This window comes from Nycticebus coucang, chromosome 9, assembly GCF_027406575.1.
Source record: "Nycticebus coucang isolate mNycCou1 chromosome 9, mNycCou1.pri, whole genome shotgun sequence".
Lineage (NCBI taxonomy): Eukaryota > Metazoa > Chordata > Mammalia > Primates > Lorisidae > Nycticebus > Nycticebus coucang.
In genome coordinates this window covers 104,273,184-104,849,899 of record NC_069788.1, presented here as the reverse complement: position 1 = coordinate 104,849,899, position 576,716 = coordinate 104,273,184, and the positions used below count along the sequence as shown (strand labels likewise).

At 37.0% G+C, this 576,716-nt stretch overlaps 1 protein-coding gene, 1 long non-coding RNA gene, 1 other non-coding gene and 2 pseudogenes across 4 annotated transcripts; 4 read left to right on the top strand and 1 right to left on the bottom strand.

The window, feature by feature from the left end:
• The first annotated feature begins 107,840 nt into the window (after positions 1-107,840).
• Positions 107,841-194,120, top strand: LOC128594150 (uncharacterized). Of its 2 annotated transcripts, XR_008382501.1 has the most exons (4): positions 107,841-108,041; positions 186,841-186,919; positions 188,792-188,875; positions 192,758-194,120. It is a non-coding gene; the product is annotated as an uncharacterized LOC128594150 (long non-coding RNA). The 2 variants fall into 2 exon arrangements; XR_008382502.1 differs by lacking the exon at positions 186,841-186,919.
• Positions 140,362-569,012, bottom strand: CEP128 (centrosomal protein 128). The gene is made up of 27 exons (XM_053602694.1): positions 568,911-569,012; positions 566,241-566,344; positions 560,474-560,559; positions 536,106-536,251; positions 532,455-532,616; positions 530,696-530,782; positions 522,485-522,611; positions 521,242-521,360; positions 517,342-517,433; positions 512,727-512,799; positions 488,977-489,093; positions 457,001-457,087; positions 454,965-455,039; positions 451,756-451,885; positions 448,684-448,835; positions 422,215-422,565; positions 408,805-409,455; positions 402,756-402,920; positions 385,726-385,902; positions 382,272-382,331; positions 367,241-367,433; positions 209,662-209,711; positions 191,783-191,806; positions 160,941-161,018; positions 157,185-157,298; positions 148,763-148,871; positions 140,362-141,598 (listed from the first exon to the last, which is right to left on the bottom strand). The coding sequence occupies exons 5-27, from the start codon at positions 532,599-532,601 to the stop codon at positions 141,537-141,539; spliced, it is 3,240 nt and encodes a 1,079-aa protein (XP_053458669.1). The 5' UTR covers positions 532,602-532,616; positions 536,106-536,251; positions 560,474-560,559; positions 566,241-566,344; positions 568,911-569,012; the 3' UTR covers positions 140,362-141,536.
• LOC128594992 (U6 spliceosomal RNA) lies at positions 237,324-237,430 on the top strand. Its single transcript, XR_008382688.1, has one exon. It is a non-coding gene; the product is annotated as a U6 spliceosomal RNA (small nuclear RNA).
• Positions 282,474-284,680, top strand: LOC128594148 (ATM interactor-like; annotated as a pseudogene).
• Positions 543,297-543,861, top strand: LOC128594778 (60S ribosomal protein L17-like; annotated as a pseudogene).
• Positions 569,013-576,716: the final 7,704 nt, after the last annotated feature.

Here is a 576,716-nt window from a genome sequence, read left to right as displayed (position 1 = left end):
CTCTTGGTTATTTTCTTCTTTTTTTGGTGACACTCAGAAAACTGATTTGCTCACATTTTGAACTATGATCTCTGAGCACAGAACTTGCAGATAGGTTTTTCTTGACTTTTAACCAAATCTTTGTTATTACACATTTCCACATTTCCCCTCTCGAGTCATTCATCTGGTAAGCATATGGTACTTACTGTGAACATGGCGTGCCAGAGCCACCAAGGACACAGTAAAGCACCAAGCAGGCAGTGTTGGTGTCTCCAGAACCACCTGCTGGATGATCTCTTTAGATCCCTGCCCCGCACCTTGCAACCAACATTCATTGTTTACAACTCATAACTTTTCCATTTCTACTAGCTCTCTTTATTCATTAATGTCTTCATCAAAACTACAATCACTCTCCTGTTCATCTTATGTACAACAATGGGGTTAATTCAAATGTTGGTGGGAAGAAGAGAGGACAATTTACTCTCTCCTCCACACCTACTCGTTCTTTATTTCATATCTGTGCTTTCCTATCATTGTCTAAGTGACCACCCCTTCCCCCCCCATTCAAATTTTTTCCTCACAATTCATTCTGTATTGTTACATTAATTTTAGAATATTGTCCATATAAATCACATCCTGGTTTCAAACCCAATATAGAAAACCTTCAGTGATTTATCATCTATGGAATAAAATCTAAACCTGTCATTCTAGCATTCAAGACAAACCATAAACCCTAAGATACCTTCCAACTTTATATCCCATGACTCTCTGATATATATTTTCTGGCTACAGCCAGACCACACCTAGATATTTCCACCTTGATGAGCAGCACCTCCCAGAAGGCCTCCCACCGTCTTCTAGAGCTAGCCAGGTTTCACCCGATTTAAGATAGACCTGCCATTCTACCCCTTCCTGGATTTTTCCTTAACTCTTCCAATATTCAGTTCTCTCGGAAAACATGAACTGTTTTGCTCATCTTGGCACTCATTGCATTTTGATGACTTAGCTTTTAAAAAACGAACATATTTTATCTCCGAAACCAAATTCAAGTTCCTTAAGGTTAGGGCCTTCATTTCTTTACTTACTTTCTCTAACCGGTCCTAATGTTGGGATTTTATTTGTCTAAAGGTTTTCATTGCAGAATGGCATGAAGTTGTGCCACAGTCTAACCGCATCCACTAAAAGCTGCATGCAGAATATTGTGTAAGGTGTTCAGCTTTTTATGAAGAGAACATGTGTGTCCCCCATAGCAGTATTTTAATGGGTCTCCTGCATAACAGTTTTCCTTCTGTTTATATTAGGTCTCAAATCAAAGAATACACAGTGTCTTCCCACATATCATTTCCAATGACCCAATCAGTGGGTCTTTTGTGTCAGTTGTAGAAAATTAGACAATATTTTCCATATTTTAAGTGACAGGAAAATTGGTAAGAATTGCATTTTGATTTTATGCTCGCTTTGTGAACTAAACTTAGACATTTGATTCTTTTAACTAGATTAGTGTGTGGAAAGCCTTGTGGAGGATTGGCTATCCAGGTAAGATTATAAACATCAGCAGCTCCCGTAGCTCAGTGAGGGGGGCGCCAGCCACATACACTGAGGCTGACGGGTTCAAACCCAGCCCAGCCTGACTAAAAATAACGATGACAACTTCAATCAAAAAATTGCCGGCATTGTGGTGGGTACCGGTAGTCTCACCTACTTGAGAGGCAGAGGCAAGAGAATTGCTTACACTCAAGAGTTTGAGGTTGCTGTGAGCTGTGACACTACAGCACTCTACCCAGGGCAACAGCTTGAGACTCTGTCTCAAAAAAAATAAATAAATAAAACAGATTATAAACATCATTTGCTCTCTGCACAAAGGAGTGATGGAAAGAATTATAGATTGAAGAAAAATCTCAGATATGTCTACTGGGATGAACAGCACCAACATGGTCTGTTCTAACTCCATTAGTGTTTAACATCTACTTTTTGAGAGTGCTCTCTATTTTCTCCAAAGATTCTGATTTAGGGATGAGCAGAGTGTTCCTCAGATAAAAACATGCAGCATGCCTATAGCAGAGTGCTGATGGATGTTATTCAAGGATTCTGATATGCCGGGAACTGTACCCCTGTGGCTCACAGTGGGAATGAAGCACAGTTATTAGGCTGATTTGAGAGGCCACACTTCAGTTTTGTTCAACTGACAGTGCCAGGAAAGATGGAGGTCCTCATCCAGTGCCTCCCAATTAATGTGTTTACAATTGCTATCCTTCTGCTATGCAGCTTGTGCCTAAAAGTCGCAGATAATCTTATGGCCTGTGTAGTCTCATCTCTTCACTTCCATCCTTCCAATGAAAATAGGTGTCCACTTGACTAGTAATGCTTTGGAATGGATGCCAAAGAATTTATGAAAAGATCATGGTGTTGAAATCCATAACGTAAAAGAAGAGAAATTCAGGCTATACTGAAACAAAGATAATGGGTTTCCATCAGTTTTTCATTAAAAAAGAATGGAAATCCTTATCAGAAGTTTATTTTTAACAGCTTTATTGAGGTATAAGGTATATTGCATAAATTCATCCACTGTATATACACAATTCAATGATTTTTAGCAAACCTACAGAGCCACTCTGTACCCAGCACTATGATACTGTTTTTACATCAGGGCCATTACCTCCAAAGTCCCCTCGTGCCCTCATTTTCAGTTAATCCTTGTTCTTACCATATCCCCAGGCAGCCATTGATCTTCCTTTCTATCTTTATAAATTTGGGTTTTTTGGATATTTCATATACATGTGATTATAAAATACATAGTTTTATGCATCATTAAGCAAAATGTTTTGGGGTTCAATTATGTTGTAGCATGTTTCGGTAGTTCACTCCATTTTATTGCTGGGTTGTATTCAATTATACATTTATCCATTCGACAGATGATGGTCATTTGGATTATTCCCAGTTTTGGGTTATGATGAAAAATGCCACTATGAACATTCATGTACATCTCTCGTCTTTGCGTGGCTATACGTTTTCATCCAAAATAAAAGTGATCTCCCCCCTCCAATTAGTTTTCTTTTTTTTTTTGAGACAGAGTCTTACTTTGTCACCCTCAGTAGAGTGCCGTAGTGTCACAGCTCACAGCAACCTCCAACTTCGGGGCTTAGGCAATTCTCTTGCCTCCGCCTCCCAAGTAGCTGGGACTATAGGCACCCACCAGAACGTCCAGCTACTTTTTTGTTGCAGTTTGGCCACGGCCAGGTTTCATATACATCGCTTGTCTTTGTATAGCTTTACGTTTTCATCCAAAATAAAAGTGATCTCCCCACCCCTAAATTAGTTCTTTTTCCTAAACATCACAGTGCTAAACTCTGCTGGGGTAAAAACCCACAGAAAATAGCCACATCAGCAAGATTGTTAAGAACGAAAAATCTGACCTGATTTATTTCAATCTGCTGAATTTTTACCTGTCTTTTTCTCAACTTTGTTCTGAGTCCAAGTGAGTGTATACAAAGAAATGACACAAGGTCAAATCAAAATGCTAAAAAAGGCAGCCTTTATCAAGGGTTATGTACTTTTTTCTTCCAGGTGTACAATAGCCTGAAGAACACAATAAAAACTTCTCCGGCATTGATGTGTTCAATGCCATGGGTTTCTTGAGGCAAAAAGAACAACAAATTCTCTATAAAGATTTGATTTTCCATTTGTTTATTCAAAAAAGTGCTCACTACATGCATTTTTTCTCAAAACAGAAAACTTTTGCTATGAACTACTGGATATGGGGATAATTTCATGGCATGTAGACTATCCCTATTATGGATGAAATTTATGTCCTATCCAAATTTATATGTTGAAGCCCTAGCTCTCAGTGTAATGGTATGAGGAGATAGGCTTTGGGGAGGTAATTAGGTTTAGATGAGGGTAGGAGGGTAGGGTCCTCATGATGAGGTTAGTGCCCCTATAAAAAGAGACCAAAGAGCTATTGTTCCTTCTCTTCCATATAAGAATTCAGTAAGAAGGCAGGTGTCTGCAACCCAGGAAGAAAGTCTTCACCACATATCCCCTGACAGCCCTAATACCCAGATTGCAGACTTCCAGCATCCAGACTGTGAGTCTATTGTTTAGTAAGCCACCCAGTCTACAGTATTTTGTCACCCCAAACTGACAGAGACAATTCCTTTCAATGATCTTCACCCTACCCTAAAACAACTTCTTCCTTTCTCAAGCTAAAACCAAACAAATAAAATTATGGAAATTAAAATAAATATTATTTTATTGGGGTTTTTTTGCAGTGGAAATTCTCACCTTAAAAATGTATGAAATTTAAAAAGAACCAAGCAATATATTTCACTTATTTTTGATATTTTGTGAATTAGTTTTCAGAGCCTCTTCCTTTGTAATAATAAATACGGTACTGTACAGCCTGTCACATGAAAGAATGATTTCAACTTGCCTCCGTGCCAACATTTTTAGTGAGGGCACACATCCCCAAAATTACAGTTGCTGGGGAAATATGGTTTTCTTTACAAAACGTGCTCAGGATGATCTTTGAGGGGCATAGGTGCATTATGGTGCCCCCCCACAATGCACATAAGCATTCTAATGCAGGTCGCCCCAACTGAGGTCTTTGAGATCTGTCCCTTATTCAGTTGGCAGAAAGTGTATGAGGGAGGAATATACAATCAGAACATGCTGCTAGGGATACTCATGAACCTAAACTATGCTAAGCATTGAAAACATAACAACCATAATAATGACTTCGCATGTAACAAAATAGAGAAGTATGTCAAAATTCTGCACAACCCCCCAAAACGATATAGAATATTATCAACAGAATATGTCCCTGGAACAATCAGTGAATGACTTGAGACCATGGGAGAACCTCTTATAAAGGCCTATGGTCAGGATACTGGACAGTTTCAGCCATAAGACAGTTACCTTTCAAAAGAGTCATTATAATTACAAAGGGCTAATGTCTATCTGGTCTTAAAGAATACCTATTAGAAGGACAGGGCTTTAAAACTGAATTAAATTGTACTTCCTTTACCACATTTTGGGTGGTCAGAAAAAATAAATGGCCTTCTTTTATGCTCGGCTGGTATAGGAGCAACAGGTGTTTAAGGCTTATTGACAGTGAGGTAGCCATAGGATGTCAACTTAGAAGTATCCCATAGTTGGAAATGTCAGTGTAGTGCTCAGAAGATCTGACTGCAGTATACAATGTAGTTCATCCACATAGGATGCCAAATGAAGACAAGACAGTGTATAAACCAGGAAAAGGACAATTTGCAGACTGAACAGAAAGCTAGGCAAAAACTCTCCTAAATGTTCACATGTAAAAGACATGCAGAGGGGGCAGTGCCTGTGGCTCAGTCGGTAAGGCGCCGGCCCCATATACCGAGGGTGGCGGGTTCAAATCCAGCCCCGGCTGAACCGCAAACCAAAAAAAAATAGCCGGGCATTGTGGCGGGTGCCTGTAGTCCCAGCTACTTGGGAGGCTGAGGCAAGAGGATCTCTTCAGCCCAGGAGTTGGAGGTTGCTGTGAGCTGTGTAATGCCATGTCACTCTACCGAGGGCCATAAAGTGAGACTCTGTCTCTACAAAAAAAAAAAAGACATGCAGAGGAAGAGGAGGCTATGAAGGATGGTAGGCTGTCGACCTTTCCTTCAAGCCAAAAGAAATGAGGGCATAGAACAAATGGACAAGGAGGGGGTGAGTACCAGAGCCAAATGCTGCAGAGAGCTCATCTAGAGAAGATACTGGAAAGCACACATTTGACTTAATAGTCAAGAGGTCACTGGCAATCTTAACCAGACTGCAGTGGGGCGAGAAGTGAGGAGAACAAGGGGATACACCAACTGGGGACTGTTCTTTCAAGATGTTTGGCTCTGAGAAGAGGGAAAGATAGATTAATGGGGGAGAAAGAGAGGATATGAAGGTAAATAAACTTACATAGTTTTTTTTTGTTTGTTTGTTTGTTTTTAGGTAACTTAATAAACTAAAAGAAATTTAGGTACAAGTAAGAAAGAAATAGAGGAGAAAACAGAAGACGAAGGAACAGGCCTCTAATTGACAAATGTCAGATATTAGAGCCGTAAGTTTAAGGACTAGTGATCCACTCCTGTATGTCTTCATTGTAGAAGGGAGGATCCCAGCCTGTCTTACCAGATATAACAGCTTCCCTTTATTGAAACAGGTTTCCCATTATTCTCGAGACCCTCTCATCCCAGTTCACAGTGTCAATTTCTACCAGCCCTTCAATTGCCCACCTTGGACCCTTGGCTCTGCCTCGACATCTATCTTTGTCATATTGCCAGGGTACGGTTGCTGGATAAAATGCGAGCTGCCTAGTCAAATTTGAATTTCCAATAAAGAGTAAGATTTTGTTTGATATAAGGTATCCCATTCAATACTCGGAAGTTCACACCCCTGTTTCCCAGTCACCACTACCTGAGCCCCAGATCAAGAAATCTTATGCTTTGCCAGTGTAGGAGTCCTCAAATATCTCATAAATCCTAAATCCCAAAGATTTGTTTTAGCAATGTGTTCCAGGATTTTATTTTTCCTCCCTTGGAGATTTCCTTTCTTAGTTGTGTGTGGTTTAAGCATCACAGCTTTTTATCATTCTATAAGCAAACACTAACTAATAGAAAATAGAGTCAACAGAGATGAGAGGGAAGAAAGGAAACTGCTTCAGAATTTCATTTTTTCACAGATAATCCACACAGGAGGTAAGGAGAGATAATTACACTTAATCCCTGCTGGTTGGTTAATACATAAGGGGCCATTTAGGTGTGAAAATCTGAGTTTGAATCTTTCTCATTTTGTCGTGAGGGACAGCAATTTCTGGCACTCAGAGCTGCTGACCCAGCATGATGGCTTCAATAATAAATACAATGAAATAAGGACTCGGTTAATTTATGCAATTCAGCCCCGATCTATTAACCCAAATATATACCAAGTGCATATGGGAAAGAATGAGAGAAGTTCATGGTGTTTAGATTTTAAGAAAAAAAATGAAAAACACATTATGCCCCAAGTATTTTTCCCCTTCATTTAAAAGTTAAATTGTGTATTTCAAGATAAATTTAAGCCATGTGTCTTACTACTTCCCGCTAACAGCAAACTGTTCTGAAAGAGCTCACTGTCATATCAAGGACTTCCAGAATGTCATTTTTATTGCAAATGAGAAAACTATATATTTTCTAAACACTGAAGAACAGTAAATCTCAAAAATATATGCATCTGGCTCTAACTTGCATCTTACAAAATATAATAATAATCTATTCTCAGTTGACAGATTTGTATTCATTCTGAAGATACCCATCATCTGATCAATGCCATCAGAAGCTTTAACACTTACCACGAATCTTCCATTGTCTAGGCACAAGGCTATGTATTTTACAAACATGAGTTTTGATCTCAGTTACCATGGTAGGGACATGGTATCGACCTATTCAATAGAAAAAGACACAGAAGTCCCAAGACACTAAGTCACATATAAAGCACAAGTTCTGCCTAACACAAAGGGTCTTTTTGTTTTCCGAGATGGTTGGGTGGTCCCTTATATTCAAAAGAAAGCTAAATCATTTCTATTTTCTACAGGCTGAAAATCTTAAGAAAAGGCATTAAAAAAAAAATACAATGACAAAGCTGACCAACTCACATTCAACTCAGTGGAGAGCAATATGCTAACACGGTACATGCACAGATCTAAAACAAATTGGCATGTTTTTTTGTTTGTTTGTTTAAGACAGAGTCTTACTCTGTCACCCTGGGTAAAGTGCCATGGCATCATACCTCATAGCAACCTCATACTCTTGGGCTCAAGCGATCTTCTTGCCCCAACTTCCCCACTAGCTGAGACTACAGGCATCCGCCACAATGTCTAGCTAGTTTTTCTATTTTAAGTGGAGACAGGGTCTCACTGCTGCTCAGGCTGGTCTCCAATTCCTGACCTCAAGCAATCCACCCACCTTGGCCTCCCAGAGGGCTATGATTATAGGCATGAGCCACCACGCCAGGCAAAAAAAAATCAGCATTTTACAAAGAAATAAATAGTTCCTGAAATTCACAAATTTACAAATTTTCTTCATTAAGATGATGTATAACACATCCCATCTTTATTACATAAAGCTTTTCTGCAGGGGAATTATTTATATTTTACAATTGTTAGACTGCAAAGATATAAGAAAAAAAAGAGCATTGTAAAAGTGTATGCATGTATGCAGCCAACAGAGAGAAATAAATTAAAACACAGGTTCTGGATTCAGATAATCTGGAGTTCCAAACCAAATTCTGCTACTTACTTGCCATTCAATTTTGGTCCTTTGAGTTAACTACTCTGTACTTTGGTGTCCTCACCTATAACATAGACATCATTATACCTATCTTAAAGGTATATAATGTTACAATGATTAAATAAGATTATCTTCGGAAAATATGTGGCCTAGTTCCTGGGACGTAATAAGCATCTTGTAACTGGTCGTGGTTGTAGCTGAATAATTAAGTAGAAAACTTTGGCAGCCATAGAAGAGACTTGGAAGCCAAAGAAGCAACATTTTAAAATAATTATAGCCCATGAACAGGCAAAGGAGAAACCTAGTTCACAGCTTGGCAGTGCTGGGAAGAAAGAGAAGAAAGGTAACTGTCTGAATTGATACCTAAAACACAAAAGGGCTTAGCAACAAGCTTGCTAGGTATAATAAAAGAAGACAAGTTATTGACATTTTTGTGTGTGATCATCTATCTGAACATACCCTGTTTCCTCGAAAATAAGACAGTGTCTTATTTTAAGGTGTGCTCCCAAAGATGCGCTAGGTCTTATTTTCAGGGGACATCTTCTCTTTCCTGTAAGTAGGTCTTATTTTCAGAGGATGTCTTATTTTCAGGGAAACAGGGTATTACCCAGGTAAAAAATAAAGCAGCAAAGAGATTATTTTCATTGGATTAAGAGAAATTAAAAATTAGGACCTCCAGAATATATGTGGTTTAGTCATGAAACTAAAAATTATGGAGCTTCATAATCTATGTGGCTTAGTGGCATATGCCTCTAACCTAAAAGTAACTATCTTGTTGCTAATGAGAATCATACATTGAAACCCTAAATAGGTCAAAATTATAATCGATTACTATTATTTTTCATTTGTTTAATAATAATGGAAATCTGCCTTTCAGGGAAAAAAAAACCCTACATATATCTACTTTAAGTTATTTTTGTGTTTTCTTAGACAAAGAGCCAGCCAACTACAGCTTATAACCAAATATGGCCCACTGTCTGCTTTTATAAATAAAGTTTTACTGGAACTCAGCCTCATCCACATTTCTACATACTGCTTATGGCTAGTTTTGCACCAGAATTACAGAACTGAGTGGAGAATATATGACTCAGAAAGCCTAAAATATAGCCCTTCACACCAAAAGTAAGCCAACCCTTCCTTAGAGGGATGAGATATTTTATATCAGTCTGCTTAGGCTGCCATAATAAAATACCGTAGACTCGTTATCTCCCAGAACAGACATTTGTTTTCTCTGGAAGGCTCTCAGAGGTACAAGGCCAGGATGGCAGCATGGTTGGTTTCTGGTAAGGCCGCTCTTCCTGGCTTGTCAGTGGGGTGGGGGGTCAACTTTCTATGTGCCCATGATGCGGCAGACAGGGGCCCCTCTCGTGTCTTTTCTTGTAAAGATACTAATTTTATCATACCAGGGCCTCACCCTTCTGACTTTGTTTATCTCCTGAGAGGCCCTGTCTCTAAATACAGTCACATTAGGGGTTGGGGCTTTAACATAAGAATTTGAGGAGGACATAATTCAGTCCATAGCATATTTCAAAACCTCCAAACTCTGATTTGGTCTTAAACATACATGGTCTTTCATTCCCAGGACACTTTTCAATATGCTTTTCTAAACACATCTGGAAAATAAGTTGACAAGAAAGAAACCTTCCCTGTTGACTCTGAATAAAGAGACTGTCCAGAAACTTTGCCACAAATGTTACCCATCGCAAAGCATTTCAGCTGGGAGAAAAAAGAGAGATGAAACGTCTTCTGGAAAGCAGAACAAATTTCTACACTGCAAAACCAAAACATATCCATTAATCCACCCCCCAAATGGTAGTTTCCATCATCTGGATGCCCTTTTATCTTACTGGGCAAACAGCAGTAAAAGAACTTGGGTATAATCTGTAATCAAGTGGGGTTCAAAGATTCAAGTAAGCATTGATGGGTCAGAGTCAAGTTGTAGACCTCATCATTCTCGTGCTATTTACAAAAGAGGTATAACTCTCTTTCTCCAACAACCACAGAGTACTTTAAGAGACACTACCTCATTCATCTTCTGAGTGCCCTTTGAAGTAAAGTGTTCAACATTTTATTTCTATTCTATAAATGAGAAAACTAGGGCAGAGAGCAGTTATTTCCCTCTCCCCAGAGTAAATCAATCACCAAAAAGCCCAAAGATAAAATAATTTTAACCGTATTGTTCTCTATGCATCCAACTACAAATTAGTATGTTAAATACCTCTCTGTAAATAAAAAGGGTCTGATTCACATTAGATGAGGTATCACTCACACTATTATCATGGTACTTCCTGCCATGCTAATACGGTGGATGACTTCATCACTTTGTTGCTTTTAAAGACTCCCTTCTCAAGGATACGTAGGGAGATAAGAACAACGATAGGAAAGAAATTTTAAAACAAACTAGGCTATGACCCAAACTAGAATTGGACTGAGGGAGACCCTAGCACCATACTGTCTCGAGACATAAAAATAGGCTCTAGCACCATCTAGTGAGCGACCAAAGGAACCCATGGATTATTAAGAGGGTTGTCACCTCTGGGGTTCCTTTCTTCAAGAGGTTTTAATTATTTCCACATTAAAGTTTCCTTGGGCCCAATTCTACTCCTGAACAAGCAAGTGTATCTTTATTAAAGTCACTGTGGAAGTACCTCAAGGGTCTGAGTTCAGTTACCTGTTGTACTTCCTTTTCCAAGGACATAAAGCAAAAATGGCCAGGGCTTAGATGTGATTGAGACACGAGTTTAAATCTATGCCACCAACAGCACTTTGGTTTTTTTACAAATTTCCCAATCTCTACAAAGTCTCCATTTATTCATTTTCACGGGTTCTTGTGATGATTAAAGATATGGAAGAAATTTATATTTCTTTATACAATGACTGTCAAACAAATATTCATTTTCTCTTTCTCCTGAAAGATCCCCATGATTTTTTCACCGAGCACTGTACTGGTTTACTACGGCTGCCATAACAAAGTACCACAGACTGCAGGCTAGAAGTTTAAGGTGAGGGTGCCAGGAGGGTTGGTGCCTTCTGAGGGATGGAGGAAAACATCTTTTCCAGGCCTGTCCTCTGGGCTTGTAAATGGCCATCTTCTCCCTTTGTCTCTGTGTGTCAATCTCCCTCTGAATGTGCCCACATTCAAATTTCCTTTCCTTATAAGTGCCCCAGTCGGATTCAATTAGGGCCTACCCTAATAACTTCATGTTAATTTAATTACCTTTTTAAAGACTTTATCTCTAAATATAGTTACATTCTGAGCCAAAGAGGGTTAGGACTTAACATATAAATATTGTGGGGCTGGAGAAGACACAACTTAGCTCTTTTTTTTTTTTTTTTTTCTTGAGACAGAGTCTCACTATGTCACCCTTGGTAGAGTGTTGTGTTGTCATAGCTCACAGCAACCTCAAACTCCTGGGCTCCAGTGATTCTCTTGCCTCAGCCTCCCTAGTAGCTGGGACCACAGGCTCCTAGCACAACACCCGGCTATTTTTTTTGTTGTAGTTGCCATTGCTGTTTAGCTGGCCCTGGCCAGGTTTGAACCCGCCAGCCCTGGTGTATTGGCTAGCACCCTAACCACTGAGCTCAGGCACCAGGCCACCATTTACTTTTATTTAAAAGTCAAACTGTGCCATTTTTTTTCTCCAGGATCACAGGTTTCTGAGATAAAAGGGACTCTGCAACTATAACAACATATTGTTAATTATAGCAAGCCCTCGAGTACTGCAGGCAAATAAGAAGGTGGAATCAATACATTTGCCCTCTCGTCTAAATGGACTGACTTAACTATTCCTGAGTTATTATGCTACTCACCAGGGCTAAACCAACTTTGGGAAACTTCATTTCACTGTTTAGCTGACTCAGGAAGAGCTTTTTGTAACTTCTAGCTAATCTATAGCACCATTCAAAATCTGTAGCTACTAAAAAACTGTACTCTCCAGTTTTTATTCTTAAAAAAAAAAAAATGTCTGCCAGCATTTTCAAAATGTATTTCGTGAGGTGAACATATGTTGATATAAGTGTAGTGAAGATTATTCACCTCATTGCTCTCCTATTAAGCAGATTTCCCTGTTACAATCTCCCTTGCAGGCAGCCTCTGCACTTCAGATTTAGAAAGAACAGAATTGCAATGCTCTGCCTGCCTGCTGTCCTGTGACTTCATCACAGTCCTTCCCTCCCAGTCTCTGCCGCAGTTCTTTGCATGCCTGGCTTCAGTCTGTCTCTCTGCCTGGGAGAAAATTTAAAACTCATAATAAGAACACACAAATAGGAGCTTCCGAATTTTGAATGATAGCACTCTCTGGTTATCATTACCATCGCTACCCTGCTTTATATTTTAGACGACTCTCTGAATTTACTTCATCAAAAGAAAAAAAAGAACAGCACAGTGGTAGCAATATCAAACTATTCTCAGTTCTGGAAATCTAAATGAAAGTGGGCCTGAAAGGTCAGTTTGAATTTTTCTAGTTGAATTGTGCATCATATTCAATTTCAAAGCTGGCTTGTTACATATTTACCTCCTCAGTGTCTCATCCTAGATTTAAGATGCCTGTGTTGAGCTGCCATGAGCATTTATGTACAATGGTCCTACATAAGAACCTGTGAGGTGCCATGTTGTATCTGCATCTTCCAGACATCATTCAATGCTCAGTTACTGTCTAGCCCACTCCGTTAGTTCTCTCCTTTTTCTTCCACCAGACAGCCGACCCTTTCCTTTCTCTTAAGCCGACGTATTCCCATTATACAAAAATTACTGCTTTTACACCCAGCACCTCAATCTTGGTTTCTAATGTTATTCTTCAACAAAGGAACTGGGGCTGAGTCTCTCTAGGGGGGCATTTTGTTGTGTCAGAAAGTAAGAAAGTGCAAAAAATTTTAAAAAGAAAAAAAAAACCACACAAATTAAGTAAAAGGAACAATGGCATCAATCAGAAAGAGCTGCAATGGGCAATTAACAGAAACAACAAAATAAATAGAATTAGATTATAGCACAAAGCGTAAAATGAATATACAAAATAATGTGTGTAAATATATATGTGCCTTTCCAGGAGGTAGAGCATAACTATTCCCTGCTTTGAGTGTGAGCTGTATAGAGTGAGTCCCCTCCAAAGAATAGAATTTGGAAAGGGAAAAACAGTAAACCTGGAAAACACTAATTAAAGCAAGGGATCCAGGTTAATATCACTAATGACAATTCGTCTTGATACCATCTATTCCCCAATATGATGAGGTGAGAAAGGCATAATATCTCTGGCATAATCATAAGAAAAACATCGAGCAAACCAAAGTTGTAAGATATTCTATAAAATACCTGAACTATTTTCTTCAAAATTATCAATGTCATGGAGAACAAGCAAAGAATGAGAAATTGTCAAACACCAGAGGCCGTTAAAGAAATTTGACAACTACATGCAAAGTGATATCCTGGATTGGATCGTGGTGCAGAAAAAGAACATGATCAGAGATACTGATAAAATCTGAATAAACGCTGGAGTTTATTTAATAATAATATACCAATGTTAGTTTCTTATTTTTGGTCCTACAGTTATGTAAGATGCTGATGTAAACACGGTAAAGGGTTCACTTTAGGGTAAACTGGGTGAAGGACAGACAGCATTTCTTTATATTACCTTTGCAACTTTTCTATAAACCTAAAATTACTCTAAACTAAAATAGTTAAATTTTTTAATTAAAAAGAAATATAATTAGTACTGTCCAAAATTTTGTTTCTCCTTGGACTAGTTTATCACTGTAGAATCTCCCTTTAGGAAAAAGGTGGTGAAAATATAGAAAAAGAAAGAAACTAAAAAAAAGATACTAATAACCTTGGGGAATCAATGTATGTTCATCTCTATATATTTTATTATAGATAGGTAAATAGATATCATGTGGCTGATCATATACCATCAAATCAATACTTTTTTTTTTGCAGTTTTTGGCCGGGGCTGGGTCTGAACCCGCCACCTCTGGCATATAGGGCCAGCGCCCTACTCCTTTGAGCCACAGGGGCCACCCTCAAATCAATACTTTTAAAGACTGTAAGTCATTGATAGAAACCAATGATACACTTTCAAAGTATATCATAAAATGGACATACTACATGATTCTATAAAATTGATACTTAATATGTGTAATTCATTGTACAATTCATCTAATTCCAGAACATCCTTATCACCCCAAAAAGAAGTCTCATACCCAGTAACAGTTACTCCCATTCCCTCTCCCCTGTAGCCACCAGCAACCACTAATCTACATCTTATATCTATGAATTTGCCTATTCAAAACATTTCATAAAAATTATACACTATGTGACCTTATACGTCCAGCTCATTTCACTTAGCGTAATATCAAGATTCAACCACGTTGTAGCATGAGTCAATACATCATTCCTTTTGATGGCTTAGAAATATTCCACTGTGGCTATACCACATGCTGTTTATCCATTCTTCAGTTGGGAGTATTGGGGTTGTTTTCACCTTTTAGCAATTACAAATTATGTTACTATTAACATTCTTGTACATGTTTTTGTGTGAACATATGCTTTCCTTTCTTTAGGGAATATTTCTAGAATAGAATTATTATACGATAACTTTATATATAATCATTTGAGGAACTGCCAAAGTATTGTTCGAAGTGGTTACACCATTTATATTCTTACCAGCAATGCCTTACAGTTTTAATTTTTCCACATCCTTGCTAATACTTGTTATTATCTGCCTTTTTATTATAACCATCTAGTGGCTATAAAGTGGTGTCTCATTGTTGTGTTTTTCTTTGTTTTGCTTTTTTTTTGAGAGAGAGTTTCACTCTGTTGCCCCAGGTAGAGTACAGTGGCATCATCATAGCTCACTGGCAACTCAAACTTCTGAGCTCAAGCTGTCCTCTGGGCTCAGTCTATAGAGAACTTGGGACTACAGGTGCACGCGTAGCCACCTAGCTAATTTTTCTATTTTTAGTAGAGACAGGGTCTTATTCGTGTTCAGGCTAGTCTCAAATCTCTGAGCTCAAGCAAATAGGATTACAGGTGTGTGAGCCACAATGCCCAACCTCACTGATTTTTTTTTTTTATTAAATCATAGCTATGTACATTAATGCAATCATGAGGTACAATGTGCTGGTTCTATACACAATTTAAAATATTTTCATCAAACTGGTCAACATAGCCTTCATGGAATTTTTTTACTTATTGTGTAAAGACATTTATACTCTACACTTAATAAATTTCACATGTACCCTTGAAAGATGCACCGCAGGTGTGGTCCCACCAATTACCCTCCCTACACCCGTCCTCCTCCCTACCTTGCCCTCCCTCTCCCCTTTCCCATATTCTTGGGTTTTAGCTTTCATATGAAAGCTATAAATTGGTTTCATAGTAGGTCTGAGTACAATGGATACTTTTTCTTCCATTCTTGAAATATTTTGCTAAGAAGAATATGTTCCAGCTCCCAACCTTTCACCATTAACTAAGATAGACTCTCACTGGATTAAAGATTTAAACTTAAGACATGAAACTATAAAAATACTACAAGAAAGTGCAGGGAAAACACTCACTGATGTTTTGATTTGTATTTTCCTCATGGCTAATAATACTGGGCATCTTTGCATGTGCTTATTGGCAAATTTTTATATCTCTTTTACAGGAATGTGTGTTTACATTTTTGCCCATTTTTAAAATTGGGTTGTCTTTTCCCTGTTGAGTTGTAATAGTTATTTAATATATATTCTGGATACTAGACCTTTATCAAATATACAAATTGCAAATATTTTCTCATATTCTGTGAGTCCCTTTTTCACTTTCCTTATTAGTGTCCTTTGATACACCATGATTTTAAATTTTGATGAAGTCCAATTTATCTATTTGTTCTTTGCTTGTACTTTTGGCATCATATCTAAGAAGTTATTGACTAATTTGGTTACGTTTGTTTTTCTCTAAAACTTTTATAGTTAGCTCTTACATTTAGTTCTCTGATATATTTTGAATTAATTTGTGTATATAGCCTGAGGTAGAAGTTCTCTACATTTCATTGTCCTTTATGTGGTATTGTGAACTATAGAGTACAGTGGCATCATCATAGCCACTTTTTATTCACAACATAGTAAATTTTTCATGAACAACTCCTGATGATACAATAGATCAAAATAACTATGAGACAGGAGGAGAACAAATATAGTGTCATATCCTGAGTTTTTGTTAGTTTTTTCACTGAAATTATGCATAGGCTTAAATGCATTGGAATAAGTTTTAATTCTATATCTCCAATTTATGTTTTTAATTAATAAAAATTCTAGTACTATACAAAATATGAAATCCTACAGTAGAGATCCTTCGTTAACAAGATCCAATGTACTAGAATTGTTTGTGTTAGAAATCTCTACGGTGTGATAGTGTTGGTTTCATGAACATTTTGAGACAGAGAAGAGGAGAGGTAGAAGGGGAGGGGGAGAGACAGAGAAAACAGAAGTAAAACTGACAAATCGAAGAAAAAATAAAATTGTATTTTTGCCTTTTTTTTTTTTTGACTTCCTAATGATCACTAGGCCAAAAGCAAGTTGGTGTCTGACAATAAATTTTAGCCCTTTTGTTCAAATAAGAAGATTCATAAGTTCTGCAAAAGTGAAGTTGGACATTTTCTGCTACATATCATTTGGTAGTCAAGAGTTAAATGGGCATTAAATCAATACAACTTTGAACTAACTCTAAATTTCTTCATATCATTAGCATTTAGCATTAATTATACATCTATATTCTGGGCTCCAGTATTGCCTCTTTGGAATATTAAGTCTCATGATCTTTTTTTTTTAAATCTCTGTATTTATTTATTTATTTTTATTGTTTGGGATTCATTGAGGGTACAAAGAATTGAGTTACACTGATTGCATTTGTTAGATAAAGTCCTTCTAATAATTGTGTCCTGCCCCTAAGAGGTGTGCCAAACATGTTGACCACCCCCATCTTCATCTCTCCTCCCCTTTCCTTGCTTCCTCATTCCCCTGTCCCCCTTGTATTAGCTCATCTACCACCTTCATATTAGAATAGAGTATATCAGCTTCTTACTTCTCTATCTTGTGATGCTTTACTAAGAAGAATGTGTTCCACCTCCATCCTATGTACAAAAGATGTAAAGTCTCCTTCTAGGTTAGTGGCTGAATAGTATTCCATGGTATACATATACCAAAGCTTGTTAGTCTATTCCTGGGTTGGTGGGCAATTAGGGTATTTCCACATTTTGACAATTGTAAATTGAACTACAATAAACAGTCCAGTGCAAATGTCCTTATAATAAAAGGATTTTTTTTTCTTCTGGGTAGATGCCTAGTAATGGGTTTTAGGATCAAATGGGAGGTCTAATTTGAGTTTTTTGAGGGTTCTCCATATTTCCTTCCAAAAGGGTATATTAGTTTGCAGTCCCACCAATAGTGTAAAAGTGTTCCCTTCTTTCCACATCTACCCCAGCATCTGCAGCTCTGAAGGAATCTTAACTCATGAATTCTGAATTTACAAAGTACTTATTTCTGAATAAGTGATTTTAGAGTGAAATCCTGCAAATGGATTAGTCTTAACACACGTGCATTTTATAGCTGAGAATTCTGAATTACTGAGAATTCATATGAATTGCTTTTCTTAACTTCTTCCCTTTTTCCTATCCCCACATATTCTTTGCAGCTAGCTGTCCTCTACTAGAACTTAGAAACTTTTCAATCATTCATCCAAACATTTACTGGGTACCTGCCAAGTGCTAGGCATTGTTTGTGTTATGTGGATATAGCTGTCAACAAAAACAACAAACAAAAACCCACCTGTATTCATGATGTTTATAGTCAAGAGGTCAAAACGAGACAAGAAATAAGATAAATGTAAGTATGTGCTATTAAATGTGTGAGAAGTGGAATGTGCCATATGGGAAATAAAAAAATAAAAAAATACTATGGAGAATAACCAGAAGACAAAGAAAACTTGAGAATAGCTTCTTGAAGGAAAGGGTATTTGAGCCAACACTTGAATGTCAAGGAGAGAAGATCTAGAAAAGGCAGAAGCACCTAAAAATGCAAAGACTTGGGACTTGGAAGGGCTCAGTGCATTCAAGGAAAAGAGGAAAAGCCACAGTGGCTGAGGAAAGTAGAAGAGGCTGAGGTTGGATGGTTGTTAGGGCCAGCATGGAGGGCCTCAGCCACCATGTTAAAGAGTTCTCAAGGGAAGCCAGGAAGGGTTTAAATCCAGAGAAGAGAACCAATCTATCTTTAAGAGATTACAAAACATATATAAGCATCACTATGAAAGTTTTGAGGAGACTGTATTATGGTCCTTTGTTTCATTTCCAAGAAATAAAGCTGATTTCAACTTGCTCGGTTTATCTGTGTTACGGGGAAAGCTTCATTTATTTCTGTCCATGTGACTTTCAGTATCAGCAATGGAGCTGGGAAGAGAGCACTTTTATGAGGTGATTTTCCATAATTTTAAAAGTGGGTTAAATGAGTCTCAAAGCTTAAACATCTGCAATGGGCTTTGAGGGATGTTACTTCTTCCTACATGACAATTTTTCAGTGGTTTCAAGAATCTAGAAGAGCCTGAACTTCACCAAAAGATGAGAAGAGGAGTGGTCATCCCGCAACTGTGGTGACAAAGGAAAACGCTGCTGCTGTGGAAAAAAATGGTTCGAAAACTTCCTAGTAAATGTGGAATGTAAAGGTCTCAGCAAAATAACTAAGAAAATGCTATGAAAGTTATGTTAACTAGTGTGATGAAAATGTGTCAAACGATCTATGGACCAAGTGAATGGTGCCCCATGATCATATTAATGTACACAGCTATGATTTAATAAAAAAAGGAAAAAAAAAAAAAAAACTATCGAGTGATATTTAAAGACATTGAAGCAGCACTAACCTTTGGATCACTAGCAGTGCCCCAAATCCTGCATGAGTCAAGAAAGTTTCATCCCAATGGGGGCCTCACAGTTTGACAAATGACCAAAAGCTCATCTGTGTCGAATAGAGTGAAGAAATGCTGGTTAGATTCAAGGGGAGCAAGTCTTGACACATTTCTGACATCATTACTGGGGATGAAACCTGTATTTACTAGTTTGATCCAGAGAATAAATGTCAGTTGATGTTTATTGTGGATTATTTTCCCCCTTATGAAAATCCACCAACAAAAGTGAAGTGGCCTTGAAGTGTCAGAAAGAAAATGGTGGCAACTTTCTTCTCCAAAAGAAAGTCATGTTGCAACTGTTCCTCTGGAGGAACAAAGGACTGTCACTTTTCAGTGGTATACAACAGTATCTCTCTTGGAAGTTTTCCAGAACTTCAAGAAAAGTGGCCAAGGACGGGACTGCAGGGGAGCATCTAGCACCGTGACAATGTGTCTGCTGACACAGAAGACATCACCATTCAGTTCCTGCAGTCCGCAGAGGTGAAAATTATGATTCATCCCTCTTGCAGTCCTCACCTGACTCTATGTGACTTCTTCTTGTTCCCTATAGTAAAAATTACATTCATGGAAGATGGTTCTTCAGCACTGGAAAAGATGTTCATGCCTATAAAAGTGAGCTTCAAAGTGAGTGGAAAGAGTGTTTTCAAAAATTATTTACAAGAATGCAAAAGTGTAGGGGCAGCACCTGTGGCTCAAGGAGTAGGGCGCCAGCCCCATATACCAGAGGTAGCGGGTTCAAACCCAACCCCGGCCAAAAAATGCAACAACAACAAAAAAAAAAAGAATGCGCGCTTGTGGTCCCAGCTACTCGGGAGGCTGAGGCAAGAGAATCGCTTAAGCCCAGGAGTTGGAGGTTGCTGTGAGCTGTGTGAGGCCACGGCACTCTACCGAGGGCCATAAAGTGAGACTCTGTCTCTACCAAAAAAAAAAAAAAAAAATGCAAAAGTGCATAGAATTTTGTAGTGATTATTTTGAGAAAATATAGTAATCAAAATGATTTTATGTTTCTTAATTTTTGTATATCTCAAAACTTCAGTAGTGTATCTTTTAATTCAGTGACTTACAAAACCTCAAAACTAATATACTCTATTCTGACTTTATGTCCCCTATGTTGTTCATGAGGTTTTCTCTTTTTTTTAATTTTTTAATTTTTTAATTTTTAGTTTTTTCTCTTATACCCAATTTATATCTTGTACCTTGATAACCAGCTTGTGTTTACGTGATATAGTCCTACCTTCACTTCTTTGCACAATATTTTTAAATAAGGCATCCTTCTTTAGTTTTTCTAACTCTTTCAAAGGTTGTAGTCATACTCAGTAAATCCCTATTATTTATCTGGTGCCCTATACCTAAAGCCAAGGTCCTGCCTTACTAACCACTTTGACATTGACTGGCAGCTGCATTGTTATCAGGTTTTACAAATACCATATTCTCCTGATAGGCTGGATATGGTTTCTATATGTTTATAGTTGTTATCAACAATCTATCCTCCCACCCCTCTAGCCACCTACCTGAGTGAGCAGGTCATACAGTTTGGACTTTGGGGTTTATGCCATTTTCTTGGTGCCTTGCCCTCCTGGTCTGGCTGCCAGGCTGCCTTCTGATCACACAATTTCCTTCTCAACCATAACCCACATCTATAGCCACAAGGAAAACCCAGACAGATTACCATTCTAAACTTAAGAATCCCTGAAATAAGCTCAGTTACTGATCCACTTGCTTTTTCCGAAGTTGTTAACAGTCTGCCTTGTAAGTTTATATTAGAACTTTCCACTGTTATGAAATAGAATTAATGGCCATATTTTAATTACTTTGCAGGATTCAATTTGAACATGCAAAAAGAATAGTATTTTATTCAATAAACTTTTACAATATTCAAAAGGGAAGTTATCCCGAAATTTAGGATCTTAAGAGTGAATATCAGAGTAATAATTCAGTAGCAGTAGCCTCATCTAACAGAGATAGGGTTCTTTGAGGTCAGGGTTGAGGTATTTTGCTCGCAAATACCATGCACATGGGTCCATTGATTAACCTTCCTGATCACGCTCTGGTCACTCTGGATAGAATATTAAAAGAGTGGGGGGTGGGAAAGGTATCTAATTATGACCCTACAATGAGCTAATCAGCCTCAGTACCAATTTCTCTTTCTAGTAAAAAGGAACAACTTGTCTTCTGAAAGATAGCCAATTGGGAAATTTCTCCAGAATGCAAATGTATGTCAGAAAATACAAGCATTTGCCTTTTCATTACCTTCCCATATCCACTCGCTCCTGCCCCTCATACTTTTGCTGAAACAGCAGTAAGAAGTGTTCATTGACTCATCTTGAGCCAACAAATGTGGCATTGCCATAAAGAAATGAAGACAGAAACCAGCAAGAGAACTGGACCCATGTGGACCCATGACCACTTTAGAACACCATCGTGAAATGGGTCCCAGGTGCCGTGTGAGTCCCACTGAGACACTGAGCATTTCTGGACATGGGTTAAGGAAGGGTGATTTTGTTGTTATATATTTTGGGGTGATTAGTTCAGGAAGTTCACTTTGACGATTCTCATGATACTAAATTTTGAGAAACATTAATAGTAGATACTTTAGTAAAGATAGACGTGAGTGCCAGAGATGAAGCTGGTATTGATAGAAAGTGACTTCCCTGGCAGTCTGGATTCAGGAAGAATCTTATGTTTGGACTGAGAGGAAATACTAATAGCATTTATCATCTTCTGTTATGAGAAAGGGTCTTCCTTCACATGTGCTCACAGTCTGAAGGAGTAACACACAAGTAGCTAAAGATATGGCCCTGGACAGAGAGCAAGGCTTCTCAAGTGCCAAGTAACTGGAGGAACATGGGCTAGAGGAGGCCATGATGGCTGCAGGAAAGAAGGCAAAGAAAGAGGATGGTCTGATAGAAATTGAGATACATTTTTCTGTGGCTATAAAGTGAACAGCTAAGGGGTGTGTGATGGGCTTATGTGACACCAATGCACAAAGCCACATGGAAGGAATCCTGCAGGAAGAATAGCAAGCACAACAATGATGAAGGAAGGGAGGGAGGTAGAAAGGGAGGGAAGAAAGGAGGAAAAAGGAAGAAGGAAGGAAAAGCAAAGAAGAGCAAAGCAGACACCATCTCTGCTCTAGGTCAAGTGAAAACCAGGTAGAATGACTTTAGAATAAACATACTGGCTAAAATGAAAGCTCTCTCATTTCTTTTTGAAGCAGAAAGTATAGCAAAGCTCCACATGTCCCTACAACAGTGATAACACCTATCATACAGACAAGGTGAATGAATATGAGAAGTTTAATTTTTCAGTGTGTATTAATAATTAACTTGCTCGTTAGGTTTATTAGACAGGATTAGTCCCTAATTGGAGCAGAGCAACTGCAAGGCAAAAATAACCGAGGAAACATTCTTTCCTGATGTTAAAAAGCCCCCAATATTTATTTGTCTACTACGGGAAAAGAATAGAGTGCATTGGTTTAAAGAACTGGAAAGTATGGCTGCTTTGTTGGGTTCAAGTAAGATTGGATTCTTTAGGTACTATAGTGGGGTTTAATTCAGACACCATAAAGAAGTAATATTTTTAAAATAGATGTGTTACTTTATATTGACATAACCACTGCTTCATGCCACATTTGGTAAGAAGACCATAGCAAAGTAGGAATATACTTATGCAAATTAACTTTTGGGAAACTATATTTGACATGGCTTTGGTGTCCTGAAGTCTTATAGATTTAACAAATAAATGAATCTCTCTTTTAAAGAATTAATACTTGAAATTTTACACTCAGAAACTGAGGGAGAACAAAGTTTACCAACTATAAACATAACTGATATTAAAGTTGATTGCATCTGATATATATCTTAACCTTTTCACTCCTACCCCAAATATATTATCAAAGATTTTTGAGGTATTATGAGCAATGGCCTTGCTCCTTTTCAATTCTGAGATATCTTTGCTGATTTATGCGTTAGAATATTAGAGATTAAAAAGAAGCAAAATATCTCTTTGAAAAATGCCTGGCTTCATTGATTTTGTGGAGAGGCTCTTGGTTGGCTGAATTTAATTTAAATGTAGTTCTTTGTTATTGCTTCAAGAGGACGACAGTCATTTCTAACAAGCCCAAATTATTCAGAGCATGACCCCAAATGCTGTATTTCAAATAGCTAAAGAAAACAAGCTATCCTCTAACCTACTTCACATTGCAGGAAGAGAAGCTGTGTGAAAAGAGAGCTGCAAAAGGACAACTTGACCCAGAGAGAGTGGCTCTCACCAGGGCCCTCCTCCCAGCTTTCGTGGGTCTTTGGATGGGCCAGTTGCACAAATACAAGAAGATCAGGCCAGCATCCTGGAAGGGGGAGGGGACTTGGTATCACCCTCTTTGGGTAGCTGTTTGCCAAGATCTAGTTAACCCAGTTACAGTAAAGCCATTGTGGAGCGAGCCCCACATCTACATGGCATACACGATTTTTTGATGGCCGTGGCCACAGCCAGTAACTGCAATTTAGTGGCTTACACATTACCATGAAAGGGGGCGGGCAGGGGCTCAAGAGCAATGGGTTTTTACGGCAATAGGAAATAGAACACATTTTGTGCAGTCGCCAACTCCTTTGCATTTCTGAGGATGAAATGCCCCCTAGATCAAAGTGACAAAATGGTTAGGATATTCACGGGACAGAAGACAAAAGGAGTTCGTTCACTGCCAAAAACACAGCCTTCTGTTAAGTATTTAGAAGTTTAATAACAGTACTTACATGAGAAGTGGAATGCAGGAGAGCAACTTGAAAGTGTGCACAGTTAAACAGGAACCAACCATCCTGCTTCACACGGTGAGCGGTGGTGGCGAGACTCCCCTCATTCCCCCCTTCATTCACCGCATGGAGATTGAGCACCTGCTGCAGGGCACTGTGATAGGTATTGCAAGGAGTATAGCTGTGCATAACAGAAGCCTCTCCCCTCAGAGCGACGCAGGTGTTCAGGGAAGGTGATAATATATTTGTGCAGATCAAGGCATCAGATCCTCTGTAGGGCATTTGCAAAGTGAACAAAAACTGGTTTTGTAATCTCAGCCCAACACTGTCCTCAAGAGGGTAAAAGAGTTGAGATTAGAAAGATAAGGAAAAGAAACAATTTCTTTAGAGAGATTTGCTGGAATTCTGTGCACTTCCCTCTCCACTTGTCTGTACGCTGCCATTGGAGAAGCTGAGTGGTATTCCTTCCTTACTTCAGAGGAAGTAAAAGATGCTTCAAGAGAACCACTTAGGGAGTTTGGCCTGTATCTCTTCGGAGTGTGTGTACAGAATGCGGGTACAGATCAGATGCAAGACCCGTACTCGAAAACACCTCCATGCAAGCAGCCAGCTGAAGCTACCTGTTGTGTCTGATTTGAGGGCTGTATGGAAAGCAAAGTGTGCTTCCACTGACGGGACAGACAAGGGCGTCTGAATGTTTCCTTAGGACCAAGTGTGACCCACTGCACATGGGAAACAGCTGTCCTAGAGCTGATGAAAAGGCCCTTTCCCTAAGAGGGCTGCCGCCTGAGAGACAAAGGGCTTAAAGAAATGGAAAAGGATTCGCTGAGTGGAAAATAAAGATGACTTCTGCCTGGATCATAGGGAGATAAGCATACCTCATTCAGTAGTTACAGTATTTTAAGGTAGAAAGCCTAGATCTCACTAAAATACTTAAAGATACAGTGTTATGAGAGGAATGTGTTTCAAGAATTGTTAAACATGACTAATATGTGACTAAATAAAGGCTGCAACTAAAAAGGTCCAGGCTATAAACCCATTGTCTGCTTAGCCAAACAGGCAGTGGCCCTACGAGCTCTCCCAAGGCTGAAGCCATGGTTGGCTGCAGTTCACAGGTAGATAAGGCACATTCAGAGGTTGTATAGTCTGCACTCCTCTGTTCTGAGGCCTAAGGAAGATCAGTGGCCCGCCCACCCTGGCACACTGCTCAGGGAAAGACAGGAAGTCCTGATCTTTTGCTTCTCTGCCTCTTATGACTAAACTACTTTAAACTAAAGGAGTGCAGGGTCACATGTAGCCACACACACAGAAGAAATGAGCATTGCCTTGCCCCATCCACACTGCAGTTAGGGGCCACTGTTTTCAGCAATTTTATTTGGTATTAGACAGCACCTTCCCCCAAAAAAAGTGTTTTGGAAACCTTCAAAGAGAATTAAAAAATCATGGCATGTCATGAATCACAAAACAATTGATTCGATAAACTGGGAATGTCACAGAAGTCCCATTATGCTCATTTCATCTCTAACTAGAAAAATCATTCAATTAAGTAAACTCACGGAACAAAAATTGTATAAATTCCAATCACCTGCAATTCTTAGTGTACGAACCAATAAATCTTATGGAGTTGTTGCCTACCCCAGAAAAATAATGTCGGGCAAAGAGCCATGATGTTATTTCTCGAGGCTGCCTTCTCTCTGGGTTCCTGTTTCTCTTGGGGCCATGTCTTTCTAGGAACCATTCCTAGATAAGAGTCAAGACCAGCAAAGTCCTTACTCTGCAGCGTCCGCACTTCACTCCAGGGCCAGCGGACCTCAAGAGAGGGTGCTTGCTCTGGAGGCAAAAGACTGAACAGAACTTGCTGCTAAGGGAATCTCCTACACTTATGGGTTCACGCCTTAATTTGATCACAGAGATTAAACCAAATACCTCGAACAAACACCTGGGTCTCTCCCTGCCAACTGTTCTTTCAATGGCAAAAAAATAAAAAAAGAAGACGAAGAAAAGAAAAGAAAAGCAATTTTTTCCATAATACGAATAATAAAAAAAAAAGTATGTACTAATGAGATTTATGCAATATTGGAAAGAGGGATTATGACTAGGTAATTACACTTTTAGGAGATTTACAGATTTCAACCTGTTAAGCCCTAGGGTATGATTATCTCATTCGTTCTCTGCACTCAGAATAAATATAGAATAGGATGGGTGTGACCGGTGAAGACTACTTTTTTGCCAAAAGCTTGTAAAGAACAAGCTGTGGATTCAGAAGGGTATGTACAAAATGTTACCGTAAGTGCATTTCGTGCGCATGAAAGGCAAGCAGCACTTGGCATGGCCAGCTCTTGCTCAGAGCCAGCCTGTATCACCTGCCACATTGCCAGGCTCCCAAACAGACCACACTGCTTCATCCACATCCCAGGCCCCCACTTCTCAGAATACTTTCTATACTACCCTGAAACTACTGGCTTCAATTAGATTTCTCCTCTGCTTGAGAGAAGCACTCATTGAAAAAAGAGTGGGAAGAAGGAAGTAGCAACTCATCTCAGAAGGACCCTTTCCCCACAATGCTGAGCACAGGTGAACGAGCCTCTCCTTTGTGGCAGGCCCTCTTCTAAGGGCACCCCAACAACCTGAGATAGACACCAACGGAAACCCCACTTGAACAGAGTAGGCAATGGAAGTACAGAAACATGAAGTCAATAGTTGAAGATTAGAATATTGAGCCAGGACTAAAATCCAGACAGTCCTGCCTAATAATCATAACAAAACCAATTGAACACTCAGTTAATTTAATTAGCATTAGTTTTATGCCAGGCATCATGTTATGTGAGTTATACAAATGATCTCATTTAATACCTACAATAACTCCATGAGGTTGGTATCTGATACTGTTCCATTTATGCCTTGTCCTTATTTTATATCCCAAGTTTAGAAATATTACACAATGAAGACAGGATCCAAATAGAATAAAGGAATATAATTTTTTCCCCTCACTATGGCCTCTACAGAGCTATCTCCAGCTAGTCCCTAGATAGAGTGGACAGGATGCTTAAGAAGACATGAAGTGTCCTACTATGGGACATTGTCAAGAAAGAGCCAGGTGGTGATTCAAATGAGGTTGCCTTTTAAAGCCCTTTCCATATTTCCACAAGTCTAGGAATACACACATAATATTCATTCACATTTGTTTTCATGTCTTCCCTATGCCCTTTTCTCACCAGGCATCTCTTTACTCACCCTGAAAACAGAATACCGCAGATCACTTTTTCTTTTTCTTTGTTCTTTTCTCACGCTATTTGGATGCCATATTCAATAATTCTTACTGCTGCCATTGCTGCTATAGCTGAGAAATCTGAGATTATGGAAGGCCCTGAAAAACAAGGCTGAATTGTCTTCTTACAAAACAGACACTTCCTTGCTTAGTGTTTTCTGCCCAGGGCAAGGCACACGTTGTTCAGACTTGTGATGAACTGCGCGCTCCCAAGACGGCATCTCCGCCACACCCAGCACCACACAGTGAGGTTTTCTTTCTCTTCAGATGTGGATCTACAGGGTGCCGTGATGCTCTGCCATACTTGGAACTTTATGATCAGTCATAAATTAACAAGAAGAGTGTTCACATTGATGAAAAGTCATTAGATTGTAAATATATTATTATAATGGAGTAAGTTTCTCCTGGAGGGAGGATGTCATAACAAGAATAAGAATTATTATTACCCAATATTTATTAAGCATTTACTCTGTACCCCTCTACTAAGCACTGCCATCTTGTTTAATCCTCACACACAAAAGAAAACTGAAATATGTATTGAGACCCACCATCAGGTTACAGGCAAGAAAACTTAGGAAACATAAATAACTTGTCCAGAGTCACATTATTTCTGAGTGGGGGAACAAGTATTTGAAAACAACCACTGGACTCTAACACACCTGTCCTCAAAACCACTCCCAAACATGGCCTCCCACCATCTCAGTATAGCCAATTAACACAGCATGAACAAAAGTTGTGTTTTACTCCTTTGGGACTGGTATAACAAAATGCCATAAACTATGTGGTTTGAACAATATACATTCATTTCTCACAGTTCTAGAGACTGGGAAGTCCAAGATCAAGGCATGAGCAAATGCAGTGTCTGGTGAAGGACTGTTTCATGTTCATGGAAGGAGCCTTAACCCCACAGGGTGGAAGGGCATGTACTGGCTCTTTGGAGTCTCTTTATAAGGGCACTAAGCCCATTCATGAGGGCTCTGCCTTCATAAGCTAACTGCCTGCTAAATACTGTCTTCCCACACTATCACTTTAGGGATAGAATTTTAACATGTGAATTCAGTTCATTACAATCTCTAAATGTCATGTGATGGATTTTAATCCACACTAGTTTTAGGGTAGACTTCATAGAGCTCTCCTACTTTAAAACCATGGAAGTCAAGGAAAGTTAAAATATACATCCAAAAGGACAAGAGCCAATTAGATGAAGTTTATATTATAAAAAGTTAAGACTACAGAGACAGATCTAACTGAAGATGTATAGGATCCAAAATCTAGATTAACTTGACAGTTCAGGGTATCTCAGTCACCCCTAAAGTCACCATATATAGGGAAAATGGAAAATTATAGCTAAATGTACCTTTATTTACAAAATAACCTATTGTAAAATTTTATGAGGAGGTGGCCAACATATAGAGAACAGTTTTAAATATTTTGTAAAGTTTGTAATGAATTAAATAAAGTTACATTTAGCTATAATTTCCTAATTTCCCTATGTGTCATGACACTAGGGACAACTTCTGGGACTCTCTGTATTACAGAACTCTTATCCTAAAAGTTCCTTAGAAATGTGTTTTCCTATTATTCTTTATTTCCCATGAAAAACCAAAAGGCACATGACATTACAGTATCTGGTTTGGGATTACATAAGCAATCAGAAATAGGGCCAGATTTTACCATCCATTTTTAGACTTGCTACTTATTCTTAACCACCTTTACCTTTTGTTTGCTATTTAGTTTCATCCCTGACACCCTTTCCTCATTTCCTTCACTGAACAAAACTTTTCTCTAGAGAGCACCCTGGCCCATTCTCCAGGAAACCCACACTCAAACTCCGCCTCTGCCATGGCTTCCCTGTGGAGCTCAGCCCTTGTCTGTGGCTCCTTTGCACTCTGGCTGATCCTCAGACCAGGACAGTGACTGCTCTGCTGATGGACATACCTGGAAGCACAAGCCACATCAGCAGGGACAACTGCCTCTCTCAGGAAGCCCTTGTATCTCAGCCAGTTACTTTTTTAAGTACCTGGAAGCCACAGGCAAGTGAAGTAACATGTTCTCTTGGTAACAAGCCAGAGACAAGATTAAAATTGGTCTTTCTCATGCACATTCATCCAGAAGGCAAACATCACCTTCCCCCTTTACTATGGTGAAGTGAAATATTTGTGTCAGATGGTTCCCATGTATTTCATCACCTTGGTTCTTTCTTTGCATAGAATTCTGCAGTCAGGACTGATCTCTGGTGTTCATTGTCCCATGTCACAGTTTCAATAGACAACACCATACAGAACCCTAGAAGCTGCTCTTTGTCACACACTAAAGGAGCAGAGAGGACTTCTTTCAAGCGCCAGTAAGAAGGAGGCAGGGGTTTACCCTTCTCTCAGCCACCAGACTCTTCTCATACAGCCTCAGCCCTGCCCGCTCCACATCATGTCCCTAACTGCCACTGGAATGGCGCGGAGGGGAATGCCAGCTGGCAACCACCTGCCTGCCGGCCCTTGGAAACAGGTTCAGCTGGTGAAATCACGTTAGTTGCCAAGCCCAGATTATCTTGACCCTGCTGCTTCCATCAGCAAAAGGTCAAAACCTTGACACTAAAAGGAGGTGGCAGGAAGTGTAGGGAGGTGATTCGGGGGCAATGATTTGGCAGAGCAGACGAGTCTTTTTTAACAACTGTGTTGTATTGAAACATGCGATGGGTAGGATTGTGTTTGACCAATATTTATACATTGAAGTCCTAACCTCTGGTACCTCAGAAAGTGACCTGATCTGATGGAGCTGTTCACAATGAGGCCGTACTAAAGTAGGGTCAGCCCCAATCCAGTGTGACTGGTGTTCTTAGAAGACGATGCAAACGTGTATGGAGAACACCACACCAAGGGGAAGACAAAGATCAGAGCGACGATTCTACAAGCCAAGAAATCTCGAACATCACCAGGAACCACCCAAAGCCAGGAGAAAGGCCGGAAAGGGATTCCTCCCTTATGACCCTTTGAAGGAACTAACTCTGCCAAGACCTTGATCTTGGACTTCCAGCTTCCAGGGCTGTTAGAGGATACTTTTATTATTTAAGCCACCCTGCCTGTAGTACTTTGTTCCAGCAATCCTAGCAAACCAATAGAGATCATATTTTCAATGTTTTGAGAAACTTAACATACAGCTCTATCAATTGATATATTCCAGTAATTAGTTATTAGAATAGAGGGTCTGTTTGATTCATAATAGTTACTATTTCTCCTTATTGGGTGATACATTGTCTATCTCCACCCAACAAATACCATCAATTAAATATCTCTGAATAAGCTAAACCAATAAACATTAATAAAACCTGGGTTTTTCTGCATAATCTTTTTCAAAGCAATACATTACTTGCAAATTTTAGTTAAGAATGTCCCATGATTCAACTATTATACTTAAAATTCATATTCTTCCCTTCCCCCACTAAACAATATTTAGCATACACTGATAGGCATTAGGATCCAAATGAGTGGGCAAAACAGGTAGCCACTCTCTTCACAACAGCTTATGTTCAGTGAGAAAGACATATTGCTGAAGCAATTGCTCAAATATATACAACTATTAACTGTGACAAGTGCAATGAAGAAGTGTCACCGTAGTTTGTAGGCACCTTTCCCCTGGGACTTGTGGGCAAGCAGACCTAGCCTTATTCTGCATTCTGTGTGTAACACTGAAATACTGGGGATTTTCTCCCATCAAAAGAAAACACTGAATATGAAATTCAGGGAAACAACCCACCTGCCAAAAATTATCATCTTAATAAAGCATAGGCCCTAAAAGAAGGAAAGGATAGGATCTGAGAGGGGTAAAGAAGAGAAGCCAAGAGGCAAATGGGACATGGAGAGAGGTAAAGAAATAGGAAACTCAGGAGAAGATGCTGACATCAAGTTCCCCCATTAGGATTCAAGAACAAGGGAGTGAGAACATAGAGTTCCAGTGCTGTGAACATGGCATTGGAGAAGGCACATGGTCAGACACGAGATTTTTCCCAGTTCAAAGGATCTTGACCAAAATAAAAGCCTACCTTTGTTTGCAGCTCTGTCCTTTTAAACTGGAACATCACTGTTCAGCACGCTCTTTGGTCCATGCAATTGTGAGCACTTTAGCCCGCTGCCAAATGACGTAGCTGGTCACCAAAGAAGCTGCTGAATGCTGCTGAAGAGGAGAAGGAAATCCATTGAATTAGTCCTGAACATCGCAAAGGAGGCCGCCCCTCTCAGTTACTTTCTCAAATCACGTTATAATTGTCCCTTGGATCATATGTGAGGTTTTTCCACAGGTAGGGGTACAGCCAGGATTCTCAAAGTGCCAGCATGCCACCTCCCCCTGCCTGCCCAGGCCACTAGAAACAACAGGGCTGCAGCTGCTGTCTCACTTGCTCTGGAAGGAATTTAACAATACAAACTGCTTCCTTGGTATTTATTTTGTATACTTAGTGTGGGTTATATTTGCAGTTTTTGCCTGTTGGTGATGACCAATTTTGAGATCTTCTAAACGAGAAAGGCATAACTCATTTAAAAACAATGAATACATCCCCATATGAAGATATGAACACTTCTATCTTCTGAAACAAGTATTCAGGAAACACCTCTACTGAGAGCTAGAGGCTTGGTTGGCGGGAAATACCGTACCATTGAGGGGAAGAACTCCATCATGAAACAAACATCAGCTTGCATACCAGAACAGAACTCTCTCACGACCCTTGATTCAGCTTTGTCTGCTGGAGTTTACATGATCCAAACTTTGACTGTGATAGTTGGAGGCATCAAGCTATTCTTAGGCAATTACCTGTATCACTATAATACCCAAGCGAGTAATGTGAGATTATTATATTTTGGATGTTTTTATGTTAGAGGATAAGACATGATTAGCACATTTAGCATCATGTGTAAAAATGAGTTGGGGAGAGAGAATGGCCTCAAAAGAGTAAAGAGAACAGAAATAAATTATCTATGAACAAAAGAAAAGTGAAATGTTCTAGGTATAAGTAAGAGTTGGTGACTAGTTCTCCAAGTATGGTCCTCGTATTAGTAGTATCAGCCCCAACTGGGAAATATTTAGAAAAACAAATTTTTAGGACTTACCCCAGACCTACTGAATCAGAAACTCTGTAACAATCCAGAATTTAACAAGCTTTCTAGCTATTCCAATACATACTCATGTCTGAGAACAACCGAGTTAGGCCATGAAGACCCAGCACAAGGGAGAGAAAAGCAAGACAGATCAAACCATCTTCTCTTAAGCAGAATTATCAGTGCAGAACTTCAACGTTTCTAGGGAAAGAAATCTAATCCCGAAACCTGTAAATTATTAGAATCAAACCATTTAAACAACTATGACAAAAACATGAAAAAACAAGTCATGAAAGTAAACTGTTAAATGGCCTTTCAACTGAATGGGGGACAGGCTTGATCCCTGTCCTGTGACATTTGCAGGATTTCTGCAAGCTCATTACAAACAGTGTTTTCATCCTCAAATTCTTAAGTTACTGAAATCAGCCTTTAGTCCGGGCAGCTGAAGTTTTTGTGGTCTGGCAAGTATTCGGCATGACTCTCTTCACCTGAATCTGAGCATTTTCTTTCTGAATCGTTCACTGAGTGAGAAGAATTTGAAAAAGGAATTAATAAAACACATTCTTTGTGGTTGGAAAAATATAATCACCTATGATCATAGACTGGCTAAACTAGTACACACAAATAAGATGCAGATAAGAAACACACAATTCTTAGACTTGTATAGTCTTCCTAATGATTGTATATATCTAGGGGAGTTCCTAGCAGAGGTCACTGGTCAAAGGGATTAAAAATTCAAGAAAGGAAAAATGTACTATGATAAAAGCATAGAGTTAATGTGGTTTGTCCAACCTAAAGCTAAATGGCAGAGAGATTTCTGCACCCTCCTTCCCTCCCCAAATATTACAAGCAACTCTTAACTCTGGGGTATAATAAGAAAGAGTTTTAAGTGAATGGAAGTTTCCTTTTTCTTTTAAACTCATTTAGCACAGACTTAGAAAGTCACTGTGTGCTTATAAAAGTGACATCCTTTGCTAGTTCAGTTCCCCCAGGGTAGGAAAGTAAATGGATGTTTTGGCAAAAAGTTCTAACTAACCCTCAGAGTTGGTACACCAGCCATGCTTGAGAAACACTTTATTTATTCAGAGTTCCCCTATAATGGAAGATGGCACAAGATGAAATTTTGAAAAGACTAGGAATGTTCTAATGAAATTTCTCCTTTTGATATACCAAAGTTGTTTTCAGATATTACTGCAAACCTCATATCTCTTCCACAAACAGACATTTCAAATGATCCTTTAAAAAGGACAACCAGAGATGTTAGCTTCAGAGCCATCATATCAATTTAGTTCCAGTTTATAGAAATTCTTACACTGAAAAACTAACATTTGCTCAGCTAGACCCAGCTCTATGAATCCAGATTCTGAATTCAACCTTCTCTTATAAATTCATCATTTTTATTTTCCTTTCTTTTCTTAAGAAAGGGCAACAGCCTACAGTCATATCTCAGCCAAAACTTTTGAGGGCACTAGGAAGAAAATTAAAAAAAAAAAATTGTAATTTAATGTTTTCCACCTGTAGCTATAGGTTGCCTTTAGTATTGGCCTCAAGCTGGCAAAACACAGATAATGCATTTGATGAGCTTGGATTTTGTAACTTTCCCTTTTCCCCCCACCAAGAATAGAATAGACTATTCATGTCTTGTTTTAAGACAGTGCAGTTTTAGCCTGGGACATCATACCATTTCTACAAATCATCAGCTCAAGCTCCAGTGCAGTTCATTCCCCAGTATTCTTCAAAGTTGATAGAAACGAAACTAGTTTAGACATTCCAAACTTCATAACTGCTACTGATGGGAAGAATCCCTCTGAGAAACATCCTTTGAGAGTTACTCAAAGGAATCCAAGAGTTTAGCTGAGGCCAAATTTCCTTCTGAAATGAAAAGTTGACCAGTTATTTGAGATGGTACATAGCCAACTTTGTTATGATCTGCTTGCTAGACCCACTATGCAAACAACTTTGCAAAAGGTTAATGAAGCCTAAACAAAGGATTAAGACTATGTCACACACAAACACAGGAACAGGAACCCCAAACTCCTATAGCGGAGCACTTCTCCACCTCAGAGGCATGGTGCGCTTTTGTTTGGTTCCTTTTCTTTCCTTTTCAACTAAACAAGGTTTGACAGTGATGAAAGCTACATGGGCGGTTGTCCTTCAGGTTTTGTCAATTGCATAAAACTGACTTTCCATTGTTCACCTTCTAAATTTGCACTTCTCACTCTATGCATGATGTATGTCAAACCTCATTACAATGGAAACCTTGGAAAGACAGACATTTCCAAAATTCTCAGCCGTGATTATGTTCTTTTCGAGCAATACATAATACAATAGGTTTTCCTTGTAACAAAATTATTTCAAGAGTCCTTGGGAGTTAGTCTGAAAGAAATTGATCACTTTAAGTGAGCACAAACAATTTGAAAAGAAATCAAGCCTTGTCACTGACATAGTACTCACTTTCTCAATATCATCCCATAAATTCTGCTTATCATTTACTGGTTGAGACAGAGATACAACACAGGAATGTTTTTACGTGAAACTCGTTTTTCTCTCCATTCCATCTGCTGGTTCCATCACTAATTTCAACACATTATTCTGCCTCCCTAGTGTAAAATGAAGCAGTTGGCCTTTCTGTTCACTAAATTACTTTCCCAGCCCTAAAATCTCTGATACTTCTCTCAGAGGCTCAAATATTCACATTTTCAGGATATTTCATGGACTTGTCACACCAGATCCAAAGTATTCCATTTAATTCAATTAAAACCAACTTATTTAACACATACATATTGAGCACCTGTGTTTCAGGCATTCTGCTAGATACTGCCCTTAAGAAGTTCATAGTCTAGAATTGTATACATTTTAAATGACATGTAGTTATTTTTAAAAGGGCTACCTCATGCCCATCGATCCATGAATGGATTAATAAATTGTGGTGTATGTACACCATGGAATATTATGCAGCCTTAAAGAAAGATGGAGACTTTACCTCTTTCATGTTTACATGGATGGAGCTGGAACATATTCTTCTTAGTAAAGTGTCTCAAGAATGGAAGAAAAAGTACCCAATGTACTCACCCTTATTATGAAACTAATGTAGGACCTTCACATGAAAGCTATATCCCAGTTATAACCTAAGAATAGGGAGAAAGGGGAAAGGGAGGGGAGGGAGGGGGAGGGAGGGGGAAGGAGGGGGATTAATGGGATTACACCTGCGATGCATCTTACAAGGGTATATGTGAATCCTAGCAAATGTGGAATGTAAAGTTCTTAGCAAAATAACTAAGAAAATACTACAAAAGCTATGTTAACTAATGTGATGAAAATGTGTCAAACGATCTATGAACCAAGTGTATGGTGCCCCACGATCATAATAATGTGCACAGCTATGGTTTAATAAAAAATAAATAAATAAAAAATAAAAGGGCTACATATACTCTCATGCAGTAATTCATCATTTTGTTTACATGTGTAAACATAGATATGCCCAGTATGGTCTAGCATCCTTTAAACTGTAGGTATCTTCAAATTCAGAAGAATGTTTTGTCATTATCGCCCCCATTAGACAAAGAAGTTAAAAGACTATTTCACATAAAAACAAAATAAAATAATAATAATCAATAGTTTATCCAAGTGAAATAAGGAAACACTATAGATTTCTTTATTAAACTTTCCAGGTAAGGGAGAAATCAATAATTCAAGTGCCTGACTGTGAAGACAACTGCAATAAGATTTAAATGAGATCTGAAGAACATATTTGCCTGCAAGTTCTTTCTCTCATTTCTTAACCATAGTTGCCTTAAAGTACTACTCTGTCACAAATCTTTAACCATTACCAATTACTGATTAAATTTGTACAGAAATCTAAAAAAAAAAAAAAAAAAAAAAAAACAAGTTAGAGCAATGGGACAAATAAATTCACCTTTCATTTCTGATAATATTTTTATTAAATCCTAGGAAGCCTCAAATTCCATTAGCTAGATTTAGAATTTTAATTCAACTGCGGTGAAACCCTATCAAGTAAGCCCACAAGTTAGCTTATCAGTGTTCCTAAGTGTGCTGGAATATTATATTTTCACTGTTCTCTATCCTGTATTTTAGGAAGCATAAAGCTGTTCATAAGGATAGACATTTTAACTGAACCAAATTTAAGAAATATTAGGCAAATCATTATGCCTCTGAACACCTCCCCAACTAACATAAAATCAGCTCCGTTTCTCCATTAAAGATGCTATCTTTGGGGTTCAGACACACAGTCATTAAGAGTGGCCGGATTATAGGAACAAGGAACATTCACTGAGTGTCTATATTCCTGTATGTGAAACGCCCCTATAAAGTATTCTCTCTTTGTTTGCCTAGATCAGTGATTTTCAATCAGTATGCCAAGTCACACTGGTGTGCTGTAAGAGGATCTTAGCCGTGCCATGAAAATCTTTGAAGACAATTAATTAAATTATTTTTGAAAGAAGTTCAAAGCACTGCAAGTGTATTTTTTTACTCTTATTTTTTTTTGATTAACATAATTTAAGTGTGCCGTGGAAGTTTAACTGTAGGTTCAAGTGTGCCATGAGATAAAAAAGGCTGAAAAACATTGGCTTAGATAGAACAAGTGAGGTCAGGGTGGCCATCTAAAGAGGAAGTGGAAGACAGCTTTTCAACTTATGCTCTTCCACTATGTTGCTATTCAACCACCATCAGCTTCCAGTGTCTTTCATAAAAAATTTTATTAGATCATTCTTCAAGAGGACTGAAAAGTATGACAGTAATTTTTTTTATTTTAAATCAGCTGACTTTTAAAGATCCAGAGAAATATTTTTAATAGCAAAAAAAAAAAAAAGATACATCTGAGAAATGGGACATTTCTCAAGATGATAATAAATGAGATAGGCTCTTTCATGCAGAGTGATAGAAAAAGGCATATACAAGGCTGCAAGATTTGGATAAATTAATATAATAATAATTATTACATATACCACTGAAGACCATTAAAATAAAATAATTATTTTTATAGGTAGCGTTCACTGAGAACTTACTATGTGCAATTACTGTGCTACGCACTGCACATATCTTAACCCATTTAAGCCCCCAAGTTCAGAGAAATGGATAGAATTTGGAGAAAATAGCTGGGAAACATAGAAACAGGAAAATAAGAAGATGCTAAACAAACTCTGCCTTTTTCAAGGACATTGCTTTGCATAGACAGCTACCTTGAAAAGCCACCTTGAGACTATCTAGAGGCATCATATTTTTCTAATCTAAAACCTTCGACCTTAAATAAAGTACAATATTTATATAGTGCACGGAGATAAATTTGAGTTTATTGGGTCTAAAGGTTATACAATTTGGGAGTTCCTCTTTAAGAAAAAGAGTACAGAAGTGTGAATAGAAAAGTGGCTAAGAAAATACACAGTGGTTATAACTGATTCGTGTTACATTATCATACACTTTCAAATTTTTTAAGAACATACGATCACGTGAATGCACTGTGAGCTCTCTCGCGAAAGACTTGGAAGGGACCCACGCGTGTGGGATGAGGGTCGTAAAGCTTGAATTTTATTCATCTCACAATATACCTGCCTTTGATGATGAGCAAGATGGAAATAAATATGGTTAACAGGATGATGAAAGTTATGGTTACTAGGACAATGAAAATGCAGACAGGAGCGAAGTTGCGAGCTGAAGGTATTTTCCACATTAGCCACCAGCAGCCCAACTATTTAACTAAAGGAACTTAGTTAAACAGCTGGATCTCAGGAACTGAGGTAAATGTCATAACCAATCATCCAACTGGAGACTTGAGGTAGTAGGTTTAAAAGTGAGTCCAAAGTCACTTGCCTGGCAGCCTGACAGAGGGGCTGATTGTAACACTCTCTACACCCCTCTGGGAAGCAGCAACCACCTCTCCCTCCTGAATTCGTCAAAACACATCAGAGCTTTAGATAAACAACTCCAACAGTTACCATTTCCATTCTTATATTAATATAGTGACCCAAGGGACATGGGGAGATGAGATTCAGTGAGACAGAGACCATCCTGGCATCCTGTTACCCAGAATCTGTGCAAAAGCATAGAATTCATTTCTTGAATTTCTATCACACCCTGGGCCCCTTTGTTTCCCAATAATAGACAGATTCATTTTTATTTTTCCATTGTAAAAAAATCTACTTAGGTGGAATTTAACATAGTCAGAGAACATTAAAACATTCCTCAGCGGGACCACCCATTAATAATACGCCCCTAAAAGAGATAAAGAAAAATGAAGACTAGATATAACAATCAAAGTGATCAGGTGAACAGGGTCTCAATGGCTTTCATAGAGAATGATTGACTGAAATGAACTGGCATGGTTTTCCTTTCAAAAGAAATCTTAAAATGAAAGAAAAAATGTCTTTTGCTGGGTAAAACATACATTTTTAGATGGTAGACACAAACCGACTTCTTTGCACCCTTAGATTTTTCAGAAGGCCAGGGGGATCGAAGCTTTCCCTGCTGTTTGATTTGGTCTGAGTTGAAGCCAAGAGATGTGGTGATGGAAGTTTGGAAAAACAATTAAAAAGAAATGTATGCAGTGGTTTTTCTGGGATCCTAATTAACTGACCCATTTCTAGGTAACATTAGGGAAGTTGTGGGCTGTGATTATTATCTCTTTAAAGTCCTAATTAAAATGTCAAACTGTAAGGTAGAATGTCTTCAAAACTGCATGCAATTTGATTGTGTTGGCTTATTGGAAAAATGGCCTTGGAAATACAAATAAACCAGCCACTAAAAAGATCCCAGAAGTCCAGGCTTTATTCCAGAAGTATAATCTGTTGAACCAATAGCATTTTATAACTAACCACTCACCAAGTGGTAGACATCCAAATGTCAGAGCTGGTTTCATAACAGGGTAACACACAACACACTGAGGAGAACGCCTCACTATAACATACTTGGGTTTGAAAAGGATGTTTGGGGTTAGTTCAACTACAAATGCTTCTGTGCTCATCACCCAGATTTAAATGTTCTTATTTGATGAGCTGCAGAAATGACTTGCAACCTACCCGCTCTCTAAATGAGTCTGCCAGAGTTTTAGAGCTCTAAACAAATTCAGCATATCATGGGAAACTTCTACTAGTCTAAAGTCTCTGAATCTCAGGGAGAATTGATTTCTTATCACATCTGGGCATGAGCATTAGTCAAGCTGTCCTTCACTTATGAAGGGAATGTGGTTACAACACTCTGAGATGCCAGTAGCAAGGAAAGCCAATGAAATACTAGTTTAAACAAGGGCAGCAGCACTTGTACAGCAAATACTGCACATGATCAATACAGCACACTGATCATTTTCTTTCCATTTTCCCACACTGCCATGTTCAGAGTGTCAGCTGCTGCCCCTCATCACCACACTATGGTTACATCAGCTCTGGGGATCACCTCTCCACACAACTTCATCAGAAGGGACACATGGCTCAGTGCCCATAGCTCAGTGAGTAGAGCACCGGCCATGTACACCGAGGCTGGCAGGTTCAAGCCCGGCCCAGGCCTGCTAAAGAACAATGACAACAGCAACCAAAAAAAATAGCTAGCAGTGGGCTCCTGTAGTCCCAGCTACTCAGGGGGCTGAGCCAAGAGTTTGAGGTTGCTGCGAGCTGTGACTCCATGGCACTCTACCAAGGGTGGCATAGTGAGACTCTCAAAAAAAAAAAAAGAAAGAAAGAAGGGAGGACACAGGATGTTGCCTCCCATGTATGTGCTTTTATCCTTTCCTAGAAGTCTCTTGGCAGACTTGCCATCACATTTCGTTGCTCATAACGATAGCATATGCCCATACCTAAACCAAACAAATCAAAGGAAACTAATGGGACTGGATTAGCTTAATCAAGACTCACCTCCACCCCCAGCTGAGGAGGAATTCAGTTTCCCCTGATGTCATCCTGATACTGTACAATAAATTACAAGTTTATTTGTGAAAAGAAAAGATGTAAGAAATGCTTGATAGGTAACCAACAGTCTCCTCCCCAGTAGTGGAGTGTCTATTGCACCAACATCAGTAGGGTCTATACCCTGAATTCACCTTCATGGCAACATGTTCATGGCAACATGTTCATTAAATACTTAGCCAAGATCTTTGGCCGCGAATTAAAGAAAAAATTATTTTGACCTTGGAATTCATCCATTCATTCACTTGTTCGTTGGCAAATATAAGCTGAGCATTTACTAGGTGGCAGGCTCCATGCTAGAGATACAATAAGAATAAGCAAGTCATATTCTCTAATATCAGATACCTTATACTACAGTGAAGAGAATCCATGAGGGCAAATAGGCTGTATAGTATCATAGTGCTTTGATGGGTAAAGTATTTTAATAATATAGTATCCTAAGTGCTTTGATAGCGAAAGTCCTAAGAACTATACAGATGTATCTGATCCAGTCTCTTAGATGAAAAGATTCCTGAGGTAAGAAATGAAGAATGATATTAAGGATGAGTTACAAGTACAAAAAGTTAAAAGAAGACTAAATGAACCCTACTACTTCAACCCTTATCTAATTAATTTTGACAAATTTGGCTAATTTCTTGAGGATACCTATAATGCTGTTAATTTGGAATTCGTGGATATAATGCAGAAGATTATGTTCTGAGCATGATTAAGGTAGGTTAGTCTAAGCTATGATGTTTAGTAGGCCAGGTGCATTAAATGCATTTTTGACTTAAGGTATTTTCAACTTAATGATAGGTCTATCAGTACATACTCCCATTCATTGTCATCTAGGAACATCTGTATAATCATTACCCATGATGTTGTCAACAATAGAAATCATATATACTTCATATTAGATTACAGTCAATGCATATATTTCAAAAAAGTGTTCAAATTGATGCCATTTATAGGACTTACTTACTAAGGCTGGGCACAGTGGTTCATGCTCATAATCCCAGCATGCTGGGAGACTGCTGGGAGAGGATCACTCAAGTTCAGGAGTTCAAGACCAGCCTGAGAGTGAAACCCTGTCCTTCTAAAAATAAAAATTAGCCAGGCAATGTGGCAGGTGCCTGTAGTCCTAGCTACTCTGGGGGCTGAGGTAGGGGAATCACGTGAGCTAAGGAGTTTGAGGCTGCTGTGAGCTAGGCTGATGCCATGGTACTATACCTGGGGCAACAGAGTTAAGACTCTGTCTTTAAAAAAAAAAAAAACTTCCTGCTATATCTTTTTCTTTAAACCATTAACTTAACACAGTTATTTAGTTTTTTAACATTTTGATTACTGTATTTGGATATAATTAGTTTTTCTTGTATATTATTATATTTTATTTTACATTACACATCTAAAAACCATAGTCAGAGAATGGGTTTATAGATTTCATCAGACTGAGGGGGTGCATTTTTTTTCTCAGATCGGCCATGAGGAATTTGGAAAAGGTATAAATTTAGCTTGTATTATAATTAACTTGCCCAATTAAATGTTGTATTCTATTTTCAGCAATATTAGCCTGTGGCTATAAGAAATAAAATTTTTTTAGGGCAGCAATAGGAGCTCTCTGAGTCTATCAATGTGTTGTTTTTTTTTTTTTTTTTCCTATAAGAACTCCAGTGAAATGAGAAAATCCATCCCACACTAAAGTCCTTGTACGAACTGTTACTGCCAGAATGGTCAGGTTCAGCAGATTCACAGGCACCTGCTTTAGAAGGAACTTCACAATGGATCATAGGTGATAATCTGATTAAGCAAGATGCTACTGCATGCTATAGATTACCAATGTCTAATTTTAGCTACAGATTACCAATATCTAATTTTAGCATGTGCCAAACACAAGAACACAACCAAACTAATCCCCAAATCCCATTCTGGAGTGTCTGTTACCTGAGACCACTTGTGGAATCAATTTCTATATCAATCAGGGTCCAGTCAGGAGCCAACAAATTTATCAGCTATTTGAACAGATGGAATTTAATGTAATAAAATGATTAGTTCAGTATAAAGATGTTAACTAACAAGGCAAGAATAGAACCCCGAGGGAGCATTCAGTAAACTTTCTGAACAAAGGCGCTGATGGTAAGTATTTTCAGCTTTACAGTCATTCAATCTCAACTATTGAACAAAAGCAGCCATCAACAATACAGGCATGAGTTGCTTATCACTGCATAGGGCACCATGTAGGCAACACTTACAGGCAGTAGCCACACTCCTTGGCCTGGGAGAACAGAGGGAAGAGTCTGGAATTTATTTAGACGTAGAGGTCTGCAGGAAAGACCTTGTGAAGCTGAAACTCAGACTGCTGAGGAAAGGATGCCAGCTGGTGCTGATTCCTCTGAGGTTGTGGGTTCACCCAACTCTGCCAGGTTGAAAAGAACCACAAAATGATTTCAGCTGTCGTTAAGGAAAGGCACTGCTGCTGCTAAGGTGAAGAAGTATTGCTCAGTTGGAAGCCCATGCAAAACAAACAGGAAGAAGAAAATCCCTTCTCCATGTTCCAGCCTTGCCCTCTCCCTCTGGTGCCCCCTGTTGGTATGACCTAGCAGCATGCTTGCTGGCCACTAAAAAATGTGGTTGACAAAGTCCCAGTCCCAGTCCCGGCATCCCAAAATAGAGTGCAGAGCTTTGGGTGGGCTTGAAACTGAGAAACAACAGTTCTGCAATTGGCACACACAAGTGGTTCAGGAGCTTCACCAGCCTACGAAAGGGTTCTCAGTGAATAAAAACAAGTCAAGAAGGAACCAGCTCATTTGTTCATGAGGTCTGACTGCTGAATCACCCCACTAAGTAGTCTTCATGAACTGTTTACTTTATTATCATTCATTTTTGACACACTTTTGCCCTAAAAGAGCATTAAGAAGTATAGTCTCCCTTCTTACCAGTTTGAAAGGAAAGAACTATAACCCATCAGTAAAAGGAAACAACTCTATTCAGGTTATTTTTGAAAGAGAAAAGGTCACCAAAGGTAAGGCCGGTTCTCCTAGTATTATTACCACTTCTGGGCATAGGCAGATGGCTCAGTAATCTCTTCAAAATCTCCTGGGAAATTAAAAAGGATACTAAATTAGTTTAGCATTTTAAATAAAATAGCAATGTTTTTTAATGAAGTGCTTCATTGCTGTGGGTGGCAGAAATTGTATAAAGATGGAAGAGATGATAATTAGTAAGCTCTTTTATTTATGGAACCTAGTCCCTGGTCAAAAGGACCACACATTCTTTGCCCTTGGATGATCTCCATTATTAATAATTACAGAGATTCTGAGGAATAAAAGAAAATACAGCAGGCTCCAGGTTGACATACCATAGTTGGAGGGCTCATCAAATATTCCAGGTTCCTGTTGCCCTGGGATGTTTGCACCAAACAACACAGTGGACCACATAATACCTGGAATCTTTCTTTTCTCTCCATGTACCATTCGAAGCTTTTAAAGACAGAAGAAATAAAAACCCTGGCAAAATTATGTTACCTTCTTTGGAAACTGTCTCTGACTAGTGCCATTCAACTCTGATCACTTCCCTATATTTTGCACCCTTGTAGTATTTTACCGTATTCCACACGGCTTCCTCAGTCAACAAGTATGTACTGTGTGTTAACTGCTTGGTACCCAATGGCTACCATTGTCAAAATGTTTATAGTATGGTTAGGAAATCAGAATGAAAATAAATGAAACTACTGAATGCAACAGAAAGCTCAATGAGGTACGTTTTTTCTCAGAATCTTCGTTAATAGACTCATCCGTGATCTAGTACATCAGAATACACCACCCCAAAATATGATTACAGGAGACATATTAAGTTCATGAACGTGCTACCAGGCATTTACATCGGCAATGCTGTACAAACAGCTTGGTAAGATTTCATAACTTCTATATATCAGTGCCACACAGCTGTGTTCGTGTTGACATGTGCCAGTGTCTTGCTGAGTGGCTTTCATTATTTTTGTTTTTTGAGTGCAATCACGAAAATGTCAGATCTTGAATTAGAGCATCACACCAACATTCATAAATTTCTCATTAAACTTGGCAAGAGGGGAAGTAAAATCAGGGACATGTTAGTCCAAGTTTATAGAGATAATGCCATGAAGAAAACAGCAGTGTACAAATGGATTAAATGTTTTTCTAAGGGGAGAGAAAGTATCATTGATGAAGAGAGGTCAGGGTGGACAGTAATGAGCAGAACTGATAAAAATATTGCAAAACTTCATGCAATTGTACATGAATATCATCAACTGACTGTGAGAATAGCACAGAAGTAAACATCAACAGAGAAACAGGAAAAGCTTAACTGAAAATCTTGGTAATAGTATGGTTAGGAAATCAGAATTAAAAGTACGACTACAGGAGACATATTAAGTTCATGAACTTGAGCAGCACCTGTGGCTCAGTGGGTAGGGTGCAAGCCCCATATACCAAGGGTGGCAGATTTGAACCCGGCCCCAGCCAAATTGCAACAAAAAAATAGCTGGGCGTTGTGGCAGATGCCTGTAGTCCCAGCTACTCGGAATGCTGAGGCAAGAGAATCACCTAAGCCCAGGTGTTGGAGGTTGCAGTGAGCTGTGATGCCATAGCACTCTATCGAGGGCAACAAACTGTCTCTTTTTATTAAAAAAAAAAAAAAAAAGTTCATGAATTTGCTACCATACACTTACATTGGCAACGCTGTACAACAACGGTCTTGAGAAAGATGTGTGCAAAAGTGGTCTTAAAGGAGATCACCAATGAACACAAGCAGAGGAGATTTGAAGTTTGCCAGGATCTTTTGAAGAGGCAAGATGATGTTTTGGGCCGTGTTATCACCAGTGATGAAATGAGCATTCTAATAGAACTCTACACAAAGCATCAAAGTGTACAATGGAAGTTAGTCAGTTCTCCACAACCAAAAATGTTCCCTCAGTCCAAATCAAGAGTCAAAACAATGTTGTGACAAGGGAGAAGAAGCTTTGCTCTGTACAATAATTTAAGGAGGTTTATTCTGAACCAGATTTGAGGACCATGACCTTGAGCCACTCCCAAAAAACCCTGAGCAAGTAGACTCACAGTGGTGGGGCTACAATTTGGTTTTATACATTGTTAGGGAAACATAAATTACAGGTAAGTTCATAAATCAATACATGGGAAAGATATATTGGTTTGGCCCCCAAAAGTTGCACATCTGGAATTAGCAGCCCACAGGTTATATAGGTGAGTTTAAATATTCTTTAGCTTGCAGACCAGATGCAGTGGCTCACACCTGTAACCCTAGCACTCTGGAAGGCTGAGGTGAGTGGATTGCTTAAGCTCAGGAGTTTGAGACCAGCCTGAATAAGAGAAAGATTCCATCTCTACTAAAAATAGAAAAACTAGCTAGGCTTGAAGGCAGGCACCTGTCATCACAGCTACTTGGGAGGCTGAGGCAAGAGGATCACTTAAGCCCCAGTTTAAGATTGCTGTAAGCTAGATGACACCACAGCACTCTACTGAAGGTGACGAAATGAAACTGTGTCTCAAAAAAAATAAAATAAAATAAATAAAGATTCTTTAGCTTACAATTGGTTGAGTTATGCTTTGTCTAAAAGACCAGGAGTTAGTGAAAAGGAATGTTTCAGACAGTGTTTTTCCACCTTTTTTATCTCATGGCACACTTTTAAATTATGTTGATCAAAAAAAAAAAAAAAAAAAAAGAGTTGGCTTCCCAGAACTCCATAAGAGCTGTGCCATGACCACCCTCGGCACCCACCCGGACCTCCATAAGAGCTGCGCCAAGACCCGCAACCCAAGACGCACGCCCACTGGGCCTCTGCATGCCCTGACCAGGAACTATGGGAACCGTGCAACCCTGCGTCCTCCCTCCTGTACCCTCCCTGCCTCCACACCAGCCTATTCACCTGGCCAGGGACTCTGGTAGCCAGGTGCCATCTGGAGCCCACCCGGCCTCTGCGTGGAGCCCTTCTCCTGGCCAGAGACTGCTGGAGCCTTGGGCTCTCTGTGCCAAAGTCACTGGGTGCCAGCCACTCCCAGAACTGTGTGCACCATCCCCTGCCCTGTTGCTGGATCTGGATGTGTCACACTCCAGAGCTGCTCTCACAACCAGACTCCCTGGATGGGGCAGCGCCAGAGGAGCTACACAGGGTCACTCCCTATAGAAGTCCAGCAACAATAGAGTGATCCTGCTGGGGTTTAATCTCTAAGAGACACCTTCCCAACTCTGAGGATGGCCAGAGGCAACAGTGAAAAACAATCATGAGGTGAAATCAACAGAAAAAGTCTGGCAATATGAATAATCAGAGTAGATCAAATCCCCCAAGATTAATGGGGCAGACACAGAACAAGATCCCATGCACAAACAAATAGTTGAGATGTCAGAAATCAAATTCAGAATCTGGATAGCAAATAAGATCTAATTAGAATTCCAAGCAGTAACCCAAAAGATATCTCAAGAATTCAATGAATTCAAAGACCAAATGACCAAAGATTTTGACACATTGAGACAAGAAGTTACAGCCCTTCTGTAACTTCAAATGGAAAAACACAGTAGAATCCCTCAGTAACAGAATGGAGCAAGCAGAAGAAAGGATTTCTGACATTGAAGACAAAGCTTTTGAATGCTCCCAAACTCTCAAAGAGAAAGAGAAATGGAGGGCAAAAACAGATCACTCTCTCAGAGAGCTCTGGGACAATTCAAAGAAAACTAATATTTGTCTTATAGGGATCCCCAAAAGCGATGAAGTGGCTTCACAAGGCACAGAGTCTCTTCACCATGAGATTATGAAGGAGAACTTTTCAGACATGCCAAGAGATTCTGAAACTCAGATAGCAGACAGTTTCAGAACTCCAGCACAACTCAACCCAAACAAGACATCCCGCAGACATATCATAATCAATTTCACTAAAGTTAATATGAAGGAGAAAATTCTGAAAGCAGCCAGATGAAAGAAAACCATCATCTACAAGGGGAAGAATATTAGAATAACTGCAGATCTCTCTGCTGAAACCTTTCAAGCTAGAAGAGGATGGTCCTTGACTTTTGATCTCCTAAAATAAAATAACTTTCAATCCAGGATCCTGTACCCAGCTAAACTGAGTTTCATTTATGACAGAGAAATTAAATACTTTACTGACATCCACACGTTGAAGAAATTTGCCATAAACCAGCTCTCCAAGATATTCTCAGACCTATCCTTCATAAAGACCAATGTAATCCTCCACCACAAAAGTAAACCCACCCAGAAAATTTTGATCAAATTCCAACTTCCACAGTCACAAAAGGATTAAAAATGTCCACTGGACTCTTGAAAGGCTTATCAATATTCTCAATTAACATGACTGGTTTAAATTGTCCTCTAAAGAAGCATAGGTTGGCTGACTGGATACAAAAACTCAAGCCAGATATCTGCTGCATACAAGAATCTCATCTTACATTAAAAGACAAATATAGACTCAAGGTGAAGGGATGGTCATCAATACTCCAGGCAAATGGAAAGCAGAAAAAAGCAGGTATTGCGATCCTATTCACAGATGCAATAGGCTTTAAACCAACCAAAACAAGAAAGGATAAGGATGGACACTTCATATTTGTTAAAGGTAATACTCAATATGATGAGATTTCAATTATTACTATTTATGCACCCAACAAGAATGCACCTCAATATATAAGAGAAAATCTAACAGACATGAGCAATTTGCTTTCCTCTACTTCCATAGTAGTTGAAGATTTTAACACCCCTTTAGCAGTGCTGGATAGATACTCCAAAAAAAAGCTAAGCAAAGAAATTTTAGATTTAAACTTAACCATTCGACATCTGGTTAAGTTCGACAACTTAACCATTAACAGACATCTACAGAACATTTCATCCCAACAAAACTGAATACACATTCTTCTCATCAGCCAACGAAACATACTCCAAAATTGACCACATCCTAGGCCACAAATCTAACCTCAGCAAATTTAAAAAAATAGAAATTATTCCTTGCATCTTCTCAGACCATCATGGAATAAAAGTTGAACTCAATAACAACAGGAATCTGCATACCCATACAAAAACATGGAAGCTAAATAACCTTATGCTGAAGGATAGATGGGTTATAGACGAGATTAAGAAGGAAATCACCAAATTTTGAGAACAAAACAACAATGAAGACACGAATTATCAGAACCTCTGGGATACTGCAAAGGCAGTCCTAAGAGGAAAATTTATAGCACTGCAAGCCTTCTGCAAGAAAACAGAAAGAGAGGAAGTTAATAACTTAATGGGACACCTCAAACAACTGGAGATGGAAGAGCAACCAACCCCAAACCCAGCAGAAGAAAAGAAATAACCAAAATCAGAGTAGAATTAAATGAAATTGAAAACAAAAGAATTATACAACAGATCAATAAATCCAAAAGTTGGTTTTTTTTAAAGATCAGTAAAATAAATAAACCTTTGGCCAACCTAACCAGGAGAAATAGAGTAAAATCTCTAATTTCATCAATCAGAAATGGTAATGATGAAATAACAACAGACCCCTCAGAAATTAAAAAAGTCTTTAAGAAATATTACAAGAAACTCTGCTCTCAGAAATATGAAAGTCTGGAAGAAATCAACGAATACCTGGAAGTATGCCACCTATCAAGACTTAGGCAGAACGAAGTGGAAATGTTGAATAGGCCTATATCAAGTTCTGAAATAGCATCAACTATACAAAATCTCCCTAAAAAGAAAAGCCCAGGACCAGATGGCTTTACGTCAGAATTCTACAAAACCTTTAAAGAAGAACTAGCACCTATATTACTAAACTTCTTCCAAAATATAAAAAAGAAGAAATATTACCCAGCACATTCTACGAAGCAAACATCACCTTTATTCCCAAACCAGGGAAAGACTCAACAAGAAAAGAAAATTATAGACCAATATCAGTAATGAATATTGATGCAAAAATACTCAATAAGATCCTAACAAACAGAATCCAACAACACATCAAAAAAGTTATACACCATGACCATGTGGAATTTATCCCAGGGTCTCAAGACTGGTTCAATATACGTAAATCTATAAATGTAATTCTACACATAAACAAACTAAAAAATAAAGACCATATGTTTCTCTCAATTGACGCAGAAAAAGCTTTTGATAATATCCAGCTTCCCTTCATGATCAGAACAGTTAAGAAAATTAGTATGGAAGGGACATTTCTTAAACTAATAGAGGCCATCTACAGCAAACCCACAGCCAATATCTTATTGAATGGAGTTAAATTGAAATCATTTCCACTTAGATCAGGAATCAGTCAAGGTTGCCCATTGTCTCCATTGTTCTTTAACACTGTAGTGGAAGTTTTAGCCATTGCAATTAGGGAAGAAAAGAAGATCAAGGGTATCCACATAGGGTCAGAAGTGATCAAACTTTCACTGTTCGCAGATGGTATGATCGTATATCTGGAAAACACTAGGGATTGTACTACAAAACTTTTAGAAGTGATCAAGGAATACAGCAATGTCTCAGGCTACAAAATCAACATCCATAAATCTGTAGCCTTTATATATACCAAAAATAACCAAGCCAAAAAAAAACAGTCAAGGACTCTTTTCCTTTCACAGTAGTGCCAAAGAAGATGAAATATTTGGGAGTATACATAACAAAGGACGTGAAAGATCTCTACAAAGAGAACTATGAAACTTTAAGACAAGAAGTAGCTGAAGATGTTAACAAATGGAAAAATATACCATGCTCATGGCTGGGAAGAATCAACATTGTTAAAATGTCCATACTACCCAAAGCAATATATAATTTTAATCAATTCATATTAAAGCTCCATTGTCATATTTTAAAGATCTTGAAAAAATAATACTTCATTTTATATGGAATCAGAAAAAACCTTCCATAGCAAAAACATTACTCAGAAATAAAAACAAAGCAGGAGGAATCACGCTGCCAGACCTGAGACTGTACTATAAATCAATAGTGATCAAAACAGCATGGTACTGGCACAAAAACAGAGAAGTAGATGTCTGGAACAGAATAGAGAACCAAGAGATAAATCCAGCTACTTACTGTTATTTGATCTTTGACAAGCCAATTAAAAACATTCAGTGGGGAAAAGATTCCCTATTTAACATATGGTGCTGGGTGAACTGGCTGGCAATCTATAAAATACTGAAACTGGACCCACACCTTTCACCATTAACTAACGTAAACTCTCACTGGATAAAAGATTTAAACTTAAGACATGAAACTATAAAAATACTGGAAGAAAGTGCAGGGAAAACTCTTGAAGGAATCGGCCTGGGTGAATATTTTATGAGGAGGACTCCCCAGGCAATTGAAGCAGTATCAAAAATACATTACTGGGACCTGATCAAACTAAAAAGCTTCTGCACAGCCAAGAACATAGTAAGTAAAGCAAGCAGACAGCCCTCAGAATGGGAGAAAATATTTGCAGGTTATACCTCCGATAAAGGTTTAATAACCAGAATCCACAGAGAAGTCAAACGTATTAGCAAGAAAAGAACAAGCGAACCCATCTCAGGGTGGGCAAGGGACTTGAAGAGAAACTTCTCTAAAGAACACATATGCATGATCTACAAACACATAAAAAAAGCTCATCATCCTTAATCATCAGAGAAATGCAAATCAAAACTACTTTGAGATATCACCTAACCCCAGTAAGAGTAGCCCACATAACAAAATCCCAAAACCAGAGATGTTGGCGTGGATGTGGAGAAAAGGGCACACTTCTACACTGCTGGTGGGAATGCACACTAATACGTTCCTTCTGGAAGGATGTTTGGAGAATACTTAGAGACCTAAAAATAGAACTGCCATTCGATCCTATAATTCCTTTACTAGGTTTATACCCAGAAGACCAAAAATCACAATATAACAAAGACATCTGTACCAGAATGTTTATTCCAGCCCAATTCATAATTGCTAAGTCATGGAAGAAGCCCAAGTGCCCATCAACCCACGAATGAACTAGCAAATTGTGGTACATGTATACCATGGAATATTATGCAGCCTTAAAGAAAGATGGAGATTTTACCTCTTTCATGTTTACATGGATGGAGCTGGAACATATTCTTCTTAGCAAAGTATCTCAGGAATGGAAGAAAAAGTACCCAATGTGCTCAGCCCTACTATGAAGCTAAATCATAGCTTTCACATGAAGGCTATAACCCAACTATAGCACAAGACTATGAGGAAAGGGCCAAGGAAGGAAAAGGGATGGGGAGGTTAGGGTGGAGGGAGGGCCACACCTACGGTGCATCTTAGAATTGGTACAGGCAAAACTTACTAAAGGCAGAATACAAATGTCTACATACAATAACTAAGAAAATGCCATGAAGGCTACATTGAACAGTTTGATGAGAATATTTCAGATTGTATATGAAACCAGCACATTGTACCCCTTGATTGCACTAATGTACATAGCTATTATTTAACAATTAAAAAAAAAAGGAAAAGAAAAGATAAGTGGGCTCGGTGCCTGTTGCTCAGTGGCTAGGGCACCAGCCACATACACCAGAGCTGACGGGTTCAAATCCAGCCCGGGCCTGCCAAACAACAATAACAACTACAACCAAAAATTAGTCAGGCATTGTGGGGTGCACCTGTAGTCCCAGCTACTTGGGAGACTGAGGCAAGAGAATTGCTTAAAGCCCAAGAGTTTGAGGTTGCTGTGAGCTGTGACGCCACAGCACTCTACCAAGGGCAACATAGTGAGACTCTGTCTCAAAAAATAAAAAATTAAAGAATAGACAAATGAACAAGTGAATGGATGCGGAAGGAGAGACTGCCGGACTGCACACCAAACACCTGCCTAAGCACAAGACCGCTCATGTCATCTGTCCTCTTAGGACCAAATGAGCATCAGAACACGATTTACCTACATGTCTCTTGCACTGTAGGGGTCAGGCAGGTGTTCGCCCCATTCACCCCTTGCCTGGTCTGCTGGACATGGCACTGTCAGGCAGGTCCGAGGCCACCATGGCCACAAGGACCTCCCAGACCAGCCCCTGCCCACAGCCATCCGGGCCAGGGCCACGATCTTCCTGCTTGGCCTTAGAGCAGGAAGGGTACATTAAACTGTTTGATGAGAATATTTCAGATTGTATATGAAACCAGTACATTGTACCCCTTGATTGCACTAATGTACACAGCTATGGCTTAACAATAAAAATAAAAAAATTAAAAGAGTTTAAAAAGGAATATACTTACTCTGCTTTGAACTTCTTTTTTGAAAATAATTTAATTAAGGATCTTCAGAAATTTTTGCAGCATACCTAAGATCCTCTCATGACACACGAGTATGCTTGTGCACACAGGTTGAAAATCCCTGTTTTAAAATGAAGGATCCTTTAATTAAAGAAAAAGTATTGACCTACACAAGTGGTTTTTTTATGTATACTGAGGACTGCAAGTAAGTCTTGGATGGTCTTAGGCCTGTTAATGAGTCATAGAGGGCATCTCTAAGCAGGGGAGGAGACATAATGAGGTGCATCTGATCTCCTTTCTCATGGCCAGCAACTCATTTTTAGGGATCTCCTTGGCCAAGAGGGGGTCCAGTCAATCACTGAGTGGGGGGAGCCCTAAGATTTTATTTTACTTCAGAGCCACTAGCCTTATTGACATCAGAGACATTGTTCATTATGAATTTGTACCAACTGGACAGTTAACCAAGTTTACTATATGGAAGTGCTTAAGGGTTCGTGAAAAAGATGAAAACTACCTAAAATTTTCACCAACAACTCATAACACTTGCATCATGACAATGCACCAGTTCACACAGCACTGTCTGTAGGGAGATTTTAGCCAGTAAAGAAATAACCGTATTGGAACACCCTCCCTACTCATCTGATCTAATCTCCAGTGACTTTTTTCTTTACCCAAAGATAAAGGAAATATCGAAAGGAAGACATTTGATGACATTCAGAACATCAAGGGTAATACAATGACAGTTTTAATGGCTGTTTCAGTTCCAAAATTGCTCTGAAGGGTGAACAAGATACTGGCATTGGTGCATAGCTTCCCAAGAGGAATACTTCAAAGGTGAACATAGGAATAGCAATGAAATATGTGGCACTTTTTTCGAGTTCATGATGTTAATTGTCAGTACTATCTACTGACCCCAAAAAGGCCTCTTTGGCATAAGAAATATTTTGAGCTTTTTAATTTGGGAAACTGCAAACACAAGGGAAGCTCTGAAAACACAGTAGAAGTTTTCCTTTTGTAAAGGAAATTTACATCTATAAAGAAAATCTCCATTTGTAAGAGTATTTCTCTCTCTATCCCAAAAGGAGAAGGATAACTCCAAATCACTAGAAACTAATATCCATAGAGAAGGCACCAAACAAATTGGCATAACAAAGCTTACCCTGGTTTGTCATGCTTTCTCTGATCTTCTCTTCATTATGGTTTCTCAACACCCTTTTCTCTCTCTCTCCCTCTCTCTCTCTCTCTCTCTCTCTCTCTCTCTCTCTCTCTCTCTCTCTTTCTCTCGGTTGAAGATGGTATTTAACCCCAAACTTAAAGCTACTTCTTTAAAGATTTAGTCATTTTCCCTGGATATCTACCAAGTTTACATTAGGTATACGTGTTAACAAACATGTTCACCTGGCTTTTTGTTATGGTTGTGGTAGATCTGTCTTCTGTTACCTTGGTCCATTGCAAATAAGAATTTAGAAGGGTAGAGGGAAAATTATTTTTTTCTCCCCTGCCCTAAAGACAAAAGAAAATAAAGACATATTCATGAGTTGAAGTATATAGCCCAAGGTTTTAGGTTAAAAATTGGATTTAGACTGGGTCTTAAAGAATCTGTAGAATCTAATAATGCAAGGGAAGTGGGGCTGAGGAAAAGTCTGAGCAAAAGCATAGAAGCAAAAATAAAAATTCTTGTTCAGGGGGGGCAAGGTCTAAATTTGATAAAAGAATGGTGTGGAATAAGGTTTATAATAGTTCATGGAAGAATATGAAAATCATTAGTTGCTGGGGCAAAAATAATTTTTCTGCCCCTTCTGAAGGTTTGAGTCTCCTGAAATAATTTGGCATTTGATAGACTAACAGGAGAAAAGGCATGCAGATTTACAAATGTCATATGCATGGAAGCCATACATAATATGAGACTCAGAGAAGGACCAGATGGCTGAGGCTTAAATATCCTTTTCATAGAGAAGAGGGAAAAGGGAGATATAGGCAATTTTAGGGGGTGGTAAGTGATTTTCGGAAAAAATGAATGGGGCCAAAGAGAAGACAACAGTTTGTAAATGATTCTCTTAGGAAACCAAATGGAACTGGCAAGTTACAGCAAAGTGATGGTAGAACAGCACTGTGAACAGAGGTTGTCTGATTATGCAGATAAAGTCTCTTAGATAATCTCTTGGAGCTGCCCTCCAATGAGCAGATAAAAACTCTGGGCATGGTAATGACTTTCAGTCTCTTTTTCAGTGGTTAGTCTTTTCTGGTTTTTAATGAGATTCTTAGGGAGGGTGTTTTAGACAATTGCATCTCCTTTGGAAACAGTTTCCTCAGTTAGATAGGGAAATTCCAGGCAGAGTCTTTCACAGGGCCTCTATGTCTGTATCCCTGGCTTATTAGCAAGGAATATAAATATGCAAACATTTAGCTCATCTCCTAATATTTATTGAGACACAAAATGGCAATAGTATGCTGGAGCTAGTCAGCACAAAGTCCTTGGGCTTGGAGATTTTAGATTCCATGTAATGAGATAAAATTATAATAAAACAAGTTTATAGTGATATAGTATTAATATTTATTGTACAGTGTTATATATCTGAACTGCTTAAGACCAAGATAAAACCATAACACTGAGTGCCTATCTCATACGAGGAGATGTTTCAAAGGAACTCCAAGGAAGTCAGGTCAAACAAGGACATATTCTGTTGTTTAGAGAATGGAAGGGTCTGTATGAGACGAGGGCTTGACAAGAAAGCACAAGGTTGTCAAACATGATTTCAGATCCCATTTCTGTTCCCCATCCAATCACAGAGCAGGGAGCACATTCATCTCCTTAGTTTAACGGAAAGAGAGGAAGATTTGGGGGAGATAAGAGGTCTGCATATGTACTGTGTAAGAGACTTGTTTTGTATTCTTTTATGATATGATCAGTTGGGCACAGCCACCACAGGAGAAACAAGAAGCTGGGGAAGAGGGGATGATTACTATACTCACAGGTCATAGAAACAGGAATATGATGTGCTATGTATGTATGTGTTGCATACAATAGTCACATCTTACCTTAAAAGACAAATATAGACTCAGGATAAAAGGATGGTCATCCATATTTCAGGCAAATGGTAATCAGAAAAAAGCAGGTGTTGCAATTTTATTTGCAGATACAATAGGCTTTAAACCAATAAAAGTAAAAAAGGATAAGAATGGTCACTTCATATTTCTGAAGGGTAATACTCAATATGATGAGATTTCAATTATTAATATCTATGCACCCAACCAGAATGCACCTCAGTTTATAAGAGAAATTCTAACAGACATGAGTAACTTGATTTCCTCCAGCTCCATAATAGTTGAAGATTTCAACACTCCTTTGCCAGTGTTGGATCGATCCTCCAATAAGAAGCTGAGCAAAGAAATTTTAGATTTAAACCTAATCATCCAACATTCGGATCAAGCAGACATCTACAGAACATTTCATCCCAACAAAACTGAATACACATACTTCTCTTCAGCCCACGTAACTTACTCCAAAATCAACCACATCTTAGGTCACAAGTCTAACCTCAGTAAATTTAAAGAAATAGAACTTTTTCCTTGCATCTCCTCAGACCACCATGGAATAAAAGTTGAGCTGAGTAACAACAGAAATCTGCATACTCATACAAAAACATGGAAGTTAAATAATCTTATGCTGAATGATAGCTGGGTCAGAGATGAGATTAAGAAGGAAATTGCCAAATTTTTGGAACAAAACGACAATGAAGACACAAATTATTAGAACCTCTGGGATACCGCAAAGGCAGTCCTAAGAGGGAAATTTATAGCACTGCAAACCTTCCTCAGAGAATGGAAAGACAGGAAGTTAACAACTTAATGGGACATCTCAAGCAACTGGAAAAGGAAGAACATTCCAACCCCAAACCCAGTAGAAGAAAAGAAATAACCAAAATTAGAGCAGAATTAAATGAAATTGAAAACAAAAGAATTATACAACAGATCAATAAATCAAAAAGTTGGTTTTTTTAAGAGATCAATAAAATAGATAAACCTTTGGCCAACCTAATCAGGGAAAAAAGAGTAAAATCTCTAATCTCATCAATCAGAAACAACAAAGATGAAATAACAACAGACTCCTCAGAAATTCAAAAAATCCTTAATGAATATTACAAGAAACTTTATTCTCAGAAATATGAAAATCTGAAGGAAATTGACCAATACTTGGAAGCACGTCACCTTCCAAGACTTAGCCAGAATCAAGTGGAAATGTTGAACAGGCCCATCTCAAGTTCTGAAATAGCATCAACCATACAAAACCTCCCTAAAAAGAAAAGCCCGGGACCAGATGGCTTCATGTCAGAATTCTACCAAACCTTTAAAGAGGAACTAGTACCTATATTACTCAACCTATTCCAAAATGTAGAAAAAGAAGGAAGACTACCCAACACATTCTATGAAGCAAACATCACCCTGATCCCCAAACCAGAAAAAGACCCAACAAGACAAGAAAATTACAGATCAATTTCACTAATGAATATAGATGCAAAAATATTCAACAAGAATATAACAAACAGAATCCAGCAACACATCAAATAAATTATACATCATGACCAAGTTGGTTTTATCCCAGGGTCTCAAAGCTGGTTCATTATCCATAAATCTATAAGTATAATTCAGCACATAAACAAATTAAAAAGCAAAGACCATATGATTCTCTCAATTGATGCAGAAAAAGCTTTTGATAATATCCAGCATCCCTTCATGATCAGAACACTTGAGAAAATTGGTATAGAAGGGACATTTCTTAAACTGATAGAGGCCATCTACAGCAAACCCACAGCCAATATCATATTGAATGGAGTTAAATTGGAATCATTTCCACTCAGATCAGGAACCAGACAAGGCTGCCCATTGTCTCCACTGCTCTTTAACATTGTAATGGAAGTTTTAGCCACCGCAATTAGGGAAGAAAAGGCGATCCAGGGTATCCAGATAGGGTCAGAAGAGATCAAACTTTCGCTCTTTGCAGATGATATGATTGTATATCTGGAAAACACTAGGGATTCTACTACAAAACTCTTAGAAGTGATCAAGGAATACAGCAGCGTCTCAGGTTACAAAATCAACATTCATAAATCCATAGCCTTTATATATACCAACAACAGTCAAGTTGAAAAAACAGTTAAGGACTCTATCCCATTCACAGTAGTGCCAAAGAAGATGAAATATTTGGGAGTTTATCTAACAAAGGACATGAAAGATCTCTATAAAGAGAACTATGAAACTCTAAGAAAAGAAATAGCTGAAAATGTTAACAAATGGAAAAACATGCCATGCTCATGGCTGAGAAGAATCAACATTTTTAAAATGTCCATACTACCCAATATATAATTTTAATGCAATCCCTATTAAAGCTCCGCTGTCATACTTTAAAGATCTTGAAAAAACAATACTTCGTTTTATATGGAATCAGAAAAAACCTCAAATAGCCAAGACATTACTCAGAAATGAAAACAAAGCAGGAGGAATCACACTACCAGACCTCAGACTATACTACAAATCGATAGTGATCAAAACAGCAGGGTACTGGCACAAAAACAGAGAAGTAGATGTCTGAACAGAATACAGAACCAAGACATGAATCTAGCTACTCACCATTATTTGATCTTTGACAAGCCAATTAAAAACATTCAGTGGGGAAAAGATTCCCTATTTAACAAATGGTGCTGGGTGAACTGGCTGGCAACCTGCAGAAGACTGAAACTGGACCCACACCTTTCACCATTAACTAAAATAGACTCTCACTGGATTAAAGATTTAACCTTAAGACATGAAACTATAAAAATACTAGAAGAGAGTGTAGGGAAAACCCTTCAAGAAATCGGCCTGGGTGAGTATTTTATGAGGAGGACCCCCCCGGGCAATTGAAGCAGCTTCAAAAATACACTACTGGGACCTGATCAAACTAAAAAGCTTCTGCACAGCCCAGAACACAGCAAGTAAAGCAAGCAGACAGCCCTCAGAATGGGAGAAGATATTTGCAGGTTATATCTCCGACAAAGGTTTAATAACCAGAATCCACAGAGAACTCAAACGTATAAGCAAGAAAAGAACAAGTGATCCCATCGCAGGCTGGGCAAGGGATTTGAAGAGAAACTTCTCGGAAGAAGACAGGCACGCAGCCTACAGACATATGAAAAAATGCTCAGCATCTTTAATCATCAGAGAAATGCAAATCAAAACTACTTTGAGATATCATCTAACTCCAGTGAGACTAACCTATATCACAAAATCCCAAGACCAGAGATGTTGGCGTGGATGTGGAGAAAAGGCAACACTTCTACACTGCTGGTGGGAATGCAAATTAATACATTCCTTTTGGAAAGATGTATGGGGAACACTTAGAGATCTAAAAATAGATCTGCCATTCAATCCTACAATTCCTCTACTAGGTATATACCCAGAAGACCAAAAATCACGTCACAACAAAGATATTTGTACCAAAATGTTTATTGCAGCCCAATTCATAATTGCTAAGCCATGGAAAAAGCCCAAGTGCCCATTGATTGACGAATGGATTAATAAACTGTGGTATATGTACACCGTGGAATATTATGCAGCCTTAAAGAAAGATGGAGACTTTACCTCTTTTGTGTTTACATGGATGGAGCTGGAACATATTCTTCTTAGTAAATTATCCCAAGAATGGAAGAAAAAGTATCCAATGTACTCAGCCCTACTATGAAACTAATTTACGGCTTTCACATGAAAGCTACAACCCAGTTACAACCTAAGAATAGGGGGAAGGGGGAAAGGGAGGGGAGGGAGGGGGGAGTGGGGCAGAGGGAGGGGGATTGGTGGGATTACACCTTCGGTGCATCTTACAAGGGTATATGTGAAACTTAGTAAGTGTGGAATGTAAATGTCTTAACACAATAACTAAGAAAATGCCAGGAATGCTATGTTAACCAGTGTGATGAAAATCTGTCAAACAGTCTATGAAACTAGTGTATGGTACCCCATGATCACATTAATGTACACAGCTATGATTTAATAAAAAATAAAAATAAAATAAAAAAATAAAGTCAGAGTCCAAGATGAGGGCCATTTCTTTCTTTTTAAAACAAATATCATTTCTTCTTTAGTACAGTATCCCAAAACACCAGTTTATAATGAAGTAAAGCCTAGCAGCATGAAAACTCAGACAATGCACATTTAATAGCCATTATCCAGCACAGATTTTCCCTGATTTTCATTGGGTCCCATTCATATTATTTCACATGGCTCCTCCCTCCATTCCTTCATTCATTTCTTACATCTCCTCCTGTGTCTATTAAACATACCCAATTTCTCAATTTCTATGTATCTCATTTGAAGATTTTATTGTTACTACCTGTGATGATTGTTTAGACAAGCTGAAGATACTTACTCAGTCTAGCTTTCAATTAAAAGAAACCAAAATTTTTACTAGATATATGTATTTACTAAAACCTGTCATATTTAACCATATGTGCTCAAGGGCCAAGTTTCTACTACTTGCTTGTCTGCCTTGAATAGAAAGCAAAAAAAGAAAAGACAAGAACTATCTTTGATAGCCAGATACTTAATAGAAGTCTAAAATAAAATTTGGATGAAGAAAATGTATGAAAAACTGTTCAATGTTATCAAAAGGTATATGTGTATGAAGCATGTAATATCATAAAAACATAAAAAAGAACACAGTTAAAATATCTTAGCTATACTGAGGAATGTTTAAGAATAAACAATTATTCACAAAGAAATGTCCAGTCTTTAAAATATTTTCTCTAAGCACCTCCAGGTGAATAAGCTCTATTCTAGGTCGGATGGAAGATAAGTAAGGGTACAATTTAGGTTCTTCCTTAATTAAGCTGACAATTGAGTTGGAGAAAAAACAAGCAAAATAAAACTTAAATTGAATTAGAAAAATATATCACATGGTACATGCCTTTAGACCCAGATAGTCTACTTCTCAGGTATTAGTCTAAGTAAACAATCATGGTTGAAACTACATGGGTTTATAGAATAATTTTCATAACTATTAACTTTAGAGAAACAATAAAAAATTAATTTTAAAAGGTAGTCACATACACTAGAATGGCTCATAGACATTAAAGTGATATAGAAAAATCTATTGAATGGCCTAGAGAAATGTTTGTGGTATGTTGAGAGGGAGAGAATCAGGTTAAAAATTAATAAACTTTGCATGATCTCTTTGATGTTTAAAAATGTATACAAAAGGTCACCTACTTTAAACCCACAGTTGACATCATATTTAATGGTGAATATCAGAAACAAGACAGGAATGCCTCCTCTCATCACTACTATCCAACCTTGTTCTGAAGGGTGATCAGGCAGGACAATTTTTAAAAAGCATCTATACTGGGGGGGAAGAAGTAAAACCATCTCTGTTTCCAGAAGGCATAATCCTCCTTTAAAAATCTTCTAAAAATCAATTAAAAAATTATTAGAACTAATCAATGAGTTTAGCAAGGATGCAAAATAACTCATCAAAATATGAATATTAATTGTATTACTATAAGTAACAATAAGCAGATCAAAAAAGAAATCAAGAAAATAATTCCACTTAAAATAGTGTCAGAAAGAGTAAAATGCTTACAAATAAATTTAACAAAGAAAGTATAAAACTTGTCCTTTGAAAATCACAAAACTTTCTTGAAAAAATAGAGATCTAAATCAGTAGAAAAACATTCCCTATATTTAATATTGTTGCAGTGGTAATATTCCCCATTTTACAAGATTCAAAGCAATCTCTATCAAAGCACCAGCTGACTTTTTTGAAGAAATGGACAAGCTGATCCTAGGGAATTCAAGGGAAGGTGAGGGATGCAGAATAGCCAAAACACTCTTAGAAAAAAGAAAAAGCTGAAGGAATCACACCTTCTGATTTCAAATGTTATAAAGCTATTGTAACCAAGACAGAGTGATACAGGCATACGATAGACATATTGACAGATGGAATAGAATCCTTAAATAAGTCCTTATGCTTATGATGAATTTTCAACAAAGGTGTGAATTGTTGGACCCTTATCTCACACCATATACACAAATTAACTCAAAAAAAGATCAAAGACCTAAATGTAAGAGCCTAAACTACAAAGCTCTTACAGTAAATCACAAGTTTAAATCTTTATGACCTTGGATTAGGCAACGATTTCATAGATAGATACAATAAGAATAGCATAAGTTAACAACAAAATAGGTAGGTTAGACACCGGTTTTTTGTTTTCTGTATTTTTTTTATCCTGTGTATTCTTTTCTTCCTGTGTATTTTTTTTTTTTTTTTTTTGTGACAGGGTCTCACTCAGTCACCCTGGGTAGAGAGTGTCATGGCATCATCATAGCTCCAGCAACCTCAAACTCTTAGGCTTAGGTGATTCTCTTGCCTTAGCCTCCTGAGTAGCTGGGACTAGAGGCATTGGCCATGATGCCCGGCTAGTTTTTCTATTTTTAGTAGAGACGGGGTCTTGCTCTTGCTCAGGTTGGGTTTGAACTCCTGAGATCAAGCAATCCACCCACTTCAGCCTCCAAGAGTACTAGGATTACAGTGTGAGCCACTGCACCTGGCTCTTTCTATGTATTTTTAAACAGCTTTTAGAAACCTATTTTTCTTTTAATTCTACTGAGCTGAAAGAAGAGGGAAATTATACACCTAATGCATCTTCCCAGAAGCCAAAATTCTGTAAATAGGCTTGACTGGGACATCTCTAAACAGAACCTGAGCGCTTTTTAAGTTTTCTGAGGCTTTCCGGGAAGCCAGACGTCTGCCCTCACTGCAGGCTGCTACTGCACATTTTTGTGCCTACATTTGGACAGAGGGTCTCTTTTCATTTAGAATGGTTTCACAGGGGTCTGCATATTTCCCCACATGCTATGCTCCCATGGATAACATAAAATGTTATCACAGTAATTCTCAAAGTGTGTATTTGGGACTGGGAATTGAGGGGTTGATTGTCCACACACTACACATGGTGCTTCTAAAAATGAGCCTCTGTGTATAATGGGAAAAAGCCCTCTGTCTGGTTGTAGCCATGTCCTGGAGGGTTCACATAGCCCCTGTTTAAGATGCACTGTAAAGTTTTCTCTCCTGGGAGAACCTGGTGGCCCATGTCTGTTATAATGAAGTCACGCCCACCTATTTCCTTGGGGTATTCCCCTGGGTCAAGATATATGGAAGGGCCTAAAGCAGAACCTTGAATTTGGTGGGAAAAGGAAGGAAGTCCAGAGGTATCTTCTTGATGGGCAAGTTCAAAGGCCTCTCACCTTGATTAAGATTCCCAGGCCACAGCTGGACTTTAAAGGGTCACAGTCTTAGTAGCAGCCAGATGAAGCCCACATCCCAGAATAGGCTACTTGGCTACAGATTCACTGCAAGACGCTTAGAGTAGGGAAGGAGTGCCAGTAATAACTCAGAGGGGATTTGCCACTGTCTCTGTGGTAGTAGAAGTTTAATTTTATTTAAAGGAGACAAAACGAACTATGTCTTGCCCACTTAACTTTGTAAAATACAATTGAAACCCCTTATAATAATTTTTTTTCTTTTTAAAAATTTTTACCTAATTCTAGCAGGGGAATAGGAACTCTTGGTCCCAGAACAATTATACTTATCCCTTTCTTTTCTCTTGTTCTAATGTGTTAGTTTAATTCTAGATTGCTATAGTCTTCCATAACTGTGGGTTTAGCTTTTTAAAATTCATCTAAAATAAGTCAGCTTTTCTTACAGAGCTAGCACCACACACTGGAACTACATTAGCCTGGTCCCCAGGGTTCAAAGAAAATTTATCAAGGAGAATGTGAGATTCAAGGGCGGTGTTTCTTTTACCTTGCACTAGATTGCCATCTGTTACATCTAAAGGTAAAAATCTCTCCTTTTGTATTCTCTATTCCTTCTGCAGTCTAGGAAATACAAATGCCGCCTAGACAAGGTGAATCTACTTTTAAAGTCGTACAAAAACAATGGACATTATCGTTTCTACCTAAGATTTCTGGCATGTCAGGTATTCTCGCTAATTTTCTATCACTTTTTTCAGGGTTCTCTTCAGACCTCTACCCTCTTCTTCTGATTACAGCACTTTTAAAGCTATTTTTTTTTGCTCTAATTTTGTCTAATTATTCTTCATGTCTTCATTTAGAAAAATTTCAATCCACCCAATAGATACTACAGCTGTCGAGGTACTCTCGACCATCAGATCTTTGTTTTCTATATTCATCACCTTGATGTCAGACCTACGTAGCCTCTCCTAAGAGACAGAGGGTGCCCCAAAAGTATATATTTTAAGGAATAAAAAAACTGAATTAAAATTGTAATGCACACGATATATACCAATAACAAAAGATGAATGTAAGTCACATTTGAGCACCTCTTATAATTGGAGCAGTCAAACATGACTTGGTATTATAATTTTAACACAGTTCTTTTCCATTTCTTAAAGTGTGTATACATTTTTTTGGTACACTTCGTATTGGGGAATGACCCCTGAGGATGTGTACATCAGACTTACTGGAACAGTAATTCTCAAAGTGAGTCAGCAGCATATGCATCATCTGGACACTTGTTAGAAATTCAAATTCTGGATCCCCACCCCAGACCTGGAGACTCAGAAATTCTGGGGGTGGTGGCCATCAATCTGTTTTCCAGGTCATTCTGATTTCTGATGCACACTAAATCTTTTTTTTTTTTTTTTTTTTTTTGACAGAGTCTCACTCTATCACCCTTGGTAGAGTGCCGTGGCATCACAAACTCAGCAACCTCAAACTCTTGGGCTCAATAGATCCTCTTGCCTCAGCCTCCCTAGAAGCTGGTACCAGAGGCGCCCACCACCATGCCTGGCTGGTTTTTTTGGTTTGTTTTTTTTTTTAGTAAAAACAGGGTCTCACTCTTGCTCAAGCTGGCCTTGAACCCCTGAACTCAAGCAATCCACCCACCTCAGCCTTTCTGGGTACTAGAATTACAGCTGTGAGCCACTGATTTCTGATCCACATTAAATCATGAAAATAACTATTCCAAAGAAATCATTCTCAAAATTTGGCTGCACATTAGAATCACATAAGGTATATGTATGTGGTGGGGGGGTGCATGTGTATGCTATAGACAGAATATTTGTGTCCCTCCAAAAATATGTTGAAGCCCTAACCCCCAATGTGGCATTTGGAGGTGGGGCATTGGGGGAGGGGTAATTAGATTTAGATAAGGTCATAAGGGTAGGGGCTCCACAGTAGGATTACTGTTTTTATAAGAAGAAGAACAAAGAATCCTTTTATCATAAGGACACTTGCGCTAGACTGTTTATCGCAGCTCAATTTACAATCGCCAAAATGCAGAAATAGCCTAAATGCCCACCAACCCAGGAATGGGTTAACAAGCAGTGGTACATGTATACCACAGAATACCATTCAGCCATTAAAAAAGATGGAGACTTTACATCCTTTGTATTAACCTGGATGGAAGTGGAAGACATTATTCTTAGTAAAGCATCACAAGAATGGAGAACAAATGAACCCTATGTACTCAATTTTGATATGAAGACAATTAATGACCTAGTACACAATGGGGGGTGGGCGAAGGGGAGAGTAGAGAGAGAGAGAAGGAAGGAGGAGGTGTGGGGGTCTCAGTGTGTGATGGACCTTTGGGGACAAGAGACAAGTATAAGAGGGACCTTACCTAACAAATGCAATCAGTGTAACCTGGTTTCTTGTACCCTCAAGGAATCCCCAACAATAAGAAAAAAAAAAAAAAAAAAAAGAGGAAGAAAGGCCATACCTCTCTCTCTCCTTGCCAAGTGAGGACACAGAAAAGCAGCTAGCTACAGACTAAGAAGGTGGCCCTCACCAAGGACTGAATCTGCCGGCACTTTGATCTTAAACTTCCCAGACTCCAGAACTGTGAGAACTAGATGTTGTGGTGTAAGCCACCCAGTGGATGGCATTTTGTTATAGAGGCCTGAGCAGATGAACTTAGGGTATATTATATACAGTACATACACAGACAAACACAAGTATACATAAATGTACCCATGTATATCAGTCCTTGGTCTAGCCTCAGAGAGGCTGATTTAATTTGCACTGCACCAACTCTGGTTTTTCCTGGTACTTGTCATGCTTGGGGCCATGTCTCAGAACTCCTGGCTTTTCTTAGTCGAAGGAACAGGGCTATTCTGCAGCTCACAGATTTTTACTGTCCCCTAGAAAAAACATGATTGTGTTCATCTTCTCCTGTCAGTCTTCAATTTTTTTTATTTTTGGAGGAAAGTGGCTGGGATGAAAAGAACATCGATGTTGAAACCAGAGACACCAATTTTTCTTGTATCCCAGCTCTACCGCATCCTGGCTTTGTGAGCTCCGTGAGTCACTCATCCTTCCTTAGCTTCAGCCTTAGCCAAAAAAAAAAAAAAGAAAAACAGTTTTGAGATTTTGTGATGTGGGCCATTCTCACTGGGGTTAGATGATATCTCAGGGTTGTTTTGATTTGCATTTCTCTAATATATAGAGATGATGAACATTTTTTCATGTGTTTGTTAGCCGTTCATCTGTCGTCTTCAGAGAAAGTTCTATTCATGTCTCTTGCCCATTGATATATGGGATTGTTGGCTTTTTTCATGTGGATTAATTTGAGTTCTCTATAGATCCTAGTTATCAAGCTTTTGTCTGATTGAAAATATGCAAATATCCTTTCCCATTGTGTAGGTTGTCTCTTTGCTTTGGTTATTGTCTCCTTAGCTGTACAGAATCTCAAAACTGTAGATGCTGGCGTGGATGTGGAGAGAAGGGAACACTTTTACACTGCTGGTGGGACTGCAAACTAGTACAACCTTTCTGGAAGGAAGTATGGAGAACCCTCAAAGCACTCAAGCTAGACCTCCCATTTGATCCTGCAATCCCATTACTGGGCATCTACCCAGAAGAAAAAAAATCATTTTATCATAAGAACACTTGTACTAGACTGTTTCTTGCAGCTCAATTTACAATCGCCAAAATGTGGAAACAGCCTAAATGCCCACCAAACCAGGGCATGGATTAACAAGCTGTGGTATATGTATACCATGGAATACTATTCAGTCATTAAAAAAAATGGAGACTTTACATCCTTCGTATTAACCTGGATGGAAGTGGAAGACATTATTCTTAGTAAAGCATCACAAGAATGGAGAAGTATGAATCCTATGTACTCCATTTTGATATGAGGACAATTAATGACAATTATGGTTATGGGGGGGGGAAGCAGAAAGAGGGAAGGAGGGAGGGGGGTGGGGCCTTGGTGTGTGTCACACTTTATGGGGGCAAGACATGATTGCAAGAGGGACTTTACCTAACAATTGCAATCAGTGTAACCTGGCTTATTGTACCCTCAATGAATCCCCAACAATAAAAAGAAAAACGTTGAGGGGACATAATACCTACTCCTCGGAAAGGGCAAGGATTGATTTAAATTAAATTAGAGTAATGCATATAAAATTCTACCATGCCACATAAAGCTAAGCCCATGCCAGTTGTCTTTTAAAACACATTCCTCTCAAAGAACATATTGAAAATTTAAAGGTTTCCCCAAACTTCATAATAATAACAACAAAATAAAACAAGATATGTTTTTGTCATTTCTGGCATGTGCATATTGAAGCATTTTTTCCTTTAGAAGAATGCTTTCCCCTTGATGACACAGCATGGAAATATCTACATATTCACTAATGCATGATGTTAACCTTGACACCCCAATTATAAAATATCAAGTGAAAACACAACTAACAGTGGTATTTTTAATAAATATTTATTTATTTATTTATTTTATTTATTTATTTTGAGATGGAGTTTCACTATGTCACCCTTGGTAGAGTGCTGTGACGTCCCAGCTCACAGCAACCTCAAACTCTTGGCCTAAAGCGATTCTCTTGCCTCAGCCTCCCAAGCAGCTGAGACTACAGGCGCCCACCACAACACCTGGCTATTTTTTTTATTGTAGTTGTCATTGTTGTTTAGCAGGCCTGGGTGGGGTTTGAACCTGCCAACCTCAATGTATGTGGCTGGTGCCCTAACCACTGAGATGGGGCACCAAGCCATACTAAAGGGTTTTAATAAAGTATCTGAGACATGTTCAAAAAACAAATCAAAAAAAAAAAAATCATGCTTTAAGGTAGTCTTGATCCCTTTGTGAATAATCAGGAGCAACTGCATCTTACGGTTCTGCTCCCCGGAGCTGAAGGAAATCTTGAGAGTTTTGTTGTCTTTCCTTTTGCCTTCTCATTTTGTCTCCTCAGAAAGAGACCAGAGGCATTAGGCTACAATTCTAGGGAAAGCTTAAATGACTCTCACTTTTACAAAAGACAATTTAGTTTTCTTTTCCAAATCTTTACAAATCAGCTTTTTTAACAATCACCAGCTTTTTAAATGAGCAATTTGATGTGCTTGGATGAAAGTACCCAGTTATACAAATACCACACACACGATACAGATTTCTACCATAGCAAAAAGTTCTCTTTCCCCATTCCAGTTAACCCTCTCCCCCAAACTCCAGACCCCAAAACCTTGGATCTGCTTACTATCACTATTGTGTTGCCTTTTCTAGAATTTCATGTAAACACAATCATACAATCTTCTGCATTTGGTTTCTTTTATTTAGCATAATGTTTTTGAAGACATTTAGTTTGTTTCCAGGCTAGTATGGACGAAGTTGCTAGCAATATTCCTGCAGAACTTATTGTGTGGACATATGCTTTCATTTCTTTGGACACACGGGAGTGGAAATTGCTGGATCACGTGACTGGTGTGTTTAACTTCATAAGAAACTGCCAAATTGTTTGCCAAAGTGATTATACCATTTTTCGTCCTCACCAGCAATATATGAGAGTTTTAGTTATTCTACACCCTCAACTAACACTCGCCATTGTATTTTTTTTTTTAGCCATATACTGTACCCGCATAATATCAGGTTGTAGTTTTGTGTTACATTTCTCTGACAGTTAATATTTTCATTTTATTAAGATGTTCTTTAATGTTTTTTAGCAATGCATTACAGGGGTTTTTTTTTCTGCCTTACAGTTTAAAGTATATAGGTGTTATACATATTTTCTGAATTCATCCCAAAGTATATTTTATTTTTATACTACCATAAAAGATATTATATTTACCTCTCAATTTCCAATTTGTTGTTGTTGTTCTGTGGGATTTTTGTTTGTTTGTTTTTTGAGATAGAAAACTGTTGCCCGGGCTACAGTGCTATGGTATCAACCTAGCTCACAGCAACCTTAAGCACCTGGGCTCAAGTGATCCTCCTGCCTCAGCCTCCCAAGTAGCAGGGGAACTAAGGGCACCTGCCACAATGCCTGGCTAATTTTTCTACTTTTAGAAGGGATGGGGTCTCTCTCTTGCTCAGGCTGGTCTCGAACTCCTGAGCTCAAGGGATCCTCCCAGAATGCTAGGATTACAGGCATGAACCACTGTGCCTGGCCTCAATTTCCAATTGTTTATTGCTCATATAGTTTATTTTTGTGTATTGATCAGATACCCTGCAACTCTGCTAAATTCATATTAGTTAGTAGTATTATAGGACTTTCCTTATGATATTCTATATAAACAGCCATGAAAATAAAGGTGCTTTTACTTCCTCATTTCAAGGAGCCACACTTAAATTCTAAGTGAACACTTACTTCCTATAATAACTATTCATTGAGCAACTCTTGAAGTTATACGACATTTTGGACAGCTTTATTTTTCAGATTTTTTTCACCAAACTACTTTGGTGAAAAAAATACTAAATACACAAATAAAAAGACTAAATACACAATAAAAAGTGATATTTTGACATTATATACTCACTAATTTCTCTTGACACACTAGTTTCTAGTCAAGGAGTGAAAACAGATTTAAATTATGTCCCTATATGGATGAACCCAAATGCTTTGCTTGCATATATATGCATAATACAAATGCTTTGCTTTTATACATGCACACCAAGTAAGAAGGATAAAAAAAAACACCTTCTACTTTTGTCTTTATGGATCGAGCATATGCTATTTTCACTTATTTTTAAGTATGTTGCCTTTGTTTTACCCTAACAGCTTTCTATGCTATAACTTTTCAACAAGTAGTTTGATTACAAGATAAACATGAACCCCAAAATATTGCTGTATCAACCTACTTATTCCTATTCCTATAAGCATTCCTCTAGCAATGCTTTTTTTTACCTTGGTAACAGAAGTTCCTTTTTGTAGCAGAAGATGAATCAAGTTTTCAGTTTTTCCCATATTGACAGAACCAACTTCATCACCTATCCCCACCAGCTAAGCAGAGCCACCCCTGCTGAACCCTGAGTTTTAGTAGCACAAGCCTGTCCTTCCAGCCTTTGAGTTTTACCATTTGCAACTTCTTTCCTTTGTTCTCTGAGACTTAAATAAGGTGACCACCTCCTGCAGCTGTTACCTCCACAATACGTTGGTGTTGCTCCCCCCCCCATTACTTTTATAAAAAAAGGTTAAGAAAAGGGTAGCGCCTGTGGCTCAGTGAGAGGTTGCTGTGAGTCCTGTAACATCATGGCACTCTACCTAGGGCAGTAAAGTGAGACTCTGTCTCTACAAAAAAAATAAAATAAAATAAAATAATTTTAAAAAGGTTAAGAAAAATGACTGTAGATACAGTTAATAATTCCATATGTTAAATAACTTATCTTCAAACACCTGATATGCTTTTTGTTCTTGGTGGATTCTGAACTGACAAATACATTGATACTAGGACACAAGAAATGTTGTCATTTCTTGGGCTTGCCTGAACATTGAGCTCCTTACCAGTGGGAAACGGATTAATTGCAAACTGGCTTATGATTACTCAAAGCATCACTTGGGATTGATTGATTGTGCCGACTTGGGAGGCAAAGTGGGCACTGCCCCTCCACATTATGGCAATAAAGATGACAACCAAAACCAGTGTGAAATAGATTCCCTAAAAACACTGGGACACTTCCAGAGAGACAATGGGAAATAACCTTGAATGTGTTCTGCGGATGTTAGACCAAACAGGCTGCCACTGAATTCTGAAAAGTGTCAAATTTATTGAATATTGAAGCCCTTAATGAGTGTTTCTGAATTTAATGTGCTAACCAGAAGTGGTTCTAACAGTTTATTTGGTTGAGTGACACTTGGACTTTGATTATCTGCATTTAATGAGATTAAGATGGCAGAACATCCCTGGCAAAATGGAGAGGAGCAGCTCAAAAGTCTGAGAAAGACAAGGAGGAAGGAGTAGATTTACCATCCGTGGCCTGTACCAGCAGCCTACCACCACCCTCACCCCCCACTGCATTTACTGAAGGAGCTCGAAGGACCCTTCTTTACATTGCTAAGGAGAAAACCAGAATGCTGGGAAACCCTCCGGCTGCTGACCTTTCCAAGCCAGGTATGAAAGTGGGAGATGTTGCTATTAAGATAGGCTCCTTGGACTTTTTCCATGACTTAGCAATTGTGAATTGGGCTGTAATAAACATTCTGATACAAATATCTTTGTTATAATGTGATCAAGTGCCCATCAATCCATGAATGGATTAATAAATTGTGGTATATGTACGCCATGGAATATTACGCAGCCTTAAAGAAAGATGGAGACTTTACCTCTTTCATGTTTACATGGATGGAGCTGGAACATATTCTTCTTAGTAAAGTATCTCAAGAATGGAATAAAAAGTATCCAATGTACTCAGCCCTACTATGAAACTAATTTATGGCTTTCATATGAAAGCTATAACCCAGTTATAACCTAAGAATAGGGGGAAGGGGGAGAGGGAGGGGAGGGAGGGAGGAGGATGGGTGGAGGGAGGGTGATTGGTGGGATTACACCTGCAATGCATCTTACAAGGGTAAGTAAATGTAGAATATAATTGAAATGAAACTTAGTAAATGTAGAATATAATTGTCTTAATACAATAACCAAGAAAATGCCAGGAAGGCTATGTTAACCAATGTGATGAAAATGTGTCAAACTGTTTATAAAACCTGTGTATGGTGCCCCATGATTGCATTAATGTACACAGCTGTGATTTAATATTAATTTAAAAAAAGAAAGATGGGCTCCTATTTAGCTGGGCTCCCTGATTTTCAGTGAGATCCTGCAGTAACAGAGGCCAGGTGACATATCAACTTAACTGCCAAAAACAATGTGGATGCCTTCACTGTAACTGGCATAACTGGTAATCAGTACGATCTCTTTATCACAGTATGATAACACCTACAGATATGTTTAGCAGTAGCAAAGGATTACAAGGACTCTTAGGAATGAAACACACAGACAGCTTGCTAAAATGTTACTTGATCTAAAATAAGAAACAGTTCAGGTGTGGTAGAAACCAGACATATGTTGTCACAACGTATTGTAATGCTCCCTCACCCAGTTTTCATGCATAAGCCTAGAACCTTACAGTTATAGGAGAGAGGTAATCCTAGCACTCTGGGAAGCTCAGACGGGTGAATTTCTTGAGCTCAGATGTTCCAGACCATCCTGATTAACAGCAAAACCCCATCTCTAAAAATAGCCAAGAATTGTGGTCGGCACCTATAATCCAAGCTAGTGGGGAGGCTGAGGCAAGAGGATCACTTAAGCCCAAGAGTTTGAGCTTGCTGTGAGCTATGACACCACAGCACTCTACTAAGGGTGACGAAGTAACACTCTGTCTCAAAAAAAAAAAAAAAGGAAAGAGGTTAAGTTCATTTGAGGATAGAACCTGTTACACTGCCACACATATAAGTAATACTATTAACTTTCTTTCAAGCCCTCTTCAAAGGAAACTGTCAGCATTTATTAGTGTGACTATATTAAGGGGAACTATTAAGTAATGACTTTGAATTGAATTGGCTCTGACTTGCAGGAACCCTCTGTACAACTTGGTCCACCAGTTAAATTGGAGCTTTAAAGCAGTCATTCAGTAAAAGGAGTTGACAGTGGTGTGCTGCAGAAAGAGGATGTAAATCTGGAGTGATCAGAATACATATGGTATTTAGAGACACCATATTGGATGACAGCACCAAAAGGTAGCCAAGATGAAAAGAAAAAAATTCCAAGGTTTAGGCAAAGGGATACTTCAAATTTTAGTTATTGTAACATACAGAGAAAAAACTAGCAAAAGGGATTGAAAGGCAGTGGCCAGAAACATAGCAGGATGCCAGACGAGTACAGTGTCCTGGAGGCCAGAGGAAGAAAAATGTTTCAAAGGAGAGAAGAAGCAACTGTGTCACATGCTGCTGCTCATCAGACAAATGAGAAAAGAGCCAAGAAATGAAAACTGGATTTTAGCAACGTGATGGCCAGGAGAAAGGCGTTTCAGAGCACTGCTGGGTACAGAAGCCTGATTAGGGCAGGTTGAAAAAGAGAGAGAGAAAGATGAGAAGAGAAAGGATACATTGGGAAGAGCAAATAGGGAAAACTTTTTTTGTGTGTGTGCAGTTTTTGGCCAGGGCTGGGTTTGAACCCGCCACCTCCGGCATAAGAGGCCGGCACCCTACTCCTTTGAGCCACAGATGCCACCCAGTAGGGACAACTTTTTAAAAAGAGTTTTGCTATAAAGGAAAAGAGAAATAGGGTAGCAGCTAGGGAAAAAGTGGGGTCCAAAGAACATTGTTTATTTTTGTTTGTTTTTTGAGACAGTCTTACTACACCGCCTTCAGTAGAGTGCTATGGTGTCACAGCTCACAGCAACCTCAGATTCTTGGGCTTAAGCAATTCTCTTGCCTCAGCCTCTCAAGCAGCTGGGACTATAGGCGCCCACCACAATTCCCAGGTATTTCATTGTTGTTGTGATTGTCGTTTAGCAGGCTCAGGCTGAGTTCAAACCTTCCAGCCCCGGTGCATGTGGCCGGCGCCCTAACCACTGAGCTATGGGCACCAAGCCTGTTTACTGTTCTTGTAAGGTGGAAGACATAATGGCATATTTTATGCTGATAGAAATATTCCACCAAGGAGGGAATCTGATACACGTACTGTAGGAAGAGGAAAATTGTTGGACCAATGTTTTTGAATAGGAGAAAGAAATAAAATTTAACATTCAAATAAAGGGGTTAGACTTAGCTTGGAACACAAGGAGTCTATCCATGGCAGTAAAGAAAGTAGAAAATCTTACTGCAGATTTAGGATGTATAAAATAGAATCTACAAATAAGAAGGTGGTTCCTTGAAAAGACATAAAATATTAATAAAAATACTGGCAAATTTTATAAAGAAAAAAGGAAAATGCATCAATAAGCAACATTAGGAATAAAATAGAGTACATAATAATAAAAAAAAAAGCTGAAGAGATTTCCAAGATAAAAAAATAAAATGTTACAAGCCCCTTTCAGCCAATAAACTTAAAAGGAAATTATAGAAAAGTGTAACTTGAAACTGACCAATGAAGACATACAAAATTAATAGTTCTATAATTGTTTTAAAAAATTGATTCTATAGCTTAAAATCTTCCCACAAAGTAAACTCATACTATATATGAGGAAGTAATACAATCATTTTTTTCAGATAAAGAAGAAAAATAGGAAAAAAATAAACTATCACATTTCCATTCATCATTTCATTAGTGAACCTAGCCAAAGTAGTAAAACAAGAGAAAGAAAAGCTAAAAGAGGGTGGCGCCTGTGGCTCAGTGAGTAGGGCGCCGGCCCCATATGCCGAGGGTGGCAGGTTCGGACCCAGCCCCGGCCAAACTGCAACAGAAAAATAGCCGGGCGTTGTGGCGGGCGCCTGTAGTCCCACCTGCTCGGGAGGCTGAGGCAAGAGAATCGCGTAAGCCCAAGAGTTAGAGGTTGCTGTGAGCCGTGTGACGCCACGGCACTCTACCCGAGGGCGGTACAGTGAGACTCTGTCTCCACAAAAAAAAAAAAAAAAAGAAAAGAAAAGAAAAGCTAAAAGAATCAGAAAGGAAGTATAAATAATTTCAATATTCTCAGAAAGTATTATTCCCTATATGGTAATCTAAAAGAATCAATAGAATCTAAATAAATTAATAAATTGCTGGATTAAAAATATCAATATATAAAATCAATTACAGTTTTAATAAACACTACATTATTTTAAAATAATTCCAATCCAATAGTATTAAATTATAACTACTTAAAAATAAACAAGACTTCTAGGGTGGTGCTCGTGGCTCAGTGGGTAGGGCACCAGCCACATACACCGAGGCTGGCGGATTTGAACCCAGCCAGGCCAGCTAAACAACAATAACAACTGCAACAACAACAACAACAAAAAATAGCCAGGCACTGTGGTGGGCACCTGTAGTCCCAGCTACTTGGGAGGCTGAAGCAAGAGAATTGCTTACGCCCAACAGTTTGAGGTTGCTGTGAGCTGTTATGGCACTCTACGAAGGGTGATGTAGTGAGACTCTGCCTCAAAAAAAAAAGACTTATAGGGAGAAAATTGTAAAATACTTGTAAAACATTAAAGACCTAAATAAATGGAGATATACTATATTTGTGGTTCAAAAAATTTAGTATCATAAAGATGACTTTTCTTCCCAAATTAATGTACAGTTTCAATGCAATTCAACGAAATCTCAATTGGTATGTGTGTGTGTATTTAGGAGGGGTGGTAGGTGTGTAGCCTGATAGAAATGTTCCACCAAGGAGGGAATAAACTATAAACTACAGTACAATAAACTATGCATTGTACAATTTACAGTACAATAAACTATACATTGCTATGTACAATTTGTTAAGTTCTGACACATATATCAGATTACATATGTATATTTACATACACACATATGTATATACTTCTAAAACCATCATCTTCCAAAGGTTTCTTTGTACCCCTTAGTAATGATCTCTTACACTATTTCTAAGCTATTTACAAGCAACTGCTGATCTGCCTTGTGTCTGTATAAACTAATTTTCATTTTCTAGAATTTTATTTTACTTTATTTTGAGACAGAGTTTCACTATGTGTCCCTCAGTAGAGTGCTGTGGCATCACAGCTCACAGAAAACTCAAACTCCTGGGCTTAAGGGATTCTCTCAGCTCAGCCTCCTGTGTAGCCGGGACTACAGGTGCCCGCCACAATGCCTGGCTATTTAATGGTTGCAGTTGTCATTGTTCTTTAGCAGGCCCAGGTTGGGCTCGAACCCACCAGCCTTGGTGTAGGTAGCCAGTGCCCTACTCACTGAGCTATAGGTGCCTGGCCTGTTCTAGAATTTCAGATGAACAGAATTATACAGAATGTCCTCTAGCTTCTTCATCACTGTACAAAATTATTTTAAAGATGCATCATCATCGCAGACATCAATAGTTATTTTTGTCGCTGAGTAGTATTCCCATGCAAGATTAAAAATGGTGACCATCTGAAAATATGGGAAAGCAAGGACTAGGAAGATGACCTTACATCTTAGCACTTCTACCAATGGACCGTCACGAATCTTCTTAAGTTGGTCCTGATTTTGCTGCCCCACTTGGGTTATAATGAACCATCTTCTTCTCAAAGAACCTGTTGCTGACCACATCTTTTCCTTTACATAGACTTTGATTATTCATTATTTTATTTTTTATGTATTTATTTTTATTGTTGGGGATTCATTGAGGGTAAAATAAGCCAGGTTACACTGATTGCATTTGTTAGGTAAAGTCCCTCTTGCAATCATGTCTTGCCCCCAGAATTTTCATTATTCTTCTTCAAGCTTCCACAAGAAAAGTAGTTCAAGGCAAGGTGATGATCAGGAGAGATAACCAAAAGAGCAAAACTTCTAATACACAAATCATTTACTTGAGAGGAGTAATGATAATAACTAACATTTAATTGAGTATTTTCTATATACTCAGCTTTGTCAGTTTTACATAGATCATCTCATTTAATCTTTAAATCCTAATGAGATTGATGCTCTTAATTATGCTCTTACTGGTCATAAGACGACCCAGTAAATTAAATGGCATATAGCCGAGCAGAGCCCAGAGATAAACTGACTCCTGGGAAAAACACACTTTGGTGTAACTTCTAGCTCTGATACTTAGTAGTATCTAGTTTCTTTGCTGGTTAAATGTAATGGACATCAGTATAATAAGTTCCAGAAAATTACAGTACCTACTCACAAGATGCTGTATGGCTTAGAAGATAAGAATAATGCATACAAAGTACTTAGCACAAAGTAAATAATAAATAGAACTTGTGGCAATTATTACCATTATCATTACCAAGACCAAAGCAGTAAGAATTTCAACCATTGTTACCCTGAACCAATTACTCTACAGTAAACTGTTTCCAAACATAATAATAAAACGCAAGTTTGCCTAATTTCTAAATATTGGACATTTAAATAGCATGGAGAAATTAATATTAATTACAGTACACTCCGATTTTCCACCCAAAGTGTTTATTTATATTCTATCACTAAGCATGTTTTCCCGAAAAAAATATTAAGACAACTCTTAATTTGTTTTAAAATAAATTCAAAGAAAAACCCACTTAATATTTTAATCCAGTGACAAATGTATTTGCCACGTGGGTATCATCTGAGAGATAGCAATGTGACTCCTTGACCAACAATCTCTGCTTTACTTTGTTTCATTCGTCTAACTCTCATTTTTTTTTTATTTTCCTTAGCACATAATGGAATAAATGTTCCCATGACACATACTTCACAGGATAACTGTGAGGTTGCAAGGCACACACCCAAAAAGTCTCCTCAGGCAGAGATGAAAGGAGGGCAAGGGCCAGGCACGGTCCCTCAGGCATCCCCGCACTCGGGGAGGCCAAGGTGGGTGGATTGCCTGAGCTCACAAGCTCAAGGCCAGCCTGAGCAAGAGTGAGAGCCTGTCTCTAAAAATAGCTGGGTGTTGTGATGGGTGCCTATAGTTCCAGCTACTTGGGAGGCTGCAGCTAGACCATCACTTGTGGTCAAGAGTTTGAGGTTGCTGTGAGCTATGACGCCACAGCACTCTACTGAAGGCGAAGAAATAAGACTCTGTCAAAAAAAGAAGGAAGGAAAGTAGGAAGGAAGGAAGAGCAATAAATATAGGAATGCTACCTATGGCATGCTGGAATTCTTATGGCTAGGGGAAGCTTGTTTGAAGACTTGCTCTTGAATACACAGTTGATTAACCTCATGGTAAATTTTAGGGTAAGTGCTTTTTTTCCACTATACATTTTGCCATAACCAAAGATTACAGACTCTTAAAGAAGTTGGGTACCACTGACTTGCCACATGTGCCTGCCTGCCAACACGACAAAATTAGCCCTGTCAGTTGAATCGGTCCCCAGCCTTTCCAGCTCAGCATTAGTGCAATGACCTTTTCTCGCTGGATGGCACACATTCCTGTCTGGAGTCCTGTTCTGAGTTGTAGTTACCAGTCATATGACAGTAAGAAAATACACCAGGCTACTGGCAGCAGGCTGCTAGAGGACAAAACCAAGGTAGGAATCCTCATTCTATAAAACTGTCCTTGATTTTTTATAGGAGAACAAAATTGAAAACATTGTCTGGCTTTGTGGGAAAATAAAGATGAGAACATTTGGCAGTTGGCCATCAAGTTCTCCTAAAATACCTATGTGGTAAAATCAGATGATTTTACTGATTTTATTCTTTTCTTAGAAACCAGTGGGCCCCTTTGCATTAAGTAAATTGCCTCACTCATCTGCATTTAAAATTCATTACATCTCTTCCCTGCCCATCCTTTGGTAATAGCTGCTCCTACACACTCACACACACAGAGAGAAACAGCCCTCAATTCCATCCAGCACTACTATGATAAATTAATACTCTTGTTTTACTCACTTTTCAATTCATCCTAAGGAGTATGTTCAACTCTGTACCCTCCTTACATCTCCAGTCTCCCTCATCTACCTAATTCTTTTTCGGTCAATGATCTCATCATCCTACTTCACAGAGAAAACAGAAGCTTTCCCAATGGTAATCCCACAAAGGTAAGTACACTAACACGTGTAGAATCCTTCCACTTGGTGAAATAGATGGCCTATTTGAGTGGAAAATCCCTCTGCAGATTCTTACTATAGGTCCTCTAACAGTCCTGCCGCCTTAATAACCTAATCCTATGTCCCATCTCATTATTTTATCTTCAACCGTTTTCTCTTGGTACCCTCCTTGCCATCGACATTTAAACATTATAAGTTTCTCTTCTTCTAAAAAGAAAAAACAAATCTCCTTCCATTCTCTTCCTCCTGTTAGCCACCTCCCTATATATTTTTCACAGCTATGGATACATTTGTCCTTCTCTGTTTTATTGCCTCTCCCTAATGTTGGCCTCACACAGCCACAAATGCCCTGATACAGCTCAGCTCGTCCCACCATCACTGCTGACCTTTAATGTCATCAAATTGAATTGGTCTGTCTCTGCTTATCTGACTTTGTGATATTTGACATACTCCTTCCTGCTTGAAATGTTCTCTATTCTTCACTCCAGGAAACTTCCGTCTCCCAGTTTCCTCCTATCTCAGACCTCTTCTCAACGTCCCCAACTCATTCCGCTTCACCTGACCAAGAACATATGGACTTTTCCAAAATTTAGTTGTAGGTTCTCTTTTCAAGTCAAATTATAAACTTTCCCCAGATGATTTTAAGAGTTACACACAACTTCATTCACCAGTAATACGCTAATGAACCCAAATTAACTTTGCTGCTAGTCTTCTATGAGGTCCACAACTGTGCTTTCAACTACACCTTCATCTCTACTCAGATATTTCAAAGGCACATTCAACCCAACTTGCCAGACTCATCTCATTCTGTTCCCCCAGATGTTTTTCTCTTAGGTGCTGTTCATCTAAAAGCACTATCACATAGTCAGGTGTTCATGTAAAACTGGGGAATTATCCTGAACACTTTCTTCTCCTTTAACTTCTCCATTAACCAACCATTAGGTTCTCTCTGAAAATCTCTATTTCCCTCTGCTCGTGTTGCCTAAAAGTAATGTTGAAATAACACTTCTAGTTCACATTCATCCCTTCTCACTCCATCTTCCTCCTCTTTTTTCTCCTTGGGAGAAAAAATAAATTGTTGGAAAGTTTATTTTGTTTTATTTTTTATTTATTTATTTTCTTTTGAGACAGAGTCTCACTCTGTTACTCTGGGTAAAGTGCTATGGTATCATCATAGCTCACAGCAACTTCAAACTCCTAGTCTCAAACAATCCTCTTGCCTCAGTCTCCTGAGTAGCTGGGACTACAGGTGCCTGCCTCAACACCCAGACGGTTTTGTTTTGTTTTTCTATTTTGGGGGGAGACAAGGACTTACTCTTCCTCAGGATGATCTCAAACTCCTGAGCTTAACAATCCACATGCCTTGGTCTCCCAGAGTGCTAGGATTACAGGCATAAGCCACCATACCTGCCTGGGAATATTTTTTTATTATTAAATCATAGCTGTGTACATTAATGCAATCATGGGGCACCATACACTGGTTTTATAGACCGTTTGACACATTTTCATCACACTGGTTAACATAGCCTTCCTGGCATTTTCTTAGTTATTGTGTTAAGACATTTATATTCTACATTTACTAAGTTTCACATGTACCCTTGTAAGATGAACCACAGGTGTAATCCCACCAATCACCCTCCCTCCACCCATCCTCACCCCCCACCCCCTTCCCCCTATTCTTAGGTTATAACTGGGTTATAGCTTTCATATGAAAGCCATAAATTAGTTTCATAGTAGAGCTGAGTACATTGGATACTTTTTTTTCCATTCTTGAGATACTTTACTAAGAAGAATATGTTCCAGCTCCATCCATGTAAACATGAAAGAGGTAAAGTCTCCATCTTTCTTTAAGGCTGCATAATATTCCATGGTGTACATGTACCACAATTTATTAATCCATTCGTGGATCGATGGGCACTTGGTCTTTTTCCATGACTTAGCATGTGTGACAGTGGAGCTTTAATAGGAATTGCATTAAAATTGTATATTGCTTTTGGTAGTATGGACATTTTAACAATGTTGATTCTTCCCAGCCACGAGCATGGTATGTTTTTCCATTTGTTAACATTTTCAGCTATTTCTTTTCTTAGAGTTTCATAGTTCTCTTTATAGAGATCTTTCACATCCTTTGTTAGATAAATTCCCAAATATTTCATCTTCTTTGGCACTACTGTGAATGGAATAGAGTCCTTAACTGTTTTTTCAGCTCGACTACTGTTGGTATATATAAAGGCTACTGATTTATGAATGTTGATTTTATAACCTGAGATGCTGCTGTATTTCTTGATTACTTCTAAGAGTTTTGTAGTAGAATCCCTAGTTTTTTAGAGAGATCAAGGCCATTTTGTGTTCATACTCCAACAATGGGTGCATTCTAAAACACACAGTAATAAGCTTAATCAAAAAAGTGCAAAATGTATTGTCAATTATAAAACATGCTGAAAGAAATTAAGAAAGTTTCAAATAAAGCAAAAGACACCTCACATTCATGGATCAGATAATTGAATATTGCTAAATATGGCAAGAAAAATGGTCTAGAGATTCACTGCAAACCTTATCAAAATTCAAGTTGGTTTCTTTACAGAAATTGACAAGTTGACACAAAAACTTATATGGAAATGCAAGGGAGGTAGAATAACAAAAACAATCTTGAGAAAGAAAAAAGTTGAATTTGGTCAGGCCCAGTGACTTATACCTGTAATCCTAGCACTCTAGGAGGCTGAGGCGAGTGGATAGCTTGAGCTCACAAGTTCGAGACCAGCCTGAGCAAGAGACTGACCCTGTCGCTAGTAAAAGTAGAGAAACTGAGGCAAGAGGATTGCTTGAGCCCAAGAATTAGAGGTTGCTTTGAGCTATGATGACGCCACGGAACTCTACCCAGGGCAACAGCTTGAGACTCTGTCTCAAAAAAAAAAAAAAAATAGAATTTATAGTTTTAAAGCTGGAAATCTGAAGACTCTTTCTCCAATTTTAAATCCTGTTAAAAAGCTAGAGTAATCAAGATGGTGTGGTACTGACACAAGGAAAAACACATAGATCAATGGAATAGAACCGAGAATCCAAAAATGCAACCTTACATTATGTTCAGTTGATTTACAGCAAAGATGATAAAACAATCCAATGTGGGAAAGAATAGGTTCTGGGACAACTGGATATCCACATGCAGATATCCCTACTTCACATCATATATAAAAGTGGATCAAAGACATAAGTGTAATAGATTTAAAATATTTAATAGGTACCAGAAAGAAACCATAAAACTCTCAAAAATTCATAGGAGTAAACCTTTATGGCCTTGGCTTAACCATGACTCCAAAAACATCAGAAATGCTAATAAAAAAAGAATGTTTTAAAAAAGAAAACTTCATTCTGGGAGAGGATAAGTAAGTAAGAAAACAAAAGCATGATAAATGAAAGAAAAATTTGACAAATCAGACTTTGACAAAATTAAAAACCTTTCATACTTCAAAGGGCAATCTAGGAAGTGAAAAGATAACCCACAGAGTGGAAGAATATATTTGCAAATCATATTTATAAGAAACTTTTATCTATAACATGTAAAGAGAACCTCTTGTAATTCAACAATAGTAAGATAAATAACCTAATTTAAAAATGAGCTAGATCAATGTAACCTGGTTCTGTGTTCCCTCAATGAATCCCCAACAATTAAAAAACAACCAAACAAATAATAAATAAATAAATAAATATGAGCTAGGGATGTAAATAGTTCTGTAGATAAAGTACAGAAATACCCAATAAGAACATGAAAAGATGCTCAGCATTATTAGTCATGGGAGAAATGAAATACCACTTCACACTCGCTAGGAGGATCATAATAAAAAGGATATTAAATGTTGGTGAGAATGTGGAATTATTAGAGCCCTGGTAGAAAGGTGAAAGCATGCAGACACTTTGGAAAACAATCTGGTAACTCCTCCAAATGTTAAACACAGTTACCAAAGGATCCAGAAACACCAGTAGGTGCATGTCCAAGAGAAATAAAAGGTCATGTTCACGCAAATCTTGTGCGATAATTCATTTCAATGCTCATAGCAACATCATTCATGATAGCCCAAAAGTGGAAGCAACACAAATGTCCATAAGTTGATGAATGAATAAGAAAAATGTGGTACATTTATATAATAAAATCGTATTCAGCAATCCTCAAAGAAGTACTAATACATGCTACAATGCAGATGACCCTCAGAAACATTGTGTGAAAGAATTCGATCACAAGAGATCGTAGATTGTAGACTTCTATATGAAATATGTGGAACAGGCAGACCTATTTATACGCATAATTACAACATATATGATTATGCTAAAAAACACTAACTTCTTCCTATTAAACAGGTCAATTGTATGGTATGTTCCTATCCATCTTCAGAGCTGGCAAAGTCACATTTCTCCGCCCCTTCACCAATAGTTACATCTTCTTCTCTAACCCAGCCATCAAAAGTTTTCCTCTTTTTTTTTTCAGTTACCTATTTTTATTTATTTATTTATTTATTTATTTATTTATTTTTTTATTGTTGGGGATTCATTGAGGGTACAATAAGCCAGGTTACACTGATTGCAATTGTTAGGTAAAGTCCCTCTTGCAATCATGTCTTGCCCCCATAAAGTGTGACACACACCAAGGCCCCACCCACCTCCCTCCTTCCCTCTTTCTGTTTCCCCCCCCGATAACCATAATTGTCATTAATTGTCCTCATATCAAAATTGAGTACATAGGATTCATGCTTCTCCATTCTTGTGATGCTTTACTAAGAATAATATCTTCCACGTCCATCCAGGTTAATACGAAGGATGTAAAGTCTCCATTTTTCTTAATGGCTGAATAGTATTCCATGGTATACATATACCACAGCTTGTTAATCCATTCCTGGGTTGGTGGGCATTTAGGCTGTTTCCACATTTTGGCGACTGTAAATTGAGCTGCAATAAACAGTCTAGTACAAGTGTCCTTATGATAAAAGGATTTCTTTCCTTCTGGGTAGATGCCCAGTAATGGGATTGCAGGATCAAATGGGAGGTCTAGCTTGAGTGCTTTGAGGATTCTCCATACTTCCTTCCAGAAAGGTTGTACTAGTTTGCAGTCCCACCAGCAGTGTAAAAGTGTTCCCTTCTCTCCACATCCACGCCAGCATCTGCAGTTTTGAGATTTTGTGATGTGGGCCATTCTCACTGGGGTTAGATGATATCTCAGGGTTGTTTTGATTTGCATTTCTCTAATATATAGAGATGATGAACATTTTTTCATGTGTTTGTTAGCCATTCGTCTGTCGTCTTTAGAGAAAGTTCTATTCATGTCTCTTGCCCATTGATATAAGGGATTGTTGGCTTTTTTCACGTGGATTAATTTGAGTTCTCTATAGATCCTAGTTATCAAAGAAAATGAAATACCTAGGAATATACCTAACGAAGGAGGTGAAGGACCTCTATAAAGAAAACTATGAAATCCTCAGAAAGGAAATAGCAGAGGATATTAACAAATGGAAGAACATACCATGCTCATGGATGGGAAGAATCAACATTGTTAAAATGTCTATACTTCCCAAAGCAATCTACCTATTCAATGCCATTCCTATCAAAATACCAACATCATACTTTCAAGATTTGGAAAAAATGATTCTGCGTTTTGTATGGAACTGGAAAAAACCCCCTATAGCTAAGGCAGTTCTCTGTAATAAAAATAAAGCTGGGGGCATCAGCATACCAGATTTTAGTCTGTACTACAAAGCCATAGTGCTCAAGACAGCATGGTACTGGCACAAAAACAGAGACATAGACACTTGGAATCGAATGGAAAACCAAGAAATGAAACTAACATCTTACAACCACCTAATCTTTGATAAACCTAACAAGAACATACCTTGGGGGAAAGACTCCCTATTCAATAAATGGTGTTGGGAGAACTGGATGTCTACATGTAAAAGACTGAAACTGGACCCGCACCTTTCCCCACTCACAAAAATTGATTCAAGATGGATAAAGGACTTAAACTTAAGGCATGAAACAATAAAAATCCTCCAAGAAAGCATAGGAAAAACACTGGAAGATATTGGCCTGGGGAAAGACTTCATGAAGTAGACTGCCATGGCAATTGCAACAACAACAAAAATAAACAAATGGGACTTCATGAAACTGAAAAGCTTCTGTACAGCTAAGGAGACAATAACCAAAGCAAAGAGACAACCTACACAATGGGAAAGGATATTTGCATATTTTCAATCAGACAAAAGTTTTCCTCTTTTTAAGAGCTCATTTGAAAAGTCCAGGCCTATCTGAATCATCCACGTTACTATCTCTGTCTCTGTTCATGATCTTAGCCCCATCTGCAAAGTTCCTTTTACCATGAAAAGTAACATATTCACAGGTTCCAGCGTTATGTTGAGCACATCTTTTTGATTCCCTTATTTTGCCTATGACAATAAGTAAATTATCTCTCAATAAATATGTTGTTGTTGTTGCTGTTGTTTTGAAGAGTGGGTGTGTTCCGCTTTTCCACTTCCCAGAGGATGTGCTTGGAACCCAGGGGTGCCTTCCAGAGCATGGCCTGAAGTCCACATTTCTCTGTTCCCATGATGTGCAAATATGAGGTACCAGTCCTGGAAAAGTGGATCAACAGACTAAAATACTCCTTAGAGGTTGTCTCACATCCTAGACTTGGACAGAAGGCATTTGGAAAGAATTGGCCACACACGTAAGCATCCCTGGAATGACATCGATTGTTCGTAGGTCCACCGTCTTCAATTTATTCCAAATGCAAAAGATAAAGAAAGAGGACAAATTACTGCCCCCAGAAGCTCAAGGCATTGCTTTTGTCTTCTAGATGGCTTTCAGAAATGTTCATTTGCTCCATCTTTATTGTTACTACCATGATACAAGTCTCCATCGTGATGCAACAAGATTATTAAAATGACCACCGATGAAAGTTTTTAAATGTCTCGCATCCTACACCACATCACTAGCCTCCACTGGCACCATTGCTCCTCTTGCTCATTGCATCCCAGAACCCTCATGTGCTGCTTTTTCCCAACATGATCCTCCTTTCCTCTCAGTCTTCACCTGGATGACCCCAGCATAGCCCAATGTTTTCAGATTAAGCTTCACTTCCCAGAGCTCCACTCTAAGAACTGCCTTCACATTTGTCCATTTTCTTTAGACCTTTTCCTTTGAGGCATTCATTACCATTTTCATTTAATATTAATATTAATCAGTGTTATTTGTTACTTCTGATCCCGACTGGTACATTGATTACCACCTTGCATGAGAGAAAGTGACTAGAGCTCTACTATCCTGGGCAGCCCTAGTCCTACCAGAACATCTCTATGATAACTAAAGGAGAAATATACCCTGAGAACAATGGCATAATCCATCATCTGGTATCAATTATGTGGTGGTAGAATTAATGGATATAATAAGCCTGTGCACACACACCTGCAAAAACAGATCAAAAATAAGCTCATGAAAAATAGCCATATCATAGAAGTTAATATTTCAATGACAAATTTGCTGCTTCTGCTATTCTTGTGATATAATAATAAAAAATCTATTTTTAATGGTTAGGATCATAACATTGGAAAGGACTTCAAGATATCACTAATTTTTTAAAGTAGTTTGTGAGGAATTACAGTAGAACCTCCATAGTTGACTACCTCCCTATATTGACTATGTCCTTAAGTTGACCTAATTTTCACAGGATATGCACCACATGTACATATCAGTATAGCAGGCCAAGTTCCTTATGTTGACCACCTCTGTATATTGACCAGTTTATTACAGTCCCTTGGCTGGTCAACTTACAGAGGTTCTACAGTACATAAAGAAGCAGTATAGCCAAGGAAAAAACTTTAATTTTTAACTCCTGACTATATCACCTAGAAGCTATGTGACCTTAGGTAATTTATTTACCCTCTATCAGCTTTCATTTATTTGTAAAAATAAAAAATGATAATAGTAACGTAAGTGGTTATGAAGAAGAAGAGTAAATTCTTTGTGATGCAACTATCACAGATGACTACAAAGCATAATAATTTCTAGACTTGTGAATTACATGGCAATTTTATGTAAATAATATATATGCTCATTACATATAAAATATTTAAAATATGCAACATATTCATATGTTTAAGCATCATATATTTGATTTAGCATAAACATATGTTTAAGCATCGTATATTTGATTTAGATAACAGAGAGATATAATGGTGTTTATTTTGCCAAATATTATAAAACACCATTATTTTACAAAAAGGAAAGACGTTAACAAGAAAAAGGTAGATCTCTACATTTAAATTGAATACATTGAACTTTATGTTATATAATAATCCACAAAAGGATGAAAACTTGATCTCAGACTATAATTGATATGTGGGCTGGATTTGGAGTAGATATTTAATAAATATTAATTGAATCTAAACCTGTCCTGGATCCTGATTTTAGATTTTTGAGGGACTAAACCAATTCAGGACCAGTTCTTGTCTGTGTTCTTTCAATTCTCAAGAAAAGACTCTCCCGTGCCTCGTGGCATATTCAAATCCATAGGATTAACCTTTACTATATTTTCAAGTAAGCTCATGGCCATTGTTTTGATGGCAGAAAAGTATGATTCCTGTTTGGTTTGATAAACAATACCCTTTCTTTTTCAGTTGTTTTGGGAAAATTCCAGCTAGACTATTTCATTCTACCTATCTTTCAAAGTAGGTTTGAAGGACTTTTTATTTATTAATTTTTTTATTTGAATTATTTTATGAAGGGAGATAAGTTACTCAAGTGTTGACTGGTTGTCAACAAAGGGAAGGAAGATGGCAAAAGTCAGGTTTGTCGGTAGAGGAGAGATAGTACTAAAGGTTCTGCCCAGCAAATTCTCCATGGTTCAATTTCTCCTGGGTCACTTTGCATTCAAAAAATTCTGGAGACCAAATAAGACAGGATTTTTTTCGCTTTCAACAAAGGGTCTTCTCTCAGCCAAGGCACGCAGTGGAAATAGAGTTAATTTTTCAGATTCCTCTGGAGGATTAACAAGTCTCATTCACATCCCATTGCCAGGCTCCCAGCTCTTGGTCCTCTTTTTAATGTACTCTTTCTTCAAGCATTTTCTCATCTTCTGATCAAGAGAATTGCAATGACCAGAAAATTTCAGAATGTTGTGATGTGATTTTTTGTGATATTTCTTAAGCAAGTTAATCAAGATGTCGCATTCGTCAGTGGGCAAATGTGGAGCTAATTCAGGATGCACCTTTAGGAGAAGGTGATGGATCACAGCAGTGCAACCTTGAGGCTCAGCTTCCCTTAGCCAATGATTTAACATGCTCAGCAAGTCATCATTAGTGTTCAGAGAACTTGACTTGTGGCCACACCAGCAAGGCTGAAACAGTCCATGGTGGAGACAGCCCACCAGAGTCTAGTCACTCCACAGGTAGCGGACAACACAGAGTCTTCCACCAGACTTTTAAAAATATGGTGTTAAGTCCAGATATGGTGGTTTACACCTGTAATACTAGAGTTCTGGGAGACCAAGATGGGGAAGGGGATTGCTTGAGCTAAGGAGTTCAACACCAGCCTGAAAAAAGTAAGATCCCAATCTCTACTAAAAAATAAAATAGAGAAAATTAGCCAGGAGTGATAGAACTTCAAGAGGCTGAGGCAGGAGGATCACTTAAACCCAGGAGACTGAAGTTGCTGTGAGCTAGACTGATGCCATGGCACTGTAGCGTGGGGAACAGTGCGATACTCTGTCTCAAAAAAAAAAAAAATTAAAATAAATAAAATATGCTATTAAGACACTCAGTATGAGCTACCTACAGAATGGCTGAATTTCAAGATTTTTTAAAAAGAATTCTCCACTGGATGGCGCCTGTGGCTCAAAGGAGTAGGGTTCCAGCCCCATATGCCAGAGGTGGTGGGTTCAAACCCAGCCCTGGTCAAAAACTGGAAAAAAAAAAGAGTACTCCATCACATTCTAGCTCATAAATGTACACAATTATGATTTTAATTAAAAATTAAATTAATAAAAGAATACTCAATACTCTCATGAAACAGAGTTTGGACAACTTTTTGGAAATCAAGCTGGTAGTAACATAGTAACAATCTTAAAATATTTATACCTTCTAACCTACACACTACAATATACAATAAAAGAAAAGTCTTTCAAAAACCTTCTTCCTAATTTTAATGATTAAAACGTGGAAAAATACTAAAAATCTAAAAATGAACACACACACATATACTCGCATAGAATATTATAGCATGACTAAGATGTTCTTAAAGAGATTTTAGCTATATTGTACTATAAACATTTTTTCATTTCCTATGTTCTAGGCCAAGAATCAGTAAATTATGATGGCTCACAGGCCACATATGAGGTCAAACAATTAAATTTGTGAAGTCATCCTAGAAAGAGTGCTACATACTTCATTGCTGAATATTACTATGGTCACCTCTGAAGTATTCCCCTTGGGAAACCATGTACTAATGCTAGTACCTAATCCACCCTTCAAACCACTGTTTCTGGGATGAGTTTGTGAACTTAATGTCTGCATTATGACAAGAGAAAGGGTTCCAGAGAACCCATTCCAGAGAAAGGGTTCAAAATTGCCTTAAAGTGTGTACCAGGTGCTGACTTTGGTGCCTGGCTTCCCAAAGGGAGTACTTTGAAGGTGATTCCTGACATTCAGCATCAAGCTGAGTAGCACTTTTTCTAGGATGAGTTCACAAAATTAATTGTCTAACCTTATATATTCCACCAACTATATATGTTGGTGAGGTCCATGAGCTAAGAAATGATTTTTACACTTTTTGATGATTGAATGAAATCTCAAAAGAACAATATTTGTGATATGAGAAAAATTCAAATTCCTCTAATCCATTTTTCATAGTCTATATTTCAAATATGAAATTCAAATTTCAATGACAATAAATAAAGTTTTATTAGAACACAATCAAGATTATTTGTATATGTATTGTCTATGGCTGCTTTGGTGCTACAACTGCAGAGCTGAGTAGCTAAGACAGAAACTATATGGCCTACAGATCCTAAAATACAGTGGTTCCCCCTACTCTGTGGGGATATGTTTTAAGACCCTCCAGTGATACCTGAAACCAGATGGTACTGAACTCTATATACAGCATGTTTTCTTCTATACATACATACTTCTGATAAAGCTTAACTTATAAATTAGGCATAGTAGAAGATTAACAACAACAGCTAAGAATAAAATAGAATAGTTATAACAATATATTGTAATAAAAGTTATGTGAATGTGGTATCTCCTTCTCTCTTTTTCTCTCAAAATCTCCCATCTTCTTAGGATGATGTGAGATGATTAAATGTCTATGTGATGAGATAAAATGAATGAATGACATAGGCATCGCGAATAAATGAAAAATTCCAAAAATAAATAATTCATAAAGTTTTAATTTGCTTGTCATTCTGAATAGCATTATGAAATCTTACACCATCCCAATCTTTCAGTGCAATTAGTCAATTTGTAACCCTCTAGGTTATAAGATACCACTGCATTCTAGCCAGGTTGATAGAGCAAGAACTTGTCTCAAAAAGGGGACGGGGGCTTGGCACCCGTAGCTCAGTAGTTACAGAGCGGCCACATACACTGGGGCTAGTGGGTTCGAATCGGCCCAGGCCTGCTAAACAACAATGACAACTGAAACAAAAAAATAGCCAGGCGTTATGGTGGGCACCTATAGTCCTACCCTGTTTCCCCGAAAATAAGACATCCTCTGAAAATAAGACCTACTTACAGGAAAGATAAGATGTCCCCTGAAAATAAGATCTAGCACATCTTTGGGAGCACACCTTAAAATAAGACACTGTCTTATTTTCGGGGAAACAGGGTAGTTACTTGGGAGGCTGAGGCAAGAGAATCACTTAAGTCCAAGAGTTTGAGGTTGCTGTGAGCTGTGATGCCACAGCACTCTACCGAGGGTGAAATAGTGGGACTGTGTGTCAAAAAAAAGAATTTCTAGAGCCATGAAATGATAGAGAAAGAAGTTGCTCCCACTGAACTCCTGTTTCTGAGAAGGGTGTCCCTTATCCCACTGGGTCTGACGAGCCATCATGGCCATTTGAATTAATGGTGTTCAAGCCAATGGCTGTGAAATAGGAACTTCTGGTATATTAATGTGTCTGTAGACCTGTGCTGCTAGTCACAAGTGGCTATTTAAATTTATTCAAATTAGCCTGGACACCGTGGCTCACGCCTGTAATCCTAGCACCTTAGGAGGCCAAGGCAGGTTGATTGCTTGAGCTTCAGTTTGAGACCAACCTGAGCAAGAGTGAGACCTATCTCTACAGAAAAACTAGCCAGGTGTTGTGGTGGGCACTATAATCCCAGGTACTTGGGAGGCTGAGGCAAGAGGATTGCTCTAGCCTATGAATTTGATGTTGCTGTGAGGTATGATGCCATGGCAGTCTACCCAGGGCAACAGAATAAGACTCTGTCTCAAAAATAAAGGAATGGGTGGCTCATGCCTGTAATCCTAGCACTCTGGGAGGCCGAGGCAAATGGATTGCCTAAGCTCACAGGTGGAGACCAGCCTGAGCAAGAGCGAGACCTCATCTATGAAAGTAGCTGGGTGTTGTGGTGGCGCCTGTAGTCCCAGCTACTTGGGAGGTTGGGGCAAGAGAATTGCTTGAGCCCAAGAGTTTCAGATTGCTGTAAGCTATGACCCCATGGCACTCTACTGGGGGCAAAAAAGTGCGACTCTGTCTCAAAAAAAAATAATAATAAATTAATAAAAATAAAAATACATAAATTTATTCAAATTAATTGAAATTATATAAGATTAAAATTTTGATTCCTCAGGTTCATCAACCACATTTCAAGTGTTCAATAGCCACATGTGACTACTGTTTTCTATTTTTAGCAAGTTAGAATACAACATTTTCATCATCACAGAAAGTTCTATTGGATGTGACTGACCTAGACGGTAGGAAAATTCTTTCGTCCAACTGATGGTGTGGTGCTGGGGGTGAGCATTTTTGCTGTTAAGTCCTATGTGTGATTTGTCAAACCAAGCTTCTGACTCCAGTATTTTCCATGATAATAAATCTCTGAATTTAGAAATCATTGAGACAGGAGATTTGCCTTCCAAAATTCTATTTTCTAAATTTGAGAATGTACATGTACCTCTCTTGCTTAGGTTTGAGATCCAAAGGTTAGATGCAGCTCCTTGTCTCTCATTAGAAAAACACACGGTGATTTTTCAGAGTAGGATTCTTATTATGCAATTATGATATATCAAAGTCTGTGGACGCACAGGGCAATCATTTCTTTATGTTCTCTAATTCTCTGTGATGTGTTTAAAGTCCTGCAGGCTATAAATCACAAAACTGTTATGTGTGTACTGACTTGCCACTTTACCTAACAATCGCCCTCCACTCAGGGCTTTTTACTCAAATCTCTGAGGGGACTTTCCCTCTCTTTACTCATCAGAACATCTCATTCCCCTGGATGGATGACAAGGATTAAATCTGCTTGCAGATGGAGAGACCATGGGGAAGAGAATTACAAGGTCACTCCATGACATTGACCCTTCTAAGAACTAAATACTCTAAACCAACAATAACTGACCCAGGGCTAATAGTGATGATTGGCACTTCGAAGAACATTCCTCTTCTGAAACTTTTTTACATGCTTGTTTCCCTCCGGAATCATTTTCTGCATCTATGGAAAAGAGCAGTTCTTTCTCTCTCTTTTTTTCTTTTTCCTTATTTAGTAATTATAAAAGTACTAAATGTTCATTTAAAAATGTTAACAAGCGTGAAGGAGGATAAAACCACAAAATACTTATTCATTACTTCAGTTTTTTCAGTGACAAAATACTTATTACATGCTTACTTTGTGCCAAGCACCACTCTGCTTGAAGACAACATTACCCTCTTTACTTCTCGGTAGTTATTTTTTCTCCCTAAACTCTGAGAGGTGCAAAACAGTGGGAAAGGCATGGCCTTCAGCCTCACTCTAACCTGGATTCAAAGTCTGGCTCTGACACTGACTAGCTGTGTGACTTTGGGCAAGTCATTTAAACTCTCTGAATTCTACTTCAGAATATAGAAAATCAGTATATTAATAGCATATCTGCAAGCTTTTGAAAAGGATTCAAATACTCTTTACTCCTTTGCAAAGTCTGAACTATATAGACCACAAGCCCAAGCGTCTGAGGTCTTTGCTGTGTACCAATGTAGAGTAACACAACTGAGCAACATTTTTTAAAATCATGAAAGGAAGGTGGTAGCAGATAATCAGAGGATATGGGCCATTGGATTTGGGGCCAAGATTTTCCAAGATTGAGGAAGGAGGGGCAGATTTTTTTTTTCCCAAACTAAGCTTGCAAATCCCCAAGTGTGTCACCAACTGCAAAGCTTTCCGCGTTAACATGCCACTCAGAGCAATGATTGTTAGCTTTTCAAGCAAAGTTGTAGACTCAACACAGAGGAAGATGTATGCAGGGCAAGTAGGGCCGTGTAATTTTAAATTACAGTGAGTTAAATGGGAGCCTTTGAGAAATGATGATGTTTATCCATAGCATTTGCAGGACCCTCTTGCCAGCTTACATACTTCTGCCACAATGGGAAAGAAGGCATCATGGAACCTTCCACACAGCCTTGCCAACTCTCTTCTTTAGTAGGAAGCTGATTATTCAGTTTGGAAATTAACCCAGATGCCTTGTTTCTCTTTCTGCCTACTTTTCCCCACTAGTTTCTGATCCTTTCACTTACAGAAGCTCTGCCAGAGGACAGAAAGGGACATGCTCAGGAAGTAGTCAGTCAATGTTTCATTGTCTTCTTGGTAATGGAGATAAAAGGTATTTGGAAGGCTATATTCTAAGACTATCCTTTACTCTGGATTATGCAAATGATAGATCAATCAAAGCTCTGGTGAGATTATCTTGTTTTCTACCCTGATACTCCATTCTTGAGAATTGGACCTTCAAGGGCTAACCATCTCCTTTTCCTTCATTACCATGGACAAATTAAAATCTGGGTTTCACAAAACTCTCCCAGAGATTTTATATTTGTTTTTAGCTCCACACATTGATCCCAACCTGGCTTAGAAAAGAATGATTTTAATCTTTAGACTGATGGGAACAATTTAGAGAGTTTTCATTGCATAAGTCAACAATTGACAACGGTTTTATGAGAAGTGCAGCTGTTTGAAAAAATTTAAGAGCATTATTTTCTACCCACCTTGTCGCTATGCAATATTTATTGTTATTGTGGAGATATGTATTTTCCCCCTTAGCCCCAGCTTGAAATCATTTTATGCCCTAAAGCACATCACAGTATGCCTTGGAGCATATCTTGAGAATCAGAAGTGAATCTTTAAATCACCTAATTTCACATCTCAGCAGCTATGCTTTGGTCAATATCAGTGCTGAGGACACACAAAGGCTGAGGTTAAAAACACAAGACAAAACTCCAATCTGAAGGGAATAAATAACTTGCCTTCAAGTGGAAAAAGTTATAATGTGGTCAATTTTGTCTTTCATAATACTACTTTCAAAAGAGATGAGACCCTCACTACTCACAGAAGAACACTCTCCTCTCAACAAAGCATGTTTAAAATAATTAGGCACTGTCTCTATTAAGTGTGAGTTGTAAATAGGACAGCTATCCCTCTGGAGTTAGCTGCTAAGTGATTTATAGCTTCTGATCTTTATTTGTTCAATTTGAGGATTATTGCTTTTTTGTATAGTCTGTGAACCCTTCAGAATCCTTTAAACAGACTCAAGTATGCAGATCCAACTATGACCATAAATATATTTTTATTTTATTCTTAAACTTAGGAAAGAATGTGCATGGCCTTTTGAGAATGGCTAAAATTTCTATGTGATCTTCACCAACTTAATTAAGCCCAGCTTTTTAGTTCTGCAAAATGGATTTAGAAATACCTACTTCATAGGATGGTTGTGAAGTCTAGAGCAGTCCTCATGTGTAAGCTTCCCAGAATATTGCCTTTGATTTAAGAAACACTCAGATATTCACCCACTTTATAAGCACACTTAAAAAGTTAGTGGAATATCTCTGTATTATGTTACAGTCAGGACAACCCTGTTTTGACACAGAAATGCCTTCAGGGAAACATCTCAAGTTTTTTCTTAAGTCTCCAAAAATTCATTTGTTTAGTTTGTTTGGTTTTGGTTTGAAGTCCTGCTGTGTATCACACATTATTGGGTTAGGCATTTGGTGTTTATTTCTCTAGAAATTACAGCAGCAGAGGCTGACTCCCCATTATCCACTCCACCCCAAAATAATTAGCCCAAGGAAATAATAGTAATTCCATACCTCTGTCACTGATGGGTTCAGGAGTAACCAATTCTGGCCAAAGAGGTATTGGGGCCTATTTAGACATGAGTCTATTTGCTAAGAGATTGCCCCATGATACCAGAATTTCCCTCCCATTTGAAGGCATAATGGTTGGAGCTATAGCAGCTATCCTGCTACTCACATGAGAATAAAATAAAACCCAGGGATGGTAGAGGGCATGTCTTGATGAAAGAATGAATCCTAGAGTATGCCTTGCTACTGGCTTTTACATATGAAATAATAAATGTCCTTGTACAAGTTACTTTGGGTTATTTTTGTCTTTACTTGGATTCAACAAGAACAAACAGAAAAACAAAACAAACAAAAAAAATACCACTTTATCTAAAAAGAGTAGCCTCTAACGGGTTCCCTTGCTTCTACTCCCGCTCTTTGTGGTTTATTTTCAATGCAATAGCCAAATTGATCTCTCAAATTCAGATCGTCCCCTGGCTCAAAACCATCTGGCTTCTTATAATCCTTAGAATAAAATCTAATATCCTTGGCAGGGTACAATGACTTATACCTGTAATCCCAGGTCTCTGGAAGGCTGAGGTGGGAGGATCCCTTGAGCTCAGGAGTTTGAGACTAGCCTGAGCAAGAGCAAGACCCCAACTCTATTGAAAATTTCTTCAGGTGTTGTGGTGGACACCTGTAGCCCCAGCTCCTTGGGAGGCCGAGGCAGGAGGATTGCTTGAATCCAGGAGACTGAGGTTGCTGTGAGCGAGGCTGAGGCCCTGGCACTCTGGCCCCGGCAATAGAGTGAGACTCTGTCTCAAAAAAAAAAAAAAAAAAAAAAAATCTAGCATCATTATCAAACTTAGTGTCCTCTCTGATCTGATTCCTTTCCACTGCCCCAGCATCATCTCTTTCTAGTCTTCCCTCTCTAGTTATGCTATAGTCACAGTGGCCCTTTCCTCTTCCTTAAACAGCTATTGCCCACCTGCAGGGCTTCATTCTTATTGTTCCCTCTGCCTGAAATGCTCTTCTCTTAGCTTTTATTTCCTTCTATTCTCAGCTGAGTCATCTTCTCATAAAGGCCTTAATCGTCCTAAGCAGCCTAACCCTGTTTTGTTTACTTCATAGCCTATGTTATTACCTGAAATTTTTTTTTAATTTTATTGTTTGGGATTCGTTGAGGGTATAAAGAATTAGGTTACACTGACTGCATTTGTTAGGTAAAGTCCCTCTTGTAATTGTGTCCTGCCCCCAAGAGGTATGCCATACACCATGAAACCCCAAACCCCTCTATGCTCTCCTCTCCCCACTACCTCATTCCCTTACCCCACATCTTATAATAATCATCTACTGCCTTCATTGAGTACATTGAGTACATTGGATTCTTGCTTCTCTATTCTTGTGATGCTTTACCGAGAAGAATGTGTCCCAACTCAATCCAGGTTAATACAAAAGGTGTAAAGACTCCATCTTTTTTAATGGCTGAATAGTATTCCATGGTATACATGTCTCACAGCTTGTTAATCCATTTCTGGGTTGGTGAGCATTTAGGTTGTTTCCACATTTTAGCAATTGTAAATTGTGCTGTGATACACAGTCTAGTACAAATGTTCTTATGATAAAATGACTTTTTTTTCTTGTTAACTTAGTTGCATCTGGCTTGTACCCTAAAATGAAAACTCCATGAAAGCAGAGATCCTTTTCTACCCTGGTCACCCTTGCATCTTTAAGGTTTTATACAGTGCCTGGTATATAGTAGGCACTCAATAAATATGTGTTGAATGAATGGAAGGTAGAGCAACTACCCATTCCCAGGGCTAGGAATAACTCAAAGCCTGAAATTAATAAATAAGGCAGAAAAAGAACTCAAAGGAGATAGGAAAAGAAAGCATTCAAAACAAGTCGTGACGGGGTAATTATAAATGTACAAACAGAATCAGGGAATACCAAAAAATATGGTTATGAATAGCCATGGCTAGAGGGCTAGGCCTGAAAAAAGAAAAACTAATGGATGTTGCATTAGGAAAACAACCAATCTATGAATGTGAGGAGGAAGGTGTGAAATTGTGGGAGGTAGATAGGCTGATCTCTCAGCCTGGTCCCCCGCCTCAATCCAGGATAAAGCTCACAGATCCCTCAGGGTTCATCAAGACCAGGAATATGAAAGAGCCCAGCAGCACCCCAAACAAGGCAAAGTCACCAAGACCACTCCTTGTGTGCAAGAGAGTCAGCAGGTGGGTGGGGCTAAACACTTTAGCCAAGTAAATCTTTTGAATTTCTGATCCTCAGTTAGATTAGGAAACCTGGCTTGCTTGTCCAGAGGGAATAAAACTTGTTTAAATGCCTTATAGGTCCTTGTTGACAATTTACTACCTTACTTTCCTGATTACCCCGCCATTTCCTCTTTATCCAGTCTTCCTGGGGACTTGGGATTTGTCTACTCCTAGTAGAATTTTGGCACCTTTACATTGTGCATATACTCTTTGTGTTAGAGAAGCTTTGCGTTAGAGATCAATAAAAGGTTTCTGAGATGTGAGAAAGTCCCTGCATTGACTCCATCTGCTGCCACAGTGTGTGAGTCAATGTATGTCTCTCAGGCTCTCAGATTCTGTGTATTAAGCTGGTATAGAGTCTCAACCCAGGTTGGGGTCCTCAGCGACCTAGGAAGCTATCCTTTATCCTGAGCCAGTGGAGAGGTAAGTACCAACTCAGGAAATCAAGAAGACCTGAAATCTAGATTGGCAGCTTTCACAAATGTGAATATAATTGTAGCTGATCAAAAATAAAAAGTTTGAAATTGTATATGCCCTCCCTTCTCTCTGGAAAAATAAATTTTAAAGGTTAGAAAGTGATATTAGCTCTATCTCTATAAAACTGCTGAAATTTTAGAGAAGTTTGAAACCATAAGAGGGACACAACCTCTAAAAAGCACTTCTTTAAATACTCATAGGATGCTATACCCTTCAGGATAAACATAGAAAGAAAATCAGCAAACCTGGAAAATTAATAGGTTATACAAGGGAAGAGGCAAGGGAAGAGGTATGGAACCATATAAAATGTAAAGAGCCATCTTTTCCATTCACGTGGAAAAGTAGCTAAATAAGTCTTTCAAAACTTAGAAATTAGGCAGTTATACAACAGTGAAAAATGACAGGTCAGGATGACAGGAAGTAGTTAAAACATACTAGAAGGGAACAGCAAGGTGCCAGAACTTAGAAATACATGTTAAAAATATGTATGAAAAAGGTGTCAATAAAAAAGTAAACTCAAAAGATTTAAAGAGATCAAGGAAGACAAAATGTACTAAGGACAGCAGTCTTTAGAAAACAAATAGGCCAGGGCACGGTGGCTCACTCACATTCGTAATCCTAGCGCTTTGGAGGCCATGGGAGGAGGATTACTTGATGTCAGGAGTTTAAGACCAGCCTGATCAAGAGCAAGACTCTACCTCTATGAAAAAGAGAAAAATTAGCCTAGTATGATGGCTCACATATGTAGTTCAGCTATTCAGGAGGCTAAGGCAGGAAGATTGCATGAACCCAGAAGTTTGAGGATACAACGAGCTATGCTAATACCACTGCCCTCTGGCCTGGGCAACAGAGCCAAACTCTGTCTCAAACAAGCCAACCAACCAACCTTGGAAAAATGATCTTTACTTGATAGACACAAGATGAGAGGAAAATAATTGAGGGTCCTTAACTCAATGACCAGGTTATCCTGTTTAGCCACAGGATTGGAGACTGAATTCTAAGTAAAGAAGGAACTGAGAAAGGTACTGAGGTGTTGAAAATTCTAGTCTCCTTCTACGAAGTAAGACACATAAGGTTATTCTGGTGAAAATAATGATAATATCTAACATTTTGAAGTACTTACTGGCTATCAGACAATGTCCTAAGAACTTTACATAAAGTATCTCATCTACCTCTTATAATGAGACTACGTTAGTCTTAATACGACTCTTCAGATGAACAATAAAATGACAACAGGAGTAACTACACAACATGCACAAGAAATCTCAAGTGGTTGTCACGATGTCTAACATGGCAGACAAGATCTAAAAACACACAGGTCTAATCGCTTGGGGATATGCTACAAATACCTGGGGCATGGTTTAGACAGACAAGAGAAATATTAAAAACTCTGTCTACTAGAGAAGATGGGGAATTCTTTCACTGGAATCACAAATGATAGTCTTTTCAAGGTAAATAAAATATAAAAAAAATAAAAATAAAAAGAAAGAAATGCTAACATCTTTCTAATGTTTATGTTGACTGCTGGGATCCGGCTATTCCACGGTATACAATTCTCCGAAGAAAGTGCCCTCAAAAAGGTGAAGCTAAACATACTGAAGCATGCTTTTTCTCTCATTTGGAAATATGTACGGAAATTAATAAAAACATAGCCTATTTTGTGTATGTTTGTTCTGGAGGAAAGGATCATTCTTATTAGGACTTTGGTCTAATGAACCAACTTTTTATTGCAAGAGCTGGGAAGACTAAAATATAGGGTTATCCCCTGGTGGCACACAGAAAAATAATAAACAGGTGACACAGCTTCCAAACTGCTTCAAAAGGGAACAGGAGAGTGGCCAGAGGAAAATGGGAGAATTGTATCTCTGAACACTTGACAATATGTGCATGTTAAATAGATTTTAAGGCAGTGATGAAAAAAATATTAAAAACAGCCCAAAGACCATGACATATATCCAGAAACTTGTCAGAGTGATCTCCATTTCTCCAACCATAGCCTTGATCCACCTAAAATTAGCACAAAAATTAGCACTGACTAATGATCTGTGTAACCTTGGGCAATTTCTAAAACCTTTCTGGGGTTCATTTTTCTCATCAATGAAAGGCAGGAATTATGTTGTTGGTCAGAGATTATTGCTGTTTTCTGAATTGGCCTTCAGTAAAGACTGGTACAGTGATCATTGCAAGTCAGACCATGAAGCAGCAAATAGGGCAAGTCCCAGGGGAAAAAGTCAACTGAAGGACAACTTCAAGATAAAAACATGGAGTCTTATGCAAAACAATGAGTGATGAGTTTCAAAAATATCTAAACTACTCTGAGATGAGGAATATATAGTCATCATTTTGAGTGCCTATGAATGTTTTCACCAGTTTTGAGATTTATCCTGCAACCCCTAGGATAAGTCTTTCCCCAACCTTAGGTTACAACAATGACACAGTAGGCTGAGACACAACACTTTTCATAGCAAAAGCACCTATCCTAGATTTAACTATGTTGGCCTAGAGTGGTGCATATTCACATGTAATGGACCATCAGCTCCAACCAACTCTGTGGCTGAAGTGCTGACTGCCCTGAACACTCCCCATTGTTCTTGTTTGCCCTGCATCCTTTCATTAGAGAATCATTTATCCTTTGTGACACGAGGTCCTGGAGTGGCTGCAATGACTGAACCCCTGTTCCCTTAACTTCAGCAAATAAGATTTATTCTTTCTCTCCTGGGAATTTGAATCTTGATCAGAAAGACACAGTCACATAAGGCAATTAAAAGGAGTCTTCCATAAAAGTACCCGGGAGGGAAATAAATCACACATTTTTCTCTTTGGTTTTCCAGATCTTCCTTGACCCTGTGAGCTACTCTGTCAGTTTCAGTTGCTTACAACCAAAAAATCCTGGTACCAAAATGCAATAGTGCTAGTCTTCCCTTCCCATTTCAAGGGAAATGTCAATATTGGGTTGCATTCCTTAGTCATTTGCTCTGGGGCAGAGGAGAGTGACTCAGAACTAGAACAGAAACCATCTGGCTTAACCAATTTTTCTAATGAGGAAACTGAATTCCAAAGAGAATAGATTGATCAGAGAGAATGCAATTAGTAATTAACTGACCTGAATTTAAAACACCTGACACGTATAAGTCTAGTCACATGCTTTCTCTAAACACCAACAATTTTCGTGGGTAATCCATAAAAGGGCATGTAACTACCTAATAATTGAAGACAGATTCAATTTCTAATTTTAAAAAGTATATCCAACAATGGGCACATGGTTGTGAAATGTTTTAACATAATCACTTGTCAAAAAATATACTTAAAAAGGCAGCGCCTGATAACAAATACACCGAGGCTGGCGGTTTCTAACTGACCTGGGCCTGCTAAAACAACAATGGCAACCACAACAAAAAAATAGCCAGGCATTGTGGCGGGCACCTATAGTTCCAGCTACTTCAGAGGCTGAGGCAAGAGAATGGCTTAAGCCCAAGAGTTTGAGGTTGCTGTGAGCTGTGATGATACGGCACTTTACCCAGGATGACAGCTTGAGACTCTGTCTCAAAACAAACAAACAAACATACAAAAAAAAAAAAAAAAATATATATATATATATACTTTAAAAACACAGGGTAGGTCTGTCTCTCTCACCTTCCCCACCTATCCTGTTCCTATCCATCCTCAAATAACAATATTTATTCATTTCTTGCATATGCCTCTAGCATTTTACTGTGTAAATACAAGCATATATGTTTCCCCCTTTCTTACATACTATTACGCATGCTTTATTCTTTTTATTTTATAGATTTTCCACATCATTACATGAAGAAGTACCTTATTTTTATGTTTACAGGTGCATAATATTTCATTGTATGGATGTATCATATTTATTTAAATCCTTCCCAATTGATAAACATTTAGGTTGTGTTCAGTATTTTGTTGTTTAAACAATACCCTTGTAAATAACATCAGTGGTAGCTAAGCAATATTTCTGTGGGATACATTCCCAGAAGTGTCCATTCCCAGAAGTATCCCCTTCAAAGGGGATATATCCCTATGAAAATTTGGTAAATATTACCAAATAGCCCTGCATAAGAGTTCATGTGCCTTTGTATGATAAACCAATGAATCTTTATACCTGTGTCTCCACAGTTTTGCTAACAGTGTGTTTGTTAGAATAATCGTCCAATTAAGGTATTTGAGGGAAAGTAACTCAGAATAGTTAATTAAGTTAAAAAAATAATTTTAAAGCAGTTTTAGCTGTAGATTTTCAACTTCAAATGTGCAACAAAGAGAGTGGAATAACAACCATAATCTACAACTTGAAATAGCCCCCCACTGAAAGCTATCCTCTGAAATTATTTTTATTGCACAGCAATTCTTTCTTTGCATCAGCCGTTTACTATATTCTTCAGGATCCAGCCGCTAATTGATTTTGAGCATGACTCCGTCTAGCTGGTAACCAGACATCTGGTGATGGACACCGTCCAACCTGAGCATGGCACAGGTTTCCAGCAAACAGCTGTTCCCTACTCAGGCTACTTTAACCTTCTCTGCAGACACATCTCTGGAGCAAAGTGAGGGTCTGGAATTCTGGATGAAAGTGAATTAATTGACTTTGTAAGTTCAGTTATCTAATTTCTCATTCAGGGACAACCCAAACTTCTCCTATTTCTCTGGAAATTCACCAACAGCACCAGCAATCAAGACCAGGGTTTTAGCTAAAGCCTTACCACAAGTCAGATGTGTGATTTTAAGTAGATCTTCCAACCTCCTTTTGCTCCTATTTTCTAATGTAGAAAATGAGGAGTTGAACTGACCCTTCTTTCTTCTTTGTTCTAAAATTCTCTTTCTCAGACCCTTTCTCTGCCTCCACCACATTCTCTATTCCTCAAATGTGTGAGTCTCTCAACTCTTCTCCCTACATTCATTCTTCTCCCTCAAAAGCTCGCATCACCTGAACTTCCAGGTATAGCAGACAAAAGTCAATGTTGCAGGCCTTACCTCTCTCCCTACTGGCAGATGGCATGGAGGTCAAGAGTACTGAGCCTGAGATATTGGCCTGGGGGGAGATCTGGAGCCACCCTTTCTTTCCTCAACCATACTACAGCCAAGTGAGAAGTGACCTCCACTTGATGATGGGGGATGCTGTACAGGCAGCTGACTTGTGGTCTAGCACATGCTTTCTTGAAGAGAAGAATTGTGAGAGAAGCTAAATTGAAGGAAGACGGCCGCAGAGGAGCTCCTTCTTTTGTGGCAGGGCTGTGTGAGTTTCCCCTGGGGCACCTCGCTAGGCTGGACCTACTCTTTCTGAGACCTCAGTCAACAGAGTCCAGAATCAAGAAGCTATAGGTATAATGTTCGAGGTAGAATCTGGGATAGGCAAGGTAAAGTCAGAGCTGGAGTTCCTCACTCAGGAATAACAGGATATGGAGACTCCCACCTCCTAGGCCTTCTTCAAAGAACTTACATGTGTGACAGAATGCACACAGAATCAGCATTGGGACATCTGTCATCCAAGCAACACGAAGGCCAGTTGTGTCTGCCAGAGAAGTAAAGAAGCAAAGCCAATCTACGGAAGGAAAACTAAAACTCAGGCAATTGAGCCAAGAGGCATCTCACCTGCCATTCCTCCTTTATTTCTCCAACCATCCCTCAAAGCCAGAGATCGTACACCTTGAAAAGGGAATTTGAGAACCAGATCACTTCCTCAATCTCCACCCCAAATATACCCAGACATGCCACACATTCCCAGGTACAGGAGAGCAGAGGAATGAGAGAACACAATGTATTATTTCATTCTCGGCCTGCTTCCTGCTGAGTCCTAGGCCTGACTGGTCATCATGGAAGGAAAAGACAAGAATCAGAGTTGAGAATGGAGTTTAACACCCCAAAGGGATTTGGAAGTTGTGAATCTGCTCAAGATATAGTTAAGGAATTTGCTATCAAGAAGGGAAGGAGGATTCATACTAGGTCAGCTTGAGACGATGTTTACCGAAAAATGATCTGTTCCATGTTTGAGTTAATCTACTTGAAGCTGTTCGATAAACTGGACTTTTCAAATCCTGGCTCTTCCACTTCAAACTGTTGAGCTTAGGAAAATTACTTAAACTTCTTTTGCCCTATCTACAACATGAGGATTTATGACATAAGATATACAAAGCACTTAGAACAATGTCTAAACCCATAGTACAGTAGAACTCCCAGAGTTGACCACCTTCCTATATTGACCACCTCCTTAAGTTGACCTAATTTTCATAGACTGGACATGCACCATATGTGCTATCAGTCCAGTAGCCTAGTTCCTTACATTGACCACTTCTATACGTTGATCAATTTGTTGTAGTCCCACAGGTGATCACCTTACAAAGGTTCTACTGTAAGTGATCCATTCACAACAACTGTTGTCACTATTATAATTCACATATCTCACATTCATCTTTAAATCAGTATTCTTGGGGACTGGATTACTAGGGGGCATAAACACAAATGCATTCAAAGGTATGGAGTATGAAGGAGGAGAGGCAGGTAAGGTAAAAAACGGGAGACTATATGACCTGCCTCTGGGGTTCAAATTCAAATTCTTAAAATCTACACTGCTCAAACAAAATAATTCTGCATATTAATTCTATAACCAAAATATTTGCAAGATCTCATTTAGCTTTAACATTTCATGGTTACTGGAATAGTCGTGTTAGCCCGTGGTACCAGCATTCCACCTGGACTTGACCACTCAGTCAGCTGTGACTCCCTTCCCCCTCACTGCCTCTTTAATTCTGTCAGTTTTTATAGCCTATATCCTGTTCATGCTTTCGTTCAGTGAGTCTTTAGCACCCTTTCCAACATGACTTCTGAATACTCCCTGTTTCTGCTCACTTCCACACCTGTACAGTCACCTATTGCTGTAAACCTAGGGTTTTACAAAACAACAAAGGCATATTTTTCTTGTTGGCTGGTTAGACAATCAGCCAGGAAGGGTCTGCTGCAGGCTGTAGTTGGCTGGGCTCTAGGCTATTTGGATAAAGATTGAATTTATATCACATGTGTTTCATTCTCCTCAGACCAGCAAAGGCCAGGAGCGCAAGAGGAGGAACAAAAAACCCCACAATGCTCCTTAAGGTCTTAACCTGAAACTGGCACACTATGCCTCTGTCCACATCATGGGTCAAAGCAAATCATATGTTCAAACCCACTACCAATAGGGTTGGGAAATATCTTTTATTTTCTCTAGTGGAGGTTTGGCAAAATCATATGGCAAAGGACGTGAATACATAATTCTAACAAAAGGAGGACACGAATACTTGTGAAGCCTTGAATCAATAGAGCACAGCATATTCTCTTGGTCACAATCATTTATGTCACTCCCATATCCAAAACACACTTAAGGCCTCCCCAAGACATCAACCACAAGAATGGAGCTGTCTGGAACAGACTTGATCTGAAACCATGGCCTGGTGACCTGCTGCCTGAAACAGAGCCACTTGGCTAAGCCATTCTGAATCAGCAGACCTACAAGTGTAAAAGTAAATGTTTGCTGTTATAAGACACTGAGTCTGAGGGTGGTTGATTAATCAGTATTTATGTTGGAATTCCTGATTAACACAATGTGTTTTCTCATATTTGTCTCTATATCCTTGACAGGACTACATGACTTCTTAATTTTCTCAAATCTTTCTTCTGTCTCAGACTGATCCAAATCTTCTTTCAATGCCTGAACCTTCATTTCATGTCCATTAATATTTACGGAGGCCGTGCCACTCACTTTGTACTTTAAACATGGTTACTCTACATGGCTTTTGAAACTTGTTATTCACTCATCTTTGAACAAAGATTTTTTAATATCTTTAATATTGTTTCTACAATGTGCTGGAAACAATAACAGCAGCTAGAAGAAAAGAAGGATGAAAAGAAATTCTATGCTCTAGGAGTTTTTAATCTAATAGGTATAAATAAGGAACAGTTAAGAAGATACATAAATACTCTAATTTCTAAAGTATTAATCTTAACTGCTTAATGAAATTTGAAGCAAGGGTAAGGAGTTAAGGGGAAGAATTAGTTTATTCTTTTTTATTAAATATATTTATGTTGATGAATTATATAATACATGTACACAGTTTCAAAATACACATGATAATTAACATATTTATATAATTTGTAAAGATCAAACAAGTGTACCCTGGATATTCAACACCTTAAATCTTTTCCTCATGCAAGAGACATTTAAATTATTCTCTTACAGCTATTTTGAAATATGCAATCTGTTACTGTAAACTACAGTCACCCTATTGGATCTATCTCTCACTAGATCTTATTGCTTTTATTACACTGTATATTTGTACCCATTGATACACTTCTCTTCATCCCCCCCCTTCTCTCTCTATCCTTCTTGGCCTCCTTTTTTTAATTTTTTGATCCTTTCATAGTACCAACCACAGTCATTTGTTCTATAGTAAGTATTCAATAAACAGACAACTTGTTTAATTGGTAAATGACCACTATGTTCCACTGCCCTTATGCAATGTCTAGCAAGGAAGTCTATAGTCCATTGTCACTAGTAAAACATTTATATGTAAAACCTACCAGGTGGTTCTGTCTGTCAAACGGAGTAGGCATCTACTCATAATGGCACTTACAGCACTATACTAAGAGTTACAAGAATACCATGGGACCAAAGAGGGGAGTGGAGCAACATCATTTGGAAAGCAATTGTATAATTATATAGTTATAATTGCAACTTTAATAAACTATAGAAATTTTCCAGGCAGAAAAAAGAAATGGGAATGATTATTTTAGGTCACAAGAACATCATATACAAAAGAACTGAGGCATGAAAAAGCAGATGGGTTTGGAGTATGGAGAGTTTAGGTTGGGTGGGAGGTGGGTGATAAGAAATGGGCTTCAGCTAAATTGAGAGGAACCTTGTATAACTAGAGTAATGAACTGAGATATTATTCTGTGGAGATCAAGAAGCAAATGGGAAGTTTTCAGCATGGAAGAATTATAATCAGATATTTTATCTTTTATATTTATATAAATATATTAAATATTCATATATAACTATCTCAGGACAATGTGTGATTGGACTAAGGAAAGATAATTTAATTATTAAAACATTAGTTAGGAAAAAAAAATAATAAAAAAAATAAAAATAAAAAAACATTAGTTAGGAAACAGATGAAATCATCCAGGTCCCAAATGATAAAGGTCTGGCTGTGGTGGAGAGTGAACCAGAGAGACATTTCTGCAAGGGAGCTTGTAGGACAAGCTGGGTTAGTGAACAGAAAATGTAGAGAAGAGGGAGGTGAGGCAAGATAAGGCTGTCTCTCTGTGCGGAGCCCAAGGGGATTGGTGACTTCAAACAGGAAGAAAGGCAGGTTCCAACAGCAAAGAGCAAAGAGCACTGTGCTGGACTTAAATCGTGCCTATTCCGCCCCTTGCTCTGCAACCTTATCTAAGACACTTCACTCTCAGAATCATGGTTGCACCATCTATAAAATGGGAAGATAACGTCTATACCATGGGGTCGTTCTGGGGTTAAATAGGAATAAAACTTATAAAACTGCCTGACCGCTGGAAGTTGCTTGATAAATATTTTTGAACAAAGCAAACTGAGAGAAGTAGAATGAATAACAGAGATTGGAATTTAAATCAAGCTGATTATGTAACCTTGAATATGTTGCCTAAATTCCTTAACACTCAGTATCTTCATATGTGAAGTAGGGAAAATTTGACCTGCTTCATTGGGTTGTTGGGAAGACTAAACTATACACAAAGCCTCCTGTATACTGACAAATAATTGGCACCCAATCAATGTGCAAATGTGCATTGAATAAAAGTACAAATTAATTCAAATGAGCTCAATATCTCCTATTTAAAGAGGCAGAAAAATATATAACCCTCTCTAATAAGTGTTACACACACATACATATGTATACACGCAAAAGGTGTTAAGTCTCTTTTAAGTGGCAAGCTTCCATTAACTTAGAAAAGTTCAATTCTTCAATAATGTAAAAAAAAAGGCATGTTTCTCTACTCATATTGCATGAAAAACAAAACCAGGTACATAACTAAATCTTCATGCAGAGGAAACTTAGGTGACCTGCATAATTTTTACCCAAAGAAGTGCTACATAAACTGAAAAACACTTGAGAACCACAGTTTTTAAAGAAGGCAAATGCTACCAGTATGGATTCATTATTTAATGGTCTAATTGTGAATGACTTCCTGTTGACAATATTCCTGCTTAAATAAATGCATTCTACTTTGCATACGGTGGCTATCATAGATACTGCTAGCTAGGTGACCCCACTGCCCCCATCTTGGGTCCTCTACTTTCTTTCAGTAATTGAACCCACTTGCCTCCTAACCCTTTCCCCACCCTGTTTAGAAACGTGGCCTCCCTGCTGCAGACTAAGTTTCCCAGCGTGCCTTGCAGCTACGTGTAGGCCTGTGAGGAGCTTCCAGACAAAGGAGGGGAGTGGAGTTGACATCTGTCATTTCTCGGTCATCTCTTTGAAGACACCTGCCCTGGACTCTCTCCTCTCTCTTTTTTTAATGGGCTGTAATGTAGAAGTCGTAGTGACCCAGCTTCGTAAACGCTAAGGAGCGTGACATTCAGGATGTGGCAATGTAGCAGTTAAGGAAGAAATCTGTGTCCTCTGATGACCTGGAGCGGTGGATCCACTTCTCTACTTGGATCGGCCAGACGACTGTGAGAGAGAAATGTACTTCTGTCTACGTAAGCCAGTACCACTTGGGTTTTCTTTATTACAGTATCTCTACCCCTATTCATGGAATGCAAGGTTTTACCTTATTTTTCAAGGAAAAAAATATCGTTTCAATGGTGAAATGTGCCTTTAGGATCTGTAGGGCAAACCGATTTTCAAATGACACTGTTATGTCAGACTGAACTTCTCAAAAACTCATTATTGCACCGAGGCAATTACCAAGGGCATTTCTTTCATTTTTTTTATTTGAAAATGGCATTTCGATTTTAAATGGAGAATTCTTGTCAACTGGGTCGATTTTGTTTACATTGTGATGAAGTAACACTTTTTTTCATTTGTTTTACTAACCCTGCCAGAGAATGCTGGTTGAATAATCCAAAGACCTTTCAAGTTGCCTTAACTCCCTCATTGGACTTAACCATGAATTAGATAAAGAAATGGGGGAGAGGAGCTTTCCAAAGAAACTTTAAAGAAAAAAAAGAAAGAAATCATTTATCAAGTTTTAGCATTGAAATAATAATAATAACCTTGTCAATTTGATATGCCATAATCACCAATTTCCATCAAATTTTTTTTGACTAATGGAAAGTACTGGAAATAGAGCAATAGAATTTTATTATGTTGTTTTGCCATTCATGGCAATTAGAGAAAAATATGATTCAAGATTCTAGTTCTGCATAACTTTTATTGCCAGTGTAATGAATAGCTTTAAGATTGTGTGGATGTCAAAAATAAAGTGAATAAAAAAGATATGTAACATAAAAATATAAAAGCACCAGATGATGGTGACATATAGAATAATATAGACAGAACATTTCATACACAGTCACTTAAAAAATTATCTCAATTATAGATAGAATCGACCTGGAAAATAACAGCACTGCTGATATTTCAATCACTATCTATAATTCTCAACTTCAGAGAAGTCAAATCAGTTTCTTCCTCTAGCCTTCCCAGTAACCACCTGCAGCTGTTGTAGTGGAAAGAACGCTTGGCTATGAATCAGGAAACTTTACTGCTAGTCCTGGCTTTGCCACTTAGTAAGTGTGAATCTGGACAGGTCACATAACCTCTGTGCAGAGTGACTATGAAGTTCAACATAAGATAATCTATGAAAAGTATTTTGGAAAATAAAAAGTATACACACATACAATAGTATATATGTGCAAAAACTAACATTGTTAATAATATGTATAAGTAATACATAAAGCAACCTATATGTATTTGGTCATATGTGAAGGTATGTACATATGAACATACATACACATATATACATGCCCGTGTGTGTATAAACACATTACCTAAATTAAAAACTTTTCTCTTTAGGATTTATGACCTGGCTGCTTCTAGAGTGATTTGAGGCAGCAGTTACAGATTAATGTGCAACTCAAGGGTGGGGTGAGAACCCATAAAAGCAGAGTCTGGGTAGAGGACATTTAAAGAGGAAGTACAGACTTTTTAGCAGAGCCCTCCTACTCTTTGTTAATGGCTGAAAGCAATCCATAAAATGAGACTTTTACAGTAATATAATAATAGGTTACTAATAATACTCGTGTATTTGTTACCTGTGAACTCTCACCTTTCCCTTCCTAAATAAAAGCTACAATCTTGACAATGACCTACATCTAACTCTGTGTTTCACCCCTATGCTATTCCTCTGTCTCCCACTCCTTGGGTGATAAAGTTAATGGGCCAGCTCTGCCAGAGTTTTTAGGAAGTCCCATCTGGGAGGCATCAAGTTCCCAAAGTGGAATATAAGACACACATGTGCTTGCACCCTAAAGTCAGCAGGACTGTGACAAGCAACAGTCTTATGTACTCTTTTTCCTCAGGGATCATCATTAATCACCATGTTAAGGAACAAGATGACAATTAGGAGAATAACTTATCTTTCCTTGAACCAGGTCTCAAGAATGTTCCTCTTAAAACAATTTTAAGTGGGCTGCCTTCTTTTTTCTATCCGTGTAAATACATTAGAAATTAATTTCATTATAAGGTAAATACATACATTCACTTTTGATTTATCAGCTCACATAATACTATTCTATTCTAAAAACATCCCTTAATTCTCTTTGATTTTTATTTTAAAACAATCAAAAGTAGAACATTGCATTTTATGGCCTCTGACTTCAACTTGAACATCAAATACATGAGACTATATTTTTATTGGACAGTTTAGTATTGATAACCATCTGTCTCAAATTAAAACTTGGAGAAGAATCACTAGATTAACATCCAGACTAGCGAAGAAAGATATTGAAGAGATTTCTCTCCCCCTTGGCCCTTTTTTTTTTTTTTTTTTTTTTGTAGAGACAGAGTCTCACTTTATGGCCCTTGGTAGAGTGCCGTGGCCTCACACAGCTCACAGCAACCTCCAACTCCTGGGCTTAAGGGATTCTCCTGCCTCAGCCTCCCGAGTAGCTGGGACTACAGGCACCCCCCACAACGCCCGGCTATTTTTTGGTTGCAGTTTGGCCGGGGCCGGGTTTGAACCCACCACCCTCCGTATATGGGGCCGGCGCCTTACAGACTGAGCCACAGGCACCGCCCCCCCTTGGTCCTTTTTAAAATAGCATGTAAAATGGGTTAGAAATCTCTACCCACATGGTGTGGAAAGAAAGAGCGAGAGCTGATCACACGTTGTTCTAATACTGTCGTTGGCCTCACCACTCAACCAAGCATCCCTCCCTTAGGAGCCCACGCATCTCCAGGTATTCAAAAATGCTCACAACTGAGACATAGGTCTTTTAGAAGATGACTTGTTTTCTTCTCCAGCCTAATATTTCTATTTTCTGATCCTCACAAGAAAACAGTTCCTAGAAAAGAATGTATTGAAAGTTTGATGCCTTAGAACCATAATGTGTCTTTCTTCCAAGAGAAACCTCCCAAAGCTGCATCTCATCTAGTATCACAGAACACTTGCCAGACAGGCTGCAAAAAGGGCCAGCCCCACTTTACAAATGGGGGCCTAAGTGCCCTGAGTCCCAGCCTCTCCTCACAGAGACGGAGGAAGCCAGGGACCTGCACCGACAGTGGAATCCTATGTTCCACTCTCCTTTCTTAAGTGTGTGTTTGGGAGCTCAAATGCCAACCGCAGACTCCTTAGCAGGTACAGAGTAAACAAACAAGTAGATAGATTAGGAACACTGTTCCTTGTGACTAGAATTTAACTTGTCTAACTGAGCAATTGCGGAGGGACACTGTATGCAAGTAAGCTATCTAGTTGACCCCAGACTCACCTGATCCTGCTTGTCTTCTTGGAGTTGTAAATAACCATTCAGATTGGCAGAAGTCTGCTAGAACAGACAGTGGAGAGAGAGAGAAAACACAAACCCTTAGTCTTTATATGACCCATCTCCCTCTGCTCAAACATCCCTTCACTCCCATTGGCTCCTGGTTTTCTCACCATGTCTGGCCTTTGACGTTTTCTGGGCTCAACAGCACTCATGGTTAATGTATCCGACTTCTCCAGAGCTTCCATGCACATCCTGGGCATGTGTGTGCATTTCCAGTGAGCCAACACGTCAGTCAATGAGGTGGCTTCTTCCAGCTCCTTTTGCCGGGACGCATTCCTCCCTTACAGGGTTTTTCTTGGCTCTTCTAAAGGCTAAGGGAGGTTATCTACTCTCTTCACCTGAAGGTTATAAACTATAATATGGTTCTGTTTCAGAGGGGTGGTCTGCACAATTGACATATCACTGCCAGAAAGAAGACTGAGGTTCCATATTTGAACCCTGATCTTATCTTCCAAATCAAGCATTATCAAAACATTATGAATTCCACCATTGCTTTTTCTAATTGTCACCTTTCTACACAGATGAGCAATATTTTCCTTTCTTAATCTTTTTTCTTTTTTCTTTCTTTTGTTCATAGTACAAATGCTTCTAACATAGTTGATGATATGGTTTGCTTTTCTGAAAAAAGAAAACTAATTTTATCCCTAGTTTCCCACATCACATTATAGACTGAATCCACATGATTGCCGAGGAGTAATAGCTAGAAAAATTTGGTCATTTCATCTTCACTTCTTGAGTGCACAAATAAATGTTCTTGTCAAATTCTGTTACAATAGGCCAAGGGAGTTTCCAAGTTCCTTTCTTGGTGTGAAATTTTATTACACCCATTATTGAATGAAATCAAAAGAGAAGGTTAGGAATTCTTCAGCTACGCACGGACTTTGCTATTTGAGTATTTGCTGAAGTGACAGATGTCCAATATGCCATTTTTTTCTACTTTGGCATGACCATTTCTGATAATCAGAATGTAATAATAGCATGATTATTTAACATGCAATTGAGTTTTACAGCCTTGGTCTACACACAAGACTGATTCCAAAAACATCTTTCAAAAATTATGATTAATTGAACTTAACTGATTTCTGCCTAACAGATAAATATCTGCTTTCCCTAAAGTCTTCATTCTAGTGAAATTCAATTATCAAAGAGATTTAACATTTTCAACAATAAACTCATATTAAATTTTATCTCCTGAAATCTTGAAACAATCTTATCCCTCCTTCCCATTTTCTCTGGATAGAAATGTACTGAATGTCCTCTCAGAATTCTCAAACACTGAGTTATTTTTGATTCAGAACATTTACACCGATTGCCCTTGATATGCAGTATTGTCACATTACTTTCGGAATCTCTTTCGACTGTGACCCAAATTCTCAGCAAGGCAACTATACACGAACACCTTCTCCATCAAGTCTCTCTCTCTTTCTTTTCTTTTCTTTTTTTTTTTTTTTTAATTTTTTTATTAAATCATAACTGTATACAATGATATGATTATGGGGCATCATACACTCACTTCATAAACCATTTGACACATTTTTATCACAGTGGTTAACATAGCCTTTCCGGCGTTATCTCAGTTACTGTGCCAAAACATTTATATTCTACATTTACCAAGTTTCGCAAATACCCCTGTAATATGCACCACAGGTGTGATCCCTCCGATTCCCCTCCCTCTACCCACCCCCCCCTTTCCCACTTCCCCCTGTTGTTAAGTTGTAGCTGGGTTATAGCTTTCATGTGAGAGTCCCAAATTAGTTTCATAGTAGGGCTGTGTACATTGGGTATTTTTTCTTCCATTCTTGGGATACTTTACTAAGAAGAATATGTTCCAGCTCCATCCATGTAAACATGAAAGAGGTAAAGTCTCCATCTTTCTTTAAGGCTGCATAGTATTCCATGGTATACATATACCACAATTTATTAATCCATTCGTGGATCGATGGGCACTTCGGCTTTTTCCATGACTTAGCAATTATGAATTGGGCTGCAATAAACATTCTGGTACAAATATCTTTGTTATGTTGTGATTTTTGGTCTTCTGGGTATATGCCCAGCAGAGGAATTACAGGATTGAATGGCAGATCTATTTTTAGATCTCTGAGTGTTCTCCATATATCTTTCCAAAAGGAATGTATTAATTTGCATTCCCACCAGCAGTGCAGAAGTGTTCCCTTTTCTCCGCATCCACGCCAACATCTCTGGTCTAGAGATTTTGTGATATAGGCTAGTCTCATTGGAGTTAGATGATATCTCAAAGTAGTTTTGATTTGCATTTCTCTGATGATTAAAGATGATGAGCATTTTTTCATATGTCTGAAGGCCGTGCGCCTGTCTTCTTCAGAGAAGTTTCTCTTCAAATCCCTTGCCCAGCCTGCGATGGGATCCCTTGTTTTTTTCTTGCTGATGCGTTTGAGTTCTCTGTGGATTCTGGTTATTAAACCTTTGTCAGAGTTATACCCTGCAAATATCTTCTCCCATTCTGAGGGCTGTCTGCTTGCTCTGCTTACTGTGTTCTTAGCTGTGCAGAAGCTTTTTAGTTTGATCAAGTCCCAGTAGTGTATTTTTGAAGCTGCTTCAATTGCCTGGGGGGTTCTCCTCATGAAATACTCACCCAGACCAATTTCTTCAAGGGTTTTCCCTGCATTCTCCTCTAGTATTTTTATAGTTTCATGTCTTAAGTTTAAATCTTTAATCCAATGAGAGTCTATCTTAGTTAATGGTGAAAGGTGTGGGTCCAATTTCAGTCTTCTGCAGGTTGCCAGCCAGTTCACCCAGCACCATTTGTTAAATAGGGAATCTTTTCCCCACTGAATGTTTTTAATTGGCTTGTCAAAAATCAAATAGCGGTAAGTAGCTGGATTCATCTCTTGGTTCTCTATTCTATTCCAGATATCTACTTCTCTGTTTTTGTGCCAATACCATGCTGTTTTGATCACTATCGATTTGTAGTAAAGTCTGAGGTCTGGTAGTGTGATTCCTCCTGTTTTGTTTTTATTTCTGAGTAATGTCTTGGCTATTCGAGGTTTTTTCTGATTCCATATAAAACGAAGTAATGTTTTTTCAAGATCTTTAAAATATGACAGTGGAGCTTTAATAGGGAGTGCGTTGAAATTATATATTGCTTTGGGTAGTATGGACATTTTGATAATGTTGATTCTTCCTAGCCATGAGCATGGTATGTTTTTCCATTTGTTAACATTTTCAGCTATTTCTTTTCTTAGAGTTTCATAGTTCTCTTTATAGAGATCTTTCACGTCTTTTGTTAGGTAAATTCCCAAATATTTCATCTTCTTTGGCACTACTGTGAATGGGATAGAGTCCTTAACTGCTTTTTCAGTTTGACTGTTGTTGGTGTATATAAAGGCTACCGATTTATGAATGTTGATTTTGTAACTTGAGACGCTGCTGTATTCCTTGATCACTTCTAGGAGTTTTGTAGTAGAGTCCCTAGTGTTTTCCAGATACACAATCATATCATCTGCGAAGAGCGAGAGTTTGATCTCTTCTGACCCTATATGGATACCCTTGATCGCCTTTTCTTCCCTAATTGCGGTGGCTAAAACTTCCATTACAATGTTGAAAAGCAATGGAGACAATGGGCAGCCTTGTCTGGTTCCTGATCTGAGTGGAAATGATTCCAATTTAACTCCATTCAATATGATATTGGCTGTGGGTTTGCTGTAGATAGCCTCTATCAGTTTAAGAAAAGTCCCTTCTAGACCAATTTTCTTGAGTGTTCTGATCATGAAGGGATGCTGGATATTATCAAAAGCTTTTTCTGCATCAATTGAGAGAATCATATGGTCTTTGTTTTTTAATTTGTTTATGTGCTGAATTACATTTATAGATTTACGTATATTGAACCAGCCTTGAGACCCTGGGATAAAACCAACTTGGTCATGATGTATAATTTGTTTGATGTGTTGCTGGATTCTGTTTGTTAGGATCTTGTTGAATATTTTTGCATCTATATTCATTAGTGATATTGGTCTATAATTTTCTTTTCTTGTTGGGTCTTTTCCTGGTTTGGGGATCAGGGTGATATTTGCTTCATAGAACGTGTTGGGTAGTCTTCCTTCTTTTTCTACATTTTGGAACAGGTTGAGTAATATAGGTACTAATTCCTCTTTAAAGGTTTGGTAGAATTCTGACGTGAAACCATCTGGTCCCGGGCTTTTCTTTTTAGGGAGGTTTTGTATAGTTGATGCTATTTCTGAACTTGATATGGGTCTGTTCAACATTTCCACTTGATTCTGGTTAAGTCTTGGAAGGTGGCGTGCTTCCAAGTATCGGTCTATTTCCTTCAGATTTTCATATTTCTGAGAATAAAGTTTCTTGTAATATTCATTAAGGATTTTTTGGATTTCTGATGAGTCTGTGGTTATTTTGTCTTTGTTGTTTCTGATTGATGATATTAGAGATTTTACTCTTTTTTTCCTGATTAGGTTGGCCAGAGGTTTATCTATTTTATTGACCTTTTCAAAAAACCAGCTTTTTGATTTATTGATCTGTTGTATTATTCTTTTGTTTTCAATTTCATTTAATTCTGCTCTAATTTTGGTTATTTCTTTTCTTCTACTGGGTTTGGGGTTGGAATGTTCTTCCTTTTCCAGTTGCGTGAGATGTCCCATTAAGTTGTTAACTTCCTCTCTTTCCGTTCTCTTGAGGAAGGCTTGCAGTGCTATAAATTTCCCTCTTAGAACTGCCTTTGCAGTGTCCCAGAGGTTCTGATAGCTTGTGTCTTCATTGTCATTTTGTTCCAAAAAATTGGTGATTTCTTTCTTAATCTCATCTCTGACCCAGCTATCATTCAGCATAAGGTTATTTAACTTCCATGTTTTTGTATGGGTATGCAGATTCCTGTTGTTACTCAATTCAAGTTTTATTCCATGATGGTCCAAGAAGATGCATGGAATAATTTCTATTCCTTTAAATTTACTGAGGTTAGACTTGTGACCTAAAATGTGATCAATTTTGGAGTAAGTTCCGTGGGCTGATGAGAAGTATGTGTATTCAGTTTTGTTGGGATGAAATGTTCTGTAGATGTCTGCTAAATCTAAATATTGGATGGTTAGGTTTAAATCTAAGATTTCTTTGCTCAGCTTCTTTCTGGAGGATCGATCCAACACTGCCAAGGGAGTGTTGAAATCTCCAACGATTATGGAGCTGGAGGAAATCAAGTTACTCATGTCTGTTAGAGTTTCTCTTATAAATTGAGGTGCATTCTGGTTGGGTGCATAGATATTAATAATTGAGATCTCGTCATATTGAGTATTACCCTTAACAAATATGAAGTGACCATTCTTGTCCTTCCTTACTTTTGATGGTTTAAAGCCTACTGTATCTGCAAATAAAATTGCAACACCTGCTTTTTTCTGATTACCATTTGCCTGAAATATGCATGACCATCCTTTCACCCTGAGTCTGTATTTGTCTTTTAAGTTGAGATGTGACTCTTGTATGCAACAAATATCTGGCTTAAGTTTTTGTATCCAGTCAGCTAACCTATGCCTCTTTAGAGGACAGTTTAAGCCATTCACATTGATGGAGAGTAAGGATAAGTCTGGTGGAATTTTGGGTATCGAGTTTTTCAAAGGTCCAGTGGACATTTTTAATCCTTTCGCCAGTGTGGAAGTTGGAGTTTGATCCGAAGTTTCTGAGTGAGTTTACTTTTGTGGTATAGGATTGGGTTGGTCATTGTGGAGGATAGGTCTGAGAACATCCTGAAGAGCTGGTTTACTTATGGCAAATTTTTTCAACATATGAATGTCATTGAAGTATTTAATTTCTCCATCATAGATGAAACTCAGTTTAGCTGGATACAAGATCCTGGGTTGAAAGTTTTTTTGCTTTAGGAGATTAAAAGTTGATGACCAGCCTCTTCTTGCTTGAAAAGTTTCAGCAGAGAGATCTGCAGTTATTCTAATATTCTTACCTTTGTACGTTATAGTTTTCTTTCGCCGGGCTGCTTTGAGAATCTTCTCTTTCATGTTAACTTTAGTGAAGCTAATTATGATATGTCTGGGAGATGGCTTATTGGGGTTGAATCGTGCTGGGGTTCTGAAGCTGTCTGCTATCTGAATTTCAGATTCTCTAGGCATGTCTGGAAAATTTTCTTTCATAATTTCATGTAGAAGGGCCTCTGTGCCCTTGGCTGCCACTTCATCAGTCTCCGAAATTCCTATAACTCTTATGTTATTTTTTTTCGAATTATCTGAGAGTTCTCTGAGTGAGTGATCCGTTTTTGCTCTCCATTTCTCTTCCTCTTTGAGAGATTGGGAGCGTTCGAAGACTTTATCTTCAATGTCAGAAATCCTTTCTTCTGCTTGCTCCATTCTGTTACTGAGGGATTCTACTGTATTTTTCATATCTTTGAGGGCTGTAAGTTCTTGTTTCAGTGTGTCTAAGTCTTTGGTGGTTTTGTCTTTAAATTCATTAAATTCTTGAGACAGTTTTTGAATTTCTCCTCGAATTCCTAATTCCATTTTATTAATCTTGTCTGCAAACCAAATTCTGAATTCGACTTCTGACATCTCAGCCAGTTGTTTATGAATGGGATCTTCAATCACATCTGCCGTATCTTTTCTTGGGGGGGTTGATCTATTCTGGTTATTCATGTTACCAGAGTTTTCCGCTGATTCCGCCCCATGGTTTACTCCCTTTGGTTTTTCCCCTGGGGTTTTATCGAGGGCCCGTACAGTGTTGTGGCCTGAGAAACTGGGGCCCTGTCTGGTGTGGTGGAGCAAAGTGGTTCTGTCTTGTTTTCAGCTGGTTTCTGTTCGATCCTATTGCAACTTCTACTCTGGCTTGAAGTCTCAGCTGTGTGGAAAAATCAGCAATTAAGTCACCCCGCCTGCCCACCTCTGGCCCCAGTTGGAAAAGGAGAATCAAACCTTCCTACAATCGCACACCCAGGGCACCACCTGAAAAGTCCTCAGTCTATTAGCCCAGTTCAAAAGGTCCGAATCAACTGTCTCAATCGGCACTTGTCTCGGGTGGAAGGGTTCAAGAGGTCTCTGGGAACTGGATCACAGGGGCCTGGTGACTCCTCTGAGACAGCTCACCCCAGTGCAGCGTGGAGTCAGGAGGAGCCACCCTGCAAACAGAGCAGTCTGGGAAGGTTGACGTCTCCTTCCCCACTTTGCCCCTCCGTCGGACCCAGTCACTGGTATCTCTGCAGATGGCTAACCCAGTTGCCTGCAGTGAACAGACACTCCAGGGGTTTGCACCTGCCTGAATCGCGAGGAAGTCTGCCAGGCCCCCGCAGACTGCCGCTATCTAGCAGGAGGAGATGGGGCCTGACATCTTTGAGTGTTTGATGCAGGTGATGGGAAGGAGGTGTTCACTCAGGCTTAGCCCCGTCCCTGATGGATGCTGCTAACAGAACAGAACAGAACAGACAACTTTGTGAGGTTCTGTCTCTGTTCCTGTCGTCGCCTACAGGAGACGGGCTGTTTTGAGTTCAAACGTCTTTGCTGCTGGAGAATTGCGTCTGAACACCTCTCTGGGTCGGCCCCGCCCTGGAGGCTTCCGGGTTTGTGAGCCGTGTCACCGGTGGCCTCCTCTGGTTGCCCAGGGAGACAGAGGGTGTGGCCTCAGAATATCCAGAAGTGAGCGTTCTGCCGTTAAAGAAAAAAACGGCTGTTGATCTACCTCCAGGGAACTGCTGCTCTGGTGTGGGCACTCAGGCGACCCTTTTCTCCTCTGTCCCGCGCCCCAGAGTCAGCACTGAGCGGCCGCAGTTTGTGCTGGGTCCACACCCCTTAAGAGATCCCCCAAGAATCAGAACTCTTGGGGGATGGGCCCCCAGACCCGGATTGGGAGTGGGGCGGGGGGGAAGCTAGAGTTTCATTCAGTTTCACGCAATACTACGGTCCGGGGAGGGCTCCTGCACTGCACCGCAGGGAAGTGCCGCCAAGGCTTGATTTCCCCTCAGCAGAGTGCCCTCTCCTCGCTCACGTGTCCCAGAGTCAGCGCTGACCTGACGCAGCTCAGGCACTGTGCACTCCCCTCGAGAAATCACCCAAGGAGCCGAACTCCTGGGGGATAGGCCCTCAGACCCCGAGTGAGAGTAGGGGTTCTCAGCTCTCAGCGGGGAGGCCAGAGTCTGATTCAGTCTTGGGTCCCCTATGCCCGGGGAGGGTTGCTGCACTGCACCGCAGGGAAGTGCCGCGAGGCGTGACTCCCCCTCAGCCCGGTGCCCTCTCCTCACTCGGCGCGCCTCAGAGTCAATGCTGACCAGTCGCAACTCGGGGACTGTCCACTCCCCTTGAGAAATCACCCAAGGAGCCGAACTCCTGGGGGATAGGCCCTCAGACCCCGAGTGAGAGTAGGGGTTCTCAGCTCTCAGCGGGGAGGCCAGAGTCTGATTCAGTCTTGTGCCCGGGGAGGGTTGGTGCACTGCACCGCAGGGAAGTGCCGCGAGGCGTGACTCCCCCTCAGCCCGGTGCCCTCTCCTCACTCGGCGCGCCTCAGAGTCAATGCTGACCAGTCGCAACTCGGGGACTGTCCACTCCCCTTGAGAAATCACCCAAGGAGCCGAACTCCTGGGGGATAGGCCCTCAGACCCCGAGTGAGAGTAGGGGTTCTCAGCTCTCAGCGGGGAGGCCAGAGTCTTATTCAGTCTTGGGCCCGTATGCCCGGGGAGGGTTGCTGCACTGCACCGCAGGGAAGTGCTGCAAGGCGTGACTCCCCCTCAGCCCGGTGCCCTCTCCTCACTCGGCGCGCCTCAGAGTCAATGCTGACCAGTCGCAACTCGGGGACTGTCCACTCCCCTTGAGAAATCACCCAAGGATCCGAAGTCCTGGGGGACAGGCCTCCAGACCTCAGTGGGCGGGAGGGGAGCGCCGGGGATTCAGGGTTGCCGGCAAAGGATTCCCAAAGTTTTATTCAGCCCTATGTCCGGCAGGAGAACGCCACGGCACCCCAGTAGGGGAGGTAGGTCCAGTTTTTAGAAGGTCTCTCCCGTGGAGTGTAGTGGGAGGGCCTTTAATTTCTGCCCGCTTGTTCAATTGTGGGGCTCCAGAGCCGGTCTCATGGGGGAGGGGGACTCCCGTCCGCTTGGTGGTGGATTTTGTACCTTTTGTTTGCGTCCTTGTGATCACAACTTGCCTCAGCGGTGTTGATGTGCGTTCTTCAGCCTTCTCTCTTGGTGAGGCTCAAGTCCACCAGGATACTTACTAAATTCCTGTCCCTTAACTCTCCTTCTGGACGGGAGCCTTTGTTGAAAGCTGGCTTCAGTCCGCCATCTTGTCTCCCCTCTCTTTCTTTTCTTTTCAAATGACCTCTCCCTTGTAAGGTCTCAATCCATCCAGTTGAGTACACATGATACACATTTTCCTGAACTGGAAGGGGATTTTCTTTGCTCCATTTACTACCCTGTTTCCCCAAAAATAAGACAGTGTCTTATTTTAAGGTGTGCTCCCAAAGATGCGCTAGGTCTTCTTCTCAGGGGACGTCTTATCTTTCCTGTAAGTAGGTCTTATTTTCGGAGGATGTCTTATTTTGGGGGAAACAGGGTAGTACCAAGAACTTTATTACTATCTCTTCACATATTTAAGTCATGAAGTTCCCAGTATTGTTCTAGAGAATTAAATTTCCCAGTATTTCTTGTACCTTCTTTCTACTCTTCACCCTTGTTATGCATGTGTGTGTGTGTTTATATACCTATAGTTAAAAACATAAGTTCTAGGTAGGGTCCAGCTCATAATTCAGGCTTCACAAAATAAATTTTTTCTTTGATAGCAAGCTCTTGATATTATTACTGTCACAGTATGCTGCCTTTGGTAATAATATTTTCCACATGAACTATCTGAAAAAAAATCTTGTAAAGTCATTGTCTCTTTGTCTTGACCTCCTTTTCTTTGGGTGCCCAAACTGGTCCTCAGAAAGGTATTTAGCTAACAAAGACTTCAAATGTTTCATCTACCCCAAGATATCTTTATTTTAATGAAGAATGAATTGTTATCAATTTCTAAATGTCAGTTTCCAGATACCCTTGTCAGGGATGGGGAAATCGGGGTGGAAATGCTGCCGGTGCTTTGAAAGGAAGGGAACAAAAGAGGCAAAATACACAGTTTGCGATTTTAATGACCAAAATTGCTCCAACTAATAATAGTATCCTCATATGTTATTTCTAAGCTTAACCCTACAAGGTATGTTCATAAATAAGGAAGCTGAAGCTGCCAGTGGTTATGCGACTTGCCCAGGGTCAGACAGCAGGAGAGAGGTGGAGCTAGGACTCACACTAGGCTTGTCAATGCCCAGGGCCACCCACCTGCACCTACATGTCTTACTGGACCCCGTCAGAAGGCACTAAAGATAGGGCAAGAAAGGGCTAAATATCTCCAGTGTCAACTACAAGTCATTTTGGATTTTTCACAGGAAAAGAATTTTAACCAGAAAATATACACGGAGAGTCTAAAACGTCCCCTCTCAATCTTTCTAAAATTAATATATATATTATATATATATGGAAAGAGAGAGAGAACGAGATTGGGCTTAGAAAGCAATGGGTCAGACTCTGCTGCTGTGTCTTATACCTGCTCATACCTTGGGTAAAAATACTTAGCATTTTGGATCAAAATTCTCCTATAAAAGAAAAGACTATAACTAGCAATATCTATTCCATATGGCCTCTATGAGGATTAAGTGAAGTAACATGAGAATTAAGTGAATAATTCAAGATGAGTTTTCCATTCATAGGATGAAATCAACACATGGTCCTTCCCTTTCCTTTAATCCATTGTTATGGTTTATCCAAAGGAAGACGCTTCCACATCTGTAGCAACACATTCTTAGGTGAGCACAGGACAACCCCATACCACTGTGGTTAAGAGCATTAATTCTAAATCTTTACTGCTATCTCTTCCCTTTACGAGTTAGATATTCTTGGCCCATTTGCCCAACACTAATGGACTTCAATTTCTTTAGGGATAATAAAGACATATGCCTTGTAAAATTTTCTGAGATTCATATTCATTGATATGAATAAAGTGCTTAGTATAGTGACTGGCATTTAGTAAGTGCTCTATAAATGCTGACTATTATTATTAACCAAGCAAATAATAGAGCTAGAACAGTAATTTGCAACAGTGGTGATTTTGCTCCCAGGAGACATTTGACACTGTTTGGAGACATTTTTGTTGTTACAGCTTGGTAGGAAGATGTTCCTGGCACCTGCATAGTAGAGGTCTAGGATATAGCTAAACACTCTAAAATACACAAGACAGCCTCCCCACAACAAGGAGTTATTCAGCTTGAATTGTCAATAACACCAACGGTGGGAAATACTGTTAGAAAAACCACCCTTAGTCAACAGAGATCCTGAGATATATTCTCCCTGGGGTATTAGATGCCACTAACCAAATATTGCTGGCAAACCAAATAACCCTATGAAACTGCACCCCATTCAATATGAAGTAAGTTAATGCTGGAAAAAGTCAAAACGATTATTCAATAAATGGGATTATACTACACTAGTATGTCCTAGCGTTATTTTAAAATACTCTTTCGAAAGAGGAATCCTTATTTCTAATTAGAACACTGTTCTAAAATTCCTTGAGTAAGACACTGAGAGTGATGAGTAAGGACGCGTAAGGCCTTCAGACAACACAGGTGCTATAAAGTTAATGCCTGTGAAGGCATCTGGATATAGCACACCCAGCAAGAGCAAATGGTGTGCTTCTAATGGGTCCTAGTAGGAAAGAAAGCAGGCATACATTTTCATGCTCTTTTATATTTTTACCACCCTCGACCTTGCCTAGATATTTTTTGGGTGGTGGGATTGTTTTGCAGTGGTTCTCAACCTTCCTAATGCCGCAACCCTTTAATACACTTCCTCATGTTGTGGTGACCCCCAACCATAAAATTATTTTCGTTGCTACTTCTGTAATTTTGCTACTGTAACTGTAATTTTGCTACTGTTATGAATCGTGATGTAGTATCTGATATGCAGGATGTATTTTCATTGTTACAAAGGGGTCGCGACCCACAAGTTGAGAACCACTGGTTTAAAGAGAGCTAACTGTGTGGAGCTCAAAGCATTGCAGTCCCAGTGCCTCAGGTGAATCTACCAGGATCTCTAGCTGGGAGGATTCCTTTTCCAACCTTTCTGTGAGTTTCTCTGTATCACCTTCAGCTTAAGTTGAGCAGGATATGGTAGCCAATTGAGCCAGAACCTGCTACACTCAAAGGAAAGAGGAAAATAGGAATCTCTCCATAAGGAACACTCTTGGTCCTGACCTTTGTTGCTTGGGACCTGATGACTGGTGCTCAGAGAACTGCTAAGTTGTAGTGAGGTCCCTTTCTTTCCCCAGTCTTTGGCAGGGAGGTGCTGCTCAAACACTGAACACAGTTCTAGCAAATGGAAGGTGCATGAAGAAGTAAAACTCTTTCCTCATGCTTGCAAGTAGGAGGTTCACATTCATACAAAATGAGCTCCATGTTGTCTGCCGTAAGACCAAGGGAGAGCTCTTAGCAACATTTGCACTATATTGGGCTGAATAATTGCGCCTAAAGATGTCATGTCCTAATCCCTGGAATCTGCAAATGTTACTTCATTTGGAAAAAAGATAAGGATGTTGGCTGGGCTTGGCGGCTCACCCTATAATCCTAGCACTCTGGGAGGCTGAGGTGGGTGGATTGCTTGAGCTCAGGAGTTTAAGACCAGCCTGAACAAGAGTGAAACCCCCGTCTCTACTAAAAATGAAGGACTGAGGCAAGAGGATTGCTTGAACCCAAGAATTTGAGGTTGCTGTAAGCTATGATGCCATGGCACTCTACCAAGGGCGACAAAGTGAGACGCTGTCTCAAAAAAAGAAAAAGAAGATGAGGATCTTGAGATAGATTATGTGTGATCTTGGGTTATCTAGAAAGACCCCAAATGCCATCACAAGTGTCCTTGTAAGAGGAGGACCTGACCTTACTCACACAGGGAGATCTGACACACCCAGAAGGCAGCCACGTGACAACAGAGGCAGAGACCTGAGTGATGCGGCCACAGACAAGGACAACTGGAAGCCACCAGAACTCCGAGGAGGCAAAGAATGGATTCTCCTGTAGAGTTGCTGCCTTCATTTCTGTTCAGTGAAACCAATTTTGGATTCTGGCCTCCAGGATCACCAGTGAGGGAATACATTTTTGCTGTTTTCAGCCATCCAGTTTGAGGAGCCACAGGAAAGCTAATACAGCAAACTGAACATAACAGCAGATTCTCCTCTTGAAGACTCACATTCATCTAAAAAGGAAAGAGGAAGCAAAGAGAAAAGATAGAGGAGGAAGAAGAAGAAGAAATAGAAGGTAACAAGAGAGAAGGGAGAAGAGGAGGAAGAGAGAGGAAGAGGGAAAAGTGGAGGGGAAATGGCTTTACTGAACTGTGGGTCATGTATGAATTCTATCGAGGAAAAGTACATGTAGTCCCCACACTGCACTCATACCTGTGTGGTGAACATTAAGGCTGTCCCTAGATCCTAAGAGAAATTTGTCTTTCATCTGATGGTTTTAAATTAGTTTACTAAAATTTTTCTCATCAACCTCACCAATGAACTCCCTTTGACCAAAACCAGCAACCCCTGAGTCATCAATCTCTTAGGAGGGATTTGCCAAACCTAAATATCCTTCAAGGTCCTGCTCATAACTCGCTTCCTCTATACAATCTCCCTTGACCTCTGCTGTTTCCTTTTTTCTGAATTCCTATTACATTCTCAGGAATTATGTCTGTTATTGCTGCTCCTCCAAAAAAAAAAAAAAGCTAAGGTTGCTGGTAAATATCTGAAAATGCACAAGACAGTTCCCTACAACAAAGAATTATGATATTTTCATGTCCCCTCCGGCGAGCTGCACCGTGCAGGTCAGTGATAGAGTCCTTGTGATGACTCACTGACTGTCACTCTTCCCTGGTCTCATCTGCTTCCCCTCTACCGATTTATCATATTGTACCATGATGATTGATATTAAGAATTATGTCCCTGAGGCATGCCAGGTCTAAATCATAAAAAATAGATTGATAAAATTCATTGTCTTGCTAGTTGAGAAAATCTACTCATACATTTTAGGAAGATTTCCAACTGGAAGAGTTAAGGCTGAGATGCATTTCTCATCATCCTAATTGAACCCCCAAATGCAATTAACTGCAACCCTCAAGTCCCAAATATTCAAAGCATCCGAAGATTTACTTTATTACCAGAAGAGTTATAGGTTTAGCCTGTACATGTACCTGAAGGTAGCTATTTTCTGGTATTTATTTTACAATATGTGACAAGTCTTACTGTAAAAGCAGTATAAAAACAGGCTTATTTTTTAATTATTTAAAATTACCCAAAAGAAGTCAATATTCTCGGGCCTGTTTGTATTTTTTATGCTGCTCAGTTATATCCAGTGTAACTAAATTTCAAGTTCAGGTCAGTAAACTATATTGTAGTAAGCAACAAGATAACTGCCCATGTGCAAACCATTATGTACATGCACAGCTAAAGAATCTAGTCAAGGACACACAACTGTGAACATCCCTCATGATTTCACATTTTAACATTTGTTATTTCTTATTTTTTAAGCATAAAAAAGCCCAAAGGCACATTACTGGCATTCTCATCATGTAAAAACAGTGACTATAAACCACATCATACAATTAAGAACCACAAACACAGAGAGAATGGAAATAAATTAAATAAAACAAGTAAATTAATTAATATTCTTCCAGCATAGAAAGCCAAGACTTAAAATATTGTAATGCTTAGTGAAATAGCAACCGTTCTTATTAAAAACATATATTCTGCCAGTGTATGGTGCCCCATGATCACATTAATGTACACAGCTATGATTTAATTTAAAAAACAAACAAACATATATTCGGATAGTATGGCGTTTTGTAATTTATTGCCTTTCCCACCTAGGAATATGTAGAGTTACGTAGCCCATATGAACATTTCGGGGGCCTTTTTTTTTTTTATTGTTGGGGATTCAATTGAGGGTACAATAAGCCAGGTTTGGGGGCCTTTTTATAAATAACAGCTTTTGAAACCTTATATTTAGGTATCCACTAACTCAAGTTGCTTAAGAAAAGCTTTTAGATTTTCTTCTTTCTTTCCGGCTTTTAGAATACTCCAAAAGCATGATTCAGAGAAATCATAAAAGGATTAATTATGATCAAATTCATAACATGTCAATGCACCCTCACCTGCCTCGGGTATTATCTCTGTACTTGAAGCATGAGGAACATCAGTAGCATGTCCCATGTGTTTTCTATTTTGACCTTAATTGACCTTAATTAGACCAGGATAATGATCAGAATGAAAAGGGCCATACACCATGCAAAGGTTACAGGTTCCAAGTAGAGAAAAAGGTCTTTGACTAGGCTGTTATGGCCAAGTTCTTTTTTCCCAGTTTCCAAAGTATATCTTGTAGGTTGTAGCCCATTTTCCTGTCTGTGAAGGATAATATGCTTAATATTCAACTAGATCTTTCAGGAACTTTTTAGCTTCACTGTTTCTTAAGGGAACTCCACCTTATAAGAGAAAATAATTTTCTTCACCCACAGCCTTTTTCTTTGTATTAATATTACTATCTCATGAGAATATTACCTCCGGAGGAAAGAATTTGGTGGCAAAATTCCATATTTACTCATGAAATCCACCCCCAACTTCTGCTCACACATTTTAACAGGACACTCCAAAGCTCCCCATTCCTACCTCCCTTCCCCTACACTTCCCCTCAGCTTCATCTGACACTGCTTTGGGTTTTTGGCCTTTTTCTGCTAGAACCAAAAGCCACTTTTACTCGCAGGGGATTATTTACGCAGAGTATACTTTGTATTTGTTAGGGCAGAAAAGTATTTACATTTTTTGAAAAATTGCTTGGCACTGGCTGACAGGAAATGGAGCCAGTGGGTGCCCAGTCCTCTAGTGTCCTGCCTGGCTGCTTTTTGTTTCCTCTCTTGGTTTGCAAGAAGAGTAGGCATATCAAAACCTAATGCATCACCAAGCCTCAATGAGATTTAAGGAGGGTAGTGTGGATGAGAGCAGCTGCCTAGCCTTCCTTCTCTAGCAATGCTATTTAAACACCCTCTAAGAGAAAAGAAAGTCTTTGATGCCATTGAATCTTTAAACACATGGACTCTGAAGCCCTACTCTCTGCATTCCAGAGATGTGATCTTAGGTAAGTAAATCTCTTTGTGTTCCAATTTCCCCATTTGAGATATATTCTCAAATGAAAATGATGATAATACCAGCTAAGTGCAGTGGTTCACACCTGTAATCCTACCACTTTGGAAGGTTATCAATTGTAGGAGAACTGCTTAAGGCCAGGAGTTTGAGACCAGCCTGAACAACATAGTGAGACCTTGTCTCTACAAAAGACTAATAGCCAGGCATGGGGGCATGCAGTACTAAGTCCTAGCTACTCGGAAGGCCGAGGTAGGTGGACTGCTTGAGCTCAGGAGTTCCAGGCTGCAGTGAGCTATAATTATTTATGCCTCTGCCCTCCAACCTGGGCAACAGAGTAAGACCCTGTCTCTAATAAACAAAACAAAATTTAAAAACATTACTAACTTCAAAGGGTTGTCATGAGTTAAAAATATTCAATGCTCTTTCGAATATTGTTGGCACACAGTACAGGACATATTATATGTTACATGTAAAGTATCTAACTCTCCTTCCCAGATATGCAGATATGAAGATTTGAAGACACATTCACTTTCATTCAGTAAACATTTGATAAATGAATGCAATCTAACAGAAGAAAGATGCTAATTCTCAAATCCATTTAGCTTTGTCACCAATTGGTCTCTAGTTTCTGTGATGCATTGCTATTTAGTAAGTGAAGACAAAATCTTAGTGCTCCTGGATGCAGTGAATCAGCCCTAGATGGCAAGAAACACTCATGATGAGCCACCACGGGTGAGGTTCTGAGCCTGGCACTTTTCACATACCCTTACTAAAGTCTCCTAACAGGCAGCAATTTGTTCCATTATACAGATGAGAAAAATGAGACTCAGAAATGTTAAATATGTTGTTCTATTTTTAACCAAATGTAACGCATAAAAAGGAGGGGGATGGTGGATTATATAAGAAAAGTGTTTTTTGTCTTTTTTTGTCATGAAAGGTCATTACTGAAATCACTGAAAAACAAAGTCTATAATTCAAAGATAGTTTAGTTTCACTCAGAATGAGCTTCGAGGTAGAAATTCAGACTATACACCATCCACTCTTGATCCAGCACAGAATGCTGTTACTATACACTTCATCAGTGTACTCATAGACCAGATGAGATAAAAAGCAACCTTGAAGACCATTTCATTCAACTTCCTCAGTTAAGAGGAAAGAGACCCTATAGGTGAACTAGTAGGCTCAATGGCCTTTAGGCAACTAGTAACAGAAGCAGCCAGCATCCCTTTTGACTTAACACCACTCCCCTTACAGCACACAGGACAGTGGTGTATATATATATAATATATAATATTCCATCCACTTACAAACATGTAGATCTGGGTTCATTTTAAACATCCCAACTTCTATTTTAGCATTAACACTAAAAAGAGTATTAGAGTAATTGTTAAAGTTCTCTGGAAAAAAAAAATAAGTACGATTTTTTTTTCCGTATATCTAGGATCTTCTGTTTTTAAAACCTAACCAAAATTCTGGTAGCGTTGTAACCCCTGAGTGAGAATAAGAGTTAAATATAGCCTGATGGAAGAATGGGCTTTTAAAGGGAAAATGCTGCTCTTTATTCAGCAGAGGAGTTAAAAGGATCCTTAACTAATTTTTTTTTTTTATTGTATTGATTCAACAAATAGTAAGGACCCAAAGAACTATAAGAGCAAGAATGCTACTTTCCTTGCATAATTCACAGCACTCATTATAGTTCTGGGCTTTGGGTAGTCATCAATTGGTGGCTTCTTTCCCTATGTGCAGTATATTGGATAATTTCAGGACAAGAGTCACTAAGGTTATGTCAGCTACCCCTGAGGCCCTTCTATTGAGGCAGAAGAGGCGTGTGGGTCTTGATTATTCCAAGGGTGGTGTTGCCCAGAACAGCACAGCATGTACTTTGCTAGTTATGATATCATCAATAACGTGAAGTCCAAAGGCACACAGTTTCTTTCATTGTGCATCTACTAGCAGCTGCTAATCAACAGCACTGTCTGTCACCAAGCAGACAAGCGTTAAGATGTGTGATGGTGCCTTTACTAAAACAAAACAACAACAATAGAAATAACCTCCCCAAATGCAGCACCAGCTAATTGTATCAGAGGGCCAGGAAGCTTTGTCAGTGTGAACTACAAAAGACAAATAAAGCACATTATCCACTGCGTCAGCAACACTGAATCACCAAACACCACAGTCGAAAAAGCTGAACCTTGGGAGGCTCCAACATTATTATGACTTCAGAAAGTGCCAGGTCCACTTTAGTAGAGAGTGCTGTGGATTGCAATAGCAATGTGGCGATGGAGGAAGTAGTAAAGGTAAAGACAGGAGGGATATAAGTACACAATTCTAAGTGGTTTTTATGGCGGTCACTTAGTCCAAGCAAGCGAATAAATTTGTAAATGACAAGCAATTGGCATAAAAGCTAAGTTTCTTGAGCCAAATGTCTTGGAATGAAGGAACACTGGTAGGATGAATAGGCAACCCCATCACAATCAGCTGCACGTTAGCTAGACGTTAGCAGGTCTGGAATCGCAGCAAAGACTTACCCACCATATTGTATAGGAAGTGAAGCACAACCTCTTCAAGATGATACTAAAAAATCAATAATCATGGAGCAATGGATGTTCATCCATTAGGAGTGCCTCCCTTTCCCTAAAAACCCATAGTGCAATACCAATTTGGTATTAGAATCTCAAAGGTTCCACATTAACCATCTGGTGTACAGTCCTGGTGAACTATGAAGTGATGACAGGAATATCTACAAAAATCTACAAATACGATGGCCAACACATCCTCAGGCCTTCAGCTGTAGACTTGCAGAAACACAAAGGAAATGGTCTATGCAATGATAATACAGACGCTGGACTGATATCCATTATGGAAAAATCAGCACATTTCATCCTCAGTTAATTAGTTATTAATATTGATGATGCAGGGATATTATCTCATTGGTGCGGTTTCATGCCACTTGTGGCCTTGAAGTCGTGATTTAAAATCTTAGGCTGAAGTTCCAAGAACAACATTGTGATCTGAATTTCAATGAACACAATCAGGCAACTGGTTCCCTTAAGTGCTGAAAGACTTTGCAAATTTGGCTATTAAGACCAGTTAACAAACACACTTTGCTCTGCATAGCAGGGAAAGATGGTAGAAAGTGTAGGTATAATTAGTTCAGTTAGCAAATGCAGTTTTGTACATTTAACAATACAGCATACACTGTGCTAGGCAAAACTAAGGACTTTCTTCGAAGAGTTTACTGTATAGTGAAATATCTTGTAACTTAGAAATATAATAATCATGTTTGTAGCATCTATACAGAATGCACCAAATAAGCCGCTTCTAGGTACCATTAGTAACATTTGAAATTTTCTATAGGAGGACCACACCTATGGAGCATATTGCAAGTACAAGTTGGATCTATCAGGTGTAGAACACAAATGTCTTGACACTGTCATTGGGTAAATGATGTGAAGGCTATGTTGTTTAGTAGGATATAAGCACTCCAATTTGTACAAATTATCAACACATTGAATCCCATAATGGCATAAATGTATTTATGATCTATGTACAAAGGATTTAATTAAAAGGAAAAAACCATAAAATTTTCTATAGATTTCAAAGCTTCTGATGCAACAGTGGTTAAAGGAGTTAAGAAAACATTCAATTTGTGATAGTACCAAAATAATAATAAAACACCCAATCTTTTTTTTTTGAGACAAAGTCTCATTATGTCATCCTCAGTAAAGTGCTGTGGTATCACAGCTCACAGCAACCTCAAACTCTTGGGCTTAAGCAATTCTCTTGCCTTAGGCTCCCAAGTAGCTGGCACTACAGGCGCCTGCCACAATGCCCTGCTATTCTACTTATTTTTGTTGTTGTGGCAGTTGTCATTGTTGTTTAACTGACCCTGGCCGGGTTCGAACCTGCCAGCCTGGGTGTAGGTGGCTGGCGCCCTAACCATTGAGTTACAGGCGCTGCCCCAAACCCCCAATCTTAGTTATTTTATACAAATTTTTCTATCTGCTAGATCTTTGGCTAATAGTTATAAAATGCTCTGTAAATATCAAAAGCAGTGATGATTTATTTGGGTCTGACTTTCGCAAGACCTACCTGGATTACAAATGTTACCACATGGGTCTTCACACATGTTAGGAATAACTTGGGAATTAGCTTTCATGATGCTATCAGCAAAAGGTAAGTAATTACTCTGTTGACAAAAGGCAAAATTGTTTTTGTTAAATTAATTAAACATTAGTGAAAAGTCGTGGTGTTGAGCTCGGTGTCGGAATCGACATGGTCTCGGTCTCATTCTCATGCTTGCCACTTGGATGGGCGTCAGTTGTCACTACTTAGCTGGTAGTTTCAGATGTGTAGTCTGCACATGTGACAGGGCAAAAGAAGATTCTTCACACATCCATGCTTTCAACACCAGCGTTACAGACCCTAGAAGGTTTTAACTTATTCTTTAGATGCCAAATTTATTTCTAGTTCATAAACAGCAATAAACACTCCATATTTAAGGGTAATGAACGTTGAGTCTGAACATCTACTTGCATAAACATTGCAAGGAAAAGTGTCTCTATCGCTGCCCTCTGGTAGCAGTGTCTACAATGGGACATCCCACTGAGAAAATACAATGAGTCCTACAGGGCAAAATTAAGGGTAGAGAACATCTGAAATCAATCATGGGCATCAGCATAAGAAATAACACATTGTCCACAACTCAGAAGCAGTGGACTGGAGGTGAGAGAAGACAGAAGATGGCAGCTGTTCAGGTAGACATCTGCATCTCAGCGCCTCCAGATGTGAATTGTTCTCACATGAGATCTATCCGAGATGCTCAGCCTGTCTTCAATAACAATACTGAAAATTTGCATCTAATCTTCATTTAATACCCAACGAATGATAAATTCTTACATACGATGTCCTTGCTTCTGGAAACAAAAGTCACCCAAAGCGAAACAAGAAGGGCTATTTGGGGGTTGTATGGCCAAGCTCAATCTATCTTCCAACTTTAGTTTTACCTCTAAAGGAGTCTAAGGCAGTGCAAGGGTCTTGGCTCTCTTCCTTTATGATTTGATATTATCTAAATATATACAAATTTAGACACTCCTGTGCTAAAGTTCAATTTTCTTTTCTTTTCTGAGAAGAGCAATAGATAGTGACATATTGATGGGTAATCAAATTCATCAGCATACCAAGTAAGGAAATTTTATTCCCTTAAAAATGATGGTTAAGACTAATAATATATACTGAAACCTTTTTTTAGCCAATTAAAAGAGACATGGCACATAATAGGTTCATAGTAATTTAATTAACTGATGAATGAGTAAATGGATAGACAGTTAAATTAATGGGAAGAATGTTTTCTTGGGAGGAAAGCTGAGCGTGCTGAGAAAACTTGGGAAGGTAAACATGTAATTGTTGGCCTAAGTCCCTGTTCAACAATGGGAAGATTTTCCGAAGTAGGTACAGCAGCTGTACTAAAATTCATAAAATGGATATTCTGGTAGGCTGTTTTATTTTTTTAAAATATACATAACCACTTGGTATACATCATAAAATAATTGACTTTATTTTTTTGAGACAGAGTCTCACTTTGTTGCCCCAATGTTGTTGTGGTGTCATAGCTTACAGCAACCTCAGACTCCTGGGCTCAAGTGATTCTCGTGCTTCAGCCTCCCAAATAGCTGGTACTACAGGCACCTGCCACAAGGCCCGGTGGCTGTTTTTAGAGATGGGATCTTGCTCTTACTCAGGCTGGTCTCGAACTCATGAGTTCAGGCAATCCACCCACCTTGGCCCCCCAGAGTGCTGGGATTACAGGTGTGAGCCACAATGCCTGGCCCTAAAATAATTTACCTTCTAAACACAGTTTGAGAGGTATGCTGTTTGCTAGATTTACTATATATATATATATATACATATATATATAATAATTTTAGTAATTTTATTGCTATAATTGGCTGGAAGAGTGGGGAGTCCTTGGTCCTGAATGGGGCCTATTTACACTGTAGTTACCCAATAAATAAATAAATACTCTTTCAAAAAACACACTTTCTCTGATTATTTACATTTATTTTCAGAAATCAGGAGAAGATCTAAATTCTTGGAAAGACTTTGTCATTTAGAATTGGGGAGTTCTGTATAGATTTTTTAGCCCATTTGTAAGTAGTAAGATGGGGTTGGACTGTGTAATCAATATCAAACAAATCTTTCATAAATATCAATTATATTTAAGAGGGGGCATAAAATGCAAGGTGAAAGGCTAAGACAAATTAATTATAAGTCTCTCAGGGACGAGATGGAAAGATACAATAGATCTTTGTCTTGAGTGTAGATAGTGAGGGGAATCTGGAAGAGACTTAAATATCTAACCTTTCAATTTCAAGCTCTGGAAATGTTACTCTGAAACATAGTAGATGACTGAGAGGTACTGGTGGATATAAGGAAAAAACAAAGTTGCTTGTGAAAAGATAACAGAGAACCAATGCCCTAAATCCGGCCGCTCCAAGCTCCTGGGAGAGGGACAGACGAGGATTACAACTCAGCCCTGAAGACATTCACACCCTCTATAGACGGTCAGTCTGGTTCTGCTCTTCAAACCAGAGAGAAGTGGGCTACCGGGCCTGATTCAACTGGACACCTTGATGGTGATCCTGATGAATGGGTAGAGCCCTGGTTGGTTGAGGTCTGTTGGATGAAGCAGGTGGGGAAGTGATCTCTCAGCTGTTTTAAGCCCTTAACCTGGAGCTGGGGTTGCAGGTTGGCCATCTGGGAGAATATATGACATTGGAAACAAAATTCTAAAAGGGCACTCTTGTAGGTCACCTCCAGAAGGATGCATTTTCTCTTTTTTGTGGGGGTGGGGGTGATAGATACTAAAACTCAGGGAAGGCTATCCTCCAGTGTAAGTGAGGCATGGTTCTTGAACCTGAGCACTCATCAGATCACCTGGAGGATTTGTTGCCTTACAGATTTTTGGCCCCACCCTCAGCATTTCTGAATCTGAGGTCTGGGGAAGGCAACGAGTATGTAGTTCTAACAAGTTCTCTGGTGACACTGGTGTTGCTGGGTTTGAGACCACACTTTCGAAACCAGTGTGAGCCATATCCAAACAAAAGGATGTGTATCTTCCTCACAAACTTCTGATTTGCCCTGGGATCAGTGGGATCTAATAAGGTTTGTATGTGGTTAAAATGAAAAAATAAGCAATGACTACCACTGTTAATTTGGAACAGTCAAACTAATCTCACAAAAGACTTCCCCAATGGAAAAAATGGGAAACTCTTTCCGTGGTACACACTAGCTTTACTGGCTGTGGTCTTAGTCAAAGCACAGAATGAACCTTGGCCCAGGGTATGAAGTCTTTCAAGCCTGCAGCTGTTGGGAGGAGGCTGCTCTGCCAGTGACTTTGGGCAGGAAGGACCTCATTAGAAGGATGCATCTATTTTACATCACCCCCCACCAAGGCGAAAATATCTCGGTTTCTCCAAAACCTCTTTTAACATCCACCCTCTCCAAAGCCACCATACTAGATGGCTTTGCTCCCCATGGCTGTTTTACCGATGGTGACAGACACCTTGAAGTTCATTACGATAGGGAGTTTTTAAAATACTAAGACATAAATCAAGGCTGTATCTTCACTCACAGTGGCATTAGTGATAGCATAAATAAATGAAAATCCAAAATGACAGACAAGCACAGGGCATCCAGTTTGAAAAATATCTGAAAGCAAGCCACTTCGTATCCATATCCAATCTGCCAGCCAGCAGTCCATAAAGGACACCAGGATTAGTACAACTTTCATCAGAAATAGGACTTGATGGCGCCCATCACATCAACAGGACCTCTCACGGTGAGCCTTCCAGGACCCTGCATCAATAAAGGATGGAGTGCTACCGCAGTCCTTTTCTTTCCAGCAAACAGTTTAAAATGTGTGTTCTTGAAGGCAACCCAGCTTCCTCTGTCTTCATATCATTTTACAGAACTCCTGCCATCCTTCCTTCCCTTATCCAGCTAAGTGCTCAGCAACAATGGACAAACAAAATCTAAACTAGCATTACCACTACCCTGGGGATAACACTGAACGAGAGTTATGCAGCATGATCTGATAACAGCTGGCTTCAAGACAGAAAAAAAGAAACCTAAAAAAGAATAAAAACACTTATAAGGGGGACAGATTTGAAACTTAGATGTCAAATCCTACATGCAATTGGACATATATTTTTGGAAGTTGCTCATTTGGTTATGAGGTAAAGAAGGTGATGGGGACAGGTTCTCTGATACATGAAGTAAATATAAACATAATATTAAAAAGTACCTGGATGGAGAATAATGACACTGTTAATAATCCAGCCCATAGCTTGAGAAAGATAATGTGTTTCATGCATTCAACGCACTAACTCTTTATGGTCGTGATTATCTTGGTATCTTGAATAACATGCTCATGACAAGTGAGCGTAACTCCTGTCCACAGGCTGGCCCAGTTAAAAGACATAAAGCTGCTTCTTACCATGCCTATAATCCTACCACTCTGGGAGGAGAAGGAGGAAGGTTTGCTTGAGCTCAGGAGTTTGAGACCAGCCTGAGCAAGAGCAAGACCCCATCACTATATACAATACAGAAGGAAAAAACTAGCCCCGTGCCGTGGCAGGTGCCTGCAGTCCCAGCTACCCCTGAGGCTGAGAAAGGGAAAAACAAACAAGCAAACAGCAAGAACAACACCCTGCTTCTGAAGATCTTTGAGGAGATGACTGGATACCAGAGAAAGAAAACAGAGACACGGGGATGGAGGAAATATTTCCAATAGAAATATAGTATTTCAAGGACAAAGACAGATACACTGTGTCAAAGTCCAAGTTTTCACATTGTTAGCTAAATGTCTTGGGCTTTTAAAAGCCATTGGAACACCTGGTAGCTTCAAATGACTCACAAGTCCACCTGACTCTTGAAAAATTTGTTAAAAAAAAAATACAACTATAATTTAATGGAAAATCCGATACTATAAAAATTCAGCTTGGCCTTTTTATTTTAAAGCAAGTATGATTTTAAGGAAACATTAAATCAGAATTTAAAGGAGACTGTCAATTAATGACTGGCGAACATATAATCTACTTTCCCTCACAATATTTTCTTACTTTTAAAATGTAACATCTGATCTGTTGGTAGTTTAATAACCATTAATTTAGTTGTAAAAAATATTATTTTAAGCTAGTATTCTAATCTTTTATTTCCAGGGAAGCATATAGCTGAGATGACAGAGGTCTAATATTTAAGGATCAATTGTAACTTATTTTTATTTAAATCGTGCCAGTCAAAACGCTTTTCTGAAAGAATGAAACACGAGAGGGTCTGAAGTTGTGGGAACCTACGGAGCGCTGACAGAAGGCAGAGTGGGCAGGACAGTTTGGCATCTGGCTGTTTGAGAAAAAGGGCATTCGTCCTCGAGAATGGCGATTGTGCAACTTCAGTTTTTTTTATACATAGCAAGTCATTGTTACAAGTATAGGTGATAAATAGTCCACGGCTCTGTTTTGAGTAGTTTTTTTTCCATGTTCCCATTTACGTGCTCAAAAACATACGTTTCTTCTTCACTGTGAAAGGTGCAGTTCGTCAGATAATACCTCGTTTCCACCGTCCTCCTGAAAACCAGCCAACATGGAGCTAAGTTTAGAAATCCAGGGAATTGCCGAGGAGAGCTCGGTGAGCACGTTCACACCCACAGTTATCCCAGGGCTTTGCACCCAGGTCAGAGTCTAGGTATATTAAGGGAGAAAAGATGCCCAGCCACAGAAGTATTCCTAGGGCTTCATCCACCAGAGTAGCCAAAGACATACAAATCCTTCTCTAATTGCCAGCTCCCAAACAGCAATGCAGGTGCAACAAACCCCAGTCTGCCCCTCTGGTTTTGGTGGCATGGACACTAGGCTTCAGAGGCCAACAGCAGGGGCTGACTCGGTAGAATGCTAAGAGTGACTAGTGTTGGATGTGGGTTTAGGTAGGATATGGGCACAGGCACAGACAGAGCAAGAGAGGCTAAGGTCAGGTTAGAAGTTGAAGATGGGGCTGGTTTTACCAGAGCAGAACAGACTGGTGAAAGCAAGGGTGACTTCTCTGAAATTCATCTGTGGGCGTGGAATGTAAAGTTTTGCTTCTTATCGGGCATGGTGCCTCTTGCCTGTAATCTCAGCTCTCTGGGAGGCCAGGGTGTGAGGATCACTTGAGGTCAGGAGTTCAAGAGCAGCCTGAGCAAGAACGAGACCCCATCTCTACTAAAAACTAGGAAAATTCGCCAGGCATGGTGATAGGCACCTGTAGTTCCAGTTACCCAGGAGGAGGAGGAGGCAGGAGGATCACCTGGGCCCAGGAATCTGAGATGGCAGTGAGCTAGGCTGATGCCACTGCACTCATCAGGGGCAATGGCGTGAGACTGTCTCAAAAATAAATTAAAATACAAATAAAAAAATAAAGTTCTGCTTCTCACTGTGTTTCTCCTGCTTTAAATCAGATGTGTTGTGTTTTGCACAGAGATGAACTAAATGGAATCTTTCATGATTTAAATTTCTTTTCTCAATTAGGGATAAGGTAATCTGTTTCTCTTCCTAAACATTTGAGAACTTAATAGTTGAAAAGTGTAACTATTTTTATTTCATACTTTGGTGCATGAATTGCATTTATATACAAACTTCCCCACATTTTCTTTCCAGCTAGGGTTCATGGTTTAGTTTTGATCCAAGAAAACCAGATGCTTTCGTGAGAACAGATTCCTCATTTGAAGGTCATGAAAATCACAAATTTACTCTTTTGTTTGTTTTAAATTGAGAAAAAAAAATACTAGGACAGTTTGGGGGGGGTGTAAGAATCTTGGAAAATTACTCAACGATCATACTCATTCTTGGCTACCATATGATGTGTAGTTGTGTTTATAATAAGCACAAATCCTGAGCAAAACAATTTGAGGTATTTATCCCTTCCTACCATCTCATTATATGTAAGAATTTGGTCCCACTTAAAACACTATTTGTTATTTAACTATACACGTCAATACAGACTAGACAGAGAACATGTAACAATTACTATGACTCTGTATACCACTGAACTGAGATTCAAAATTTAAAAAAAAATGCATTTATCATACTTGAAAGGAAAAAGTAGAAGAAAATTAGCTTTAATTGTTTTCTTAGTTAAGTAGGTAGGAGTTAAGTTACTTCCGACATATGTAACATTTAAATGTAACTGCTACATGAATACTATTTTATTAAGCTATGGATTTTATCTCTTTTTGAGTAGTTATACTGTAACAATAAGAAGTAAAGCAAGAAGTTCTGGGAAGCTGGGTGCATAAAATGTTATATAACCAATTGGTTTTCAACCTTCAAGTCAGACATTAGTCAAGGAAATAATATGACTTAGCCAAAGGGAAAAACATCCAGCCAGATTCTCCCAGCTGTGTTTCTCCTGTCTGTGGCCTTGAGCAACTTCAATGAAAGTTCAGTGTGCTTAGGGAGAAAGATGGCCAGAAGAATCAAAATTATTAAACCAAAAAGGTCAATCTTCAAATTAAGTCTTGGACCAGGGTTATTGCAGAATAAGGTTTATACTTTTCAGGGTCCCAGAGCTACAAGCAATATGGTGGACCAGCTACAACTCAATGGGGCCCCCATATCATGTGGGGCCTCATATCATGGGGCCCCAGAGGGGCGAGGACAGGAATAGAAGTTGTTTGGCTGTGAAACGTATAAATCAAGCTATTAGTGTTTCCTTAGCATTCTTTTTGATTCCCAACTCAAGGTTATGGTAACTGAAAGAGATAGGAAAAAATCCTCAGAGGAGACAGGTCCTTGGACTTAATTCCATATAAACAGAGGGCAAAGGAATTTTGACAAAATTGTTTCTCACAAAAAATTGACTTTACCTTTGAAGTTCTTGTGTGTTCTGTATTTAAAGCCAGACACCTTCATTCATCCAATAGTAGCACAGGGCATTCAATAACATGATATAGTCACTTTTTTTTTTTTCTCAGATTTAAAAAGGTCTTTGACAAGAATTGTCTCCATTCTTTTGTAAAATCACAAGCTAATATGTTTTCAAGGATTTTCTAAGTAAATAGTTTCGGTTACCTTAAACTTCTGGGTCTAACTGGCCCGGTATAATTTTTCTTTAATGACTACAGATGGATTAATAAGAGTTTAGATCAATTTCTACTAAACAGAATGGGCGGAAGTCCCTTAGTAACACATAAAGGGAAAAACGATTTAACTTTTATCCTTAGGATTTAAGTAAAACTTGTTTATTTTATCCCCCCCCCACCCCCACGTTAGTTATTCAGGTCCAAGGAGTAAAAAAAAAAATTATGGTAATGTTAAAACATCAATGGAAATAATTTCTCAATACGCTAAATATTATCATAGGGTGACATAGGTTATATGGACCATGAGGACTGTGAGCTGCTCCTTCACAGGGGTGCTCCTACTAGAACCTCACAGTGCTCATCAGCACATTAGCGTGGGAAGTCCTTACGTTAGGTGAAAGAAAATCAAACTTCTTTAATGTTACTTAATTCCGTTTAATTCAGAATTTCTTCAGCTAACAGCTAGCCTGAACACATCATCTTTCTTTCTTTTTTTTTTTTTTTAATATAATTCCTAATGCCAAACAAAGGTTGGAACTTGCATGCCTGTTTTTATATCTCTTTTTTTCCTCCTCACACAATGACCTGGTGTATAGTAGGAACTTCAAACAAAAGGAAGGGGGTTGAGGATGAATAAATGATAAAATACAGGGCTATGCTCTCAGGGATTAAATAGCTCACATTACACAATTTTTCAATATGAAATATACCCATGCATTCTAGTAAAGTTTCATTTGAGTTCATAGAAAGAGAATGTCATTTTTTCTTCTGTACCTTCAAATATGGCAAGTTAGGAAAACAGATCTTGAGTGTAAACAGAAGCACCTTTATGAAATGTGAAAAAATTAACAAATATACTTTGACAAACACAAAATAAAATGTACATTACCAAGGTATTGCTTTATTGTCCTTGTCTCCGCATGGAAACTTCCCACAATGGACCCAATAGGATTTAGTTCCTGGAAGTTTACCATTCTTTAGCATTTAATATAAATCTTTCTCCACTGGTAGATTAGCATGTAAAGGGAGTAAGTTCTTAAAAACACAGAGATGTTGAGAAAAGGTGGGATGCTGGCAGCAGACAGTACCAAATTACACAAGAACTCTTGCAGAGCAAATCCTCTGAGCACAGGAGCTTGTTGCTGTGAAGTTTGGTCATAGAAAACCAAAGATGGTCCAGATTATGACCAAAGTCATTATAAGGGGATATTTGGCCACCTAAAGGCAAATAAATAAATTGTGCTATGAATTCTTTATAGTGCTTTACAATTCAGATATTGTTCATAAATTCTTTATTGCTATTAAAAATGGATGATTGGAAATAATTCTAAACTACTGCATGTAGTAACAGACTGCTGAGATGATGGATGTAACAATCCTGAGCATTTATAATGTGGACTGTCTAATATTACAAATGCATATCTCCATGACATGTTATAACACATGATAATTTATTAGGGAGAAAGCATTAAAAAAAAAAATCAATTGTATACAAATGCTCCCTGAATCTAAAGTGCTGGCAACTTCTGCCTCAAGGGGATCTCATTTTCCTCTTCCTTTAGCCAGTAATTTTTGAAAGGCCTCAATCATAAATCCAAATTTTGGTCAGGAATATGTGGCTGACTATACTTGAATATCACTCTTCCTGTGCTAGTATAAGTTGCCAATAAATTAGCTGCATATCATTCACGAGCTGATATTATTTGGATTCATTTAACTAATATCAATTATAAAGACCAACTGTATTGTCATTTTAGGCGATGCTTGGCAATCTCGAAGAGCTAAAACTGCAGGTATGTCTGTTAGATGATCTGGACCAAATGGCTGCAGGACTAGATGTTATTATTTGTAAAACACTCATGTAAAGTAACTGATTTTGCTTTTTTAGCTCTCATATTCCTCTTGTTTGGACTGTGGACTTGTTCCATTCATTGGTCAACTTGAGGTATCCTCCTTGATTGAAGCTGAATCTGAAGTGACAGTTCTTTTGGTAAATGCTGGCGAGGTGAGAGGAAAGAGAAAAATAAACCTGAGTGAATATAAATCCTGGGCTAACAAACTAATTTTGCAGAGGGTAGTTAATAAATCATGGTATTACAGGAGGTTTTCTTTAATTAAGCTTTATAGGACTAACAAACCTTCAACGTAAGAATAAGTACACTCAAGTTACTACATTTCCAAAGTCACATATTCATATGATTTAAATTTTTTTTTTCTTTTAATTTGAAGAGTACTCAGAATGGAATGTGTGTGCTTTGCTGGAATACAATGATATAACCACACCCCTCACCCACAGGGAGGGAGAAATCTGAAGGGCCTCCTTTATATGGAGTCCTGTTTGTCACCTCCTCTAGTCTACTGAGAATGAATCTGGAATCTGACTTTGCTGTTTTTCTACTTCCTCTTCCTTGTCTTCTGCTCTCTCGACACCTAGATCCCATTGCCTACGTGAAATCTTCCCTCATGATTTCTACTCTCTGATGCCAGCACGTTCCTTACTCTTCTCCACGTAGAAAATGATACAGACACAGCCATACGCCCAGTTTTCCTGGTACCTCTCATCCTTTGTTCTGCCTGGTCCATCCACTCTATTGAAGCATAAGGTCTGATAATTCTAACATCCAGTTTCACCTGAGTCCTAATTTGCACCACCTCCATTACTATTGCCCCAGCCTAGGTCGCCATTTTCTCCCATCCAGTTTTCGTCTTGTTCCCTCACTAGATGAAACACCACAACCAGAATTTTCTTTCTAAAAAGTAAATCAGATTGCCACTGTCCTGCAGAACCCTCTCAGTCCCACGGCCTCACAGCCAGTGAACTTAGAATAATATCCAAACACTCTGTCAGCTTATTTGCTCACTTGCTCGGCAGCCCACCTCTCTAGCTGACCATGTCCCTTTCTTCCCTGGGGCCTTTGCACTTTCTGCTACCACTGTCAGGAAGCTCTTCCTACCCAGTTTTGACTCAGCTGGTTCTTGTTGCTGTTTAGGTTTGGCTCAGTTGTAACATCTTCAGAGGGGCATCTCCCGATCATCAATCTAAAGGAGTCGTCCTGTGCCATACCCTCTATCATCTCACTTTTACAGCTCCAAGCTGTGAAGTGGTGGGACTGAGAGGGTTCTGCAGGAGAGTGGCAATCTGATTTACTTTTTAGAAAGAAAATTCTGGTTGTGGTGTTTCGTCTAGCGAGAAAATTATTTGTTTGCTTAATACCACCTGTTTTTCCATGAGAGGAGGCAACCTTGCCTGTCTTGTTCACTACTGTCTCCTCCAGAAACGAACACAGAGCATGGTACATAGCCTCTTAATAAACATTAAGTTAAAAGATAGTCAACTGAGAATTTTATAACTGCTTTCTAGAGAGTGAGTGCCTTGTTAAATTGCAATAATCAGAACTTGGCTATTTAAAAGTAGTTCGGCCAGGCACAATGGCTCATGCCAGTAAACCTAGGACTCCGGGAGGCCAAGGTAGGTGGTTTATCTGAGCTTAGGAGTTTGAGACCAGCCTGAGCAAGAGCAAGACCCCATCCCTACTAAAAATAGAAAAATTAGCCAGGCGCCTTGGCGGGCACCTGTACTTCCAGCTACTTGGGAAGCTGAGGCAAGCAGACTGCTTGAGCCCAAGAGTTTGAGGTTCCTGTGAACTATGATGCCATGGCACTCTACCCAGGGCAACAGAGTGAGACTGTTTCAAAACAAACAAACAAACAAAAACTCAGTGAAAAATACCTCAAACACAGTCACATAAAATAAACCTATAAAATGAGAGAGACAGAAAAAGTATGCTTTCCTGGGATTAAATCCTTCAATGAACAAGAAACAATTTTTCTTACCTTGTCAGTACCCCAGGTTTTGATTGCCATGAATCTTTGGCATTTGACCCTACACGTTTGAGGAGAGACTACAGGTGGGGTGTATAGTCACAGTGAGCCGGGTGGACCTGGGAGTATAACATGCAAGTAGATCTACTAGGCTATTCTTGCTGTGGATAAATAATCTTTCATCCATGGGACTTAAATTCCAACTAGAAGCACCTCAAAACACAAATTGAGAATACCAACTTTTCTTTTTATAGCAATGTAAACCGAGGTAAAGAAGTGAAATAGTTTTTTTAAGCAACTTTTATTAATTTGCTTTTCTAAGAATATCAAGTTAAAATAGTACATAAGATTCATTTCCAACTTCTATAATAATCCCTAGATAACATGATTTCCCCCTGAAAAAGGACAGACCTTTCTTTTCAGGTTTATTTATTTGAATACACATTTTTTCAGAGCCATTTTGGATTTGTAGAAAATTTGCAATCAGCATTTATTTTTTAAAATTTGGTTTGAAGACACCAACTCCACAAAAATTAAGCATTTTAGTGGCAAAAGACTGGAGATTTCTGTAAGTCATCAGATGACTACACACTTTACTCAAGGCTCATCTTGTTCCAACCTCAGGAGTAATGACCCTTCATATAGCTGTGTTCCTTTAGTCAAAAAAGAACTATACATGGAGACAAGTGGTCAGATGCTACTTAAAAAAAATGAAAATGACAGCTTCAAAAGCTGACATTATGCTTCTCTTTGACTAAGCCCCCACTGTCTACAGGCCGAAGGTAATGGAATCCAAGTCTTCTAAAAGAGTATCCTGACTCATGGCCATAATTTCTAGCCAGCCAGGATAAATTTGGTAGTGGTCATGGTGTTAAATAATGGATTTCTGTGTTCCTATTTCCAATGGTAATATAAACTTACAATTTATACATTTCTTCCCTTCGTCCTGGCAGAAGGAATCTACCTTTTCTTGAATTGACCTGAACTACACAAAGCTGACATAAATTACTTCTTAAAACAAACTTTCATTAATGCTGGATCATGTCAGAGACCACAAATTATGCAGTATTTTCCCATTTCCTTTGTTTTTTCCATGGTCAGTGACTCTATGCTTTAGTTTGGTCACAGTTTGACAGGGCACCTAAGTCAGCAGAATGAATGCCTTAGCATCTCCAGCTTAGGCAAAAAGGCCTTATTCAGTACAAATCTCAACTTGAGTAGAAAGCTGCCTGTCCTGTGGGTCCAGGAACTCATGTCTGCCCAAGGACCCATGATTATCTACTCCCCAAGTCTCTGCACAGGTCTAAATCACCCTAAACTCCAAACCTCAGTTTATGTTCCATTTGGAAATTAACAAGAAAATTGGGCTTTTGGTGGTCAGAGACAATAGCTGGGTTTTATCACTAGCATTTATCTCTATAACAATAACTTTTAGCCAAAGTGTACATGTACATATCAAATAGTACCAAAGGGTTACACAGAAAACCCAGTCTCTTATCCACCCCTTCAGTCCCATAATCCTACTGCCCAGAGGCACAATCGACTCTTTCAGCTTTATTTCCCGTATTTATTTATAGGTTAAGGCCTAAATTGCTATTTTCTGATTTATCATTTTTCGACATCATCTATACCTACCTACTTCTCCTCACCTGTCCTCCGGATCTAGTTACTTCTGAACATTGCGTTATGTCAGTAGTGAGTGGTTATGTTCTTATGACCATGTAAATACGGCGCACACAAACCTAACAGGTACACTATGACAATGTTTCTTGTTCATTTTTTAATTAACTGACCCTTGTTTTTATTTTATTTTTTATTTGCTCTTTCTCTGTGACCACCTTAATTATTTCTGATTACTCAATTACATCTGCCGTATGTCTATTAGTGGTCTTTATTTTTCCCCGGGTGCTCAAGTGTATCAGATAATCCATCAGTTTTTTGCTCGTTTCCTAAAGATTTTCTCACTGAATCTCTCTCCATTCTTTTTTTAGTGTGGCAGAAGTAAAGAATGTGAATGTCGAGATTAAAAAGGCCCACTCAACAAGTAGCTAGAAAAATAAATAAAAGAAGACCCACAGGGGGCATGATATCACAAACTCATTAAGGGTAAAGAGAAGATCCCCAAAGTGTCCAGGGACACATGTTGGAAAGGTGTAGGGTAAGGGGTGGGTGGAGAGGATGACTTCAGAGGAATGAGAGTCTGTACCTATCTACCTATGATTTTTTCCTACAACAAAATTGGGTTTGGAGGATAACTGTTCAATGACTTCAGAAGGAAAATCATTTCCAACTTAGAATTTTATAGCTAGCTGAAGTCTCGGTCAATAGTGAATGGAAGTCTATTTTTAGAAATGTAAGACTGAAAATATTTACCTTCCTTTCTGTGATGTGCTCATATTAAAGAATGAAGCAAAACAAGAAAGAGGAATATATAAGATCTGGGAAACCTGAGTATCAAGACAGGCTGACAGGTGCTTGTTGGGTGGGACCTTTTCACCCGGCCACTCCTGGCCTTGCGTTTGATGTGTTTTCTCATTCTAAGACTCTCATTAATTGTCCCTCCTGAACTGACTTCCTAAGAATCTTATCTGTTCTCTCTATTGTCTCATTCTTTTTCTTTTTCTTCTCCTTTCTTTGTAGCTTTTTCAACTTTGTTTTCTAACTTTCTGGTTTTGTTTTCTTTATGGCAATCATACAATAAATAAAACCTCTTATTCTGTGTTCCATTTTCATAGCATCTTGCTCTTATTAAAGTTAATGGACGTAATATTTTTTTCTGATCTGAGGGTATTAATAATATTTTTAAAAACATCTCTTCCCTGTATTGTCCATTTACTATAGATTCTGATTTTGTCTTTGTTGGTCTTAATAGCTGTTCTTTTTAATTTTAGAAGTTTAAAGGGGTATGAAAGAAAAATTACAGGAAAATTTCTATAACAAAGCTGAAACTATGCCAGAAAAATAAAGAAGTATTTAAGGGGATCCTAATTTTTCCCACTTCTAATATACCCCATTAGTAAAAGTATATAGAAAACTCAAGACTCATCAGAAAAGCAAACAAGAATAAATATGACTTTTAGAAATCAGTTTAATTCAGTTACTTGAAACTAATTAATGACAAAATAGCTAAGACTAAATTTCAAAAAGTATTCTTAAAAATACAGGGATAGGCCTGAGAAAAAAATTCTAAAACAAATTTGTAAACAAGAATGGCAAAACATAAGGCTATGAATTAATCAATAAATTAAATAATAAATTGAATAGTTATACTTTTGGAGCTCAGTTTTTCCATCAGATTTTATAATATAAACTATAATAAGTGTTTTCTCAGTCAAAATATCTCAGTGATATTTTTTTCCTACTCTTATTTAACTTTATTTCCTTCTGAGCCAACGTATTTATATAGACACCTATGGCTGCCTGTGAGAAATACTTCTTGATCGTAGAAATGATTGTAGCTAGTCATGAAATTCTAGAATAGAAAGCTAAATACAGTTTTTTTCACTGCTTATGACAACATTATTAATAAATTTAATTCTAAAAATCTTGATCTTTTCCATTTAATGCCTTCAAACAACTTCCTTCTGGATACCTTATGTAGGTCATATGGCAAAATTGAATTGCAATGGAATGAAGACTTCTGTGCACATATCATGGCTCTTACTGAGTAGGATACCCTGATATTTGATGGTACTTAGTCCTTAATCCTCCTCCTCCATGTTTATTTATATTAAACAGACCTGGGGAAAATATTCTATTGCTTATAATGAACAAAATATTTGGCCAATGTGTAATTTAGATTCTGAAGTGCCATAACCAAATTGACATATGATCCATATTGAAGGGTGCCTGCCAGATTAGAATAGCAGAGTGTTTATGCAGATACAAAATCACTTCGTAAAATGATTAAGACAGGAAAGAGAAAATGCTTAGCATTTGAAATAAAATAATCATGAAATAATGAAAACTAAAACATTTATCAGAAACTAATAAATATTTATTCAATGAATCCATGAATATAAATCAGCAAAAATGGGACTTGACAACTTTGGATTTGACCTAGTTCCTTGTGGCTTATTTTAGTATTTTATTTTATACCAATCTAGCTATTTTAAATGACAGAATTATCAATTTAAAGTGTAACCCTCCAGGCCCATGGTAAGCTGAAGACCTAAATTATCATCTAAACAAAGATCCATTAAGTAATATTTGAATTCCAATAGTAAAAAAAAAAAGGGGGGGGGGAATTTAAAAACATGCATATATACATTCTTCTAATATTCATTGAATATTAATGAGTATATGTGCCAAGTGCTATGTAGAGTGCTGAGGAAACAGTGGTGAACATAACAGGCATCACTTCTGCCCTCCCAGAGTTCACTCTTTGGTGGAGAGAAGAATTAGTGAACAAAAAAAAAACATTCAAATAACAAATAACATTATTATTATTATTATTTCTTAATATTTCGATGCTGCAATTCTCTGATTTCTTTTCTGAATGTATTTATCTTCGTTCATTCTTTACGAGGTTTTTGTTTCTAGTCCTTATCTTAAACATTGTTATTGTTATTAAATTTTAAGTCTCTTTAATTTTGTGACGGCAAAAAATGGAAACCTAATAAACACATGTATATGTAAAAAAAATTAAAAAACAACAAATAACTCTGTAATTGTCATTCTGAAGAAGGTTTTAAAGGAAAATTACATAGGACATTGTGGGTCCTCATGACAGAGACCACATTTAAAACTGTATATTCTAAAGCCTCTATGAGGACCTTATATACAAGCTGAAACGTGCAGAACAAATACATCAGGGAAAGGAGGGGACTGATGGTGGGACATGGCATCCTGGGCCAATGGACCCACACCTTGTTGATACTTTGGTGACATCAAGGTTTATACAACATGCACACACTGAAATCTAGTACGTATCTTTATTCTTTGCGTAAGACTACATATTTCTGAGCAGTTATATGCAAAAATTTTCTACTTTTTGATTATTTGCATTTTATTATAACTTCCTTTACTCACTTCATCCATAGTTACTAGAAATCTCCAAATAAAAAATTTGCCTAATTAAGATTTTTACTTTGGGCAGCATAGTTTTAGTTTTCCTGATAAGTGTAAGATCTAAAATGATGGGATTCCATACATTTTTTAGTAAATTTCATAATATTATAAATATACTTGGGCATTATTTGTATAATTCACAATGAGAATTTTCTTAGACTTATAACATGACTATTAATATCATGCCACTGGCCTCAAACTTTCTTTTTTCTGTGTGCTGTATTTTCTTAAATCTAATTTAAAAACTGGTTCAGGACTTCATTACTTACAGTTCAAGTGTGAAAATTGTGGACTAGACAGGAAGCGGCTTTGATCCAGCCAAGAGGATGAGAGATCTAACTCACGAGTGTGGGAACCTTCGGTAAAGGTTCTACCATCCTAAGAAAGAAAGTATGGCATTTCAGGTCAATGATTGTAAATGTGCTGAAACTGCAATTAAATCTTAAAAAAAAAAATTTTTTTTACAAATGTAATTTATGTATTTTTTAAAATTAATACAAGGGTACACATGATTAGTTTACACTGTTTGCATTTGTTAGGTAAGTCAGAGTTATAGTTGAGTTTTCACCATGGATGAAATTAAATCTTAACACACAAGCTACGTTACACACGGACAGTTTAATACAATTGTAATCCTAGCAAAAAATAAAATATGTACATATTAAAAAGTATAAGAAAAAAGAAAGAAATCACCCATTGCCATAGCAGCATGACATATTTCTTTCCAGTCTTTTTTTCCCCCCAAGGACAGGATTCATGAACATAGTTATAAAACTTTGTGTTGTTCATTTATTTACATTTATACTATACACATTTTTTAAGTCATTAAATTATTAATCTTTGGCTTATGGGGTTACTCATATGCTATAGTGGATAGACTATCCTTTACTCGGCATTATTATACTTGGATTTAGGTGGTTTCTAGGTTTTGCTGCTATAAATAACACTATAAAAAGTATCTTTAAATATATAACCTTTTCCATATTTAGGATTATTCTTTATGACAAATTCTTAGGTGGAAATACTGGGTCAATAAGAACAATTTGATGTTTTAAATACATTTAGCTAGACTGCTTTCTGTAATGATTATATTAATCCTCTTACTCATTTAACAAATATTTAATACATAAACAAAAGTGAACATAGGAAAGGTTCATCTCCTCATGTATTGTACGAATGTGTCCTTCTCCCCAAACCTTACCTGAAAAATAAGCATAACTTTAAATGATTTTACTAATTAAAAAGGTGCTTTAATATACATATACTTTTCTTTGATAAATAGTAAAATTGCACTTTTTTGCATGAATGTTGTATAATTATTATACTTCTTTCACTTATTCATTCATCCATTCAACAACTGAACATCTACTATGTGCTAGGCAAAGAGAAAAGAAGAGATTGGAGTATACGGTCAGAAAACATTAGGACCTGCAGAAAAGAAAGACATTAAATAAATTATACAATGCCTGATGTAATTAAAAACCATAGTAAGTGCTACAAGAACAGGAAGCCAGGAAGAGCCAAAGTTAGATTTGAGAACCAGAGAAGGCCATTCTGGGAGGTGATACTTAAGACAATATTTGAATGCTGAGTATGAATCATGAATGAGGCAGGTGAAAACTTATGGGTAGAGGACAGGAAAGTGAAAGGTAAGGAGGAAGGAAAGAGAGGGTAGTCAGGGAATGACCTTGTAGATTCCTCACATAGAGTAAGGCCTCATGATATGACTATCTGATGAATTAGCCGACATTCTCTGCACCAAGTGCCAATTTTATATTTTATTTATTTGTTACATACATTGTATGTAAGTGAAAAAGAAAGGTCAAAAAGGCCAGTGTGATGGCCCATATCTGTAATCCTTTGGAAGGCCGAGGTGGGAAGAATGTTTAAGGCCAGGAATTTGAGAACAGCCTGAGCAATATAGTGAGATCTTATCGAAAGAAAAGAGAAAGGGAACAGGAAGGGGAAGGAAGAGAAGAGAAAGGAGGGGAGGGGAGGGGAGGGGAGGAGAGGAGAGGAGAGGAGAAAGAAAATATTAAAAAGAAAATATTTGTTAAAAAGGAAGTTTCTTTGCAATTTTCATAATCCCAGTTTTTGCCTGTTAGCGTATCCTTCGCACAAGGGCCTATTTTCATTGCTTTCTTGTCCCAACTAGGTCGTTAGCCAGAATTCTCTACAAAAATTCCATCGGGTGAAAGGACTTGCATTTTCTAATATTTTCCCTGGGCTTCGTCCACTTTTTTTTTTTTTAATAACCACATTGTAATTGGTTTCTTAAAAGCTGTTCCAACCTAACTACATTTCTTCGCTAACCAGATCTCTAGTGATTAATATTTAATGATGTCATGTATTTTTCTCTCAGGAATACTATAAGTTCAAAGTTTATTAGACAAATGATACATTTAATCTTTTCAAATTTTAATTTATCCAACTACTCCTCTGGAGAGAAGGAAGAAACATGTAAACATGTATGCATTTCTGAAGCTGTGGCAGAAATATCTGCCTGAATTTGTCTCTAACCTAACAATGCACTGTCCCTGCATTTCTGCCCCACTTTGATTTCCCAGTTTTCCACTAGTAATCAGGAAAGCTTAATCTCTTCCTCATTAAACTTTACTTCAATTTTGAAGTCAATCGGGGCCATTTTAGATTTTAATTTCCAGGAGGGTGAGTTTTTGATTGCTTCTATCTATCTGTCTATCTTTCCATCCCTCATCCAAATACTCCACAGTTTGACACAGTGCCATCTGCAATAAGGAACTCAATAATTGATCACGTATATCATTTCTTGGCAAAAATGTAGAAGTTAAAATTTGCTATGGAAGCTGGGAAGAAGACTGCTACTCTCACATTCTCAGTTTCTTCATGTGAAAAAATTAGGGGGCTGGACCTGATCATGGCTAAGTCCTCTTAGATTTTATTATTCTAATCTATCTGGACAGAACCAATAAACAACCAGCACTTCTAACTCTGCAAATTGTTTTTACCACATGAAATCCAAATTGATGCAACCAGATGATAATCTCAAAACAACACTACCACATTAACAGACTAATGAAAATACTGTTAGACAAGGCCATTTGAAGCTCCTAGAGCAGTTTTTATAGTAGTGCTGATACATTTATCCTTACGTAATTTATATTTTATTGTGTAAAATTTAATATTTCTAGTGAATCACTAATGAAAAAGGTTTTACTCAATTTTTTTTTAACCTAGTTCAGATGGGGCTCCACATGACTTTTGTCTATTTTCAGAAACCAAATCTACTCACAGAGGATAAAAACTTATCATAAACAAACACAGTCTAGAGAATGTGCCACTGATTTAAGTAATAAAGGCAGAGATGCAAAGATATTTTAATGATGGTGTCTTATTGGAATCAATGCTTTTTCTCTAAAAGCAACTGTTTTAAAGGAAACAATCATTGTTTTAATAATTATATTATGGCATGTTTGTTAGTTACTAATAAGAAATTTAACTGGTATTTCTCATGCTTTTAGAACCTAGAATTTTGAATTTGGGATTATTAAAAATGGACTCTATGGGTGAATTTCTTCACAATCTTTCCTTTCCTAATATTCCTGTTGAGTAAATTATTCAGAAGGTTGAAATCATGTGGTTTGTTAAGGAATCTGGGTTTGGTAGAGTAAAGGCTCTTGTAAGTTAAAATATTAATATGTTCATTTATGTACCCATGTTGATTTCTGAATAAGCACTTTTGATGCATTATACTTTTTAGATTTTATAGCAAAGAAAAACCAATTCAATTGGCAAGCTTTTGTCTAACTTTTAAAGAACAAGATAAAATCAAATAATTAAATATTATAGCTGGAAGGTTAGTCTTTATCACTTCAAAAGAATAAAAATCTCTTCAGATTTTAGCATGATTTGATTGCCTACAAGGTTTTAGATGTGTCATATAAGCATTACTGGAAAAATAGCAACTAAATCTTTGTTAGAATCTCAGAAAGGCTGAAACTAAAAAGAATTTTTTTTTAAAGTTTTTAAAATCACCAATTTAACACATACATACACTCACTATATATTCTGGAATCAAAGATGAGGCAGACAGCACCTGCATTCAAAGGCCATACATTCCAGCAGAACAGCATCTCTCAGACTGCAATATTCACTCATGAAATACTACCATTTTCTTTATTTTTACTTAAAAATTAAGTGCCCTTAATTTCTAGAGACGAGAAGCTTTAAGGATGGCAAATTGCTTGGGACTGAGAGAAGCACAGAGCTGTCTGTATCTGCATAGCAGTTTACATATGATTCCTTACCCAAGCATGAGGAAGAGTGGTTATCAATGAGATAACTGGGGTATTATAAGGTTGAAGCTCTCTCAAGTCCTCCCATGGTTGCCACTGCTATTTCCAAGCAGTATCTTTAAAATCACATGAATAATACGCTAGTGATATATTTTAATAGTCATTAAAATAAAAATATTTATGCATCACCTACAATCTTGAGTTGCACAGCATACTTTAGAATCTACTGTTGTAGAAGTTTTAAGGTATGTGCAGAAATAGCTGACTTGAGAGAGACTGTGCTAACGGCCATTAATTGCTGGGAGCAAGATATAAACAAATCACAGAGATTCAATGAGGGAGAAATGACTTCCTGGAGCAAAACATGTAGCTATATCACACACATGCTTATGCTGAACAAATATGACAGAGAACTTTGGCAAACACTGCTTTCTGTAAACTCTGCTGAAAGCCATTATCAAGGCTTCCTCACCTACGCCATCTTATCCTGTAAAACATCTGCTTCTTTGAAAAGAAAATTGCATGCTAACTCTCCAAGTAGAAGTTAAAAATCATGACTTTCTTTTCCGGGGAGGATGGATGAGGAAAAACATGCCTTCTGTGATTTTCACCAAAAAATTCCAATTTTAATTAAAACCATATATTTAGCATGAGTAAAGGTAACAAATGGGGATTCTTGGACCAAATCATGCTCCACCGTGAATTCAGATTAGCAATGCTGTGTTACTGGCTGACTTTTGAACATTCTGTTCTATTTGAAACAGCTGGACAGCAAGGATGCTTATGTCCTGCAGAAACCCAATTAGGCCTGATGAGAGGCCATGCAATGCTTCTGTTGTCTACCAAGACAGAGAAAATGTGTTCGGTTCAGCTTTGAATTGAAACCTAAATTTTCACATCAGAGTTTTTCCAGTAAGCTTGGTCAACTTAATACAATATTACACTATGCTCCCACAATTGGTCCTGTTCAAATCTTGACAGGTTTCTAGAAATCCAATCATTTTATTCTTGGTGATTGCCACGGGAATAAACAGAAGAGCAACCCTAGCTTAGATGGACTGAAAAAGATCCTGACTTGCTAACTCTTTCCTCCACCAGCCGCGTGGTGGGGTAAAGTTTCCCTGCCTTCTTACAACAGCGACAGGATGAGAGAAGCCAGTTGCCAACACGACTCTCCTATTGCAACAGTTATGTCTGTCAACAGTAATACAGTCAGAGTGCCACCACTGACATGCTAGCAGAAGCCCTCTTCCAAACTGAGGTGTGGACAAAACACTACCCTGCACTTGGTCATCATCAACCTCTTTTCAAAAGATTCTTGAACATCTTCCTTTCTATTGGACCCCTAATGTGGTCCATGAGCGGGGGGCAGGGGGAGTTGCTCTTTATAGCATTTATTCCTTCCCCCTTTCCATTACAATTGTTTGTATGAAGTGTTTAAATTCCTAAAGGTTGATAATGGGTTTTCTTATGACATTCTCTTAAACCCCTCATACAGGATACCTTGTTTACAGTAAAAACCCAATAAATGTTTGTTGAATGTTGCATTTAGGAAAAAACAAAACAAAACAACAACATGAGTATCTTCCAATTACAAGAGGCAGAATTAAGATGACTAGGTAATGATTCCCTCCTTGAAGAACATGCTTTCTGCATCTTTATACGTCTCTCTCCCAACCCACCCCACCCGGTACTATAGTGTTGCACGGTATGGTAGCTATACAGTATGTTTGTTGCATTAAACTCAATCTTATATGCACTGATTTTCTGGAACCACAGTTTTCAGTAGAACCAATGAACTCAAATCCCTGTAATATGCCTTTTTTCTTTCCTTCTTTTTTTTTTAACATTTTCCTAACAAAATGTGGGGGAAGTTAACAGTTGCTGAAATAATGTCCTCTGAAACCGATGTAGTAAGGGGGTACCTTCTCTCTTGGTTTAAAGAGTTTCAATTTCTGTCATGTGAAGCATTTTCTTCAGGATGTCAATGATTAACCAGAGGTAGCTCTTTTGATTACCCATGAAGATAAGAAATGATTAACATAACTTTCTCATTACCCATCTAAGCGCATGCTTCTTTTGACACTGTCTCCCCTCTCAGTAAGTAACATTTATATAAAAGGCATATGAGCAAATGACCAGTGGTATCTACAATTGGAAAAAAATGTGTTCCCATATTTTCCACTCCAATGAATACCAAATTGAGATATTCCTGTGAGTTTTGTATTAAATTACTACATGATTTCAGGCCAGGCATCTGCTATGTATATGCGAACAATCTGTATATTGAACACTGAAATGCATCAGTTTTAAAATGTTTAAGTGGTATTAAATGTGGAACTTTGCCACTAGAAAATGTGCTTTGTGATCCTATTCTATACCTGCACTATTTATTTGCAAAATTTTCAAACTTATTTTTCATGTTGCTAAATGATCGCCTCTCTTATGAACTAGGCTTAATTTCCTCTTCAGCTGCAAATGTAATTTTATACAGAACTCCCAATGAGGCTACTTTTTGAACATGTTAAACATTCATAGCTTTGCCATATGCTGTTAGGGAAATTGTATTGATTTATAGCAATTTGGGTGCCACTAGACAGCAGTGATTTCACCTGATACCAAATATATCTGTACTGGGAAATAGTATTTTAAATCTTTCATCTGCACTAGACCTCCACTGAATTAAGAGGCATGTATGGCATTTATGTATTTTTGCAAAAAACTAACTTTTATATATTAAAAATACAGTTGTATACTTGGTGACTTCTAGAAAACAGTAGTCATATGATGTCTAAGTTTATACTGTTAAGAGCGTGGCAGTCAAGGACACAAATTACAGGAGTTGCGTAGAGTGAGCTTTCAATGCTGATTCAACCATTAAACAATGTTATAACCTTGCTTTCTTCAATGGTAAAAGAGGAAAAATAAGGGTGCCAACTTGACAGGATTGTTGTGATAATTAAATTTGATAATGGACATAAGGCATGCCAACACCTACAAAAAGAGCAACTTCGGGTGGTCTGTTCTAACACATGCTCAGTGCTGGGCAGTTACTGTTAGCTCCTGTAGCCTAAACCCTACATTTCTGTTTAGGATAAGTGGCACTTCTTTAAATGGTGGAGAAATACTTGAGTAGATAGGGACCTGATGAGAATGTTGGGAGGTGATTTAGGAATTTAAAAACTGCCATATGAGACAAGGTCATTACTACAGTCAATATACCACTTTATTAAAAACAAAGGTTAAAAAGGGAGAAAGTCACGGGATATCCTCTTCACAGTAGTAAGAGTATCAATAATTTGGCATAACTGTGCTAATTTTTGTTTGGAATGGAGACAGTATAGTGTTCATTTTAAGGATGCCACGGAGGGCTTATGGAAAGGAGCACTGTCTTTATACCCACCAAGCTTTCCATCCAATTACATTCAGCTTCTTAGAAATAAATGTATTTGGCCATAATAAGTGAACATATACAATGTAATGATTATCAATATATATTAAGAATCAAATTTTTAAAAATTATACATATTAAAATTTGTAAGAATAGAAAAAAGCCAGAGAGCCTTTAGTTTTTCTTCTTTTTTAAACTGACATTTGCATATGGACAGTCTAGGTCAGCACTCTCAATGGGGGCGCATTTTGCCATCCAAGGGACTTCTGGCAATGTGGAGACATCTGTAGATGTCACAAGCTGAGATGCCACTGGCTTCTCGTGAGTAGAGTTTAGGAATGTAACTAAATACCCCACGATGCACTAGACAGCCTCTACAGCAAAGAATCACCTGGCCCAAAAAATTATCTGTGGGATTTAGTCCTAAGGAACTGTGAACTTACTGAATTCCCAGCTCCAGGAGAAGAGCTGTTCAGGGTCAAGTGGACTGAAAATCACCCATACTCCAGATGGATATGGGGTAGGCTCTAGGGAATGGGGTGATTTTTATCAATATGGTCCAATCTTCCCAGTACCTGTGTTGGCTTCGTGGTAATGAACCATAAGCTGAAGGATGAGTATAGAAAAGAAAGACCGGAAATGCAAGGCAAAAGTTCACAAAGTACAACACGTTACTTGATTTACTGCAGACTTCAGTGCTGACAGGAGCTGGACTCATACATACGGCAGGGAAACCACCTCACTAAGTCTTGGACCAGCCAAAGGCTCAGGGGTTAACTGGCTCAGGATTTCTCTAGCAGCATCAGTTTCCACAGACAAGCAACATGTTAGGCAACAACGGCATAGACTTAAGGCAAAAAGTTACAAGCATGGTCTTTGGATTTTTGATCTCTGCTTCTACAGAACTGAAGATCTATTTCATATAACAAGATAAAGCTTCTCTTTTGCTGCAGGGGCTGCTTAAGAGGCTGTATCCTTAAACATGAATAATGCTTAATGACGAAAGAAGTACATAAAGAACATTACTTTGAAACTTCTGTTTCTGTACTTGGTGTCATCTTGGTGATGGTGAAGAGAATCTCTTTGAACTCTGTATTTAGAACATCTCCCATCAATTCTCTGGGGTGAACTGTGGGTATCCTGGAAAAACAACAAAGCTTCTGAATAGGTGAATGAAAGAAAAATCAGTGCTTGAAATTAGGATAAGAAAGTGTTGATATGTAAATAATAATATATAGGGTAATCATATGCCATCACAGAAAAAGAATAAAATTGTCACTGTAGAGGCTACCATAAAAATAAAATGGGTCCCACGTTACTCATTCAGATTCTTTTAAAGACTAGTCCCTCTGCCTATCTGAAATGATTAATATCCTTTAGAACAAGATTCGGGTAACAATGAGTTGTCCAAGGATGGTCTTTGATGATATCTGTCAATTTTGGATGGTGTGTCCTTTGACATAATACTTGATACCAAAATATGCTTATTAAAAAAGTGCTACCTTTAAAACTAATGCTCTTTTACTTCATTTGTCTTTAAACAACATCCTAATTTTTAACTATTATATCATGTAGATTCTTATACTTATTAAGGATATTTCCTCTGCCCTTATAAGAAAAAAAGATCCAGGCCAGCCCCATATACCGGAGGTGGTGGGTTCAAACCCAGTCCCAGCCAAAAACTGCAAAAAAAAAAAAAATTTTTTTTTCAGGTAATAAATTAATGAAGCCAAAAGTTCCAGGGCCTTTCTTTCTTTCTTGTTTTCCCCTTCATTTCTTGGGAAAGGAAGGAACACGACAAACAGTTACTATGGTCAATTATTTAGACATTTCTACTCTGATTTAGGAAGGAATTAGAAGAAAATGAGAGCAAATGATTTTGGAATGTAAAAAACAAAAAATCATCTCTGGGATTTAGTGCCCCAGATAGTCTCAAGGGACCTTAAATTTATTAAATGCTCAAGCTGAAAGGGGTATTAGAATTCCAAATTCTTATTTTTTATTAAACAAACAAATAAAATACCCTAAAAACTAGAGTTTAGGGAAGTTAAGAATGAGGCAGAGTAGGCTTAGAACCCAACACTCTTCTCTTTCTATCTTATCAAATACATGTTTAAGGCTTGGCGTCTGTAGCACAGTGGTTACAGCACCAGCCACATACACCAAGGCTGGCGGGTTCAAACCCAGCCTGGGCAGGCTAAACAACAATGACAACTGCAACCAAAAATAGATGAGGATTGTGGAGGGCACCTGTAGTCCCAGCTACTTGGAAGGCTGAGCTAGGAGAATCGCTTGAGCCCAAGAGTTGGAGGTTGCTGTGAGCTGTGATGCCACAGCACTCTACCGATGGTGACATAGTGAGACTCTGTCTCAAAAAAAACAAACAAACAAATACATGTTTAAAATATGGGATTATATAGCTGAACTACTTCTTTCAAAATGAGGTGAAAGAGTGTGAGCGAGACAGAGAAAAACAGAAAGAGAATATGACTACATTTAAACAAGAATAAAGCCAAGCCTATCTAAATAAAATGAGGTCTGTGCTCAGAGTCATAGGCTATAGTACTACCAAAAAATAAATGTTCTCACTGGTATGCTAATGATGTTAGTTTGGGTAGGATCCATAGAGACAACACTGCCTAATTCCCTCATTGTATGGATGAGGACGTAGCCTCTGAGATACTAGGGATTTTGTCTGGTGCATGAGCTATGACCAGAACGTAGGCCATTGCATTTATGTTCATAGCATACCAATTTATATAAAGTTTAGATGTAGATATTATCTACATCTAATAATGTAAAGGCTTTATGCATTTTCATTTAGGTTTATGTCTAGTATTTTTATTAAATGGATTTAAATCAACCCTTTTTAACACCACAAATGGATTTAGGGTACACACTGAATGAGATTCCAGATAACGGCAGCAGGGCACAGCAGATGGGCTCTGCTCTTGTACCCAGAATTAGATTCCACTTCCAACTAATTTAACACACTCCAAGCTTTGGGGTTCTCATCTATAAAACGGGGGAAAATACTGTCCATCTACAGGGCATATCTGAAGATTAGAAAAACATGCAACATACAGTATTTAGCCACTGCTTGCCATACAGTGTGTACATAATTTCAATTTTTATGTATTGAGAGGCACAATTCTGAAATTTGAAAAATATTCTCTGTCTAAATCTTACTATTTAGGCATCTTCATATGTGAGTTTATGTGTATGTAAGTATGTATGTTATAGATAATCGTCAGCCCATAGGATAAAAAATAATAATAATAACCCCCTTTGGTAACAGTAGAGAATATAACTGTTAAATTATATGTATGAATATTCTGTCCAGTGAAGACAACTGGGGAAAAAGTGATTTGTCAGTAGAAGTTAAACTTTATATTTTTATGGTGCTATAAAACAGGCCTCTGCTTCACAGTGACCAAGTGTTTCCTGTTTCCTAAACCTTCTCTTGCCTGCCCTTCATATACTTAAGATACCTTATGTTAGCTACAGAGAAAACAGTTGAAAGAATATGGGCATAATATACCGCCCACCATCTCACGGGGTTAAATGAAGGTAAAGGGAGATTACATCATCTTGACATCATCTTGGACACTGGTTTCATAATCTCTGATGGAAATTTAAGCCACAAATATATAATCAAATCATAAGAAAGAGTAAACACGTTAGTAAAATACACTTGAAACATTTAGTTTCGTATTTGTGATAGTCTAGATTTTTGGATGTGTCAGTTCAACCTTGGATCTCACTCGGAATGGAACGCCAAAAGATGCTTAATGAGATAATTTTACAATACTGCAGACCTTGAGAGTCTTGCTTCCAATGAACCAAAATGACATGATTTGGCTATATTCCTACCTACCGTATCCTCAAATAATATGTTAGATTTAAACAGAATCTAAACATAACATAAATTATATATTAAGGCCAATGTGAAAGAAGAGATTACATGGTTTCCAAGGGGAAAACCCTTGTCATTGGTAACTTCAGCCACGTAGGGTCAATACCGCGTAAGTTGTTAACATTTTACATCACGCATGTATCCCTAAGGTGATAAGGAGATATTCTCTGGACAAGACTTCATCTGGCAGGACAGGGCAACAGGGTTATTTGCTTTGTAGCTCTCCTCTATGAAGAACTTTAAAAATTACAGATGGCAAATTCACACATGTAACTAGCTGGCTTGATAACGAAATACTCTGTGCTTAGAGTTCTGTCAATATGGAATGGATTCATGGAATATGAAATCTAAAACTCTAGGTGGATTTGAATTCATATGTCACTGTACAGACAAACCTGTGAAGCACCATATCTCTAAAACAGTACTCGACAATTTGTAAAAGAGATGACAATTCATAAATTAAAATTGCTAATCAAAAAAGGTATATATTGCCAGTCTAATGTGTAACCTCCTTTAATTCTTAGGTTTTCTACATTATTGCAAAAGCTGTAGGGATACAACTGAGCTTCTAGTGGTAAGGGTGAAAGTTTCTACCTTCCTATGTTGTGCTTTAAATAGATTTAAAATAATGAAACTTACGTATTTCATTTCAAGATTTAAAATAATGAAACTTACATATTTCATTATATGTAATGAATTTATTCACAAATGTCAATAAAGTCTGATTGGTGGTGTGTTAAAAGTCCCCAATGTGTTTTGATACTTCTTTCCTCTCTACACTTTTCTCTGCACATCAGGAAGATGTCAAGTATTCTCATTCAGATAAAAATAAAAATACAGAAAGAGACAAGTCAACTCTTTCTCACTTTGAAGTCTTTGAAATCCTGTAGTAGGCTCAGTTTCTCAGGCACAGACTCCAGATGGTCCAAGGCCACTCGGGTACTCTGATCAAGAAAACATAAGGAAACCAAACATTATAAAAAATTGATTAGCGCTCTCAAAAATTCAAATACTAAACATCAGTTTGGTATAAGCAGTTTGAGCTGTAGATTTAGAGTCAAATGAGAACAGACATAATAGTATTTGTAAGATAAATTTATCTTTTTAAATCAGAAGAATTATTTCCTCTCAAAAAGTATATGAGATGCAAGACTGACTCAGATATAAAAAGTCTTCCTGGATAATTGCTTTCAACTGATAGGCTATGAAACTTTCTATAGAGCATTTCATATTAGTTTTAATTTACAAAACTGCTTCAGTGAACATCAGAAATAAACCACAAGGTAATCCTGAGAAATAGATGAATTTGCAGTTATTTATCTACAGAGCATATTAGAGATTCTCAAATGCTGCCATTATAAAGAAGAGCTCGGTGATTATTTTAGTTAAAAAAGGAAAAGGCAAACTGTTCTTAAAAGTCTTGGGAGAAATATATGAAATTAAACATTTGCAACAGGGACACAAGATTCTGTTGGTTATAAATCAATAACTTAGCATGTAATCGTTGATTAGCTGTCACTGTTACACCTGCCAGTATAAACATTAAAAGGGAATGATCAGAAAATTATTTCTGATAGCCAATGTGAAACAAGAGGTTAAATGGCAGAATAACCTTGAAAGCAGAGGTGGTGCGAACATAGTGTGTATCATATACAACTCTGTATGCAGTCCTGTTTCAGAGCCAGAATGTATCAGGCAAGCAACAGGTGTCAGCTTTTAATTTAATTGTTCAGTGAAATAAATGACAAACCCTATGGCTGGTGCATTGGGAAGATCCATGTGCTCCCCGCATCTCCCATGTGAAAGGTTCTGACACTGGACTGCTAAGCGTGTCATTCTGGACTGAGACAAGACTCTGTGTGCCCCCTCTTCCATCCCAGACCCCACCATGAGAACCCTGAAGGTCACAGGCTCCAGACAGCACGACGACAGAAGAGGAGAGCCAGCCACCACATTGGACATCACGGGAGTGAGACGGCACCTCTATTGTGCTAAACCAGAAAATCTCCAGGGTTTGTCAGTTGCCAATGCACAACACAGCATTAATTACCACAAATAATACCTAAATTGAGAATTAAATTAAAATGTAAGCTAATCAAGTAGTCAACCAGCTTTGGGGGGGACAGGGAAGGCTCTTGATTATGAGTATGTAAAAATTTTTTCTCAGGAAGAATTCAGTTTTCCTTCATTTAGCCTTCCTATTTGAAATCATCTGTCCCTTTGCCCACTCCAGAGATGGTGGTCTACGATTAGCATCTGCCATCCGGAGATTCACTGATGCAGTTTCTGCAGACCATACACTTGGTCTCCTGCAGGGATGGAGAGAGAGGTTTGAGGGTCTAACTCTTCATTACAGACTCTATGTACCCATTTCTACCATCTCCTTCTGCAGTAATTGTGCCAATTACTCCCATTCAAAAGCCCTTCTCAAATTCTGTGAGGGTGAATGATACTCACTTTGCATTGCTACCCCCTTGACAAGTAGCTGAGTTTTACCTCTTCCGTTCTGAATCATTTTACCACATTCCAGAGTTCTGTGACTTGGAGTACAGATGTCTTCTAGTTTTGACACCTGCAAATTCTTGTTTCTATCTCTTATCCTTATTTTGTAATATGATTTCTGAGATAAGGGCAGAAATACCTTAATTTTGCCATTTTGAAATAAAAAGTCCTATGTGCTATTTCTTCAAGTTCATAGTTTTCTTTTTAATTTAATATTTTGTTCCTTCTGTTAACATTTATATTATGGTTAGTCTTTTGTCTGCATGTACTCACTTAAACTGCCATGCATTTTAAATGACTTCATTCAATGTTTTCACAGATAGCAAAGATTCATCAAAATGACATGTTCCATAATATAGGCCACAACCTGAAGGCTTAGGAAGGCAAACAGCTTTTTCCACCACATATGATACATTTATCTAAATAATAAAATTACAAATTTTCACAACAATTATTTTGGCCCTTAAGCAATAAAATATAAAGCAATGCCCTGATGATTTTAAAGCAAAATTTTGCATTGAGTAACATTGTCTTCATCAACACATTCTGATAATGAAGTACTAAAACTTTATTTTCTGGGCGGCGCCTGTGGCTCAAAGGAGTAGGGCGCCAGCCCCATATGCTGGAGGTGGCGGGTTCAAACCTAGCCCTGGCCAAAAAAAAAAAAAAAAACCTGCAAAAAACCCTTTATTTTCTTTTTTCATCCCAGCATTTTTCTCATTCAAAAGTAATCCTCTGAACCTGGGTTAAGTATGTTAAACTCATTTTGTTTTCGAAAGAAGCAAAGGTTCTCTTTTCCTACTGAAAAATCTAGCGTGTTATGCAAATAATTTTGCTTGAAATTTCAATCCACCGCGTGATTGCTCAAAACCCCTTTTTTCTTACATGTGCTCACTTGCTAGTTTTTGACTTTTTTGTTGTTTTGGGGTGGCTATTCAAATGGCTATAGTTTCATGAATGAACCTTGAAAAATTCCCTGGCTTCTTTAAGTGCACTTATTTTTACACTCCTCTATCCCCTGACTTCTCTGCTCTGTGTCGCCATCAATTGTTCTTTACACTTTCTCACCATGTATTCCGCTTGTGGCTTATTTTATGTTCTATCTATGTGCTGCTTCTAAATATCTTTCTCAATATTAAAAACACTTTTCTGGTGCACAGGCCTTTCTTTTCATCCTCATGTTCTAGTCACTGAGTTACCCACAAATGTGTGTCGCTTAGATATCATAGAAAGCGCTGCGGGACACAGGAGCAGAGTAGCACACCTTCCGTGCATCCTCTCCTTTCCTCGGGAATAGTTAACTCACTCATCACTAGCACGCATACGCTAAAGACCTAAGAATTATACAAAGAGAAAAGTTAATTGATCGTATTTTAAGGAAAGTGCATGTACAGATACTGAGATTTCTAGGTTATCTGCAACAGTAAAATGTGAAGTAAAAAAGACGTTGTGTCTAGGCCACAAAATTATCATTAAGTGATATTTTGAAGAGTATCTTTATTTTCTGGTTTCCCGGCCCTGAAAAGTGGTGCTGAAACCACCACTTTGGGGTATAGACTGGAGAATACGCACAACATTGCAACTCTGTTTTGTTTTGTTTTGTAACGTGTGAGATTAGGTGGGGTTCTGTGATTAGAATTCTGTCACCTCATCTGTCATTTCAAAATCACTCTTCCCCCAGAGCTAACCATGTTAGAGAGATAAGATTCGTTAGCTGGCAAAAAGTCTATAAATAAGGAACTTAGATCCCAGAGATGCCAAGAAAGTCCTATACTGTGTTATTATAGATCCTTGCGTAAAATACCATGTGTAGGGCTAGGAACAGTTTTGTTTTATAAGTTGGTTAATTTTTTTCTACCTTATATTATTTAATGCTTTAAAGGGCATAGACAAGTCTCCCACTATTAGAATTGTGGGAGCAAAGTTCATTATAATGATGGCACCAGCAAATGATAGGTGCTTAACTGTTTCTTAATTTTCTTAATTCTGTTTTCTAGAATAAACAAATCAGATGCCCACAGAAAATTTTAATAAATGTTTCTCCTTGAAAATGTTACAGCATACTACAGTTTGTATCCAATGGCAAAACAAAGAAAAGTTCACACCATTTCATAAAAGGCCGACACACTGAGCATGTCTGGTGGATCTCAGAGGCTTGGCGAGCTTAACCTGCACTGGCCTGGAAGCAGCGGAAAACGAGCTGACCAGTTAGTTCATCCTAATCCCGTTTAGTAGCAGAAAGAAAAACTGAACCATAAAAATGTCATTCTCTTGTGAATACACTTCTGAACCCCTGCACTACCTTAGGAGGTAGTTGGACACTATCTTTATCACCATGACACGGATGAGGTTTTGGGGACAACAGAGTGGCAAAACTGGGGTGAAAATTCAAGTAGTGTGAATGCAAAAATGGCAGTGTTCTTATTACAAAAATATTTCCAGGTAAAAAGGAACAGATGGCAACCAGAAGCTATAAGCGTGAGCACTTCATGTAAATTCCTAATGCCTCTCCAGCTATCAACTCATAGCAGCCAGATTTTGAAGATCTGCCCTTGATAGACTTCTTTTTTTTTGAGACAGAGTTTCACTGTGTTGCCCTTGGTAGAGTGCCGCGGCATCACACCTCACAGCAACCTCAAACTCTTGGGCTTAAGCAATTCTCTTGCCTCAGCCTCCCAAGTAGTTGGGACTACAGGCACCCATCACAATGCCTAGCTATTATTTTTGTTGTGGTTGTCATCATTGTTTGGCAGGCCCAGGCTGGGTTCAAACCCGCCAGTCCTGGTATATGTGGCTGGCACCCTGGCTGCTGAGCTATAGACACCGAGCCAATGGACTTATTTCTGAAAGGGGAATTTTAAGATGAAACCATGAAGAATTTCATCTCATTGGTGCTAAAGAATTTGTGTTCAGGCCCAAGCACACATTCACACAAGGGATCTGGATAATCTGTCTGTTGATTGGAGGATGCTCACTATGAGAAGAGGGTTATGAGGCTGACACCCTGTGTTCTTTTCTCATAACATGTAGCACTAGCGTAGCGTACCTTGTGGCCTGCAAGAAGTTTGAATAAACGTTCACTGAATGAAGATAAAGGCAGAGTTACCATGTTCTAAAAAACCCACTGAATCTTGACCTCTTTATTAAAAACTCAGAAGCACAAGTGTGCTATTTCATTTCTTTTCAGGATCAAGTTTGGTAATTCACAGAACCTATCTATTAAATCTGTGGCTTTTGCAACTACAGATGTGTTCATATATCCATTGACAAGGGTTAAAAATTAAGCTGCCGGCTTCACCATTCCAAAATCTTCAATATGCCCCAGACTCCTCTGGAGCTGAGCTGTTTGTACTGGTCCACAACACATTTTTCCTTACTAGTTCCTTTGTTTCTGACTACAGGGAAATTGAATAATATAGTATGACAACGTAAGTGGCAGCAATTAGAAATTAAAGTGAGGAATGCAATTCTTAGATTCCTGTCTCCTGTAGAGAAAATTTAAGAAACAGATTTAACCATAAACATATTTTAGTCTATATACTGTTCTTTGTAAAAATGCACGCTTATTTTCTTATGGTGTTATTGAAATCATATGTGTTCTGAGTTAAAATGATGAATAAATTAAAGGAGATGCTGTCTATATTTTCATTTTAAAAATAAGTGTGTGTATTTTTGGCACTACACCCATGTTAAATAAACAGGGTTATGAAGCAGTTTTTTGGGGGGGTTCAAAAATGCAATTCTATTTCATTTGGAAAGGCATCTGCTGCACAACTTTCTTGACAAATGGCTAAACGGTGGTCAAGGGACCTGAGTAAACATGTCTCAAGGACAGGAAGGGTGAGATCATGAAAAGGATAGACTGTGTGCCTTTTCACTTGTGTAACTCAAGCCAACACAGCTGTATTGGCTTCACAAGGCCCTGTTTTCCAAATTGTATAAGACACAAGCTGGAACCAAACCCAACAGTAGCAGAGAGCAGGCCAGCAAGGTCACGTTGTTGAGGTCCATCCTCCACGAGCCCCAGCTGTGAGGGGCTCAAAGTCATGTGGCTTTCTTGGAATATCAGAAGAGTCCTCTATTTCTACACTGTGTATTTTAAAAGAGGTCTAAAAATCAGACACTCATTGAAGTGTTCCTAGTGTCTCAGGGCACACAGGCTCATTACATATAGAACATAAGGGCAGGTAAGGCTTGTTAAATAAAAATACTAGCTAACATGGCAATGTGGGATCAGTGTCTACATTGAGGCTAAACTGTAGAAGAAATTTTGTCAACAACAAATTCTATTTGTCTTCACATAACTCCATTCAAGTCAAAAGTGGTAGAAGATCTCCTTTAAAACATTTAACATCAAACATTCTGAGAATAGGTAGCACATCTTTAAAAAACTTGGAGAAGGAAAGCTTCCTAGGTATTTTCCAACTCTAATTTGCTATATTTTTAAGAGAAGAACTATATGAAACAAGAATCTGCCCTTTCAGATTATTGCTTTCTTCTTTCTAGACATAACTAAATTCTAAGTTTTAGTTAACTCGTTATCTTACTATTAGATTAAAAAGATGTAATGTATTCTCCAAATGTGTGAGTTCTTTTCAATAAAAAATAATAAGAAATGAGTTGAAAGGAAAATAGAATAAAGAATCATATCTCTTTCTCAGTGATTCTTGAGATTGCAACTTTTAATATTGTTCTTGCAACTCCCTGACATCAAGAAAAAATAACACATGAAGACAAATGAGGACTAGTTTAGTGTTGTCTCTGTACTGAACAATAAATTAGACACTTAAACTATTTTACAAGGAGTGTCTTGAGATCTACAATCTATTTAATTGAAGTCACTTTATCTCCTAAAATTGAACATAAAATGTACTCACAACGGAAAGAAATTTAAGAGCATTTTCAGGAGAAAAATATGATTACATGTTAAAAATGAGCAAACAGTATAAGCAAGGGCTTCTTGGAAGCAACTAAGTTTAGCAATTTCTGCTAAGGTAGCACATAGAGAAATTATGTTTCTAGGTGGCTGATGAACAGTGGCAAAGGGGAAGATACGCTGAACTGGAAATCAGTCATCCCTGGTTTGTGGATATTCACAGTTCCAGCAATGTCACTTACTTGAATTCTGTGGTTTTGCTCTACCCTTCAGTATTTTATTAGCAAATGGGGATAAATAATGATGTTCTTTTTCTTTTTTTTTTTTTTTTGCAGTTTTTGGCTGGGGCCAGGTTTGAACCTGCTACTTCCAGTATATGGGGCCAGTGCCTTACTCCTTGAGCCACAGGCACCTCCCAATAATGATGTTCTTATACCCACAGGGTGCTGTGATTATCAAGTAAGAGAGTGAGTATGAAAGGGCACCAAAAATGGTCAGATGCTTTCCAAATAGCAGACACTGAAAAAATGCTGAGTCTGTGAGGTACTATCAGCTCCAATAGCACTCAACTAGAGAAGAGGTCAGTGACAATTTAAAGCCCGGCTAATAAAAACTGGTAAACAGAGGACAAAGCAGGAACAAGGCAAACTTAATTCAAATTACATCCAATATTTAGAAATGCATTTACTATTCCATGGACATCATCTAAAACATGGAAGTAACAGGTGTAATGGCTCAAAAGTCACTCTTGTACACACTGTGCCCTCCGTGTAGAATGTTCCCTCCAGTGTCCTTATCTGGTTAACACCTTTCTTCACAGTATTATGAGCAGAGGTCACCCACCTCTAACCCCTAGATTCTACTGTTAACATTATATTTACTTCATTACATACAATCCATCTCTCCATCCCTGTCTGTCCTTTAATCCAATTTATTTTTAGGAAGCATTTCAAAGTAAATCACACGTATTACTGTACAAACCCCTAACTACTTCAGCATGCAAATCACCAACTCTAGTTCATGGCTTACTTTTTTTTTTGGCCGGGGCCGGGTTTGAACCCAACACCTCTGGTATATGGGGCTGGTGCCCTACTCCTTTGAGCCACAGGTGCCGCCCCATTGCTTACTTTTTAAATGTCAAACTTACATGTAAGGAAATTCACAGATCTTAAATTAACTGGTTAGATTTTATTGTCTTTCACCCCTCAGCCCAGGCTCCCCTGCCTTTTCTGATCCTGTCACACAAGCTTTCCATTGCATCGTAAACCCCACTATGATAACACTTACCACAGCATTAAAATTTATTTGTGTAACTTTTAGATTAATGTTTGTGTCAACAGTAGGCAACACACATCATGAAGGCAGGGAATGTGTCCCCAGCACTCCACCCTGCGCCTGCCACAGGAGAAGTATTCAATAAATGCTGCTTAAACAAATAAATGAATAATATTTGATTAAGGAAAGTTTTTCACATTTCCCTCAATCTGCAAATATTTACTGAACACCTCAGACACTGTTCTAAAGGTAAGTACGGTAACAATCTCTGTCCACACAGAGCTTACATTTTAAAGGAGGAGAATCTAACAAATTCATAAAATGTAAGGTTGCCATAAATGCTCTGGGGAATAATGGAGGTTGGAGGGGTACTGAGTGATGGGGTTGCTACTTTAGACAGTGATCTGGGATAGCTTCTTTGATGTGAGGGACTGACTGATGAGAATTCCTGGGGGAACGCAACGGGGATAGAACAAACTAACAGCAAAGGCCCTCAGGAGGGGATCTCTCTGACTTATTGTAGGAACGAATGTCCAAGAGCCTGGTGTGGCTGGGTAAGTAGCTCACTGTAAGGTAAGGCCAAAGATGCCTGGGGCAGGATCTTAAAGAGCCTCTTAGGCCACCAAGATTGTGTATATAATTCTCAGTGAGATAGGTCATTTGAGGATTCTTTTCTTTATTTAAAAATTTTTTTTTTATTAAATCATAAACACATAGATCATGTATACATTAATGAATTAAGGGGTATAATATGCTGCTTTCATACAGAATTAGGAGCATTCACATCACACTGGTTAATATATACCTCATCTTGTTTACTTAATTATTGTGTTAAGACATTTATATTCTGTAGTTAATAGATCCGACATGTACCCTTGCATTATGCACCATAGGTGTGATCCCACCATTCACCTTCCCTTGATCTGACCTCCCACCTCCCCTCTAACTCCAGTAAGAGTGGCTCACATAACAAAATCCCAAAACTACAGATGTTGGCATGCATGTGTAGAAAAGGGGACACTTCTGCCCTGCTGGTGGGAGTGCAAGCTAATATGTCCCTTATGGAAAGAAGTATGGAGAATACTCAGGGATCTAAAAGTAGACCTGCCGTTTGATCCTGCAATTCCTCTGCTGGGTATATATCCAAAAGATCAAAAATCACTTTATAACAAAGATATTTGCACCAGATTGTTTAGTGCAGCTCAATTCATAATAGCCAAGTCATGGAAGAAGCCCAAGTGCCCATCAACCCATGAATGGATTAATAAATTGTGGTATGTGTATACCATGGAATATTATGCAGCCTTAAAAAGATGGAGACTCAACCTCTTTTACATTTACATGGCTGGAGCTGGAACATACCCTACTTAGTAAAGTATCTCAAGAATGGAAGCAAAAATATCCAATGTTCTCAGTACTATTATGATGAAACCAATTTACAATCACTCATACTTTCATTTGAGGGTTCTGAGCAGAGGATGACATGCTCTCATTTACTCTTAAAAGTAACATTCTGGATGTTGTTTAGAGAATGGACTGCTAGGCCCTTAGCCCTAACCAGGAGAGGAACTTGTCGAGTTCAGGGGTGCTGTGTGAAGGTAGGTTGTACATTTAATTCCCAGGCTGGGACTTGCTAAGCAGCAGCAGAAATCCAAGACCCATCTCAACGGGTCGTTTGCATGTAGCTCCATGAGAAATTTACTGGGAGAACAGACTGAATCCCCAGAGGCCCCAGGGTGCTATACAAGTACTCCTGATTTATTGAAAATATGTTTGCTCCCTAAGAACATGTCTTATTGTTTGAAAATGTCATAAATGTCCATGAGATGTGTTCTCTATTCATAACATATTATTTTCATTGTGGTAGCCTTCTGTTTAAGGATAGGCAGTGAGCTATAGTAAAAAAACATTGATATGAAATCAGTAGACGAAGGGTCATATCTTAGCTTTGACATTCCAGTTGTATGAATCTGGGCAAATTTTTTGACCCAAGGATCTCAAAGGGTTTCTAAATGGGAAAAGGGAATCTGAATAACTTTTACAACCTTTTTTGGGCTCTAACCTTAGCCCACTATGTATGTTTGAATTTTTCTCATAGTAGGATGGGATCTGATTTTTAAGCTTAAAAGATTGGAAAGAGTACCCAAGAACACCTGCGGGATGGAAAAAGTTTCACTTTTCTATGGTAGAAAGTAAAATTAATGACTCTATTAAAAAACAGGAAGAAAGATATTTTTGTCTCCTTGGGTGTTTTCCCCATCAAACTACCAACTCCAAATATTTGTCATTTTGTATTTTTAGAAAAGATGCTTCCAAAAGCAGGCAACAAATTTGCTTTTCATTTTTTTTTTCACTTTAGAATTGACTTAACTTCAAAAAAAAAAAATGATCTCCCAGTTTCCCCCTTATTTGAATACTGCTAATTAGCTTCTGGTTCTATTGCCTTAAATGTTGTTTTGTACTTCGGCTTCTCTCTTAACAGCTTCTATGCCATTATGACATTACACATGCAGCTTCATCAGTCTGGAATGTTCTTTACACGCGGCTTAAATTAGCTCACTGATTCTCCTTCTGCAAGACTTGGCCTGTTCACTACATGCCCTAACATGGCAGCTAAGTGCATGGGCTCTTGAGCCAGCTTGCCTGAGTTTGAACCCTAGTTTAGTTACTCACTACCGTGTGTCATTAGGGAAATTCCCATCCCTCTGCACTAGGACTCAGATTCCTCATTTGTAAATGGAATGATCATAATACCAATTGTGCAGAGTTGTAAGCATCAAATACATTACCACGTGCAAAGCGTGGTAATGTACTTGGTATCTCACATGATAAATTTCAACATTATGAAAGAGCCTTATTATCACAATGACAAATATACGTTTAGAACTGTTGTGGCAAGAAAAATATAGCAAGATGTTTTAAGTGTAGAATTTAAAAACTGACTATTTAAAACACAGGGAATATTTCTGAACAGACTCAAAATGAAAGGAATGGTAATTTGAAAACATGGATGAAGAAGGTGGGGACAGTGAGGTTGAGTTACGTAGCCTGGACAGAGAAGGTGGGGACAGTGAGGTTGAGTTACGTAGCCTGGACACAGAAGGTGGGGACAGTGAGGTTGAGTTACGTAGCCTGGACACAGAAGGTGGGGACAGTGACGTTGAGTTATGTAGCCTGGACACAGAAGGTGGGGACAGTGAGGTTGAGTTACGTAGCCTGGACACAGAAGGTGGGGACAGTGACGTTGAGTTACGTAGCCTGGACACAGAAGGGGGACAGTGAGGTTGAGTTACGTAGCCTGGACAGAGTTAAAGAGAAGAATGAGAGCAAAGACTCCAGAGGATCTAAAGAAGGGGCAGGAGACAGAAGTGATCTGAAGAGCAACCTGCTTCCTGGAGAGAAGTCCACAGGGGCTGAGCCCTGCAGGACAATGATGGTTACGCAGACTGAGACATGCTAACGACGATGTCCCTGAAACCTGCAAAGCCCTCACCCCAAGTCCTCAAAACACCTGAAGTTAGCGATCACAATTGTCTCTTTTGTATTTAACATGGAACAGAGGGGCCTGATAAAAAACACTGATTAGGAATGATAATTGTTCTGGCTGAGTTAAAGTCCAGGCTAATTTACTTAAAAGCACCTTGGTGAGGTGAACATAATTAATCTTCTCTGTTCTCAAAATAAAGGGTTATTTTCTTTTTAAGAGATGTCCTGTGTTCTCAAAGAGAATGACAAAACAAATTAATCATTTTCCATTACTCCACACACAGCACTTGGATGTTGAAAGAACAGGTGAACAGTTAATCTCCCTATATGGATGAGTTTCTGGTGACAGGGAAATCAGATCTAAACAGAAATCAGGCAAGGTATTTTATTTTTATCATTGTGGCATTGAACCTCAATTCAAAAAAACTGCAATCAATTCTGCTTATATTTTTAAAGTTTTCTTTCATAATTAATCTTTTATTGAACACTTAGAAAACACGCATTTGGATTTTGTACAAAGCGTTCCCTTGATGACCGCTGCCAAAGAAGATAGGAGCAGAAACTACGAGGTATATTTAAAAACCATCAAAAATGTAGCTGAACTATCTCAAGGAATCCCCACTGCCAGACTGTACTTAGTTAAAATTATCAATAATTTAAAGTTACAGTAATACATTTTGGCAGATACGTCTTTTAAACAGCTAATGTTAAAGGTGAACTATAAATGTGTTTGAGATGCTCTATTAAACTACGCTCCTGAGTGGCTGAATAAAAAGGGTATGAAGGGACGTATGAATTATTTGTGAGCACAAGGATATATTTCTGAAGTCTTTCAGGTGCTGTACTGATTTTCAGCCATGGATGACGGAAGATGGATTATGAAAACCAGTGGACACTGGTTTATAGCTGACAATGTTATCTGGCGATCAAATTTATCTAACATTTGCCACAACCAATAGTTACCGTTTTCCTCAAACTTTAATTGCTAGAAATCCCCCCACCCTAAATGAAAGCCATGCATTCATTCTTTCAGCTGGACAACAATGAAGCTTTGTGGCCTGGTAGGTAGTATGAAAAAGGAGCTAGTCTTGCCAAAATAATTTGAGATTTTGAACTTAGGACGCCTTGCCTACTTCATCTTAAACTAAAACGAATAAGGCCTTCAGCCCTTCCTAGACACATTAAAATTAGAAGCAGCCAAAACCGCATGAGTATAGACATTTCAAGCATGCTATGAAAACTCCAGAAAACAATACTCTGAAAATCAGGTAGGTTTTCACAGAAACTTATCCATACACACTGCATAAAATTGCCAATTTTTACTCAACAAAAATTTATTAAACACCTACTATGTGTAATCACATCTGTAACATCACTTCACCAGACTTCATTCTGCTAAACCTGACCAGATGTAGTTTAAAGAGATCACTTGGGTTTCTGAATGAAAATACATTGTTAGGGCAATACAGAGAAACAAATTATATTGTAATTTTTTCATTAACCATTTTTTCCCCTCTTAAATGGAGGTTTTTAAACATAAGAACTGTCTTAGTCTGGCTGATGTAACAAAAATACTATATAGGCTTGAACAACAAACACCTATTTCTTATAGTTCTCCTGGCTGAGAGGCCCAAGATCCAGGCTGCAGCAGACCTGGTCTGGTCAGGGCCTGCTTCGTGGCTTGCACGTAGCCACTTTTTTGATGTAACCCACATAGACAAAAGAGAAATCATCTCTCTAGCACAGCGGTTCTCAACCTGTGGGTCGCGACCCACAGGAGCTGTATTAAAGGGCTGCTGCATTAGGAAGGTTGAGAACCACTATCTTATTACACGGATGATAATCCCATCATGTGGGCTCTATACTCATGACCTCATCTAAACCCAATAATCTCCTAAAGGTTCTTCCTCATAATACCATCTGGTTAATGGTTTGAGTTTCTAAGTATGATTTTTGGGGGAACACAAACATGAAGTTCTTAAGAGGAACTATATCTTACTATTCTTCAAATGTATGGTGCTAAGATTTAACAGCTACTCAATAAATATTTATTGAATTTGTTGCTACCATTGCTTCTCAACTTTTTTAAAAATAGCTAATGTGAAAGATTAGATAATTTATATTGATTTGGGAATGGTCTCTCATGCTGCCAAATCAATATGGATGTGACAGTAATTCTGAAATTCACTCTAAATGAAATAATGAAGTTGGAAGCAGTAAGATCAAATTAAATGAGAAAGATGTTCCACTTTTTGGGATATTGTAGGACAGGAAACCCGCAAGAAGTTAGAGCAAATTTGGAAATTTTATATTGCTTCTCTGCTGAAAAACTGTCAATCATGAACTTGGAAAATACCCATCTTGTAAATACTGATTACAGATTTTGAATACATTTCTGATGAGTTCTAGTTTATCATTACTTCTAGCTCTTTCTTTTTGTGCTTGGCATTTTCAAAACATAGTACTTCAAAAAATGCGACAGTTAACAAGTTTTATAAATGGATAAGTCTATCTTCTATACTACATAAGTTTTATCACCTTTAGATGAATAAGCATTAGTTAGAATAATCAATATAATAACATTTTTCATTATGATATCATTTTCCTCCTAATTTTTTTTTTTTTTTTTTACATAATCTGCTTTCAACATTTTCCCACTTGCAAACCATATGAAGTAAATTCTGGTGCACATATATGTGACACATAATAAAGAATTAAAGAGTACCGTCACATATCCTTTTGGCAAATGGGCTGGTCCAAGTTCTTGTTGCAAAACATTACATAGTGAAAGCCTTCTTGTTGAAAGACAACTTCATGAAGAAGACTGCCATGGCAATTGCAACAACAACAAAAATAAACAAATGGGACTTCATTAAACTGAAAAGCTTCTGTACAGCTAAGGAGACAATAACCAAAGCAAAGAGACAACCTACACAATGGGAAAGGATATTTGCATATTTTCAATCAGACAAAAGCTTGATAACTAGGATCTATAGAGAACTCAAATTAATCCACATGAAAAAAGCCAACAATCCCATATATCAATGGGCAAGAGACATGAATAGAACCTTCTCTAAAGATGACAGACGAAGGGCTAACAAACACATGAAAAAATGTTCATCATCTCTATATATTAGAGAAAATCAAAACAACCCTGAGATATCATCTAACCCCAGTGAGAATGGCCCACATCACAAAATCTCAAAACTGCAGATGCTGGCATGGATGTGGAGAGAAGGGAACACTTTTACACTGCTGGTGGGACTGCAAACTAGTACAACCTTTCTGGAAGGAAGTATGGAGAAACCTCAAAGCACTCAACCTAGACCTCCCATTTGATCCTGCAATCCCATTACTGGGCATCTACCCAGAAGGAAAAAAATCCTTTTATCATAAGGACACTTGTACTAGACTGTTTATTGCAGCTCTATTTACAATCGCCAAAATGTGGAAACAGCCTAAATGCCCACCAACCCAGGAATGGATTAACAAGCTGTGGTATATGTATACCATGGAATACTATTCAGCCATTAAAAAAAATGGAGACTTTACATCCTTCATATTAATCTGGATGGAAGTGGAAGACATTCTTAGTAAAGCATCACAAGAATGGAGAAGCATGAATCCTATGTACTCAATTTTGATATGAGGACAATTAATGACAATTAAGGTTATGGGGGGGCAGAAAGAGGGACGGAGGGAGGGGGGTGGGGCCTTGGTGTGTGTCACACTTTATGGGGGCAAGACATGATTGCAAGAGGGACTTTACCTAACAATTGCAATCAGTGTAACCTGGCTTATTGTACCCTCAATGAATCCCCACCAAAAAAAAAAAAAAGAAAGACAAACCAGATGATTGCACCCTATTTCCTTTTTGTTTTAGAAACTTAATGTTCACTACTGATTCTTGGATTTGCAATAATTCATCTATATTTTAATCAGGCTTTTTGCTTTTATAATCAATTTTATCATCGTCATGCGAATGTAGAGTGCTTTATATTCATCTTCTGAGTCATCTAATAACTAAAATGTCTTCTGTCAGCCTCCTTCTCTTTGTCATTATGAGAAAAAATGAAAAAATTTGAAATCTCAACCTGCATTCAATAAAAGTGGTAACAATTTTGAAAAACAATGTTGAGCCAAGCAGAACACGCCATACTGTCTTGAAAAATGAGACACTGTTTGGTTGGGAAGCCCTTCTCCATGGCATTGCTACGTGCCTTGTGAAAGCTTTTGTTCCAGAATAGCATTTCACGGATGTTTGTACAGAAAAAAGCCTTGGAAGATACAAAGAGTGTTCCCCTCTGGGGCCAAGTTTGGGTAGGATTTCTTACAGCTCCCTTTATAAGAATGGAGGCTTTATAAGTTCAGAAATCTTCAGCCATAATATTAGGTTCTTAAGTATGGAATATCTGATTTCCTTAAGTACCAAGTTTGACAGCTGATACCTCTGATATTTCACTTTGACACTTCTTGGTTTATTTATTTTTAAATTAAATAAATAAAAGTGAAAGTACATCCTCATTCTTTCAAATGAACATTTTGGCTTATGACTATCTTTCTGAAATATTTTAAAGCAATTTTTGTGAAAACATGGATAAATAAAAAGTTTGTGTTATTTTTGAATATGAGTTCCATCATGAAAGCAATGCAGTGCAGACACTCAAAATACTAATGAAGTGTTCAGGAAGGATGTCGCTAATGAATGCACAGTACATTGGTGGTATAAGAAGCTCCATGATTTAATCTTGAAAATGAGCTGCACATGGACCACCTGAGACCAAAGTGGATAATGATGCTGAAAGCTGTAGTGGAGGCAAATCCATCCCAACCTTGCTGTGAATTAGCAGCAAGGTTTGATGTTACTTTTCCAACAATATTGGACCATCTGAAACAAACTGGCAATGTAAGGAAGCTGGATAGATGGGTTCTGTGTGAATAAAATGAGAGTCACAAGAGAAATTGTCTGGAAACTTGCCTTTCTTTCCTATCATGACATATAGGGAAACCATTTCTATCCATAAAAAAATGGATTCTATTTGACAATCTCAAGTGTTCAGCACAATGTTTGGATAAAGAAGAAGTGCTCAAACAGTCTAAAACCAAATATTCATGAAAAAAGCGAATGGTGTCTGTTTGGTGGTGCACGCTGGTATCCACTACGGCTTCATGAAACCTGTCATTCGATTACAGTGGATGTCTACCACAGCGGATTGCATAAAATGATGACCATGCTTGCTTTAGGTGAGATTGTTCAATACAGACAGGCCAATCCTCTTGCAAGACAAAGGTCAATCACATGTCGCACAAACAACACAGCTGCTCAAAGTACAGGAGCTGGACTTGGGAATTCTCTGTCATCCACTGTACTCACCAGGCAGATTCATAAAGGACACGTTGAGGATGGCCTAAGTCAGTGATTCTCAGCCACAGCTGCTCTTATAATTGTCTGGCGAGCTTTAAACAACACAGGATCTTACTCTAGGTCAACAGAATGTGGAGCTAGGGATGGGCTGAATTAAAATCAGTGGGGCTATTAAATAAGAACTCTAAATCTGAACTTCCTAGAGCCTAAATTAGAAATAATTGAAATTTGGAGGTCGATTTATATAACAAAGTGCCAAGACATATAACCACTGAGGCAAAAGTGGGTCCAAAATATAATGTCCTGACCATATGCTGTTCTTCCGGCTGGTGAAAGTAATAAATACATAAGGGAGGGATATTTTTATAATTTAGAAAAGGACTTTCCAATCCATTGACTCATTTGATCTTCTCAGCAAACCTTTGAGATAAGTGGGACAAGTGTAAGGCCCATTTCATAGATAACAGGAAACGGGCTCACAGAGGTTAAGTGAGGTGCCCACGTGAGTCAGAACTTTCAATCAGGTCTTCCAGTTCCCACCACCAGACTCTCATCACCCTATAAAGCAGCTAGAGATCATCTGGCTTTTGTTTTATCCTGTCATTCAATTCCCATCCTTCTGGAACAAACACACTCTCTTCAAGAAAAAACAAATGTCAAATTAGAGGTTTTGGTGCAAAAGTATTACAACGTAAAACACAGTGTGAGTTAGAAATGAAAGGGATTAAAATTAAAATAAGATGTACAGGGAGTACTTCATTGTATCCAAGTGTTTTAAGTCAGTGTGTCTACCTAGGCTTAGAAAGCTTTAGACTATGTGGTTAGTGCCTGATGACAATGAAATAAACATGTCAAAAACACGTTCGGCTTTTGCTTGGGATAGAAAGCAAAGGTAGATGTGAGATGCTGGTAGAGAAAAACATGAGAGAGCCTCCTGAAAAACATTTATGGAAGACCAGCTACGCAAAATAATTAAGGAAAGAGCCTAAAGAGAATAATGAGAGAAGGGCTATTTCGATGGTTTGGTGTTTCACTATTTGATGTTCAAGTGTAATGTAACTGGGGGCAAGGACAGGCTGAAATCATTCACTAATGTTAAATAATTAACATGAGACCACTCTGGGTATGTATATTAATAGTGCTAATAGTGACAATTTATAGTCTCTCCAGCCTTTCATCTGAGATCAAAGTTTATTAAAAGCTCTAAATAAACTTTATAAACATTCATATAAGTGGTATTAGAGCTGTTATATGCAGATGCACTAAAGAAAAGATCAACTGAGGTGTTTATCACTGAGAAAGCACAAGACAGAACTAGTAATGCAATCTAGGGGGAGTCCAAGTCTTTCATTCAAAATTCAAAAGGAAAAAAATCTAGATCAAAGTTGCTTTGTAAAATCCCATTTACCAATTAGCTTAGGGCACATACTGACAATTCTAAATATAGTCTAAAACAGTTAGTGCCCTATTTTTGAGTCTACTTCTTGCCCTGCTCAAGGTAAAGATGAGATCTGATGGTGAATTTTCTTGCTCTTTGTATCACTGACCAGATGCTGTAATTGCTCCTTACTCACATCTTCATTTCTCTCACCAGTCACAAGTGGGGGATGTGGAATGGATAGACATCGTGTTGCTAATCAGGACACAAACTCTAGCCCGAGTTTTGTCATACTCAGAAATTCATAGACTCGTCTAGCACCCAGACTTGTCATGTATACAGTGAGGGGTTTGGCAAGGATCTTCAGGGCTCCTTTTAGTTGTAACATGATCTAAAACGTGAGCTCCGTTGCAGCAGGACCTGGTCTGCTGTATTTTCTACACAGTGTTGAGACTCAGTAAGTGTCTGTCACATAGTACGATATGATTAAACTAGAGTAAATCCTTTGATAGCAACTATTGGACAGGTAGGAAACTTGTGAAGATCAGATTTTAATTCTTCTTACACTAGACTAAAGCCTATTAGGGAGAGGAGCTTTTACATATTATCTAGTTCAGCCTAATCATTAAAAAAAAAAAAAAATTAAACACTGCAGTACAGAAACATTACTTAGGGTTCTGTGCTTGACTGTGGTGGAGATGTAACTACAACCTAGATATTCTAACTCTATCTTTTTTAAGTAATTTTGTTGTTGTTGTTGAGACAGAGTCTCACCCTACGCTCTGAGCAGAGTGCAGTGGCGTCATAGCTCATTGCAACCTCAGACTCAGGCTGTGGGCATCCTGCTGCCTCAGCTTCCCGAAGCTGCTGGGATTACAGGTGCTCACTGGAGTGCCCGGCTGGGTTTTCATTTTTCTCACTCTCGCTCAGACAAGTCTTGAACTCCTGAGCTCAAGCAATCTTCCCGTCTCAGCCTCCCACAGTGCTGGGATCACAAGCATGAGCCGCCGTGCCCGTCAATTTTCTGACTCTTAATCAGTTATTATTATTATTTTTAATCACTTTCTACCATTTTAAACTAGGCATATAATTTCAGCTAAAATTTGTCCGTAATATAATTTGTTAAAATCATATGCACAAAATGAAAACTCCCCAAATTAGTTTTTCATTAAAGGCTGCTTCAAAAATGTGCATAACATATACTACATCCACCTATGAAATATTAAATAGAGTGAGATACCAAGTTTTGTTTTCTAGTTAACATCGTTAAAAAAAAAAAAAATCTAACATACAGGGGGGACATAAAGTTCATGTGCAGTAGTTTACTATTGAAATTGCACATGAACTTTATGTCCCCGCTGTACTATCACTGTGATTTCACCCAGAAACACTCTCTTAAAGAGATCAGGCATTTCTTATAGGTATTACATTTTTCAGAAATATCCTTCCATTGCACTATATGTTATGTTACAGCATAAAGCAAGAACACTTGCACCAGAGAAGGCTCTGTTCTTGGTAGTGTTCAGGATAGGCAGTGAGGAAGGCAGTACCACGACTCATCGACACCAGACGCGACGCTGTCAGTCTGACCTACAAACCACGGGCAATTCAGCAACACACTAAATTCATCTGCTGCTGAAGTTGCATTCTTCATGTAATTTCTCAAGGATCCCTTCCCTATGTCACCATGCTTTTGAAAAGCTTGACAGGGCTGTAAAAAACAATTTTTGCAGACTGAAACAAAGCCTTTTATTTTTAAGTTGGCTATCACCTTTTGGTCACAAGGCAACTCCGCAATAAGATACAAAGCATGTTTGTTTTAGCAGTATTCGCTATATTTGACCATAAGCAGTCATGTTTTAGAAGCATAACCTTTTGAAGATGCCCCTATTACTGGAGAACGTTCATATTTTACTATTGACCAACACAGAAAGTGGGCTCAGTATTTTGGAACAAGGTAGAGGAAGGAGAATGTCTAGATTGTTTTACCCAAGATCCCTCATGAGAGATTCATGAGGATATTTCCGTTTGCCCTCGATGCGAATATACAGAAGGTAGACCAACATTAGAGCAGTGGGAAACTTGGCAGGATGGGTCAGGACAGGGTTTGTGCAAAACTTTTTTCCGGTTTCAGTTTGAATGGGTTCCCAGGAAGTGTCAAGTCCGAACAAATCCAAAATTTTACAATGTAGCTCAGCCAAAACTGCTGAGATTCACCTGATTCTGGGTCAAAACCGTACAGAGCACACTGCGTTTTATTTGGTGCAAAGCCAATTGGACTGGACCTTTCAGACAACTTCAATGAGAGGCTCATAGCCTTGGCAAAACCAAAAATGAACCTAGCTTGATCTTTGGTTTTAAAACAGCAAGTTCTGGCTTTGTATAGAGATAAAGGCAAGTTTTACTTAGCTTCAAGATTCTTACAAATACTTAGGAGAGGCCCTGCAAATAATTAACAGTACTCGGCCAGATTTACATACTCAAGCCAGTTGTTTCCTGAGCTTAACAGGGGCACTTCAGTATACTAAAGTAAGTATACTCTACATTTGGGCCCCTATATTCCTAAGTGTCCTAGAGCACAATTCAGTGTCCTAAGAAAGCCTGATGGCTCTTCTTCAACTTATGTGCCTACAGAATGATTTGCACATATAGGAGGATGAGCCACAAATCACCCCCTCCCTAGCATTGTCTACTTGAGTGCAGACAGACAAAGCAGGTGTATGCCTTGTTACCTAGTCTGTAATTTTCATTGAGACACATGGGCCTACTCTTATAATCTTGGACACCAAGTTCTTGAAGATTAACCAGTATGCAGAATTCAAATCTGGTACCAATAATATAAGCTGAATGCATCCTGCTTAAAATTTTGTAGTTTTTATTTTTCTTTGAGAATTCTTTTTCTGGTTTAATAGAAGTGTTCATATGATTAGGTTACATTGTTTGCATTGTTAGGAAAAGTCCTTCACCAAGGAGGCGTGCCATGTACCCGACATTGTATCCATTATTTGGGAGCTGAGCCCCTTCTGCTCTTCCCCTACCCTCGGCTTCTTGAATTCAATTGTGGTTTTCCTCTTGTGTGGGCCCATAGTTGTTCATCCGCTAGATTCAAATTAGTATTGAGTACATGGGATGCTTATTTTCCCATTCTTAAGACACTTTACTAAGGAGAATGGTCTTCAACTCCATCTAGGGAAATACAAAAGATGTAAAGTCTCCATCTTTTTGATGACTGAATAGTATTCCATGGTATATATATAACACAGTTTATTAATCCATTAATGGGTTGATTGATGGACATTTGGGTTGTTTCCACATCTTTGTGATTGTGAACTGAGTTGCTATAAACCTTCAAGTGCAAACATCCTATGGTAAAATGATTTTTTTTTCTTCTGGGTAGACCCCTAGTAATAGGATTCAGGGATCAAATGAAAGGTCTACCTTTGAGGATTCTCCGTACTTCTTTCAAAAAAGCTGCATTAGTTTGCAATTTGCACCCACGCCAGCATATGCAGCTTTGGGACTTTGTAATGTGGGCTATTCACACCAGGATTGGTGATTTCTCGAGGTGAATGTGATTTGCATTTCTCTGATGCTTAAAGATGATGAGCATTTTTTCATGTGTTTGTTGGCCATTTGTCTGTCTCAAGAGAAGGTTCTGTTTATTTCTCTTCCCCAGAGATTAATTGGGTTGTTTGCTCTTTTCTTGTTGATTTGCTTGAATTTTCTGTAGATTCTAGTAATCAGCTCTTTGTTACATTCGTATATGTAAGTATCTTCTCCCATTCTGAAGGTTGTCCGTTTGCTTTGTGAACTGTGTCCTCCTTACCTGTGCAGACGCTTTCAAGTCGGAGCAGGTCCCATTTATGTTTTTCTGGTGTTGCTGCACTTGGCAATGGAGTCTTCTTCATAACATCTTTTCCCAGGCCTCTATCATTAATTATTTTCCCCATGCTTTCTTTTAGAGTTTTTATCATTTTATGTCCTAGATTTAAATCTTTTATTCAGTGTGAGTCAATTTTTGTAAGTGTTGAGAGGTGTGGGTCTAGTTTCAGTCTTTTCCATGTGGCTATCCACTTCTCCTAGCACCATTTTTTCTCCCAGTGTTATGCTTTTATTAGGTTTATCAGAAGACTATAGTTTTTTTAAAAAAATAATAATATTTTTAAGAGTTTTCCAGTATTTTACAATATTTCTTTTTTGTGTGTGTGTGTTTTTTTTTTTGGCCGGGGCTGGGTTTGAACCTGCCACCTCCGGCATATGGGACCGGCGCCCTACTCCTTGAGCCACAGGCGCCACCCAATATTTCTAAATATGGAAAAACCTGGGTATTATTTTTCTCCATACAGCTTTAGGTTAAGATTTATCCTACAAATCATGTTAAGGCATTATTTGTAAGTACACTTGGAAAATAAGGGACATAAGACTTCTTTACGCATTTGAGAAGCTGATTAAATGGTGACAAATTGCAACTACTAATTACACAGTTGTTCCAAGTCACTGGTTTTTAAAATTTTGATTAGATACTTCCTAAAGTTTTTGTATTATGTATCCCCTGCCCCCAATGCACACACATACCACATAAACGTACACACGCTTTTTGTCTAAATGTTTTCATCCTAAGTTTAGGTAGTTGCAAAAGATGACATTTCTGGCATATTGTAAATAGTGATATTTTCAAAAAAAACTCTTTATCACCCATATAAATTTATCCAGTCAATTTTAAATACCGAAGTAATTTGTTGCTACCATTTATCCGCTTGCAAAATAAATATGATCCTCTTTTTAAAACAGATAGAAATTTATCTTATATTTCCCCCTTTTTATAATATTTCTAATATATTTTCTCTTATAGATATTTATCTTAATATAAAATATATGTATAAGTATTTTTATTGCTTACTCTTCATATTTTGTCTTTGTAACAGCAATGTATATATAAATATACAGGAAAAACTTGATTTTTTAAATTTCCTATGACTATAACGCTCTTAGTGGTATATAACTAGCAACGTTACAATCATTATAATTAATACTGGGTATAGGTTTTGAGAAAAATTATTAAATGTGAAATGCTAAAAAACTCCAAAGCTTTTAAAAGTACATTCCTTAATGGAATAGAATGAATGTAACTTCTTCTTCTCCTGTACTTAATTACTCCTTGTAACCATCTATAATTGTTAATTTTTGTCTTTATAGATTTAATTACTGAGAAATCTTGTTTACGGAAAAAGTACATGAGAAGGAAAGCAGTTTTGTTATGACAATGTTTTGAATTTCTTGAATTTGAAAAGTGTTCCTACTCTTGTAGCAAATATTATATAGTAATATGTCATCAAAATTTAATTTTAATGATCTATGAGCTCTATTAAGTCCTCTTTCAACTTTCTGGAAAGCAAATAATTAGAAACCCCCTAACCTACCAAAGGACTGCAATGTAGTTATTGAAACTGTTTAATTCCCATTTCTGGAAGATATATCAAAAAGGCTTTATTTACTAAGACTTACCAAATGACTGCAACTGTTCTTTCACTTAGAGGTACTTTAATTCAACATGCAGAAAAGATTGAGAAAAATAAAAATCGTATTCACTTTAATACCACTCTATCAGTATAATATCTTTGATATGGCCATTTTATTTTAGCATTAAAAATATATTCATATAAATCCTGGACATGAAGACTGGGAAAGCCAGCCCTCATTGTCAAACCAATCAGCCAAATCAGGCTTACTTTCCGGCATTAAAAAAAGTCTTATTTCACTTTTCAATTCAATTAGATGTGTTAATATGTGTCCCTGTAACAACTATCTCACTTTTGAATTATAATTCTAAAATGGATAAATAGATAAGGCATAGAGCCGGGCCAGAGTTGGTCATCTGGATGAAATAAGATACTGTTACCTTCAATGATTTCTTACCGACAATCTTGTGTGATGATTTCTGGAGTTATACATTCTTCGTTTATAGCAGGGTCGTGGAAGATGTGAGGTCAACGTCTTCACTCCTCCCATTCTCAATTAATGATACATGTCTAATTCAGAACACCTCAATCCCAATACCCCATATATCTAATACAACTCTGTTCTTAACAAAAATATACATGTGACTAGGAAGTCATACCTCAGTGCCTTGAATAATGGAGGCCAGCAGGTACTAAAACCTTAAATTACCCCTTTTTGGCACTCAAAAGTGCCCAGAGGAATTTACCATCATGAAACTCTGGAGGAGTGAGAAGTAGGTGCATTTTATATTTTTTCAACTTTGTTTTTTAATAAAGTAGGAGGAATTTGGTTATGAAAGGTAGATACAATTTTAATTACATTATCTCAGCAATTGTTTCTGCAGTTAAAAGAATATACTGGTTTTTATCAAAGCGACTTGTTAAATTCTGTATTTCCAAAATCTAACTATGAATTCCCTGGGCATTTTGTATAAACAATAGCAGTACTTGCCAATAATGATAGTTTTACTGCACTGGCTAGGACCACTTGCACAGTGTTTAACAGAAGTTATCAAATGGCATATACTTTGTTCCTGGCCTTAAAAAAGGACTTTTAATATTGCAAAGCTAAGGTAATGCTTGTCATAGATTTTTTTCTATACAACCTTTACTGGATTAAGGAATTTTTCTTCTATTCTTAGTTTGCTAAAAAGTTTACGATGATGATAATGATGATGGTCAAATAAAATTTGATTAAGAAATAAAATTTGATTAAGACATCTCACTAAATGCTTCTCACTCATTTAGTGAGATGTCTTAATCAAATTTTATTTCTCCTTACTCTGTCACTCTAGATTATATTCTAGACCTACTTTTAAAGTTCTTACGTAATAATCCCAGTAATTCAACATATGCTAGCTTCAGATTCTGTTGACCTAGGGTAAGACCTAGTATTAATTAAAGCCCACCAGACAATTGTAATGGCAAATTACATTGATTAATGTTCTAATATTAAACCAACCCTGAATTCCTGGAATAAACTCAATTTGCTCATAATAAATTATCATTTTAAACATGCTTGAATTTATTTTATTAACATTTTGAATATGTTTGCATCTGTGTTAATAACTGAAAAGGCCCTAATTTCCCTTATTTATACATTTATGGCTTTTGGCACAAGGTTATGCCAATTTACAATATGCACTGGGCATGTTCCCTCTTTTCCTAGTCTCTGGAAGGGTTTTCATAAAAGTTAAATTATCTGCTCCTGGAATGTTTGGTAGAACTTCTCTATAAATTTGAGATTGGTAGCTCTTTCTGAATAAAATTTTAATTGATTAAAACATTGTTCAAATTTAATCATGTTATTTCTTCTTAGTTCTGGCAAATTATATTATTTAAAAATATTTAGTTATTTCTCATTTTCAAATTTATAATTAGAAAATTATGAACAATACTCTGCTATGTGGTGAAACTCACCAGTAGCTCTGTTATGTACTTGTTTTTATTCATAATGGACATTGGTCTTTTTCACTATGACTGGTTGGTCAAAAAACCAATTTTACTTTGCTGGCCCTGATTGTCCTGTTGCATGTTTGCTTACAATTTCATTAATTTCTAGTCTTTTTTTCTGTTTGTTCCTTTTACTTTCGTTAGGTTTATTGTCTTTTTAATTTAATTTCCTTCCATTCTCTTATGATGGGTGATAATCTTATGGAGTTCTAGCCTCTCTTTTCTGACGTAAACCTTTAAATCTCTAAATTTCATGATAGATACTACTTCTTGTCTATCCCACATATTTCAACGTTTATTTTCATCATTATTCAGTTCTAAATATTTTATAATTTCCATTAGGTATATTTTTTGACCTGTGAATTGTTTAGAAGTTTGCTTTGAAATTTCCTAAAGTCTATGGCTTATTTGGTTACCTTTTTGAATCTGAGAGCTAGATCTGGCTATGTCACTACGTTTTGGACCATGGATCTGAGCAAATTTGGAAGTGCAGCTTCCGGTTTCCACTAAAGGTAAGTTACATGCCCTCTCTCTCTTACTTTTCTTTAGTTAGAATGCGAACATAAGTGCCAGATGTGAAAGAGGCATTAGATCATGAGTTGGAAGCATCATATTGAGGATGGAGAAGCATAAAAGACAGAAGGAGCCTGGGTTTCTGATACCATGGCAACAGCCTACCTTTATGCACAGTTTATATTTGGATTCTTACATGAGAGAAAATCATTTTTATCCTATTTAACTCACTATGAGTTTTGGACTTTCTCCGTTACTGCAGTCATGCCTACCTTTAACTAATACAAAGGTAGGAGAATTTAAATTATCATGGTCTTGATAGAAATGAAAATAAAGACAGATTTGAAAGGTGATATGAAAAACTGAATTTTTATCTATAAGTTGAATTGCCTTACATTTCCTTTCACTTCCAGAAATGACTCTTACTGTAGCGTTTTTGTTTTTTTTTCTCCCTTGACCTTCTACTTACTAAGTTCACTAACTCTCTTTTCTAAACAAGGGTATCCACTTTGACCCAGCCCTTCTGGCACCAAACTGCCCCTGTCCCTAATTTTCCAGGCACATTTCTAAGGTTGGACCACCTCCAAGGTACATTTTCTCTATTCCTATTTTCATTCTCTCCACTCTATCCTGCACACTGTTTCTACATTTATATTCCTATACACACTTACCATACCACAACCCCTGATTAAAACCCATCAGTGGCCCTGTTGCCTTATAGCTGGGCTACAAACTTCCACCTCCCAACCTTGCAGTGCCTATGACAGAGAATGCAAAGTGATCAAAGCACTCTTTCCAAAAAAGCAGCCAGAATCCTTCTTAACAGAATGTTTCCGTAGCTAGTAGGAACTGGCAATCGGGAAGAACCTCTTTGTATCCCTGACACAAAAGATGAAGTCTAAACTCATTGGTTTGTATTTCAAAATTCCAGAATGCTTCTTGTACTCTCCCAAACTGTTACGGAAAGCTAGCTTTTGTCTAGCACACTGTCTGGGTTTTCTATTTCTATGGGATCTCTGTACCTGTCATTGCCTTTGAGTTATTTATAACCGTGTGAGTTGCACATAACTGATAGCAATGCAAGTGATTCCTGTTCATAGGCAATAAACTCTGTCTGGCAAGGTTCCCCTGATTTCTCTTCTCCACTGCAGAAGAAGCTAATTTGCCTTTTAGTGAGCACTCTTTAGTGCCTACATATGTGTGAGTCTTTGAATTCCCCTTTAAGTCAGTTGTAACGTCTTGCTCATTCCCTCACCATTTAATGAGTTAAATATAGTGGAAGCTCCATAGTTGACCACCTCCTTAAGTTAACCAGAGTTTCATAGACTGGGCATGCACCACATGTTCCTTACGTTGATCATCTGTGTATGTTGATCAGTTTATTACAGTCCCTTGGGTGGTCAACTTACAAGATTCTACTATGAAAACACTTGTCATGAGTTCATTTTATATTTGCATGAGAGTCATGATTTTACCTTTTTAAAAAAATATCCTTTTAATAAACCCTTTGTTCATTACTATCTTTAAACTTTGATTTATATCCCCAATAAAAAAAAGGCTTCTCTGGCTCTTTTTACCTGACATGCCTGATTCTTCATATTTCAGAGAAAAATCTAAATTCCTCCTCATGTCTTCAAACTACAACATCCATGATTTTCATGGTGAACTTAGACCACAACGATGTCTCAACTCACTTTACAATCTCCGTAACAGCTCTTGCAGAACACAGTATCTTTTTATTCACATGCTGTATTAGTGCATTTTCATCTTACACCATTAATTTATTTCAATGTGAGTGACTTCTTTCTTCAATTAGAGTGTAAGTTCCTTCAGGGCACAGATCACAATTTATTTTCTTTTCTCTTCCTCAGCGTCCGCACGGTGCCTTATACTATGTCTGGTAAATATCCATCACTGAGTCCCATCCAGGGCTCTCAAGCAGGATTTTTTTCCAGGTAATCATTTAGCTTTATTTGGAAAATCAGCCTACTATCTTTTGGCTGATAGTGGTTCCTTTTCAGAAAAAAATCATATTAAACTTGTGAAAATGTTTAGCGCTTCTGTGAAACATCAAATAGAGTATAGTATTGACCAGAAAACCAAGGAAATAGAGAATAAATAGATGTTCTTCTGGAGAAATTTTCCTCCAACTACTGAACTGATGCTGTTTATATTTCTAAGGGCAGTCTTAGGTGAGGGTAACATACATTCCTTTAAATATTCATTATTTCATGCTATGGATGTTTATCACTTGCCCACTTTATAGTAGGCATTTTTGATAGACCCTGGGGATACGTTTGCAAATAAAATGCCGTTTCTAATTTAAAGAGCTTACCCACTGGCATCACATATATGTACAGTACAGTAGGCCTGGTTCTTTATGTTGACCACTGCTGCATGTTGACCTTACACGTTTTACCTCTGGTTCTATGACCAGTCTATAAAAGTTAGGTCAACTTAACGAAGTGGCCAATGTAGGGAAGTGGTCAACTATGCAGGTTCTACTGTACGTATAGTGGAACAGTGACATTTCAAACTTCTGTAGATTTGTATCACCATGATAAACACCCTACATGAAACACCTCATGTGCCCTAATACCAACTTGACCAAGTATGGACCACTCATGCTTTTCTGAGGCTTAAGTGCTGAGTTGTGAGAGAATTTTATAAATGATCTTGAGATTGCCTTCAGCATATTTGATATTATAACTCTAAAGTACTTTATCTGTTTAGTAGTCTACCAAGTATATTAAATTCTGCTCCTTATAATGCCATATAAAGTCAAAGGACTTCATAATATTTGATCATTAACATTATTACTGAGCATTTTAATTTTTATGGGCTTATTTATAATCATTTCAAATTAAAACTGTCTTGAGAAAACTACTACTATAAAAAACCTAGCCCATTTAACCAATTTTATTTTTCTCATGATGACTTCCAAAAAGGAGAAACCTTAGAATAAGACATTTAAAATTCTATTCCATAGAGCTGTTACTAAAGATATTAAATTTAAAAAACTAACAAATGCAAATAAAAGTTATAGGTTTTTGTCATTGCTAATATAATTTTCACTCTTTCAAAGCATATTGGTATAATTCAAATGATTAAATAGGAAAAAAAGGAATCATAGAATGATAATGATAACCTTCTAGTTGGTCCTAAATCTTGTTTTTGTTTGTATTTTTTTTAAAGCATTAATTCTGAAGCCAAATCTTGTTGGCAAGACAATTTCTATGGCTAAGTGAACTACACATGAAAAAAACCACTAAACATTTAATTCACCTACAATGTCATCATTCTGAAAGTGAGAAGGTTAGTGCATTTTCCAAACAGTACAGTTAAATCTAAGGAAGAAGCTATGTATTCACCAGAGTCTAGACACTTTCAATCAAAATCACTTGCCTATATGTTGCTGAAATGTACTGTGTGAGCACCTTTCTAATTCTCAAACTCACAAAATAAATATTTTATTATCCTTTAACATCATTGTATTTAGAATTATTTTTCTCCTACTCATTAAGAATATAAAGAAAAAAAATCAATACTCCCAAAACATTCTCTATATTTTATGTATTTTCTTAAAGTTTTTAAATGCAAAAATAGGCATTTTTAATATTTGTATCACGTTCTTTATATATACTTAGATACTCCCCCTTGCCCATATAACAGCAGGGTAATACTTACTTTTTTTTGAAAACATGACTTTTTATAGTTGCATACTATTTCATCATAAGACGGTACCATAATTTACTTTACTGTTATTTCAATTCACGTGGTTTTCTTTATAAAAATATTTATACAAGTAATATAACCACATTTATTAAAATTTGAAAAACAGAAAAGAATGAAATTACAACCCATACTTCTTATCTAACAAGTCAATATTGTGAGTTTTGCTCACTCTCCTGTTTTTTTATGTGAGTAATCATTAAAGTATACAAGATTTTACATCTTGAATATGTTGCACTTAATACTATTATAAGCTTTTTCCCTGAGTATTATGGCATGTTGGGTAGAAATTCTATACTTTACTAATACATTACGTTTTGCCAAACAAGAACTTGGCTTCCTTTTTTTAAAATTTAAAAATAAATTTCCAATAAATATAGTAAGAATGTAGTCTTTACATCTAGGCCAGGGGTCATCAAACTGCGGCCCGCGGGTCACATGTGGCGGTGTGATTGTATTTGTTCCCATTTTGCTTTTTACTTCAAAATAAGATATGTGTAGTGTGCATAGGAATTTGTTCATAGTTTTTCTTTTTTTTTTAAACTATAGTCCGGCCCTCCAGCGGCTCTGAGGGACAGTGAACTGGCCCCCTGTTTAAGTTTGAAGACGCCTGATCTAGGCAGTTGAAAATTTATTTCCTGATACTAGATTCCCACAAGTAAGATTATTCAGAAAGGGCTGGCCAGCTTTTTATCATTCTTTTTTGGATATTGGTGGAAATAAATGTAAAAAACACATAATGAATGTTGAAAACCTAGGCTTCAAAGTCTAAATAGCATCCCATCTCAGTGTCTTATCAACTAATCCTCATAGTGATTGTAAAATACAGAAACAAATAAACAAAGTATGGATGATATTTAAACTAATTACAGTTTCCATAAAATAGTACATCTTGATATTACCAGTCCTGAGTGATAAGCAACCACTTATGTGTGCTCAGATTTTTATTTTTTATTTTAAAATTCTGTATCCACATACCTTGTAGATATAGTTTAGCTCATTTTCCCCTCTGAATCTTAGCTGTACTTTTGGGAATGCTTCTGGAATTGCTTCCTTTGTTGTACTCTGAAATCCACATTAGGAGACAATAGTAATTCTCATACAAAGAGAAAGAAAATGCCCCAACTTACCGTTTCTAAAGCAATTACACGGCCCTGCAAATAAAACATAATGCATAATTATTAAACCAAAGCTGCTAACAACTGCTTCAAGTTTGCTTAATTTTTAGGTTTTCAGTTTAAAAATGTAAAAATGAGAATTCTCACTCAGAATGATCTTTACAATAGAAAAATAATCATAAAAATTACTACACCTTTCCTCATCTTGTCTTAGGACCACAGGGCTTCATTTCACAGTAAATATCATCACTTAGGTACAGTTACTGAAAGGAACAGATCTTACCACTTAGCATTGGCAAAATTACTTATCTGATAACATAAACATATGTGATATATAAATATTAGATAGATTTGAATATATGAACCACTTCTAGACAGTATCAGTGACACGGGAAAGATATTTAGCACATACACTAGCTCACGATTAGGTATACAGTGAAAAATTTATCTTATAAGAATAAAATTCAGATGTAAGAATAGCTTCATTCATTAAAATGAATAAGTAAATCATTGAAAACAAAACAGGAAAATAAATGAGAAAAATAGGCCATCTGCAGCCTATCCTGAACCCAAATAGGCCTTCGTTATCTTTAACATCTTAGAAAGTTTATAGAAATACTGTTTTGAAAAAGGTCGCTGATAATAATGCTTTAAAAGCTAAATGATAAGTATCTTCAACTCCGAAGTTTTATTTTCAACTCTTCTCAGAGCTGACAGCTATAAACAGGAAGACTTTGCCAAAGTAACAAAAAAAAATAAAAAAGACTAAGTTTGAGACAAAGCAGAGTTTGAAGATGTAAGAAATGAAAAGCCACCATTTTTTAGGAGCATCAAAGCCATTTGACTTTCTTTTCTCTCATTTTAGGAACTGGAAGGAATCTATGGAATATGATTTTTTTTTTTGTTTGATAGAATTGATGAATCATTTATCCTAAGAATTAAAAGAGGAAAATAATGCAGAGAATGATTCCGTTCACTTCTCTGCAGGGACCCGCGTGAACCTATAACACTTAGAAGCAGAATGAGTTTGGCCCTTACCTGGATCTTCTCAGCATCACCTACATCAGAGGCCTGGCCTCTGAGGACTTCTGCAACCCAACCTCCAACTCTCAGTCTGGGAAACTGAGAGGAACATTTCTCCCCTACACACATTTGGCTTTGTGGGCATGAGTTAAATGAATATATTACACAAAATCAACCCAGAGCAGACTGTTCTTCGCAATATAATCTGTTTAATTGCATTTTGTTGGCATACTTGAGAGGACCTCACCCTCGCCCCCGTAATTTTCATTAAATAATTGCCATTTTTGTTGGCAACTTTTGCACTGTCACATTTGAGCACTTCATAATAAATGCATATGATGCCTCAAGGGGGCTTTGATCTATTGTTACCAGGCATCTTATTCATAGTGCATCTGGGACAAAGCCATTCAGCAATGCTTTATTATCCTTTGTAGACTAAACAGAACCTCATTAGGTGCCTCATACAGACACAAACAGCCTTTGGGTAGTATCACATTTATACGAACCATCTTGGAAGGCTTAAAATATTTACAGCCCTATTTAGATCTTAAGTTTACCCTATTCCATGGGTTTCTGGGCTAGTATTATTTAGGATGAACATATTTTAAACATACACATTTAGCTGCCTTAAAATAGGTGACTTTATAGTGTCAAAACAGTTCTGAATTAAATATGTCTTAGTGCTTGGTAAAGATAAAGTGAAAGCATCATAATTTTGTATTGGTGCCCTCCTTTTACTTAAATATTGATTTTAAAAGAAATATAAGACTATAAACCTAAATGATTAAAACAACTCTATTTTGGTAAAATATATAAAGGTTGATAAATAATATGTTTGAACACATATTACTTATGTCTGTCTAAAACATACTCTATTCCAAAATGATACAGATAACTTGATTAAAAAAGGGATATATTAAAAAAAAAAAGAGGAAAATTGGGAAAATGAGAAATTTGGTTCATTAACTTGAATTTCAATAATTTGATGTGCCAATTAACAACAGCTAATAAGATACCAGCCTTTATTGCTAATTAGTGAGCTTTGTCTAATTTGGAGAGTTTTCGGTCTTAATTGTTGGCTATAAATAAAAAAGAAACTATTCCTAAGCTTTATGAACTTAATACTTGATTTTAAAATTTAAGAAATTATTTTGAAAAATTTAAATGGTTGTAGCTGACATCTTTATTGGCAGACAAGATTAGTTATTACACACACATGTATCTATAGATAAAAGAATTAGGGTACTATCCATCCTCATTCCCAAACAAAATATTCGCATATTTCTTCTCAGATGCCAATATTGTAGCTTTGATACTGTTTATGGAAAAAATGTCAGTGTAGGTCCTAGAATGAATGTATAATTAAACCAAAATAAATTATACTTCCTTAACCTCTCCCACCCGACCTAAAGCTGAATCAGTTTCTTCCTTTCTTTAATCTACAATGTTCATTTTAACAGATTTATCTTCAAGCTCAACCCACAGGTTCAACACTCTGTCTTCCTCACACATACTCCCAAACCCACATCCTGAAAAGAATGACATTGTTAAGACCCTGAAAGGGGGGTTGGAAGGTGGGGGAAGTAGACAGGCAAGATAGTCTCCAACTGTAATTAAGACGCTTTCATGCTGTTTCAGGTGGTTTTAATAAATTGGTGGTTCTTATGTTTGTTGTCATAGACTTTGCGAGTCTGACAAAACCTGATCTTTCCTCTAGGAAGATATGCATTATACACAACACTCCCGTATCATTTTGTCTATACTTTTAGGGGACATGCAGACTGCCTGAAGCCTACCTATGAGCCTCCAAGTTCTTTCACTTCAAATAAAAACACCTAAAATAAAATGTAAGGTTATACAAATAATCTATTGTACTAAACTAAATCTTTCTCCTTTATAAAATGCTTCAAGATAAATAACATCAGTAACAAAGAAAGAAACAATTAGACTCTAAGAGCCCAGTGCAGAGGTAAAAATATGACACTCTGAGTGGGATGGGAAGGTCCCACAAGAAGCAAAGGAAAAATTTCCTTCCAATATTTTGAAGAAAATCAGGGTTTTTCTTTAAAAAAACCTGTTTGTTGATATTGCTTTTATGTGATCAGATAGTCATTTTCCACTATTCTTTTAGTTCTAAGAAAGTTCTAAGAAAAGGAAAGTTTAAGAAACACTTTAATGGCAACAAATAATTATTTTAATGTTTATTCTTAATGACTACATTTATAGTCACTGGCATTGAATTACAATGGACAGTGCTAATGGCTGTTCTTATCAATAAATGAATATCATACACACTTTCTAAGTAAAAATAACCCTGCTAGACATCACGTGTTAGTTTATTTTGCACTTTACAAATCAAGTAGGAAGAATTATATTTTGGGGGAAGCCTGTAGCATATGTACTATATAAAAAGATAGCTTAACCTTTTATAATGAGGTTAGTCACCAGCTTTGAGCTGTATAAATTCGTTTACCTGGTCACACTGAGCTGTATATTAAAATTTGCAAATTAACCAAGGCAAATTCATTGGCATCACTGCAGATGGGCAAATATTTGCAGGCAAATTTAGGAAATTAGCGCTAAATGGATCACCGTTATCTCAATTCCTGATAGTTAACAGTTTATTTGATTCACCTGAGACAATCAATTAGCCACATTGACTCATTCCCACCAAAGAGATGAATTAGAAGATTACATGTCTAAATCATCAGAGTTCTCCTGCTTCTGGTAAGTGACTTTCTTTTACCTCAATGCATTATTTTCCAAGCATGCTTTACATACATCTTTAGCATACGAAAAAGTGTAACACCGGCATAAAAAATAAAAGTCTCTATCATTTCCACATCTAGAAACCTGAAGAATATAAAATAATACTGAAAACTTTTCTAGAGTTTAAGGGCCACGATAGACATATTTTCAAAAAGAAAAACCCACAATGAGGAGGACTTTTTCCCATCTCTGTTCTAAAACACAAAGCCTCTCTTCTGCAGGAAAAATCCACTCAGCATCACCTAAAGAGACCCCTGCATGGTGTTCTCCCTGGAAATGTCAAACCTGGTCTGTCAACACGCTTTACCTGCTGCTTCCTATATAAAGCATATAGAATAAAATGCAAACATGTATCTTTTCTTTTTCTCTTCTAGGCATTTCCCCTTGACAATCCATTACATTTTAATAATTTGCCAATTATTTTTTAAATAATTCAGAGAGCTAGAAATAATTTCAAATGTATTCTTTTTCAAACTTCAAGATAGTAAAGAAAATGAAAGACATTGATTACACATCACAACAAAATCAACATTTCACATAGCAATTTAAAGTAAGTTAAAATAGAGAAAAAAATCTCAGTATAGCAACATGAAAAAAGTTTTAAAATATAGCTTTGAATATACCAAATGCATCGATGATCTATAGATAACATTGCATGTTATTAAAAGTCAGACTTAAAAAAACCCTATGATGGTGGCATGAGAGCAGGTTGGGCTGGTTTCCAAATGATCTAGTGTTCAATCCAGCCATCATTAGGTACTTGTAGTCAATTTTTACTAATTTGTTTCCCTAGCTGCTTTTATGTGACTTTTCAAATAACTTACTTTAGGCTCCAAAATAACAAAACAGAAATACTAACCCCCCTCAAACATAGTGATGCATTGAGATTTTGTCTAAAAATTATCAATAGAAACTCCAACATTCTGACTTATTGAGAAAAATTAATTTAAAGGGACATATTGTGTCCTTTCCTTAGAAGAGAGTACCAGGAATGTTTTCTGTTACTTGCTTGCTTTCCACTTTGGATGTGGTAGATCCCTGAGAGAATCAGAGGCAGAAACAATCACAGGATTTAAGAACAAACTCCGAGTGTGGGATCCATATGCCAGCTGCTCTTCTGTAGCTTTCTTCTGCTGTATTCTCTGGTTGGCATTCTGGTTTGTGGTTTTGTGTATTATGGGGCCATTGCTGTCCATTACACTTCAGTTTGACACTATTCAGGACACCCTGAGGTTGCACGTAAGCTGGACGTGGGATACACAGTACGTGCGTGGGTTTGTGGGACAGGGGAACAGGCTCTGTTGGTTTGTTTGGACCGATTTCACTCTGGAAAATACAGCCAGAGAGGTAAGGTAAGAGTTTTGTGTAAAGTCCCTACAAAAACTTCCAAATGGCTATATGAAACTGATACCAAAAAATCTCTGATTTACTTATTTCAAATTACAAACCAAAATAATGACATCTTTTCTCTTTAAAATGAAGCAGCGTTTCGAGGTTCTTTAAAGCACAATGTAATGTGGAACAGAGGTACGTGCCTACAGAGTATGACTGCAAACAAAACGAAGGACAAGGGACACAGGAGTATCTTGGGATACTGGGATTGGGATTGGGATCCTGGGATTACCCAATTCCACAGTGAAACTGCTCGTACCAGGTGACAAAGGAGAGTGACATGTTGACTGGAGAACAACTAGAAATTATTTACAGATAAAATAAAAGACTATGATGGTGGTTAGAGGCAAGGTAATTTCAGAGATTATCTTCAAAAGAGATGGAGGAAGCGGAGGTGAGTGGTGGGGGAGAAAGCCAACAACTCAGAGACAAACCCACCATATATTTTTTTTTCAAGGATTTACATGAAAAAGAAATAAAGTACATGTCTCTAGTCGTGAGGTTGGTCATCTATCAGCAGAATATGCTCTGAACGCCTATGCAAATCATATTGCAGGGGTGACTGTGGCGTGCTGTGTGGGCAGACTCGTGTCGTGCAGAACTTGTAGAGAACAGTAGGGTCTGCTTTCATGCCGGGCACACGCAGAGCTGTGTCTCTGACCTGACTGCCACCAGATGTAACTGGTCTAAGGAGACTCCTGTGTTTGCTTCAAGGACACATGTGTCCTGGGTTTCTAGGTGAAGAACATTTGCAAGGAAACCTATGTAACCATAGAATCCTTTTCCCCAAGCCCCTTTCTCCTGAGCATTGGAATTACATCACTTGATTGCTGACTATCATGCTTGTCACACAGCTGAGTCATTAAATAGTACGAGGGAATTAAATCGCTAACCTGTCGACAATTCTAAAAATCCACATCCTAATTTACATGCAGAGTCATTTACTCAACAGTTTTCAGGAATTAAAACACAAAGACTCTTATATTAAAGACTTCCTCTCACCCCTCACTCCCATATTTCTTCTGGATGCTTCTGTGCATAGATACCTCTCAGAATTCTACACTAGGAAGACTGCTGGTAAGGATAATTAAGGCTAAGCAGAATGTCTTAAAATAATATACATGGCTGAGATGAGGTAGGTTTGCCCTGCTTCTTAATTCATCTTAATTTAGATTAAAGCTAGTATTAATTTCTATTTCCTAACATACTGAATACAATACTGGTAAGAAGGGAACAATGGTTAAAGAATTTAAAACCTCAGATTACCTATCCTCTGATAATCAATGGTGCATGATTCTTCTGGAAAGTATACCTGACGGCTGGATTATCCTATGTGCTCTAAAATAAAGCAGATGCATTTTGACTAGTCCTGAATATCCTGAATATTCCTATCTATGGAATACTTAACTGCTTTTTCTTCAAATTGAGCTTCATTCTGATTTTTCACTGCAGTCTGACTAGCATCTTCCCAAGGTAGAAGTTTAAACAGTAGCTTCGGCTGTTTAAGAGAGATGTAAATCATGAAAAGGAGTTGGAAAGGTTCGATTATCTTAAAGTAACTGAAAGTGCTGTAATTAGTAATAGCTATAAAAATAACACTAAAAAGACTATGATAATTTCAAACTTATTTTTACATTTTTGAATTTGGAGAAAATAATATTATATCGTACTTTTAACACAGTCCCCCAAGTAATTCCTTACCCAATTTAATATGACAAACTTCAGTGAAATCATTAACTTGAAATTTAAGGATTATAAATTTCAGGATTACAAATAAGGATTAGTGATTTAGGTCAAAGAAAGGTGTCCTCAGTTGTCTTGCTTTCAAATTCAAATTTATCCCTGGAAGTAACTCATCCTAAATTCCAAAGTCTAAGAAATAAAGAAATAAATAAGATGGGAGTTTGTTACTAGTCACATCTGAGCAGTTTTAGCTAGTGAGACTGTATGAGTTCAGGAAGTCTGATTACTCAAAATTGTGCTCCTATTTCATCTGCCAAATTACTAAAAATTAATACCAAAAGAAATTTACTTTTTTGAGGAAGAACTCAAAATATTTATTCTTGGATTTGCCTATGCCAGTTCATCTTTTTAAAAGCATACATTCTTGAGATAGATAACAACTCAACTAGTTCATTTTGAGGCAGGGGTGGGCTAAGTAGGATGGAAGGCCAAATCCAGCCAGCTTCATCTTTTTCTAGGCCCCAAAGCTAAAAATTGTCTTTATGTTTTTATTTGTTTGAAATAGAGTAAATAATATTTCATGACATGGGAATACTTTAGACAGGTTGGGTAAGTTAAGTCCCCAGGAGAGGCAACATTTGAGGTGAAACCTGAAAAGCAGAAATGAGTCACCCGCTGACAGAGCTGGAGGAGGAACCCCAGGGAGAAGAGTCAGCAAAGGCAAAGGTCCGGGGACAGGAGAGGGCTTCCTTAACTCGAAGAACAAAGGGGACTTGGCACATGTATTGTGGCTATTAATGAAAACCTCACTTTAAATAACCACTATCATAAAAATCAACACTAGTCACTGCAAGTTTAAGTACCAAACTGTACTGGGTACTTAGAACATAAGTTCTTATTTTTAATGCTCAGAAAAATTCCCAGTAGGAGGATATTGTTAGTTTCATCATTTCAAGTTAAAGAAACAGACTTGAACACATTAAATGTACTGAAGTCCACATCATGATTAAATGGTGGGGCTTAGACTTTAATCTAGGTACACCTGATTCAAAGCAGCCTATACTCACTCTCAAAAACAAATTAAAAGTTGTATGTATGTGTGTATGTGTGTGTACATACACATATATGGAGGGAGAGAGAGAGAGAGTCAGAGAGAGAGAAATCTTTCTCCTTTTAGCAACTCTGCAAAATGGAGCTAATGGCAATACCATATGCTGACAGTACATTTCCATGAGCAAATAGACAATCAATGTTTCTTTTTTATTAGCATCATAGCTATTTTATATTTTGCATGGTGAAGGTTAAGGGATGTGCTAGAAAACTGTTTCTGGAGCTGCTTCTTTAAAATTACATATGCCAGAACAGCAGCATTCCAGAATCAACATGCCAAAATAGACATCAGGTGACAGTGTTATTAAATATACTACATCACAAAAAAATTTAATGATCAAATAAAAAGTATTTATATAAATTTTAATATTTGTTTCATGATATAATAAAGGAGAGATTCTATTTTTGTCGTATGTCTTTGCAACTCTTTCTTACATCTCTGAGTCTGACCTTACATTTCTGAGGTCATTTGAAGCACACACAGTCAGTACCACTGGGAGAATAGCAGAAGAAAAGATAGAGAAAAGCCAAGATCGAAACTGAATTAGCTGTATTATTATGCAACTAAATGACACCTCTACTGTTGTGATTCCCCAATTCTTTTGGATTTGGACTATAAGAGTTTGGATTTATCACTGAGCCCATGTATAGCCTCCTTGCTCCAAATCCTGTTTCATTTGTGACAAAATTCATTAGTTCTTTCTTTTCTTTCTTTCTTTCTTTTTTTTGTTGCAGTTGTCATTGTTGTTTAGCTGGCCCAGGCCAGGTTGGAACCTACCACCCTTGGTGTATGTGGCTGGCGCCGTAACTGCTGTGCTATGGGCGCTGAGCCATAGTTCTTTCTTTTCTAACAGTAAAATGAGAACTTGGGATTTCTATTACAACCAGAATACAGTAAAGGCATAGAGTCTCTTGTAGGTAATATTTTCTATTTCACGTTACAAGCAAATATAGAAATACTGTTAACAGATATAACATATAATTTACTTCAAACTTTTAAAAATAAACATTAAATTTCCAGCAAATTTAGAATAGTATATATAATTCAGAGACTCTAGAAAAGGGTACACGTTAGAACCGATTTTTAAAATGTGGAATAATCACTGATTACCATAGAAAGTAAAAAATTATAACAGGAGATGCTTATTAATCATTTTTTCAGCTCATTTTAGTTTTATCACTATTTGCACAATTAAAAATTTATGAAAACCTTCGAATGCTGCCTTTAATTTTTGCCAGAATATTTTGACCTTGTTTTAAAACTGAAATTGAAGAAGCCTGAGGAGGGCTTTAATAACAACTTTCCTCGGTGTGTTTATTTAAAACGTGGTGAATAAGCAAAAAGAAAAGGTACGGAAAGGAAAAAGAAAAGTGACCCCCTTCCTTCCTAGAAGGGTTTGGGATTATTGGACTCTTCATTATCCTGCACCAGGAATTTAAAATCTTCCTCCCATGCTAGTAGCCAAATGCATGTATGACCCTGCCCCAGTTATATGTATGTAAACTTGGAGTCTAAGGGTTTTATAAGTGGTTTTAAATTTATAGGAAAGCAGTAAAATGATTCACTAATATTCAGTTCCTAGTATCACCTGACTTACTTAATGCACTCTTTAAAAATTGTGTACTTTCTTATATATAGTCTTTTATTTGGAGGTGGTAGGGTGTCATTATTTTACCTCAATGCATACTTAATGTCTGCTAATAAATCACTCTCTCAGGAAAAAAAAAAAAGGAAGAAATTAAAAGACAGACCAGGAACCTAAACAAACCAGAACACCACCAGAAAAAGGTAGAGAAATCCTGTTTTTCATAGCTCATTAAGTACCTAAGTGTAATAGTTATAATAGTAACAATAGTACAGAAGGAAATACGAGTATTAGCCCTACCACTTCCCGGGTGAACAAGCTATGAGCCTCACTGTAATAGTAGTACCTATGTTTTCGGATAGTTGTAAGGAATAAATGATATAGATTTAGAAGCTTTAGCACAGTGTATGACACAAATAATTATCACTGAGCATTTGTTTCCAAATCTGTTGCATACTATAGTCGTAACTCAGAATATTGCTTTTCACAAATGTCATTGTTATCAGCAGATGGAAGACAAAATGGATTAACAAGGTTATCTGCCCAAAGTCAGAGGTCTAGCTAGGTGTGTAACGTGAAAATCATCAGCAGTATGCTGTCATATACAAAGTCCAACGATTAAGTCCAGAACTCATCCTAGAAAAAGTGCTACCTATCTCATTGCTGAATACTACTGTCACCTTCAAAGCATTCCCTTGGAAAGCTATGCACTTACGCCGGCCCCTAGTCCACTCTTCAAAGTACTTTTTCTAGGATGAGGTCACGAACCTAATTGTAGACCTCATACAACAACATCTCTGATGGCCATTCCAGAAAAAGAGTTCCAAAATTGATTTGAAGGATGGATTAGGTGCCGGCATCAGTGCACAGCTTCCCAATGGGAGTACTTCAAAGGCGATCGTAACGATATTTAGCAGTGAGGCACGTAGCACTTTTTCTAGGGTGAGTTCGTGAACTTATGCTCTGATCTCATATTATGTGGAATAGACTTAAAGTCATCATTTAAGTTCTACAACCCAAATGAAATTGCCCCAAATTGCAAAGTGACCACTGATTTGAGACTGGCAGAAACTTTAGACAAGCTTAACACTGAAACTCATAATGTGCTGAGATGGCTTTTCATTTTTCACAAGAAAACATAAGCTGTTATTTATGTAGGCTCCACTGCCCTTGGACCCCATAGCTTGGACTCTTGTCAGTGGTACCAAGGGATATTTTCTGTAAGTGTTGCTTTTCAGAAAGTCAACTGCAAAGGGGATGGTGCATGAAGATCCAGCAGATAACTGTTCCCCTTGTGAGAGCAATCTGCCAAATCTGTAAAACACACCTGGGTCGTTTTCACTACCAACTTTTTTAGGAAACTTTGTGTCACAGAGTAAAATCTGGGTTTTTGAGTTCAAAGACTATTCTTTATTTTTGCATTTTTAAAATGTTTCCAAATGGTGTCTGTTTTTTTTAAAGGCTTTTTTGGAAGCTTGACTCAAGGAGAATACTAAATCCTAAAGACTTGTTCTTTTCATACTGTTGGATAAACAGCCAGGCACATTTTTATACTTCTTTTATTCTCAAAACAAAGTGACCTAGTCAATCAATTTCGATATACTCAGACGCAAGAACACTTCTCTCTTGGGGTATTCTATTTTCAAGAATTATTCTGCCATGAATTTGGAATTAAGATTAAATTTAATTTTAATTCCAAATTTCAGGTAAAACAGGCTGATAAAGGTTAAAGATCACTAAAATTTCAAGTGGAATCCATTTTACTGAGCTTGGGTTCTGCTCTCCTGAGGTCTCTTAGTAAGTTGAAGTGTGCAAATCTGATTGGCTCAGACCCTGCTTGATCCCGAGACGGGCTGCTAATGCTTCATCTCTGTTGAGATGTCATACCAAAAGTAATGTGTGGTAAGCCTCTTCACCTTTTGAGAAAACAGAGATTTTAATGAACCATTAAGTTTCCTTGTCTCTATAGTGGTTACCCAACACTCCACTCCCATAACTGCCCATGTTTTGTTTTGTTTATGTTGTTGCTTAGAACATTTTTTTAAAACATCATTTATCAGAAGAAGAAATAGAGACACATAGCTATTCACTTAAGTTCTGAGGGATACATCTTCAAAGAATAAGTAGGTACGCACTGTACTTTGGTTTCTAGAATTATAGAAGTTCCAGTACAGCTCTCACGAGTCACCCTCGGGATGAGCACGGCCTATATCACTTTCTATTTTAACAAAACCTTAAACAGCTAATCCCAATTTATTAGTTCATTCAAATTGAGACTTCTAAATAAGTTCTTCAGCATTTCTCAAGAGAATTAGAATTTCTGGGGAAGTGAATGGCTACAATTCTTCTGGGGATTCAGTGCTGGAGCACAGCCACTCCCTTCATTCTCACCCTTCTAACATATCTGTGAGGGAACTCTGAAAGCAACTCTTACGTGTCGGCTCCTATATAGTTCTAATCACAATCTGTACAATCTCCAAACCAGTATGTGGTTTAAGAGTACAGATTGCAGGAATTCTACAGTCTAGCACAAATGACCAACAGCAAAGCCATGGTAATTATCTAGCTGGTCTGTCGCTAGCCTGGTTTGCTGCACGGTTTTTTGTCAGGAGGACCGGCCATCTACTAGTTCCACTGTGATGTTAATGCACTATCTTGTTAGCTTCTGTCAGGGCAATTTGTTTTCCCATCAGTCACATTCTTTGGTGACTTTTCTTGCCCAGTTGTCCCCAACACTGTACCTAACAACTCTATGTTGGCATTCTCTATATTATACCTACCTTAATATTTGTTAGGCTTGTTCCAAAAGAGTCAAGAAATTATGTTCCGTTTTTTCCCTTAAAACACTGTGCTACCATAGGCTACTCTATAAGTACCTGAAATAAAGTAAAGGCTAAGGGGAAAGATTATCTTCTCCTACTTGCTTGTTTCAAATGCTTTTTCCGAAGTACTATAGAATTGACAAAAACAAAATCAAGTACCTGTCCCTCCACCCTTAAAATCAAATTCTTTAAATGAAAAAGTTCCAGATTATTTTCAAAAGTCAACTGGTAAGGAAATTAAATGTAAATATAAGTCATCTAAAAAATAGCACATGACTCATGCCATTGAATATGCTCCATGGCATCATTTCTGGAAATGTTTCAGAAAAAAATATATCACATTAAAATACACACACACACACAGTTTTTTTTTTTAATTAAACAAAGGATTCTTGTTTCTAATAAATTTCTAACTGTCCAGAAATACTTGTGGCAACATTTCGACAGTAAGTTCGACAACCAAGATGCTTTCTTTTTCCTGAGATAAAGACATTAACATTCATATGTAGCCCAATATTCAACTTCATTATTGCTGCTTTGTGTCTTTTTGCTTCTTCTTCATTATATTTAGCAGACATAGTACTTTCTTCAGCATAATCTGACCAAAATATAAATTTGAACTTCAGGGTTGGCCATGGACTGGGAGGACAGGAGGGAGGAAAACAGGAGAGAGGAGAAGGGTAGCCAGGTGAGGAAAGAGAAGGGAGAGCTCCAGAGGTAGAGACCTTGTCTGACTTGTACACTGCTTTATCCCTAGCACACAGCATCAGGCCTGCACGCAACAGGTGTACATAGAGGGACTCTGCCAGGCACCAAGTTTCTCACATTTTTTACTGTAGTTAATCCTCTTAACTGTCCTATGAAGTCAGTATTATTATTGTCCCCAATTTAGAGATATGAGGAGGCTGCCTCTAAATAACCTTCAAATGGCCTAGGAAAACAAGAAAACGGATAGGAAAATATTATGCTCATAATCATTTTGGTTTAAATCATTTCAAATCAAATGAAAGGCCAGATGACTGCAAGTTAGCATATGAGGAAGGGCATGTGAGTTTTGCAGAAACTCTCCTTAGGGACCGTCATAGGTAGCAAGCACTGGGAAGCTTTCATAACTAAGCATGATACTAACTCTTGGAATGCTTAGCATTTCTGGATTCACAAAACAATATGGGGAAAGTGAGAAGTCAAATGCAAGGTGAATCAGGTAGACTGATATTTAAAAAAATCAAAACAAACAAACAAAAAAACAACAGCCATACGGGCCTCTACCAGTCATTGCAAGCAAGGTGTCAACTCTCTGAATACATTGTAACTAAACTAAGGAGAAATGGATTACCTTTCATGTCTACACTGAATGTTTCAGCTGATCTTGAAAAGATTAAAGAAGGGATTAAATTGTTTCAAAGCACCTCAAGCCCGTATGCAAATAGAACTCTGGTACTGCTCTGCACACTTATAGTCAAAGACAACATTTTGTTTTTAAGAAAAGCAGCACACGATGTAACTGCAAATAAATGTCACAGAAAAATAAGCCAGACAATGTCAAGCTCCAGTGAAAAAGTTTGGTAGTGACAAGCTGCATTGTAAAAATCACTGTCAAATACATTTGTCTTCATTGTTTGTGGTTCCTCTGCAGACTGAAAACACTCTTCCCTGCTGCCCATTCCCCCGCCAGTTTATCCTTTTCCATTGTTTTCTATCACTCATGCCAAATTGTGTGTGTGTGTGTGTGTACAGAAATGACAGAACTTGAATGTCTCCCCCCACCCCCCCCCAATTTAAGCAAAACATGTACTGTAGGACAGGGATGAAGGTTGTTTTTTACAGGGTGGACCATCTGGAGATCCAGGAGTAAATTCTATATAAAGAAGAGACAAGTAGAATGCGGTTCATTTTGTCAACAGAAAAGTACTGAGTCCCTACCATGGTGAGGCACTGTGCTAAGTAGTGGGCATCTGGGAAAGGGAAAAATTTGAGAGCTGCTTCACAGGTGTAATAGGAAATTTCAATTCATTGATTGGTAAATTTTTGTTTTGAAACCTAAACCTCATTGTTAAATGGATCCAAGGAGTTCACAAATATTCTGTTCTGTTGATGATTTTCCCTTGAAATATTGTTGTGCTAAGATTCATAACAGTATATGTTCTTCTGGAATTATTTTCTTTATGTCTTAGACTCCTTTGCAGGCCTTTAGTGCTCAGCCGGTTATTTAGATGTTGGTGTTCCCTGAGGTTTTGGCCTAGGCTTTCATTTCTGCTCATTCTCTCTCTCACTCATTTCTAGGAGCTCTCATTTGCTCCTATGTCTTTTAGTATCATCCTTGTAATACGGACGCCACATCTGATGACATCAAGTTCTGCATCTCAGGTTTAAACATCTTCTGAGCTCCAGACTCATACAAACCCTCCCCTGACACTGCCATCTGCATTATTTCAGAACAGCCAAAACTGAACTGATTGATTTCTCTCTATCTCCCTGAGTAGCACAACCATCCTTGAAGTTGCCCAATCAAGAAACCCAAGAATTATTAACTCCTTCCCTGTTACTCGGTAACATCCAATCTCATAGTTCCGTGGGCTTCACGTGCTAAAATATATTAAGAAACCACCCACTTTTCATATTCTCTGCTACCACCCAATTCAGGTCACCACCATGTCTTGCCCTGATTCACACAAATATCTGCTTAAACTGGCTGGCCTTTCTGGTTTCAGTCTTGCCTGCAACTAATTATCTTTTACTTTATAGCCAGTTACCAATTCAAAAGGCAAACTTGATAATACTGTCGACCTGTTTCAAACCCTTGAGTGGTTCCGCCCGCACTGAAGGTAATGTTCAAACCCCATTGGGAGCTCCTCTGGGCCTCTGCTTATTTTACAAACTCCTCCAGCTTTGCCGCTCCTCTCTTAGATGCCGCATTTTCCCATATCAAACCTCTTTCAATTCCTTAAACACCAAAATGTGCTTTCTTTTATCCGAGGCCTTCCCATATCCTTTTCATAGCCTACACTTTCATCTCCACCGCCAACTGGCCTCCCTAACTCCTAGCTATCATCCGAACACTGGCTTCCTTTGAGAAGCCTAATTGGCTTGCAGCTCCGTGACAGCTCAGCTTGCCTAGCTTCAATTGCACTTACTTCCCGCTCACTTACACCGAACCCGCCCTTACTTACAACAAACAAGGGCAGATTTTCTTAATATATGTTCCCACCACAACTCACACATTCCCCTTAGTATAACTTTTATGGTTTTATTATAAACACTCATTTGATAGTCTTCTCCACTAATTCTGATACAGAGCAAGCAGCTATCCACTATATTCAGCCTGCCTTTGTTCACCTCCCATCTAGAACAGTGCTGTGCACAGAAATGTTGCTCAGTATTTGTTCAATGAGAAACTGGAGTACCTTTTATTTACAAGAAACTAGGAAGGGTTTTGAGCAAAATAACACCCCCTCCCTTAAAGAGAATAACACTAAATGCAGAATGTCTGTTATACATAATTATAAGATGATAATGAGTAAATAAAATTGACTCCAATTTGGATACATGAGGATCTGCTAACATTGTAAATTGGAATTAAATATTTATCTCGCCCCTCTGGGGCAATCTAATCCACGCTAAACACTTCTGTAAGACAGTTTTATGATTTTACATTACAGATGTGAGATTAGGCACAGCAAAGTTAATTGAGTTATCCAAGGTCACCCAGTAAATCAGAAGCAGGGCCAGGTAAGTACTGTGCAGCTGAAGGACTACGACCTGGACCCCTGAATGGTCTTCTCTCAACTGTCACCTCTGATAGTCACTCGTGAATATACAAACTCAGGAACACAGGTGCTTTTCCATGGTTTTCCTCTAGCGTTTACACCCAAGTCTTTCTGTGATATGCCTCTGCATTCTCAGAGGGTCAGTTTCCTCTTTATTCTTGGTAGAATGTTAGTTTTGGGCACTAATCGCCACCACAAAGCGCCAGCATTAAACTCACCTGCCGTAGGACATCATGTTGCAGACTCTACATCTATAAATACCCACAGCTGGTTGGCTAGTATATTCTATTACACTGGATGGACATTTTTATAGAAAATACTGCCAGTACCTACTAAATATTTGAGAAGTAACATAGGCTATTAAATTTAATGGGATTACTGGTTCCAACATTTGTACTGTGAGAGAAACTCAAAACTACTTGCCATTTCAAAAGGTATATACTCAACAGATATGTTTATATGTGGTATTCTGGGGGCAATGGTAAACACAGCCTACCTACGAGGTAACCAAAATGCCTCAAAAAGACTTAATGCCTTCTCAATATATTTCATGTACACAGAATTTTGATTTTTATAACAAAAAGCACTGTTGATATTAATTTCACAGAGATAGGGAGGGTGAGTATATGCTTGAGATTTTTCCTAGCCCCAGATGGGACCAACCATTTTTCTCTCTTTTTATACCTGAATACAGTACAAGATGTTAATAGAATCTTATCTGTATAACACTGTAGCTAACATGTGCCACTTTTATTAGATATATGGACCTATGCTTCATCAGCATTTGTAGAACAATTATATAATTTTCCCTTAATGGATATACCATCAAATAGAAGATTTCCCAATCGCAGAACACTTCCCTTGCTGTTTGGGCTTTAATTGATCCATCCTTCATTCACCAAAAGCAAACATCTCTATCCCTAAACCCCTAAAGCACTCAAGCCAGCTCATTATATTACTCTCCAATACTGCCTTGTAGCTCCAGGCCCATGAAGAACTCTAAATGTCCAAAATATTTACTGTTCTTAATCCCCAACATGACATTAAGTGAATTGGTTCTGTCATGTGAGTCTAACTGATTATGTTTCCCCTAATAAAGACGGACACTTGAGTTACCCACTTGCAAGCTAGCCCAATGTAAGAGGCAGAGAGAACTTGTGTCAGATACCAACTTGACATCAATTGCTCATACCATGGAAATGTTGATTAAAATTCCAGTGGAATCTTTCAAACAATATTTTTCCAGTCCAAGAAATGTGTATAAATCCATAGCAGATTGAGAGGCAACACAAATTCAACCTTAACCTCCACATAATGTGTTAATTGGTTGGTCACTGGTAGAGGGCATACATGGAGTCAGAACACTTTTGACTTTCACAGGAAAATGTAGATTAGATTTCATGAATTCATCCTCATTCATCAGCCCTGTTTTGGGGGAAATGACTCTGAGAGGATATTGTCTTCCCTCCCGAATGTGGTAGTTCCTATTAAGCTATCTCAAGAAATAAAAGTTTCTTTCAAAAGTAACACAAAGGCTGAGTTGGCTTCCTGCTTCCGATTATCAGTCCTCTCAAAGACTTCTAAAGGAAGCAAATCCCAACATTAGCTTTAAAGTTCTAACATTGTACCTGTCACCTCATTTGCTGTACTAGTGAATGTGACAATAATAAAGGATAACAAAACAAAAAACAAATGTTTTTATCCCAAGGACATTTGCCCTATTTGAGAATTTACTTTACCTGCAGAGATTCCATTTCTTCATCTTTTCTTTGGGTCTCTTCCAGCAGATCTACAACAAGAAAGTAAAACACTTCTATCAAAACACAATGTAAAAACAGGTTGCCGCTTATAATCAAATGTAACTCAGTCAGTAGCTTAAATAAACTGCTACCTGGGAACAGAAGAGTGCAACATTTAAGAATGAGAAACAATGTGAAAATAATGCCCTCTGACCCCAGTTGGTGACATGTGGCAGCGCTCTGGACCTTGACAGACCTAAGCTAGTTAAGAAGCCCTGAGAGGCCCCAGCTTTATTTGAGGTACCAGAGGACGATATCATATTAATTACAGATACATAATCATAACAATATTTTAGAAATTTTGTTCAAGGCTTATCTAACTCAAAAGTAACACAATTTTTTTTTTTAAAAGAAAGCCTTTTTTCTTTTGAAAGAAAAATTGGAAATAAACATTTGCTCTTAAAATAAGTTCCCAAGCCAAGTTCACTCCCAAAGTCAAGTTTTATAATCATATTAAAATACCCTGAAATAATGAGTATTATTAATGGAAGTAAGAACACTGCCTCCACTATAAAGTCGTATTAATTATCATTCCACACTGAGAGAGGGGATGCATTGAAGCTACATCTGACCAAGAGTTTGGCACCATCTCAGAGAAATTAGTGGCTGGAAGGTAGTCAACTCAAGATTCTATTTTAACACACGCATACAGCCGTGATATCCGAGTGCCCTACATTAATTTATGAACTTGCTATAAAGGAAAATATATTTTTGCCTGCAGCCATACCACCCTGTGTTACAATTTTATTAGATCTCACAAAACTAAAGAGGACTAGGCTGAGTCAGAACTTAGATGAAAATTGGCAAGAAACACCCACAGCAGCATATATTAAAATTAGCATTACTCTGTGATTGATATAGCTTACTAAGAGGCTATGCTGCATGAAAGGAAAAATAGAACTTACTGAAATTCAATATATATCCCAGAAAGACAAACTCAAATGTTTTTTTAGCAAGTGTGATACTAGATAGAGCAGGAAGTGGTAATCTAGTGGGGAGGCAGACTCATGCCAGGGTGTCATAACTGAGCGGGCAATACACTGAGACCCAAAGGACTCGGCAGATGATAGAATTGACAGTGATCACTCTTGAAACCACTAAGAGGGCCCCAAGGAAGTGGCAAGGAATCTCCTCAAGACATGTGTGCTGGGTTTAAGGATAAGAGGTAGTTTCTATTCTGTGTGCTTTGGGGAACTGACTTCGGCTCTCCAGACCTCCTATAATTAGTTACATCAATAAAGCTAGAGGAGTGTGACAGTGTTTTGGGTGTATTTTAGAAGGGGGTTTTGACTGGCTTCTCAGGCTTTTTAGCTGTAAGGTGTAGAAACTCACTCAGCTGCGATCTGAGCGCCCCCAGTCGTTCCTCTCCTTGCATCCTTACTCACCTGCGCTATCACTTTGCAACTACTTCTGTCAAGAGGCCATGCAGGTCTACTCCTCCACATCCTGCATTTGGGCTGGTCTCCTAACTTGATTTGGTGAACAGAATACAGCTGAAGCAGCTCTGTATCACTCTGCTTTGAGGCTTCAAGAGACCTTGCACGTTTTCACTTTTCTACCTGGAACCCTGTCCCCAGCATCTGAACAAGCCCAGACCACCCTGCTAGATAGACAAAAGACACAGGCTCAGGACTCTGCCTACTCCCACCTCCTTGCAGATTGCATAGCTGGCAGCCAGCGAATGTGCAGAGGCAGAGCCGCCCAGCCAATGTGAGGATAACTACAGATGACTCAGGGGAGCCCAACTGAGACAAGACAAACTACCCAGCTGAGCACAGCGCCAACTTCAACCTGCAGGATCATGAGCTAAATAAATGGAAGTTTGGAAGGATTTGATACAAAGAACTTGCCAAGTGATTGCATTGAGTTGCTAACTGAACAACAAACACTTAGAATTTATTAGAGGGATACAGAAGTAACCGAGAGATAAACGCGAACAGGAGACCCAGAATCTGAAGAGAATAACCACTAGAGAAGGTCTAGGTGGGTTGGACGTGGGTAGCATAAGCTCATGGGCATTTTATTCTGGGTGCTTCTAAACTTTGTGTCAGTCCACTCAAGATAAAACTTCACAAAGAGAATAGCTAATAAGCATAGCTTAGATGTCTTACCTACTGCCTGGCTAGGGCTAAGTATGGAGACATTCACTGATAATCTCAGAAAGACTGGACTAAGAACAGAAATCACTGTTCTTCCAGAGTCAACTTGGTGTGGTAAGAAGAAAGGGGCATGGTCGTCAAACAGGCCAAAAAACAAGAGTCCTACTCCAAACATTTTTAATAAACTGTGTCTTCAGGCCAACTCTCCTTAATATTAGTGACATATAAGATCACTGCTGTGTCCCTATGAGGACAAGGTCATTTAACTCCACTACTTCTGGATATAAGGAAGTTCTCAGAGATGGGCCCTTTGTAATAAATTACATTGTTTAACGGTGCAGAGGAACTGGATTGATGCATAGTGGGGGACATGAACCACTTGTTCTTGTTGAGTCACCTTGGTATGGCAAGCACCAAACACCTTGGATAAAACTTACTGGATGAATAATGGGGCAAGGGATCTCTTATGCAGCCAAACACAACTCACTTATCTGATAACACAAAGATGAAAACAAATTCAGTCTAAACACAGAACTTCATAAAATTATAGCATTTTTAAATTATGCTCTCAGTTTTCTCCAAATGCACAAGGGCCACACTGCTCTTCCAACAAACCAGATGCCAATGACAAAGCTTAATTAGGGACGGATGAATATAACCAACTATATGAGAATGCCTAGGGTTAATGTTTAAAATACATGAATTTTAAATTTTAAATACATGCCCTCCTTGACTGAACTTTCATCTGGCTTATATAAAGAGTATAAGTAAAAGCCAGGCATAGCGGCTTATGCCTGTAATTCTAGCACTCTAGGAGGCTGAGGAGGGTGGATTGCAAGTTCCTGTCTCTAAAAATCGCCAGGCATCGTAATGCAGGCTTATAGTCTCAGCTACTCAGGAGGCTGAGGCAAGAAAATCACATGAGGTCAAGAGTTTGAGGTTGCTGTGAGCTATGACACCACAGCACTCTACCTACCAAGGGCAACAAAGTGAGACTCTGTCTCAAAAAAAAAAAAAAAATGTGGGAGGGGGTATAAGTGAACACCTTTTTCTTATTCTTTGTACTGTATCTCTTCCCTTTGAGCTCCTATTCCTCTTTTCTATGTGATTCTTAAGAAACTTTCAGTTAAGGGGCCTGACTAATCTGTCCCACCACAAAAATAGGTCATGACCCAGGCTGGCATATCATCTTACCTCCCTGAAAAGAAGCTCAGCAATAAGAGTAGGAATCCTTTTTAGGGATTAAAATGTATACTAAGAGAGAAACTCTCTTTCTGAAGCCACAAGCTTATGTTAGCCTGGGGTTTCCATGTCTATATTTTCTAACCATGTTGAAGGAACTTGTCAACGGGCTGCTAAAGAAGAAATGAGAATCAAGAAAAAAGAGAGCATCGGTGGAGGACTACAGCCACCCTTGCGTTAGAAGCCCATTAAACACCTGGCCTTCCACTAAATTCTTCTTCTTTTCTTTTTGCTTTTGCTTAAATTAGCTTTAGTTGGATTGCTGCCATTTTTTAAAAGTCTCTAAAGCTGTGCTTGTACTGAACCTTTTTATCTCCACTCAGAAACCTGAAGAACTCAAAAGGTTGGAAAGAACTTTCTATTCCACATTAAAATGTTTCATTCTACAATAAATAGATGAAGACATGAGGGCTCAGGAAAGCAAACGATTTGCCCGAGATTACCAACTTCGTCCTAAAGCCACATCTAAAGCTCTGTTCTCCTCTTTTCCTGCTCTGTTCACCTCACCATGCCTTCTCTTGTACCACTCAGTACCAAACTGTACCATTAAAAAAATACACACCTATTTGTATTCTTCTGACTTGCTTTAGGAGTTCTCTGATGTCAACAACCAGGGATTCCCTCTCTTTATACTCATATCCTCCCTCACCAGTGCCTCTGCATCACTGACTTGCCTCCGATCCCCCAGGGGCTTGCTCCACTGCTCTAAGCAATTGCTCACTTGTCAGGCTCACTGCTCAAGCACATGCGTGTGCAGTGATGAACGGGGTCACTAACCTGTGCCGAAGAAATATGGCCACTCTATTGCAAACAGATGGAAGACAAGAACATGGGCGAGATTTCTAGATAGTTGAAGTGATTTAATGCTGTGGCAACTTACTGCCCCTCATAATGAACAATCTCGTTTGTTCTTATGAACTTTAAATGATCAGCATGGAAAAACCCGAAGGGCTGCTCTGCTCCCTTGCTCGCCGCAGGGATGTTCGTGTTTCCCTTTATTCTTCTCTGCTTTGCTGTTCAATACAAACAGCAATTCAACTGCCAGGCAGACTGCTGGGGTGAAATGTGTGTCTATCAACATTAGTTAATGAAAGAGTTTCGGCGAAAAGGGCAGCAGCTTTGTGTGTTTTCCTTGGATTGGCTCCAATTTTTTAAAAGAGCCAATACTAACCCATTATGACATATGGTCGTTAGAGAGGATAGAATTCCATACAAAAAAGCAGGACATCATGGATGACACCTGGACAATCCAGTTGTTTCGTTTTATTTTTTCTGCTTTGCATTTCTCTGGCCCACTTAGGGGACTATATCATGGCCATGTTTTGGCTAACACAGTTTTGTACCACTTCCTCTGCAGTCTTTGCAACCAGTGGTCTGGCTGTTTAAAGAGGTTTGACGCTTTTCTGTGTTGATTCTGGTTTCTGGTAGCCAAAGATACAGAGTTCTTCTGTTTTTAAAAGGTGAATCACGTCCAGGTGTGCAAGAGTAACACCTATCTATTATAATAACTTGACTCTTCACAGGAAGGTTGAAGATCACAGTTAGAAATAACTACTTTTCCCTTTAACTTTTACTATAAAACATCTCATCCCTATTGTAACAAAGCCCAGCTGATAAGGGAGAGAAAGTTATAGAGACCGGGCTTCTGACACAGTAACATTTATAACAACAGCATTGGCTACAGTAGCATTTGTAGCAGAATATGTGTGAATTCACGATTGCGGTTCAGGGAAAACTATTTAGTTCTGGTTCTTGTGCCTCACGTAGTGATCCAGTGCCCCCATTGAATTTTACTCTGTATGTGTCCTGACATTTACCAAAAACAACAGATAATGTAAATTCTCAAAAGAGTCCAGTATATGTTTTAAAAAGTAAATTTGTGCCATTCCTACTTGGCTGTGGCAGTCATTGTATAACAAAGTTAATCAAATATACCTGCACACTACCCAAAGAGGTCATAAACGATGGACTTAACTTCCCACAGTTGTACTTCAGATACTCAAGACATTAGCTACATGCAAAGACAATGGTCAGTTTGTGTGTGTGTGTGTGTGTGTGTGTGCGTGTGTTTCTTCGGCTACTCAATTATTGGAATCATTGACATTGAGGGACAGAAGGGAACATAGAAATAATCATTTTTTTAAAGACGTATAATTCTAAATTAGAACACATACTTTCTAATCCATATTATAAATAACTAATTAAAAAGCTGCTTTGGTCTTGGCAGAGCCTGCCAACCTTCTCTCCTATTCTGCGGTAGACCCCAGATAAGAGAGTCATTATGAAGCTGTAAGGCTCCACATTATCCTCCCTGAAAACTACTGATCAAATCTCATAGATGAGCCCTGAGTTCCAAGAGATCAAATGCCTCTGTCAAGGTCATGTAGCTAGTTAGTGAAGCCCAGGCTTCTGAACGGAACCAGGGCCTACTACTTTTTTTAACAAAACAGTGATTACCCTCCTTTGACTTTCAAGATTTGTACTGAAATAATATAGTATTCCAAGTCCTATTTTAAGTGTCTATTTCCTAAAGCCTCCCCAAACTGAAATGAAAGAAAACTTCATTCAAGTGCTTATTTTATGTAAAACCAATAATCTATGAGAAGACCTACAGTTACTGGCTGTCCACATGAAAATTCCTTAATTCTTGGACATGGCATCAAATGATGTACCTTTTCTTTCTTTCTTTCTTTTTTTGTAAGATGGGGTCTTGCTCTATCGCCCAGACTGGAAGCCAATGGTATGATCATAGCTCACTATAGCCTCAAACTCCTCGGGCAATGATCTTCCTATCTCACCCTTAAAAGTAACGGGGACTAAAGGCAGATGCCACTATGTCCAGCTAATTTTTCTTTACATAGAGATGGGGTCTTGCCATATGTTGCCCAAGTTGGTCTTGAACTCCTGGTCTCAAGTGATCTTCCCACCTCTGCCTCCTGAAGTGTGGGATGATACGCATGAGCCACCACCACACCCAGCCAAAGGATGTGCTCAACATACAAAATACAGACTGTATCACAAAACAAAACAAAATATCTGTTTAAATGAATGACAGTTAAATAGCTTCTCAATATAATATTGTGGGTAAATGTTTTCCCTATTTTATTACACTTGTAAAGGTAGATAGGATAAAAGTATAACAATGACCATATTAGCCCACATCTCACAAAAATAATCAAATGTGTTTGACTCACTATTGATACATGCAAAACACTTAAAGTAATTTCTGGTTCATAAGAATAATTTTACATATAAATATGTATATATACCAGCTTTAATATTTTTTAAAACCCTTAAATATCCCTGCTAAAATCAGGAAATTGTCTGAAAAATAATCAGTTGTGATCTAAAACTAACAAGCCAAAAAGTCACTCTAGTACACTACCTTTAGACTCCATCTCTTCTAGAGAGCTACATTAGTTAGAACTCTGCTATATCTACTGCCACCCACTGGTACATATCCAGATACCTCACCAGCCCTTACCACAGAAAACACACAGGTTAAAACGAAGAACATTCAAAAAGTATGGCTATTCCTTGTAGTCTGTCTCAGACACTGAAACAACATACTGGTCTGGTCCACAGATGGAGCCCAATTAGGTCAGCAAATGAAAGGTTTTCAGTCCACTACCTGACCTGGGTGTGTGGTAAAACGCCCAAATGCAGGTACTCATGTTTTCATTTGATGTTACTTTGTTTCTGGTGAAACTTTCCATTTTGACTGCCTTAGAGATTTAAAATCTCTTGCCTACAAAACTGCTACAGTACAGAAACCAGCACAATAACCTAACCCATTCTACCTTATCCTTAGGTCTGCACTGAGAAACACCAAGCTGCAGAGTGAAGATCCTGGCTCAGTCAACTATTGGCCTTCTTTGTCATTTCTATGGGCAATAAGAGCAGAGTAAGTTAGAACATATCAATCAGGAAATGATCACTATCCTTTAAACTGGTCTAAAGACTGTCTTGGCCAAAAGGATGATATGTGACAATTAGCAAAATGAGCAATAGGAAGTTTATGATCTACTGTAAACACTACATCAAGAATAAATTTCATATGCTCAAATCTAGGCACAAAATCACTTTTTGCCCTTTATATAACTATCTCTTATTTGTGTTCACCTAATGGAAAGTTTGGATTTTATTTAAACAAGTTAGCTTAGAAGGCAGTTTATCCTGGACTCTGTTCTAGTTCTAGATTACTAAGATGCAACAGAATGTATATTTGGGGGTCTACAGAAATCCTGGGTATTTTACTTATCTCTGATCATCTCTTATTCACAGAAGCTACAAAAGTTTGTGCTGGTTTCTTGAGGTACAGAATACTGGACCAGGTGTAGGCTCCTCAGGCCTTACAGCTTCCTAGCTCTACTCTGGAACAAAAACAATTTAAATTAAAAAAATGTTTTTTTTTCCAGCTTCAATAATTCTTATGTTGTAAAGGTAAAATAGGGCTCAGAATTGGAATACTAGTACAGCATACAGTACATATGGCCACAGCATACAATTTAACACCAAATACCAACTGTGTTTCCTCTAGCACCTCCCAGCCAGCATGTACCCAGGTTTGTACAATAGGTCTGGTAAACACTTCCTGGGCTGAAGTAGAGGCAATCTCCATCAAGATCTTCATAAATTTTCAGTGTTTTCTACCCTTGTAGTATATTGATATATTCCCTTAGAAAAGTAAACGATTAGAGATGATTTTAACCTGTGCATGATATACAAAAACAAAATACTTGACAGTAAAGAAGATACAACAGAAAATTTTGAACGTCAAATCTTCATTTTAAAAATCTTATCAAAAAACCTTAAACTACTGAAAGAAACACAAGTTCAAGCATATAGTGCTTAATTGTTGCCCCATCTCTGCACCACTTTGAGGTTATTTTAGAGATTATCACAATTCAGCTCTTTTTCTTTGTGCTTAAAGATAAGATTATCCTTAAATTTATATGGAAAAGAAGGAATTAGAACAGTTAAAACATGTTTAAAATTTATTTTTTTCTAAGTATTGAAAGCGTACAAATATTTTAGTTTATATGGATCACTTTTATAATACTTGTATCATGGTTAGAAGTACATCCGTCACCCACATCGTGTTCACTGTACCCATGAGGTAGATTTTCACCCAACCCTTCCTTCCCACTCTTCCCTGCTTGATTTTCATTAAGTTTTACTTCCCTGTCTAAGCAAGTCTGTACTCATGGGTTAGTTCCAATTTAATATTGAGGAAACGTGGTATTTATTTTAGCAGTCTTTAAATATTTCACTTAGAATAATGATCTCCAGTTCCATCCAAATTGTTGCAAAAGGATTAAGTCACCCTTTCCCATGGCTAAGTAGTATTCCATAGCATACATATACCATATATTGTTCATCTACTCATGAATTGATGGACACTTCAGATGATTCCCCATATTTACACCTGTGAATTGTGCTGCAATAAACATTTGAGTACAGGTGTCTTTTTGATAAAAAGACTTCTTTTCCTTAGGTAAATATCTAGTAGTGGGATTACCGAATCAAATGGTAGCTCTAATTTTAGTTCTTTGATGTATCTCCATACTGTTTTCCACAGAGGCTGTAGTAATTTGCAGTACCACCAACAGTAGCATTCCCTTCTGTATGCATCCACGTCAGCATCTACTATTGTTAGAGTTCTTAAAAAAAGCAATTCTAAAAGGGCTGAAGTGATGTCTCATTGTGGTTTTGATTTGCATTTCCCTAATGATTAGTGATGTTGAACAATTTTTCATGTTTATTGGCCATTTATCTACATTCTTTTGAAAAGCTTCTGTTCATGTCTTCTGCCCACTTTTTAATGGGGTTGCTCGATTTTTTCTTGCCGATTTGCTTTAATTCTTTGTAGATTCGGGTTATTAACTATTTATTGGATGTATAGCTTGTGAATATTTTCTCCCATTCTGTATGCTATTTGCTCTATTGATTATTTCCTTGGCCATGCAGCAGTCTTTTTAATTTAATCAAGTCCCATTCATTTATTTTGTTGTTGCTGTGATTGCCATTGGAGTCTTCATAAATTCTTTGCTTAGGCTGAAATGTATAAGAGTTTTTCTAACATTTCCTTTTAGAATTCTTATGGTTTCATCATGCCTTACACTTAAGCCATTTATTGATCTTGGAGTAATTTTTGTGAGTGGTGAGAGATAAAATCCTGCTTAATTTTCCCAGCACCATTTATTGAATAGGGATTCTTATCATTTATTGTATAGGTATTCTTTCCCTATATACTAAACTCTTTCCCTATATAAACTAAATATACACTAGATCAGTGAATAAATGATTCTTATCATTTATTGTATAGGTATTCTTTCCCTATATACTAAATTCTTTCCCTATATAAACTAAAATATACACTAGATCAGTGTATATTTTTGTCTGCTTTGCCAAAGATTAATTGGTTGTATATGCATGGTTTTAAAAAAAATAAACTGAGAAAAATCAGTTTACCCAATTTTTAGACTTATTACATAATTACAGTAATCAAGACTGTGTGGTTTTGGTAGCAGGATATGCATATAGATCAATGGACCAAAATAGAAAACCCAAATTATAGAAACAGTGAACAGATTAGTGGTTGCCAAGATTTAAGAATAAAGAGGGAGTCAAAAGGAAGTGGATAAGATCTGTTGTAAATGGCAACACAACAGATCTTTGTATTGAAGGAAAGGTTCTGTATCTTGACTGTATATCACTGTCAGAACTTTGGTTATAATCCTGTACAACAGCTTTGTAAAATATTTCCTTTAGGTTAAAGTGAATAAAGGGATCTTTATGTATTATGAGATCTCTCTGTATTATTTCTTATAATTTCATGAGAATCTAACATTAACTTCAAAAGAAAAGTTTAATCTAAAAATTCAATAATGTTTTATAGATAATGGATATTAATAGTCAATTGATTTATTAACTACTCTAGAGGTCAGCATCTCAATACCTGCTCTTTCTTGTGTAGCTCATTGCAACTAGCCTAGTCCAGACAGTTATATTCTCTTTTCTACTCTACTGCAATTATCCATATTTCTAAAGTAAAGTATATTAGATATTCCGAGAGAGAGAGAGAGAGAGAGAGAAATCTTTTACACATGGAGGAAATCCAGACATTGAAGTTACTACCCAAACACCTTATATAATTTACTGAAGTGCACACAAAGAAATAAAGAGTATTGGTAAAGGTAACTATATAGGTAAGAATAAAAAAAGAGTGTAAAGGTATTTTTTTTTTTTTGTAACTCTTCTTTTCCCCTCTTACCTGATTTAAAAACCAACTATAGGAAGAAATCATAAGTCTGTGTTGATAGGTACATAACATATGAAGATATAATTTGTATCACAATTACATAAAGGAAATGGAAGGATTTGGATCAAGAGAAAACCAAAATATTTGTACAATATTGAAATGAAGTTTGCATTAATTCAAACTAAATTCATTTTGTAAATGAAGTTAATTGTAATCCCTAGTAGTATAGACATTTTATAATGTTGATTCTGGTAATTCATTAGAATGATATGTTTATCCATCTGTTTATATCCTCTGCAACTTCCTTCCTTACTGTTTTATAGTTCTCCCTACAGACATCTTTCACCTCTTTAGGTATTTGTTTCTATTGTGAAAGGTATTACATCTTTGATTTGATTCTCAGCTTGCCTGTTGGCATATATGAAAACTACTAATTTGTATACACTGATTTTGCAACTGGAGACTCTGCTGAATCTATTTACCAATTCTAGGAGTCCCTTGATTGATACTTGGGGTTTTTTAGATATAAGATATATCAGCAACAAAGAGCAATAGTCTGACCCTTTTTTCTCATTTGGATACTCTTGTTTCCTTCCTTTGTCTGATTGCTCTGGCTGAAATGTCCAGCACTAAGTTGAATAGAAGTGGTGATAGTGGGCAACCTTGTCTGGTTCCAGTTCTAAGTGGGAATGCTTTCAATTTTTCCCTGGTTAGTATGATGTTAGCTAGAGTTTGTTGTATACGGCATTTATAATTTTGAGTATGTCCTCTCTATGCCTATCTTGTTAAGGCATTCTTATTATAAAGGGGTACTGAATTTTGCCAAATGCCTTTTCTGCATTTATTGAAAAGAACACCTGGGTTTGTTTATTTGTTTGTTTGAGAGAGTCTCTTCTTTTGTGCCTTAACATCATAGCTCACAACAACCTCAGACTCTTGGGCTCAGATGATCCTCTTGCCTTAGCCTCTGGAATAGCTGGGACTACAGACATCTGCCTCAATGCCCAGCTAATTTTCTCTTTTTAGTAGAGGTGAGGTTTTCCTCCAGTTGGTCTTGAACTCCTGAGTTCAGGCAATCCACTTGCCTTGGCTTCCCAGAATGCTAGGATTACAAGCATGAGTTATCACAACTGGCCTGCTTCTGCTTCTGTTTATGTGGTGCATTATATTTATAGATTTGCATATGTTCAACCATCCTTGCTTCTCTGAGATGAAGCCCACTTTGTTGTGGTGATTTTTTTTTTAACATGCAGCTAAATTCAGTTTGTGAAGATTTTGTTGAGAATTTTTGCATCTACATTCATAAGAGACAGTGGTCTATAATTTTCTTGTTTCACCCTTTCCTGGCTTTAGTACCAAAATTACACTGGCTTCGTAGAGTGAGTTCAGGAGTATTCCTTCCTTCTCAATGTTAAGGAATAATTTCTGCAGTATAGGCACCAGTCCTTTGTAACTTTTGTAAAACACAGCTGTGAAACTGCCTGGTCTAGGACTTTTTTGTTGTTGTTGCTTCTATGCTTCATATGGAACCAGAAAAGACCCCCAAATAGCCAAAGCAACCTTATACAATAAGAATAAATCAGGAGGCATTACTTTACCAGACTTCAAATTATACTACAAGGCTATAATAACCAAAACAGCATGGCACAAAAACAGAGACAGAGATCTATGGATCAGAACACAGAACTCACATATAAAAGCATTCTCAGACTGACATCTGATCTTTGAAAAAGGAGACAAAAACATACACTAGGGGAAAAAATCATTATTCAACAAATGGTGCTGGGAAAATTGAATAACCACATGTAGTTAGATGACTGAAACATGATCCACACCTCTCCTACAGAAGACTGAAACACAATCCATACCTCTCATCACTCCAAAAAATAAATTCATAAAAGACCTAAACCTAAGGCATAAAACAATAAGAATTCTAAAAGAGGGTGGTGCCTGTGGCTCAGCGGGTAGGGCGCCGGTCCCATATGCCGGAGGTGGCGGGTTCAAACCCAGCCCCGGCCAAAAAAAAAAAAAGAATTCTAAAAGAAAATGTTGGGAAAACTCTTAAAGATATCAGCCTAGGCCAAGAATTTATGAAGATGACCACAAAAGCACAGCAACAACAAAAATAAATAAATGGGACCTGATCAAATTAAAAAGTATAGCCAAGGATGCAATAAACAAAGCAAACAGACAACCTGCAGAATAGGAGAAAATATTTGCATGCTATACATCTGATAAAGGACTGATAACCAGAATCTACAAAGAACTCAAGCAAATCAGTAAGGAGAAATCAAAGAACCCCATTAAAAAGTGGGCAAAAGACATGAACAGAAACTTTTCAAATGAAGATATACTGATGCCCAACAAACACATGAAAAAATGTTCAATGTCTGTAATTATTAGAGAAATGCAAATAAAAATCACAATGAGATATTATCTAATTCCAGTGAGAATAGCTCTTATCAAAAATTCTGGAAAAACAACAGATGACGGCTTGGATGTAGAGAGACAGGAACACTCATTTTACTGTTGGTGGGACTGCAAACTAGTATAACCTCTATTGAAAGCGGTATGGAGATAGTTCAAGGAACTAAAAGTGGACCTACCATTTGATCCAACAATCCCACTAACAGGTATTTACCCAAAGGAAAAAAAGTCATTTTATCAAAAAGACACACACACTTTGATGTTTATAGTAGCACAATTCACAATCAGAAAGTTTAGAAACAACCCAAGTGCCCACCAATATATGAATATGAATGGATTAATAAATTAATATGGCATATGTATACCACGAAGTTCTACTCAGCGGGAATGAAAAAATGGTGACCTAGTACCTCTTGTAACAACTTGGATGGAATTGGACACCATTCTTCTAAGTGAAGATGTATTGCAAGAATGTAAAAAAACAAAAACATGCTCTCAATACTAAATTGAAACTAATTGATCAACACTTAATGCACATATGAAAGTTATATGTGAGGGGGTACCCTTATAATTTTGACTCAATCTATACAAAGCAACTATCTAACCAAAATTTGTGCACCCTCATAATATTCTGAAATAAAAAACAAATTGTAATCTCTAGGGCAACCATTAAAAAAATTAAAAAATAAATGACAGAGGCGGGGGTAAGGAGAAAAAACAAATGGCAATTATAGGAAGTATCTATTCAATATCTAAATGTCTGTTTAACACAAAAGAAGGCAATAACAGAAGAATAGAAGGTGGAAAATGTAATAGAATAAAAACAACTAGCAAAATGGCACATGTGTTTCCTTATGAGTACAGTCATGATTACTTAACAATGAGGATGGGTTTTGAAAAATGTGTTCTGAGAAATGTGGTGTTCTGTGAAAAGCCTTGTCAGTCAATTGCATCATAGTATATACTTACACAAATCAACCACAATACCTAGGCTATATGGTATAACCTATTGCTCATAGACTACAAACTTGTATACTGTGTTACTGCATTAAATAATGTAGACGAGTGTAACATAAATGGTAAGTATTTGTATATCTAAAAGTATTTGTATGTCTAAAGATAGAAAAGTTAACTCCCCATGCTATAACATTATGGTGGCTATTATGTCAGTAGGCAAAATAAAATTTTCAGTTCCATTATAATCTTATGGGACCACTGTAGTATATGCAATCCACTACTGACCAAAATATTGTAGCTACAGTAGGAAATATTGTAGGAATATTTGTATATTTAAATTTGTAGGAATATTTGTATATTTGTAGGAAATATTATAGCATGACTGTAGCTACAACAAACATAAATGAGTTAATCTCTTTAATTAAAAAGAAGAGACTAGCACATGGATTTAAAAAAATGCATCTGAGCTATAAGACATACTTCAGATTCAAAGTCACAAAGGGGTTAAAATTAAAAGGATAAAAACAGTTACCAAAGAGAATTAGAGTAGGTATACTTATATCAAACAATAGACTTTATGACAAAAGTGTTTCTCAAAACATCAATCAAGACTATAAAATAAATATAGGCATAGATGCAAATAACAGAGCCTTAAAAAACATGAAACAAAAACACACAGAACTGACAGACAATTCAATGATAATATGTGCGACATCAATAATACCGTACTTTCAACAAAGGATAGAACAACTTCACAGCAGAAAGGTCAGAAAGAAATAGAAGATCTTAACAATAGACTTAACACCCATCTCTAGAAAATTCCACTCAACAACACCAGAATACACATTCTCCACAAGGGTGCATAGAACATGTTCTAAAATAGGCCATATGATAGGCTACAAAAAATATCTAACTTAAAAGAACTGAAATTATATAAAATATGTACTATGATCATAATGAAATGATTTTAGAAATTCATAACAGAAGGAATTTGGAAAAATCCCAAATATAGTACATCCCAAAAGTTATTCCTGTTGTCTCCATACATAAGGCAAATGGAAAATTGTAGATAAAAAGTGTAGATACCTTCACTTACAAAATATTCATTACACAATTTTACAAAATATTTACAAAATATTCTCTATATGTTGCCCACCTCTTTATAAAATGTTATGCAATGATTTTTTTTAAATAAAGGTACATTAGCTATAATTTCCCATTTTCCCTATGTATGTTGACTTTGGGGGCCACTTTTGGGACACTCTATATATGGAAATTGAACACTATACCCCTAAATGTCCTAGGGTCAAAGAAGAAACCAAAAGTGAAATTAGAATATTTGCAAAGAATGAAAACAAAAACATGATATACTAAAACTTAGGGGGTGCAAAGTGTTTACTAAGGAAGCTCAGGAACTTCACTTTCCAAAGGGCTCTTAAACTTAATGGGAGGAAAAAATTCTGCCATTTCTGAATGAACCCTTTCATTTTTCCTGGCTCTGGAGTGCGGCCTCGGCAAATCAGACAGTGGCCTTTTTGGGCACTGACATTATTCATTACAGCTAAAACACGGAAACAACCCACCTGTCCATCAAATGGGGAAAGGATAAATAAACTGTAGTATTTCCACATAATTTTGTATCATTTCATTATAGGAAATGGTAAGAACAGGCAAGTCCATAGAGGCAAAAAGTAGATAAGTAGAGGTTGGAGGGAGGAGAAAAGAGTGAGTGGTAATAGTTGTAAGGTTTCTTTCGCGGCTGATAAAAATGTTCTGGAATTAGATAGGTAGTGATGGTTGCATGATCTTGTGGCTATACTAAAATGTATAATTTTAAAAGTTGAATTTTATTTTATGTAATCATATGTTAATCTTTTAAAAAAGTCATGGAAAGCCCACCATTTCTTGTGTAAATGGAACACAAAGAATGAGCTTTAGCATCATTCAGTTGGATATGAAATCTTGTTAATCTACTCCTCTTTCCTCTATTCCAAAATGGAGACATTAATAACATTCTAGGATTGTTATACAAAGATTAAATGAGATAACTTTCTTAATGAATAATTATCATCACTATTTCATCACACTACAGATATCAGGATAATTATTATCAAATATAAACATACATTCTGTGTTGATGATTAGAGAGACTTGCTTGACAAGAGAGAAATTGAGCAAAATCCCATATTGTTGGCATAAGGACCATCAATAATCTCTCAGCTACTGTACTCCATTCTGAAGATGGAGATTCCACAATACTATTAATTTCTTCCTCTTCATACCTTATAAACTAGAAATTAAGTCCTTCTTGCTGATTTGAGTATATAGGAATCAATACAGGGGAATCTTGTGAGGATCAATAGTTAAATGCTGTGAAACAATATAGTTTTTGTTAAATCACAAATGTAAAAACAAAACCTGTTTACTAAAACTTTCAGAAAAGCAAGGATATCTTCCAGTCTACATTCTACTACTAAAACATTCCCTGAAAATTTCACCCAAATTATAATAGCGTTCTGTGCATGTTCCCTACCTCCAGTCTCTAAGCACTTCAATCTTTCTCCTACACTGTCAAAGACTTTTTAATTTAAAACAGGGATGTTCACATCACTCTTTGCTCAAAGATGGTCTGTGGCTTTGAACTGCTCATAGTATCAGACTGCACCTGTGTTACCACAGGTGATTGTTTCGTCATGACTTCCTGGGGTATATGGTCAAGTGTTCTAGAGATATGCCTAAGCTCAATAGAAAGAAGTTTCTGAATTCATTTTTCATGTCCTCTATGGATATGGGGGTAAGGGAGATGAGTGAAATGTGGCCAGTATTTCACTGAGATAAAGGCCAAATTCCTTAGTACACTCTTTATAAAGGATCTGTCTACAGATTTACTTCCCAGAGTATTATCTTTTGTCATTGCTACAACATCTTCTAGCATTATCTGCATGTTCATGCTGGCCTTCACTACCTAGACAATGTATAACCATTCTTCAAATCCCACCTCAAACCAAATAGCTTTCACAAACCATCCTATGCCCAAACAGTACTCATATGCCTGAAGATAATGCTTTTTCTTCTGTGTTCCCAAATTGCTTTGTTTCTACTTTTATCATATATTATTCTATTACAGTTCTTTGTTATAGATTTGGATCTGTTAATTAGACTCAAGCTTTTCTTTTTAAGTTTCAGATTAATACGAGGGTACAAATGATTAGGTTGCGTTGTTTGCATTAGTTAGGTAAAGTTCAAGTTATAGTTGAGCCCTTTACCCAGGGGGTTGTGCTGTATACCTGTCCATTGTTTCCATTAGGTAGGGGTTTACTAATCCCCTTTCCTCCTCCCCCTTCCTTTTTCCTGCTTTCTCTTCCCCACCACTTGAATTTGTGGGTTTTTTTTTTCCCTGTGTGTGTATAGTTTTTTACCTGGATGGAGATGAAGAACAATTTTTTTTATTGTTTGGGATTCATTGAGGGTACAAAGAATTAGGTTGCACTGATTGCATTTGTTAGATAAACTCCCTCTTATACTTGTGTCCTGCCCCTAAGAGGTGTGCCATACACTACGACGCCCCATCTCTCTCCCTCCTCCCCTATGTCCGCTCTCTCATTCCCCTACCCCCCCCATATTAGCTCATCTACTGTCTTCATATTATAATTGAGTACACTGGATTCCTGTTTTTCCATTCTTGTGATACTTTACTAAGAAGAATGTGTTCCACCTCCATCCAGGTTAATACAAAAGATGTAAAGTCTCCATCTTTTTTAATGGCTGAATAGCATTCCATAGTATACATATACCACAGCTTGTTAATCCATTTCTGGGATGGTGGGCATGTAGTTTGTTTCCACATTTTGGTGATTGTAATTGAGCTGCAATGAACAATCTAAAAACATACTTCTTAATAAAGTATCACAAAATGGTAAAGCAAGTATCTAATGGATGCAAGCTTTTTGATAAGTACCATGTTTAGGGGATCTAGTTCAGGATATTATGTATACCAAAAAAAGTTTGCATTTGTTTTAAAGGCAAAATTTCTTATAAATGTTTATAGATTTAAGGGAGAAGAGGGAAAAGGGGAAACACTTGCTCCTACATTGCTGTACTCTGCAAAGCTGGAGAAGTCAACAGCTTGCTATCCTGGGCTGATATAGGAATGACACAGACTTGTTACCTGACCCTCAAGATAAAAACATTAGATGAGCAAATCAGATGATACAAAATAGGTAAACTCTACTGCCATTTCAAAATGATTATTCTGAAGTCCTAACTATAATTTAGCTCATTACACTTTATATTACTCTTTCCACATTTTATCCCTTCTGATCTTTATACAGTAGTTGGGACTTCTTATTCCAAAAGCAGTTCTCCTCTGGCAATAGTCAGAAGAATCTAGTCAGATCTAAAATAGGAATAACTGAGTAATTAGGATAAAAAAGGCAAAAATCATGCCTATATAAGCCAATCAGTAATGCTCAAGTTCATGAGTCTTCCACTAAGACCATTCAAAGAAGGTTATGTAACATGGTGAAGAAAGTTCTAGAAGAGGAGTCAGGATATGTAGGTCCTAGTTCTTTCTCTGCTATTAATTAGCTAAGTAGATTTCTAAAAACAGAAACTTAATCTTTGCTGGTCACACAGATGCTATCAATAAAAACTGTGATTTTATTAGGTTTACTAGATTATTTGTAAAGATTCCTCTAATACTGAAATTTTAAGCACTGTGCTTTGGTAGGCTACAGCACGGTCTCTCGGTGCAAGTTGCTGTCTCTTGAGCCAGTAAAGTGGCTCAATCTGTATGAGTAATAATTATTCCAAATTAATATGGATGACAATCATTCCCCTAAAACTTTTTAGCAACCCAAACAGATTCTTCACTTAGTATAAGTAATTATTCTCATTGTTAGAATTGTTTATAGATAACAAGGACATGTGACAAAATCATTCTCATTTTCCTCTAATATCTATCTGTTTTCTTTTACATTCAGGGTAAATACACTTTAGATAATTGCAAATCTTCCCTTTTTGTTCCTCAAATCCTCACAATTACAGTAATTCTTCTATATCTTCTTATCCAGAGTCTTTTTAAATTCTAATAAACAAAATAAATCACTGTTTCATCTGGAAATAGAAAACAGCACAAAGCAGAATTTTTGTAACAAATGGATTATATAACACAAATATTTTCATTTGTCAGATCTGTTTCTTTTCATGTCAATGTCAAGACAAAAAACAAAAAACAAAAAACTACCAAGAAGGCCTTTTAAGGACTGCTTTTCCCCAAACTAGACGTCAGAACTTCTAAAGGGCAGTCGAGCATACGAAACTCAGTTCATAAATAGGAAGGTTTGGAACTTCAGTGGTTTTAATCCTTTACTATTAATGAGAATTAACAATGTGTTTCTCATTTAAACAGAGGAAATTCGAAATCTGCCCAACTGGTAATAGGAAAATATAAGTAAACCAAAATCATCCTCAGTATAAGATAACAGTATAAAATAAAATACGTTAAATGAGTGTTTTCTTTGGTGTTATGGTCAGATGGCAAATGGTTTTCTTGGATAATCTCACAGGTCATTGCTTCCTTTAATTAGTAGCATTTGCTAAACATAAAAAAGCCTCAAGTAATTTTTAACACTGATTACAACTGCCTACTCCATTAACAAATTGTTATATTAACACTGGCCACATTGTACAGCCTATCTTTAAAGGTTACTCTTTTCATTTCCATAGATTTTAATTAACTTTTCCTTTCCTATTGATCATAAAAAAACAGAGGCATTCTGACTTTTTTGTTTCTGGATCTACACTATTTTGACTGAAAAAGAGATCCAGAAAATGCAAAAAAATGTACATCCCAAATTAGATGGTGGTGATGACTTGTAGACACAAAGAAGCCAAGGTCTGTGAGCTCCCCCAGCACACTGATTGAATCAATTTCATGTTGCCACAATACTTCTGGAAATCTCTTCAAAATTCCCTTTTCCATCAGCAGCTTTTCTTATTTGCATTAGCTGGGAACAGTACATATAATCATAACTGACAGGCTAGAGGGAGTTCAGGCTTATAAAACAGGGGAAGGAAAGGAAAATGCTCATTGTTTAGATTCCCTAAAGTAGAAAATGTTATCTTTGTTTGGGAAACAGAATGTACTGTACTTGCAGTCTAATCCCTATGGTTTAGGCAGGTCTACGAGTTTGTAACAGACCTCAAGGCTCCTTCTCTCAAACTATGGCCTCTCTTCCTAGCACTTTCGTATATAAATATATGTATGTAGACAGCGGAAAAGCCTGACTCCTGAACACCATGTTATGTTATATGTGAAACAACATAATCTCTGCTCAAATTTCACTTTATCAGAAAGGACTTCCCTGACCTGCCCTCTCCTCTTCCATCATCACTCTACGTTCTGTCCTTATTGCAATACTCATATATGTGTATGTGTGTACACATAAACGTGTATGTATGAAAGTGAGTTCCATGTGTTTGTCATTAGATGTAGCTTTTGGTGTTATTGACAAGTGTGTTATATACCTATTTATACATAAATATATACATGTACGTAGTTATATATATATAAATATATAGGTATTATCAAACAATATTGAAGGCTGTATCTAAACACAAACAAATGTAGCTCATTTTCAAAATAAGTATGTTCTCTAAAGAAAATAGGTATATATTAAAAAATGACTGAAGCTATATAATAAATACAACTGGTTATAGGAGAACCAAAATAGCACAAGAAGAAAAAGAGAAGGAGGAAAGAGAGTCTTAAAGAAGCAAAAGCAAATGTGAAATTAAGAATGTGAATGAAACTGTAGGCTGAATTTCAAGAGAAAAACCTTTTTTTGACACAACTGATAGATCACCTGTAATCTTTCAAGGGCAAAATTTAGAATGTTCACAGGCACCAACCTGGCCCACCTACTGTAGATGTGTTAAAATGAAGACAAAATCCTGCAAATTCCTTTCCCCAATTCTTCTCAAAGTGCTATTATCTTAAGAACCATTTTGCAAGTTAAGCATCTTGGGCAAAAAGCTTTTAGGAATTTAAGAGTAGGAGTACTCTGGTCCAGTAAGGCAGGTGCCAGCAAGTTTGGGGAGAAAGGAAGCCTCTTTCACAGCCCAAGCTTCTCACCTTAATGGAAGAAAAGGCTCTGTGGCATCAATCGACCTATAACAAAAGGATTTTCAACACTATTGTTTTTTACAGATTACACAATAGCTCTCCCCACCCTCCTCAAGTAGATCTCACTGTTAAGTCCTTCCCTCACATATTCAGCCAACCTTTCAACACCCCACTGGTATTCTCTCTGCTCTCACCTGTTACAACTCTCCTTGCTGGCTTCCTGTTCTTCCTGAAGCCTGTCATTAACACGGCCTCCCCTCAGGATATTTGCCAGGACTAGTTCTTCTGCCTAGCACTCAGGTTCCAGTCAAACCGGGCCTCTGCTCAAAAGCTATCATATCAGAATGGGATTTAAAAATTCACATCTGTCTCTTCCACCTACCTTGCTTTGATTTTCTTCATAGTACTTTTTTAAAAAAATATATTCAAAGGCATTTATTGCAACATGATTTATAAGAGCAAAAAAATCATAACCACAGGAGAATAATTAAGTGAATTATGTTATATTCAAATGATGGAATAGTAAGTAGACATTTAAAATGGTGATAGATATAGATTTGAGTAAGTACATAAAAAATGTTAATAGTGATCATATTCCTTAATGGTAGGATTAAATATGTATTTTTTTTTATTGTTGGAGAATCATTGAGGGTATTTGTTAGGTAAAGTTCCTCTTATAATTGTGTCCCGCAACCAAAGGAGTGTCACACACCATGACGGCTCACTCCCCGTCTCCTTCCCTCTCTCCACTCCTCCATTGCCACACCCCCCACCATGTACTAACATCAATTGTCCTCATATCAGAATTGTGTACATTGGATTCTTGCTTCTCCAGTCTTGTGATGCTTTACTAAGAAGAATGTTAATACAAAAGATGTAAAGTCACCATCATTTTTAGTGGCCAAATAGTGTTCCATCCCATACACGTACCATACCTTGTTAAACCATTTCTGGATTGGCGGGCATTTAGGTTGTTTCCACAATTTGGCAATTATAACTTGAGCTGCAATAAACAGTTTAGTGCAAATGTCCTTATAATAAAATGATTTGTTTTTCTTCTGGGTAGATCCAAAGAACTCAAACTAGACCTCCCATTTGATCCTGCAATCCCTTTATTGGGCATCTACCCAGAAGAAGAAAAAAAAACATTTTATCATAGTACTTTCTAACATGGAGACTGTTATATATTTATTTGTTTTGTCTTTTCCCCACCACTAGGATATAAGTGCATCGCATGGCTGATTCTGTTTGTTCAGATCACTACGTACTTTAAGCATCTGGAAGAGTGATGGGCACAAGGGAGGTTCTCACTAAATACATGTTGAATAAGTGACTCTAATTCTATTCTTCCTACTAATGTAAAATTGAACTTTATATAACACAAACTACATCTTATTTCACACCCTTGGTTTCTCCAATCTAACCTGGCCTAAAATACCTCAGTTACTTCCCATGGCTTTTTGAATTATCATCTACATTCCCAGCAGGATCTAAAAAAAAAAATTTTCATGGGCGGCACCTGTGGCTCAAAGGAGTAGGGCGCCAGCCCCATATGCTGGAGGCGGCGGGTTCAAACCCAGGCCCAGCCAAAAACTGCAAAAAAAAAAACTTTTCGTGGACTCAACTCAGTTTAATTTTCCTGTCTCACTTTTTGCCATTCCTTTCCATATTCTAAATTCTAATCATAATAATCCGTTTGTCGCTCTTAAGTGTATCATACTCCCTTGAACGTCTAAGTCCAAGCCTGCTTCCTTGGCTGCAGGGAGCTACCTATCCTGTTTATCCTGCCAACTCTCACTCTTACTCGTTCCTCAGGATCCAGCAAAGCTTTCCCATTTGGAGCTAGATGCTTTTAGTAATTGCTGTCACAGTCAGGACCCTGTACTTTAACATAGCACTGTCCACTATTTTAAAAAATAACCATGGTCTCCTTATTTAGCCGCTCTCCCTTATACATTACTTGAAAGCTCTTTGGAAGCTGCCAGGGGTCTCTTTGCACTTATTCAACATATTTCCTGGAACACAGCACACACTTAATGAATATTGACTATAGGAATATATATTATACATTTATGTTAAAAATTAAAGTACATTACTTTTTGAGATTTGAGAGACTTCTGAATCATGACTTGAGATTGGAGATATACAATGACACTGCAAAGACTAAAATTGTAAATTTCTACAATTTTATTGCAATAAACTACCTAATCAAATATTTATTATATGTAATTTCAAATATAAGGCTGAGATATTTTAAACTGAGAAATCATTTGGATAAACAAATATTATGTAATTGGGAAGGGCTGAACATGACTCATTTTTTTATTTTCAAAAAGTAACCCTGGTTAATATTTCAAGATTTGCCTATAAACTGAGCCTCTTAGTCTCTGACTGACTTTTAAAACCAATACATTAAATCATATACCTTGAACTTTCCAGCATAAATAAAAGGAATTTTGTATTATTAGGAAGTGAATGTAGGGATTCCATTATTATGCTTCCCCTCTACCTATACCCTTTCCCCATCAGCTGGGTAAGCTTATGAGTGTCCATTTACCCACACGGAGATGGATTTGCTCTTTGCTTCATCAGGTCTCCCGGCCTCCCTTGGGCCAAGAACACATTTTAGACATAATTATGGGAGCTGTCTGTGGCAGTGGAAAACCAAAGTTAACTGAACCACATGGAAATAAAACCCATGTCACTGGTGTCATTACCAGTATACTCTAACCAGAAGACTTAACCTCAATGTAAATAGCAGGCAAAAATAGCAAAATACTCCATCTTTTGGAGCAATCTATCCCTTTGGAAGGAATGCAATAAGAAGGAAACACCTGGACTCATATTTTTTGGACTAAAAGAAGACACAAGTATTGGATTTTTTTTACATGTAATTATACATGCATGTGGGTCAAAAATTTAAAGTCAGGAAGAAAAGTGTATAGAAAAAAAGCCATCTTCATTTCTCAATACTCAAATACTGACTGCCCATCTCTCAAGTACCCTCATGAGTCAACTTCTATTACCACTGTCTAGACTTTATTTCCATTTCACTATACTTACATATGACTATGCTACATGAGTAAATATGTACAGTTGTTTCTCTTTTAACAAATGTTAGCATATTAGCATAAGTTAGGTACTTTTTTTTTTTTTTACATAATGTATAAGCCTTGACTACCTCTGGAATTTATTCTGCTGAAAGCCATGTAATATGTATCACATTTTACCTTATTTTTTTCCCTCAGATAATGGAGATTGGCTCAAAACTATTTATAGAATTACCAATCTCCTCCCCTCCCCCCACATACACTTACTTGAAATAAAATTGTATTTGGGAACTACACTCTGCAGGTGTTTGAACATATATCCAGGAATGCAACTGTTACTATAATCTTTATGGCGAGTAATTAATTTAACATTGCTTTATATTTTGATAACTCTGAAGAGGTATAAACATCTAGCCACATACCATGCAATAGGTGACACAGATTGCTAAATGTAGTATTATCTTCCAAATAATAAAAACTGTAATTTATGGAGTACTATCATCTATCCTAAATCTTAAGTATGTACACATAATATAGAGATTAAACCTTCAGTTTACCAACCAAGTAAAAAGTATGAACACAAGGCTGGTATATATATATGTATATTATATATATGGGGAAACATACTTTCATTCATTCATAGTGGGGGTAAAAATTGGTACAACGTTTTAAAAAAAAAAAACTACGCAACCCCTACCACAATTAACAAGCCAAAAACATCTTTGACTTACCAATTCTAATTTTGGGATATTATTCTGCATCCATACTTTTATTAGAGCAGAATGAATTAGGGATACTGTTATTCACAGTAGTGTTACAGCAAATACTAAAAGCATCTTAAATTTATATCAATTGGAAAACTTGTTAAATAAATAATGTTCATATGATGGAGTTCCAGCTAAAAGGAACAAGGAAGTTCTTATACATTAATATAGAAAAATCTCCAAGAAATGGTAAGTAAAAAGCAAGATGTTAAAAAAATATATTATGCCATCATCTGGGTAACAATGAATAGCAAAATAATATATATTCTTATTTACTCATACATACACAAGTTATTCTGGGAAGACCTGTGAATATAAGAGTGTATAATTGTGTGGCAAACAAGCAGGACTGAGAATAAGATTTTTCAATAAATCCTCTAATGTATCATTTTAGTTTGGAATCAATGGCAAAACATATTTATTAAGAATTTATAATGTTCCAAGAACTATAAGGAGTTTTCATTTCTGTTATTATTTAATTCAGATTTATTAAACATTCAAGACTATAGAGAAAATATTAAGAACCTTACATACCATGAATTATTAAAGAAGAAAAAAAACTAAAGTAGATAGTAGTATCAAGTAACAAAAACTAAGGTGATTTTTTTAAAAAATTTACAGCAAATTTTAGTTTGGATATATGAAAGAAAATTATTTATGCATTTTGGATAATGGCCAAATTGAAATAAACAGTGAAATCTAGCAAAAAGTACCTCAGTGAAATATACAGATAATTTAATTAACATAAATATGTTAAAATATCTCAAATACTACAAATCTTAGCATATGGCTCTTTTAAAGTAAAATGCCTTAATAAAATTCCAGCTTTATTTCAAGTACTCCTCAAAGCTAAATGATAAAAGAATATTAAATATTTTAAATAAATCAGTAAATATAGTTCTTAAAAACTTAGATATACATATAAATACCTTCTAATACTATAGTAATGTTATAATACTAAAGCATAAAAATGGCTACGAACTTCCTGTTGTATGTGGTATAGGCCACAAAAGCATAGTTCGCCTTTTAACTATTTTGAAATACAGTAACATTTTTGGTCAAATATTCTGAATAGATTTCAGAGTTCTTCTATTGTCTCAGATGAAAGTATGTTAAAATTACCTTAGAAATGTCAAAATGATTCAGTAAAAGGAGGTAAAAGGAGGAAACAAGTACAGATATACGCCAAAAGAATGAAAAGGAAGAATTTTAAATTCTAATAGTAGTAACAGCAAAGACAAATAGAGTAATTGTATGGATTTGATCAACGAATCCCTCTCATGCATACAGCCTAGTGATTACCACAGTAAGTTTTACTAAGTGATAACAGTATGATTGTTATACACTTGAAAGTGCCATGACTTTTCAACTGAGAGTTAATTCGAACTTCAAGAATATCAAAGGATAATCATATTCTGTGAGAGTACATGAATTACTTAATACTACAACTTGGGAACTGCAAGTAAACCAGTTCATCAAAACACTAATAATCAAAACTAATCTGTGAGGCAAGAGAATCGCTTAAGCCCAGGAGTTGGAGGTTGCTGTGAGCTGTGTGAGGCCACGGCACTCTACCGAGGGCCATAAAGTGAGACTCTGTCTCTACAAAAAAAAAAAGACTCTAAAAACTAATCTGAAGAGGAATTAATAGACTTACTAAAATTTATATACCATACTATTATTGACAACCAAAATAACCACACATCCTGAGTTATAGTTGTAGTTGACAATACTGAATTCAACTAAACCCTCCAGGCTTAAGCTTCAAAAGATCCAATTATACTTTTACAGCAACTTCTAAAATTCTTAAAAGATCACAGAAACCAGAAATATTATTCCCAAAGGGGTAAAAATGAAAACACTTTCTAGGTAATGATCTCATTGTCATGATCTCATTGTTATGAGCAGGATAAACTATATACAATAACAACAGTATGTTCAAAACTGTTCTGAAATAGAAAGCATTTGTTAAAAAGTAAAACGTATTTTTCTGAAATTATTATTTAAATGACCCTTTATAAGAGATTCTCTCTCTCTCCCCATATGTATAGTATCACATGTATTTCTAAATACACATTCTAACTGGCTTCATTAAATTTTGATTAGGCGTCATTATGAATTAAGACAGCGAGCTATCAAGAGATAGGACGAGAGGGGAACATGAAGCAGAAGGCTGCAAGGTAGCCTTTCTAGAAATAGAGTTATTTATGTTGGACAAGTTGAGCTGTATGCAAATACAAATATGTCTGTTTATTATCATAATAAGAAAAGTGCCAAGGCAGCCATTTAATGATTTATATCAAAAGACAATCCCATTTAATAAAGAATAGGTGATTACAGAAAATATTTTAGACATAATTTTGCATAATAAAATTGTCTTTTTCATATTTAATAAGACTATATTTTTAAATAGAAAGGAAAGAGTCGGGCGGCCTCTGTGGCTCAGTGGGTAGGGTGTCAGCCCGATACACTGAGGGTGGTGGATTTGAACCTGGCCCCCGCAACAAAAAAATAGCTGGGCATTCTGATGGGCACCTGTAGTCCCAGCTACTTGGGAGGCTGAGGCAAGAGAATTGCCTAAGCCCAGGAGTTGGAGGTGCTGTGAGCTGTGATGCCACAGCACTCTACCGAGGGCAATAAAGTGAGACTCTGTTTAAAAAAAAAAAAGAGAGAGTGCTCGTTTTGGCAGCACATATACTAAAATTGAAATGATACAGAGAAGATTAGCATGGCCCCTGCACAAGGATGACACACAAATTCGTGAAGCATTCCATATTTTTATATTCTCCATTAATGTGAATGGCTTAAACTGTCCTCTAAAAAGGCACAGGTTGGATGACTGGATACAAAAACTTAGGCCAGATATTTGCTGCATACAAGAGTCACATCTTACCTTAAAAGACAAATATAGACTCAGAGCGAAAGGATGGTCATCCATATTTCAGGCAAATGGTAATCAGAAAAAAGCAGGTGTGGCAATTTTATTTGAGATACAATAGGCTTTAAACCAACAAAAGTAAGGAAAGATAAGAATGGTCACTTCTATTTGTTAAGGGTAATACTCAATATGATGAGATTTCAATTATTAATATCTATGCACCCAACCAGAATGCACCTCAATTTATAAGAGAAACTCTAACAGACACGAGCAACTTGATTTCCTCCAGCTCCATAATAGTTGGAGATTTCAACACTCCTTTGGCAGTGTTGGATCAATCCTCTAATAAGAATCTGAGCAAAGAAATTTTAGATTTAAACCTAACCATCCAACATTTGGAGTTAGCAGACATCTACAGAACATTTCATCCCAACAAAACTGAATACATATACTTCTCATCAGTCCACGGAACATACTCCAAAATCGATCACATCTTAGGTCACAAGTCTAACCTCAGTAAATTTAAAGGAATAAAAATTATTCCTTGCATCTTCTCAGACCACCATGGAATAAAAGTTGAGCTCAGTAACAACAGGAATCTGCATACTCATTCAAAAACATGGAAGTTAAATAACCTTATGCTGAATGATAGCTACGTCAGAGATGAGATTAAGAAGGAAATTGCCAAATTTTTGGAACAAAACAACAATGAAAACACGAATTATCAGAACCTCTAGGATACTGCAAAGGCAGTCCTAAGAGGGAAATTTATAGCACTGCAAGCCTTCCTCAAAAAAACGGAAAGAGAGGAAGTTAACAATTTAATAGGACATCTCAAGCAACTGGAAAAGGAAGAACATTCCAACCCCAAACCCAGTACAAGAAAAGAAATAACCAAAATTAGAGCAGAATTAAATGAAATTGAAAACAAAAGAATTATACAACAGATCAATAAATCAAAAAGTTGGTTTTTTGAAAAGGTCAATAAAATAGATAAACCTTTGGCTAACCTAACCAGGAAAAAAGGGTAAAATGTCTAATCTCATCAATCAGAAACGACAAAGACGAAATAACAACAGACTCCTCAGAAATTCAAAAAATCCTTAATGAATATTACAAGAAACTTTATTCTCAGAAATATGAAAATCTGAAGGAAACTGACCTATACTTAGAATCACGTAACCTTCCAAGACTTAGCCAGAATCAAGTAGAAATGTTGAACAGGCCCATATCAAGTTCTGAAATAGCATCAACCATACCAAGCCTCCCTAAAAAGAAAAGCCTGGGACCAGATGGTTTCACAGCAGAGTTCTACCAAACCTTTAAAGAAGAATTAGTACCTATATTACTCAACCTGTTCCAAAATGTAGAAACTGAAGGAAGACTACCCAACACATTCTATGAAGCAAACATCACCCTGATCCCCAAACCAGGAAAAGACCCAACAAGAAAATTATAGACCAGTATCACTAATGAATATAGATGCAAAAATATTCAACAAGATCCTAACAAACAGAATCCAGCAACACATCAAACAAATTATACATCATGACCAAGTTGGTTTTATCCCAAGGTCTCAAGGCTGGTTCAATATCCGTAAATCTATAAGTATAATTCAGCACGTAAACAAATTAAAAAACAAAGACCATATGATTCTCTGAATTGATGCAGAAAAAGCTTTTGATAATATCCAGCATCCTTCATGATCAGACCACTTAATAAAACTGGCATAGAAGGGACATTTCTTAAACTTATAGAGACCATCTACAGCAAACCCACAGCCAATATCGTATTGAATGGAGTTAAACTGAAATCGTTTCCACTCAGATCAGGAACTAGACAAGGCTGCCCATTGTCTCCACTTTACCATTGTAATGGAAGTTTTAGCCGCCACAATTAGGGAAGAAAAGGTGATCAAGGGTATCCATATAGGGTCAGAAGAGATCAAACTTTCGCTCTTCACAGATGATATGATTGTATATCTGGAAAACACCAGGGATTCTACTACAAAACTCTTAGAAGTGATCAAGTAACACAGCAGTGTCTCAGGCTACAAAATCAACATTCATAAATCAGTAGCCTTTATAAATACTAACAATAGTCAAGCTGAAAAAACAGTTAAAGACTCTATTCCATTAACAGTAGTGCCAAAGAAGATGAAATACTTGTGAGTTTATCTAACAAAGGACGTGAAAGATCTCTATAAAGAGAACTATGAAACTCTAAGAAAAGAAATAGCTGAAAATGTTAACAAATGGAAAAACATACCATGCTTATGGCTGGGAAGGATCAACATTGTTAAAATGTCCATACTACCCAAAGCAATATACAATTTTAATGCAATCCCTATTAAAGCTCCACTGTCATACTTTAAAGATCTTGAAAAAACAATACTTCATTTTATACGGAATCAGAAAAAACCTTGAATAGCCAAGACATTACTCAGAAATAAAAACAAAGCAGGAGGAATCAAGCTACCAGAGCTCAGACTATACTACAAATCGATAGTTTCAGAACAGCATGATACTGGCACAAAAACAGAGAAGTAGATGTCTGGAAAAGAAGAGAGAACCAAGAGATGAATCCAGCTACTTACCGTTATTTGATCTTTGACAAGCCAATTAAAAACATTCAGTGGAGAAAAGATTCCCTATTTAACAAATGGTGCTGGGTGAACTGGCTGACAACCTGTACAAGACTGAAACTGGACCCATACCTTTCACCATTAACTAAGATAGACTCTCACTGGATTAAAGATTTAAACTTAAGACATGAAACTATAAAAATACTAGAAGAGAGTGCAGAGAAAACCCTTGAAGAAATCGGTCTGGGCGAGTACTTCATGAGGAGAACCCCCCGGGCAATTGAAGCAGCTTCAAAAATACACTACTGGGACCTGATCAAACTAAAAAGCTTCTGCACAGCCAAGAACACAGTAAGTAAAGCAAGCAAAGCCCTCAGAAAGGGAGAAGATATTTGCAGGTTACATCTCTGACAAAGGTTTAATAACCAGAATCCACAGAGAACTCAAACGTATAAGCAAGAAAAGAACAAGTGATCCCAATGCAGGCTGGGCAAGGGACTTGAAGAGAAACTTCTCTGAAGAAGACAGGCATATGGCCTACAGACATATGAAAAAATGCTCAGCATCTTTAATCATCAGAGAAATGCAAATCAAAATTACTTTGAGATATCATCTAACTCCAGTAAGATTAGCCTTTACCACAAAATCCCAAGACCAGAGATGTTGGCGTAGATGTGGAGAAAAGGAAACACTTCTACACTGCTGGTGGGAATGCAAATTAATACATTCCTTTTGGAAAGATGTTTGGAGAACACTTAGAGATCTAAAAATAGATCTGCCATTCAATCCTATAATTCCTCTACGAGGCATATACCCAGAAGTCCAAAAATCACATCATAACAAAGATATTTGTACCAGAATGTTTATTGCAGTCCAATTCATAATTGCTAAGTCATGGAAAAAGCCCAAGTACCCATCAATCCAGGAATGGATTAATAAATTGATATATGTACACCATGGAATATTATGCAGCCTTAAAGAAAGATGGAGACTTTACCTCTTTCATGTTTACATGGATGGAGCTGGAACATATTCTTCTTAGTAAAGTATCTCAAGAATGGAAGAAAAAGTATCCAATGTACTCAGCCGTACTATGAAATTAATTTATGGCTTTCACATGAAAGCTATAACCCAGTTAAAACCTAAGAATGGGGGAAAGAGGAGAGGGAGGGGAGGGAGGGGAGAGATGGGCAGAGGGAGGGTGATTGGTGGGATTACACCTGTGGTGCATCTTACAAGGGTATATGTGAAACTTAGTAAATGTAGAATGTAAATGTTTTAACACAATAACTAAGAAAATGCCAGGGAGGCTATGTTAACTAGTGTGATGAAAATAATGTCAAACGGTCTATAAAACCAGTGTATGGTGCTCCATGATCGCATTAGTGTACACAGCTATGATTTAATAAAAAAAAAAAAAGAAGAAGAAAAGAAAAGGAAGGGAAGGTCAGATAAAGGAAAAGAATTGTAAAAATTAAAAAGATACACAAAATGCAAATCAAATGGGAAGAAAAAAATTGAGATGGTTAAAAGAGAATGAAAAAGAAGGCTTCCAAAAGACAAGATGACATATTTAGAAATAATACAGGCTCGGTGCCTGTGGCTCAAGTGGCTAATCAGCCAGCCACATACACCTGAGCTGGCGGGTTCAAATCTAGCCTGGGTCTGCCAAACAACAATGACGGCTGCAACGAAAAAATAGCTGGGCATTGTGGCAGGCACCTGTGGTCCCAGCTACTTGGGAGGCTGAGGCAGGAGAATCGCTTGAGCCCAGGAGCTGGAGGTTGCTGTGAGCTGTGATGCCACAGCACTCTACCCAGGGCAACAGCTTGAGCCTCTGTCTCAAAAAAAAAAAAAAAAGAAAAGAAAAGAAATAATACAGATCATTTGTTTTACAGAATTGTAGCATCATTATCATTATGTAACTTCCATATGGCTGAAGTCAATGGATATATTTCTATTCCTGTCTTATCTGGGATCTCTATAATATTTGACACTACAGACCACATTCCTATACAGGAGGCTCAACCTTTTCTTTGGCTTCTGTGACAACACGCTCTAGAGGTCCCGACTATTCTTTTTGTCACTCCTCAGTATCTTTTATGAACTCTACTTCGCATGGCTAAACTCATAAATATTACTGTTTCTTGGGTTGTGTTCTGAGAGTATTCAGATTAGAATCCAGGATCTCTGTAGATTTGATTCCAGAAGATAATTTGGCCAATTTCTGCCCCCATACCTTACCTGTCCATATAGAACCCTGTCCCATCCAGGTAAGCTGTTTCACGAGACCTTGTTTTCATTAAGGCTCCTTCTTCTCTTCTGAATGCCTTTCTTTGCCTGGATAACTTCTACTTAACCTTTAAAAGTCAGATGTAGTGTCACCTTTTCTAAGAACTTTCTCATAAATCCCTAGGATAATATGACTTTCCTCTGTGCTTCCACAGAAATCCGCTCATGTAATAACACTTATCATCCTGCTTTGAAATCACTAACTTACATGTCTACTTTCCTACCAAACCACAAACTCAAGGTCAGATCGTATTTTTTTTTTAACTTTTTTACTAAGAAGCATAAAATGGATATAGAAAAGGTTATCAAATATGCGGCTCAATAAATTTCACCAAGTTTACACCACGGTAACTGTTCTCTGAAAGACATCTTATTTGACTTTGTATCATCACTGACTACTATATAATAAACATTTAATAAATATATGACAAGTAGTAGTAACAAGTGACATTAATTGGGTTTGGAGTGTATTAATCATAGTGAGTAATCAGCCCAGTGCTTTAATCTAAAAATCAGGTTTTAGATACTAAGATCAAATATCACTTCTAGTGGGGAAAATTTATAGTCCCACAAATTAATAACGACACAGAAATGAAATTTACAATTCAACAAATATGACAAATAACCACCTTGTCAGGAAACCAGAAATATATAGAGCTTGGCATTACAACCCAAGGAGAAATCAGGGTCCACATGTTACTACTTTTGTCAGCCGATCTTCTGGTCTAGCTAGTTACATGAGATAGTCATAAAATATCCCTAAGAGTTAAAACCCAGGAATAGGCTATTTGGCAGCATCCAAGCAACTCAACTTCTTAGGCAGTGAACATGTCCAAAGATTTGATGCAAACGGAAAGCAATCCATTTGCCCATGGTGAATGGTCAGTCACAGAAGACTCTTAGCCAGGTAGGCAGGAGAAATGCTTTCATAGAAAGCACAACTCCGAGCATCAGAGCAGGCAGGCCCACTAGTGTACAGGAATGAGAAATGGATCATCTCAATTTATGTCAGTACAGTCTACAGCCTGTGAAGCTGAACAGCAGAAGCTCAAATACAGAAAGGTTATCTAAGCAGCAGCAGCAGCTGCTAACCAAAGGGAACAACTACATCTGTACTCACTCAGAAAGGGCTAAGGGTTTCCTGTGGCCTGTTCAGTTTCACTCTTGCTGACTGGAAGCCACATACTACTATACTCAAAGTTATTCAACAAAGCTGAAAAAACATACATTCAATTTCAGAACCATATTTTTACTTTCCTGATAGCTCATTCATGGAGAGTTGTAATACAAAGAAAAGATGTTTAATAGGAATCATTATAATGACACAGACAATAGTAGTAGCTAAAATGTATTGTGTGGTTACTGACTATAGTCACTGGGCTACAGGTGTTCACACATTCTATCACTTAATCTTTATCCAGTTATGTACAGAAGATTATTTTCCCCATTTTACAGGGGGAGGGGACAGGTTGAGAAACTTGCCTTCAGGGCTAAGAACTAGTAAAGTGAGACATCTAACCCGGTCTGACTTTAGAACATACACTTTTCTCAAATATGCTAAATTGCCCAAATTCAATTTTTTTTTTCTGTTTTATAAGATTTTTAAAATCAAGTGCTTGCATTTCTAGTCATGATGCAGGATGTTAACAAGATTCTTTAGAAGCAAAAAGCAGGAGGGTCACAAAAAATGTCCAAATCTATTGTAATTCTCCAAACTTCAGTAATGAATGTTGTAAATTTGCATTGCCAATACATCACAAAGAACTATATGGAGTCTTACTGGAGAAAATCAGAAAAGGTAGATTGAATCATCAAGATGCAACTGTCTTTAGTATTAAAAACTAAATTATTATGACTACTAGTGTTAAATTAGAATATGTGGTATATAAAAGGCATTTAGAGATCGTGTAGTTTAAGAACAAAAAAGCAAAGTAAAATACAGGGACAACATAAAAAACAGGTGACATAACAAATGGCTACTTAGTCATAGAACAAAAAGCACAGACCTCTTAGACCATAACCCAAGGTTCTTTCTGTTACATCACATGGTCCCAATGGAAATTACTCAGTGCCCCAAACAAAAAACTTCCGATAGTTGAACTGGCAATTTTGCAAGCAATAAACTATATTATAACCACAGAGGAAACAATTTTGAACTAAGTGAACCAGCCTAGTTTCCATACAGAGGATGTTTTGGCAACAAGCAGATGTGGGTACAAACTCAACTTTCTGAATCACTGGGTCAAATCACTTAACCTATGTGAGCATCATCTTTGGAAAAATTTACAAGGGTAGGATGGACTATAACTACTCACAGGATTTTGTAAGCATTAAATAGATAATAAGTGAAAGCTCCTAGTATGACACACAAAACATGTTTGCTCAAAATGCTCGTTTGCCTTTTATAAACGGAAGTGTGTGGTACACTTGGTTAAAGCATCAGCTCTGTAGCGGGCTATCGAGGTTCAAATCCCACTTCATTTAACACCCATGTGATTTGGGGAAATGACTCAGTGTGCTTTAGCCTTCTCACCTACAAGATGGGGATGCGCAGTTTTGAAGGATTTGAGTCCATCCTCATTTTATAGTTGAGAAAGCGAACACTTATATAGTGAGTAATTAATTATATAGTGCATGTAAAGGATGTAGCTTACATCCTACAACATAATAAGCATCTTTTGAGGGGAATTATCTTGGCTCCATTCTGTAACATGCAAGAACCCTAGGTATTCAGTATTCCTATTTATTTTTATTCTGTATAAGACATCATGCCAATACCTTTGCTTTAATTTTTCTTGTATCATTTTTTTTAGATTTAAAGAACCTGTAGTATCAAGGAATTAAGGTAGATACTACAATAAACAATTCCCATCATAAAATAAAGAAAATTGAGAGCTACATATCTATGTCCAATCTTATTTCCAAAGTTAAAAGAATTTAGTTAAGGCCTTCTGGCAATGAAATGGCTATAGCAATGCTAGGAGCCCTTTAAAGTAAACGTCTTGAAATGCAGAATAAAACAAATACATAACTGAGTTCACAAGGGAAAAAGGGAAGTCCCACATGCACAAACAGTCAAATAAAAACCCAGCTCTCAAGTAGTACAAAAAAGTTATTGTTACAGAGGATCCTAGAGTGAAAAGAAGACTGGTGAGGAGGGCTATTAGACCTAAAGATAGGACAGAATAGTTAGCATTTTGGATTTTAGTACTCACTAAGTGAAGGAGAATAAGAACTGAGAACTGTCCTGAAAAACATGAGAAGTTGGAACTGAGATTCCTGCATGAAGCTGGGACTTGCTTTAAAGCCATACTTCCCAAAAGTTGGCATCAATAAGAATCACTGGGAGGGCTTGCTAAAAGTCAGATTTGTCAATATACCCACAGAGGGTCTGACCTAGCAGTTGTGGAATTTGCATTTCTAGCAAACTTCCAGGTAATGCTGATGCTGCTGGTCCACAAATCAACATTCGAATAGCACGTTAACTAAAGTCTCCATATATCATTAGTAAAAAGAGTTCGCTAAATTATCTTCCCTGATCCAGACAGGTAATGAGAAAGCTTGTCTCTGAAAAGGGTTCCTCTGCTATATATGGGTTTGGAGTAAAATTGTACACCACCTGCATGGCATATGAGTGTTGCTAAGATTAAGCAATTGGAATGAAAAAAAACTGGTGCTGGGTTGGGATTCTTCTGAAGCATGTGGAAGAAGTAAACACAGACTTCTCTGTAGGAAAACATTCACAATCCAGATTATATGAAATTCCCATTTAGATAACTCACAGCCAGTATTTAAAAAAAAAAATCACACACACACAAAATGTTGGGAGCAAGGGTCTACAAAAATAATAGAGAAATGGTACAATCAAAACTTAAGAAAACAGAACAAATGGAAGAACCTACAAAATGTTTTAAATCACTGAGGAGACACGCACACACAAATGGAAAATATTATTAAAAAAGAGCTTCTAGGAATGAAAAACAATAGTTATTACTCCCAAAAGTTCAACAGACATGTTTTAGATTAGACACATGTAAGGAACGAAAGCAGTCTAAAGAATTCTCACACAATGTAGCACAGGATAAAAAGATAAAAATACTAAAGAGACATGAATATATATTAAGAATAAGATAAAAAATTCCAACACGTGGCTAACGGCAGTTTTAGCAGTTAACTAAAGAAAGAATAGAGGAGGCGGCCAAGATGGCAGACAAGAAGCAGTACACACATGCCTCTCCCAAGAAGAGCATCAAAAGTCGCAAGTACATGCACATCTATGGCTAGATCTTCTTGGAGACAGCATTGTAAATCACCGGAGAAGTGATGGGAAACACACAAAGTGAGGTGAAGAAGATGGGACGATTCACATGGCAATATTGAAAGGTACCTGGGGGGATGACCACAAATGCAGAAGATTCACAGAAGACAACCCTGGGGCTCCACAATACATCTATAGACTCTGTAATCTGAATGGTGAGGGGTCCAACACTAGCACAGGCTCTCATACTAACCTAGGAGCAGCTTAGAGACCGTTCAGTAACACCACACCAGAGAGTGGGCACAAGAGGGACTTGCTAGCTTCCATTCCTGGGTCACCTGATGCCATTCCAAGCTCTTAGGTTCAGTGTCCAGTCTATACAGTTATTGGTTTGGCTGCAACCATGTCCACATTGCCTTTGCCAGCTTCGGATGGAGCAGATCCATTTCCACACATCATGACTAGGAGACAAGTGCTACCACCCATCAAGGAATCTGAACAAAGTAGGGGTTTATATTAGCCCCAAAGTCCCACGGCAACAGCCTCAGCAGGACCTGAATGATGAGACAGCTTCAGTCATCCAGAAGCCCATCCCCCATGGCCTGGCATGTCACCCAGTGGACCCCACCATGGCAGCCATGTGTGCTGCCTAGTGGCCCCCATTGTAGTGTGTGATGCCTGGTGTCACACCTGTGGTCTAACGCTCTGCCAAGGACATAATAGCCATGAGCCACACCCTCCCTGACCCCCCCTCACCCAACTGCATGTCATCATTGTACCTGGAGTTGGGGGGAACAAATGCCTATACCCTTGACGCCCATGACAACTGCCTAGACAGCCTTGCCCAGTAGCCACTGACACAGCCACAGGGAGACCCAGATAAACCAATCTCCAGCAATGTCTGCTTTTGTGGAGAGGAACTCACTCATGCTACTGCCCAAGCCACAAATAGTGACCTGGAGACCAACTACCACACATGAAGGTCCCCGAGTACCAGTGTGGACTGTGAAAACTACAGAATACGGACAACACAGAACAGATACATTATAGGCTCTTAGTACAACCAGCCCTCTCCTACTGGATCAATATTCCAGAATAGGACCTTAATGAATCATCTAGAGACCTCTCCTTATTCTCACTAAGTTGGAGAGTTCTTAGCAAAGGAGAACAGGTGTGCAACAAACCTATCTGCCCTGAGCTATCAGAAGAGGTTTCAGAAGAGGCCAGCAAAAGAACTCTAACAGTATGAAAAAAACACTGCCAAAGGATCACAACAGATTTACACCAACAGATCCCAATCCAAGGACATTGCTGAAATGTCAAAAATGAAATGCAGAATTTTTATGGCAAATATGATGACAGTGATTGAGGAAAAAGTTGAAAACGAACACCAAGACTCGGCGCCTGTAGCTCAAGTGGCTAAGATGCCAGCCACATACACCAGAGCTGGGCCTGCCAAACATTGACAACTACAACCAAAAAATAGCCGGCATTGTGGTGGGCACCTGTAGTTCCAGCTACTTGGGAGGCTAAGGCAAGAGAATCGCTCAAGCCCAGGAGTTGGAGGTTGCTGTGAGCCGTGATACCACGGTGCTCTACCTAGGGCAACGGCTTGAGGCTCTGTCTTAAAAAAAAAAAAAAACTGAAAACACACACACACACACACACACACACACACACACGGCAAAAATTGAGAATACAAATGAAAAAGTTGTTAAAGAGACAGACAACCTAAGAAAGGATGTAACAGTACTTAAAGAAATGAAAGAGTCATTTAGGGAATTTCCAAATATAGCAGAAAGCTTAAACAACAGGCTACCAAGCAAAAGAAGGATGTTCAGAGCTTGAAGACAAGACTTGTGAACTAACTCAGTCAATCAAAGATACAAAAAAAGAATAAATAAGAACAAAAAATCACTCACAAATATATGGGATTATGTAAAACCAAGCCAATGTAAGGATTATAATAGAGACATAGACATCTGGAACCAAATTGAAAGCCAGGGGATGAAACTAACATCTTACAGCCACCTAATCTTCAATAAACCAAACAAGAACATACACTGGGGGTAAGAATTCCTATTCAATAAATGGTGCTGGGAGAACTAGATAGCCACATGTAAAAGACTGAAACTGGGGGCGGCGCCTATGGCTCAAAGGAGTAGGGTGCTGGCCCCATATGCCAGAGGTGGCAGGTTCAAACCCAGCCCCGGCCAAAAACTGCAAAAAAAAAAAAGACTGAAACTGGACTTGCACCTTTCTCCATTCACAAAAATTGATTAAGGATAGATAAAAGACCTAAATTTAAGGCATGAAATGATAAAAATCCTCAAAGAAGGCATAGGAAAAAACACTTGAAGATAATCTGCCTGGGAAAAGACTTTATGAAGAAGACTTCCATGGCAATTGCAACAACAACAAAAATAAACAAATGGGACTTAGTTAAACTGAAAAGCTTCCATAGCTAAGGAGACAACCATCAAAGCACATAGACAATCTACACAATGGGAAAGGATATTTGCACATTTTGAATTAGAAAAAAGCTTGATAACTTGGATCTACAGAGAACTCAAATTAACCAACAACTAACCTACAAAAGGAAATTAATCAGGCAAACAGCAGACTTCTCAGAAGAGACCTCACAAGCCAGAAGGTATTAGGGGCCGATTTTCAGTCTTCTTAAACAGAACCACTCCAAGCCAAGAATTTTGTATTATGAAAACCTAAGTTTTCATAAAGAAGATGATGAAGGAATAAAGACTTTACCAAACAAATGCTAAGGAAACTTGTTACTACTAAACCTGACCAACAGAAAATGCACAAAAGTGCAGTACACGTGGAACAGAAACCTGAACAACACCTGAAAGTTAAAGCTTACGGCTCTTATAAAACAGTAGCACAAGAGGGCAAATAAAATAACAAGGGTAGGATTTAACAGGATGAACAGAATCGTGTCCCACATATCAACACTGACAATGATAGCTCTGAATGTGAATGGCCTTAATATCCCACCTAAAAGACACAGACTGCCTGAATGGATGAAATATCACAACACAAGTATATGCTGTCCTCAAGAAAACCAAATAAGTCACAAAGACTTGCACAGATGCAAGATAAAAAGATAGAAAAAAAATTCCATGCAAATGGAAGCCACAAGTGAACAACTATAGCCATTTTCATATCAGATAAAATTGAATTTAAATCAACAATGGTAAAAAAAAAAAAAAAAAAGACAGAGAACATCCTTATATAACGATAGAGGAAGCAATACAGTAAGAAGACATAACAACCCTAAACATATCTACACCTAACACGGGAGCTCCCAGAATCATAAAACAAATTTTCCTAGATCTAATCAAAGAAATAAACTATAGTCTTCTTCATAAAGATAATTTCTGGGGACTTAAATACCCACTGACAAAACTGGATAGACAACTGAAGTAGCAAATCAACAAAGAAACATTGGACTTAAATGGACCAGACAATTACAAAATATGCATTCTTCTCATCATCATATGGCAAATTTTCCAAGACTGATCATATCTTAGGCCACAAAATAAGTCTTAGCAAATTAAAAAAAAAAAAAATCATACCAGGTTCCTTCCCAGACCACAGTAGAATAAAACTAGAAATCAATTCCAAGAGAAACTCTTAAATCCACACAAAGTCATGGAAATGACTGCTGCTCAACAATTCTTGGGTCAAAGATGAAATTAAGATGAAATCAAAAGATCCCTTCAATTGAACAATAAAGGGGACACAAGCTTTCAAAACTCATGGGATACAGAATAAGCACTGCTAAATGGAAAGTTCATAGTCTTAACTGCTTATACCAAAAAGAGAGAAAGACCATAAATCGACAAACTAATGTCACAGTTCAGAAAACTAGTAAAAAAAAAAAAAAAATCCAAAAGTCAGCACAAGAAAGGAAATAACAAAACTTAGAGCAAAACTAAACAAAATAGAAACCAAAAAAAAAAAAAAGAAAAAATACAGGAAACAAACAAAAATCAAGGAAACAAACTTCCATCATTTTGATTTCTGCATATTACTATATGTTTTAAATGTTTTCTGATACATATCTTTTTAAATTAAGAAAGCAAATAAATTTGCCAAACCAACATAATAAGAAAAGCTTAGTTAGGTAGAAAACACCTACCATGTAATTATTTTCCAAAAGAAATTAAGAGTAGATTAATCAGGTAATGGGCCCAGTAAAATCCTGGTTTAAAACTGCCCACTATGTCTTCCTTTCTTCTTGAATCCCTTTCTATTTGGTTTGACATATAAGAACTTATGTTGAAAACCATATACACCAAATGTTGTGCTTTTACTTTAAAGATAGTGGCATCAGTGGTCAGAGTGAACACTAATAAATATAGATGATATTAAGTAAGATTTAAAGCAAATTCTGCAGATCAAGCAAAACCTTACAGTAATAGATTATTGGAAGGGGTATAGTAATACACCATCCAGCTTAAAATAAACACATAAAAGTTGGTGCCTGTGGCTCAAAGGAGTAGGGCGCTGGCCCCATATACCAGAGGTGGCAGGTTCAAACTCGGCCCCGGCCAAAAACTGCAAAAAAAAAAAAGAAATACACACACACACAGAAAATCAAAAAGGCTAAAAAAAAAAAGTACATTCTACATTAGTCTTTGAAATTCATTAGCTTTCTTAAATCTCAAATTTCAAATGTGCCATGATACATTTTTTCCTTTGACTTCAAAGTATCTCTAACCTCAGCATTTTTCACTGATAACTCAAGTCCACTACTGTTTGTAGAGGGTTTCTTGTTTCTTTTTCCATTCATTGTTTGAAAATCATGCTTCTTCTCTCTTTTTTTTTTTAATGACTCATATGTAACAGTATATTGTTTATTAACTTCCAAACAATTCCTCTTAGTGACTGTTTGTTATGATATCCCCAAGAGAATAAAGGCTAAAATTAGACCTTTTGGCTTTTGGTTCATTCGCAGGCAGGTATGTACAGGCTGTGACTTTTTCCCTCTCCATCATCTCATTTCTCATAAAGCAACATCATAAGGGCAGAAGTCAGAGAAATGGACTTGCCTCCCTAATTTTTAAAATTGGAGCAGACAAGTACGATGGAATAAAAGAAACACTTGAGCAAACAGATGTGGTACTAGGCTTTGGAAAGCTGCTTATGGCATTATTTATGCAGCCAAAAATAGGTATATGTATTGAAACAGTTTTTGGTTTTTGGTATCTTTTTACCTTTAGATAAAGATGGCATCATCAAGAGTTTTATTTTTCATTGAAATGGACCTCTCAGCTGTCTTATACCCTAAGAATCTCATTTATTCCAAGTTCATAGCATGCTTTCAGGTTTTATCAGCCCTGGTCAGAAATATAGAATGTTATAACTTACATTCATATGGTATGTGACAAGAACTAAATACATTTACCAACATCATGAAGTAGAAAAAATAAGAAATAGATCCAATTACTATTCCTTTAACTCTTAAATATATCTAAAATCAGTATCATTAAAAAAAAACTCAGCAAATCACTAAAAGCTTAATACTCTGATTACTTTCCAGAAGTAATTTTTCCCTTTTATTTTTAGTTGGCATATAATAATGTATGTATTTAAATAATACACACATTTATGGGGTACAGAGTGATTTTTTTGATATATGTACATATACAATGTGTAATGATCAGAGTAATTAGCATACCATACCTCACCTATAATATTTATCATTTCTTTGTGTTGTGAACATTAAAAATCCTCTCTTCCATCTCTCTGAAAATATACACTAAGTTATTGTTAACCATATTTACCCTACAGTGCTACAGATCATGACAACTTATCCCTCCCATCTAGATGTAACTCTGTATTCATTCAACAGCCTCTTCCTCTCCTCCCCCGCCCCTACCTTTCCTAACTTCTAATAACCAGTATTCTACTTTCTACTTCTATACACTCATTATTTTTTAGCTTCCACACAAGTGAGAACATATGGTATTTATCTTTCTTTCTGTGCCCTTAACATAACGTCTTCTAGTCTCATCCATGTAGCTGCAAATGAGATGATTTCATCCATATCGAGGCCGCATGATCTTCCATTGTATATCTATTTAGATTCACAATGTTGATGGACATTCACCACCTGCTGATGGTCGATATTGGGTTGATAAGGGTTGATATTGTATCTTGGCTATTGTGAATAGAGCTGCAATGAACACTGGGGTGTGGCTACCTTTTACATACAAATAGTCCCCAGCTTACGAACAAGTTCTATAGGTTTGTTCTTAAGTTGAATTTGTATGTAAGTTAAAACAGGTATATTTACCTACTACCTATAATAGCCTCCATTCATAAGTCTGAGTCTTGTGTCTGTTGGATGTTTGTAACTTGGGAACTTAATGTAATGGCCTCCAAGTGTGAGTTATATGTAAGTCAGATGTTTGTAACTCAAGGACTACCTGTATACTGATTTCTTTTCCTTTGGAATCAATAGCCAGCAATGAAATTGTTGGATTGTATGGTAGTTTTATTTTTGGTTTTTTAGTGAATTTTTATGACATTTTCCATAATGGCTGTACTAACATACAGGAAAGTGTATAAGACTTCCCTTTCTCTGTGTTCTTGCTAGCATTTCTTATTTTTTGTCTTTTTGATGACAGACAGCCATTCTAACTGGGGTAAGATGGTATGTCATTGTGGTTTTGATTTGCATTTCCCTAATCATTAATGACATTGAGATTTTAAATGTATTTGTTGGCTGTGTGTTTGCCTCCTTTTGAGATTTGTCTACTCAGACCCTTTACAAATTTCTTAATAGGATTATGTTTTTGCTTGGTTGGTTTGCTTTTGCTGTTGAGTTACTTCCTTATATTCTGAATATCAGTACCAAATTGGATGAACAGCTGGCAAACCGTTTTCTCCTATTCTACAAATTGTCTCTTCACTCTGTTGTTTTCTTTGCTGCACACAAGCTTTCTGGTTTGACAGCATTCCATTTGCCTATTTTTTTGTTCCTGTTGCCTGTACTTTTGAAGTCTTACTCATAAAATCTTTGCCTAGACTTGTGTCCTCAAGCATTTTCTCTATATTTTCTTCTGTTAGGTTTATAGTTTCAGGTCTTACATTTAAGTCTTGAATTCATTTTGGCTTGATATTTTTATGTGGTGAGAGAGAGGGACCTAATTTCATTATGCTGCATAGAGATATCCAGTTTTCTCAGCATCATTTACTGAAGAGGATGTACTTTCCACTGTATGTTTTTTTTTTTTTTTGTAGAGACAGAGTCTCACTGTACCGCCCTCAGTAGAGTGCCGTGGCGTCACACGGCTCGCAGCAACCTCCAGCTCTTGGGCTTAGGCGATTCTCTCGCCTCAGCCTCCCGAGCAGCTGGGACTACAGGCGCCCGCCACAACGCCCAGCTATTTTTTTGTTACAGTTTGGCCGGGGCTGGGCTTGAACCCATCACCCTCGGTATATGGGGCCGGCGCCCTACTCACTGAGCCACAGGCGCCACCCTCCACTGTATGTTTTTAATGCTTTTGCTGAAAATCAGTTTACTGTAAAAAACTGGCTTTACTTCTGGCTTCTGTATTCTATCCCATTGGTAGACATGTCTGTTTTTATACTAATACCATGCTGTTTTGGCTAATACAACTTTGTAATATATTTTGAAGTCAAGTAGTCTGATATTTCTAGTGATGTTCTTTTTGCTCAATAATGGTTTGGATATTTGAGGTCTTTTGTGGTTCCATTTGAATTTTACGATTGTTCCATCACAGGTATTTTGACAGGGTTTGCACTGAATCTAGAGATAGCTTTGGGCATAATGTCCATTCCAACAACATTAATTCTTTCAATCCAGGAGCCTGGAATGTCTTTCCATTCCTTATCTTATGTCCTCTTCTAGTTCTTTCATCAAGGTTTTCTCATTTTTATTATAGAGATATTTTACCTTAGTCAAATTTATTCCTGGCTATTCATTTTTAGTTATTATATAGAAGTGATTTTTAAAAATATCGAATTCTTTCATTCATGCCAATATTATGTGAGCCTATGTTACTCTTTAAAAAAACCACAAAAATAGTAAATAGGAACTGTAGTAGATTGATTAATGGTCTCCTCAAATATCAGGTCGTAAGTCCTGGAACTCATGAATATGTTACTTTATATGGCAAAAGAGACATTGCAGATTTTAAGAATTCTGAGATGAAGAGATTATCCAGGTGAATTCTAAATATAATTATAATTGTCTATTAACTGGCAGGCAGAGGGATACTTGACTATAGGAGAGGAAATAGTGAGATGTGATAACAGAGACTGGAGTAGTACATTTTTAAGAGAAAAGGGCCACAAGCCAAGGAATACAGACAACTACTTGAAACTTTAAAAAGGCCAGGAAAACAATGCTTCTCTTAGAACTTCCAAAATGAACTGGTACTGCCAACTGGTCCTGTTAAACCTAAATTTAGCCCAGTGAAACTGACTTCACACTTCTGACTTTAAGAACTGTAAGAGAATAAATTTATATTCTTTTGAGCCAAAAAAATTGTAGAAATAACAGCCATAAGAAACTAGTATCGAAACCATTTATTACTGCTTTCATCAAGTACTAATCCATCCTACATCTTTTCACTTTCATTTTTATAGAGTTTAATCTCTGGTTTCTAGGAAATCAAGATATGCACAATTTGATTTTGAATTGCTTGTTTATCTGTTTCAAAATTAGAGAGGTATATATAATCACAACAAAAACAAGTAGTTAGTAAGAGTCTAAGTCCCAGCAACTTTTCTCTCCTTAAAGCAAATCCTATAGATACATTTGTTGAATAAATATTTTGAGCTTTTATGTAAGTTTCATACTGAAAATTACCCACCTAAAAACAAAATAAGTTTAGAAACTATGAGAAAACCATATACTTTCTCTAAATGTCACATACCTAATGGCCTCAAATTTTAGATGGTCGTCATGAAAAGAAAGAGATGCCATTTTTCCAAAGACATTCCATTTCCATTTTATCCCCCACCCCAACATATATGTAGGTGAGTTTGGAGAACAAGGATAATAGTATGAGGAGACCAAATATATGCACCAAAGCTATATATCTTAAAAAGCACACATTTTATTCACAGATTCAACCCTCGGGGCTTTTTCAAAGCTCATTAACCTTGACTTTCATATTCCACACAATCCTGACAAGGTCTTTGTTAGACCATAGCATATTCAAAGGCACATGGGATTCTGGGCAAGTAACCAAATCACTCTGATTTCTGGAAGAAGCAACATCTTAGAATAAGAAAGGGAAGAGACATAGATAATGATAAAGCACAGTAGTCTATACCCCATGGTACAAAAGCAAGTAGTACAAAAGCTTTGGACAACTATTATACTACAGTGAAATCATTGAGATTGAGAACAATTGTCTCAAGTTACTAAATGAATCCTTACTATATTCTGTTTAAGAACGTAAATGAAAACAAGGAAACATAAGGACCTTACCAAAAGACTCGTAGACAAGATTAAAACAAATGTCTATGCTTAAGGACGTAAGCATCAATCAATCACCTGAATCATCCACCTACGTACAGCACTTCATTACTAATGCTGCTGGCAGGTCACTGTAAGGCTCTCTGCAGACATTCAATTAACATTTGATGGGTAAATTCATGAATGAATGATAAATCAAATGTGTATTAGTTCTTGATTTAGTATAATAAATTATATATTTATTTAGATTGCATTTAAGAGAAATACTTTGAAATTATCTCGTTCAAGGGTAGTTTCGGAAAAAAAAAATGAGAGCAATGAAAATACTCAGAAAAATTACTGAAAAGTCTGTTTTTAGAATGCTTACTTAATAAAGTAAAAAACTGTTCAATCAGATTTTTGGTGTTAGGGATTTCAGAACTAGAGCAATAGTCCTACCATGCTACATGATGTAAGTCCCAGACCAGACTTTGCATTCTATTTCCCTTAAAGAGTTTTTCAAGTAACCTAACACATGTACCTCACTCGAGCTGTGTGTGCGCACAGGTGTTTAAACCAGCTTGAAATACTCTTGGCATGGATTTATTGAAGGCAGTTTAGTTCTAAGAAGTATGCGTACTAGTGACAAAGCTTAGATTGTAAGAACAGAACATTCAGAGAACTTTAAGATCCAATGGAGGCTTTATAGATCAAACTAACCTCCCCCAAAACATTTCCATTTTAATAGTAAGTAGAAGATTTCGGACATGGACTTGAGGTTTTATGTAGACACATTGATTAATAGATCGGTTATCCTAAAAAGTGAATGACAATACTTTACTTTCCCATGCTTAGAAGCTTCATATGTATAATCTGTTTCAATACTCTCATATTTTTAACCAAATTTTATTACCTTGACTGCCACATCTTTAGAGGTAGTATCACACATCAAATTAGAAAAAGCATTTTACAAAAACAATTACATGTAGTGAAGCTAAAGAGCACAGTCTCTTATTAAACTGATTTCAAAATATGAGCAGGCATGTTGTTAACAAGCTCAAGTCCCAAAGTCAAATATAGCTATAGTGGATATCTATTCTTCTGCCTGTCCAGCATCTATTTTCCCCTTTTCCCTAAAAAAAAGTCCAGATTTTACTTTGACAATCACCCTTTTCCCACTTGCACTTTAAAGTTCTAGCAGGGTTAACTCTGCTGTCTGGTTTTAGCTTTGGAGAAGAGATTGAAACCTGCCCAGTGACAGTCCCACAGCCGTCTGGCACCAGGGACTGATTTAAGGGTAGCATACGTGATCAAGCAGGACAGAGTCAAGGAGTCTCAGCCCCAGGACTTTTGCTGGAGCTACTGGGAAGTAAGTCCACACTAGGACGGTAGGAGGTGAGCCGACAGCTGTGGAAGCTCTGATGAATCTGCCTCAGAATGAAGTTAAACTAAAGCTACCTACAAATATAAAAGGGCTGATAGGTGGAGGAAGTAAGATTTTTGGATGGCACAAATGAATTTTCCTGTGCCATAGTTAGATTACCTTTGTCTTTTTCATTCTTTTTTTTTTTTTTTTTGTAGAGACAGAGTCTCACTGTACCGCCCTCGGGTAGAGTGCCGTGGCGTCACACGGCTCACAGCAACCTCTAACTCTTGGGCTTACGCGATTCTCCTGCCTCAGCCTCCCGAGCAGCTGGACTACAGGCGCCTGCCACAACGCCCGGCTATTTTTTTGTTGCAGTTTGGCCGGGCTGGGTTTGAACCCGCCACCCTCGGCATATGGGGCTGGCGCCCTACTCACTGAGCCACAGGCGCCAAGTCAGTACACATCAGCCCTGTTCCCCGTTGTTAGCTTAATCACGTTTTTCTTTATCAGGTTTAATGTCACTTCAACCAAGATTCCAGACTAACACAACAGTTCCTACAATTCACTACTTCATTACCAGATGACTTTAACATTTTATTACTTAGCAACAATCAAAAGAATGGGGTTTTGACTTCTCAGTGAGGCCTGAGTTACAATCCTGGTTCAGCACTGTGAGTTACATAGTCTTTGATAAACTGAGGCTGGTTTCATCTTTATCAGTAATCTGGCAGAGTTGTGGTGAAGATTAAATCCACAGTGTATTAAATATCTAGCATAGTAGACACTGGTAAATTGCACTTCCTTTCCCTTTGGGGGAAAAATAGAGGGCTTTCATGTATTTATTTTTAATTTTATGGGTGGGATGACAAAAAGGTTCTTCTGAGAATATTCTCAAATTCAAAAGGCAAAAATAATCTTTAACATACTAGTAAGATACTTTTTTTTTTTTTTTAAGTTGGGGTTGGGGAGCTGAGAAATACATCATTAAGGAAGAATCCAAATAAAGTTCTTTCACATAAGTAAAAGGCTTTTTAATGGACATCACATAAACTGTAGTCTAGATAGGCCTAGGGTAGGGAGCAGATGTTTTACTACATGTTTTTTGTTTTTTGTTTTTTTTTTATTTGTATGTTGGTTTTATTTGACTTGAGGTTTTTGGCTCTTGTTTTCATCTTTTCATTTCCGTCAGTGACTTACTCAATCTAAGTTTCTGTAACCTTTGAGTCACATCTTTCTGGGATACTATAGTTCTAAGAAAAACATGAAAATTATGTACCCTATTAACAAAACATTTTGAGTTGCTTTGAGATAGACAAACCTATTTAGGAGAGAATTTAGTGTGTTTCATGTGGTTTGCTATTCACTGACCCAATCAAGAAACTCCATGATGAATTCAATTAACTTGTAAATTCCTAAAGACGTGTCATCTAGCATAAAAGTTAAGGATATTTTAATCTTTCTTTTCCCCTTGAAACCCAACCTAGATGACATTTTCATATAACTATTATTTACCCTGAGAGAGAAAACAGTCTTTTCTGCTTTGTTCAATTTTGCCCAAGTTGTGGTCAACGCAGACAAATTAATTAGATCAGTGGTTCAAAAAGTGATGAGAATTGACAACTATTAATCAAATAGTCATTATTCTTACAAACTAAGGAGGACTTTTTTTTTTTTTTTCTGTAGTTTTTGGCCCGGTCTGTGTTTGAACCCACCACGTCCGGCATATGAGGCTGGCACCCTACTCTTTTGAGCCACAGGCACTGCCCCAAGGAAGACATTTTTTTATATGATATTAGATTATGAATGAAAATTAACTTCCATAAACTCACAAGAAATTCACTGTAAATTATCTAGCCTGTGATTCTGAATTAATTATAAAATTCTATAAGTAACTAGAATTGAATACTTATTACCAAGTTTAAGTAGTATGACAATATGACATAATATTTAATATTTAAAAGTTTATGGGCATTAGAATTTACATTTTAAATGTGAGGTGAACTCATTAGGATAGTACTTTATGGGCAATTAATGTGATGGTTTACATTAGGAAAGATTCTTTAGAATATGAAAAAGTTCTCAAAATACCCTCAAATTTGCCCTTGTAGGAAATTAAGTCATATGGCAAAAACCAGAAATTAAAATAGAAGTTTACGTGTTACGGTAATTCACACATTCCTTCTGTTTTATACAGACAATAAAAACCTCCATCTCCCTAGCCAATAAACAAACATTTCTGTTAAATTCACATAATTTGTTTTCACGAAAGAATGTAACAAGTTTTTATTGTATAAGAAAGTAACTGTCAGGGCACAGGCTAATATAATGTGAACAGAGGATAACAGTCTTACAAACACTGTCAAAAATTTGTCTATAACAGAAGTTTGATTTGGCCTTGTAAAAGAAAACCTGTAATGCTAACTTTCTGGAGAGTAATTTTTATCTTTGTATCAAGAAAGCAAAAAATATTAATACTTTCATGAGTCAATAATTCCCCTTAGATGAATGTAATCATAAATGTACAGGATTATATTATTTATGTGCAAAGATTGTCATTTTATTTTATGTCATTCTATTTATCTATAACTCCACTAAAAATTGAAGCCCAACAATAAGAAATTACTTATTATTTTGTTGCTAATACAATGAACACTAAGGACTATACAGAAATGTTACACACATGCTTTACTTCTATAAAACTCACATGTACACACACATACCATTGAACATGATATAAAAATTGCATCGTAGTCAAACTTTGAAAACTATTAAAGGACTCAATAACAATTTCACAATGTGCAGAGTATCCCAAAAGTCACCCCTAAATTTTCCATACATTGCAAAATTTTACAAAAAGGAGGCCAGCATGAAGAGAATAGTTTGTAAATGTTTTGTAAAATTTTGCAACAAATATTTTGTAAATGAAGATGTATTTAGCTACTAGTTCGCAATTTCCCTTCATATGGCAAGGTTAGGGGCAACTTTTGGGACACTCTGGGTGGGAAATAACTTTTGGGGTGACAGAAGGAAGAGAATGCAACATTCTCTGAGCAAAGAAAAATGCAGTACACTTACTACTGAAATTACAATGATTGGTCTAAAAAATTTAGATAGCAGATAAAATTTTAAAAATAAAGAATACAGAAAATATTACATACTATTAATACTGTTCATTCATCTCTGTTCTTTGCCATTACAGATAACACTACTTAGATGTGACTCGGTTTCTACATATGTTTCAGTATCTGAATCAGGACCTGTCCTTACACAGGAATTTTTGCCTTTTTTGGTCAATGATATATCCCAATTGTCTACTATTTTATTCTCTTGCTTTTTAATATTAAATGAGTAGGAATATAATGCATATATTATGCATATATTTATGTATTCCTTTTTTTTTTTTGGCAGTTTTTGGCCAGGGCTGGGTTTGAACCCACCACCTCCGGCATATGGGGCCGGCACCCTACTCCTTTGAGCCACAGGCACCTCCCACTATAAGCATTCTTCTTTTTTGTCTCACTCAAGCAAATACCATTGGAACTAGTATGTTAATGAGTTGAGATACATACTGTATATAAAATGCATTCACTTTCACAGTTTTTTTAGTATTCTATTCTATGACTATCTCAGAGTTTTTCTAGTCTTCTATGGATGGGCATGTGGGTTGTTTCCAACTAGTTTACATCTTTAAATAGTGAATGTGCACATCTCCTACTTCAGGTGTGCAAGAGTTCTCTTGGGCATAAGCCTAGGAATGGAATTGCTGAATCAACCCGCAAACATACATTCAATTTTACAAAATGATTTTGATTATTGTACAATGTTCTCGCATCAGTTTCTAAATTCTATTCAGTTCTATTGCTCTAGTCCTCACTACATTTCTTATTCTACATTCAAAAAAAAATTTTAAGTCTGCTACTCTAAAAGAAAGAAAGAAAAACTGGCTTCTTTTAAAACTTTCTTCCAGAAAGATAATACGCACTGGTACAAAAGGTCTGCTACGTTAATGGTAATACTTGTTATTGTAAAAGTTTCAATGGAAAATTCTCTATCGGCATTAAGATACAAATCTAATCATATTACTCTCCTGCTTAACGCATAAAAGGGACTGCAGTGACCCTATAACCAAGTTGTCCTTGTATGGCTCACAGGTTGTCTTGGTTCTGTGGCTACGCCTTGCCTTCCTCCCCAGCTTCTATGGTCACACCTCTCTCGCCCGTGTTCTCTTTCTGTCGCTGTCATGCTCTCTCTCTGACAGCTTAACATCTTTCATTTCTCCAATAAGACTGCCAGGCTCCATTGTCAGTCAATCTGCCTCTTGTACCCCTCTTCCCAGACCCAGGACAAGCAAGACTTCCCATTATGTACTCCCATCCACTGGTTAGACCAGAGAGTTTTTGAAGCTAAGGATCAGACTATCTCATTCACCATGGCATCTTCTTTGCGTAGTTCATTAGTCTGGTTCAAATTAAGTCCTCAATACATAATTAAGTGAATCTTAATCTGTATTTTGTTAAAATCTAGTCTCATGGGTGGCATCCATTCACGGTGTAAACAAGTACAAATGCCTGAGTCTAAGTATTGAACTCTGGACCATAATGACTTTACTAAGGAAAGGGCTAACCTACAGAGCCCTCTTAGGCCAAGCAGTGTGTCCTGGGTATGTGTGCCTGGGACAGAAAATGCCTGAGCCATGTATGTCTTCCCGAGTATTTGAAACATCTACAGTTTCCCACCGCCCAAGAGCTGTATGTGAAGAAAGAGATGGAGTCAAATCTGGGTCCACAGGGGTCCTGCATGCTGCATTACTGAATTCAGATTGTGTTCTGTAGGAAATGGGAAACACTGCAAGATTTAAATGCAGACAAGTCATGATTCCTTCAAGTTTTAGACGAACTTCTCAGGTTGCTTTACAGAGGAAAAGCTGTTAAGAAACAGGCCTCTTGCTAGAAATCCATAATGCTAACTTTGATTTTACTATGATTCGCATAGGTGAGTGAGTCTTTAAAAGCTTTCCTCTTGAGAATACTGTTTAGATTTTGATGTCATATTCCTGAAGAGCATTTGAAGCAATGAAAATGTTCTCTCAGGACAAATTACTATTTAAAAAATTTGGAAATGGGGGTGAACATCAACATAGACATTCTATGGAGACACAGAAAATAAGAAAAGCAAAGTAATATTTTGAATGCATTAATTTTTCAATATTTTATATTTCATATTTGGTAAGTTAAGCTTGGTAATTTTTCCAGATTGTATAAATGAGAACATGTAACTAAGAAGTTAGTCTCCCTTTAGCCCAACTTCTGTTCAGAGCAGTCCACCTCCTAGTCTTCGTTATCTTCTATCCCTCTCTTTTACCCCTACCTTTTTCATTTCCCAGGTGACCCACTGGCCTGCCTCCTGATGCCTGGCTTGCAACAAAAGCCTTACAACAGTTTGGCTATCTACATTTTCTCTTCATTCTAGTACAATATATCCTCAGCACAGATAACATGATAATTTCCTTTATATAATTTTCATAACATTTTCCTTCCTAGATAAAAACGACCAGTGGCTTCTCACTGTCTCCAATGACCATATGGCAAGCCATTTAATACATGACTTTGCTCCCAGACCACTCAGCCTCCAAATTTATAACTTGGTACAATTTTCTAAAAATATCTCCTCCTTTCATAGAAGTCAGTTCTCTCTGATCAATCCTTTACCTATAGACATCAACTCCTAAATAGCCTTAAAAAATGTTCTTGGCTTGACCTCATACATCTCTGATTACTTCCTCAATCTGTCAATGAAAATTTATTACAATGATCTCTTTGGAGCCCACACTCAATTATAGATGAGACATATGCTATCTGGATTTCCCTTTGATTTTGACCAAGAATAGACCTGACACACGGAATCCAATCCAATCCATCCTGCAGTAAGTAACAGGATGACTTGACATCATCACTATCTCTGTGCAGCCCCTTTTCCCCAGAACTTGAATTCCACTAGGAAAAAACAAAAAAAAATCAAAAAACATAAAGCCTTCTCCTGTCATCCTAGGGCACCCAAACATGTCTGTTATTATACTATTAAATTATTATATGGTTACTAAGACTAAAATTTAAGAGCTTGAAACTGCAAGAATAGTTTCTGATCATTGTACAGAGAATACAATGCTATAACATGACAATGACTGACATGAGCAGGCCTTCAATAAATTAATCCATCCATATAATGAGCACACATTACGTGTCAGACATTGCCTTATTATGTATAATGGAGGTTTATCAGGGAGCAAAGGAACTTAATTCTGGTGCCTTAACAGGCTCCCACTACAAATTGAGTACCAGTAAGCTGAAAATCTGCAATGTTGCAAAATCTGAAAAGTTTTCAGCGTTCACATGATGCCATAAGTGGGAAATTTCACACCTGACCTTATGTGAAGGGTCATCATCAAAATGCAGGTGCATAATACAGTTTATTCAGTGTTTCTATAGGAAATATGAAACTACCTTCAGGCTACGTGTATAAGATGCATCTAAACATAAATTCCGTGTTTAGTGTTGGGTCTCATCCCTAAGCTATCTCATTATGTATATGCAAATATTACAAAAGCTGGAACACTTCTGGTCCTGGGCATTTTTGGAAGAGATACTTAAGCTGTACTTATTTATTCTCTTCTTTTTTGAAATATTCTATGGTTGTCACCGTGTCTTCCACTTTTTGATGTTACTGAACATAATGGGAGCTGTTTTATGTACCGTACTCAGTGACTGCTTTCTAGATGGTTGCACAGAATGTTAGGAAGTTAATAACTTAGTCATACTTAAATAATTAAGAATGCTACTTCTCTCTTAAAATCCACCCTCTACTCTCCAACATCACAGTTCTTCAGAAACACAGTTTTCTTTTTTGTTATTATTATGGATTACATGAGAGTACATACAGTTAGGTTACATTATTTGAATTGTAGTTGACTCCTTCACCCCAGGAAGCAGACCATCTGCCCTTATATTGTACCCAATAGGTGGGAACTGATCCAGGCCCCTCCCCTACCTTCCTGAATTGTTTTTTGCTCTTGTGTGGGGCTGTAATTATTGATCTACTATTTTCAGACTAGTGCTGAATACACAGATACCTGCTTTTCTATTCCTGAGATATTTTACTTAGGAGGATGTTCTCCAAATCCATCCAGGTAAAGATAAAGGTTGTAAAAGTCTCCATCTTTTTGTGGCTGAATAGTATTCCATATATATATATATATACACACACACACACACTACTGTTTATTAATCCATTCATGGGTTGATGGGCACTTGGGTTATTTCCACATCTTTGCAATTGTGAAGACAGATAAGTGGCAGAGAAAAACATGAAAAAAATGCTCATCATTCCTAATCTTTGGAGAAATGCAAACCAAAACCACATTGAGATATCACTCAATATTACTGAGACAGCCCACATCACAAGGTCCCAAAGCTGCAGATGCTGGTGAGGGTGCAGAGAGAGGGGTACTCTGATACACTGTTGGTGAGATTATAAACTAGCACAGCCTTTTTGGAAAGAAGTATGGATAATCCTCGAAGAACTGAAAGTAGACCTCTCCCTGCTGACCCCCCACAATTCCATTACTAGGATCTACCCAGAAGAAAAAAAAAATCATCTTAATGTAAGGACATTTGCACTTGAATGTTTATAGCAATACAGTTTATTTAATGGCATAAAGTCTTTTTGGATAGTCTAGAAAAAGAGATACTCCTCTTTTTCTCATATACAATCAGTTATCAATCCTTACTTCAAAATGTCTCTGATTTTTATGCTTTTTTGCTATCTACTATTGTTGCTTCCAGGCTTTGCAGAAACACATGTTATTCTTCCCCCCAAACCTCTTCCTTTTCTAGTGTTCTCTCTGGCAGTGAAAAGAACCACACAGTTTTTCACTTTTGCACACAAAAATGCACCCCTCATCTCTCATTTATCAGGGGTCCCTCTGATTTAAATTCTCTCTCAAATCCAGGTGCTTTCCATCATCTCCATTACGACCACCCCAAGCTAACATTATATTTGTTCTGGGATTGGAATAGCCTCTAAAGTGATCCCTCCACTTCCATTTTTACCTCCAACTTTTCTCCATATTACAGCATAAATTTTCCATTCAGAATATAAATCTGATCATATATTCTCAACCTGCTTAAAACTCTACAATCAGAGCTCTTAGCATACAAGTAAAATCTTTAACATGGGCCATTGATACCCCATGGTGGGCAGGTAGAATGATGGGCCCCAAAGATGTAATTCCTATCCTAATACTTGGAACCATGTTATGATATGTAATATGCAAGGGGGGATTAAAGTTTCAGACGGAATTAAGGTTGCAAATCAGCTGATCTCAAGCCAGTGATTTTCAAGTGGTGTACTATACCATACTGGTGTACCAGGAGAGGATCTCGGGTGGGCCACAAAAATTTTTAAAGATCATTAGTTAAATCATTTTCAAAAGTTCAAAGCACAGTAAGTATATTCTTTTTTTAACTTTTTTTTTTTTTGATCAATATAATTTAAGTATGCCGCAGAAGTTTAACCACAGGTTCAAGTATGCTGTGAGATAAAAAAGGTTGGAAACACTAAGATAAGAAGATTATCCTGGATTACCCAGGTTGACCCAATATAATCAGGAGGGTACTTAAAAGCAGAAGAGTCAGAAGAGGAGATGTGAGGACAGAAGCAAAGGCGTCCGACCTTTGTAAGGTTTTGAAAACTCAATCCATCTCATTTTCTCAGCTTTCATCTCACTTATAAATTCTATAAACTTGAGGGATGTGTTTGCTTTTTTGTCTACCGTTGGGTCCCCTGAAAGTATTTAGTAAGTATGTTCTAAATGTAGGAAGGAACTATTTCTGATGGGCAGTCTGGTATTTTTATCAGATGTCTTTGTATTGCTTAACATGCTTATCATCTTTATAGTGGGCCGAATGGCAGCCTCCAAAACAGATCAGGTCCTAATCCCCGAAGCCTGTGAGTGTTATCTTGTGTGGTAAAGTCTTTGGAGATGTGATTAAGGGTCTTTAAGGGAGGTGATTCTCCTGGATTGTCCAAGTAAACACAAAATACCATCCCAAGTGTCCTTACTTTAACAAAGTCAAAGAGAGATGAGACACACCCAGAAGGGACTACAATGTAGCCACACACAGGCAGCGACTGGCTGTGGCCACAGCTGAAGAATGCCCATGGTCACCGGAAGCTCACAGAGGTAATGAATGAATTCTCCCTTAGAGTCTTCAGAGGAAGGGAGACACTGTGAACACCTTCATTTTTGGCTCAGTGAAACAGATTTCAGCCTTCTGGCCTCTAAAATGGTGGAAGAACACATTTCTTTTAAGCCAATGTGTTTGATAATTTGTTACAACAGCCACAGGAACCTACAAACCCTCCTTTGGATTTCTGATCACATCCCCTTCCTTTCTGGAATGCCCTTCTTCCTTCTCTTCATGTTTTAATAAGTATTACCTAAATAAATAACAGCAAATGGCCAAATCTTACAGTTATTTCAAGTGCCATTTCTTCTATAAAGCATTCCTTGAATACTTTATGCCATGGTAAATCTCTGCCATCTGTGTGTAGAGATAATAAATTTTATACAATTTTACAATCTGGGACTTATAAACCCACCAGTATATTTTTCTATTTACCCCACAGAAGTAATTCTGTGTTTAATTGTTTCTGGTGTCCCTCAGACTGTGCACAGAGGATCTAGAAAGAAGAGCTTCTCCCAGCTGTCCACGGAGTCCCGTAGTTCTCTATCTCAGATGTTTGCCCCACTGTCACTGTAACAGAGAGCTGACCATCCAATCTAAATAATGCCCCTTCCTCATCCTTGTATTCCTTACCTTACGTTCACACCATTTCACATTTTTTGTGTATGTTTTTCACCCTTCTGCAATGAGCTGGTGAAATTCCAATATAGTAGGACAGTAACACAGAGTAAGAAATTCAATAAATATTTATTGATTGAATGACTAAATGCAAGGAAATACTTAATATTCATCTTTTCATTAGGTTTAGGAGACTAAGTCTGGACACAGGTGATCAAAAATGGTAGCTCCTAACACATGACATACTGTCTTTGAATTCAACCAAGAGTCAGAATTTTAACTCCAATAGCCTCTTTATTAAGTTTAGAAGCCAATTACTCATTACAAAACTACTTAGAGCTTAAAAAAACAGTCTTTCTTTTCTCTTTCCATTCCATTATAAAGACACACTCAAAGGTGAGATGAGAAGAATGAATTATGGAATGCAGCTCCCTAACTCTCTAATGTGTGTGTGTGGTTACGTTCCAGACACAATGTTAAGCAATGACAAATTTGACAGTGGAATGAACTGAGTTAGGAAATGGTATTAACCATGAACTACATCTGTACTAGAATTATACTCTTTTATCTATTTCCATAAATGAGATTCAAATTCATTTTACTTTCAAATAACTAAAATGTTTGATTATGAAGTTATTGTACAAAAATAATTCAAACAATACTCATTCTGCAGATATATACAAGATATGGTTCAGAAGCTGAATTCAGACAAAACAATTTTATGCAAAGGCTAACAAACATATGGGATAAGTTACCAAAAGAGAATTGCTGAAGCAAGAAACACCAATATGTTCCACTAAGAAAGAGCAAGGAGAATATTTACATACAACTCAGATAATTTGAGAGAAGAATAAAATACAAGTTTAAGACAACTGGAATTCTCCCCAGAAATGTGTGCTTAAAGTAAACTCATTGTCTTTATGATAATTAAAAAACAATAAACTATTCTATGACTTTCTTAAGTATGTTTATTGTTGACATTTGTTAGATCCCTTATAATGAAGTCTAGAGACCACCCAAATCCTTTTATTCTAATATAATTTGTCTAAAATTAAAACATTACTGGAAATCACATTCTTAGTTTATATGTCTTAGAAACAGCTCATTACCCTCTTTCTATAATGACTAAAAAGAAAAATGGAGGTAACAGTGCAAACTTTTCCACTCTTTTAATAGAATTATAATCTTAAATGGAGCAATAGTTTATTTTGATAAAGGAGTAGGTGAGAAGAGTTAAGCATAAATTATTTCATGCTGTCAGAATCAAAGAGCAAAAAAGTTTAACTCAGTCTCTCCAAAAACAAAAGCAAACAACACATAATCAAATTCTTTCTTATAGAAAATGACTTTTCCATGAACTGAGACCAAAGAAAGCACTTATTGCATGAAATTTATGGTAACCTGAATAACAGAGCATTGTTTCAAATCTCAATCCTTTGGAATATGGCAACTTATTATTTTACTATGACAGAATATTTCAGTAATGAAATTTTATTCCAAATGTGAGAACTCTCTCTGCAATTAGTTCAACTGGCTAGATCACAAAGCAAATAAGTCTAATTCAGGTGCTTGGGATGTGGTCTCATCCTTCTTTTCTAGTGTATAAAACATGACATTACTGATACGTGGGATCAAACCAGAGATGGAGACTAAACTTTTTTTTTTAATCCATTGATCCATCATCATTTTTTAAAATAAAAAAGCTCATGACCATTTGTAATGGGTGGGTGAAGACTACTACATTCAAATGTTATTTTCAGTACGTCATTTTTTATTAATTTCTCAAACTACTATAAAGGAGCTGTCATTTCTTTTTAAAACCAATTGTCTGCCAACTGTTGACTTCAATGGGCACTTCAAGTAACTTATGTAACTTGATCTACCTTTTGCACAAAATACTATGAACCATTTCCTAAAATTTTTCTCCTATATGTTCCCCCAACATCTTCCCTTTCATCTCTCTGAATACTTATTTCTCTACATGCTTCCCTAGTTCTGCTTCTTTAACCATCCCCTTAAATGCTGATGCTCCCTAGGATTCTGCCTAAACTTCCCTTTTCTCACTCTAGACTTAGCCTGTGAACAATGACAAACACAACAATGGCTTTGACAAGTACCCATGTATAACACCTTCTAAATTGGCCCTCCCGGAAGAATCCACCCTTTTTCTTTGCTTAAGTTCACAGTTCCCCTAGTCTATTAGAAAACTTGACCTGTATATCTGAAGAGTACCTCAAATAGAACATCTAAGTCTGAAATCTCATCCATCCACTCCAAAATCAAAGAGTATGACTTTTAAAGTTACAGAAATATACAATTCTGTCACTGCCTACTTATACATGTATATCCTCAATTAAAATACTTCACATTCTTTGAGAATTGATTCTTGGCTAGTTTGAAGGGCTGTTACTATGAGAATTAAATTTGATTATATAATGGCCATCCATAAACATGTCGTTAAGTTTAGGATCTTTTTCTATCTCTACCTAAAAACCTGAGAGTCATTCTAGAAGCCTTCTCCTCTCCCTGTGTCCATAGCCATTAGAAATACCTTGTACCATCAACCATCTTCCTATTTCCAGCTCTTACGTCCTTCTGAATTACTGCTGCTTTCATTTTAGAATAAATCCTCCCCCATTCTCTATTGCAACTGTCCATTTACATCCATGTTATAACTGAAACTGTATACTGTTCTTCTGACAGAAACAACCACGGCTCCGTAATGTCTAAAGTCTAATGTTTTACATTTTTAGCATGGAGAACACGTTTCCTTTCTACTTGGCCTCCATCTGCCTCTTCAATTCTATCAAGCACCAGTTTCCCCAGGACCTCATACTTCAGTCACAGCCCACTGATGCTGTATGGCATGTGCCCTGTCAATCGTACAGTGCCTGTCTTTGCACCTTTTTCCTAGAGTCTCATACAATACCTGGCATAAGTATGCACAGAATAAATGCTTGTGGGATTGACATTGGCTATAGTTGAACACTGATTTTTAAAGTACTCATAGCTGCTGCATGCATGCTTTCTGGGACCTAACATGAATGTACAGTGAAAAGTCAAAAAAGCATTTTTTCTCCCTATTTAATACTATTTATTATAACCGTAAAAGAAAGTTCTACTCCAAATAATTAAAATAGCCAAATTTGAACAACTTAGTAATATAATCCAATTCAATTTAGTAATATGTGTTTGGAATGGAGGAAATACAAAGAGATAGAGAGCCAGCCCTACCTTGACCTTAAGCTACAAACTTCTGTGATTCGTATTAGCCTAGAGATAACTGAGACCAGCCAGAGAGGGGCCTGACAAAAAGCAGTCTAAAAGGTGCAAAAGGCCTCTGGAACGACCTCACTGTAAGAAAAGAAGGTGTCAAGCTTTGTTTAGTAACACAGCCTTAGTGTTAATGAAAATAAATAATTCTTAGAAGAACATGTTATGTGTAACTAGGATTCACTGCCAGGCCAGAAACCAAGGAGTCATATCCGGAACTTAAGAAGAAAGAGACAAAAGATTTGAAAAAAAATTGAAAGAAATGTTTCCTTCAAATCATTAAATTATTGTGAGGGGATTGGGTGACAAAAGACATTGCTTTAAAACCTACTTTAACTGGATAAACTCAAAGAAATGTTGTGTTGACAATGGCAGTCATACCCATCAGAAATGGAAGCTGGTCCTACCGTAACAGCAGACATAGCTGGGCGTTCTCAGTAAATGAGGAGTACAAACCAGCCTAAGCAATTGGGGCTTAACCATGGTGGTGGTACATAAAATACAGAGCAATATGCAGCCAAAAGGCCACTGGTATCCAACAGAGGGCAATGCCTGGTAGGAGTAGCAGCAGGAGGCAGAAATAAATACACCCCTGGCAACAGGTCAGAGTGCTTGGTTTGCAAAGCAGAATAGGTTGAACAAATTGCACAAAGAAACCCCTAAATTTCACATCCACCTGGAACTCAGAATGCAGACTTACTTGGAGATAGGGTTACGTAAGGATCTCAAGATGAAATCAGCTTATATTTGTGGTGGGTTCTAAAATCTAACTAGTATCTTTATATGAGAGAAAAGAGATGTGGACGCAAGGACACAGATACACAGAGATGGCCAGGTGAAGATGAAGGCAGAGATGGGAGTGTTGAAGCTGCAAGAAAAGAAACGCTGAATACTGCCAGCTACCACCCAAAGTTGAGAGAGGGGAAGGGCTCTTCCCCAGAGCCTTCAGAGGTGGCACGATGGCTCTGCTGACGCCTTGATTTCTGACTTCTAGTATCTGGAACTGCAAAAGAACAAAGGTCTCTTATTTCAAATCACCCGGTTTGTGGTACTTTGCTATGGCGGCCCTCGGGAACGAAATCAGCACGTGTTCCTAATTAGGCATGTGAACACGCACATTGAAGACAGACGCACAGGACTCCCCAAATACTTGCAATGACAGGAGAAAAGACTTTGCTGAACGGGTGGGACCTGCAGAACCCAGTAAGGACAGGAGCTAATAAAACAGAGGTGTTATGTTACCAAGAAAAATGCAGTCTACTTTGTTCTGTCTGTAGTTTTCTTGCATTAATTGCTATTATTTTGAAGTGAAAATACTGTCAATCTTCTCAGAAAATTTATTGGTGGAAAAAAAGTGAGAAATCAAAGCTCAACATCAAAGAAGTGACTAGTAATGACCATTATCAGTATTAGGCTTGTCTGTTAATATTCAAGTCAATGTAACAAGATAATACATACTAATATAAAATACAACCTTTCTGTTAAGGTAACAATTTAACTGCTCTTTATTTCTAGAAAACTAAGCTCCTTGGAAAGTGAAAAGATTTGAATCATCATAACTAGCCTTTCGTGTTTAATGTGAATTAATTAATTAGATTATAAATATACTAAAGGCTCAATAACATATACAGCTCACATTTTTATTTTAATAAAATAGAAAATTTCCAAGAACATGTTCTTAGATTACTAATTTGTATTTTCTAGGAAAAGAATCCATTAACATGGAACAAACTAATCCTAACTCACTCAACAAAAATCAGAGAAAGGCAGCATAGCTTTTAGCAGACTACCAATGGTGATTAAAGAGACACATCCCAATTCTATGTGGTCTGGGCCAGATTATCTAAACACTCTATAGCCCATCTTTCTCATCAATAAGTTAAAAAGTCATTTAGATTTCTTTTGAGTCAAACAAGGTATGATTCTATGAACTAACTATACATAGATACAATTTTACTTACCATACAATAAAAATGAAGCAATTGGGATATACTGTGGGTACATTTTCAAATAGTTTTACTTTTTAAAGTACTTATCTGAAAACATAATGTCAAGTTTTCTATCCAATAAATGTTAGTTACTGCTTCTATTTTATAGATATGTATAAATATATTGTTTCTTGTATTAAAAAATGGCTGGTATCAAAGAGTTAAGGCTCTGATAGGGGAAAGAAGACAAGAAATTAGCAATATGCCTCAAGTTTAAATGAGCGGTAAAAATGAAGATAATTATAAAATGGGGGGATATTACTACTTAATGGGTTAAGACAATATTAAAAAACATGTAGCACTTGAATTGAGCATTTAAGATGGAAAAGAATTAAAATATGTAAAAACACACCAGTAATACCACATGCTTGTTAGGCTATAGAACAGGAATTCTTATTGACTGCTGGTAGAAAGAAACTGCCGGCGCTTTCTTATAATACTGAACTTATTTGTACCATATTATCCAGCAATCATACTCCTGGTTATTTACATAACTGAAAACTCATGTCCATACAAAAACTGGTACATGAATGTTGATAGCAGCTTTATTCACAAATGCCAAAACCTGGAAAGAACAGAATCTGTAAAAGGTATTTACTGTATTATTCCAACTACATGACACTAAGGAAAAGGCAAAATTATGGAGACAGTAAAAAGATCAGTGATTACCAGGAGTTAGCAGGGAAGGAGGGTCAAATGGGAAGAGCAGACAGGATTTTCAGGGCAGTGAAACTATTCTGTAAGGTACTATGAAGGCGGATACATGTCATTACGTGTTTGGCAAAATGAGTAGAAAGTACAAGGCCAGAAGTGACCACTGAGGTAAACTAGGGACTCTGGGTGAGAATGATGTGTCAGTGTAGGTCCACTGAGCACAACTAGTAACCACTCCGCGGAGGGGGTCAATACTGACACGGGAGGCTGTGCCTGGGCAGGAACAGAGGCTGTCGGAGAACTCTCAGTACCTTCTACTCGATTTTGCTATGAACATAAAATGTCTCTAATAGATGAAGTCCATTAAAAAATAAAAAGCAAAGCTTGGTAGAAAAACTTAGGGAAAAAAAATCTATTCCAGGAAAACCAAAGCTATACACAAAGGCATAGAATTAGAAAAGCATAGTGACTATGAAGGGTTCAGGTGACGGTCAGATTGCTCAAAACACATAGTGTTTCTGAATCTCTAATAGAATCTACCTTTAAAGAATAGCAGGATGTATGTTTTCTCTAGGTATATACATGTAAAGCTATGTCTGTATATTTATATGCATACATACACATAAAAAATGGAATCATACTATATACAATGTAACTTGATTTTTATAAATGTGAATATCTACTCATTAATCATTAAATAATCCTCAGTGTTATCATGGAAAATGAATGTATAGTATTCCATTGAATACATTCATTAATATAGTCAACAAATATTACTGAGTACTACTATGTACAGGGACGAGTTAGATGTACTATAAAACATTCCACATTCTCATTCTTTACTGGGCCAATTATGTTAATTTTACTTATTTAAACACTATCATAAAACTGAGATGAACCCTCATGTGTATAAATCTTTCCATTTTTTAAAGGTCTTCCTGAGAGCAATTTCTTAGAAGTAGAATGCTGGACTAAAGAGTACTTTTATTTTTAAGGGGACACATAGACACACATATGTATATAATGCCTTTTAAAAATGTCACATGGATTGGGCGGCGCCTGTGGCTCAGCGGGTAGGGCGCCGGTCCCATATGCCGGAGGTGGTGGGTTCAAACCCAGCCCTGGCCAAAAAAAAAAAAAAAAAAAAAAAAATGTCACATGGATTGTCTGGATAGCTGGATAGCTTAATCCAAGGTCCTGGATTAAGAACTATCACATGGATTGTTTGGATAGGTGGCCGTGCGGTCTAAGGTGCTGGATTAAGAACTATCACATGTAGCCGGGCATTGTGGCGGGTGCCTGTTGTCCCAGCTACTCGGGAGGCTGAGGCAAGAGAATCGCTTAAGCCCAGGAGTTGGAGGTTGCTGTGAGCTGTGTGAGGCCACGGCACTCTACCGAGGACCATAAAGTGAGATTCTGTCTCTACAAAAAAAAAAAAGAACTATCACATGGATCGTCTGCATAGTTGCCTGAGCAGTCCAAGGTGCTGGATTAGGAACTATCACATGGATCATCTGGATAGCTGGCCAAGCAGTCCAAGGTGCTGGATTAGGAACTATCACACAGATCGTCTGGATAGCTGGCCGAGCGGTCTAAGGTGCTGGATTAAGAACTATCACATGGATCATCTGGATAGCTGGCCGAGCAGTCCAAGGTGCTGGATTAGGAACTATCACACAGATCGTCTGGATAGCTGGCCGAGCGGTCTAAGGTGCTGGATTAAGAACTATCACGTGGAATATTTAAGAATGTTATATCACCAACTCTTACCAAAGGGGTGTGTTACCAGCTTAAAAAAAATCTGCCCCATTTCTTGCCATCTTCTTCTCTTCTCATACCTTTCTATTCTATTGTGCTGCCTCGTTTTCTCAGCCTGGTTTTTTTTCATTGTTTTTTTTTTTTTTTTTTGGTATGCCTTTCTAATTCCAATCTCTAACCCACCTCATCTGAAGCCTCACATTCTGGTAAGTATATTAAGTATTCCAAGAATTTTGTTTCCTTGGAATTTGAAGTACATAGTTCCTAGGCCCCAGCGTTACTGTGTAAAGCAAGAAACTGGCACTGCTCTCTCTCAGGCACATGGGCACAGAGACACATAGGCTTTTCACCTAAATTTTCCTCTGACTTTTCAGGTAATATTTTCTTTCCCTACACTATACTATTTTTAAAATAGACTCCATTTCGATTTTTTTTCTCCTTTACTGATTTTACTCAATCATCTCCCTTTTGAGATCTACTGTTGCAGTAGTCCATAAAAGGGGACAGGTGGCAATGTTTGAAGACATTTCTGACTGTAGGACTAAGGAGAGGAGGTGTGCTACCATCATCTAGTGAACAGAGGCCCAAACCGTGGCTAAATAGCCTACACAACACAGCCCAGCCCCACAAAACAAAGAATGGTACAGTCCAAACTATCAACAGTGCTGAGGGTTAGAAACCTTGTGTTATTAAGAAAGGAAGAATTGACATTCACTGATTTGAGCTAATTCACAACATTTTGCAGGCATTAACGTAACATGGTTCTCCCGAGGGAGACTTTACTCCTAATCCCACTGGTTAGTTTTTAAACAGAATATATGGAAAATTCTATTTTCCTATGTCCCAACTTTTAATTCCAGAATTCTTTCAGCTCTACTGTGGAGAATGTAGGCTGAAAGATGACAGTGTCACAACAAATTCACTACTGTGTCCTGATGAATTATTTTCGAGAAGTTATTGCTTCTACATGGACAGAGAAATATGGCTACCTCAAAAAATTCAACAGCAACTTGATAGAGTGAGTGCTGCACATTTAATGATTGCAGAGGTGGTGGTCTCTGATTAAGTGAATTCTGATTTGATTTTCCTCATTTTAGCTTCACCTGCCTTGTGGAGTTTAACTCTAGATTCTGGCATTAGGTTACCTGTTAGTCTTTTTTTTTCCCTAGTGTTACTGCTAGTTGTTTTTTTTTTTTTGGCATGCACTTGATAGATATTTTGATGGGATGGTGGAAGAGGATTCACTTGAACCTGCAACTAAACTACAATTACAAATCAAAGCCTAAACTATGGTTTTCAAAAATAGTTAATATAGTAAACTAGTACACTAGTCCTCCTTTACTAGACTTCACTTACTTTATTAATTCTGCTTTGACCTTTCCCTAAAGGAGATCATAAGTAGATAAAAAAAATTATGCTAATAAAAATTAGAATTTTAATTAATAGAGGAATTCTGCAAAAGAATTATCTACATATTTGTATTCTTTAAAAATGTGAATAAAACTGAAGTGGCAAAGTTCACCAATTTATTCACTCTTTCATTAAACCTTGCTTTATTACGTAGTGTTAATGTTAAGCTTTATTATTATGTTAGTAATGTTAGTGCTTTATTAAGCACTAATGAATCGAAAGAAACTGTCTAGCATATTGCTCGTCTCTAGGACCTTGTAATTTTTGTGAGTAGAAAGGAGAGAAGAATGTTAACAGTAAAGTACAGAGTGTACCAAGTGAGTTTCCATCATGGCTCAGGGGTATCCCACCTGTAGCCTGCAGGCCATGTGCAGATTATCTGAGAACTGTTCTGCTTCTCTGTGGTGTCAGATATCACAAAAGTATGCACAGACCTTTTCTTTTGCTCACCAGCATTCCTTATCATTTGTGTATTTACTATGTGGCCCAAGACAACTCCTCTTCTTCCAATGTGAGGTAGAAAAGAAAAACACTCCTGAAGAATTTCTAAGCAAGGGTTTGAAGGGGCTATGGGTCAAAAGGGGAACCTGAGTGAATCTAACTGAAAAATACTGACCTTAACTACATTAGCAGCAACAAATAAATCATAGGAAAGCTTAAGGTTTATATGAACTTGCATAAGATGAGGTCTAGCAAACAGGCAAGATGCTGCAGTTGATTCCTGAAAATGTATAGGGGTTGCTGAGAAAAGAAAACAGGGTGGGTGGGTGAGGTAGGTGAGCTCCAAAGGCAAGCACCAAGGACTGGGCTTCAAAGTGCAATCCCTGGTTTCCTCCTTTTACCCTCCTTTTCCCCGCCCTCTCAATTTACAGGTGCACAAAAAAGGGGCATGCAGTAAGTACATTTGTTTTCTGAAGTCATCCGTGATCTCACTTTTTTCTTAAGAGGGACGGAGGGAGGGGGGTGGGGCCTTGGTGTGTGTCACACTTTATGTGGGCAAGACATGATTGCAAGAGGGACTTTACCTAACAATTGCAATCAGTGTAACCTGGCTTATTGTACCCTCAATGAATCCCCAACAATAAAAAAAATAAATAAATAAACTGGTAAGAGTAAAAAAAAAAGAAAAAGTGAAAAGAAGTTTAAAGATTATGTCTCTTAATTTCTGGCTATGATAAAGGATGCCATATCTCAAGAGCATTAAGGAAGTAAAATATACTAAAAAATGAAAACTGAAAGAAACAAAGCTGCAAATGCAATGAAGAAAAATTACCTGGTGAAAAGACTGAAGAGCAGATGAATGAGACAAAGGGATGAAGGAGGAAGAGAAAAAACAGGCTGAGTCTCTGTAACTGTGTAAAGACAGACACGGTTCCCCGGGGATTCCTAGTGGGACTTGATAAACAGCTAATTCCAAGGTCATACTTTAGATTAACAAAATCTGAATCTACTGGGGATGAAGTGCAAATGTCTACATTTTAAAAAGCCCTCCCAATATTTATGTTTATTAACTTTTGGGAACCACTGGAATAGAGAATGAATCTAGTCCTGATTATTTTTCAAATCTCATCTGAAAAGTTTTCCAAATTGTGGAATATAGCACATTAGTGGATAATCATTATCAAGTCAGTATGTTTAGTAAGTTTCCTCATTTTATAATGACACAAAAATAGCAAAGCATATTAAAAAAGATCACATCCTGCCATAAGGAAAGGACTGTTTCAAAATCTTTTGTTTCAGTCACATGTGCAATGGGTGTGTGCCCACTGCTACTCATGTATGTATACCAGGTACTGACGTATAATACAAGGTCATGTCAAAAAAAAGTGAAAGCCTTTGCTTTAGGGAGCATTAAAGAGTGTTCATGGGCAGTAGCAGGCCTGTGGAATTCAGTTCTTGACCTCGGGAGGAAGAGATGGTGAACCCCTGCTGTATGTTATAAAGCCAGACACGACAAATCAGAAAATGTTCTATTTTTCTACAGCAAATATCAGATATGTGACTTATTAGTTTATCGAATCCACTAGCTGGTATTTATTATTTCTAATTCGTTTGGCCATGAAGAATATAGTTACAAAAAAAATACAGTGTATCTATAATGACTCTGAAGCCCAAGAAGGGAAGCTGAAGGGCTTGGGAGATAAGAGTTTTTATTTCTTCTTTTAGCTGAAGTTAGGGCATGTAAATAGAAAGGGGGACATGAGAAGTAAAGAACTCCCTACATAGATAATATAGGACCAAAATTATTTAGTTTTCTGAACCAAAGATGTAAAACCAAAATGGACTTTTAGTGGGAAAAATAATTTATATCACCATTATTAGGAAGAGAAATTTGGTGGGATTAGAACGCCAAAAAGAAATTGTTAAACATAAGGAGATAAATACAATGTCATCAGTGAGGCTCACTTGTCCAATAGATACTCACACAATCTCTGTTCTTACTGAAATAAGAAGAAAACGGGCTTCAAGCCCAAGGAAGTTCTACCTCAGAAAAGAAAACACCTAAAATTATGTTAAGGGAATAAGATTGGTCTCAAAAAAGATGTGCATAAATTGCAGTAGGAGTCTGGAAGTGGGAGAAATATTAGAGAAAGCTTTACACAAAAGAAGTAAGTTTTATAAGAAAAGTCAGACCCCAAAACCTGCCTGGAAAGTGGTAATGGAGTGGTATAAATTGTTTTATAAACTTAATCCAATGAAGTGGTCAGAGAATAGCAATATCTCCCAATATATTTATATTCCTTTTTATATACTTCATATTTAAATATTTGTTACAAATGTATATAGAAACATATGAATCAAAATTAGGATCAGTTTCTTTTGTAATTAAAGGAAAAGGAGATAAAGTAATATTTCTGGAGAGGTTATTATATCTAGCATTGTAAACAGATAACATAAACGCCTTCTCAAACTTACTGTAAAGCTGGATGAGGGAGCAAGATACCATGAAAGAAGAACACAAGTATTAATACATGTGTCTTATTTATTTTTGTATTGCTTATACCCATCCATTAATTTCCTTTTCCTTTCTTGAATAGTGCATAGTAAACATTTAAACATTTGCCAAATGGATGAGTTAAAAAAAAAAATGAATGAATAAAGGTTGCTAAAAGCATAGTACTTCATAGAATCAAGATTGCCTGGACTAAGGAACACCGGACATGATCAAGGTGGAGTTAGAACATTTAAATAGAAAGGGGTACGTAGGAAGTAAAAAGGATGAAGTTCAATTTGGCTGGAATGATGGCAGCATGTGGAAGAACACAATGGTCGCCCCGCCTGGACTGCTCAGAAGCTAACACTCAAAAATTTGGTGGCTCTGGTTGGATGTTTTTAATATGAGTTTTACCACTTAGTCCTGGTAAGCCACTGAGGATTTCTGAGAAAAAAAGAGATAGGATCTAAAACAAAAACAAACAAACAAAAAAACTGTAGGAAAATTAATTTGGTGGTTGGTAACAGGCTGCATTTGGAGAGACTGTAGGCTACAGTGGAGGATTTGGAAATCATCAGGGTAGTTGAAACCATGGAGGTAGAGGAGATCCCTTGAGAGCACAAAGGCAGTGCTTTGGAAATTTGGTCTTACCAGAAAACTTCTGAAAGAGGGGACAACACTTGGTGTCTCCGCTTTCTTTACCTACTTAACTACTGTAATTTGGTTTGAAATGGTCTCTCCAACATCAATAATGATCTAAGTGCCAAGTGTAGTGTTCTTTCTTTTTCCTCAGTCTTCATCTTTAACGAAAAGTATTTTATGCAAACACCTTCCCTTTCCATCTTCAAACTCTTTCTCCTCTTGGTCTGCTGTTCTCTCTGATCAATACATTTCTGTCTTTTTTTGCCTTTTTTTTTCAACTCTATTCTCCTACATGATAGTATATATATATATTTTTTTTTTTTTAAGATCTTAAAACTTTTTTTTCCTTTTTCTTTCATCCATTCTCACTAGGTGAATTCAATCTCTATTTGCATCAACTAAAGCTCCAATGACTTTTAACACATCCCCTATAGGCTGCAACCACTATTCTAAAGTTTACTTTTACAGTTTTAGCCACTATTCTAATTGCTCTGAAAACAAAATCATGTACCTGACACGAAAATCATTTATTTTCTCTAATGCCACAATTCTCAGTCACAGACTAATTGTCCCTTTTTTTTCTCTCACCCTCTAACTCAGTCAGCAATTCCTGTGATACTTTGGTCATATTGGTTCACATCCAGTCCCATAACCTATTTGTATGGTTTCTACCTCTGTTTAAACTCTTATTATTTAATATTTTATATCTAGATTATGACTGTCAAATCCAGACATTGGCATGGAGGATACACAAGTTTATACATTGGAATTCAGTAATGAAATACCACAACTTCCATATTTATATCTCTATCCCTATTTACATATATCTGTCTATTCCTCCATCTGCTTCATGTTGCCATCAGAGTGATTATATTACATTATAAATCTATTATTATCATACCCCTTGCACATGCTTCAATTATAGGTTTTATAATAAAATGCAGAAACCTCAGCTAACATGAAAGGTTGTTCATAATTTGACTACTTTTCCCACTTATAGCTAGCCACTAACCACATGCCCTTCCCTATAGATGGGACTCCTTTTTATTTTTTCTCTCCTGCTATAAAGTTCTTACTCTCTCTTTTCTTTTTTTTTTTTTTAGTGAGACACTTTACTTCGTCACCCTTGGTAGAGGGCTGAACCATCATAGCTCACAGCAACCTCAAATGATCCCCTTGCCTTAGTCTACCATAACTGGGAATACAGGCACCTGCCACAACATCCAGCTATTTTTAGAGACGGGGTCTTGCTCTGGCTCAGGCTGGTCTTGAACTCCTAAGCTCAGATGATCAACCCACCTTGGCCTCCCAGAGTGCTGTGATTACAGGTGTGAGGCACCATGCCCAGCCTGTTCTTACTCTTCTTACTATGGAGTTATTCGGTAACCGATCATAGAAAGTTTTAAGTTTCCTTAGGAGAATATCAAATTTAGTTTTATTGTACCTAAATCTAATGAGAAATTTGTGAATAAGCCTTCTTAAAACAAAAAAGTATCTCAGGAATGGAAAAAAAAAATCCAATGTACTCAGTACTACTGTGAAACCAATTTATAATCACTCACACTTGCATATAAAAAATGAATCACAACTATAGCCCAGGATGGAGGAGGAAAGGGGAGGAAAAGGGGAAGGGAGGGAGGTGGGTCGATAGAGGGAGGGATAGCAGGGGGACCACACCTATGGAGCATATTGCAAGTACAAGTTGGATCTATCAGGTGTAGAACACAAATGTCTTAATGCTGTAATCGGGTAAATGAGGTGAAGGCTATGTTGATTAGTAGGATGTAAGCACTCCAATTTGTACAAATAATCAACACATTGAATCCCATAATGGCATAAATGTATTCATGGTCTATGTACAAATGACTTAATAAAAAATAAATAAATAAATAAAAATAAAATCAAAGGAAAATCAAATCCAAATTTAACTATTTATTACCAAGATAGAGCACAACTGATATTTATAGTTGGATACTAAATTTCCCTTCTTTTGTCATCACCTAAATCCCAGGTTCCCATTTCTTTTTACTGGGGTTGGGTCCACCCACGCTCACTCATACAGACCCTTCCTATCCTGGCCTAACCATATTATGGTGTAAACAGAACTGAACTAGATTTACCAATAGAATATCCAGTTAGGTCTCACTAGTTGGAAGTCCATTCATTTATTTTCTTAGAATAAATTGAACTTTATTTTTTCTAAATGGTAGCATCTCATTTTTCTCAAAAGGTAGTTATCCATTTTGGCCTTACATTTAATAGCATTAAAAATGGAGCCTGGAAGCCATATACATATACAACTACCCACAGCCAATACATGAAACAGAGTAAAACTGAAAACATTCCCACTCAAATCTGGAACTAGACAAGGACGCCCACTGTCACCACTGTTACTCAACATAGAGTCAGAAGTCACAGCCATTGCGGTGGTGGCCACGTTGGCCCGTGCAGCGGCCCGGGGGCTGATCCAGCCATCGGGGAGTGAGCTGTCCCAGGCCATGCAGACCCATGCACAGCTGCAGCAAGATCCTGCCCAACAGCTCGGCGCTGAACATGCACCTGGTTAAGAGCTACCACCTGCAGGATGGCATAGTAAATCCAACAATAAAAGATTTGAAAACATGCTGAAATGCTACTGTTGCCCAATTGAAGGATGCCCCAGAGGACCTGACAGACCATTTCTCAATTTTCTCTCGTAAAACAGTACTTTATGAAAATGCATGCTGAGAAGAAGCATACATGTAGTAAGGGCAGCAACTCATACAGCACTGAGTGGGACTTGAAGAGGCACGCTGAGGCCTGCGGCAAGATCTTCCAGTGCACATGTTACTGTTCCTACGCTAGCAGGACTGGACTGCAGTCCCACATTTACCAAACTGGCCATGAGATCCCTGCAGAACACAGGGACCCACCCAGTAAGAAAAGGAACGTGGAAAACTGCCTGCAAAACCGTAAGTTGTTCAGTAAGACCATTGAATCACTGAGCAACCAATCAATCCCTAAACCAGACACTCAAGAACTAGAAGCTTCAGAAATAAAGGTAATAGCTCCTTTTGAAGATTCTGGTGGCTCGAAGGAGAGGAAGCAGACGCTTACAGCACCTCCAAGATATCCTCAAAAGTTGCTTTTACCAAAGCCCCAAGTGGCTTTGGTTAAACTACCTGTGATGCAGTTTTCTCCTGTGCCTGTCTTTGTGCCTACAGCCGACTCCTCGGCCCAGCCTGTGGTGGTAGGTGTCCATCAGGGCTCTGCGACAGCAGCTGTGCACTTAGTGTCAGTAGGGACCCTGATCCTTGGCCTAGATTCAGAGGCTTACTCTCTTAAGGAGAGTCTACCTCTTTCCAAAATTGAGCCAGTTAGTACAGGTGTTCGAGTGAACTTGGGTAAAAGTCCATCTAATTCTTTACAGGAATTGGGGAACATATGTCAAAAGAACATCATCTCTTCGATCAATGCACAGACAGATCTGTCTTAGGCCTCACAAAACTTTATACCTTCTACGCAGTGGGCTAGCCCTGATTCCTCTGTGTCGTCTTGTTCCCAGGCTGACTTGTCTATTGATTTTCAAGTGTCTCTTCCCATTAGTGTTCACACTCAGACATTTTTGCCCAGCTCTAAGGTAACTTCATCTATTGCTGCTCAGACCAATGCATTTATAGACACTTGTTTCCAGCCAGGTGGGGTCTCCAGAGAAACTCAAACCAGTGGGATGCAGAGTCCGACAGATGCCCACATACAGATGGACCAAGCTGGAATGTGCGGAGACATTTTTAAGGGTGTTCATTCATCTTACAGTGTTGCTACAGACAGTATCATAAGCAGCATATTAGCAGAGAATGTAACCCATGGTTTGTTGCCTCAGAATGACCCTAAGACTTTAAATTAAGATGTTGAGAAATCTACACTAATTATAAACTTCAGTGCACAGAATAGTATGCTTCCTTCACAGAATATGACCGACAATCAGACCCAAACCATGGATCTATTAAGTGATTTAGAAAACCAGGCAAGTAATCTGCCTGGTCAGACATTGGATAATCATAGCCTTTTGTCTGACACAAATCCTGGATCTGACCCCAGCTCCCATCTGGCCCAGTTCAGAATCCTGGAATAGATTTTGACATTGAAGAGTTCTTTTCAGCCTCAAATATCCAGACTCGAACTGAAGAGAGTGAACTTAGCACCATAAACACTGAACCAGTCTTGGAATCTCTGGACATAGAGACCCAAACTGACTTCTTACTCAGACACCTCTCCTCCGTTCCATGGATGTAGGGGAAATTCCAACTTTTAGGCCTTAAGATGTTTGACACACAGACACAGACAGACTCAAACTTCTTTTTAGACAGTAGCCCTCATCTGCCTCTAGGAAATATTCTGAAATACTCCAGCTTTTCCATGAGTACTGACTCATCTGACACCAAGACCCAAACTGAAGGAATATGCACTGCTAAAAATATACCCGCTCTGGAAAGTAGGTTCAGTTGAACAGCACAGAGACACAGACCATGAGTTCTGGTTTTGAAACCCTGAGGAGCTTGTCTTCACCAGCAATGAAACTCAAACAGCAATGGATGGCTTTCTTCTGGCTGATTTGACCTGGAACACGATGGAATCTCAGTTCAGCTCTGTAGAAACCCAGCCGGTGCCGAACTACACAGTCTCCAACTTCTAAAAGTGGAGTCCATGTATGGAGTGGCATTTACCATTTCCCCTGGATTTGGAAAATGGGGAATGGGGACAACAGTATTAATATTGTTGAATGTAGTCGAAGATGCTGTTGCTTAGGTTCTTTGCAGTTCTTTGCCTTTTGTACTTATAAGCATGAAATTGGTGTGTAAATGTGAGTGTATTATAAAGTGTAAGATGTTGATCTCAAAAAAAAAAAAAAAGTCATAGCCATCACAATCAGGCAAGAAAAGGAGATCAAGGGTATTCAAATAGGAACAGAGGAGGTCAAACCCTTGCTCTTTGTAGATGACCTTTTATCTGGAAAACCCCAGGGATTCAATACAAAGCTTGTAAAAGTGATCAAGGAATATAGCAGCATCTTGGGATACAAAATCAATACCCACAAATCAGTAGCCTTCATATATGCCAAAAATAGTCAAGTAGAGAATAAAATCAAAGACTCTATTCCTTGTACAGTAGTGCCAAAGAAAATGAAATACCTGGGAACATATCTAACAAAAGATATAAAAGATCTCTATAAGGAGAACTACGAAACGTTGAGAAAGGAAACAGCAGAAGATATCAACAAATGGAAGAACACACCATGCTTGTGGCTAGAAAGAATCAACATTGTTAAAATGTCCACACAACCCAAAGCAATCTATTTGAATGCAATCTAATTTAATGCAATCCCCATCAAAGTATCAATGTCATACTTTAAAGAACTTGAAAAACTAGCACTCTGATTCATACAGAACGAGAAAAAAACCCAAACAGCAAATATGGATCTGAGAAATAAAAACAAATCTAGAGGCATCATGTTGCCAGATTTCAGATTATACTACAAGTCTATAGAGATTAATGATTAGCATGATACTGGCACAAAAACAGAGACATAGATCTATGGAATAGAATAGAGAATCTAGAGATGAACCCAGCCACATAGCCACATAGCCACATACTGCCATTTGAAATTTTTTTTTTTTTTTTTTTTTTTTTTGCTGTTTTTGGCCGGGGCTGGGTTTGAACCTGCCAGCTCCAGCATTTGGGGCCGGTGCCCTACTCCGCTGAGCCACAGGTGCCACCCTTGCCATTTGATTTTTGACAAGCCTAACAAAAACATGCACTGGAGGAAATAATCCTTACTTACCACATGCTTCTGGGAGAAGTGATTATCTACATGGAGAAGACTGAAACTGGACCCACACCTCTCACCATTGACAAAAATTGATTCTCTCTGGTTAAAAGACTTAGATTTAAGACACAAAACAATAAAAATTCTAGACGACAATGTGGGGTAAACACTTGAAGATATTGGCCTGGGAAAACATTTTATGACGAAGACATCTCCCCCAGCCTCACCCCACCCTGGCAATGGCAGCAACACCAAAAATAAATAACTGAGATTTGATCAAGCTAAAAAGCTTCTGCACAGCTAAAGGTACCACAAACAAAGCAAACAGACAGCCTTTGGAATGGGAGAAGATTTTTGCATGTTATGATTCTGACAAAGGCCTGATAACTAGAATCTACAGAACTCAAATTAAATGATAGGAAAAGAGCATACCACCCCCTCTATAAGTGCGCAAGAGAGTTGAGCAGAAACTTCTCCAAAGATGACAGAAGAATGGCCCACAAACACATGGAAAAAATGATCATTGTCTTTAATAATCAGAGAAATGCAAATCAAAACCACTCTGAGATATCACCTAACCCCAGTGAGATTAGCCCACATCACAAAGTCCCCAAACTACAGATGCTGGCATGGATGTGGAGAGAAAGGAACCCATCTATACTGTTGGTGGGACTGCAAACTAATATAGCCTTTTTGGAGAAAAGTATGGAGAATCCTCAAAGAACTGAAAGGACACCTTACATTTGATCCCACAAGTCCATTCTACCCAGAGGTTTCTACTCAGAAGAACAAAAATTATTTTACTACAAAGACATCTGCACTAGAATGTTTACTGTGGCTTCATTCATAATTGTGACGTCGTGAAAGCAACCCAAACCCATCAACCCATGAATGGATCAACAAATTGTGGTATATCTATACCATGGAATACTATTCAGCCATTAAAAAAGATGGAGAACTTACATCTTTTACATTTACCTGGATGGAGTTGAAACACACTCTTCTTAGTAAAGTATCACAGGACTGGAAAAATAAATTTCCAATGTACTCAATACAAATATGAAACCAATATATAAACAATTACATGCTCATATTAACAATAAAACACAAATGTGGTCTAGTACAGGGGCAGGAGGAGGAGGGGGCAGGGGGAAGAACAATTGGCAGAAGGAGGGAGGGCAGGAGGCGGGATCTCACCTCCTGTGCACATTGTGAGGGTGGACAACACGCCCCCTGGGTGAGGGGCTCTTTTACAACTGGAACTTTACCCTGGTAGTGAGAACAATGTAATCTAAAAATGGAGATCTAAAACCTCCTAGGGAGGTGACACAAAAAAGCAGCCCCGCTCAGTGTGCGATTTATCCTGCAAATTCCCATTAATAACAGAGAACAAACATGTAAAAAGCTTTATGGAAGGAAGGGAGGGGAAAAGGGAAGTTTGAAATTCCTTTCAGTAAGGCAGCCAAGGCTCAGTTTTGAGCAAGAACAAGAAATCTTTTGTAACCCAAAAACACTAACAGGTGACATGTATTGATGTTAAGCAGGACCCTAAAAGGTATCTTTAAAAACCCTTTTTTAAGGACAAGGACTCTTAAGTAAACCGCGTTTAAGGTGAAGGGCCCATTGAACAAACCTGTCTCCTATTTCTGTTTATACTCCTTTTTTTTTCAAAGCTATCACCAAAGTAGGGTACTTTAGATTGATAATTTAGATCTTCTCAAAACATGACAAGAAATTAAAAGTTAATTGGTTTTTAATTCCCCTCGCACAAGTTTAAAAAAGGTAATTTGTCATTTCTGATCTGACATTGCTTATGGGCATGGCAACTATAGAAGAATTATGGTAGGGGTTATAGAAAATGATAGGAAGAGGAAATTGGTTTCGAGTCTTCTTAGATTTTGCATCAACATTCTTTGCTGCTGTTGTTTGCCGGCTTTATTGCCCTACTCATATTTACGCTTGTCAGCAAATTTCCCTTGGCTACATTCGAAAGGCAGCTGTTCATCCACACGCCCCAATGAATAAATATATCAAAGCCAATTCTTGGCCCAGGGATATGATCTGATCTCTAGAAGAGTTGCCAGCTTCCTTCTTTTAAGACACTCACAGTATGTTACTTGGATCCAGACAGCTTACATATTTATTTATTTTTAAATTAACTATTACTATATTCCAACAAAAGTGGGAAAATCACTGTTGGAGATTCAAGCCTCAAAGCAGCAAGTAATGCAGTTATTTAAACACCCTACAGAGGGTCTGTAATACCCTAAAATAGGGATGGTGCAGATTCTTTCCTAAAAGCTTTTAATAGGTACAGTAAATGGAGTTCCCTTGCTAGCAGAAGAGGTCTGGCTGACCAAGACTTTGACACATGCCCAAAGCAGCTAATAACTTGGCTCGTGTCGTATGATAAGGGAACACCACAGACAAAATCACACTGCTATGAAGCTTTCCTACACCCGAGATGAGCATTCAGCTCTCAAAATAATGCTTACAGTTACATAACAAGACTGCTGACAGGGGACAGGGAGCATCGAGACCACACAAAACTATTGTTTCAATGTTAACTGACCCACATGGACAGAAAGTATAATAAACATGGCCTGTGAATACTAGAGGGAACCAAAGGGAGTGGGAAGAGTATCGCTAAAAATGACGAGTGTCAAGATGATTTCAAAGGACAAAGTTATTGGAAAACTTAACTTCCCTTCAAGGAAGTGGTAAGCCTTTTAACTGAAAATAAACTTGCCTAAGTAAGACCAAATCCTGAGCTACAAATAGGTCACAGTTAAAGTCAGTTGGAGAAGACATTCTAGAGAAAACAGTAGCAAGATCTGGCTATAATGCTGTCCTGTAGCAGGAAGGGAGTCAAGAAAAACAGCCTGTAAAATTCACCTCTCTGAATCAAAATAATTTATCTTAACATGCATTGCAACTTATTCCTATTACCAGCATAAGGGTCTGTCTTTTTTGTTGGAGTGTATGCTTCCCGAGGCATCAAGCTTGACACACAGCAAGGGCACCATAAATTTTTCTTAAATGAATAAGGATATGTATGTATCGGTATGCAGGTGGAAAATCACAGCATTGCCACCATCACTGACGGCTTTCCTTCACTTAACAAGCCTTGGTGAATGAAGAAAAGCCTACCCAGTTTCCCCAGCCTACCCAGTTAAGAACCAACTCACTTCAAAATTTTGAAATTATTATCCCATGGAAAATGAAAACTTTTCTCATCTAAATAATTATGGTTTTATTATTTCAGCATAACAGTAACATTTATATTTTAACCAATACAACAGGCCAATCTGTCACACTAGAAACTACTCAATCAGGTGCATATTTCATTAGTAGAATTTGCTTTTTAAAAATTCCTGTAAAACTATTCTAAATAATGATGACCCCCATTTCCAAGTCAGATGTGCAATTATATGACAAATCAGTAGTACTTATGATTTTGCAATTATTGTGATGGATTTGACTATGCATGTCCTTTATCAGTGCAGTTGAGAGGCTTTTATGAAAGTGCAAACCTAAACTTTCCTGGAATCTGGGTCCTTTTAAGTATAATTTTGTCAGAACCAGATGGTATGTGCTATGGCTGTTTTTGTGAGAGACTTCAGATTTGAAATACGTAATAAATGCTTCTAAATGGATAGGTTGGCCTTCTATGCCTCCAAAAGATACTATGAAAATTATGAAGATTATAAAATCTTCAATCTCCTAACAGTGTATTTCCACCCCTCCCCTCCTTACGCATATACTCTAAATCCCTCAAAGATGGGACAGAAGCTGACTCTAAGATACAAAAAAGGTTTAAATAACAGGATGGCGCTCCACAGCACTTGACATGCTTCATCCATTGTCTGACTTTGTAAAATTTAACGTTTTCAGTTTGCATATATTACATGAATAAATGTCAACTTGTCATATGTTGAAGTATCCCTCGCTTATCATACAGAATCAACGAGTTCTAAAATACAGATGCTAAAACTGATACCCATATAGTAACTTCATCTTGAGTGAGCCATGTGCAATTTTTTACGAGACACACTTGCCAGTATAGAAAATATGAATTAGCTCTTTTACTAAATCTTCTGACTGCTGTAATAAATCTGGAAAGGTATATACCTAATACAAATCAAATACAGCCTACATCATATTTAGGTATGGTGAAACTCATGCTAAATAGCAATTTAAAAGAACTACCAGACCATTGCCACATAGCCTGGAGTACTCTAGTGACAGCACTGACTGAATGTGATTTTCAGGTAGTATGCTGAGTATATAACTGTACTTATTACAGTCCTCAAAACAGTTTTACGATATTTAGTATCGTTATCATCCATTTGTACGCATGAGAGGAAACGGAGGGTCAGAAATGTTATATAACATTCCTAAAGTCACACAGGAAGTAGTACAACTGAGTCTGCTTTTTCGACATTTAGCTATCTTGTTTCTTTAGTACCTTTTCCATAAATATATATACCCTGAGATATATAGAAATATTTTATCTAAATAGTACATTTTACCCTAAAAAGTTCTACTCTATAGCTTTAGCTGAGTTACTTAGTTGCTAAAAAAGAAAAGAAAATCCATATTCTCATCCACTGTCTTATTCATGTCTTCCTACAGACCCTTCAACACACATACTGGAGGAATCCCGTAAAGACCAAGACAGTGCAGACACTGAGCAAGGCCAATGAAGACTTAATCGCTGAATCAGAGTTCATCTGCCTGGAATTGAGCATGGTCACTCAATGACATAGAAATATGGGGTTAAACAGTGGGACTATTAATACTAAGTTTTATGAAAATAGTAGTTTTAAATAAAAAGTGCTCCAATCCCCACTAGAAAAAGCAGTAATAGCATTAGTCTTTCCTCCTTTTCTCCTTCCTTTTCCACAATGCAATGGCAGGTTTAAACATGTGCCATGTTTAAAAAGAAAGAATCTACTGGTTTATTGGGCCATTATTGTCATGGCTGGACCACCTCTAAATTTTAGAGCCATCATCAATATACTTAAGTACACTTCAAAAATGTAGGAGGCTCTGGGAAACCACTGAGGAAGGAGGGAGTTATTTTGTCAAATGGTTTGAGATCATTTATCTTTTTAATTGGAGACATGATTCTATGAGTGATAAAGCCTTAACCGAAATCTACCTCTTAAGAATAACAAAAATAGTGGAAATTGTTTGCAAGGGGAATATTTATATAATTGAGAGGCCAAACTGTTTGCTAGAACTTTAGCTTTACATGTTACATAGACACAATATAAATAGTCAACACAGGTCAGGATTGTTCTTTAAAAAGATGTTGTGCAATTATAATTCAAATTTTTTCATTAAACCAGGTTTTGCTAGGCAGTTGGACTTCAAATAAATATATGTATTAAGCAATGTAAGTAATTTTCCCAAGAATGGTTTGTGCTTTATAATTCAAATTTTTCATTAATGTTTCCTCTCAACTTCAATTAATGAGATTTAAAAAATGATCAGAATAATCAACAAAATATGAATGCAAAGTAGTGTTGGGAGGGTGGATAAAATTGCTTAATGGACTGAAAAACATCAATTGCTTAATTATACAGAATACATTGAGCTGAAACAATATCACTCAGTTTCTATTAAATCTTCCATCAACAGAGATAGAAGCTTCTGGCTGCTGAGAGAAACTTCTTCCAGATTTGGGAGGACTACACAGTTTTTGGATCTGAGCAATGTGATCTCGGGTGAATGGGTAAGAAACATAACAGTGACAACATTTCAAGTGTCCCAGAATTGGAGGACAACACTTGTTGAAACAGTCAATAACAAATTGATGAATAATGGGCATTTACATCATTTTTAGGCACTGAAATATTTAGGAAAGCTAGTCTAACTAGCTTATGCCATGAAAGCACATGTTCTATACTAGTAATCCTGCTTGTTTCTGTTTAGAAAAGAAAATATTAAGCCTACTTTAAAAGCTGACACTTTAAAGTCTAAAACTAAACTTATACCTAAGTAATGAATAATATTGTAGTCTCTACAGATGGTCATTTGCTCCTTTTTTATTAATGGCTAAGTGTAAACATTTGAAAAAAAGTAATTTGAAGAATTTTATTAATGACTAACTGTAAACATTTGAAAAAAAGTAATTTGTCGCAAGAGACAAGATGGATTATCAAGACCAATCTCTACTTGTCCACCCAACAACATAAAGCCATGCGTCCAGCCTCTAATTTGAGAGTATGCAGTAAAACAGTAGATTTGCAACATTGCAAATCAAGAAAAAATGGAAAATAAAGAGTAGGCTATAGAGGTATATATTCTGTAACTTAGAATAGAGCCATTATTCTCCCATACAGAGTAGATGACAGATGATCAAATAATATAATTAATATTTTTTTATAAACAGAAAGAGAACAAATAACACATTAGACACATCCTTTGAGCTAAATATAATCTCATACCAGTCTCAGGCACCACACTAGGGTTTGTACCACCACTATTCAGTAGAACTTTCTGCAGTGGTTGAAATGTTCTAGATCTAAGATGTTCAATATGGAAGCCACTAGCCACAGCAGATACTGAGAACTTGAAATGTGACCAATGCAACTCAGGCACTAACATTTTATTTTATTTCACAAGTAGTTACATGTAGTTGGTTACTTCTGTATTGGAAATGAAGTTCTATAATTCTCTTTTTACCATCTTTGACAATGGTACTCTTGAGGGTGTGAAATATAAGAGAAGTTTATCACTGTGTTACATTTTGTTGCAGCAATAAACAACTCCATGTATGAATAACTAAATATTATTTTATATCATGTTCTTGCAACATTGCAACCTCCACTACAGGACCCAGGCTGAGAGGGAAACCTCTCTAGGATATTATCAGCCTCATGACAGAGGTGGTGAAGAGAGAAACTCAGGCTGCAACTGCATTTTTAAATTCCCATTTAAAGGTAATTTGTTGTTGTACACACATTTTATTAGTCAAAACTAGCATGACCTCTCTTGATTTCAGGAGGATGGAGGCTAATGTCACATGGCCAAGCTGATGTGAAGGGCACCAGGCAACACAATCCTACTACAGAAAGTGGCAGCAAAAGTTTCCAAAACAATAGGGCCTACCCTGAGCGTAAAATGTTGATTTCAAGATTTCAGTCAATGAGTACAGCCCAGGTTATAGAACATTTTGCTTTACATTGCTCACCAGATGGGATGTAAAATGTCATCAAATGGGTATAAAATCTGAGAAGCACATCTTTCCCAGCCACTTCCAATAATAATAAATAATAATAACCACAAGGACAGCAATCACAATAAAAACAGCAGTAACAGAAACAGAACAGCAGTGACAGCACCAGCATCTACTGAGTCCTCCCCTGTGCCGGGCACTGCCATGGGAGTTGTAGATACAGGACTGCTCTGAAGTCTCACCCCAGCTCCATGAGGTCTGCATCATTTCCCTTAGCCCCCTTGCAAGGGAGGAAGCTGAAGCTCAGGCCTGCAGCCAGAAAGCTAAGAAACTGCAAAGTTCACTTACAACCACTGACAGTTCAGACAGGCCTGACCTCAAAACTTGCTCTTGTTCCACAATAGAGCACTGGCATCGGGCTTCCTCTTCATCAACTGCAGTTGTGAGCATTAAAGTTAGGCAGCTCCAGTATCAAATTTACCTAGAACCACCTACCCTAAACTCCCCATCCCCTACCTATCTATGCTTCTAACATTCTTAGCAGCCCCCAGGGTAACCATCACTCATATCTGCCCCTGGCACGTAGATACTACATCAATTTCTCACCACCTTTGTTGGAAAATGTGAACTTCTAGGGCCTGTTTACCACTTTCTCATTGCTGTTCAGCCTGAAATATGAACTGACATTAAATATGGATGGTGACCTAACAGTCAGAAATGGGCGATGCCTTCCATTTAGATGCCCTGAAAAGATGGTGAGGAGATGGCTCCAAGGCCTTCTGGCCACAAGCCACAGAAGTGATAGAAGAGTCCAGGTCAAAATGGACCCTTTGCAGGGCTTGAAAATAACTAAAACTAATAGACTCTAAGAAACAACAGCATCAGGGAATTTGCTAAGTTAGCTAATTTAACAATAAGCAAACTGAGAAGGAGCTATGAAAGGGATGTAGCCTGCAAACTGATGCTGTAAAGAAGAGGTTACGAGGAGAGAACATGAGGGCAGAAAAATAATGCTGTATGGGCCGGGCGCAGGGCCCACACCTGTAATCGCAGCACTCTGGGAGGCCAAAGCAGGTGGATTCCTTGAGCTCAGGAGTTCAAGACCAGGCTGAGCAAGAGCGAGACCCCATCTCTAAAAATACCCATGTGTTGTGTTGGGTGCCTGTCGTCTCTGGTACTTGGGAGGCAGAGGCAAGAGGATCTCTTGAGCCCAGGAGTGTGAAGTATGACGCCATGGCACTCTCTACCCATGGCATTCTACCTAGGATGACAGAGTAAGGCTCTGTCTCAAAAACAAAAACAAAACCAAACAAAAGAATTAAAATAATACTGTATTAATTATCAACCACATTAGACCCTATATTAAACAACCACTTACAATAGTTCTAGCAGTAGGCATTATTTATCTTTATTTTACCTAGGCAGAAACTGGGGCCATGAGAGGATAAATTCATTGCCATAGTCACAAAATGAAAAGAGATAAGATTCAAAGCTGGATCTATCTGACTTCAGGTTTAAACTTTCCTGATTTCTAAAATCAGGACAATTTCATGAAATGGAAGAAAAAAGAACTACCAATTGGGGCAAGGGTATGCCTCACATCAGGACAATCCAGCTTACCAGCTCATGTGATGTTAAGAATCTCTTACCTGTGGCAAATTTTCCTTCCAAGACATGTGGAATTGATTTTGCAAAGAATACACGATCTAGCTTCCCCTCGTGTGTGTAAGTGATAGTGACGAAACTATATTGTGTGATTGCAGTACATCTCATCAAGGTAATCAGGGACTCATACAAGTTTTAAAGTAGGTTTATTTTAACAACTGGAATCAAGTGGGCAAACAACTCTGCAAGCAATAAAGGTTTAAAATCAGAGAACACAGTAAGACTCTACAATCTTCAAATGGATGAGCTCTAATACCACATGCACTTAGCAAAAAGTCCACTCAAAGTACATTTTAGGTCACCTTAGAGTTTTATATCCTGCCTCAGTTGGATTTCCTACTATTCTTTACAAATGCTTAAGTTGAATTCTTTTAGGTTTAGTTATTAAAAATTCCATGTGGAAACACAGGAAACTTGAATTTGTGAAGTGCTTGAAGAAATCTGAGAGTCACCTAGAACATATGTACACCGTGCAAGTGGATCAGGGCACTACCACTTCACATGGCTGGAGGTCAGCGGGTGGCTAAGGACTGAAACCCAGGCATGATAGCACCACCAGCCAAAACTACCAACACCAGCCTCCCCCTCCCCCCACTACAGGAAAAGAAATTCCATTTAATTAGTGATGGCCAGGAAACATGGAGGCTAATTAAACAGAGAAAAGGCATAAGGCAGAGACTAACAGAGAAAAGAAGGACAAGATATAATGGACTCTCCTGGCTTCGGCTCTCACCTCTTAGTTATCAGGCACTTACGCCTGTGATAGGGGTATAATCAAATTCATGCCACCATACAGACATACTTTGCAACACTGCTAACCTTACATAGTAAGCAACAAAAGACTCAAAATCCATGAAAGAGAAAAGGGGATAATTCAGAGACTAAGCATAAAGAAAATGGAATAGAATATAAGCAACTCTTATCTTCCAAATATCCAGAATCATTGTCTGAAATGATTGCTCTTTATTCCTTAATCTCATCCAGGGAGAAATTAACAGAGATAGGTAGAGATAGAAAGACACTTTTTTAAAACAAACTAAAAGAAAACTTAAGTGGGAGAACTGAATGAATCAAGATGGCTAAGAAAATGCACATTTGTCTTATTTAGGCCCAAACTCATAAAATGATGGTTTATAAAATGAAAATATGTAAAAAAAATAATAATAAAAAAATATACACACACACACACACACAAACACACACATATATATAGCTAAACCAGCACTAGAAGCCAGAAAGTATACCACAGACCAACCAGGGTATTAAAAATTACTAAAACATATAAAGCAGATAGAATTGCTAGATAAGAGAAGAAAGAGAGAAGCAAACATCTCCAAAAAAAGGTACAAAATTATCTTTGAGATATGAGTAATTCCAAGGCTTTTCTAACAGCAGAGTAAAACAATTATTAAAAAATTAGAAGAGGACAACCACCAGGGTACTTAACAATAATTTTACAAATTCATTAAACTGATTCAATCATTTGCTATACCGAGCAGCAGAGGGATGACAGGTGCCCCTAGGATAAGCCCCTACGTGATCCTTTTAAATAAAACAACAGTAGGACGAGAAAGAACTGCAGAAAACATGTTCTGCTGACACTGCAGGGAGAAATAAAAGAAGGGCCTGACTTCAGCCTACGGGCTGCCCTGTCTAAACTGAAGTTCTAATACCAGACTTCATTCTGGGACAGAATAAGGCAGGTGTTGGTAATTCATGTCCTTCATGAAATAGAAAGGATTTAATTCCTCCGAACTCAGCAACATTCACAGGCCTCTGGTCACACAGCCTGTCCCTCTCCAAGTCAGAATGACTATTCCCTGAAGAATCAATAGAGAGTCTCAAACATACATTAAACACACATCCAACAACAATGAAACAACTTGGGACAAAACACCATCACTCGTTCACTGATCCTACAAATATTTATTGTGTACCTACCACATAAATAATGGAAACTTTTAAAGATAGTAGGGGAACAGCAGTGAACAAACTACTGTCATCATGAAGTATACATTCAAGGAAGGAAGGAGAGACAAAAACCTACCCAAATGAACATAATAAACCATGAGACTCAAGAGAAAACTAAAGCAGGGTGAGAGAGATAGGAAGTAAAAAAGGACTAAGAACAAAATTAACTTCGCACAAGGCAGAAGAAAACAATGTAGACAAAGGCAAGCGTTAAACTTCCAATCAGAATGGCATAGTAAGTTCAAGTTTTGACTCTCCCGAATTGCTTCAGAAACACTAATAACAAGAAACATAGAAAAACACGAAACTAGAAAGCCATTTCTAGGACCCCAAACAAGGCAATGTCTCTGTGAACGTGAACTCTCAGGCCTCCAGTGATGGGCATGGCTGCCCTGCCTGGCTCCAGACTGTGACGTTCACAGCAGACAAGAGCATTCAGCTCGTACGGCATAAAGAGGCCCCAGGTCCTCACTGCAATAAGGAAACAGGCCTAGGGCCTTTGCTTAGAAGCAGAAGGTTGGGTTAGGGCTACAGACATTAGAAAAGAGTCTGATGAAAGCTTCAGGACAGTGACACACCTGCAAAATGGAAACAAGAGAGGAGCGAGGGGCTCAATATCTGAATGTGAATCCAGTCAATAAAATCCCTGAGAGGAGGAACCCAGGGTCACTCATAAGACGTGATTTGGAATAAAGCTAACTATGAAAGTGTTAGGGAGATCAAAATGCAGAGGAAGAGAGTAACTCACCAATCTAAAAGAGTTTTCCAACTCAAATTCTAAAACACTTGAAAAAATTCTAACGTTAAAAAGGTAGCCAACAAAATCAACACTCGGAAATGAATTTCCTTCAGATTAAATAACTGTTGTAGGGTTATATGACAAGGGCTCTTAATACAGCATTTATCGTATTCAAAGAAACCACAGTGTTGATTGATGAGGATACTGATGAAGAAGAATAAGATGGGTTGGTGGTGAAGGTGCCACTCCTGATGACAGCTAATAGTGATGAAAAACTTAACTAACATTTTATATGGAATAACTCATTTATTCTGTTAAATATATTATATGAAATAACTCATTTATTTCATAATATATTAAATATATTATAAATATATTTAAATAAATAACTCATTATTTCATATATTAAATATTTATTATATTTATAATATATTTAATGTATTATGAAATGAGTTATTCATTATTATTATTTCATATAATACATGAAATAATATATGTATGAAATAATATATTTCATATAATATATGAAATATCATATAATATATAACTCATCATTTGATATATTAAATATTTATTATATTTATAATATATTTAATGTATTATGAAATAAAAGTTATTTAAATATATTTATAATATATTTATATATTTATAATATATTTAATATATTATGAAATAAATGAGTTATTTCATATACTATATTTAACAGAGTAAATTTATAACTCTTTTATTATATTTTATTTCATATAAAATGTCAGTGAAGTTTTTAGGCTTAACTAACTTTTATTTCATATAAAACGTTAGTTAAGTTTTTAGGCTTAACTAATTCATTTATTATATTTTATTTCATATAAAATGTTAATTAAGTTTTTCATTACTGTCAGCTGTCATCAGGAGTGGCACTTTCACCACTACCACCATTTATATTTCATATAATATGAAATAACTCATTTATTTCATATAAATAAATTATTTACTCAGTCCTCCCAATAATCCAATAATCTATGAAGTAAAGAGTTAAATTATTCTGATTCTGTTGACAAGGAAATTGAGGCATTGTCAAGTTAAATAACAATCTGATGGAACACAGCTGCTGCATGAAGAGATGGGATTCAGACAAAGGCAGGCTGCCCCCAACAGCCTATAAATTTAACTATACCACACTGCCTCACAAGAGAAACAAACAAAAAGAAAATGTTTTGACTCCCTTTGGAGTAAGACATTGAAAAACATAAGGAGGCAGAAATGAAATAAGAATGTTTGGGTATGTAAACTAAGTAAAATCTTAAACTCCCCAGACAACTAAATAGACCCCTTACTGGCGAGTGGGACTTCCCTTATCTGTCCCCCCAAATCCCTAAAGTTGCCAGCCATGAACAAAGGGGAGGTCTGAAATACCTAGTTATGTCCCTTCTCTTTTGGAATTATGTTTTGTAACAATAAGATACAAAATAATTAAGGAGCCTAAGGCCTTGTAAAACAGACATTAAACCAAACCTGCAGGCCATCAATTTATTTAACAGATCATTTTTACAAGGATGTTCCAGGGCCTGTCTCTTCTTAACAGACTTCCTTATCTTAACTTAAACAGTCTAAGCCTTTAGCAAAGCTTCATTTATTTAACCAAATATAAATCAAAGAATCTTTAAATGCACCTATAACCTGTGATCCCCTGCTTCAAGATTTCTTGCCTTTATAGGCCAAACGACTGCATGCTTTTTATGTATTGATTTATGACTTTAAGTGTAATTCCTGTCTCCCTAAAACGTATAAAACCAAACTGCAACCCAACCAACCACAGTAGAACCACTTACTCAAGGCTTCTCGGGCGTGGTTCTCCGGGTCATGGACACACACAGTCTGCTCAGAATGAACCTCTTTAAATTATTTTACAGATTTGGGGTTCTCTTCCACTGAGAGATACAAAGAAAAATATTAGGAAATAAAATACACACTCATTCAAATAAAAATTAAATATATGTGATAAATGATGGACTAGACAAAGTATAATAGAGAATTAGAAAATGACAAGGGCTGGGGGAACTCATTCCGAATGCAGCACAGTAAAACAAAGAGATTGTTAAAAATACGTGAAAGTTGCTCTTCTAAGTCACATGAAGCACAGGCTGAGATATTCTACTAACTGGGTATTAGGAGTTCAGAGGAAGAAAACAGAGCATGTCGACACAACCTGTGATGAAATAATGCCAGAGAAGCTTCACAACTGAACAAAGATGTGAGCTCTCAGATCCCATGCTTGCCTGAAAAATCAGGTAGTGTTAACAGAGCAAACTCCACACATAGCTAAACAAAGTGAAATTACGAAATATTAACCAAAAGTGAGAATCTTAAAGGCTACTAGAGAATAATGTACAGAAAGGAAAAAAAGAAAAGGCTCAATTGGTAGTAGATTCCTGTGTGGTAACAGCAACTCCCAAGAGATAATGCTAATATTTAAAAGTATTCTAAAAAAAATTAAAGAAGAACCAAGTAATCAACTGACATTCTATCTCATTTTATGTACAGTCCCTTCTCATGCAGGGAAGATATGGCCTCCCTGATGACAAAAGGTCAAAGAAATAGAGGGGAAGTGACGTTTGCCCCTACTGAGCAGAAGTTGCAGGAGAAACAGTTTGGGTCTTGCCTTAGATCTTTCTTTTTTGTTACAAAAATGACATGTTCCAAATTGCAGCTGCTCTAGCCTTATTCCTAAAATGAGTAGACATGAGCAGCTGACATGTAGCCAACAATTTAATGTCAGCATAGCACACTGTGGTTGTTACATGCTATTACAAAAAGGCAAAATAAAGATGTTCCCAGACATACACTAAGAGAATTTACTAATCATTGATGAACACTAAAAAAAAAAAAAAAAATGAAAAGGATTGTTAAAGTATCTATTTCAGTACAAAAATAGGGAAAACAGGATAAGTCATGAATAAGAAAAGGAGGGTTTTTACTAGAGAAAGGGTTTTTTACATGTACTTTGTAATCTTTACGTAAATTTGATTCAATGATATTATCTGGAGCACTAAATATCACATTCAGTTGTTTTTCCTTCTTCCTTTTCACTTTTACTAAACCAGAGAGAGAATCATTATTTAACCTAATAAATAGGTCATCAGAGGAATGGCTACAATCAATTGGTAATAATCTAAGATGTTGTAAATAATCAGATCAAATACAGACCCAGAAAGAGGGTAGGGAGGGGTATGTCATGGACAACGACTTCCAGCATTTTATCAGATGGTTAAGTTATCAAATTTAACACACTGAGAAGTTAGAAAGTTAAACATTTCCCCTAGGGAAATAAAAGGAAATACATTTGTAAAAGGTAGTTTATTAAATTGATTAAGTTTTCTAAATTAAATACAAGGAATTTGAACTACAGATCACCTCTCTACAGTTAAGTGGCTTTGGATTGTTGGTATGTACTGGTAGTGTCAGGTAATCCTTAACAAACATGGAATTCTTTAACAGAATTCCCCGTCAGTTACACACGACTCATCATTGATAAAAAGATGACAAAACAGATACCTAGGGAAGAGGATCAAACCTACCATCAATCCAGCCATTCTCAAACCTCATATCAGGTTAAACCAGCACATGACACAAACCCATAATCTTGGTTATTTTTCATAAACAATTAAAAGTTAAAATCCCCTTTCTCTGCCAAGGAGAAGCTCTGGAGAAATGAACATAACTAAAAAGGTAATCTACTAATAATAGATCAAAAAGAATTTAGATATGTGAACAAATCAAACTGAAATTCGCCACTCTTTTTGCAAGCTGGGTAAATTGGATGTTTTACTTTAATGAGCCATGGAGAAGGACTGATTGATTCTAGGGGATGTTGCTTTATGGTTTACTGTTCACAAATCACTGATCTCCTTATTGTGTTGTCTATATATAGTAATCTGTTTTCTCCTTCTTGTGTTTTTAGAAAAAGAGAAAAGGAGACAGGTGTGAGAGAATTTTACAACTTCAAAATTATCCTCACATATCAAAACTGACAGGCCTTTGAAGTTTAAAAGCACCTTTCAAAATCCCAATTTGGTAAAAGGCAAAACCAGAGATTTACACCAAAGAGATGACACAAATAAATTTTGACCTTGAAGCCTAAGGCCTGCCAATTATAAATTACAGATTTCTAGGCCTATTTTCCTGGCAATATCAAGAGGGCATATAAGCTAGCAATTGGATGTAAAATAAACAAATTTATACAATTCATTGCATAAACTCAAACTGGAAAGAAATAGTTTATAAAATAGTCTTCACAAGCAGTGCAAAAATCTTTTGTTCCTCTCTTAAATTAACTTTACCACTAAACAAATTTTGAGATAGTTATGAAGCAACGAAACAAAGGAGACTGAAAGTAAAAAGAAAAAAATTTTTTTTAAATTACAGAATTGTTTATACTCAGTATATTGAAATATTTAACATTTTCGTTTCTTTCTTTCGGAAGCCAGAAAGATAACCAACCAACCAACCAACAAAAGCAACATACATAACACTTTTGAGGTAAAACAGTGTGTATATGTGTGGAGGAGGGGAAGCTACAGTAATTTTGAACCAAAAATATATATTAAAATTCTATGCTTTATTTAAATTCCTTTCTAGGTTATTTGTTTTTCACTGTCAATTACAGCATATACTCAAGCCTATAAAAGGCACATTTGTAGCAGGGTTTATTGTCTCATTTCTTTGAAAATTTATTTGACTTCTAAATCAATTGGTGAAGTTCATTTCACATGAACAGCCTACACTTTCTAATTCACAAATGTTTATTTTCTAATAAAAAAGTACTATAGCATCTTGAGAAAATATATTCACACGAAAACCAAAAAATAATCAAAAGATAATACTTATACACATAACCATTTCATTGAAGTTTGCAAATTAAATAAATTAGGTAAAAACTATCAATGGCAAGTTAATGCCTATCATTTTCCTCAAAATAATTTGCTGTCAAACTTAAAGTTCAAAATTTGATGTAAGATTTTCAAGGTTAAAGGAAGTAGGTGATGGTTCAAATCTTCTTAGAAATGAGAAGAAAATATTTCTGTATGGTAAGTGCTATTAGGGGAGTGTTTCCCCAAAAATCTATTTTGGGCTATGATTAACAATAGGAAATTTGTGGGTGGCGCCTGTGGCTCAAAGGGGTAGGGCACTGGCCCCATATGCCGGAGGTGGCGGGTTCAAACCCAGCCCCGGCCAGAAACTGCAAAAAAAAAAAGGAAATTCGTAGTCTTAGCAAAAATTCAAAATTACCAATCTATAAGAAGTATTTACATAATAAGCCATTTAAAAATAACTCCATACTGAAATCATAAATTCTTTGTAGTATTTGTACAATGTAAGGAAGCCAGACAATTCATTAAAAAAAATACATTATCAGGCGGCGCCTGTGGCTCAGTGAGTAGGGCGCCGGCCCCATATGCGGAGGGTGGCGGGTTCAAACCCATTCCCGGCCAAACTGCAACAAAAAAAAAAAATAGCTGGGCGTTGTGGTGGGCGCCTGTAGTCCCAGCTGCTCGGGAGGCTGAGGCAAGAGAATCGCGTAAGCCCAAGAGATAGAGGTTGCTGTGAGCCGTGTGACGCCACGGCACTCTACCCGAGGGCGGTACAGTGAGACTCTGTCTCTACAAAAAAAAAAAAAAAAAAAATTATCATTTGTTGCCTCAGTAAAACTACTGTTTCATTAATGAGTTGATGAGAATTTTTAAAATGCATTAAAGCAAAGGAATATCATATTCAGAAGTGTAAAACTGCTTACAACCTATAATCCAAGCCTATCGTTTAACTGAAGAAAATGTGGAAGCTGTTCCTTTTTTCTTTTCTTTAAAGCATTAGAATGCTAGAAAAGATAAACTTCCATAAAGTCCTGGCAATTAATTAATAAATTCAACAATGTGCTATTTTCACTGCAAAACAAGAAAAGATTTTAAATCACTAGTCCTTTATAGGAAATAGTACCTTGGGCAAATTTTGAAGCACCACAGCCATGAAAATAAAAATAAAATAGGTTTCTGAAAAAGAGGTCCAATTACATTTCTTTTAAGACAAAAAATTTTAGAGTTTCTCGAATACTCATTCTATTTTTTTTTTTTTCGATTTTGAAAAACGTACATATTTTTGGCATGGAGAACTGATAAGAACAAGAGGTTTTAATCACAATATTTAGGTTTCAGTGCTGGCTTTGACACATAGCAATTGTGAGGTCTATGAACCTAAGAAGATGAAAATCATATCTAAATCAAAGGACAGCTGAAAGGATTACTAAAAGCAACACTATGCTTAGTGAATAATAAGTGGTACGTGAATAATAGTGGCACAATAATTATTCCCACAATTATTCACTACCACCATTATTATTCTAAGGAAAGAAATTTTAGAGATCACATCAACATAAAGATTTTTCACTTCTGCTAACCAACAAGTGATCCTGCAGTGCTCAAAATGTGTGAGATAGCCCATGATTTCCACAAAATGTATTGAGGGTCTGAAATTATTCAAATTCAAATGAAAAACATATTTTAAAACAGGTCTGAGAAAATGATTAAGGACTTAATTTTCTTCTCTTTACAAGGACATTTCTTTATTGAGTTTCTTTTCTTCTCCTTACAAGGACATTTCTTCATTTACAGTTTTAAATGAAGAAAAAATATGACTCAAAAATATATGTGTATGTATACCAACATATATGTAGTATGTTAATGAGACAGAAAAAAGACATTTCATATATATGCTATATAACTTGTTTTATTTTATTTCCACCATAAATACTGCCACCAAGCAACCTATGGTACGGAGCAGACATTAAAGTAAAACAGTCACAAATAGCTTAACCACTAGAGACCTTATTTTTTATTTTTATTTTTTTTGTAGAGACAGAGTCTCACTTTATGGCCCTCGGTGGAGTGCCGTGCCTCACACAGCTCACAGCAACCTCCCAACTCCTGAGCCTAAGCGACCCTCCTGCCTCAGCCGCCCGAGTAGCTGGGACCACAGGCGCCCGCCACAACGCCCGGCTATTTTTTGGTTGCAGTTTGGCCGGGGCCGGGCCTGAACCCGCCGCCCTCGGTATATGGGGCCGGCGCCCTACCGACTGAGCCACAGGCGCCGCCCAACCACTAGAGACCTTATTTAACATTTTCCCCATCAGATGACTCAAACATCCTGTTTTATTATATGAATGCAACATACAGATACAATTTCCCATTAACCTATAAGGATATTATTCTTGGAGCACATTACCTACATCATGTTTAAAGCATACACCTATTGTTAAGGATCAAATGAAAATCTTATCTCTTCTGAAATAAATCATAAAGTATAGCCACTTTGCTTTAATCTCACAATCACCTCTGCTTTTAAATCTCTCCTGTTCCCATACATGAGCCTTTTAATTTCTATCATTCATTCTTTCTTTCTCATTGATGGAAAATTTCAAACATATACAAAAGTAGATAATATAATATAATGTCTTGCTATTCAAAGTGTGCTGATGGACATTTGAGTTCTTCCTAATTTTTGCAATTATTAATGGTGATTCTTTGAACATTCTTATACATACCTCCTGTTAGACACATGCAAGAGATTTTTATCAGATAAATACCTAAAAGCAATATTACTGTAATGGCATAATAGCATCAACTTTCCAATATGATACAAATTTTTAGAGAGAAGTTATATAAATTTACACAACACCAACAATTTCTTGAAAGGGGTGATCCTTACCCCTTCCAACACTTGGTGTTATAAGATTTAAATTTATGCTGAATGAATGTAAAACAGGATTTTTTTAAATTAGTAATTTGCAATTAGGTCTCATTTCTTCCTATGTTTGTTGGACCTATGTGGCTTCTCTAAAATGTCCATTCATGTCTTCTACCCATTTTTGATTGAGTTTTTTCTTATTGATTGGCAGGCATTCATTTATTCTTTATATTAATCCTAGGTAGATTACAGAATTTACAAATAGTATCTGTAGTAGGTCTCTTTTTTTTAAGCATCTGTTGACAAACTTCAGTGTATCTTTTGACAAACTTCTGTATTTAATATTTTAAAAGTAAAAATTTTCAAAGAAGAAGGGATCCTTTAAAATTTTTTTCATATGGATAATAACTTTTTTCTATCATACTTATTAAATAGCCTTCTATTTTTCCCCTAATAGATAAATTTAGTGATGTTTCAAACTTTTATAGATGTTCTTCCATTGTTGGGATTGCTATAAATTGTTTATCCCTGGATCAATGTCCCACCAACCCTGGTTGCTTTAGTAACTAAAATCCTTGACATTTATTCATATAAGACCCATCCTGATTGCTTCAGAATTTCTAATGCCTACATTTGTTCATTTACACAACCTCAAATATTTTAGAAACAATTTGTCGAGTTCTACAAAAGGCATTGTTAGTATTTTTATTAGAAATTAGAATCTGTAAGGCTAATTTGGAAATAATGGAAAATGTGATGATATAAAGTCTTTCTATTTATAAACATAATATATCTCAATATTTGTTTATCCATTATTTAAAGTATTTAAAATATTTCAGCAAAGTCTTATAATACGTATATACGTTACACATCTTTGGGTAGACATATTCCAAAGTACTTTATCATTTTGCCACCTTTGTAGGCGGGATTTTTTAAACTATCTTTTCTAACTGTCCATTGCTAATAAATAGGAATGTTACTGAATTGAATTTTACATTCAGACACTTGCTAATTTCTATTATCTCTACTAATTGGTAGATTTTTTTAAAACAGATGATTAGATCATCTGCAAAGCATGGCAGTTATATTTTCTTCTTTCCAATCCTTATACCATAAAATTATTTTCTTAGTTTAATGCACTAGCTAACAGCTAATACTAGTACACAGTTGAATGAAAGTGGTAATAATGAGTATAGTTCTCTGTACTTAATGTTCTTAAATGCTGCCATCTTCCTATTTAAAATTATATTTTAAAGGTTTTTTCATAGATATTTTGAGTTTAAAAATTCTTACTAAAAATTTTTTGTAATGTGAATTTGTGTTAGAATTAATAAAATACTTCTTTGTGCAACTATGATATGATTACATCATTTTTATAATTTAACCCATGAATGTAATAAATGACTTAGATTTTCTAATATTAAAAACTATCTTTGTAGTTCTGGGACAAAATCAACTTGACAATTTTTTTTCATGCAATATTAAACATTTACATTTATGGTTATAAAATGAGCCTAAAATTCTCCTTTCGTATATTATTTTTTGGATTTGGTATCAAAATTATATTGAAGTCACATTTGAGAATGTTGATAGCCAAGTGGGAAAACATTACATCTAAAGGAAGGCTTTTAAATAAATGAAGAAGTGATTTGATCACATGACTTACAAAGAGTTTATTTCAACATTTCTTCAAACTTCAGTGTGTATATGTGAATGTGTGTTTACCTGTTTCCCTCTGCTTCTTATCTTCATAATCTGTTGTTTATCTACAGATACGTTAACTTTAAAAAGAACTAGAAATTACTTCTCCCACCCAAGTGGTTTTAATCCAAATGCTGTAAAATTCAACTGATAAAATATAGCAAAGAATGAAAGAAGAGTAATGTCACTTAGATCAAAAAAACTAAAACAATTTAAGGAAATTGCCTGACTTTACAAGAAACTAGTGAGGTTTGTGTATTAAAGGAAAAAGTAATCCTCCTCAGGTAATCAACTAGAGTAGTGAAATGTGTAACCTAAGTGTGTTTGAGCCCAGAAAAAAGATAAAGTGAATGACATGTAGCAAAAGAAAAACATAGCAATATAATTTATCATATAATATATTAAAACTATAAACCCTTCATTGCAATTGGAATATTAGATTGGCATTAAAATAATAAATTTAGAAGTATTTGCAAGAAAACAACGTTTTAACATGTTTAAGAGACAGTCTTTCATACATTTTAGAAAGACATGGTACAGTCCCAAACACAGAAAGTTTAGATAAAGTAACCTGTTTTTTCAGATTTTCTTGGCTTAGGAAAAGGCTGTTTATCAATTGCTATCACCCTCTATCTTCAACATGGACAGTTGCTCTGTAAGAAACATAAACGCTCAAGGGACAATTACACAGCAGGGAAGTCATGAAGAACTGTCCATCAGTTAAGCACAGATTCCTGCAGGTGACCCAGGAGCCCCATTTCAATTAAAATGAAATGGAGCAGCATGTACACAGAAGATACAGACTTTCTATCACTTTTTCTTGGATGCAATCACTGGGGATAATCTGTAATCTTACTATGAGAGAAATTCAAATGCTACTTTCAAATAAAAGATCATCTATCAAAATATAAAGAATAGTTTAACATTGCTTAATCCAAAATATTCTAACTCTAGTCTGTCTTTTCTTTTTTCTTTCTTTTTTTTTTTTTTGGCAGTTTTTGGCCAGGGCTGGGTTTGAAGCCGCCACCTCCGTCATATGGGGCCGGCGCCCTACTCCTTTGAGCCACAGGCGCCGCCCTTAACTCTAGTCTTTCTTAAAAAATAAAAATAAAAATGAGAGAAAGAGAGAGAAAAAAGAAAAAAAGAATCGTCCAAATCTGTATAAGGATAGCCAGTCAGAAGTTGAAAAGTTAGTAATAAACTCTTCTCGGACATGAGATTCTGCTTAGGCTTGAAAATAAACATCTGATTATTGAATGCATAACCTTACCTGACAAACCAACTTGTTCTTTTTTTTTTTTTTTCTTGTAGAGAGTGAGTCTCACTGTACCACCCTCAGTAGAGTGCCCTGGCGTCACACGGCTCACAGCAACCTCTAACTCTTGGGCTTATGTGATTCTCTTGCCTCAGCCTCCCGAGCAGCTGGGACTACAGGCGCCCGCCACAACGCCCGGCTATTTTTTTGTTGCAGTTTGGCCAGGGCTGGGTTTGAACCTGCCACCCTCGGCATATGGGGCCGGCGCCCTACTCACTGAGCCACAGGCGCCGCCCCTTGTTCTTTAAAAAGTATAAATGAGTGTTATAATTTTTTCCAGGTGCCAGGTATAGGATATTAGTCCAGGAATTAATTATTTCCCTCCATGAAAAGAATTAAATTACTTAATTACCTCCTCTTTTTCTGATAGTTACTTCACCTTATTCTTGCTTCAGTTTTAGTAGACCAAATACTCTCTCTGATTAACCATCTCTAAATCTCTCTCCACTCTTTTAGAAAATGCATCCCTGCTAGTGTCTAATACCATCATTCATGATTCTCTAAACTTTATGAAGGTTAGAACAAGTATTAAATACCACATAAATTTTGCTTAAAACAACAAAATCAATATTTTGAGATGATAGTAACTCCTTTATTAATATTATAGTTTCTTCTATAATAACTCCTTTATTAATATTATATTAATAAATTCTATTATAACTCCTTTATTAATATTATAGTTTCTTCTAGGTTTTTACTATGACTTCAGCAAGAAGTTCTTTGCAATAGTTCTCAAACTTAGATAACTACTGTTACTGTATTGGACAAATTTCATGTTTGTTTTGTGTTGTTTCTTTCCCTAATTCTTAGATCAGATTAAGGCATCACGTAAGAAGCTTATGGAAAACCCACATCGAATTGCCTGCTAGATGACAACAGCAAAGAGAAATCCATTAAACTATTGAAAACATTCTTCAAAGGACATTTAGAAAAAATAACAAATTACCATTCCATCCCTACATCTTGGGAAAAATAAGTGAGAGGAATCCTTGCTTGCAATAACCAAACCACATTATATTAATATATTTATTAGAACTTCCGGGAAAGTGTTACTTTGTTATAATTTCAAATATACAATTCCTTAACATCAAGTGTGAATTATACCAATTCTTTGAGGGCAAATGTGAGATGGGTACAAGAAAAAACATCAAGAATCAAACACCGAAAAAAAAAAAACAACAAAAGTCAAAGATGAGGGAACCACAAGGATAGCAAGTAAATAATAATTATTCCAGAACATTCATTAAGAAACTCTCATATTACCTCATCAAGTACTAGAGACACAAGCTAAAATCAGGAGGCATCACTGGAATGAACTGAGGAAGTGAGCCTAAAGGGACCATAAATAGGAAATCAAAGAGGTTGGAGATGAAAAGGGCAAGAACGGCGGCAGGAATTACAGCATATTGTAGAATTCATCTCAAATTCCCGGCAGCTATAAGATCTGACAATTAAGTTCATGAACTTGTCCTAGAAAAAGTGCTACATACCTCATTACTGAACATCACTGCAGCTACCTTCCAGGTACTCCCCTTGGGAAGCTATATAACAATGCCAACTTCTAGCCTGTCCTTCAAAGCAACTTTGGAACTCTTTCTAGAATGGCCATTTCACTTCCACTCTTACCAAGTTTAACAAGAATTTTAATGTTAGTTGCTCTAATTCAAGCTCTGACATTCTCACTATGGCGCACAAAAACATGCAACAACAATAACGAACACCACTCAGCAAGACAGTGTCACACACTGACACAAACACTACTGTGAGACACCGATCTACCAAGGTTATAAAACCTTCATGAGTTGTTTATACAGTGCTGCCAGCATAAGCACACAGTGGCAAGTTCACCAACATAACTGTCAAACCTCATATTTAGGAGATGCAACTATATCAAACAACAAAGCTGCTAAAAAGTATGCTGAATGAATGTTAAACTCTTAGAATACATACACTAAAAATACATTAGACTTTGAGAAGTTTAAACAATACTAGGGAACTATGTATGTGTATATGTGCACATATAAATATATTGTGTATATACACACATACATATCTATACAACTGTGTATACTAAACAGGCTTATTATATTTGAGGCCAGTGAGGTTCACTTTAAAATGGATATTATATAAAAATATCTCAAAATGAAAACATTCTTAATTTATATATCCCTGAATTAAAATTTATATAATCATACAGTCAAAAAGTTTATGGATTAATTTTAGCAACTTCAAAAACTATATACCTCTAAGAAATCATATAGTATCTTCTGGAAGGGGCAACGGGGGGGGGGTGTTGGGGGGGAAGGTATCAAACAGAAATAAGTGATTCCTGCAATACTGGCTATAAGGCATGGCAATCTTGAAACTATCCACCATCTATTCTGTTCTAACATTTTTCACTTGATATCACATTAGCAAAGTGGCCTTTTAAATAAGTTGTGCCAAGCTTTTAAAGTAAAAGGCTTAATTTGTTAAATAAGGTCCATTGTTTTACACTGTCCGCAAGTGTTGGAAATAAAAGATAAATTATCTCAAATGTACTTTGTCCAGGATATTTAAGGACAAGTATACAAAAACCTTGCATCACGCCATACACTTGTATGTCAGGGAAATATATTTCTTTCCACATGCATGCATTCCGACTCACTTGAAGTTTGTGGACTATGAACCCAACGGAGGACAACACATTTAATAACTCATTAAATAACTATCACTTTCTGGCTTTCCTACTTCCTTTACTGAACTAACATCTCTTTGCCAGGAATCCACTTTGGAACTCAAAATCATTTCATTAGTTAGTATCCTAAATGCTGAGTTATTATGTGAAAGACACTAAAAGATGAATTAGTGGCCCTTAATGAATTAAGGTTTTTTCTTAATTCATTAAAAATAAATATCCAATATCAGGAATACAAACTTAGTTTAAATATTTACTACATAATTTTCAAACATACTGAAAAACACAAACATGTTCTTAATACTATCCTGTGATAAAATGATACACTGTATGTAGTGTTTTTCCTATTTCTCTAACATGACACAAATTTACCATAACAATAGAGTATTAAATAGTCACACATTTTTGTATATTCATTTAGAACACGCACTATGACCTATAAATACTTGTTGTATCACCTCATTTTGAAACCAATATTAACATAAAAAATTTGAGCTAAAATCCACAGATCAATAAATATAGCTATAGACAATACCTAAGTTCCTGACCTTTCCAATCCAGTAAGAATGTCATTCTGTCTTTAAATGTAGCAAAGTTTACTTTAAAAATTACCATAAGCTGAAAAAGACAAATGATATTAATCAGAAGAGTCAGTTCTCCATTTAGTGAGAAATAATAGTGATCATGGGGGTATCTGGAAAGAAGAAAATATTACAGGTAATCCTAAATTTAATTACACCACAATCTTTTTCCCTCTATCTGGGGTTAGACCATTAGTGGAGAATTAACCATAAGTGAAATGACAGAGAGAACTAGGGCACACTCACCTTGCTACTGCTAGTCAACAGTTGATTGGGGCTGACTGAATGGCAGGGAGAGAGAAGAAGAAAAGCAAACTGGTTTGTTCTCCCACACTCCAGACTTATAAAATTCCAACTTTAAGAAAACACCATGGCCTTAAGAAAATATGTTTTTTCCTAGTGTGGTATTCAATGTGCAACAGACTTGCGAGTTATATATGCTTTAAGATGCCCAGGACTCAAAACTAATATGAATTAACTACAGCTCACATGGCAATTAATGTGATTGACCTAATAAAACACCATGGCCTCAAGGGAAAAATTTTTTTTCCAGTGTGGCAGTCAATGTGTTAAATAGCTATGCTGTATTTCAGAAGCAAAAGTATTCAAGAGTGCAATAGATTCACAAAAAAATTGACTTTATCCCTTAAGGAGACAAAAGTGTTTTCACAAATCTCAATTGAAATCAAATTTTTCCTATATAAAATTTATTTTTGATCATTGAAAATAAGCTGACATCATTATTTCTCTTTGAAAAATAAAAGTCATAAATATTTTAAAGATGCTTTACAAAGAAAGAATTAAGGGCCATGCTGCATTTTAATAAAAGAGAACAAGAAAGTGTCCAATACTAAGTCATAAAATATAAAAATCAAAAATATTACAGAGAGGCATTTGCAGACTTGCTGAAATGTGTAATCATTTGGTTGAAACTCAGAACTTAATTTCCCACTTATAAATGGTGTTGTCTCTTGGCTAGATAACAATGCCAACTAATAATTTGGTTGAATTGCTGTGTTTGTCTCACAGAAATAGATATGTATATGAAAATCTCACCAATAATTTAAAAGAAAAAATTGAAATTGAATAAATCAATGAAAAAATCATTTTCAATTTATCTTAGATGTCAGTGGTTCAAAGGAGATGTTTAAAATCAGGGTTAGTAGACATATAGCAGGAATTTCTGTTTTCTACTCAAAGCATGTTAAATTGTTCTTGATATATGATATCAGTTTAAAAACTCATTTATTTTTTTCCCTTCAAAACAAGATATTTTACTTATACGACTTCTGCACATTAACCATAAATAAGGATAGTCTATTGCTTAAACTATTAAGATGATTACATTAATAGCAGTCCAAGGAGGAAAAGAAAAACCTCAAATAGCTTTGCTTAAACTATTAAGATGATCACATTAATAGCAGTCCAAGGAGGAAAAGAAAAACCCCAAATAGGTAAGGCAGTTCTTAGTAATAAAAACAAAGCCTGGGCATCAGCCTACCAGACTTTAGGCTGTACTACAAGGCCATAGTTGTCAAAATAGCATGGTATTGGCGCACAAATAGAGACACAGACATCTGGAACTGAATAGAAAACCATGAAATGAAACTAACATCTTACAACCACCTAATCTTCAATAAATCAAACAAGAAGAATTCTTCTCCCCTACCCAAACACTCAGGGAAAGAATCCCTATTCAATAAATGGGGCTGGGAGAACTGGATATCCACATGTAAAAGACTGAAATTGGACCCACACCTTTCTCCACTCACTAAAATTGATTTAAGATGGATAAAAGATCTAAATTTAAGGCATGAAATGATAAAAATCCTTAAAGAAAGCATGGGAAAAACACTTGACGATGTCAGCCTGGGGAAAGATTTTATGAAGAAGACTTCCGTGGCAATTGCAACAACAAAAATAAACAAATGGGACTTCATTAAACTGAAAAGCTTCTGTACGGCTAAGGAGACAACAACCAAAGCAAATAGACAACCTATACAATGGGAAATGTTCAAAGGGTGTATCCCTTCTGTAACAAAGGAAAGATTTAAAATAACTTTATGGACAGGTTTTGAGCAAGGATACATTCATACATCTTCAGAAGCATGAATCAAACCAACAGCGGCATCACAGAGAACAGATTGGATGATGGAAAGAATAGAAGTAAGGAATGTGCTGTACGTGGAATGTGCAAAGTCTGAGCTACCGTCCAGTAGCAACTGGGGAAAAAATGAAAAAACAGTGGAGAAAGGGTAAATTTTCAAGATTTTCCAGCTACAAAGCTGGTAAATGAGGACCAGTTAGTTACAGGGGAGCCTCACTTTCTTTTTTTCTGTTTCACATTTGAAGTAGAAGAGTCAGTTGCCTTGGGTCACACATTAAATATACAAATGCCAAGGAAAGCTTATTAGCAAAAAAGATCCGAGCACATTTTTCTTCTTTTCTAATTTAATTTTTATTAAACATAAGTATATACATCTATGGGGTGCAATGTGATGATCTGATATACAAGGTGGAATGCTTAAATCAAGCTGATTAAAATAATCATCACTTCACTTATTTTTTGTGGTAAGACATTTATAATTTACTCTTAGTTGTTTTGAAATGTACCCTTGCATTGTGCACATTAGGTAAGATCCCACCAAAAGCCCTGCTTCCTCCCTCCACTCAGCCCCCACATGCATACTTTTCATGTTATTGACACCACAGATAAGCAAAAAGTCCCCCCAAAAATCATCATGTGGCCCTGGGCCGTGGATTAGAAACCTGAGTGGCTGCTTGGTGACTGGGATGGAAGGGCTGTTGGGAAGAGACTGAAAAGACCTGGAGATTTCTTAGCTGGTTGAATGAGTAAACAGGGAATAAAGTGAGATGGTGGTATCTGAAAGAAATAATCAGTTAAGACTCAGATACAATGTATTTGAACTACTTGTAGGACATCCAAGCAAATACATACTTGAGAGACAGTAAGATATTGAAATCTGAATCTTGAGGAAGAGGTTTCAGCTAGAAGTCACGAGCATTTGGATGACACTTAAAGCATGAGAGTGGATTTAATCTCCCAGGGAACACATGAAGTATGAAAAAAGAGTCTAGAATCAGTATTTGAGAAATGCTGAAACTTAAGGAATAGAGAGAATAAAAAAGCGAACAAAGAAGCTTAGAAAATGTCGAGAAAAGCACTTAGTAAGCAGGAAAGAGTGGTGTCAAGAGAGGTGCAAGAGAAGAGAGCAGCCGTCAACATGGAGTACCACGGAGAGAAAACATAACAAGTAGACTGAAAAGTGGCCTTCATACTCGACAATTAAAATATCACCACTGATCTTCATGAGAGTAGTTTCATAAAAGTAGTAAAATGAGAGATCAGATTTCAGCAGGTTGAAGAACAAGAGAATTAGAAACAAAAACCAATGAGCAGAAAGGTTTTTCAGAGACCTTTAAGTAAGAATAAAATAAAATACTACCTAGATGGGGTATAAAATTCAGAAAGAGCTATTTGCGTTTATTTGTTTGGACGGGACAGATGAGCAAATGAAAATGCTGAAGGAAACAGAAGTGGTACTGTGTTTTATGAAAAAACACAACAGAGTTGGATAAATAAAGTAACTAGTTTCCAGACGAGGTAGAAAATAATGCAAATATGGAAGACTGGCTTTCCAGTGAAACCTGTCAACGGGCTGTGCGCATTGTCTGGACACAACCTAAAACCTACTGCTCCATATTAGCAGCTGCTTTCAGTTTCAGATCAAACTGCTAAATGCTAACAACTTTAATTTAAGAAGTAAAAGAGTTTCCACATGTGATATGTAAGGAACTTTATAAATCAATTTGACCTCTCAGAGACACAGTTTCTTTCTGCTGATTTACTTTTACTATAAAACATACCTTGTCTATGAACAGAAATATAATGGTGGTTCTCATTACACAATAAAAAAGAATTCCGAGGTTGTAAAGAGTAAGTAAAGTACTTTCTACTTTCCTGCAATAATTATATATCCCAAAATGTATCTAATGTCCATTCAATTGAATGAATCAACACATCTTTTGAAATATTTGAGATTAGAGATTCTTAATAAAATACTAAATTGACTATTTTTCACTTTCTAAACTTATCACTATTAAAATCCCATTTGGAAAACTTTAATTGATTTTAATTCTTAAAATAAGAAGGTTTAGCCAAATTTCTTTAGCGTCTGTATGTGCATTTTGCCTTTAATAACTTAGAAAATGCTGAATAGAAAAGAGGCTAACAATTTCAAGTACAAAAATAGAGAAAGTTACACTATAACATCTGGTCTATCTACTTACCTAAAAACGTTAAGATATGTTAAATCAGACTTTTATGGGCTTTATTTTATTAAACCAGAAGTTTGGGAATAATTACAATAAGATTCATTGAACAAAGGTTTGATAAGCCAAAAGATAAAAATCAGACACATTTCAACATTCTGGGAGATATCATCACGGCCTTGAACAAGAATATATGTGTGTATATGTAAGCACATACTTTCATATCTAAACTAGCACACAAGAAATCTGGGTCCAGAAAATTCCTTTAGAAATTTTTCTATGATTTTTTTTTATTGTAGTCTGGCAATAAAAATATAAAATATTCAATGAGCTTTAGTCAATGTTAATGATTCCCTATCTTTGGAACTGTGAGTTATTATGACATTAAATTGATGATGAAATATTTATTAAACTTTATTTCAGTTATTTTATTGATGTTATGAAACAGTCATCTTTTAAGTGAATTTTTCATCTTGCATATTGTGTACTGTTCTTAGTAGAAATTAAAAAGATCTGTACTTAAGAAACATTGACCTAAAATATTCAAATATTACCAGGTGAATACATAAACAATATCAAGAAGTACATCACATGTTCTCAAATAAGGGAAGAGGCCTACCACTTGTCAAGTAGCTTGAAAAGCATATGAAATTTTTTAAATTAATATTGATTACAATAATCCTATGAGGTACATCAGTATGTCCATTTTAGAGATGTTTAGGAAACAGAAACTTAAAGAGGTTAACTTACCCTGTAGCATTTAGCAGAGCCAAACATCAATCCCTGCCTACTGACCTCAAGCCTATATAAAGTGACAATGCATAAATATCATTGTTTCTTTATCTAGCACTTTTCAAAAATTAACAAAGTTATTTAAATGCATCCTAGTTTTCCTAATATATCTGTTTTATGGAGAAGATAAGAGAAATTTATAATGAAGATGATCTCTAAGATTTGCAGTAGTAGAGAGAAATATTATCCAAACCCTATCATGAAAAAAGTAAGTATGTTAAAGTATCAACGACATTTAAAAGAAGTACTATATCATTTTTGATTTTCCTTTTTGAAAAAAATGAAACTTTATCAAAACAATAAGGTAATGTCATTTCATTCTCATCCTGTATTCAGGCAATGAACCTAGATATCCTCAAAAAATGCCTAACCTGCTCTTCAAAAGAGGTGATGATTGCCATTAAAAAGTTCTAAATGCTGGATGTGGAGTCTTGGGAAGAGGATGAGAAGGAGGGAAATACTGCTCGAGCTCTTTGTCAATTTGTGAACTTGAAGTCAGACAGACCTGATAATCAAAGCAAAAAGGGATTCCTTTCACCGGTGAGTCACAGAGTACACATCTGGTATACTGCCTTAAGGATACATCCTCTGCCACTGACTCATCCATCCCGCCACTATCTAAGAATCTTACCACTCCTAGGTATAAGGTGCTGACAAGATACACAGAGCATGAAGTAGTGGGTTCCCTAGCCCTATCCCCAAATCCTCTCAGCCCTGCCCAAACAAAACACAGTGTGGCCATCGGCACCCCTCGAACACAGAGCATGGCCATGAGAGCACTCTTCCAAGATGGTGTGTATGGCCTTAAGTTTAAATCATGGCTTACTATCTTTGAACCACTGTTTACAGTTTTCCATGAAAGGAATTTCTTTTTGACTCTTCATGGGATACAGTTACTACAAAGGTAGGTGGATATATTCATTCCTATTCCTTGATGTATATCAACTCCTCATTCTAACTGATGACCACAGTTATTGGCATTGTAACTTCATTTAGCATATACTATCATTTAAATCTAGGTTTGTGTTAAGCAGAAAATGATTAGAACCACACCTTGAAGCTTAGGTAAGCACGTTAAATTACTGATTATATATACACATATTGAGAGATTCAATGTGATCAAACATTTATTCCTACCTCCTCCGTTACAATGTCTGAAAATCTCTAAACTTCCAAGATTGCTTTCTTAGGCAAGGCAAAGTGCTACAATTTCTTTGGAGGGTAAGCTTTATTCTGGAAGACTGAACTTTCCAGTTTTGTCCCAGAAAATGCTAAAATCTAATCCTAACTGAAGGTCTACGACAGCGGTTCTCAACCTGTGGGTTGCGACCCCTTTGGGGTTGAATGACCCTTTCACAGGGGTTGCCTAAGACCATCCTGAATATCAGATATTTACATTACGACTCACAACAGTAGCAAAATTACAGTTATGAAGTAGCAATGAAAATAATTTTATGGTTGGGGTTCACCACAACATGAGGAACTGTATTAAAGGGTTACGGCATTAGGAAGGTGGAGAACCACTGGTCTAAGAAGAATAGCAGTGAGGTCAAGCAGAGATAATTCCCTTAGGCAAAAAAGTAACTGTATCTTTAAGCTCAGAGACAACAATCTCTACTAGAAGTGGCATCCAGTACCCAAATCCTCCCAAAGTTTCTTCCAATTCTTAGATGTCCACTGCTTCATCATCCCTAAGTGGCAGCAAAGGGAGCAGTTTTAGTTGTGAATTTGAATGACAGCACTCAATCAATTCTCTGAGTTTGATTTTGGGGACCACTGTCAAGGTAATGCTGCACCAAGAGCGTATTTCATGCGCCACGCCGACTCTGTGAGGAGTTCCCATTGTTCCACAGTTGCTCAGCCAGAAAGCAGGGATTTTGGAGCAAGCTGCTGATTAGCTGGGCTTTAGTCATTTGTCTGCCAGGAAAGACTCCTGGTTTCTGCAGTTGCCATGGGACAAGGGTGACAAGGAAGATGAACATTGTGATGGGTAATTATCCAAAAAATGAGACTCAATAGTAAACAGCATCGGTGGGATGGTAAAATAAAGATAATTCAAAAGATGATATATAATCCACCGCAAGTTATAAACCACATAGAACACCCCCCTGGAACACAGTAAGTTACTGAATTTTCCCCTCATTGATCAACCATGATATTTCAGACATCATATACGTTATGCTTAAACATTTCAAAATTACTCTTTCCTTTGTCTTCCTGAGCGTATGGACTTTATCCCAGTCATTGCAAGAATCTACCTAAGTGGAGATCAACTAAAGGTCTTCTTTTGGATTAGTAATATAGGATTTTGTAACAAAGAATTCAAAGAGAGAGAGCACTGTATTCAGCTTCTAGTATGCAAAATAGGATTTATGAAGTACAATACAGACTTGTAAATCAGACTATCAACTTGAGAAGAAACACTGTTTCTTTCTACCCCATTTTAGCAAATTAAGAGACAAGCTTGTTTAGCTGACCATGTAGATTTAAGATAAGGGGATATCCAAACAGGAACAGGATATGACAGATGGAAGAATCTGTTCCTGTCATGTCTCCAAGGAGGCGGGAAGAGAGAGGAAGCAGAACAAGACTGTCTTGCCTGCGAACTGATTTTCCCTTCTGCCTCCAGAAGAAGAAGCTTATTAGATTAGCAAGAATAAAACAGAGGGCAGGGCAGGACAGAGCTCTAGCTTCCTGGTCCTTGTTCTAAACTCTGAAAAAAAGGCCGCCTCTTAGGCCATATCACCCTCCCAGGAAAGTAGAGGCAGGAAGGAGAAAGACCCTCCTAGGCCTGATGCACCTACCCAAGAGGCTGCCATAGCTCTATAGGGAGGTTGCAGAAACAACTCTTCCATGGAATCAAATTTGACACAAATCCAGGTTTCAGAGGAATGAAGATTATGTCGGCCAAAGGCAGCAGAGCTCACATTACACCAGCTGCAGACCCTGGCCATAAAAAAAAAAAAAAACAGAACAAGCAAGAAGCAAATGGACAAAGGACTTCACCCAACAGCAGCAGAGCTAGGAGCCCCAAGTCTGCGCATCTGCCGGGAAGATGCCTAAGCTGTCCTCTCTCTGCACGTTATCTGAGAGACTAAGCATTCTTGGCCCAAGACAAGCTGAAAGAGACTGTTCTAAACTGTAAACTAGACAAAAAATTTTCACTTTTCCCTGCTACTTTTCTCTCCTGCTCCACCAACAGTCTTCCCCTCTCAAAAATGGAATTCCATTGTTTCGACTATTCAGACCAAAGTTTTGCCATCATCAAACCCCACAACTATGCTCCTCCCTGCTCAGTCTGCTCCAGCCAAACTGGCTTCCTCTTGGTTTCCCAAATGTGCTGGACATACTGCTGCCTCAAGGCCTTTGCACAGGGGGCTTCTCTCTGGCTGAGAAATACCTCTCCCAGACATGCACATGAATTGTTCCCTTTCCTTCTTGCTGCCATGGCACTTTCTCAGTGGAGCCCACCCAAAACAGACTTAAAATTACATTTTAACTTCACTGGCATTCCTCAGCCCCCTAAAGCTCTTTCCCTGCTTTTTCATCACAGAAATTATGACTTTTTTTTTTTTGAGACAGGCTCTCAAGCTGTCACCCTGGGTAGAGTGCCATGATCCTCCGTTTTTCTATTTTTAGTATAGTAGAGATGGGGTCTTGCTTTTGCTCAGGCTGGTCTCCACCCACCTCGGCCTCCCAGAGTGCCAGGATTACAGGAGTGAGCCACTGTGCTCAGCCTGAAATTATTACTCTTTAACATACTTTATAATTTATTTACCTGTTTTTGTTTATCATCTGTCTCTTGTCAATAGAATGTAAATAGCACAGCTGTAGCGATTTTACACACTTTATTTATTTATTTATTTATTTTTGTAGAGACAGAGTCTCACTGTACCGCCCTTGGGTAGAGTGCCGTGGCGTCACACGGCTCACAGCAACCTCTAACTCCTGGGCTTACGCGATTCTCTTGCCTCAGCCTCCTGAGCAGCTGGGACTACAGGAGCCCGCCACAACGCCCGGCTATTTTTTTGTTGCAGTTTGGCCGGGGCTGGGTCTGAACCGGTCACCCTCGGCATTTGGGGCCGGCGCCCTACTCACTGAGCCACAGGCGCTCACTATTATATTTCTATTTCCCAAAGTACAACCTGACATTCTAGTAGCAACTAAACAAATATTTGTTGAAGAAATGACTGATCAAAGGTTCAAGATTCAAGAGGAAAATCAGATTCATTACAGACCAAATTAAGGAAATTGTATTTTCCCTATACATGCATTTTGCCCTTCACATCACAGGCACTCAGGGGTGATTTACTGATTCTTTGTACATGAACACCTGGCCATATTCTTGCCATCACCCTTCCAGATTCTCCAGTTCAGCCCTGGACTAAGTAATATCTAGAGAATAGAACCAAAACTATGAAATTTGTGTAAAACTTCCACTTAACATTTTTGAATACTTTCTCACAACTTCCTAACTAACTTTGCATACATTAATGAACTTCATACAACCACCTTACCAGGTGAACCATATCCTTAACCCCACTGAACAAACGAGGCAAGTAATGCACAAACAGGTTGGGAAAGTTTCCCAAGGTCACAGTGCGGAAAAACCAGGAAACAAACCTTAACAGGGTTTCTTCAAAGCCCAGCCTTTTAACGTCACCCAGAGGCTTATGTGCTTCCAAAAGTTGCTTGGATACCTTGCAAAAAACTGCCTGCTTATTTTGTGAACTCCATCAAGTATGAGCTACTTTAAAATTAAGCAAAAAAAAAAAAAAAAACAAGAAAAGAAAAAAAGAAAGAAAGAAGAAAAAGAAAAAATTCCTCTGAGAGGCACAGAAACACATATACATAAAATAAAACATTAAATAAAATACCCAAGCATAGCAGGTTTTTTAAATCATATAAATGATGCTGTCTAAAAATGTATACTATGAAAAAATTATTTATAAATTTATTCATTTTTTCCTATGATAGTAACTTTGGAAAAAATAAAACTAATGGAAAAGAAAAAAGTTCTTAAAAGAGTATAAGTACACGGATTGGCAGATGAGGCAGGAAAAAGGCAGCCAGAGATAAAGGGTAGGCAAAATCAATCACTGCTGTGTTAAAACAGTAGCAACTTGGTAAAAATCACTTAACCTTTCTGGGTCCATTCCTTCATTTGTAAAGAGGTAATTAAGAACTAATGAGGTAAAGGGACTCTTCTCAGCTCTAAAACTATGACTGTGTCGAAGTCCAAATTAAGTTCTTTCTATAAGTTCTACAGCATCTACCATGAGACTGCGTGCTCCTTAATTCCATCCTGGTAAGAAGCCTTCAGTTATTTAAGACTTTCAGTTAAATGTACATTTTCATGCACATTTAAAGGACTCGTTGCTAAACAGTATCATTTTTCTAACAACCCATTCAAGTTCTACTCTAAAATTCTAAAAAGCTAAAAAATCAGAAATTAGAAGAAAATATTTTTTACTATTTCAAACAGGTTTGATACAAGTGCCTAATTTTTGTATCACTAATTTCCAATTCAAAAATATTAAAACTAATGTCTTTAATTTTTAGTTTATTATCATGAGATAATTATAGATTCACATGCAGTTTTAAGAAATAATACAGAAAGGAGATCACTCATATATTTTGCCCAGGTTTCTCCAATGGGAACTGCCCTCAATAAGTGTCATAATCAGGAAATTGACATTGATATAATCTACTGGCCTTATTTGGATTTCACTTTAACCTTTCACAGTTTTAACCTATATTCGTGTGTGTGTGTGTGTTTGTGTGTATTTAGTCTCATGCAATTTTATCACTTTATCACATGTGTAAGTTTGTGTGAACACCAATACGGTCAAGACACAACAGTTCCATCAAGAAAGACCTTTCATCCTACCCTTTTATAGCCACAGTTACCACTCTCCTTCCCAATTTTCTTTTAAAATGGAAGAAAACAAAGGAAAATGGTCTGGGCAACAGAATCTTAATTTAGATTCAATCCACAAAATGGTTATTGACAAAACTTTAAACTGCTAGAATTAAGAAACTATTTAGATTACCAAGACAGATGCTTATGTAATGGGAAAAACACACTAAAAATAACACCATTATTTGTTCTTTATCACACAATTAAATTTAGAATGAGAGTATCTCTGGTAAATAATTTCAACATGTAGTCCTAGATCATTAGAAGATTTTACTGAGGTTAAATTAGAACTTAAGCAGCCTGTAAATTCATCTGGAAATCAAAGAAAACCATACGGCAAACATTCTAGCCAAAAACGTTAACATTCTAGCCAAAGGAATATCTATATTAATTTTCTAAGAGGTTAAAAAGAAAATACATTCTAAATGAAATTTAGGATTTAGATTCTTGGAAAAAAATTATGAGTATAAAATAAGTGAAATGTCAAAGAAATAAATGTATTTATATGATTTCATATTTTTATGTACATAAACATTATGCACATGAAGATTATATACACATTAGAATTCCAAGGCTCTAGTGAAAGTTTATATATTTTTCCATCACATCTGTATTTTAACAAATGCAAAGAATTTATTCTTAATGGAGATTTTCAGGACTATTCCTCATAAACTAAAAAGCCACAGTCAACTATTTTACCCCTACATGTTTATGCTTGAAAAAAAATACAGAGAAGGACTTTACCTAACAAATTCAATGAATGTAACCTGGTTCTTTGCACCCTCAATGAATCCCCAACAATAAAAAAAAAAAAATACAGAGATATGTTGACTATGATTTTCCATAAAATTAAGACAGTGACAGTACTGAATTATGCCAAAATTTTACCTAAACTGATTCTGTTGCTACCTTCCTTAATCCTTCCGTTCTTCCTCATTTCTACCTTCCTTCTTTCTCTCTTCTTTCTTCTTACCTCATTTCTGCCTTTCTAAAAAAGCATTTTTATTATGGAAACTTTCGAATCTACTCAAAAACATAAAGATAGATCAGTACAATGAACTGAGATACACATTAGCCAACTTCAGCTCTCATCAATGCACGACCAATCTTTTTCACCTATACTCAAAGCCACTTACCACTTCACTCCAATTAGTATGAAGCAAATATAGCATCGTATCATGCCATCTGTAAATACTTCAGTATGTTTTCCTAAAATAAAATCATTTACCTTGTAAACATAACTATAATACCTTCTTTATCACACCTAAAACATTAATAATTCAATTACAGCATAAGAGCACTGACTCTACTGAATAGTCAGTATCCATATTCCCACTTTTTTTGAAGTTTCTTTCTTTGGATTGGAATCATTTGGTGCAATTTCATGAACTGCACTGAGTAACAGGCTCTTAAATCCCCTGGAATCTAGATTCTCTCTCCAGTTCTTTTTATCACACTTGCATTTTTTTTTCTTTTTTTAGTTGAGGAAAACAGATCTTTTGTCATGTTAACTTTTCTAACGGTCTAAATTCTGGTTGAAATGATTCCTATACATTTACTATAAATTGTCTGTGAGCTCTAAACCCTTCATTAGACATAGGATTAACTTACCATAGATGGGTGATACATGAGTAGCAAGGCAAATTTATAAAGAATGCAGTAGCTTTTAAAACATCTGAAAATTTTCAACACTTCCTCCAACAAGAGGTAAAAGACAAGTGTGAGTTATAGAAAAGAGATAATCACCTTGCCTTAAATACAGACAGACTTGTGACTAATTTGTAACCAAAAGAATGCAAGGAAAGTGACGTGTGACTTCCTAGGCTAGGTTAGAAATGCAGCGCAGGATTTGTACTGTTCCCTGGGCACTTGGATTGGAGCCCTGGGACTGCCATAGTGTGAGGAAATGGCACCCTGTGGAGAGCCACGCGTGGATTCTGGGCAATCCAAGCCTCCTAGCCATCCCTACTCAGACTCCAGACCAATGAATGAGTCAAATGCTCAATTGATTCCATCTACCAGGTATAGAATCAGCCCACACTTTCATATCTTCTCAGTTTATAATAATAAAATGATTAAGTCCCTAAATTTTATGATTTCTTTTTGTAATAATAGTGATGAGAACAGGGGATGTTCTATAGTACCACAGGGGCTGTATAATCTAGATGCTTCTCTTTGTGTTATCAGCCACCGTAATACTAGTACATTAGTAACTTAGAAGTTGCAAAATAATGACTACTGTAATCACTAGTAAATTAGGACACAAAATAATAATATTCTGCATCTACCATTCATTCTTCACTCATTAGTTGCAATACTTCTATGAAAAGAAACTATCCCTTATCAACTACTTGATTACTACAAGGAACAGATTATATAGAAAAGCAGGATCAATGGATAAGTATTTAATTTTTATTCTTAGTCTACTAGTTTTCAAAATGAGTTGGTTAAATAGCATTTTTCAAAAATGAATGAGTAGATCTTACAAAAAGGTTCCTTGTATACTTTACTCAGTTTTCCACAATAGTAGTATTTTGCAAATGTATAGTATTATTCATAATTAGGATTCTAAGATTGTTAAAGTTCACTGATCTTACTGAGATTTCCCCAGTTTTAATTCTACGTGTGTGTGTTTGTGGGTATATGTGTATGTGTGTGTGTATGGAGGTCCATACAATGTATTACAACACTTATGCAGGTCTAGGCCTCCACCATTTCATATAAGAAATCTGCTTTTATTCCAACCTGTGTCTCTCTGTAAGTAATGTGTCATTTCTATCTAGTTGCTTTCAACATTTTCCTTATCTCCAGTATTCAAAAGTTTAATTATACATAAATCTAAGAGATGAAACAAACAAACAAACAAACCAAAGACTCCAGAAGAAAAGTGTGAGAAAAACTCTTAATGATATCAGCCTGCTAAAGATTTTATGAAGAAGACCCCATTGGCAAGGGTAGCAACAAGAAAAATAAATAAAAGGAACTGATCAAGCAAAAAAGCTTCTCCACAACTAAGCACACAAACATTAAAGCAAACAGACAACCTTCAGTGTGGGAGAAGATACGTACATGTTCTGACAAAAGGCTAATAATCAGAATCTACAAAGGATTCAAACCAACAAGAAAAGTGCAAACAACCCCATTTATCATTAAACAAGAGACATGAACAGAACCTTCTCCCAAGAAGATAAATGGCCAACAAATGCTTAAAAAATGCTCATTGTCTCTAATGATCAGAGAAATGCAAATTAAAACCACCTGGAGGTATCACCTAAGTGCAGAGAGAACTGTCCACATCACAAAGTTGCAAAGCTGTAGATGCTGTTGTGTGTGGAGAGAGGGGTACATTTATACACTGCCGGTGGGATTGCAAATAAACACAGCCTCTTTGAAAAGAAGTATGGAAAAACCTCAAAGAGCTTAAAGTAAATCTTCCAACTCATCTGTGATCCCATTACTAGGTATCTACCCAGAAGAAAAAAATCATTTTAGCATAAGGACATTTACACACAAATGCTTACCAGAGATCAATTCATAATTGCCAAGAGGTGGAAAAACACAAGTGCACATCAACCCATGAATGGACTAATAAACTGTGGTATATATATATCATGGAACACTATTCAGCCATAAAAAGATGGAGATTTTGTATCTTTTGTTACAACTTGGATGGATTTGGAAAATACTCCCCTAAGTAAAGTATCACAAGAATGGAAAATCAAGCATCCCACGTACTCAATACTAAGCTGACACTTGTAGATTAAAAACAACGCACACACATAAGTGAAAAACCCAGTCAAATTCAATAAGGGGGATGGGCGAGGGACTGGCAAACTCTCATCTATTGGGTACAATGTAGGGGTATATGGCACACCTCCTGGGTGAAGGACTCAACTACAACTTGAACTTTACCTAATAAATGCAAACCACGTGACCTAATCATCTGTACCTTTATATTAATCCAAAATTGAAAAATATTTTTTAAATTTACTTATGATGTTCCATGTTATAGATCTTCTAGGTTTATTCAGGTTGAGGTTCACTCAGCTCCTCTGATGACTAGGTTTGTGTCTTTCACCAAATGTGAGAAGTTCTCAACCATTTTTTCTTCAAATTTTCTTTCAGCACAACTTCCTTTCACTTCTGAGAATCTGATACAAATATTAGCATGTGTATGATTGTCACACAGGTTCACGTCACTGTTATTTTTTCTTTTCAGTTTATTTTCTCTCTTCAAATGACGTAAATCACTTCAGTTTGTTGATTCCATTCTGTGTCATTTCATTCTACCACTAAACCCACTGGCAAATTTGTCCCTTTCTGTTACTGTAACTTCTATTGTCTTGCTGACATTTTTCATTAGTTTCAAAGATTGTTTGTTAAATAATTTTTATTGTGCCTTCTATAAAATCTTTGTGACATTTCTACTATCTGATTACTTTCAATAATAATGTCAGTTGGTTGTTTTCTTCATTTTCTGGGTTCTTGGTAGGACAAGTGATTTTTAAAATTCTATTTTAAAATATTTTATCTTTATAAGAAGACTCTGGGTTCTATTGAATAATTAAGCAAGCAGTCATCCTCTTTAGGTTAAACAAGTGCATCATGACCTACTTTTATAGGCTGGGGTTCCAATGGCAGTTTGATTTTCAGCCTTTCTAGTGTTGTTTTGGTCAATTTGGTTTATCTGTTAGGTTTCCTACTAGCCCTTACTAGGACTGCTTGAAGAGGATGAGTATTTTGATGGCTTCTTTTGTTTGTGAAATAATAAGATTTTCCATGATTACTATATACTTTTTTTTTTTTTTTTAAGAGACAGAGTTTCACTTTTTCGCCCACAGTAGAGTGCCATGGCATCACACAGTTCACAACAACCTCCAACTCCTGAGCTTAGGCGATTCCCTTGCCTCAGCCTCCCAAGTAGCTGGGACTATAGGCGCCCGGCTATTCTTTTGTTGTAGTTTAGCCTAGGCCGGGTTGGAACCCACCACCTTCAGTATATGGGGCCAGTGCTCTGCCCACTGAGCCACAGGCGCCACCCACCATATACATTTTTATCCCTAATTTGAATCACCTGTTTCTCCTAGGAGTTTGAGTTTCTTTTAGTGGCAAATGGTATTTAAATAACACAATCTGCATGCTATGGAAGTGCATTGTTACCAGATTGCTCTGTGTTTCTCAAACTATACATAAGACCACCAATAAAAAAATTTTTAAGATAAAATAAAATATGAGGTCGTACTGACATAATTCAAATTTAGTACTATAGAATTTTTACTTAGCAATCTAGCTTTCTTCTTTCAGTTATAAAATCTCAGTTTTCAAATGAGATATGACATAAATCTCAGTTTTCAAATGAGGTGTGACAATTAAGTTCGTGAACTCGTCTTAGGAAAAAGTGCTATATAGGGCCAGGCACAGTGGCTCATGCCTGTTATTTTAGTACTCTGAGAGGTTGAGGTGGGAGGATACCTTGAGCTCACGAATTTGTGAAGAATGAACGAAAAAGAGAGAGAGTAAAAGAGAGAGAAAGAGAAAGGAGAAGAGAGAAAAGGAGAGGAGAAAAGGAGAGAAGGAGAGGGGAGGAGAAAGGAAAAGAAGAGAGAAGAAAAGAAAGTGCTACCTACCTCATTGCTGAATATCACTACATTTACCTTCAAAGTACTCCTGTTGGGAAGCTATGCACCAACGCCAGCACCCAGACCACCCTTCAAAGTAATTTTGGAACAACTTTTCTGGAATGGCGATCAAAGGTGTTGTCATATTACCCTTGATGCCCTGAATGTCATCAAAATGTCTTTCTTTCAATATTTCCTTATCTTAAAGAAAAAATTCACCGAGGGCCAGATCAGGGAAGGTTTCCAAAACAGTTATTTGTTTACTGGCTAAAAACCCCCTTCCAGACAGTGCTGTGTTAGCTGATACAGTTAGCTGGTAACATCTTGTATTGATGAAAGAGCCAAGAGTTGTTGGCAAGATTTTCAGTTAACATTTTCCTGTTTCTCTGTTGATGTTTACTTGGTCTGTTATGCTTCTCAGTCAGCCAACAATTTTTACATACAAATTGATGAATTTTTGCAATGTTTCATCAGTTCTGCTCATTACTGGCCCCCCTGATATCTCTTCATCAGTGATGCTTTCTCTCCCTTCAGAAAAACATTTAATCCATTTGTACACTGCCCTTTTCTTCATGGCATTAACTCCATGAAGTTAGACTAACATGTCCCAGATTTCACTTCCACTTTTGCCAAGTTTAACAAGAAATTTATGAATTTTTGCTTGTTGCTCTAATGCAAGCTCTGACATTCACATGATGGCACACAAAAAATAAGCAACAATAATGAACACCACTCAGCAAGATACAGCCACATGTTGACATAAACACAACTGTGAGACACTGACATACCAAGATCATAAAACCTTACCAAATTGTTTGCACAGTTAAGAGCCCATGGTGACAAGTCGGTCAACTTAATTGTTCAGACTTCATAGTAATTTGCTTTACCCTTTAAGATGACACCAAAACATCATCAATACCATAATAAAAATATGATTTTAAATATCCATTGAAATTTTTTGCAGTTATTTTTGTCACTACCTTAATAACCTACTAAGAATATATAGCTATCTGTACTGTGAGGGTTTTTTTGAAGATGCTTAGAAAAGTTACTTTTCTAGGAGAGAAACTGTTATTGATTAGGTGCACACATTTAATTACTAGAAATTTCTTCTGTTTAACATTAACTTGTTTTAAAATTATATAAAATATTTACATGGTTCTAAAGTCAAAAATAGGTATTTTGGAGTCTTTCCCTCTACTATCGGTAAATTTACTTAAAAAAATTTATGCTTTATCCTTCCACTATTTTTCCAATATAAATAGTTATATATTTTAATAGCTATATCTCCTCATTTACTAGATTAAATGGTAGCATATTACATGCCCTGTTTTTACATTATAGTGTATCTTACAGATTAAGCTGCCATTGTATGTAGAAATATCTGCATCCCTTTTCACTGATGCATGTTACTAGATATTCTGAATTACTATTCTTTTTTCAAGTCTGCTAATGATAAGCATTTGGCTTATTTCTATATTTTGCCATTAAAAGTAGGGCTGTAATATGTAGCCTTATTCATTGGGCTTTTTGCATTATTTCCACTGTATCTCTTGATATATATTCCTAAAAGTAGGCTTGAATAGTTAAAAAGTTAATGTTTATGAAAATTAGGTAGATTCAAAGTCACCTTTAAAAGACTGAACCATTTTTGCTTTCCCACAAACAATATATGAAGGGTTTGTTTCCTCACAAACATTGTCACACATTTGGATTTTTTTAATAGTAGGAATAACACCTTTTGTCACTGGTAAGACATGAAAATATTTTTCCCAGTTTGTAACTGGCCTTTTTATTTTGCTTATAATGGTGTCTTTTGGTCACCCAAAAATAATTCTAAGTAATAAAATGTGTTAATCTTTATTCCTTTCCTGCTTCTTAATTGTAGCTAGTAGTTAAGTTTTGCCTATAGCCAAGTTATAGAGGTATTTGCATGCTTTTTATAATATTTTAATAATTACGTTTTTTACATTTAAATATCTGACCCACATAGATATGGATGGTGTCAGGAACAGGTCTAGTTTTTGTATTTTTCCATATAGATATCCAGTTATCACAGCATACTTATTAAAAAGTCTATCCATCTCTACCAATTTCAAGTTCTAGCTTTATTATAAACTAAATTTCTTTCAGCATTTGGGTCTATTGCTGAATTTTCTGTTCCATTGATCTCTCTAGTCAGTTTTTTTTTAATTATAAAGGTTTTAGATTATGTTTCAATATCTGGTAGAATTAACCTTTTTCTTTAATCTATTTTATCATTTTGCTGAATATTCTTACTTTTTCATTCTTTCAAATGAATTTTATAATCAGCTTTCCAAGATCCTGTTAAAAAGAAAAAATCTGATTGCGTGTACATTGGAACTGCATTAAATTTACATTAATTTAGGAATAAGTAATCAAAGGTCCTCAAACTATTTAAACAGGGGGCCAGTTCACTGTCCCTCAGACCGTTGGAGGGCTGGACTATAGTTTAAAAAAAAAACTATGAACAAATTCCTGTGCACACTGCGCATATCTTATTTTGAAGTAACTATGAACAAATTCCTGTGCACACTGCGCATATCTTATTTTGAAGTAAAAAAACAAAACAGGAACAAATACAATCACACCACTGCATGTGGCCTGCAGGACCCCTGCGCAGCCGGGGATGTTTGAGTCTTCCTAGTCTAGAAAATAAAATGCCTTTCATTTCTTCCAGTACACTTATATGTCTTTTACGTAGGTTTTACAGCTTTCCTCTCATGGGTTTTGATATTTCTTGTCAGGGCTAATTACGCCTAGACATTTGATTTTCTTTATTGATAAATGTTTGGGGGGGGCCTGTCTTCCTTTCTATTTATCAACTGAAGTTTTTTTATAATTGGTTCTTTTTTATTGCCAAAAATTTTGATAATTTGCAAATAAAATGGCAAATAAGTGGATTGTCATATTCCTATTTTGTATTGCAGAGACACAATATTTCACATTGTTGTACCAATAAACAGATCTAAACTCTAGGAGAAAAATAAAAATTAAGAGAAGAGCCAAACAAGGAATTCTCTTATTAAAAAAAAAAAAAAAGCCAACACAATTACTTCAGGACTAATAATTATTTTTGAACCCTTGGCCTTTAGGAGACAGAATCAGATACTCTATATCTATAGCTACTTGCAAAAGACAGCTATTTGTTAAAGACAGGTATGGACAAACATAGAATGATGAAATCATGCCTTAAATTGGTCCAAACATAACCCCATTTTGAAAGGGAACTTTAAATTATGAGTGGCTTGCTTTATATTATATTCAATGGTGTAATACTTACTGAAAATATTTAATCACAGGCTGAACAGTTTTCATGCTGATCATATCTGCCTTACTAGATAACAGATACTATCGACTATTTTGTCATGGGAAATTACACAATTACAACATATTAGTATATAATATCGAATTTAGGCAACAAGAATAGTTAAATTCTGATTATACACAGAAGAAAGGAACAAAATATACCTATTCCCATCTACTTTGGGGTTAATGGGATTCATACATATCTTTGCACCATTTATCAAAATAATAAAAATAATTATTCTGAAAAAATAACAGTAATTTGTCAATATCATAAAAACATAATTTCTTAGATTTTTCTACAAGTTATTTAACCTAAAAGAATAGATTTTTCTACAAGTTATTTAACATAAAAGAATAGATTTACTTTATTTAAAAATAATCATTTAGTATTGTATCACTGAAAATATAATAAAGCAAGCCACTTATAATTTAAGGTTTTTCTTAAAAACAAAAAACCATCAAATTAACCTCTTATTGTCTGATCCTACACCAATCTGCGCCAATGGTCTATAACTAGACAGGAATTTTTTTTAGCATGTATTATACATTCTGTTAACGTTAATGGGATATTTTCTTGAGTGAATAAAATCAAATCAAAAGTGATTTGGAATAATAAGAACTGACAATGTCTGAACTACAATAAAACATTTAGCAAGAATAATTTTAACACTGTAATATAATTCTGTAAATAAACCAACTGATACTCAAATTGTCCAATAGTTTTTTTCTAAAGTGATACAAAAAATTACCAGCTGAAATCATTAACTTGCACACTATGGAGCATTAAAGTACATCTTGATAATTTACCAAATATAATGAACATCTATCTTCTTCTGAGAAACAAAGTATGGCAGCTAAAAGCAAAATAGCTTGCTTAGCTTGCATGAGAAGTTATCTAATTTTGTTTGTTTTTTCTGCTCTCAAGAAATCTTTTCATTGTTTCTATGGATTAAGTTAAATGTTGGACTGAAGCACTATAACATAACGAATCCACTTAGGAGATCTTTCCTAAGATCTTTCCTACTCTAAATCAATTCTTTATTACTTGCCCTTTTGCTTCCTAATGAAGGAAAAAAAAAATTCCCTTTAAAGTGTGATCTGAACACTGACATATGAAATTATTCTATATATATATATAGATAGATAGATAGAGAGAGACATATACGCATATATACACACATTGAGGGTGCCAAAAGAAGTATACACATTTTAAGAGACATTATCGATGTATTATTTTCCATTTGCCATAATCAGAAATGCCTGCATTCTGACGGTAACCACTTTGAGCACTTGTCCTAACTGCAGAAGTCAAATGTGACTTGCATTCTTCTTTATTTATTGGTATTTATTGAATAGTGTTACAATTTTTATAGCTTTTCCTTACTTAAAATGTGTATACATTTTTTGCACCCTCTGAGTGTAGATACATACACATATATTTTACCTCACTAATATGATACTTCAATAGCATTAATTAACACATAAAAACAATTGGTCCCCTTCAAACATACATAAGCAAGAAGCTAGAAGAAGAAAAGACATATATGCAATTGCAGCCGTAGCACCTTTGTTCTTTAAAATGGAGAGAAAATAATTCCAAGGGCCTAACAGTGTTTAGCTATTTAACTACTTGCATGTCAGTTCACTTTTGACTATCTTATTCTACTACAAAGATAAGGAAATGAGCTTAATTTGTTCCTTCTAATTTAACTTCAGTGACTATACGTAGCTACCCTAGGTAATTAATGCATATCATAATAAATGATCTTCTTTAGAAAGAAATTTTAACTGGAAATTTAAAAAATTTAATACAACATGGTAGAAAAGTTTGAAAATACAAACCCTATCGTTAGGATCTTCCTCCAACACAAGAAGGAGGTTGAGATGGATTAACTGCGAGAAACAGTTGTGCAGATAGATATTCTGTAAAGACGGCTATATTGATGCTTCTTTCTCGTTTCTGCTTCCGTACTCCCAAACAACCCTGTCAGATCCATGCAAGGCTATTCTTAACACTTTCAGGGATGGAAAAATGGAGGTCCACAGCCTATGTATGACCTTTGCTTCCCATATGAGGCTCCATCCAGCACGACGAGGGCCTCAGGTATTGAGTGTGGAAACCACTGTACACACTTGACTCCTGTTATTCCCTCAGACCGCTATTTTTCAGCTATCTCTTGGGTCTAGAAGTGTCCACATTGCCCTTGAGAGGACAGACCTTGAGAAATGCCCCAATTTTTCCTTCAGTAGGCTATGACACTTTGGTCAGTGAATCTGGGGTGCTGGGTACCCACACTATGATTCAGAAAAGCGAGACTGTGGCTATGAGTTGTGGGCCATGTATCCACAGCCCCTCGTATTCCTTACCCTGTAGAAGGGTCCTCTTAAGTGAAAGACCCTAGGCAGGCAGTCTAGATGCCTGGTTAAAAGGTAGGTCAAGATGACAGCAATCAACAGAATTTCATCGGTCACAAACACATTAGCTATTCCACTCTGAATATACTGAAATGACAAATAACCATGTCAATAGCTTTGGGTGCACTTTTCCTGAGATTTGCACTCCCCATTAGAACCAGCTCGGGCTGGACCAGAGGTCTCCTTCCAAATGTCACACATACCTACTAACTCTAATCGGTAAAATACAAGGTTCAATTAACTTTATCTTTTGACAGATAATGCCTTAACCTCTCCTAAAAACACACACATACACAAGCAAACGTTAAATCTAATCATATCACAGGGCAATAAAGGCAGACACAGGCTTACTACCAAGTTAGATGGCTCCTTGTTACCAATTAATAACAAAATAGCTATAAGGAACAGCACTTTACATGGGAGGCATTATAGGTAAGAAGCAGCCTCCCCATTGTTCCTAGCATTATCCCACAAATAAAAATAAAACATCATACTCAATCTCTGGAAAATATCTGGTAGTTAATAGAAAAGATGCTTTATAATCTGACATCAAACTACATTTCCAGGTTCATCGCTTCTCATTCTTCCTCTGATACTCCTCATCGAATGAAATTTACTGCTGCTTTTGTCACAGGAAATAATGTTTTTTTCAGATGGAGTCTCACTGTGTTGCCCTCGGTAAAGTGCCATGGCATCATAACTCACAGCAACCTCAAACTCTTGGGCTCAAGCGATCCTCTTGCCTTGGCCTCCTAAGTATCTGGGACTACAGGTGCCACAACACCTGGCTATTTTTATTTATTAAGAGATGGGGTTTCACTGTTGCTCAAGCTGGTCTCGAACTCCTGAGCTCAGGCAATCCTACCCAAAATGCTAGGTTTATAGGCATGAGCCACCGCACCCAGCCATGCATGCCCAGGAAATAGGAAGAAATTCAGGGAGGCAAGAATTGAAAATGACTTCTTATTCTTGCCTCCTTGAATTTCTTCCTATTTCCTGGGCACACAGCCTCTTCAGAACTCTTTGACTTTGTATAGGCTGCTTCCTTTGGCTACTTCTGTACCTGGCAAACTTTCGGAGTCCAACTAAGATGTCACTCTCAGTTTCTTGACCCATCCAGGTAGAGCTGGTACCTTCCATGGGCACAGCACTTTATTCGTATACACAGCAATACATAAAGCCATTAAAGTGAATGCCTAGACTACTGGACTATAACTTCTTCTAAGGGAGGAACAAGGTCTTATTATTCTTTGAATAACTCCTATCTTAAACATAGCAGGTTTATTGTTATATATGCATTTAAAGCACAAAATGTTTTAAATACAATAACTTAGGTTTAGTATCACTTATAAATATTGGGTAAAAGAAAAGGCTGAAAAAATGATAGTGATTTTATTTTGAATGTGATATAGATTATACTTATCATTCTACCTAGCCTATCTGCACAAAGAATCCAAAGTCAGCTGTATGAAAAATCTTGGTTATTATAGCCAGGCATTGTGGTGGGCGACTGTAGTCCCAGCTACTTGGGAGGCTGAGGCAAGAGAATCGTTTAAGCCCAGGAGTTTGAGGTTGCTGTGAGCTATGATGCCATGGCACTCTACCCAGGGCAACAGCTTGAGACTCTGTCTCAAAAAAAAAAAAGAAAGAAAGAAAAATCTTGGTTATTAGAAACCATGTAAAAGCAACTGGAGCCTAGCTACTCAATGTTGCAGTTTCCTATTGCATTTTTCAGCATCTAGTGTTTATTTCTCTTGCGCTACTACGTAGTATAAAGTTAGAGAATCCAATTCTGTGAATATTAGTTATAAACATGAGATCCAATTTTATAATTTTGAAAATAAGAATACAGTGAATATTCTATTCTTTTTCACTATAACAATATAGTGAATATTCTATTCTTTTAATAGCAGAGGCAAGCAAATTATCAAAATGTAAATCTCCCTAAACAAGGCCATGTTTTCTATATGATGTGTTTATATACTTGGAATTTTGCAATTTTTTCAGGAGTCCACATAAGTTGCATCCTCCATTTAAGAAGAAAGTATCTCTTTCTCTCTCTGTCTCTGTCACTCAAAGCTATTTCTCTTCATTTGGAATATAAACACCAACATTCTGAGCTGGGAAAGACAACAAAAGAGTAATGGAAGAGCCGCTCTTGCTGAAAGGCTGTTCTATACAGAAATGAAGCATTAAGGCGTGCTTGTGTGTGCATGTGAGTGTACACACGTGTGTGTCTCTCCACCTAAAGAAGGCATGACTGCTAAAACAACTTTTCTCAGGGCTAACTTAGGTTCAACTAATATCAGATCTAGAATATTTTTCAAGCTCTCTAAAAGGCAAACTTGAAACTTCTGATCTTTTCTCCATGCTAACTGCAGCTGTATCAATTCAAAGCCCCACTGAAATAGTCCAGAACAATTCTCCCCATCCTTCACACATCCCAAGCCTGAGAATAATAAAACCGCATCCTAGAAGCAACAGATTATGACTAAAAAAAAAAAGAAAAAAGAAAAATTTTAAGAATAACAATATTGTCCAACCACTCAAACATCATCTTTTCAAAAGGACAATTCCCTTAAACCAACTGAAGGCCAACATAACATTTGGAAAGATAATGTTTTATTTAAAAAAAAAAAAAAAAAATATATATATATATATATACACACATATATATAAGTATATACTGTAATCTGAAAAACATGAAAATGTGCTTACAACTATTATTGGCAAGATGGCAGCCGAGTAACAGCTTCCTTGCATCTGGGCACAGTGAGTCTGGGGAGATAGGACTCCAGGCATCTCTGGCTGGTGGGAACTGCCTAGCATCACTCCTATGAGGATACAGGGAGTCAGCGAGAGACATCTGGACCCCAAGAGGAGGACTAAAACAGTGGAAAACCGGCAAGGGGTCGCGTGTGTTCAATCCGTCTAAACCTGCCCACAACTGTAAGTTCAGTAGCAGCGAGACTGCAAACCAGAAAGGCCTTACCTGTGAACTGTTTTGATGTCCTTGGGCTTGGCACTGAGTTGAACTGCCCTGGGGAAGGCCTGAGCGGGAGTGCGGAGAACTTTGGCCGTTGTCTAGGGCCCCAGTCTGAGCCGCTGAGCCAGACGGAGCTAATAGTGTTTGGCGGTGGGTCACACGGAACCATTGTCAGTGATCTGCCCCGGCAAGCTCCGCCCTCAGGGTCGCAGAGCTAGAAACGGGTGGGAGCTTGTAACCCAGCAACCAAGTAGCCTAAGGGTGGGGTCTGAGCCGCCTTGCAGCCCTAACCCTCAGGGACAGAGTGAGACCGTTTTGGCACACTGGGTAAGCGGATAGCCACTTCAGCAGTGATTCCAGCGAGAAAGCTGGGAAAGCTTCTGCTCAGCAAGTTTACAAGTTCAAAGTGCCTTTTAAGTGGGCTGAAGAGAGATTGAGGGTGTCTACCTGCTGGGTTTGAGAAATCAGCAGCCTCCAGTCGTATCAGAACTGTGACTAACATCTCATACCCCAGAAGACCACGTGTTGCCCAGACAATATTCAATAACATATACAAACTGCTTTCTTTTTGGTTGTGTATTTTTTTCTTTTTTTTTGTTTGGTTGTTTTTTTTTTGTTTGTTTATTTTGACGTTGTTGATGTTCTTTTGTTTTTTAATTTCAGTCTTTTCCATACAGATCCCTTTTTCTTTCTCAACTTTTCTAGTTCAATTATAATTTCCCATTGCTGCCTTTTTTAATAACTACAACTTCATTTTTGCTAGTGTTTCTACCGCTATCATTTGGTTTTTCACCCAATTGTATCCCCGTAAAGTTTTCTGTTTGCTTGTTTTGGTTTGATTTATAGCATTTTTGTCTTTCCTCTCTACTTGGTGGAGGTGGGGTACTGTGTCTGATCAGGTTAGCAAAGAGCTGTTGACCTCAAGGGAACCACCCAACTGGGCACTCCCACAAGGTGGGGTTCTTTAAGGTTGTGTCAAAGTACCTTACTGTACACCTATATTGCCCTGTCTCCCTCTTTCTGTACCTCTCTTCTTTTTGTCAATATTCCTTATCCCCACCCCCTCTCCTTTCTCTATCTTTCTTTTTTTTCTTATCACTCGGTCCTCCTTTCTTTCATCCCTTTTTTGCTCCTCAACCTTCTCACCCTTCTGGTCCTGTAACCCTTAGTCCACAGGCACAAGAACTTAAAGAGCAAGAGGAAGTGAAAGGAAAATTAGGGCAAGGAAACAGATAAAAGAAATCACTCATGAGGAAGAATCAGCAGAAAACTCCAGGCAACATGAAGAACCAGTCCAGAACAACCCCGCCAAGGGACCATGAGGTAGCTACTGCAGAGGATTCCACCTACACAGAAATGTAAGGAATGATAGAAAAGGAATTTAGAATACACATGTTGAAAACAATGAAAGAAATGATGGAAACAATGAAGGAAACTGCTAATAAAGTGGAAAATAACCAAAAGGAAATCCAAAAACAAAATCAAATCAGAGATGAACGATATGAAGAATATAAAAAGGATATAGCAGAGCTGAAGGAAATGAAACAGTCAATCAGGGAACTTAAAGATGCAAGGGAAAGCATCAGCAACAGGTTAGACCACGCAGAAGAAAGAATTTCAGAGGTAGAAGACAAAGTTCTTGAGATAACTCAGATAGTAAAAGAGGCAGAAAAGAAGAGAGAGAAAGAAGAACGTTCCCTGTCAGAATTATGGGACTTTATGAAGCGTTCCAACATACGAGTTATAGGAATTCCAGAAGGGGAAGAAGAATGCCCCAGAGGAATGGAAGCCATACTAGAGAATATTATAAAAGAAAATTTCCCAAACATCACCAAAGATTCTGACACAATGCTTTCAGAGGGATATCGGACCCCAGGTCTCCTCAACTCTAACCGAGCTTCTCCAAGACACATTGTGATGAACCTGTCCAAAGTCAAGACAAAAGAAAAGATTCTGCAAGCTGCCAGGAGTAAGCGCCAGTTGACCTACAGGGGCAAATCCATCAGAGTGACCGCAGACTTCTCTAATGAAACTTTCCAAGCAAGAAGACAATGGTCATCTACCTTTAATCTACTTAAACAGAACAATTTCCAGCCCAGAATTCTGTACCCTGCTAAGCTAAGCTTCAAAACTGATGAAGAAATCAAATCATTTACGGATATACAAACATTGAGGAAATTCGCCACAACAAGACCAGTTCTACAGGAAATACTTCAACCTGTTCTGCACACTGACCACCACAATGGATCAGCAGCAAAGTAAGAACTCAGAAATCAAAGGACAGAACCTAACCTCCACACTGATGCAAAAGATAAAACTAAGCAATGGACTCTCACCAAATAAGACGAATAGAATACTACCACACTTATCAATTATCTCCATAAATGTTAATGGCTTGAATTCCCCACTGAAGAGACATAGATTGGCTGACTGGATTAAAAAACACAAACCATCCATTTGCTGTCTGCAAGAAACACACATGGCTTCAAAAGACAAATTAAAGCTCCGAGTCAAGGGTTGGAAGACAATTTTTCAGGCAAATGGAATTCAGAAGAAAAGAGGAGTTGCAATCTTATTTTCAGATACATGTGGATTTAAAGCAACTAAAGTCAAAAAAGACAAAGATGGTCACTTTAATTGGTCAAGGGAAATATACAACAAGAAGACATTTCAATTCTAAATATTTATGCACCCAATTTAAATGCTCCCAGATTCTTGAAGCAGACCTTACTCAGTCTGAGCAATATGATATCTGATAATACCATCATAACAGGGCACTTTAACACTCCTCTTACAGAGCTGGACAGATCCTCTAAACAGAAATTAAACAAAGATATAAGAGATTTAAATGAGACCTTAGACCAACTATGCTTGATAGACGCATACAGAACACTCCACCCCAAAGAAAAAGAATATACATTCTTCTCATCACCCCATGGAACATTCTCCAAAATTGATCATATCCTGGGACACAAAACAAATATCAACAGAATCAAAAGAATTGAAATTTTACCTTGTATCTTCTCAGACCATAAGGCACTAAAGGTGGAACTCAACTCTAACAAAAGCGCTCGACTCCACACAAAGGCATGGAAATTAAACAATCTTCTGTTGAATAACAGATGGGTGCAGGAAGAAATAAAACAGGAAATCATTAACTTCCTTGAGCATAACAACAATGAAGACACAAGCTACCAAAACCTCTGGGATACTGCAAAAGCAGTTTTGAGAGGAAAATTCATCGCTTTAGATGCCTACATTCGAAAAACAGAAAGAGAGCACATCAACAATCTCACAAGAGTTCTTATGGAATTGGAAAAAGAAGAACAATCTAAGCCTAAACTCAGTAGAAGAAAAGAAATATCCAAAATCAAATCAGAGATCAATGAAATTGAAAACAAAAGAATCATTCAGAAAATTAATGAAACAAGGAGTTGGTTTTTTGAAAAAATAAATAAAATAGATAAACCATTGGCCAGACTAACTAGAAAGAGAAAAGTAAAATCTCTAGTAACCTCAATCAGAAACAATAAAGGGGAAATAACAACTGATCCCACAGAGATACAAGAGATCATCTCTGAATACTACCAGAAACTCTATGCCCAGAAATTTGACAATGTGAAGGAAATGGGTCAATATTTGGAATCACACCCTCTCCCTAGACTTAGCCAGGAAGAAATAGACCTCCTGAACAGACCAATTTCAAGCACTGAGATCAAAGAAACAATAAAAAAGCTTCCAACTAAAAAATGCCCTGTTCCAGATGGCTTCACTCCAGAATTCTATCAAACCTTCAAGGAAGAGCTTATTCCTGTACTGCAGAAATTATTCCAAAAAACTGAGGAAGAAGGAATCTTCCCCAACACATTCTATGAAGCAAACATCACCCTGATACCAAAACCAGGAAAAGACCCAAACAAAAAGGAGAATTTCAGACCAATCTCACTCATGAATATAGACGGAAAAATTCTCAACAAAATCCTAGCCAATAGATTACAGCTTATCATCAAAAAAGTCATTCATCATGATCAAGTAGGCTTCATCCCAGGGATGCAAGGCTGGTTTAACATACGCAAGTCCATAAATGTTATCCACCATATTAACTGAGGCAAAAATAAAGATCACATGATCCTCTCAATAGATGCAGAAAAAGCATTTGATAAAATCCAGCATCCTTTTCTAATTAGAACACTGAACACTATAGGCATAGGTGGCACATTTCTAAAACTGATTGAAGCTATCTATGACAAACCCACAGCCAATATTTTACTGAATGGAGTAAAACTGAAAGCTTTTCCTCTTAGAACTGGAACCAGACAAGGTTGTCCTCTGTCACCTTTACTATTCAACGTAGTGCTGGAAGTTCTAGCCAATACAATTAGGCAAGACAAGGAAATAAAGGGAATCCAAATGGGAGCAGAGGAGGTCAAACTCTCCCTCTTTGCTGACGACATGATCTTATACTTAGAGAACCCAAAGACTCAACCACAAGACTCCTAGAAGTCATCAAAAAATACAGTAATGTTTCAGGATATAAAATCAATGTCCACAAGTCAGTAGCCTTTGTATACACCAATAACAGTCAAGATAAGAAGCTAATTAAGGACACAACTCCGTTCACCATAGTCTCAAAGAAAATGAAATACCTAGGAATATACCTAACAAAGGAGGTGAAGGACCTCTATAAAGGAAACTATGAACTCCTCAGAAAGGAAATAGCAGAGGATATTAACAAATGGAAGAACATACCATGCTCATGGATGGGAAGAATCAACATTGTTAAAATGTCTATACTTCCCAAAGCAATCTACCTATTCAATGCCATTCCTATCAATGTACCTACATCGTACTTTCAAGATTTGGAAAAAATGATTCTGCGTTTTGTATGGAACCGGAAAAAACCCTGTATAGCTAAGGCAGTTCTTAGTAACAAAAATAAAGCTGGGGGCATCAGCATACCAGATTTTAGTCTGTATTACAAAGCCATAGCGCTCAAGACAGCATGGTACTGGCACAAAAACAGAGATATAGACACTTGGAATCGAATTGAACACCAAGAAATGAAACTAACATCTTACAACCACCTAATCTTCGACAAACCAAACAAGAACTTACCTTGGGGGAAAGACTCCCTATTCAATAAATGGTGTTGGGAGAACTGGATGTCTACATGTAAAAGACTGAAACTGGACCCACACCTTTCCCCACTCACAAAAATTGACTCAAGATGGATGAAGGACTTAAATTTAAGGCATGAAACAATAAAAATCCTCAAAGAAAGCATAGGAAAAACACTGGAAGATATTGGCCTGGGGGAAGACTTCATGAAGAAGACTGCCATGGCAATTGCAACAACAACAGAAGTAAACAAATGGGACTTCATTAAACTGAAAAGCTTCTGTACAGCTAAAGAGACAATAACCAAAGCAAAGAGACAATCCACACAATGGGAAAGGATATTTGCATATTTTCAATCAGACAAAAGCTTGATAACCAGGATCTATAGAGAACTCAAATTAATCCACATGAAAAAAGCCAACAATCCCTTATATCAATGGGCAAGAGACATGAATAGAACTTTCTCTAAAGACGACAGACGAATGGCTAACAAACACATGAAAAAATGTTCATCATCTCTATATATTAGAGAAATGCAAATCAAAACATCCCTGAGATATCATCTAACCCCGGTGAGAATGGCCCACATCACAGAATCTCAAAACTGCAGATGCTGGCATGGATGTGGAGAGAAGGGAACACTTTTACACTGCTGGTGGGACTGCAAACTAGTACAACCTTTCTGGAAGGAAGTATGGAGAAACCTCAAAGCACTCAACCTAGACCTCCCATTCGATCCTGCAATCCCATTACTGGGCATCTACCCAGAAGGAAAAAAATCCTTTTATCATAAGGACACTTGTACTAGATTGTTTATTGCAGCTCAATTTACAATCGCCAAAATGTGGAAAGAGCCTAAATGCCCACCAACCCAGGAATGGATTAACAAGCTGTGGTATATGTATACCATGGAATACTATTCAGCCATTAAAAAAAATGGAGACTTTACATCCTTCGTATTAACCTGGATGGAAGTGGAAGACATTATTCTTAGTAAAGCATCACAAGAATGGAGAAGCATGAATCCTATGTACTCAATCTTGATATGAGGACAATTAATGACAATTAAGGTTATTGGGGGGGGAAGCAGAAAGAGGGATGGAGGGAGGGGGGTGGGGCCTTAGTGTGTGTCACACTTTATGGGGGCAAGACATGATTGCAAGAGGGACTTTACCTAACAATTGCAATCAGTGTAACTGGCTTATTGTACCCTCAATGAATCCCCAACAATAAAAAAAAAAAAAGAAAATGTGCTTACAAGAGTCTTCAGACAGGTTATAAACAGTTTTTATGACCTATACTTAATCCTCTGAAAATGAACCTCAACCATGCTTTGGAAGATGTATAAAACCCTACCATGCCATAAGTCAATTAATTGTTATAGTAAAGAAGTATTTTCTTGAGTTCCTACTGTTTGAAAGGCATTGTTTCTATTAGACTGTGGGCAAAAGTATATGCAATTAAAATTTTTAAATAAGGCAATTTCAAACAATAATAAATGTAAATGAAGTAAACAAGAAAGTATAAAATCAAGTTGTAATTATTAAAGAAGGCTTCTCTGTGGAGGTGACATTAAAGCCCAGAATGATGGAAAGAAAAAAAATTCTAGGAGAAAAACTTTCCAAACAGATAGAACACGTATTAATATAAAAAATCCCAAGGCAAAAAATAAGCTTGACTGAATGGAAATTAGTAAAAAAAAGAGGGACACAGCAGTCAGAATAAGTCATTAGAGATTGTAAAGCAAAAGGATGCCTTGATCTGCCTCATGTAATAGTCATTGATGTGTTACATGATTGTAGGCAGGTTACTTAATCTCACTGTATCTGAGTTTCTTCATCTGTAAAATGGGGTCAGGAATAGCACCTACCTGGTAGAGCTGTGATGAGGATAAAATAAATTAACACTTTAGTAGTTAGAACAGTGGTTGGCACAGTAAATTGTGAAATGAGTGTTAACCACTATTTCACAAGCATTAATATTATCTATATCATCATCATTTTAAAAATAATCACTCTGGCATGCAGATGAAATAAACAATAGCATGAAAAAAGAGTAGAGAAAGAGAGACCAGCTAGAAGGCCACTGCAATAATGTCTAAGCAAAAGATGACTTTGAACCAAGATTATGGAATGGTATAATCTGAAATATACCATAGAAGTATAGCTGATAGGACTGCTTAATGAACTGATGCAGAGTGAAGCAAAGAATAAAAATCAAATGAGACTCCTAATTTTTAACAGCTTAATTGAAATTACACTCATACACCATGTACTTCATTCTCTTAAAGTGGGTGCAATTCAGGTTCAATAAAGATTGTCCTGGAGACTACCATATACTAAAAGCCCTGACTTAACCACTATTCAAAATATCTATTTAACAAGAACATTTGTACACCCTTGATTAATGTTTTGAAATAAAAACATACTATCTATATGCTAATAAATGAATAAAGTATCCAATTCAATGGTTTTTAGTATCCTCACAGAAAAGTACAGCCATCACAGCAATTAACTTTAGAACATTTTCATTACCCCAAGAAGGTCCAGACCACCCATCCTGCCTCTCTTGTACTCTTACATTTATTCATTACATCTACAAGCCAGATTACTTTTTAATTGGGGATTGACTTCTTCCACTTATCATACTGTTTCCAAAATTTATCTATGTTGTAAAATTTATTAGTATTTTATTTCTTCTTCCAAATAATATTCCATTGTACGACTATGCCACATTTAATTTACCCATCAGTGGATGGACTTTGGGAGTACTTCTCATTTTGGCTATTGTAAGCATTTGGCTACTATGAAAAAGTGTGCGCACTTTTTATATGAACACACTATTTATTTCTCTTGAGTATAAAGTTCCAGAAGTAGAACTGCTGGGTAATATGCAACTCTATGTTTAACTTTTTAAGTAACCTCCGGGCTGTTTTCCAAAGTGGCTATATCATTTTATATTTCCCCCAGAAATGTATACAGGTCCCAATTTCTCTAATTCTAATGGTCGATAATATCTTTTTTTTATTAAAATGTACTAGTGAGTATAAGGTAGTTTCTCTTTGTGGTTTTGTGTTGCATTTCCCGGATGACTCATGTGCTTATTAGCCATTTACATTTACTTTGGAGAACTGACTATTCAGACTTTCACACAATTTTTTAACTTGTTTGCTTACCATTTCATTATTGAATTACAGGAGCAAAGCAAAATACCTTAAGCAAAGTCAACTGAGAAGAGATAACGGTCAACTCTGGTATGTATGGTGGTTCACACAAGGTGTAACCCCTGGAGGGTAGAGACGATCACCATCATCACTTTAAATAATATTTGCACCTTGCATGGTGACTAGCAGAACTGGAAGTCAAATATTTTTCAGAACATATGAAAATACTACAAATAGAGTCTTTGAAACAAAAAGGAAATGCCATTATCTTCAGTTCAGAGAGAAGGCTATAACATTTAGAATTCATTTCCTACAGAGGTTAACAACTACTTTATACCTCAAGTCAGCCGGCAGTGGCTACCTAAAGCAGAGCGTAGGAAAGATAATGAAGTTGCAGCTGACTCAGAAAAAAGTTTAATAACATGCGCCACAGCATCAAAAGAGGAGAATGGGAGGGCATATGTAGTAGAAGGTTTATATACATATTTTGAAAATATAAAAGCTATCAGAAGATTGTTAAGTTGTGAAGGCTAAAAAAAAAAAAACTTTAGAGTGCACATTTAACATCAGAAAACAACCAAATAGAATGTAAGGACTGAGCTTATATCAAAACATCTACTTGGTGCTGCTCTCAGAATCAGTATATTGGGTTAAACGGATCATTGATCTAAGTTGGTATGCTATTTCACGGGTACCTTCTCGAAGCCTTATCATGCAATCCTCATTTCCATGTAACTAAATAAAATCAAAATGGGAGACTGTTACTTTCCCTGTACTAGAAGGTTTAAGTCTGTCTAGAATGATATCACTAACAAGTCTTACACAATTCAGTAGCCATGACTTTACTGGCATTAAGTGAAAGTCTGTATAAATTACCAATATCAATTCATTAACTCTAGTGCAGGGACGATCTCTCATTAGTAGGTACTTATATCACATTTGTCTTTTCAACAAAAGCATAGCTGTATAACATTTGCTTCTAAATACTACCAAAAAAGGGTTGACTCAAATTTAGATAACTAGTTACAGTGATGGAACCAAAATTTATACAGCACGAATTTTAGCAATTAAACCATACCATCTATAAGCATTCAACCATTTTATATTACATGCATGTCACATATAGACATTTTACCTTTCTGAGTTTCCAGAATTTGAGAATAGTGAGAATTCTGAACATATTACACAATATATAGTACAGAAAAGGCTGAACCATTCCAGGCTAAACAAACTTAGTTTAGCATGATCTTGAAAAGTGCTTTAGTGGGTACTGAGAAGCACTTTTCTTAATTTGTCACAGGAAAATAAAACGCATCCTGACAGCTCCTGCTGTGTATAGTAAGGGATGTGACTGGGAACATTCATCTGTCAGGACTCTTTATATAAAGGAAAGATAGCAAGTCTAACTAGCTAAGGCCCCAAACAGAGGAATGAAACACTGTATCTGATTGAGAAGGGCACAGACATAAAAGAAAGCAGAGTACAAGGGCTTGACACCAGCAAGCCTCTCAGTGGTCCCACATCCTTTTTTTTTTTTCCCTATGTTTTGGGTTATTTCCTTGCTATCACAGATAGTTTTCTCCTCTTAACTTAGAATATGATCTCTAACAGAAAAAGTGCATCACCTTTCAGTGCCACGACCAAATCGTTAAAAAGATGTTCTATCGTCTCTTTTGAATTTGAAATTTTCAATCCAGGAGGAGCTCAGTATGGCCTGGACTAGAACGTGCATGGTGAAACAATTCTTACAGTGAACGAGAGTGAGTTACCAGGGAAGATCAGGCCTGAGTACACAGCCCTCCATGTGAGTCAGGAAACAGCATCCATTAGGACAAAGAAGTGATGCGAGACTGGAAAGTCAACCCAACTGGCATTTATTATAATTTGGCAATATTAGCAGACAAAACAGAGAAGTGAGAAAATGATGTTAGGAAAAACAATTAAGAGTGCAATCATGGCAATCCAGGAACTAAAAAGGCAAATATCTGTTTATAACACATATTTACTGCACACCCATCCCAGCCAAGGCAACAGATAGGGAATGGGAAAGACAGACAACATCTCCTATTAATAAATACATAAGCATACACATGCAAGTAAAATCACACAATTTGATATAAATTGATAGGTTGCAATGACAGAAATATAGGAAAGGACCAACTCAGACTAAGTATTGAAGTGACGTCTCTCTGAGGAGGTGACATTTAAACTGAGACCTAAAGAAAGAAGAGGAAGCCAAACAAACCCATATGCATGGGATGTGGGTGGCACAGAGGGAATGGCCTAGAGTTAACATGACTGGTATGAAAGTTGTGAGGCAGAAATGGGGCTGGCATGTAAAAGGAACAAAAAGAAGGCCTGTGTTAAATGTGGCTGGAACATAATGCTCAAATTGAGAGGGGAAAGGGATGAGGCCAGAGAGCAGGCAGTCCAACCCCAGGGATGTTGCAAATCGTGGCAAAGAACTTGGATCTTATTCCTAAATGCATGGGGGGTCATTGAAGGGTTGAGGTAGCAGTCAGCTGGTATACTTTATGTTACAACATGATTACTCCAAGCTGCTGAGTGATGGATGACAGGAGGAGACCACAGTTTAATGTGAACAAGGAAACACAGCTTCACTTGCTACCCTCTCAGCCAAGCCACATTCTAGAAAGGAAGCTCTTCTTCATTATCTGTAGATCAAAAATAGTCTCATTACCTAACCTCTTATGAGTTTCAACTTTCTCATTAACAAAGCAAGAATAAAAACATTAATCTACATCAAATAGAAGATTACCAGAGAAATTACATAATGTCTAACAAAAGGCTTGGCATGTGGTAGGTACTCAGAAAATATTAGGTCTCTTTTCTCATTAACTTCCCATGTAGCTAATAAATACCCTGCCAAGTTCATTAGCAGGTGCTAAATTTTGAAAAAAAAAAAAAAAAAAAAAAAACAGAGCAAAGAACTTGGTGCAGGCAGTGGAAACAAAGTAAGCAATGTAGACAACACGTCCTGAGTGGACAATAATCTCGACCTGATCAAAATGTTTACTAACTTCTATAGCCTAAATGAAATACCTGAACACTGAATTTAAGAATATACATTATATTTAATTACCATCTGATTTCTCTACCACAATCTATACAACACACACAAAAAAAATCTAGGTGTGAGGGTAAACAAACGTCCTTAAAATGTTCCTCCTAGTGATGTGCTCAAGTTACCTTGATCTACTTCTCAAGTTCGTAAATAATTGTGTGGCTCTCTACCTTTTTAAATATAATGTACAGAAAATTTAAAAATTCAAAGAATCTATCAAATCATTTCTATACATATTTAATTTACCTTTTATATTTGGGTACTATAGCTATAAATTTTCTACATTTTTGGATGCCTTCAATAATTTTTTAAAAATAAAATAATTCTAATAAATAGAATTATTATTAGAGTATATGAGCTTCAGTTTACTTTTATCCTCTTGGACATCCCAAAGAGTTCTCAACAATCTTGGCAATTCTGCTATAGGTAGCCTCTCATGAAAAGAATGATAGGGCTAAACAATGGCTGATCTACAAGGTCTTATAGGGCTGTGCTGTCCAATACTTCAGCAATAAGCCACATGAGGCTACTGAGAATATGAAATGTGCTCAGTTGAAATGAGAGGTGTTATAGGGATAAAATACATGCTAGATATTGAAGGCTAAGAAAAAAAATGTAAAATATCTCAACAATTTTTATATTGACTATAGGTTGAAATGATCAGATTCAAGATACTATGGGTTATATATTATTAAAATTAACTGCAGACTTTTTTTACCTTTTATAACGTGGCACAAGATAATTTAAAGTTATATATTTAGCTCAGACTTACGCAACTTTACATTTCTTTTCGACAGTACTACTCTAGAATGATGTACTTTTTAATTAAATCAACTGCATAAATCTGTAATAAAATAAGTCAGGATATGAATAAACGAATAGGCAAATAATTGAATAAACAAAGTTTATGGTATTTTATCTCTGGTTAAATGATTTAAAAATATTGCTTAATAATTGTTTGAAGGCAATACTAAGTTTCAATAATTGGGTAAATGTTTAAGTTAGTATTACATTTCATCTGATGAATAAACATGTATTAAATTAAATGCTTATGGATAACACACTGTTCTACATCACAGAATGTCAATATAGTTAGATAAAGTCATTGCTTTCATGGGGTTTATAGTTTTATGGAAGGTTATAAACAAGAAACCAAATGAAGACCAATAAAATATTTCAGAAGAAATGCATCTATTAGTTCTCTAAAAGAAAGGTTTAAGAGAGCATTTTTCTTGTTCCAAATTGTGGATAGTGCTAATGGTATTTGAAGTGCAGAAAAACTAAATGTCCTCTCATGTGTGAGGGCATCCTGAACTACCAAAAATATCCAGCTCAAATTATTCATAGTATCTCTACTGAGAAACACCTAGTGTCATGTCGCACTGTGGGCAAGATCACCAGTGTAGAAAACAACACAGATATATTTAGTGTTCTCTGATGCTGATTCCTGAACACTGGGCTGATTTCAGATATTCGCCAAATATTATGAAACCCCATTTCTAAGAGAGTGATCAACGTCAGGTTACACAAAATCATTTCGGTTTCTTAGGGTATAAAATACACACACACACACACATACACACACACACATTATGTACATAATGTGTCAATAATATATTTTGCTGGGCGGCGCTTGTGGTTCAAGGAGTAGGGCGCCGGTCCCATATGCCGGAGGTGGTGGGTTCAAACCCAGCCCCGGCCAAAATAAATAAATAAATAAATAAATAATATATTTTGCCATTTGTGGTCTACGAAAAGAAAAAAATACATTACTCAGAGCATTTAATTGCTATAAAACAGAATGTTCATACACAACCAGTCTTTTTTTTTTTTTTTAATTTTTCTCTTATAAATACTTTTGTTACTGAAACAGGAATACCAAGTTTACCATTCTTATCTGATTCCCACTTGACAATTAATCAAAGAGAGAAGAAAAAGAGGAGGAGGAAGGGGGGAGCAGGAAGAGAGCATTCTGTCACTCCGCAGCACAGCAATCATCTAGTCCTCTTAACCGTTACAAAGGATATGGCCAATCTAGAATGGCAGGGTAAGCAGAAAATAGTCACTAGTCAGTAAAAAATGCCAGACTCCTTAAAGGTGAAATGAGCCAAACTAGTGCCAATAGAAACTAAGGTGTTCACTGATAAATAGCAATGAATGACTTTTAAGAATGTATGAAAACCAAAAGATGTCATACCTCATTGTCAAATCTGGTTATCTCTCCTGCCCAAATCAAAGAAAGATCCCTTGAAGAACTCACATTCTAGGCCCTTATTCAGGCTTGAGGCAACAGAAAGGTTTTAATCCATGTTTAAATCTAGGGTAGCAAAGCTGTTTGCCTCAAAAATAAGGGTGTAGTACTCATTCCAAAATGCCTTACTATGTAACTTAATTGCTTCTATAAGAAGCAAAAATCTTTGAACTATAAATTATGGAGGGAAATCTGGCACAATGGTGGAATAAGGTCTAAAAACTGATACCTTTTTTGCATTAAAATATTCAGGGCTAATTATGATTTTAGCACTTGTTTTTATCCGTGCTTTGTTCATTGGCCAAACTTAAACACTTCTCATCTCCTTCAATGAAAAGTGGCACTATTATGTGCCTGGAAGCATGAGCAGGGTTCCTCAAAGCCTAATTTTAAGGTCTTAATTGGCTGAGGCAATGGGAGACCATACAAAGCCCACTTCACAGAGAAGGGCAAGATTGCCAGGTCACTTGAGAACAGATGAAGAGCTAACTGGAAGCTGTTGCTGAAATCTTACACAGTGTTCTGGGAAGTTTTACTAAATAGTAACTTACACAGAATGGAACACAATCATCCATCATTATAATACAGAACCCAGAGGGGCTGAAGTTAGCTTGCAGAAACAGAAGCGTAAGAACACAGAAACAGTTATCTTCACTTAATAATTGAGCATGATGACAATCCAGAAAAGCTTTATGGAGCCTGGGCACTGTGACTGGTTCTGTGGTGTGCTGCTGATTTCAAACATTTGGTTATGTCTTCTCTTCAACTCTAAGTCCCAGAAACCAGGTGCTCACAATTCAAGCAGGTTGCTACTTCCTAGCACATTTGTTCAGTGGCACGCAGGAACTGCAGTCTACTTTAACATTCGCAGTGCTGAACAGTAATTCATTCATCTATCCGTTTTAACCACCCAATATTTGTGATGTGTTATGTGATAAAGACACTTAAGATACTGAATAAAATTACCTCCATTCTCAATCAGTTCAATACTTATAATAATATTTAATAATTCATCAACATACATACATCACAAGAATAGCCAATTTCGAATAATGATTAGCATTCCCTTTCATCAATTCTAACCACTGGTGACAAGTTCCCAAAACAAACAAAAACAAACAAAACTTTTATTTGTGGAATTCAAGACCGTAGGGCAAAAGAAAAGTTAAAGATCTGGAATTAATCTTTAAAAGACTTGGTAACTATTTTATGCTCACATTAACAACACAGAGACAAACTAAAAGAAAAGGTATTGAATGACATGGGACACATTGGGGCTGACAGTGAACACGTACTAGTGCTCAACTAAAAGTTCTGACATTCTTCCTGAAATTTCAATGAGATATTTATAAATGTGTTACTTTACTACTACAAAAGAGAATACAATGAGAGGCTTGTTTTTCTTTTTCAGAATAGTTGCCCCATGCAATTCACACCTTCTGATGATGTACTCAAGTCTCCCTGCCCTCATTTCTGCTCCTTTCTTTATTCACTCATTATTTTACTCAACACCTATTTATTGAACTCCTATTCCTATGTCAGTTTCTGAACAGAATAAGAAAAAACATGGTAGAATTAAATTCTACGTCTACCTGCCCCTATTACATACCAAAGGTATCTTGTTTATTTGCTTTTTATCAGCTATTGGAATTCAATTCTTAAGTTTAGGTTTACCCTATCTCATTCCTATTCCACAAACTTTTTACTGCCTTTTACTCTATTATTCATTCTAGAACACAACTTCCCAACTTATACCAACTTATCATCAACAGGAATGACGCATAACAGGAAAAGTTCTCTGACTCCAAGAATTATAAGATATTATAACATGGTACAAGAAGATGTTCATGTTGTTCAAAGAATGCTATAATTCTAAAACTTAAAATTAGAGAGAATAATTCCCTTTCAGAGAAAATCTGCAGCATAAAAAAGATCTGGAAATTTAAATGATATTAATTCTAGCTAACTAACTTACGGTAGAATCAGACACTGGCATGTTTCAGTTGCATCTGCAGATCTTTTAGAAGATGCTACAAGTGGAGTAAATGAGATCTTTAAAAGCTTTGGTTTCCTCAAAATTACTCTTCTCCAGTAAATGCTCTAACCATTCATTATATTCTTTTACGCGAAAATAAGAAAAGGGAAGAAGTAGTATGAGGTACGACCTATAAAATCTATAAAATCTATAAAATAAGAAAGTCCTATAAGATGCTTTTTGTAGACAACTGGCATGTCTCACCATTTACTTCCGAACATCCAAATACTCCAAAATAGAGGTGCTTCCTCCCTCCTCTAAGTTTAGAAACCAGCCAACATCTCCTCCTATCTCCTATTACCATGCCATGATGTGTCTGATTTAGCCAAGACAAGAGGCACTTAAAACATTTTATTCCCATTGACAAAAAAACACAAAGAAAAGAAAACTTATCTTTATGAATGTTCTTATAACTCACAATTTATATTCCCTCAGGGCATGTATATTATTGTGTTTCATTGTCATAGAAGAACAAAAGAAAAGATCTCTTCAGTAGCTGCTTCTTTGGAAACACCAGACCTAAACAAAAACAGAACTCTAGAACCAGCTAGAGCCACTCCATCAACAACACTTCGCTTTTGTAAAACATGCATTCATATCAATATCCTTTTCATAGCTTTATATGTAAATTTTTGTGTCTAATCTTATCAGAATTAAAACTTTACATTCTCTAAAATCAAAGGAGTATGTCTCTTTCTCAACAGAACATCACCTACTCCAGTGATCCTAATAGGTTGTCGTTGAAAATGAGTCACTTTTGGCTTTCCAATGGCTTGCCCGGGCAAAGCAAGTATTTTCATTAGCACAAACTGAACTTGAGAAAATTATAAACCCATACAGGCAAGAGTGCATTATACAGCCATGGATCACACTTAATACCTCTGCCCCAGCAATAATATGAATAAATGGATACTTCCACAAGAAAGAATTAAAAAAGAAAATGAGCATAGTTTAATGACTATACAATTATTTTTATTTTTTTACAAAACAGACTTGGAACTTAGATGCTAGAAAGTGAATAAAATATTTGAGAGCCAGGAATTTTGAAGGGAGAGGGGAGGACATTTGAAGGTGTTCCTAGAGGAAAACTGACCTGACAAAAGACGACATAAAAATTGCAAATGAACAATAAACTAGAAATTTGGATGGAACTAGAGCTGTGGAAAAGTAATAAGATGCTTAATCACCTGAACGCAGTTATGGAGGTGTGGAGAGTAAAAGACCAAAACAAATAAATACTACTATGTAGGAGTCATATTGGTTTACATGGAGACATGCATTCAAGGTCAAACAACAGTTATGTCTTGTCCAGCATAGACCTTGCACGTGTACCAGGACTTACCGGAAAATAAGGTTACGATTCAACCTGGGGCAGAGGGGAATAGTAAAGAAGTAGTAGCATATATTAGTTTAGATGGAATAAAGGTCAACTCACGGTAAAATTTTTTAAAAATCAATCAATAAATGCAAAAGCTTTACATGCAGAAACCTTAAGAGACAGCTATTACAGCTCATTCCAGATGTCAGAAGTAGCTACTCAGATGTGAAGAGAGAAAATCCTAAAGTCATTCTTTGCCAGAAAATACATTTTGTTTGTTCCACAATTCCAAAAGGAGGAGGGAAAAAGGTACAGTTATACATTAGTATGGGTACTGCATAAAAAGTATTATTGAATTCAGACCGGAAAGGCAGGAAAATATTTCAAATTCTTATTTTTAACTCTTTCTTATTGCTAATGTATTTTAACTAAATATTTTAGTCTCGCTAGTTGATTAGATTATCACTCTGTCTAGATTAAGAGGATACAAAAAAGTGATAATTTTTAGATTAAAGTAGAGGATGTGTGCATATATCTATGCTCCAGAATAGCATAAATAGACTAGGCCAGAGTCACATTTTCTAACTGGAATATAACCACCTATTATTAACTGGTTAAATTTTTCCTCTTTGAACAGCTTTTATTGTTGTTGGTTTTGCTTTCATGCTGCCTAGGCTGAGTCACAGAATCTGTAGATCTGCCCTGATGTTTAAACCTGTCACTGAGAGTACCCAACGTTCTGTCCCAGGCCCAAGGTGGGCTCACATATACAAACGGTGCCCTCACTCCCAAAAATGCATATACATTTTATGAAAGGAAAAAAATTATATTAAAATTCTAATACTCAATTTATACCAATAACATTTGTTTTCTTGTACTTTCTACCTTGTTACTCTTGTAATTACAGAAGTCAAATGTCAATGACTTGAGTATTATAATTCTAATACAGTTTTTATTTCCTAAAATATATATACATGTTTTGGCACACTCTGTATATATGGGCTGATACATATACACACTTTTTTTTTTTTTTTAAGAAAAGGCTCCTTTTATTCCTCTTGTACAGTTTATTTTTTAAGAACAACTTCACATGAAGAATATTTGCCTGGAAAAATATCACTGAAATTATGTTTGTACCTTCTTTCCTCCCTTAAATACCATTGTGACAAACATATTTAGTGTAATATTGTGAGGATTAGTGTTTTTAGAGGCTATCTCAGCAGACATATTACACATAGTAGCTACTTTCCTTCCTTTGTACTGTCATGCTAACCTCAGCCTGAACAAAGATACAAATATTGAAGAGTACCCAACAGAGACCGCCCTGCTATGGAAGAACAAAAGATCATGTCACTTGGATATATATATAAATACATATCTTTGGAGTGTACACCTTAAATGGGCATAGTTTGATCAGTCCCTGTTTAAATAAGAGCTCACAATTTAAGGAAAAAATGAGAAAATTAACTTATATATATTTTCATCAGGAGCATTTCATTGCAACTAAATCACACCACACAGATGTCTCCCATTCAAAAATCTTTGAAAGAGGATTCCTTCCAACTGCCATAGACATTCTAGTTTTAGTATCTCATAGTTTCAAAGTATTCCTTTTTAAATCTGAACTAAATCTTTCCAATAATAGATTATATTGCTTTTCTCAAGCTGCAAGTACTTCTTTGTTGAGCCATGTTGGGTCATTCTATACTCAAGACAGAAGGAGGTAGAGAGAAATGTTAACCTAAGGGAAAGTGCTATAACATTTCCAGACCCAGCTGGAGACATGACTGTTTTAATGGAGAAAAGAAGGAAGAAACTGTGGATAATAAATTAATGGCACCTTAAATGGGCATAGTTTGATCAGTCCCTGATCACACCTATCCCAACCCCAGTGAACTTTAAACGCTTTGCAGAGAGCCAAATTTCTTATGACCCTGAAAGAATAAGGATAAAGAATAAGTTATTTAGAGAAATTCATGGAAATAATTGTGTTATGGAATTTATGAAGATGTCTATGAAAACTAATTGGTAGTCTTGATAATTATAGTGCTCTATAATCACTCTGAATTCTTCAAACAATGAAAAGTATAGTCTTGGGTGATTGATTAGAAAGTAGTTTACACTTTAATCATGGAAGCAAACAAAAGAAAAGGTTCTTTCACATCGTTTTAGTATATGATAGCCTATAATTTCTTGAATAGCTCACAGGGACATCGAGTCTCTAGGCCCAATTGACAAAGTTATGCTATGGTATACAACCTTTCTCTCCTATAAAGAGGAAACTAAAATTCAACCTTTTCTTTTGTATTACAAATTTGTTTTAAGTATTTAAGAAATGACTTTTAAAAATCTAGAATCCAAGGTCAACAGTCTCAATAGGAAAAAAAAAATCTCCAATCCCTCAAAGTTGATGAAATGTTTATCTGATCTAGGAAGGAAAATATATGTATCAAAATATCCTCAAATATAATACTACTTAGGGAGATCTTGGAAGGGAAAGGATTGTCTTAATACCAAGTATTCTAATTTCAAAAAGTACAGCTAAGCTATTAAAAAATATTATCAGACTACTTAGAGAACCCCAAAGACTCAACCATAAGACTCCTGGAAGTGGTCAAAAAATACAGTAATGTCTCAGGATATAAAATCAATGTCCTCGAGTTAGTAGCCTTTGTATATGCCAATAACAGCCATGATGAGAAGTTAATTAAGTACACAATCCCCTTCACAATAGTTTCAAAGAAAATAAAATACCTAGGAATATACCTAACAAAAGAGGTGAAGGACCTCTATAAAGAAAATTATGAAACCCTAAGAAAGGAAATAGCAGAGGATATTAACAAATGGAAGAACATACCTTGCTCATGGCTGGGAAGAATCAACATTGTTAAAATGTCTATACTTCCCAAAGCAATCTACACATTCAATGCCATCCCTATTAAAAAACCAACATCATACTTTCAAGACTTGGAAAAAATGATTCTTCATTTTGTATGCAACCAGAAAAAAACCACACAGCTAAGGCTATTCTTGGTAATAAAAACAAAGCCAGGAGCACCAGCCTACCAGACGTTAGGCTGTATTACAAGGCCATAGTGGTCAAAACAGAATGGTACTGGCACAAAAATAAGAGACACAGACATCGGAATAGAATAGAAAACCAGGAAATGAAACTAATATCTTATAGCCACCTAATCTTTGATAAACCAAACAAGAATATACACTGGGGGAAAGACTCCCTATTCAATAAATGGTGCTGGGAGAACTGGATATCCCCATGTAAAGGACTGAAACTGGATTGGCACCTTTCTCCACTCACTAAAATTGATTCAAGATACATAAAAGACCTCAATTTAAGGCATGAAATGATAAAAATCCTCAAAGAAAGCATGGGAAAAACACTTCAAAATATCGGCCTGGGGAAACACTTTATGAAGACAACTTCCATGTCAATTGCAACATCAACAAAAATAAACAAATGGGACTTAATTAAACTGAAAAGCTTCTGTACAGCTAAGGAGATAACCACCAAAGCAAATAGACAACCTGCACAATGAGAAAGGATATTTGTACATTTTGAACTGGACCAAAGCTTGATAACTAGGATCTACAGGGAACTCAAAATTAATCAAGGGATTAATTGATCCCTTATATCCATGAACAAGAGAGATGAACAGAACCTTTTCTAAAGAAGACAGATGAATAGCTAACAAACATACGAAAAAGTGCTCATCATCCCTAGTTAGGAGAGAAATGCAAATCAAAACCACCCTGCAATATCATCTAACCCCAGCGAGAATGGCCCACATCACAAAGTCTCAAAACTGCAGATGCTGGTACGGATGTGAAGAGAAGGGAACACTTCTACACTGCTGGTGGGACTACGAACTAATACAACCCTTTAGGAAGGAAGGATGGAGAACTCCCAAAGAACTCAAACTAGACCTCCCATTTGATCCTGCAATCCCATTACTGAGCATCTACCTAGAAGAAAAAAAATCCTTTGATCATAAGGACACGTGCATTAGACACTTGCATTAGACTGTTTATTGCGGCTCAATTTACAATCACCAAAATATGGGAACAGCCTAAATGCTCACCAACCCAGGAATGGATTAACAAGCTGTGGTGGCTTGGTGTCCAAAGTACAGTGGTTTTGGCGCTAGCCACATGCACAGAGGCTGGCGGGTTCAAACCCAGCCCAGCTCAACTAAACAACAATGACAACTGCAACAAAAAAATAGCCAGGCGTTGTGGTGGGCACCTGTAGTCCCAGCTACTTGGGAGGCTGAGGCAAGAGAATTGCTTAAGCCCAAGAGTTGGAGGTTGCTGTGAGCTGTGATGACACAGCACTCTACTTAGGGCAACATAGTGAAACTCTCTCTCAAAAAAAAAAAAAACAAGTTGTGGTGTATGTATACCATGGAATACTATTCAGCCATTAAAAAAGATGGAGACTTTTTGTTAATACATCTTTTGTATTAACATGGATGGAAGTGGAACATATTATTCTTAGTAAAGCATCACAAGAACGGAGAAGCAAGAATCCTACGTACTCAATTCTGATATGAGGACAATTAATGACCTAGTACACAGTGGGGGAAGAGGGAAGGGGAGAGCAGAGCAAGAAAAAGAGGGAGGGGGAGGGGGTGGTCATGGTATGTCACACACCTTTTGGGGGTGGGACACAATTATAAGAAGGACTTTACCTAACAAATGCAATCAGCGTAACCTAGTTCACTGTACCCTCAATGAAAAATATATATTTTGGGGATTCATTGAGGGTACAGTGAACTAGGTTATGCTGATAATAGGTTAGTCTGATAACATATGTATGTATGTGTGTATATATATATATATATTTATATACACATATATATTATAAGACTAGTTTGGTGAAATTCAAAGTTACTGTCCAATACTCCTATTTGTTCTTGTGTTTTACAGAAGTAGAAATAAGAATATTTATTTATCTGTTTTCTTTTTGATTGCTAAAACAGACTTCATGTCTAGCGGACAGATGATAAAGAGTGTAGAGTCTTTATTTACTGTCAATAATCACAGTAAATTAAAAAAAAGAGACAGGAGGACACAGCTGTGCTACCCGTGTATCCTGTCCATCCATCCACCCGCCCACATACCCAAACGTTCATTAAATAAGTTTACTTCTTATTAAATGTAAAACATGGTGCCAGATACAATGCAGAAGCAAGTCTCTATAAATAAAGAGATTAAAACCTAACACTAAAAGACATACAGAGGAAAAGGAAATGTCATAGCAAATGTCATATAATTATATCTGAAAGTTTAAATGTGACTAGAGTAGCGAAACAAAAAGACTCTGCTAGGAAAGGTGTTTAAAAAAAAAAGGGTAGAGTTTACATAAAAAGATAAGTGAAAAAAGTGGTGGGACTCCTGTAACTGTATGAATTTTATTTGTTCAGCATGGAGGAAACCACATAAGGTTCCTAAGGAAATGTTTTAATTTATTTTAAAATCAGAAAAAAGTGAATATAACAATGAATATATAATAATAAATCCAATCTGGATCATATGTGTCTTCATACTAAATATAATCAAAAATTTAATTTTTTAGGGAGGAAGGGACCCACAAAATCAAGTCCTTACGGCCTACAAAAGTCATAATATACCTGATTACTTTTAGTATGACTAAGAAATGATTTTTTTTTTTAATTGGATGATTGTACCTACATGGGGATTAAAAGAAATAATAAATCGCTTAAAGTCCTGGAACATATCCTCCATGGATAAGGGAGAACTACCATATCTCTATTACATGGTAAAATGACTCATCTTCATAGCCATATAAAAGACCAGAATGAGGAGTACCCTGCATGCTAACATTTATTGCTTTGTGATAGGAGCATTAAGCGATTTATTATTTCTTTTAATCCCCATGTAGGTACAATCATCCAACTTAAAAAAAAAATCATTTCTTAGTAATACTACCTAAATTAATACTACCTGTATTACTGCCTAAAACAGTAACTGAAATACTACCTACCAAAATTAATACTACCTGTATTACTGTCTAAAACAATAACTGAAACACTGTTTCATTTTTTATGGAAAGATCATTATAATACATTTTTTTGAATTCCATATTCAAGATAAATTTGCTTCTTTCAGGTACTATTCATGCTTGCTTCAGATAATAACCACCACGTGATGAAACATGTAACCTTCTTAGTTGTCAAAAAACTCAAAGCCAAATCAAATGACGAACGACAGTAACTCCTCCTAGGTATCTGGGACATTATTTCTGTGTTTCCTTATTTTTTCCTGTGATTTTATTTTTAAATTTTTACCTATGTGTATTTAAACACTAATATAGAACTCAAAATGAAAGAAGAACAAAATTTGAAAATAGGAGTATATAACCCCCTCAGCCAAGGACTACCTGCACTTGGGGTTCATTCATGATCCATGTAACTCCTCTGAATTTTCTTGCTAGGTTTAAGTAAAGAATATCAAACATGTGTAAGTAGGTGTAAGGATATCATATTCATTTTGAAAATATCACATTTCACACATTTTAAAACTATATTAATACATTTCAAGATCAATTTTAGTTAACTACAAGTAATTTATGTATATTCCTAACTTTCTGACAAATGTCCAAAGATGACTACACCTACCCAAAGAGGCTCAAGTAGGCTGGAGAAGGACCTGACATACAGGAAATCAACCAGCAGAGAAACTACTACAACCATTATGTAGCTATTGGTGTATTAGTTTCCTATAGATGCTGTAAAAAAATTACCAAGGAAGGTGAGAAGCCTCCAGAACACAGGATTTTCCACTTATATCACAATACCTATGTCATTCACTTGCTTCTCCTCATCATGTAACCATTTTATCATCTAACATCATAAAAAAGGTGCATACAGAATAATATTTTGAAAGAAAGAGAAATATCACTTTCACCCAAATTCTACTGAAGTATGTTGATATAACTGTTCTATTATTAGTTATCAATAATCTCTTACTGTGCCTAATTTATAAATTACACTCTGTCATAGGCATGTGTGAATAAGAAAAAAAACAGTCTATGGATTAGGTACTGTACTGGAAGTCTAGGAACATATCCTCCGTGGACAAGGGAGAACTACTGTATCTCTATCATCTAGTAAAATGACTCCTCCTCATAGCCACGAATAAGACCAGAACACTGAGTATACAGTACACCAGATTCATCACTGAGGTGCCTCTAGGCCTTGGCTTTTCATCACTACATCACATGACAGGTATTATCCTTCAGAAGCAGGTTGCAAAAAAAATATAGTCATGGTAATAGTCTATAATCTGGCTGAAAACCCCAGAGACCTCTGCCAATACAGTGCACTCAAAAGTCTCACATGGAAGATCCAATAGCTATCCCTGATTCCTTCTGTCTTTCACTCCAAAATGTGTTCACCCTTTGAGATTATACCAGGCGTAGGGAAATGCTGCATTTCCCTCCACTGCCTGCTTCTAGGCTGTGTATACATATGTTCATCCTTTCTTTCAGCTTCAACAAGCAAAGATTAATTAGATCCAATAACAGATGCTGAGAAGCTAACAGTCAAAAGAAGGAAACCACTACAGAAATGATTGTGACAAGTGAACCTGCAAAAGGCTGTAGCACATTCAAGTGCTAGGAAGGTCTTAGAGAAAGGAATCCTTAACTGCTTTGCCCTGTTCTTTCCAAGAGTCACTTCTCTATCTTTACTTTTGACCCCACAGAGTCACAACTTCTGAGATCCTGTTATACCAATTAAATCTCCTTTCACCTATTCAACCTCTCTCATTCATAGCTCCTTCCACTAAACATTTATAATCATGCTCAAGTTTTTCTATGATCAGTAGCACATAAAGAATACTCTAAAAGTTAAACTCATTCTTAAGAACTGAGACTATTTTACATACCTACACAGTTTTAATGTTCTTTACTTTTTTTTTTTTTTTTTTCTGGCCGGGGCTGGGTTTGAACCCACCAACTATGGCATATGGGGCTGGCATCTTACTCCTTTGAGCCACAGGCACTGCCCTCTTTGCTTTTTTGATATGTAGGTATTTTGAATTTTTTTCATACACTATACTAGAAAGTGAAATTACAGAACAAAATGGGGCTAGAATTACTACTAACAATGTGATATGTCCCTAAATGAATTGGGGAGCTCTTAATGAACACTGTCATGAGATGAATAAAAACGTAAATCATTTAAATACTCCTACTACAAAATACAATACATAACTGAAATATTAGAAAAAACATATACTGCTGCCTAATCCCTGGGTGGCATAAACAAAATGCAAACCACTCTAATTAAATTTCTTAATCAACTTCTGCCAAATATTTGCTGATTTATGTTTGCTTATACAGAGTTTAATAAGTAATCAAGTAAATTTCCAGAAAAAGGAAATTGGGGCCAACTGTCACATATCATGTCTGCCTTTCTAAATCTAAACTTTGTGGGGAAATAATGCCACCTTTGTAAACTAATTTTTTTTTTCAGTATTGGTATTATGGCTCCACTCATAACTGTGTCCCTTTAGTATTCTTTCATTCATTCACTTTTTCAACAAATATTTGATGTGTCTACTGTGTACCAGGTTCTTTGTAGGCACAGGGTAGAGATAGCATTTGACAAAATATTTAAAAAATCAGTGCCTTCTTGGAATTCTTCCTTTCTAGTCAATACATACAGCTAAACATATTTCACAATTGTATGCCTGCCCAAAATTCCCTGAGCTAAGAAATAAGATGTTTCTGAGCCACACGGGTCTTTCAAGGCTTGCCACACCCACAGTCATTGCTAAGTAAAAACCTAAAACTCAAACTAAAAAAATACACAGGAAGATAATGCACATCTCCTCTATTGCCTCCATCTTAGTTCAGACATGATTGTTACCCACCAACAAACAATGTGAACAATCAGCCCTCTGCTTCAAATGTTTGTGTTATGAAGTAGCTGAAGGACTGTTTCCTTTCTTCTACAACCTATTTACCTGTAGTAGTTTCCCATTCATAGCTATTCAGAAAAGATAACTTCCTAACAAAGAAGACTTGACAATGGGTCTTTCATCCTTAGATGTTCATTCCAATAAATACATATGACGGCAAGGGACACATTCAGAAGCTTGGTACATTGCATGCTGCTGGAAATTACTGGTTTTTATACATGGTACTGACATCGTCAGGGCAGGGGTGAGTTGGTGAAGACCTCACAATGCCAACTGAATATAAGGCCTACTCCAACCTGGAAATAGGGTGAGAAGATCAAATTTCACCTTCAAGTTAAAGGTACTTAGGAAGAAAAATTAAGTACACCGAATAGCCATAGCCACACCATACACTTCTTGGAAAGCAAGATCAGTCCTTTGTTTAAATAAGAGAAAAGATTTCAGCTTAAGGAAAAAAACATATTATGAAAATTGCCTCCTATATTGTTCATATGTTTTTATACAGCAAGACTGCAACTATACACTTTTGAAGACCGTTGAAAAAAATGAATCCTTACAATTTCCATAAAACTCTAATTTTTAGCAAACCACACAGCTTCCAAGTATTCTTACACCTAAATTCTCCCTGCTGCAGTTTACATATCTCTATTCCTGTGTTTGTTGCCACTTAAAAAAAAAGAAGCGTTTCTCTGTGATTATTATACTTCTGAGAAGTCTGACATTAACCACTTAACAGCATTCTTCTCCTTTCAGAATCATCCAGCCCAAATCTAAAAGACAACTCATATCTACAAATCTAGCAGTACCCACTGATAAAAAATTCCTTGTCCCTAGGCTTGAGATAACCTGGCACATGTCACTTAAAACGGCGATAAATCAAACTAAAAATGTTCATTCTGAGAATGGCATTAATTCCAACACACAGAAGGGTTTCCTGTCATATGTCACTTATAGATGTTACCTTTCTATTTGTTTCAAAGATGGTGGGAAAAAATCAAACATATATTTCTATAGCAATTTTGACACTTCAGTAATATGTAAACTTAACCATCAATTTTGCTGCCCCTCACCTCTTCAAGGTGTACCATTTTAAATACTCAAATCACTGTCCAGATCCTGCAGAGAATCTCTCTTCTTCCTCTCTTCCTTATGGAAATCCTGCTTCATTTTTAAGATCCAATAAAATGGCATGTCCTACAAAAAACGTCCCCATATGAAGCTCCGTAGACGTAATCAATGCTTCTCTTGTCACTAAGAACATCTGGCTTATATTTCTCGTAACATATTTCATTCTACCTGGTAACATGTTTATAAGCCTCCAACTTAAACAACATTCACTCAGTAGCAGATTAAAGTGCTCTAAATACAGGAAATAGCACTTAATACAACTTCTTACACAAACAAGACAAGATACTAACAAATATGTACCTTCTCTATTAGAAAGGTTCAGGCCATACGTTTTGTTTCATTTATACTTTTAAAAAATAGGTATAAAAGGTGCCTCTTCTTTCGCTCCCCCCAAATCAGCTACTGCCTGACTTCTTGTTTCTTCCAGCGACAATACCATTGATACTGTTCCATTCTCCTGAAATTCCTCTCTCTCCACCTACACTCTCTTGTGCTAAATCCTCGCAATATCTTTTATGTTTGTTATTTGTCTGCTACCAAAGTCCTTCTTCAGTCTCTCTTTTCCTTTTATAGAGAATGTATCAATAATTTTTAACTGAACACATTCCCATATTCAATACTATGAGAATCTACTAAGAGTTCCAAAATATATGAAGCAAAAAAAATAAATACAAAAAAAGGAAAAAGTCATAGTTACAGCTTGATATTTTAAGAATCTTCTCCGTTACTAACTGAAGAAAACAAACAAAAACAAAATGAGTAGAGATACAGTAATCACTAGGGATACAGAATTTGGTAAAGCAATTTGGCATGTAACATTGTAGAACGTCTTACAATAAATGCAGAACATAGCTTATTTTTCAAGTGCATATTAGAAAATCTCAATGACAGAACAGATTTGGGGTCATAAAATAAGTCTTCATAAATTTCAAAGAATCAAAATCATAGACACTAATTCTAAGACCACAAGGGTGTTACGTTAGAAATCAGTAATAATAAAATATCTGGAAAACTCCTTACATATTTGGAAATTAGGAAATATACTACTAAAAAAAAAAAATCTAGGAAAAAATCACAAGAGAAATACCTTCTAATTCAAATTAAATATTAATGAAAACATAGCATAGCAAAATTTGTGGAATGCACCTAAAGTATTACTAAGATGGAAAGGTATAACTGTAAATGTCTATATTAGGAAAGAAGGTGGCAATATAAAGAGTCCAACTTAAGCAAGAACAAGAACAAATGATACACAAAGTAAGTAAAAGAAAGGAAATACAAATAACAGTAGAGATTAAATATAAGATAAACAATTGAAAAAATAAAAATCCAAAAGTTGTTTCTTTGAAAGTATGAATAAAAATGTTAATAAAATTAATAAAAACCTGACTTAAAAAGACAAAAAAACCTCACCAGTACCAGGGATATAATACAAGGCATGAATACAAATCTTACAAAAATTAAAAGCATTAAAAACGGGACGTTATAAAAAACTTTATGCTAATAAATTCAACAACTTTAATGAAATTAACTAATACCCTAACAGGCACATATTAATAAAAGTGGCTCAGGAAAAATTAGAAATTCTAAATAGCCCGATATCTATTAAAGAATTAGAATTTGAAATTAAAAACCTTCAGTAAGTGAATACTATAGGCCCAGGTGGCTACACTGATAAATTCTTTTACACATTTGAAAAGACATAAGGTTAACATAAATGCTCCCCCCAAATGAAAGGGAAAATTCAGCTTATTTTATGAGGTCATTGTCACACTAACATTTAAATCAGATAAAGACATTATAAGAAAAGAAGCTAATGACCAATATTCCTCATGAACATAGATGCAAATACTCTAAACAAACTATTACTAAACCAAATCCAGCTATATATAAAAGGGATAATATATTATGACAAACCTTAGATTATCCCAGGAATGCAAAGTTACTTCAATATCTCAACCAGTTAAGTAAGGCAAGTAAAAAGAAAAGAAAAAAGGAAGAAGCCAAACTTTTTTTGCAAATAATGGGATTGTGCTTGAGGGAAATGCAAGAAATTCCTAAATGTTAAGGAATGATCAACACCAACATTAAGCTCCTAGAACTAAAAAATGGTCTTGAAATGTTACAAATACAATGTTAATAAATCAATTATATTCCTATATATTAGAAATAAATGCTAAAATTTTAAATTTTAAAATGCCGTGTATTATAACATTGTACGTCGTAAAATTAAAAATAAAATTGAAGGCTCTTGCTTAAAACTCAAAATATTCATGAGAAAATTTAATGATGATCTAAATAAATGAATAAATATTCCATGTTCACATATTGAAAGATTGTATATTAAGATGTTCATTCATCTCAAATAATCTATGTATTTTAAACTGATATATCAAATACAAGTAGGTTCTTTCTAAAAAATCAACAAGCTGATTCTAAAATGTATAAGGAATTAAAATGCTGATAGGAACAAGGCAAAAAAAATTACTGAATTCAAAAACTATTAATAGAAATAAAAGCAATTGCATCGGCTCAGCACCTATAGCTCAGTGGTAGGTAGTATGAGAATGAATAATTTCTAAGTGGTACATATGGGGAGAATAATCCAGATTACTGAAATGAAAACCAGAAAATGTACTTTTAAAAGAATTGTCATATGTTAATGTTTAGATTTTCTTGGTGGCATACTACATTAAGCCTCTTTCAGTTCTTAAATTAATAAAATCCGCTAATAAAACAATGGTCTAAGGCAAAACAGTATAAGATGCACATAGGATTTTTTCCCCTTCCCATTATGATGCATCCCAGTATAACAGAATAGAAAAATAGTTTTCCAAATCTATCATTCAAGTTTGAAAGTTATGTATGCCTACGTATGTATATTAAACCCTGCTCCCTGTTCTCCCAAACTCTCCTTCCCTTACTCTGTTGTTTTCACCACTGTGTTTATAACCTTTTAATATATTATATAATTCACTTTATTTATTACACTTATTTTATGTCACCCATTCAATATAACAGAAGCTAGATAAGGGTAGGATTTTGTTTTCTGACTTATTTACTGATATATTTATCGTCAGAAGAATACCTAACACAAGTGAATGCAAAATATATATTTGTTGAATAAAATAATGGATATTTTACTAAAATAAATGTAAAATTTGACATCTTACCGGGAAAGCAGCAGCATGTCTTACCAAATGAATACCTGCACACAGCTATAGAATACCTGCCTGAACACAGGTCAGAAGCTGGGGATGAATGAGAAACTCTCAGGGCTGAAGAGTTTTCTCTTCTAGTCCCAGAAATGAGGAAAGATAAGACAGTGAAAGATAAGGAAGGGGGAAAGATTTGGAAACGGTACAAACTAGAGGCTGTAAAGGAAGGATTTTTCCCTCCAAATCCTAGGATTCCATAAATATAAACAAAGAAAAATAAGCGTAAGAACAGCGAACACACCTCTCTTCTCCCGATGTATTTCCTCCAGAAGCTGCTCCTGCCTTTCTATCTGCTCAAAAAGACAGTGGAGCTCAGTCTCCTTGTTTTCAGTAAGATCCCTGAGTTGTTGCCTGTAGAGCGAGAGTTGATGTCGCAGATTTTTCTCTCTGTTTTCTCTCTCTTTCAGTTCCTCACAGAGCCACTGAAGTTTAGTCTTTAAAAAAATGACATTTATATTTAATTTTTTAAAAAGCAAAACAAAAATCCAGAAAATTGCAAAATTTTAAAACATGAGGCAAAAATAATGTAACATCATGATAATCTGAACAAATACAGACAAAAACTAGCAAATTTAAGCAAAATTTTTAAATACCTATGTTTTAATTTACATAATGGTTTATATCAGTTAAAAGTAGGCTGAAAATTAAGTCATGATTTTCTTAAATTATTGTAAAATATTTGCTATAATCTATCATCTTTAGAAAGGCAATACTATAGAATAGTAATTAAATATTCCAATCATAATATAGGTCCAATTAAATATTCCAATCATAATATAGGTAATTCACTGATTCAATATATATATATAAGGCAGTCTAGTACAGGCATTTAAGAAAAAAAAAAAAATCCCAGAACAGAACTATAAAGTTGTTATAAAAGGAAATGTTATTTCACAGATTTTTTAAAAAGACAAAATTCCTAGCTATGGACTCTTAAAAATGCACATTCCCCCACCCCTGCTCAGCTCCTGTAGCTCAGCAGCTGGGGCACCAGCCACATACATGGAACAGGCGGGTTCAAATCCAGCCTGGGCCTGCTAAACAACAATGACAACTGCAACCAAAAAAATAGCCAGACGATGTGGCTGTCAAGTTGCTATAAAGAAGGAGCACTGTGTAGTAAAGTAATAAAATAGAAAAAGTAGAATCTTGAAAATAAAAAATCCAAATTATCTTAATATTATTATATCAACAAAGGTTAATGATGTTCAAAGGTAACACATTTAGAACCTGAACACTGTCAAAATGGACAACAAAAGTACAAATCCAAAGAAGAAGTGCTGAAAGTATGTACATATGCCAACCCTGGTAACTCTATAACATTTAGGCATAGTCCTAAACAATAGCTTTCAAATGGTGTTTTGAAAGCTGCGGACTCTGATCTCATTGAACCAATCTGCGCTTATAAATTACTTCACCAAATAGTTTTAAGGATTCTAGATAGTATCTATTGTATTTCACAAATTGGAGAAACTGCGCACAAAGCAAATCTACAAATCTCATATTCACATTTCAAAACTGAAGTCCCAAGTGACTAAAGTATATTTTGAAAATTATTTAATTACTGCCAATGGAAATATGCTGTATACAATACCCTATGGATTGGCCTGAGATCCAGTGTTATTTAATATTATCACAAATGATTAGATATTAGAATATTAAATTGATCTATTAGTACAATGGAGGTAATCAGAGAATAGAATGAAACAACTTTGGTAAACAGAAAAAAATGCATACACACAGGATAAAAGTTAAATTTGAAGGAATGTGCTTTAAAAAAATAACAAATTAAACTTGTACTGATAGATGGTATGAAGTTCATAGCTTACCACAGACTATACAAGAGACTCTGTGAGAAAAGCATGAAAGAAGTCAGTTTTCAACTTCCTATCATGAGGAACCATCTGTTCTACAAACAAGTCACTAGTACATAATATCATGGGATTTAACTTGATTGGTGAGCATCGGAATGGGCAAATGTAAATAGTTATAAGGGCCAGGCAGAAAACTTCAATAAAAGATGTCAAGAGAAAACATCATTTTTCTTGAAATGTGCTACTTGTTTAGGTTTTGTTTTACCATTTGAAACTAAATGGGGATACAAGAAATATATATATAAAATCTACTCTGGAAAGACTAATGGTTCAAGAATAGCATAAAATGCAAACGCTTTTCCTCCATGTGAGCAGGTTCATAGTTCTTCTCAGCTCCACCTGTTTTCTATAACATGAGAATGAAACCTTAGTTTTATCAGAGCTTCCGAGACCTCAAAAGGAAAGCAAATTGTGATTATACAATTGCCTGATTTCTTAAAGTTTACTACCAATGCAATTTTTTAAAACCCATGTGCTCCAAACAAAATTGGTCCTTGTGGGGCCACTGGTTCAGTCCTCCAGTTTAATCTGTTCTTTACCTTAGGTTTAACTACAAGGTTAGAAAATAATTGCCCATTTCCCCTTAGTCAATGCTTTCCCGTCTAACTCCATTCCAATCATTGATCTTTGTTCACCACCTGTGGTCATTACTATTGCTAAGAGGTGGTAACACAGAAGCAAATCTGTTTTGTCTTAATAGTCCTGTTGGTTCTAGTAAAAACAAAACAATTCAAAAAGCACCCTTGAAGCAAAATAAAATCAAGTTTGATATATGTTTTGGATTGAACTGTGTCCTGTCAAAATTCATACGCCAAAACCCTGACCCCAAGTGTGACTATATTTGGAGATAGAGCCTTAGGGAGGGATACGGTCACAAGGGTGAGGCCCTTATCCCAGAGGGTTATTGTCTTTATAAGAAGAGGAAGAGATACCAGAACTCTCTCTTCCAACAGTACAAACAAACAAGAAAACAAGTGGGGACTCAAAGAGAAGGTGACCAATCTATCAAGAAGAAAGGTATCACCAAGAACCAAACCTGGTACCTTGACCTTCAACTTCCAGCCTCCAGAAATGTCGTCTGAGACACCCAGTGTTGTTGGGATAACCCGAGTAGTCTAATACAACGTGACCTATGGCTTTCATTTGCTTTTTATGAATTGAATATGTATGTAGAATATATTAATAATCCTACAAAACAAAATATTAACTTATGAAAATTTAATCAACCAATAATCATTTGTGAGAATTAGTGTTTGTTAGATAAATCCAACATCTTCATTAAGTATGTTGGAGAAGAAGCTTGGAACACAGTACAGAAATAACTTTAACAATTTCAAATAATAATTGGCTGACAAGGCTATTAATCACAGAGAAAAAAACCATTCTATTTAAACCACTCACAAGAGAATCTTACAGATTGCAGGCTCATTTATTTAACTACATCAACAAGTATTGCTAAATAAACCAAAATAGAGAAAAAAATTGTAAATAAGGCGGTTTTTTAATACTCGGAAGCTTGCAATAAGGTGGGAATATTCATAAGTACCTGGTAAAACTATCAAGATGACCATTTTAATATCTGAAAATGCTCTACTGAGATTTAGCATAATAATATACTAAAGTCATAAGATATGACTCAAAGCTAAAAGCTAAGGAAAGCAAAAAATTCAAACTGAAGACTGTAGCTTATAGAGTTAGCAATAACATTAGGACTCAGAATTTTGCTGCTTTAACTACTGTGTTCCCTTCACCAAAACTCTAAAAACAATTTGAAAGGAAATGTTTATATAAAAACATGAGATAAAGAAAGAGGATGACAATTATACCCCGAAATAAGAATTATACCAGAACTGCAAAATCCAAACACAAGTCAACTTAAAAATACAGTATAATTATAAGTTGTTCAGTAATACTTTTTCCACATTTCTGTTTAGTTATAAATATGATCAAGAAGAACAAAAAACATCACCATAGCAATGTATTTTTTTTTTTTGGTAGTTTTTGCCCGAGGCCAGGTTTGAACCCACCGCCTCCGGTATTTGGGGCCGGCGCCCCACTCCTTTGAGCCATAGGCACCACCCGCAAGGTATATATTTTTTTAAAGATGAAATACTTCTCTCCAATTAAACTGAATGTATTCCATGTAAACAATCTAAGTTTCATTTCCAACAAATGAATCAAGATACTGAATATAGCATTTTACTTCTATTATTAGATAGATAAAATACTACATGATTCTTCACACCCATCGACAATTAAACACACTGAGACTAATTCATTTCACATGATGACTGGCTGGAAAAAAAAATCTTTGTCACTAAAAAGGCAATATTTATAAACATAAGGTTTATATTCAAGTGTAGGTAACACAATCAATGAACAGAAACAATGCACAGAGTTCAGAGACCAATTTTTTATCTAATTTGCTTTTTATGCCCTTAGGTAAAACCGAAACCTCTCTGGGCCTCCATTTTCTCAAGTACACAATGAGGATGTCAAAGTCCATGATCTCTACAACTGCCTCAGTTGTACTATAGGGAAAAGCAAATGCTTGTCAAAGCCCAAAATATATTACACTATAAAAAAGTGCAACGCTCTGAGATGTTACCAAAAAAGGGCAATACAGGAAAATCGGATAATTTGAAAGTATATTTCTTACCCATAAAATCTCAAAGTTCACAGTTCTGATCAAATAAAATCAATATTTGAGAATTAATATATTCATTGAAATCTCATCTGCTTATTATTTATTCCGCTGAGGAATAATGAGTGGAAAAATGCAGCATACCCAATATAATTACTTTTTTTAAAAGATACGCATTGTGCATTTAGCCCAGCATTGCAGTAAGTGCTAAAGACGTGATGAGGACCAGGATGGGCACAGGGCCTCATAAAGCTTAACAGACTAACAAAAGAAGAGTAAATGGGGAATTTTAGTACTTCAGAAAAGGCCAAGAAGTAGTAGTATGGCTTTCCACAAAGTAAAATGTAAGTAAACTGAAGAAAATTTGGCTTCCATATACCTTCCCAGAATGTAATACAATAACACTTCCCTAATTGGTAGGAACTCCTCGCCTGGTATTTCTTTTTCTTTTTTTTCTATTTATTTTTTATTATTATTATTTTTTTTATTGTTGGGGATTCATTGAGGGTACAATAAGCCAGGTTACACTGATTGCAATTGTTAGGCAAAGTCCCTCTTGCAATCATGTCTTGCCCCCATATCGCCTGGTATTTCTTAACAACCATCACAATCACCTTCCTTCCTGTAATGTCTTATTCTTACCATTCGGTGGTTGTTTGATCTGCAGATCTGGTCCAACTCTTGTTTATGTTTGCCACCACTGCCAACAAAGCAACTGTGATACGATCCTCACCCAATCCTCTAGTTTTCTAGAATTAACACTAACAGAAGAAATTCATTTGGCAGATTTATGAAAACAATGCTCTCAGAGGTCCTTCTAATACTTTAAGATGTCAGAATGGACTAGCTGACTAGCAATTCTACTTTCCATATAGTTTTTGTCCTCTGATTTCAGATTTTTATCTTCAAAACTTATAGAGCTGTCCAGTCATAGTTCATGGGAATTACAGTATTATAGCCCATCAATAACCTAAGCCATCCTTCTAGTAAATAGATTCAATTCCTCCTTAGTCAGTTGGTCAGCATGGTATTTTTTATCACAACCCTTTTACACTGCAGAAGAAACAGTTGTCTCACGCACTGTTAAAACTGTCTGTTCAGAAGTTCAAACCCATTAAGTGATAAGGAAAAACTGCTCACTAGCTCCCAAATTAAAGAGCTATGATTAAGCATCATCTCTGGCTCTCATAATTTAACTGGACCATAGTACTGAAAGCTTTCTGTTCAGAAATGATAAAGATTTTAACTTGAAAAGAAATTCCAAGTACACTGCTCTTATTGTTAGAATTGTGGAGTTGGGATAAAGAAAAGAGAGAAATTCTATATTTGTGAGCAACAGAAATTCATGGCCAAAAAACTCTGAGACAGCAAAACATATATATTCTAAATTTTCTATATAGGTGGCATAAATAAAAATTTTCATTTATTTCTGTGAAAAATGGCTAGAAACATACATAATCGTATTGTTAAAGTAGAAGAAGAAAATGTACAAGAGAGAGGTAAATTCTAATGTTCTAATACTTTTATTTTCTTATTAAGATTTTGGAGGAGGGGGGTAAGACACGATCGCAAGAGGGACTTTGCCTAACAAATGCAATCAGTATAATCTGGTTTATTGTACCCTCAATGAATCCCCAAAGATTAAAAAAAAAAAAAAATTTTAAAGAGGCTTCTCTTGTGTTTTTCTTTATATATATATATATATATATATATATATTTCTTTTTAGCCCGGGTTGGGTTTGAACCCGCCACCTCCAGCATATGGGGCTGGCGCTCTACCCCTTTGAGCCACAGATGCCACCCCAAAGAGGCTTCTCTAAAGCACAGCTGGCCTTCAAAGGTGAACCTTGTCTTTCCATCCCCTCCTACCTGTATCTTCCTCACCAATCTCAGAACATTATCTGTGGTGACTCAGATATTCTCACCTTCTTGCCATTGTTCTATGCATACAAAATTAGTCAACTAAAGAACTTGCACATATTTCTGTATGACCAAGTTTAAATACTGCTTTTTTCTAGGAGTTATCTTTCATGCGTAGACAGCATCATTCCCTCCCATCCTCCCAGCACAAACATCAGAGTTATTCTTCCTTCTACATTCCTTTGTTAATGTTTACATCTATCTAAGGCAATATAACCTGCCTCAAAAGTTCCCAAAATTTCTTTACATCTCTGCTTTCCCTATTAGATTTTATACCACTTGAGCACAAAGTACATCACTTGCTAACCCTTTTATCTCCAGTGTGTGACACACAGTAGTAAACAATCAATAAATCTTGGCTAAATGAACAATGGCTTTAGATGGTAATATGTGTAGTGGTAAAATATTAATTGCAAGTCAGACATAGCATGTAATGCATTGTTCCATTTGTTACATGGCACTGGACAAGTCATTTTCCTTCTCTGAAACCTCACATTTTATTTTTAAATAAAAATACACAAAGCTTAAATTTCTTTCTTATAATGAAGCTGACAGACAAATGGCCAAAAAACACGTGAAAAATGCTCATCATCCTAATCATCAAAATCAAAACAACTCTGTGACAGCACCTAAGTCCAGTGAGATTAGCCCACATGAGAAAGTCCCAAATCTGCAGATGCTGGCGTGGATGTGGAGAGAAGGGAACACTTTTACACCACTGGTGGGATTGCAAAACAATATAATACAACCTCTATGGAAAGAAGTATGGTGAATTCTCAAAGAACTAAAAGTCGACCTACCATTTGATCCCACAATGGCGTTACTAGTTATCTACCCAGAAGAAAAAAAATCATTTTACCACAAGGACACTTGTACCAGAATGTTCATTGCACTTCATTCACAATTGCCAAGATGTGAAAGCAACACAAATGCTCATCAACCCATGAATGGATTAAAAAACCACAGTACACCTACACCATGGACTATATTCAGCCATAAGAAAAGATGGAGACTTTACACCTTTGTGTTTACCTGAAGTTGAAACATATTATTCTTAGTAAAGTGTCTAAAGAATGGGGAAAAAAGTATCCAATGTACTCTACACTAATATGAAACCAATACATAAACAACTGCGCACCCACATGAAAGAAAACACACAAGAATAGTCTAGCAAGGGGGAGGACACAGGAGGGCACAGGGAGTCAGGAAGGGGATAGAGATTGACAGGCCTTCACCTAATGCACATACTGTGGGGGTGTTCAGGGTGAAGGGCTCAACTACAACGCGAATTTTACCTCAGAATTGAAAATAATGTAACCATCTGCACCCTCATATTAATCTGAAATACCAATAAAAACAAATCCTAGTTGGGCCACAATTACAAGGTTTACAGCACAGGTGATTTTCTAATGGGATTTAAATGAAATGAAAGATTTTCTTCAGTATCTAAAAGCTGAGAAAAATCAGTCTAAAAAGAAATGCAAGTACATAAGTGTTGATATTTTAATAAATAGATATCTACAATTTATCTTGTCACAATTTTTCATATATTTTATTAATGAATTGCCAGGTTGATCTAATAGATGAAAATAGTTGATGATTATCCCATAGGAAAAAAAAAAGAAATTTTTTGCCTCAATTAAAAAATTTTCCATTTTGGAGGGTGGAGCAAGATGGCAGCCGAGTAACAGCTTCCTTGCATCTGGGCACCGTGAGTCTGGGGATATAGGACTCCAGGCATCTCTGGCTGGTGGGATCTGCCTATCATCACCCCTGAGAGGATACAGGGAGTCAGCGAGAGACTTCTGGACCCCAAGAGGAGGACTAAAACAGTGGAAAACCGGCAAGTGGTCGCGTGTGTTCAATCCGCCTAAACCCGCCCGCAACTGTAAGTTCAGTAGCAGCGAGACTGCAAACCAGAAAGGCCTTACCTGTGAACTGTTTTGGTGTCTTTGGACTTGGCACTCAGCTGAACTGCCTTGGGGAGAGCCTGAGCGGGAGTGCGGAGAACTCTGGCCTTTGTCTAGGGCCCCAGTCTGAGCCGCTGAGCCAGACGGAGCTAATAGAGTTTGGCTCTGGGTCACAGGCAGACATTGTGAGCGATCTGCCCTGGCAAGCTCCGCCCTCAGGGTCTCAGAGCTGGAATTGGGTGGGAGCTGGTAACCCAGCAACCAAGTAGCCTAAGGGCGGGGTCTGAGCCGCCTTGCAGCCCTAACCCTCGGGGGCAGAGGGAGACCAGTTTTGACACACAGGGTAAGTGGATAGCCACTTCAGCAGTGATTCCAGCAACAAGCACTTCCCTGAGAAAGCTTCTGCCCAGTAAGTGAACAAGTTCAAAGTGCCTTTTAAGTGGGCTGAAGAGAGATTTAGGGTGTCTACCTGCTGGGGTTCGAGAAACTAGCAGCCTCCAGTCGTATCAGAACTGTGATTAACATCTCATACCCCAGAAGACCACGTGTTGCCCAGACAATATTCAATTCCATATACATACTGCTTTGTTTTTGGTTGCGTGTGTGTTTTTTTTGTTTCTTTGTTTGGTTTTTTTTTGGTTTGGTTGTTTTTTTTGTTTATTTTGACGTTCTAGATTGTTGTTTTGTTTTTTAAGTTCAACCTTTTCCATACAGATCCTTTTTCTTTCTCAATTTTTCTAGTTTAATTATAATTTCCCATTGCTGCCTATTTCAAAAATCTGAACTTCATTTTTGTTAGTGTTTCTACCACTATTATTTGGTTTTTCCAGCTAATTTTATCCCGTAAAGTTTTCTGTTTGCTTGTTTTGGTTTGATTTATAGCATTTTTGTCTTTCCTCTCTACTTGGTGGAGGTGGGGTACTGTGTCTGATCAGGTTAGCAAAGAGCTGCTGACCTCAAGGGAACCACCCCACTTGGCACCCCCCAGAAGGTGTTTTTTTTTTTTAAGGTTGTATCAAAGTACCCTACTGTACACCTATATTGCTCTGTCTCCCTCTTTCTGTGCCTCTCTTCTTTTTGTCAATATTCCTTTCACCCAACCACTCTCCTTTCTCTATTTTTCTTTTTTTTCATTTTTTTTTTTTTTCTTATGACTCAGTCCTCATTTCTTTCATCGCTTTTTTGCTCTTCAACCTTCTCACCCTTCTGGTCCTGTAACCCTTAGTCCACAGGCACAAGAACTTAAAGAGCAAGAGGAATTGAAAGGAAAATTAGGGCAAGTAAACAGATAAAAGAAATCACCCATGAGGAAGAATCAGCAGAAAACTCCAGGCAACATGAAGAACCAGTCCAGAACTACCCCGCCAAGGGACCATGAGGTAGCTACTGCAGAGGACTCCACCTATACAGAAATGTTAGGAATGACAGAAAGGGAATTTAGAATACACATGTTGAAAACAATGAAGGAAATGATGGAAACAATGAAGGAAACTGTTAATAAAGTGGAAAATAACCAAAAGGAAATTCAAAAACAGAATCAAATAAGAGATGAACGATATGAAGAATATAAAAAGGATATAGCAGAGCTGAAGGAAATGAAACAGTCAATCAGGGAACTTAAAGATGCAATGGAAAGTATCAGCAACAGGTTAGACCATGCAGAAGAAAGAATCTCAGAGGTAGAAGACAAAGTTCTTGAGATAACTCAGATAGTAAAAGAGGCAGAAAAGAAGAGAGAGAAAGCAGAACGTTCACTGTCAGAATTATGGGACTTTATGAAGCGTTCCAACATACGAGTTATAGGAATTCCAGAAGGGGAAGAAGAATGCCCCAGAGGAATGGAAGCCATACTAGAGAATATTATAAAAGAAAATTTCCCAAATATTACCAAAGATTCTGACACACTGCTTTCAGAGGGATATCGGACCCCGGGTCGCCTCAACTCTAACCGAGCTTCTCCAAGACACATTGTGATGAACCTCTCCAAAGTCAAGACCAAAGAAAAGATTCTGCAAGCTGCCAGGAGTAAGCGCCAGTTGACCTACAGGGGCAAATCCATCAGATTGACCGCAGACTTCTCTAATGAAACTTTCCAAGCAAGAAGACAATGGTCATCTACCTTTAATCTACTTAAACAGAACAATTTTCAGCCCAGAATTCTGTACCCTGCTAAGCTAAGCTTCAAAATTGATGGAGAAATCAAATCATTTACGGATATACAAACATTGAGGAAATTCGCCACAACAAGACCAGCTCTACAGGTAATACTTCAACCTGTTCTGCACACTGACCACCACAATGGATCAGCAGCAAAGTAAGAACTCAGAAATTAAAGGACAGAACCTAACCTCCACACTGATGCAAAAGATAAAACTAAGCAATGGACTCTCACAAAATAAGACGAATAGAATACTACCACACTTGTCAATTATCTCAATAAATGTTAATGGCTTGAATTCCCCACTGAAGAGACATAGATTGGTTGACTGGATTAAAAAACACAAGCCATCCATTTGCTGTCTGCAAGAAACACACCTGGCTTCAAAAGACAAATTAAAGCTCCGAGTCAAGGGTTGGAAGACAATTTTTCAGGCAAATGGAATTCAGAAGAAAAGAGGAGTTGCAATCTTATTTTCAGACACATGTGGATTTAAAGCAACTAAAGTCAAAAAAGACAAAGATGGTCACTTTATATTGGTCAAGGGAAAAATACAACAAGAAGACATTTCAATTCTAAATATTTATGCACCCAATTTAAATGCTCCCAGATTCTTGAAGCAGACCTTACTCAGTCTGAGCAATATGATATCTGATAATACCATCATAACAGGGGACTTTAACACTCCTCTTACAGAGCTGGACAGATCCTCTAAACAGAAATTAAACAAGGATATAAGAGACTTAAATGAGACTCTAGAACAACTGTGCTTGATAGACGCATATAGAACACTCCACCCCAAAGATAAAGAATATACATTCTTCTCATCACCCCATGGAACATTCTCCAAAATTGATCATATCCTGGGACACAAAACAAATATCAACAGAATCAAAAGAATTGAAATTTTACCTTGTATCTTCTCAGACCATAAGGCACTAAAGGTGGAACTCAACTCTAACAAAAATGCTCGACCCCACCCAAAGGCATGGAAACTAAACAATCTTCTGTTGAATAACAGATGGGTGCAGGAAGAAATAAAACAGGAAATCATTAACTTCCTCGAGCATAACAACAATGAAGACACAAGCTACCAAAACCTGTGGGATACTGCAAAAGCAGTTTTGAGAGGAAAATTCATCGCTTTAGATGCCTACATTCGAAAAACTGAAAGAGAGCACATCAACAATCTCACAAGAGATCTTATGGAATTGGAAAAAGAAGAACAATCTAAGCCTAAACTCAGTAGAAGAAAAGAAATATCCAAAATCAAATCAGAGATCAATGAAATTGAAAACAAAAGAATCATTCAGAAAATTAATGAAACAAGGAGTTGGTTTTTTGAAAAAATAAATAAAATAGATAAACCATTGGCCAGACTAACGAGGAATAGAAAAGTAAAATCTCTAGTAACCTCAATCAGAAATGATAAAGGGGAAATAACAACTGATCCCACAGAGATACAAGAGATCATCTCTGAATACTACCAGAAACTCTATGCCCAGAAATTTGACAATGTGAAAGAAATGGATCAATATTTGGAATCACACCCTCTCCCTAGACTCAGCCAGGAAGAAATAGAGCTCCTGAACAGACCAATTTCAAGCACTGAGATCAAAGAAACAATAAAAAAGCTTCCAACCAAAAAATGCCCTGGTCCAGATGGCTTCACTCCAGAATTCTATCAAACCTTCAAGGAAGAGCTTATTCCTGTACTGCAGAAATTATTCCAAAAAATTGAGGAAGAAGGAATCTTCCCCAACACATTCTATGAAGCAAACATCACCCTGATACCAAAACCAGGAAAAGACCCAAACAAAAAGGAGAATTTCAGACCAATCTCACTCATGAACATAGACGCAAAAATTCTCAACAAAATCCTAGCCAATAGATTACAGCTTATCATCAAAAAAGTCATTCATCATGATCAAGTAGGCTTCATCCCAGGGATGCAAGGCTGGTTTAACATACGCAAGTCTATAAACGTTATCCACCATATTAACAGAGGCAAAAATAAAGATCACATGATCCTCTCAATAGATGCAGAAAAAGCATTTGATAAAATCCAGCATCCTTTTCTAATTAGAACTCTGAAGAGTATAGGCATAGGTGGCACATTTCTAAAACTGATTGAAGCTATCTATGACAAACCCACAGCCAATATTTTACTGAATGGAGTAAAACTGAAAGCTTTTCCTCTTAGAACTGGAACCAGACAAGGTTGCCCTCTGTCACCTTTACTATTCAACATAGTGCTGGAAGTTCTAGCCAATACAATTAGGCAAGACAAGGAAATAAAGGGAATCCAAATGGGAGCAGAGGAGGTCAAACTCTCCCTCTTTGCTGACGACATGATCTTATACTTAGAGAACCCCAAAGACTCAACCACAAGACTCCTAGAAGTCATCAAAAAATACAGTAATGTTTCAGGATATAAAATCAATGTCCACAAGTCAGTAGCCTTTGTGTACACCAATAACAGTCAAGATGAGAAGCTAATTAAGGACACAACTCCCTTCACCATAGTCTCAAAGAAAATCAAATACCTAGGAATATACCTAACGAAGGAGGTGAAGGACCTCTATAAAGAAAACTATGAAATCCTCAGAAAGGAAATAGCAGAGGATATTAACAAATGGAAGAACATACCATGCTCATGGATGGGAAGAATCAACATTGTTAAAATGTCCATACTTCCCAAAGCAATCTACCTATTCAATGCCATTCCTATCAAAATACCAACATCATACTTTCAAGATTTGGAAAAAATGATTCTGCGTTTTGTATGGAACTGGAAAAAACCCCGTATAGCTAAGGCAGTTCTCTGTAATAAAAATAAAGCTGGGGGCATCAGCATACCAGATTTTAGTCTGTACTACAAAGCCATAGTGCTCAAGACAGCATGGTACTGGCACAAAAACAGAGACATAGACACTTGGAATTGAATGGAAAACCAAGAAATGAAACTAACATCTTACAACCACCTAATCTTTGATAAACCAAACAAGAACATACCTTGGGGGAAAGACTCCCTATTCAATAAATGGTGTTGGGAGAATTGGATGTCTACATGTAAAAGACTGAAACTGGACCCACACCTTTCCCCACTCACAAAAATTGATTCAAGATGGATAAAGGACTTAAACTTAAGGCATGAAACAATAAAAACCCTCCAAGAAAGCATAGGAAAAACACTGGAAGATATTGGCCTGGGGAAAGACTTCATGAAGAAGACTGCCATGGCAATTGCAACAACAACAAAAATAAACAAATGGGACTTCATTAAACTGAAAAGCTTCTGTACAGCTAAGGAGACAATAACCAAAGCAAAGAGACAACCTACACAATGGGAAAGGATATTTGCATATTTTCAATCAGACAAAAGCTTGATAACTAGGATCTATAGAGAACTCAAATTAATCCACATGAAAAAAGCCAACAATCCCTTATATCAATGGGCAAGAGACATGAATAGAACTTTCTCTAAAGACGACAGACGAATGGCTAACAAACACATGAAAAAATGTTCATCATCTCTATATATTAGAGAAATGCAAATCAAAACAACCCTGAGATATCATCTAACCCCAGTGAGAATGGCCCACATCACAAAATCTCAAAACTGCAGATGCTGGCGTGGATGTGGAGAGAAGGGAACACTTTTACACTGCTGGTGGGACTGCAAACTAGTACAACCTTTCTGGAAGGAAGTATGGAGAATCCTCAAAGCACTCAAGCTAGACCTCCCATTTGATCCTGCAATCCCATTACTGGGCATCTACCCAGAAGGAAAGAAATCCTTTTATCATAAGGACACTTGTACTAGACTGTTTATTGCAGCTCAATTTACAGTCGCCAAAATGTGGAAACAGCCTAAATGCCCACCAACCCAGGAATGGATTAACAAGCTGTGGTATATGTATACCATGGAATACTATTCAGCCATTAAAAAAAGTGGAGACTTTACATCCTTCGTATTAACCTGGATGGACGTGGAAGATATTATTCTTAGTAAAGCATCACAAGAATGGAGAAGCATGAATCCTATGTACTCAATTTTGATATGAGGACAATTAATGACAATTATGGTTATGGGGGGGGGAAACAGAAAGAGGGAAGGAGGGAGGTGGGTGGGGCCTTGGTGTGTGTCACACTTTATGGGGGCAAGACATGATTGCAAGAGGGACTTTACCTAACAATTGCAATCAGTGTAACCTGGCTTATTGTACCCTCAATGAATCCCCAACAATAAAAAAAAAAAAAAAAAAAAAAAAAAATTTCCATTTTATTGGCTTTTGATATCTTCCATTAAATTCAAATCATAATACCAAAGAACCATGATACAGGAAAGTTACCTTAAGAATAGAGAATTTACCCCTCTTATTTTGTAAGAGGCACCCACAGAGGTGATCTTACCCTCAAAATCCAAAATACATTAAGCATACAATCAAACCAGCTGTCCTGACTTTTATACACTTCCAGAGACACTGCCCATGTAACAGGCAGAAGAACATCTAGTTCTTCATATTTCAACAATTTACCTTCCTTAATTCTCTGACTTTATACAAGTATAGTCAAGCTAATTTCCAAATTTTAAAATAAAAAGTGTGGATGTAGCTTTAATGCACTGCAATAATATCTTCCCCTGCAAAGCAGTATTATAACTTCAAATGCTCAGTAACACAATAAAATATGTGGCTAAACCAAATAGAATGACTTGAAAATCATAAATATTACCACTACTTTAGGCTTCGAAGATTAATTACCTTGTTTTCTGCTAACCAGCGATGTGAGTCATAATGTATGTCAGAACCAGAAGAAAAAACCTACAAGAAAGAAGAGCCTATTAGAAATAGATTTTCTCTAACAGAAACTTACATAAATGAAATCTTTCACCATAGCATCCAGAATTTTAGTCCCAAATATTAGTCCCGGGTTTAAAAATAAGAAAGTCTGAATCACTTACTCAACCCATTACCACTTATTTATATGCCTCTTTATGAGTTTGTCTGTATGTTTATCTATTGACGATAAATATTTAATTCAAACATAAAGTCAGGGAAGAATCAACTATAGCAATATGCACCAATATCAGGAGGTGTGGAAGGATTTGAAAGTGGGAAAAGACTTCTTTTTGCAGGAGAAGAAGATTTTTTTTTTTTATTAAATCATAGCTGTGTACATTGATATGATCATGGGGCATCATTCACTAGCTTCACAGACCATTTACCAAGTTTCACATATACCCTTGTAAGATGCACCCCTGGTGTAATCCCACCAATGCCCTTCCCTCTACCCACCTCCCCTGTCCCTCCCCTCCCTTTCCCCCTTCCCCCTATTCTTAGGTTGTAACTGGGTTATAGCTTTCATGTGAAAACCCTAAATTAGTCTCATAGTAGGGCTGAGTACATTGGGTACTTTCTCTTCCATTCTTGAGATACTTTACTAAGAAGAATATGTTCCAGCTCCATCCATGTAAACATGAAAGAGGTAAAGTCTCCATCTTTCTTTAAGGCTGCATAATATTCCATGGTGTACATATACCACAATTAATCCATTCATGGATCAATGGGCACCTGGGCTTCTTCCATGACTTAGCAATTATGAATTGGGCTGCAATAAACATTCTGGTACAAATATCTTTGTTATGACGTGATTTTTGGTCTTCTGGGTATATGCCCAGTAGAGGAATTACAGGATTGAATGGCAGATCTATTTTTATATCTCTAAGTGTTCTCCATATCTCTTTCCAAAAGAAGAAGATATTTTTAAACAAGAAAATTCTAGAAAGAGTTTCCATAAAAAAGCCATATGTAATACAAGGTTTAAAGAAAGCTTTGCTTTAGTAATAAGGTAAAAATAGATGCCAAGGGATTTACAGATGAATTGGTGTGAAAGAAATCAAGGCAGCTAGGCTTCAAGGCAATTCTGTGTATTGTAGCATTTTGTTATTGAAATATAAAGCAGTCTTTGCAAGTAGTCGTGTTGATAAGTGTCTATTCTTGACAACCCATTGATGAGACAATATGGCTTTCATAATTAAACTAAAGAAGGGTAAATTAGAGAAAGAATTAAGTTTCCACATAATCACATCTAACTGTAGGTGAAATACAGAAAGACTAAGAAAAACACACACATACACACAAATGAAGTAAACTAGCTTTACTGCTACTTGCCATGTGGGACTCTGGAATCAGCTTCTCAGAGGGTGTAGCAGTGATAGTACATAATAGTTGATTCTTCCCTGTCTTTATGTTTGAAGTATGAGAAAGATAAATCTTTAATTCAGACACTTACCTAATTATTCTATGATGGTAGTAGTTTACTGTATGCCTATCCTTAATTTTCAAACATTACATGCATTAACTTAAGTGGAATCAGTAAAAAATATAGTGACTAGACAAAGAAAATGTAATTAAAAATAGAGATCATTCCTCAGGACTTTCCTCAAACTCATTTGTTACATATCTATTTCCTAATCCATTCCACGCTACATTTTCTATATATAATGGGCTGAAAATTTTATCAACAATATTTCAAGAACCAGAATTGACAAAGAATAATTGGAATTATTACATTTTTGAAAACATTTCACAAGATTTTTCTACCACTCTCCCATATAGAGAGAACTATAAACCACCAAGTCAAGAATCAATTTTATCTTTAACAGACCTCTTGTTGGTTTTTTTGATGTAAGAGCAAATGCTACGTTTTGGGGTATTCCATTATTATTCAAGTTTAGAGGAAGAAAACAATAGACGTTACAAATAGAAAGAGACCCATAATAAAAACAATGTAGACTCTTAAAAGAAATTAAGTTTGCAGTTTACTTTCCACCCATGATTTGGGTTAGTCTTTCTCTAGAGGAAGAGGTATAAAGATCCATTCCCGTAATCACTCATGCCTGAAAGCCTATAAAAGAATAGGGTGCTTATTTAAATATTTTGGAAGGATAATTTGTGCCTCATAAACAAATAAAATGTTTAAACAATCTGCTATCTACACATCATGATTTTTTCTTGTGATTGCCCATAACAAGGTTTATATATCTTATAATATAATCCAAATGTTTTCATTTTACATTCCTACATGATTGAAAACAAACCATCTGATGCAAATATTTAAATATAGAAAAATATTGCACAGTTAATATGTACTTCTCTTAGCTGAAATTAGGATTTTCAAGGGCACACATTCTTTAAATATATGCAAGCAAGACAAATCTTAAATTTGAAAAGCAGCATTAGACAGGAAAAAAAAAATAAACCAACCTTACCAGAGGCCTTATAACAGCCCTAAAATAGTTTTCCCTTAATGGCAATTACTTATCATTTTAGGCTCACAGCCCTCCAAACTAACATTTGAACATTTTTTTTTAATGTAAACAGGAACGCATATTGTAAAACATCCCATCAACTCTCCAAATTTTATCAGTTGAAGTATTTCTATCCATGTCAACTTCTGAAAAAGCTTTGGCTGCAAGAATAGAATCATAGTGTTAATTTCTTTTGAACACAACTTAAGAGAGATAAGAAACAAAGCTGGAAAGGAATCAGTAAAAAATATAGTGACTAGACAGGTAAAGAGAAGGAAGCATAACAGACTGAGAAAGGAAGATAGTTGTAGAAAAAAAAAAAATGAATGAGAAACTAAGTACAAGAAACACCTGAAAAGTAAAAAGCATGTAAGTATAACACCAAAAAAAAAATTTTTTTTAATACCAAAATTTTAATGCCATCATATCATCAACTCACATTCTCTTCTCTCAAGTAGATTTAGTCAGAGTAACTAAGGGGTAGAATTGTTTTAGGGCTTAAAGAGATGGATACTACAGTACCATATTTAGCACAGTACCCGCAGTATACTCGATAGATGTTGGCTGATACTATACCAACAACAATAGGAACTGCCTATGATAGTGAAAAATTCAAGCTGTAGGCTTCTTACTCAAGGATATTTTCCTTAGAACTGCTGCCTCTCTTGTAAGACATTTTCTTTTACAGAGGGAGACACAGGCAATTCAATTCCATACTTTCTCTCACCATGACTGTGCAATAGATAAAGTGCCTCATTCTAAAAAAATGCAAGAAGTTATTTTGTTTCATAAAACTTTCCAGAATATAAATATGAGTACCATATTGCCATACATTAAAATCCAATTATAATTATATATTTGGAAACTAAGTGAAAATTTAAGGTACAATGGGAACTTAAAATTACTTTCAATTTCTCTGTCAAGTCCCTGGAGAAGGTTTTACAAGCTGCATCAATTTCCTTTCCTATCACACTAAGAATGGATTCTTGTTCAGTCTCCAAACAAAGAAGTTGATCCTTGAGCTGCAATCTGGCCTCTTCCATCCTCCTTAAGTGCTCTTCTTCTTTGCTTATGTATTTTTCCTATGGAATAAGAAATAAAATGTAAGTTAATTATTAAGTAGAGGCAAGAAATACTTGTAATATCTACATAACCAACTAAAAAAAATGGATTAGAAAACACAACTGTCTCTGCTAGTCCCTTTACTAAAATAAAACACTCTAGCTACCCATTAACTGAGGTAAAATTACAGAGTTCAGCAGTAGGGCAGTTTGGAAACTGGTAGGCAGGTATTGAGGAAACAATTATAATAATTCTGTAAACATAAGAAAAAAAGTAGTTGAGGGCGGCGCCTGTGGCTCAAAGGAGTAGGGCCCTGGCCCCATATACCAGAGATGGCGGGTTCAAACCCGGCCCCAGCCAAAAAAACTACAAAAAAAAGTAGTTGAAAAAACTCCTTTACCATTTTAATAATGTATTGGCACTAATGGCTCAGAGAGTAAAGGCTGATACCGCACATTGACTTTGAGCTTTCACTGAACATTAGTAAAACACCAGAAAATGTAAATTGCCAAATATGATGCTGTTGGTTTCTTCATTTGATAAAAAAGTGTTATCACCTTTATCTTATCAAAACATACTATTTTTAAAAAGTTTAAGTTTTTAAATGCAGTCATACTACATAAATACTTTTAAGTCATGAAGATCTGATTAAAGCAAGATGAAGGTGATTCTCAAGCCCTTAAAGAGATTTTGCCTTTGGGCACAATAATTTTTAATCATTATGATTATATAATTTTCTTACTAGAGAAATTCAAAAAGATAATGAACAGGGTTTATAATAAAAGAACAGAATCACTAGAACTGTACGTATAAACAACGGACCGAAGGCATGATGGCCATCTATTCCATCTTCAGTCACTATACAGTAACTTCATTATCTTTAACTAAGCTACTCCATACAACAAAACCAGGAAGATTTGTATGGGTAACAAACTCAGTTCTTTTAAGTTTAAAAGAAATAACAAGGAGATCTACATCCCAAAATCAACCATGAAAGGCAGATTGATGTTTTACCAAAAGAAACATCATAGTTTCTTCTAAATAGCTAATGATACTTTCTTTCAAATAGCTCACTTTAAAAAACAAATGAAATATCCTGTCTGAAAGGTCACATCCTTTCATGATCTATCTTCTGCCCTTGTCGTCTGTGACTGCATTCAGCTCCCTACAATTGCCGACACGTACATCTGACTTGTACAACTCTGCTTGAAGTTGTGTTACTTTAAAGTGGGGCTGGTAGGTAAGCATTTATCTTGATGAGTTCACTTTAGTTCATCTTCCAGGTATAAATCTCAGCTTTTTACAGTGGAATTTCTTTGCATTTTGGTACTTTGAGTGGAGTCATCTTTCAGTATAGAGTCATGTTAAACTCACAGGAGATTAATATACAAACTGGAAAGCCACACAGTTAACTACATTAGTTTACGGGGAGAACCGTAACTACGATATGGATCAGAATGTCAGCATAACCAGGACATTGTTTCCCTATAGACTGATCTAGATGAGAGGGCAAATTATAATCAGAATGTAGCTTAATGAACAGAAAATCAGAGCAAGGGGAGTTTATTTTACAAAACAATCAGCCTAATGGCAGCTAGGCATTTCCATCTACATATCAGGGACTTAAAAACCACAAAAGTAAGAGCATTCCATTTTCTGGACAATGTTTATATGGAGGGTGCTGAGGGATGTCTCCCTAACTTTCTCCTTTTTTGCACATTAAGTTTCTGCCCAAACTCTCCCTCCTGAATGATACATCATTTCTTCATATTTATCAGTATTTTCACTTTCTTGGTTTCATCTAGGAGTTTTTCTGAAAAATTAACATCCTGGCTGTGAACAATATTGATAGTTTTATAGTTTAATTATTAGAAAGCAACCTTATGACTGAGCCCCTAGCTGAAGACACATGCTCCCCTTTTGTTCCTAGGTACCAACTACCTGTACTTCTTATCCTATAAAGGTTGTCATTTAAGATGCAATCCCGGGCGCCAGCCCCATATACCAAGGGTGGCGGGTTCAAACCCGACCCCAGTCAAACTGCAAACAAAAATAGCCAGGTGTTGTGGTGGGCACCTGTAGTCCCAGCTTACTCGGGAGGCTGAAGCAAGAGAATCACCTAAGCCCAAGAGCTGGAGGTTGATATGAGCTGTGACACCACAGCACTCTACTGAGGGCGACAAGATGAAACTCTGTCTCTAAAAAAAAAAAAAGATGCATTTCTAAAAAATTTAGCAAGTTATAACATAGTTGTTTATGCACCTGTCTTCCTCAACAAACTGCTAATTTCAGAACATCATACAACATATTTTAAACTCCCTCACTTTGCTTTTTAGAGACTCAAATTCAACATATTAAAGATGAAAGCAACACAATAAAGATGCATCTATTATCATCAGAGGCTACTGAGGTGTGTTAGAAGATCTCCCTACACGCATATGTAAGGCCTTCCAATAACTGCTGTGTCCTCACTAGTGTAGTATGATAAGGAAATTTTTCTCATCAGAGTTACTGATACATTAGATGTACTACCTGTATTCTACACCCAAACAATTCACAATTATGTTCTAAGTGATCTTACTTTTCTCACTTCCCTCATAGCCATCTCTCTTTTATCCACTGTCACTTTTTGTGGTCTCCATTACTTGTTTTTTATTAGTCAGATGACAAAACTACTTCCATCTTTTGATAGTCTTAAGAATGTTGATATTATCAGAAAAAGCTCTATGAGTTCAGTCTCTTTAGCCAAGACAGAAAATTCCACCATCTACTTCACCAGCCTCTGTGAGACAGTGAGCATGCCAGGTCAAATTCCTTTTGAAGTAAAACTCATAGAACCGTGGGCCCAGGTGGACCTTAGAGGTGACTAGGCTCAACTACCTGTTCCTTCAGGATTCTCTTCTTTGACATTTCTGACAGATGATCATGCAATCTCTACATGAGGATCTCCAGTCTAAAGGTACAGAGTACCTCACAAAGCTGTAAAATTGCTCCCTTAGTGTAAATGCTATACTCAAAAATTAAAGCAAACAAATTAATCCTCTATCCCCACTAAACCATCTAACTTGCCAGGTAAAGATTTCTATTTGTTTCCGACTTTGTTTTATTTTGCTAGGTTTCAAACACTACATCAAATACCCAAACATAAGAGTTAAGTAAGCTCTTCCATCCTATACTTAAGCAGTCACAATTTGATTCATTCATTCACTCAACAGATACTTAAAGAAGACCTACTCTAGGCAAGACATTGTTCTGTGTGCTACAGATACAGGCAAGGCTCCTACCCTTACAAAGTCAGCAAATATCTCCATGAAACCTCATTTCTTTTGTCCTGTCCCATTTCACATTGTCTTTCTAAACTCCAGTTGAAAACTTAGCACATCTATGGCATGGGCACATCTATTTAAACAGTAATTATGGCACACAGTGAATTAGCTCTTTCTCCCAGTTTCATGTTTTAGAAATAGCTGTACTGCCTGAGCAAGGACAGTTACTTCTGGGGGAGGCGTGGTGCAGGAACCAACATCAGATTCAGGGGCATTGAGATTAAAAAAGGGCAGATGACAATATTTAGGCAGTATTAGGAACATTCCCTTGTCTTCTAGTGATTTCAGAGGGGGCATTATCCCATGATTCTACAACCAGATTAACAAAAATATACCACATTTCTGGAGAACTAGATATAATTAGAAATGGAAGACACAGTTCATCTCCAGTGTTCAGGGTGAATGGACACAGATGCCTGGGACTAGGGAATCTAAAAAGTTACTTTGGAGAGTAGTGGAGAAGATAGACGAAGCTGACTGTAGAGTCTATGGGATCCGAGAAGAGAAGATGCCCTAGCCAACAGCTGAGTCTGAAAAAGAACCTTAGAGAATAAACTCAATCCTTAACAAATTAGGAAACCAAATTTCAGACGGACTGAGTAATTCAACTAAAGTCAAAGAACTTACAACCCATAACCTGGGTCCTCTTATTCCCTGATGATTGTTTTCTTTGTTAAAATGTTAGAAAGGTTGAGTTCTTCACTGAAACTTAGAAAGATAATGTGGAGAACTCAGAAAAATCATCAGCATATTGGTGGCGCCCATGGCTCAGTGGGTAGGGCACCAGCCACATACACCAACAGTGGCAGGTTGGAACCAGGCCCCGGCCAGCTAAAACAACAATGACAACTGCAACAACAAACAAAAAATAGCCGGGCATTGTGGCCATCGCCTGTAATCCCATGTACTCGAGAGGCTGAGGTAAGAGAATCACTTAAGCCCGAGAGTTTGAGGTTGCCGTGAGCTGTGACATCACAGCACTCTACTGATGGCGACAGAGTGAGACTCCGTCTCAAAAAATTAAAAAAATAAAAAATAGGGCGGCGCCTGTGGCTCAGTGGGCAGGGCGCCGGCCCCATATACCGAGGGTGGCAGGTTCAAACCCAGCCCCTGCCAAACTGCAACAACAACAACAAAAATAGCTGGGCGTTGTGGGGGGCAGCTGTAGTCCCACCTGCTTGGGAAGCTGAGGCAAGGGAATTGCCTAAGCCCAGAAGTTGGAGGTTGCTGTGAGCTGTGTGATGCCACCATCCTCTACCGAGGGCGATAAAGTGAAATTCTGTCTCTACAAAATAAATAAATAAAAATAAAAAATAAAAAAGTTATCAGCATATTATGTGGTGACTAATAAAGTCTTAAAGTAACAAGAACTAAGTAAAAAATAAAATCTGAATGAGCCTTATTATAAATGAAAATCCAAGACAAATGGGCATATTCAGAAGAGACCACACACACGAAGCACTCTGAATGTGCACGGCATCCCAGACACTCAGGAGCTGTCCACCCACACTGGAGATGTACCTGCGCACATATAAAATCTGCTCTAGCCAATTTTCAAGCATGTGCTAATCACATACTAATCAAGGTACAGTTCTGTTGTCAAGACAACAAAGATTTCATGAAGGTTCCAGGAAAAAAAAAAAAAAAGGCTTATATTCTTGACACTTATACTCTTGACATTCTTTAAAGAAAATTAAAAGACTGTTCACAATCTCATGATACACACACACTGGCAACTGGCTTGATCAATTGACCTGTGATTCAAAATACGAGAAATGCTGTTGTAATTACAGATTTATGCTTCAGCATCCACTTTACACCTCAGAACATTCACTTTCCCAGAGGCTCAAAAGATTGTAAAGAGACATGAATTTACCAGAAATATAAAAACTTCAATAAAACAAGAACATGTCCAAAATTATATCTCCTTGATAAAAGTTTATGACATTCCTTCAATGTTCTTAAGAGTTCCAGAAATGCCACTTTATTTCCCATAAACAGTTATCACACAAAATGAAAACAGTTTTCATATACCTTAACAGAAATATTGCATTAAATAAGGCATATTCACACGACTAAGGAAATCATTAACTTAATTAAGTTTATGATTTTCCTTTACTGAAAACTATCTTGAGTAAGCAAGCGTGGCAATATTTCACGCCAAAAGTCATCTTTAATACATCAATAGGGTGTGGAGAGAGAGAAAATAAAAGGCAGAAAAAGAGAGAAATCAAATAATATTCAAGGCCAAAATTAAAACTAATACAATTTAATGCAGCGTTATTAGAAGAATGGCTTGGTGAAACTATGGACATGCACATATCACCTAAAAAGTTTGAGGAGGAATACTTCCATAATTCAAGATAGTTGTTATACCCACACTTTAAATCCAGCACACTAGCATTACAAGGCAAATTATGAAACTATCCTGAACAAAAATTGTATCTGTCTGGAAACTATTTATCTGGCTCTCTAAAGAAGGTTCACATTATTTACAACAACAGTTAACTCGGGGGCAAGGAAGTGAGGACACAATATGAAATGCCAACCGGGGCCTAAACTACAGCACTACGAAAAGAGAAGGATCGACTATGGGCACTATGAGAAATTTAGAAAGCGTTTAAGCTGGGAAATGACTACACTACAGTTTCAACAGTCTTACAGAATGGCCAAAAAATAAAAAAATTAAAGCAACACATCAACTGCTGGTCACATCATTGCTACATTTTTTTTTCAAACTTATTTATTAAAAATAGTTTCTTACATAATGGTGAATTTCCTTAAATGCTTAGATTGGTATCAAAAGTAAATAAAACAAAACACCAATAACTCTAGATTCAAGAATTCAGATGAGTCTGAAAAACCTCCATGGAGTCACCCTATATGTATCTTTTGCTCTCTGTGAGACCAACTGCACTCAGGAATAAAGAGGCCAAAGGACGGTTATTAAGGGAATCCTGCACTAATTACAGAAGATGAACAACAAGTACCTCCTTCCTCAACACATGATACTGTAACAATGACGATGGCCTGAACTCTTGGACAGGAATATCAGCTGCCCCTTTTCTGTGCTTACCAGGCACTTATGTGAGTTTCTGTCACACCACTAAGTACTCTGTGTGCCTTCTATACCCATCTCCTCATCAGACCATGAGTCCTCTAAGGCCATGGTCCCAAACACCCAACCCCCCCCAAGTCCATGGCCTATTAGGAACTGTGCCGTTTAGCTAGAAGTGAGCAGTGGGCAAGTGAGCAAAACCTCATCTACATTTACAGCTGGTCTCAGCACCTGAGCTCTGCCTCCTGTGACATAGCAGCAGCATTATTTTCTCCTAGGAACGTGAACTCTACCGCAGAACAGCACAGGTGAGGGATCTGGGTTGTGTCCTCCTTCAGAGAATCTAACAGCAAATCTAATCTCAGGGGGAGATACAATGGGCTGAAATCATCCTGAAACCTTCCTCCCACACCCCCACCACCCAGCCCCCCGGTCATGGAAAAATTGCCTTCCATGAAACCAGTCCCTGATGTCAAAAAAGTTGAGTACAGCTCCTCTAAGGCAAAGATCTTCTTCTTCTTCATATAAATATCCCAGCACCTACTCAAATGTCTCATGTAGCAGTCAATTAACAAATCTTACCGGAGCATAAATATTCTTTTATATTCCGTGTTTTCACAAGGATATTTTGAGTATATTCTATGTCGAGGAAAAGAGACCTCAACTATACAATAACAATAACAAAAAGCCCAGAATCTCTCAACTCAAACACATCTTGTATCTCAGTAAGTTTGTTTGGTAGTTGGGGGGATTTGTGGGGTTTTTTGCCACAGTTATTAAATTCATTGAAGGCAATCATCTTTGTCAGTAGTAGGCTATTGTAACTGCTAAGACAAGATGACATCACAAAAAATGAGAACCTGGGAAGTGCTAAGAAGTAATCAGACGTAGAATCAATTTTTTTTTTTTTTTTGTAGAGACAGAGTCTCACTTTATGGCCCTCGGTAGAGTGCCGTGGCCTCACACAGCTCACAGTAACCTCCAACTCCTGGGCTTAAGCGATTCTCTTGCCTCAGCCTCCCGAATAGCTGGGACTACAGGCGCCTGCCACAACGCCCGGCTATTTTTTGGTTGCAGTTCAGCGGGGGCCGGGTTTGAACCTGCCACCCTCGGTATATGGGGCCAGCGCCTTACTGACTGAGCCACAGGCGCCGCCCTAGAATCAATTTTAAAGATAAAGTCAATAAGGTCTGTTGATGAACTGTGAAGTGTGAGTACGCATGTGAGAGCATAAGCTAGTTTTTACATGTATTTCACAAACAAAAGAATGTTCTAATTCAAACTTTTAACCCCATTTAAGGAAATTACTCTTGCTTTAGTCTTTTTAATATCTTTTACTAGTGGAGTATTAAGCAATACAAAGACCATTATCAGCTTAATCAAAAGGTGTCAGGATATGTTCCTAGAAATTAATATTCAAAACTGAAAACAAAAATACCTTCTGAAGGATATTTCATGCGTTCATTAAGGTTTAAGACCATTTTGTAACTATTACATTATTTCTCTTAAGTCACATGCCTGGATATAGAAATCACAATAGTTGCTTAAAATCAGCCACTTTTTGCTGCATTTCTATTTCTGGAATAAAACATCGACAGGGAAACAAACAACTAGAGTTTCAAATTAAGTATGTAGAACAAATATTTAATTTTCAAAAGAAAAAAATTATCATTCATTTTGAGAGAAAAGTTTGTAAGCCTACAGTGTCTTTAATAACCATCAGGATTTTTTCCTTTCCTTTTTTTTTCCCCCTTAAAGAATACAAGCTTGCGTGTTCCTAAGCAAGAATATTTTTTAAAGGTTTAAAAATCAATCTCCAAGTGATATAACTCATGTATACAATAAGTATCTCTTGTTTTTTTTTCCCTGAAATTTATAGAATATTGCTTGTTCAACATTAAATAGCAAAATGAATTGAGGCAATAAGTACTTTAAAGTGATAAAAGAAAAACTCAATGAAAACAAACCTGGACTTTCATTGTATGTTCCCTTTTAGAAACAACTAAAGCCGGCTGAGGTTGCTTCACTTCAAGGAAAACACTGAGACAGATGTGATATAGAACTCCTCACGTGGCCTATTTTCCCTGGTTTTTCACACCACAACCAATTGCACGTATCATTATTTAGCTTAAGACTCACACTACGGGGATCATTCACAACTACAGAAGCAAATGAAGTAAAACCAACAGTAAACGATTTTAATAGGAAGTGTTCAACACATTTGCTTTCTTTTTGGGGTCTTTGCAGTGTTATCAGTTACATAGTGAGTTAAACATTAAACAGAAAGCTCAATCAAGTCCAAGTTGGGACCCAATAAGACTGGCAAACTTTGACTTTACTCCTGAAATTCACTTCAAATCAACCTCATTGATTGTAAATGATTGGTAGATATAAGTCATTGCCAATGGAATTGAGTTTGAAAATGGTTTCAGCACACCTGTGCTCCAAACTGGAAAGTAGACAGCAGATATACTTCTATTCACTTTTTTGCCTCCCTCTGCCACAGCTGCACATATAAATGACTCTTCTCCCGTCCCAGTGTATATACACTTTGGTTTTGCATTCTAAACTTTTCTCTTAACATTTGACTAGTGTTTCAAAGATAAGAGGTACTCTGTTGTTTCAGTCAATTCTCTGTCAAAGTAAAAAAAACTATTCTGGGCTTAATAACTAAAAGTGATTCAATTAAACATACACGATCTGACAATTAAGTTCTCAGTCTCATCCCCAAAAAGTACTACATACCTCACTGCTGATTATCACTAGAGTCGCCTTAAAGTTACTCCCCTTGGGAAGCCATGCACTGACACCAGCACCTATCCACTCTTCAAAGCAATTTTGGGACTCTTTTTCTGGACTGAACATCAGAGTTGTCATCGTATGGGTCTAACAATTAAGTTCACAAACTTGCCACTGGTGCGGTTATGCTAGCAGCACCATACAAACATTCAGTAGGGTTTCATAACCTTGGTATATCAGGTCTCACAGCTGTGTTCAACATGTGGATATCTTGCTGAGTGTTCATTATTATTGTTGTGTGTTTTTCTGTGCCATACAACAATATCTCTGATGGTCATTCCATAAAAAGAGTTCCAAAATCGCTTTAAAGGGTGCACTAGGCACTGGCAATGGTGCACAGCTGCCCAAGGGGAGTACTCCAAAGGTGACCATAGTGATATTCAGCTATGAGGGAAGTAGCACTTTTTCTAGGAATAGTTCAAGAACTTCACTGTCAGATCCTGTACAACCAACAGCTCTGATGGCCTCTCCAGAAAATGAGTTCCAAATTTTTTCTGAAGGGTGGAGTAGGCAATGGCATTGATGTGTAGCTTTCCAAGAGGAGTACTTTGAAGGTGACTGCAATGATATTCAGCAACGAGGTATATAGCACGTCCTCTAGGATAAGTTTGTGAGCTTAACTGACCTCCTACTTTATAAATGACAACGGCAAAATTCATCATTTCAGCTTTAATTTGGCCATTTTATTAATTTTATCATTGTTATTTTTTAAGAAGACAGGACTCTGACAAGAAATTATTCATAACATCTTCATCAGTGTTTAGAGTATCTGGTTTAAATTAATATGTGGTGGCTACAATTTTATTCTACTCACACAAGTTAAAAAAGCTGTAGACCAAAGAACACCACATAGTCTGGCTAAAACTGGCTAAAGCATAAACATTAAAGTAAATACTGTAAGTCAAGAGCTCATTTGCTTATTTCTCATTTTCTTGAAAAATCTGAAATCAGAGAATTCTGCCTGCTACGAGCAAATACTTCTTAGTCAAAAATGTGCCAAAATGATTTTGTAAGTAGGAATACTTTATGGAACACACATCTGACAATCATATATATTTTTTTACCTCATCAAAAAATAGCAATTCTAAACAGATGGCTAAAGTAGAACTAAAACACAAAATTTAAAAACACTGATTCACATTTTCCTCTCACAGATATCTTTTATGTGGAAATTTCAGGTCTTAATTAGATTTTTCTAAGAAAATCATTGATGACTCACATTCCAAAACTTCTCTGACTAAAAAATAAAAGATGATATGGTAAGTTATTGAATATAATAACCCTAAATTTAAATTAAATGCTAACAGTTCAACAAAAAAGATACCAATGTGAGTCATTTTGCTAGCAATAAAGGAGAAAATACAAGAAATTTAGTTCATATCCTATTTCTACCATGTTTCCATGTAATGTCGGGCAAGCCACTATATTTTCTCAACTTCAGTGTCCACCACCCCAGAAAATGAAAATCATAATTACAATTTGCAATGGTGAAATATAATTACCATTTTTATTGAGCCACATGTTGTGTAAGAAAATTATTTCAAGTGTTTCTATACAACACAGCCATAGCTTAAAATGTTAGTAGGTGCCACTTCACAAATAATTTAAATCAAGTATTTCACAGGAAGAAACAAAAGTACATTTCTGTAATTCCTGATCTATTCAACAGAAGTTTCTATGAACTTATAGCCTTAGATGTCTCATAATTCGTGGTCTTAAAATTTCTCCTAAGTATTTCATCAAAGTTAGTTTCATCTTCTCAAAGAAATAATTCCAGAAAATAAGTTCCTTTAAAAAGAACTAAAGATAGCTATTGAAATAAGTGAATATTAAAAGAGATAGCTAGGCTGTAAATAGTTCTTAATGGTTCTGATACAATGGAAAGGATAGAATTGGTAACCCTGACTTCTATTAATATTTTCATATCTACCAATGAATAGCTGAGAACTCTTGTGCAACTCTATTAACTCTTCGGACAAAAATCTCATCTATAAAATAAAGTATTAAGAGTTGTTAATATTTAAAGTCCTCTTACACTTTACAATTATAGTGATATTTTGGAAAATAACATCTTTGGCTTGATAGCCAGTGGTACCTTGTACTCTGAGACAATGGTTGTTACATACATTTTTGTGAAGCAGAAAACTACTCTTCCAACATTGTCAAGGCTAGGTTATGATAGCATATCCTACAACAGAGAAAGTTCCACTATGGTATGTGACCATGGTGGATTAGAGGTGGAAAAGGAAAATGAGGATGACAGGTACTTCTGGCTTCCTTCAGGTTTAAGTATCTAGTACAAAGAAGCATATTCTCATAATAATTCTGCTCATATTAATGAGTCTGGTTATATTAGTGTTACATAAGAACCATATATTCTCGATACTCATAACTTCTCATATTCTTGTGTATTTAACATCAATACAAGCAGTAAAATTATTCTTTCATTTGTATTAGAAAATAAATGTTTTTATTAGATTTCTGTTGGACTGAGGAAAACAATTTCACAATATTTCTACCATTTTCCTCATTGCTTATAATTACGCCTGTATGGCATACTGTATGAGATACTTCAATGATAAAATAGCCATACTTATAAAACATGACAAAAAGAGTATAAACAGGTAAGTCTACAAAATAATATCAATTACCAGCTCTTTCTAAAATATTTTACAAACAAGTTAAATGTAAAACCAATCTTTCTTTTAATACATCTATTACAAGATTACTTGAAATCTCTACAAATATAGCCAGTGTCATTAATGAACTCCTAACTATTCAAATAAGAAATTTTTAAAAAATTAGATCAGCCCCAGATCTGTATAGATCAGACATTTAAAACCTTCACTAACTTTGATGCTGACTTGCTAAGCAAAAAACTATCTATCTACTAATGTTGATTCACAGTGAAACCAACCAAAATATATTTCTGATCAAATAAATAGTATGAGTTTCCAGGGAAATGCCAGGAAAATCAAAAGATTAATATCAATAAGATTCTTTTGGAACAAAAGAAGAAATCAAACATTTTCCTATAAAATTTAAGCAAAAGGAATAATAAATTTTAATGATACTGCAGACAGGAGAAAATTCTTTCTATAATATTTCAGGAGGACTTTTCCATAGTAAGAAAGCTCATAATAAAGTATCAAATGAATATATGAAATTCTGTGGGATGCATAATATTTATTCTCTTTGTCATGTAAAATTGAAAAAAATAATATTTCACAAGGTAAAATCACACCCTGCAAAAAGATACATTTTTACCACCGCATTATCACCACTGAAGTACATGAAGAAAATATGCTAACGTTAATTATTCTGTCATATACACTAACAGCAATTTTCTATACTAATTAATGCGACCACTGGTGGTTATGATTTATATAAATTTTGATGCAGTTTTAACATTTCTTAGTTGATGATTTATATACATTTTGATTTATGGTTATGATTTATATAAATTTTGATGCAGTTTTAATATTTCTTAACTTACCAAGTAATAACATTAGAAACAGAACCTAAACAGAGCACACATTCAAACTAGTACGATTTAAAAACACAAAATATGTTAATAGCCTATGTAGCACTAAATGCTAAACAAATGAGAAAAGCTTCCCTTTTGATTATAGCAGATCTTAATTATAAACTCTCCTCAGTCCTCAAGGCCTCATTTATCAAGTTCATTGCATTGCTTAAATTGTAATCTTTTAGTGATTAGTTATTGGGCTTTCCTTTACTGAAAACATTTTTGTTTTGTTCTAATTTCCCTCACTGTGGCCTTTTAATATGTGTATTTGTGTGCATGTGTCTCTCCATGTTTCCTTATCTACATATACACATACGTGTACACATACATGTATGTGTGTGTATATATACATATATTTGCTTATATATGTATAAGACATGGACACCTGTCTCCACAATTTACTTATGAATTATCTGCTATGTCAGACTCTCTGCCTAGTCTTGGAGATGGAAAAATGACTAAAATATGATTTCTCTCCTCAAATAGCATGCATAATCATAAAACTTCCTACCTGTTTGAATCACTTAACACAAGTGCCTTCAATATCATTTGCCAATGGAACTGCCAGCTATTTCCACATGGGTGGCTCCTGTGTTGACCACCTGTCTCAAACGATTCAAGATAGTTTGGCTCTAAACTTCCAATCAGCATAGTTCTATGGCTTTATTATTAAGTATGCCATGGGTACTTTATTACTGTTATTAACACATCATTAGATAGACCATAGGTAATCAATCAATATTTGCCAACTGGTTGACTGAACCATTTAAATGGCATATATTTGGAAACATAATAATAACAAAATAATGGCAGCTACTACCCTGTTTCCCTGAAAATAAGACATCCTCCGAAAATAAGACCTACTTACAGGAAAGATAAGACATCCCCTGAAAATAAGACCTAGCGCATGTTTGGGAGAAAACCTTAATATAAGACACTATCTTATTTTCAGGGAAACAGGGTATTAACTAATATCTTAATAGATACCAAATACTGTGCCACACCCTTTACATTCAATCCCATAATAAAGGCATTATTTATACCTGTTTTAAGGATGATAACACTGAGGCTTTGCATTTTAAGCAATCTGCCTGAAGTCACACAGCTAAAAAAGGACTCCAATTCAAAGTTTTGCCCACAATCACTAATGCTCTACCTCTGTAGATGGCTCGATCCAACAAAGCTTTGATTCAGAGCTAATTTCACTAAAGAATGGTTCAACACACGCCATTAAATCAATCAAAAGCACAAAACAATCTTGAATGCCAAAAACAAATTTTAAAGAAAAGCGAGCACATAAGTTGTGTTTGTGTGTCTCTGTATCTTTAAGATTGCACACCATTTTAGAATACAGAGACTATCTTTAGTCTGCATTAACACTCACTGTGAGGACCTGACTATGTAGTTTTCACAACTAAAAAAAAAAAGCTTCATTTTAATAATCCCACTGTGGACTGGTCACTTGCAGATCTCTATTGTATCTTATCTATATCTCAGCCTATCCTCAGGATACACACAAAGCCTGCCACATAGTAAATGTTCATAGCAATGTAATAAAATCATTATCTCCTCAAACTCTGTTCGAAGGTGAATGTTCCATTTATATGATGTGTGATAACACATAGATCCGGAACATCACCAAAAGAATCAGGGAAGAAACACTTATTCAAAGTAGAACAAGGTAAACTTTACATTTTTAACATATAGAATTTTTCACCTTATTTCTTAAATGCAGATTTACAAAATATAAAACATGTTAACACAATCTTTTGGCTAAAATTTTAATTATGGAAAAGTTGGAAATTTTAGCATCATTTCCATGACAACTACACCCTGGCAACAGACACGTTAAATATACGTGAACACTAGACATATCAAAACAAAACATAAGAACTAAATTAAAGCTGTTGTCAAGATTGTAGACCTAAATTTAGCAACTTAAGCACATTTAATCATAAACTCCAAATTAATTGTATTTTACTTCCTTGGTATTAACAATTAGAGAAGTAAAAATGTATACTGTAGTAAAATTTTACAAACAGCAAAAAGAAGAAAGGTGAGAAAGACATTAAGAAAGTTTCTCCCAGGCCGGGTGCAGGGGCTCACACCTGTAATCCCAGCACTTTGGGAGGCCGAGGCAGGTGGATTGCTTGAGCTGAGGAGTTCAAGACCAGCCTGTGCAAGAGCAAGACCCCAATCTCTAAAAATAGCCTGGTATTTTGGCAAGTGCCTGTAGTCCCAGCTACTCAGGAGACGGAGGCAAGAGAATCACTTGAGCCTAAGAGTTTAAGACTGCTGTGAGCTATGATGCCATAGTACTCAACCCCAGGGCAACTGAGCATTCAACCCAGGGTCTGTCTCAAAAAAAAAAAGAAAGAAAGAAAGAAAAAAGAAAGTTTCTCCCCTATAAGTTTATGAACTGTTTTTAGCATAATAGATTTTAGTAACCCTGATCAAGTACATATAACTTGGCCCATGAACATATTGCCTTATCCTATCATCCACACTTCAATGGTCTTTTTACATTTGCTTTCAATCACTCTCCACTGCAAATCCTTGTAGGAAGCTGGTGGAAGAAGGAAACAACTTTAAATATTCTAGTCACCTATTCTTAGTTGACTATTTGCCACAAGAGAACCTCAAAAGTAGCAACTTCTAAGAATCTCTAGTATTCTATCTAACATATAATATACAGTATACAGCAGTCATTTGAAATAAATTTACACATCTACTCAAAAGAAAGCAGTGAGCCTGGTGGGGATGTACGAAGTCGCAATCTTCTTAATCTTCACTCTCTGCAACTATAAAAATGAGGACAGCATATCAATTTAATAAAATTACTATGATAATTAAAAGTTACAATGCCTACCACCTAAGTGAACACAACCATTTTTTTTTATTTTTATTTTTTGAGACAGAGTCTCACTCTGTCTCCCTGGATAGAGCCCACTAACATCATAATTCACCGTAACCTCAAACTCGTTGGCTTGAGCAATCCTCTTGCCTCAGCCTCCTGAGTAGCTGGGACTACAGGTGCCTGCCACAATGCCTGCTAGTTTTTCTGTTTTAGCAGAGATGGGGTCTTGTTCTTACTCAGGCTGGTCTCAACATCCTGAACTCAGGTGATACAGCCACCTTGGCCTCCCAGAGTGGTAGGATTGTAGGCCTGAGCCACCATGCCTGGCCTACCATTAAATATTTTTTTAGGCTCAACTTCCTCATAGATTTAAAAGAATCAATAAAACCTCACTGCTATAAACTGAATATGTCTCCCCCAAATTTTTATGTTGAAACCTAATCGTCAATATGATAGTATTTGAGGTGGGGCCTTTGGGAGGTGATTAAGTCATAAAAGTGGAGCCTTCATGAATAAGATGACCTTTTAAAAGCAACCCCAGGGCGGTACCTATGGCTTAGTGAGTAGGGTGCCGGCCCCATATACCGAGGGTGATGGGTTCAAACTGGCCGAAATGCAACAAAAAAATAGCTGGGTGTTGTGGTGGGCACCTGTGGTCCCAGCTACTCAGGAAGCTGAGGCAAAAGGATCGCCTAAGCCCAAGAGCTGGAGGTTGCTGTGAGCTGCGATGCCACAGCACTCTACCGAGGGCAACAAAGTAAAACTCTGTCTCTAAAAAAAAAAATGAAAAAAATAAAAGAAAAGAAACCCCAAAGAGCATCCTTCCTCTTCTTCCATGTGAGGACACAGAAGAAGAGTCATCTAGGAAGTAGAAAGCAGGCCCTCATCAGGTACTGAATCTGCCAGGACTTTGATCTTGTACTTTGTATTCTCCAGAACTATGAGAAATAATTTTCTATTGTTTTTAAGCCATCTAGTCAATAGTATTCTGTTATAGCAGGTCAAACAGACTACAACACCCAAAGAGTTGAGAGAATTAAAAGATGAGTAGCCATGTATGAATGAGTTGGCATAAATGCCTGACACACAGTAGATCTTCAGTAACTTATCAACCCAGGTCTCTAAATTCCTAAATGTAGAAGAAGATGACTGTTTGGCTGAAAGAGTAAAAATTACAACATTCTAATAAATTATCATCTTTTTCTGGCAACAATACCACTTTTCTATGAAAGACTACAATTACCATTTGTTAATTCATAAAATATGTCCTAGAAGAAGTTAAAATAATGCATTCATATTTTTACCTTTTCTTCTAGTTGGTCCTTCAAACACTGATACTTTTGCTTCAGTTTTTTGTTCTCATTTTCATTCTGGGTTAATTCCTCTGTCAATCCGTCATACTGTGATTTCAACTTCTCTAGCTGACAACGATGGACTTTAGCCATATTCTTATCTTCTAAACTTTCAGCCTGACAAAAAAAGAGAAGGAAAAAAAAAAGAGTCCACTGGCCAAATTATACAAGTTACACATTATATTAGTAGGAAAATACTTCAAGATTTTCAGGTCTTTCCAAGCATGAATACTTAAACACTAAAATGAACACAAGGAAACATTCTTTGCATTGATTTGATCACTGATCCCCACCTACCCAACATTTACTAAGAGATAGGTGCTGTACGAAGTGCTGAAGATAACAGTTACAAAAAGTAAAAGAGCTGGATAAAACAATTAATCTGACAATCATAAATGAGAAGTGCTTAATAAAGGTGTAAACTGGATATTTTGGGAAACCAAAGAAGGGACACCAGCTCTGTTGAGAGGGGAAGGAGTCATTAGAGAAGTGTCCCAAAAGAGAAATAACGTGGCTGGGCGTGGTGGCTCATGCCTGTAATCCTAGCACTCTGGGAGGCCAAGGCAGGTGGATTACCCTGAACTCAAAGGCTCGAGACCATCCTGAGCCAGAGTGAGACCCAGTCTCTACCAAAAAAAGCCGGGCGTTGTGGCAGACACCTGTAGTCCCAGCTACTTGGGAAGCTGAGGCAAGAGAATCACTTGCCCAAGAGTTGGAGGTTGATGTGAGCTATGATATCACAGCACTCTACTGAAGGCCGCAAAGTAAGACTCTGTCTTGATAATAAAAAAAATAAACAAATAAAATTAAAAAAAAAAAACTTCAAACTAAGACAATTGAAAGCAAACTTAAAAAAAAAGAAAGAAAGAATGTGAGATGATTTTATTGGCTGATCAGTTTCCTCATCTATCAAAGAAACTTCTCTGCCTGGTATTTATGATAGAATTACGTAGTTTTTGTACAAGTAATTATTGACACTACCCTTATGTGGCTAAAAAGAATATGAAATATGAACTTTAACAGTCAAAAAATTACAAACTTAATATGAAAGAGTTTATACAGTGATTATTTCAGCACCAATAGGGTAAAAAAAAAACCTATGTATTGATCTTTACTTGGAATATAAACAGAATCAGCTTTAAAAAATATTAGAAACAATCTATTCTTTACATGGGATTCATAAAGATTTTCCAGCCATATGAACTTAAAGAATTTTAAAATAACAACAATGTAATTCATCAACACTGCTGTGAGATGCATGTAGTTGTACGTAGTTTATTTTTGTATGTAGTTTTTCCTCATTTCATCCTCACAACATTTCACGAATAAGTCTTTCCCCTCTCCACAGAGTTGGTGTCCCCTTAAGGTACCAATAATAGTACCATTAAGACACTATTGTTGTCTGATTGACTCCTTTTTATAACTGAAACAGAGAAAAGTTGGTAACTTGCCCAAGGGTACATTGCGAGTAAACTCACAGTCAGGATTTGAACCTTGGAATTCTTTCTAGGATCTATACTGTCAAATACTCAGTCACACTGACTCTCAAAAGGTATCATATTAGGTTTTAAAAATCATCTGTGTCAACTAGCAATGCTAATTATCCATACCTATTAGTGACTAACGGTAGGGAAGCACCTATATATAATGTGCTTAAAATAAATGTTTTAATGACTAAAATGTATGTGTTTCTTTTATTTGTATAAGTTTGCTATATGTGTTTAATTAGGTATATATAGGAACACAATCAAAAGAATTTCCTGAAAGGAAGAAGTTTGTGAATTGTAAGCAAAAATCTATATTTTATTTATGCCACAAAATTCACCTAAGACCTGATGCCACTTTGAATTAACAAAAGAATTGATTTTTTTATGAGTAATCCTGTATTCACAGCTAAGAAATAAATTTACAAAATAAAGTCTCTCATCAGGAAAATTGTTCAATTATAATTCTGGGTTTCAGCAGAATACTTTTACTTTTCGTTAGGTCCCATAAAAAGCACAGGTAAATAAGAAGTTTCCCCCTTTTTCCTTGCTTAAAAGCCAGTTCATAGAGACTCTCAAGAGTCAAAAATGCTCATCTCTTCCCAACTTTGCCCCTCTCTAGTGATGTCCCATTTGGTAAGTTTGAAATTAGCCAAGTTGGGATTTTTGTACCACTGAAGTTAGGAGATGCTGTAACATTAAGATTTTTTCCTTCCAAAAGAGTTTGTTTTATGTTTATCAGCATACCCATGCTTATGTTTTAATAAAAAATTACTTAATGTTGTGATACATTTATATTTTATTTTAGAGTTTACTAAGTAATGTGTTCACAACCCAGTGATACATAGAAGGATATCAATATTCCTATATTATTGATGAGGTATAAAAAAGTAAAGTAGCTTGACCAAAATCAAATGTCTATCAAGGGGCAAAAGTATAAAACTCCAATCCTGCATCTTTTGATCCCAATAAAAGACTCTATAATAAAAGATTCTATTAAATGATTTTGTTAAAATTACAATGAGGACATAGCCCAATATCCTAAAAATATCAATAGCACCTAGAATATAACATTAAAATATTTTAAATTTAAATTTAAAATAGGTAAGAGTGATTCTAGATGAAGAAAAATACATACAACTAAATTATATGGGAAAAAAACATGGGTCATATATCAGACTCAGAAAAAGTAATAAATTAAGGTGAAGCTGAAAGACACAGAAATATAATATTTATGGAGCTACTTGTACCAAAACCCCATTGTGTGCATAATTCAGTATACTATTAAATCTCCTGTTATGACCACCGTAATCAGCTCTTTTTAATTAATATAAATAGGTAAAGTATAGAGCTGTATTAATAAAATAGTATGAGGTAGACATTGTTCCCCGACGGTAATTCATTTGGTTTAAAAAGAAACTGCTGGGCTTTCGCAATCTCTGGTTCTCCCTTTAGGTCTTGTCCGACTGCTCTGTACATTAGGGAACAGCTGCAACACCCCTGCAGATCTCAGTCATTCAAATTAAAAAGAAAAATATATATAAAAGGTTTCAGAATATCTACAGATTACTTTGCAACCATAAATTCTTTACACATAGGCAATATGTTGCCATCTCAGTGTAAATGAGTTCAAAGCGCTTCCTAAAGAAAGGATGTGGAAATCAATTTTCCCATATGACAGAGAGAAACTCAAGCCAGCTAGATCACAGAACAAGTCAGGAGCAAATCTTCCCACTTCCAGAATTCTAAGCATCCCGACCCAACATCCAGTGAGTATTTTCTGTATGTTCAGAACATTATGCAAAATACCTAAGACACGATGCCCAACCCCCTGGACATTTATGGACACACAACAAACCAAAATGCAAGGCAGCATCAATACACTGACCAAGAGGGGTCAGCAATGAGCCAACCTCAGTCACGATGTATTCCAATTTCAGTGGAGCCATGAAAGAGCTACAAAATTAATTGAGCTTCGGGGAGAAAGGCCAATCTAGATAAAAAATGAGCAGCAAAGACGATGCCTGGAAGTGTACAGTGGTATGAGGACCGCGGGGAGCCTGAAAGGCAGTAACTAGGCATGAGGCAGGGAGGGCTGGGCTAGAGTGGACCCTGTGGTCCAGAGACAACAAATATTCAATGCAGGTTTTTGAGTAGAAAGTAAACATACACATACATATTTTGGGAAAGGAAATCAGGTGGTATCTGAAGGCTGAAAGGGAGGAGTTGAGGATAGAAAAAGGAACTAGGGGGAAGTAGAGAAGCTACTTAGCAGTGTGGCGAGGTAGCCCTAATTAGTCTTCACCACCCACACATTTCTTACTGCACCACTGTCCTACTCTACCTCAGAGGGAGGAGAGCAGTCAGTCAGTCAAGAGTCACCTCAGCTCCCTCAAACCAGCCCTACCAATTTATCTGATCTTACTAGTTTCTTTCAAAACCTTCGGAAGAAGAGATGCCTTGCCTCCTGTTGAATGCTACACTCTATTTTTGATCCACTGCCCTCTTATTTTCTCATGCATCTTCACCACGCCAAATGGAATGAATGCCTTTTGTCACATTTACACTTAATTTTTGTCTTTCTTAAAATGTCCTACCTGGGTTTCCAAAATATTAAAACTTCTTTCCAAATTATTAACTTAAACATTTATGTTTTAGTATTTCAACTTCTTCATTCTCCCTGTACAGTATCACCCAAAACCCATGATTTCAGCTACCACCTGTGAGTGACTGACTGCCAAATGTTGTACTCTAGACTCAATTTCTCACCACCTAACCCATGAGATACAAAACTGCACTACCTAGACTTTCATAGTTAATCTAAAGGTCTCCCCCACCTAGCTCAAAATGCTACAAAACTCAATTTGCCCATTCCCCTCCGAATCTGCTGTTCTATGTTCTCCGTGTTGGCAAACAGCACCCATCCACCGAGTCACCCAAGTCGTTATGTACTCATACTTGATTCCAAATCTTTTCCTGGACAGGAAGATAATACATAGTTATGAATACAGGCACTGGTCCTAAGTTCAAATCCTCTCCCAAAGACCTTGGGCAAGTTACTTAACCTCCAGGGTCTCAATTCTTGCATCAAGGAAAAAATACTTAATCAGCAGGGATAATATGACAATTAAATGATTCCTAGACATAAGTTCCTAGAGGAGTGATTGGCATGAAGTGTTGAAAAAATGTTTGCTTGTAGGATTATTACTGTCACAGCCAATCAATCCACATGAAATACATATTTATATTTTAAGATAGCTCTTTTCTCCCTAATTCTACTTTTATGTCCTCATCAACTCTAAAAGAATATTACTCCAAATTTCATCAGTATTAAGATGTATATTTTTCACATTTTGTCATCCCTGACTTGAGATGTTATCTTACAGTTGATAGCATGTCATAGTTTTATAGGCAGGAGGTAGTATTTTTATTTCTTAGTAATATACAGTGATGCATCTTACAACTGATGTTATTATCTTAGTTTAATGAATAAAGTAAGAGTCTCTCACCTAATATTTCAGCCTCCATTCTGGAATGCCTACCCTAATTAATAACCCCCAATCCTTTAATGCCAGAGGCCTATATAGGACTGGGGAAGAACTCAAAAGAACTATAGTATATAGTTATATACTATAACTACGTATATAGTTATACGTATATGTATAAGCGTTTTACAAATCTGAGCTATTTCAATGTGATTTCACCTCGCATCATAAGTATTTATTTATCCATCCATTCACCTATTAAACAGATCTTTACAATATTCTAAAAACTGTTCTAGGCACTGGGAATATGGCTGTAAACAAAACAGACTCAAATCCCAATCCTCATGGGGTGTTCATTCTAATAAAGGGAAATAAATAAATCAATAAATGATATGGAATCTATGTCTATGATGATAAGTGCTATGGAGGAAAAAATAAAGCAGGGAAGAGAGAGAGATTTATCACACTCCTGACAATCATGCAATGAAATGATTGCCCTGCATGGTAATAATGCTAACACCATTAGATCTTAGAAACATTTCCCCACATGCAAGATTTCAATTAGGCATTTACCCAGGCAATTTTGATTTGGAAAAGAAGGGGTAAATCTCAAAAGCCTTGGGTTTACACAGCCCATAAGCTTATCCACTTTAGTTACCATACTAATAAGGACTGTGGTTATAGCTTCTATGGCCTTGACAAGTCTTTGCTTTTATATTTTAGGTCATAAATGTTGAATGAGGGCACGTTTCAGGTCCACAACTTACTGCCACCTCTGCCTTTCCCGAACTCCCCAAATAGCTAAACGTTCTTTTTAAAGGGCTTCAATGCTCTGAAATAGCTGCTCCCAGGTGGCTGCTATAACTCATTTCAACCCGGCCGAACAGGCATGAATAGCTTCTTTATTGTTGGTTTTATCTTTCCTTCAGTGCTTGGGAATACAGAATGATCTCTAAAAGTTTACGCTTTATTAACTTCAGGAGCCACTAGAAAAATTCCTTGAGTATCATCAGGATAATTCAGCACAGGTACCTTCAGTGTCCTAATATGATTCTCAGCCTCACTCTTTTCTTTCTTAAAGTGCTTCATTAGCTCCTGGATATTTTGCTCATGTTTTGTTTTCACACTCTGCAATGATGCTGTGAGATCTTTCAGCTCCCTCTGGTGAACATCTCGTTCTAACTTTAACTGTGTGATGACTGTAGCTGTTTCCTCATCCCTGGATTTCACCTGTGTCGTGAGGTCAGACAGTTCCTTAAGCACCGCTTTCTTGGCTCTCTCTTCCTCAGCCAATTTATTAGCAAGATCTGCTCGGATGGCACTCAAGTCCTTGATGGACTCCTGCATCTCAAGAAGTTTAGCTTTGTCCATGGCCTGGCTTTTCTTGAGTTCTGCAATTTCTTCCTCTAGGTGAACTTTCTCAGTTTTCATCTGGCTTTGAATTGTACTCTGTTTTTTCAATTCATTTTCTAGTCTCTGAATGGTATCCAGGGAATTCTTGACTTCATGTTCAAGGTCAGCTTGTTGAGACTTAATATTACTGAGTTTCTCCTCCTTTAAGTGAAGCTCCTCCTCTTGAAGGGCACGCTTGGTTAGAACATCGTTCAATTCCTTTCGAAGACTCTCCATTTGCTGTAATGTTGCAAACAGTTGACTTTTCAATTCATCCTTTTCTTTTAAAACCTATCAGGTTAAGAACATAAAACAAAAAAACATTACTGTAAAAATCCTCCATGGACTTTGACAGTTAACAAAATAAAGATTGATTAATCCGCAGGGAAAGGAACAATTCATCAAGCAATACTTTGTATTTTCTTTTTTTTTTTTTTTTTGTAGAGACAGAGTTTTATTTTATTGCCCTCAGTAGAGTGCCGTGGCGTCACACAGCTCACAGAAACCTCCAACTCCTGGGCTTAGGCGATTCTCTTGCCTCAGCCTCCCTAGTAGCTGGGACGGCGCCTGTGGCTCAGTGAGCAGGGCGCCGGCCCCATATAACCGAGGGTGGCGGGTTCAAACCCAGCCCCGGCCAAACTGCAACAAAAAAATAGCTGGGCGTTGTACTTTCTATTCTTTAGCAAAAAATATTTGTTAGGCTAGAAAAGGGGGGAAAACAGAATTACTCTGAAATACCACCACACTAAAACATATGTTTTAGAGTTCCATCACTAACATTTTTATCAATCCATGATCACAAATAATTATCTAGATGTGAGATAAAATTGAGTAAAAAGGAATGGGGAAAGAAAAGACTCCTATTATGAATGTAACTTGCCAGAGACTGAAATTATACAGTTATTACCTGAAATAAAAATAATGTTCATTCCACTAACACATTTTTAAAAAGGAGAAACCCCAAAGCAAGAAAGGTAATGGGTCAATCGGCAATTATTTTAAAAATAAATACAATAGTGACAAAATGTACATCAATATGCAACTGGGAGTCCTGACACCCACAAATACACTATGACTAGGACAGGTTCAGAGGGAATAAAGGGAAGAGTCAAAGGGCTAGAAGTCCATCACATCTACCAGCTTCTCTAGGAGGTTAGGGTCACACTGAGGGACAGAGGCTACAAATTAGCCGTCCTGGCCTCTAATTCTTACCACCTAATCACTGTGAATAAAATGGGGGACAGCCAAGGGAATGGAGATCATTTTCTGCACAACACTGGCACCAGCACACTCTCCCTTCCTGCTTACTGATGTCTCCACCATGACTTGAAACAGAAAAAAACAAGAATACATCTCAGAATTAGAAATATTGAGTTACAATGCAAATATCTGCCAGATATTTCCACCCTTCATTTTACACTTTACTGTGAAACAATTTATGACAAAATGTAGTAAGTCAATCACTCAAAAAAACAGTGATTTCCACTAATCCCTCTCAGTTTGAACATGGAGAGAGGAGTAAGAACACAAGAAATAATAAAAGGAGGGGACTAAGCAGTTAAACTCTGACCAGAGAGAATTGAGTTTGATTCTTTGATTCATAGTCTAGCCCGGGATAGTTCTATGGCTTTGAGGAAATTATTTATCTTCATAGAGGTAATAATAAAAGTTACTTCATAAAACTGGGATGAAGATTAGTTGGGAAAAGGAGGTACAAAAGGGGAGGATGGATTTAAGTAAAAGGAGGTACAAATATTTATACAAGGTAGTAATCAAAACAATGAAAAGAAAGAATAACTGATAGACCAATGTCGTGAAGTGGAAGGACTTTGGTACACAGATGAAGGAATTCACTTTTGAAAAAATGTAAGGCAGGAAAAATAGCAAGAAATATAGACAAGTCTAAGAGTAGATGTATTAATTTGCTATTGCTGAATAAAAATTTCCAACAAACTTAGTGGATTAAAACAATACCCATTTAATATCTCACTGCTTAAAATAGATCAAAAGTCTGGGTAGATTATTCTACTGAAGGTCTCCTAAGGCTAAAATCAAGGTTATCAGCTGGCCTGGGCTCTTTTTTGGAGATTCTAGGGAAGAATCCATATCCAAGCTCAAGCTCTTTCAGCTTTCTAGCAAAAAGTAGTTCTATACAATTATAAGACTTTGGGTCCTTATTTCCTTACCAGCTTTTGACCAAAGGTTATTCAAAACTCATAGAAGCTACCTGCATTTCTTGGCTCATGATACTCCTCTATCTTCAAAGCTGGCAAACAGCTCAATGAATCTTTCTTCTTCTCATGCTTCAAATCTCTCTTACTACCCCTTCTCCCAACAGCCAGAAAAATTTCTCTATCCTATGGGCTCATGTCATTAGATTAAATTAGGCCCAGCCAGATAATCTCCATATCTTAGTAATATCATATTTACAGGTTCCAGGAATTAGGGTGAGACATCTTTGGGGAGGTCATTCTATTTCCAATACTAGAGAATATGAAAAGTGGTTGATTCTTAAGGATAATGTGAGAGGGACCTTAGAGTGAGGGTAGCTGGCTTAAATACAGTAATTAATGTTTAAAACAGGTAACACAGCCCCCTGGGCATGAATTGAGACAATCCATTTAATGCAGCTAAAATTCAGCCATTCAAAATGGATATATAATTTCCATTCATCATTCTGCATTTGTATTTTCTCAAGTATTATGACATAATAGAAAGAATGAAGAATTATATGAACTAATAAAGATGGATAAGGCTTATATCAGGAAAAAAAAAGAGACTTCTAGACAGTCTTAAAGATTAAATTTGTATTTTCATGATAAAGTTCTATTGGGTAAAATATCTTTGATTACAAAATATTATGTCTTCCTGAAATTGGTTAAAACGGCAAGGCTATTTATTGTTTTCTCATTACAGGAAGCCTAGAGATATATATAATTCCAGGTTTAACCCTCTTCCTAATGTTCCAAGCATCACATCAATTCATGATAGAGGTGATGGCATTAGGGCAGGTAGTCACATATTACATTCGTCAAGTTTGGAATTTCGTTGGCAATTTAAATATTAAAGTTCCATCTATTAGCTACTGGTTAATTGCTTGGTTGGCAGTCACAGCATAAGATTCTGTCTAGACCAGTGGTTCTCAATCTTCCTAATGCTGCGATGTATTTTCATTGTTACAAAGGAGTCGCGACCCACAGGTTGAGAACCGCTGGTCTAGACATTTTCTCTGAGTCTGAAAATGTCAGTGTCTCTATCTTCATCTCAATATCCTGGATATTCCTAGGAGCACTCGGTTGAACAGTCTTTATCTTGAGGCAATTCAAAACAATGCAACTCGGTCCATTTATTCTGTTCATTAATGCTTAAATACTTGATAGGGACCTGAGGAAAAGGCTTGTTTTTAAATCCCATTTTTATTCCTGCTAAGATTCCTACTTCTGTCTGTGCTTAGACGAATTTCTGCTAGAATAATTTGGCTTTTCCAACCCTAACCCTAAAAGGCTCTAAATTATCAGACTCGTAATCAGTTTAGATTATAGATTAGAGGCTCCAGGATCTCCACCAAAAATAAAAAAGGAAGGGAAGGGAAGGGAAGACAGGGGAAGGGACAGGAGGGGAGGAAAAGAGGAGAGGAAAAGAGGAGACAGAAAGAGAGAGAAGAAAAAACACTCTTTGCTTTTGGACTGCTCAGTTGTAACCTAAACTTCTCTTTCTCTTGTAGGAGCTTTCTTAAGGACCTTTCTGAAGTTTACACAACATATTCCCAACACCCTAACATTTTCCTATCAGTCACTAATATCATCTTCTGATTGATAGCATCAAAGGCTGAAAGTATGATTTCTCACAGTCTCCACTGCTATTTAACAGTGTTGGAAGTCCTAGCCATCGCAATCGGGCAAGAGAATGAGATCAAAGGAATCCAAATAGGGGCAGAGGAGGTCAAACTCTCCCTCTTTACAGATGGCATGATCTTATACCTACAAAAGTGTTAAAAGTGATCAAGGAATATAGCAGCATCTCAGGTTACAAAATCCAATATCCACAAATCAGTAGCCTTCTCATATGCCAACAATTGTCAATGAAAGAACACAATCAAAGACTCTATTCCTTTTACAAAAGCACCAAAGAAGATGAAATACCTGGGAATATATCTAACAAAAGGAGTGAAAGATCTCTATAAAGAGAATTATGAAACTTTGAGAAAGGAAATAGTAGAAGATGTCAATAGATGGAAGAATATGCCATGCTCATGGCTGGGAAGAATCAACATCATTAAAATGTCCATACTATCCAAAGCAATCTATAAGATTTAATGCAATCCCTATCGAAGCACCAATGTCATACTTTAAAGATCTTGAAAAAAATAGTACTTCGATTCATATAGAACCAGAAAAAAACCTCGAATAGGGCGGCACCTGTGGCTCAGTAAGTAGGGCACTGGCCCCATATGCCGAGGGTGGCGGATTCAAACCCAGCCAGGGCCAAACTGCAACAAAAAAATGGCCGGGCGTTGTGGCGGGCGCCTGTAGTCCCAGCTGCTCGGGAGGCTGAGGCAAGAGAATCGTGTAAGCCCAAGAGTTAGAGGTTGCTGTGAGCCGTGTGACGCCACGGGCACTCTACCCGAGGGTGGTACAGTGAGACTCTGTCTCTACAAAAAAAAAAAAAAAAAAAAAACCTCGAATAGCAAATACAGTTCTTAGAAATAAAAACAATTCTGGAGGCATCACATTGTCAGACTTCAGTTTATATAACAAGGCAATAGTGATCAAAACAGCATAGTACCGGCACAAAAATAGAAACATAGATCTGTGGAATACAGTAGAGAATCTAGAGATGAACCCAGCCACATATCATCATTTACTCTTGATAAGCCTAACTAAAACATGCAATGGGGAAAAGAATTTTCGTTTAACAAATGGTGCTAGGAGAACTGGTTATCCATATGCAGAAGACTCTTACCTCTCACCACTGACAAAAATTGATTCTTATTGGATAAAAGATTTAAATTTAAGACATGAAACAATAGAAATTCTAGAAGAGAGTGTGGGGAAAACACTTGAAGATGCTGGCCTGGGAAAAACTTTATGAAGAAGACCCCCCCCTAGCAAGTGCAGCAACACCAAAAATAAATAACTGGGACTTTAACAAGCTAAAATGCTTATGCACAGCTAAGAGTACCACAAACAACCAGTCCTCAGAATGGTACAATATTTTTGCATGTTATGAATCTGACAAAGGCCTGATAACTAGAATCTACAGAGAACTCAAATTAAACAATAAGAAAAGTGCAAACAACCCTCTCTCTATTAGTGGGCAAATGATTTGAGCAGAAACTTCTCTGAGGATGACAGATGAATGGCTAACAAACACACGAAAAAATGCTCATCGTCTTTAATCATCAGAGAAATGCGAATCAAAACCACTCTAAGATGTCACCTAACCCCAGCAAGATTAGCCCACATCACAAAGTCACAAAACACCCAGATGTTGGCATGAATGTGGAAAAAAGGGAACATTTCTACACTGTTGGTGGGATTGCAAATTAGTACAGCTCTTTTGGAGAGAAGTATAGAGAAGCCTCAAAGTTCTAAATGTAGACCTTCCATTTGACCCTGCAATCCCATTACTAACTAGGTATCTACCCAAAAGAACATAAATCATTTTACCACAAAGACATTTGCACTAGAATGTTTATCGTGGTTTAATTCATAATTGCTAAGTCGTGGAAGCAACCTAAGTGCCCATCAATCCATGAATGGATCAACAAACTATAGTATATGTACACCACAGAATATTATGCAGCCATTAAAAAGACTTTATATCTTTTACATTCACCTGGAAGGAGTTGAAATACATTCTTCTTAGTAAAGTATTGCATGAATGGAAAGATGAACATCCAATGTACTCCATACTAATATGAAATCAATATATAAATAATTTTATGTTCCTAAGAACAATAAAAAACGATTATAGTCCAGATTGGGGGTGGAGGGAAGTGGAATGGGGGAGAGGGGAGGATGTATGGATGTAAGGAGGGAGGGCATGAGGTGGGATCTCACCTAATGTGCACTTTGTGAGGATATATAACATGCCCCCGGGTGAGGGCTCTTCTACAAATGGAACTTTACCCTGGAAGTGAGAATAATGTAACCTAAATATTGTGCCCTCATATTAATTTGAATAAAGTTTTTTAAAAAAATGTATAATTTCTGAAGGTTTAACCAACCACTTCCAAACACAAAGCCAAGTTTATCAACTTTCCCTTTAGAAAAGTATAATCCTCCCTGTTTCCTACCCCACTTCTCCACTTAATCAATCCTACAATTTATGGTCTTTGCTTATGGTGCCTTATTCCTAGAAAGCAAATCTACATCACTTTGTATTTCTTCCACTGAGCTGCTCCAGACGTAGCATGTCAAACCTCTAGCCCCGCCTCTCTGTAGTTCTCTCAGCAATATCCTCCTCTTGTGAAGTTTCATACTCAGGACAAAAACAAGACAGGTATCATATCCAAAAAGAATGAGAAAATCTCTCTTCTTTTTTTATCCTTTTTAGGAGTAAGCAAACATTTACCAGAAGCACCTCAACATACTTCAAAACTCATTCCTCATTGATCAGGTCAGGATTGTACACACAGAGATTGGCTTACGTTAACTGCTGAATGCAGTGGATGGGGGAGATAGTTGGTAACCATGATCACGACAGAAGCCAATTGATCTTTCTTTGCAAGTTTCCATGATAATGCACTATTCAGGAGACGGACTGGAAAAAGTAGAGAGTAGGGTTGATTCCAGATTAAAAATCAGTAAAATGGGGCGGCGCCTGTGGCTCAGTCGGTAGGGCGCCGGCCCCATATACCGAGGGTGGCGGGTTCAAACCCAGCCCCAGCCAAACAGCAACCAAAAAATAGCTGGGCGTTGTGGCGGGCGCCTGTAGTCCCAGCTACTTGGGAGGCTGAGGCAAGAGAATCGCTTAAGCCCAGGAGTTGGAGGTTGCTGTAAGCTGTGTGAGGCCACGGCACTCTGCCAAGGGCCATAAAGTGAGACTCTGTCTCTACAAAAAAAAAAAAAAAAAAAAAAAAAAAGAAATCAGTAAAATGAGGTAGAAGGTACAAATTGAAGATGCCAGTGAGTATGTCATCAAAGTAGCTTTTAAGGAAGTCCAGTCAGACAGGAAAAAACTAAATCCAGAAAACGGCTAGTCAAGCAGAGGTATGTGGAAAGATGAGAATTGGGTATTAATTGTTCAAATAGGAAAAGAGAATAGAAGAACTATAATAAGAGACTTAGATACTGGAACTAAAGCCTTATCATTGAACAATCACAGATGAAAACAAATTTTTACCACAGACATTAGTTGCTGAAGTAGTGAGATCTGAATGGAGGTCACTATAACATAGGATGTTAGTAAAGACAAGAATTTAGAGTTCAGTGGTTTGCTGACTTTAAGTTTGAAGTCACTAACGATGATAGCAAGAATTACATATGTAATAAAACAGGTTGAGGAGAAGTCAAATGCCAAAATCCTTGAGAAATAACTAGAGGTCAAGAACAAGAATGAGGAAACAATGTTCTAACCAGGCAAACCAAGCTTCCGAAGAAGGGACCTAAAGGAAGATTGTACAAAGAAGACCTGAGAACGGACGTGTGAAGCAAGAGGAATGGTACTGCATAAAACCAGGGTAGATAAAGGAACAGGAGTCAACTCCTCAAGGGCCTGACCACAAAGTGTGTACAACTGAATTAACTAAAAGGCAAAGGGGGGGGATTATTCTAATGTTTTGTTTTTTTTCTGCAGGTGAAGGAAAATGTACACAGATTGCTAGATTACAATAATACATCAGTAACATTACTCTTTCTTAAATTGCATATGATAGGACTGTACACACATTTAAAAAGTGGTATACTTTAGCATTTAGCCTTCCTTCAACCATTAAGAAATTCAGATTTTATAAGACAGAATCTATTATATCTCTCTTTTTTTTCTCAGCAGAAGGTATACAAAGAAGAAAAAGATGGCAATTTATAATTCTTGAAGTAAAATACTATAAAGCAAAAAGCTCAATACATGGGCAGTCTAATTATTCTGCCAATACAGCTGGGAAGAAAAAAAAAAGAAAACCTCAGAAGGCTTCCCATTATCCATGTGAAAAAGAATATGAAAAAATTTGGAAACATTCAGAAAACATATACTATGATCAGCACCCTTCAGAATTTTTCCTTTGGCATTTTGAAAGCACATGTAAAAAACAATGATTTCAAACATATTTTAGATGAGAGAAATAAAAATACCACAAATTACAACGAGATTACTTTTATCGACAGAGTTTTAGGTCTCCCAGTATTTGTTCATTTACACATCCCCAAACTACATCTTGATTCCCTGACGTGACTAGCTCTATGATATCTGTTAAGGAAAGTATATAATCTGGTCTTTTTTTTTTCTGCAAAGATACACTATTTGTTCAATACAATATATCCTTCAGTGCTAAAGTGGTTTTGTAATATGATATACATATCCAATAATCTTACTAGATTTCAGAAATGCACAAAGCTGGGGAGAAGCAATTTTTAAGAGAATAAAAGCCTTTTGACTTGAAATATATTTTTAAGTGGCAAATCTTAAAATTATGCTAGAAAAAAAGAAAAGAAAGTAGACACGGAATCATTTTGCAAATAGAAAGACTGCATCATTTGGATACATAAAATAACTCAACAAGCCTACTTACTAAATATAGTATAACCTCTGTAAGTTGACCACTCAAAGGACCATAACAAACCAGTCAATGTATGGAGGTGGTGAACATAAGGAACTTCCATTGAGTACATGTGGTACAAGTCTAGTCTCTGAAAATTAGGACAACTTAAGGAGGTGGTCGATGTAGGAAGATGGTCAACCACAGAGGTTCTACTGTAATTTATTCTTTAATGTGTAGTATATTATATTCGTAAAGCAATATCACTTTTATTTTATTTTATTTTTTTATTTTTTTTTGATAAATCCTCTCTCTGAATAAATTTATTTTAAGACATCCTTCAACACTTTTCCATATAACTTATATCCTACAATTTTCTTGGTATTCTGTTGTACGTATATGATAACTTTAACGTACTGTCAATTTAAAAAATCAATTCCAATTGCTATTATGAATAATGACATAATAAACATATTTACACATTAACATTCCCATAACAGTATGACATTTCACTGAAACCTAGCCAATCCTATATATTTATATTGAAGAGACACTCACTTTGTTGTCCTGATAAGTGAAAAATATTAGTTATACATGTATATCATGAATTAGAATCCAATACTTAATATTTTAAAAGAAAATCTACAGAGAAACACCCAAATCTGTTTTTTTTTAAATTAAATCATAGCTGTGTACATTAATGCGATCATGGGGCACCATACACTGGTTTTATAGACTGTTTGACATGTTTTCATCACACTGGTTACCATAGCCTTCCTGGCATTTTCTTAGTTACTGTGTTAAGACATTTACATTCTACATTTACTAAGTTTCACATGTACCCTTGTAAGATGCACCGCAAGTGTAATCCCACCAATCACCACTTTTATTTTAATATATACTTCCAAATATAGTGTGGAGTCACTTTTTGAAAATAATTAGCCCTATAAAACAAAAAGGGAATAGACTTAATGACTTAAGGCGATTTTGTGATTTTATTCAGAATTAAATATCCCTTGGTAATATTCAGTAACATATTTAAAAACACACTTTTTTTCCATGTGTTTGCCATGTATTTCTACATCACTTACTGGACATTTGAATATGTGGTAAAATACTCCTTACTACTTTTTCCTTGATTTTTTTTTTTTTTTTTTTTTTGTAGAAACAGAGTCTCACTTTATCGCCCTCGGTAGAGTGCCGTGGCATCACACACAGTTCACAGCAACCTCCAACTCCTGGGCTGAAGCGATTCTCTTGCCTCAGCTTCCCAAGTAGCTGGACTACAGGCGCCCGCCACAACGCCCAGCTATTTTTTTTAGTTTGCAGTTCAGCCGGGGCTGGGTTTCAACCCGCCACCCTCGGTATATGGGGCCGGCGCCTTACCGACTGAGCCACAGGTGCCGCCCTATTTTTTCCTTGATTAACCATTGCTCTAACTACAACATGCTGCATTAATTTTTAGGGCTTTTAAAGGAGAAATTACAATGCCTGCTGTGATAATTGTAATACTACCCTATCTGTTGCAATCACTTTAAAACTACTACTTCGCTTATCATTAGTGATGCTGAGTGATACAAAATAATTATATCAGAAATATTCTTGGAAATGATTGTTTAACAATTTTTAATATTCTAAAACTCAATCTAGAAAACTCTCAGCACCATGGATTAAAATACTATCTGATGATACAGACCCTTCTAAATTTCCTCTAATTAAGTAAAACCCCCAGATGATTATCAATCAATCAATTTCCCTCAACCACTCTTCTCTCTAGCTACTTCCCTTACATCAGCCTAACAACAGAATAATCAAGGTAGAGCAATTTCCAAGGATCAAATCAGCTCAGACTCAATTCTGAAAGCTTTAGAACTGCTTTACCTCAGGGCAGCCAGCCCCCAGTACACATCAGATGGGTTGCAATGAAAAGCAATCCACAGTTAAGTGCAAAGTGATCACTTCCTTCATCTTCCGTAAGTCTAAGAAATTTGTATGTAAAAGATAAAGTACCTTTTGCGTGATAGCTCGTCTAAAATAAGCATCTGTTACTCTTAAATGCTGAAAATTGATTTTATAAATATAATGGCCTACATTTTGTTTTCTTTTGAAAGTCAGCTTATCCAAATACTCATTCTTCTGGGAAGTGACAAATGACAAAGCACAAATGATAAACCAAGACTAAACATGGATAAAAATCAATCATGACTTTCCTGCTTATTATCTTATAAACATCTGGGTTTAATGCAACCCAAAGATATTCAGTTGAGAATCAAATAGGAGTGCAAATTCCATTTAAAGCAACTGATTATAAAAGAGAAAAGAAATGACGGGAAATGCATATATAGATCAGTGAAATGTTCTGTGTTGCTATCACTAGTGCATAAACCAAAGTCTTAAGGAGACTTGTGACCCAATAATGCCGTTCAGTAAGACTGTTAGCGTCACTCATTTAACTAAGCCCATAAAATGCCAAAAAATGGCCCAATAGAAACTACTACATTTTTTAAATGCTTTTTTCTAACCAATGCTTAAGTATAAATATATACATAAATGTTTTAAAAAACATGCACTGGGAGGAAAGTCAGTGACGTGAAGGAAGATTTAGTACATCTCTTCCATTTGAATATTACAGGGTATCCTAAAGGTCTGCCTTAAAATCACCATACAGATGGGAAACTTGAAATTGTAGCTAAAAGTACCTTTACTTACAAAATATTCATTACAAAATTTTGAAAAGAAGAGGGCAACACATAGAGAATGTTTTGTAAATATTACACATTCATCCCTTAGTATCAGTGAGGCATTGGTTCCAGGATCCCCCATGGATACCAAAATCCTCAGATGCTGAAGTCCCTTATGTAAAATGGCATAGCATTTGCACATAACTTACACAAATCCTCCCACACATAGCAGAACCTCCATAGTTGACCACCTCTTTAAGTGGACCTAATTTTCATAGCCTGGACATGCATGTGTATGTACCAGTACAGCAGGCCTAGTTCCTCATGTTGACCACCTCCACATATTGACCAGTTTCTTGCAGTCCCTTGGGTGGTCAACTTACACAGGTTCCACTGTACTTTAAATCAGCCTTAGGGTAATTATAATACTTCATACTACACAATGCCTACACATCACTTCAGTCATGTGAATTCAGCATAGCACTAGGCAAGCAGCAAGGTCAAGTTTTGCTTTGTGTGGAATTTTTTTTGCCTGACTATTTTTGATCCACGGTGGGCTGAATCCTGATGTAGAACCCATAGATATGGAGGGTCAATTGTACTTTATAAAGAACTAGGCATAGTTCTGAACAATATCCTTTAAATATAAGCTCCACAAAGGAAGAGGCTTGTGTCTGTTCACTGCTATTCCCAGTAAATACTCATTGAATGAATGTTTCTGACAGGCTATTAGGTCCCAAGAAACAAAAAGGGGTTCTGGGGTTCTAACAGGGAACATGAAGCATTTCACAGGAAAAGATATGGTTTCCCCATATGTACAAGGGTGGGGGAGAAGGCTGATGGGAATGCAGATATGGCCACTTCATTTTTGTCAATTAAAAAAAACCTATATAAATGCATTTACCAGGGAGGGTATTGATGGAGTGGTCAGAGCTGATTTTCAGCCAATACACATTAGCTCAGCTGTGTTAGTTACTTACAGCTGAATGATCAGTGTCACTGGTACACCGGTAGTTGAGTATTTAGAATATCACCCTGGGGAAAGATATTTTACAAAGTACACTCTAGCCTGGACAGCATGATTCCTGGGTGCAGGCAGGGTTAAGCATGCAGGTGAAAGCCATCAGATTCACAAGGTGACTCCAGATGGACACAGCAAAGGCTGATAAGGCAAGTGATTCATGCCAGGATACTTCTTTCAGCAGACACAACCCTGTGAGGATTCATTACAAAATTTTACACAGAGGTGAACAACATGTAGAGAATATTCCATGAATATTTTGTAAATAAAGGTACATTTAGCTACAATTTCCCATTTTCCCTACGTATGGTGACTTTAGAGGCAACTCTTGGGACACCCTGTAGAATAACAAGAAGTAATTCAATTTAGGGAACTTAAGCTAAACTGAGAAAGGGGCCCTCCATATCTATGGAACCTATTTTACAGGCCAACTCTGAAAAGCCACAGAATAGTAAACTATTTTAAAAGGCTTTAAAAAATAAAAAAACTAACTTTTTATCCTTGAAATAAGCCAAGACATAATGACTTTCTATCGAGGACATATTAACAGATTTCCTATACAGCATGGCCCTTAAATATTTGGTCAAAAGATGGATAAATGAATGGTTGGTTACAGCGAGAACCATTCCTTAGGAATGTGGCTTTTATACCTGATTATTCTTGTCTGTCAGTTGATCAAGAGCTTCAGACTGTTTCTCCATCGCGCGCTCTAATTTCTTATACTTAAGCTTCCACTGCTTAATGGATTCTTGAGCTTTCACTTTCAGGTCTTGTCTCCGCTTCTCCAGCTCCTCCCGCTGGGCCTCTGACTGCTGCAACTCACTGAGGTACTGCTCGGCCTGCCTGGTGGCGTCCTCGGCATGGTGAGTCAGCTCTGCAATCTGAAGGTCAGCGCGCTTGCGCTCGCCCTCACACGTGTCAAAGTGATTCTGGATCTCCTTAAGTTGATTCAACATCTGCAGCTGCTGTTTTTCCTTGTTCTCCAGTTCTTGTGTTAAATTCTGGGAATAAAGCATAATAAAACATTAGGAAAATATTCTTGTCAAAATTGAATGTATAACATATCATCAAACAAGGATCTCTAATGTCATTAAAACTGAATTTGTAGGACGGCGCCTGTGGATCAAAGGAGTAGGGCGCAGGCCCCATATACGGGAGGTGGCAGGTTCAAACCCAGCCCTGGGCAAAAACCGCCAAAAAAAAAAACTGAATTTGTATTAAATTTTCATTAGCAATCAAACTAAAAAAGGAGTCCTTTTCTACATATTTTACACTCACACTAGTTGAAAACAATTTTTATAGCAATATTACCTCAGTATAAACTATTTTATTATCCAAAAGAGGAAAATATGTATATTTCCAATTGACTGTCACTAAAATAGAAGGCATAATTGAGAAAAACAATGCATTATTTTAGTAAGAACCTAGAGTTTTGTCCAATTGAAGAAATGTCAATGTTTTAAAGTTTGTCAGATTATCAGAGATCTATTAGTAACAATCATATGTAACATTTCACTTTCTGGCAGCACATATAATTTTATTAAGATAAAATAAAAACGAGTAACAACATAATGACAAAAACATAAGTATAAATAACACTATATTAAGTTTCCAATCAAATGTTTTTAGATTGCTTATATACAGCTTACCTAATATAATGTTATGAATTGAAGCACTTATATCAAGCTAATGTGAATTATTATAGTACAGATTTTTAAATAAACTTAATTTAAATTTATTTGGAATATTTCTCTAATCATGGGGAATAAAACCTTCAAATCTAGCCTCTCTAAAACAAGGATGGTCAGTAATATTTTTGAAAATTACGGCGGCGCCTGTGGTTCAGTGAGTAGGGCGCTGGCCCCATATGCCATGGGTGGCAGGTTCAAACCCAGCCCCGGCCAAACTGCAACAAAAAAATAGCTGGGCATTGTGGCGGGCGCCTGTAGTCCCAGCTGCTCGGGAGGCTGAGGCAGGAGAATTGCGTAAGCCCAAGAGTTAGAGGTGGCTGTGAGCCGTGTGACGCCACGGCACTCTACCCGAGGGCGGTACAGTGAGACTCTGTCTCTACAAAAAAAAAGAAAAAGAAAATTACACTAAATAATGATTGATATACATTTTAATTTGAGATCAAGTAAATATTTTAACTTTTATACGACATTTTCTGCAAATAAAATACTATAATCGTTAACATTAAGCTCAATAAGGAAATGACAAGTTCAGAAATTACCATATGTCATATAAACTTTTTCTTCAGAGCCTTAGTTACCAAATACTTAGGGTAACAAAAGTCACATTAAAAAGGTCAAATGCCCAAATAAGAATGGGCTCAAGGGGCTAAGATCACCATATGAGCTGGATAAATAATGATCATCAACTGTATTAAAGCACTGACTAATGAAGAGACTAGAAACATTAACCAAGTTCCTTTGGCCCCAACAGTAGAATTTTTCAGATCCAGATTCCATTAGCCACAATCTGTGGCTCAAATAAAGTTAAATATAATTTACCTCATGATTAAAGTCATGGTTTGACTTTATAGCAAAAATGTTAAACATGCCTTGAAAATAATCTTAATTTTCCTAGCAACGGGATTGTATTTGTATGGTTTGCTAAACTCAATGCAGCTTGAAAGAGGCTTCATCTACCCAAACAAAATAGTAAATTGAGAACTGTGCATTTGTTTGCGTGGTAAATTCTAAAATGATCAGAAAACCCTCATCATTGTGGTTTACCTTTTGCCCTTATTTTAAAAATGTTATCAGTATATTAGAAATCAACTTTACTAACTAGCATAATCAAGTGATTCCACATCAAAAGAGAGATAGATGGACCTGATTTTTTTCATCAAATACTACTATTTGTCAGGTACGTGGTTTATAGCACGATTAAAAAGACATGGCTTCAATACCAAAGAAGCTAACCATTTCATTAGGGAGGTATTCACATCAACAGCTAAATTACAACAGTAGATAGTACCAGGTGCTAAAACATGATGGAGAATTTACCTGAAGGGGGGATGTACAAGCTGAGATTTAAAGAAAAAGGAGCTAGCAATAATAAAATTATGATTATTATGGAAATTTAGTGAGCACTTGAGTTGTGCCAAGGATTGAATAATTCTTCATATGAATTACTTCATTCAATCCTAACACAAAACTAAAGTAAGACAGTATTGTTTATTATCTCCACTTCAGTAGAAAGTAGCCAAAGCTTGCTGTAGTTAACAACTTGTCTAAGATCGCGTACTTAATAAGTGGGGGGATGGGGATCTGGCCCTAGGGTCGTCTAATTCCAGAGCCCATGCTTGCAACCCTTTATTAAACTTCCTTATTCTCAGATGACCCTAACTCCACACCTCTTCAGCCATTCCCAGGCTTGGGCAGAGGTTCCTCACTGCCCAATACCTCTGCAGTCCCCACCTCTATTTTATCTTTCAACAAATATATAATGCTATTTTTTATTTCAGAATGAAACTACATCTAGTGAGAAAACTATAAATAATTAGCATATGAAGAATGATAACCCACCTCTGGTTTTAACTATCAATCTAACCAGTTCTTTCGTTCCCTTCTTGCTGCTATATCTGTTCTTTATCATCAAGTAGATGACCATTACATTCACATTCCTTTTGCTGGTTTTAAATTCTGGCTTTCTAACCTAACCACTTTTTTTTTTTTTTTTACTTTAGCTACTCTCTTGCTTAACATTTTAAACTCCTTTCTTCATATTGTTCACCTCCTACACTTGAGCAACAAAACCGACAACTCTTAAGTGAACTAAAAACATTCCTAATTCCTACATCAGGTTATTGAGTCCTCTAAGGAAAATTATACTGTAGTACCAGTTGATGTGACCACACATGCACAGCCAGCTCATTAGCATCCAGAAAGCTCTCCACATGCTTCTACAGCTCATATAATGGCTATTCTAAAATATCTCACCTCTAGCCCTACCATACTTTCCTTCAATTTTGGCATGCAGTATAGCTCTTCCTTCAGTTGATGCAGGAAACCCCCAAAATGTCCTACTTGTACCATCTCCTGAAATTTCCCAATTTCAGGACATGGTACAAGTCCTTCTCTCCATCCTCTGAGGAAAAGAGATCCTTCCTCTTAGACAAATTAGCCTCTCTTTGCTATTTCCTCCCACATCCATCAAGGGCTTCACTATATCAATCATGTGCTCTCTTCCATGACTTGAACCTCTCTTTTCCTACTGATCATTCTGCTCTACTTCTCCCTTCTTTTAAAAATTAACGATAATGATTTTTTTAAATGAAAAATAAAACAACAAAATAAAAAGCTTTACTCAATCGCGTATTATCATCTAACCAGCACCCTGTACTCTTCTTGCTTGTAAGCCACACTCTTGAAAGGGCAGTCTACACTTGATGCTCCTGCAATCTGATTAACAATTCACTTGGTTCACTGCATCTGGTTTCCATCAGCTCTCACCAAGATCTCCAAAGATCATTGACAGTCAAATGCAAAGGGCTCCTTAAAAATCTCTCCTCACCTAGATTCCTTGTGGCATGTGACACTGTTGATTATCTCTTGCTTATTCTTAAGTATCTCTTCTTCCTTAACTTTGATAATACCTTTCATTAGTTCTCTATTTTCTTCCTATTCTTTTATAATCTCCTTTCCTGAGTCTCATCTACCACTAAGCTTTTAAATATGGATAACGTTATAAGGTTTTAAGCATCCTCCCACCTACATAGTATCCCTAGAGATAAGTACATAAGTAGACAGAGATAGAAGTGATTCCTATATTCAGAAGCCATGCTGAACTCCTCAACTCCAAGACTTTTAAATATCTAACTGCATAATGACTTTCTATACTCAGAAATTCCACAGGCATCTTAAATTTAGCATGACAAAAAAGTGAAGTTGGCCAGGTCCTGTGATGGGTAATGCCTATACTCCCAGAGCTTTGTGGGGCTGAGGCAAGAGGATTCCTTAAGGCTAGGAGAAACCAAACTGTGCAATATAGTAAGACTCTGTTTCTACAAAAAGGAAAAAAGATGAAGAAAAGAAAAGAAGGAAGGAAGGGATGGAGAAAGGGAAGGAGAGGAGGAGGAAAGGAGGAAAGGAGGAAGGGAAGGAGGGAAGGAGGGAGGAAGGAAAATTAACAATTCCTAACAAAAAGACAATCCTAAAATGGCAATAATGTCTCTCTCTGATGAGGGAGGATAGAAATGGGGTGGATTGTGTATATAACACATCATTAAGAAGGTCTAAAATAACCACTGCAAGGAAAGAGGAAATGAACAACAGATAGATGTTTAAAAGATAACAGAAATAAGGTTCCACTTAGACAGTCTCAAATTTATAAAGAACCCAAGAGTATACAAATTTCCTTGTGTTTATTTCTCCACAACTCTTTTGAACCCAGAAGCAAAGTAAGTTTGGAGTTACTTATTCTCCTATAATCACAGAGCAACAACAGGCACAGGTTACTGCGGGCAAGACCAGTGCTAAGGCACGTCAACGCCTTAGTTCTCACACTGACAAATTGCAGACTTTCATATCAACATGGTACACACAATAATTCACTTAGAATCATATATGGAAACATCACGTCATTGATTGGGTATGTGAGTATAAAGGAACAGAAAAGGGTGCAGACATTAGTGTAAACGACTGTGGTTCTCATACAGACAGGAAAGCAGGTTTGAATTTGAGCGGATGCACACCCCCTCTCACAGGCCGGAGGCTGGAAACTCCCCGTAGCTGCTGCTTTGCTGCTGGCAGTCCGCGTTATGCTTCCAGTAAAATTTATCACAGAATTACTTTCTATATTTTTCTGTTAAGGATCCAACTCAGTCATCGTTTAGGCATTTTAATTCATCTTCCTCAAATAACCAATCAGAAAAATCTAATTGTATCAAACATTTCTCCCACATCAATCAAAGGATTGTACTACAGAGTACTCATAAAAATTCCTCACAGACACTCTCTCTCTCACTCACTCGGACGCACATAAACACAGAGAGCACACAGTGTAAAAACACATCATTAGTCCACGGATAATGAATTTCAGGGTATTTGTGGTAAATATTAAGGCACAAATAGTAAATATTAAGACCTTCTTAATAATGAAATACTAAATGAAAAACATTTTTCTATTATGATGATTTTCAATTCTATTATTACTATTATACCTTTCTGGAGACATCTTATACACTGAAGGTCTTTTTATATTTAGATTCTGTGAAATTATCTTAGCCACTAAAGCAGGATGGTTAAATTTCACATGACCTAATTAAGGCCATTAATTATTTCTCTCTGTACTATGTATAAGCACTGTCAAATAAAGGAACAATCCAAAAACACAGAAATATCCTTATTCTTTTTACCAAGAATTCCTTCCCATACACTGTCAAAAGTTTTATAAAAGCTGCAACTACATCTAAAACTTTACACATTTGAATTCCATTTCTTTCCTCTTTCTTTTTTAAAGTGGGGAAAAAGTGATAATGGATAATTGTGTCAAAGGTCTTGGGTTTGGTGATAGCTAGAAGAATTCACAGGATGAAGCATATTATAGTCATAACTACGCTAAGATTTATTAAAGTGAAAAGTGATTAGAGATGGAAGGAAGTTGAAGGGGCTACAGGGAAGTGGGAGAGAATTATGGCCTTCCAGACAAGAAAGTTGGAAAGGGCCCTAGAGCAAAACGAGGAGTTTGGGGTGGTTGTGACCTAGTTAACCAAGTATATGCTGTTCCTGCAAAATATAACTTCTAGCCTGTGACACCTGACCTTTATCCCATGAATGAGCCCCTCATGGAACAAAGGTAAGGATCCCTTGTCACAGAACAGTGCGCACCACAATTGCCACAAACATCGCAAGACGCTGCCATGCTAACATTAGTAAGATAAGGTAATAATTATTGACATGGAGTAAAAAAATTGGATTTCTGTGACAACTGAGGTAATCCACACCAGTCAAACCAGCACAGCATGCTTGGGCCTAACAGAAAGCAAAGAGAATTCCTATAGATAAATGTAGGAATTACAATTACAATTCCTCAAATAACCAATCAGAAAAACCTAATTGTTTCAAACATTTCTCCCACATCAACATTTCTCCCAATATACTTACATTGGCATATTGCTTTTGTGTGACACCTTTCCACTCTCCTGGAAAAGTCTATGCTTATTTGTGCTTTATTTTAAAGAAAAACTATACTTCTTTTTCTGCTATATTGGAGTCTCCGGTGCCTCATTTTCCACTCCCCCCTTTGACTCACAAACTTGCTAGTTTTGCTGGGTGAACAAAAGCAGGTCCATTGAACACCTCAGAGGTAAACTCTCACCTCTAACAAAAAGATACAACGCAAAATTACCAAAGGGAAAAGGCACATAATGTGAAGTTAGTGGGATCCAAGGGCACATTTCCAAGGTCCTCTCCCAGTGAACTTAAACAGCACATGTCAACTCTTTCAGCACTTCATATGTGTTGTCCCCCAGGAAAGCTCATTGGAAACTTAGGAGCTTGTCACTTGGGCATCAACTGCCTAGTGTCTACCAAAAAATTCTCGACTCCCAGATGGGAGTTTGTATAAACAGTCTAGGCACATAAGTTCTCCTTAATACCATCTAGGAAAGGCATCATCTCAGTGTAAACAAGTTCTCATCATTCAAGATCTCAGACAGCAGACAAAGGCCTACCTTGCAATCAAGGCTTCCTAGGGATAACCATCTCAGCTCTACTTCATTTTCTGCCCAGTAATAAAGTGGCCAAATACACAGAAAAGAATAACGATCGTAAGGCTTAAACAAGTTCTTCTTTTTTTTGCAGTTTTTGGCCAGGGCTGGGTTTGAACCTGCCAACTCCAGCGTATGGGGCCAGCGCCCTACTCCTTTGAGCCACAGGCACCACCTAACATGTTCTTTTTGTTTGTAGAGACACAGTCTCACTTTATGGCCCTCGGTAGAGTGCCGTGGCCTCACACAGCTCACAGCAACCTCCAACTCCTGGGCTTAAGCGATTCTCTTCCCTCGGCCTCCCAAGTAGCTGGGACTACAGGCGCCCGCCACAATGCTATTTTTTGGTTGCAGTTCAGCCGGGGCCGCATTTGAACCCGCCACCCTCGGTACACGGGGCCGGTGCCTTACCAACTGAGCCACAGGTGCCACCCGTAACATGTTCTTAATTGAAAAACAATTAACTACAAAATAATACCTGTAAAACAATGCATTTAGAAGACAGTAAGATGTCACACAAAAGCAATGCATCAAAGGAAAAGAACTCTCTTCCTTAAAAATTGATTGGCCTTCATCACCATCCCTTTCTAACTTCCTCAGTGGTAAATATTGAAATTCTAAGAAAACTATATATAGTCTACTCATGCAAACAAGACATTAAAATGAAGATTTAAAAATGAAAAAAAAATCACTAGTGTAGATAAGGTCCACCATAAAATCCAACTATAACTGATTGCACATCTAAGGTTATAATTTCATATATGTTGATTATAAAAGAATATTTATCAACCTAAAATTACAACAGTGGAAAAAAAATTGACAAAGTAGGAAATAATGGAGCAAATTTATAAAGAAATCAACTATAACATATAAAAATCTCTCTATCTACCTTTTTCTATTTCTCGTGCCCATGAGTAAGAATCACTAAGCCAGCATTCAAAACAGTTTCCATGAGGGCTTAAGGGACATAAAGAACGCCACGGTGTTGGTGGCAACAATGACTGTTGTTTCACTGATATAACTAAAATAGAATAGAAAGTAATCCTGTACTCATACTTGACAATCAACACATAAGAGATCAGACACCTCAGTGAACACTTAAAACATATATCAAAAACTGAAAATCTGCCCCAAATAAGTCAGAGTACCCTCATTAATGTATACTTTCAATAAACATTTTCATCTGCAGTATTTATGTACTTCCCATGGAAACTCGTAAGAGTAAATGAGAAAATGGCCAAATTGTAATGACTCAAAAGTAACATCTCTAGGGGAACAGTGGAATACCTTAGAAAAGAGCATGGGTTTAGACTGGAGTTGTAAACCCCGTGACCTCAGAAGGTTACCTACTTTTGTGAATCAAAGAGTCTCATTTATAAAATGGACTCAATGGCACCTACTCCTCAGAGGAATGATAACCTACATGAGATCACTTAGATAAAGCACATGGAAGAGTGATCAGCACATTTTAGGAACTCAACAAGGGAACTTTTTATATCTGACTGGAGTCAATGTTAGAATTAGAGATATAATTCAGGGTCCACATTTTAGGGATGAGGAAATTGAGAAAATCAGAAAGAGTGATCATCCGAGCTAAGGTAGGTAGCTTTTGGCAGAGTAACAACGAACCACAGATCCCCAGTACTCTACCCAACACTGGTTCCACTTCACTATCTTCATGACTTGGTAACAGCAAAACCACCTCTTGAATTACAAAGTAAGTTGCCAGGTTTCTTCCAGAGAAAGGAGGACACCCTGAATAGGAATTATATAATCTCTGATGCGTAAATTTCCTGAATCTTTTTTGAAGCTGAGAGAGAAAAATGACAAGATAAGGTTGACCTGGGTTAAAGCAAAGCCAGGCATAGACTACTCACTCCCTTCTCTGTTTGAGAGATGAAGCCAGCATGAGGAAAGTACTTCATGAGAAATACTGAATGTGGAGAACATGACGGAGGGAGCGAGGAGAAACAGGGTGTAAGTTAGTGGGTTCAAGAGGGTTCTGCTCAGCAAGACCTCTGACAGGAAGAGAGATAAAAGTAAGGCATAACAGGCAAACTAAATTGTGAAAAAGAAAAGATTTGGTCACTGGTGGAAAAGAAATGGGTATTCAAGACCCAAAAAAGCCTGGGCAAGAGATTTCATCACTAGTGGCTGTTTATGACAAGTGATAGTTCAAGCAGGCTAAAATGAGATTGCAAAGTAAAGTGAAATTGCGTTGAAGGGATGATAAACTGAAATACAGTTTAAGCTGTTAGAGATTTTCCACCAAAGGAGCAACATGATCAGTTACGTGCTTCAGGAAGATTAATCACCAAAAGATGTTACGCTATTAAAATATTACAAGCAATATTAAAAATCATTGAAGATCATTCTTTTAAGCAAGAAGGGACTTTTAGAACAAATTCTTTTCTCATCTGAATTCAATTTCAGCAATCAAATTCAGCAGAGCTGTCTTACCACAGATAAGAACTGTGACATTTGAGAGGCTGGAAAAGGAGAAAAAAAAAAAACCTGTCAATTTTTCTGAAGAAAATGCAGATATGTTTCTATCCAATCCAATAAACATTTACCACACTCAGCAATATCCCACTTGATGAGACATGAAGATGAATAAGGTAGAATGGCTCTAAAAAAAAAAAAAAAGAAAGAAAGAAAAGAAAAAAAGATATAATGGTTCTGTGTTCTACCGCTCCAGGGAACCACACCCCCTAACAGGGAAGACAGACAGACCCACTGTGGTTGTTCTTAAAACCACGTATATTTCAAGTCCTGCCTTTCTTCCCGATTTATCCTGCCTAGTATATACAGATATTTCTTTCACTCCTCAGTGTTTTTTTCTGATTATTTGGTGTTTTCTAACGATTCTTTCTTCAATGTAAGAACTTTGAGCTAACAAAATTAGGTGCTAACTAAGAAAGCAAAAGAAGATAATACAACAGCTGGCACTGAAACTATGTAAGAGAAAGAAAGGGGGGGTAGAGAAAAAAGGGAGAAACAGAAAAAAACGAATTCTCCACCAGCCAATCCCAAAACTCAAATGACTCTCAACAACGCTAAGACAAGTGTGCCATGCACCCAGCCTCTGTTTTCCTTCAGTGTCTGTTTTCAGGATCGAAGTGCCCTTAACATTGATGTAAGAGAAAAGGGCTTAAGAAGAGAATAGAGAATGGGGAAAATATAAGTGAGTCTAGTCAATAAGATAGCACTCCCAAACATTCACAAATGTTTGTTAAAAATTCCAACTAATTTGATTCACAATGTTTGAAAAGCATGGCCCCATATAAAGGGCCATCTAAGTGGAAATATTATTATTTGTAAAGCCTATACAAGTATTGTAAAGTTATGAAGAGAAAAGGTCAATTGTTTACTTTTCCCAAACAATATTATAATATCTAAGAAAGCTCCCCAAATTTTAAGACAAAAAATTAATTATAAATCTTTATTTTAATATTTATAATAGCTAGCTCGTCAGTTGTAGATATATAAAATATATGATATGATAATCCTGGGCTAAAATGATTCGCTTGCCTCAGCCTCCCAAGTAGCTGGGACTACAGGTGCCTGCCAGAACGCCCGGCTATTTTTTTTTGTTGCAGTTGTCATTGTTTTGTAGCTGGCCCGGGCTGGGTTCAAACTCGCCACCTTTGGTGTATGTGGCTGGCGCCATAACCACTGTGCTATGGGCATTTTTTCAGGGTCCACAATGGTTTTTAAATTCTAATGATTATAGAGATGAGTTTTTATAATGTGTTAATGACAAATTGATTTTAAGCATAAGTCTTTTAGTTACAAATCCTTGGTGGGAATGTAATCCTTAATTATGATATTTCTCACCTAAAAACATACACACCAAAATAGAACGATCTGCTTCACAATACAGTTTCTACAATCCCAGCACAGTGAAAAGCTCAACTTTCCGAATGTACTAAAATGATACACTGAAACAAAAATGAAGGTTCAAACATAGGCTCACAAAGCCCCCTTCTTTCCTAGGGCAAAAACAGGAACATTAACGCCAGTAAATGGTACACAAGCCTCACGTAGAATGCCATTTGGGTGGTGCCTGTGGCTCAGTGAGTGGGGCGCCGGCCCCATATACCGAGGGTGGCGGGTTCAAACCCAGCCCCGGCTGAACTGCAACCAAAAAATAGCCGGGCGTTGTGGCGGGCGCCTGTAGTCCCAGCTGCTTGGGAGGCTGAGGCAGGAGAATCGCGGAGGCCCAGGAGCTAGAGGTTGCTGTGAGTCCTGTGTACATCATGGCACTCTACTGAAGGCGGTAAGGTGAGACTCTGTCTCTACAAAAAAAAAAATTTAAAAAAAAAAAAAAAAATGAAATATAATTCAATTGATATCTCTAATATTGACCCTGTGAACAAAGATTCAACTAATCCCTGCCCAATATATGACTCCCTTAAAGCAGGAACAAGGCAAAAACACTGACTGAAGAGAACAGGGATGTTCTACCCAAAATGGGAAGCAAATATCCCAGATGGTAAGAAAAACGGCTGATTCAAGTACAAGAAAAAGTATTATTTCATTCATATTTTTGTACTTATTGAAATTAAACTCTCTTCCAGCACGTTGGAATATTTTACAGTTTCCAAGTGACCAGTAAATTGCACTTACAGATGATTTAGTTTTAGCTAAACTAAAATGAACACAATTTTTTTTTAAATATCTCTGCAAAGAAACTGCAGATTGAATCTAGCATTACTGATGTGTGGATATGTATTTGTGAATGTGATTTTAGGATTAACATGAATCCAACCAACATTCACAGTGCCAACTACGGACACAAGGCTAGGCTACAGGCCATGACAAATATTAAGTAAAAGAAAACCTGATAACCGGCACTATTGTGTATGACCAATAGGAGACAGCCCGTATGGCCATCTGCTTCTAACATACTCTCCTGTTTTTTGCTCTGTTTTTTGTTTTTTGTTTTTTCTTGGGGTTGGGGGGTTATGTGTGTGTGGTTTTTTGGTTGTTGTTGTTTTTGCAGTTTTTGGTCAGGGCTGGGTTTGAACCCGCCACCTCTGGCATATGGGGCTGGCGCCCTACTCATTTGAGTCACAGGTGCTGCCCCACACTCTCCTGTTTTATGAAGGCTGCCAAACTGACTGCTCAGCACTCTCTGGAACTAAGTCTTGGAGTGCAAATTAGGATCTGTAGTTAGATGCAATGTAGAGAGATTTGGAACGTAGAAGTGAACCAGGGCCATAATTTCGCTAATTTTGGCTTTTTACTAGCCAGCAAGGTCATAGAGCATGGTTTATTCTGCTCTTCAGTGAATCTTCCCCTGTATGCGAAGCAACAGGTCTCTGCAAAAGCAGCTTCTCCGTCCTCATTAGAAGCTTAGGCCAGAACCGGTCTGTCAATGACACTACAAACATCAACCGCCTAAAAAAACCTAGAGCAATTCTATTTCCTGGACTAAACGCTAACTGATATTATAAAGTTTAGTCTTTATTGAATAAACAGAAGAAATAACAAATTTAAGGAATTCACCTAAATTTCTCAGATTCTCAATTAAGCCATGCCCCACTTACCTCTAGTGGGAAATTAGTTTGACATATTATTGTATGTCTTGATGAACTCATTTATTTCAGTATAATTTGGGTGTTTTATGAACTGATACAGAGAAGACAACTAATCAATTTTCCACAGTCAGAACTAAAGAAAGTCTTTTTGAATAAAAGAACTCAAATCAATCAAAGCAAGTCTGTGAGCCCCAAAATATACTTACATGAAGCTGAATTAGGCCATCACTCATTGAGACCATACTATTTAAAACTATTTTTTCAAGTATTGATTGGGTGAAAATAAACTACTTAAAATCTGTAAGTCATTTTTCTTAACTCAAGCAAAATGCACATTAACAATCTTTAAAATTAGATTCAAATTCTTAATGAGCAAGGAAGCAGACACATATCAGGGGTCGTAGTAATAGTCACAACACAAATATTCTCCCTTTAAAAACATCATCTCTGTCTTTTCTATCATTCTAATTTTGACCTCATTATCTGTTATTTTCTTTTTGCTAAAAGTAGCAGAGATACACGAAGGACATTAATCTCAAATAATAGGTTCTTCAGTTTTCCTGACTCAAAAGAATTATTTCTACACAAATCCAATGAGAACATATCTGCTTCATACAACTACTTGTACTTTTTAATGAAACATGATACTAAGCTTAAGTACAGAAAATATGTTCAATTAATTAAACACATTCATCTCTTTGGGAAGAAATAAAATATTAATTCTGTTTCAATAGCTGTGCTGTTCACTACATAGAAGATTTTAAATACAGATTTCTTCAGAGTATTTACTTAAAACACAAGGGGCATATAATTAACATCTAGGCAGCCCCAGGAACAAATGAGGGAAATTCTGAACCACACATGTCTCAAGCATATTTGTGTTTTCTCAGTTTTTCTTATACTCTATTAGGCTGATAATTTTAGTTATGCAACTCTAATGTTTAAATAAAGTAGGCAATTTGGGAGAAGAAATTTTGAATATAAATAGGCTAAATCTGCTCTGCTTTAAGCAGATTGGTATTTGGAAATGCTTCTAAGGTAGATTGAGGTATATGTGTAACCTGGTTATACATGTGCTATGAAATGCAATAGGTCAAATCAGGTATTAATAAAACACATACACCTGCATTGATGTGACAGCAGAGAGGACTAACATAAATTACACAGTCCAACTAAAAAAATATTGTTATTTCTAATACATGACAAATACTGAGGAAGAGAAATTGAATGTAACACAATACCTAATATTATTGTCTCACTAGAGCACTATTATTTCACACAGAACAGACACATTATCTTACATGATACAATAATCTTGTGTGCTTAGAAGAAATCAATTTTTCTGTTTTAGACATGAGGAGGAAAACAGAAGCTAAGTGTAAATGAGATAAGAGAATATGTCTTTATTTTTTAAAAATAATTATAATTTCAAACAAATATAATAATTCCTGTTTTGACTCCAGTAGACATAGGAAGAGATGGCTTTAGGGGATGGTTCTTTAATCAGTCCCTCGATAAAATGCATCAACATTTACATCATACAGCCACACTCTATGTTTACACAATCAAAGAAAAATCAGTGTGCTTTCTATGGTGGTGAGAATTGGAGTCCTATCTCCTAATCCAACTTCACAACATCCAATCACATTGTAGTTAATTTCTACCTATGTTTAAATTAAAATCAAGTAAAATTAAAATTGGAAGTTAAGAATTCAGGCATATTGACTTTGAGTACTCAATAGGTACATCTTGCTAACCCGTATTGGACAACACAGACAGAAAACATCTCCATCATCACTAAAAGGGCTACTGGACAATTCAATCTAGAGCTTGATACCTAATAAATACACAGAGCTACTATAATAGCTTGATATTACTTATAATTTTCATCTCCTTTGTATCTACAGGTTAAACCCCTTTCTTATTACTAATATTGATCATAGATATTAAAAAATAGACATAAAAAATTAGATTGCATTTTTTTCATTTATGATTCATGTTTTTGGGGTCCTAGCTAAGAAATCTTTGTTTATCCTAATGTTGTGAAGAGTTTCTGTTTTCTTTCAGAAGTAATTACTTTTTCAAATTATTTAATTTTCTCTCTTGTATGAAGCTGGCAGTTATATATTCATTATTCTTCTCTCCATGGTGCCTTAGAGATTATTATCTGCATCCTTGACTTGTTAACATATAAATTTGTAATTTTACAACTTCCTTCACCTTAGAATCAAGAACATCAAAAACACTCTAACTCGACAAACACCTTTCAAAACTAAACAGTATTATTGATGTAACTTTAAAGATATTTTACATAGGGCGGTGCCTATGGCTCAAAGGAGTAGGGCACCGGCCGGCCCCATATACCGGAGGTGGCGGGTTCAAAACTGACCCCAGCCAAAAACAGAAAAAAAAAAAAAAAAAAAAGATATTTTACACACGGCAAGACAATGGTATTACCTTTTTTAAAAAAATCAATAGTTATTTAGACTTTTCTCAAATTTTTACCTCATAAATTTGGACTTCATTCCCGATGCATCTTTGTTTCTCCTTAATAAAAATTCCTTTAATATCTTCCTTAATGTAGTTCTGCTAAAATTGAATTAATCAGTTTTTGTTATCTAAAAATATCTCTACTTCACTTTCATTTGTGAAATATATCTTCACTGGGTATGAATCTAGGTTGGCAATAATTTTCTCTCAGCACTTTGAAAATGTCTTTATAATCTACTGGTTTCCATTTGCATCATTTAAAATAATGTGTCTTTTTTTTTCCCTCTAGCTACCTTTAAAAGTTTTCTTTTTTCTCGGTGTTATTAATCTTAATACAATATGTCTAGTTTTGATTTTCACGGTATACGTCCTGATTAGGGTTCTCAGAGCTTCTAAAATCTTGAGATTAATGTCTTTTTTCTTCAAATGTTTTTTCTGTACCACTTCTGCTTTTACAACTCTAATTACTGGTACAGTATATTAGATCTTTGATCTGGGCACAGTGTCTCTTATAAACTTCTCTGTATTTTCTTTTTGTCGCTCTGTTACGCAGAATAAATATTTTCTTCTAACTTCCAGAATAATGGTTTAAGGAGCTCAGCAGACATTATTCCCAGCAGAACAACAATTTAACTGTTGAAAATTATTGTTAAAAAATAAAAATTTACAAAAATTGAAAGTATCTGGAAATTGTCAAAAGGGCACAGAACAAATGGAGAAATATTTAAGAAAATCTATCAAATCTTGGTATGAATAATAAATGTCTATTGCATCTGTGCTTCATTTATTCCTCTCCTGCCTCCTTCCAGCTCAATTGACAGCTCTACTCCTGACAGGCATAGCCAAGAAGAAATGGCTTCCTCCCACCCTGGCTCTCAGTCTAGGACTACATATTCACCTACAGAGAGGGGCATGCTCCCAGCGCAGTACAGAAGAGTCTTCACTCCATGAGACATAGCCAAAGAACTGGGGGGCCCTTCCCCCAACCAAACCCCACTTGTAGGGCAGAGGATGTAGCAGGTAAGAATAGTGAACCCAATTGCCCCTGCCCCAATTTATTCAGACAGCGAAGGTTCTACAACAGAAAGAGCAAGTTGAGATGATCAGTGAGTAACATCCCCACCGATTATCCCACTTGCAAAGCAGGGTTATCACTCTGGCAGGACGCAGGCTATCTATCATCCCTACCACAAGCTCCTATGCAGAGGTTCTGCTGAGAGGGAGAGAAAGGGCATATGAACAAATAGTTCAACATCTCTGTTTAAGAGGACTGACTTTATCTGAAAAAGAACAATGAGGAAATTTGTCTAAAAACGTTGTTAAAAACAATAGAGATTTTGAGTGTGAACAGTTAAGAGGCTGGTAAATTTCATAACACTAGTAACAAGTGAAATTATAGATCAGCTAGAAGTTTAATAGAAAAAAATCAAAGGGGAACCTAAGAAGAGGCTTCTTGGTATGTGAGAATGCTCCCTCCTGCCCCCCCCCCCCCAGAAAACATGCAACACCTTACCCTTGCAGAGAGGCCCAACTTTAATCAAGTCAGAATAAAGAATAATTTATGTCCCAGGGCAATGTTAAAAAAAAAAAAAAAAAAAGGAGCAATTGGGAAGCAATTAGTAGAGGCTAAAACAGATGAGATAACAGCAGAGGCGGTGCAGCCAGAAGTTTAATGAAGATATCAAGAAACCAATGAGTCATGCAGTGAAGGCTATGTTAACCAGTTTGATGAAAGTATTTCAAATTGTATATAAAACTAGCACATTGTACCCAATAATTGCATTAATGTACACAGCTATGATTTAATAAAAAAATAAAAAAGAAATTAAAAAAAAAAAGACTCAAGAACCCAGTGAAAGTCATAGTCATCTCAGGTGGCAACAGACACTTTGTATATGATGGAAAAGCAACATCAGTGGCTACACACAGCAGGAAAAATAGTATTAAGCAAACAAGAAAAATCCCAGAAGGTGAAGTGAATCAGTGTCCCAAATCAACACAAATATCATTTAAATGTCCAATTTCAACAAAAATTACAAGACTTATAAAAATAAATATGAAAGCGTGACTTAAGCAAACGAAAAAAGGAGACAATAGAAAGAGGCTTTGAGGGGGCCCAGATATTAAACTTAACCAAAGATTTCAAATCAGCATTATAAATATGTTCAAAAAAACTAAGGGAAATCATTTTTTTTTTTTTTTGAGACAGAGCCTCAAGCTGTCACCCTGAGAAGAGTGCCATGGCATCACGGCTCACAGCAACCTCCAACTCCTGGGTTGAAGCGATCCTGCCTCTGCTTCCCAAGTAGCTGGGACTATGGGTGCCTTCTACAACACCCAGCGGCTATTTTTTGGTTGCAGCCATCATTGTTGTTTGGTGGGCCCGGGCTGGATTCGAACCCGCCAGCTCAGGTGTATGTGGCTGGTGCCCTAGCCACTTGAGCCACAGGCACCGTGCCAGGGAAATCATTTTTTAAAATAAATGTATGAGAATAGAGTATCAGTAAAAAGAAAAAATTATTTAAAAAAAAAAAAATGAAAATTCTGGAATTGGAAAATATAGTAACTGAAATGAAAAATCTACTTTTAAGCTTTAAGAGTGAAATCTGAATTTGCAGAGGAAACCACAAACTTGATGATATCAAAGGATATGCAATCTGGAGAGAGAAAAATAAATAAATAAGAGAAATGTAAGATACTAACATACATGTAATAAGAATACCAGGAAGAAAGAAAGAAAAGGAGCAGAAAAATATTGGAAAATAGCTAAAACTTTTCAAAAATTTCAGAAAAAGATTAATGTACATATCTCAGAAGCTCAATGATCTTCAAGGAGCATACAAGGCAGTGCACACCTACATGTTTCATAATCAAAATGTTAAAAAGACAAAGACAACAAGAAAGTCTTAAAGCAGCAAAAGAAAAATGACTCATCCATGTTTGAGAGAACCCATTAACATCTGACTTCTCACGGGAAATAATGGAGACTAAGAGGCATTGGTATGACATATTCTAAGAGCAAAAGAAGGGGCAACTCCATTCTTAAAGTAAAACTCTCTATTAAAATTGAAGCTTATATAAAGACAAACCCAGATAAACAAAAACTGAGAGAATCTGTTGCTAGTAAATCAGCTTTATAGGAAATACTAAAAGAAGTTCTTCAAGCTCAAAGTAATTGATACCCAACAGTAATTCAAATCCATAATAAAAAAAAAAAAAAATGTAAAAAGAGCTCTACCCCGGTCACAGATAGCTAGACCAATGGTAATGATTGAACCCAAGATAGCCATCTAGAAGTGGCTTGAGTTTTCAGTCTTTGCAAAAAAGAGCCTTAAGGATGAGAGAGTTATCAATATGTGGTAAAATGTATGAAATTTGTTTGTTCAATGAACTCAGCAAGGCAGTCCCCAAGGCAGTTTGTTGGCTCCCTACATAAAACCCTCCTCTATCTGAGTTTTCTCAATTTTTTACAACCTAGAAGAGACAAACAAACATGAAAATATGACATAACTACTCAGTTATGAAGAATATGACATAACAAAAAATGACAAATATCACACAACAATAAAATACTTAAACATACAAAACCACTGTTTCAGATTTTCCATCAGAAAATGCCAACTTCCATTTGAAGATACTTTGCCTCATTTGTCTTTTGAGTCTTTGCTTTTACAGATATTGTACTGTATGGGGTGGTCCGGGCCATTTTAGTACAGTGGAAACAAAGAGCCCTGGCCCATTTTTTTAGAATTCAGAGCCCCCACTACCCGTGAACTCCATTAGCCATTTCAAGTCTCACTATGATTCTGCCTCTTAGTTCAAGATGCTATTAAAAAGTACCATTGACTAGGTAACTTATAAATTACAGAAATTTATTTCTCACAGTTCTGAAAGCTGAAAGTCAAAGATCTGACTCCTAGCACGGTTGTGTTCTGGTGAGGGCCCGCTTCTGAGATGCAAACTGTCAACTTTCTTTATATCCCCACATGGATGGAAGGCAGCAAGCCAGCTCTCTGGCCCTTCTTATAACAGCACTAATCCCAGTCTCGTGACCTAATTACGTCATGCACTCCCCACCAGCAAATGCTATGACCTTGGGGATTAGATTTCAACATATGAATTTGGGGAGGCACACAAATATTTGGTCTGCAATACTGTCCATCCATACTGCCAGCACCTGGCTTTCCTAGTGAACTAAGACTCCGGTACAAAATGTGTGTTCAATGATTACCACTTTTTGAGAACAAGGATTGTACTGATTTCATTTGTGTTCCCCTGGAATCCTAGCACCAGACCAAATGTCTAGTAGGCTTTTAACCAAAATTTATTGACTAAAAGACCAAATAAATTGTTTTTCTCATTGCCAAATAGATGATAGGAAAAACAAAACATAAAACCTGAAACCAAACATATTATATTATTACGATCTAAAACACAGATGTAGATGGAGGCCTCATAAAATTTTTTACAGTAGCAAGGAGATGTCTATTCTTTTGTTAAACTCCACCTACCTATCTAGCTCTTCATTTACTATATTTTTTTTGTAATATTTCTGGTTAATTTGTTTCATAATTTCCTGTCCTCTGCTAGAATTAATCAAATGATCTAATTTCTTAATATATGTTAATAATCATTATTTTAAAGTTAATTGAAGAGTCTATATGCCTGTTTCTATTTCTTATTTTTTCATATGCCTTTCAGTAGTGTGGGTTTTTTTCCTAACATGCCTTTTAACATTTGATTGAATGTGAAGACACAGCATGACAAATTATAGAAATAATATGAATCTTTGGGCAATACTATTTTCCTCCCCAAAAGATTTACTTATGTTTTGATGGGAACCTTGGTAGGGACAGATAATACCAAAGCAGATTCAAAGCTATTACAAGGCTACAATCTTTGTGAGTGGTATATTTTTATTTCACCCAACTGAAAGTATGGGTTCAGCCCTTAGGATATCCCAGCTGAAAATATGGGCTATTTACTAGCATTCTTCTTCGTGTCATAAACTCTGCTCAGGTTTTGAAAAAGAAGTGCCAAATGTGAGAACTACCACTCTGAAATGGCCTTCCCAATAAAACATTTGAACCCTTCTGTCCTTGCTGCTTAAAATAGCTCTCTGATGCCTTCAAACATTTTTACTTAAATATATGCCTTAGCTGGCTTTTCTAAATTTGTCTAGTACCAGGTTTGTCCTAACAAAAACCCAGTCCACCATTAACAAAAGCAGAAACTGTTCCTTTTCCTTCAATCACAAGTACTAAAAGTTTGCCTAATTTTTTAATCTTCCCCTAGGAAGAGCAAACTATAGACTAACATCATTATAGGTTCTCCCAAAATAAGACACTATGTGACACAAACATATTCTTTACCCAAGTGAAGTATTAGAAATTAAATGCATTTAGTGCATTTGAAAAAACTTTCTAACATTGACCTTTGCTTATATTAGTCATGTATCACTCATTGAAAACTAAGAGAATGTTTTTCTCAGTGTACATGAATAATTTAGCTTTATATTTCAGACAGATGATTTGTACAATTTTAACATTTTAAAGAACATAATGGACCTGTTGACTTTTGTTATTGTTTAAGACTGAGTACAATCTCATTTCCTTTTATGCCTTGGTAGAAAACTGCCTGAAAACAAACATCGAAAAACCAATTTAATTTGCTACTTAAAATGATATGCTATCAAATTAAAATCACTCTAAAGATAAGGTAACTATAAAGACTACAGGAATAATGCAGGAACAATTAAAATTTGCTCATTATAAAGTCTGCTAGCTTCCTTTTAATGGTATTTGTGGTAGTCAAGAAATGAGTAACTATCAATTACTTAGATACTGCAAGAATATTACCTCATTTGTTTCATATAACCTATTTTTCCATACCAATCTCTCAAATAGCTATTTTTTATCTTTTTTATCTTTATAATTTCTTCAAATATTAAATCAATCCATGGCATTATAATATAAAGTTTATCAATACTTTATATTTTGAGAGAAACCTAATAAATTACCTGTTACTTTCTCACACTCAAATACACATACACACACACACATCATGTACATGCAAAGCTAAGAATCACAAAATCCTACCTATTTAATTTTTTTTCTTTTCTTTTTTTCCTTTGAGACAGAATTTCACTTTGTCACCCTTGGTAGAGTGCTATGGAGTCATAGCTCAAACTTTTGGGCTTAAGTGATTTTCTTACCTCAGCCTCCCAAGTAGCTGGAACTATAGGTATCCGGCCACAATGCCCAGCTATTTTTGCTCTTGCTTAGGTTGGTCTTGAACTCTTGAGCTCAGGGCAATCCCCTCCCCCCCACCCCCACCTCCCGCCTCAGCCTCCCAGAGTGCTGGGATTACAGGCATGAGCCACTGCATCTGGCCTACCTATTTAATTTAATGTAAAAAAACAAGAAGCAGAAATTATCAAGATTTAAGAAAATAAGGAAACTTGAAAATATGTGTTTTTACTTCTAAATTTTTGTATTGACCACATTCAAATTATAAACTTTAACAAATATTAGTGACATATTAAGGAAAAAATTAAAATATTCAGTCCATTTCCTCTTTTTGGCTTTATGTTAATATTCATGCAACTCAAAGAGTTATAGAAAACAGAAAAACTACCTTCACAACTCCCAAAACTCCTACTTTTTCATATATATGAAGGATCTGAGAATTAAACTAAGTCTTCCAGGAAGTATAAAGCTTTAGTAACAGGATTTTTGCTTGTAGAATATCACTGCCACTGGTCATCTTCATGAAAAATTCTGAGTAGAGAGCCTTTATGGATTTACCAATTTGCCCAAAAACCAGAGTGAATTTCTTTATTAACAAAGGCAAACTTAATCTCTACTAGGTTCAATAACTTTAGCCTCTATCTACAAAATTTGCTGCCAAAATTTGTTTTCTTTATAACCTAATCCGGATATTAAAAATTACTAAATACTCAGGTGATACCTTAGGTTACAATATGTACTTAGATAAGGAAAAAAATCAAGATTAAAAAAATGAAGTCAAACAAATTTATAGCCAGCATAATTAAGGTCTCTAAAATGGGCTTAATTTTGCCACTAAATGTACTATTGAAGAGGTCATTAAGATTAAAGTGGCCAGCTTTATAGAAGAAACGTAAGAATTAAAAGAGTTTATGTTAAAAGTGAAGAAACAATCCTCACTCTGTTTCTACTGTACTAACCATCAAAAAATGTTATTATTGATTATTTCTTTTTTCTACTGCTCTCTTTTTCAAAAGTACATTCTAGCATTACAGTCCCAAGTTTCTGCTAATGAATAATCATGTCAGTTGTCACTCAATTATCACTTTCAACATTTAATCTAAATTATGTTCAGCACCTTGGTTTTTTTCTTTCTTTGAAGTTCTTTCTTAAATTTAAAAGTCAAATATTTTTCAAGAAGAGTAAGTTGATGGAAGATGGAGGCAGAGATTAAATCAGGGGAAATCACTGATCAAGGATGCTTGGAATTCTTATGAATACAAATAGCCTATCAAGGTTAATGAGGTTCAACTTGAGTTTAGAAGAAGAAAAAAAGCACTTAGTATTTTCTATGCACATATAGATTTAAGGTCCTGGGTACAATTTGAAAGGTAAATATGCAAGTTTAAATGTAACTTTCTTCCATTTTTTTTTAAGAACTATTTTCATTGTCTTCCCCCATTGTGAACATGATTGCTTAAAATATATACTCTAGAAACTAATGTAATTAATGCGGCATAGCAAAGATCCCTTTAAATAGTGACAATTCTTTCAGAAATGGATGTGATTTTAAGCAATGACTATACAACAAACATTAGCTTAAAATATAAATAAAATGTTTCTACGATTTGTATTATTTCATTCAACAAATACTAACTGAACTCCTAATATGGGTAAAACATTATATGAGAACACAGAGATAAAACCTGGTTCTTAACTCACATGCATTTATGATCTGAAAAGAGATAGAAGCTTTAAATTCATAAGTGGCTCCAGAATGCTGTCAGTTTGAACTACAATATCAATGCGTACTGGTAAATGGCCCAGAGCAAAATCTGTAGACAGCAACATATCCAAAGAAAAAGTAAACATGAGGTTGAGCATTAGAGTGGAAGCACAGGAGAAGATTGTTAGAAAGATCAGTGATCTCAGTTCAACACCCTCCAGGAATAAATACAAAAAGTAAAAAGTCAAAGGAGGTGGAAGGTTGAGAAGCTTTACTACAGCCTGAACAAACAACAGTTTAGATATTGCTATTCTCTCATTCCTTGATCACCAAGCAATTTTTTGGTTATTAATTCTAAAACCTAAGTATAGAAAATTAGATTTGTACCCTGCACCCTAAAGAGAAAAATGTTCTCTATAGGACTCCTGCAGGGTAAATCAATGAACTGTCATTCTTTTACCTACTGCTCTCTTGTGAGTTTTAGTGGTAACATGAGCTAGTCTCCTGGGTCACCTTAACTGTAAGACACAGAAAACTCAAGTTTCCACATGTGAATACAGACCTTAAAACATCATGTCTTCACCAAAGTAAGGACATCAAAATTGACTCTGTCTAGGGGACAGGGCAGCTTCCTTTTTCCCCACATCTCTTTTTCTTTTTTATTTGGCCAAAACTTGGTAATTTTTAAAGAAATATACCCAGATTACTTTAAGAGAGTTTGAGAAGGGTGTCATAAGAACATTAGTGATATGGACAAATGGGTCATTCAGAAGGAAGGATTATCATTTACAACAGATATAATAGAAAAAGAAAGCTTCAGGGGATAAAAAGTTTAGGATTTCCACAAAAAAAAAAAAGAAAAAAAGAAAAGAAATTATAGAAACAGGCAAAAGATGGAAATGAATAGAGAAGTTTACAAAAACATGAATTATTTGACAAGACCATATCTGAGGTATTATAGAAGACATTTCAGAAAATCAAGGTTAAAAAGAAAGACACTAATGATTGAACATGTCATAAGAACTGTTGCTGCACAAACTTTCTTCATTGTTGGGCTTGACCAGCAATCTTTTTTTAACTCATATTTGGTCTCTAAGAAGCAACAAAAGGAGACTAATCTCTATTTTTTAATAGCATATATAAGGCAACAGCCCCATACTATCTGATATTTTCTAAAACTAAAGCAGAAACTAAATGGAATTCAATAAAATTTCAGTAAAATTCTTAACTGTTAGAGGTAACAATTGAGTGGAATATAACATAACCAACGCCTCTCACAAAGTCTGCACTATTCACTTTGAGAATAGGCTGTGGATAAGATTTTCAGAGGGCCTTTAAAAGTTATGAACAATAAACAAAGCTTAATCAGAAGTGTCACTAAATCCAAAACCACTGATGTAAATAATTATTTTTATTGTTAAAAATAAGAAAACCTGAAAAACTAATCTGTAAGTAGTTAACGATTTATTCCAGGGATGATTGCTGTCTTTCTGTGATGTCTTTTTCAATAGCAACTGAAGAAAAAAAAAAAAATCCTTCATTGTCTGAAAGGAATTTGTTCTTAGAAGATAAATTCAAAAACTTTCTACATCAATTTTAGAATGTCACCTGCAAGAGATAAGGAATTGGTGGAATTTGTGTTCACTGCTACATCTCCAACACCTGGAACAGAGGCTGGCATATAAAAGACAGTCAGTAATATTTGATATATGAATAAAAATCTCTCCTTCAATTGTTTTTCACACCTAAAACCTGTACAATCAATCCAAGAGAACTCACACTCTTCCTCTAACCCATGTGTAAATGTAAAGAACGGTTAAATCAAGATGCAAGGAAAGCCAGGATCCTTGAAGGCGAGCATTATTAGGCTATCAGAAGCAATTTTTTTTAAATACTCATATATTTGAGACCTTTTTTCCCTCAACTTATATGGAAAAAAGAAAATGAGAAGGAAGGAAAGAAGGGAGGAAGAACCAACATATATGGCTATAAATAGCGAGCAAAGGATTTTCTACCTCTGAGATATAACATCATAGTTTGAAAAAATAACTTAATTTCAGCATTTTCATCAGCAGGATCAAGGGCTAAAATAATACTCATGAAACAAGCTTTAAAAGTCATACAAATACCATTCCTCTGAGACTATTTCAAATAAGTATTTATTAATCATGTAGAGGACTCTATAAAAAGTAAGTCAAGTCAATATTTCATTATCTTTACGATCTGAATCTTGAACCAAACCTAAAAGACATTTTCTATTGACATGCTGATAAGATGAAAGGGAAACTCAGAATGGAGTAACATTAAATACTTCCTTTGGGTTACATAAAATTAGGTGCTTTTAACACCAATTTTCTACCTTTCATTATAATTTTGGAAATCCTTCAATTGCTACTTATTACAATTAGAACACAGCTTCCCTAATAAAAACAGATACACGGGAGGATTGATACATATCTATTTCCAAATGTGTCATCCATATTTGATCTAATTTGCATAATTATGATTTGAATTAAGCTATTTCCTTTTATGAGGTCCTTCCCTTTGATTTTTAATATATTCTGATAATTAGTTCACCTACGCTAGATAAAAAGGAGGCAGCAAATGATAGCTGCCTACTACTCACACTTCATTCATGAAGACTGCATCATACATGATCACTACATAACACTGATTTAATGGAGTCATCACAACTTTACTTCATTTGAAAACTTATAGTATGGTTCCAAAGAAGAAATAGTAATAATACTTCCTTGCTATTTTTTCTGCCCAGTTTGCCCCCAAAACAAATGACAATTCACTGTTCTCTCAGATAAGAAAGGTCCCTGCTGTCTGTAGGAAGGGCCCACCTGCTACTAGAACAAAAATATTTTCAAATTGAATAACAGCAAAATATTTTACTACAAAATAATAGTGGAAAACAATCCAGTTCCCTGGCTTTGGGGTCCCAAATGAAATAGAAATGAATTCATAGGATTTCTACATAGTATATCCTACATAGAAGCAAATTCATCATAACATGACTTTACATTATCTATACTCAAACTAGAGTTCACAAACTAAACCATGTATGTTAAAATTTCACTAAGCAGGCTCGGCACCTGTAGCTCAGTGAGTAGAGCACGAGCCACATACACACCAAGGCTGGCGGGTTCGAGCCTGGCCCAGGCTGGCTAAACAACAATGACAACTGCAACCAAAAAATAGCCAGGCATTGTGGTGGGCACCTGTAGTCCCAGCTACTTGGGAGGCTGAGTCAAGAGAATCGCTTATGCCCAAGAGTTGGAGGTTGCCACGGCATTCTACTGAGGGTGACACAGTGAGACTTTGTCACAGAAAAAAAAAAAAAAATTCACTAAGCAATTCTATGCAATAAAATTAAACGCTTTGAAATGCAGCTTAAAAAAGGGCAAAGTCACCTCCACTTGTGCTGCCAACTTTGCTTTCTCCTTGTCCTTGTGCTCCATGCACCGCTTCACTTCCTCTAACTCAGACGCCATTGCATTGAAGTCCAGGTGCACTCTCAGACCTGATATCTTCTTCTCCAGATCCTGTTTTTCCCGCTCGATCCCTGCAAAGAGAAAATGTAAAGCTTAGTAGTTGTTCTTAATACACAGGATAATGTACTTTCAAATGGTACTGAACCCTGATGTTTTAATATTCTAGCTAAATTAATCCACTCATTGGCACTGTCGTTCAACAGATACTATATATACATTGTCACATCATCCAATATTATTCCACTTTGTGGCTAAAACTTGAAATGTTATATGATGTCTAGTACAAATTATTTCAGGAAAATCCTACATATTTTTTTCTTTAATTTTCTTCTTGTCTCTAGAATATCTCCAAATAGTAAAACAAAACATAAGAACTGTCAACTAAGCTACTCCACCTAACTAAAATTAGTAAAATTTACCATAACAAAATGCTTTTCTTGCAACATAAACTAAAAATGATGTTGTTAAATCTGACTGTGTATGACAACCAATTTACTAATTCTTTCCAATTCTGGAGACTATTACCGGGAATTATATCATTAGACAATGTATAAATTGACTCAGCATTTAATTCAACATGAAATAACTTCATTTATAATGCACAGGACACTATAATAACATCTTCTTCAAAAATAAAGATGAACAACATAAAAACTCACCCTAAAGAGCTTACTATATTCCTAGAGACAAAACATAAACTGGCCTGAGTCTAAGATGTTAACAATGGAAACATGCACTGTTGTTTTAAAACTTCCAGTTTTCTAGTGGTTTCCTTTCCAGAAAATACAGGAGAAAAAACAAAATGTGTCTAACAAACCAAATGCACATATCATTTATAAAATATGTCTCACCTTTAGAAATGTTGAAGTGTTCAAAAGTGAATGCACAGGAATAGGAGACAAGTGCATTTCAACAGCCTAAGTATTCTATAAAGATTAAAAATGCCATATTTGTTAAAAGAAAGTAAAGGATTACCTCATTGATAAGAGAACTTTCAGATTTTCTTAAAAACCTAGTAGTTACAAAAACTTAGATTTTTCTAGTTCTCAAAGATGTACACCAAAGACAACTAGATTTTATGAGGTATCAAAGCACATAACAAACATGCCAGAGTCTTTTTCCAACAATTCCTATGTGTTAATGAAATCTGATGAATAATCCAATAGTTTTGGAATTTTTTTTTTTTTTAAAGAAAGATGGAGACTTTACCTTTTTCATGTTTACATGGATGGAGCTAGAACATATTCTTCTTAGTAAAATATCTCAAGAACGGAAGAAAAAGTATCCAATGTACTCAGCCCTACTATGAAACTAATTTATGGCTTTCACATGAAAGCTATAACCCAGTTATAACCTAAGAATATGGGGAAGGGGGAAAGGGAGAGGAGGGGAGGGGGGAGGTTGGGTGGGGGGAGGGTAATTAGTAGGACCACACCTACAGTGCATCTTACAAGGGTACATGTGAAACTTACTAAATGTAGACTATAAAATGTCTTAACACAATAACTAAGAAAATGCCAGGAAGGCTATGTTAACCAGTGTGATGAAAATGTGTCAAAGGGTCTATAAAACCAGTGTACGGTGCCCCATGATTGCATTAATGTACACAGCTCTGATTTAATAATAAAAAAATAAATAAATAAAATTTAATAATTGATGTCAAATGATATTTAAATTGTAAAATCACACAAAACTTAAGTGAAAGTAATGGCAAACAAACAGATACATGCTTTGGTTTGGGACATGGCTGGTCTGCCCCAACCAAATCCCTCCTTGCGATCTGATCCCCAGTGTGGTAGTATCAGGAAGCAGGGCCCATGGGAGGTGTGTGGGTCATGGGGATTGATCCCTCAAGAATGGCTTAGTGCCTTGCCCTTCCTGTGGTAGTGAGTAGGTCTTGCTGTGCTGGGACTAGATTGGTTCTGGGGGAAAGGATTAGATCCCAAGAGAATGGGTTGTTACAAAGACAGGATGACCCTCTGCTTTGATCCCTCTTCACGCATGCTCACTTCCCCACCTTTGTCCTCCTTCACGATCTGATCCAACACAAAAGCTCTTGCCCAGAAGGTGGGCAGATGTTATGCGCTAAATAAACCTCTTTTCCTTATATATTACCTGGCCTCAGGCATTCCTTTATAGCAATACAAAATGGACTAACTCAGTGTATTGGGATAGCTTTATCAAAATTTCTCATCCATTGAAGATTATCTGGGAATAATTCTAGCTTAGGAACCATATAATGTTTGGGAAGCCTGGGCAAATATTTATCTTCCCTGAATTTAATAGTACATCCAAATGCTTACAAGAGTTTCTCCAATAATTCGGGCATTTCAGTAGGAAGCCTCATTATGGAAATAACATACAAGCTGAGCAATCTGGACTCACCTATTAGAAACCATTATAAAATCTCAACATTACCATTTTTTTTAAACCTAAACTGACACCCAGAATGATATTTCCACAATTTAAATTAACAACTCCACTGAGAAGGTATTCTATTATAACATATTTCAAATACAAAATATTCCCAATCCACGTAAGAAAAAGCCAGTGGCATGGCTTATAACCACTTCCAGAATGTGACTGGCTTTTGTCACCAATCTCCAGATAACAAAAAAGATAGGATCTTAATTTTAATTTTTCAAATACTGAAAACTGAGACAAGGAAAGTAAAAAATAAAGGGGCATTTAGAATCTAAGGACAAAGTACACACACAGTTAGGTATGAGAATAGGAGAACAGAAAAACTTCCACTATTACTTGTCAGGTTCTAGAAAGCCCCAGGGATGAGCATGTCTGACAACTGAAGTGGGTTTAGAAAACAGAAAAGACATTAAAATTAGATGCTAAATAACAATCAACTTGCCAGAAAACTTTGTAATAGATCATGAAATAGCATGAAATGAACATAACATAAGGAATGCAGTCATGAGAATAAAAAGTATTTTCTAAGAAGGACCAAAATAACCCACAAGTTATTTTGAATTATACCTCTCCTAAACCCCCAGTCAATTCCTTGTTCATCCTGATGGTTTGACTGTTGCTTGGAAATCGGAAATACTTGCTGTAAACCCTTTCGATCGCCCTCTGCTTTGTAAAGTTGTGCTCGTAGCTCTTCTATCTAAGTACGAAAGGTCAAAAGCAAACTTTTATTAGTTCAAAAATCAGGGAAAAAACTGAAAATACATGTTATTACAAAGTATTTCCCTGTGGGAAAAAAGTTACTTCTAACAGGCTATTGGAAACACAAGTTGAAACCAAGTTAATCCCTTTGTTACACCAAGCCCTCTGAACAGTTTTCCTGCTCCATTTCTTTATTCTTCCCATTCCTTCCACAAAGAATGAATGTCTTTTCCTTCTCTCTGCCCACTGTGACAAAGAATTTGACCACTATTTTTTAAATCTCTTATTTTGCCCTTAATCCACTCCACTGCTATTAACCCAAACCATCTCCAAGAGAGTAGGGTATGTTTTTCTCTGTTTCAAGTATTTTCTTTCATATGAATAGCACATTTTGATATCAAACAGTGCTTAAAATATGCAATAAATGCTGTTCAACAAATTATAAACTCTTTGAAGTCAAGAACTATATCCTTCACTTTATATTTCTAGAGTACCAAATTACCAAGTATATACCAGGTACTTCCTTAATGACCATTAAGCAAGTTAGCAGTGGCAAAAAGATTCAGCTGAAGTTGCTTTGACCACCTGAACAAAGAATTCTCTTGCTACAAAAACTGAAATTAGAGATTATAAATTCGAGTTCCAAAATAGCTGTAATGGAATTGGAAACAAATATAAAACTTCCAGAAAGAAAATCTGAACTCTGCCAAAATTAGTTCCATGTGATCACTGGCTGTAGAACAAAGTCAGTGAACATTTTTAAACATTTTGTGAAATAGGTGCTATGATGTATTTTCAGCACCAATTGTCAAAATGTAACACTCCTTCTAAACATCTATAATAACTGACATCTTTGTCTACCTGGCATATTATGTAGGTGAGTTATGTAACACACAACTCAAAACAGAAGAAGTTTGTATTAAATAAGTCTGAGAGGCAGTTAAGGTCCTATTTAGGTCATTAAATAGGAAATGTCCAATTTCAAATAAAAAGTTTATTAGATCTCATAGAAAAAGCAATACAACTTATCAAAGTATGCACCTAATCTATCAACATTTTTGGCATCTTAACTAGCTTGTTTATGACAGCAGTGAAGAGGGCTGAAGAGTATGAGTGGTGATAAAACCACGAAAGGTAGGCTTGGTGCCCGTAGCACAGTGGTTAAGCTGCCAACCACTTACACCGAGGCTGGCCACTTACACCTGGCCAGGCCAGCTAAACAACAATGACAACGCCAACAAAAAATAGCCAGGCTACTGTTGAGTGCCTATAGTCCCTACAGTCCCAGCGACTTGGGAGGCTGAGGCAAGAGAATCTCTTAAGCCTAAGAGTTTGAGGTTGCTATGAGCTGTAGCGTGATGGAACTCTATCAAGGGCGACATAATGACACTATGTCTCAAAAAGAAAAAAAATTCACGATAGGTATTTTCCATAGCTTGTTAAGAATTGAATATTTTTCCTTATGAGAAGTAGTCCAAAGCCCAAAAAAAAGTGGTAAATAGTGCAAGGTCTGGTGTACATGGTGGACAACAGAGAGTTTCCAAGTCCAGATTCTGTAGTTTGAGCAGCGTTGTGCGACAGGTGGTCAAGGTTGTCTTGACTGAAAGACCAATCTTGGTTGCTTAATCACAAGCATCCTCATCATTTCATACAGTTGCTCAGAGCAGACATCGGCTATAATCGATAGTCCAGGATTCATTTCGCTATACTGGATAATACCCGCTCTGGATGACCAGACACCATTAGCCTTTTTTTTGATGAATATTTGGTTTTGGACTGTGTTTTGGCACTTCTTATTTATCCAAACATTGTGCCAAATACTGATTCTCAAAAAGAATCCATTTTTCATTACATGTAACAATGTAGTGTAGAAATGGCTCAACTTTTTGCCATAACACCAAAGAAAGGTAAATTCAGAGATTTCTCTTCTGATGCTCACTTAATTCATGCAGAACTCAAGTATCCAGCTTCTTTACCTTGTCAATTTATTTCAAATGGTCAAATATAACTGGACTAGTAAAATCAAACTTTGCTGATAATTCACACATAGGTTGAAATAGATTCGCTTCCAATACAGCTTTCAACTCAACATTATCAACCTTAGTCTCAGGTCAGCCATGTGACTCATTTTCAAGATTAAAATCACCAGAATGGAACTTCTCAAACCACTGAGGTACTCTGTATTCATTAGCCACATCCTTCCCAAACACTTTATTGATATTTTGAGTTGTCTGTGCTGCATTGGTTCTGCAGAAGTACTCATATTAAAAAATGTCATGAATTTTTTACTTATCCATGGTTCCACAAAAATTAGTCTAAAAAAAAATCTGAAAGATAATCACAAGCCAAAATGTGCTTTTGAAAGAATGAAAATGTACCTCCACAATAAAAATAAAACAAGAGTCAAAATGAAATGCCAGAGATATCAACTGTCAAAGTTAGTACTTAAGGAAACCAGACGTTTCACACTTAATAGAAACCCATATACAATGTACATAGTTGGCTTTTTAAGGTTATGGAACTTTAACTAGCAGAAGCTCCAAACTCCCATTATGGGCTAGTGGACTGCAAAATGTTATGCTTAAAAATTAAGCCGTATCTCTGATCACAAGAGGCCATGTAGCATCTTAAAAACATGAGTAAAAGACAATGATGTATTCACAGTGACTTGAAGATGCAAAGGTCTGTGTTATGCATTTTACTTCCTCTTTTACTGCCAATGCCTCCTTAAATAAAATTAAGCTAAAATAATAATAAAATAAATAAATAAAATTAAGTTCCTGGGAAAATTTTATCTTACACATCCAGTCTTTCTTTTATGCTGCTCATGCTCAGAGAGATAGCTAGTAAATTCCAGCAGCAATCAGCAAGCTGCACTGTCACAGTGGGACCTTCAGGCAGCGCTGTGCGCCAGCTTTCTCTGAAAGTTCCTGAAAGGATTTCATCTTTTGCTTATGTGTGCTAATATACAATCCTTAGGAAAAAATATTTCTAGACAAAATTTTTTCCTTCCAAAAAGACATTTGGAGAATGTATGATTTAATGAAAAGCATATTATCATAGTGTTATAGACTTACCTGTTGTAAAAGTGTTTCTCTGTTGCCTTCTGATTCACTCAATAACCTTCTAGATAGCTCCAACTCTTGTTCAAGCTAGAGTTTCAAAAAAGAATAAAGAAAATATTCTAAATGACATTAGGGACACATTTCAAGGCAGTCAACAAGTATTGCTGGCCTCAAATCACATTACTTTTTGAAAGACAAATTTTATTTTTTTTTTTTCCTTTTTTTTTTTTTATTGTTGGGGATTCATTGAGGGTACAATAAGCCAGGTTACACTGATTGCAATTGTTAGGTAAAGTCCCTCTTGCAATCATGTCTTGCCCCCATAAAGTGTGACACACACCAAGGCCCCACCCACCTCCCTCCTTCCCTCTTTCTGTTTCCCCCCCATAACCATAATTGTCATTAATTGTCCTCATATCAAAATTGAGTACATAGGACTCATGCTTCTCCATTCTTGTGATGCTTTACTAAGAATAATGTCTTCCACGTCCATCCAGGTTAATACGAATAATGTAAAGTCTCCATTTTTTTTAACGGCTGAATAGTATTCCATGGTATACATATACCACAGCTTGGTAATCCATTCCTGGGTTGGTGGGCATTTAGGCTGTTTCCACATTTTGGCGATTGTAAATTGAGCTGCAATAAGCAGTCTAGTACAAGTGTCCTTATGATAAAAGGATTTTTTTCCTTCTGGGTAGATGCCCAGTAATGGGATTGCAGGATCAAATGGGAGGTCTAGCTTGAGTGCTTTGAGGTTTCTCCATACTTCCTTCCAGAAAGGTTGTACTAGTTTGCAGTCCCACCAGCAGTGTACAAGTGTTCCCTTCTCTCCACATCCACGCCAGCATCTGCAGTTTTGAGATTTTGTGATGTGGGCCATTCTCACTGGGGTTAGATGATATCTCAGGGTTGTTTGATTTGCATTTCTCTAATATATAGAGATGATGAACATTTTTTCATGTGTTTGTTAGCCATTCGTCTGTCGTCTTTAGAGAAAGTTCTATTCATGTCTCTTGCCCATTGATATAAGGGATTGTTGGCTTTTTTCATGTGGATTAATTTGAGTTCTCTATAGATCCTAGTTATCAAGCTTTTGTCTGATTGAAAATATGCAAATATCCTTTCCCATTGTGTAGGTTGTCTCTTTGCTTTGGTTATTGTCTCCTTAGCTGTACAGAAGCTTTTCAGTTTAATGAAATGTCTATACTTCCTAAAGCAATCTACCTATTCAATGCCATTCCTATCAAAATACCAACATCGTACTTTCAAGATTTGGAAAAAATGATTCTGCGTTTTGTATGGAACTGGAAAAAACCCCGTATAGCTAAGGCAGTTCTCTGTAACAAAAATAAAGCTGGGGGCATCAGCATACCAGATTTTAGTCTGTACTACAAAGCCATAGTGCTCAAGACAGCATGGTACTGGCACAAAAACAGAGACATAGACACTTGGAATCGAATTGAAAACCAAGAAATGAAACTAACATTTTACAACCACCTAATCTTTGATAAACCAAACAAGAACATACCTTGGGGGAAAGACTCCCTATTCAATAAATGGTGTTGGGAGAACTGGATGTCTACATGTAAAAGACTGAAACTGGACCCACACCTTTCCCCACTCACAAAAATTGACTCAAGATGGATAAAGGACTTAAATTTAAGGCATGAAACAATAAAAATCCTCCAAGAAAGCATAGGAAAAACACTGGAAGATATTGGCCTGGGGGAAGACTTCATGAAGAAGACTGCCATGGCAATTGCAACAACAACAAAAATAAACAAATGGGACTTCATTAAACTGAAAGACAAATTTTAAAATCCTGCATGACTTGTGCCTTCTTCCTTCTTTCCTTGGGACACCATGCCATTCTTTTGTCCCTTTCTCTCCCCCTCATCTTCCCTTCTCTCACTCCCTGCTCTCTACTCTCCTCTCTCTCTCTTTCTCATTTCCCCCCATGACTCTCTTCCCTCTAATATAAAATGTACTTACACTTTCATATTCTAAAAGCAAGAAATAAAAATAATAAGCAAATAAAATCTTACTTGATTCTTCTCAGTCTCAGTTTGCCTTAACTTATTTTTCATTGCTCCCTCATTCTCATCTGCTTTAGCTTCTTGTTTCTTCAGAGCCTAGAATGAAAGAGATGGAAAAAAATGTACTATTCCAAAATATGTTTGAAAGTGGAAGTCCCCACTAGGATTCACTATTGATTTATCAGGCTGAGGACAATATATAAGTTGCACAAAATCTGTGAATAAATTGCAACCTGCTTATTCACTAAAACCTTAAGAACACTTCAGTAGGGATAAAATATAAACAACTTCCTGATCCTCCTAATTTTCATTTAGTTTCATTTTTCCCCGCCTAGATAGCTAATAGTTTCCTTGAAAACAAACAAAGCTCACCACTCGATGAAATAATAGTATTTAGGAGTAATATGAGCTATTCAACTATTTAGACAAATTACCAAAAACTAGCTAGTTTATCAAATTATGAAAAAAATGCTAACTGGATAATAACAGGCTTATTGCATCATTACTATACATATGACATTTTTTTTTTAATTTTTTTATTAAATCATAACTGTATACAATGATATGATTATGGGGCATCATACACTCACTACATAAACCATTTGACACATTTTTATCACAGTGGTTAACATAGCCTTTCCGGCGTTATCTCAGTTACTGTGCCAAAACATTTACATTCTACATTTACCAAGTTTCGCAAATACCCCTGTAATATGCACCACAGGTGTGATCCCACCTATTCCCCTCCCTCTACCCACCCCCCCCTTTCCCACTTCCCCCTATTGTTAAGTTGTAGCTGGGTTATAGCTTTCATGTGAGAGTCCCAAATTAGTTTCATAGTAGGGCTGTGTACATTGGGTATTTTTTCTTCCATTCTTGGGATACTTTACTAAGAAGAATATGTTCCAGCTCCATCCATGTAAACATGAAAGAGGTAAAGTCTCCATCTTTCTTTAAGGCTGCATAGTATTCCATGGTATACATATACCACAATTTCTTAATCCATTCGTGGATCGATGGGCATTTGGGCTTTTTCCATGACTTAGCTATTATGAATTGGGCTGCAATAAACATTCTGGTACAAATATCTTTGTTATGTTGTGATTTTTGGTCTTCTGGGTATATGTCCAGCTACATATGACATTTTATCACAACACAAAACTGGTTCTTCAAACTATAGTTCACATAGAAATTCTTTCCTGCTGGTTCCCGTCTTTAACAAACTAGGAAAAAAGAACTTTCAGAAAATACAAATACCAAAAGTTAATGACACTGAAACAAAAGTGTTTATGTTCATACATAAAATACTGTGTATTACGTTAATTTGTTTCTATGTTCGTACAAAGTCGAATTTAAGAAAAAAACTATACTTGGAGCGATCTTTCATGACGCCTGAAATGCACTCCATTTGTTTAAAATTTTTGAGAATTTTAACATTTTGACTTAGCAAGGTGCATATACAAAGGCCATTCCAAATGGAGAAAAGCCAGGTTGTCAGAAGCCTTTTCTAACAAGATCAATAGAAGGAAAAAAAAAAAAAAAAAACTTTCAGGTAAACAGAAAAATACATAAAAACTACTTTGATGAAAGTATGCTCAATCATAATCAATTTCATTCACTTACACATTTGACAAATACTTTCTACATGCACTTACTATGTGTCAGACACTGTGCTAGGACTGTTAATACATGTGTATATAAATAAGCATGGCCCCTACCCATGAGATCACAGCTCCCTCTGCCATTTTCTCACAAATAAAATAGAAATTGAGTAAAAAGGCATAGAAGTATCATCAAAGTGAAAACTGATTTGAATATAAAATTATAACACTTTTATAGAATAAGTAAATACATTACATATATTAAATATACACATTTAATCCTCATGACAATTCCATGAGTTATTATTAAGCCCATTTTACTAAGGGAGATATTGGGGCATGCAGGGTTGAATAACTTGCCCAAGGTTACCCAGCTAGTGACAGAGACAAGATATAGATTCCAGCTGCGTGCCTTTAATCACTGAGTGGCACTGCTTCTCCACATTGAAATAATAATACCAACTTTCTTGGGCAGTGGGGAAGACTAAACAGTTGTTACTTGGAAAGCACATATAGATAACACTGCATAACAACTTTGAAATAAAAGACAGCTATTATTATTACTGCATTACTGATGTTGATATAGTATTACAAATCATAATGTCTGTCAAGTAAATAACATGATTCTGATGTTTAATGTTTGCTCTTTATTGTAGGGTAAGTGGAATTTATAATAATAATATTTAATTCTGTATGCATAAATTATTCAATTTTAGCAGGTGGGATATGTTTATAAATTTTTCCCAAATAATATTATCCTAGAAACTTAAAAATTACTGCTAGCATCTCTTTTTCCATGCTTCCTCGGTCTTTCCCCATCCAATTGTGTGTGACAGAAGTATGAAGAAAAAGATAATGAAGAAGCTATTGCTACAATTTTAATTAATTCATTTTATAATTTTTTTTTTTTTTTTTGAGACAGTCTCACTCTGTTGCCCTCGGTAGAGTGCCGTGGCACTACACTCACAGCAACCTCAAACTCTTGGGCTTAAACGATTCTCTTGCCTCAGCCTCCCAAGTAGCTGGGACAACAGGCACCACCACAACACCTGGCTATTTTTTTGTTGCAGCTGTCATAGTTGTTTAGCTGGCCCGGGCCAGGTTCGAATCCACCAGCCTCAGTGCATGTGGCTGGAGCCATAACCACTGTGCTACAGGCACCGAGCCCATTTTGTAAATTTTTGAACTGTCTTATTCTACATCATCATTCCAACCTAGCTCTATTTTTAATGAGTTAAACTTAATCAGTTATCCTTCTTTTCAATATTTTTTTGTCTTTTTTTTAACTCAATCTAACACATGATTCAATACTACTTTATCATTCTAAAAACCAGTGTAAGGTTTTCCATAAAGGACAATTAGAAGGAAGACTCCAGGCAGTTGACAAGTTTCATCAAATGATAGGCAGCCTCCACTCTGGGTTTCAAACTCCTGAGTGGAAGTCACTCCAAATGAGTATTCAGCAAAGGTTCACCCAAGCCAGGTGAGGTCTTTTGAGGATACAACAGAAAAAGGGGACAGGAGAAAACAACTTCAAACAAGCAGGGCTTGTCCCAAATGCAAGAGCCATTCCAAAGCTGAGTTCAAAACCTAACTTGGAAGATTCTGCAGCCTTCAACCAGTAGCTGCTAATATGAAATGATCCTTCCAATGTGATTTTGTGTATCTCTTCTTATTTCAAATTATTTCCTCCTCCTCTCTCTGCTTGCTGATATAAAAACATGAGTCACCTGCTGAACTTTTAAAATTGACAGCCTTGTGCTATAACTCTTGAGTTTAACTTACTTAAGAATTTGAAGGCCAGGCATTGTGACTCTTGCTTATAATGCTAGCACTCAGAGAGGCTGAGGTGAGTGAATCTCCTGGGTTCAGGAGTTCGAAACCAGCCTAAGCAAAAGCGAGACCCTGTCTCTACCAAAAATAGAAAAACTAGCCAGGTGTTGTGGTGGGCTGAGGCAAGAGGATCTCTCGAGCCCAAAAGTTTGAGGTTGCTGTGAGCTGACGCCATGGCAGCACTCTAACCAAGGGGACAGAATGAGACTCTATCTCAAAAAAGAGAAAGAAAAAAAAATTGAACCCCAAAAATTATCCACAGAAGGAATTTTTCCAGTTTCCTAACAGAAATTAGTCCATTTCTGAGCTTTTCCCATAATTTACAAACATTAAATTTTGAAAATCTATAACATCTTACATTGAAAAATAAGAGACTTATTACTATTTCCCAAGAGTTCACTGTATTTTAATTAATATGTATGTGCATATATATGTGCACAATTATTTGTGCTTATTTAAATAGACACTCAGAATAAACACTGAAAATTTTACTTGAGTCAAAATAATCATCATTTACCCAGATGCTTCCATTTCTAGATAGTAATACAAAAGTTTCCAGGTCACTATGGTGTAAGTATGGTGTTCCAGAAGGCCAAACACCTTGTCTGTTATAGTCACATTATTTCTATCTAAGATATTACTGGGCACATATTAGGCAGTAAACTAATCATTTTGAATGTATAAATACGTATCTCTTACAATCTCTGACAATTTCACTTTCAAACTAGCAAAATATGTCCTTCACATACTAGAAGGTTCTCCAGTGATGTTGAAAAATAAAAATTTTTTAGTTTAAGTCAAAGAGGTCAAACCTTTTCCTATTTTCAGAACTGATCACTTTAGTCTTTTCTTCAGGAAAATAATCTCCTGAATGGGTTCTAAATCTCCGTTATGAAATAATTTCATGTTTACAAAAGAGTTGTCAGGATACCTCAGAGTTCCCACATACACTTCACACAGCTTTCCCCAAAATTAGTATCTTACATAACCGTAGTACCTTTACTGTATAATGCATAAGACCTAAACATTGTTACAAACTATTATTATTCTACAGCCTTTATTCAAATGTTACTAGATGTTGCACTAGTGTCTCTTTCGTTCCCATTCACGTTGTATTTAGTCAGTTTGTCTCCTTAGGCTCCTGTGATGTATGAAAATTTCTCAGACTTTTCCTTGTCTTTTTTCACCTTAACATCTTAAAGGCTATTAGTCAGGTACTTTGTAGAACGTTCCTCAGTCTGGGTTCGTCTGATGTCTTCTTATGACTAGACAGAGCTTATAAATTTAGAGGAAGGATATCACAGAGTTGCAGTGCCCCTCTCACTGCGTCACATTGTAGTGTACGTGATGTCAACCTCACTCATGATCAGTGAGGTTAACCTTCAACGCTCAAGAAAAGGTTATGTCTGCCCAGTTTACCTACAATAAAGTTTGTATTCTTCCCTTTCCATGTATTTATTAGAAGAGAGTCACTAAGTGCAGCCCACACTTGAGGAGAAAAATTAAGTTCTATCTCCCAGAAGAAGAGTATCAAAGAATGTGCTGAAATGTTAAAACTGCCAGACTAATGAACACATATAGGAGGAGATACTTTCAGACTCAATAAGTATAGTTAAAAGTTTTACCCACTGACTTCAGCTCACAGCCAGACCCATAGTTGACTACAGCAGCTATTTGGTCTTTCTTAGTCTAAAAAATTTCCCTCCTTCAGACCTTACAGTCTAATGCAACCCAGATTCCTACCAAGTTGACTCACAGACCAGTGTCTGCCAATAAGTAGAATGCTGACCCTCGCAACATGAGCCTCAAAAAAATCTGCTTATCTTGAAAACATTAGTGAGTGATCTAGAATTCACATGAGACTACATAAGCAATTGGAATAAACTACTCAAAGCTCCATCAAACATGACGTTTCTCGTAATTGTCCTAGGCTACTCTACCAACCAGCAATTCTCCTTCCTCTCTGGTCACCTACGTCATGTCCAGTCTCATTATTGGGTTTCTCTGCAGCTGCTGGACCTTCCCACAGGCTGATGAAGAGCAATTTACCTCTAGCCCAGTTCTCAATTCCAAACGTATTAACCACACTTAACACTGCAACTTCCCCATCCTATAAATAAAGAACTCATCACTTACCAGAATCCAATCCACATGGTAGGGCAATGTGGAAAATAATTATCTTCATTCTCACAGTAAAAGGTATTTATTCCAATCTTCATTTCTTATAATTAATATAAACATTAATGATTTTACTTGGTGTTAAAGAAATGAAAATAAGCAAAACTTTACTCAAATTGTGTTTTATAGAACACAGAATTATACCCGATAAAAACATAATTCTTCTGAAAGTCAACTGTATTTTTTTTTAAAAATCCACCTTTCCATATGGAGTTGAATTCTCTTGGATGCTTAGAAATTTGCTAAAATAATCTTGTATTGCTCCTTTTTTTCCTCACTTTTCATCTTCAACACCTTAGCGGTTACTTATATTACTTTTCCAAAATAATATACTTTTCTATTATAACTATAATTGCTACCTAAAACTTTAATATTCCCCTTTTATATTTCTCTTTTTGCTGTATAAAAATACATGTCTTAGAAAATTTAGTCCATGACAATTTAAATCCTATCTTTTATAGTAGATGGTCAACAGTAAAGTATTGAGGAGCACCCGAAGCACATTACATTTCCACTGTATCTTCTAGAAATGCCACTATTTTGCACAATCTCTCTGCTTTCTGTATGACACGAGTCAGTAAACAAGAATACAGAGATGCAGTATTCTAGCCTAGAATATTAAACTAATTGTTCTATATTACTAGTTTCAAATGAAAGGCAAAGAAAGAAAATCCAACTCTTATGACCTATTAAATATATACTGAAGCACTTTAAAGTTCTGAAAACAAAGATAACACACACATGAAACATTTTAAAAATTAAATAAACCAAAATTACAAGCCATTTCCTTAAACTGTAATAATAAACTTTAACTCATTTGCTATCTTTTTTAGGGGTGTAAGCCTGCACTGAATTTCTTTTCCATTTGACTTAGATCAAGCAACTTAGAATTATATTAAAACTGACTCAGTAATAGCAGTTATAAAAGGAGGGGGGAAAAAAATCACATGCCAATGAATTTCTATTACTATGTTATTTTGCCCTTTAAAGCTTGTTTTTTTCTTAAGAGCAGTTTAGCTATAAAGCGATCATGTGCCCTGCTCCAAGATTCAGGCTGCCTTTTACATGTCTCAGTTCACAGACACAACACTGAGCCTAACACAGGGTCTCTGGGGCATTTAAGTCTTTAATAATAACAATTTTTCTTTTTTTCCTTAAGTGTACCAATTTCCATTAAAAAGACTCATAAACTGAGTAGTATATTACTTCAGCTCTTTAGAGGTAGATAATTCTAAACTCTCACAGGTATATATAATCAAAAAAAATGCAGCCTTTCCTTTAGAGAAGAGTGGAAAGGGTAAAAGAAAAATGTTTATAGACTTCTCACTTAACCATAAAAATCTCTACAACTTTGACAATAGATATGTTTAGCAAGAAGCTCTAACAGATAACACATTCAAAGATGTAGAACAAATAGGGAATTAAAGGCCCTTTGTCTACTTTAAATGGACCAGCAAGCTTGATTAAAAATAATGGCAATGGAATGAAATAAAGATCACATGTTAACTCCCACACAGGCCAATGAAATTTCCAGAGAGAAATTATAAACTATCCCAACTCATCCTAATTACTTGGCAGTGCTACAGTTGCATGACTTTTGTCACAAGGGAAAGAATATGTAGCTGATTCACTAGTAAATCAACAAGACTATAGACAATCAGGTCAGTGCTCATATCAAACAGGTCAGAATCATCATAATTGGAGGTCAGATTTTTTTTTTTCAGTAAAAATAAAGAATAAAGAAGTTATAGCACTGAAATTAAAAAAAATTAGAAGACAGCCTTATAATATTTTTATAATTAAATTCTTCGTGTAGGCATAAAAGTCAGTGAACAAATATTTTAAGCTTCACAGAACTCAATGAGATACTGACCCAAATTCAACCAGAGGAACTATAAATTGGCGTTACAAGTTGTTTATATTTATGTGCATTAAAATTTTTAAATAGCTTTAAGGACATTTGTTATATTTCAAATCAAGCAAAAACTTTATTAAGTACTCAGTATGTATATAACACTATGATGGACACTCTAAATAGAATTTTTTTTGAAAAATGGAAATCTAGTGTTTATCTCCAAAATTCTCTTTGAAAACCTAAACACAGCTCTAAAGCCATCAAGTCACAATAGAAAAATACATGTTTTGAAATGCAATATATATGTATAATATATATACAGGATTTTATTGCTGAGAACTACTCATTTAAGTTAGCATAGATTTTAATTCTGTCAAGTTCTATGAATTTCTATTTTAAAATTTTTGTTTATAATTTTTATAGGTACATACTAGTTGTATAAATGTATAAGATATGTGCGATTTTTTGATATGGGCACAGTGTGTATTAACCAAATCAGGGTAATTGGTACCTATCACCACATTCATTATCATTTCTCTGAGTTACAAATATTCCAACTTTCTTCTTCATACTTCTTTTAAAGTATACCCTAACTTATTGTTGACTGTAGTCACTGTATTATTCTATCACATATCGCTCATTCTATCTAACTTTCTAACTGTATTTTTCAACCATTAATCACCCTCACTTTATCCCCCCTCTCCACTACCCTTTCTAGTATCTGGTAACCATCCTTCTAATCTTTGTCTCCATGAGATCGATTGTTTTAATATTTAGCTCCCACATGTGAGTGAGAACATGTGAGGTTCTAAATTCTGCTTTTTCTCAAACCAAGTTAGAGATTCCTCCCCCATGAGAGCTAGCTAAAGTCATGGAAAATTTTAGCCTTTAAGTTCATCCAGTTGGGGATTATCTGTGCCAACAAAAACCAAAACAAATAAAAAAAAAATTAAGTTTCTTTTCTAGGCAGAAAACAATGCATTTATTTTCTAAATCCCTGAACCAACATCTAAGTCAAAAATAGCTAGGTGGATATTATTTAAATTGTTAAAAGAAATTTATTTTTCAGCCATCACCAAGGAAAGAAAATCCTATACCAACAACAACACTAAAAAAAATAAAAATAAAATAAAAAAATAAAAAGCCCTCCCCTACCAAAAAAAAAAAAAAACTCCAACCCTTTGGTCAATGAAACTACTTGATGGAAGTCCAAAAGGAATTCAATATTGATAGTGCTATGCTACTATGATACTATACAGATTTAAGGTATATCAAAGTAAGGGAAAATTTTCAAAACCTTGCTGCCAAGTGCACTGTGTGTATTTTCCAGATGGAAATGAAAAGCACATAATGAGTAAAATCACAAGATGCAACTATTCCTGTTTCTCAAAGGGTGATACCCAATATCATGTAGTTAAGTAGGATTTATCAGAAGTTAAATATTATTTCTAATAATAATTGTAATCTCTAATAATGTTCTTTAAAAATACCTGAGGTTTTCAAACATAAAACTCAACATTTCTCTTTAAGAATGGCCTAGATGTCTTTTTCTTATTCTTATGATAAAATGTTTATTATTTCAGGAATCCACAAGGGTTCTTATAAAAATTACTGAGGTAGGATAGACGGGTACTTTTTGCCGACCTATTTTTCTAATGAACAAGCAAACTTCTCAGTTCCACCTGGTCCATATTTATGGCGTCCATCACTGTCTAACCACCTGGGGCCACTGAAACCAAATAAGGTCATGGGTTCAGTCATCATAAAAGCCATGTGCCTTTGCTCTGTTCCAGGGCTACAGTCCTTACCCTACACCTAGCCAACAGCCACATGGAAAATAAGGCCAGAGACCACCAATTAACCAGCACAAATCCAGGACCATGACTATAAAAATAACTCAAAGGTAAAACCCCAGTTGACTAGTGTCAGGATTTCATTCTTTAAATATTATTAAATTTGCCCATCTGCAAAACAAAACCTTAATTACTGCATAAAAAGTCAGTATGCTGAAAAGACATACAAGTCTTTTAACTTCTTTAATTCAAAAGCAACAGTGGTAATGAGTATTATTCCCTAAAATGCCATTGCTTTTACTGGAACAGATTATATTTTTATGCAATCTTTTACTTAATAAAAATCTTGCAAGTAAAGTTAAATGTGAGCCCAACAAGTGCACTTTCCAGGATTTCCTTCAAAATCAAAAAGCAAATGCTCTTAGAGGAGGGTCTGTTTTTATCTGAGTTGTTTCCTCTCAAAAAAGAAATTCAATGTTTTATTAGAAACCAGAGTAATATGATACTTCATTTGACTTTCTAAATGCAGGACCACTGAGTTAGGATTGTTGACAAACAGTAGATCACAGATAATTATGGAAATTTAATTTAGAATTTTTCAAGTTTTATATATCTTTGAACAGAAAACCCCGTAAATATACAACATCTTTCATTATTTAGAGTTAGAGGATGTTGTTTTATGCCTTTGAGTTCAGGGTTTAAAAAAAAATTTTTTTTTACTGTTTTCTAATAAAAATAAAACAGTACTAAGTCAATGAATAAGTTTATCTCTAGCAGAGTGGTCTTTGTTTGCACAATATTACCATGCACTCCGTAGTTATCCAATAAATATTAATTGATAATGATGGGAAAGGACTTTATAAACAGATGGCCTCGCATAAATTCACCGAAAATGTAGATAGAAACATTGCATTCTTCAAGAAAAGCATAACATAGAAATTAAACAAGTCCCGCACAAGAAAATCTGTCTATCATCAGACAGCTGTTCAGTCAACAAGAGCGGCAGACATTTTTTTCATCATCATCATAGCATTAACAGCATTAAATGTCTATTTGCATATGGTGCTGCACAAAAGGACTCACACAGATTCATGCTAGCCTTATTTGTTATGATTTACAATGACAATATTGGCAGGAATACATAAGTACACATAGCAAAATAAATGTCATTAAACATACTTTGAGATCTAGTAATATATGTTATGAACATAAGAATATGGGTCAGACTTACACACAATTCACAATTTCCAAACAGAATGTGAAGTGCTCTATAAGAACACCTGCATATATGCTGTAAAAACTGGTAAAATAAAGGAGTCAGGTCATAATAGAGAGGAAAGCTCAAGAACCTAGAAAGCAAGCAGCACCGTGATCAGAAATTTAAAAAGGAGAAAGAGGGACCAAAAAGCATATGGGGACTAACTCAATTCATGGTAAGACCAAAGAAACTACAAGCAAACCCAAGAAAACACCCTGAAAAACACACATTTTTCAAAATTACTTGAGTAACAAGAAAGCTAAGCTAACATACCTGGTAGAATTTTAGAGAAGGACAGCTGAAATGTAGAGGTGAAAGGGGATAGAGAGTGCACTGCACTCATTTAATAATCAACAGCCTTAAGTATTATTTTCTTGATAAAACAAAAAGCCTAAGAAGACGAGACATAGGTGTTAATTATACAGAAATGAGATTATAAGAATTTCAGAACAACTACACTCACACATGATGTCATAAAACTCACCCTTCAAAGGAATCCAAAGGCATGCTACTTCCTCTATGATGTAGAATACATTTCTGAACTTTCAATTTTTGTTTTATCATTATTAAACACTAGGCCATTGAAATATACCATTAAAATAGAATAGTCCTTCATACAGCCAGCTATTTCTCAAGGCCAGAAAGATGATATGACTTGTGGAGACTGTGTCTACAACATCTACCACCCAAGAATTTTGCTCTGTACATGGAAATTCAAGTATCAAGTACAAGGTTGAAAGAGATATTCTCCAAGGTCTCTTTCGAATTCTGTTCCAGAAAGAGTTTGGGAGAAAAAAATACCTCTCACTGAAAAAATATTAAAAGTACTTTCATGTCATCTGAAATAGGTTAAATAAAGGGAGTGGTTAGGCAAGGAGAGAAGTCAAGAGAAAGACCAAGGAAGAAGACTAAAGAACATGATATACCTTGGACCTGCATGTTCAACCTGTGCCAAATAGCATCCCAACACCTTTGAAAAATAAATCCCCTAATAGACATTCATTCTCGTTCATTCCTTTCCTTTTTATCAGCATGTTGTCGTCAACGGTCTTTCACAAACAGAACAGAGAACAACAGTGTTTATTTTGTCCTTGCAAAAAAGAAAAAAAAATAAAGTAATCCACAAACATAAAAGAGAAAAGAAAATAATTAGTATGGCATAAAATGATAAGACGAAGAGCAATGGTGTGAATCAGTACCATAGAAAGTAAGAATTTAAATAAGTGTTTCAGCCACTGATTGGTAAAGTCCTTGACATGTAACAATAAGCAATGGGGCAGAATTACAATCATTGAAGAATTTCTTAAAATGATTTCAAAATGTAGTCTCAGCAGAAATGCCACCTATTTTATCCAAACTTTCTTCAAGGGGCCGGGAATAAGTAATTATTTCCCCTCTTGGCTACTCTGGAGCATACCCAAATATGAAACAATGGCCTTACTGAATTATAGTGATTATTAACACCTCTATGTCCTCAACTACATTGGGACCCCCTACTAGGTGAAGCAATGTTTCAGGTATCTTCAAATCCCCAGTCCCCAGCACAGGACCTTGCACACAGAAGGTTCATGACAGTATTGACTGAATGAGCATTTTACTGTGTGCAGTTCTTACTGTACATTCATTCACTCGTTCCTTCAAGAAACACTGGCCCCCCACCCCACTTCGGGACCTCGTCTTGGTGCTAGAGAGACAGGAATGAAGATAAAGTGCCTGCCTTTTTTGTAAAGACTGCATTCTGGTCAGAGAGACAGACAGATGACAGGTAACGAAACGTGTTATAAAGAAAAATCACAGCCGGTATAAGGGGCTCAGGAGTGAAGTAGGGGGCATTTTAGCAGGTTAATAAGAGCTTTCTGAATCTCAATGACATGAGGGCACAGCCCTGCAACTGTTTCAGACTTAACTTAAAATGTGTAGCTCTAGGAACAGGAAGTATAAAATGTCCAGGAGAAGGAGGTGTCTGGTATGTCCAATGGAAAAGCAAGTAGAAGAGTGGCTGCCCTAGAGTTGGCAAGAGGAAGAACAACAGAAAATTAGTATGAAAGGAATTCAGATACTAAGTCTGAGGGACCCTGCAGCCTTAAATTTCATTCTAAGTGTCATAAAGGAACCCCTAGAGTCAAGGTTTGGAAGAAAGACGTGACTTAATTTGATTCTGTGGGGGGAAAACCGCAAGGAGGTTAGAATGGAAGCAAGGCGGCTACTTGCTGAATTACCCTCAGCAGGAGGAGAAAGAAGTAGCAGCACAGATGAATAGCTACCAATTTAGAAAATGTTTTTTAAATTGACCTAAAAAGATTCAATGATGGATTGGATGTGAAGAATTGAAGAAAAGGAGAAGACAGGGACATAAAGGAAACATAAATATTTTCAAATATAAAACTAAAATTATTTCGTTATCATCATTATCCATCTTTGTAAGAAGAACCCTAAGACTACCTCTTTGGATGAACCACACAAACAGAAAAGATCTAGCATTTTATGAACAAGTTCACAGGTGAGGAAGACAAACAACAGGAAACTGACGCTCCAGAGATAAAAATCTGCCCAGGTTTTGTGGCTTTGAATCACAGCAACTTATGACTTGACTCCCATCCAAGACTGATGCTAGTCCACAAGATGTTGGGATCTCATTCTCAGATAATAAACATGAAACTGTATAACTTCTTTCTCAAACCATATAAAGTCCATCAAATGACTGGATAATAAGTTCTAAATATTATTCTGACACTTGACCAGAGTGTAGACAAAGATACATTACAAATAACATATCTTCAGCAGTTTCTCGTTTCTTAAGCAATAAAGAATTCACACCACAGCTTCAGCATTTAAATATAATGGATTAAGTAATTAATGGAAATACAAATTAACTACAAATGCAATGAGTAAGAAAAGAGCTATAAAAATACACATGTAACGAGGAGGCGGAGCAAGATGGCAGCCGAGTAACAGCTTCCTTGCATCTGGGCACCGTGAGTCTGGGGATATAGGACTCCAGGCATCTCTGGCTGGTGGGATCTGCCTATCATCACCCCTGAGAGGATACAGGGAGTCAGCGAGAGACTTCTGGACCCCAAGAGGAGGACTAAAACAGTGGAAAACCGGCAAGTGGTGGCGTGTGTTCAATCCGTCTAAACCCGCCCGCAACTGTAAGTTGAGTAGCAGCGAGACTGCAAACCAGAAAGGCCTTACCTGTGAACTGTTTTGGTGTCTTTGGACTTGGCACTCAGCTGAACTGCCTTGGGGAGAGCCTGAGCGGGAGTGCAGAGAACTCTGGCCTTTGTCTAGGGCCCCAGTCTGAGCCGCTGAGCCAGACGGAGCTAATAGTGTTTGGCTCTGGGTCACAGGCAGCCATTGTGAGTGATCTGCCCCGGCAAGCTCCGCCCTCAGGGTCGCAGAGCTGGAATTGGGTGGGGGCTGGTAACCCAGGGACCAAGCAGCCTAAGGGCAGGGTCTGAGCTGCCTTGCAGCCCTAACCGTCCCGGGCAGAGGGAGACCAGTTTGACACACAGGGTAAGTGGATAGCCACTTCAGCAGTGATTCCAGCGACAAGCACTTCCCTGAGAAAGCTTCTGCTCACTAAGTGAAGAAGTTCAAAGTGCCTTTTAAGTGGGCTGAAGAGAGATTTAGGGTGTCTACCTGCTGGGGTTTGAGAAACTAGCAGCCTCCAGTCGTATCAGAACTGTGATTAACATCTCATACCCCAGAAGACCACGTGTTGCCCAGACAATATTCAATAACATATACATACTGCTTTGTTTTTGGTTGGGTTTTTTATTTTTTTTTTTGGTTTGGTTCTTTTTTTTTGTTTATTTTGATCTTGTGCATTGTTGTTTTCTTTTTTAAGTTCAACCTTTCCCATACAGATCCTTTTTCTTTCTCAATTTTTCTAGATTAATTATAATTTCCCATTGCTGCCTATTTCAATAATTAGAACTTCATTTTTGTCAGTGTTTCTACCGCTATTATTTGGGTTTTCCAGCCAATTTTATCCCGTAAAGTTTTCTGTTTGCTTGTTTTGGTTTGATTTATAGCATTTTTGTCTTTCCTCTCTACTTGGTGGAGGTGGGGTACTGTGTCTGATCAGGTTAGCAAAGAGCTCCTGACCTCAAGGGAACCACCCAACTGGGCACCCCCAGAAGTTGTTTTTTTTTTTTAAGGTATCAAAGTACCCTACTGTACACCTATATTGCTCTGTCTCCCTCTTTCTGTGCCTCTCTTCTTTTTGTCAATATCCCTTTTACCCACCTCTTCTCCTTTCTCTATTTTTCACTTTTTTTATCTTACCACTCGGTCCTCCTTTCTTTCATTCCCTTTTTTGCTCTTAAACCTTCTCACCCTTCTGGTCCTGTAACCCTTAGTCCAAAGGCACGAGAACTTAAAGAGCAAGAGGAAGTGAAAGGAAAATTAGGGCAAGGAAACAGATAAAAGAAATCACCCATGAGGAAGAATCAGCAGAAAACTCCAGGCAACAAGAAGACCCAGTCCAGAACAACCCCGCCAAGGGACCATGAGGTAGCTACTGCAGAGGATTCTACCTATACAGAAAGGTTAGGAATGACAGAAAGGGAATTTAGAATACACATGTTGAAAACAATGAAAGAAATGATGGAAACAATGAAGGAAACTGCTAATAAAGTGGAAAATAACCAAAAGGAAATCCAAAAACAGAATCAAATCAGAGATGAACGATATGAAGAATATAAAAAGGATATAGCAGAGCTGAAGGAAATGAAACAGTCAATCAGGGAACTTAAAGATGCAATGGAAAGTATCAGCAACAGGATAGACCATGCAGAAGAAAGAATTTCAGAGGTAGAAGACAAAGTTTTTGAGATAACTCACATAGTAAAAGAGGCAGAAAAGAAGAGAGAGAAAGCAGAACGTTCCCTGTCAGAATTATGGGACTTTATGAAGCGTTGCAACATATGAATTATAGGAATTCCAGAAGGGGAAGAAGAATGCCCCAGAGGAATGGAAGCCATACTAGAGAACATTATAAAAGAAAATTTCACAAACATCACCAAAGATTCTGACACACTGCTTTCAGAGGGCTATCAGACCCCAGGTCGCCTCAACTCTAACCGAGCTTCTCCAAGACACATTGTGATGAACCTGTCCAAAGTCAAGACCAAAGAAAAGATTCTGCAAGCTGCCAGGAGTAAGCGCCAGTTGACCTACAGGGGCAAATCCATCAGAGTGACCGCAGACTTCTCTAATGAAACTTTCCAAGCAAGAAGACAATGGTCATCTACCTTTAATCTACTTAAACAGAACAATTTCCAGCCCAGAATTCTGTACCCTGCTACTAAGCTTCAAAATTGACGGAGAAATCAAATCATTTATGGATATACAAACATTGAGGAAATTCGCCACAACAAGACCAGCTCTACAGGAAATACTTCAACCTGTTCTGCACACTGACCACCACAATGGATCGGCAGCAAAGTAAGAACTCAGAAATTAAAGGACAGAACCAAACCTCCACACTGATGCAAAATATAAAACGAAGCAATGGACTCTCACAAAATAAGACGAATAGAATACTACCACACTTATCAATTATCTCCATAAATGTTAATGGCTTGAATTCCCCACTGAAGAGACATAGATTGGTTGACTGGATTAAAAAACACAAGCCATCCATTTGCTGTCTGCAAGAAACACACCTGGCTTCAAAAGACAAATTAAAGCTCCGAGTCAAGGGTTGGAAGACAATTTTTCAGGCAAATGGAATTCAGAAGAAAAGAGGAGTTGCAATCTTACTTTCAGATACATGTGGATTTAAAGCAACTAAAGTCAAAGAAGACAAAGATGGTCACTTTATATTGGTCAAGGGAAAAATAAAACAAGAAGACATTTCAATTCTAAATATCTATGCACCCAATTTAAATGCTCCCAGATTCTTGAAACAGACCTTACTCAGTCTGAGCAATATGATATCTGATAATACCATCATAACAGGGGACCTTAACACTCCTCTTACAGAGCTGGACAGATCCTCTAAAAAGAAATTAAACAAGGATATAAGAGACTTAAATGAGACCCTAGAACAACTGTGCTTGATAGATGCATACAGAACACTCCATCCCAAAGATAAAGAATATACATTCTTCTCATCACCCCATGGAACATTCTCCAAAATTGATCATATCCTGGGACACAAAACAAATATCAACAGAATCAAAAGAATTGAAATTTTACCTTGTATCTTCTCAGACCATAAGGCACTAAAGGTAGAACTCAACTATAACAAAAATGCTCGACCCCACCCAAAGATTATTAAACAATCTTCTGTTGAATCACAGATGGGTGAAGGAAGAAATAAAACAGGAAATCATTAACTTCCTTGAGCATAACAACAATGAAGACACAAGCTACCAAAACCTGTGGGATACTGCAAAAGCAGTTCTGAGAGGAAAATTCATCGCTTTAGATGCCTACATTCGAAAAACAGAAAGAGAGCACATCAACAATCTCACAAGAGATCTTATGGAATTGGAAAAAGAAGAACAATCTAAGCCTAAACTCAGTAGAAGAAAAGAAATATCCAAAATCAAATCAGAGATCAATGAAATTGAAAACAAAAGAATCATTCAGAAAATTAATGAAACAAGGAGTTGGTTTTTTGAAAAAATAAATAAAATAGATAAACCATTGGCCAGACTAACGAGGAATAGAAAAGTAAAATCTCTAGTAACCTCAATCAGAAATGATAAAGGGGAAATAACAACTGATCCCACAGAGATACAAGAGATCATCTCTGAATACTACCAGAAAGTCTATGCCCAGAAATTTGACAATGTGAAAGAAATGGATCAATATTTGGAATCACACCCTCTCCCTAGACTCAGCCAGGAAGAAATAGAGCTCCCAAACAGACCAATTTCAAGCACTGAGATCAAAGAAACAATAAAAAAGCTTCCAACCCAAAAAATGCCCTGGTCCAGATGGCTTCACTCCAGAATTCTATCAAACCTTCAAGGAAGAGCTTATTCCTGTACTGCAGAAATTATTCCAAAAAACTAAGGAAGAAGGAATCTTCCCCAACACATTCTATGAAGCAAACATCACCCTGATACCAAAACCAGGAAAAGACCCAAACAAAAAGGAGAATTTCAGACCAATCTCACTCATGAACATAGACGCAAAAATCCTCAACAAAATCCTAGCCAATAGATTACAGCTTATCATCAAAAAAGTCATTCATCATGATCAAGTAGGCTTCATCCCAGGGATGCAAGGCTGGTTTAACATACGCAAGTCCATAAACGTTATCCACCATATTAACAGAGGCAAAAATAAAGATCACATGATCCTCTCAATAGATGCAGAAAAAGCATTTAATAAAATCCAGCATCCTTTTCTAATCAGAACACTGAAGAGTATAGGCATAGGTGGCACATTTCTAAAACTGATTGAAGCTATCTATGACAAACCCACAGCCAATACTTTATTGAATGGAGTAAAACTCAAAGCTTTTCCTCTTAGAACTGGAACCACACAAGGTTGTCCTCTGTCACCTTTACTATTCAACGTAGTGCTGGAAGTTCTAGCCAATACAATTAGGCAAGACAAGGAAATAAAGGGCATCCAAATGGGAGCAGAGGAGGTCAAACTCTCCCTCTTTGCTGACGAAATGATCTTATACTTAGAGAACCCCAAAGGCTCAACCACAAGACTCCTAGAAGTCATCAAAAAATACAGTAATGTTTCAGGATATAAAATCAATGTCCACAAGTCAGTAGCCTTTGTGTACACCAATAACAGTCAAGATGAGAAGCTAATTAAGGACACAACTCCCTTCACCATAGTTTCAAAGAAAATGAAATACCTAGGAATATACCTAACGAAGGAGGTGATGGACCTCTATAAAGAAAACTATGAACTCCTCAGAAAGGAAATAGCAGAGGATATTAACAAATGGAAGAACATACCATGCTCATGGATGGGAAGAATCAACATTGTTAAAATGTCTATACTTCCCAAAGCAATCTACCTATTCAATGCCATTCCTATCAAAATACCAACATTGTATTTTCAAGATTTGGAAAAAATGATTCTGCGTTTTGGATGGAACCGGAAAAAAACCCGTATAGCTAAGGCAGTTCTCTGTAACAAAAATAAAGCTGGAGGCATCAGCATACCAGATTTTAGTCTGTACTACAAAGCCATAGTGCTCAAGACAGCATGGTACTGGCACAAAAACAGAGACATAGACACTTGGAATCGAATTGAAAACCAAGAAATGAAACTAACATCTTACAACCACCTAATCTTTGATAAACCAAACAAGAACATACCTTGGGAGGAAGACTCCCTATTCAATAAATGGTGTTGGGAGAACTGGATGTCTACATGTAAAAGACTGAAACTGGACCCACACCTTTCCCCACTCACAAAAATTGATTCAAGATGGATAAAGGACTTAAACTTAAGGCATGAAACAATAAAAATCCTCCAAGAAAGCATAGGAAAAACACTGGAAGATATTGGCCTGGGGAAAGACTTCATGAAGAAGACTGCCATGGCAATTGCAACAACAACAAAAATAAACAAATGGGACTTCATTAAACTGAAAAGCTTCTGTACAGCTAAGGAGACAATAACCAAAGCAAAGAGACAACCTACACAATGGGAAAGGATATTTGCATATTTTCAATCAGACAAAAGCTTGATAACTAGGATCTATAGAGAACTCAAATTAATCCACATGAAAAAGCCAACAATCCCTTATATCAATGGGCAAGAGACATGAATAGAACTTTCTCTAAAGACGACAGACGAATGGCTAACAAACACATGAAAAAATGTTCATCGTCTCTATATATTAGAGAAATGCAAATCAAAACAACCCTGAGATATCATCTAACCCCAGTGAGAATGGCCCACATCACAAAATCTCAAAACTGCAGATGCTGGCGTGGATGTGGAGAGAAGGGAACGCTTTTACACTGCTGGTGGGACTGCAAACTAGTACAACCTTTCTGGAAGGAAGTATGGAGAAACCTCAAAGCACTCAAGCTAGACCTCCCATTTGATCCTGCAGTCCCATTACTGGGCATCTACCCAGAAGGAAAGAAATCCTTTTATCATAAGGACACTTGTACTAGACTGTTTATTGCAGCTCAATTTACAATCGCCAAAATGTGGAAACAGCCTAAATGCCCACCAACCCAGGAATGGATTACCAAGCTGTGGTATATGTATACCATGGAATACTATTCAGCCGTTAAAAAAAATGGAGACTTTACATTATTCGTATTAACCTGGATGGACGTGGAAGACATTATTCTTAGTAAAGCATCACAAGAATGGAGAAGCATGAATCCTATGTACTCAATTTTGATATGAGGACAATTAATGACAATTATGGTTATGGGGGGGAACAGAAAGAGGGAAGGAGGGAGGTGGGTAGGGCCTTGGTGTGTGTCACACTTTATGGGGGCAAGACATGATTGCAAGAGGGACTTTACCTAACAATTGCAATCAGTGTAACCTGGCTTATTGGACCCTCAATGAATCCCCAACAATAAAAAAAAAAAAAGAGCTATAAAAATGCTTTTCTAACAAGAAAGTAGAATACCAAGAGCAAATGATTACAAGTGGGGTAGGTGGAAAACAGGATGCAAAAGACAGTATTAAGGAGAAGAAAATGACACTTAGGAGGAAGAAGTTTGAATCTATATGAAATAAAAATTTAGAGGAAGTATCTTTGGGATACTTATGTACATCTTAGGAATAGGAAAGTATAAAAGGACATGGGAATATATGATTTTGCACGCCTCTATTTGACTATACATAGAAGTTTCTTCCATAGAGGAAAAGAGGGAAAAGAAGAAGGAAAAACTGTAACCCTGAATAGAAGCACAGACAGATCTGTAACACAAAGGCATAAAAACAACAGTTTCCATGTTTAATACAGCAGGTGTCTTAATATATAATACTCAATGTGTCATATATTTTTTAACAATGGAAAGCAACATACTTAAAGTTTTAAACAGCAAATAATTAAATAACTAGATTTTTTTTCAGTTACAACATTTCTGCCAAGTATACTTTCAGGAAGCCTGAAGAGCTGAGGATATATATTTTATAAAGAATCATTTTTCAACAACCTCTGGCATCTTTACTAAACAGTGCCTCTAGGTCTTAATTGATGGTTCAATACTGACGACTAGTGGTCAAAACATATAGTAATTCCCCATTAAGTTATCCTATGACTTCTGTCAACTGAATTTGAAAGTTTAATGCAGATTATGTTTAATAATTAAAAATCTTGTCTTAGTGGTTAAGAGAAAAAACTATATCTATAAAGTCTCTTTTTTTTTTTACACTTTTTTTTTTTCTTTTTTCAGTTTCTGGCCGGGGCTGGGTTTGAACCCTCCACCTCTGGCATATGGGGCCGGTGCTCCACTCCTTTTAGCCACAAGCACCGCCCCTACAAAGGTCTCTTAAAAAGTATTTTCTGTTTGTTGTTCACAATGTCTCAAAAAAAAAAGTCAATCAGCATCTGCTGTTGTCCCATAAAAGAAACAGTTCCATAATGTCACTTTGTCAACATTCACATAGCTGAGTTTCTTTCAAAAATCCATAATTACTATTTCAAAGAAATCTTACATTTAGAATTCATATATCTGGGCAGCTCCATTCTAAATTTATTTCTCAGAAATCCAGCTGCCTCTATTAGGTGTTCAACTTAATTTGAAAACAGCATTAATTTCTTCAGCAACTATTTGGTGAGTAGGAGTCTACCGTGTGATAAACACTATACTATTGTGTCCCAGAAACAGGGTAAACAAGACGGAAGGGATCCCTGCCAGTGGAGTCTATGTTCTTGGGCGGGAGACATATAACAGCATAAGTAAACAATAACAAATGATTCTAGTTTGTGTTAAATGGCATAAAAAATAAAGGAATCTGACATGATAGTGAGCGATGGGACAGAAGGGGGCAATTTTAGAAAGGGAGGAAGGAATGATAAGTTCTCTCCAAAGAGGTAACAATTAACCCTGAAGAATGAGAAGAGATGAGTCATCCAGAGTAAGAAATAAAAGGTTCTAGTAAGTCTCTGAGAAGAAACCAATGAGACTATAACATGGACTTCTTAGAGTAATATGTACTATATGTTTAAGATTTTAGAATAGCTATGAAAAAAATGACACTATAATCCATAGCTTCAAAGACAACAAAAAGATTTTATACTTTTAATATAACTTCACTCCAACAGAAAATGGGGGGAAAGGTTAAAATGACACAAATAAGATGTAAAAAAACACTTCCACAGGTGTCAGTAATCACAATAAGTATAAATGCCTAACCCCACCATAATTTATAAGGTTTTTTTGTAAGCCAGTTATAAGTTGTTTTATAAGAAACACAGAAAAATAGAACTAAAAGAGGAAAGGTTAAAATAAAAAGGAAAAATGATATGCCACAAAAACAGTAACCATAAGAATGTTAATTTCAAGAGGCATACTATATAACAATTTTTTTAAATAACTGTCCAAGAAGTAAATTATATACAGAAAACCACATGATCAAAACAGATCACAGGGAGAAATGGAAAATTGAGACTGTAGACTGATATATTTTTAAAAATACGGAAGAACAGAACAACAACATTTACAAACTTGACTGATTAAATGTTTATGTGTCTTTGAGTGCGTGTATCTGATAAGATTCTGGATCCAAAAAAACAGAAAATATGTCTAATTCTTTTACTCTGGAGTATTTAGAAAAACATTGAGCCTAGAACTAGATCAAAATAGAAATTTCAACAAATTTCAATTAAAAACAAATAAAAAAAAGTTTAAAAAGAAGTAAACATACATCTGTGAACATTCTAAAAGGTACTTCTAAAAAGCTTTACATTGTAGAGGAAATCATAACAAATTATAAAGGGTTTTGAAAGAAACTACCACAAAGAATATTATAACAGGACACATAGTCAATTTGCTTAAATTTACATTATTGAATTTAAAAAACAGAAAAATCAACTAAGTATTAAATTTGTAACTTCAAAAAAATAGAATAATCCTTGAAAAAAGAGAAGAAAAGTAAGAGACTCAAGAGCAGAAGTTGAGGAAGCAATAAACAAAGCTAGTGAAAAAGAAAACTAACAGAATAATCATATTTCTAACAAGACTAAAAAAAACAAGGAATAACCAAATAGTATTAAAGAGCTTTAAATGCTTTTTTAAATACATTTCAAAACAAACAAAATAGGGCGGCACCTGTGACTCAGTGGGTAGGGCGCCAGCCCCATATACCAAAGGTGGTGGGTTCAAACCTGACCCCAGCCAAACTGCAACAAAAAAATAGCCGGGAGTTGTGGCAGGCACCTATAGCCCCAGCTACTGGGGAGGCTGAGGCAAGAGAATCACCTAAGCCCAGCAGTTGGAGATCGCTGTGAGTTGTGACGCTACAGCACTCTATCGAGGGCGGTAAGGTAAGATTCTATCTCTAAAAAACAACAACAAACAAACAAACAAAATAGATGACTAACAAAATTATGAATTAACATCTAAAAAACATTTTTCTATGATCAAAGTTCTGAGGAATACAGGGAGGGCTCAACATCTATTGATAGAATCAACCATATTTAAATCAACATATTGAAATAACAAAAGTTAAGTATAGCAGCAAGAGTATGTGATAAATTTCACAGCTCATTCATGATTTTAAAAATGAAAAAATAAACAATAACAGAAAACCTCTTTTGGCAATCTAAGAATAAATGCAATATTCTTAATGTGATTCAACACTAGTAGCACAGTTAACATTCCAGAAGAACGAGAAGTAAGGCAAGAATACAGAAGCAAGAGCAAGAATTCTTGCTACCTCTGTTTCCATTCAACATTATACTTCCAGTTCTAGCAAGTGCAGTAAGACCAAAAGGAGAAAAAAAGAAAAAACAGTAAAAGAATTCTCAACAAAAAGACTACATCACCTTTAATTTCAAATGATATTATCTATAGAACAGGTAATAGGTCAGTAAAGCTACTAACACGTTATAGGAATTAAAAGAGCATTGAGCAAATTTGCTAGATACAAAAGCCATATATCCAAACCAGTTGTATCACATATACTAGAAATAACAAATTAGAGATGAAATAAAAGAAAACATCCAATTCCCAATAGGAAGAAAAACCACAAAATACCTAGAAATAAGTCTAACAAGAAGTGTATAAGACCTGTATAAAGAGGATTATAAAACATCATTGAAAAACATTAGAAAAGATACTTCTCTTCAAATTAATCTATATATTTAGTACAATTAAAATCAAAATGCTAGCAGGATTTTTCATGGAACAGGACAAGGGTTTTTCATCATCATTTACCAAAAAATAATAAAAGCTCTAATAATTAAGACAGAATGACATCAGTACAGGAATAGACAAACAGATCAATAGCAAAGCATATAGAAGCCAGACATCACAGGTAACTAACAGACAAAGAAGTGGCATTTAAATTTAAATGGAAAGACCAATTATTCAAAAATGATGCTGAGGCAACTGATTAGTTATACAAAAAATAACTTGGACTCCTTCCTCTCTCCAATAAAAAAATTAATTCCTGGGGGGAAAACCCATATAATCCAATATTTTAAAATAAGCAGAAGTTATAAAGATCTATACAAGCACAAATACTACTGCCAACAAATACATGAAAAGATGCTCAAATTCATTAACAGAGAAATGCAAATAAATGTAAAAATGAGTTAACACTTTATATCACAAGCCTGGAAAAATTTTAAAGAAATTTTATAACTACTACTACTATTGCTAGGAATGTGGGGAAAACCTCAACCATTGCTGGCAGAAATAAGAAATTTTAGAACTTCCTGGAAAAATAATCTGGTGACATTTATTATAATGTAATAAAAAAATTATCCATGGTAATAAAAGATTAAGTTGGAAGCACAACAGTTGGAAGAATTTCCAGAAAGTATTTGTGATAAAAAAAACATAGAAATATATAGATGATGTGACCCCATTTTATTAAAATGAATATGTATTTTTAAAATCTCTCTATATACAAAGATACATAGTTTCTATATATCTGTCCAGGATAATTAAAAGCACAAAGAAAACTATAAGAGATACATTTCAGGTTATTAACACTCGTTTCTTCTGGGGAGGTTGTTTGTTTTCAGAAGTTGGGGGGAGTGGTTCATGGTGAAAACAAAGGGGAAGAGAGGGAAATAAAATGAGGGAATAAAATAATAAAGGAATTTCAAATATTTCATATGATCACATTTAATTACATAAATACTTTTTATACTAAATGCTTAATAATAAAAATCTTAAAAGAACGACGTGAGAAATAAAAACTAGGATCAAAACAATGCATTAATGTGATCACTAAACACGTTAAACAAATATCCTAGAAATGTAAAATGCTCAAAATTAGCACAATTACAAGAGGGAACATGTCAAGAAACAGCTAACAATAATCTGGGATAAAACTTTGATATAATATGTATCACCAGAAACTAGACAGTGGGGGGAGAGAGGGAGAGGGGGAGAGGCCATCTCTGCAAAAGGAGAAAAATGCTGTAGCTCAAAATAAGACCACGATTTATTGCATACGACTGGCTTTATCCCACGAAGACCAAACACTAGAGGAGAAGTTTTAGAATGCTCCCTTGCTACCTGTTTTCCTACAACGTATTAAGTATGGTTGTTCTATTGTGACACTCAGTAGTTTCAAATTCCTGGACGGATCTTTCACTCTGCCTGTGTTATTCTCTGCCTACCAAACCCCCTGGGAGGTCACCAAGTCCTGACAAATGACTGAATTCTAGAGCTCATGTCCCAAGGATCACAAAAATAAGAAGCATCCTACGAGTTTTCCTCTTGCTTCCTATAGGACTACGTTTTATTTTTAAGGTCTCATTTATTTGTAAATGGTCTTTCTCCAAGTTTAGGGAGGCTATTGGGATGATCAATGTGAGGATGATTTAATGGGGATTTATATTAAAAGTACCCAATAATACCATGGGGGAAAGGAAGCCTGTATATAAAATAAATATATGTTAAAATGTGAGGGATACTATAAAAAAGAAGACAGCAGCCAGGCGCGGTGGCTCAGGCCTGTAATCCCAGCACTGTGGGAGGCTGAGGAGGGAGAATCGCTTGAGCTCAGGAGTTCGAGACTCGCCTGAGCGACAGTGAGACCCCGACTCCTGAAAAAAATGGAAAAACCCAGCCGGGCGCCTGTAATCCCAGCGGCTTCCGGAGGCTGAGGCAGTGCCCGCAGCCCGAGTCTGAGGTTGTGGTGAGCTACCACGCCCACTGCACTCTGCTCAGGGCATAGGGTGGGACCCTGTCTCAACAAAAAAAAAAAAAAGAAGACGACAGTGGCTACAAAAAGGAAAGAAAGGAGTAAGTAAATGGCCTAGCAAGAATACTGCAATTTAGCCTTGGAAAGGTAAATAAAGATGAGTCCAAAATCTACCAGCCTTAGAAGGCCTCCATGTATCCACACAGAGTAGAGGAGTCTCAAAAGGAAGTCTGAAAAAGCCAGGTTAGAGTGTTTACCTGACTGGGTTCTCCTCTGCCGTGGGATAGTCAGAGTATTAAGGGGGATGCTAAAGCTATCAAGAAGACACTACAGGGCTGGGCATGGTGGCTCATGCCGGTAATCTCAGCACTGTGGGAGGCCAAGGCCAGTTGTTTGCTTGAGCTAACGAGTTCAAGACCAGCCTAAGCAGAAGTGAGATCCCGTCTCTGAAAACAGGCAGGCATTGTGGTGGGGACCTGTAGTCCCAGCCACCGGGGAAACTGAGGCAAGAGGATCTCGTGAGCCTAAGAGTTTGAAGTTGCTATGAGCTATAATGCTATAGCACTCTACCAAGCGTGACTAAGTGAGACTCTGTCTCAAAAAAAAAAAGACATTAGAAAAACATCTTTGGCTTCATGGAAGCTTCTCCCTCAATGAGTCCAAACTAAATATATTAATAAATAGTACCCCAGGATTTTCTTATGTAGAGTATGTAAGAGATACTCAGCATCTCCGAAACCACAATTACATTGTGCGGCAGAAATGAATAATTACTTTCACTGGTAAAGATACCAAATATAAAGAAAAATGTTGGAATACCATAAGGACACTTGCACTAGACTGTTTATTGCAGCTCAATTTACAATCGCCAAAATCGCTGAAAACAGCCTAAATACCAACCAACCCAGGAATGAATTAATAAGCAGTGGTATATGTACACCATGGAATACCATTCAGCCATTAAAAAAGATGGAGACTTTACATTTTTTGTATTAACCTGGATGGAAATGGAACACATTATTCGAATCCTATGTACTCAATTCTGATATGAGGACAATTAATGACCTAGTACATGGTGGAGGGGGGAGGTGGGGTGGAGGAAGGGGAAAGCAGAAATAGGGAAGGAGGGAGGGGGCGAGGGGGGTTACAGTGTGTGGCACAACTTTTGGGGATGGGACACAATTATAAGGAAGTCTTTATCTAACAAATGCAATCAATGTAACCTGGTTCTTTGTACCCTCAATGAATCTCCAACAATTTAAAAAAAAAGAAAGAAAGAAAAATGTTAGAAAGAAATCTATCAAGTTCTGGCTCGGTGTCCATAGCACAGTGGTTACTGCGCCAGCCACATACACCACGGGTGGCATGTTCGAACCTGGCACAGACCAGCTAAACAAATGCAACAAAAAAAGTAGCCAGGTGTTGTGGCGGGCACCTGTAGTCCCAGCTACTCGGGAGGCTGAGGCAAGAGAATCACTTAAGCCCAAGATTGCCGTGAGCTATGATGCCACAGCACTCTACCCAGTGCAACATAGTGAGACTCTGTCTCAAAAAAAAAAAAAAACTATCAAGTACTTTAATATTTCTTCATAAGGCCATATTTTATTTTTATTGGACCACAGACTAAAAGCTACTGATCTGAGTTCCCATCTTAAATATTTAACACGTCCTCATTTAATCTTCCCCATCTTCTATTAAGAGTTGATGCCCTCACTTGTCCAACAGGTCCCAATGAAGCACCTTCAACTTTCCAGCACAGGAAGCTGCCTAGGTTGCAGGTAAGCGTGGATAATCTTGATATGCATGAGATAGGAAACAGTAATGTAAGATGCTATGAAATCGGGCGGCGCCTGTGGCTCAGTCAGTAAGGCGCCGGCCCCATATACCGAGGGTGGTGGGTTCAAACCCGGCTCCGGCCAAACTGCAACCAAAAAATAGCCAGGCGTTGTGGCGGGCGCCTGTAGTCCCAGCTACTCGGGAGGCTGAGGCAAGAGAATCGCTTAAGCCCAGGAGCTGGAGGTTGCTGTGAGCTGTGTGAGGCCACGGCACTCTACCGAGGGCCATAAAGTGAGACTCTCTCTAAAAAAATAAATAAATAAATAAGATGCTATGAAATGCTCTGAAAAACACATATAAATCCATACCCAGCATTACCTCGTGTTTTTTTCATTTTAAGTAATTCAACTAAAGATAAAGAAATAACATTTATTTTACATTAAATAGGTAGTAAAAACCCAGTCAGAAATTCCCAAGATACATAGCCAGGAATGAGAATTTTTATCTAGAATTTTATCTAAATATTAGACCTATACAAGAGTTTTCATCTTGTACATACAGTCCGAACACCTCTTTTCCAACTCTAGTACCCACCATGCCCACCTCTACTCTGCTAAATTTAATCAGTCGCACTTAAGTAACCATTAGTAAGCTTTGGATCAAAAGGAGTTTGTATTATGATAATGTGCCCTTAATGTTAAACACACACTTTATTGTGTATGCAGGAAAGACAGATAGATACAGGCTTAAAAATATCTAGATTTGACAAGTAAAAGTGCAAAGCACTAGAAAAACCACTCAAATTTTTTTTTTAAATAAAAAGAATATTATTGTACAACCAATGTAAAATGCTCATCTCTCTTAAAAAGAGACTTCTATGGAGATACCAAAAGAAAGTTGTTTAAAATACTATATATGAGATCTGAGAGCCAGTGAAGGTCCTTACCAAGTTAAGAAAATCTGGTTTTCATGTAACTCCAATAGTATTAATATATGAATAGTTGAAGCTCAAAAAGGAAGTAGATCACAGATTGTGCTTTTGGTCAAATCAGGAGAAAAGAAACAGAAAAGAGTGAACATCTCCTTAAAAACTCTAAATAAGAAAAAGAGAATGGCTTTCCCTGACCAACTTCTAACAATTAACGCTGGGTTTTTATTAAATGGGAATAAAGTTCTGAGGACTCATTAGATCTCTAAAAAGCAGCAAGTTTTAACCAAAACCAAGATTGCCTCCCTGAAATATGCCATTACACCTAGAAATCTCTGACATCTTGGAATTTTTAATGAATACTCCTAATATCTTAACTTTCAAATGTCATAGTTTTCATTCACAATGAAATAGACATTTTAAGGAGGCAAAAGAGCACATTAGCTAAAAGTCCAGGCCCACATACTCACCTACATATTCAATTTTTCACCACAGAAACAAAATACATTAATTACTGTCCCCATACCGTATAGGAATTTCCATAAGGTTTTTTTTTAAATATCGAAAAGAGAGCAAACTGTTTTCTCACCTTAAACATGACCTTTCCAGACAAGATGAGCCATTTAACTTGGGAGCTGAGAATTACATAAACCTAAATTAATCTTTACCAGTTTCCACTGCACTGTTTATAATCCAACTCCACCTTTTAAAAACGTATAGGTCACTGCTTATATTAAAGTGACAAAATATGAAATTAAACATTTCTTATCAATAGTGATCCTCTATTGTATTGTTAGAGATGGAATTCCAAATCACAGCTCAAGCTTTTAGTCAAATTGACAATTACAATGCAAATACTCTCAGGATCTGGTTTCTCAAGAATAGGGGTGGGAAGCAATCTTCCTCTCCCTCTTTGTAATTTTGTGCATTCTGCAAAGAGAGAAAATAAGTATGGAAAATCTCTCTAATTTTCTCTTGCAAAGAAAGAACAATTGTCTCTTCAGTATTCTTACGCTCACCAGATGCAATTTGCTTTGAGAACAAATGTATAAAAATCAAGGTTAAAAAAATAAAAGGATACCCACATGCTGTATCTGATTATTCAACAAAGTATCCTCTTCAAAGTAATTACCAACTAACAAGAGCATACCTCTTTTTGTGAAATGGAAGAAAATGGAATTTTAGAAAACAAAAGCAGATTTTTCTATCAGCTTACATTAAATTTCAGGCTTGCAAGATTTGGTCCTTAATTTCAGTTAGCAGTGTCGACTTATACTTAAGAAAAAAAGCTGTCAGTTAAGAAAAGCTAGTTATCTATGAGCATACATAAAGAAATTAGTGATCTATGAGTATACATAGAACTTATAGAGAAATTATTTCATAAATGAAAAATGTTCTCCATTTTTCTTTAATCTTTGGGTTTTCTTATTGTTTGTAATTTTATACTTTATGTCGAGATCTAAGAAACATTTAAAGGAAATTTCAATAAATTAATTTCCTAAAATGATAGTAATGAAACAGAATCCAAGAATCCACACAATGAGTTCTTCCTTAAGAGTAGAATTGCATAAATATAGAAAGAATGAAGAAATTTTGTTTTAAAAAGTACCACTCTTAACAGTAATCATTGCTTCAGGTAAGAATCAATAACAGTTGCTAAAATCGGTGGGTGAAAGTATGATAGAAACAAGGTGAGTATCCCCATGAAAAAAAAAAATCCAAAAGGAATAACAGTAACTTTACCGTGGTGAAACCTGGAAGGTTCCACCATAACAAAATGTCCGGTTTTTAAAGTAAAGTAATAAGTCAAATCTCTCTTATATGACTCCCGATATTACAGTATGGGAAGGACACAATATCAGTTCTCTAGGTTTCCTGCCAAAGGTCCATAACCTGAATCTAGTCATGAGGAAAGAGTAACAAACTCAAAATGAAAATAATTCTACCAAATAAACTGCTAGCCCCCTAAAAAATTATCATTCATGATGACTGGAAAACTAAAGAGACATGACAACTAAATGCTAGGTGTGAACCTGTATCTTATCCTGAACCAGAAAAGGCCACTATTACAGTAACAAAATTTGAACAAGATCAAAGTATTATACTGACATTAATTTCCTGATTTGGGTTATTGTACTGTGATTATATCACATAATTTAGATATAAAAGTATTTATATCATGTCTGCAACTTACTCAAAAATTTTTCAGAGAAAAATACAGTAGAATCACTGTAAGTTGACCACCCAAGGGACTGTAACAAATTGGTCATCATACGGTGTGTCAACATAAGGAACTAGGCCTACCGTACTGATATGCACATGTGGTGCATATCTGTTTGTAAAAATTGGGTCAACTTAAGGAATTGGTCAATGTAGGGAGGTGATCAACTATGGTAGTTCTACTGTCCCTCCACGGATGTGTGTAGAAAATGGATGTATACATGAAAAAATGTGTATAGAAAAAAAATTATAACATGAATATGTATAGAAAAATGATAAAATCTATTAAAAATAACTAATGAGGCAATCCAGGTGAAACTTAGGCAGAAATCCTCTGCTCTAATTTTCAATTTTATCAAATCTGAAATTTCTTTTTTTTTTTTTTGCGTGCCTTGGGTTTTCTCACTTTCACTTTATTTTTTATTTTATCTTATTTTTTTTTTATTAAATCATAGCTGTGTACATTGATATGATCAATAAAAGGAGTACCTAAAGGATACTTTGAATTGGTTTGATGATAATCTAATTCAGGGGTTGGCAAACATTTTTTGTACACATAAAGAGCCAGACTGTCAATACTTTGGGCCTTGTGGGCCATATAGTCACTTTCACAACTACTTAACTATTCCACTGTGTCACATAAGCAATCACACACAATATGTAAATGAGTAAGTGTGGCCATACTTCAGTAAAACGTTATTTAGAAAAACAGACAGTGGGACAAATTCTATCTGTAGGCAATAGCTTGATGACCCTAGAAGTTGATTATGCGACTTCTGGTCCATGCCCAGAAAAACTAATCAGATTATACTTTCAGTTAATGTTTTTTGAGTACATGCCAGACACTATGCGAAGAGCCTTACCAGCATTAACTCATTTATCCTCACGCTAATCTGATTAGGTAGATGCTACTTTTATTTCCATTTTCCACAGAAGACTTTAGAGAGAACTAAAGAACTTAAGAGAACTTAAGTTTTTCCCTAGGGTCATGCACACAGCAAGTATGAAACCAGGTAGGTTTGATTCTGTACACTGACCTTTAAGAAATATGCTATACTTCTCATTTGGGCGGAATTGTACTTACAGCTACCTGCAACAACTAAGGAATTACAACCACTTTAACATGGCTAAATCACTATCCAAATTCAAGGTTATACCATACTAGAAAAACCACTTAACCTTTTTTTTTTTAATGAAAAGAGAAACTTCAAAAGAGAAATTTCAAAATCCCAAGACAGTATTTCTCGCAAACCTCCTGTAGCTGCAAGGACATAAGCCCCAGCTGGTCCTGGCGCCTCTCCACCAGCTCCCGCTCCGTGCGCATCTCTCTTTCTATCTCCTGGAGCCGCTGCTCTACCCGATCTGAGATCTAAACATGAATAAAGAGAAACCATGACGTTACAGAGCTAGTAAGCTAAACGGAGGAGATAGTTTATACCACTTATACATACTACTGTTCGAAGCATTTAGTATCGGCTTGTTTGTATGGCCCTTTCTAATGACACTTATAAAACAGCTGACAAAAAACATAACTGAAAGCTATAAAAAAAAAAAAAATCATTACTCTCCAAATAATACACACCTGGATCCCAACAATGACCTTGAATTTTTCAAAGTACAATATAATAATTCAACAGAACAGAGTTAAAAGCAATTCACTAGAAAAGAGTGCCCTCTGGTGAGTTAGAAAGAAACACCAATTTTGCCGAAAGTTGCATTTATCACCTAATTACGGATAAACTGTTCTATCTAATTAGTTTTTTTTTTTTCATTTTTATTATCCATGAACATGACCTGCCTCAGAAGGTATTTATGTTTATGTGCAGTGAATAATTAAAAGGGCTTTATATTAGCTTGTCAATCTTTTCTACTGTGATCTACTAAATATAAATGAGCTGTATAAGATCAAAAACTAAGTAAAATGGAAAAATGTTTAATTGGGACTCTGTAAAATAAACATGAAAGAACTTTTCTGTCTGACACAAAATTTTCATTACTAGAAGTTGTGCAAACTCAAACCCATTTCATGTATAATAATATATGGCTCACTAAATTAAATTTACACTATTCGACAATAGTACAGCCCACTTATAAGAAATCTGTTGCCACTGATTCTGTGTTTGACAAAGAGTCGAGAAAGGTCCTGGTGATGAGGGACCTTATAGGGGTGAAGGAAATTTTCTAATCTGAATAATAGCGGTGGTGGCATATCTCAAAAATCATTTTTTTTAATTCTTATTAAATTATATTCTTGAAGGACATTAGTTTTATAGTAAAGTACAGTTCAATCAAGCTGGTTTTAAAAACACACAAACATCAGTTTAATTAGTTAATAAAAACTGAACAGAAGTACAGTTCACACCTGAGCAACATAAATTTATCTGCAAAGGCACACTCATAAGCAGAATTTCTTCTACCTCTGCCACCCCGGACATAGCTAGACCAACCCCTTCTCCTCAAAAGAAAACAAGGATGAAGACCTGAATGATTATCTACTTCCACCAAGGAACAGTAAACATATTTTCTCTTCCCTATGATTTCTTAATAACGTTCTCTTTCCTCTAACTAAACATAATGCAGCATATAATACATACAGTGGACAAGATGGCTGAACAGAAACATCCAGCAGTTGTCCCTCCACATGAACACCAAATTCATCCTTAGGATCATTTCAAATGATGCTGAAAGCAGTCAATAAAAGTCAATATCCGTTCATGATAAAAACTCTCAAAACACTGGGAAAAGGAGGAACCTACCTCAACACAATAAAAGCTATATATGACAGACCCACACCTAGTATCATGCTGACAGACCCACACTTAGTATCATGCTGAAACTGTTTCTCCTAAGATCTGTAACAAGACAAGGACGCCCACTCTCACAACCATCATTCAACATAGTACTGAAGTTCTAGCTAGAGCAATCAGAGGAAAGAAACAAAGAGCATCCAAATTGGGAAGGAAGAAACCAAACTACCCTTGTTTGATATGATCTCATATCTAGAAACAGAAAGACCAAACAGACCAATATGAGTGAAGTGACTGAATCTGTAATCAAAAACCTCCCAAAAAAGAAAAGCTCAGCAGCATCTGACGGTTTTACTGGTGAAATCTATAAAACATTCAAAGAAGAATTAAGGCCAGTTCTTCTCAAGTTCTGCCAAAAAGTCAAAGAGGAGTGAACACTTCCAAACTCATTTTATAAAGCTAGCATTACCCTGATACCAAAGCCAGACAAAGAAACTACTAAAAAAGAAAATTACAAGCCAGTATCTGAAATGATCACAGATGTAAAAATCCTCCACATAATACTAAAAAACTGGCTTCACTGGCACATTAAAAGAAGACCCATTACACCATAATCACTTAGAATTTATCCTCAGGATGTAAAGATGAACGTCAATAAAAGTGAAACACCACATAACAGAATAAAGAATAAAAATCATATGATCACCTCAATAGATACAGAAAAAGCACTTGACATAATTCAACATCCTCAACAAAGTCACGGCCATCTATGACAAAGCAATAACTAACATTATAATGAAGAAAACCTAAACATCAGGAAAAGGAAAAAGATGCCCACTCTTGACACTTGTATTCAGTATAGGACTGTAGGTCCTAGACAGAGCAATCTGGAAACAAAAAGAATAAAAAGGCCTCTAGATCAAAAAGGAGGAAGTTAACTTTGTCCCTATTTGCAGATGACATGATCTTACATATAGAAAACCCTACAGACTTCACCATAAAACTGCTAGAATAGTCAGTAAAATTGCAGGAATAAAAATTCTACGTACAAAAAACAGTAGCATATATATACGTAACAACAAACTATTCAAAAATAGATTTTTAAAAATTCCCGTTTACTATAGCATCAAAAAGAAAAAGAAAAACCTAAGAAATAAATTTAATCAAAGAGGCAAAGACGTAAACATTGAAAATGACAAAACATTAATAAAAAAGGAGTCAGCAATGCAAAAATTTGGGGAAAGATAAGAGAAACCAGTGTGAAAACACTGATGTGGACCTAAGTAAGGCAAATATAAGGTATTCAGAGAAAGCCAGATTGGGTAGGCACTACAGATTATGGTCAAGCATTTGGAACAGAAGAAACTTGTTTGTTCCCTTTTAAATGCAAGGGAATAATTCAATATGATAACAATTTTGGAAAATAACCCAGCTACTGTGAAGAACACAGGTCATAAACTCACTGAGAAGTGATGGTGGCTCAAACAGAAGTATTAGAAGTAGACAGAATCCATCAAGATTTCAGAAATTAAAAGGACGGTACTTTTTAATAGATTAGAAGTGTGCTGTGAAAAAATGCATGTAAGGTTATGCTGAGGGACCAGTTTAAGACACTCGAAGAAATGTGAAGCCATTTCTAAAGACAAGAAGGGCCAAGGTAAGAACAAGTCCTAACAGAAGTTTATAGATTCTGATACCAAAAGACATACCATATTTATAACTTCTGAATGATAATTTCCAATAACTATTTTAAAGAATGAATTAATGTTTTGTTTTCCTATTTCTGAGACCTAAGAGGAAAATAAAAACAATGTCACCTAATACTAACAAATTCATATTTATCAGGAACCCATACCAATTAAATTTACTACTAAGTCAGCAAAAAAGTCCTAAATCTCAATATATAGTTATAAAAATAGCAAAATACCAAGAATAAAAACTAGAATGGATTTTAAGGTTAATATTCAATGAGAGGAGGTTAAAGAAAAGCAAAAGCATTCTGTTTAATGGGCTGTATTCTGAGTATTCAATATGTTGATTCCTCAGATCCTTAATAATACCTGATGGTTTAAAATTCATTTAAATAAATATTTGTTATATATCCTGCTGCTGTAATCTATGCAATAACAATGTTATCCTAAATGCAGTGTTGACAGAATTCTTACAATCCTATTAATGACTAAGGCTTCCAGAAATACCTGGATTCATGCTTATATTTGTATTTTTTTTTATTTTTTATTTTTTTATTATTAAATCATAGCTGTGTACATTAATGCGATCATGGGGTACCATACACTGGTTTCATAGACCGTTTGACACATTTTCATCACACTGGTTAACATAGCCTTCCTGGCATTTTCTTAGTTATTGTGTTAAGACATTTACATTCTACATTTACTAAGTTTCACATATACCCTTGTAAGATGCACCGCAGGCAGGCGGTGCCTGTGGCTCAAGGAGTAGGGCACTGTCCCGATATACCAGAAGTGGTGGGTACAGACCCAGCCCCGGCCAAAAAAATTGCAAAAAAAAAGATACATTTTTATTTTATTTTTTTTTTTTTTGGACAGGGCTGGGTTTGAACTCGCCACCTCCGGCATATGGGACCGGCGCCCTACTCCTTGAGCCACGGGTGCCACCCACATTTTTATTTTTTTATTAATTTTTTTTTTTTTGTAGAGACAGAGTCTCACTTTGTCACCCTCAGTAGAGTGCTGTAGCATCACACCTCACAGCAACCTTCAACTCCTGCGTTTAGGCAATTCTCTTGCCTCAGCCTCCCAAGTAGCTGGGACTACAGGCGCCCGCCACAATTCGCGGCTATTTTTTTGTTGCAGTTTGGCCAGGGCCGGGTTTGAACCCATCACCCTTGGCATATGGGGTCGGTGCACTACTCACTGAGCCACAGGCACTGCCACTACATTTTTATTTTTAATAATGACCCTCCAGTAGCAAACTAAAATGAAATTGGCTTTTTTCTTTCTTTTTACTTTTTTTTTTTTTTAATTGTTGGGGATTCATTGAGGGTACAATAAGCCAGGTTACACTAATTGCAATTGTTAGGTAAAGTCCCTTTTGAAATCATGTCTTGCCCCCATAATGTGTGACACACACCAAGGCCCTACCCCCCTCCCTCCATCACTCTTTCTGCTTTTCCTCCTCCTCCATAACCTTAATTGTCATTAATTGTCCTCATATCAAAATTGAGTACATAGGATTCATGCTTCTCCATTCTTGTGATGCTTCACTAAGAATAATGTCTTCCACTTCCATCCAGGTTAATACGAAGGATGTAAAGTCTCCATTTTTTTTAATGGCTGAATAGTATTCCATGGTATACATATACCACAGCTTGTTAATCCATTCCTGGGTTGGTGGGCATTTAGGCTGTTTCCACATTTTGGCAATTGTAAATTGAGCTGCAAGAAACAGTCTAGTACAAGTGTCCTTATGATAAAAGGATTTTATTCCTTCTGGGTAGATGCCCAGTAATGAGATTGTAGGATCAAATGGGAGGTCTAGCTTGAGTGCTTTGAGGTTTCTCCATACTTCCTTCCAGAAAGGTTGTACTAGTTTGCAGTCACACCAGCAGTGTAAAAGGGTTCCCTTCTCTCCACATCCATGCCAGCATCTGCAGTTTAGAGACTTTGTGATGTGGGCCATTCTGACTGGGGTTAGATGATATCTCAGGGTTGTTTTGATTTGCATTTCTCTAATATATAGAGAGATGATGAACATTTTTTCATGTGTTTGTTAGCCATTCGTCTGTCATCTTTAGAGAAGGTTCTATTCGTGTCTCTTGCCCATTGATATATGGGATTGTTGGCTTTTTTCATGTGGATTAATTTGAGTTCTCTATAGATCCTGGTTATCAAGATTTTGTCTGATTGAAAATATGCAAATATCCTTTCCCATTGTGTAGGTTGTCTCTTTGCTTTGGTTGATGTCTCCTTAGCTGTACAGAAGCTTTTCAGTTTAATGAAGTCCCATTTGTTTATTTTTATTGTTGTTGCAATTGCCATGGCAGTCTTCTTCATGAAGTCTTTCCCCAGGCCAATATCTGCCAGTGTTTTTCCTAAGCTTTCTTTGAGGATTTTTATTGTTTCATGCCTTAAATTTAAGTCCTTTATCCATCTTGATTCAATTTTTGTGAGTGGGGAAAGGTGTGGGTCCAGTTTCAGTCTTTTACATGTAGACATCCAGTTCTCCCAACACCATTTATTGAATAGGGAGTCTTCCTCCCAAGGTATGTTCTTGTTTGGTTTATCAAAGATTAGGTGGTTGTAAGATGTTAGTTTCATTTCTTGGTTTTCAATTCGATTCCAAGTGTCTATGTCTCTGTTTTTGTGCCAGTACCATGCTGTCTTGAGCACTATGGCTTTGTAGTACAGACTAAAATCTGATGCCCCCAGCTTTATTTTTATTACTAAGAACTACCTTAGCTATACGGGGTTTTTTCCGGTTCCATCCAAAACGCAGAATCATTTTCTCCAAATATTGAAAGTACGATGTTGGTATTTTGATAGGAATGGCATTGAATAGGTAGATTGCTTTGGGAAGTATAGACATTTTAACAATGTGGATTCTTCCCATCCATGAGCATGGTATGTTCTTCCATTTGTTAAAATCCTCTGCTATTTCCTTTCTGAGGAGTTCATAGTTTTCTTTATAGAGGTCCTTCACCTCCTTCGTTAGGTATATTCCTAGGTATTTCATTTTCTTTGAAACTATGGTGAAGGGAGTTGTGTCCTTAATTAGCTTCTCATCTTGACTGTTATTGGTGTATACAAAGGCTACTGACTTGTGGACATTGATTTTATATCCTGAAACATTACTGTATTTTTTGATGACTTCTAGGAGTCTTGTGGTTGAGCCTTTGGGGTTCTCTAAGTATAAGATCATGTCGTCAGCAAGGAGGGAGAGTTTGACCTTCTCTGCTCCCATTTGGATTCCCTTTATTTCCTTGTCTTGCCTAATTGTATTGGCTAGAACTTCCAGCACTACGTTGAATAGTAAAGGTGACAGAGGACAACCTTGTCTGGTTCCAGTTCTAAGATGGAAAGCTTTCACTTTTACTCCATTCAGTAAAATATTAGCTGTGGGTTTGTCATAGATAGCTTCAATCAGTTTTAGAAATGTGCCACCTATGCCTATACTCTTCAGTGTTCTAATTAGAAAAGGATGCTAGATTTTATCAAATGCTTTTTCTGCATCTATTGAGAGGATCATGTGATCTTTATTTTTGCCTCTGTTAATATGGTGGATAACGTTTATAGACTTGCGTATGTTAAACCAGCCTTGCATCCCTGGGATGAAGCCTACTTGATCAGGATGAATGACTTTTTTGATGATAAATTGTAATCTATTGGCTAGGATTTTGTTGAGAATTTTTCCTTCTATATTCTTGAGTGAGATTGGTCTGAAATTCTCATTTTTGTTTGGGTCTTTTCCTGGTTTTGGTATCAGGGTGATGTTTGCTTCGTAGAATGTGTTGGGGAAGATTCCTTCCTTCTCAATTTTTTGGAATAATTTCTGCAGTACAGGAATAAGCTCTTCCTTGAAGGTTTGATAGAATTCTGGTGTGAAGCCATCTGGACCAGGGCATTTTTTGGTTGGAAGATTTTTTTATTGTTTCTTTGATCTCAGTGCTTAAAATTGGTCTGTTCAGGAGCACTATTTCTTCCTGGCTAAGTCTAGGGAGAGGGTGTGATTCCAAATATTGATCCATTTCCTGCACATTGTCAAATTTCTGGGCATAGAGTTTATGGTAGTATTCAGAGATGATCTCTTGTATCTGTGTGGGATCAGTTGTTATTTCCCCTTTATCATTTCTGATTGAGGTTACTAGAGATTCTACTTTTTGATTCCTCATTAGTCTGGCCAATGGTTTATCTATTTTATTTATTTTTTCAAAAAACCAGCTCCTTGTTTCATTAATTTTCTGAATGATTCTTTTGTTTTCAATTTCATTGATCTCTGATTTGACTTGGGAGATTTCTTTTCTTCTACTGACATTAGGCTTAGATTGTTCTTCTCTTTCCAACTCCATAGATGGCTTGTGAGATTGTCGATGCGCTCTCTTTCTGTTTTTCGAATGTAGGCATCTGAAGTGATGAATTTTCCTCTCAAAAATGCTTTTGCAGTATCCCACAGGTTTTGGTAGCTTGTGTCTTCATTGTTGTTATGCTCAATGAAGTTAATGATTTCCTGTTTTATTTCTTCCTGCATTCATCTGTCATTCAACAGAAGATTATTTAATTTCCATGCCTTTGCGTGGAGTCGAGCGCTTTTGTTAGAGTTGAGTTCCACCTTTAGTGCCTTATGGTCTGAGAAGATACAAGGTAAAATTTCAATTTTTTTGATTCTGTTGATATTTGTTTTGTGTCCCAGGATATGATCAATTTTGGAGAATGTTCCATGGGGTGATGAGAAGAATGTATATTCTTTATCTTTGGGATGGAGTGTTCTATATGCATCTATCAAGCACAGTTGTTCTAGGGTCTCATTTAAATCTCTTATATCTTTGTTTAATTTCTGTTTAGAGGATCTGTCCAGCTCTGTAAGAGGAATGTTAAAGTCCCCTGTTATTATGGTATTATCAGATATCATATTGCTCAGACTGAGTAAGGTCTGTTTCAAGAATCTGGGAGCATTTAAATTGGGTGCATAAATATTTAGAATTGAAACTTCTTCTTGTGTATTTTTCCCTTGACCAATATAAAGTGACCATCTTTGTCTTTTTTGACTTTAGTTGCTTTAAATCCACATGTATCTGAAAATAAGATTGCAACGCCTCTTTTCTTCTGAATTCCATTTGTCTGAAAAATTGTCTTCCAACCCTTGACTCGGAGCTTTAATTTGTCTTTTGAAGCCAGGTGTGTTTCTTGCAGACAGCAAATGGATGGCTTGTGTTTTTTAATCCAGTCAACCAATCTATGTCTCTTCAGTGGGGAATTCAAGCCATTAACATTTATTGAGATAATTGATAAGTGTGGTAGTATTCTATTCGTCTTATTTTGTGAGAGTCCATTGCTGAGTTTTATCTTTTGCATCATTGTGGAGGTTAGGTTCTGTCCTTTAATTTCTGAGTTCTTACTTTGCTGCTGATCCATTGTGGTGGTCAGTGTGCAGAACAGGTTGAAGTATTTCCTGCAGAGCTGGTCTTGTTGTGGCGAATTTCTTCAATGTTTGTATAGCCATAAATGTTTTGATTCCTTTGTCAATTTTTAAGCTTAGCTTAGCAGGGTACAGAATTCTGGGCTGGAAACTGTTCTGTTTAAGTAGATTAAAGGTAGATGACCATTGTCTTCTTGCTTGGAAAGTTTCATTAGAGAAGTCTGCGGTCACTCTGATGGATTTGCCCCTGTAAGTCAACTGGCGCTTACTCCTGGCAGCTTGCAGAATCTTTTCTTTTGTCTTGACTTTGGACAGGTTCGTCACAATGTGTCTTGGAGAAGCTCGGTTAGAGTTGAGGCGACCTGGGGTCCGATAGCCCTCTGAAAGCAGTGTGTCAGAATCTTTGGTGATATTTGGGTAATTTTCTTTTATAATATTCTCTAGTATGGCTTCCATTCCTCTGGGGCATTCTTCTTCCCCTTCTGGAATTCCTATAACTCGTATGTTGGAATGCTTCATAAAGTCCCATAATTCTGACAGTGAACATTCTGCTTTCTCTCTCTTCTTTTCTGCCTCTTTTACTATCTGAGTTATCTCAAGAACTTTGTCTTCTACCTCTGAAATTCTTTTTTTTTTTTTTTTTTTTTTGGATTTTTTGCCGGGGCTAGGTTTGAACCCACCACCTCTGGCATATGGGACTGGCGCCCTACTCCTTGAGCCACAGGCGCCACCCTACCTCTGAAATTCTTTCTTCTGCATGGTCTAACCTGCTGCCGATACTTTCCATTGCATCTTTAACTTCCCTAATTGACTGTTTCATTTCCTTCAGCTCTGCTATATCCTTTTTATATTCTTCATCTCTCATTTGATTCTGTTTTTGGATTTCCTTTTGGTTAGTTTCCACTTTATTAGCAGTTTCCTTCATTGTTTCCATCATTTCTTTCATTGTTTTCAACATGTGTATTCTAAATTCCCTTTCTGTCGTTCCTTACATTTCTTTATAGCTGGAATCCTCTGCAGTAGCTACCTCATGGTCCCTTGGCGGGGTTGTTCTGGACTGGTTCTTCATGTTGCCTGGAGTTTTCTGCTGATTCTTCCTCATGGGTGATTTCTTTTATCTGTTTCCTTGCCCTAATTTTCCTTTTACTTCCTCTTGCTCTTTAAGTTCTCTTGCCTGTGGACTAAGGGTTCGATGAGTCCTTTTAGTACAGGACCAGAAGGGTGAGAAGGTTGAAGAGCAATAAAGGGATGAAAGAAAGGAGGACCCAGTGATAAGAAAAAAAAAAGAGAGAGAGAGAAAGGAGAGGCAGTGGGTAAAAGGAATATTGACAAAAAGAAGAGAGGCACAGAAAGAGGGAGACAGAGCAATATAGGTGTACAGTAGGGTACTTTGACACAACCTTTAAAAAAACCCACCTTCTCGGGGTGCCCAGTTGGGTGGTTCCCTTGAGGTCAGCAGCTCTTTGCTAACCTGATCTGACACAGTATCCCACCTCTCCACCAAGTAGAGAGGAAAGACAAAAATGCTTTAAATCAAACCAAAACAAGCAAACAAAAAACTTTACGGGATAAAATTGGGTGAAAAACCAAATAATAGCGGTAGAAACACTAGCAAAAATGAAGTTCTAGTTATTGAAAAAGGCAGCAATGGGAAATTATAATTAAACTAGAAAAATTGAGAAAGAAAAAATCTGTATGGAAAAGGTTGAAATTAAAAAACAAAACATCAACAACATCAAAATAAACAGAAAAACAACCAAACCAAAAAAAAAAAAAAAAACACAATCAAAAACAAAGCAGTATATATATGTTCTTGAATATTGTCTGGGCAACACGTGGTCTTCTGGGGTATGAGATGTTAATCACAGTTCCGATATGACTGGAGGCTGCTGATTTCTCAAACCCCAGCAGGTAGACACCCTAAATCTCTCTTCAGCCCACTGAAAAGGCACTTTGAACTTGTAAACTTGCTGAGCAGAAGCTTTCCCAGGAAAGTGCTTGTCGCTAGAATCACTGCTGAAGTGGCTATCCACTTACCTAGTGTGCCAAAACTGGTCTCACTCTGCCCCTGAGGGTTAGGGCTGCAAGTCGGCTCAAACCCAACCCTTAGGCTACTTAGTTGCCAGGTTACCAGCACCCACCCAGATTCTAGCTCTGCGACCCTGAGGGTGGAGCTTGCCAGGGCAGATCACTCACAGTGGCTCCCTGTGGCCCACAGCCAAACACTATTAGCTCCGTCTGGCTCAGCAGCTCAGACTGGGGCCCTAGACAACGGCCAAAGTTCTCCGCACTCCCGCTCAGGCTCTCCCCAAGGCAGTTCAACTGAGTGCCAAGTCCAAAGACACCAAAACAGTTCACAGGTAAGGCCTTTCCGGTTTGCAGTCTCGCTGCTACAGAACTTACAGTTGCAGGCGGGTTTAGACCGATTGAACACACGCGACCACTTGCCATTTTTCCACTGTTTTAGTCCTCCTCTTGGGGTCCAGAAGTCTCTCGCTGGCTCCCTGTATCCTCACAGGGGTGATGATAGGAAGATCCCACCGGCCAGAGATGCCTGGAGTCCTATCTCCCCAGACTCATGGTGCCCAGATGCAAGGAATCTGTTACTCGGCTGCCATCTTGCTCCAACCTCCGAAATTGGCTTTTTTCTCCATAAATAATTAAACATAATATGCACTCATATCACACTCAACTGGGTAAAATCTAGACAACTAATAAACTAAAATTTCTCCTATGATAATGAGTTCTATGCAGTATCAATTGTTTAGCACCACAATAAAGTCGGGGGGTTTTGTTTTTTGAGACAGTCTCAAGCTGTCACCCTGGGTAATTCAGACTACCGTGGCGTCACAGGTCACAACAACTTCAAACTCTTGGGCTTAAGCGATTCTCTTGCCTCAGCCTCCCAAGTAGCTGGGATTACAAGCGCCGGCCACAACATCCAGCTATTTTTTGTTGTTGTTGCAGTTGTCATTGTTGTTTTAGCTGACCTGGGTTCAAACCTGCCAGCCTCAGTGTATGTAGCCGGCACCCTAACCACTGAGCTACAGGAGCCACCCAAAGTGGTAAGAAAAAATACTTTCCATAACTACTCCCTTTCAGTGGGCAATTTGAAATAAACAAACAAAAAAAATCTATGATTCACAATGTATTAACAAATCAGATTTTTGACAAATATGACAGTAACCAATACTTTTTGTCTCTCAAAGAAAAACATGTCCCATAAACTTTTAAGATATATTTTAGTAACTGAGAAATGCATGATAAACAATTGTAGCCTCAGAATAAAACACAATAAACATGATTAACAGTGGTTACTAGTAGAGAGTGAAACCGGTAGAAGATAGTGGCAATCGTTTATTTTCACTTTGTATATTTGTACAATATTTAAAAGTTTTCCACAGTGAACATGCATCACTTTGGTAATTTTATTTTAAATTTAAATATGAAGGGGGCTAACACCTGCAGCCTCTGAGAAGCTTAACACTCAAATAATGAAACCGCTTTTCCTCTGGCAGAAGGCTATCATGAATTCACAAATACAACACAATATGTCAACTAGTTATAAAATGTAAATGTTGACTTCAATTGGAATAAGTGAATCACAAAAATCTATATTAAGCCTTGTAAAAACTGGAAGCAAACATCACATGGCCATCAAAAGATCTTACAAAATTCAACAATATTATTTTTAAGTTTTGCATGAGACAATCATTTCTCAACTAGGACTATGCACACCCACGGGAGGTCTGAGATGACCTCTATGCAGTTATGAGACAAGCTTAGTTTGACAGTAAATTACAAAAAAACACAAAACAAGCTGTAACATCACAACTTGATAGAGGGACTGGCACATGAACAATTCAGCTGAGTGCACAATTAGGTGAGTACAATTTTCTGGGTTTAGACAATATAAAAGACTGTGTCCTAATGAGCTGGGGACACTGGACAACTGGGTAAACTAGAAAGCTGTATACACCAATTACACTAATGAGCTGAGCACCAGGGAGGTGTAACATTCAGTTGTGCAACTATAGCTTTACGTGATAGGGAGTAATTCTTGAGTCACGGCAATGAGGACATCGGAGAGTTCCGGATTTCTTTGAATTCAGCCAACCACTAACTTTTTCTGCAAAGAAAACTTGAGTAGACAATTGGTGGCCTAGGACATTATTATGGCTACATTTTAAACACAGAGAAAAATTCAATTATATATAAGACAATATCATGTCTTACTTGTGTCATTTGCCATGTGAAAGAAATCCAAATGAGATGATAACTGTGTTGGTGACAGGGCCTCTTATCACATGATAAAAGGAGAAACATAATAAACAAATGTAAAGTGAATGATGCAAATTAATATTATTATACCCTGAATTCACCCATCCCAACTACCCAACAGTTTCAAACAATAGCCCAACAGTATAATTGGATATGATCATGGTGCACTCATCTCTACGAGGACTTCAGCAGAATACTAAGGATATCAGAGGTTAAATCAAAATCCTCTACTTGTAGGCATGTTCCAGTTGTACATCTACAGAGCAAGTAAAAGACCTCATGCAACAGCTGGAAAGCTTGGCAAAATCTTGTGGATTAGAAATCGCAAACATAGCAATGGAATCTGATATACATGAAAAGATTCAGGGAATTTCATTTCCAAAAATGACAGGCTAGGTAATTCACATGAAAATAACTAAAAAAGCTGTAAAAAAATAATTCCATAAAAATGTGTTTTAAAACATTGGAAAGTTGAAAAACAATAAGAAAACATCAGAACAAGATACAAAAAATAAATAAATCCAAAGAAGTATCAGCTTACTCCAGAAAAGGCAGCCAAGACTCTGAGAAATTGAACAAATTTTATAATAGATTTGTAAAGTTAAATGGGGAAAGAAATGAATCTGAGAGCCTTTCAGATAAAGGGTCCCTGACTCATCACCCTGTCAGCCTTTTGACCAGAATCCTGAAAGGTTATACACCGGCAATAAAGGTGAACCAGAAATACATGAAACCTGAAACTTTTCTTAACAAATAATAAGGCAATCCAAGATTACCACAGGCTCTTGTCTGCAACAAAAAGCAAATGTACACATCTTCATACATAATAATGTCCTAGGCCATCAATTGTCTACTCAAGTTTTCTTTGCAGAAAATGAAATAAATTTTGTTATTAAACAAGAATAACTAGACCAGCGGATCTCAACCTGTGGGTCGCGACCCCTTTGTAACAATGAAAATACATTCTGCATATCGGGTATTTACATTACAGTTCATAACAGTAGCAAAATTACAGTTATGAAGTAGCAACAAAAATAATTTTATGGTTGGGGATCACCACAACGTGAGGAACTGTATTAAAGGGTTGAGGCATTAGGAGGCATTAGTAAGGTTGACAACCACTGAACTAGACAATCAAAAATAATCATCAGGTAAAAACAATGTGATCAAAATCCAAAAAAAACAAGAGATAATAGACAACAGAAACATAGAAGATAATAGACTGATAGAAGAGGGATTATGAGACTCAGATTAAGGACTTTGGCAAAGAGCTACAAAATTAAAACAAATAAAAATTCTAGATGTGTAACATGCAATAACTAAAAAGGGAAATCAGTAAGTAAATTTATTAGGTTTAACTTTGAGGAGAGGGTAAGTTATTAAACAAAAAGTCAGAAGAAAATATTAAGAATAAAGAAAGAGGCCCAGTGCAGGGACTCACACTTCTAATCCTAACACTCTGGAAGGCCAACAAGTTCAAGAGTAGCCTGAGCAAGAGGGAGACCCTATCTCTAAAACTAGCCAGGCACTGTGGAGGTGTCTGTAGTCCCAGACTCTCGGGAGGCTGAGGCAAGATGATTGCTCAAGCCTAAGAGTTTGAGGTTGCTATGAGCTATAATGCCACAGCACTCTACCGAGGGTGAAAAAGTGTAACTCTGTCTCAAAAAAAAAAAAAAAAAAAGAAAGAAAGAAAAAGAAACAGTCGGGCGGCTCCTGTGGCTCAGTGAGTAGGGCGCCAGCCCCATATGCCGAGGGTGGCGGGTTCAAACCCAGCCCCGGCCAAACTGCAACCAAAAAAAAATAGCCGGGCGTTGTGGCGGGCGCCTGTAGTCCCAGCTGCTCGGGAGGCTGAGGCAAGAGAATCGCGTAAGCCCAGGAGTTAGAGGTTGCTGTGAGCCGTGTGACGCCACGGCACTCTACCTGAGGGCGGTACAGTGAGACTCTGTCTCTACGAAAAAAAAAAAAAAAAAAGAAAAAGAAACAGTCTAGGCACAGTGGCTCAAACCTGTAATCCTAGCACTTTGGGAGGCTGAGGTGGGTGGATTACCTAAGTTCTAGAGTTCAAGACGAGCCTGCGCAGGATCAAGACCCTGCCTATACTAAAAATAGAAAGAACTAGCTGGGCGTTGTGTGGGCACCTGTAGTCCAAGCTACTCCTATAGTCCCAGTCCCAGGAGGCTGAGGCAAGAGAATTGCCTGAACCCCATAGTTTGAGGTTGCTGTGAGCTGTGACACTACAGCACATTACCCGGGGGACAGACTAAGACTCTTGTCTTGAAGAAAAAAAAAAAGAAAAGAAAAGAAAGAAGAAACAAAGAATTGAAAAATGAAAGACATGAGCATAAGAAACAAAAGGGATAAATGAAAAGTTCAATATTACGTGAAATATGAAGTCCTAAAAGACAGAGAATAAGGCAAAAGCAATTTTTGAAGAAATAATGGCACTGTAAGCATCAAGCAACAAATCGACAAACCACAACAACCAACTTCATCACAGTAAAACCATAGAATACCAAAGACTAAGAAGAAAAATTCAAAGTAATTAGGAAAAAAATAAGTATCCCTTCAAAAAAAACCATGCGATCATGAGATTCACAGATTACTCCTCAAAAAAAATGATGGAATCCAAGTGATTTAGTGATATTTTCAAAGTACAAAGCAGTAAAAATAAATAAATAAATAATGCCTTTCTAGAATTTTATACCCAATTGAAATTTCTTAAGCATAGAAAGTGAAATAAAGACATTTTCTTAAGTGCCCATCAGCCCATGAATGTATTAACAAACTGTGGTGTATGTATACATGTGGAATACTCCCAGCCATAAAAAAAGATGCAGACTTAACATCCTTTATGTTAAGCATCTTAAGAATGGAAAAATAATCATCCCACGTACTCAAAACTAATTTGAAAATAGTAGATGAACAATTACAGGCCCGCGCAAGAGGAAAAAAACAATTAAATCCAAGAAGGGCAGAGGGGTTCAAGAAGCTCCCAGGTAACAAGCTAGGGGTATGTGGTGTACATACCCCTTGGGTTAAGGACTCAAAACAACTTGGATTTTTCTTAACATTAAAAAATGTAACCTAATCATATATACCCTTATGTAAATCTGAAATTTTTTAATTTTTTTATTTTTAAAAAGACATTTGCAGAAACATACAAAAATATCAATCACTAAAAGACGCACTCTAAAGGTAAGTCTAAATGGAATACTTCCAAACATATGCACACTAATGCTAAAGAAAATTTTAAATATATTCTTAAGACAGATGTGGAGTCTGAAAGATGTAGAATGGAATAAAAACAAAGAACAGTAAATGTACGATTAAATCGAAATAATTATTGTATAGAATAATCACAGTGATACCTTCCATGGCTTAATAAAATAAAGAATTAAAACACATGACAATAATAGAATAAGGTTGGAAAGTAAGGTTAATGGGGTTAAGGTGTTCTAAGATCTTTGCATTTACTGTACAAATAGCTAAGTATCTTAACTCACAGACACATAATTTAATCCCTGAGTTGATCATTAAAGGAATAAAAAAGCAAGGTTTAATTAGCAAACTAATATACATGGAATACAGAAAAATGGAAACTAATAAAACCAAAGGACAAGAAAAACTAATAAAGGAAATATAAGTGGGAACCATAGAAAGCAAATAGTAAATAGATTTATATAAATAAAATCAACATTTACATCAAATATAATAAATTCTGAATTTAATTAAAAACAAAGATTGTTATAGTGAACTTTTTGAAAAATATTAAATAATACAAATATTAAGTAATATCCTATAAGATAACATGAAAGATATCAAATTCAGGGAAAAAAAATTTATGAAAGATATAAAATTCCTGTCAGCAAAATGGCCAACTAAAAGCACCCAGCAATCTTCTCCCCACAAAAAAAAACCCTATATTTCAACCAAAATAATTAAAGGAAAGCAACAAAAAAAAACAGAAATCCTGAAGAGCACAATCATCAGGATGGCCATATAGAGGAGGGAAGGAAACACTTTAACTTCACCATTCCATCCCCCTGCTGTATCAGCTCCCCCTGAACCACTGCACACCCTCTCCTGACCCCAGATGCTGGTGCATCCTACCCTTTGGACCAAGCTGAAGTGATGCCCCACCCTCAGGGACCCTTATCTTTCAACTACTAGACCAGCCTCACCTCTGGTGGCACAACCAAAGGGGGCACCCCAACCTCCACGTATCTCATGCCTCTTATACACTGGAGCATTCACACCCTCAGCCCCAGAGCAGATGCAGTACCCTACCCTCTGGGGACCTCAGGCTTCCTGCACACCCCAGCTGTCACACCCCTGTGACATCAGTCCTCCCGTGTACCAGACAAGTTTCCCTCCATACCACACCACAGGTAAGGCAGCACCTCAGGCCCCAGAAGCTACAATGCCCCAGTATAATGGAGCAGTTGCACCTTCCAGCGCCACAGCTGACATGGCGCTATATCCCCAGGAGTCCGTAGGCTCCTCTGATCCAAGTAGCTACAATCTATGGAGCTGAGTAAATGTAGCACTTCCACATCCCTGGGATTCAGAGCCTTTTCTGAGTTATGCCACCCATCCTCCAGAACAGCCAGAATACTGCACCTCCCTGAAACTACACCAGAGATCTAGTGCTCAAGAGGACTACAGGTAATACAATTGTACTAGAAAACAGAACCTCTGTAAGTTGATTCCCCAAGGGACTGGAACAAACTGGTCAACATACAGAGATGGTCAACATAAAAAACTAGGCCTACTGTACATACATGTGGTGCATATCCAGACCATGAAAATTAGGTCAACTTATAGGAAGTGGTCAATGTAGGGAGGTATTCAACTATGGATGTTGTACTGTTTGTGAGATTCATGCTAAATGAGTAAATTTTAGCTGTTCTTGGCACAAAAAGGTGGGGGGTGGGGGTGGCAACTATGTGAGATGATGGATATGTTATGTTAGCCCTTTCCAAACTATGCCAGACCTCATATAACACAATAATTTTCCTGTTCCACTCTAACATTAGAAGATGTCTGACACTTCTTTTGTGCCTCTCATGCTATGACAAGAGGTTAGTGACAATGCTGAGTACGTACTTTGGCCCTCAGACACAGTTGACCACTGGTTATAGCAAGACAGGCGCACAACCTAAGACAGATGAAAAAATGCTCATCATCCTTAATCATCAGAGAAATGCAAAATCAAAACTACTTTGAGATATCATCTAACTCCAGTAAGATTAGCCCATATCACAAAATCCCAAAACCAGAGATATTGGCGTGGATGTGGAGAAAAGGGAACACTTCTACATTGCTGGTTGGAATGCAAACTAATATGGTCCTTTTGGAAAGATATTTGGAGAACACTTAGAGATCTAAAAATAGACCGGCCATTCAATCCTATAATTCCTCTACCAGGTATATATCCAGAAGACCAAAAATCACATTATAACAAAGATATTTGTACCAGAATGCTTACTGCAACCCAATTCATAATTGCTATGTCATGGAAGAAGCCCAAGTGCCCATCGACCCACGAATGGATCAATAAATTGTGGTATACGTACACCATGGAATATTATGCAGCCTTAAAGAAAGATGGAGATTTTAGCTCTTTCATGTTTACATGGATGGAGCTGGAAAATATTCTTCTTAGCAAAGTATCTCAAGAATAGAAGAAAAAGTATCCAATATACTCAGCCCTACTATGAAACTAATTCATAGCTTTCATATGAAAGCGATAACCCTATTACAGAACAAGAATATGGGGAAAGAGGCAAGAGAGGGTAGGGGAGGGGGAAGGATAGATGGAGGGAGGGTAATTGGTGGGACCACATCTACGGTGCATCTTACAAGGGTACAGGTGAAACTTACTAAATGCAGAATATAAATGTCTGAACACAATAACTAAGAAAATGCCATGAAGGCTATGTTAACCAGTGTGATGAAAATATTTCAAATTGTACATAAAATCAGCACATTGTACCCCATGATTGCATTAATGTACACAGCTATGATTTAATAATAAAAAAAGAAAAAGAATAAATACCAAACCAATCAAAAAAAGAAAGAAAGAAAAGAAATAGCCTCTTCATTCTGAGAAACCAACAGTTATTTCAGAATACACAAAGTTTATTCTGAACAGTGGACAGAGCTGATCAGTACTATGGATATTACAAATTTACAAGGAGGTCCTACAAATGGTAGAAAAAACTGTTCCTCTGATTGATAGAAGTTGCAGGTGTGAACAACTACAAAATCCTTCACTCATAAGGAAGAGAGTGGAGAAAAAGTATAGACCTACCTTCTTAAAGGAGAAATCTCACCACTCAGCTTGGGGAAATGTGAGGAATAAAATGTCAAGAAAGAGGGGAAGACCATCAGCTTCTGACACTGAGGAAAGCCTAAATGGCAAGGTGCATTTTATAATGCAAAACAAAACAAAAACCTGCAGTTTGCAGGAGAAGAAACGGGAAAGATGAAAGGAGAGAAACCATTTTCTACTTTGAGACATGCAAGAGGAAGCCTGGACTGTGTCCTGGAGATGGCTCCAAAAAGTATCACACTCAAAAAAGGTATAAACAAAAATTAACAAAAACACCTTTATTATTTTATGTAACCTTAAATTGATAATAAAATCACCAGGTGAGTTCATATTTATGTTTTTCTCTTTTAGAACTGTAGTATAATTACAAGTAATCTACCAACCTTGTTTCCTCCCAAATTAAGTAAGAGTTGGGGAGTATGTGGGTGGCAGAAAAATTGGATTAGAATTAATTTGCTTCACTACCGTAACCTTTCTACCGTCTATATGTATTCCAGAATATCATGTTGTATAGCTTCAATATAATAAATAAAATTTATTTTAAAAAAATAAGAGAATAAATACATTTAAGTTGTTTGGGTAGGGAAGGGAATGTTAGGCAAAGGAGGAGCAGAAATTTGGAGAATGATGGATGTGTCATTATCTGAATTGTGATCGTGGTTTCCCAGATGTGCTTTTATGTCCAAAGTCATCAAACTGCATGCTTTAAATAGGGGCCATTTATTATCAGTTATACCTCAATAAAGTTAAAATTTTTTTTAAAGACTCCTAGATACAAAACCATAAAACATTATTGGAATGATATGCTAAGATATTATGCAACTTTGAATTGGAAAACTCAATATTGTGAGGATTTTAATTTTCTCCAAATTGACTATAAAAACATTATAATTCAATCAAAATTCTTGTTTAATAATTTCACAGGTTCATTCTAAATATAGACAGATATACAAAGAGCAAAGAATTCACAAGACAAGCTTGCAGAAAAAGTGAAAGAACTTACTCTACCCATATCACAGCTAATCATAAAGCCACAGTGATCAAGACAGTAAGACACTGGCATGGGAATAGACAAATAAACCAGGGACTAGGAGTCCAGAAACAGATGCTTCCACATGTGAAATGTTTAATTTATGACAAAGACAGGAAAGGGTGGTCATTTAATAAACGAAACTGAACAAACTGGATATTCACGTAAAATATATTTCCCCTAATTCATACCATAAACAAATACTAGATATTAGATCTTGATGTGAAAGGTAAAACCCTAAGCTTAAGACAGCATAGAGAATATCTTAATTATCTAAGGATAGGGAACAATTTCTTAAGCATGTTAATAAAAAGCACTAACCACAAAAGAGAAGATGGAAAATTGATCTAGATTAAAATTTAACAGCAGACCCAATAAGAGAGTTTTTTTGGTCTTTTTTTTTTTTTTTTTGAGACAGAGTCTCACTTTGTTACCCTCGGTAGAACGTCATGGTGTCATAGCTCACAGCAACCTTAAACTCTTGGGCTCATGTGATCCTCTTGCCTCAGCTTTTCATTTTTCAATAGATGTGAGGGGTTTTTTTGTTTGTTTGCTTTTGTTGCAGTTTGGCCAGGGCCGGATTTGAACCTGCTACCCTCTGTATATGGGGCCAGCGCCCTACTCACTGAGCCACAGGCGCCGCCCATTTTTCAATAGAGACGGGATCTCCTTCTTGCTCAGGCTGGTCTCAAACTCCTGAGCTCAAGCAATCCACCCTCCTCAACCTCCCAGAGTGCCAGGATTACAGGCGTGAGCCACCACACCCAGCCAACTTTGAAAGAAGTAAAGAAACAAGCTGTGAAAAAGGAAAAATATTTATAATACATACAACTGACAAAGTGCTCATATAGAAAATATATAAAGAGCTTCTATAAAATAATAACTAAAACAGAAGCAACATAATAGAAAAGATGCAAACTAGCATTTCAGAAAATATCCAATAGCCTACAAACATATGAAAAGATGTTTATCATCATTAGTAATCATGAAATGCTAAGGAAAAATCATAAAGCAATACCATAAATACCTGTTATAACAGCTATTATCAAAAGGCCTGATAAAAGCGAGTGTTGAAAAAGATGAAAAACAACATGAATTCTCATACAGTTACAGAGAGTAACTACCTTGGAAACCTATTTATTGTAATCTATCAAATTTGCAGTCACCTTGTAATTGCAGTGCATGTAACATACCATCAGAAATGCATGTACATGCACACTAAAATATTGAATAAAATTAGGCATAGCGATATTATTCATGATAGCCTAAAACATGAAATAATCAAATATCTATCATAGAATGTTTAAATATATTGCAGGATATCTATACAATGGAATACTAAAGAGCAAGAAAAATGAACAAAATGGAAGAACCTGACACACATCCATAAGTATCACAATCATAATGAGTAGCAAAACAAGTCAGATGCACAGCACATCCTATGTGATCCTATTTATACAGGAAATGTAAAACGGAAAATTAATCTATAAGGTTAAAAGCCAAAACACTGACAGGGAGGAGTTAGTTAGTGGTCAGGAGGAGGAATAATCAGGAGGAGGTTTCTTGGGTACAGGTAATATTTTATTTCTAGATCATTTTCACCTTCTGATAATTCATCGAGCTATACTCTGATATATGAAACTTCCCATATGTACATTATACCTCCAAATTTTAAAAATTAAACGTAAGAATAAAAAGCTTTATCAGTTTTCCCTTTCAAGTAGCAGGTTACAGTCTAGAATTTGTAAGAATTTAGCATCTTAGGAATGTCAAAAACAATTTTTTTAAACAATTATGAGAAGAGCCAGAACATCTTGTTAGTAAAAGCTACTTTCTTAAATATTCACATTCAGCACTTGTTTAGAAAATATATAAATTAGACAATGGCACAGACTCATTGCTATGTAAACCACTGCAATTAACAAAGAAGCTAGCAATTTGCTACTCTCAGAAAAGACCTTTCGTGAACTTTGAGAAGTTTCAGAAACTTTAGACTAGTACAATTTAACCTGAAGGTGCTATTGGTATGCCTGCAAAAAAGCTAGCACTTCATATAGAAAAAGAAGTATCCCACAACACATTAGATGCCGCATCATCACACACTAACTGCCAAGATTTTTTGTCTGCAACAGAAGACAGATATTATATCTTCACCTATCTAGGGCTCTTCAAAAAGAAATTAGCATAAAAACACAGAAGAAAGATGTTTTTATATAGCCCGATGTTTACTCATACTTTTGAAAAGGGCAAATTTCACTGCAAGATGAGCAATAATGAATTAATCTCATAAAAAAATAGAATATACCCATCACTTAGCACATGCAGCCAATAAATTCAAACTTCAAAACAAACTCAGCATATCTGTATAAGGAATTGTGAACACAATTACCAACGGCAGAAAAATTACCTGTTTTTCTAGGAAATTTTCAATTTGAACAAAATATCTTAAGGAAAAAATCCTGCTAACTTTCCTTATCTTGAACAAAACAAAAGGGATTATGGAAAACAAATAAATACACATTGCTTCTGAAGTTGACAATTGTCTATAGAGAATTTCTATAGACATCTTTCTCCTAAAAAACAAAACCAATGATATTAAGAAATGGACTCTATATGCACTTTATTTTTAACATTAATTCCACCAAGGATAGTGACTTGATAAAAATAAATCACCGAAAAATGAGTGTTAACAACCCATGTGAGATAATGGAACTTGGGAATTAGGTGTATTTTCAACCGTCACCATATCAAACAAAAACAGAGAGCAAGGAGGGCTTTGTAGCGATTGTCATTAGACACGGGAAATGACCTGAAAACAACTAATGGAAAGTCCCACATAGGACTTTCCACTACAAAAGCACTACGAAAAGCATTCTGAATTCCTCAAGTATCATTTAATAAATACTATGGAAGAATCGTTGAGTCAATAAAATTTAAATTATCTTTTAAATAACCACAATAAAAGTCTAAAAATTAAAGCAAATGTTAACTCTATGTCGAATATAGTACCACTGTGATGTTTCAAAATTATATGCCTAAGATTCATGAACATTTTATATAAGAAGTACAAGAACATATTTTAGACAAAATGGCATATACCATCCAAAAGGTTAAACTCTACTAAACTGTACTGTGATTATAACCCAACCAGCCACCATCCTACTCCCACATATGATATAAAACTTTTTTTTTTTTCAAGACAGAGTCTCAAGCTGTGGCCCTGCGTAGAGTGCCGTGGCATCACAGTTCACAGCAACCTCAAACTCTTGGGCTGAAGCGATTCTCTTGCCTCAGCCCGCCAAGTACAAGTGGCCACAACAATGGCCGGCTATTTTTTGTTGTTGTTTTTTTTTTTTGGTTGCAGTTGTCATTGTTGTTTTAGCTGGCCTGGGCCAGGTTCAAACCCGCCAGCCTCAGTATATGTGGCCTGCATCCTACCCACTGAGCTACGGGTGCCGCCAACATAAAACTTTTTATAAAAGAAGATTTCTCACCGCTTCTTGTTTCTGTACTTCATTAAGTTTTTCAGTCAATTCTTCCAAAACCTTTTTTGTTTCAGCATCGGACCTAGACAAAGATTTTAAGTTGAATATTTGAGAAAACACACGAAATTAGTAAAATTTACAACGCAACTATGTCATCCCATAATACTCTAATGAAGTGGTTCTCAAACACTACTGAACATATGAAACATCTGCAGGGCTTGTTAAAACGCAGACTGCTGGACTCCACCCCCAAAATTTTTGAATCAGCAAATCTTGGGATAAGGCCCATGAATGTGCATTTCACAAATTCCTAGGTGGGTGATGATGGCAGTCCAGGGACCAAACTTTGAAAACGGTGGCTATATGGTAATATCACCCTCAATCAATAAACATGCTATAATATCTCCATTTTTCATTAAGAAGAAAGGAAAAGAAGGAAGGAGAACAAAACTCTTGATCTCATACCTTGTCTTCTAGCAATTTGTAATTAAATTATATCAGTGTGCTGTATAAATTCTAGCCTCACTAATTTATCTCCTATTACCTTTCCCCCATCAAATTAATAACATACATTATAAACAAATAGCACAGAAAGACTTAAACAAAAAGAAAAGAAAAAGCCTTTCTGTCTCACATGTTCTGACCTCTAGCTCCACTTTCCTCTAGCAACCACGTAAAACCATTCCCATTCTTAATTTGTTTGCTGGATACTTTCATAATCTTCAGCTACAGACATGTTTTTATTGACTCCTCTTGAAATACTGAGCTACTCTCCAATTAATTTTTTGTTTTTAGTTCTTCTAGGGTCACCCACATAATTTTACATAATATACATTATTTATACATCTCATGAATTATTGCATCATAGTCAAATTGATGTTTTTTGCTCACATTCTATCATGCTCAGATTTTAATCAGCTTCACATTTGGATCACAACATTTCCACACTTGTGGTTTTTCTAGGCTTTCTCATTGTTTTTGGCCTTCTATTTTCCTCCCACTTCTTTCTAAATCGTCTATGAGCTAGTTACTCCATTCTTTAAGACTACATTCTTCACAAACAGAATTTACTGTCCGGCGTTCATTTAGAGTGAATGCTTCCTGGGCCCGCTACGTGGCTGCCATTCTGGAGTCACTGTCACTGAATTCCTAGATTAGTTCACTATTTCTTACAATATGTATCTTTCTCTTGTTTTGGTTACAATCTTATTTTATTAATACTTGTATGTCCTTAAGAGGTTACCATAAAAAGGTAAATTTTCTAGGACTCTGAATCTCTGGAAATGCCTCTATTTCACCTCTTTCTTGGCTTTTATGATCCCATGCTCTCCTGGATCTCCCACAGTCATTAGCTGTTCCTTCTTAAGCCAGCTCTTCCTCAAATTAAGACCCCTAAATATTCAAACTCTTTGGCACTCAGCACTGTCCTCAATGATCTCCCTATAGTTTCCCTCATTCCCATAGTTCCAAATGTCACTTTTACATGCTTAACCACTCTCAAATTCACAGCTCCAACATAGACTTCTCCTTTGAGCTCCAGAGTAAATATCTAGCATTTGGATATTTCATAGGCATCTCAAAACTAAAATATCCATGCTAAACTCTTTATTTCTACCCTTCACCTACCATATCTACCAGTCTTCCATTATCTCAGGAAGTGAAATTACATCATCTACCCAGTTACTTAAATCAAAAATCTTAGAGTTGTCCTTGGTATATTCTCCCTCATCTTCTATATCCAATCCATTACCAAATCCTGTGTCTTTGCTTTCCAAAATAATTCTGAAACACACCTCTGTCGGTCTTTCTCTTGCCATAATTCTAGTCACACCATCAACTCTTATATTTTCATGCAACAGACTTCCAACTTGCCCTCCTTAAATCTGTTCTTCACACAGCATCCAAAGTGGTGAGTTTTGAAGTAAACTTTAATACTTTCTAAAAGATCACTTTCCAGTATATTTTTATTATTCAATGTACTTTTTACAATAAATGTCAAAATGTAAAAAATTAAATAAATCCAGTCCTTATGAATCAAATGGAAGGTTAAACCTTTTAACTTCCCACCCTGTATTTTAATAAGCATGAGTTAAGGATCTGTGATACAAGTAATGTAGAACTGGATCCTAAAATTTTATTCACCCACAAAGTTAAACCACCTCATTTCACAAGAAACTGGACTCTTCTTTTGAATTAAATAAAGTTTTTCTGTCTCACAAATTCTCTCTGCATCACAAAGACTATCACCAGATGGTATCAGCCTATAGATCAGAGGGTCCCAGGCCAACGATGCACATTCAAACAACCCTTAAAACTAATCAACTAAATCATTCCTGTAATTTCCCATGTATCTTCTTACAGGACAACTATTTCCTGAAACTCATGTTCTTAATGCTTAATTTATACCTTCCCTTGAAATGTGTAAAAGCTACATAATAAAACCATTCCTGAGAACTCACATATTAAAATGTTAATGCCATTTTATTGGTTTTATCAATTTGTCAAAAAAAACTAAGTATTAAATTAATTTAGCCTTAACAGTTTAAAAGATTAAAAATATAGCTCAATAATATTAAAAGATTAAAAATATAGCTCAATAATATTGTTCACAATTCAGGAATTTAAATGCTTTATTCATAACCACTACATATGAAAATGATTTTGAACCACAGTGTACTATAAGTGGTAAACAGCAGAGACTTTGAGGACGTATAGCCTAGATTTGATTCTGACTCCACTACAGCCTTCCTGTTTGATTTCTGGCAAACTGAGTTATTTCATCTTTCTGTGCCCATTTCTTCATCCAAAAAATTGAGAAAATAATAACGACTACCTCATAGGGTTGTTGCAAGAGTTAACCTTAAATTTGCCTAGCATGAAATAAGTTCAGCTATAGGTTCAGCACCTGTAGCTCAGTGGTTAGGGTGCCAGCCATATACATGGGGGCTGACGGGTTCAAACCCTGCCCAGGCCTGCTAAACAACGACAATTACAACAAAAAAATAGCTGGGCATTATTTTGGACACCTGTAATCCCAGCTACTTGGGAGGCTGAGGCAAGAGAATCACTTAAGCCCAAGAGTTTGAGGTTGCTGCGAGCTGTGACACCAGTGAAACTGTATCTCAAAAAAAAGAAAGAAAAGAAAAAGAAATAACGGGCGGCGCCTGTGGCTCAGTTGGTAGGGCGCCGGCCCCATATACCGAGGGTGGCGGGTTCAAACCCAGCCCCGGCCAAACTGCAACCAAAAAATACCCAGGCGTTGTGGCGGGCGCCTGTAGTCCCAGCTACTCGGGAGGCTGAGGCAAGAGAATCGCTTAAGCCCAGGAGTTGGAGGTTGCTGTGAGCTGTGTGAGGCCACGACACTCTATCGAGGGCCATAGGGTAAGACTCTGTCTCTACAAAAAAAAGAAAAAGAAATAAATACTTAATTATTAACTAATAAGTACTAGAAATAATAGTAGCAGAGTCTTTTATTCTTGTTACTAAATCTCTTGCCTTCCTCTTCTGAAAGCAAGTAATTTAAGCAGACTATACTTGATATCCACAGATTTAATATTTTTAGTTTTGACTCTTTTCATTGCAGCAACACAGAATTGGTGTATAGTACAGTTTATGTAGCTGGAATGTGGTAAACAAATTTTAATTCGGCTTTCTTATTCCCTAAGCTTGGCTGTACATAGATTATAACTCTTAAGAAGGTATAAAAATCTATTTTTCTTTTTTAGAAAAATATAATCACCTACCACTGCCTATTATGAAAATGAAAAAACAGTGAAAAGGTTTTAAATTAACTGATAGTTTTGGGGAACATTCTAAAATTGATGAAATTGATAAACTGGGCAGATGTTAACACTGACTTTTAAAGATTTCAGGTAAAAACTAAAGTATCAGCTTCTACAACGGCTCATGTCCATTAACAAATTCAACACTATTTTTTTTCTGCAATCGCAAGGATCAGTCTCTGTCCTTCTCTCCAATGTACTTTTTTGTTTTTTGTCTGAAAGAAACTGGCAACATTATAATTTTTTTTTTTACACAGAGTCTCACTTTATTGCCCTCAGTAGAGTGCCATGGTGTCATAGTCCACACCAACCTCTAACTCTTGGACCCAAGCAATTGCCTTGGCACAATGCCCAGCTATTTTTAGAGATGAGGTCTCAGTCTGGCTCAGGCTGGTCTCAAACCTGTGAGCTCAGGCAATCCATCCGCCTTAGCCTACCAGAGTGCTAGGATTACAGGCATGAGCCACCGCACCCAGCCTTAGCATTACTATTTATAGTTATACTTCTAATTAACCTTCAACTATTTGTGTAGCACATAAGAAATAACACTGCTTGTATATATCTAATGTATTTTTAAAGCTACTTCTTTGCTAAGCATTTACAATGCATCTCTCCATAATGTTAGCATTCCATTCTATGAAGTTAAATATTTTTAGAAATATGAAATTAATTATTTTAACAGTGAGTCATTCGCTTTACATTTGAAGTGTTTTATTAATACATTTTAAGATCCTAGTAAAAACACAACACTGTTTTTTAAATCTAAGTAAACACAATGATTACAGAAGCTAATTTATTCTCCTAGTAATTTATGCCCCCCATGAAAACCATCCTGCTTTTACCGGCTTCTTCTGGAAAGTTCCCTGTTGAAATCATCTCCGAGTCGAACTTGTTCACTGCTGAGGTCTCGCAGGGACTGATGAAAAGCATGAAGCTAGTAAAGGAAAAACACAGTTATCCATTTCGGATGCTATTGAATTCTTCCCGGAAGATTTACTAAATGTACAAATAAGATCTTGCTCCCTTGCAATAACGACCAAATTCTATAATCTTATTAAGAAAAAAAAAAAAAAAAACAAATGCCTATTCTGAAAGAAACCTTCTTCTTCAAAGAGAAGGAATTTTTAAAAGCTATATATAGAATTAGCCATCACATTCTCTAGAGTGCTGCAATCCCACGCTTTGTACATACTCTAAACAAGTTTACAAGCTTTTTCTGTAAAGGGCACAATAGCAAATATTTCAGGCTTACGTGCTGTGTCATCTCTGTCACAATTACTCAAATCTAACACTGTAGTATAAAAGTAGCTATAAACAAATAAGCATGGCTAAGTTGCCATAAAACTTTATTCTACCCGTCTATACACCTTAGTTTCCCAACTCCTGCTATCGATAAACTCTTGCCCATGTACACCAAGAACCCAGGATGAGAAAGCACGGAATAGCACCATTCATAAAGAGAACACAGGGAAAAAAACCAAAGGGACACCACGAGTGGGACAGAAATAAACAAACTTCAGTATATTCCTTCAGCAGGATCTCATAAGCATTGATGAAATGCTCAAAGCTACCACATGACTGAGGCTGAATGTCAAAAACAGGACATTAAATAAAATAAGCAAATCACAAAAGATTGCAGTAGGATTCCTTTTATATAAAGTTTGAAGGCAGGCAACACCGAACAAGATATAAGCAGTAAATATACATTTTTAAAAACCAAAACAATGATAAACAAAAAAGTTAGCACAGTGGATACCCCTTGGAAAGTGTGTAAAGAGGCCTGCAGGTGTGACCATTCTCTATTTCTTTGCCTGAGTGGGAGTTCCATTATGTTTATTCTCTCTCATTATTGTACCGTTAATTGTAAGTATATATGATACATATGTATTCGTATGCTATAATTTAAAATAAAAATGTATAAATCATACAGACTTGCAGTAACAACAAATTGGTTCAACAAATGCACATTGAGCAACTAATTAGTGTCAGCTACCAGGAAACAAGTGGCTCACATCTGGTAAAGGAGACAGATATGTAAACAAATCACAAAATTCTGTACCAAGAGCATTAAGAGAGTACACAATCAAGTAAAGCAAAGGGTCGCCTTAAGAAAATAGAACTTAAAAAAAAGAAGAACAATAAAAAGAAGGGAGTGTAGTAGTACAGTAAGTGAACAGGCCATTCACTTAGGATTTGCCTCCAAGATTTCCCAAGTTGCAAACCAGAACCCTAGGATTCATCCTTGTTACCTCCTTTTCATTCATTTCTACCTTCCCCACATGGCTATCTACTCAAGACCTTTCAATTTTATCCACTGAATAGTTTTTTCATTCTATCCCATTCCCTCCAATTCTATTTTTTCCAATCCAAGTAACCAATGATTGACACCCAGAACACAGCATGTGTTCCAAATTGGCATGCTCACATTGACTCCATTTTCTATGATTCAGCCCGGGTGAGCTTCTCAAAATAATTTTGTCAGCCCCTTACAAGGATCTGCATGATCTCAGCCCTTTATACTTGTTTAGACATGTCACCTTCTCTAAATTGTTCATAGGTGCTATTGTCCCTTTTGCCAAGCTTTTTGTTCTGATTGGAGTAACTCTTACTCAAACAGGCTTTCTTCTGAGATCTTACTCAGATCTCAGCTCAAACAACCTTTCTTCAGGAAGACATCCTTAACTGGGACAGGTCCCTCTTCTACACATTCCTATAGCCTTATGATTCTTTCCATTATAGGATGCATATCAAGTTCATAATTATGGGTATATTTATGTATTTGATTAACATCTAGCTCGCCCTCCAGATTATAAATTCAATGATAAGGCAAGCTTTGAACACCCAATCCCAAAACTACCAAAAGAAAAAAGGTCAAAGTCAGAAATCCTCTACCTCTTCTCTAATTAACTTAGCCACCCAAGATAACAAAGAAAAAATTTCAGCTTGGCAGAGAACTTTAAAGAAGGAGGAAAAATATATATATTCATAGAACCAATACTTCAGAAATCTTTAGTGAATAGATAAGGTATGGAATTTCTTACTTAATAGAAAATGGCACCACCAATGATTCAATAACTAGAAAAATATTAATGGTAGAAAAATAAATGAGTTAATCACACAAAGATTAACTTATTGATACTAAACCAAACTTGGCAAAATAGAAAGTAGCTGACTTAGCAGGACTTAGAGTAGAATGAGCACCTGAACAAGGAAAGAAACAAGGAAACATGCCCAACTCACTTTTAAATGTTCTACAAAATACAATCCTATGTAACAAAATTCAAAATAAATGTATAAATTCATACATTGAAAATAAAATAGTCTACTTGGACAAGACTTAAATTCTTACAGAACCATGAAAGACTCTGCATATCAAAAACAATCTTAAACAAAAAGAACAAAACTAAAGGCAGCACACTTCTTGATTTCAAAACATTATAAAGTGATGATAATCAAAACAGTATGGTACTAGAATAAAAATAGATACATCAATCAATGTAACGAGACCAAAAAGCCAGAAACAAACACACACATTTGCAGTCAACTGATTTTTGACCAAGCTACCAGGAACATACAAGGGAGAAAGGACAGTCTCTTCAATAAATGGTGTTGAGAAAACTGGGTATCCACATACAGAAGAAGGAAATTAGATACTTATTTTACACCATATGAGAAAAACCAACTTAACATGTATTAAGGGATTAAATATAAAGCCTGAACCTGTAAAACTACTAAAAGAAAAAAAGTCCAATTAACCATTGGTTTGGTCAATGATTTCTTGGATACGGCTCCAAAAGTACAGGCAACAAAAGCAAAAATAAACAAATAGGATTACATCAAATTAAAAAAACCTCTGCACAACAAAGGAAACAATTAACAAAGTGAAGAGACAACCCACAGAAGGGGGAAAAAATATTTGCAAACCACACATCTGACAAGGGGTTAACATTCCAAATATATAACAACAATTCAATAACAAGAAAACAACCCAACTTTAAAGTAAGCAAAGGATGTAAACAGACATTTCTCAAAAGACAAATGGTCAATCGATACATGAAAAAATGCTCAGTATCATCAAACATTAGGGAAATCCAAATTAAAACCACTATTACCTCATGAACGTTAGAATGACTTTTATCAAAAGATGAAAAATAAGCATTGGAGAGGATGCAGAGAAAAAAGAACTCTTGCACACTGTTGGTGGGAATGTAATTAAGTACAGCCATTATGGAAAACTATATGGAGGTTCTTCAAAAACTAAATATACAACTACCACTACTACATGACACAGAAATCCCATTTCTGGATATATACCCAAAGGTACTGAAATCAGTGTGTCAAAGAGACATTGGTAATCTGGTGTTCATTGCAGCTTTATTCACAATAGCCAAGATACAGAAACAACCTAATTATCCATCAACAGATCAATGGATAAAAAAATGTGGTGTATATATATACACACACACATAATAGAATTCTAAAGTGTGTCCCAAAAGTCACCCCAAAAGTTGCCATACGTAGGGAAAATGGGAAGTATAGCTAAATGTACTTTTATTTACAAAATTTTACAAAGTATTTACAAAATACTCTAAGGTCATTTCCTTAGTTAAAAAAAAAACTCAATGCAAAATTTCTGATGATCAAATTCTTGGTTAAAATATAGCCTTAAAGTTCAAGTGTTAGTCATTTATCTAGAAATGTAAGGAAATGATACATATAAATTACAGAATGATACAAGGTACCTGGACCACATCATCAGTATCCCGAACAAATCGCACACCAGATCTGGATCTATCACGTTTAGTACCCTGTGGCTCTCCATAGTCCTTGAGAGGTGATGTAGGTGGAAAACGATGGCTCTCTTTACAATTGAAAGAAAAGAGAGGGGATTAAAACATGCATGAGAAGCAGCAGACTAAAATTTTACTCTGTACGTACACTCCAGACATGGATATACATACACATGTGCCCTTAACCCCAAACCCAAACTATTCTCAAGTATTTTCCTGTGGCCATAAAGTTCCACAGAACTGACACTAATCTTTATCTTAAAGCAGAAAAAATAACCTGAAAATGGAATATGTCAAAAGTTCCAATTTGCTATACTTTCTAAAGAAACAATATATTTGCATATGCAAAAGTAATAAACTGCTCAATATAAAAATTGACTCTCTAATATACTAATAAAACAGAATATTTCAAATAAACTAATCTAAAATCTGAACAGTACATAAAAATAAAAACCTACTCACTACTAACAAAAAGTGATAGTGTCCAATTTTTCTTTTTTTTTCTTTTTTTTTGCAGTTTTTGGCCAGGGCTGGGTTTGAACCCACCACCTCTGGTATATGGGGCAGGCACCCTACTCCTTTGAACCACAGGTGCCACCCAATTTTTAATCATTATCATAACCAACCACAAAATTAACTATGTGAGGTACTGATGTTCAATCTTATCTGTATCACCTCCCTTAACTGCAGACTTTTCAATTCAAACATGAATCTCAGTGCTATAGAAAAATATAAGATTAGTTAAGGCAAACTATGTATTATAATCTTTGATCTAGTCATTAAAATCTAGTTGGACATCAAAACTAACCTGGTCTTAAGAAGTATCATAGGATATTTCATAAGAAATTTGAAAAACAATTGTGCTAGGACAAGACGTATAACCAGAAAGTATACCATATAGTAAATCTTATTTGTGTATTTGTTTTTAATATTCGGCAGCAGACAATTAAATCCAATTTTGTCAGGAAAAGTTCTGTGTGGTCTGCAGAGGCTGATAAAAACAAAATTAATAAAACAACACAGACCTTTTACTATATTTCAAAATACGCACCATAAATTCCTTAATAATTCCATCTCCATCAAATCTATATGTTATATATGAGTTGTATTTCTCCAAGTATTAAGTGCATTCAATATTTACTACAAAAATATTTTTAAAACAAAAAAAGAGTATTCTAAACACTTGAAGCATTACCTGCCACAGGGCCACCATCAAGGTCACTTGCACTCAGACTTGTAACAGAAAGACTTCTCCCACCTGAGTTTCTCAATAAACGTTGACTTCGAAGTTGGTCTATTGATTGTTCCAAGCTTTCTTTTAACTAATTTAAAGAATATAATGAAGGAAGAATTATTCTTTTTAAAGAGCTTCCAAACACAAATAGATTTTAAAAGCTATTATCTGAAATGTCTGGGTTCCAAAAAGAATTTATAACAAAGTTTGAACTAAGTTATGTTAAGAAATTTTTAAAAATTAGTAAACATAAATATTTTAAGAATTGACAGGTCGGCACCTGTGGCTCAAGGAGTAGGGCGCCGGTCCCATATGCCAGAGGTGGCAGGTTCAAACCCAGCCCCGGCCCAAAAAAAAAAAAAAGAATTGACAGTATCTCTCACTATCTATTTCATCTTCTGTTACCAGAATATGGAAGAGACGTCTAGTATCTAAAGACTTACAAAGCCAGACTGCAATGTCTATTTGATGCATCACCCATGCAAACAAACATAACAGGCTAACATGAAGGAAGAGAGTGTACTGTATGCAGTTACTTACTTACATTTAATAGGCCTGTGTATTTTTTATCATGTCATAGATATTTCATTTTAAAACTACTGAGATAATTTAAAGAAAGATTTGGTTTTGCTTCTAACAGGAAGTCAGGCTAGGGTCAATAGCAATCCCAAATCACCTTAATCCAGTTAGAAATTGAAATCATTCAAAGATGGGCTTCTGTCCCCAGGAAGGCTTATCTATTTTCAATTTTTCCTTTTTTCTTTTTTTTTTTTGAGGCAGAGTCTGGTAGACTGTGGTGGTGTCATAGCTCACAGCAACCTCAAACTGTTGGGCTCAAGCAATCCTATTGCCTCTGCTTCCCAAGTAGCTAGGACTACATGTGCCCTCCACAATGCCCAGCTATTTTGTAGAGACAGGGTCTCACTCTTGCTCAGGCTAGTCTCCAACTTCTCAGCTCAAGAAATCCACCTGCCTTGGCCTCCCAGAGTGCTAGGAGTACAGGTGTGAGCCACAGTGCCCAGCCACTTCTTTTATTTTCAATTCACCATTTCTCCCAAACTATTGCCCGCTGGGGTCTACAATTAAAACCGGAGGGTCCTGACCTCTAGTTTTTGTCTCCCATAGTCCTCTTGAATTGATTAATAACCCTGATCCTACCCTCTCTGTTTCTAACTCACTTCTGGAATCAGCTTAAAGGTAGAAAAAAGTCCCTAATATAAAACTTATCCTCTGGATTTCCTTTTTTTGGCAGATCCTGACTGCAAAATTCCTCACTGCCTTAGTAGTTCTCTGATGAATCCATGGTATTATTTTTTATATATTTTCATGTTTCCACTTGTTCTCACGAGAACTATTCCCAAATAATCTTATCTGTTAATGCTAAACATAGAACTTTTTATGTTGGTTTATTTGTTAACAAATCCTAAGCTGTAACTAAAAGCCAATGATTAAAATGAATCTTCACAGGGACATATGCTTCCTTCTACAAAAAAAAAAAAAAAAAAAACAAGGCCACCATGGAACTTACAGAAAAATAGTGCATAAGAAGAGAAACAAAACAAGGACCCCAAGATTAAGGATGAAAAAAGGTATTTAAAAATTAATGATTTCAAGAATAAGATAAAAAGTATCTATTTGGCAACCTCATTTTAAAACTCTAAAAAAAATACACTTTAAGCCATTAGAGGATGAATAGGCTGATTTATACAGTCCAAAAAATGAAATGTAAAAATAGATGAGTGAAGTCTATACTTTTAAATTACTCCTCCACGCATTATGGCACAAACATGTTTCTCACTGAAGACATAAAACTAAAGTAACAGAATTTAAATCTATATCCAAAGTAGTAATAACACAATAGGCACTGTATAAAATCTAATCCTGATATATGAAATTACTTTGATAATTCATAAAATACAAAAACAAAGAGATAAGATATGAAGTCATAAAAATTGTTGTAGACTCTTTAGGATTGTAACTCCTAACTAGATACAAAACAAAATTAAATAAAAACAAAATATTATAGCCGGGCGTCATGGCGGGCTCTTGTAGTCCCAGCTCCTCGGGAGGCTGAGGCAAGAGTCTCAGCCCAGGAGTTGGAGGTTGCTGTGAGCTGTGATGCCACAGCACTCTACCATGGGTGACAGACTGAGACTTGGTCTCAAAAAATATATATATTAATAAAACTCAATTTAGCATTAATTTTCCATGATATGTGATACTATATAGCTGACACTAAATCAAGTTCAATCCAGAAATGTGGTACTAATGACAATGGTACAAATTCTTTCTAGCCTGGGATGACTACCTCACCACATTCCAAGTGAGGACTCCATTTTCCCCTACTTTCGCCTCTCCAAAATCTGCAAAATGGTCATGATAGAAACTGATATAACAGATTTTCAGTGCAACTTTGCATCATTTACAAATTAGGCCTATTCTTCTACCAATACTTTTTTAATATTAGACTAAACAATTGAAGCATTACTATTATACACCAGTATGAATACAAATAAAATTTGGGCCTGAAATTGAATGAAAACATTTGTTTATAGGGTAGTTTATCCATATCTTCAAGACATGCCATTGGACTAGGGAGTAAACTTGAGTAGGCTCCCTCTAGCCAAAGATGAAACAATTTGAGCATTAAGACAAACTCCAATGGACTATAACACATAAAATATGTATACAATTGTGAGTTAACAGCAGTACTCAAGAGGGGAAAAATCATTGGTCATCACTAGAGGAGGTAGGAACCCAGCTAATTGTGTTAGAAACTAGTAAATGATGAAATGATAAAACTATAGAAGCTTTGAATTATCATAAATATAAAATATCAAATTTTTAAATTCTCATATAGATCTCTGAAAGCCCTGTGTCTCTATTTGGAAAAACTCTGATTAGAAACAAAATGTAAGTCAAGGTTAATGATCTGATAAAAAGTTATATAAAAGAAGGACTGACTACATAGCAACTCAGAAGTATGAATGGAAATCATGTGGGCAACAATGGGAGGAAGAAATTTAAAAGAGACTCTAAGAAACTAATTCTCAAGTTCTGAAATACTTGTATATTTACAAAAAGAAAGTCTTAATAGAATTTAACTTTGATTAAAATCTCTCACCAATAGACTCATACTAGTTAAAGTTAACAAAAGATTATGAATAGCTTTTACCTTTGGGACAATTAGTGATCCTCAGCTAGGGAGGAAGGCATGAATATCTTCAGCTTTAGGATATTTCAAGTGGCTGTCTGGCTTTAAACAACTAGCCTTATCCTTTTGTGTTGTCACTAAATTGATTTGACAACTGAAACCCATTAATTAGAAGGGAAAAACCTGGAGTTTATTATTTAACATCCAACATTCTTCTAAAGTTCCCATACTAGCTGGTAAGAACCTATCACTTTCAAAGGGAAATTTAACCAAAGTATTTAATTAGAAAAAAATTACTCATTAATGCAAGTCTCTAAACTGTAATATTTCTACATTTTGGTCAATCTTTACCTTAAAAATGAGCTTTATTAATTTGCTGATTTGAATCAAGAGACCTGAATTTTTCTTTTATACCCAGTTTTTAAACCTCATCAGATACAGCCCAGTTTCCCCTATAATTTTAACAATGACTCAATGCCAATTCTACCTCAGCACTAGATTTCTTCCCAACTCTGTTTCTGTATTTGTTCCATCTAACTTTCATTCTAGACATTGTACTAGCTGTACATGGATGACTTCTGTGGCACTGGGCTCCAAAATCTACTTTTCCAAAATCTACAAAATCAATATACAATTACAAGGCCTCACGATTAAGTTTGTGAACCTGCTACAGTGCATTTATGGTGGCAGCACTGTATAAACAACTCAGTAAGGTTTCCTAATCTTGCTATATCACTGACTCACAGGTGTGCTTGTGCCAACCTGTAGCAGGGTCTTACTGAATGATGATCATTATTGTTGTTGCATATTTTTGTGTGCCATTGAGAGAATGTCAGATCTTCAATTAGAGAAATGAACAAACATTTATAAATATCTTATTAAACTTGGCAAGAGTGGAACTGAAATCAGGGCTATGTTCAAGTTTATGGAGATAATGCCTTGAAGAAAATGCCAGTGTACAAATAGATTAAACGCTTTTCTGAAGGGAGAGTAGGCATCACTAATGAAGAGAGGTCAGGGCAGCCAGTCATCAGCAGAATTGATGAAAAGATTGACAAAGTTCATCAAATTGTACATCAAGATTGTTGGCTGTGAGAAGTATAGCAGACCAAGTAAACATCGACGGGGAAACAGGAAAATCTTAACTAAAAATTTTGGTCAACAACTCATGGCTCTTGCATCACAATAATGCACTGGCTCACATAGCTCTATCTGTGAGGTAGTTTTTATCCAGTAAACAAATAACTATATTGGAACATCTACTCCCTATGATTTTTTTCTTTACCCAAAGATAAAGGAAATATTGAAAAAAGACATTTTGATGACATTCAGGACCTCGAGTAAATCAACAACAGCTTTGATGAGCATTCCAGAAAAAGAGTTCCAAAATTGCTTTGAAGGGTAGACTAAGCATTGACCTCAGTGCATAGCTTCCCAAGGGGAGTACTCTGAAGGTGACGGTAGTGATTGACATTCAGCAATGAGGTATGTAGCAATTTATCTAGGATGAGTTCCCTAACTTATCAGACCTCATATATAACCCTTTATATTTTGAATCCAAAGTCCCAATTTTCAGGAATATAAATCCAGAGTATCATAAAAGTTTGAGTAACCATGACTGAATGAGGTAAATTAGTCCTGAAGCTGAATTTTAATTAAAATAAGATCCTACCCTTGGCTCTGTCACTTATACCTAAGGGACCATAGACAACTTAGTAACTGTTCTGTGACACAGTTTTCCTATTTTGAAAATAAGGATACTAACTGTATTTATCTTATAGGGTTGTTTAGGGAATTAAATAAGCTAATGTAAAAAAGTACCAGGTATACATCAAGCTTATGAAGAAATTCCCAGAAATGATGAAACATCAGGGACTTCATATGATTCTTTAATACTGTCAGCTCCTCACTAAGAAGCCTTCACGTATTATCATAGAAGCAAAAAATTAAATTTAGGGTTTGAGGCTATACAAATTCAAGAGAACAGTGAAATCATGTCTATTTCAAGGTCAAAAAAGCAACCCAACATGACTCATGACCCTAGATTTTATAAGACCAACAAGAACAATTCTCACATTTCCCTTTTCGGGGGTGGGGTGGGGTGGAAAGAAAACATCTCACCAAATATTCATATTTACAAACTCTTCCCCTACCCAGGGATACACTGCATTCACAAAGTTAAATCTGAAGAAAATAAATATTTAAATGCATATATAAAATTTATATTCATTCTCTAAGAATACTTACTATATTTAACAATAGAATAATTTTTAAACCTAAGTTAAAGAATAAAAGTTCCTGTCCTCCCCTAGTGCAAAAGATTTCATTTTCAGGAAATCTCTTTGTAAGTTAAAAAAAGAATGTTTATTTCAACTAAGCAATAGATATTCAGCATGGTGAAAATTTGTTAAGGATTGGTTAAAATAATTATTATAAGATGTTTAAGAAGGAAAAAAAGCTTGTTCCATAGCCATAGGATTTGTAAGTTGCAGTTTAGTCTCAAAAAGAAAAAAGTCACTCTCCAGGGTTGCTTCAATTTAAAAAAAAAAAAAAAAAAAGGATAATTCTACCATTTACTTTAGGGACTTGAAAATTATAAATAGATTCAGGAAAATCACGTCACGCATGGCACACTTACAGATACCCATCTTTAGATAGGAGGCATTCCATAGTAGCAAATATTGTAATGTTAAGAAAGCAATTTCAATGAGGGGCCCATCAGAATCCCTTGTGAGAAATACACCTTCAGAGTTACTTGTCTTCTCATACTGGCAGGTGTTCCCCCACGTGATCTCTGGTGGCAGGATATAAATCACTGCTGTATTGCAGGACTGTAATATGAGGCAATGAGTGACAGCTCTCTGGTATGCTGGAGGGAAATATCGTTGAGAACCCACTACAGTGTGTCCCACAAGTCTCCATAGCAATGGATATCTTGGAATGTGTTCACCGCGAGTGGGAGAGCAGAAGTGTTCATGTGTGCATAAAAAGAAGTGGCCCACATGTAGAGAATATTTTGTAAAAGTTAATCTGGGAAATTACAAGCAAAATTGGGAGCCACCAGAACAAACAGGGGAAAGTGAGGGCTCCCAGAATGTAGTAATTGCAGGAAGCCAGGGGTCCCCAGAATAAAGAATCTACTCCCTATGATTTTTTTCTTTACCCAAAGATAAAGGAAATATTTAGATAAGAGAGGAGGTGAAGCCAGGTGTCCAAAGCCAGACCCACCTGTGTGAGATGGACCTAGGACTGTACCTTTTACAAATAAAGGTACATTTAGCTACAACTTTAGGGCGACATTTGAGATATCCTGTATTTTAACAGAATAAGGATTTGGGAAAACTAAGGACGAAACTCTACATCAGACTAAGAACAGCCTAAAGCAAAAAGAAAAGCTCTTACTCTCCTGTATCTTATTTTTCATGAGTGGCTTTGCAGACTATCTGTTAAGTTTACTTCCCATGAATAAAACCACTCCCCCAGGAGAATTCAGTTATTCTACTCTAGGCCTACCACAGAGACTTAATACTACAGAACATATTTTATATTTTCAAGGTTTATCTGGTTTATCTATCTAGAAGTTTCTATAATACATAATTTCATGTCCCAATTGCCTGATTGGAAATTTACTATCATAAATTCAGCTAGGAGTTAACAATAATGTTTTCAATTTTTACTAATAAATTAAAAGGCAAAGACTTGATTAGCTTAACAAGGTAATTAACCAAAAACATTTCATGAGCTGCTAAAACATACAAAGTCTATAGCTCCATCTGTCAAATACATCATAAATCATAAAAATCCTGTAGGTACAAGAATGTCCAAGCTTATTTTCTAAATGAAAATAGTAGAAACCCTGTGAGAGAAGAAACATTTCCTGTGCCTGAGCAATTAGCTTCCAATTACAAGTGAATAATGATGACTACACTTTTACTTTGCAAAAAGAAAATAAGCCATCAATCACAACTTGAGAGCTATGTGACAGTTCAGGATAGCACAGATATAAATGTAATATAGGCTTTTTCATCACAATGTATGTATACTTATCATCAGAAACATGAAGGAATAAATTTAATTGGTTTTCAAGAGCTTACAGAAGATGAAAAAGCAAATTCCAAAGGAAGGAAAAATAGAAAGATAGAATTAGAGAAACACTAACTAAATGTATGGTATACATTTTATTCCAGAATTCTAGGGTATCTTTCCTTCTTACATCCCCATATGAGGTAAGTACAAGAAGTTGGCATATCCTTGAAAAGGAAATTCTAAAATATCCAGCAATTTTTAAGCGCACATATTGTTTAGCTCAGAAATTCCACTTCCAGTTATCCTACATGGCTGCCAAAAAAACAATGTGTACAATAATAGTCATTGCTACATTATTTACAATAACAAAAGAAAAAACTAGACACATCCATCCTATAGAATTCTATGTATGTTCAAAACAACAAGGTCACACATACAACTAAAATGGAAAGGGATGGAACATGCATTATGGAATTTTTTTTTTTTTTGGAATTTTTTAAAGTTCTATTATATTATACTTTATATATAATTCCACTTACAAACAATCATACATATGTTTGTATGTGCATATAAAATGTTTGGAAAGATACATAAGAAGCTGTCAAAATTGTTACTTCTTTTGAGTGGATAAGGGGCTTTGAGAGAAAAGTTTTATTTTTTTTTAAAACAATGAGCATGTACTACTTTAAAATAAAATATCCTTAAAATTCCTAACTCCCTATAAAAGGTATCAATGGCCCAAGTTTAGTAAGTGTCTGTTTATGTCCTGACTTCCCTTTCTGACTTAAAGCTTTCAAATTCAATAGACTTGACTCTACATAAACTGGTTGTCAATCCATCTGACAAGCTAACCTAAATTTAAGCTATAAATAGTAAAGTGGGTTTAAAAACTAAAGATCTTCACAAACGTCTTCTCCTTTATCTCATTTCCCCACTTGCCAACAACTGCATTCCCCAAAAGAGAATATACAAACATATGTAAGTGTTCTCACGTGTTCTATAGCACCCGCCTGTCCATTACTATACTCTCGGTATTGTCCAAGCATCTGGTCCACTTGTCGCAGGTTCCGACTGGTGTCCTTGAAAGCAAATGGGCTCTGTTAATTGTTCCAAACATTGTTTTCCCAGTCAATCTTGGTAGTATGTCAATCAGCTAAGTTAACAGTTTTATAGATAATTTAATTTATATCATAGTTAAATTGGATATTAATCTACTTCACAAATATCAAAGAAATCTAAACACCAAGAAAGATACTGAAATAAAACTGCAGTTTACTTGTGTAAAATCTGAAGCACATAATTTAAATCTTTATTCAAGGTTGCCTAATAAGTCAGCAACAAAACCATAAATTGAAAAGAAGCCTCATTTTCAATATGTGGACCTCAACTAATTCATACTTTCCTTACAGAAAAGAAATCCCAAAAGAACAAATCTACTAGATTGTGCACAAGAGAAGCAAATCATTAGAATCAGTGTCACTCCAATTACTACATCACCTTAGAACTTGATAAAAGGGAAAAGAAAGTATCCTTTTACCTTAAGCTACAAACAATAAATTTAGTTCTAATCACAACAGAAATGATTCTCACCTAAGCATGCTAGGTTTCACCTAAGAGATTAATGGAAGAATTTCTTTCAAAAACATATACTTATTAATGTACCTAATTGGTGGGAAAGTACAAGAATTCATACTCCAAAATTATATTGTTATCTTAGTTTAAATACATTTAAAACAAATAGACCTTCTGATTTTCAAATGATATCATGGCTTCACCAAAAATTATCCTCTCCTTATCTAAGCACACTAATCCAAAGCAATTAAAAGCCAAAATCCAGGCTTATCCAGGCTACAAAGTAAGGGATTAATTAAGAAGGAAATAAATCCCTTTTCTGAGTTTTCTTTTTCCCAGTGTAACTATGTTCCCCTTCCCCATCTCTTTTCCCAAGCCTTTTCTATGGAAAGGGTGTAAACTGCCTCCACCAAACACTGTTAAAAGTTAGCCTCTAAATCAAAATGGCATCCGTATAGCATTTATCCACAGGCAATCTACCTTGCCAAAATACAGACAACTTCTCTAAAGGTGCATGCCCAGAAGAAGCTCAACTACTAACAGTAATTTCTAAGGGTTTCACTCCCATGATAATTTATTTGGAAATATGGCTTTATCCCCAAACTTTCTCCACAACCTATCATATATTTCCAATATCTTTACTGACGTTAGTGGGCCTCAGTGATTTCCAAGTCCTAATTCCCAGGACCTGTATACATGTACCTTATGTGGCAACAGAGATTTACAGATGTGATTACATGAAAGCCTTTGAGATAGGGAGATCTTCCTGGATTACTGAGTAGATTCAATGCAATCACAAGCATCCTTAAAAGAGGGCGAGGGTGGCAGGAGAGGTAGAGTGGTGTGATGTGAGGACTCTGCCCGTCCCTGCAGGCTTTGAGGATGAAAGCAGGCCTCGAGACCAGGGCAGCCTCAGAAGACAGAAAAGGCAGGAGAACAAGATTTCCCTTAGAGCCTCCAGGAGGGAATGCAGCCTTATCAACACCCCGATTGTTAGTCTCACGAGACCAATGTCAGACTTCTCACTGACAGAACTGTAAGATAAGTTTGTCAACATTATTTTAAAATATTAGTTTTGTGGTAATTTGTTACAGCAGCAAGAAAACTAATACGGTGGCTGAAGCTATCACTCTGCTCAAACTATTTAAAATCTATAAATGCAACCGCTGTTACACTGACCTGTAAAGTACTTGTTATGGTGTTGACCTTCTCAGTGACTCCTACCGCAGGACGGCTTCCAGTTTCCCTGTGACCTGATCTGGGAGCCCAGCGACTGAATCGGTCGCCATAGCGCAAGTGGTCTGACTCACTGGACGATTCTGCCATTGATTTATAGGAATCCTTCAAAATAAATCCAAGTCCAGGTCAGTCAGATGGTAAAAACTGGGGGAAACAGATTAATTTATTCACTTTTTGATCTTTTTAAGTATTTATTACTTCAGTTCTTTTCTATATTAGTAATTTCTACATATAGAGCTTACCAACAGAAAAAGTCACTTCACCATGTAACTCCCTTTACTTTTTCTGCTTTAAAAGCAATTCATCAGACATGTTTTTAGTGCTGTTTACAACTCTAAATAATAATCCCTTAGATTGTGCAATGCTTCCAAATTCTAAAAGCATTTCACGTACAATACCTCACTTAATCCTACCAACAACACTGTAAGGTAGAGGAAAACACAAATAGTCAAACCTCAAAGTCTGACCACCTGAGGGACTGTAACAAACTGGTTAATATACAGAGTGGTCAACATAAGGACCTAGGCCTACTGTACTGATACGTACATGTGGCGCACGGCAGGTCTCTTAAAATTAGTGCAACTTAAGCAGGTGGTCAATATAGGAGGTGGTCAACTATGGAGGTTCTACTATATTTTCTAAAATTATGATCTTGCAAGTGTCTTAATATTAGTCTGATAAGAACACTGTATCTTTAAACCTAAAAATACAGCACACACACAGCATGACCTGCAATAAGAGAATCCCATTCAGTGTACAGTGAAAACTCTCATGTATCTTAATTTAAAATATATTAGAATTTAACAAGTGGTGTAACAGAGGTACAAATTCTACAATGACAAGTATGTGAGAAGATAGCATCTTCTACAGCTCCACCAAAACAGAAAACCAAACAGCCTGAGAATAATTTGATCATCAGATAATTCTCTTAACATGCTTTTCTCCCATTCTTACCTTAATTTTCTATTTTATGCATAAGAAAATTATTTCATGCAAACAAATCTCAAAAGTTTCGGGAAACCTTTTAACAGAAGTTGACGAAACTAAATATATTTAGAACAAGGAAGCATCAGAGAAAACTCAACTGGTCAAAAGTGAAAATTTACTGATTATCCAAATAATTTCATTTTCTACTTAACTTAATCTTTATTTTAATATTAATTTCTATAATCTTCCTAAAATCAATAGGCCATTTTTTCTGGCTTATTAAGTAATGTGTGGTGAAATATTTATTTAATGATAGAATATTCTGGACTTTTGGATCTTTATTCTGAATTCAACTGGGAAATATATGACCATATACCTAAAGAGAAGATAAAGGGACTTGATTGAAATATATTTCAATCCTAGAGCATTTAATAAAAGCAATCATGTTTTTTAAATATTAGATAAAAGTAAATAAAGAAAGAAAGAAATAAACAACAAAAGAACACTGGCTATGAGTTTAGGTTTTTTGAAAATGAAAAGTCTATGTTTGCCACATCAGCAAAAGGGTCAATGGAATATCCGAGACAGGGTTAGAGAACATCCTCAAATACCCAGGCTTCTCCTCTTCCTGTCCCACACCTCTTAACTTCCTTCTGCACCAATCTTCTCTGGTTCTTGCCTCCCTTCTCAGACATATAAGCACAAAGGTATAGTGCTCACAACGTAACTCCCTCCCTTATCAGAAAACATGAACGAGAAACTAAGCCTGAAGCAAATGTCTGGCTTTGTTTGTCTTGGCTTATAATTGATTAACTCTAAAAGAATAAAGTCAAGAACAAATGAAAACTTACATTTAAAGTTTACCTTTTAAACTTTAAAAGGAAATCACTTTTGTGTATATCTCATAAATCTATGCTACATGACCTAAATCTTTCACTCTAAGTGGATGCTTCACTTCCCCACATCTTTCATTAGTGAAAGCAGATAAAAACCAACATTTTCTTGAGAGCTTGCTATTAAGCAAGATACTATGTAAATGCTTAAACAGAAAACCCTATTTAATTCTGATAATAAATTATAAAATGAACACTATTAATGCCTAATTTACAAGGGATGCTAAGGCCAAAGGTGTTCAGCAACATATCCAACTCCATGCATTAATTACAAGTAGCAACCCCAGGATGTAGACCCAGGATTCAGCCAGACTTCTCTGTTCTTCAATGCTATGTTCATTCCACTGTGTTCTGCTATCCATTACATCCAATAACAGCAAATAAAAGTGGCTAAAGATAGAGCAGGCCAGGGCTTCATATGTCTTCAGTCTTCTCAACTCCCTCTCATTTCATGTCAGCATAAAAATATCAAAAAAGGAAAGGAAATACAAAGAAGATGAAACTTTTTTTTTTTTTGAGACACAGTCTCACTCTATCATCCTGGGTAGAATATCGTGGCATCATCATAGCTCACAGCAACCTCAAATTCTTGGGCTAAAGGAACCTCTTGCCTCAGCCTCCCAGGTAGCTGAGACTACAGGCAGCTGCCATGATGCCTGGCTAGTTTTTCTACTTTTAGTAGAGACAGGTTCTTGCTATTGCTCAGGATGGTCTCAAACTCCTGAGCTCAAGCAATCTACTTGCCTAAGCTTCCCAAAGTGCTAGGATTACAGGTGTGAGCCACCAGGCCCAAATAAGAAGATGAAATCTTAATTAGGCACACAGGGGGAAAAAATGAAGTGACATATCTATCCTACATTTAATAAAGAGCCCTGTAAATAAATCAAACCACTGGCTTCATACTAAGTGGATTTTGTTCTCTGACTCCTTTTACCTCTTGTATAAAAGAAAATAATAATCATGTCTGAGATCTGTAGCTTTCATATCAAAATTGTGTTGTTTAGAGTATAATAATGTTCATGTTAACAAGTCATAATTCTGGAAGCTAAATTGAAATTAAGAAACCATGAGGCAGAATAAAAAGACAAGGCTCATTACAATGGTTGCTGGTGAGAAAAAGGAACAAAATAACTATCTTTGGGATTTGATTTTCCTAAAAGGATCAAAATTTTAATAATAACCAGTTACCTATAAATAACTGTATTGGATACAAACAGTAGGTAAGACACTTCAAAAAATAGATGCTATGAGCTTCAACTTGACTAAAAATAGGAATAACTGAAATTTTTATGTTTTTTAATAACAGAAAATATTTAAATTGAAAATAATAGACGAATAATAAAACAAGCATGCATATATGTACCTAGAACTAATAAATGCTATCATCTGACATATATTTTTCTAATATTTTTTGTAATAGTAAAAGATGCAGAATATTACAGAGTGTTGGTACCCTCTGAGCCAGCCTTCACCCAGTATCATTCCTGCCCACCTTCTCCAGAATGACCACAGAAAGGTTTCATGTTTAAACAGCCCAGGCCATGTTTTTACATTTTTACCATAGGCATAAGTACCTCAAAATCTTTTGAATGGAACATGCATTTATAGTCAATTGATAAATGCTAACAAGTGAAGAAATGAGATATTAAATTTAACTCTGAAACAGAAAAATCTTAGTGGCATCAAATAAAATTAAGAACAAGAACAACATTAACCAAATTATCTCCAATTATCACATAATATAGGAGGGAAAAAATGACCTCTCACTTACCCCACTAAGATTGCATACTTTTAATGAAATAGAATCACACTTTCCAGCATGAGTTTCACCAGTACATACATACAATGTCTTCAGCTATTAATTTTAATTACTTTGAGCAATAAGGGATGTTCAAGCTCCTGAATCTGATGGAACACCTGCAGAGATACCAAGATTTAAGGTGAGCTGTAGCTGAGAAATTTGCATGGGTTTTTTTAAGCACAAGAAACACTTAGCAACCCTTTAAAGATTTTAATTACGTAAGTTTCATAAATGTTGAAATAAGGAAAATTAAAGAATCTAATTATAATTAAAAAATAGAAATTATTTTTGTTGTTGATAAATATTTGGCCTTTTCTTCGATTATTACTGACAATTCAAAAGGTCAAACATGATTCCCATAGCTAACCGAGAGAACACTCGAGGTTCAGAGCCAGCACAGAAGGCATGGATAGGGGAGAGGTCTATCCTTACCAAAAGATGCCAGTCTATCACAGCCAGGACTACCACTCCCCAAATACGGGTTGATGGAGGAAGAGAGGAACAGATGAGAACAGAACGGCCATCAAAGTTGACACTAGGCTCACACTACATTAATCAGAAACAAGGGTAGAATGCATGGAGGGTCATGAAAATAGCTCCTGAGTGGCCTTAAATACACCTGACTCAAAAAGTACAAAGCAGTGTCAATTATATACTTTTCATTCATCATTAACAATGTATTATTGTACGCTATAATTTAAAAATTACTTTTTAAAAAGTATGGTAAATCCTAACATTCCTGGCATTAATAAAAACTGACTAGGCATCTGAAAATAATTCTCCTCAATGATACTTTACTTAACATAGTAGATTCATTCCATGTTGATAAACGCATACCAAGTGGCCACATAAGAAAATAAACATGGACGGCCATGAAAATATGTTCAACATAATCTAAGAAATGCAAATTAAACAAGATGCCTTTCTGGCCTATTAAAATGTTTTCTTTTATATAATAATGTCTATGGTTAGCCAGGTTGTTAGGGAAAGAACTCTCTTAAAAAGCCCGGTTGTTGGGCTAATAATACTCTTATAACATGTACATTGATATAACGTGTCTGGATGTCAGTGGGCAGTATACACCAAGAACAGTTTGCACCTTTGATCTAGTAATTACACTTGCAAAAATTTCTCCTAACAAAATCACCTAGAATACATATAGAAATATAAATATATTTACAGAATTATATATGTGTACACACACACACACACACACACACCCCACACACATACAGACAGTTACTATGAGGTTGTAATAAAGGGAAAATAAAAAAATATTAATTTCAAAATACAAGAAAATGGTTAAAATACAATACATACATATCATGAACAGTACATAGCCTTTGAAACTTCTATTTCTTAAGAATATTTTATGGCAAAGCAAGGGATAAAAGTATGAATTCTAATTTTGTAATAAACTCTATCTGTATGCATATATGTTATCAGTATATAAATTCAGAGGGGCAGGGAAGAGCAGAGAGAAAAGGGGAGGAAAACACCAAAAGTATGTATTTACCATCCAGAGTTTATAGTCAATTTGCATTTTTTAAATATTCTTATACTTCATAAATTTTCTACAATGAGTATGTACTGATGTATAATCAGAAGGAAAGCTATAATATAATATATCCTCTAAGGAAAGAAAAATATAAACATCACTTTCAGATCTACCAGGTTAATACACTGACACATTCACAGGCTGACAACCTGGAAAATGAGTTTAAATAAAAGCTCTACATTTAGAACTCTCTTCTTTTTTTTTTTTTTATTTTATTTTATTTATTTTTTTTTTATTGTTGGGGATTCATTGAGGGTACAATAAGCCAGTTACATTGATTGCAATTGTTAGGTAAAGTCCCTCTTGCAATCATGTCTTGCCCCCATAAAGTGTGAGAACTCTCTTCTTTTTGGTACCCTTTGTTTCCTGTTCCTTCCTGACAACTTTGCAAGCTTACTTCCTGATCCCCTAGCATCTATCTAGATAGAGCCACGTCACTAATTCTCACTAACAACTGATGAGATGAAAAAAACAGGATCACAATGCCAACCTCTACTGTTTCATCCTGAAGAGCCCTGGCTGACCAAAGGAACGATTCACCATGCACCTAGGAGCTGAAAGAACTGTGTTTCAATTTTGCAAACTCTTTGTAGTTCTGCTAAAGGATTCAAAAACTGACTCAAAGAAACACTCTAAATACTGGAATGACTTAAAAATGGAAGGACTATGTAATAGTATAGTCACTTACATAATCAAATTCCACTTCAGAAAACAAATTAAAAATGGCTGTTAAGTAATATTTAGTAAAAAAAAAATAAACATGCATGTATGCTCAAGGGTTATTTTTAAAGATTTCAAAGAAAAAAGTTCAAGTGTATGAGAAATTTATTCTGATTACCATAAGAAATTTCAGTATAATACTGAAAGAAAAGAAAAAAATTCTAAATTTGAAGAATGATTATATTCTTAAAGCACAATTTAAAGAAAGTGAATTACTTAAATTCTGTTTAAAGATGAAGAAACTATTTTCTTCGATTAGAAAAAAAGTAGGAAAACTCTTCTGCAGGTTACTACCACCTGCTCGTACAAGACCACTTCTCATTGACTCCAGAAAGCAATATTTGTGCTGCCTGCTTTTCAAATTCTGAGCTTTCCCAAGACTCTAGAGGGGGCTAAGATGAGTGACCTTGTGTGAAAGTCCCTGGAATCTTAGAGAAAGCTCTGGGTCTGAAAAACAGATGTTACAATTCTTAGAATAGTTTATTTAGCTGTTCTCAATGTATCAGTATTTAAAAGCATAAATATTGTTGCCTCTGCCTTAATGAACCTTATAAAGAAGACATATGGCCATCAGAACAGTAATGAACCCTCATTAATGCGCTCTCGCTGAGGCTCTATCCATCTAAAACAAATGCCCGTGTATGAATCTAAACACAGCAACCAGAGAGTAAAACTGCACTCAGACCTTGTAATGAGAGGACTGGCAATGAGCCTTTACAAACCCAAGTCCACCTCTTTTGTTATTTGACCTAAAGAGCTATCAGATTGTCTTCATTATAATGATGCACATTTGTGTGTATGAGAGCTATAATTTATTGATTCTCAAATCTCTTTTCCTCAGAGCCAGTTTAAAACAATTAGGATTTGCAAGCTGTTCCATAAAAGATAAGCACACGGCATCAGGGGTGATATTTCACCGAGACCCACTAGTGCATGTTAAGTAGGTGATTGCTTCAGGGGCCTCAGCCATCCCTGCCCTCAAAGACAAATTCAAGGTAATGATGTTGATATTTAGAGGGGTGAGGGGAGATAGAGAGTATATTTTAAGATTAATCATTAAACTAGTTAAAATTTTAGAATGTATTTCTCACTGTTTCAATAGTTGTTGGACTTGAGCTTTGCTGCACCCTTCAAGTTAAAGTTAGCAAACTAGCAGACATTACCATACTGAAACAATGATCGGTTGGACACGTCTTCTTCATCAGGGCTCTTCTGTAACTTCCACCTTTTTAATTCATATAAGATTATAACATCAAAACCAACCATCTAGTCCATCAGCCAGTTATTTGTTAAGCTGGTTAATAAACTAATACACAGGAAACACAATCAGACACTTAAAACAGATCCATTCAGTCAGGTCCACTCACTATATTAGAAATGAAAGATGAATGAAAATAAATTACATTCCTTGATGGGAGATTAAGATTTGCAAGGTTAAGATTTACACAAAGTGAGCTAATTAATACAACAAAATCTCAGGAAGTCCAGTCAGGATTCTTCCATTCATTTTTAAGGAGGAATAGAAGTTCAACAGGGAGTCAAGAGAAAGAAACAGGAGCCAGTGAAAAAAGTGTCTCAGATGATACCTCATTGTGATTTTGATTTGCTTTTCCCTGATGATTAGTGATGTTTTATTTCCTGGTCATTTACAGGTCTTTTTTTGAGAAATGACTTTTCAGATAATTGGTCCATTTTTTTTTTTTTTTTTTTTTTTTTGTAGAGACAGAGTCTCACTTTATGGCCCTCAGTAGAGTGCCCTGGCCTCACACAGCTCACAGCAACCTCCAACTCCTGGGCTTACGCGATTCTCTTGCCTCAGCCTCCCGAGTAGCTGGGACTACAGGCGCCCACCACAACGCCCGGCTATTTTTTTGTTGTTGCAGTTTGGCCAGGGCTGGGTTTGAACCCGCCACCCTCGGCATATGGGGCCAGCGCCCTACTCACTGAGCCACAGGCGCCGCCCAATTGGTCCATTTTTAATTAGATTGCTTTTTTTTTTGCTGTTGAGATGTTTCAGTTCCTTGCATAGTCTAGATATTAATCCCTTGTTGGACGAGTAGTTTGCAAACATTTTCTCTCATTCTATAGGTTGTCTTTTCACTCTGTTAATTGCTTCCATTTTGTACAGAAGCTTTTCAGTTTCATATAATCCCAATTGTTTACTTTTGCTTTTGTTGCCAATGCTTTTGAAATCTTACTCATAAAATCTTTTCCCAGACCAATGTCCTGAAGCATTTCCCCTGTGTTTTCTTCTAGTAGTTTTATAGTATTTAGGACTTTGATCTATTTTGAATTGATTTTTATATAGGGTAAGAAGTGGGGATCTAGTTTCATTCTTCTGCATATGGACATCTAGTTTTCCTGCAGGATTAATTAAAGGGACTGTTCTTTACCCAATGAGTATTCTTAGTGCTTCTGTCAAAAATCAGTTGGCTGTGAATACGTGGATTAATTTCTAGGTTCCTTATTCTGTTGCATTGGTCTACATGTCTATTTTTATTCCAGTAGTATGCTGTTTGTGGAAAAAGATGGAAAAATGAGAACATTCATACATTGTTGGGGGCAGGTAAACAAGTACTACCATTATGGACAACAGTATGGAGGTTCCTCAGACAACTATAACTAGAATACAATATGGTCCAAAAATCCCAATGCTGGGTATTTATCTGAATGAAAGGAAATCAGTACGTTAAGAGACATCTGTACTCCCATGTTTTTTGTACCACTGGAATCAATCTAGGTAATCCAACAACCAATGAATGGATAAAGAAAATGTGGTATACATACAATGCAATACTATTCAGCCAGAAAAAGGAAGGAAATCTGTCATTCATGGAAACAGAGCTCCTTATATTAAGTGAAATAAGCAGGAAGAAAAAGGTAAATGCCACATGTTCTCACTAAGAGGGCAAAGCTAAAAAAAGTTAATCTCATACAAGTAAAAAGTAGAAGATACTAAGAGGTCTGAGTTCAAACATCACCCTCTCAAAGACGCCTTGCCTGAACTTTACTATCTAAATGGAAGGTTTCTAGAATAAATGAAGGCTATTATTGAGCAGGTTGCCCTTGGGTGGATCTGGGGACTGAGAATCCTTGGGCACTGAGAGATGGTATAAAATCCATCCTGCCGGGGTGAGGAGCAAGAATGGCAGCTGAGTAACAGCTTCCTTGCCACTGGGCATGGTGAGACAAGGGAGAGAAGACTCCAGACATCTCTGGCTGGTAGGATCTGCCCAGAAACATCCCTTTGAGGACACAGGGAGTCAGTGAGAGACTTCTGGATCTCAGGAGGAGGACAAAAGCAGGGGGGAACTGGCAAGTCATTACATGTGTTCGTTCAGTCTAATCCCACTGGCAGCTGTAAGAACAGCAGCAGTGAGACTGCAAACTGGAAAGGCCTTACCTGTGAGCTGTTTTGGTTTTTTTGGACTTGGCACTAAGTTGAACTACCTTGGGAGAACTTGGGCAAAAGTGCAGAGGACTTTAAGTGTTGTCTAGGGTCCCAGACTGAGCTGCTGAGCCAGATGGAGCTAATAGTGTTCAGCTGTGGGCCACGCGGAACCATGGTGGGAGAACTGCTCCAGCAGGGTCCCAGAGCAAGGAACAGGCAGGAGACCTTGGGCAAGTAATCTAGTGACTGAGCACCCTAGAGGCGGGGACTGAGACACCTTCCAGCCTTGGAGCATAGAGTGAGATCGGTTTTGGCACAGTGGGTAAGTGGACAGCCACTTCAGGAGTGATCCCAGCGACAAGTGCTTCTGCTTCCAAGGTTAGCAGTTTAAAGTGCCTTTTAAGCGGGCTGAGGAGAGATTTAGGCTCTCCACCCTACAGAGTTTGAGAAATCAGCACAGACTTCCAGTCTCCATCTTGTATAGCCGTATCAGTATGATTAACATCTCATACACCAGAATATCACCTATTGTGCAAAGTTCAGCAGGATATATATACTGCTTTGTTTTGGTTTTGTTTTATTTTTTAATTTCAACATTTTCCCTCTGGATTTTTCTTTATTTTTTTCTGTATTTTCTTTCTTCAATTTTCTTGTTTAAATATAATTTTCCATTGTTGCTTTCTTTAACTATTAGAACTTCATTTCTGCTAGTGTTTCTACCCTATTATTTGGTTTTCCCCCAATTTTATCCCGCAGTTTTCTGTAGGCTTGTTTTGATTTGATTTATACCATTTTTGTCTTACCTCTCTACTTGGTGGAGGTGGGGTACTGTGTCCAAACAGGCTGGCAAAGAACTGCTGACCTCAAGGGAACCACCTAACCTGGTACCCCCAGAGGTTGGGGGTTTTTAAGGTTGGGTCAAAGTACCCTACTGAACACCTATATTGCGCCTCCCATCTCCCTCTTTCTGTGCCCCTCTTCTTTTTGTCAATATTCCCTTTTACTCACCCCACTTGCCTTTCTCTTTTTTCCTTTTTTTTTTTTAATCTTTATTCCCTTCTTGCTCTTCAATATTCTCATCCTTCTGGTCCTGTACCAAAAGGACTCATCAAAACCCTAAGCCAGAGGCACAGTAACTTAAAGAGCAAGAGGAAGTGAAAGGAAAATTAGGGCAAGGAAACGGATAAAAGAAAACACTCACAAAGAAGAATCAGCAGAAAAATCCTGGTAACATGAAAAACCAGTCCAGAGCAACTCCCCCACCTCCAAGGGACCATGAAGTAACTACTGCAGAGAATTCCACCTATAAAGAAATGTTAGAAATGAAAGAAAGGGAATTTAGAATACAGATGATGAAAACAATGAAAGAAATGATGGAAACAATGAAGGAAACTGCTGATAAAGTGGAAAATAACCACAAGGAAATCCAAAAACAGAATCAAATAAGAGATGAACGAGCTCTTCCCCATGTGGCCTGAGGTGATCTGTGCAAATGGTTCGCTATTCACTTGACTCAGAAAACCGCACAAAGTCATGCAAGTCAAGAGTCTCAAATCTTCATGTTCACTTTAAGAACACTCGTGAAACTGCCCAGGCCATCAAGGATATGCATATACGAAAAGCCACCAAGTATCTGAAGGATGTCACCTTAAAGAAACGATGTGTACCATTCCGACATTACAATGGTGGAGTTGATAGGTGTGCCCAGGCCAAACAGTGGGGCTAGACACAGGGTCGGTGACCCAAAATGAGTGCTGAATTTTTGCTGCATATGCTTAAAACTGCAGAAAGTAATACTGAACTTAAGGGTTTAGATGTAGATTCTCTAGTCATTGAGCATATCCAAGTGAACAAAGCACCCAAGATATGTCGCCAAACTTACAGAGTTCATGGTCGCATCACCCCATACATGAAGTCCCCCTGCCACATGGAGATATCCTTACTGAAAAGGAACAGATTGTTCCCAAACCAGAAGAAGAGGTAGCACAGAAGAAAAAGATATCCCAGAACAAACTGAAGAAACAAAAACTTATGGCATGGTAATAGATGCAATATAAAATAAGTGCAAATAACAAAAAAAAAAAAAGATGAACAATATGAAGGATATAGCAGAGCTGAAGGAACTGAAGCAGTTAATTAGGGAACTTAAAGATGCAAGAGAAAGTATCAACAACAGATTAGACCACACAGAAGAAAGAATCTCAGAGGTAGAGGACAAAGCTCTTGAGATAACCCAGATAGTTAAAAAGGCAGAAAAGAAGAGAGAGAAAGCAGAATGTTCACTGACAGAATGGGGACTTTATGAAGCATTCAAACATACAAGTTACAGGGATCCCAGAAAGGGAAGAAGAATACCCCAGGAAAATGGAAGCCATACTAGAGAATATTATAAATGAAAATTTCCCAAATATCATCAAAGATTCTGACACACTCCCTTCACCTCAACTCTAACAGAGCTTCTCCAAGACACATTGTGATGAAACTGTCCGAAGTCAAGGCAAAAGAAAAGATTCTTCAAGCTGCCAGGAGTAAGCACCAGTTGCCCTACAGGGGCAAATCCATCAGGGTGACGGCAGAGTCTCTAATGAAACTTTCCAAGCAAGACGACAACGGTCATCTACCTTTAATCTACTTAAACAGAACAATTTCCGGCCCAGAATTCTATATCCTGCTAAGCTAAGCTTTAAAATTGACAGAGAAATCAAATCATTTACCGATATGCAAACATTGAGGAAATTCATCACGACGAGACCAGCTCTACAGGAAATACTTCAACCTGTTCTACACACTGACCATCACAATGGATTGACAGCAAAGTAAGAACTCAGAAATTAAAGGACAGAACCTAACTTCCACAATGATGCAAAAGATAAAACTAAGCAATAGACTCTCACAAAATAAGATGAATGGAACACTATCACACTTATCAACTATCTCAATAAATGTTGATGGCTTAAATTCCCCACTGAAGAGGCACAGATTGGCTGATTGGATTAAAAAACACAAGCCACCCATTTGCTATCTGCTGGAAACACACCTTAGCTTCAAAAGACAAATTAAAACTCTGAGTTAAGGGTTGGAAGACAATTTTTCAGGCAAACGGAATTCAGAAGAAAAGAGAGGTTGTAATCTTATTTTCAGATACATGTGGATTTAAAGCAACTAAAGTCAAAAAAGACAGAGATGGTCACTTTATATTGGTCAAGGGAAAAGTACAACAGGAAGACATTTCAATTCTAAATATTTATGCACCCAACTTAAATGCTCCCATATGCTTGAAACAGACCTTAGTCAGTCTGAGCAATATGACATCATATAACACCATAAGAACAGGAGACTTTAACTCCTTAAAGAGCTGGACAGATGCTCTCAACAGAAATTTAACAAAGATATAAGAGATTTAAATGAGATCCTAGAAGAACTGTGCTTGATAGATGCATACAGAACACTCCACCCCAAAGATAAAGAATATACATTCTTCTCATCGCCCCATGGAACATCTCCAAAATTGATCATATGCTAGGACACAAAGCAAACCTCAACAGAATCAAAAGAATTGAAATGTTACCTTGTATCTTCTCAGACCACAAGGCACTAAAGGTGGAACTCAACTCTAACAAAAACATTCAACCCCACACAAAGGCATGGAAATTAAACAACCTTCTGTTGAATGACAGTTGGGTGGAGGAAGAAATAAAAGAGGAAATCATTAACTTCCTTGAGCATAACAACAATGAAGACACAAGCTACCAAAATCTATGGGATACTGCAAACGCAGTTATGAGAAATTTATCACTTTAGATGCCTACATTCGAAAAACATAAAGATAGCGCATCAACAAACTCACAAGCCATCTTATGGAATTGGAAAAAGAAAAACAAATCTAAGCCTAAACCCAGCAGAAGAAAAGAAATATCCAAAATTAAATCAGAGATCAATGAAATTGAAAACAAAAGAATCATTCAGAAAATTAATGAAACAAGGAGTTGGTTTTTTGAAAAAAGTAAATAAAATAGAAAAAACATTAGCCAGACTAACTAGAAATAGAAAAGTAAAATCTCTAATAAACTCAATCAGAATGATAAAGGGGAAATAACAACTGATGCCACAGAGATACAAGAGATCATCTCTGAGTACTACCAGAAACTCTATGCCCAGAAATTTGACAATGTGAAGAAAATGGATCAATATTTGGAATCACACCCTATCCCTAGACTTAGACAGGAAGAAACAGAGTTCCTGAACAGACCAATTTCAAGCACTGAGATTAAAGAACCAATAAAAAATCTTCCAACAATAGCCGGGCATTGTGGCGGGCGCCTGTAGTCCCAGCTGCTTGGGAGGCTGAGGCAGGAGAATCGCGGAAGCCCAAGAGCTGGAGGTTGCTGTGAGTCCTGTGACGTCATGGCACTCTACTGAGGGCGGTAAAGTGAGACTCTGTATCTACAAAAAAAAAAAAAAAAATTCTTCCAACAAAAAAATGCCCTTGTCCAGATGGCTTCATGCCAGAATTCTATCAAACCTTCAAAGAAGAGCTTATTCCCGTACTGCAGAAATTATTCCAAAAAATTGAGGAGGAAGAAAAAAAAATTGAGGAGGAAGGAATCTTCCCCCAACATATTCTATGAAGCAAAGTCAACCTGATACCAAAACCAGGAAAAGACCCAAGGAGAATCAGACCAATTCACTAATGAATATAGATGCAAAAATTCTCAACAAAAGCCTAGCTTTCACCTTATCATCGAAAAAGTCATATAACATGATCAAGTAGGTTTCATCCCAGGCATGCAAGGCTGGTTTAACATATGCAAGTCCATAAATGTTATCCACCATATTAACAGAAGCAAAAACAAACACCATACGATCCTTTCAATAGATGCAGAAAAAGCATTCGATAAAATCCAGCATCCTTTTCTAATTAGAACACTGAAGAGTATAGGCATATGTGGCACATTTCTAAAACTGATCGAAGCTACCTATGACAAATCCACACCTAATATTTTACTGAATTGAGTTAAAACTGAAAGCTTTTCCTCTTAGAACTGGAACCAGACATGGTTGTCCTCTGTCACCATTACTATTCAAAATAGTGCTAGAAGTTCTGGCCAATACAATTAGGCAAGACAAGGAAATAAAGGGCATACAAATGGGAGCAGAGGAGATCAAACTCTCCCTCTTGGCTGACAATATGATCTTATACTTAGAGAACCCCAAAGACTCAACCACAAGACTCCTGGAAGTCATCAAAAAATACAGTAATGTCTCAGGATATAAAATCAATGTCCACAAGTCAGTAGCCTTTCTATACACCAATAACAGTCAAGATGAGAGGCTAATTAAGGACACAATTCACTTCACCATAGCTTCAAAGAAAAATGAAACACCTAGGAATATACCAAACAAAAGAGGTAAAGGATCTCTATAAAGAAAATCATGAAACCCTATGAAAAAAAATAGCAGAGGATATTAACAAATGGAAGAACATACCATGCTCATGGCTGGGAAGAATCAACATTATTAAAATGTCTATACTTCCCAAAGCAATCTACGGATTCAATGCCATCTCTATTAAAATACCAACAGCATACTTTCAAGGCTTGGAAAAAAATGATTCTGTGTTTTGTACGGCAGTTCCTAGTAATAAAAACAGTGCCAGGGGCATCAGCATACCAGATTTTAGGCTTTACTGAAAAGCCTTAGTGGTCAAGACAGCATGGTACTGGCACCAAAACAGAGACATAGACATTTGGAATCGAATAGAAAACCAGGAAATGAAACTAATATCTTATAGCCACATAATCTTCGATAAACCAAACAAAAACATACATTGGGGGAAAGACCCTCCATTCAATAAATGGTACTGGGAGAACTAGATATCCACATGTAAAAGACTGAAACTGGACCTATACCTTTCTCCACTCACAAAAATTGATTTAAGATGGATAAAGGACTTAAATTTAAGGCATGAAACAATAAAAATCCTCAAAGAAAGCATAGGAAAACACTGGAAGATATTAGCCTGGGGAAAGACTTCATGAAGAAGACTGCCATGGCAATTGCAACAACAAAAATAAACAAATCGGACTTAATTAAACTGAAAAGCTTCTGTACAGCTAAGGAGACAACAACCAAAGCAAATAGACAACCTACACAATGGGAAATGATATTTGCATATTTTCAATCAGACAAAAGCTTGGTAACTAGGATCTGTAGAGAACTCAAATTAATCCACATGAAAAAAGCCAACAATCCCATAGATCAATGGGCAAGAGACATGAATAGAACCTTCTTTAAAGACAGATGAATCGCTAACAAACATATGAAAAAATGCTCATCTTCCCTAATTATTAGAAAATGCAAATCAAAACCACCCTGAGATATCATCTATCCCCAGGGAGAATGGCCCACATCACAAAATCTCAAAACTGCAGATGCTGGCATGGATGTGGAGAAAAAGGAACACTTTTACACTGCTAGTGGGACTGCCAACTAATACGACCTTTTGCGAAGGAAGTATGGAGAACCCTCAAAGAACTCAAGCTAGACCTCCCCTTTGATCCTGCAATCCCATTACTGGGCATCTACCCAGTAGGAAAAAAAATCCTTTTATCATAAGAACACTTGCACTAGACTGTTTATTGCAGCTCAATTTGCAATAGCCAAAATGTGGAAACAGCCCACCAACCCAGGAATGGATTAACAAGCTGTGGTATATGTACACCATGGAATACTATTCAGCCATTAAAAAAAAATGGAGACTTTACATCCTTCGTACTAACCTAGATGGAAGTGGAACACATTGTTCTTAGTAAAGCATCACAAGAAGGGAGAAGCATGAATCCTATGTACTCAATTTGATATGAGGACAATTAATGACAAGGTGAGTGTGGGGAAAGAGGAGAGGGGAGAGCAGAGAGAGAAAGAAGGACGGAGGGGTGGGGAAAAGAAGAGCAGAGAGAGGGAAGGAGGGGGATGGGGTCTTGATGTGTGACACACCTTTTGGGGGCAAGACACGATTGTAAAAGGGACTTTACCTAACAAATGCAATCAGTGTAACCAGGTTTCTTGTACCCTCAATGAATCCCCAACAATAAAAAAGATCAAAAAATAAATTCATTCATTCATAAATTTTAAAAAAAGTTTCTGGTTTTGATGGCTGCATAGATCAGGGGCTATTAAACCAAGCAAGGGAATCAATGAAAAAGAAAGCACTTTTAAGTCAAAATTTATATTCTACATTGAACTTGCTTATTAAGAGTCAATTTGTGTATTGTGGGAGGAAATATCAAAGAAAATATGTCTAATAAGCAACTAGATACATGGGCCTAAGGAAATATGTAAGAGTCATCCATATAAGAGTGGATGAGACCACCAAGGAAACAAAAATGCACAAAGAGAAAAGAAGCAGGAAATAAGAAACTCCCGAAGAACTCCAATGTACTAAAAAGATACAGAAGGACCTGACAACTGAGACTGACAAGCAACATGAGAGGTGGGTGGAAAACTAGGGGAAATGTTACACACGTTATGAAGAAGGGTCTCAAAAAAGTAAGAAAAGAACTTACACAAATTTTGCCAGTCATCAATTTATTGCCTAACGTCTCCAAGTCCATCCCTCATTGTCTATACTCTTTGAAGATGGAGCTGAGCCCTTTAAATATGTCTCTGTTGTAGCTAGCATAATGTTAAGTCTTGTCAAAGAAAGCATTGGAAGAATACTGCAGGACAAAGGGGCTTCTCTTCCTGGTTCCAGCGTTTTCCATCTGTTGCATTTGTGTTTCAGCATCCCCAGGATGTGAAGGAGAACATCCGGGGTCCTCATCCCCAACATGTTTCAGCAGCACCCACACTGGGCAGCTTCCAATAGAGTTTCAGTAGCACTATCCCCTAGTCTGATTCTCAGCGACTCTCACAGTCAATACCTCAGCTTCAGACCGCCAGCACCCTAGAGAGGTGTTTCTTGCCCATCAGTCCTGGTTGCAGTTCCCTGCCCTCCAGCCTCATTCTGCCTTTACATAGGAAGTGTTTCCTGCTTGCCCGGTGACTATGGAGCAGCTCTGGCCTAGGTCAACCCAAAAAGTCTCTACAACTTTCAGTGGATGACAGCCACATCTTTTCCAATAAAGTCTGAATCCCAGCCGTGTAGAGGGATCCCTCCAAGATTACACCTTCCTTGGGTACTCTTCCTCAGCCCTGAGGATTCTTTAAAGTTCTATCTGCCTCTTTACAAATAATCCTCCATTGTAGTTAATTATATCAGAGGTCAGCAATCTATTTTTCTCCACCATAGCTATTTGACTATGCCATTATAGCACAAAAGCAGAGATGTAAATGAATGAGGTAGCTTGACTGGCCTGTGGTTGGCTGAACCAGAGTAAGTGGGTGGTGCGGCTGAAACTTGATTGGACAGAGCTTACCAACCCCTGCTTCGCATTATACTTTCCTTGTACAAATTACTGTAGACTGTGTCCCCTGTTCAAGGGGAAACTCAGATTAGACCCTGATAGAAAAATTCAACAGAGATTAGGACATGGGAGGAGACAAGATGGCTGACTGAAGCCAGCTTTCCACAGAGGCTCCCGATCAGAAGGAGAGTTAAAGGACAAAAATTCAGCAAGTAACCTGGTGGATTTGAGCTGCACTAAGAGAGAAGGTTGTAGAACGCACGTCAACCCCGCTGAGGCGAGCTGCGACCACAAGGATATAAACAAAAGGTACAAAATCCATCACCAAGCAGACAGGAGTCCCCTCCCCCATGAGAACGGCTCAGAGTGCCCCAAGAACAACCGGGCAGAGTTCAAAGGTCCTCCCACTACACTCCACGAGACAGACCCTCTAAAAACTGGACCTACCTCCCCTACTAGGGTGCCACGGCGTCCTCCTCCCAGGCATAAAACTGTATAAACTGTATATAGTCTCTACCTGGAATTCTGAGCTCCCAGTGCTCCCGTTCGCTCACACTGGGGTCTGGAGGCCACTCCCAGTCAGTCAGCGGAGAGGGGACTGTACCGGAGTGGCAGTTCCCTGAGGCACAGTGCGACAGCCGTCTTTTGGTGACAATACGGCCAGGCATAAAACTGTGTAAAGCTGTGTGTGTTCTCTGCCCACAACCCCAGGCTTTCAGTGCTCCCCACGCTCCCCTCTGCTCTCGCTCCAAGGTCTGGAGGCCTGTCCCCCAGGGGTCCAGACTCTTGGGCGATTGCTTGAGGGGTGTAGACAGTGCTGGGCTGCAGCCTGTCGGTGCAGACTCTGGGATACGGGAGCGGAGAGAGGACAGTTGGCCGGAGGGGAGCTACACGGGAGCAACGGTTGCCTGAGCAATAAGGCAGCAGCCCTCTTTTGCTAGCAATACGGCTCACTACAGAATATTCTGAAGCCACACCCCCTGTCTCCCTGGGCAACCAGAGACTCTGAGTTTGCCTGAGGCAACTCCAACTTGCAAACCAGGGAAACTCCCAGGGCGGGGCTGACCCAGAGGTCCCCTTTACGAAACCTAACACGCACCTGGCCCTCAGGGGATTGTCAGCCTATAGACAATACAAGAGCAAAGACAAGCTGATTTGGAGCTCAATTCAGCTTCTCTTCTGCAGGGGAAATGCAGAGTTATTCTATTCTGTTCTATCAGTAACATTAATCAGGAGCGAAACTGGACCTAAGTGAAAACCCCTCAACCTTCATCTAGCGCCCGAGGTTGTCAGGCCTCACCTCTTCCTGCTGAAGAGAGGCAGAGTGCAGTGGCCTGGCAGACTTCCTTGTGATTCAGGCAGGTACAAACTCCTGGAGTACTGATTCACTACAGGCAACTGGGTCAGCCAACTGCAGGGCTATCAGTGACTAGGTGTGAAGTGGTGCAAGGTGGGGAAGGAGGCAGCAACCTTCCCAGACTGATTTATAGGCTGGGTGGCTTCTCCTGACTCCACGCAGCACTGGAGCAAGCCACACCAGAGTAGTCACCAGACCCCTGTGATCCAGTTCGCAGAGACCTCTTAAACTCTCTCACCCGAGATAGGTGCAGACTGAGACAATTGATTTGGACATTTTTGAACTGAACCAATCACCTGAGGACAAATCAGGTGGTGCCCTAGGTGCATGGTGGTAGGAAGGTTTGATTTTTCTTTTCCAATTGTTTGCCGGTGAGGGGGAGGGGTGACTTAATTGCTGATATTTCTCCACAGCTGAGACTTCAATCCAAAGTATCTGTTTCACTAGGGTGGAACAGAAACCAGCTGAAAACAAGACAGAACCATTTAGCCCCACCACACCAGACAGGGCCCCAGTTTCTCAGGCCACAACACTGTACGGGCCCTCGACAAAGCCCCAGGGGAAAAAATCAGAGGGAGTAAAACAACCATGGGGCAGAATCAGCGGAAAAACTCTGGTAACATGAATAACCAGAATAGATCAACCCCCCCAAGGAAAGATATGGCAGATGCAATTGAAGATCCCATTCATAAACAACTGGCTGAGATGTCAGAAATTGAATTCAGAATTTGGATTGCAGACAAGATTAACAAAGTGGCATTAGGAATTCGAGGAGAAATTCAAAAGTTGTCTCAAGAATTTAACGAATTTAAAGACAAAACCACCAAAGACTTAGACACATTGAAGCAAGAATTTGCAGCCCTCAAAGATATGAAAAATACAGTAGAATCCCTCAGTAACAGAATGGAGCAAGCAGAAGAAAGGTTTCTGACATTGAAGATAAAGCCTTTGAACGCTCCCAAACGCTCAAAGAGGAAGAGAAATGGAGAGCAAAAATGGATCATACTCTCTGAGAGCTCTGGGATAATTCGAAGAAGGCGAATATCCGAATCATAGGAGTTCCAGAAACAGATGAAGTGGCCTTGCTGGGCATAGAGGCCCTTCTGCATGAAATTATGAAAGAGAATTTTCCAGACATGCCTAGAGATTCTGAAATTCAGATAGTGGACAGCTTCAGAACCCCAGCACAACTCAACCCCAATAAGACATCCCCCAGGCACATCATAATTAACTTCACTAAAGTTAATATGAAGGAGAAAATCCTCAAAGCTGCCAGGAGAAAGAAAATCATTACCTTCAAAGGGAAGAATATTAGAATGACTGCAGATCTCTCTGCTGAAACTTTTCAAGCCAGAAGAGGGTGGTCACCGACTTTTAATCTCCTAAAGCAAAATAACTTTCAACCCCGGATCTTGTATCCAGCTAAACTGAGTTTCATTTATGATGGAGAAATTAAATACTTTAATGACATTCATATGTTGAAGAAATTTGCCATAACCAAACCAGCTCTTCAGGATATTCTCAGACCTATCCTCCATAATGACCAACCCAATCCCAATCCTATACCACAAAAGTAAACTCACTCAGAAACTTCGGATCAAACTCCAATTTCCACACTGGCGAAAGGATTAAAAATGCCCACTGGACTTTTGAAAAACTCGATACCCAAAACTTCACCAGACTTATCAATAATCTCCATTAATGTGAACGGCTTAAACTGTCCTCTAAAGAGGCATAGGTTAGCTGACTGGATACAAAAACGCAGGCCAGTTATCTGTTGCATACAAGAGTCACATCTTAACGTAAAAGACAAATACAGACTCAGGGTAAAAGGATGGTCGTCCATATTTCAGGCAAATGGTAATCAGAAAAAAGCAGGTGTTGCAATTTTATTTGCAGATACAATAGGCTTTAAACCAACAAAAGTAAGGAAGGACAAGAATGGTCACTTCATATTTGTTAAGGGTAATACTCAATATGATGAGATCTCACTTATTAATATCTATGCACCCAACCAGAATGCACCTCAATTTATAAGAGAAACTCTAACAGACATGAGCAACTTGATTTCCTCCAGCTCCATAATCATCGGAGATTTCAACACTCCCTTGGCAGTGTTGGATCGATCCTCCAACAAGAAGCTGAGCAAAGAAATCTTAGATTTAAACCTAACCATCCAACATTTGGATTTAGCAGACATCTACAGAACATTTCATCACAACAAAACTGAATACTCATACTTCTCATCAGCCCATGGAACTTACTCCAAAATCAATCACATCTTAGGTCACAAGTCTAACCTCAGTAAATTTAAAGGAATAGAAATTATTCCATGCATCTTCTCAGACCACCATGGAATAAAACTTGAGCTGAGTAACAACAGGAATCTGCATACTCATACAAAACATGGAAGTTAAATAACCTTATGCTGAATGATAGCTGGGTCAGAGATGAGATTAAGAAAGAAATGGCCGATTTTTTGGAACAAAACAACAATGAAGACACAAACTATCAGAACCTCTGGGACACCGCAAAGGCAGTTCTAAGAGGGAAATTTATAGCCCTGCAAGCCTGCCTCAAGAGAACGGAAAGAGAGGAAGTTAACAATTTAATGGGACATCTCAAGCAACTGGAAAAGGAAGAACATTCCAACCCCAAACCCAGTACAAGAAAAGAAATAACCAAAATTAGAGCAGAATTAAATGAAATTGAAAACAAAAGAATAATACAACAGATCAATAAATCAAAAAGTTGGTTTTTTTAAGAGGTCAATAAAATAGATAAACCTTTGGCCAACCTAAACAGAAAAAAAGAGTAAAATCTCTAATCTCATCAATCAGAAACAACAAAGATGAAATAACAACAGACTCCTCAGAAATCCAAAAAATCCTTAATGAATATTACAAGAAACTTTATTCTAAGAAATATGAAAATCTGAAGGAAATTGACCAATACTTGGAAGCACGTCAACTTCCAAGACTTAGCCAGAATCAAGTGGAAATGTTGAACAGACCCATATCAAGTTCGGAAATAGCATCGACCATACAAAACCTCCCTAAAAAGAAAAGCCTGGGACCAGATAGTTTCACATCAGAATTCTACCAAACCTTTAAAGAGGAATTAGTACCTATATTACTCAACCTGTTCCAAAAGGTAGAAAAAGAAGGAAGACTACCCAACACGTTCTATGAAGCAAACATCACCCTGATCCCCAAACCAGGGAAAGACCCAACAAGAAAAGAAAATTATAGACCAATATCACTAATGAATATAGATGCAAAAATATTCAACGAGATCCTAACAAACAGAATCCAGCAACACATCAAACAAATTATACATCATGACCAAGTCGGTTTTATCCCAGGGTCTCAAGGCTGGTTCAATATACGTAAATCTGTAAATGTAATCCAGCACATAAACAAATTAAAAAACAAAGACCATATGATTCTCTCAATCAATGCAGGAAAAGCTTTTGATAATATCCAGCATCCTTCATGATCAGAACACTTAAGAAAATCGGTATAGAAGGGACATTTCTTAAACTGATACAGACCATCTACAGCAAACCCACAGCCAATATCATATTGAATGGAGTTAAATTGAAATCATTTCCACTCAGATCAGGAACCAGACAAGGCTGCCCATTGTCTCCATTGCTCTTTAACGTTGTAATGGAAGGTTTAGCCATTGCAATTAGGGAAGAAAAGGCAATCAAGGGTATCCATATAGGGTCAGAAGAGATCAAACTTTCACTCTTCGCGGATGATACGATAGTATATCTGGAAAACACTAGGGACTCTACTACAAAACTCTTAGAAGTGATCAAGGAATACAGCAGCATCTCAGGTCACAAAATCAACATTCATAAATCGGTAGCCTTTATATATACCAACAATAGTCAAGTTGAAAAAACAGTTAAGGACTCTATCCCATTCACAGTAGTGCCAAAGAAGATGAAATATTTGGGAATTTATCTAACAAAGGACGTGAAAGATCTCTATAAAGAGAACTATGAAACTCTAAGAAAAGAAATAGCTGAAAATATTAACAAATGGAAAAACATACCATGCTCATGGCTGGGAAGAATCAACATAGTTAAAATGTCTATACTACCCAAAGCAATATATAATTTCAATGCAATCCCTATTAAAGCTCCACTGTCATACTTTAAAGATCTTGAAAAAACAGTACTTCATTTTATATGGAATCAGAAAAAAACTCAAATAGCCAAGACATTACTCAGAAATAAAAACAAAGCAGGAGGAATTAGGCTACCAGACCTCAGACTATACTACAAATCAATAGTGATCAAAACAGCATGGTATTGGCACAAAAACAGAGAGGTAGATGTCTGGAATAGAATAGAGAATCAAGAGATGAATCCAGCTACTTACCGTTATTTAATCTTTGACAAACCAATTGAAAACATTCAGGGGGGAAAAGATTCCCTATTTAACAAATGGTGCTGGGTGAACTGGCTGGCAACCTGTAAAAGACTGAAAGTGGACCCACACCTTTCACCATTAACTAAGATAGACTCTCACTGGATCAAAGATTTCAACTTAAGACATGAAACTATAAAAATACTAGAGGAGAGTGCAGGGAAAACCCTTGAAGAAATCGGGATGGGCGAGTATTTTATGAGGAGGACCCCCCAGGCAATTGAAGCAGCTTCAAAAATACACTACTGGGACTTGATCAAACTAAAAAGCTTCTGCACAGCCAAGAACACAGTAAGTAAAGCAAGCAAACAGACCTCAGAATGGGAGAAGATATTTGCAGGTTATGTCTCCGACAAAGGTTTAATAACCAGAATCCACAGAGAACTCAAACGCATTAGCAAGAATAGAACAAGGGATCCCATCGCAGGCTGGGCAAGGGATTTGAAGAGAAACTTCTCTAAAGAAGACAGGCATGCGGCCTCCAGACGTATGAAAAAATGCTCATCATCTTTAATCATCAGAGAAATGCAAATCAAAACTACTTTGAGATACCATCTAACTCCAGTGAGACTAGCCTATATCACAAAATCCCAAGACCAGAGATGTTGGTGCGGATGTGGAGAAAAGGGAACACTTTTGCACTGCTGGTGGGAATGCAAATTAATACATTCCTTTTGGAAAGAGATATGCAGAACACTTAGAGATCTAAAAATAGATCTGCCATTCAATCCTGTAATCCCTCTACTGGGCATATACCCAGAAGACCAAAAATCACATCATAACAAAGATATTTGTACCAGAATGTTTATTGCAGCCCAATTCATAATTGCTAAGTCATGGATGAAGCCCAGGTGCCCAACGATCCATGACTGGATTAATAAATTGTGGTATATGTACCACATGGAATATTATGCAGCCTTAAAGAAAGATGGAGACTTTACCTCTTTCATGTTTACATGGATGGAGCTGGAACATATTCTTCTTAGTAAAGTATCTCAAGAATGGAAGAGAAAGTACCCAATGTACTCAGCCCTACTATGAGACTAATTTAGGGTTTTCACATGAAAGCTATAACCCAGTTACAACCTAAGAATATGGGGAAGGGGGAAAGGGAGGGAAGGGAGGCGGCAGGTGGGTAGAGGGAAGGGGATTGGTGGGATTACACCAGCGGTGCATCTTACAAGGGTATATGTGAAACTTGGTAAACGGTCTGTGAAGCTAGTGAATGATGCCCCATGATCATATCAATGTACACAGCTATGATTTAATAAAAAAGAAAAATTCAACAGATATGGCAAGTAAGAAAAGGATCAAGAAAGCATTCTTTAGAATTGCTCTTGAACACATTAAAAGCAGTCTCAGTAAAACAATGCAGGTGAGGACAATGCCAAGTTGTAGAGTAAATGAGAAGTAAAGAAGCAGAGGCACTAGGTATAAATCATTCTATGAAGAAGTCTGGGTATGTGAAGAAAGATGGAATAGTAATTAGAAAGGAATATTTACAAAATATTTGGGATTCTGATACCAGACTGGTCCAAGATACAAAAAACCAGAGGTCAGACTTCATACAAGAACTACCTACTATTAGGGTCAACACAAGCACACACTAACTGTGTAAAGTCCTGAGCAGCACTGGCTGAGGACTGACACTAAGAAGTGTACAAACCGTGACACACATTCCCTACCCTATGGAGTTAGTTTCTAGCTTTCAAGCCTCCTGTTTTAATGAGTTGGACAAATAATAGCTTTTATCCTAAAACTTCTCAAATTGCATCACCAGATGACTCAGCAAACTGTAGCACAATTTTAAGGGCCAGAGAGAAGATAATGATGTTCTTCCCTACAAATTCAAAGATAGTGCTTTCGTAGAAGTTTAATGAGCAGACTTTAAAATCAATAGGAAAGGTTTTTTTTTTTTAAACATTGATAAAGTAGAAACATACTGAATTTAGTAATTGGAGCACATTGCTCAGAACAACATTACCTCAGAACAACAGAGGTACAAATGCAAGAACTACCATGTACTGAGCACTTAGGTGTGACAGGTACTTTGCTTATAGTAAAGTAGCTCAGTAAAGGTTGGTTTAACCTCAGGCCAATCTTACAGCAGGCTTTCTAACATTCCTCAAGGCAGAGACTGTATCTTGTTCATCTTTCTATTCCTAGCCCTAGAACATAATATTGCAAATTCAAAATTTAGATTTACTTGTTAAATGAATAAAGTATTCCTTTTTTTTTTAAACAAAGAAACCAAGGCTCCCAGAGTTAAGCAACTAGAAAGATGTAGGATTCAAACCATAATTTTAAAGCAACCTCTAAGTATTATAAATAGTAGAACTAACAACCAGAAACATACAACACATAAGTAAAGCCAAAAAAGAAATTTTTAATTGCTTTTCTGTGAAATTATGAGAATATAAATGGTACTATACCACTTGTTTACCTTTATACCAAGGTGTAATAACATTCAACTTCATTGAAAGAATAATGGCTATTGACTGACAGTTTTCTACAGTCTAATCGCTATACTAAATGCTTTATGTACACTATTTCACTGAATCCATTTTATCCTCATAATATTATCATCCCTACATTATAAAAAAGAAAACTATTGTATATAGGAGTAAAGTAACTTAGTAAGTTGCAAAGCCAGGATTCAAATTCAGGTAAGGCATCTGTCTCTAAAACCCAAACTTTCAATCAGTACACTGTTACATGTAAATGCCAGAAAGTCAAGAGAAGGCAAAAACAGGTGTAATAGTGGGTCAAGGTACTTCTCCCTGAAAGCAAAACGAGCTGATGAGAATGGAGCACTTATTGTTATAATCAAGGCTCTGAGTCCCCGAAAAAGGAATAGTCAGGATCTAGCTTAAGTCAAAGAGAAATTATTTTTTAAAATATATATAATAATAACAGTTGTAGTAGTCATCATGGTACAAGCCAAAATAAACACTACTACTCACACCTAATACTTACAGCATCCTTACTCAGGGTCAGGCCCTATTCTGAGCATTCTACATGTATTAACTAATTTAACCCCAACAACAGTTTTACAAAGTAAACAGGTAAGGAAACTGAGCTTCCAAAAGTTAACCCAAATTCAGAAGAAATAAAGTTCATTACACTTATACACACACACACACACACACACACACACACACCTCTCTTCTCCATCTCCTCCATGAGAAAGACCTAGCAGGCTCAGCCCCGCACTGCACTTTTGTTCCTCTTTAATCAGGAGTACCTCAGCATAAGAGAGCAGAACCACAAGGGCCAGTGTCCACAAAGCAGGGAGTGTGCAGGCATATGTTCTGGGAAAGGCCAGGCAGCATACAAAATGACTACTTACACAGACATGATGAAAAGAACCAGGAGCTGCAGATGATACTTCAGTAGAACTTCCACAGTTGACCACCTCCCTACACTGACCACCTCCTTAAGTTGACCTAATTTGTATAGACCAGACATACACCACATGTACTCAATAGAAGTTCCTTATATTGACCACCTCAGTATGTTAATCAGTTTGTTACAGTCCCTAGGGTGGTCAATTGACAGAGGTTCTACTGTATATGTGCCAATTATAAAAAGTCAGCACAGTTTCAAAAATATATAAGTTACTGAATAATATAAAATATATAAATATAAAATATAAGTTACTGAATAACCCCCTCCTGTCTCACAGCGGAATGACACAGATATTTCAGAGTTATACATATACAATACTTCTAAAATAAATAAGGCATTTCACAAAATTAAATAAAAAGCACAAAATGTCAAGATAAAAGATAAAAACTCAAGTAAGAAAAAAGAGAGAGAGAAAAGAAAAGTAAAAAGAAAAGAAAAGAGAGAAAGGGTGAGGGAGGAAGGAAGGGAGGAAGGGAGAGAAGTTAGTTCCTTAGGTAGTTTATAGGGAAATGAATGCTAACAAACCCCTGAGATCAATTTATTTCACGTAGGTGAGCACTGGAACTGCACTCCTGCATTTGCAGATAAAAAACAAACACAGTCTCGGCACCCATAGTTCAGTGAGTAGGGCGCCAGCCACATACACGGAGGCTGGTGGGTTCAAGCCCAGCCAGGGCCTGCTAAACAACAACTACAACCAAAAAATAGCCAAGCATTGTGGCAGCTACTCAGGAGGCTGAGGCAAGACAATCACTTAAGCCCAAGAGTTTAAGGTTGCTGTGAGCTACAATGCCCTAGCACTCTACAGAGGGCAACATAGTGAGACTCTGTCTAAAAAAAAACAAGCACAATATTCTCAAAATAACAGATAAGAATTAAGTTTTATGAGAGTGTAGACAGCCTCTATGTATTTTCCAAACTGCCTCAGATTGAACAAGAAATAAGCAGAACAAAGATGGAGCTGAACCCCCAAGTTTCCGAAGACACCATTTTGTGAAAACTTGAAGACTAATCGATCAAACCACCCAACCAACATGTATTTAAAAATCATACTCACCATGTTATTTTATAACTTTAATTTGAAAACAGGAAGACTTCACTTAAAAATTCTGATATCCAACTTCTCTTGACAATTTCAAAGATCTGGCAATGGTAAAGGCAAATTTTCCTATGGTAACATGGACGTAAATAGTGTCTTCCCAATGGTCGGACACACACCTTCCAGTTTATCTCAATCTCCGCCAGACCTGCTTCACAGTGTGTTACCGAATGGGCCCTCTTGGTAGCTAAGTATACAATCCTATTTTGAACAAACAACCAAGACAGAGGACGTTTACCAGCCTCACTGCCAGCTGAAAATGAGCAGTTCAGTTGAAAAGAATTCATCAGGGTTAAATACTTAAGGTATAGTCTCCCCCACAGACTAGAAGGGATATCAAGTAAGACAGAACAGAAAAAATGGTACACTGATCAAACCTGTATAGTGTCCATGCCTATGGATTATAAAACCCGAACAAGATATTGCTACTGAGCAAAACGGCTTGATTTTAAGCAAACTACGTAGAAAGTGCTCCCATTATTGTGCATATCAGAAACTAAATTCTGGAGGGAAAATAGTACGTTGCATAATTTGGCCCAAATTCTTCCCCCTCCCTAGATGTACTAACACCTGCTTGGGCCTCTAATTCTGGGCTTAGCCACATGACTTGCTTTGTCCAATAGGATTTTAGCTGCTGACATGGCACAAGCTAAGGCTTGAAATAGGATTATGCACTGGAACTTGCTTTCCTGCAACTCTTCCATCTTTTCCAACTTGCTCTCTTGCAATTCTTCTTGGGTATGAGGACATGCTCAGGCTAGCCTGTGGAAGAGGCAGAATCCATGGATACCCCAGTGTCTTCCAGTTCAGACCAGCAGATCAGTCAGGTGACCCCAGACAAGTGAAGGAGCCTAGCCATGACAAGCAGACAGCTGAGGGGACACTTTGCACAAGCAATAAATTAAATATTTTATTACATTCTATGCATGCAACAAAATATCATATGTACCAAAAAATATGTACAAATAATATATATCAATAAAACAATAAAGCAAAAACAGAAAAACTTTATTGTTGTATGCCTCCAAGGTTTTTTACATGTTATGCAGCAAAGGATGATGGATGACATATACAGATGGTCCTTAACTTAGAATGGTTTGATTTAACAATTTTTCAACTTTAAACAATGTGAAAGAAATACGCATTTAGTAAAAACCATACTTCAAGTGTCCATAAAAACCATTCTGTTTTTCACTTTCAGTACAGTATTCATTTAATTGAATGAGATATTCAATATTTTATTATAAAACAGGCTTTGTTTTAGATGATTCTGCCAACTGTAGGCTAATGTAAGTGTTCTCAGAATGTTTAGAGTAGGCTAGGCTAGGAGATGATGTTCTGTCGATTAGGGGTATTAAGTGCATTTTCAACTCATAGTATTTTTTTTTTTATTAAACTCTATCGTATGTCAAGGAGCATCTGTAATTCACTGATCATTTGGTATGGTTCAGAAAATAGTTAATTTCCTAAAGTTTTCTCTCAACCCTACCCTATAAGGTACCAAGAGACCACAACTACCAAAGGCTGGTCTTAAACCTTTCTCCAAGGTCCAGATTCCTACCATCCATCACTTCTCACTGCCCATTGGTACCAGTCATAACTCAGGACTTCTCTTAACTCATACCCAGCCACCAAAATGGCTTCCTAGCCACTCCAGCTTTCATTGATATTCTACTGCCCACGTGATTTAATCTAGGTTTTGAATCAGGAATTCAAGACCAACTTTGAAGCCACCTTTTTCTTCAATCAAAAGACCAGGGAAAATGTATGTCCCACATTCCCTAGCTGTTAATCACCAGCGATTCTCCTGTCACTATGTTGGAATGCCTTCTCCTGCCTACTGCTGCCACCTGTTTAAATTTGACTCATCCTTCCAGGCATAGCTTAAATAATACAATCTCAGTGAAGTTTTCAATCTCCCGTCAGAAGTCATCTTTCCTCTCTCTGCATTCTTACAGCTCTGTAAGTGTAGCAAGCCACTTATTAAACATGTCCATGAAATGTAATCATTGGTGCCATGGAATTTCTTTTTTCCATTCCTCAAATATTTCATACTCATCTCCTCTTCAAGCCTATGTTGGACTCACCACCTGGAATAAGAAATATCCTTTTCATTCCTTTCCTCTTGACTAACTCCTGCTTTTCCTGTAAGTCTTGGTTCAGAGGAAACTTACCCCAGAAAGCCTTCCTTTACTGCCCCATTCTAGACCATATACCCTCTGCTGTGTGGATACCACCCTGGACACCACCTAATCACAACCAATAGATTGCCAAATGGCTCTTTGTTTCCCCACTACACTCTAAATCTCATCAGAGAATGTGTTTATCTTGTTCATGGTTGTATTTCATCTGCCTGGCATGTAGCTGGAAAATTTCAAAATGAATTCAATTTTCTTTATTATCCTGATTAATCCAGAAACAAATGTGAAAGTACAGGGCTTTACAAACAGCAAGGACAAGCTAAATAATTGTTAGATAAAGAAATTTTTGTGCCCAATAACCTAAATTAATTATCTTAAGTCTTCAAACAATATGAATTGAGCGTCAAAATGATATAAATATGAATGCTTGATAATGTCTCTTACAGAGTAAACTCAGTAAACATTTCAAGTTCATTCTAATACATGTGTTAAAACTTAATTACTAAAACAAACCTAGGAGGTCAGCTCATTAATTTGAGTTAATGTGAGCCATTTTAATTTACAATCATCATTTACAGATAACTGCATTCCTCAATTATTATTTATTTGTACTACAAAGCTCTGAATTCCATATTACCTAGACTCTTTATCATCTGGGTCCATTCTCTGTACTGTTTCAATTTACTAATCGCTGTTTATAAGAAACCCATTTTTGCTATTTTTAAAGCCTTCCCTCTCCCATCACCAAGCTTTTTCTTTATTCTGTATTCTATAAAATTGTCTGTCTATTCATTCTATAAGATAATAATTAGAGTTCACTTCATTCTTGATATCTCTTCATTCAAAAGAACTTACCTCAGACTTAAGTTTAATTCAAACTTATCCATTCATCCATGAGCTCATTCATTCACAAGCACTCATTCATTCATTCACAAACACCTGTTCATGACAAATCTTGTACACAGAGTAGACTATAAATGTTCATTAGCTAACATGAATTAACATTTAATTCATGAACATTTAACATTGAATTCATGTAACCACAAATACTCCCATCTCTCAAACACTGCAATTACTGGCATTGTAAAGATCTATGTTAGGAGAATTTCAGAGAAGTGTATACATCTGATAAAGGCCTGATAAGCCCCTTACAGTAATCTACAATTATTTATAACAGGATACAAGGTTTCAAAACTAATGGAGCCAGGCACAGTGGCTCATGCCTGTAATCTCAGCACTTGGGAGGCTTAGGAGGGTGGATTGCCTGAGCTCACAGGCTCAAGACCAGACTGAACCAGAGCAAGATCTTATCTCTAAAAAAGTAGCTGGGCGTTGTGGAGGGTCCCTGTAGTCCCAGCTACTTGGGAGGCTAAGGCAAGAGAATCACTTAAGCCCAGCAGTTTGCAGTTGCTGTGAGTTACGATGCCACAGCACTCTACCAAGGGTAACAAAGTGAGACTCTGTCTCAAAAAAAAAAAAAAAAAAACTAATGGAAAATTTTTTAAAAATTGCATTACATAGGCACAAAAGGATTAATCACCCCTTTATAAAACACAAGAAAAAGAACACTCCAGCATAAAGATGTATACACAGGCAATTCACAAAATTCAAATGACCCTAACAAAAGTATAAACATACTTTATTTCACTAAAGAAAAGCTAACTAAAATAATAAAATGTTCATATTTATCAGATTAAAAAAGCTCTCACGCTCAGGGTTAAGAAGGTTACAACTTGTCAGAATATTAACTATAAAAACTACATATTAGCTTTGCTGGAGAACAACCTGACAATCTAAGTAAAAATAAGTAATATACATATGCTTTGCCACAGAAATACTACTTCTATGGATAGTATCCCAGGAAAACAAAAGGAGATGTATACATCTTATGTATAAATGTATGTATAAGAATTTCATTGCAGATTTATAGTTGTAAAAAATAAAAAAAAATTCACTGATAAGGAACACATTAAATGTATCTAATTACTGAGATATTACACAGCAGTTAAAAGAGACAAGGTAGAATTTTATTTGCTGATGTGTAACAATATATTGTTACAATAAAAGAAAAACATACTACAGAATAGTATGAATACATTGGAACTATTTCATATTAGAATCAACCCAAAGACATGATTACATGGATAATAGTGAATATGCTCCAGATTATTTTTATATTATTCCCAAATGTGTCCGGATTATGTAACTGAGAATTTCTGGACCAAATACCAGATTATCCTATCAGATTCCTCCAGCTCTAAAATTCTTTTTTTATTTCCTTTTTTTAAGACACAGGGTCTCACTTGCTCTGTTATCCAGGCTACCCTTAAGTGATCCTCCTGCCTCAGTCTCCCAAAATGCTGGAATCACAGGTATGAGCCACTGTGCCTGGCCTCTAAAGTTCTTTAATCCTAAGTATTTTGTACACCATAGATCTTACACATAGTGTTAATGTGAGGCCCCAGTGTGTCTCTTCCAAATTTTTATATTTTTAAATGCCTTTTATCCGTAAAACTGTAACATAAAAATGTTTTCTAAAGAGTCCAGAATTTTATATCCATGTGGCAAAATTTCAGTTTGAAACACTATACCCTGATTAGCAATGGCAATACATGTTTAACATGTTCATTTTATAGAAATCACAAATAATAACTCTCTTACCTCGGTAATAATATAAGAACTATTATATTTTCTTAAAAAAAAAAAAAAAACGAAGAAAGATAATTAGAAGCCGGGCACGGTGGCTCACGCCTGTAATCCCAACACTTGGGAGGTCGAGGCAGATGGATTGCCTGAGCTCACAGGTTCAAGACCAGCCTGAGCTAGAGTGAGATCTCGTCTCTAAAAATAGCCAGGCATTGTGGAGGATGCCTATAGTCCCAGCTATTTGGGAGGCTGAGGCAAGAGAATCATTTGAGCCCAAGAGTTTGAGGTTGCTGTGAGCTATGACGCCATGGCACTCTACCAACGGCAACAAAGTCTCCAAAAAACAAAAAAGAAAGAAAAATAATAGAATCATCTGAACACTTTAAGAGATGACTATAAACTGTGCTAGATATGGTACACTTATCCAAAAATGCAGAGTGTAAATGGAATCCTATTAGAAGGCAATTATAAATAGCAATTAGGTCCCTGTGTACAAGTATGCAGGAATGAGTTTTGGAGTCAGAAGACCTGGGGATAAAGACCACTCTTTTGGCCCCAGAATCCCAAGCAAATCAAACCACCTACCTGAAGCTCTAACTGCATCATTTGTAAAATGAAGAGAAACATAATTAAAAAATACACATAATGCCAGTAAAAGGTACCTGCCTAATAGAGTGCCTGACACAAAATAGGTTCTCAAATGTTTAACAGAAACAGTTGCATGCTGCTTTTCTTAAGATTGTAAACCCTACCTCAACTTATTTACTCTGTTCATCTAAATTTGTTATACTGCATGCACGACCATCCTATGTTATTTTTACACTACCTATCAGAAGAGGGCTTCTTGCCCCCAAAAGTCTATTTGTTAGCACAGTCCTTTACACTATAATTATACAAAAGTTAGTTACTGCAGAAACTCAGAAAGAAAACATACTTACAAAGCACACCTCCAAAACTCTGTGCTGCTCTCTGAGCTCAGTGCTTTTCTTAGGAACATAGGTCTGCCTCCTATCATTTCTTCATGAGGTTTAGGGCAAAAGGCCTAGACAAGTAGACAATCTTTGGTTGGCCTTACACTTTCCCCAAACCACCTACAGATAAATAAAACAAGAGGGTAAAACATACCTACAACTTTAAACTTTTTTAAATAATAAAATATTATTATGTACAGATTAAAGCGTATCACGGAACAGAGAAAATGTCCCTAGGGTCATGTAAAAACCTAAGTAACCTCACTGGAATAATTTCATCCAAAAGCCCAGACTGGATGTTCCTCACTGGTGACTTCCACCTATGCCTAGTATCCCTTAGGCTTGCTAGATCACGCTGCAATGTGAATTATAGCCCAAGTCTAGTCAAAAGTAACATGGCTAACAGTAAACTAAGTAAGGTAATGAAATTAACATTTATTTCTGAAGGTGGCAGCCCAATTGTATTTCTAAGGCAGTCTAACATTCCCAAAGGAAGTATGGTATTTTATAAGTTGCCCAGTTCTTCCCACTAAGTACCACACTTAGTACTGCAATTAAATAAGTAAAAATAAAATGTCTTTGGGTTGTAGGAAAGAGCTGCGGATAAAAATATTTTCAATTCTGGGCGGCGCCTGTGGCTCAGTCGGTAAGGCGCCGGCCCCATATACCGAGGGTGGCGGGTTCAAACCCGGCCCCGGCTGAACTGCAACCAAAAAAATAGCCGGGCGTTGTGGCGGGCGCCTGTAGTCCCAGCTACTCGGGAGGCTGAGGCAAGAGAATCGCTTCAGCCCAGGAGTTGGAGGTTGCTGTGAGCTGTGTGAGGCCACGGCACTCTACCGAGGGCCATAAAGTGAGACTCTGTCTCTACAAAAAAAAAAAAAAAAAAAAAAATATTTTCAATTCTTTGTGACCGCATTCAAAGCAGTCTGTTAAGAATCCATAGAGAGTCATCCACAGAACTAGGAGTTGTTCACATAAAAAAGTGGATTTGGAAATATATCAATAAACCATTTCCAGAAAAAAAAGCTATTCTGGAAAAGTTAACAAAGCAAAGTGTTAAGTGGCAGTTCAAAGTGGTTCAGGTTATACAACAGCAGAGAGGACATGCTGAGAAGACACAGGTGCAACACACTCTTCTAACAAAGCAGCATCCTTCACTCCATGGGATGAATTGTGGGCACAACCAAATGTTTCTGTGCCAATGTGAAAAGAAATGCCTTAATCTTTAAGCTTTAAATCTTCTCTTTGTGTTATGCAATATAATAGTCACTAGCCAGATGGCTACTGAGCTCTCTTTCTCTTCAGCTTGAATTGGCACGTGTTGTAAATGTACAACACAGGCCAGATTCTGAAGACTAAGTACTATTCTCTAAAATATATATATATATTATATATAATATATATATTTTATATATAATATATATTTTTTATATAATATATATATTATATATATAATATCTCAACAAATTTTATATTTACTACATGTTGAAAATATTTTTAGGCCAGCACAGTGTCTCACACCGGTAATTCTAGCACTCTGGGAGGCCAAGGCAGGTGGATCACCTGAGCAAAAGCAAGACCCATCTCTACTAAAAATAGAAAAAATTAGCAGAGAGTCCTGGTGGAGCCTGTAGTCCCAGCTACTTGGGAGGCTGAGGCAAGAGGATTGCTTAAGCCCAGGAGTTTCAGGTTGCTGTGAGGTATGATGCCACAGCACTCTGCCCTGGGAGCCAGAGTAAGACTCTGTCTCGGAAAAAAAAAAAAATTAAGAAAAGAAATTTAAAATACTGTGCTAAGTAAATTAAAATTATTAAAATTAATTTTATCACTTTCTACTTTTTTAATATGTTACTACAAAATTTAAAATTACCGGTGTACCTCACGCTGTATTTCTATCAGAAAACACCGCTCTGCATAATTAATAAAAATAAAAAACAAATGCTGAGCACTTGCACAGTGCCAGGCACTGGGCTAGATACTTCACGTAATACATAAATCAACACTGCAAAGCAAAATGCTGATCAAGTTATACCAGATGTCTGCTAACAGACTAGCTCCATCCAATCAACAGAAGATGTAGCTGGGATTCAACGTTAAGTATTCCTAAGAAATAATTCAATTAAGGGATTGCTAATAGCTAAGGTTGAGGCAATTCCCCTGACCGCACAGGAAAGACAGGTCACTGATACAGCGTTCCTGAGAACAGCAAACTTTCCGAGACTACAAAACAGGTGCAAAAAACACCAAGTTGCACAGCAGGACAGGGACGTAAACGTCTGACGGTTTGCTGGAGAACCTAGAGAACGAGTCCAATCTCCTAGACAGCTAAAGCTTCACAGATGCTAGCGGCAGGGCCAGCTGCTCCCAAAGGGAGGACAACACAGTGCCAATTCACTAGATAACTTGACCAGGACCTGCCTGAGGATACCGCTGCCAAGGAAGGGAGGCCTCGGGATGCCAGGCACACCGTCTCCCCTCACCGCGGCACACTCCAGCCATCCACCGCCCCAGCCTAGAGCTCGGCGCAGCTCTGGTGTCCCCACCCGAGGGACAAGGGGAAGTGGGACCTAAAACGTCTACGGTTAAGATAGGCAAGTGGGAGAGAAAGGGCAAGGGAGGCTCTGAGGGGGTAGGTACCTGAGACAGAAAAGGACCCCAGGTCCTCAATGCCGGATCATTGCCGAGGTTGCTCCCGGCTCCCGCGGCCACCGGTGACCCAGAAGGTGCAACTGACCAAAGGCTGCGGCGCAACCGACTCTGCACACCCTAGACTTGCAGCTATGGCAACTTGAACTAGCCGCCTAGCCGCAGCGAGAGTACAGGACTCCGCTGCTGCCGCTTGGCCCCCTGGGAGTTGTAGTCCATGTCCTACTCAAGAGTAGGGAGTTGTCAAGGGAGAAAAATTCAAAAGGAAACTGCAAGTCCCAGAATGCCATATGCTGGCCTTCGGGTAATGTTCCCGGAAGAAGCCGAATTAACTGACACCAGAGTCCCTGGGCCGCGCCCTCTTGCCCTGCTCTAAATGTTTTTTTAAAGGGCCAGTAGCCTCTGTAGCAAACTCCAGATAGTAAATAAGTCCCATGTGTTGGCCCAGAGTGTAGTTTTACTCCCTACAGGACAACAAAGGATAATTTATAGCAGTGAAATGTAAAAATCTCCTTGATACCAGGGCCCAATGTCTTGTTGCAAAGATTCACAAATTCTTAGAACTGGAAGGGAACAGAGAAGATTAGTCAAAGCTTTTAGATCTGAAAGGGTAAGTGACTTCCCTAAGATCATACATAATAGATTAGCTCATTCATGACAAAACCGAAAATAAAACCTGAGGCTGTTAATTCATTACTGTGGCCACTTCAGTCTAGGGTGTCTTCTCACTCATTCTAGAACACGAAAAAAAAACTGTGTACCTCTCAGGGAAGGTGGTTTCAGTCACTAAGACATAATGAAAACCTCAACAAAGAACTGAACTTTGGAAAAGCTAAGCGGTAAAAGTAAAATTAGTCATGTGGATGGTCCTTTTCTTCTACTCTGTTGAAAGTGCTACTGACCTTTCCCTCCTGTGGGCTAACATCAAACTTTACCTTATCTGTGAAAGCTTTCCTGGCTGCCTCAAGAAGAGCCCCTCATGTTAACTGACAAGAGTTCCCTATTCTAATAATCCTACACTTTAAAAATCCCCTTCCCAGTTGGTCCCCTCTACTAGCCTTACAAACAAAGGGATCTAACTTTTTAAAAGTTTTCTTTCTTCTCATCCTTTTCTGACTTCTCCTTCTCCCTTCTTACCTCTCTTTCTCTCTCTGTCTCTACCTCTCATACCCAGAGTCATAAATAATCAGCACACAAATTTGGTACAGTAGAATCATTCAAATGTTTTTTCTGGCCAACACTGAGGTAAAGGTTATTTCATGTCCAGGTTGAACATAAAACAATTCTTCTAAAGACCTACCTATGTATATGTATCTATCTTCAAGCTGCTTGCTCAAAGTTGTTACTCAAGAATACACTCCAGGCCCGGCACCTGTAGCTCAGCGGCTAGGGCACCAGCCACATACGCCTGAGCTCACAGGTTGGAATCCAGCCTGGGCCTGCTAAACAACAATGACAACTACAAAACAAAATAGCCAGGCGTTGTGACAGGTGCCTGTAATCCCAACTACTTGGGAGGCTTAGGCAAGAGAATCACTTAAGCCCAAGAGTTTGAGGTTGCTGTGAGCTGTGACGCCATGGCACTCTACCCAGGGTGACAAAGTGAGGCTCTGTCTCATAAAAAAAAAAAAAAAAGAAAAGAATACACTCCAACTGACACAGAGATGAAGATAATTCATAACAGCCAGAAAATTACTCCATATGCATGCAGAAATATAGTAATAATTCCATTTATTTGTTAACATTTTAATTTGCAAAGCAATTATATTCACTCATATAATTCAGCAAATGAATTCTAGATCTTTCTAGGATCCAGACATTAGATACTGAAGAAGCAGTGGTAATGAAGAGATGAAAAACATACGCCTTCCTCTCAAGTTGCGCAGAGCCAAGTGACAGAAATAAATGAATAAATTATTACAGTAGGGTGATAGAACACTGCATGGGTTTTTGTGAAAAGTCATAAAAGAATAACTTCCTGAGGAAGCAATATCTGATCATCTGTAAAAAAAAAAAAAAAATTTTTAAATGACTACCAAAAAAGCTAAGGTAACCATGAGGTGCATTCATAAAAATTAATCATCTGGAACATCTCTTCACTGGTTCAACCATATTTAGAGAGTTAGATTCAATTCTGGGAACCCCATTTTTAAAGTTTTATTAACCAATAAAGTAAAAATCAGAGGATACAATTGGGACCAAAAAGTCAAAAATCAAATTTGAGTACTAATTCATAGCAGCTATTTGCCATGTGGGGCACTTGGTAGGATCTCAATTGACAGATGTGACATCCAGGAAAAAAATGTTGTAAAATCAGATCACAGAATCTTTCTCCTTTCCTTAATGAAATGGAAAAAAAAAAATAAGTTAAAAGCAACAAAATAAATCTTGTAATCCCAAATAATTGTCTTGTAATTCCAAATTATCTTATAATTCCAAATGACATTATTTTTAATTGATATGGCCAACACATGTTATCCAACCATACCACCACACTCAAGCTGAATCACCTGACTTTACAGTTGAAAAAGCCCACAAAAATTATCATTTGCAATCCCCTTCTTTTGCAAACTAGGTAGATATGGACACAGAGGTTTTGTGATATATTTCCTTACTAGGAAGACCATAACAAAATATTATAGAATGGGTGACTTAAACAACAGAAATGCATTTCTCACAGTTTGGGAGGCTATAAGTCCAAGATCAAGGTGATAGAAGGTTTGGGTTCTTGTTAACATTTCTCTGTTTGGTTCACAGATAGTCTGCTATCTTTTCTCTGCATCCTCAACTGGACTTTCTCCTGTGTGCACACATACCTTGTTTCTCTTTTTTTCTTAAGAGAACACCAATTATTGAATTGAAATGCACCAATATTGAATTAAAGCCCCATACTTATTTAACCTTAATTACCTGTTCAAAGGCCCTATCTCCAATACAGTAACATTGGGGGTTAGGGTTTCAACACACCATTGCCTCAAAATTGTACCCATTCAGAACTAATGTCACCAATGATCTCCTCACTACATGATACTTTGCTAGAGATAGAGGTAGCACATACTTTGACCTACCTCACCCATATGACTCCTTAACTGGACTGGGAATGATCCTACCCTCAGTTGGGGGCTCCCAAAGCCTCAATTACATTATACAAAGCCCCTACCTCTCTGACCTTGGCTGATTAGGAAAGTAGGAGACAGACACCTGAAACAATTTGAGCCAGTCAAGCTCTTTATCCTTTGAGGACTTAAAATTGGACTCAAGCATCCAATGGTTGTCTGAAAAGTCTTGACGTACAAGTAAAAGCTGAGGCTGCTGCCATTAGGTGGACATCTTTATCTGTGTTCAAGAAGGTAAAGCTTATCTGTACATAGAGAAAGAGAAATGAGTAAAGCAGCAAGAGTAAACCGTGCAGCCCCAGAGGGAATATGCCGAAAAGAGCCGAGCCCTGTTCCTAACATCTTCCAATTTCTTGGTGCAAGTCCCCTATTCCCTCTCAGAATTCCTGTACCCATTATCCATGACACACTAAAGGTAGCTGGAGTGGTTCAGTGCACTGATACTGGACTCAGATCACTTGGATTCATGTTTTAGCTGTAATACCTATTACCTATGGGACCTCAAGCAATTTAATCACTCTGTGCTTTCATTTCCTCCTCTTCTAAAAGTGGATGATAAGAATAATGACTCTGGCCAGCAAACATATGAAATAATGTTCACTATCCCTAGTCATCATAGAAATGCTAATCAAAACCACCTGAGATGTCACCTAACCCCAGGGAGAATGGCCCACATCACAGTCCCAAAGCTGCAGATGCTGGTACAAATGTGGAGTGAAGGGGCCACATAAACACTGTTGGTGGAACTGCAAACTCATACAGCCTCTTTGGAAAGAAACAGAGAATCCTCAAAACAGACCTTTCATTTGATCCTGCAATCCCATTACTAGGCATCTATCCAGAAGAAAAAAGAATAATTTTATCATGAAGATATTGTTTATCACAGGTCATCAATTTACAATCGCCAAGATGTGCCCATCAACCCATCACAGATTAATAAACTGTGGTATATGTATACCATGGAATACTATTCAGCCATTAAAAAAGTTAAAGACTTTAGACCTTTTGTAATAATCTAGATGGAATTGAAACACATTCTTCTTAGTAAAGTATCACAAGAATGGAAAAGCAAATATCCAATGTACTCAATACTAACATGAAGCCAGTAGATGAACTAATACACACCCACACAAGAGAAAAACTCAGTTCAAGTTGGGGAGAAAAGAATGAAGCGAGGGGGGAGGGGAAGAAGGAGGGAGATTGGTGTGCTCCCACTTAATGGGCACAATGTAAAGGTATATGGCACACTTCCTAGATGAGGGACACAACTACAAGAGGGATTCTACCTAACAAATGCAAACATTGTAACCTAATCATTTGTACCCTCATATAATTGGAAATTTAAGAAAAAAGAACAGTACTTCATATGTAGAGTTGTTTAGAAGATAAAATAATGTGTATGAAGCATTTAGCCCAGTCCCTAGCTCGTAGTAAGAACTCAATATATGTTAGCACACATATACTATAGTATCCAAAAATGTTAGTTCCATGAACACTGGGACTTTATTACTGCTTAAGACAGAGAATATACCTTGTTCTCTTGTGATGGTTTCTCTTCTGAAGCTTAAGATAAGTTCTGTTGATTGAAAGCCAAAAAGCCTTGACTAAGATTACATTGGTGAAGCCTAATAGTCCAGCCTTTGAGATCTGAGGTAATAATTCAACGACTAATTTCTTGAGCAGTGTCATCAGAAACAATTTTGACCTATACCAAACACCTAGACAGACTAATCAATGAATATTTCTAGAGTAAGGCTAGTCTAAAAGCAATAGCATGATTATCATGACCCAACTCATCCTGAATAGGTAAGAGTAGACAAAGGAAGGCAGTTATTATAAAGTAAGCTGTGGGTGCTAGGCAGAGATAGTGCTAATTTAAGGAGAAGTGACTGTAGTCATATTTCACCAATAAGTTACAAACTCATACTCTGATAAAATAACAACAGCAAACTGATTATGTCCAGATGACAGAAAAATAAATTTGAAATACTAACCAAAATTTTTTATTCTCTTTGGTTCTCCCATTACCATTATTTCAACCAGCTAAACTATTGTCACTCACAGCCTTAGAGATAGGATGTGACCACAGAAAACAAGGAGGGAGGGCGGCGCCTGTGGCTCAGTGAGTAGGGCGCCAGTGGCTCAGTGAGTAGGGCGCCAGCCCCATATGCCGAGGGTGGCGGGTTCAAGCCCAGCCCCGGCCAAACTGCAACCAAAAAATAGCCGGGCGTTGTGGCGGGCGCCTGTAGTCCCAGCTGCTCGGGAGGCTGAGGCAAGAGAATCGCATAAGCCCAAGAGTTAAGAGGTTGCTGTGAGCCGTGTGACGTCACGGCACTCTACCCGAGGGCGGTACAGTGAGACTCTGTCTCTACAAAAAAAAAAAAAAAGGAGGGAGATGAGGTGAGGGAGAAAAAAAAAGAAGAAAAATAAGTAGTCCTTTACTGGCTTTTGAGTATTAAACATAAAGATTTTCAGACAGGACTAGCTCCAGAATTTGTGAATCCAGTGTGATATGAAAATGTGAGGCCCTTGTTCAAATTTGATTAAGAATGTCAAGATGACAGAAATGGAGTATTAAGCCAAGCAATGGGCCCTTCTGGATACAGGGCCATGTGCAACTGCAGAGATCACAGACCTGTGAAGCCAGACGTGTTCCTACAAAGGGGTCATGATATAAGCAAAGGACTAGGAAAATGCATGTCATAAACAAGAGCGCTCCTCCAAAAGAAAAGATTCCTGACTGGGAATGTGATGACAGATGCAAGAAGAGGGTCCTGGAAAGGAAGGAATAGGAGAAGGAACGGAAGTGCTGAAGGTGTAAGGGAAAAAGTCCATTTTCATAGAGTTCCCAGTCTCCATTCAATGAAGTACTAATCAAAGCCTGAACCTAGCTGTCCTGCCCTTAGGCATCATGGGAGGATATCACTTTAAAAGCAGCCTGCATTTGCCCAGTGACTAACCACCACAAGTGATAACTACCTATGTCATTAGATTCTGCTCTGTTAAAGTGTAGTCACCAAAGATGAACAAGATTCCTGTAATATCACCAATTTTTAAATCATAAAAAAGAAGGCACAGGAGAAGGAATACTCCCCAACACATTCTACAAAGCAAACATCACCCTGATACCAAAACCAGGAAAAGACCCAAACAAAAAGGAGAATTTCAGACCAATTTCACTAATGAATATAGATGCAAGAATTCTCAACAAAATCCTAGCCAATAGATTATAGCTTATCATCAAAAAGTCATACATCATGATCAAGTAGGTTTCATCCCAGGGATGCAAGGCTGGTTTAACATACACAAGTCCATAAACGTTATTCACCATATCAACAGAAGTAAAAACAAAGACCATATGATCCTCTCAATAGATGCAGAAAAAGCATTCGATAAAATCCAGCATCCTTTTCTTTTTTTTTTTTTTTGCATATTTTTTTTTTTTTTTTTTTTTTTTTGGCCGGGGCTGGGTTTGAACCCACCACCTCCGGCATATGGGACCAGCGCCCTACCCGCTGAGCCACAGGCGCCGCCCCCAGCATCCTTTTCTAATTAGAACACTAAAGAGTTTAGGCATAGGTGGCACATTTCTTAAACTGATCGAAGCTATCTATGACAAACCCACAGCTAATATCTTACTGAATGGAGTAAAACTGAAAGCTTTTCCACTTAGAACTGGAACCAGACAAGGTTGTCCTTTGTCACCATTACTATTCAACATAGTGCTGGAAGTTCTAGCCAATACAATTAGGCAAGACAAGGAAATAAGGGCATCCAAATGGGAGCAGAGGAGGTCAAACTCTCCCTCTTTGTTGATGACATGATCCAATACTTAAAGAGCCCCAAAGACTCAACCACAAGACGCTGGAAGTCATCAAAAAATACAGAAAGTCCACAAGTCAGTAGCCTTTCTATACACCAATAACAGCCAAGATGAGAGGCTAATTAAGGACACAACTTCCTTCACCATACCTTCAAAGACAATGAAATACCTGGGAATACACCTAACAAGACAGGTGAAGGACCTCTATAAAGAAAATTATGAAACCCTAAGAAGGGAAATAGCAGAGGATATTAACAAATGAAGAACATACCATGCTCATGGCTGGGAAGAATCAACATTATTAAAATGTCTATACTTCCCAAAGCAATCTACCTATTCAATGCCATCCCTATTAAAATACCAACATCGTAGTTTCAAGACTTGGAAAAAATGATTCTGTGTTTTGTATGGAACCAGAAAAAAACCCATATAGCTAAGGCAGTTCTTAGTAATAAAAAAAAGCTGGGGGCATCAGCATACCAGGTTTTAGGCTGTACTACAAAGCCATAGTGGTCAAGACAGCATGATACTGGCATAAAAATAGAGACATAGACATTTGGAATCAAATAGAAAACCAGGAAATGAAACTAACATCTTATAGCCACCTAATATTCGATAAACCAAACAAGAACATACACTAGGGGAAAGAATCCCTATTCAATAAATGGTGCTGGGAGAACTGGATATCCACATGTAAAAGACTGAAACTGGACCCACACATTTCTCCACTCACAAAAATTCATTCAAGATGGATAAAGGACTTGAATTTAAGGCATGAAACAATAAAAATCCTCAAAGAAAGCAAAGGAAAAACACTGGAAGATATCAGCCTGGGGAAAGATTTTATGAAGACTTCCA

Excerpts from the sequence above, each read along its gene's own strand:
- CEP128 (XM_053602694.1), bottom strand. The coding sequence starts at position 532,601 with ATGGCAGAATCGTCCAGTGAGTCAGACCACTTGCGCTATGGCGACCGA. Across the intron at positions 409,456-422,214 it reads TGACAGACAAGAATAATCAG|GTTTTAAAAGAAAAGGATGA; the intron begins GTATAAAAGCCA and ends TTAACCTGATAG. Across the intron at positions 382,332-385,725 it reads ACTTGACAGAGAAATTGAAA|GTTTTTTCTTCTGGTTCTGA; the intron begins GTAATTTTAAGT and ends TCTTTCTTGTAG.